General features: G+C 41.1%; 6 protein-coding genes, 1 long non-coding RNA gene, 2 other non-coding genes and 4 pseudogenes across 51 annotated transcripts; 6 read left to right on the forward strand and 7 right to left on the reverse strand.

The window, feature by feature from the left end:
• Positions 1-313: 313 nt before the first annotated feature.
• Positions 314-414, forward strand: LOC123571012 (U6 spliceosomal RNA; annotated as a pseudogene).
• Positions 415-12,652: 12,238 nt separating this feature from the next.
• On the reverse strand, positions 12,653-19,672 carry LOC102128870 (uncharacterized). Of its 2 annotated transcripts, none has more exons than XR_273813.5 (3): positions 19,453-19,672; positions 15,793-15,950; positions 12,653-14,334 (listed from the first exon to the last, which is right to left on the reverse strand). It is a non-coding gene; the product is annotated as an uncharacterized lncRNA (long non-coding RNA). The 2 variants fall into 2 exon arrangements; XR_006692187.3 differs by having other exon boundaries at positions 19,368-19,672.
• Positions 18,651-180,391, forward strand: EPS15 (epidermal growth factor receptor pathway substrate 15). Of its 20 annotated transcripts, none has more exons than XM_074006968.1 (27): positions 18,651-18,751; positions 29,537-29,594; positions 58,192-58,233; positions 58,364-58,433; positions 66,746-66,835; positions 67,956-68,003; positions 71,142-71,237; positions 74,702-74,767; positions 77,490-77,615; positions 80,122-80,181; positions 97,757-97,957; positions 98,801-98,946; positions 100,863-101,019; positions 105,102-105,187; positions 124,790-124,862; positions 138,333-138,494; positions 139,697-139,894; positions 142,022-142,225; positions 144,558-144,671; positions 145,567-145,657; positions 147,126-147,161; positions 148,935-149,068; positions 153,696-153,762; positions 169,644-169,720; positions 171,656-171,818; positions 174,315-174,502; positions 178,764-180,391. In XM_074006968.1, exons 10-27 carry the CDS (start codon positions 80,155-80,157, stop codon positions 178,908-178,910), a joined length of 2,271 nt encoding a protein of 756 aa, XP_073863069.1. In that variant the 5' UTR covers positions 18,651-18,751; positions 29,537-29,594; positions 58,192-58,233; positions 58,364-58,433; positions 66,746-66,835; positions 67,956-68,003; positions 71,142-71,237; positions 74,702-74,767; positions 77,490-77,615; positions 80,122-80,154; the 3' UTR covers positions 178,911-180,391. The 20 variants fall into 20 exon arrangements, with proteins under 20 accessions (XP_073863069.1, XP_073863068.1, XP_073863086.1 ...); XM_074006967.1 differs by lacking the exon at positions 29,537-29,594 and adding an exon at positions 53,279-53,401; XM_074006985.1 differs by lacking the exon at positions 29,537-29,594 and adding an exon at positions 53,279-53,401 and having other exon boundaries at positions 97,757-97,846.
• On the reverse strand, positions 75,178-76,354 carry LOC102127559 (small ubiquitin-related modifier 1-like). Its single transcript, XM_005543395.5, has one exon. The coding sequence runs from the start codon at positions 76,249-76,251 to the stop codon at positions 75,946-75,948; it is 306 nt and encodes a 101-aa protein (XP_005543452.2). The 5' UTR covers positions 76,252-76,354; the 3' UTR covers positions 75,178-75,945.
• LOC123570882 (U6 spliceosomal RNA) lies at positions 160,629-160,735 on the reverse strand. The gene has a single exon (XR_006695099.1). It is a non-coding gene; the product is annotated as a U6 spliceosomal RNA (small nuclear RNA).
• On the reverse strand, positions 162,160-162,916 carry LOC102127180 (26S proteasome non-ATPase regulatory subunit 7 pseudogene; annotated as a pseudogene).
• Positions 180,392-191,269: 10,878 nt separating the features above from the next.
• On the forward strand, positions 191,270-250,353 carry TTC39A (tetratricopeptide repeat domain 39A). 22 transcript variants are annotated; one of them, XM_074007016.1, is made up of 19 exons: positions 191,270-191,470; positions 191,769-191,896; positions 215,373-215,477; positions 224,285-224,416; positions 225,032-225,108; positions 225,920-225,987; positions 227,914-227,978; positions 230,992-231,220; positions 231,960-232,025; positions 233,933-234,041; positions 234,559-234,626; positions 234,717-234,776; positions 235,392-235,553; positions 241,222-241,313; positions 242,867-242,987; positions 247,047-247,158; positions 247,553-247,667; positions 248,717-248,833; positions 249,390-250,353. In XM_074007016.1, exons 2-19 carry the CDS (start codon positions 191,775-191,777, stop codon positions 249,511-249,513), a joined length of 1,944 nt encoding a protein of 647 aa, XP_073863117.1. In that variant the 5' UTR covers positions 191,270-191,470; positions 191,769-191,774; the 3' UTR covers positions 249,514-250,353. The 22 variants fall into 22 exon arrangements, with proteins under 22 accessions (XP_073863117.1, XP_045227147.1, XP_073863160.1 ...); XM_045371212.3 differs by having other exon boundaries at positions 231,121-231,220; XM_074007059.1 differs by having other exon boundaries at positions 191,270-191,398; positions 225,032-225,294; positions 231,121-231,220.
• Positions 250,354-263,831: 13,478 nt separating this feature from the next.
• Positions 263,832-299,746, reverse strand: RNF11 (ring finger protein 11). 2 transcript variants are annotated; one of them, XR_012420335.1, is made up of 4 exons: positions 299,188-299,746; positions 297,937-298,010; positions 267,065-267,234; positions 263,832-266,126 (listed from the first exon to the last, which is right to left on the reverse strand). XR_012420335.1 is itself a non-coding variant. In XM_005543403.5 (3 exons), exons 1-3 carry the CDS (start codon positions 299,308-299,310, stop codon positions 265,955-265,957), a joined length of 465 nt encoding a protein of 154 aa, XP_005543460.1. In that variant the 5' UTR covers positions 299,311-299,746; the 3' UTR covers positions 263,832-265,954. The 2 variants fall into 2 exon arrangements, 1 of the variants encoding a protein (XP_005543460.1); XM_005543403.5 differs by lacking the exon at positions 297,937-298,010.
• A 4,871-nt stretch (positions 299,747-304,617) lies between these two features.
• On the forward strand, positions 304,618-304,721 carry LOC123571189 (small nucleolar RNA U13). Its single transcript, XR_006695367.1, has one exon. It is a non-coding gene; the product is annotated as a small nucleolar RNA U13 (small nucleolar RNA).
• A 74,116-nt stretch (positions 304,722-378,837) lies between these two features.
• On the forward strand, positions 378,838-380,060 carry LOC123572764 (cofilin-1 pseudogene; annotated as a pseudogene).
• A 9,125-nt stretch (positions 380,061-389,185) lies between these two features.
• C1H1orf185 (chromosome 1 C1orf185 homolog) lies at positions 389,186-487,923 on the reverse strand. Its single transcript, XM_065518561.1, has 5 exons — positions 487,779-487,923; positions 426,700-426,805; positions 420,383-420,518; positions 391,801-391,837; positions 389,186-390,100 (listed from the first exon to the last, which is right to left on the reverse strand). Exons 1-5 carry the CDS (start codon positions 487,921-487,923, stop codon positions 389,796-389,798), a joined length of 729 nt encoding a protein of 242 aa, XP_065374633.1. The 3' UTR covers positions 389,186-389,795.
• Positions 487,924-544,983: 57,060 nt separating this feature from the next.
• Positions 544,984-545,450, forward strand: LOC107127503 (protein shisa-5 pseudogene; annotated as a pseudogene).
• Positions 545,451-564,133: 18,683 nt separating this feature from the next.
• On the reverse strand, positions 564,134-569,982 carry CDKN2C (cyclin dependent kinase inhibitor 2C). The gene is made up of 3 exons (XM_005543411.5): positions 568,881-569,982; positions 568,283-568,422; positions 564,134-564,881 (listed from the first exon to the last, which is right to left on the reverse strand). Exons 2-3 carry the CDS (start codon positions 568,409-568,411, stop codon positions 564,504-564,506), a joined length of 507 nt encoding a protein of 168 aa, XP_005543468.1. The 5' UTR covers positions 568,412-568,422; positions 568,881-569,982; the 3' UTR covers positions 564,134-564,503.
• Between the last annotated feature and the right edge of the window lie 6,734 nt (positions 569,983-576,716).

Consider the following 576,716-nt stretch of genomic DNA (forward strand, 5'->3'; position numbering starts at 1 on the left):
TAGTTGAGATCATCTAGGAAGAGAGTCTGCAGAGAGAAGTGAAGAGAGCTAAGAAGAGTCTGGAGGATTTTAGGATGGTGGAATAGACAAGGAGAGTGAGGAAAGACCTGAGAGGAGAGAGTAAACCAGAAGAATGTGGTATCACAAAAACCAAGAGAGGAGAGGGTTTCAAGAAAATTGGAGCGGTCAGTTGAGTGGAAAGGTCAAATAAGACTAAGGAAAATATTGCTCACTGATGATCTTGGCAGGAGTAGGGTCAGTGAAGTGGGTGGTCTAAGTAAGAATTAAATAAGTTGAAGAATGAATTAGAGGTATGCTTGCTTTGACAGCATATTTACAAAAACATGGAATACAGAGAAAATTGGCTTGACTCCTACATAAGGATGACACATCTGTGAAGCATTCTATATGCTTTTTGTATGGATTTTAATTTTGTGACAATGTTTACCTTTACATATTTAAAAACAGAATTAAACGAACAAGAATGGAAGGGATCCTAAAACTGAATATAAACAGAAACAAGTGAACCAAACTATATTTAAATAAATAATATAATCACTCTGAAGGAAAAAAAAAAAAACTAATCCAAATACTTTTGAACCTAGTACTTGAATATACACCTTTTGTCAAAAAACAAAACAAAACTGCAAACAAATCTTGAACCATTTAGTAGATTGTTGTATTAGCAGAATGGATGTAGCGATTCTATTCTGTGTATATCTTATTTATTTATTTATTTGTTTGTTTTTGAGATGGGGTCGTGCTCTGTTACCTAGGCTGGAGTGCAGTGGTGCGATCTTGGCTCGCTGCAACCTCTGCCTTCCGGGTTCAAGTGATTCTCCTGCCTCAGCCTTCCTAGTAACTGGGATTACAGGCATGCACCACCATGCCCGGCTAATTTTTGTATTTTTTAGTAGAGATGGGGTTTCACCATGTTGGCCAGGTGGTCTTGAACTCCTGACCTCAAGCAATTTGCCAGCCTTGGCCTCCCAAAGTGCTGGGATTACAGGCATGAGCCACCATGCCCTGCCTATATCATAATTTTAAACAAATGAATAAAGACATTGATGTTGTTGAGAGCCTGAGTTCTTACTGTGGGAAAAGGGAGATGCAAATAAGGAATAGGAGAAAGAATCTTGTGGTGTTATATTGGAATTAAAGTATCAGTAACGAATTCTTTTTTTTTTTTGAGACGGAGTCTCGCTCTGTCGCCCAGGCTGGAGTGCAGTGGCCGGATCTCAGCTCACTGCAAGCTCCACCTCCCGGGTTTATGCCATTCTCCTGCCTCAGCCTCCCGAGTAGCTGGGACTACAGGTGCCCGCCACCTCGCCCAGCTAGTTTTTTGTATTTTTTAGTAGAGACAGGGTTTCACCATGTTAGCCAGGATGGTCTCGATCCCCTGACCTCATGATCCGCCCGTCTCAGCCTCCCAAAGTGCTGGGATTACAGGCTTGAGCCACTGCGCCCGGCCCAGTAACGAATTCTTAATTTAAAATGGTTGAACAGGGCTGGTCGCAGTGGCTCAAGCTTGTAATCCCAGCACTTTGAGAGGCCAAGGTAGGAGGATCACTTGAGGCCAGGAGATCAAGACCAGCCTGGGTAACATAGTGAGACCCCCTCTCTATAAAGAATTTAAAAATACTAGCTGAGCGTAGTGGCCTGTAGTCCTAGCCTATTCCAGAGGCTGAGGCATAAGGATCACTTGAGCCCAGGAGTTCAAATCTGCAGTGAGCTATGATAGCATGACTGCACTCCAGCCTGGGCAACAGAGTGAGACCCTGTCTCTGTTAAAAATAGTTATAATAATAATTAAACAAAATTAGGTTGTTATTTTTCCCCTTTGGCTCTGTTTACCAAAATGGCCTAGAAGCAATTACACTCCAGTAGGAATGAGCACATCTGATGCCCAGATCTTTGTTTCTAAATACCATTCCCCACTAAAGAGTGCTCTTTGGAGAAATGGCTGATTTTCAGACTAGGCAGTGAAAGTAGAAGATAAGCCTGGAACATCTTATTATACCAGAAAGCAAGAAGGTGTTAAAAAAAAAATGATGAAGACATGTCAAAAGGACACAGGAGCTGGTTTGAAGAGGCTCTCATTGGCCAAACCTGGGACAAGTTGAACATTTAAAAAATAATAAGGGTAATGGTTTATAACTCATTAAATAAACTAAGAATACATTAGTTTATACTCATGATAATAATTAGAGAGAAGGAAACATTCTTGCTTATAGTAGAATGCCAACTAAAAAATGTAGATGGAATGATAGAAGTAGAAAATCACCAGTTTGCAACTATCACAGTAATTGATTAAGACAAGAATTATCAATGAGTGTTGAAACCACTGGGTAAAAGTTTGAAGAGGAATAGGATATTTACATAGTTTCAAAGTCCCTCTCTACAGATTACCATTACTTACATAGGAAAAAATACTCTACAGTGAAGAAATCTGGTAGATACCACCTTAATCCACTGATCAAAGTGAACACCATCAATAATGGGACCAAGTGACACCATGTTTCTCCCCATATGATGCACTGAGAAGGACACAGCATCACATCACTAGTGTTTCTGCCTGGAAAAAAATGTAAATCCCTTCACGAGAAAACATGAGTCAAAGCCAAACGGGGAGACACTACAGAACACCTGGCCAGTACTCTTTAAAAATGTGAATATCTTGAATAATAGTGATAGACTGGGGAACTATTCTAGATTAAAGGAGACTGAAGAGTTATAACAGGCTGGGTGTGGTGGCTCACACCTGAAATTCCAGCACTTTGGGATGCAGAGACAGGGGGATCGCTTTGAGGCTAGGAATTACAGACCAGTTTGGGCAACATAACGAGACCCCGCCTCTACAATAATAATTTTTTAAAAAATTAGCCGGGCATAGTGGTGCATGCCTGTGGTACTAGTTAGCTAGTCTGGAAGCAGGGGTGGGAGGATCGCTTGAGCCCAGGAATTCAAGGCTGTAAGTGAGCTGTGATTGAATCACTGCCCTCCAGCCTGGGTGGCAGAGAGTGATCCTGTTTCTAAAAAATAATAATTATAAAAAAAAAAAACCTTTAAAAAAGGGATGACAGTTAAGTATAATGCATTACCTGTATCAGGCGCTGGATCAGAACCTGGGTGGGGGGAAATACTGTTGTATATTATAGGACATTATCAGGCCAATTAGTGAAAGTTGAATATGGACTGTATATAAGCACTATGTCAATTTAAAATTTCTGGATTTGGTCATTGTACTGAGTGAGTATGTAGGTATATAAGAGAATGTCCTTGTTCTCAGAAAATACACACTGAAATATTTAATACTGTAATATAAATGGCTCAGGAAAAAATATACATATCCATGTATATGCATGTAGACATATGCCCACACATGAGAACTTCTGGGGCATCTGGGAATTCTTTGTAATATTTCTGCAGCTCTTCTGCAAGTTTGAGATTATTTCAAAGTAAAAAGTTAAAAAATAAAGTGTAAGGCCAGGCACGGTGGTTCATGCCTGTAATCCCAGCACTTTGGGAGACAAGGGCGGCGGCGGGGTGGTTAACATTTGAGGTCAGGAGTTCGAGACCAGCCTGGCCAACATGGTGAAACCCTGTCTCTACTAAAAATACAAAAATTAGCCGGGCTTGGTGGTGACCTCCTGTAGTCCCAGCTACTTGGGAGGCTGAGGCAGGAGAATCACTTGAACCCATAGGCAGAGGCTGAAATGAGCCAAGATCAGCCCGATGCACTCCAGCCTGGGTGACAGAGTGAGATTATTATTTTATTTTTAAAAAATAAATAAAAAGTAATGATAATACAGCATGGATGAGGAAATAGAAACAGTATGGAGATAACTCTTTAGAAAATTTGGCTGTGAATAGGAGCAGAGAAATGGAGCCAGAAATAGAGTCAGGGTCATAAAATAGCTCTTTAAAGATAGAAGAAACTAGGTTTGTTCACTGATCAGAGAACCAAGATGGGCTTCAGTCTCTCCCTTTCGAGACGAGGGACTTAGATCAGACATCCTGTAAGGGCCTTTCCACCTCAGGCCCTTTGTGACTCTGACTCTCCTACCCTCTCCTAGACGCCAAGAGCACTTCTGAAAACACGTTTTATTCCTTAAACTGCAACCAGGAAAAGACATTTGGGCCACGACCACTTGAGGGCAGTAGAAAATGATGCTGCAGGCGATCCTGGTGGTTTTATTGTTTCGGTTGCTGGAACAAAACAAAGGCCTTCACATGATTTTCTCTCAAATGTCTTAGGGCAAATAAAGGTCCTGTGAACACACCACTTTTTCCAAATGATTTAAACAAGAAAAGCCCAACAAGTCATAACAGGGGGTTGAGGAGAGGAGTAAGAAGGTGAGAGGGTCTCACATCTTGAAAAAAGCTGGCACATATTGTAAGGTGAATAAAGAATAACTGATAACAGAAAAATTAGAGCCTGTCAGAATTGAAAGGGATCCTAGAGGAGGATGAATAGAGCCCCTTCGTTTTATAGGCAGGACCCTGGGTCCAGAGGAGGGAAGGGGCTTGCCCAAAGCCACAATGACATGGTAGAGAAATTAATGGTTTCAATACTCATCTGGTTAGCCTGTGAAGACAGAGATTCTGATATTTTCAAATGACATAATAAACGTCACTTGCAAAAAGCTTGGCCCCATCATTGGTACTGGTACTGAGTTCTGAAAACACTGTGACAGCACAGTTGTGAGGCTGTGTCTCTTGTGGCTTCCTCTTCCTGGGAGGATCTGACTGGTCACCTTTAATTCTTATCCACTTCCCAACGAGTCTGAATGCCCTGGACAGCATAGTTCTGATCCTATCCGACCTACTTCTCACCCCTTTCTGAGAGGAGCTTCAGATTGCTGAGGGATCTTAGACTTTCCTACCAACATTAGGGGATGAAGTTGAAGGCCATTTGGGAAAAAAAAAAAATGAATGACCATGTGACAGAACATTATTTAGAAAGAACCAACATTATCATTGCCATAGAGGGGAGATGATCTTAAAAGGACAATCAAAAAATCCAAAGCATAAAACTTCCCTAATATGACTTAGGGACATGATGGAGAATAAAATATACTAGACTGTTCAAAATTTAAAAACCAGTATGACTTCATAACATGACAAACAACTGGGATCAATTTTTTTTTTTTTTTGAGATGGAGTGTCCCTCTATCGCCCAGGCAGGAGTGTAGTGGCACAATCTCAGCTCACTACAACCTCTTCCTCCCGGGTTCAAGCGATTCTTGTGCCTCAGCCTCCTGAGTAGCTGGGACTACAGCATGTGCCACCACTCCCCACTACTTTTTATATTTTTAGTAGAGATGGAGTTTCACCATGTCGGTCAGGCTAGTCTCAAACCCCTGACCTCATGATCCACCTGCCTCGGCCTCCCAAAGTGCTGGGATCACAAGTGTGAGCCACCGCGCCCAGATGAGATCAATTATTTAGAATAATAACCTCTAACCCCTAACCTCACTATTATCTATTCCTCTGCTAAAAAAAAAAAAAAAAATTAAAAAATAAAAAAAAAATAAAAAATAAAAAATAAAAAGAAAGAAAGAAAGAAAGAAAGAAAGAAAGAAAGAAAGAAAGAAAGAAAGAAAGAAAGAAAGAAAGAAAGAAAATGCCCAGGCATTAGCCTGACATTCAAAATCCCTTGCCTGTTCCAGATAATTTTCTAGTCTCATGTCCTGCCATAGTTCCCACCCTGCACTCCAACCTCTGTTTTCTGAGCACTCACTGCAATGGTATAACTGTGGACATTTATTCAGGCCATGTTCTGCATTTGCTCCATCTTGAGGCTTGATTCAAATGCCACCTGCTTTGGAGGCTTTCCTTGATCTGACCCTCATGTTTACTCACAGCTTCCTTTTGGCTCCCACAGCCATTTCATGTACTTCCTCTTTTTTCTTTTTCTTTTTCTTTTTTTCTTGAGACAGAGTCTCGCTCTGTTGCCCAGGCTGGAGTGTAGTGGTGTGATATCCACTCACCGCAACCTCCGCCTCCTGGGTTCAAGGGATTCTCCTGCCTCAGCCTCCAGAGTAGCTGGGACTACAGGCATGCACCACCATGACGAGCTAATTTTTTGTAATTTTTTTTAGTAGAGATGGGGTTTCACCATGTTGCCAGGCTAGTCTCGAACTCCTGAGCTCAGGCAATCCGTCCACCTCAGCCTTCCAAAGTATTGGATTACAGGCGTGAGCCACTGCACCCGGCAGCATGTACTTCTCTTTAATATTTATTTCATTCTGTCTTGTCTTTCCCATCACAGAGTGAGCACTTAGAGGGCATGAACTGGGTCTTAATACTGTGATTTTTTTTTGGAGGTTGCTTCCAGTGATTAATAATCTACCAATAATCTTACTTATCTTTCTAACTCTCCTGTTTTTTCAGCTCACTCCTTCCAATGCCCTGACTCCAACACTTCTCTGATCCCTCCCTGGGCCTTACAATCCAGTGATCCTAATGTCTCTTCACCGTTCCTCACCTATCTTGTGTCTCACTTCCCTTTTTACCCATCTAAACTCCAAGGTCCGATGTTAAAATCACTCCCTTGATAGGTCCTCTTTTCTCTTGCCTCCTCTTGCATTCTCATTTTGCTTCACAAGATCCCTACCCTGAACAATCTAACTCTACCTACTCTCTGCCTTTGGGAAAGGGGATGAAGAAAAACCCACAACTGTGTCAACTGGACTCTTAAAATTCATCGCCACTGACCTCAAGTGGGCTTTTAGTGCTACCTGGGAATCATACTACATTTTCAAGTGCATCCACTTTTCCTAAATGCTTATTTCATAACTTTTTTCAAGCTTTTCATATCCTCTCCTTTTTCCTCCTTCTCAGCAGATAACCCAACCACCTGCATGCATGCCCACATACTCAGCCCTCTTCAGTATTCTCAAAGCCAATTCTTTCCCCTGCACTCCAACAATTCCCTCTCTTGCTTGTATCATCAGTGTTTCTTCTTCTACCAGATCATTCCATTCACTTTTTAAAAAATGCTACGTTGTTGCTCACCTTAAGAAAAAGTGAGCAATACCACCTCTCACCACACTACTAACACCCTGCCCCAAGCCATTATCATATCTGCATTATTGCAATAATCTTATATATGTTTTACCAATTTCTGCCCTTGTTTATCTACAGTTTATTATCCCACACCAGTCCAAATAATATTTTTTCTTTAAATGTTTTTATTCTTTTTTTTTTTTTTTTTTTAGTCAGAGTCTCGCTCTCTCACCAGGCTAGAGTGCAGTGGCGTGATCTTGGCTTACTGCAACTTCTGCCTCCCAGGTTCCAGTGATTCTCCCGCCTCAGCCTCCTGAGTAGCTGGGATTACAGGCACATGCGCCACCACTCCCAGCTAGTTCTTTTGTATTTACAGTAGAGGCATGTTTTCACCATGTTGGTCAGGAGTTGGTCTCAAACTCCTGACCTCAGGTGATCTGCCTGTCTCGGCCTCCCAAAGTGCTGGGATTACAGGCATGAGCCACCATGCCTAGCCTTATTTTTTTTTCTTTTTTGCAATGGAGTCTCGCTCTGTTGCCGAGGCTGGAGTGCAGTGGCCTGATCTTGGCTCACTGCAGCCTCAGCCTCCCGGGTTCAAGTGATTCTCCTGCCTCAGCCTCCCGAGCAGCTGGGATTCCAGGCATTTTGATATTTTTAGTAGAGGCAGGGTTTCACCATGTTGGCCAGGCTGGTCTCAAACTGACCTCAAGTGATCCACCTGCTTTGGCCTCCCAAAGTGCTGGGATTACAGGTGTCAGCCACTGCACCAGGCCATAATTTTAATTTTTTTTACAGGCAGGGTCTCAGTCTGTCACTCAGGTGGAGTGCAATGATGCAATCATAGCTCACTGCAGCCTCAAACTCTTGGGCTCACCACGCCTGGCTAATTTTTTTTTTTTTTTTTTTTTTTTTAGAGACAGGGTCTTGATATGTTGTTCAGGCTGGTCTTGAACTCCTGGGTTTCAAGGAATCCTCCCACCTCAGCCTCCCAAAGTGCTGGGATTACAGGTGTGAGCCACCATGCCTGGTTTATTTGTCTTTTTATTGTTGAGTTGTAAGGGTTCTTTATATATTCTCGTTAGAATTCACTTGTCAGATATTTGATTTGTAAATATTTTCTCCCATTCTTTGGATTGTCTTTTCACTTTCTTGACAGTGTCCTTCAAAGTACAGAAGTTTTGATGACATCCATTTTATCTAATTTTTCTTTTGTTGCTTGTGCTTTAAGGTGTTATATCTAAGAAATCATTGCCTAATCTAATAAAGATGATTTACATCTATGCTTTCTTCTTAGAGTTTTTTTTTTTTTTTTTGAGACGGAGTCTCGCTCTGTCGCCCAGTCTGGAGTACAGTGGCGTGATCTCGGCCCACTGAAAGCTCTGCCTCCCGGGTTCACGCCATTCTCCTGCCTCAGCCTCCCGAGTAGCTGGGACTACAGGCACCCACCACCACGCCTGGCTAATTTTTTGTATTTTTGGCAGAGACGAGGTTTCACCATGTTAGCCAGGATGGTCACCATCTCCTGACCTCGTGATCCACCCACCTCAGCCTCCCAAAGTACTGGGATTACAGGCATGAGCTACCGCGCCTGGCCAATATTTTGCAGTTTTTATTTGCAAATCTTGTATTTCTATTAAATTTACTCTTAAGTATTTTTTCTTTTTGATGTTATTGTAAATGGAATTGATATTTTTTATTCTTTATTTTTGAGACAGTCTGGTTCTGTCACCCAGGCTGGAGTGCAGTGGCGTGATCTGGGGTCACTATAACCTCTGCCCGGGAGAGCTGAAGTGGTTGTCCCACCTCAGCCCCCTGAGGAACTGGGACCATGGGTGCACACCACCATGCCCGGCTAATTTTTGCATTTTTTTTTGTAGAGACAGGGTTTCACCATGTAGCCCAGGCTGGTCTCAAACTCCTGACCTCAAGCGATCCACCCACCTTGACCTCCCAAAGTGCTGGGGTTACAGAGGTGAGCCACTGTGCCAGGCCAGAACTGATTTTTTAATTTCATTTTCAGTTTTTTTCTCCCTCGAGATAGAGTCTCACTCTGTCACCCAGTCTTGAGCGCAGTGGCGGGATCTCAGCTCACTGCAACCTCTACCTCCTGGGCTCAAGCAATTCTCCTGCCTCAGCCTCCCAAGTAGCTGGGACTTACAGGCATGAGCCACCATACCTGGCTATCATTTTCAGATTATTCATTGCTAGTGTATAAAAATATAATTGATTTTTCTATATTAATGTATCTTGCAACTTCGCTGAACTCATTTATTCCAATAGATTTTTCTTTCTTTAGGATTTTCTATATATACAAGATCATCTCATCTGCAAATATTGTTTTACTTCTTTTTCAATAAGGATGCTTTTTATTTTTTTCTTGCCTAATTGCCCTGGCTGGAAACTCCAGTGTAATGCTGAATAGAGTTACCTTTCTTGTTTTTGTTTTTGAGACAGAGTCTTGCTCTGTCACCCCCAGGCTAGAGTTCAGAGGCATGATCTTGGCTTACTGCAGCCTCTGCCTCGTAGGTTCAAGAGATTCTCGTGCCTCAGCCTCCCGAGTAGCTGGGCATACAGTCGTGCACCACAGCACCTGGCAAATTTTTTTTTTTTTTTTTTTTTTTGTATTTTTAGTAGAAATGGAGTTTTGCCATGTTGACCAGGCTGGTCTCGAACTCCTCACCTCAAGTGATCTGCCCGCCTCAGTCTCCCAAAGTGCTAGAACTACAGGCATGAGCCACTGTGCCCGGCTGAGTTACCTTTCTATAACATGATTTTGGATTTTTATTTTCCTTCCTGGGAACCTTTCAATGACTCCACATTGCCCTCAGAATAGACTTCACTTTTTATTCGCTTACAAGGCCAATTTAAATCTCACCCTAGGCAGGCACCCAGGCACCCAGGCAGTGACTCATGTCTGTAATCCCAGCACTTTGGGAGGACTGAGACAGGAGGATTGCTTGAGCCCAGGAGTTCAAGACCAGCCTAGGTAACTTAGTGAGACCCAGTCTCTATAAAAAATAAAAATATTATCCAGGTATGGGAACATGTGTCTGTAGTCCCAGCTGCTTGGGATGCTGAGGTGGGAAATTACCTGAGCCCAGGAGTTTGAGTCTACAGTGAGCTATGATTGCACCACTGCACTCCATCCTGGGTGACAGAGTGACTCCCTGTATCTAAAAAAATTTTTTTTAAAAAGATAACCCAATTCTTAATCATCGTCATCATCCTCATCATCACCATCATCATTGGATAGTCCCCATTTGTTGAGCACTTACTCCCCATGTCTCAGATACTATGCAAAGTGCTTTATAATCATTGTCTATTTAATTCTTTTACTCATTCTGTATGGTAGTCTGCATGAAACTGAGGGTCAAAGAGTTTTAATAACTTGACCATGGTGTTGTAGCTTGTAAGTGGAGGACCTTGATTCAATGTCAAATTTGATTCCAAAGTCCATCTTAACCATTGTCCTGATGTTAGGGCTCTTAGTGTATAATTCTTACTTTTAAAAGGGTAAATAGGCCAGGTGTGGTGGCTCATGCCTGTAATCCCAGCACTTTGGGAGGCCGAGGTGGGCAGATCACGAGGTCAGGAGATCAAGACTATCCTGGCCAACTTGGCAAAACCCCGTCTCTACTAAAAATACAAAAATTAGCCAGGTGTGGTGGCGCGTGCTTCTAATCCCAGCTACTCAGGAGGCTGAGTAGGCAAGAGAATCGCTTGAACCTGAGAGGCAGAGGTTGCAGTGAGCTGAGATGGTGCCACTGCACTCCAGTCTGGTGACAGAGTGAGACTCAAAAATAAAAATAAAAGTAAAAATAAATAAATAAAAAAAAAGGATAAAATAGATTCCTGATTGGGTGCTTAAAAAAAAATCCAGGCCACTAGATTTTAAAATGCCATCAACAGAAAACAATAAGAATCTCCTTTGCTTCCAGTGGTGATTATGAATCTCTTGAGCTAGTTTTGGGAATCTCTTGAGCTACTTTCCCCAGTGACATAAACCAACATTACCACCACCTGCTAAATGACAGATGTTGAACTAGGCTCTCTCACACCAGTTGTATCATTTAACTTTCCCCAAAATCCTCAGAAGTAAGAATATCCTCATTTTACAAAAAAAAGAATCTCCAGAAAGAAACATTTCTCTCAACCTCTTATAGTCCAGTCATGAGTCCCTCTGGGTATTTTCTAACACCCCTTCCACCTTTCTCTGCTAGTTCCTCTCTCTCATCTCTACCATGCTCCATTTCACCAAACATCTTGCTCTTCTGGGCTTAGATGACACATATTTTACCCACGGTAGGCCATGTTCAGGTGCTTGATGAGAAGTCTCTGTAGGGTTTTAACCAGGAAAATAATAAGATCTGGTTTATGTTTTAGAAAGGTCATTCAGGCAGAGTGCAGTGGTTCACCCCTGTAATCCCAGCACTTTGGGAGGCCAAGACAAGTGGATTACGTAAGTCTAAGAGTTTAAGACCAGCCTGGGCAATGCGGCAAAACCCTGTCTCTACAAAAATACAAAAATTAGCTGGGTGTGGTGGTGTGAACCTGTAGTCCCAGTTACTCTGGAGGCTGAGGTAGGAGGATCAACTGAGCCTGGGAGATGGAGGCTGCTGTGAGCTGAAATTGAACCAGTGCACTCCAGTCTCGCTGACAGAGTGAGATGCTATCTCATAAAAAGAAAAAAAAGATCATTCAAGCTGAGGCAAGAGGATTGCTTAAGCCCAGGAGTTCAAAACTGCAGTGAGCCATGATCGTCCCACTGCACTGCAGCCTGGGTGATGTAAATAAAAATAGATTATTCAGTTTATGATATGGAGAATGAACATAGGCAAAATCATGGAAGTGGGGATATTGGTTAAGAAACTTGGCCGGGCGCGGTGGCTCAAGCCTGTAATCCTAGCACTTTGGGAGGCCGAGACGGGTGGATCACGAGGTCAGGAGATCGAGACCATCCTGGCTAACACGGTGAAACCCTGTCTCTACTAAGAAATACAAAAAACTAGCTGGGCGAGGTGGCGGGCGCCTGTAGTCCCACCTAATGTAGTCCCAGCTACTCGGGAGGCTGAGGCAGGAGAATGGCGTAAACCCGGCAGGCGGAGCTTGCAGTGAGCTGAGATCCAGCCACTGCACTCCAGCCTGGGCGACAGAGCGAGACTCCGTCTCAAAAAAAAAAAAAAGAAAAAAAAAAAAGAAACTTTAGCAGTGGTCCAAGAGAAAGGCCATGGTAGTGGAGATAGTAAAAAGTGGTCAGACCTGGAAATTAGGATTTTGGATATATATTGGAGATTGAGCCGACAGAACTTGCTGGTAGATTGGACTCGGGCTATGAGAGAAAGCACAGAATCAAGGAAGAAAAGTGATGAAGGCCTGAACAAGGCATCCTCTATTTGTGCTATAATGTGAGATGTCATGGGTTTAAACTGAGACACAACTGTGATTATGGCTTTGAAAATCTTTGACTGAAAGAGTTGTCTATTTGCTATTTTGTGTTTGTGGGGGAGATATATTAACTTTTCGCAATGACATAAACCAACATTATCAGCACCTGCTAAGTGACAGATACTGAACCAGGCTCTCTCACACTAGTTACATAATTTAACTTTCCCCGAAACCCTTAGAAGTAAGAATATTCTCATTTCACAAAAAGGGAAACTAGACTTAGTTTATGATTTGACAAAGGTCAGGCAGCCAGTCAAATGGGGCTGAGCTGAGATTTGAAACCAAATTTGACTCTGAAGCCCATGCTCTTGTTATTGCACTGATTCGGAATCAGAATTCCTCAAACCTTTTTCCTCGTCACTTGAAGTCTTCTGTTGCCTCTCATGTGCCCTACTTTAGAGCCCAAGTCTGGCAAACAGGACAGCTTTGTTCTGTCTGTAGCCCATCCTCTGACTTGCCTTGTGATTTAGGGCAAGCTTCTTAATTTGATGGTGTCTCAGCATTCACACATGGTAAGCAGGGCTAGTAATTACCTACGGAGAAAATGCTTTGAAACCTGTAGATGAAAGACCCTGCAGCCATGAGTGCAAGGTTTCTTTCCTGTGGTGTTCCTTTTGGTTTCTTAAGGCTTCCAGGACTCTTCATAAAGGACAGAGAGGAAAGGAAGGACATAGGGCAAGGGCAAAACAGTGTTTGCTTTCTCACTAGAAGCCAATGGCCTTTGGGGACATAAGTATAATAACCTCTCTTACTGTATAGTACTCAATAAATATTACAAATGGATTAAATAAATGGTATTTAAAAAACCATTAAGTGGGCTTTGGAAGGCCACTGGAAACCTTTAAAAATATTTTCTATTTTTATGCTCTGGTCACTTAAACCCTACATGTTCTCCAGTAGGAAGAAAAAGGAGCTAATGCTTATCTAGTTTCTGCTGTGTGCCAGGCTTTCACATGAACCTTCATTTAATCATTGTAATGGCATGAGCAGGTAGGTATTATTATTACTTTCAGTTTACAGGAGAGAAAACCACGACTTGGTATAGTTCCTGACTTCTGCAAAGTCACCAAACAAAGAACCTGCAGGACCAAAACCGGACCAACCTGGGCCTTCCCAGTCCTAAACTCAAGTTCTTCCCAGGGCATCCCATTGCCCTGAAAAGTTAGCAATGATGACAATTTTGAACTGTCCTATCACACCCTGCATGTGTGTGGCATTTACAAATCTCTTACTGCTTGTTATTTCCATGGCTCAGTCCCTGGCACAGGGATGGTTATTTGCGTAGCACAATTGTTGTTATTGTGCCGCCTCACATATTCTTTCTGCCCTGTGCAAACGCGAACAATGATGGACTATATTTATGAAACCAGCAGCTTAGAAGGATGAGCTTCAGATTACCATAAGAATTGTAGTAAGATTTTAAAATATAGTTTAGCACCATCTATATGGAAAGCCCATCTCTCAAAGTCTCATGCAAATCAACTGTCTCTTTGTGTATTTGGAGAGTTCCTCATTTTTTTTTTTCATAGTCTCTATCACCTCACATTTCTGAACTTTCTAGATGCTGATATTACAGAAACACAGTGTTCATGAAGCATTGATATGACAGTTGCCTCTAAAAGCTGGAAAATAAGAAAAATAAAAATAGTCTTCATTTCCTTTAAGGATGGATTGGGGAGGGGGGTTGGAGTTAGAGTAGGATAGAAAGATGGTTGGTGACAAAGCTGTTTATGATTTAAGGTCTCCTCTTTAGGCTCATCCTGGGTTTAGGTTTATCGTAAATCCAGAGCCTCATCTTCAGCTTCCCATGTTCAAGGCACCATTTTAACAAGTTTTCTTGGGTGGTGATTAATATCTGCAGGACACCAGCAACACACCCTAGGAAAAAGTGCATTTGAGTCAGAAGACCTGTGTATAATTCCCAGCGTTGTCATTATGAATTTGGACAAATTCCTCTTCTGTTAAAAAAAGATTAAAAATAACCCTTGTAGAGCTGTTTTGAGGAATAAATGAAATAATGCACATTAAAACAGCAATTTGCCTGGGTGCAGTGGCTCACACCTATAATCCCAGCACTTTGGGAGGCCAAGGCAGGAGGATGGCTTGAGCCCAGGAATTGAAGACCAGCCTGGGCAACACAGCAAGACACTGTCTCAAATTAAATAAATAAATAAATAAATAAATAAATAAAAAGAAAACAGCAATTGTTGTCTATTAGTATTCAGATTTAAGTCATCAGATACAACTTTATTTACCTAGGGAACATCTACTTTTTCAATGACTGGGATATGTCAGTTGTTCAAAGCACCCCCATTCTTATTTATTTATTTATTTTTATTTGATTGGTTAAAAAAAAAAAAAAAAAAGAGAGACGAGGTCTCACTATGTTGCCCAGGCTGGTCTTGAACTCCTGGGCTCATGGAATCCTCCTGCCTCGGCCTTCCAGAGTGCTAGAATTACAGGTGTGAGCCACCTGGTCTGGTCTGGCACCCCCTATTTATGTAACTAATATATCTGTCAAACCAACTTAATTGTTGGAGGGTTGCCTGAAGGGTGGAGAGTTAAATAGTGATCTTGAAGAATGGTATCTATAGCTACTACTTATTGAACATCTAGTCCAGGCCAGTCCCTTTGATAGGCCATTATACATGAGCTCTAATCCTTAAACCATCCATATAAAGTAGATATTACTACCTTCAATGTTATAATGAGGAAAATGAGGCTTAGTGACCCAGAGACGTTAAGTTGTCCTAGAAAAAAACAGATAAATTCTTCTTGTCTGCTCCATGCAGCTCATTCTTGTTATAATGAGTTAGATTATAACATATATTCGATTGCTACATTTTCCTCTCCTAAAATAGATTTGGGATATGACCCAGTGCTCTGATGAGATCTGGGACACACATTTGCAAATTGTCATTGGTTTGTCATTTAAAAAAAAAAAAAACCTCTCTCAGAAGTTCTAGGCCTTTTTTGGGAGTTTGGCCTACTCTCTTCCCTATAGACATGCTCCCATCCCCCATTACATGTCATTAATTTAAACCAGAACCTACGAATGAGGAAAGAAGCCACTACAAATTATTGGTAGTCTGGAGGGGGATGTGGGGCAATACCCCTATAAAGATTTTAAGGGAGTTTTCCCTTGCTGGGGCATCTGATTCTTTCTATTTTTTGTTAATCAAGACCCACACCTGCTGTCAACGCTCTTACTTATAGAAGTTATTTATAAAATAGTTGTTCCTTGATTTTCTTATGGGGATAAAGTGAAGATCCAAATAACAATTATATATGAGATTGTATTCAGTTCAATTCAACAAACTTTTATAATGTACTTACTGAACATTAGAAGTTGTGCTAGAGTCTATAAATAAAAACACCTGGCCGGGTGCGGTGGCTCACGCCTGTAATCCCAGTGCTTTGGGAAGCCGAGGCAGGCAGATCACTTGAGGTGAGGAGTTCGAGACCAGCCTGGCTAACATGGTGAAACCCCATCTCTACAAGGAAAAAAAAAAAAAAAAAAAATATATATATATATATATATATATATATATATGCTAGTGTAGTGGCGGGTGCCTGTAATCCCAGCTACTCATGAGGCTGAGGTACAAGAATCGCTTGAACCCAGGAGGCGGAGGTTGCAGTGAGCCGAGATTGCGCTGTTGCATTCCAGCCTGGGTGACAGAGTGAGACCTTGTCTCAAAAAAAAAAAAGAAATAAAAATAAAACATTTATAAACTGTGAAAAGTAATACTGTATACATACAAGGTATTATTTATTTGAGATGGGGTCTCTCTGTGTTGCCCAGGCTGAATTTGTGCTCTGTGCAACTGCCTCAGTCTCCTGTGTAGCTGGGACTATAGGCATGTGCCACCATGCCTGGATAAGGTGTGACTTTTGACTTAATATAAATCATATAAGAGTTATAACAGTAATAATTCCTTACATTTCCTATATGAGAAACTGAAGCTCATATATGAGAAACTGAAGCTCAGAGAGGTTAAATGGTTTGCCTGAGGTCACACTCTAAGTGATTCTTAATATTCTCTTCGCTACTCCCACTGCCTTTCCAGGAAATTATACAGCAGGGATTCCACCTTATTTATCTGAGAGGAATATCTTACATCTCACATGGTTTGGAGGAGTCTCCTTGAATAGCAAGTGAAATTATACTCCCCAAAGCAATTTGCTCCATGATTTTCAGATTTCATAATTTGTGTAGCTACAAGTTTAGGCACTTTCGTATACGTTATTTCATTCATCCTCACAACAACCCTAAGGGTACACAACTAGTGAATGGGAGAGCCAGGACTGGAACCTGGATATTCCTAATGTCTGAGCCCTATTTATTTAACTATACTATGTGTCTTTGGCTATTAGTTGTATAACCTTGCGCAAATCACTAAGCCTCTGTGACCCTGCATGACCTCATTTGTAAAGTGAGTATGATGATTATTTCCTTTTAGAATTGTGAAGCTCAAATGTGCTAATATAAAGTAGAAAACACCAGTAGAAACATCGGTTGTGGTTATGGCTGATAAATGTACCAAAGTGAAGTAATGTAAAACAGTATCTCTTATTCTTTCTTCAGTTAAAGAGATTAACAGCAAAAAAGAAGCCAAGGAAGATGCTCTTGAATAAGTGGTTACTCACCAGACCTATACGGCTTGCTTTTGTTAGCTGGCCTTTGCCAGAAGGGGTCTGAGTATAATTAGGAGTTCCTGGGGAAATTTCTGGAATGGTTTGCTTGTGGCGCCAATAGTCTAAAAACTTAGGTGGGGCTAACTCCATCCTGGGTCTTGTTCAGTTGTCCCTCCTACTACGGGGACTGCTATGATAATGGTAATGGGCGTAGGCCTGATAGAGTTGTGGTTTGTTGTCATGGGAAGCCAACGTAACTAAGAAATTTAGACCAATTCGGGCAAATACATTTATTGAGATCTCTGTGGTAGGCTCAACTATGAGGGAGAGATAGTAGTGAGTCAGCCCCTTGTCCTCAAGGATTTTACAGTGCAGTGAGGTGGAGACAAGCCCTCAACTAACGCTTACAAATAAGGCAGAGTATAAAAAAGGTTGCATCAGAACAACTTAGAGGTGGGGTGTGGAGTTCCTAGAAGGCGTCTTGAAGTAGGTGGTATATACTCTGAGCCTTTGAAGATGAATTTCAAGTAACTGGGTATTCCAACTGAAGACTGGCAGCATCAGAAGGTGTAGGATGTGTTATGTTTAATATAGGCAGGAACGAAGGCCTTTACTGAGCACGTACTGTAATGCTAGGGTCTGACGATATAGAAATACATTGAAAACAGTTCTTGCCATTGAGGAGCTCTTAATCTAGAGGGATAGATAGGTGTAAACTGTCATTAGGGTGATGACTTCACAAGGTAGAGAAGAAAGCTTATAAAGGAGAGTGTGTAACTTTGACATGAGGAGGAGAAAAAGATACTTTGCAAAGGAAGTAATACTTGAATTATGCCCTGAGAAAGGAGGAGTTTGCCAAGTGGACAATGAGAGAAGCTAGGAGCGCTACAAGCACCAGCGTTCCCTTGTTAAACAATCTAAGTGTGACAGGCACCGGGCAAATACATTTTTGCTTCCCCTTTCCAAATGGATTTTGGCTGTGGGAAGGAATGACTTAATGTCTTTTTCAATATACTAGCAGATGGTTAAATAAAGGTTTTACAGTCAGATTTGGATCCTAATTCAGCTATATAATTAGCTATATGACCTTAGTAAGACACTTGTGTTTCAGTTCCTTCATTCATACAATTCAAAAAATAAGAGTCTAGTACAGAGCCTGGCATATATAAAGTGCCATTATTATTTTCTATCATTATCTCATTTAGTCCTTGTAACCAACTTGGCCTCTGGTTATAATTTCCCCCATTTTTCAGAAGCAGGAGCTCAGCGTAGGTAGGTGGCCTGTCTGAAGTTCACAGGCCAATCTGGAGTCGCCTCCGCAGCCCGTCCGCTTTAATTTTATGTCCGCCCCGGGTTTTCCCAGGCGACCCCGGGGCAGGCTCTGGTCCAGCGGCTGAAACTCCGGTGCCAGGGTTTGGGCGGCGCCGCGGCCTGCTCCGGCGGGCGGGCAGGCGGGCGGGGCCAGGCGGGGCGGGGCGGGCGTGAGGAGGGAAGTTGTGGAAGTTAGGGGAGACGCCCGCCCGCCCGCCCCGGCCTCGCCTACGGCCGCTCCCTCCGCCTCCTCCCCGCCCCGAGCCCCAGTCAGCCGGTCCTTCCTTCCCTTCCCTTGCATGATGGAAACACCATGGCTGCGGCGGCCCAGCTTTCTCTGACACAGGTAACGCCACACGCCCGTCCGCTGGGCTCGGCCGGCCGGTGCCCCCTCCCCCACCGCCCTCAGCTTCGTCGACCCGGGCAGCTTCTCGGCTTGTGGGCCGGGCGGCCGGTGTGTGTGAGGGAAAGCGGGTGCGACTGCGGGAGGCGCCCTCCGGAGCCGGAGCCCCGCTGCGGCCGCCGCGACCTCGCCCAGGGTCGTCGGGCGCCCCCTGCCCCGTCCCGCGCGGCCCTCGCCACCCTCTGCGCCGCCGCCCTCCGCGCCGCCGCCGAGTGGACTATGACCCGGCCGCGCTCTGCCGGTGCCGGGCTGGTTCGCGGGGGGCAGCTTTCACCCACCCAGGAAGTTTCCTCCCACCGGGCCGCACGCACCCCAGGTGAGCTCCTGTTGAGCTCGCGCGGGCCGGCCGCACCCCCGGGCCGCACGAGGCTTGCTCGCTGGGCCGGCTGCGCGCCGCCCCCAGTTGGAGTTGCCTTCCAGAGCCGGACGCCCAGGTCCCCCAAGCCAGTCTTTCCTCTCCAGACCTGCCTTTCCCCCAGAGTCCGACGGAAACCCTCCCCAGCAATTTAATGTAGTTAGCTTCGCCTCCAAAGAAGTCTCATCCTACTCAACTACCTACTTTGCCAGCCCCTTCCTCCGTTCAGCCTCTCTCCCTCCTCATCAGGTTTCCTTCTGGGTCAGACCCCCGATGCCGCCTTTCCTACCCACGTCTGCTTCCACTTCCACTTCCACTTCCCCTCGGGGGTTCCCGCCTGATCGCTGTCCCAGTGGATCCCTTTAATGGGTGTGGTGGCTCCGCCAGTCTTGGTGCCAGGAACGGCCGCCCGGGGAGCACTTCTCCTGGGGGAATCCTCAGCAAAACGTGTTGTCGAGCTTCCCTCTTGCCTCGTTGCTTCCTGTCAAAGTCCAGTCCTTGTGCTTCTCAGAAAACCTCTAAACATCACTCACGCTGGGAACCTGGTCCCTCCCTCTCTGTAAAGAAGCCAATTACAATGTAAACATGGTGTCCGGGATGATAAAGTGACAGGCACCTGACAGCCCTTTCCTGCTGCTCTGACCCAAACTCGCCCCCACGTCTCCTTCTCAGAAGGTTCTCTCCAGGGCTGGTGGCGCGTGCTTCCCGATTGGGGCCCACCCCGTCTTTCTTGCCTGCATTGTGGTATCTCCCTGCCATCTTGTACTCTCCTTGGCCTAGATTCGTCGGTGCTTCTAAGGCTTTAGCGCTGGGATAGGGGCAAACATTTCGGCAGTGCAGTTTTCTGTGTTTAAAATCAAGAGGCTTTGGGGTGCTTTGCCTAGCACTAGGATAGAGAGAAAAAAATGTTTTCTCAAACCGAGAGTCACGTACATGCTTCATGTAAAATAACTAACTCGTGTTTGCAGAATTCTAGGTGTCATAAGGGAAGTCTGTTTCCCAGTTTATTTGGTGGTGGTGGTGTTTGTCCTGTCCTGCCAAGCAGATAACAAGGGGGGGAAGAACCCTTTAACATGGAATGTGGTGGTTTAATCTTGGTTATGTATGTTTGGAAGGGTCCTCCCAAAACTCCAATTTGAACAACAACAGCACTGACTTTTAGGTATTCACTTTCTGAGAGTGTAGTTAGTGACTTGCATTAAACAAGATCCCTGTTGGCAGGCTGTTGTTTTCTGGCTCTGTTGGCCAATTCTGGCAGGAGTTTTGCCTTCTTGAAGGTTTTGTGCTCTTGAAGACTTCCGTAAAATTGCATCTCAGTTGTGTACATACTTTATTCTCTCCCTGGGTAATACCATGTTTTTAGCTTCTATTTACTATCATTCATCTCTGGAGAATTGCTTCAGGCTCTGTCAGTTTTATAGCCATTTAAAAAATTTACATATGTTCTTGGGTTATATATTTAGGTATTAATGTGTACACAGTAAGAACGGAGTCAGTAGTAGCTATTATCCTTCAGTGCCTCACACATGAGAGAATATACATTGGTGGTTAATTTTTATTGATAATTCAAATAAGTAAATTCAGAATATTCTGATTTTAAAACATGAAGAGGCAATAAGAGGAATTACGAAGGCACAGGAAAAAAAAAACATTTCTAGTCGCTAGTATACCCCAGTGTGCCTCCTTATTATTTCAAAACTTTGCAGATTTGTGGTTTTTAAATTTAATTTTAATTTTTTATAACTGCCTGAGCCCAATACACTAAGTAACAATGCAGCTTGGTTTCACATTCATTATTGACCCGTTTGTCATCCTCTGTTCCCCCCCCACCCCGCCCACCCTCCCAGCACACACATTTAGACATAGGTATACTCAAGTGAGAGATCATTCAGGGCAGGGACATCTTTTAATCCATCTTCTCCCATAGTACCTAGCTGGAAGAAAGTAATTAATAACTGTTGTAGGAATGACTGAAAGCTCTAAAGGGTTCTGTAACAGTTATGGAGATTAAACATGCTCAAGTTAGTTTCTGCTTCTGTTCATATGATGGTGATTTTCATACAGCAAATATTTTTAAAGTACCTATTATGTACTAGACACTATACTGGGATTATCTTGTTTATAATTTCTTGCCTTAACCAATTAAGCAAAACTGAGTTTGGGGAAAAAATGTGAAAAATGTTTTAGCTTATGCCTTCCTTCCTTCCTTTTTCCAAGCTTGCCAACCAACCCTTCAACTCCCCAGCCACCAGAATAAATTACCTAAATTATTATATTCTTGCTTCTAGAGATGATAGAATACTAGAGTACCAAAATGTTAGTTCCAGTTCTGCTTTGGCAACAGCTAACTGTATGGGTTTGGGTTAAATATCCAGGCCTCAGTTTTCTTAACTTTAAAATAGACTCAACAAATATTTGCTGAGCATTTACTATGTGCTAGGAATTACTCTAGGTACTGAGGATATATATACTCATGAACAAAAGTAGTTAACAATTCTTTGACCTTGGAGACAAAACCTGGAACTTATTTCTACTAGAGTAGTTTGAATTAGTTGATCTAAGGACCTTTCCAACTCTTTACTTTTTTTTTTTTTTTTTTTTTTTTTGAGACGGAGTCTCGCTCTGTCGCCCAGGCTGGAGTGCAGTGGCGCGATCTCGGCTCACTGCAAGCTCCACCTCCCGGGTTCACGCCATTCTCCTGCCTCAGCCTCCCGAGTAGCTGGGACTACAGGCGCCCACAACCGCGCCCGGCTAATTTTTTTTGTATTTTTAGTAGAGACGGGGTTTCACCGTGGTCTCGATCTCCTGACCTTGTGATCCGCCCGCCTCGGCCTCCCAAAGTGCTGGGATTACAGGCGTGAGCCACCTCGCCCGGCAGGACCTTTCCAACTCTTAAGATCCCGTTTTATAGACAGTATTCTATGATTTATAGACCTAGTGGACTTTCTCTGGGTTCTTTAGTGCTTTACAGCCTTAATGTTTTCTAATTCAGTTGTCTTTTCTAGTTGTTCTGTTTACTTCTTGTCAGTGAGAAGTAAAACCTGAAGGAGAATGATCTTGATTTTTGCTTCTGTTGTTAGATTAGAAAAAAAGCATGTAATACTTCTAAAAAACATTTCCAATAGTCAATTTTACTCCCTAATGCCCGTATCCCTAGTAATAATAATACTGTTAACTTCCCTTTGGGTATTACTATATGCCAGGAATTTTACTACACTTAGAATCTAACAATATGTTTTACAAATTGGAGGAGCTAGTAAGTAAGCTAGTAAGTGGTGGATCTAAGATTTGAACCAAGGTCTATAGGACTTCAAAAGCTGTCTATTTCACTGTACTTCTCTATGTACTATATGCTTGGCATATCCAACGCTCCCTTGTATTTTTTATTCTTTTTTGTCAGCATATGCCATTGTCTTAAGTAGTAAGCCTCTTGAGGATATAAGACATGGTTTTTGCCCCTGAATCTCTAGTGCCTTTAATAGTATCTTGATGATACAATTGTGTGTTCAAAGTTAGTGCTATTGATGATAAAGGTTTTATTTTACTGAGATAGGATTTGAATATTTAAAATAGTCTTTTAGCTATTCAGCTTTATACTGGTTTTCTTGCTTTAGTTTAGCAAGGATTTTTTTTTTTTTTTTGAGACAGGATCACACTTTGTCACCCAGGCTGGAGTACAGTGGCATGATCTGGCTCACTGCATCCTGCAACCTGTGTTGAGGAGGCAGAATGAGGCTCAAGGGATCCTCCCATTTCAGCCTCCTGAGTAGCTGGGACTACAAACATACATCGCCATGCCCAGCTAATTTTTAAAATTTTTTTGTAGAGACAGGGACTCCCTATGTGGTCAGATTCTTTTTTTTTTTTTTTTAAGTAATAAAAAAGCCCTTAAGTAGGGACTTTATTTTAAAAATCCTGATATATAAATGGTATAAAAAGTTTTAATGCTTTTTTTGTTAAATTACAAGAGTGATATAACTATTACAGAAAACTTGGAAATTAAAGGAAAACATCTCCCATAATTTCACAGTTTGTAGTGTTTATTTTCAGTTTCATTTTTTAAACAAGTATACAGTGTGTGCTAATAAACATATCATCTTAGTAGTCTGATTTAACAATTATGACAGTAAATACAGGTTAGTTTGAAAATTACAACATGTTCTCAGAAGCAGAAAAGTGATATTGTTCTCAACATGACAGATATTTGAGTTCCTACAATGGGAAAAGCATATTAATGATGTTTTTCTTTTTTGCCTATAATTATGGTTCCACATACTCAGGAAATCTGTTCTTCTTTGGGAGAGATATCTAACCCTTCTCAAGGATGGCTTGAAATGTTCAGCACTTGGGAGGGGTTGTCATAGTTAAAATTAATTAGGAGCGGTTAGGTTTATCCAATAGTGAGTCTCTCAGGAATAATCTAAGAGTGCATTCCTTTGTTTTCACTCTATTTGCAGAAAGAATTCTAGTAACAGACTAAGGTATGGTAGAAAAAGATTGAGTATCATTAGCAATGAATTGTAGTTCAGAATCTCTGCAATCTCTAATAGTGTGATTTTAAAGGCCCAATCTAAGGTATTTTACTTGTTCTTCAGGGAATTACAAAAAGCACTTTATACACTTGTTTGTGAGTTTGGGGCCTAATAAAATTGGAAGCAGAAAATATAACTGTTGGGTACTGGGCTTAATACCTGTGACACAAGTCCACTGATGTAACAAACCTTCACATGTACCCTTGAACCTAAAACGAAAGTTAAAAAAAAAAAATCAGAACTCTGGAAACCAAAACCAAGTAAATGGCCTGAGAGAGGTCTGGTTAGTTGGAGAATTGATAGAAATAATAAATGAAAAGTTAATCCAGGCAGAGTTCATTAGGCAAACTCATATGCTGAAGTTTCATTTTTAAAGCAGTTGAATCAACAAGGTATGCCTTCATTAACAATTACATTTATTAGGCGTTTTTAATAATCTGAGGAATCTTGTAAATTGAATGCTTTATTACAGTAAAGTGAACATTTTCTTATTTCGACAAATGATCTAACCCAGTTAAGCATGCGTAGAAAAAAGACTGGAAGAAATAAAAAACAGTTTTATAGTAGCATGGTTGTAGTTTTTATCTACCTTGTTTTTAACAGTGAGAATGTATTCCTTCTGTAATCAACTGATTTAGCGTTTCTCTGCGTCATTTTAAAAAATTTATTCATTTAAATTGAATACACAATAACTATGTGTAAAGTAAAGCTTTGTGTTCTAAGATTACGTCTACACTTAGTTTTCATCCTAAACATTCTCATCTTTGGATTTAGAGAAATTGGTCAGAGGAATGATACTAATTAATGGATTTGGACAATTCAGTTAGAGGACTAATTTATAATTTTGTGTGCTGCTTTATAATTTACAAAGCATAACCTATGAACTAAGCTATTATTATCATTTCAGATTGGAGGATACTGAGGCTCAGAATTTATAGTTAGTAAATTAAAAAGCCAACATAAATTCATGTTTGAAAAAATTCATACAGTGCTAGGGAAGTCTCCCTTACTGCTTTAGGCCCTCATTTGCTTTCCCAGAGGCAGCCATTCTTGCCAGTTTCTTGTGTGAATTTCCAGTAATAGTCTGTGTATATGCAAATAAATATATATAATATATGCACTGTGTATGTATATTCTTTTGTATAAGCTGTTTATTGTTTCACAGTTTGTTGTTGTTATATTATTTTTAACTTAACTGATTTAGGAGATTGCTCTATATCATCACATGTAGATCTCCCTTATTATTTTCAAAACCTCAGGGTATTTCTATATGTAAACTTACTGTTATTTATTTTACTAGCCACCTAATACTGGACATTTATTTTGTTTTCAATCTTTTGTTACAACTATGCTGCAGTGGATACTCTTTTACATGTTTTTGTGCACATGTGTGAGCATATGGATTAATTTCTAGCAGGTGTAATTGTTGGGCCAAAGGATACTTTTAATCTACATAGATACTGCTAATTTGGGGTAGGCATAGTGGCTCAGGCCTATAATTCCAGTGCTTTGGAAGGCTGAGGTGGAAGGATTGATTGAAGCCAAGAGTTCAAGGCCCGGGTAACATAGTGAGAGCCATCTGGGACAAAAAAAAATTTTTTTTAATTAGCTGGGCATGGTAGTGTGCAGCTGTAGTCCTAACAGTCATTCGAGGTTACATTGAGCTATGATTGCACCACTGCACTCCAGCCTAGGTGACAGAGCTAAGACCCTGTCTCCAAAAAAAAAAAAAAAAAAAAAAAAAGATATTGCTCATTTGCATTCAGAAACACTGCTGTAGTAGCACCTATGTTTGAGAGTGTCGTTTCCTCCACAGCTTGCTCAACATGTATATTATTGTCAGTCCAGTGATCAGAAAGATTTCAAACAATTTCATTGTTTTAGTTTGTTATTTATTTATGGGTAAGGTTGAACTTTTTTTTTTCCTTTGAAACCATTTGTATTTCTTTTTTTTGTAAACTGCTTTAGTTTTTTACTTGTTCTCTTGATGGGCTGTTTGTCTTCTTTCTCACTGATTTGTAAGAACTCTTCTTATATTTAGGAAATTCGCCCTTCTTTGCAAAATTCTTTGCAAAATTTTTTTTCTCTGAAATTTTTTTGTTTTTGGCATTCTTTGATTATGTAGAAATATTTGTTTTATATGTTTAATTTGTCAGTCTTTTCTCTTAGAGCTTCTGCAAAATCTAGATTTTCAAATTTCAGGAGCAGAGGCAGAATAATATAACTGCAAGAGCACACCTGTTCTGCCCCTGAGTAGTTTTGTGATCTTGGGCAAATTACTTAACCTCTTAAGTGTACTCATTTGCGTATTAGAAATAAACTACTGAGACTTCTTGGATATTATTGAGACCTCTTAAGCATGTTGTGATTACAAAATGAACTGGTGACTTATTTTCTTTAGCCACTCCTATAGTTTTCCCAATTTGTTAAAAACTGGCCTTGTACCCCGCCTCATATACTGTGCTTTCCTATTATGTAAATGTGAACTTTTGAATATTTTGTGTAGAAGTAAGATAGAAATGAGGTAGAAGAAACTCACCTTTGTGATATAAATAATGCTATCAAATGAATCAGAGGTGCAATTGAAAAATAAAGGTTGGGCTCTTTTTAAAACTTGTTTTTTACGTGGTAAAAATATACAAAGAAAAGTAAAGTAAGCCTCACTTCCTCCCCCCTTTAAACTGGGGGTTATGATAATGGGAATATAATAGTACCAGGAGTTTTTCATCTGAAATAATCAAACTGCTTATTCCTTACTAAATCTGCAGTAAGAATACAAATTTGACCAAGAATGCTAGATAAGAACATATTTTTTGGAGGAAGATGTTTATATTACAGTACTTTATAGTTTTTTAGATCATGGTTTCTCAGCCTTGGCACTTTGAGATTTTGGGCTGGAGAATTTCTTGTGGGAGGCTGTTCTGTGCATTGTAGGGTGTTTTGCAGCATCCTTATCTATTCACCTTCACCAGTTGCAATAATCAGAAATATCTCCAGATATTGACAGATATTTCCTAGAGGATTAAGTTGCCTCTAGTTGAGAATCACTGGCTTATTTATTTATTTTTATTTTAAAGTTTTAGTACTTTCGCGAGAGAGTTTTGCTCTGTCGTCCAGGCTGGAGAACAGTGGTGCGATCTTGGCTCACTGCAACCTCCACCCCTGGGTTCAAGCAATTCTTGTGCCTCAGCCTCCTGAGTAGCTGGGATTACAGGCGTGCATCACCACGCCTGGCTAAATTTTTTTGTATTTTTAGTCCAGATGGATTTCACCAGGTTTGCCAGGCTGGTCTCCATCTCCTGACCTCAAGTGATCCTCCTGCCTTGGCCTCCCAAAGTGTTGGGATTACAGGTGTGAGCCACTGCGCCTGGCCAAATCACTGGTTTAGATATTTACTTATTTATTTATTATTATTTTTTGAGGTGGACTTCTGGCTCTGTTGTTCAGGCTGGAGTGCAGTGGCACGATCTCGGCTCCCTGTTACCCACGCCTCCCGAGTTCAAATGATTCTCCTGCCTCAGCCTCCCAAGTACCTGGGATTATAGGCGCCTGCCGCCACACCTGGCTAATTTTTGTATTTTAGTAGAGACAGGGTTTCATCATGTTGGCCAGGCTGGTCTCGAATTCCTGACCTCAGGTGATCCGCCCTCCTCGGCCTCCCAAATTGCTTGGGATTACACACGTGAGCCATCGTGCCCGGCCTAGCTATATACTTTTTGTGGTCCATCAGGACATATAAGATATACTTTCTGGGGGTGAGGACAGGGGAAAGAGTTTATCTTCATATTTTTATTCTTAAGCCTGCCATGAGCCATGATTGACTCCTTGTGCATAAATATTGAGCTTAAAAAACTTAAATGAGAAAGCAACCTGAAATTGTGAACTTAATTTTATGTGTGATTTCTCTCCCTTTTTTAGTGTGATCTCCCCCCTCCCCCGGCTCCACTGTAGTTTGGAAACTTAGCGTGGTCTTGTTTTAGTTGTGGAACAGTTCTATCTAGTGGGCTAAGTATCAATACAGAGATCCTGGAAGGAAAACATTCTCATGCCACTGTTGAGAAGGAAGAGGACTGATGCTTCTAAAACGCCTAATAAATACTAAATTTTTTTAGATGATCTACATACATTGTTTCACCTAATCTTTGTAGCCTTTCTACAAATAGGCATTAATCTGTATTACTTGCTTATGGTTGTATTTTAAGTGGGAGAGTTGAGATTTGAACCCAGGCACATCTGTTCTCCAAGACATTTGCTATGCTGCTTCCTATAGTCATTGATGGTATTTCAGTCAAATTTTGGGATGAAAATGAACATTCATGGGATCTTACATTCCTCTATTGTTAGGTAAAAGAAATTATTCAGTGATATATGTGTGTGTGTGTGTGTGTGTGTGTGTGTATGGGGGGGAGGTCAATAGTGGGATAATAACAATAATATTGAGCACACTTACGTGTCATGTGCTGCTTTCAATAATCTTTACAACCTGATGAACTTTCAGTATTCTTTACAACTTGGTAATCCTTATAGCCCTGTTTTACAAAAACAAAACAAAACAAAAAACTGGGACACAGAGATGAAGTAATTTGTTCAAGGTCAAACTGCTGCTAAGTGGTAGAGCCAGAATTGTAACCCAGTAGTCTAAACAACTCAGATATTAATTGAATGAGTCTGCATTTTTAAGGGCAAAATGGCTCTGACAGAGCTGACTAATTGTGGTACCATTCCTTGGTTATAGCTGAACATATGTTCTAGGCTACTACATCTTCCTATGTGAAAATCTACTTACCACTGCATACACCACATCTCTAGAAAGTGATTGTTGCACACAGTTATAGTGGAGAGTTTTTGTAGACATAGTAGAAGGTAGTTTTTCGTTTTGCAACCTCCAGATTTATTGCAAATGAAAATCTAAGCTTGTCCAGGTTAGTGTACATCATGCCAATATTTACTTTTAAGCTAATACTCTCTCAGACACAATTATTTGGACTTGGAGTTTCTACAGTATTGTATTACTAAAGATAAAATGTATCAGAGACTCCCTAAAAAACAAACTATTTTATTCAATAAAACCTGGAACCATTAGCTGTAATGATTTCTGATCCTCAGATGAACATTTTTGAGAACTAGCATAAAATAATGACAGAGATCTTGGGCTCTGAAGTCAGAATGTCTTAGGTCAGTTGATAGATTTTAGTTATATGAACTGTTAATTTTTATGATATGTTGCACTTAATTAGGATTTTGATGGATCATTTATACTAAGGATTATTGATAACTTCATTCCACCTTTTTTTGTTCTGTAGGTACAACATAGATATAACATTATACATATATTAAAATGTGATATTATATGCATTAAAGGTGCTTCCAGTATTGATGGTTGATCCTCTGTTTCAGAAAACATTTACCAGATGCCTCCTGTGTGTCACTACTCTAGTAAGCCTTGGACATACAGCATAAGACCATGACATTTGCTCTGAAGATAGCTTTTAGTTTTTTAGGGAGATAAACACTGACTTTCTTGTGTGACAAGTACTGTGATAAAGGATGATAGAAGTAAGGCAAGCAGGTACCATGGGAGAATCCTGTGATTATGATGAAACTTTTGGTGGTAATGTAGTTTTTAATTACTTAATGGTTTTATAGGATCCAGGGTTGTTACTGTAGAGGATAAACTGTACTTGAAAGGATAATATAAATCTATAGGAACATTTGATTCAAGTTAAATTGTATTTTGGTACATAGGGTCCATATTGTGGGATATAACATCCATTTTCTTATGAGATTCCTTGTTTTATCTTTTCTTTGTAATAAAGGAAGAATTTTTAATTTTGACCATAGGCCATAGGAAGGGGACTCAAGAATAGACTTCAAAAGATCTGTGATCTACTCCAAAACAGTAGGTAAAATATTTTGTATATATATTTTAACAGAGTATCAAGATTCTCATCCTAGGGACACTGAGAGAAGTTTTATATAGTGGGAAGAACACTGGATATAGTACAAGACAAACCTGGATTGAATTGTAGCTCTGCCATTTGTGACATCTCTGAGTGATCATGGCAAATTACTTAAACTTTCATTTGCTTATGTATGATGTATACACATTGTTGAGATATAGGAGACATTTGGTAAACAGAATTGCTTGTGTTATTATTAATACTTAACCTGCAGAATTTATGTATTTGTTTAAATGTTTCTCCCCTTCCCCTTCCTTCCTTCCTTCTTTCCTTCCTTCCTTCCTTCCGTCTGTCCATCCGTCCTTGGCAGAGTCTTGCTCTGTCACCAGGCTGGAGTGCAGTGGTAGGATCTCAGCTCACTGCAGCCTCCACCTCTCGGGTTCAAGCGATTCTCCTACCTCAGCCTCCCGAGTAGCTGGGACTACAGGTGCGCGCCACCATGCCCAGCCAATTTTTGTATTTTTAGTAGAGACGGGTTGTGTAGTTTTAGTAGAGAGGGGTTTCACCATGTTGGCCAGGATGGTCTTGATCTTCTGACCTCATGATCCGCCTGCCTTAGCTTCCCAAAGTGCTGGAATTACAGGCGTGAGCCACCACATCAGGCCTAAATGTTTTTTCATTTCCAGTATTCTTCACTCACTAAAGAAAACTTGGAACATACATGTCGAAAAATAGCTAGAAGGTAGATCACCATCCACACCATTCTTTAAATTTTAGTCTTTTACATTTTTTCTTTTTGTTTTCAAGATGTCGTTATTATCTCTCTTTCATACACACACACACATATATGTAAATCTATATGTATGTAACAATTTTTATTCTGTTCTCTTTTTTTTTCCTGAGATGGAGTCTAATCACCCAGACTGGAGTATAGTAATGTGATCTCGGCTCACTGCAACCTCCATCTCCTGGGTTCAAGCAGTTCTCCTGCCTCAGTATCCCAAGTAGCTGGAATTACAGGCGTGTGCCACCATACCTGTCCAATTTTTGTATTTTTAGTGGAGATGGGGTTTCACTATGTTGGCCAGGCTAGTCTTGAACTCCTGACCTTGTGATCTACCCACCTTAGCCTCCCAAAGTGTTGGGATTACAGGTGTGAGCCACTGCGCCTGGCCTCTTCTGTTTTCTTTAAGTGTTTTCATATGTGGTCTTCATAAGCATCAATTTAATGTCTTTCGAGCATATTAATTGTGTGCGTTATAGTTTAAGCCCTAATGTGTACAGACATTGTATGTATGTCCACTATAATTAATGCTGTTGCAGATAACCTTTGCTCTATCATTTGATAAATTTTTTTCTGTAGAGTTACATGTGGTACTTATATTATTGAATTATTTTTCTATGTATACATTTGAGTTTTGAAATCAAACAAGTGAATTTTTAGTTTATATTTTAAGATCTTGAATGGTAAAGCAGACAGCAGCAAGGGTTAACTCGAGCAATAATCTGAAAAATGCTATTCTGAAGGGATTAAACTAAGCATATTTAATTTGGTTGCAAGGGCTATTTATAGTTTGTCAGAGTTCACTTAGTGTAGGAAACTGGCATTAAAAGTTGTGAGCTTGAAGAAGATTGAAATATTTCAGTTTGTATACACAGTTTTCACCCTTCTCTGCAGTCTGTATTGCTTTCATTCTTAGTTTGTTTTCTACATTCTGTTCTGTTTTTTGTTTTTTTTTTCTGGCACACTTTTATGCAGGGCCTTTTAAGATCCGGGGGTGGATTCTGGACCATCTGGCACTTCAGAATAGCTCAAAAACTTCACTTGCTTGAACTGTCTTGGTTTGTGTCCCTGCTTGGCACGTTTTCTGCTTTATACCCTCAGAGCTTTTTGTTTTTTTTTTTTTTGAAACCGAGTCTCCCTCCGTCACCCAGGCTGGAGTGCAGTGGCGCAGTCTCGGTTCACTGCAAGCTCCGCCTCCCGGATTCACACCATTCTCTTGCCTCAGCCTCCTAAGTAGCTGGGACTACAGGCGCCCGCCACCATGCCCGGCTACTTTCTTTGTATTTTTAGTAGAGACGGGGTTTCACTGTGTTAGCCAGGATGGTCTGGTCTCCTGACCTCGTGATCCGCCTGCCTCGGCCTCCCGAAGTGCTGGGATTACAGGCGTGAGCCACCGCACTCGGCCAACCTCAGAGCTTTTTATGACTAATTTTTTCCTTAGGACAGGAATTTTAAGAGTACCAGTGTTCATAAATTAAAGTGGACAAGACTCATTTCACTATAAAATTCACCAAAAAAACCCTCATAAACTTTGCAATCTGTTTTTAAATGTATAATTGACATGAACACTTATATCTGTTTGATAAATATTTAAAATATTCAAAAATGAAATAGTTTTTAGGTGCTGCTTATAGTTTTTCTTTGATTATGAGGCCAGGTAGAGAGGAAAGTGTAATTCTGCAAATTGTAAATTTACTAAGTTGATTTCTAGTCCTAGCTTTAAAATACTTCATATGTCCAAATTAATAATAACTCAAAAAGATATACCTGCATTTAAAAATATTAGCCATCTACCAATTCCAAAAAGCTGTGGAGGTACTTAATGTATAAAATATTTAAATATTATTGACTGGGCGTGGTGGCTCATGCCTATAATCCCAGCACTTTGGGAGGCCGAGGTGGGAGAATCACCTGAGGTCAGGAGTTCAAGACCAGCCTGGCCAACGCGGCAAAACTCTGCCTCTGCTAAAAATACAAAAATCAGCTGGGTATGGTGGCAGGCATCTGTAATTCTAGCTACTCAGGAGGCCAAGGCAGGAGACTCACTTGAACCTGAGAGGCGGAGGTTGTAGTGAGCCGAGATTGCACCATTGTACTCCAGCCTGGGTGATAGAGCAAGACTCCATCTCAAAACAAACAAACAAACAAATAAATAAATAAATTGTAGTGAGCCAAGATTGCGCCATTGCACTCCAGCCTGGGTGACAGAGTGAGACTCCATCTCAAAATAAATAAATAAAAAAAATAAATAAATAAAATATTTAAACATTGTTTACTTTTATTAAGATACTTTTTTTTTTTTTGAGACGGAGTCTCGCTCTGTCGCCCAGGCTGGAGTGCAGTGGCCAGATCTCAGCTCACTGCAAGCTCCGCCTCCTGGGTTTACTCCATTCTCCTGCCTCAGCCTCCCGAGTAGCTGGGACTACAGGCGCCCACCACCTCACCCGGCTAGATTTTTGTATTTTTTAGTAGAGATGGGGTTTCACTGTATTAGCCAGGATGGTCTGGATCTCCTGACCTCGTGATCCGCCCGTCTCGGCCTCCCAAAGTGCTGGGATTACAGGCTTGAGCCACCGCGCCCGGCCTATTAAGAGACTTTTTAGCTCTCTGCTCCATTGTTCTTTTCTAAAATTTTTATTTTTTAAACAGTTTAATTGAAATGTAATTCACATACCATACAACTTACCCTATAAAGTGTACAATTCAGTGGTTTTTAGTCTCTTCATAGATATGTACAAACATCAATTTTAGAACAATTTTATCACTTCAGAAAGAAACTTGCGCTCCTCAGCTGTCACCCTCCCGTATTGCATGCTTCCCCCGGCCTAAGCAACTATTCATCTACTTTCTGTCTCTATAGAGTTTCTTATTCTGGACTTTGTATGAACGGAATAATATAATACATATACTCTTTATGACTGCCTTCTATCACTTTTTGTGGTTTATCTATGTTGGAGCAAGTATCAGTAATTCGTTCCTTTTTTTGGTTGAAAAATATTCCATCATATGGTTATACCACATTTTGTTTATTCATTTGTTCATCGATGGATATTTGGGTTTTTTCCACCTTTTGGCTGTTAAGAATAATGCTGTTATAAGCGTTCATATACAAGGTTTTGTGTACATACATGTTTTCACTTCTCCTGGGCACGTATCTGGTCATATGGAAATTCTGTGTTTAATCATTTGAAGAACTGCTGATTTTTTTTTTTTTTTGAGACACAGTCTCACTCTGTCACCCAGGCTGGAGTGCAGTGGCGCAATCTCGGCTCACTGCAACCTCTACCTCCTGATTAAGCGATTCTCCTGCCTCACCCTCCTGAGTAGCTGGGACTACAGGTATGTACCACCACACCTGGCTAATTTTTGTGTTTTTAGTAGAGACGGGGTTTCACTATGTTGTACAGGCTGGTCTCAAACTCTTGGCCTCAAGTGATCCACCCGCTTCGGCCTCCCAAAGCACTGGGATTACAGGTGTGAGCCGCCATGCCCGGCTGCTGACTGTTTTAGAGCACCTCCACCATTTATGTTTGTACCAGCAGTGTACGGGGATGAGGATTTCTCCACATCCTCTCCAGTAATTGGTATTAGCTGACTTTTTGATTTTGGCCTACATTTTTTAGTATCTCATTGTGTTTTTGATTTTCATTTCTCTGATGATTAATGATGTCAAGTATCTTTATGTGCTTATTAGCCATTTCTAGATCTTCTTTAGAGAAATGTCTATTTATATTCTTTGCCCATTTTAAATAAAATTGAGTTGTCTTTTTATTATTGAGTTGTTAGAATTCTTTATGTATTCTAGATAGAAGCCCTTATTAGATACATGGTTTGCATATATTTTCTCCCATTCCATGGATTATTTTCTTGATGGTGTTCTTTGAAGTACTTTGAAGTTTTTTATTTAATTTTAATTTATTTTGTTTTCAGACAGGGTCTTGCTCTGTTGCCCAGGCTGGAGTGCAGTGGTATGATCACAGCTCATTGCAACCTTGACCTCCAGGGCTCAAGTGATCCTCAAGCTGGGACTACAAGTGCACGCCACCTTGCCCAGCTAATTGTTTTTATATTTTTTGTAGAGATGGGGTTTCACTGTGTTGCCCAGGCTGGTCTTGAACTCCTGGGCAACATGCTCTCTTTGGCCTCCCAAAGTGCTAGGATTGCAGGCTGACATAAGCCACCTTGCCTGGCCTGAAGTTTATAATTTTGATAAGGTCTAATTTATATATATTTTTCTTTTGTTGCTTGTGCTTTGGGTGACATAGCCGAGTCTTTTGGCAAATCTAAGGTCATGAAGATTTATCTGTTTTCTTTTAAGAGTTTTATAGTTTTAGCTGTTATATCTAGGTCCTTGATCTATTTCAAGTTAATTTTTATATATGGTGTAAGTTAAGGGTCCAACTTCATATTTTCACTAATGGATATCTTTTGCTTGTGACATGGTATTCCAGCACCACTTGTTGAAAAGACTATTCTTTCCACATTGAATGATCTTGGCACTCTTGTCAATAATCAGTTTACCATAGATGTATGACTTAATTCTGACTTAATTCTGTTCCATTGATCTATATGTCCTGTGCAGTACAACACTGTCTTGAGTATTGTTGTTTTGTAATACGTTTTGAAATTGGGATGTGTTAGTCCTCTAACTTTGCTTTTTTATTTTTTTTGTTGTTGAGACAGAATTTCACTTCTGTTGCGCAGGCTGAAGTGCCGTGGTGCGAACTCGGCTCATTGCAGCCTCTACTGGGTTCAAGCGATTCTCCTGCCTCAGCCTCCTGAGTAGCTGAGATTACAGTCGTGTGCCACCACGCCCGGTTAATTTTTGTATTTTTAATAGAGATGGAGTTTCACCATATTGGCTAGGCTGGTCTCGAACTCCCAACCTTAGGTAGTCCGCCCACCTCAGCCTCCCAAAGTGCTGGGATTACAGGTGTGAGCCACCACACCCAGCCTACTTTGCTTTTTTCTTTCAAGATTGTTTCGGCTATTCCAAATTCTTTGCAATTCTGTCAGAATTTTAGAATCAGCTTGCCAGTTTCTGCAAAACAGTTGTAATTCTCATATAAATTGCATTGAATCTATAGATTAGTTTGGGGAGTATTACCTTAACAAGGTCTTCTGATCTATGAACGTGGGATGTTTTTCCATTTTATTTATAACTTTAATTTTGTTCAGTGTCTTATAGTTTTTAGAGTATAATGTCTTGTACTTTTGTTAAAGTTAAATAAATTGATAATAAAACCATTTGATGCTATTGTGAATGGAATTGATTTCTTACTTACTTTCTTTCTTTTTTTTTTGAGACAAAGTCTCACTCTGTTGCCCAGGCTGGAGTTCAGTGGTGCAATCTTGGCTCACTGCAACCTCCGCCTCCCAGATTCAAGCGATTCTGCTGCTTCAGCCTCCTGAGTAGTTGGAATTACAGGCAAGCCCCCATCACGCCCAGCTAATTTTTGTATTTTTTAGTAGGGATGGGGTTTCACCGTGTTGGCCAGGATGCTCTCGAACTCCTGACCTCAGGCGATCCACCCAACTCGGCCTCCCAAAGTGCTGTGATTACAGGCGTGAGCCACTGTGCCCGGCCTGGAATTGATTTCTTAATTTCATTTACAGATTATTTGTTGGAAATGTATAAGAACAAATTTTTTTTCATACTCATCTTGTGTCCTGTAACCATCTGAACATATTTATTACCTTTAGTAGTTTTTAGTGGATTCCTTAGGATTTTCTATATATAAGTTCATATCATGCACAAATACAGATTTACTTCCTCCCCCAATCTAGATGCTGTTTATTCTTATTCTTGTCTGATTTCCCTGGCTAGAACCTCCAGTATAATATTGATTAGAAGTGGCAAGAGTGGACATCCTTTTCTTGTACCTGAAGCATACGTATGTATTATCAGGACCTCAAAAGTGCCTAGTTCAGCCATGAAATAAAACTTAGTGTTATTTGAAAGGGTTTTTTTTTTTTTAAGTATTTATTTATTTTTATTTGCCACTATACTAATGAGGAAGAAGGGGTTTCTAAATTTTGTTATTTGTTTATGTATTTGTTTGAGACAAGGTCTCTGTTGGTCAGGCTGGAGTGCAGTGGTGCGATGGTGGCTTACTGCAGCCTTGACGTCCTGGGCTGAAGTAATTCTGCCTCAGCCCCCCAATTAACTGGGGCAACAGGCATGCACCACCACATCTGGCTAATTTGTTTGCTTTTTGTGAAGATGGAGTCTCACTATGTTGCCCAGGGTGGTCGCAAAATCCTAAGGTGCAAGTGATTCTCACATCCTTCACCTCTCAAAGTGCTGAGAGTACAGGCATGAGCCACCTCACTTGGCCGGAGGGTTTTTTTAAATTCACATTTTAATTATGTTGCTTCAGAGGGGTTCTTGAGTTTGGTCCTTATACTATCAGCACCTGAAAGCTTGTTTGAAATATAAATTATTATTAGACTCTACCCTGCAACTCTGAAAAGAACCAGGGGCTGGGAAGTTCACTTAGCCTTTTGCATGGTTAATGTAGTTTGTCTTAAAATTAATAATGTGGCAGGGTGCAACTGCTCTCGCCTGTAATCCCAGCACTTTGGGAGGCCGAGGAGGGTGGATTACCTGAGGTCAGGAATTTGAGAGCAGCCTGGCCAACGAGGCGAAACCCCATCTCTACTCAAAATACAAAAAATTAGCTGGGCATGGTGATGGACGCCCATAATCCCAGCTACTCATGAGGCTGAGGCAGGGGAATCGCTTGAACCCGGGAGGCGAGGTTGCAGTGAGCTTAGGTCGCACTACTGCACTCCAGCCTAGGCGACAGAGCAAGACTCTTCTCAAGAAAACCACAAAAAAACCCCCCAAAACTAATAATACTACTAATGAGTAACACATACAGGATTTTTGTTTTGTTTTCGTTTTTGTTTTTGTTTTTGTTTGTTTGTTTGTAGAGTTGGAGTTTCACTCTTGTTGTCCAGGCTGGAGTGCAATGGTGTGATCTCAGCTCACTGCAGCCTCCACCTCCCTGGTTCAAGCAATTCTCCTGCCTCATCCTCCTGGGTAGCTGGGATTACAGGGGCCTGCCACCATGCCTGACTAATTTTTTGTATTTTTAGTGGAGACGGGGTTTTGCCATGTTGGCCAGGCTGGTCTCCAACTCCTGACCTCAGGTGATCTGCCTGCCTCTGGCTCTCAAAGTGCTGAGATTACAGCTGTGAACCACCACACCCAGCCAATACGGGGTTTTACATTTATGGAACATGTAATTTTCACAAAGACTATTTATAGTACGTTTTTTCTTTTGTGTTTTTTAATATGTGAGGAAACAACCCAGAGAGATTGTCAGTTTTTTTAATTTTTTTTTTGAGATGGAGTTTCACTCTTGTTGCCCAGGCTGGAGTGCAGTGGCTCGATCTTGGCTCACTGCAACCTCGCAACCTCTGCCTCCCGGGTTCAAGCGATTCTTCTCCCTCAACCTCCTGAGTAGCTGGGATTACAGGTGCGTGCCACCATGCCCGGCTAATGTTTGTGTTTTTAGTAGAGATGGAGTTTCACCATGTTGGTCAGGCTGGTTCTGAAACTCCTGACCTTGTGATCCTCCCACCTCGGCCTCCCGAAGTGCTGGGATTACAAGTGTGAGCCACTGCACCCGGCCTAAAGATTTTCTTTTAAAAATTAGCTGGGTGTGATGGTGAGCACCTTTAGTTGCAGCTACTTGGGAGGCTGAGGCAGGAGGATTGCTTGAGCTTGGGAGGTCGAGGCTGCCGTGAGCTGTGTTTATGCCACTGCTCTCTAGAGTTGGGTGACAGGGCAAGACCCTTTCTCAAAAAACAAACAAAAACCACAATGAAATACCACTTCATACCCATTAGGATGGCTATGAACAAAAAACCAGTAACTAGCAAATATTGATGAAGACGTGGAGAAATGTACTGCTGATGAGATTGTAAAATAGTGCAGCCACTGTGGAAAACAGTATGGCAGTTCCTCAAAATATTAAACATAGAATTACTGCATAATCACCATATAATCTAGCAATTTCATGTCTGAGTATATATCCAAAAGAATTGAAAGCAGTGACTTGAACACATTTGTATACCAGTGTTTATAACAGCATTATCCACAGTGGCCAAAAGGTGGAAATAACCCAAGTATCCATTGACAGATGAATGGGTAAACAAAATGTGGTATCACATGCAACGAAATATTTTTGACTGTTAAGAAGGGATGAAATTCTGATACATGCTGCAACAAGGAAAAAATCTTAAAGACATTGTGCTAAATGAAATAAGCCAAATGCAGAAAGACAAATATTGTATGTTTGCATGTATATGTGGTACCTAGAATAGTCAATTTCATAGAGACGGAAAGTAGTATAATTGGTATTGAGGGGTTGAAGGGGAGTTAAGTGTTTAACATGTACAGATTTCCAGTTTGGGATGATGAAAAAGTTGTGGAAATGGATAGTGGAAATAGTTGCACAACAATGTGAATGTACTTAGTGCCACTGAATTGTGTACTTGAAAATGTACAATTTTATGTACATGTATGTATTTTACCATAATAAAAAAGTAGAAAAAAAATGAGAAAAGGACTTGAATAGAGATTTCTCTGAAGAAAATATGCAAATTGCCAGTAAGCTCACAGAAAATTTTCAGCATCATTAGTCATTAGGGAAATGCAAATTATAGTCACAATGAGAAGCCATTTCATACCCATTAGGGTGGCTTTTATCAAAGAAAAAGAAGGAATTTGGAGATACTGGAACCCTTGTGCATGGCTGGTGGGAATGTAAAATGAGCTGATGGAAAACAGCATGGCAGTTTCTGAAAAAAATTCAAAATAAATGGTTCAGCAATTCCACTCCCAGCTGTCTACTCAGAAGAATTGAAAACAAGGATCCAAACACATACTTGTACAGTAATGTTTATAGCAGCATTGTTCACAATAATTAAAAGGTAGAAATAACCCAAGTGTCCATCAAGAGCTGAATTTTTTTTTTTTTTTTTTTTTGAGATGGAGTCTCACTCAGTCGCCCAGGCTGAAGTGCAGTGGCGCAATCTTGGCTCACTGCAAGCTCCGCCTCCCGGGTTCACACAATTCTCCTGCCTCAGCCTCCCAAGTAGCTGGGACTATAGGCGCCCGCCACCACACCTAGCTAATTTTTTGCATTTTTAGTAGAGACGGGGTTTCACTATGTTAGCCAGGATGGTCTCGATCTCGTGACCTCATGATCCACCCGCCTTGGCCTCCCAAAGTCCTGGGATTACAGGCGTCAGCCACCGTGCCCGGCCAAGAGCTGAATTTTTAAAAAAATGTGCATGCATAAAAGAAAAGGATTGAAATTATGATACATGCTACAACATGAAGAAACCTTGAAGACTTGAAATGAAATAAGTCAAACACAAAGAGACAAATATTATTTTCTTTTTATATGTGTCTTAGTCTGTTTTAACTGCTATAACAAAATACCAAAAACCGGGCAATTTAGAAAGAACAGAAATTTATTTCTTCCAGTTCTGGAGGCCAGGAAGTCTAGGATCAAGGTGCTAGCAGATTCAGTGTCTGATGTGGACTGCTTTCTCCTTCCAAGATGATGCTTCTTACTGCATCCTCATATGGTAGAAGGGCGAAAAAGGGATGAATGCTGTGTCCTCACATGGTAGAAGAGAAGGAAGGGCAAAAAAAGGCAAGTGCTGTGAGGACTCTTGTGATAAGTACCTAAACTGCATTGCCCTTATGACTTTATCACCCCTTAATGGCCCCACCTCTTAATACTATTGCATTGGAGATTAAGTTTCAACATGAATTTTTTGAGGACACAAACATTCAAACCGTAGCAATAAGGCATTCAAAACAGGCAAATTCATAAAGACAGAAGTAGAAATGTGTTTACCAGGTGATTGGGGGAGAGAGGAATGAGGAGCTTTTGTATAATGAGTACAAAGATGAAAAAAATCTGGAAATAAATACAGATGCTTCTCAACTTACCATAGGGTTGCATCTTGATAAACCCATAGTAAGTGGAAAAGTCAGAAATGCATTCAACATGCCTAACTTTCCAAACATAGCTTAGTCTAGCCTACCCTAAATGTGCTTAGAACACTTAAATTAGCCTATAATTGGGCAAAATCATCTAACACAAAGCCTGTTTTATAATAAAATTTTGAACATCTCATGTAATTTATTGAATACTGTACTGAAAGTGAAAAACAATGGTTGTATGGGTACTTGAAGTATGGTTTCTACTGAATGCTTATTGCTTTTGTACTGTCATAAAGTTAAAAAATCATTAAGTTGAACCATTGTAAATTGGGGACCAACTGGTGATGGTTACACAACATTGATACTACTGAGCACCCTACCTAAGATCATATCATCAATGAAAATTTATGAATCATTTGAAATATATGGGAATGTGGGTGTTTCTTTAGGTCTCTTTGTTCCATTGTATCTTTTATGAGTTGGATAAGTGAATTTATCAATGGTCAGGCAGAATATTTTGAGGATAAAAGCATAAAATCCAAATATAGAGAAGTGACATTGTTATCTTATTGACTAGTTGGAAAAGGGATTTAAGTTTTTTTTCTTAATTATAAGTCTCTGTGTCATTATTTGAATCTCTATCACCTTTATACTTCACAATATACACCAATTTTTTTTTTTTTTGAGACATGGTCTCGCTCTGTCACCAGGCTGGAGTACAGTGGCATGATCTCGGCTCACTGCAACCTCTGCCTCCTGTGTTCAGGCATTTCTCCTGTCTCAGCCTCCCAAGTAGCTAGGACTACAGGCACGCACCACCATGCCCAGCTAATTTTTGTATTTTTAGTAGAGATGGTGTTTCACCATGTTGGCCAGGATGGTCTCCATCTCTTGACCTCGTGATCCGCCCGCCTTGACCTCCCAAAGTGCTGGAATTACAGGCGTGAGCCACGGTGCCTCATACTAAAATTTTAAGTGGCTGATTTAAGTGATATTTTTCGCTGCTGCCAGAGGACCATTGCAAAGATATGTGTGATTTAATGAATATTTATATGTCATGATACTTCTAAGATGCATGAATTGGGTGTGGGCCTATTCAAGCTGCCTTGCTTGACTGATTAATGAGTGCTTCTCACCCTTCATTGTATGCTCATAAATGAAATGTGCATCATATTCACCATATCCATATATCATTTCGAGGGCATTAGGTCATATTCAGTTTTTTCTTTGAGTTTGGTATGATTAACTTTTTTGTGACTTCGGACAAGTTATCTTTTTCCTTGTAAGTTTATCTCATCTGAAAAAGGGATTTTCCTCTCAATTTTAATATGACCCTGTTTTATTTTTCTGCCTCTTAAAATGGATGACAATGACAAAAGAAATTTGCTAGCTGACTGGTTAGAGGAGTTAGTTGTGATGGCAGTCGTCATTGCTCTGCATGTAGGTACTTGGTAGTACATAGAAGTATTCATCAAATGATTACTTCAGTTGAGTTGCATTTGTAGAACTACATGAAGTTGAATTTTAACTTAAATTTGAACTCCTAAGTGTCTTCTAAAAAATATTCTATATGTAACATTGAGTAGCTTTTTTTCTGTATGCAGAATGCAGAAGATTTCTTGTTCTTCAGTTACTCATTTTATTCTTTCATTTTTGTTCACTTAACAAAATATGTATTATCTTCTATGTGTCAAGCACCATTCAGGGTACAGGGCACTGAAAAGAAATTCTAGAACTCAGAATTGAAGTGTTCACTGTCATATGTCACATAGTAGACATCAGATAGCAGTAATTGTTACACTCTTGGAGAATATTATAGAATTTTAAAAGCTAAATGAGAAGTTTATCATATGTTATCAAATGACTGTTACTCGAGTTCTGACTGTGATGGAGTGAATTTTTAAAATTAAGTTTAAACAAATAGAAAAAAGGAAATATAACAAAACTGCTGTATTTTAAAATATTTCTTTATGCTGAAGAGATCAGTGTTAGAAGTGAGGCCTAAATTATATGAAGCAGCAAGTCTGTCTGATTCTGGGCATAATTGCCAAAGCAGTTCAGAAGAATCTTCAGATTTTGAATGTGAAGAAAGCTTTGACTTAATATTTGATTATGATACTAGGGGAAAATGGTGAATAAATGTATGCAATTGTAAGTGAATAAAAAGTATTCTTTTAAATTATCTGTTCATTTTGGTAATATTTTTGTTAAATGGAAGGTGGCACTTACAACTAAAGGTTTCTCAGAATTGGGGGAATATGGTTTACTTCTTTGAGTGTTATCAAGTTCAAATGTTACAATTCATATGAAAGAGCTTAGTACGATAATGGGGAAAATAATAACATTGATTATAAAGGCAACAAACCTAATGATTAAGAGTGAAAGTCCTGGAATCAGACTTCTTGGATTTGAATCCTGTTACCAACACTTAACTAGGCGTGTAACTTTGAGTCAGTTACTCAGTTAATGTCTTACACATGTTTGTATAAATGTCTTATTTTCCTCATCTGTTAAATGGGTATAATAGTATGTGCCTCAGGTTAAATGGGCTTAGTGTGTAAGTGCTTAGACTAGTACTTGGAGTATAGGAAATGCTTAATGAGATTCAATATATGCTATTTGTTATGAAACTGTGAAACACTGTGTGTATGATTTTAAAATGTGCTATTTAAATTCATGCTTTACAGTTTAACTTGCCATTTTAAAAAGCAACATTTGATTACTGATTGAAAAATTTTTTGGTCTAATTTGTGCAGAGCTTGTATTTTTCTCCTTGAATAAGCTGCTCTTCATTTGTTTGTATAAATATTGGCATGCTTATTTACCTTTGACTAGTCCATGTCACGTTTTACTAATCAAAGCTGTTTTTTCTGGGTTATTAATCATCCCACCCAGTTGGGTGGCAGCAGTAAACCCTGAGGACTTGCCATCTTTCCCACTTTTTAAGTTATTACTGTCATTACTGTTGTAGAACTGAGATGATTATAAAGCTTCAGGCTTACATGCTTTATAATTTCAAGTCCAGTGGAAAAGAGTACCTCCTTTCTAATAGGTCCTGCCCTGACATAGTTGCTGTGGAGAATGAGTTTAAAAGTAGGTTTGCCAGAAATAATTGAGGTTACTGATTGTTATGAGTTGAATTGTGTCCCTTGAAAATTCCCCAGTACTGGAGAATGTGACCTTACTTGGATATAACATTGTTGCAGATATAATTAGCTAAGGTTATGTGAAGTAGAGTGGGGCACAGATCCAGTATGACTGGCATTCTTATAAAAAGGGAAATTTGAATGCGGACATACACACAGGGATAATGGCATGGGAAGATTGGAGGTAGGCTGCCACAAGCCAAGGAACTAGCAAGAGTAGGAGAGAGGCCTGGAACAGATCCTTTCCTAATGCCTTCTGGCTTCCAGATTGTGAGACAGTAAATTTCTGTTCTGAGCTATCTAGTTTGTGGTACTTTGTTATGGCCCTTGTGAACTGATACAGTGATCATGAATTTATAATAGTGGTCTACCTTGTTCAGTGACTTTCTCAGCTGCAGCATCAAAGAAAAGTTGTTAGATGGGTTTGTTCAGGTTTGGGATTTTGCTATATTGGTGTCACAAGACAAGAGGAGCAAGGGAATTTAGGTTATTGGCAGGAGGATTATTGAAATGATGAATCATAGAATCTAAACTGAATAAGGTGGAAGGGAAAGTAAAATAGAGAGGGCTTGAGGGATCAAAGTCTTTTGGGCCCATGGATAAGAGGTTTTATAGAGGTCAAAGGATGATAATCTGGAAGAAGAGGTTGTGGTTGGAGGAGAAGGTGCTTGAAATAGTGATTTAGGAGGTGGAGCACTTTTGAGTGAAGATAAAAGGGCAAGGAAGGATTTTACTATGGGATAAGGAGGGTGACTGGGACATAATATATGTGTACACTGTTGATCCTGTGTTTTGGAGAGGTTCTTGAAGTTAAAGAGGTCAAGGAAGTAAGAAGCCAGGCTGTGGATGGGTTGTGCAAATTGATAATTGAAATTACTAAATTTGATGTAGGGTTGGGGTAGAGAAGATGACAGTGAGCCATCAAAGTCTTAGATGAATGAGGTAGAGACCAGGAGGTTGAAAGTTAACATGAAAAGGAAGAGGAGAGAGTAATTTAGTTGAAAGTTAAGAGCCTTGGCTGGGTGCGGCGGTGGCTCATACCTGTAATCCCAGCACTTTGGGAGGCCGAGGCAGGTAGATCACCTGAGGTCAGGAGTTTGTGACCAGCCTCGCCAACATAGTAAAACCCCGTCTCTACTAAAAAAAATACAAAAATTAGCTGCGTGGTGGCGCACGCCTGTAATGTGGCTACTCGGGAGGCTGAGGCAGGAGAATCGCTTGAACCCAGAAGGCAGAGGTTGCAGTGAGCCATTGCACTCCAGCCTGGGCGACAGAGCCAGACTCTGTCCCCCCACCTCCCCTCCCCCGGCAAAAAAAGAGAAAAGAGCCTCAAAAGAATAGAGCTTTATTTTTATTTATTTATTTATTTTGAGACGGAGTCTCGCTCTGCCGCCTAGGCTAGAGTGCAATGGCGAGATCTCAGCTCACTGCAAGCTCCGCCTCCTGGGTTCGCACCATTCTCCTGCCTCAGCCTCCTGAGTAGCTGGGACTACAGGCACCTGCCACCATGCCCGGCTACTTTTTTTTTTTGTATTTTTAGTAGAGACGGGGTTTCACCGTGTTAGCCAGAATCTCCTGACCTCATGATCCACCCACCTCGGCCTTCCAAAGTGCTGGGATTACAGGCGTGAGCCTCCGCGCCGGCCAGTATCTGCTTTTTAAATTGTTGCTGTCTGTCTCCCCTCACTACTGTATAAGGTCCGCAAGAGCAGGGCTTTTTCACTGCTTTCTCCCAAACACTGAGCAAAGAGCTTGGTATAGAGTAGGTGTTCAATAAATAGTTGTTAAATGAATGTTGAAACTACTTGAATCAAAGTGAGATGAAAACCTGGGTAAGGAAGGGACACTAATATTCACAAGCCATGTGGTAGAACAAGAGCCTATAAAAACAGAGTTCCATCAGCCAAAGGGAGAAAATCCAGGAGAGAATAATGTCACAGAAGCTACAAGAGGAGTTTTCTCTTTTTTTTTTTGAGATGGAGTCTCGCTCTGTCACCCAGGCTGGAGTGTAGTGGCCCGATCTCGGCTCACTGTAAGCTCCGCCTCCCGGATTCACGCCATTCTGCCTCAGCCTCCCGAGTTGCTGGGACTACAGGCGCCCGCCACCACGCCCGGTATTTTGTGTGTGTGTGTGTGTGTGTGTGTGTGTGTGTGTGTGTGTGTGTGTGTGTGTTTTTAGTAGAGACGGGATTTCACCGTGTTAGGCAGGATGGTTTCAAACTCCTGACCTTGTGATCCGCCGGCCTCGGCCTCCCAAAGTGCTGGGATTATAGGCGTGAGCCACCATGCCCGGCCGATTTACTACAACGACCGGCGGTGGCTCACGCCTGTAATCCCAGCACTTTGGGAGGCCAAGTCGGGCGGATCACGAGGTCAGGAGATCGAGACCATCCTGGCTAACACGGTGAAACCCCGTCTCTACTGAAAATACAAAAAATTAGCCGGGCGTAGTGGCAGGCGTCTGTAATCCCAGCTACTCGGGAGGCTGAGGCAGGAGAATGGCATGAACCAGGGAGACGGAGCTTGCAGTGAGCAGAGATCGCGCCACTGCACTACAGCCTGGATGACAGAGCGATACTCCGTCTCAAAAATAGAATAGAATAGAATAGAATAGAATAGAATAGAATAGAATAGAATAGAAAAGTTAAATAGTGTAATGTGGACAATCTGCTGGTGAGCAGAGAAGTTTATTCACATTTCTAAAACCTGAGATAGGCAGGTTGTTGAAACCTGACAGCTGCCATTTGAGGGGGCTACAAAGGAGGTGAGAGGATTTTTATAAATTTGTATATTAGTCATTCATGCCTAAAGATCATGCTTCTTCCACTGGTTTTTTTTTTTTTTTTTTTTTTGTTTGTTTGTTTTTTTGGCCTACCTAGAATGAGATATATAGGGCTCACTAAGTCTTCTGATGAAAGACCAAAGCTATACTTTGTTTTCATTCTGTCTCTATGTCACCTAGATTTTTGATCAAATTGAATTGTATTCAGTTAAAAACTAGCCTATTACTGGTTTGAGTTGCTGGTATGGTCTTTACATCCTTTGTTTTTCAGTAGTATTTTCTGTACTATCTTTTTGAAATTCTTTTGTCTTTTCCAAAGTCCCTTCTTTCATTTTTGAAAGAAATGAATCTCCAAAGCAAATATATTTTTTTATTTGGACTTTGAAAACTTTCTTTAGAATACTGTAGTTACGGTATTTCTAGGTCTTTGCCTGCTGAGTCAATTTGTAATGTTTTGTTATGGAACAAACATGAGATGTTAGCATGTTTGCAGAATGTATAATTACAATTTTTACTAGAATTTAAGCTCTTGAAGGCAGGAGCCCTATCTGATTATTTTAACTCCATATACCTTAACCTATTGTCGTGTGCCTAGAAAGCATCCAGTTTGTGTCTATTAAGTTATTAAATGAGAGTCAGGCACGGTGGCTCATGCCTGTAATCTCAGCACTTTGGGAGGCCGAGGCAGGTGGATCACTTGAATCCAGGAGTTTGAGACCAGCCTAGGCAACATGGTGAAAATCTGTCTCTACAAAAAATACAAAAATTAGCTGGGTGTAGTCCCAGCTACTTAGGAGGCTGGAGGAAGAATCACTTGAGCCCCAGAGGTGGAGGCTGCGGTGAGTGGAGATTGTGCCACCGTACTCCAAGCTGGGCAACAGAGCGACACAGAGTCTCAAAAAAAAAAAAAAAATTAGTTGGGATTTACAGAGCTGAGGAATACTGTGCACTGTGCTTTCTGTAAGGGAACTGCTCAAATGGCTGCTTGTGTTTCCTTGACTCCCCACCCTCCCCAGCCCTAAAGGTGAGGACTGCCCAGGTGATTTGCCTTTCTCTGCCTCCCCACACCATCCATCCTAGCTTTAGAGTTGTTCTCCTTTCTCAGATTTCTCTTATTACTGGCTTTTTTCAAACAGCTTCTGGTTTCTATTTTCCTTGTCAGTTTGCATTACTGTTAATCACTATTGCTCCTTACTATTTTTCATTCTTCTGTTTACTCTTAGTTTTCATCCTGTTTTCTTTTACGTTGTAAAATATACAAGCCTTTTCTAGATGTTGATAGCCTGTCAGAAGCTTCTAAATATTCTCTCTTGCAAACTGTAAACTTACGTGTATAAAAACATAGACTCTTCTTGGTGTATTCATTTAGTACTTTGGCCTTAGGAGTTGCTATTCTACCCTTAAAGGGTGGTGGTGGTGGTTGAGGTGGGAGTTGAAAGGCTGTGGTGGCTAGTCACCATTCTGATTCCTCAGCCCTCTTGAAAATGGAGTAATAGAAGGTGGAATTCTAAGTAGTTGAATTTTTGTGTGTTAATATGTCAGAAATAATTTTATGGAAAATTACAGAAAATTGTGTGCATTAAGAGACTAATTTTTATTTTAACTATCACTGCACTGTTACTCATTTAAAAAAGAGTTTTAAATAGCAAAACTAAAAAGAGTGGTTTATTTGAAGGAATAAAATCTATTCCTTTGTCTTCCTTTTACTACCTAGCCCCGGTTTGCCATTGCACAGTGTTCTTACTGTCTGATTTGCCACCTTCTCTCTACTTGACATTGGTCTTCAATATTTCCTTTTCATGGGAAGTTGCAAAAAGTAGTACAGAGCGGCCCTATGTACCCTTCATCCAGTTTTCCCTAATTGTAACATCTTGTATAACTATAGCAATAGCAAAAACAGGAAATTGACATTGGTATAACCCACAGACTTCATTTAAATTTTGCCGGTTTTATAGATATTCATTAGTGTGTTTGCATGTGTAGTTCTATGCATATGCAGTTTTATTATGTGTGGATTCATGTAACTGTAAGCGTAATCAAAATAAAGACTTGCTGTGTCACAAAATCCTCTATGTTACCCCTTTATAATCATACCCACTCCCCTCTCCATTTTATTGATTTATTCACTGACAACTCCCTCGTATCTGACCTTGTGATTAACTGAGAAAAGATTGGCATTATGTTTTAGAGGTTGTCTCTTTATTTTATTTTCACTTCTTACTATTTTTTTTTGAGATGGAGTCTTGCACTGTTGCCCAGGCTGGAGTGCAATGGTGTGATCTTGGCTCACTGCAACCTCTGCCTCCCGGGTTCAAGCGATTCTTCTGCCTCAGCCTCCCAAGTAGCTGGGATTATAGGCACCCGCCACCACACCCTGCTACTTTTTTGTATTTTTAGTAGAGACAGAGTTTCACTGTGTTGGCCAGGCTGGTCTCGAACTCCTGAGCTCATGATTTGCCTGCTTTGGCCTCCCAAAGTGCTGGGATTACAGGCGTGAGCCACCATGCCTGGCCTTCCACATTGTACTGTAACCATTTATAACAAGAATAAATCATTTAAAATTTTGGGTCATTTTGTGTGTTACAGAATCTTGTACTCTCAAAGTCGTGTACTCTATCTAACATCTCCTCTCACATAACCCTCCCCTAAAAATGACACCAGAAATTCCATATGAGACAATTCTTGACGTTTAATTATTAACCTATAAATTTCCTTAGTAACTGGGGTCTTTTTTATTACTACTTGATACACTTTGGTTTTGATTTACTTATGTGTTAACATTTGCTAGATTATGCTGCACTAAGAAACAAGCCAAAATATGAGTAGCTTACAATAAGAAAGGTTTATATGTTGTTCACATTATAGGTTTCCTAGGAATCAGCTATGGTTCTGCTCTGTGATTCTTTCTCATTTGAGGATGCAGGCTGGAGGAGCAGTCCCTATTTGTGACATATTCTCTTGGTAGAGAGAAAACAGTAAGACCTGTCAGAAACACACAACAGCTGTTGAAGCTTCTACTTAACTGGAACTTTCTCCCGGATTCAATGGCCAAAACAAGTTATATGGCCAAACCCACCCCTGGAACACCCACAGAGAAACACTACAAGTCACATGGCAACAGGCAGGGATATTAATACTACTCTTAAAGAGAGAGACGCTATATACTCTGTGTATACAAGAGGGAAACAGATGACTGGGAATTATAATACCATCTAAACACCTTAAGATGCTGTACTAGTCATCTGAGGTCAGGAGTTTGAGACCAGCCTGGACAACATGGAGAAACCCTGTCTCTACTAAAAATAAAATAGTCGGGCGTGGTGGTGTGCATCTGTAGTCCCAGCTACCTAGGAGGCTAAGGCTGGAGAATTGCTTGAACCTGGGAGGCGGAGATTGCAGTGAGTCGAGATCACGCCATTGCACTCTAACCTGGGTGGCAGAGGGAGACTCTATCTCAAAAAAAAAAAAAAAAGATATCTATATGTAGATATATGGTATACTAGGCTATACTTTTGTAACAATTTTTTTCTTAGTAAAGTTTATTATATTTACATTTGTATAGCTATATATGTAATTATAATAACACATTTGTTTCCTTTACAAAAATAGCAGTTCCTTCGTTTTTTTACATTAGTTAGGATATTGGTTTAAACCAAAATCACAAATCTCAAGTAACAATCCAAGTGGGGTAAGTGGTGTAGAGTGCTGTAGGAGCTTCATGATGGTGTCAGGGACTCAGGGTTTTTTTCTCATGTTACTGTGTTTTTCTCAACATGTTTTCTGTCTCAATCCAAGATAGCTTCTCCAGATTCTGTCCCTATATCTGTATTCTAGCCACTTACAAGAAGGGTTAGGAGTCAGAAGTCATTTCCTTTCTCTTTAGATGCACATCCTCAGAGTTGGACACATTTCTTTTATCATTCCATTGATGAATAACTGAAATTGCAAGAGAGGTTGAGAAATGTAGATTTTAGCTAGGTGTCCATATGTAAAGCTTAGGGGTACTATTACTAAAGAAGGAAGAAGAAAGGCTGGGGGTACTGGCTCATGCCTGTAATTCCAGCTACATGGGAAAATTGCTCAAGCCCAGAAGTTTGAGGCAGCAGTGTGATTGTATCACTGCACTTCAGCCAGGACAGAGTGGGACCCTGTCTCAAAACCAACCAGATCAGGAAACAGGCTTTTCAAGGAGGTAAAATAAGCTATTAAAGATCGTATACCTAAGAAGTAGTAGAATGGGCTTTGAATATAGGCCTATCTGATACCAAAGTCTGAGTGTTTTTTGTTTTTTTTTTACAAAACTTTATTGGCTTTCTAGCATCTCTTGTTTACAGGTACTTTAAATTTTTCAGACTAGTAAGAAATAGCAATGGACTCTTTCAAAAGAATTCTGACATTTATGAATATTTAACTTTGTGACAGCCGGTAAGAGTTTATGATACAGGTAATGAATAAATAATCGCTTTTAAATTGTAATAACAGAATTGTAAAAGGTCAGATTTTGATTTTGACAGTTGGAGTTAAAGTTTTCCTTTAGGAATTAACTTGATTGTTAAAAATTCACATGCAGTTTTGTATACTGATCAGATTTGGGGATTTTTATATTTTTCTCCAGATTGAAAATAGCCTTATTGTTTCATTCTTACTATATAATTAGGACATGTTTATTCTCAAAGAGTTTCCAGAGACTGCAGAGTAGTATGAAGAAGAACGTAAAAATCATTTATGATCTTGCTATCCAGAGATAATCATTGTTACCATTTAAGCTATGCCTTTCAATTTTTTTCCTCTGTTCATTCATTATATGTGATTTTTTTTTTCCCGCCTAAAAAGTGATCATGTTCATAGTCCGACAATAACAACAAAAGCCAGTTTTACTGAAACATACCAGAAACACTCTTTGGTCATCTTGCTTGATGAGTGACTTGGCACTTTGGATGACTTTTTCCATTCTCACTTAGCTATATCACATTAGTGTAGTAATCAGCACAGGATGTACTTTGAGACACTTTGGTGGCCGGGCGCGGTGGCTCAAGCCTGTAATCCCAGCACTTTGGGAGGCCGAGACGGGCGGATCACGAGGTCAGGAGATCGAGACCATCCTGGCTAACACAGTGAAACCCCGTCTCTACTAAAAATACAAAAAACTACCCGGGCGTGGTGGCGGGTGCCTGTAGTCCCAGCTACTCGGGAGGCTGAGGCCGGAGAATGGCGTAAACCCGGGAGGCGGAGCTTGCAGTGAGCTGAGATCCGGCCACTGCACTCCAGCCTGGGCGGCAGAGCGAGACTCCGTCTCAAAAAAAAAAAAAAAAAAAAAAAAAAAAAAAAGAAACACTTTGGTGAGCTAATATCTTCTCCTATGTGTTTAGGTAGTAACCAATGAACCTGTAATGTGAGGATTTTTAAGGCACAGTTTGAAGATCAGGATTTCTTACTGTGTGAGGTTTTTTTTTTTCCCTGTATTTGAAACATCCACTTAAAATTAACGTTTTGTTATTGAGGGAACATATTTAATTTGCTTTCTTTAGCAAAGTATTTATACTTTTGTCATAACTAAGTAGATTACTGTATAATTTTTCATTCAAACTGGTACATTTTTGAGAATGAAAGGGGGTACTACAAATATTTAAAATTTGATATATTTTTGGAATATTTACTTTTTCAACCATTAAAATAGTTTTTATTGCATTAGTAGATCAATAAAATAGCTCCATTTAAACTCTTTTTTCAAAAACAATTTATAAAACATTTTGTTGTACATTATAACAAAGTTTTTACATGGACTTCAGTTGAATATTTAAAAACAAAGTATTTTTGGTAATAACTATATTTTTATCAGTTTCTCGGTCAAATATGTCACTAATATTGTGTCACTGATACTTTTCTGAATCATATAATGATGTTCCATATGGTTTTACTAGTTTTAATTTTTTCATAAAACTGCAATATTTTACAGTTACATTTTATACTTTGTGGTTGTTAACTTCCACAGTTGATGCTTCTCTGTAAAATATTTTTAGTTGCCGGCCGGGCGCGGTGGCTCAAGCCTGTAATCCCAGCACTTTGGGAGGCCGAGACGGGCGGATCACGAGGTCAGGAGATCGAGACCATCCTGGCTAATGCGGTGAAACCCCGTCTCTACTAAAAAAAATACAAAAAACTAGCTGGGCGAGGTGGTGGGCGCCTGTAGTCCCAGCTACTCGGGAGGCTGAGGCAGGAGAATGGCGCAAACCCGGGAGGCGGAGCTTGCAGTGAGCTGAGATCCGGCCACTGCACTCCAGCCTGGGTGACAGAGCGAGACTCCGTCTCAAAAAAAAAAAAAAAAAATTTTTTTTTAGTTGCCAATATACTTTATATATGTGCTGCTGTACCCAGTTAGCTCAGGAAAAATTTTGCTAGATGGAGAATATTCTTAATTCTAATTTTTTTCTTATTGAAAATTATAGACTGGGCACAGTGGCTCATACCTGTACTCCCAGCAGTTTTGGAGGCCGAGGCAGGTGGATCACCTGAGGTCAGGAGTTCGAGACTAGCCTAGCCAACATGATGAAGCTCCTGTCTCTACTAAAAATACAAAAAAAAAAAAAAAAAAATTAGCCAGGTGTAGTGGTGGGCACTTATAATCCCAGCTACTCGGGAGGCTGAGGGAGGAGAATCACTTGAACCCGGGAGGTAGAGATTGCAGTGAGTGGAGATCATGCCACTGTACTCCAGCCTGGATAACAATAGCAAAACTGTCTCAAAAAAGAAAAGAAAATTATAAATATATCAGTCCCAGTATTTTCACAGGCAATGTCCTTTTGCCTGTATTAAAGGTACTCTCTCTTTTTACTTTTCAATTTTTATAGAGACAGGATCTTGCTGTATTGTCCAATCTAGTCACAAGGTACTCTCTTTGATACAAATAAGTTGTCCCTATTTATTTTACATGTTCCACCAGATTTAAGTGTTTCAAAATTGTAGGCCTTCTCTAATTTTCTTTCTTTCTTTCTTTTTTTGAGATGCAGTCTCGCTCTTGTCACCTAGCCTCGAGTACAGTGGTGTAATCTCAGCTCGCTGCAACCTCTGCCTCCTGGTTTCAAGCAATTCTTCTGCCTCAGCTTCCCTAGTAACTGGGATTACAGGTGCCCGCCACCATGTCCAGCTTTTTTTTTTTTTTTTTTTTTTGTATTTTTAGTAGTGACGAGGTGTCACCATGTTGGCCAGGCTGGTCTTGAATTCCTGACCTCAGGTGATTCACCCGCCTCAGCCTCCCAAAGTGTTGAGATTACAGGCGTGAGCCATTGTGCCTGGCCTGTAATTTTCTTTCATCTACTTAAAAATAGAAAGACTTGGCTGCATACAAAGGCTCATACCTGTAATCCTAGCACTTTGGGAGACTGAGGTGGGTGGATCACCTGAGGTCAGTAGTTCGAGGCCAGCCTGGCCAACATGGCGAAACCCTGTCTCTACTAAAAATACAAAAATTTCAAAATGAAATCTTGTGTACCATTTGAACTCTCATTTAATTTGTTAGGTTCTTCCTTGTTTGAAGGATATATTTCAGTATCCTGGCAGACTTTGTTGATGATAATTGGTATTTGCCAAAAGCTTCAAAAGCTGAAGGTTTTCTGGAGCTTTATTCATTAAACTTGTTTTTGTTTGTTTGTTTGTTTGTTTTTTTAAAGAGATGATGTCTCAGTATGTTGCCCAGGTTGGTCATGAATTCCTGGGCTCAAGTGATCCTCCCATTCCAGCCTCCCAAATAGCTGGGACTACAGGTGTGCGCCACCATGCCCAGCTCACTAAACTTTAATTTCGATCAAAGGTTTTCAACTGATTTTGAACGGGATGCAACCAATTTCTGGAGGACTTATTTTTAAAAAGACTCACTATTGAGACATTGATTGAATTTATAAAGTAGGTTTTAAAAAGTACTAGCCTCGAAAGTCCAATGACAGGTTGCAAGGAGAACACACATATTGCTCTGTTGCACTATTTTGTTGTATTCAATATCAGCCTTATCCTTAAAAATGTAACTCTGGGAATATGAAAACATTTATAAATGTTGATGTTTGAATCTTACTTGTTAATAGTGATGTCACTAGAGCTCCCATGATAAATGGAAACTACTTCAGTGGTTTTATGCAAATTGTCTGCCCATCCATTTTCCGGAGAAATGAAAATTTAGAACTCAGTTTTTATTGGATACAGTGATGGCTTTATAGCCCATTGCTCCTGAAAAGGCTTATGAGATAATAAAATGGTTACCAAACAACAAAATAAACAAACAGTTGTAGACTTACACAATATAATAAATGATAAAACCATCTAAAAGTTTTCAGACTACTGACTTTGCACATACTTCATTTGCACCCAGCCTGCGATTTCCCACTGACTTAGCCAGCTGGTGGCCTAGCGTGTCTTGTGGTCACTGTACATGCCACTGCACTGCCTGGCATACCAGATAACCAACAGGAGCACCAGTGTCAAATATTTCTCCTAATATTTTGCAAGACCATAGAGAGTTAATTACCCATGGTTGCTTAAGTCTGAGGATACTTTTCAGTAAGTCTATATGCTTCCGTTGCAAAGAAGAAGTTTTGTTGAATCTGTAAAGAATCAGAACAAGAAAGATGGAATTATCACTACTTACTTCTCTTTCAAATGTCATCACTTGTTCATGTGGTAAAAGCACTTACACACTACTAGCTGATAACTTGGCCAGAAACTAGATATATACAGTAGAGATACAAAATCCATTCTGGTTTTAGTGTATTTTGATATAATGATTGTTAATAGTTTCTTTAAAATTTAAAATGTTATTTAATTTTTTATTTAAAAAAATTTTTAAATGGAGACAGGGTCTCGCTGTGTTGCCTAGATTGGTTTCAAACTCCTGGTTTCAAGCAATCCTCCTGCCTCGGCCTCCCAAAGTGCTGAGATTACAGGTGCGAGCGACTACACCTGGCCCAATAAAAAGTTTCTTTTTAAAAATGGTAAATCAGAGACACATGGTAAGCTGAATGGGATGCTGGGACAATGATTGTAAATCAAGATTTTCCTGGGCATACCAGGGCATATGGGAAGCAGCACAGAGCTAGGAGTGGGACACATAAGTCCTGACTCTGACTTTTTTGTTAAGAGACAGGGTCTCACTCTGTTGCCCAGGCTAGAGTGCAGCAGCACAATCACAGCTCACTATAGCTTTGACCTCCGTGGCTCAAGCAGTCCTCCTGCCTCAACCTCCTGAGTAGCTGGGACTATATACGTGTGCCACCATGCCCGACTAGTTTTTGCATTTTTGGTGGAGATGGTGTTTCTCTACATTGCCCAGGCTGATCTCAAACTCCTAGATTGAAGCAATCCTCCTGGCATAGCTTCCCACATCCCCTGCTGGGATTACAGGCGTGAACCACCGCGTCCGTCTGACTCTGCTTTTTCTTTTCTCTTTCCTTTTTTTTTTTGATGGAGTCTTGCTCTTTTGCTAGGCTGGAGTGCAATGGCGTGGTCTCAGCTCACTGCAGCCTCCACCTCCAGGGTTCAGGCAGTTCCCCTGCCTCAGCTTTCCACGTAGCTGGGATTATAGGCATGCGCCACCATGCCCAGCTAATTTTTTGTATTTTTAGTAGAGACAGGGTTTCACCATGTTGGCCAAGATGGTCTCGATCTCCTCACGTCATGATCTGCCTGCCTCAGCCTCCCAAAGTACTGGGATTACAGGCACGCGCCACCATGCCTGGCTGACTCTGCCTTTTAAAAGCCTGAACAGGTAACCTCTCTGAGACTGGATGTATTAGGGTTCTTCAGAAAAACTGAACCAGTAGGACACACACACACACATACACACACACACACACACACACACGTTGCAGTCTTGAGTTCGAGTATATATCTGTCTCTGTGTGTATGTCATGCCTGTGATAAAGTTTAATTTATAAGTTAGGCACAGTAAGATTAACAACAACAACTAATAGTGAAATAGAACAATTATAACAATATGCTGTAATAAAAGTTATGTGAAGGTGGTTTCTGTCTCTCTCAACATATCTTATTGTACCATACTCATCCTTTTTGTGATCTGTCAGCCTGATAACTGAGTCGGCTACGAAGTGACTAATGGGCAGATACCGTATACAGAGTAGATGCCCTGGACAAAGGAATTCATGTCCTGGGTGGGATGGCATGAGATTTCATCATGCTACTTGGAATGGTGTACAATTTAAAAGTTATGAAATGTTTATTTCTGGAATTTTTCATTTAATATTTTCTGACGGCAATTGACTGAGGGTAACTAAAACTGTGGAAAGGGAAACTCTGTGTGTGTGTGTACATATTTTATATATTTTTAAAATTATGCTTTCCTTCCCCCTCATCCACTTAATAAGTCCTGTCAAATCTATGTTACAAACTTTTTTTCAAGTCATACCCTTCTTTTCTGCCATTGTCAGTGTTCAGCTCCTCAACCAGACCATTAAAATTACTTCCTAAGGCTGGTTGTGGTGGCTGATGCTTGTAATCCCAGCACTTTGGGAAGCCAAGGCGGGTGGATCACTTGAGGTCAGGAGTTTGAGACCAGCCTAGACAACATGGTGAACCCCCATCTCTACTAAAAATACAAAATTAGCCAGGCGTGGTGGTGCACGCCTGTAATGCCAGCTATTTGGGAGGCTGAGGCAGGAGAATCGCTTGAACCTAGGAGGCAGAGGTTGCAGTGAGCCTAGATGGTGCCATGCCACTGTACTCCAGCCTGGGCGACTTCATTTTTTTTTTACTCAACGATGGCAGATGAAACCCTTCATAAGTTGTCTTCTACAAAACTTTATAATCTTATCTCCCTATCCCTCTTATCATTCGGAACTTCTTGCTGTTCTTTTTAGACGTAACTGAGTTTTCTGTTGATCTCATGCCTTTGTGCGTGCTACGGTCTCTGTGTAGAATCACCCTCTCCCCATCTTCCCCATACCTCAAGTTCCTGCTCTGATGTCACCCCATGAAGCCTTCCTGGATTCCCATCCTGATCCCAGAACACTCTTACACATTCATGTGGAGGCAAACTTGATCCTTCAAACTCTTTTTTCTTTTTTGAAACAGGGTCTCAGTCTGTCACCCAGGCTGGAGTACAGTGGTGTAGTCACAGCTCACTGCAGCCTCAGCTGCCTGGGCTCAGGCAATTCTCCCACCTCAGCCTCCCAAGTAGATGGGACCATAGACATGTGCAACAACACCTGGCCAGTTTTTAAATTATTTGTAAAGGCGAGGTCTCACTGTGATGCTCAGGCTGGTCTCAAACTCTTAGGTTCAAGCAGTCCTCCTGCCTCAGCCTCCCAAAGTGCTGGGATTACTGGTGTGAGCCACTGCGCCCAATCGGTCCTTCAAACATTGAATTTCAGATGAGTTTGTTCCTAAACTGACCAAGGAACTCTTTGAACTGTAGTGTGAATTTAATGGAACTGCCTTTCTGCAAGCAGTTCATATCTGATAACATCACTTATCATCTTTCTGTACGTCAGTTTGTATATTCATTTAATTGTTTTATTGAAGTGGTTTTTGAAATGTATTCATAGGTACTTGGGTAGAGGCTGAATTCTTGGGGATTTGGGCCTCTCACAACTGGCTTTAGCGAAAGCATTTCATTCTTAATTTGTTACGTATTGGGTTTCTGGGTAAAATTTTAGATGAAGAGAAGTATTGATATCAAAAACAAAATTTAAGATTCTTGTTTCATTTCTTGTCTACCTGATTTTTAGTAACCCATGTGACTATCTTTATCTGTTTTCTCTCTCACGCCCCCCAAGAAGAAACAAAACCTAACCCCTGAAATCAAGGATATTTTATCTTACTCACCTTTGTTTCTTATCTGTTGAATGAATGCAAAATATGTTAATAGAAGTTAATGAATAGCATCTAATTTTTATTAATTTGTTTATTTCAGTTATCAAGTGGGAATCCTGTATATGAAAAATACTATAGACAGGTAAGATTTTTGTTTCATTGTTTGCCTAGATTGAACATCAGGTATACTGTCAACTCTTGATTGTATGCCTGTAGATTACCAGCTAGCTCGATAAATTTGGCATGTCTTGTTTTCAACTTCTTGTTTACAGCCTCCTACTTTGAGTACTTAATGCATTTGACAAGCTCCCAGAGAAATGAAGGAAAGATAATTAAGTCCAGGTACTTAGTTGTCTTAAATATCTATGTTGAAAATTTATGTATTTGATAGATTTATTCAGATATAAATATTCCAAATTCTTAAGACAAATACAAATAACTTCTATGTTGTTTTTAAGACTTATTAAAGTATAATTTTCACAAAGTGAAAAACATGACTTTTATACAAATATATAATGAGCATGTATCACAGATTTTATTCAACTCATTAATTACTGGTTAATTAGCACAGATATACAGCCTCTGGTCAGATATAAAAATGGGAATATGGCTGGGCACGGTGGCTCACACCTGTAATCCCAGCAATTTGGGAGGCCGAGGCGGGTGGATTACCTGAGTTCAGGAGTTCAAGACCGGGCTGGCCAACATGGTGAAACCCTGTCTCTACTAAAATACAAAATTAGCTGGGTTTGGTGGTGCATGCCTATAATCCCAGCTACTCGGGAGGCTAAGGCAGGAGAATTACTTGAACCTGGGAGGCGAAGTTTCAGTGAGCTGAGATTGCGCCATTGCACTCCAGCCTGTGCAAAAAGAGTGAAACACCATCTCAGAAAAAAAAAAAAATGGGAATATGAGTTATAGAGATTTACATACTTCACCAGACAGTATTCATTTGTGTTGGTACGGATTAGTATGGCCGGGAGTCACTTGCATTGCTATCAGTTTCTATTAACCTCTACCTCTACAGAGTATAAAGCAGTCTAGACAGTAGAAAGTCATCAAGGGTGCATACCATAGATCAGATGATAATTTCTTGAAGGTATAGGCAATCTTATTTGCCCAATTTCAAGTATCAGATTATTTTTTCTAACAGTCTCCCTACCTTATGATTATGATCACAGAAAAGGCTGGTTTCATTATATTTGGCCTGACTATTTACACAGTTTCAGCAAGTATTAATTAAACATTATAGGCCTCTTTGGTTTTGACTTGCAAATCAAGAGCTATAAACTATTTAGCACCTTCTAAGGTCAGAGAATAATTTCTGCCTGAAAAATATCAAGGATCTCAGACTGTACTTTTTAACGCCCCTGTTATATTTGTTCTTCTATTTTAAGGCTATGCTCCAAACCTTAGAAATTCTCTCTACCATATTTCACCTTCAGTACATATAAATATGAGTGAATTTATTTCATCTTGTGGTTTCCCAGATTTGCTAAGGTTCCTAGCCTGTTGGTAAGTGACCTTACTTTACTACCTGTGAGGCTGGGATCTTGTAAACCAGGTAGCAGCCCAGTTTTCTTGGGAGATCTTTATGATATTGGTGTCACATAAAGTCAGTACTTGTTCTTTAATCTTTGTTTTGTTTGAGTAAAAGAAGTCATTCTCAAATAATGGCCTTGTTTTACACAGTTGACTTATCCAATTACATCCTGATAAGAAGAAAAACAAATTGTTTTTGAACCCATGTAATAACTATGTTGCTATAAAGCGTAGACACATTCCATACAAGTATTTGTCTTTGAATTCTGAGGGGTCAGTGAGAATCAGATACTATTGATGGGGAGAAACCAGAGCAGAAAAATTGAAAATTCTAAAAATCAGAGTACCTCTCTGCTTCTCCAAAGGAACACAGCACCTTGCCAACAATGGAACAAAGCTGGATGGAGAATGACTTTGACAAGTTGACAGAAGTAGGCTTCAGACGATCGGTAATAACAAACTTCTCCGAGCTAAAGGAGGATGTTCGAACCCATCGCAAAGAAGCTAAAAACCTTGAAAAAAGATTAGACGAATGGCTAATTAGAATAAACAGCGTAGAGAAGACCTTAAATGACTGATGGAACTGAAAACCATGGCACAAGAACTACGTGATGCATGCGCAAGCTTCAGTAGCCAATTTGATCAAGTGGAAGAAAGGGAATCAGTGATTGAAGATCAAGTGAAATAAAGGGAATCAGTGATTGAAGATCAAATGAATGAAATGAAGCAAGAAGAGAAGTTTAGAGGAAAAAGAGTAAAAAGAAATGAACAAAGCCTCCAAGAAATATGGGACCATGTGAAAAGACCAATCTACGTCTGATTGGTCTACCTGAAAGTGAAGGGGAGAATGAAACCAAGTTTGAAAACACTCTTCAGGATGTTATCCAGGAGAACTTCCCTAACCTAGCAAGGCAGGCCAACATTCAAATTAAGGAAATACAGAGAATTCCACAAAGATACTCCTCGAGAAGAGCAACTCCAAGACACATAATTGTCAGATTCATCAAAGTTGAAATGAAGGAAAAAATGTTAAGGGCAGCCAGAGAGAAAGGTCGGGTTACCCACAAAGGGAAGCCCATCATACTAAAAGCGGATCTCTTGGCAGAAACTCAACAAGCCAGAAGAGAGTGGGGGCCAATATTCAACGTTCTTAAAGAAATGAATTTTCAACCCAGAATTTCATATCCAGCCAAACTAAGTTTCATAAGTAAAGGAGAAATAAAATCCTTTACAGACAAGCAAATGCTGAGAGATTTTGTCACCACCAGGCCTGTCTTACAAGAGCTCCTGAAGAAGCACTAAACATGGAAAGGAATAACCGGTAACAGCCACTGCAAAAACATGCCAAATTGTAAAGAGCATTGATGCTAGGAAGAAACTGCATCAACTGATGAGCAAAATAACCAGCAAACATCATAATGACAGGATCAAATTTATATATAACAATATTAACCTTAAATGTAAATGGACTAAATGCTCCAATTAAAAGACACAGGCTGACAAATTGGATAAAGAGTCAAGACCCATCAATGTGCTATATTCAGGAGACCCATGTCATGTGCAGAGACACACATAGGCTCAAAATAAAGGGATGGAGAAAGATCTACCAAGCAAATGGAAGCAAAAAATAAAAAGTGGGGGATGCAATCCTAATCTCTAATAAAGCAGACTTTAAACCAACAAAGATCAGAAGAGATAAAGAAGGCCATTACATGATGGTAAAGGGATGAATTCAACAAGAAGAGCTAACTATCCTAAATATATATGCACCAATACAGGAGCACCCAGATTCATAAAGCAAGTCCTTAGAGACCTACAAAGAGACTGAGACTTCCACACAATAATAATTGGAGACTTTAACACCCCACTGTCTACATTAGATAGATCAACGAGACAGAAAGTTAACAAAGATACCCAGGAATTGAACTCAGCTCTGCACCAAGCAGACCTGATAGACATCTACAGAACTCTCCACCCCAAATCAACATAATATACGTTCTTCTCAGCACCACATCACACTCATTCCAAAACTGTCCCCATAGTTGGAAGTAAAGCACTCCTCAGCAAATGTAAAAGAACAGAAATTATAACAAACTGTCTCTCAGACCACAGTGCAATCAAATTAGAACTCAGGATTAAGAAATTCACTCAAAACCGCTCAACTACATGGAAACTGAACAACCTGCTTCTGAATGACTACTGGGTACATAACGAAATGAAGGCAGAAATAAAGATGTTCTTTGAAACCAGTGAGAACAAAGACACAACATACCAGAATCTCTGGGACACATTTAAAGCAGTGTGTAGAGGGAAATTTATAGCACTAAATGCCCACAAGAGAAAGCAGGAAAGATCTAAAATTGACAACCTAGCATCACAATTAAAAGAACTAGAGAAGCAAGAGCAAACACATTCAAAAGCTAGCAGAAGGCAAGAAATAACTAAGATCAGAGCAGAACTGAAGGAGATATTAAAAAACCCTTCAAAAAAATCAATGAATCCAGGAGCTGGTTTTTTTAAAAGATCAACAAAATTGATAGACCGCTAGCAAGACTAATAAAGAAGAAAAGAGAGAAGAATCAAATAGACGCAATAAAAAATGATAAAGGGGATATCACCGCCTTTCCCACAGAAATACAAACTACCATCAGAGAATACTATAAACACCTCTATGCAAATAAACTAGAAGATCTAGAAGAAATGGACACATACACCCTCCCAAGACTAAACCAGGAAGAAGTTGAAACCCTGAATAGACCAATAACAGGCTCTGAAATTGAGGCAATAATTAATAACCTACTAACCAAAAATAGTGCAGGATCAGATGGATTCACAGCGAATTCTACCAGAGGTACAAAGAGGAGCTGGTACCATTCCTTCTGAAACTATTCCAATCAATAGAAAAAGAGAGAATCCTTCCTAACTCATTTTATGAGGCCAGCATCATCCTGATACCAAAGCCTGGCAGAGACACAACAAAAAAAGAGAATTTTAGACCAATATCCCTGATAAACATCAATGCAAAAATCCTCAATAAAATACTGGCAAACCAAATTCAGCAGCGCATCAAAAAGCTTATCCACCACGAACAAGTTGGCTTCATGCCTGGGATGCAAGGCTGGTTCAACATACGCAAATCAATAAACATAATCCATCACATAAACAGAACCAAAGACAAAAACCACATGATTATCTCAATAGATGCAGAAAAGGCCTTTGACAAAATTCAACAGCCCTTCATGCTAAAAACTCTTAATAAACTAGGTATTGATGGGATGTATCTCAAAATAATAAGAGCTATTTATGACAAACCCACAGCCAATATCATACCGAATGGGCAAAAACTGGAAGCATTCCCTTGAAAACTGGCACAAGACAGGGATGCCCTCTCTCACCACTCCTATTCAACATAGTGTTGGAAGTTCTGGCCAGGGCAGTCAGGCAGGAGAAAGAAATAAAGGGTATTCAATTAGGAAAAGAGGAAGTCAAATTGTCCCTGTTTGCAGATGACATGATTATATATTTAGAAAACCCCATCGTCTCAGCCCAAAATCTCCTTAAGTTGATGAGCAACTTCAGCAAAGTCTCAGGATATAAAATCAGTGTGCAAAAATCACAACCATTCTTATACACCAATAACAGACAAACAGAGAGCCAAATCATGAGTGAACTCCCATTCACAATTGCTTCAAAGAGAATAAAATACCTAGGAATCCAACTTACAAGGGTTGTGAAGGACCTCTTGAAGGAGAACTACAAACCACTGCTCAATGAAATAAAAGAGGACACAAACAAATGGAAGAACATTCCATATTCATGGATAGGAAGAATCAATATCATGAAAATGGCCATACTGCCCAAGGTAATTTATAGATTCAATGTCATCCCCATTAAGCTACCAATGACTTTCCTCACAGAATTGGAAAAAACTACTTTAAAGTTCATATGGAACCAAAAAAGAGCCCGCATTGCCAAGACAGTCCTAAGCCAAAAGAACAAAGCTGGAGGCATCATGCTACCTGACTTCAAACTATACTGCAAGGCTACAGTAACCAAAACAGAGAGATAGACCAATGGAACAGAACAGAGCCCTCAGAAATAATATCACACATCTACAACCATCTGATCTTTGACAAATGTGACAAAAAGAAATGGGGAAAGGATTCCCTATTTAATAAATGGTGCTGGGAAAACTGGCTAGCCATATGCAGAAAGCTGAAACTGGATCCCTTCCTTACACCTTATACAAAAATTAATTCAACGTGGATTAAAGACTTAAATGTTAGACCTAAAACCATAAAAACCCTAGAAGAAAACATAGGCAATACCATTCAGGACATAGGCAAGGGCAAGAACTTCATGACTAAAACACCAAAAGCAACGGCAACAAAAGCCAAAATAAACAAATGGGATCTAATTAAACTAAAGAGCTTCTGCACAGCAAAAGAAACTACCATCAGAGTGAACAGGCAACCTACAGGATGGGAGAAAATTTTTACAATCTTATCCATCTGACAAAGGGCTAATATCCAGAACCTACAAAGAACTCAAACAAATTTACAAGAAAAAAAAAACCCATCAAAAAGTGGTTGAAGGATATGAACAGACACTTTTCAAAAGAAGATATTTATGCAGCCAACAGACACGTGAAAAAATGCTCATCATCACTCACCATCAGAGAAATGCAAATCAAAACTACAATGAGCTACCATCTCACACCAGTTAGAATGGTGATCATTAAAAAGTCAGGAAACAACAGGTGCTGGAGAGGATGTGGAGAAATATGAACACTTTTACACTGTTGATGGGAGTGTAAACTAGTTCAACCATTGAGGAAGGCAGTGTGGCGATTCCTCAAGGATCTAGACCTAGAAATACCATTTGACCCAGCCATCCCATTACTTGGTATATACCCAAAGGATTGTATATCATGCTGCTGTAAAGACACATGAACACGTATGTTTATTGTGGCACTATTTGCAGTAGCAGAGAGTTGGAACTAACCCCAATGTCCATTAATGATAGACTGGATTAAGAAAATGTGGCACATATACACCATGGAATACCATGCAGCCATAAAAAGGGATGAGTTCATGTCCTTTGTAGGGATGTGGATGAAGCTGGAAACCATCATTCTGAGCAAACTATTCCAAGAACAGAAAACCCAACACCGCATGTTCTCACTCATAGGTGGGAATTGAGCAAGAGAACACTTGGACACAGGGTGGGGAATATCACACACTGGGGCCTGTTGTGGGGTGGAGGCAGGGGGAGGGATAGCATTAGGAGATATACCTAATGTAAAGGACGAGTTAATGGGTGCAGCACACCAGCATGGCACATGTATACATACGTAACAAACCTGCACGTTGTTCACATGTACCCTAGAACTTAAAGTATAAGAGAAAAAAAAAAAGAAAACTATTTCATTCGGTTTACAGAAGCAGAGGCTACTAAGTTGAGCGTCTCAGAAAGGGCTTATGTACATAGCTACTAAAAAATAGAACATTATAATAATACCAACAGTATTCCAAGTAAATAACCATAATTAAATTTTCCTCAACAGTTCATTCAGTCCTGTGTAATTCTTGTTCAGCTGAATCTTGGATTGGAAGTCTGCTTTTCTGAAGTACATCTTCTTCCAGACTGAAAAGAGTCCTGGAAATCCGGACTTCATCTACCAATATGGTCTGAAAGTCGTGTGATGTCAGCTGAGAAGTCTTTATCCAAAAATCCACTTTTTGAAATGCTAATAATTCAGACTATATCAAAAGTATAGTCGTTTTCATGAGGCTCTGAGACTCTTTGTTGAAGATATATCAGCTTCTGGCCTATAGCTTCTGGCCTTGCCTATGGCAGAGCCTTTAGGCAAGCATCAGAATACCTCAGAAACTGCCTATAGATGACAAAGACTAAATGTTTATATTATTAGGATAACCAAAAGAATGGAATATAGTAAAATTCTTTATTGGGATACGATACGTAATTATTTCATAGAGTTTGAACGATGTTTCCCCTGAATGCTTCTATATTTAATAGGTTATGTTGGGTATGGATATTTGTTTTCCATGCTGATCAAGAAGCAGGCAAAGAAAAGGAGTTCTGGAGAATTCTACAGGCAGGTTTCCCAACCCTTCTGCTTCCCCTGATTCCAGATTTGAAGGATTAAGCCATGTTTTTCTTCTTTGCCGAGTGCTTGATTTTTCCTATGTTCTACCACTTGAAAGAAAGGTTTTCCATTTTGCTTCTTTGCTAGGATTGGACTGTCCAGAATGCTTTGTACAATATATGTTTACAGTAAACTTAACCTTTTAACTGAACTGGAAAAACATATCTCACAAGTATACTAGTATCTTGTTACCTTTCCCATGACTTTTTAAAATGTACTTTTTATTTTTACAAATGGAACTTTAGGAAATCTTTACAAAAATGAGGTTTTGGTTTTTTTTTTTTTCCCTGTTTTTTGTTTTTTGTTTTTTTCTGTTCTTGTGACCTCATTCTGTCTTAAAGGAAAGTCCCCGGTTAGTTAAAATGATATGTTCCCTAATATGTTTTAGGAACTTAACAGCTTTAAAAATGTTTCTTCAAGTTTGTTATGGAATCACTGCTGGTTTTAGAGCTGCTGTTGCTTTGATTTGTTTTAAAGTGCTGCAGTTCCTAAGAGTAGGTATAAAAGTGAAAGTTGATTATTGAAAGATGTTTGAAGAGGCACGTGTAACATGTGCAACTATTCCTATTTGTCAAAAGACCTCTGTAGGAAGTGCTTGCCTTTTCTTCCTAGTGCCATTTAATTGGAATTTAAATGACAGCTATAGAAGATATGTGTTGATGTTACAACTCCACAAATTTGCTTTGACATCCTCTGAGCTTCACTTTTCTCATTTGTATAGTAGGGCATGATTAAAAAAAAACACTTTGTAAATTTCTAGTGCTGTCTATATAGTACTCTACTCATATGTCTCTCCACATACTCTTTGACCCATGGTAGTCAAAGGATTCTCGTTCCTTTCTTGCAAAAGCCAGGTCCCAAATCACAGGGATGGAAGGCAGGTAAATGGTGATAATTTTGCCTTTGTATTTTGTTGTCAACTTATGGATTTGTATCTTTTCAGGTTGATACAGGCAATACTGGAAGGGTGTTTGCTTCTGATGCTGCTGCTTTCCTGAAAAAATCAGGGCTTCCAGACTTGATACTTGGAAAGGTAGTGTTTGTTCATTATAACTAGATTATGAGTTTGTAAGGAATATGTAGTATAGATGAACTGGATTCAAATTTAGAAAGACACCATCAAGAAATTTAGAAGTTAGAACCCAGTCATAGAAACCATTTTAATAATAGGATGAAGGGAATTTGTAGCATAGTGATTTACCCTCTTGAAAAGTAAGGTGTTTTTCAGATTTTTAGAAACAAACTACTTTTTAATAGGATAAAATGAGGAAGTAATAAGGACATTTGGTGGGGAGAAACAGTGAAGACTGGGAATCTTGCCACACACTCAAACTTGGCTCTATCCCTACTTCCTCTGTTATAACTGTCTCTGTTTAATGTGTGGTGAATAGAGTGGGGGATGAGAGGCTTTAAAAAGAGCACAAAGAGATGGAAAGCCCCTCCCCTGTCTACTCCTTATACATGATATTGATATATATTCAAAATCCTGAAAAATAATCACTATTAATAATTTAATTATTCACAAATAAACATTAATCATCTCAACTTGCACATAGAAAAGAATATCTTAAGGATCCAAAATCAAGAATAGTATGTACATTCTAGTAGAAAGAGCATTGGTGTCAGAGTTAGAACTTGGATTAGTGAAAAAGGCATGTGACTGGAAGTTAGAACTTAGGTTTCACTTCTTTCCCTGGTGACTTAAATGTTCTTGAGCCAAGTCACTTACTCTTATTGGGCCGTAGTATCTTTGTGAAGGGTTGCACTAAATCAGGGGTGCCCAATCTTTTGGCTTCCCTGGGCCACATTGAAAGAAGAATTGTCTTGGGCCACACATAAAATACATTAACACTAATAATAGCTGATGAGCAACAACAACAACAAAAAATCGTTTAAAAACCCTCTTAATTTATTAAAGAAAGTTTATGAATTTGTGTTGGGCCACGTTCAAAGCTATCTTGGGCTGCATGTGGCCTGTGGGCTGCAAGTTGGACAAGCTTGCACTAAATAATCTTTAAGATTTCTTTCTACTCTTAATTCTATGATTCTTGTATCTGATTACCAGAGAGCATGAGGTTGTAAATAGCAGAGATTTCATTTATCATTCAGATGACTTTTAAAATATACATTGATATTTTCCCCCTAAATTTCAGATTTGGGATTTAGCCGACACAGATGGCAAAGGTATCCTGAACAAACAAGTAAGTTTCAGATATTCATATGATTTTTTTTTTTTTGAGTGATTCAAAATAAAAAATAGCCAGCAGGGGTTTTTTGTATTTTGAAGCTAAGAATTGGTTTTTACCAGCATTAGGGTTTTGCCTAGGGCAAGTGTGTAACAATGAAAGTATTTCCAGTCACTAGATGTTAATAGAAGTCTTAATAGTTAGTGTTAGTTTGGTGACATTGTTCTCCTGGAGTTTATTTTTCTGTCTTTCAGAGAGACTTTGCTCTTTAATTAATTTTCCTAGTTACATAGTGTTATAAGTAAAAGTAAATGTTATTAAGTAAGTGTTAAGATGGTATTGTCTAGTAGATTTGAAGATTTGAAAGGAAGTTCTTGGTTAGTCACATGTGAGATGTGAGTATTCTTGTCTAGGTCTTACCCCTGATATATAAACCAAAAAATGGTTTATAAACCAGAAGTAAATTCTTGACCAGAATACATAAAAGTGGTTATGTCCAAGGGTGTTGAATACCATCAGTGTACTCTGAAGTTCTGATTGTTGGGGATGGATTTCAGAGTTGTATAAGGATTGAATTCCAAGTTTGCTCAGTGCCACTACTCAAAGTTAGGCCTCCTCCCCACCCCCAGCATAGCTGAAGCAGGATCAAAGCCAGATATTGGAGAAATTTGATGAGAGGGTCAGAATATCCAGTCTTTTAATTAAGATTTCAGGGCTAGATTGTAGTCCCCATTCGCGTCTCTGTGTAGAAGGGATACTTGGTATATTGGAGGCATAGGAAAACAAAATTCGTATGGGCCCACCTAGGTGCCATGTACTCAGTCAGCAAATATTTGTTGAGTACCTATGATGAACCAGGCTTTAGAAATATAGAGGTTAGCATGATAGATGTGGTCACTGTCTTAAGGTTTTACAGTGAAATAAATTTTTTACTTATAATTCTTGGAGTTTGGATATTGAGTTTGAGTTGCCTTATTACTTCCAGGTGGCTGGATTTATGAGTCTGCAGTTAAACTTTGAATTTCCATTGGAGGCATAGTTTTTTGTTTTGTTTTGTTTTGTTTTGAGACAGAGCCTTGCTCTGTCACCCAGGCTGGAGTACAGTGGCGTGATCTTGGCTCACTGCAACCTCTGCCTCCAGGATTCAAGTGATTCTCCCATCTCAGCCTCCTGAGTAGCTGGGATTACAGGCATATGCCTCCGCACCCGGCTAATTTTTTTGTATTTTTAGTAGAGATGGGGTTTCACTATATTGGCCAGGCAGGTCTTAAACTCCTGACCTCGAGTGATCCACCTACCTTGGCCTCCCAAAGTGCTGGGATTGCAGGTATAAGCCACCTGCCTGGCACAGATTTTTAAGTTAGCATATGAATGAAAGAAAAGAAACCAATACTTAATGAATTTCCATGTGACAAAAATGACACTAGGCACTTTCCTCCTGCAGCATGGTTTTTATTTTGTTGCTCATAATACATTGCAAGGTAAGTATTAGCCCCCCTTTTATGGAAGGGTTTTAGCTTGCCCATGGCCTCACAACTATAAGTAGCAGAACTAGAATTTAATGGAAAATTATTTCACTTCATAGCCCATCCATACTGTGGTAATAGACTTGATTACTTAAGAGTAATTGAATCTCAGATAGAGTGAGAAAAGAAAGAGGGTCGTGTTAGAATACTTAGAATACCAGCAGTTAGAGAAGACATTGACTCCAACAGAAGAGACTTGAAAGGTCAGAAGAGACCTGGGAGGGATTTGTGAAGCTGTTTGGTGGAGGAGAGCTTCCAGGAGGATACTTTCCCAGGCTGCAGAGAGAATAATCAGGATGAGGCTTTTGTTTGTTTGTTTGTTTTAGGGCTGTTTGGTAGCTGGGAAATTATTTGTGACATAGGCGGTAGTTTTTCTAGCTAATCATAGGAGTTGAAGTCAGATTGCGCAGAAGGTTGTGGAATGAATGAGAAGAAAAGGGGATATCTTGAAATAGCATTTTTTCAAGAATTGAGTGAAGGCAAGGGATTGTAAAAAGCAGACAATCTGCAAGGTGGTAAGAATGGGTTATGAATTGGGTATGAAGGGTGTAGGGGAGAGTACGGGATTTGAGAAAAGTAGGAAGGGTTGATTACATCAGCAACTATACTAGGGTACTGACAGGTTGGACAAATTGTAACTGGAGTAAAGACTTTTGTTATCATGTCTATTCCCAGACACTAACTCAGAACAGCTGAAAACCAGCTGCTTCAGCTTCTTTGCATTTATTTATTAAGTTTTGGACTAAGACTTCAACTGCTAAAAATCCAAGGACTTTTGGGAGAGATTTATAAGTATTTTGAAGTTAAACTGTTACATAATTTTTTTTGATGTTGCACAGTTATTTTCTGTAGTTTTTCTGGAATCACAGTGATTAAGTCATTTGAATTACTATCCCAGTTTCAAAATTTATAATCTCACAATCCAGAGATGACTTTTCATAACATTTTAGGTATTATTTTCTTCTGGGCTTTTTCTCTAATTCTTTTTTTCTCAATTAAATGATAAAATACATCTCTTAATATCATTAAATATTATTTGTATTTTTTTGGTTTGTCTGTTTTTTTTGAAACAGAGTCTCGCTCTGTCACCCAGGCTGGAGTGCAGTGGTGCGATCTCGGCTCACCGCAACCTCTGCCTTCCAGGTTCAAGTGATTCTCCTGCCTCAGCCTCCTGAGTAGCTGGGTCTACCGGTGCATGCCACCACACCTGGCTAATTTTTGTGTTTTTAGTAGAGACGGGGTTTCTCCGGGTTGGCCAGGCTGGTCTCGTACTCCTGACCTCAAGTGATCTGCCCACCTCGGCCTCCCAAAGTGCTGAGCTTACTACAGGTGTGAGCCACTGTGCCTGGCCCTAAGTATTATTTAAAACATTAGTATTCTGTATGGTTTCCACTATCTGTATGTATTTTCCCATTTATATTATTAATAATGATTCATAAATATTAGGAACATCTTTGTAGTGGGATTTTTCTGCAAGATATTTTTGAAGCAAATATGCTACTTGTTGCTACATAAGACCTCTGTAGTAATTAAGAATTGTTTTATATTTTTAGATTGTAAGTATGTGTGCAGGTAGGTAGGTAGGTAGAGGGAGAATGCTCTTAACATTCATACTTTTCTTTCTTAGGAATTCTTTGTTGCTTTGCGTCTTGTAGCATGTGCCCAGAATGGATTGGAAGTTTCACTAAGTAGTTTGAACCTGGCTGTTCCTCCACCAAGATTTGTAAGAAATGCTTTTAGATTTAAATTGTATTTAATTTTTATGACACCACGTTATTTGAGAATTAAAAGTAATATATTAAAAGGAATTTTACCTTAGGCCATTTTACTCAGCTACTTGACTTTTTTTCCCCATTGGCTACTGCTGTTTTTAGTTAATTTCTTGTGTATCCTTCCAGAGTTATTATATGTATATGTAAAAAAACATAGGCTGGGTGAGGTGGCTCACGCCTGTAATCCCAACACTTTGGGAGGTAGAAGTGGGAGGATCACTTGAGCCCAGGAGTTCAAGACTAGCTGGGAAACAAAGTGAGACCCCATCTCTACAAAAAAATCTAAAATTTATCCGAGTGTGTTGGTGTGCACGTCTGGTCCCAGCTACTTGGGAGGCTGAGATGGGAGGGTCATTTGAGCCTGGGAGTTCAAGGCTGCAGTGAGCCATGATCACACTGTCGCTCTCCAGCTTGGTTGATGGCTCAAGACACTGTCTTAAAAAAAAAAAAAGAAAAGAAACATAAATACTTATTTTCTTATTTTACGTTAATTGTAGCATGCTATATATTAATGGTCCCCAACCTTTTTTGCACCAGGGACCTGTTTCATGGAAGACAATTTTTCCATGGACCTCGGAGGGATGGATGGTTTCAGAATGAAACTGTTCCACATCATCAGCCATTAGATTCTTATAAGTAGCGTGCGACCTAGATCCCTCACATGCGCAGTTCACAATAGGGTTCGTGCTCCTATGAGAATCTAATGCTGCTGCTGATCTGACAGGAGTTGGAGCTCAGGCCATAATGCTTGCCCACCAGCTGCTCACTTGCTGCTGTACAGCTCAGTTCCTAACAGGCCGTGGACGGGTACCAGTTTGTGGCCCGGGGATTTGGGGACTCCTGCTATACACATAATTCTATACCTTTTATAAATAGCTTATTAAGTTTTAGAGGTATTTATATATAATTACATAGAAGCTTCCACTTTGTTTTTTATAGCTGTGTAGTATTTCTTTGCTTGTGTTTATGATTAACTTTCTATTGATAGACGTTTAGGTTATTTTGAATCTTTCATTATAAAAAAAATGCTGCAGTGAATAATAACCTTGGACATACATTATTTTGCATGTGCAGGAATGTATTTATATGTGTTAATTCCCAAAAGTAGAAATGCTGTTCAAAAGTTTTTGCCTTTGTAATTTCTATGTATTTTGTCAACTTGCTTTCAGTAGTTCACCCTCCCTCCAGCAATTGTTTGAGTGCCTATTGCTGTACACTTTGGCTGGCATACTTTGGTTAAACTTTTAGATCTTTGTCAGTTTGATAAGTGACAGTATGTAATTTTAAATTTATCCTTTTGGTTTTATGGAGTGAGGTTGAATAGCTTTTCTTGTGCTAATAATAGCTTTCTTAAAAGCTTTTCTTATGTTTACATTGCCTTTATGTGAATGTCTGTTTATACCTTTTGCCCATTTTTCTTGGTTGTTGCTCTTTTACTTATTGAATTCTAGGGCCTGTTTAATTATTAGGACATTAACTCTTTGTCTGTATGAGTTGCAAGTCTTTTTTTCCTATTATGTCATTTGTCTTTTTTTTTTTTTTTTTTTTTTTAAGAAACAGGATCTTGCTATGTTGCCCAAGCTAACCTTGAATTCCTGGGCACAAGTGGTACTTCTGCTTTAGCCTCCCAAATAGCTGGGACAATTGGCATGTACTACTGAGCCTGGCTTATTATTGTCTTTTGTGTACAGGTTAAAAATTTTTATTTTTTATTTTTTACATTTAAGTTAGTATTGATGTAGGATGTGAGTGCATATTCTATTTGTTTTTGTTTTGTTTTGTTTTGTTTTGTTTTTTGAGACAGTTTCACTCTTGTCACCCAGGCTGGAGTGTAATAGTGCAATCTTGGCTCTCTGCAATCTCCACCTCCTGGGTTCAAGCGATTCTCCTGCCTTAGCCTCCTGAGTAGCTGGGTTTACAAGCACCCACCACCACATCTGGCTAATTTTTTTTTTTTGGTAGAGACGGTGTTTCACCATGTTGGTCAGGCTGGTCTTGAACTCCTGACCTCAGGTGATCTGCCCACCTTGGCCTCCCAAAGTTCTGGGATTACAGACGTGAGCCACCACGTCTAGCCTAGATTCAATTTTATATTTTTTCAGGATGGCTACCCTACAGAAAGTATAGTCAATACAGTTTATTAAACAATCCATCCTTCACTTCCTGTCTCTTCATTCCCTTTGAAATGCCACCTCAATTGTGTGCTAAATTCTCATATGTATTTTGATTGCTTACTGGATATTTTTTGTTCTTACCTGTTATCTATTTATCCGTACCATATGCTGATGTTACATTGTTTTAATTATCACATTTGGTGACATGTTTTTTAAATCTAGTATGCCTAGTTCTCCCCACCTCACTCTTTTTTTTCCCCAGGTATTTTATGGCTCCTCTTGCTTGTTTTTTGTTTTTTTAAATTTTAAGAGATGGACTCATTCTGTTGCCCAGGCTGGAATATGGTGCTGCGATCATAGCTCACTGTTACCTTGAACTCCTGGGCTCAAGTGATCCTCCCAGTAACTAGTTGCGTGTTTTTAAACTCAACATTTTAGAAGTTTTTGGTCTGCATACTAAGAATTTAATTCTACTAAGGTTAGAGAATTTCTCCACTTTTATGTTTAGGCATGTAGTCAGAAGGTTAATTTAGGGATTTGTTGCCTACCTGCATTATAGTCATACATGGCTTAACAACAGGGATACATTCTGAGAAATGCATCATTAGGCAGTTTCATCATTGTGCAAACATCAGAGTGTACAAACCTAGATAGTATAGCCTACAGCATACCTGGGCTACATGATATATAGCCTGCTGCTCCTAGCCTAGGAACTAACACAGCACTGAATACCACACTGTACTGAATACTGTAGGCAATTGTAACATGATGGTATTTATGTATTTAAACAGAAAAGGGGCTGGGCACGGTGGCTCACACCTGTAATCTCAGCATTTTGGGAGGCTGAGGCAGGTGGATCACCTGAGGTCAGGAGTTCAAGACCAGCCTGGCCAACATGGTGAAACCCCATCTCAACTAAAAATACAAAAATTAGCCGGGTGTGGTGGTGCATTCCTGTAATCCCAGCTACTCGGAGGCTGAGGCAGGAGAATTGCTTGAACGCGGGAGACGGAGGTTGCAGTGAGCCGAAATCGCGCCACTGCACTCCAGCCTGGGTGACAGCAAGACTCCATCTCAAAAACAAAACAAAAGGAACACCAGAAAAGGTACAGTAAAAATACGGTATTATAATCACTTTGTTTCATTGTTACTTAGATGGTCTGGTAAATGTAAAATAGTGTCCTATGTGCATTGAGATCTAGCATTTTGTATGAATATATTTAAATCCAAAAACCATTTTTTATTCATTGCTTCTTGATGTGAGAATTTCAGTTCTTCTTGTGCTTTGCTTTCCTCTGTAGCATGATACCAGTAGTCCTTTGCTAATCAGTGGAACCTCTGCAGCTGAGCTCCCATGGGCTGTAAAAGTAAGTAAACTTTGTAACTGTTCTCTTACCCCTTCACTGCTTCCTATCTACTCTCTCTCTACCTCTGAAATATATTGCTATCTGCATTAGACTTACATATATATGTTTAAGGAAAGGTAGGGGAGATGATGTTACTGGTGTTTCTGAGGAATCTTTCGGCTCTGTCAGTTGTTTTGTGACAGTATTGATCTAATCGTGTATCTGTTATAATGTAAAGAAAAATGGTGATGTCATAATCCTATAACTAAAATATTTGATTAAAAGATAGTTTACCCCACTGGTATTATTTCTTACTTGAAAATTCTGGTTAACTATGTATTTTCTATATGACTCTAAAACAAACAATTCTTTTTTTTTTTTTAGGCATTTTTTCTTTTTTATTTCTGTACAATTAAAATAAGCATTAGTATGATTTTTACAAATATTGTTTATTTTAATGAAGCTGGTACAGACAATGTCCATTTAAAACCCATATCCCAGGCCAAAAAGTACAAATAAAATCAAAAAGAGCAGTGTTCTGTTGTATTCATTTCTGCATGTATAGGTTTATTAATTGCTAATGAAAATTAGAACTTTTCTGGGATCTTCTGACAAGATTTTAAAAAAATCTTAAAATGCCTTTTCTTCAGTGAAGCCATCTTTGGAGTTAGTCATTACTCTCACCTTGTCTGTCATCTTGACTTCAACCTGATATTCCTCTTCTTTGGTCCAGACCCTCAAATTTTAAAAGTAGCTTCAAGTTAAGGAAAGATCATTTTTCCACAGTTCAGTTCTCTGAAAAACTTCCATCTCCCACTGGAAGTCACAGTCCAGGAGTGAAGCAATCACATGCTAGAACATCAGGGCCAATTGGAAAGTCGTTATGAACACTTGCATTGGTCAATCTTATTTATCACTACAAGCCTGAAAATGCAATGTCCTGAAAAAGGTGGCCTCTCTGTGCACACGTAATTTTTAAAAAGGAGAGGGTAATATGAAGGGGACTGAGGCTTGACCACCCAAAATCAGCACAATGGAAACAAACAAAAATGAATAATGAGCACTATAATTCAAATTACCAGATGTTTCAAAGAGATGGGGTGCCAGTTTTCAATTCCGTTTTGAACACCATGTTACAAAAGAACTATTTTTAAAAATAAAAAAGGATTGAGGGAAAAGAAAAAAAATAAAAAGAATATCTAAACTGTTGAATGACCCCCCGTTTGTTCCTGATAAACTTCAATCACATCTTCTTCCTCCATTCCCAGTTCTTTTGGAGTATGATTATCAGCAATTCTCTGACCCTCAAAGAGATACCTGATTGAATTCATTGGAACGCCCTGTCTTTGACAATATGATTCTAAGAGTTTCTTGAGATGTGTTGTCATTTTCACTTTGAAGTGAATCTCACTGCTATCCTGTCCAATGACTTTGAGTTTAATATATTCACCTTCCTTCTTATCTCCCAAGTCCTCAGTTGAAGGTTTTGCCTCCTGGTCAGACATGATGACGGTAGCTTCACCCGGGGGTCTCCGCACAGCAGCGGCCTTGGGTAGGCAGAACCTCGCTCTGGGGTTTACAAATCCGTCTCCTCTCCCCACAGCACAACACCGTGAACAAACAATTCTTTATGAAATCTTTTTAGAAATAGGTATTTTGCATTATAATTTTTCAGAGCCAAATCATATCGTACTAGATTTTTAAAACTTGTAATCTGAAAATGCTTATACTATAGCAGATCAAATGAGCTTTGATAAATGTGTACAGTTTTTTTGAAAACCATTTTTATTTGTATGTCTTTGTATGCTGTGGACTGTGCACTAAGTTTCAAAAGTGTGGGAATATGGCCTTGACTGGGCAAATAATGAAGAATAGTTATTCATGTTATTCAAATAACTTAAAATTTTAGGAGATATCTTGTTATTGACAAGAAAAAGAAATATTGCTTTGGGAAAAATGGAGAAATCTTGATGTTTATTCCTGTAGTAATTATTTTATTTTTAAAAATTTATTTGTGGCTCACGCCTGTAATCCCAGCACTTTGGGAGACTGAGGTGGGCAGATCATGAGGTCAGGAGTTCAAGACTAGCCTGGCCAATGTAGTGAAACCCCGTCTCTGCTAAAAGTACAAGAAAATTAGCTGGGCATGGTGGCAGGCGCCTGTAATCCCAGCTTCTCGGTAGCCTGAGGCAGGAGAATCGCTTGAACCCGGGAGGTGGAGGCTACAGTGAGCCGAGATAGCGCCACTGCGCTCCAGCCTGGGTAACAGTGGGAGACTCCATCTCAAAAAAAAAATTTTTTTTTATTTATTTGAACTGTACCTCATATCATCTTTAGAGAGTCATGGAATGTCACTAATTAGCTGTGTGTTCGTATAAAAGTTACTTTTTTGCTGTTGGTCTATTTAAGTGAGAGGGTTGGACTAGATGTTCTTCAAAGCCCTTCTACCTCTGAAATATTTTGATTCTAACCCAGTAGTTGGAAAATAAAGATGGTGTTCCAGCTACAAAAACAATGGGCAACACTAGACTCTTGGGTAAAGTCACTTTGAAATTATTGTTTCCTATGTATTTTTTTCTTGCATATCTTTACAATGAATATTGTATTTTGATGAAAGTGAAAAATGTTTTCTGAAAGATAGTTTAAAAACATATGTAGTCTATTCTTTAAGGACTTGATTTTTATAACTGTAGTTAAATCCTTTTCTCTATTATTTAACTTGTGATTTTGTTTTTTATTGTAGCATGAAGATAAGGCCAAATATGATGCAATTTTTGATAGTTTAAGCCCAGTGAATGGATTTTTATCTGGTGATAAAGTGAAACCAGTGTTGCTCAACTCTAAGTTACCTGTGGATATCCTTGGAAGAGTAAGATATTATTTACTCCTAAATTTAATTTTTATGTGTTTTAATTTTATATCTATAATACTAGGAGCATGTATAGCTCTTTGTTAAAAATGTACAAATCTTATTTTAAAGTTGTATCATTACAGGATTTTTTGTTTTCTGACTTAATGTATAAAATTATTGCCAGCTTATTTCTGTATTTGGTTATTCCCTGTAAAAATGAGTGGTTGAAATTAATTACATACATAAGCCCCTTAAGTAGGTCCTTTTTTAGTTTGTGCTGTATACTCTTGCCCTTCTATTTGCTTGAGTTAATTTCTAGAGACCATCAGTATTTTATGTCTGCCATTTACTCTGTGGCTGTATCATGGTGTCTTGTTGTAAGGAATAGTTTTATCTCTGAAACCGTAAATTCCACTCTGTAACTTGTACTTCTGTCTTTATAGAGCTCTTTTCCAGAAACTTGCAAGACTTAATTCTTTGACTGGTTTTACTAAGACCTTTAAATCTGACTTCTTGGCTGGGCACGGTGGCTCACGTCTGTAATCCCAGCACTTTGGGAGGCTGAAGTGAGCAGATCATGAGGTCAGGAGTTCGAGACCAACCTGGCCAATATGGAGAAACCCCGTCTCTACTAAAAATACAAAAATTAGCCGAGCATGGTGGCGCGCAGTCTATAGTCCCAGCTACTCAGGAGGCTGAGGCAGAAGAATCACGTGAACCCAGGAGGCGGCGGTTGCAGTGAACTGAGATCACACCACTGTACTCCAGCCTGGCGACAAGCGAGACTCTGTCTCAAAAAAAAAAAAGAAAAAAATCTGACTTTTTTACTTTTCCCGTTTTTTCAATTTTTTTACTGTGATAAATATACATATCATGAAATTTAATATCTTAACCAATTTTAAGTGTACAATTCAGTGGTATTAACTACATTTCCATTATTATGCAACTATCCCCAATATCCCTCGCCATGAATTATTTTCCTCCTGTAAAAGTAAAAGTTTATTCCCCTGTCTTTTGGTCTACAGCTTCATGTCTATCCTTAGCCCCCTTTGCCATGTTATTTTTCTGTCTCTCCTGCCTGATGAAAAAGCGTGAAGTAAGTTATCTGCCTTCTCTGGTGCATGTGGACTACTGAGCAGGTGTAGTAAGATTGGTGTTGCTGTAAATTTATCTTTACCAGCTTCAGCTGGGCTTCTCTGTACCGCCAGTCACTCTTGTACTGTTTCCACAGTGATTTCTCCATAATCCTCTGCATATTTCAAACCTTATCTACTCTCTTTATATCTCTTGCCCTTTCTTTATTTTTTATTTTTTTAAATTTTTTTTGAGACAGAGTTTAGCATTTGTTGCCCAGGTTGGAGTGCAGTGGAGTGATCTTGGCTCACCACAACCTCCGCCTCCTGGGTTCAAGCAATTCTCCTGCCTCAGCCTCCTGAGTAGCTGGGATTACAGGCATGTGCCACCACACCTAGCTAATTTTTATATTTGTAGTAGAGGTGGAGTTTCTCCATGTTATTCAGGCTGGTCTTGAACTCCCGACCTCAGGTGATCCACCCGCCTCAGCCTCCCAAAACGTTGAGATTACAGGTGTGAGCCACCGCACCCGGCTGCCCTTTCTTTAATTCCCTGCTTCAGCAGGTTACATAGGGTCAAATCCTGGCTGCACCACTTCTTAGCTGTGTGACCTTGGGCAAGTCATTAGAAAGCCATGTCTAAGTTTTCTAATCTTTAAAAGGGACATAATTCTCAGTTTATAGAATTGTAGGGATTGAATGTGATAATGTATGTTAAGTCCTACTTTTTACCATGATTGCTACTACTCTTTGAATGCTAGCTGCTATGATGATGACAACCACCATATCACCATATTAGTACTACTACTGGATCAATGTTATATAGATTTTAGGTGCTCAATAAATACTGATTTAAACGCCATTTTTTAGTATTGTTTCCCACTATTTCTCCCCTGTGTGATTAGTGTGGAATTTCTAAACTATAAATACACTGTTGTTATTACTTAAACGTAACTTTTTAGTACTTTCCATTGCACTTAGAATAAAGCCCAAACTCCTTTCAAGGCAATTATAACCAGACACTTGCTTATCTCTAGCTCTACTTTTAACAACAGTATCCTTTTTTTTTTTTTTTTTTTTTAAGAAACAGGGTCTAGCTCTGTTGCCCAGGCTGGAGTGCAGTGGCATATCATAGTTCACTGCAGTCTTGATCTCCTGGGCTTAAGGGATCCTCCTACTTCAGCCTCCTGAGTAGCTTGGACTACAGGTTCACGCCACCATGCCCAGCTAATTTTTTATTTTTATCTTTTGTAAAGACAGGATCTCTTTATGTTTCCTAGGCTGTTTCACACTCCTGGGCTCAAGTGATCCTCCTGCCTTGGCCTCCCAAAGTGCTAGGAGGCCATATGGGCATAAGCCACCATGCCTAACTAGTATACTTTCTTTCCTTGCCCTCAAGTAGCACATGAACTGAAAGAACATTAATCTTTTTCAATTCTCCTCTTTTTAAGGTTTGGGAGTTGAGTGATATTGACCATGATGGAATGCTTGACAGAGATGAGTTTGCAGTTGTAAGTAATCTAATGCTCTCAACATCTTCACTATCTTAATGATTTTCTCACGTGCAAATTTCCTCTTTTAGTTCATCCTTAGAGGAAAACTGTATTCCCATCAGGGTCTCGAACTCCTGACCTCAAGTGATCTGCCCACCTCAGCCTCCCAGAGTGCTGGGATTACAGGCATGAAACCACTGTGCCCGACTGGTTGAACATTCTTACATAGAATTTATTTTCTAAACAAATGGATAACAGAAAATGTGTGGTTTGCCATCTTCATTTTATTTGGCTTTAAGGTACACAGGAACATATACTTTGTATAATTACTGTAAAGTAATCTTTTGTATCACAACCTGACCAGGTATCTTAGCACCTGCTTCTATTATGGAATAATTTTGCTTCAAATGTATCCCCCATATTTCACATTTCCTTTTATTTCATTAAAAAGAAACATGAATAACACTTGAGTTTCACTTCATTTGTGAAAGCAGAAAAGTTTTGACATTTTATCTGAAGACATGTCATCTTAGTAATTGAATAGTTAATTCCAAATAGGATTGTATTCACCTCTTCCTTAAAGGTTTGATAAAACTTTGCTGTGAATTCATCAGTGGTAAATTTCTAATTTCCCTTTTACTCTCAAATTTTCTTTTTATTTTGGTAAGGAATTGTCAATTTCTTTTACTTTCAAACTTGTTGCTACAAATTTGCGATATTCTCTTTTGTGGTTGTTCTCTTTATTCATGCCAAGTCTTGAGAATACTCTCACTTTTTTTTTTTTTACTTAATCTGATTTTGTCTAGTTTCTTGATCTGTTAGAAAAAACATCTTTTGAATTTACTTTTCCTTTCTATTATGTTTTAACTTTTAAGTTAATGATGTTTAACTTTTAATTCCCTGTTATATTTTCTTATTCTTTTTATTTTAAATTTCTTGGAGATGAGTATTATGTTTCTTCAGTTCTCATTATCTATAATACTGAAATCATTTAAAGGATATATTTACCCTTGAATACAGGTTTAGCGAGATTCCATAAATATTGGTACAAAGTTTTCTCCTTTATACAGCTTTTTAGATAGTTTTTAGTTTTCTTTTGTTATCTGGTTAGGAATATGTTTCCTAATTTCAAAGTGGTTAAGTTTGGTTGGTTTTTGTTACTTTGATGTGTACTTTCAACTTGATTGGATTATAACTAGAAAAATGTAGTCTATAAAATGTCTAATTAAAAAAAATTAGTTAAGGCTTTCTTTGTTGCCAAGTTTATGACCTATTTTTACATATAGTCCATGGATATGGCAGTATTTCTGTTTGGAGGATATTAGAGTTTTATAAATTCATTATATCAAATTAATTTAATTTAATTTAATTTTTATTTTTTGAGATGGAGTCTTGCTCTGTCGCCCAGGATGGCGTATAGTGGCATAATCTTGGCTCACTGCAACCTCCACCTCCCAGGTTCAAGCGATTCTCCCGCCTTAACCTCCCAAGTAGCTGGGATTACAGAAGTGCACCACCACATCTGGCTAATTTTTGTATTTTTAGTAGTGACAGAGTTTCACCACATTGGCCAGGCTGGTCTTGAACTCCTGACCTCAGGTGATCCGCCCGCCTCAGCCTCCCAAAGTGCTGGGATTACAGACGTGAGCCACCACACTCAGCTTCAAATGTATTGATTATTTAGTTTCTCTTTGTCCTTCCTTTTCTTTTGTTTTTGGCCCTTCCTTAAATTTTCCTCATTTTCCACAAGAGCCAAATGAAATAGGCAGGATACATATTACATTTAAAAAATGCAGAAACAGAAACTTAAAGTGACTTGAATTCGTGGTCACAGGTCCCTAGTCTTTTTAATTTTAATTTGTGTAGTAGTTGGGAAATGGTAAAAGATACTCCCTTGCAGTGGTGACAGAAGTTATCTCAGCCGCATTTCAGGGTTTGAGCCATTGTTTGTGGGATGCTTTTGGGAATGGGGCCATATTGAAGAGATTTCTGTGATGATATACTTTGAAACATTGTCAAACCGTACACATAAACTTCTCATAAATTGTTTTTGTGGTAAGAATATTGTTGTAAAATCTTTGCAGTGGTATGATGTAATGAGGGAATTTTTTTCTCATAAAGACAATTTTTTTTTTTTTTTTAAGACAGAGTCTCACTCTGTCACTCAGGCTGGAATGCAGTGGTGGCATTTCGGCTCACTGCAGCCTCTGCCTCCTGGGTTCAAGCGATTCTTCCACCTTAGCCTCCTGAGGAGCCGGGATTACAGCCATGCACCACCACCCCCGGCTAATTTTTTGTATTTTTAGTGGAGACAGGGTTTCGCCATGTTTGCCTGACTGGTCTCAAACTCCTGATATTAGGTGATCCACTTGCCTCGGCCTCACAAAGTGCTGGGATTACAGGCATGAGCCACCTCTTCTGGCCTAAGACGAAAATAGAATAGATGGAGAATAGTACTGTCATCATTTGATAAATAGTAGTGTATGCTAAGGTAAATGAATAAACACAATTTATCTTATATGCCTGGAGCCTTTTCCCAGGCAACTGGCCTTTTTGAAAAAAAAAAAGAAAAAAAACTTTATTAAAAGAATAATTTTTGAATAATAAATACATTTGAATAATAAATTACTACCTTGAATTTTGTTTTAAATAGTAGACACCCCTTTATCTTCTCCTAGATTTGCTTGTTAACCATTTTGCACATTTGCTTTCTCCCTGTATCCATATTCTTCAGAATTTTTTCCTAGTTTTAAACTCTAGCTTGTGTGATTTTAATATTGCTTCTCCTGTTCCCTCTTTGTTTGAATTACCTGATATTTCTTATGTTTGTTGTGTATGTCTCTTGAAAATGGCAGATTTCTACATTTTAATGCTTTGCCTAATTAGTTTTTACAGTAACAGCACTTAATATTGATTTGATTTTCCTTCCTTACGTATTTATTTTACATATTTATTTTCTCTGTTTCTTACTGTTGCTTATTATCAAGTTGTGATTCATTCCCTTACCCCGCCTCCCAGTTAATGTGGAAATTTTGTTATAATGTCTTGTTTCATTAATAGTTAATACAGATTGAGCATCCCTAATCTGAAAATCCAAAATTCGAAATGCTACAAAATCTGAAACTTTTGAGTACTGACATGACCCACAAAGTGGAAAATTCCACTCCTGGTCTCATGTGGTAAGTTGCAGTCAAAACTTTTGTTTCATGCACAAAATTGTTAAAAAGATGATATAAAATTATCTTAGGTTATATATATAAAGTTTATATGAAACATAAATGAATTTCATGTTTAGACTTGGGTCCTATCCCCAAGATAGGATAATATTCCAAAATCTGAAAAAAAAAAAAAAAAAGATAATATTCCAAAATCCGAAAAAATCCAAAACACTTTTGGTCCCAAGCATTTTGGATAGGGGATTCTCACCCTGTGCCCCTTTTCCTGTACTTGAACTTATTTCTCCTATATTGAAAACAAAATTTTCAATCCTTACTCTAGCAAAATGAGTCCTTTAGATTATCTTTACTAATTTTCTTTCCCCCTCATGTTCTTTTCTTTTCTTCTTCTTTTTTCTTTTTTTGGGACAGAGTCTCGCTCTGTTGCCCAGGCTGGAGTGTAGTGCGCGATTGATCTCGGCTCACTGCAAGCTCCGCCTCCGGGGTTCACGCCATTCTCCTGCCTCAACCTCCCCAGTAGCAGGCACTGCCACCACGCCCTGCTTTTTTTTTTTTTTTTTTTTTTTTTTTTTTTTTTTTTTTTTTTTTTTTTTTTGTATTTTTAGTAGAGACCGGGTTTCACCGTGTTTGCCCGGGTGGTCTCGATCTCCTGACCTCGTGATCTGCCCGCCTCGGCTTCCCAAAGTGCTGCGATTACAGGCGTGAGCCACCGCGCCTGGCCCCGCCTCATGTTCTAATTCCAGAAGACCTTAGAACATTTTATGTGACTCAAATTCTAGATTTTGCTCAGTTAATTTCGTTCTTTTGGTTTTGGTATTTTTCTTCCAGTTTTGTTCAATATTAATAATAATAACTAGTATTCTTTTGGTTAGAATTCTTCTGATAAATCTTTTTTTATCCCTGTACTTTAATAAATAGAGCAACACAATTTGTACTCTTATTTAAAATTATAATTACTGCAAGATAGCCCGTGTAACTACAACTGCAAGTCATTGATTTGTTTTTATTTATTTATAAGCATCAATATTTTACAAAACTGAATTTTGAGAGCTGGTATCATTCTTCCTTGAAAATTGAAGTAACTAAAAAAATACTTTTGCAGTAGTGATAATGTACTTATTTATATGATCAGTCCTTTTGGCCTATGGCACTTTATAGTCTGCCAGGATTTTGGTTTGTTGCAGTATAATACAAGTTTAGGTCTTATTTTACTAAATAATCAAAACTGAGTTGAACATAGGAATCTTTTTGTTCAAGACTTACCTGTAAGATTCTTGCCCATTCCCCCTTGGGTTAAATGCTTTTTGTTTGTTTGTTTTAAAGACCCCGTGTCTGCTTTGTGTTTAATTTTTTGAATGGGAAGAAATAAAAATGAAGTTAAAGAGAGACTCTAACTTGGTGGGTTGAATTTCAGTACAGATTTTTTTAAGAGTAACTTATTTCAGTAACCAAAACTTGATTGAACTTGAGTCTATGTTTAGACTTACTTTTAAAATTCTTAACCCGTTTCTTTTATTTTATAGTGTAAATGGGATTTTTGGTTTATCTTTTTATTTTATTTATTTATTTATTATTATACTTTAAGTTCTAGGGTACATGTGCACAGCATGCAGGTTTGTTACATATGTATACATGTGCCATGTTGGTGTGCTTGCGCCCATTAACTCGTCGTTTACATTAGGTATATCTCCTAATGCTATCCCTCCCCCTACCCTCACCCCACAACAGGCCCTGGTGTGTGATGTTCCCCACCCTGTGTCCAAGTGTTCTCATTATTCAGTTCCCACGTATGAGTAAGAACATGCGGTGTTTGGTTTTCTGTTTTGTGATAGTTTGCCGAGAATGATGGTTTCCAGCTGCATCGATGTCCCTACAAAGGACACGAACTCATCCTTTTTTATGGCTGCATAGTATTCCATGGTGTATATATACCACATTTTCTTAATCCAGTCTGTCATTGATGGACATTGGGGTTGGTTCCAACTCTTTGCTATTGTGAATAGTGCTGCAGTAAACATACATGTGCATGTGTCTTTATAGCAGCATGATATATAATCCTTTGGGTATATACCAAGTAATGGGATGGCTGGGTCAAATGGTGTTTCTAGTTCTAGATCCTTGAGGAATCGCCACACTGTCTTCCTCAATGGTTGAACTAGTTTACACTCCCACCAACAGTGTAGAAGTGTTCCTATTTCTCCACATCCTCTCCAGCACCTGTTGTTTCCTGACTTTTTAATGATCACCATTCTAACTGGTGTGAGATGGTAGCTCATTGTAGTTTTGATTTGCATTTCTCTGATGGCGAGTGATGATGAGCATTTTTTCACGTGTCTGTTGGCTGCATAAATATCTTCTTTTGAGAAGTGTCTGTTCATATCCTTCAACCACTTTTTGATGGTTTTTTTTTTTTTCTTGTAAATTTGTTTGAGTTCTTTGTAGGTTCTGGATATTAGCCCTTTGTCAGATGAGTAGATTGTAAAAATTTTCTCCCATCCTGTAGGTTGCCTGTTCACTCTGATGGTAGTTTCTTTTGCTGTGCAGAAGCTCTTTAGTTTAATTAGATCCCATTTGTTTATTTTGGCTTTTGTTGCCGTTGCTTTTGGTGTTTTAGTCATGAAGTTCTTGCCCATGCCTATGTCCTGAATGGTATTGCCTATGTTTTCTTCTAGGGTTTTTATGGTTTTAGGTCTAACATTTAAGTCTCTAATCCATCTTGAATTAATTTTTGTATAAGGTGTAAGGAAGGGATCCAGTTTCAGCCTTCTACATATGGCTAGCCAGTTTTCCCAGCACCATTTATTAAATAGGGAATCCTTTCCTCATTTCTTGTTTTTGTCACGTTTATCAAAGATCAGATGGTTGTAGATGTGTGGTATTATTTCTGAGGGCTCTGTTCTGTTCCATTGGTCTATATCTCTGTTTTGGTACCAGTACCATGCTGTTTTGGTTACTGTAGCCTTGTAGTATAGTTTGAAGTCAGGTAGCGTGATGCCTCCAGCTTTGTTCTTTTGGCTTAGGATTGCCTTGGCAATGCCGGCTGTTTTTTGGTTCCATATGAACTTTAAAGTAGTTTTTTCCAATTCTGTGAGGAAAGTCATTGGTAGCTTAATGGGGATGACATTGAATCTATAAGTTACCTTAGGCAGTATGGCCATTTTAATGATACTGATTCTTCCTATCCATGAGTATGGAATGTTCTTCCATTTGTTTGTGTCCTCTTTTATTTCATTGAGCAGTGGTTTGTAGTTCTCTTTGAAGTGGTCCTTCACATCCCTTGTAAGTTGGATTCCTAGGTATTTTATTCTCTTTGAAGCAACTGTGAATGGGAGTTCACTCATGATTTGGCTCTCTGTTTGTCTGTTATTGGTGTATAGAAATGCTTGTGATTTTTGCACATTGATTTTGTATCTTGAGACTTTGCTGAAGTTGCTTATCAGTTTAAGGAGATTTTGGGCTAAGACGATGGAGTTTTCTAAATATACAATCATGTCATCTGCAAACAGGGACAATTTGACTTCCTCTTTTCCTAATTGAATATCCTTTATTTCTTTCTCCTGCCTGACTGCCCTGGCCAGAACTTCCAACACTATGTTGAATAGGAGTGGTGAGAGAGGGCATCCCTGTCTTGTGCCAGTTTTCAAAGGGAATGCTTCCAGTGTTTGCCCATTCGGTATGACATTGGCTGTGGGTTTGTCATAAATAGCTCTTATTATTTTGAGATACGTTCCATCAATGCCGAATTTATTGAGAGTTTTTAGCATGAAGGGCTGTTGAATTTTGTCAAAAGCCTTTTCTGCATCTATTGAGATAATCATGTGGTTTTTGTCTTTGGTTCTGTTTATATGCTGGATTATGTTTATTGACTTGCGTATATTGAACCAGCCTTGCATCCCAGACACGAAGCCCACTTGATCATGGTGGATAAGCTTTTTGATGTGCTGCTGGATTCAGTTTGCCAGTGTTTTATTGAGGATTTTTGCATCGATGTTCATCAGAGATACTGGTCTAAAATTCTCTCTTTTTTTTTGTTGTGTCTCTGCCAGGCTTTGGTATCAGAATGATGTTGGCCTCATAAAATGAGTTAGGGAGGATTCCCTCTTTTTCTATTGATTGGATAGTTTCAGAAGGAATGGTACCAGCTCCTCCTTGTACCTCTGGTAGAATTCGGCTGTGAATCCATCTGATCCTGGACTTTTTTTGGTTAGTAGGCTGTTAATTATTGCCTCAATTTCAGAGCCTATTTTTGGTCTATTCAAGGATTCAGCTTCTTCCTGGTTTAGTCTTGGCCGCCAGAGAGAAGGGTCAGGTTACCCACAAAGGGAAGCCCATCAGACTAACAGTGGATCTCTCGGCAGAAACTCTACAAGAGAGAAGAGAGTGGGGGCCAGTATTCAGCATTCTTAAAGAAAAGAATTTTCAACCCAGAATTTCATATCCAGCCAAACTAAGTTTCATAAGTGAAGGAGAAATAAAATCCTTTATAGACAAGCAAATGCTGAGAGATTTTGTCATCACCACGCCTGCCCTACAAGAGCTCCTGAAGGAAGCAGTAAACATGGAAAGGAACAGCTGGTGCCAGCCACTGCAAAAACATGCCAAAATGTAAAGACCATCAATACTAGGAAGAAACTGCATCAACTGATGAGTAAAATAACCAGCTAACATCATAATGACAGGATCAAATTCACACATAACAATATTACCCTTAAATGTAAATGGGCTAAATGCTCCTATTAAAAGACACAGATTGGATAAATTGGCAAATTGGATAAAGAGTCAAGACCCATCAGTGTGCTGTATTCAGGAGACCCATCTCACATACAGAGACACACATAGGCTCAAAATAAAGGGATGGAGGAAGATCTACCAAGCAAATAGAAAACAAAAAAAAAGGCAGGGGTTGCAATCCTAGTCTCTGATGAAACAGACTTTAAACCAACAAAAATCAAAAGAGACAAAGAAGGCCATTACATAATGGTAAAGGGATCAATTCAACAAGAAGAGCTAACCTAAATATATGTGCACCCAATACAGGAGCACCCAGATTCATAAAGCAAGTCCTTAGAGACTTACAAAGAGACTTAGACTCTCACACAATAATAATGGGAGACTTTAACACCCCACTGTCAACATTAGACAGATCGAGACAGAAAGTTAACAAGGATATCCAGTAATTGAGCTCAGCTCTGCCTCAAGCGGACCTAATAGACATCTACAGAACTCTCCACACTAAATCAATAGACTATACATTCTTCTCAGCATCACATCACACTCATTCCAAAACTGACCCCATAGTTGGAGGTAAAGCACCCTTCAGGAAATGTAAAAGAACAGAAATTATAACAAACTGTCTCTCAGACCACAGTGCAATCAAATTAGAACTCAGGATTGAGAAACTCACTCAAAACCACTCAACTACATGGAAACTGAACAACCTGCTCCTGAATGACTACTGGATACATAACAAAATGAAAGCAGAAATAAAGATGTTCTTTGAAACCAATGAGAAATAGATACAACATACCAGAATCTGTGGGACACATTTAAAGCAGTGTGTGAAGGGAAATGTATAGCTCTAAACGCCCACAAGAGAAAGCAGGAAAGATCTAAAATTGACAACCTAATATCACAATTAAAAGAACTAGAGAAGCAAGAGCAAACACATTCAAAAGCTAGCAGAAGGCAAGAAATAACTAAGATTAGAGCATAACTGAAGGAGTTACAGACACAATAAACCCTTCAAAAAAAAATCAATGAATCCAGGAGCTGGTTTTTTGAAAAGATCAACAAAATTGATAGACCGCTAGCAAGACTAATAAAGAAGAAAAGAGAGAAGAATCAAATAGATGCAGTAAAAAATGATAAAGGGGATATCACCACTGACCCCACAGAAATACAAACTATCATCAGAGAATACTATAAACACCTCTACGCAAATAAACTAGAAAACCTGGAAGAAATGGATAAATTCCTGGACGCACACATTCTCCCAAAGTTTATCTTTTTAATAAATGAAGTTAAAGATTCTAAACTGTATACAAACTTCTGTTGCCATGTGAACCTTTGATGAATGGCCGTTGTTTTTTTTCAAATGTAAATGCTTGTTCATATTCTCAGAAACCCAGTAGTTTAATTAAAAATCCAGAATCTAGAATATCTTTTAGTTTTTTTGTTCCGTTTTGTTTTAAAAAAGTAAATTTGTAAAAGTTAGGCCTTGGCATGGCCATAGGTATTCTGGCCACAAGTGAAATGACTTCAGAGAGTTTTGTGTATGTGGAATGTATAATGTATATGTGTATGTACATACACAAAAAGATTTAAAAAATCATATCTACCCACTTGAATCTGGATTTTTAAAATATCTGTGATTATATATCAGTATTCTGTTTACTCATTGATGAATTACCTGACTAGATTGTAAGGATATTGGAAATGTATTTCCCTGAGTTTAACTTCTGGCCCATTTGGCTTTGTAGAAAGTCTCTGATGGAGCACTAAGGTGACATTTTGTAAAAGGAGCAAATTTTTCTTTTTCTTTTCTTTTCTTTTCTTTTCTTTTCTTTCTTTCTTTCTTTCTTTCTTTCTTTCTTTCTTTCTTTCTTTCTTTCTTTCTTTCTTTCTTTCTTTCTTTCTGTCTTTCTCTCTCTCTCTCTCTCTTCCTCTCTCTCTCCCTTCCTCCCTCCCTCCCTCCCTCCCTCCCTCCCTCCTTCCCTCCCTCCTTCCTTCCTCCCTCCCTCCCTCCCTCTCTCCTTCCCTTCCCTCCCTCCTTCCTCCCTCCCTCCCTCCCTTCCCTCCCTCCCTCCCTCCCTCCCTCCTTCCTCCCTCCCTCCCTCCCTCCCTTCCCTCCCTCCTTCCCTCCTTCCCCCTCCTTCCCTCCTTCCTTCCTTCCTTCCTTCCTTCCTCCCTCCCTCCCTCCCTCTCTCCCTCCCTCCCTCTCCCTCCCTCCCCTCCCCCCAGGCTGCAGTATGGTGGTATGATTTCGGCTCACTGCAACTTCCACCTCCCAGGTTCAATCTGTTCTTGTGCCTCAGCCTCCTGAGTAGCTGGGATTACAGGTGCCCACCACCATGCCTGGCTAATTTTTGTATTTTTTGTAGAGATGGGGTTTCACCATGTTGGCCAGGCTAGTCTCAAACTCCTGACCTCAGGTAATCCACCCGCCTTGGCCTCCCAAAATGCTGGGATTACAGGCCTGAGCCACGAGCCACCATGTCCAGCCAAAGGGCCAAATTTTTCTGTTATGGTTTGAAAACTAGAAATGTATCTAAAATTATGCTACTTCCCGTGAACCAAGGGAAGTGACTGATAATTATGTTAAAGTTTATTCTCTTTGTGGGGTTAGTTCTACAAGTGTATAGTCCTATTCTGTAAAATAGTTCTTTGTTTTATTAGGGCTGAAACTACTGCTTTTAATTTTAAAGAGAAGGCCCGTAAATCTAGGAATTTAGTATTTGGTGAATGAGCCTATGCTCATGCTTTTTTGTAGATATTTAGAGTTTGACAAGATCCTATAATTTAGCTTCTCTAAGCACAGCAGTTACTGGCTTACAACCCAGGCTAACCTGAGCCTTCTAGAGTCATGTTCTTTTTTTTTTTTTTTTCCTAATGAACTTTAAATTTTGGAGTGATTTTAGATTTATAGAAAAGTTGCAGAGAACAGTTTTCCATTCCCCTTCACTGTTTCCCTTATTAACATATTACATTACCATGGTACATCTGTCAAAACTGAAAAACAACATTGGTGCATTATTAATTCCAGACTTTATTTGGGTTTCACCAGTTTTTCCTTTCTGTCACAGGATCCAGTCTAGGGTATCACGTTGCCTTTAGTTGTCATGTTTTCAGTCTCTCTGGTATATGAGTTTGTCAGTCTTGCCTTGCTTTTTATGACCTTGACATTTTTGAGGAATACTGGCTAGATATCCCGCAGAATGTCTCCCAACTTAGGTTTGTCTGATGCTATTCTCATGACTAGACTGGGCAAATGAGTTTTTGCAAAGAATAACGTGGAGGCGTAATGCTTTCATCATCACATTATATTAGGGGTATATGATATCCATGTGACATCACTGTTGATGTTAACCTTCACTTATTTAAGATAGTGTTTGCCAGATTTCACCACCATGAAGTTACTTTTTCCCTTTTCCTGCTCTATTCTCTGGAAGCGTGTATCCATGCCCTTTTTATTTTGCCATTTGTCTGCATATCTATTGGTTTTTACATTCTTACTAAGCCTTAAATTTTTCTGTGAGGTAAGTTCTTAGACTGAAAGTGGCATAAGCTTTTGTCAGTACCATTTGTTTGGGTCTTCATTATGTGAGGAGTTTTTGGCACTTAGAGATGTATAGAGGAGCTGTTTCTGTGTGTATTAGCATGTATCACATTGTATTAAAATTAACTTTTGCATATCTCTTCCTCCTGTTGGGTTGTAAAAGTGAGAGATCTTTTCACTTTTTTTTTTTTTTTTTGAAACAAAGTATCACTCTGTCGCCCTGACTGGAGTGCGGTGGCAAGACCTTGACTCACTGCAGCCTCCACCTACTAGGTTCAAGCAATTCTCCTGCCTCAGCCTCCAGAGTAGCTGGGATTATAGGCGCCTGCCACCATGCCCAGCTAATTTTTGTATTTTTAGTAGAGATGGGGTTTCACCAAAGTCTTGGGCTTTGCCCAAGAATTAAAAGCCCTCCAGGTGATTCTGATGGTGACTAAAATTTCAGAAATACTGCCTAAAAGCATGGAAAATGAAAAAATATCAGAGTAAGTGGGCAGCTGTTAGTAACTGATTACGACAGTAAAATTAAATCTCCTCTTTCCCTGCTGTCTCAGGAATTTGATACTTTTATTATTATTATTAATAAAATTTTTTATACTTTTACTCTGAAATGAAAAGACATTCTAAATGCTTCTTCCTTAAGTGTCTCTTTCTGTATAAATGCACCTGCTAGTATGTTTCAGTTTGACAACTAGTTACTAGCCAGATTTTTTTGGTGTGTGTGTGAATATGGTGCATTTGATTTAGTTGCTTTTGTTTCAGTGGCATACTTTTGATAGGAATAAGTACAATATAATAAGAAAAACAAGTAACCCAGCAGTATTAAAAGCATTCTGTTCACTTTTGCTCTTTTATTTGGCGGTATAATTTTTGGCTTTAGTTTTGCCAGGGAATCTATTTTCAAGTCAACGTGAAATTAATAATATATATTTTTAACTTTCATAAAAATGTGTTGTCTGTTGGCAACAGATGGCTAACGTTGCTTTTTTGCTTCTAGTGTCCACTTTTCCAGGAAATGACTCCATCTGCAGCAAGAGAAGTGCTGACTGTTAGAGTGTACACTAGGCACTTCTCTTAGTGCCATTCTGACAATTTCACAGTACATATATTGTGAATTTGGTTGGAAGTGTGTGTTAGCCAGATTGTTTTCTTTCTGGAGTTTCAGTCTTTTGGAAATAGAAAGTTTGTGTGTTTCTAAAACTGAAATTGAATTCTTCCAGGCTGGTTAGTGAAAAGGGAGAGGAGAAGTCATGGTTAAGTGTGGTTCCTGGACAAACAGCATCAGCTTCACTTGAGAACTTGTTTCAAATGCAAATTCTCAGGCCCAACCTTACTGGTTAGAAAATTCTGAGTGCGGAGGCCAGAAATCTGTGCTTTATCATGCTGTCCAAGTAATTCTGATGCCTGCTAAAATTTGGGTACCAGTGGGTTAAGGTTTAGTTTTATTAGTTGTAAAGGACAGCATGGTATTGGAATATTAACATATATGCTGCTAATAAAGCTGATCAAATTTGGAAAAAAGCAAGAACTCTGTAGCCAGAAGATCTTGGTTTGAACCCCACTGTATCACTTATTAAAAATATTATATTGGGCAAGTTACTTAGCATCTTAGCTTCAGTGTCTTGATTTGTAAAATGACATTAGTAATCCTGGAAATCAGTGATCAGTGTTGTTGCATTGAGTGCTCAATAAATACTGATTTGAGAGGCTGGATGTGGTGGCTTACTTGATCCCAGAGTTGCTTGATACCAACCTGAGCAACATAGTGAGACCCTCATCTCTGCAAAACATAAAAAAATTAGCCAGGCATGGTGACATACGCATGTAGTCACAGCTACTTGGGAAACTGAGGTGAGAGACTCACTTGAGCCTGGGAGGTTGAGGCCACAGCAAGCTGTGTTCTTGCCACTGCATTCCAGCTTGGGCAACAGAGTGAGCCTTTGTCAATAAATTAATAAACAAAATAAACAAATTAAATAAATATATAAATAGACGTGAAAGCCCCACAAAACTTAATATATGATTATATGTAAATTTTCTTTTGGGAAAAATTGTAATTTTCACTGGAAGAAAAAAAATTAAGAGGCTAGGTGCAGTGGCTCACACCTGTAATCCCAGCATTTTGGGAGGCTGGGGTGGGTAGATCGCTTGAGCTCAGAAGTTGGAGACCAGCCTGGGCAACATGGCTAATTCTTTTCTCTTAAAAAAAAAAAAAAAAAAAATTAGCTGGATTTGGTAGCATGTGCCTGTAGACCCAGCTACTTGGGAGGCTGAGGTGGGAGGAAGGCTTGAGCCCAGGAGACGGAGGTTGTAGTGAGCCAAGATCGTGTCACTGCACTGGGCGAAAAAAAAAACAACCAAAAAGAAAAGAAAAGAAAAATTTAAGAAACACGCAAGCTTTCTTCTCGTAGTTGCTGGACTCTTTCTAGAGGTTCCAGGTTAGTTTGAGTAATTTCATATGCTCAAAGATAGTTATGGAGAACTTTCATGCTCTGAAAGTCTTGAAGGTACCTTGAATGCTTTAAAATGAAGAGGATATATTCTGGGACAGTCTGTATGCAAATTTTTCCCATTTTGTGCAAGTGCTTTATGTATTAAAAATATTTGTCATGGTTCAAGAATCAATATAAGAAGAGATGCAGTGAAAAAAATGTCAGTTCTACCTCACTCTCAATTGCTCCATTTATCCCTGCTCTCTGACCAATTTTCTTAATTTCTTATTTATCTTAGAATTTCTTTCTTTTTATCTTTTTTTTTTTTTTTTTTTTTTGAGATGGAGTCTCTCTATTGCCCAGGCTGGAGTGCAGTGGCACCATCTCAGGTCACTGCAGTCTCCACCTCCCAAGTTCAAGCAGTTCTCCTGCCGCAGCCTCCCAAGTGGCTGGGATTACAGGCATGTGCGCCACGCCTGGCTAATTTTTTTGCATTTTTAGTAGAGATGGAGTTTTACTATGTTGGCCAGGCTGGTTTCAAACTCCTGACCTCAAGTGATCCACCCACCTCAGCCTCCTAAAGTGCCAGGATTACAGGCATGAGCCACTGCGCCCAGCCTATCTTAGAATTTCTTAATGCGAATATAAACAAATATAACTAATTATTTCCTCCTTACCACAAAAGATAACCCACTAAACACACTGTTCAACACTATACTTTTTCATAGTTAACAGTTTATCTTGGATACCTTTTCACTACGAGAGCCCCATGATTCTTTTTTTCCTGGTTAACATTATTCAAGGCTACCGACAACAAACTGCATCCAATTTAAGTATATAATTTGATGAGTTTTGGCAATTATATGCCTGAAGGCACCACCACAGTTAAGACACACAATGTTCTTTATGATTTTTTTAATGCTTTGTAGTATTTCGTTATATGGATATACCATTTTTTAAAATAATTTTTTTACCTTAACTTCCCAGTGTAAAGTATACCATAATTCTTTAAACCAGGTTTTGTAGATGGGCATTTGGGTGCTAATACAAACAGTGCTGCAATTAATAATCTTTTTCATACAGCATTTCATATGGATAGATTCCCATATGTGGGATTGCAGAGCCAAAGGGGAAATACATTTGCAATATGGTAGATGTTGCCAGTTTGCCCTTCAAAGGGGTGGTACCAACTTGAGCATGTTAGGGGAAGAAAAATAATTTTTCCTATACGCTTTTAAGTTATTGACTGAGAACCCTGTAACAAAAGATAAGAGAAAAACAAGTTTATTAACATATATATTTCATATATACATGGAAGAAACTCAGGAAAAGAGTTAACTGTCTAATAGGTGTCTTACAACTCGGGCTTGCTCTTGCTCCTGCTCTTGCCATGTGACACGTCTGCACCGCGTTTGCCTTCTGCCATGATTGGATGCTCCCTGAGGCCTCACCAGAGGTAGATACTGGAGCCATGCTTAGTACATCCTGCAGAACTGTGAGCCAGTTAAGCTTGTTTTCCTTATAAATGACCCAGCCTTGGGTATTTATTTATAGCAATACGAAAACGGACTAAAGTGCAGCACCCCAACGTGGCCTTTCCATTCTAGGAGCTGCCCAGGAGTGCCCTGGCTCCTGCAGGGCAGCAGTTGGGAGCCTTATGTCCCACGTTGTGCCCAATCCTCCCACCACCACAGCTAGCTGAAGCCCAAAACGACCAGGACACATTCTCTCCAAACTCTGAGCTATTAGGAATACCTCCTTGACCATCTCTCGAGTGATCCAGTGAGAAAGAGAAAAAGAGCAGCTTCTGACATCCAGCCACAGCCAGGCACTCACAGCGAGGCCATGTAATTTTCCTACTGAATCTTCAGTGGAGCCTCCCTTACGCCTTTTCTACACCCTGGAATCAAGACAAGCTGCCCTGCACTTGGAGTTTTTTGCATGTCTAACCATGGCTCTCTCCTGGACTTGTTCCTGTGGTCCCACCCAGAAGCCATTCTATGCACAGGAGGACCATTTCCCATACCCCCATGACTGCACCCTCAACCAGTCAGCAGCAAGCACCCATTGCCTAGCCATCCCCACCCCTTCCCCAAACTGTCTGAAAAACCCTAGCTCCCAAATTCTTGGGGAGATTGATTTGAGTAATAACTCTATCTTCTGTGTGGTGTGACCAGTTTTGCATCAATTAAACTCTTTACTGCAAAAGAAAAGAACTTAGCCTAATACAGCATCTTTAACAAAGAACAATGAATTTTTTTTAACTCTTAGGTTCAGGGGTACATGTAGAGGTTTGTTATATAGGTAAATTGCATGTCACAGGGGTTTGGTGTATAGATTATTTTGTCATTCAGTTAATAAATGATAGGTAGTTTTTTGAACCTCTTCCTCCCTCCACCCTCACATTGGCCCCAGTGTCTGTCGTTCCCTTCTTTGTGACTACATTTACTCCATGTTTAGCTCCCACTTAGAAGCAAGAACATGTATTTGTTTTTCTGTTCCTGTGTTAGTTTGCTTAGGATAATGGCCTCCAGCTGTATGTTTTGCTACAAAGGACATGATCTTGTTGTTTTTATGGCTGTGTAGTATTCCGTGATGTGTATGTAACACATTTTTTAAATCCAATCTACCATTGATGGGCATTTAGGTTGACTCCATGTCTTTGCTATTGTGAATAGTGCTGTGATGAACATATGTGTGCATATGGCTTTATGATAAACAATTTATATTCCTTTCGGTATATACCCAATAATAGGATTGCTGAGTCATTGGTGATTCTGCCTTGAGTTTTTTGAGAAATTGCCACACTGTTTTCTACAATGGCTGAACTACTTTACATTCCCACCAGCAGCGTAAAGTTTGTTATATAATTCTTCTGGCGACACCTCTAGGCTGATAAGGGTCTGAAGTCATTTTGGGCAGGAACTGTTATCCTTCCTTGTAGAGAGGGCAAGAGGGACACCTTTGTAAATTTATATCCTGCTTTTAGGCATAGAGAGGGAGGGCAGAGAACTTTTTTTTTTTTTTTTTTGATACTACTACTTCTCAGTTGCTTTCAGTTCAAAATAATCCTTATGCCAAAGTGGAATGTTTTGGGGTAGCATAGTCTGCTACCCCTCAGCTCCCATCAGCAGTGTAAGAAAATTTCCCCACAGTTTAGCTAAAAAAGTATGTTTTGAAACTTGGAGTTTTTGCCAATTAGGTGGAAAATGGTATTTCAATATAGTTTTAACTTACAGTTTTCATCTAAGATTGGGCATATTTTTGTATGTTAAAGAATGGACCATTTAAGGGATTTGCTTGTCTGTAAAATATCTCTTCAAACTCTTTTTCCATTTTTCTGTTGGACTTTTTTTTTCTGTTAATTTTTAGGAGCTCTTTATATATTAGGGAGAGTACTTCTTTCTTTGCAGATGTTGTCTTCTCAAATTATTGTTTGCCTTTGACATTGCAAAAACTTTAGTTGAAGGGTGCATCTCTAAATTTTTACTAAGGATATCTTCCTAAATATTTCTTACTTTTTATTTTTTTTCTTTTTCTCCCTCCTTTCTTTCATCCCTCCCTCATTTTTCTCTTCTTTCCCTCCCAGCCCAATTTCTTAAAAAAGGATTTGAGAGCCTAAAGATGATTTATCATTGAACAATAATCAATTCAGTGGGTGAATATTAAGTGCTTTTAATATATATGACCCTGGTTCATTTATTTTGAAGGCCATGTTTTTGGTATACTGTGCACTGGAGAAAGAACCTGTGCCAATGTCCTTGCCTCCAGCCTTGGTGCCACCATCTAAGAGAAAAACGGTCAGTATATCAGGCTCTGTGCGGTTGATCCCCACTTCAGCATCAACCAAGGAATCTTACCACTCCTTACCATCTGTAGGCATTTTACCTACCAAAGCACCATTAAGACAGGTATAGATTTATCAGTGTTAAAGGATTTTTTTTAACAAAGTGCATGGCGTTTAATAGTTTACTATTTGACAAAGATAGAGCAATTAAAGGGATAAAAATTTTAGAGCACCATCTGGTTGAACCTACATAATGTGATACTCCAGAGAAGACATATTCTTTCTACATTTGGCCTTGAGTCATATGAATGTTTTATTGGCTTTATCTTGATCTCCCTGGAATTAAAGTTAGAGATGGAAGATGCTCCATGCTAACATGGCATGTTTGCCCTGGCATAATTAATAGTTGTTTTTATTTTTGTTTGATCTCAGTTAACTCTTGATTCTTTGGGATCAAATTACCGAATTCTGGGTTGTCCAAGGCTTTTTTTTTCTGCCCCCAGCCTGCCTCTTGTCAGATTGAGTAAAGGAAGATTAATGACAGGATAGGCAAATCAGCCAGTTTGGCTGTGGTTAACACTGCTGGGTCAAACTATAAAAAATAAAGATTGAGAATTATCTGAGTATTTTGTTTATACAGACTTTGAGTTACCTATATTAATGTGGGCATAAGTCAAGAGTTAACTATGTTTGAATTTACTCATTTCTTAATAAAAAGTGGAAATGTGCACCTATAGATAAGTCCTAATTGGCCTGTATTTTCTTCTGTTATTTCGTCTTCACCACAGCGTTTTGATTGAGATGTCATATGGAAGTGATACATTGTTGCTCTGAGTTAGTAGGGTAGAATTGTTCAGAATTTGTGATGGATACTGTAATGGATTGAAAGAGTGACACTTCAAAGTTTGTTTCATTTTGGCAGAAATACTGTTTTTCTCCTCCCCCCCCCCCCCCCCCCCCCCCGTAGTGGGTTGTATCCCCTGCAGAAAAAGCTAAATATGATGAAATCTTCCTGAAAACTGATAAAGATATGGACGGATTTGTGTCTGGACTGGAGGTCCGTGAAATCTTCTTGAAAACAGGTTTACCTTCTACCTTACTAGCCCATATATGGTAAGACTTTATTTGATTTGATTTTTTTTTAAATATGGTTTTGTATCAATTCCAGTTTCTGCATTTTGATTTTTAGTCATTTGTAAATAGGACAGTTTTTGTTTCAGAATTTTTATAGAGAAAATCAGAATCTGAAGAATTCTTCTGGCTAATGGACAAAAGCTTGAGAATGGGTTACCTGAAGCTTTATAAGATTGACAGCATCGGCTGGGCGCGGTGGCTAACGCCTGTAATCCCAGCACTTTGGGAGGCCAAGGCAGGTGGATCACCTGAGGTCAGGAGTTTGAGACCAGCCTGGCCAACATGGTGAAACGCTGTCTCTACTAAAAATAAAAGAAATTAGCCAGACGTGGTGGTGCGCACCTGTAGTTGCCACTAGGGACGGTGAGGCAGGAGAATTGCTTGGACCTGGGAGGTGGAGGTTGCAGTGAGCCAAGATCACGCCATTGCACACCAGCCTGGGCAACAAGAGTGAAACTCCATCTCAAAAATAAAATAAAATAAAATAAAATGACAGTGTCAGTTAATTGTTACTAGAATGTTAAAATCCAGCTTCTGTTTATATCAATTAAACTTAAAATTTTCAGAGAATCCAGATATATGAAATTTAAACAATGTAAAAAACAGTATCTTCAAGGCATACCTGCATAATTTTATAGTGTATATGTATACCTTCATACTTTCACATAGGAATAACATACTTGGTCCTTGAAAAAGACAAACCCTAGTGTCTTTAATGAATTTCACAGAAAATGAGATAATGTATATGAAAATGCTTTATAATGTGTCTGCTGCCAGTCCACCTAACGATACCAGAGGTTATCTTCAGGTTTTCAAGAGGCAGAAACCTCAAAAGTTGAACTACATAGTTGTAAAGAGAAACTTAGAAAAGAACGGAGGCAGACAGTAAGTAGATCTGCCTTAAAAGAAACAAGAACCCAAGACTGGGAAAGATTAAATATGCATAATTAGTAGTAGCTGCCACTATTGAGTGCCTAGGGTAGGCACTATACTCAATAAATGGCAGCCGTCACTGGCTTGATGTTGTGCCCATACTTTTTATATATCCTGTCTTTAATTCTGATAGTAATTTTACAAGATGAGTGTTACCATCTCCACTTTATAGATGAGGAAACTAAGGTTTGGAGAGGTTAAAAAAATTTAGCCAAGGTTACAAGAAGAAATAAGTAGAAAAGCTGGAATTTAAGATCTATGTGACGCATAGTCTTTTTAAGTATGTAGTCTTTTCATCAGACCCTACTGGCCTTCAATGAGTTAAACAGATCAGGATTTCAGAAAGCTGAACTTCTTTTTTTTTACTTACAGAAAAAGAAAATAGAGTAAAACGTTTGCTGTTTCTCTTCAAGTGATTGTATAAGCTTTCCAGATTGCTGCCTTTTCCTCACATGTGATTTCCATTTGCAGCTGTTCATTCTGCTTTGGCTTGGTGATCCTTGTATCCTCCTACTCCAAGAGTTGCAGGAGGCATAGCAACATGAAAATTGTGCTTGTTTTAGAATCCTTCTAATGCCACCAGTGAATCAAATTTGTTGAGACTTAGGTTTTATCTTTAATATCTTTTAATGTTAAAAATGTGTTGGGAGTAAGGAATGTTAGAATTATTTGGCCCACCACAACTTTTACTGTATAGTGGTTCTGAAAATTGGTAAGAAAACACAAAGTATAAACCCAGATTAGAGGCTCTTGCTCAGCACCAGGGTGAACATTCTCTTTTTACCATCTTAGCTGATCTACCTCTTCGAACAGTTGAGTGAGTTTTTAATAACTTGCAAGTTGGTGTGACTGTCTTTTTAAATTCACCACATTATTTTTAAAAAGCAGCATAGCGGTACTTTCTCTCTGGACTTTTTGCAGTTGTGGCACTTATATACCGTTTATTTTGTTTATTTGTGCAGGTCATTATGCGACACAAAGGACTGTGGGAAGCTTTCAAAGGATCAATTTGCCTTGGCTTTTCACTTAATCAGTCAGAAGTTAATCAAGGGCATTGATCCTCCTCACGTTCTTACTCCTGAAATGATTCCACCATCAGACAGGGCCAGTTTACAAAAGGTAAGAAAGCTTAAAAGAAAACCTGAATGCATTAATTTCAAAGGAACAAATACTATGTCAAATTACAGATTCAATTTGGATGGAATAGAAGAGAAAATGTATCTGGCTAAGAGCAGAACAGTATACTGTTTGTGGTTTAGTTTGTGCCTATAAATATGTTGGAGTGCTTTGTATAACATCCTTGGCCAGTAGCTTGTTTACGCCATTCATTAAACATGACAACTATATTTCCAATCTTAAAATTGGAAAAATGTGGACTTATTTTTCCTTTGCTGGATTTGTGAATTAAGTTTTATGAATAGATTATAAAAGGAAAGCTATAAAAATTAAATTATTGTGTTTTACTTGATGATTCACTCTTACATAAAATGATACAGATTTGAAAACAGAATCTTGCATATAATGGTTGTTTGGTGTCAATTTTACATCAAAAAAGCCTCCAAGGAAAACATTATGTTGAGGATATATCTGTGTGATTTTTGCCATAGATGACCTTTTATTCCTGAGTGTACTGCTGAATTTCATATTTGAACAGCTAGAAGTGGGTTTTACCTAGTTTTGGTTTCTGGACAGCAGTGAGAATTTTCAAAACTTCATTGTTTTAGTCATGCCTTGATTTTTCTCTCATGTAGAAACCCTTCCTAGTATGATGCATTTACAATATCTTGGCCTTTAGTAGACCTTTGAAAGGACTTGCATACCATAGTGGCTATTTGCCTTTAAAAATAAATACTTTGTATTTTTAAATTTCTTATGGCCTGTAAAGTAACCATGGCTATGGCGATTTTTCAGGGTTGTTACACAGTAATAAGAGTTGTCAAATGTGTGGTATGAGGAGGGCTCTTTAAAATATCATAGAATATTTTGGGTTTTGGATTAATTTTGTCACATGGTTCTTAAAAATCCCATTTTAAAAAGCTTAACAAAAATCAAATTGGGACTGAGCACAGTGGCTGACACCTGTAATTCCAATATTTTGTGAGTCCAAGGTGGGAGGATCACTTGAGGCCAGGAGTTCCAGAACAGCATGGGCAACATAGCAAGACCCTGTTTCTACAAAAACAAAAAAATTAGCCAAGTGCATTGGCACGTACCTGTAGTTCTAGCTACTTGGGAGGCTAAGGCAGGAGGATCACTTGAACCCAGGGTCTTGCAACAGAGCAAGACCCTATCTCTTAAAGAAAGAAAGAAAGAAAATTGGATTTTTTAAGTAAACTGAATGGAATTTATAACTCAGGTATGGAGAGTTACTTACAGTAGTTTTTGTCCTTATTTGTAATAAAATAAATATTATCTGCTTTGTGAGTTATTGGGGGGGCATTTTGTGAATTTTTTGATTCCTTATGGACATGGGTCCCTTAAGTTGTGGAAAAGTGATGCCACCCAGAAAGATAAAGGTTACTGAATTTGCATTTTTGCTCTTTGCTGTATAACTGTACCTCAGTTATGGAATACTGTGTTGTTTCATGCTTTCTTTCACCTATGCAGACTGTTTTTTTATTTCGCCTTCTTCATTTTATAACCTATTCAGTTGCCTACCAACACAAATTACAGATACGACAGAAATTTCTGGAGCAAATTAAGTTTGTTCATTGAAGTCTCTATGTTAGTAGATGCTTGAAGTTGCATGAGGTATACAGTTGTCTGAAGTTCATTCACTAGATCATAGATACATTTGTCTATTTATGTCAGACACCAGCATTATTCATGGAAATGGGAATTTATCACTGCTGTCTTATCTATTAACCCAAAATTTTAACTTTAAAAATGAAAACTTGCATTGTTTTGTCTTTCAAATAACCTCTTTTCTCTTTAATCTGTTTTTTTTTAGTACTGCATTTTTTGCAGCTTTGACTAATCCTTTTTTGAATGTTGCTTTCCTTTCTGTGTTTTTTCTAGTTTGGACTATTTTTTCCATTCTGCAGCACTCTGCTTTTCGCCTTTCTTGTACTGTCAGTTTCTTAACTCTACTCTCTCTCAAGGTTAGAGCTTTATTTTATGCCTTTTTTAGCTTTGTAGTTTTTGGTTTACAAGATACATTTTGAAATGAGAGGTTTTTTATTCAGCAAAAAGGAGAAAATTCCTAAACAGCATGCTTTTGTCACATGTCACTTGGTCCTTGTGTGCATTTTAGCCTACCTTCCCTAGGCTCTCTGATCCACTTAACATCACCAAAGTGGAATTTTTGTGTAATATACAAGATAGAGTGAGAGAAAACATTTTGAAAGAAGGGGACATGCTATATATTTTTCTTCATATACCCTTCAAATGCTACATAAAATATTAGCTAAACTTTTTTCAGTATCTGGGATGTCACTTTCTAGCTTGTTTGAGGTTAAACTAATTTGTCTCACTCTGTCTTCTTATTTGATGATAATTTTACGGGGAAGACTATAAAATGTGAGTCACCTTTTTTTGAGTTAAAGTAACAGAAGAGGTGTGGTAGTCACAAGTTCTTTGGTACATTTGCACCTCTGATAGCAAATTTTTCATAGCATTTAAGTGAAGTAAGTTACTCTTGCTGATAAAAGTGAGACCAAATGCTAATGTTTCATTTTGTTTAGCTGTCTGGCCAGGCCTAGCTCATAGGTCAGGTTTAGACAGAGTTAAAATACTAGTGAATAGTTGTCGCATTCAGAAATCCACTTTAAAATACCTAATTTAATTTAACATTGATACGTTTTTGTATATCAGTGGAACACAGAAAATAAGAGATGTATTTCATACAAAGCTATAATTAATATAAAATTGAGATTAGTATTAAACCTTCTCAGATGAATTTTAGTACTGATAGTCAAAACAGCTTAGTACTAAAAGTGCAGTGTGGCATAAAGAAATATAAAAGGAATTACTTGCTAAATTTTATTGATGTACCTGTTTTATCAAATTTACTTTTAGAGTAATAATTTTATTTACCTAAATGATCTTGATATGCAAGTGCCACTGGGGGCATTGCATGAAATAGCACTTTAATCAGAAGACTCTTGATTAAACTGCGTACTGGCTGGCTGGGTTCAACTTTGAGCAAGTCATTTAATCTGTTTCCTCAGTTCTAAAATAGGGTTAATAATAATATCTGCCCTACCTACTGCCCACTTTACAGATTAGTGTTGAGAATTAACTAGTGGAATTTAAAGTGCTTAGTGAATTGTAAATGAGTATATAAATGTGAGGAGATGAGATATTGTGTGCTTTTAGGTTTCTTCTGTTGTGCAAGTTGTTGACGTAAATTAACTATACAACAACATAAGTATTAACACTAAGTCTTATGTTCTGTTATATTATATAAAGTCAGCAGTATATCTTAGTTTTTACATGTTCAGGCCTCAGTTTTAACATTTCCAGATGGTAATTATCCTGTTATTTGTTAATCTGGTTGTAGCATTGGGTGTAGATGAAATGTCTGAGGAAGCATTTATCTTTTCGCTCTGACTTCAGCCAGCTCTCTGGGGCATCAATGATAGTTTACAAAGGACATAGAGCCAAGGTAGAAACAACTCAATGGGAGGCCACATATTTTAAGAACATATTCTATTGAAGAGTTAATTATAACAATAGCTTACATTTATAAAAGGTCACAGTTTGTAGAATGATGATTTACTTTAAATAAAATAGACACAGTATGTAAAAAAAGTGTAAATTCCTTGAATTAAATAAAATCAACCACTACTATAGTTCTGAGATTCAACAAATACGAATACAAATAAATCACCATCAATTTTTCTAAGAATTTATACTTCAGTGGAGGAATTAGTTTATGAATCTGGCATCTCTTTTACTGCAAGGTTCTGAACAGGCTAGGATCAAGTGACAAAGACATTCAGATCGGAGGTGGGGATGGGGTACATAGTATAGAATAACAGTTTTCAGAGAATTTAAGGGAAATGTAAATGTCTTACTATATAATTAAGTATAAAATTATGTATAATTGCACTGGATATGATTTTTTTCAGTGGAAAGTGTCAGTAATAGAGTAAAATATGCAATACCTTGTATCTGGGTAGAGCTTTAATATTTTTAGTGTCTTGTTATATATTGCATAATTTTATAGTAATGTATAATTGTGAACTTTTTGTTTTTAGAACATCATAGGATCAAGTCCTGTTGCAGATTTCTCTGCTATTAAGGAACTAGATACTCTTAACAATGAAATAGTTGACCTACAGAGGTATGTAAAGCAAAATTACAGCCTACTCATACACACACACACACACACACAGACACACACACATACACAAAGTACATACATGTATATATGTATACAACCTCCTCCCCACACACACCTTTCTGTTTCTAATGTACATTTTGATAAATGCTACCTTATTTGGTTAAGTACCACAGTTCTGTTTGAATGGAGTCAGGGTACTTCATCATATATGAGGCAGCCTTTAATTGCAGGATACACTATATACTTACGTACCACTGAAAAGTCACTGCCAAATAAACAATGACATGCCATTAACTATAAGGTACTGTTTGATTTCATTTAGAGAAAAATGTGAAAAAATGTATATCCTAGAATGACTGAAAAATAGTTTTTCTCCGACCTTAGATATTTGAATAATATATTAGAAAAACATTATCATTTAATACATTTAATAGATGGAATGTTAAATTCAGACACCATGCCAAGAGCTTTCATAATTGTTATTTGACCCTCACACAAACCTTGTAATTTGAAATAGGTGGTGGTGTTTCTATTTTACAGGTAAGAAACTTAAGATGCTTAGATTATTTTGCCCAAAATGATACAAGCTTGTCAGCTGTAGAGCTAATACCTGATCCCAGGACTACTTTATTCTAAGTTGAATCTTCTTTCTTATACATAGGTACTATGTAGGACAGACTCAAATACAATTAGATTTGAATCTGAGTATAGCAGATAGTATTGGTACTTCCTTAATTTCTGTGTTCCCTGGAAACTTTGTAGTAATACTGATTGTAAAAATGACTATAAAATTACTTTTTAAAAATAAGACAATTTTTCTGTCTACAGGGCACTGTATCTAAATATTCACACCAATCTTTTTCTTTTTTTAACCCTCACAACACTTTGAAGCAGATAATGGCTGATATACTTCATTTTACTGACAATATTGAGACATAAGGAGATTAAATGAGTTAACTGCCTTATATGGCAAGAATTTGGCAATGATCTTAACCTTATCTGTGAGACTATATTGAGATTTCTGTAGAAAAACTGGTTGTTAGAATTTTTCAGTTGTAAGAAAGAACTAAACCCAAACTAACTTAAGAGTGAAATTTATTGACATGTGAAACTGAAACCTTTCAAAGGTAGGGTTGGCTTAAAGCATTCCTTGATATTGAGGCTCAGATGATATAATCAGTTCTCTTGCTCTCCATTTCTTGTTTCCATTTCCGCTGGGTTAATTCCATTCTCAGATAGACTTTCTCCCTATTTTGGCAAGAGGGCTATAGTACATCTAGCTACATGTACTTATAATTTCAAGTTTGGTGAAGAGCGCCTCTCTTCTGGCATTTCCTGGAAAAGACCTGAAATTCAGTCTAATTGGATTGGCTTATTGGCCTTTTCCTATGACATAAAACTTCTAATATGGAAATCCGACCAGGACAAAAAACCCTTCATGGTGATTGTATAGTTTAATTTTGTCCTTACTAATGGGAAAAAAAAATCAAATCCAGAGTCACACATCACGTTAAGAGACAGTACTGGTATCAAAACCAGGTTGTATAAGTTCAGCATTCTTTCTGTTGTACAATTCTGCCACTCATTAGGATTTTTAAGTTTTTGACTTTGGTTCAAAATAGAAGTAGTAAACACTTAATTACTGAATCTATAATGGTGTTTAGACTTTTCATTTTCATGTGGTCCATAAACATTTTTGCTTTTCTATATATGTTATATACATGTTATAGTAGGTACATTTGAAAATACTTATCTTCTGGGCCTCTTAAGCCTATGAAAATGGATACATACACCAATGTTCTAGGACTTGCTTGATTTGACTTCGAGTGTACTTGTTTAATGTATAAAATATTTCTATAATGAATTTTAATGGGAATTAGAGCATCATAGATAAAATGCTCTTACTGTTGAAAACATTATTTGTTACACTTTGGTCAACTAATCTTTCAATAACTTTTAGTAACTATAATGTTAAGTTGTACCAGTTGCAGTCTTATATAGTAAATGACAGCTAGCAACATGAAAATAACGTACCTAATATTTTGTGACTGTCTTATTATGAAAATCAGAGAATTTCAAAACCTTGCTAGTTTTTAGGGTATACCCATTTTATAAATGTGTGATGTATTTATACATGATTTGACATTTGTGAAAATATTTTTGCTAGACTTATTTTAGGTGAGCTCTACAGTGTAGGCAACTTACATAATCTGTCAACTCCATTAGTGTCATAGTCAGACTCATCCCCATGCTAAAATTATAGTTGTTAAAATATGCTTTTGTAAGTAGTTGTATTAGGTCATTATCACCAAATCTTCAAGGTATTACATTATAAAAACCTTGGTTTTTATTCTTGTGAAGGACTGTTTTTTCCGTGCCAAGTTAAAATTCTTCAGCCTTTAATTTTTTTTTTTTTTTTTTTTTTTTGAGACGGAGTCTGGCTCTGTTGCCCAGGCTGGAGTGCAGTGGCCAGATCTCAGCTCACTGCAAGCTCCACCTCCTGGGTTTACGCCATTTTCCTGCCTCAGCCTCCCGAGTAGCTGGGACTACAGGTGCCCACCATCATGCCCGGCTAGTTTTTTGTATTTTTTAGTAGAGACGGGGTTTCACCGTGTTAGCCAGGATGGTCTCAATCTCCTGACCTCGTGATCCGCCCGTCTCGGCCTCCCAAAGTGCTGGGATTACAGGCTTGAGCCACCGCGCCCGGCCTAATTTTTTTATTAATATATAATAAGGATGTGATGAGTATGACTACAAAACAAGAAAAAATAATTTAAACAGATTTTGTTTGTGTCTTTTACTAAATTGTTACCTGATAAAATGTTAGCCAGCTCTTTGGTTTTGAGATGAAGATACTTAGTTTTAGTCCAGGGGCTGGGCACGGTAGCTCATGTCTGTAATCCCAGCAGTTTGCGGGGCTGAGGCAGGTGTATCACTTGAGAGTTCGAGACCAGCCTGCCCAAGATGGTCAAACCCCATTCTCTACTAAAAATACAAAAATTAGACAGGCGTGATGGCGCACATCTGTAATTCCAGCTACTCAGGAGGCTGAGACAGGAGAATCACTTGAGCCTGGGAGGCAGAGGTTGCAGTGAGCCGTTGCACTCCAGCCTGGGCAACAGAGTAAGACTTGTCTCAAAAAAAAAAAAAAAAAATAAAATATATATATATATATATATATATATATATATATATATATATATATATATATTTAGTCCAGGGATCAAACCTCTAAGTAAACAGCATGTATGATGTGAAATTGTAATTACTGTATAATGAATATAGTGCTTTACAATACTTTTGTCTTAATGATGGTTATAATACATATTCATTGTAAAATTCGGGAAATGCATAATGAAAAAAGGAATATGTTTCTTAGAATCATATTTTGTTTTAAGCATTGCACACCAGTGGAAATATTGAAAGCAGTATATAAACTTGAGTTAGTTGGGTAAAGAATGTTCTTTGTTATTGGTCAGAAAATGAGATTTCATTGTCTTTGTTTTCATCTTTAATTCACCAAATTGTTTCTAGTAGAAAATATAAGACATTGGGAGCTTGAGGCGAGATACCTTTTGGTATATTTCACAAATTTTTCTGTGATTTCTTCAACATTTGCTATTAATTAAATGATTTAATTATGCCAATTAGATTAAATTAGTATGATATTTTTAACTTAAGGAAAAGCAATAACAGGTAGTTGTCATATAACACTCATCAAATACCCGAATCTCTTACTTGAGCTCAAGACCTGTATTTTTCATTGCCTACTAGTGTTTTCATCTGAATATCTAGTAGGATATGACTTCCCTAATTGTCCCCTCACCTCTGTTTTGTATCTCCCTTGTCAATTACATCACCATTCACCTAGTCACTCAAGCTAGAAACCTGAGATTTTTCTTCTTCTCATCTTTAGTCTTCTACCTTTGCAGTGTCTCTTGAATTCATTCCTATCTTCCCTTTTGTCTGATCAACTTCTCACTCTTCAAATCTCACCTTAGACATCATTTCCTCTGGGAGATGAAGCCTTCCTTGACTTTACCTCCCAACCTCTCTTCTCTCTTCAAGTCTTATTTAAGAGCCTATTTTATGTAGTCTTTATATTTACAACTGTTATAACATTTATCATACTTTGTTATAATTCTGTGTTTTTTTAATCTCCAACTAGATTATGTGCTTCTTAAGCACAGGGGCTGCTTGTATCCCTAGTGTTTAGCTTATAATAGATGAGAAAATAATCTTTTCAATATTGTTGAAATCTGTCTTAAAGTTGTCATAAAATACAACTCAGATCCCTCAGTGACTTCCCATCTCCAACTGAATCCAATTCACTTCTTTGAACATGGCGTAAAGGCTCTTCTTCCTTCATGGTGTTCACTTGGCATCCTGACCATTCTTCTGTCTTAGCCACCTCTCACAGTGTGCTCCCTTATGGTACTGTAAAGCTATTTGAGAACAGATACAGTGTGTTTGCTCTTTGTACTCTGAGGGCTCAGTACAGTACTCGAATCTACTATTTCAGCTTTATCCCCTTTCTCCAGTTGTATGATAGATGGGTTTATTACCTCTTACTTCAACATACCACCACTTTTATTCCTCTGTGCCTCTGATCCTACTGTTCCCCTTTGCCTGAAGCACACCTTTTACCTTATAAAGTTTTTTTCATGTTCAAGACCCATCTTAAATATTGTCTGTTCTGTCAAGCCTTCCATGAAATCTTCAGATTACTAGTTATTCTTTTCTCTTCTTCCAGAGGCTTTATTCCTTTATTGTAGTATTTTCTACTGTTTATAGTAATTTATATCGCTTTTTTGGTCAATTTTTAATTCCTAAGGGCAAGAGCTATGTCTTGTTCATTTTGGTAGGCCTAGAAATTAACACACACATTACTTGACCCCGTGGAATGAGTATAACCTAGTTGGTTGAATGAATGACTCAAAGTATGTTATAAATATTGGAATATTTCCAAGACTTACTTTCTGCAAAATTTATGGCAGAATAGAAGCCATGTGTTAAATGTTGAACTAAGGCAAAGACTTTCTGAATAATTGCTTATTTTGAAGACTATAGGAAAGGATTTTAGGCTGGACATAGTGGCTCACACCTGTAATCCCAGCACTTTGGGAGGCTGCAGCGTGTGGATCACCTGAGGCCAGGAGTTTGAGACCAGCCTGGCCAACATGGCAAAACCCCATCTGTACTAAAAATACAACAATTAGCCGGGCATGGTGGCGCATGCCTATAATCCCAGCTACTCAGGAGGCTGAGACATGAGAATCGCTTGAACCTGGAAGGCAGAGGTTGCAGTGAGCCGAGGTCATGCCACTGTGCTTCAGCTTAGGCAACAGAGTGAGACTCAGTCTCAAAAAAAAAAAAAGAGAAAAAGAAAAGAATTTTATATATAAAAGGTTTTTAAATCCTCACAGGAGCATTAAGGTTAGTGGGCTGATTTTTTTTTTTTTTTTTTTTTTAATATTCTGCAGACTTAGTGGTTTTTTTTCCCACTTTAAAAAATTGTGGTAAAATACACATAACATAGTAATTTATCATCTTAACCATTTTTAGATAAACAATTCAGTGGTGTGAAATATATTCACATGGCCAGGCGAAGTGGCTCATGCCTGTAATCCCAGCACTTAGGGAGGCCGAGAGGGGCGAATCATCTGAGATCAGGAGTTCAAGACCAGCCTGGCCAACATGACAAAACCTGTCTCTACTAAAAATACAAAAACTAGCTGGGCGTGGTGGCAGGCGCCTGGAATCCCAGTTACTCATGAGGCTGAGACAGGAGAATCGCTTGAACCCTGGAGGTGGAGGTTATGGTGAGCCAAGATTACACCACTGCACTCCAGCCTGGGCGACAAGAGCGAGACTCCGTCTCAAAAAAAGAAAAAGAAATATATTCACAGTGTTGTGCAACCATCATCACCATTCATTTCCAAGACTCTTTTCATCTTATAAAACTGAAACCCCATACCAATTAAACAATAACTCCCCATACTCTACTCCCTCCCATTTTCCTTGCCGTTCCCTAGAGCAACCACCATTCTATTTTCTGTCTCTCTGATTTTGAATACTGTAACTATCTCATATAAGCAGAATGACGAGATATTTGTCTTTTTATGACTATCTTATTTCGTATAACGTCCTCAGGGTTCATCTGTGTTGTGGCATATGTCAGAATTTCCTTCCTTTTTCAGGCTGAATAATAATTCCATTGTACTTACATACCACATTTTGTTTACCTGTTCATCTATTGATGGACATTTGGGTTGCTTCCACATTTTAGCTATTGTGAATAATGCTGCTATGAACATGAACGTACAAATACCTTTTCAAGACCCTGCTGTCAGTTCTTTGTAGTATATTTGCAAAAGTGGAATTGCTTAATCATATGGTAGTTGCAGACCTGTTTTTGTGTCAAGGATTTCCTTTGAAAATCTGATGAAGACTGTTACACCCTGCCCACAGAAAAAAAAATAACATGTATATCTGTGATACTATTTTGTATTTATTTCAGGAGTTCCCAGACACTTAAAAACTATCTGTGGACCCATTCTTGAGAGCTGTTGCTATGAAAGTAAAATGCCTCAGTTAGAGAAGTTCTTGGCAGTGGAAAAGATGAAACATACTAAGAGATTGCTTCAGTCACTTGGATAATGTGGTGGTAAATTATGCTGAGGCAGGAGTTAATATTTTGTCATCTACTAGCTTCCATTTCCTTCCTGTCTCTGTCCTTTTAGCAAGAACATCAGGAAGTTAAAGCCACATCCTGTCAGGCCTGTTGGTTATCCTGGTCTTGGGCCAGTAAACAGGATAGATAATTAGAATAATAGTTACCAGGCATTGTACTATGCCTTCTTTATATAAGTTCACTTGTTGAGCTCTTGTAACATCCCTGAAGGGTAAATAACTTTATTTCAGTTTTTCAGATGAAGAAATGAACAAGTCTTCATTTCCAAGAAGCTTTCTCTGATTATCTGCCTCAGCTCAGAGAGCACACAGTTTCCTTCTCTCCCAGTAGACTCTCGACTGTGTGATGACACAGGCCAACTCTTACTTCTAATGAGGCAATATAGTATAGTATTTCAGAGCATGGGCTTTTTAACCAGATTTCCAGATTGCCTGACATGACCTGGATATACTTAACTATCTGTACCTCAGTTTTTTAATCTATAAAGTGGAAATATGAATAACCATGCACAATGCTTAACGCAATGCTTGGAACATAGTAAGTTCTCAATACATATTAGTATCTATCATCATCATCCCAACACCGAGTTCAGCACTTAGAGTACAGGATTTACTCAATAGCTGTTCACTAAATATTGGTTGGAGTAGCTGAATGAACTTTCTTTCTCTAGTTGAAGAGTAAATGGAACTATGTAGCCAGGTAGCCAGATTCTGTGTTACTAAATATATAGACCTCTACTTCCATCATATTCAATAACTGATTTTTTAAAATTTCTAAATCCTAGCATATGGTTTGAATTTTTAAAAATTCTGCGTTTTTGTTTTAGTTCAGTTCAAATATCATTAGAAACCATTATGTCTGGAGCATTCATTGCTTATATCATCAAATCTGGAGCTCTTTTACTTATATGGTCCAACTTGATGTGTTTTTGACCCTCTAAAGATCTGTGATACTGACGCTAAAAGGTCTCTTTTGTGACTCTGCCTTAAGAATGGTATTACTGGTTAAATAACTGAAGCTCTAGGTTGTGGTGTGCATTTCTTTGATAGTAAGGAGGCAGCCTAATTCATTTTCACATAAAGTGTATAGATCATCATTAAAACCTCGGTTTTGGGAGACTCTCCTTATTTGAAAACCTCCTTGCCGAAGTCTGAACCTGTGCTGTCCAGTATAGTAGCCACTACCTGTGTGGTGATTGAGCACTTGAAATATGGCTAGTCCAATTTAAGATGTGTTGTTAGTATAAAATATACTGGATTTCAAAGATTTAGAATGAAAAAGAAGAATGTAAAATATCTTAATATTTTTCACCTTTATTACATTTTGAAATATTACATTAAAATAAACTTCACTCATTTCTTTTTACTTTTTCATGTGTGCCTGTTAGATCATTCAAAAATCACATAGGCCAGGCATGGTGGCTCACGCCTGTAATCCCAGCACTTTGGGAGGCCAAGGCAAGAGAATTGCTGAGGCCAGGAGTTGAGATCACCCTGGGCAACAAAGCAAGACCCAGTCTCTATTAAATAAATAAATACATGCATGCATACATACATACATAATCTATGTATCTTCTGTTGGACCTGTTCTGTTCTGAGTTAGAATTATTATACATTTCATTTGCTTGTATTGTTTTGTGGCTCTGGTAGCTTACTAAGGGGCACTTACCTCTTTTAATACAGCAATAATTATTGAGATATATTGTAGTCTGTCTTTGGAAAGCAAAAACATCTACCAAGAAATTTCAGCTCCTGGAGAATTTAAGAGTCACAGTCTCCACCAACATACTGGAGGCCTGATTGCCATCACTCCAGGTGCTTTATTACAGCTTTCAAAAAGCCAGTAAATGTATTTTTATACTAGTAAACAATGTAATGGTAATAATAATATTAGCTGAAATTTATTTAGCACTTACTACATGCCAGGCATTGCCCTGGAGTGTTTCTAGATGTAACATAAATTAATCCTGCCCATTAACTTTATTATCCCTATTTTGTAATTCAGAAAATTAAGGTTTTGTTTTACATATCTTTTCTGTTGGTTTCTTTTAATCTCGTTTTGTCCTGCTAGATAAGTAGAATAAATTATTATGGATTTGCAAAATAAATTTGTATTTCTGGCCAGGCGCAGTAGCTCATGCCTGTAATCCCAGCACTTTGGGAGGCCGAGGCGGGAGGATCACCTGAGGGTCAGGAGTTTGAGACCAGCCTGGCCAATAAGGTGAAACCCTGTCTCTACTAAAAATACAAAAATTAGCTGGGCGTGCTGGTGCACACCTGTAATCCCAGCTTCTCTGGAGGCTGAGACAGGAGAATTGCTTGAACCCTGGAGTCAGAGGTTATAGTGAGTCGAGATTGCCCCACTGCATTCTCGCCTGTGCGACAGAGCGAGACTCTGTCTCCAGAGATATGTGTGTGTGTATGTGTGTATATATATATATATATATAATTTCCCCTTTGAAAAATGAACCATCTAATTTTGGGACCTGCCACTAAGGGGGTGTGCTTTGTCATATAAGCCACACCCCAAAGTTTGTGTTTTTTCTGATTCTAGTTAGGCTCTCTTTTCAATGACTTATACCCATAAATATATTCTCTTATTTTTAAAAATAAAACCCATTAAAAACAGCCAGTCTCTCAGAACTAAGTAAGAACATTAGTTATTCCCATAGTACCATCACACTTTCACAGTATTTATCTTAAATTTTTATAATTAATGGCTATTAGTTTTCCCCAGCAAACTATAAATAGAGGCCCAACTACAATCTTGTTTGGAATGTAGTAGACATTTAATAAATATTTGTTGAAAAAATGAAATAATATCTCATGAAGATTATATAATTAAGGCAAGTTTTATTTATGCATGTGTTTGTGTGTATGTGTGTGTGTATGTATGTATGTATGTATATATTTTTGAGATAGGGTCAGGCTCTGTTGCCCAGGCTGGAGAGCAGTGGTGTGATTATGGGTCACTTTAGCCTTGACTTCCCAGGCTTAAGCAATCCTCCCACCTTAGCCTCCTAAGTAGCTGGGACTACAGGCATGTGCCACCATGCCCAGCTAATTTTTTTTTTTTTTTTTTTTTTTTTTTTTTTTTTTTTGAGACAGAGTCTCACGCTGTTGCCCAGGCTGGAGTGCAGTGGCGCGATCTCGGCTCACTGCAAGCTCCGCCTCCCGGGTTCCCGCCATTCTCCTGCCTCAGCCTCCTGAGTAGCTGGGACTACAGGCGCCCGCCACCGCGCCCGGCTAATTTTTTGTATTTTTAGTAGAGACGGGGTTTCACTGTGGTCTCGATCTCCTGACCTTGTGATCCGCCCGCCTCGGCCTCCCAAAGTGCTGGGATTACAGGCTTGAGCCACCGCGCCCGGCTGCCCAGCTAATTTTTTAAAAAATTTTTTATAGAGACATGGGTGTCACTGTGTTGCCCCGCATGGTCTCAAACTCTTGGCTCAAGTGGTCCTCCCACTTCAGCCTCCCAAAGTGTTGGGATTACAGTTGTGAACCACTGTGCCTGACAAAGGCAACTTTTAGAGTAGTTTAAAACTTATGGTAAGAATAAATGTCTTTGTCCTCGAACTTTAAGCTTTTATGAACTACGAATTCTTGTTTTTTTGTTTTTTTGGGTTTTTTTGAAATGAGGTCTTGCTCTGTCACCCAGGCAGGAGTACAGTGACATGATCTTGGCTCACTATAACCTCCGCCTCTCAGGTTCAAGTGATTCTCCTGCCTCAGGCTCTCGAGTAGCTGGGATTAGAGGCATGCACCACCACGCACGGCTAATTTTTGTATTTTTAGTAGAGACAGGATTTCACCGTGTTGGCCAGGCTTGTCTCAAACTTCTGACCTCAAGTGATCTGCCCACCTTGGCCTCCCAAAGTGCTGGGATTAAAAACATGAGCCACCGCACTCGGCCATGAACTGTGAATTCTTAGAATGAAAGGTCGTGTAACTTTCAAATGGTTTAAATTTAAAACGAAGACTTTCTCATCAGCTTTCTATAGTTATTACTGTAATCTAGCTCAAGGCTTCTGACAGTTCCTAAGATAAGCAGAGTCAGGGTGTTTTATTGCCTTTCTAGCAATTGTCATCAGCTTTCTGAGCAGTAAGTGCCTCTGCTTCCTCTCTTCCTCCACAAGCCAGACAGGAAAGAAGAGCTGTGTTGCTAAATAATGCCGTTTGGCGTTCAAAGAAGCATGTCTCAGAAACCTCTAAGGGACTCACCATTTCCTGTATATTAAAAGTCTGTCTTGGCTGGGCACGATGGCTCATGCCTGTAATTCCAGCACTTTGGGAGGCTGAGGTGGGTGGATCACCTGAGGTCAGGAGTTCAAGACCAGCCTATCCAGCAAGGTGAAACCCCATCTCTACTAAAAATACAAAAATTAGCCGGGCGTGGTGGCGGATGCCTGTAATCCCAGCTACTCGGAAGACTGAGGCAGGAGAATCACTTGAACCCGGGAGGCAGAGGTTGCAGTGAGCCGAGATCCCGCCACTGCACTCCATCCTGGGCTTCAGAGTGAGACTTTGTCTCAGAATAAAGAAAACAACAACAACAACAACAGTAAAAGCCTGTTTTTACCTAGTACAGAAGTTCTTTATAATCTTATTCTGATTTACCATTTCAGCTTTATTTAACCACACATGAACCTTCCATTCTAGGTAAGTTAGTCTGTCTAGAATTTTCTCATCTCTCTACTTTCTTTTTCATTAATTTTGTATTATCATAAAATATACATAAGATAAAATTTACTACTTTAAATTTTTAACCACCTAAAGTGTACCATTCAGTGTCATTAATTGTACACTTAAAATGGTTAAAGTTTTAATTTTTTTTTGAGATGGAGTTTCACTCTTTTGTTGTCATTTTTAAATGTACTTAATATCATTAAATACATTCACAGTAATTGTGCAATTATCACCACCATGAATCTCTGAAACTTTATCATCCCAAACTGAACAATCTATTTGGAATTGATATAAACTAACTTCAGTCCCATACAAAACTGTGCTCCTGGCCAGGCATGGTGGCTCATGCCTGTAATCCCAGGAATTTGGGAAGCCAAGATGGGAGGATAGCTTGAGGTCAGGCCAATATAGTGAGACCTTGTCTCTACAGAAAATAAAATTAGTTGGCTGTGGTGGTGCTAGCTACTCAAGAGGCTCAAGGTGCTAGCTAGGTGTTAGCTGTAGTCCTAGCTACTCAAGAGGCTGAGGCAGGAGGACTGCCTGAGGCCAGGAGTTCGAGACTACAGTGAGCTGTGATCACACCAATGCACTCCAGCCTGGGAAACAGAGAGACTCTGTCTTTAAAGACACAAATAAAACTCTGGTCGTATACAGCTCCATTTTCTCCTCTGCCCTTAACCCCACTTTTTTTTTTTTTTTTTTTTTTGAGATAGAGTCTTGCTCTGTTGTCCAAGCTGGAGTGCAGCAGTGCAATCAGTGCAATCTCGGCTCACTGCAACCTCTGCCTCCTGGGTTCAAGTGATTCTCCTGCCTCAGCCTCCCAAGTAGCTGGGGCTACAGGCACCTGCCATCACACCCAGCTAATTTTTGTATTTTTAGAAGAGATGGGGTTTCACTATGTTGGCAAGGCTGGTCTCGAACTCCTGACCTCAGGTGATCCATCTGCCTGAGCCTCCCGAAGTGCTGGGATTACAGGAGTGAGCCACCGCACCTAGCCCGTTCTCACCCTGTTATGTTATTGATGTCACAAACGGTATCAAAACTCCCCCGCCGGGCACGGTGTCTCATGCCTGTAATCCCAGCACTTTGGGAGGCTGAGGCGGGTGGATCACAAGGTCAGGAGATTGAGACCATCCTGGCTAACACGGTGAAACCCCATGTCTACTAAAAATACAAAAAAAAAAATTAGCCAGGCCTGTAGTCCCAGTTACTTGGGAGGCTGAGGCAGGAGAATGGTGTGAACCTGGGAGGTGGAACTTGCAGTGAGCCGAGATCACGCCACTACACTCCAGCCTGCGCGACAGAGCAAGACTCTATCTCAAAAAAAAAAAAAAACAAAACTCCCCCGTTACGTTATTATGTCACAAACTGTATCTTTATACATTGTGTATCTACTAACATTCACAAATTCTTTTTTATGCATTTGTCTCTTAAATTCTATAGAAAGTATAAAGTGGAGTTGTAAACAAAAATTACAGTTATACTGGTTTTTATATTTACCCATGTATTTACCTTTACTGGAGATCTTTTTATCTTCATATGACTTTCAATTACTATCTAGCATCCTTTCATTTTAACCTCAAGGTCTCCCTTTAGCATTTCTCGTAGGGCAGATCTAGAAGTAATGAACTCCCTCAGCCTTTGTTTGTCTAGGAGTATTTTGATTTCTCCCTCGTTCTTTTGAAGCACAGTTTTGTCAGGTATAGAATTCTCAGTTGACAGGTTTTTTTCTTCCAACACTTTAAATATATCATTTCGTTGCCTTCTGACCTTCAAGTTTCTGCTGAGAAATCCATTGATAATCTTATTAAGGATTGATTATATGTCACAAATTGACAAGTTGCTTTTCTTCTTGCTTGCTATTTTCAAGATTCTTTCAACAGTTTGATTATAATGAGTCTCTTTGTGTTTATGCTACTTGGAGTTCATTGAGGTTTTTAGATTTGTAGATGTAGATCTTGTATCAAATTTGAGGAGTTTTCTTCTTAGTCTGCTTCTTACTGCTGTTTTGCCAACATCGTCTGTGCTTTCTTGTATAAGCTTTATCTCTGGCTGAAATACCATTTTCTTACCTGACATTTACTCTTTCCTTCAAGGCTTAGCTGAAGTCTCTCACCTCCTTCACGCAGTATTCTCAGACCGGAGTAATTTATATTGATAAACATGACATTATTGTCTGCACAGCTCACTTGGGAATTAATCATCCTACCTTCAGTGATACCAAGGAGACCTTTTCTGACCTTCTTCAGGGGGAGTCAAGTTCCCATTCTTTGTGTTCTCGTAGAACCTTTCCTATCCCACAGTGCTTACGTGTTGTAGCACCTAGTACAGTGCATTGTAATTATCTCTTTATATTCTTATCCCCAACCCCTCACACCAGGTGTGTGTTCATATGCTCTGAATTAAGGGCTTCTTAATGGCAGGTGCCTTCTGGTTTTATGTATCCCTTAAGTATAGCATAGTGACAAGTATGTAATAGGATTCAATATGTGTTACTGAGTCAGTAGATAAGTTGCATAGTGGTATATTAGGTTTTATTGTGTATTTTCTCTATCGCTCTTCATAGCAATCCCATATATGGTTTGTAAAGTAGATACTCATTTTATAGCTGCAGAAACTAGAGCTTATAAAGAGTTTGTTGGTGTTTAACATTTTATTTAGTATCTGCTATGTAAACCGGGTATGCTGGCATAAATTTTGTAATCCTATATGCAATTGTGAGATAAAGATTTTATTATCCCTCTTTGAAGAGAAGAAAACGGAGGCTTAAAAAAGATGAAATGACCTACCTAACTGGAGCTGGTTTAGGCAAAAAGAAGAATTTGATGACCCCATATAAGTGGAAGAGTAAAGGTATAGGTGGGCGGGAAGGAGGGTTAGAAAGAGAACAAATAGGATGTGTGCATATATGTGTGTGTGTGTGTATATATATGTGTATATATGTGTGTGTGTGTGTATATATGTAGAGAGAGAGGGAGACAGAGATTTATTTTAAGAAATTTTTAAGGTTGTGGGAGCTGGCAAGTCTGAAATCTATAGGACAGGCTGGCAGGCTGGAGGCCCAGTGAAGAGTTGATGTTGCATCTCAAGTTTAAAGGTAATCTGAGATAGAATTCCTTATTCCTTGGGGGACCTCATCTATCTCTTAATGCCTTCAAGTGATTGGATGTGGTCTACTTACATTATTAAGGGTAATCTGCTTTACTCAAGTCTACTGATTTAAATGTTCATCTCACCTAAAAAATACTTTCACAGTAACATCTAGGGTTGTGTTTGTCCAAATATCTGGGCACTGTGGCCTAGCCAAATTAGCCCATAAAATTAAGTATGACAGGAGGTGACAGGAGCCAGGGCTTGCTACCTAGAATGCTAGCTTTTTATCAGTTCCAAATAAAGGCATCCTAGATAAAGATTCTGACTGCTTTGGCATCAGTTACAGGCTCATTCTTTTTTTTTTTTTTTTTGAGACGGAGTCTCGCTCTGTCGCCCAGGCTGGAGTGCAGTGGCGCGATCTCGGCTCACTGCAAGCTCCGCCTCCCGGGTTCACGCCATTCTCCTGCCTCAGCCTCCCGAGTAGCTGGGACTACAGGCGCCCACAACCGCGCCCGGCTAATTTTTTGTATTTTTAGTAGAGACGGGGTTTCACCGTGGTCTCGATCTCCTGACCTTGTGATCCGCCCACCTCGGCCTCCCAAAGCGCTGGGATTACAGGCGTGAGCCACCGCGCCCGGCCACAGGCTCATTCTTGAATTAATCTCTGTGATTGTGTGGTGGGGTACTTTGACTGGCTAAACTTCGACCAGGAGCCAATTTCTGGCCAGTCACTGCCCAGAGAGATGGCATCTTCTGTTTCAACTATATGAGTAGAAAGACGTTAGAAGAGGCAGAAAGAGGAGCAATCTCCTAAAAGGATTGCTGAACCCTAGAAGGAGAGAGGGTCGGCCAGAACAAATAGCTGTTACTACAGTGATGTAAGGTGACTTGTGATAGAGCTTGTATTTTGGAGCCTGTTTTTCTCCAAATCTTATGGTTTCAAAACCATATAATGAGTTTCTAAAAGTAGAGAGCAGATAGGTTATTTTGAATGATATTCAGATAAGATTTTGGGGGTAGAAATTTTAGTGTTTACATTATTTATTCTATAACTATATTAGATCAGTGTTTTCTAACCTTTTTTATAACTCATAATTCCTTTTGACAAATTAAAAAACTACTTCATTATTGTTTAAAATTCTAAGTAATGTTAATATTTAGGCTCAATATTAGTTACTTGACATCTTACATATTTTGCCTTGCAAATCCTAAGATGATAGAGATATTAGCATCCACATACGAAAAATGAGACTAGGGCTCTGACAGGTTAAGTGACCTGATCAGAGTGAGAAAAACAATTTCTCAGAAGAGCTAGATTTTTCTCTGTTTGCTTGTGAGAGAGATTGGCAGTTAAGCTACTTAGTGATACCATTTTTATGGCTAAATGTACTCCAAGAGAATTTTTATAAATAAGTTTCAGGATTGAAAAATACAGCTTTGTGAGTTTTCACAACTTTCTAGTTTCTAATAGTTTCTAGTTTTTAATGTTTTCTGGTTACAGAACAGTGGATGCTGATGTTTAGAAAAAAAGACATAAAACTGTGTATCTGGGAAGGACTTTGAAGATGATTTTATCTTGTCTTTGATAATATTGGAATTGCATCAAAAACTAAGACAGATGGCTCACGCCCTCCTTGCACATAGAGTCTAGGAAAATGGAAGTGGATTGCATAGACTCAAGGTCCCTCAGCCTAACTGTCCTTGTGCATAACTTGACCATTTCTTACTAGATTTATGTGTTTGTCAACTTTAGGCTTCTGAAAGCCTAGCTTGAGATTTGCTTTCCTTGATGGTTCAAATTCACCGCTCCATGGAATCAGTACTGTGAGCCTTTGGAATACCAGGGAGCTTTATTCCTGACTTGTTCTTTATAGCTTTGGTACTTGTGGATTCCTCAGGATGTGCAAGCATCTTGAGAATGAAAAGAACCAGAAAGATAGTCTAAAATAGAGGATGAGTAGGATCATTTCATTTTCCTTTTCTGGAAATTACTAAGGTGAAGGTAATAGCTTTTCCTGTCATGACATCCAAGATGAGTGGTGGTTCGGGCAAAATGCTCACACACCGGTTTTTTTGTGTGTGTGTGTGACAGGGTCTAACTCTGTTGCCCAGGCTGGAATGCAGTGGCCCGATATCTGCTCACTGCAGCCTCTGCCTTCTGAGTTCAAGTGATCCTCCTGCCTCAGCCTCCTTAGTAGCAGGGACTGCAGGTGTGCGAGACCATACCCAGCTAATTATTGTATTTTTAGTAGAGACAGGGTTTTACCACATTGGCCAGGCTGGTCTCGAACTCCTGACCTCAAGTGATCCACCCACCTCGGCTTCCCAAACTGCTGGAATTACGGGTATGAGCCACCACACCCAGCCTCACACACCTCTTTTTGAAATAATGTCTTATATCTGCCTTATCTACCTATATTGGTGGGCTCCTTGAGAAGTTGCATGTTAATATTACTTTCTACTGTGGCACAGATCCTTAAAGAGAATTGTTTTAAAATTACTAGTGTTAAAAATAATGCTTGTATTGATTATGTGTCCATCAACTGTAGAAAAGTATACATGTTGTTCAAAGTAGGGAGAAGGTAAGAAATATGGTCAAGTATCCTAAGTGCACCTAAATATATGTTTAGATATTTTTATTTGCCTGAAATGAGAAGAATAGTTATAAAGGTTAAGAGTCATTGCAAGACAACAGAATAACATTTGAGCATCTCTGAAACTGTAAACTAGGTTGAGAAAATTACTTGATTTTCAGTCTGATTTACAGGACAGGTTTTCAGTTATAATTTTTTAAATAGAAAGTGATATAATGGAACATTTAATTCTTTTTAAGTTTTCTGTTTAGCAATATATGTTATACTACTTGGTTGTGCTAATAAAAGGAATATTATAAGACCAGAATTTTATTAGATAAACATGAATCAAAAGTTAAATTTAATTGATCTTCGTACTAAGAGGAATTAATGCCTAAAGATCTCCATATTTTTTTTGTTGTTGGGAATGGTCTTCAGAGTATGTTTAGAAATAACACCATCCTTTCCTCCTCTTCCCCTTCCTCCCCAATAGACCCCAAATTACGAAGTTTGTACTCCTCAAGCTTCCTCCATTTTACCTAAACATAGACTGTGTTTGCTTTTCAGAGCTGAGTCCTTTGTAATCTGTTTTGGATTTTCACCAAGTGAGCTTCCTTCCTTTGCTCTCCCATCCTTCTGCCTTGGCTACTTTGAGTCAGCTCACTGCCTTCTTGTAGCCCTGTTTTCCTCCGTGCACACTTGATCTGAGCAGACACTGTCAGTGACAGCAGTTAGCAGCAGAGCAGAAAGAATTCAGTACAAGCGTGTACACTGCTGATCTCTGACACTGTAATGTTTTCTATTTTTGTTACTATCTACTTTCAGAAACTGGGAGCTGAGTTGATACTGACCTTGTGTGGAATGCCTCTGAGGATTTGGGATGGGGGAAGGGTGCTAGATTTTCATATGACTTATCTCTAACATGCTGCAGCAAGACTGAAAACATTCATCTGCTCACATAAGGAGGAAAGAAAATTTCCAAGATTGAGCTTGCAGAATTTGTTGGGTATTTTCAGAAAATTTTCCCCCTGTGTTTTTCTATTTCTTGAATTTGCCTTATTTATATAAGGGTTGGAGGTGGGGGATGGCCTTTGCATAATAAATAGGTTGAGGTATGGAAGGATCGGACTGCAACAATGATTCGCATAGTAAGGGACTGTTTAAAATCTCCACGACATCGCGACCCACATTGCGACCCATCTGACAAACGGTTATTGAGCTCCTTGGCCATCTCAAACGTTTAAAAGTACAATGTACAAATAGCTTTATTTGTATAGTTTCTTCCATACACATCTTAAGAACATTGTGCCTACATATCCAAAACAGTTTATTTTTTTCTACATTTAAAATCTCACCTCAAGAAGGTGAGAAATATAAATGAAGGATGCAGTTGTCCCTTAAGTATCTGCTTTGGTATAATTTTCTCACTTTCCTTTATGCTGGAACTAAATGGAGCCTGAGCTTACATTTTGGGTTATGTCTGAGATGGAAACTGAAATGTAGTCTTGAAGCTCGAAGAAGAAACTTGGCTATACTAACATGAAGGACTTGTTAAATGCTGTCTTCCCTTCTCCATGTTTTCGCCTTTTACCTTTCCCCACAACCCCAGAAATGTACCGCTGCAGAATTCTTTGGGCTTTTTCTCTCATTTTGCAGAAAAGAAAGTGAAGGGAGGTGCGTGTGTTTGTGTGTGCGTGTGCAGGCATGATTTCAGTACAACTACAAATGGGCAGTTAAATTGTTAAATCAAAAGAAACAGCTTTATTTTGCAATTCTGAATCTAAGGTTGCTTGGGATTCATTCATAGCAACCCAGGCCTGATTAAAGCATGTAAGAATTTAGGTAACCATGTTTCAAAGTAAAAGTGGAGCCCAGCATGTTTGATTTGAAGAGTAGAAGAGGTAAATGCTGCTGTGGTTCTTTTTTTACTTTATATATACTGTGTGTATATTTGATCAATTTGATTTGATATATGGTCCTAAAATAGCTTTTTTTGAGATGTAATTTTTGATAGAGCACATTGCCTGTGTATTAACAATCTTTCCCATTTTCTCTGTTGTTTCATTCTAAAATTGATGCATACCAGTGATTTAAAGGGAAATTAACACTTCAGTAAATGTCTTTTTCCTTAATATTGTTGACTGTTTCTATTAGCCATTTTCATTTAATTTGACAGTGGTACCTAAGGGTTAACCTTACAGAGCTGATGCAACCCCTCCTTTTCTTTACCAGCAATTTTCATTGGACACTATTTCCATAGCAACAGTGACATCAGTGAAACCTGAGTGTTTCATTGATTATTTTTCTCCTCTTCCTTTTTTAATCTATCCTTTTTTCACCACATTTTAGTGAGAAAGCAATTTTTTTTTACAAACGGAGCTTATATTGATTTTTATTCCATGAATAATTAAAAGAGGGTGGAAAAATCTGCCCTTCATTTAAAAATTGAATGTTTCACTATGTATTTAAAAAACGATTCAGGATTAGGAGGATGGATAACCATACCAGCTGTAGCTGATGTTCTAAAATATTCTTGCATTGTTTGCTGGTCTTCTAGGGAAAAGAATAATGTGGAACAGGACCTTAAGGAGAAAGAAGATACTATTAAACAAAGGACAAGCGAGGTTCAAGTAAGTGACCATAAAATTTAGCGTTCCACTTCTGATTTAGGACTATTCATTTTAAATGTATATGGTTATTTAGTATTTGCTGGATGTTGTATTAGGTCAAAGGAATGCTTAACGTGTTTATATTATATAAATGTTTATCTTTTCCAAGATGATTGTTCTGGCTTGGAATTCTGGCCTGCAAAGATTATACTGCAATGAGAAAGCAGTATTTTTCAGCATAGATTTCTGGTTTTGAAAGTATTTTTTAAATGGTACTTACCTGCATATTATATCATTAAAGGTGTAAGTTTGCATGACTTACAATGTTAATATTTTTGCACCAGTAAAATTAGAGTGAGACCATCATCTCCTCCTCCTCCTCCTCCTCCTCATCATCATCAAAAACCAAAATGCTTTTTCATGCATGTGAAATTTTTGTTAGCTAGGAGATCTAGTGTGTTAAAGAACTGTTTCTCATAATACTGGTAGGGTGGGAGATGATATAGAACAATTTAAAGTAGTATTTTATGAGTAGCTTAGTAACCAGCATATCTTAAACTTTGGCATAAAGAGCTTTAATTCATTTTCATTAGGTGTTGTGTTAAATAGTTTCATTTTACAAAGAGAAAGGATGATAAAACCTCCGTTTTTGTTTGGGAAATGATAAAAATAAGGGGGTAGCAGTGTTTCTAACCTTAGAAATAGAGAAAACTGGGCAGTGCCTCACTTAGAGCAGTAAGCAGTGCATGTGGCCATGTTATTGGGGTACTGTTTCCTGAATGCTGAACTGGCACATAGAGGAGATTGGATATAGAAGCACTGGTAGCAGTTGCTAGTAAGAACTCTTGGGTGGGCATTTCTTAATGTGTTGCTTGTATGTTGGATTTTCCTGCTTTTCCTAATAGTTTTAAGTAGGGAAAAACTCTAAATTGTTAGGTCCATTGTTTTGTTTTGATGCAGGACATTCATTAGAGATTGTCTGTCTGGTGGACTGTGCTAGGGCGGGGAGAATGATTTACTGAAGAGTTGAGGAAGAAACCAGAGGGACTTGTTGTCGGAAGTTGATTCTCTGATTAGGTGACTACATTTATTATATTTACTTTAATTTTCCTAAAGGCAGTGCAAGTTAAGAGTTCATCTTCAATGTAATTCTCTTTCTGGTAGTGAGGTTAGGTGGGCGTAAGAGGGTAAGTTATCTGAATTACATTACTTTGTGCAGTTTTTGAGCTTCTTAGGAAATGCAAAAGAGCCACACATTTTAAGCAGTTATTACTAAAAATAGTGTAAAATGGAAGATAAAATAATCTATTCAAGTTTTCATAATTCGAAGAAATAGATGTAGCTATTGATACAATGTTGGACAGCTTCTAAATTTAGCCAGTTACTGCTGTAAAGTACACAGGTTCTTGTAATAGACAGCATTTTGTTGAGTATGTCTACCTGTTGGTTTTTCCCTACTGCGTTTTTTGAGGATGTGAATTTAAATATCCAGTTTAGAAGACTGCTGAAATTTACATTGTTTCCTTCAGTTTAAATAGGCTATCCTTGAATATTTGGTTTTTTATAATTATAGAAGTTTTGTTGTCCATCAGAATTTCTCCATGATTTGCTTGCCCTTCTTACTTAGTGGCAGAGTGGTAAGGTGTATGTCTAACCTTAAGCTTTGCAAAATCCAGAATGTGTGATTGGCACAAGAAGATGAAATGGTTGAATTTTTCCACATAGAGTGCTCTAAGTATAAGTAAGGCATCTTGGGCCATGGGAAGTAAAGACCAACTAGTAATCATTGAAAACAAATTCATTGAAAAATATAGTGGATTAATTAAAGATTGGGGTTAGCAGATTCATTATTTATTCCATCCCACTACAGGTATCTATGTTATGCATGGTAATGAGGCACTAGACTAAGAGTGATGTGGATAATTGACATCTACAAGTAATTAAAACTCTTCATAGTAGTGATCATTTTCAATTTTCTGAAGCAAAACTTATCGTAGGTGGTAACAAGTAGATTCATTACCTTTTTTGAGGTAACTGATTTACCCATTGGTACTGAGGTGTAGACTGGAAACTATATGGATAATTAAAGTCTGTAAATAACTCCAGCTCTCAAAACTTACTTTCTAATTTCCCTGGCAAAAGGCAACTCACTGGAGCTATTAATAAATGGCAGAATCAAAGAGAGTGTATTTCACTGCTTCTTTCTGACCCTACTTTCTAATGGCGGTGCTAATGAGAAATGTCAAAATGAAGACATCAGGAAGGAGAAGTAAGGGAATTTTGACTTATCAGTACCTGCCACACTTGGGTTTTTGAGTGTTCTTGCTTTTCTCCATATTAATAAAGTCACAGTGATAATATGAGCTCATATCTCAAACACAGAAATCAAACTTTTGAAGCCAAAAGTTTTAACTTTTTTTTGTTTTGTGTTTATGTAGTCTCTCTAATTCAGTTAGAGTAGAAAGTCTGCTGTGTAATTAATTTCTGAATTTTTGTTTCCTGTCTGTATTTCTGTTAATTACTGCCTTGAAAACTTTCAGTTCAGGATTTTTTTCTTGAAGATGACTTCACATTTTATTTCATGAGATGATCACTGTTAGCTTTTATGAGATATACTACCAGTTTACCAAGTTCTGTGGACAAATTAGGCCCAAAGTGATCCAATTCCAAGGGGGAAACATTGTGAAAAGCCATTTTATCCCAAATGTCTAAGGTTTGGGTGTGTATTTTTTGTTTTGTTTTTCGTAAGGGGAGAAGGTAGACTCACATTCTTCCTACCTTAAAGAATTGCCTACATATGATCTTATTAAAAATATTTTTCTTCTGGCTAGTCAACAAATATTTTAGAGATTCACTCTCATATGCCTGGTTTCTTCAGTTTTGAATAGAACTTTATAGCAACAATTTGATGTCAAACAAACTTGAATTCAGTTCCTAGCTCTGCCACTTCCTAGGTTTGTGATCTTAAGTAATTTAACCATTCTACACTTTGGTTTCCTCATCTGTAACATGGGATAATAAAAATAACAAACACTAAGAGCTGATGTAAGAATAAAATGAGATAGTGCAGTAAAGTGCCTCACAGAGTGATTGGCACCTGGAAAGTGTTCAGTAAATGTTCTTAGTAGCTGTATTATTCCGTACCCTACAATCATCTCTTTATTACCTTCTCTTCATCTTTAAGCTCTTTCTTCTCTGATATCCATCTTCACATAGGCCTCTTGGACATAGGATTCTTCAATTTGAAAATACCCCTTTCATGGCTATTGCTGCCACCTTAACTACCAACTTATTTTTCTCTACTTTTATTGCTTTGTGTGGCCATTTTCCCCACCTTCCTATCTTTGTAGCGACCCTGTACAGTCTGCTGCTTGCCCATACCACACTGTGCATTTTCTCCCCAGGGCCTAGAGTAATGTTAAGGCCAAATCTGTTGGTCCTTGTATTAGTTACTGCTTTCTTGGGTTGTATTCTTCTAGATATCCTCCTACCTCTGAACCTTTGCTTCCATTGACTTTGCCAGAGACAGATGGACAGACAGACTCTGTGTGTGTTTATGTGTGTCCTTGCTTTCCTTCTCCATAACCCCTGTCATCTGTATACTGATAACACCCAAATGTTTATCAAGCTCTCAACTCTCCTGAGTGCCAGTCCCACATCTCCAGTTAACCATTTTGATATTTATCATTTGAAAATTAGTATGTCTAAAATGAATCTTATTGAAAAAACTTGGCTTCTGGTTTGAACTTACTTATTTTTCTTTCTCACTACTGCCACCTGTATCACCTAATATCTAAAATCTTAAAGTCATATCAGAAGTGCTCACTCCATTCGCTCTTGCTTTTCCTCCTAAAACAATTTAGTATGATGACTTTCAGATGTGGGAATCTTTACTGTTGCCCACTGCCACTGTTAATGATGGGAGGATGTCATGTCTCAGGAGTTATTGGAGACAGAGAAAAAAATGAAATGCAAACCCTCCTCTTTTTTTGACTGACTGACTCTGTACTCTGTGCCTTATATATTCTTCATATTCCCACTTTTATGCCTTTTGTTGTTATAGTCTGGAATGTTCTCTACTTCCCTGCTTATATGAATTCCACCCATGCCTTAAAGCCCAGCTCATATCCCACCACTTGTTTTAAACTTTCCCTTCTCTGTCTCTTGGTCCACACCAGTCTTTCCTGTGTTAGAACTCCCAGAGGAATATGTATCCACTTATATATGACATGAACCATATGTTACCTGGTAGTGTTAGCTTGATGTGATGTGTATAGATTCCAATATCTTCCTTCCTATATATTGTGAGCTCCTTGAGCTTAGAAATTGTACCTTGGATCATATTTTTCATTATATTTGGCAATATATTGTTAGATGGAGGTAAATTTGAGGAAGCTGTTCACGATAGAAGTGAATAAACTTTGATTTTATGCATACAATTTAAAACAAGACAATACAACTAGAACCCATAGGTAGAAAAGATTGAGAGCACAGTAGTTATCATGAAAAGTCAGACTTCTTCATATTGTTCATACTACCCTCATGTAAAAGAAGCTCCTTATTATTTATATTTCATCATAAGTAAAGATTCAGTAAGTCAGAGTACTTGTCCATGTTTTTTTATTTTAATTCACTTAGTTTTTTTCTTAGATGAAGAGGGATAACTTATCTTAGATAGAAATAAAATTAGATACATGATCTCAGCATTCTTTTTCTGGCCATAATGCTCTTTAGAACATACTGGGAAGCATATGATTGAGAAATAAAGGCGTCTGTTAATGGGGTTTTCTAACACCCACCCTACTTTATTAGGCTTCCTTTCTGTTCGTTGACTTAAACATCTTGTTCTACAGTTGATACATTTTTAATATTAAGAATAGTCCTAAAACTTCCATCAGATAAAATAGTATGTCTGATTATTTCTAGTTGTAGGTTAGTTTATAGAAGTTTTCTTTTAAAAAAATAAATAATTATATAATTATGTATAATATATAAAATATATTACTGATATTGATATGAACTATTAATATATGTTTGTGTCTGTTTCATATAAAATAGAGTTAAAAGGTTTAACTTTTCAAATAACTTTTAAAGTAACTTCATCAGTTGTACTTCTGACTTGAGTTGCTAAAATGAAAGTTTTATTTTTTCATATGTCTAAAATTCTTAGGTACTTGCTTAAATTTTATTTCCACTACCCCATAGCACTTCATGGGGCATAGAGGGATAGCAGATAATTTGCCATTTTCAGTAACTTCAGTGATTTCTAGAAAACAGGACATTTTCCTTGAAATTTCTTTTTAAGTAAAGCCAAGATTGCCAGCTCAAATATCCTTTAATTTCTGGATGAGTAACCTCAGATATGGCTTGCTTTGGTATTTTTCTTTTTTTTTTTTTTTTTTTTTTTGAGACGGAGTCTCGCTCTGTCGCCCAGGCCGGAGTGCAGTGGCCAGATCTCAGCTCACTGCAAGCTCCGCCTCCCGGGTTCACACCCTTCTCCTGCCTCAGCCTCCCGAGTAGCTGGGACTACAGGCGTCCGCCACATCGCCCGGCTAGTTTTTTGTATTTATTAGTAGAGACGAGGTTTCACCGTGTTAGCCAGGATGGTCTCGATCTCCTGACCTCGTGATCCACACGTCTCGGCCTCCCAAAGTGCTGGGATTACAGGCTTGAGCCACCGCGCCCGGCCTGGTATTTTTCTAAAATAAACCTTGGCACTATATTGCTCTAGTCTTGTTCACTTCATCCTTGCCATGCTCCAACTGCTGCTATCTTCCTTTTCTTTTGCCATTGATGGCACTAGTAGGCAAGTAGACCATGATCAGAGGAATAGAGCAGAACTAGGAAAGCTTCTGCAAATGTCTTCTGTCATTCACTAGAGGGAATGGCATTCGATAGTGCTGAGCCTGTGCACAGACCCAGGAAAGGATGTTCCTAAGGGCCACATTTGGGAAAGAGAAAATTACCCAAGTTCAGCAGAAGACACTGTTTGTTAGGAGCACCTTCCACTGCTCTAGTTAAGGGCATGGCGGGGGAGGAGGGAGCAGGAAGAGAGAGAGAGAGAGGTACATCTGTTGCCTTAATTTAGTCTCAGGATAAGCTATCTGTACCAAAATAAAGTAGCTAAGTATATCTAGATGCTGATATTGATATTGAAATTGCATTGCAATGGTGGTAGCCTTACAAATAATTTTCCAGTGAAACTTGTTTGTTATTAGCATGTATATTTGCATGAGTTCATTTTGATTTTGTGCAGTTTAATAATTTTAATTCTGTATACTGGAAAGGAAGACCTTTTTGTATGTAGTTTAGTGTTGGAATTTTTTTTTTTTTTTTTTTTTTGAGGCAGAGTTTCGCTCTCGTTGCCCAGGCTGGAGTGCAATGGCACAATCTCGACTCACCGCAACCTCTGCCTCCCAAGTTCAAGCGATTCTCCTGCCTCAGCCTTCCAAGTAGCTGGGATTACAGGCATCTGCCACCATGCCTAGCTAATTTTGTATTTATAGTAGAGACGGGGTTTTTCCATTTGGCCAGGCTGGTCTCAAACTTCTGACCTCAGATGATCTTCCCGCCTCAGCCTCCCAAAGTGCTGGGTTTGCAGGAGTGAGCCACCATGCCTGGCCTGGAATTTTTATAGACCTTTTTTCATATTTAGAAATAGACATAGAGAGACATTAATTATAATGAATTTTAATATGGACATCTATCCAGCTTGAAGTTTCTCACTAATGTTAGTTATTTCCTCAGGAGCCTTTCCTTTAAGTCCTATAGTTTTGTATTACTATGTAGATTTTTACTGCAGCTAAGAAATAAGGGAGTGGGACTGGGAAATTTGAATGAATGTGTTTGCTCTTTGGGAGAGAAAGGGCAGGAAGAAGTAAATATTATATTGGTTTGTTTATTTGCCTTCCTCTTCCATAAGCCTGTCTTTTGAGGTTGTGTTTAAGTGGCTCACTAAAAATATTAAAGGAAACCAGCATTGATTCTATTATTGGTAGTTCTTACATAAAAATTTAGTCACATCAGAATATTTTTATATTGGTATTTTTATATTTTATATTGGTAGCAATGTGATACTTAAAAAACAGCAAACTTGACATTTTCTGATTATAAAAGTAACATGGATTCATGGTAAATTTGTAAAATGAAGAAAAGTATGAAAAAGATGTAAAAGGCCTTTCTAGAGAGAGCTAGAAAAATGGTAACATTTTGCTGTATTTTCTACAAATATGTATAAATTTCTTTGTATTAATTTGTGATCATATTGTATATGCCTTTGTATTCAGCTTTTAAAGCTTAGTATCATGTCCTAGACATTTTCTTATATTATGTGACCCTTTTAAGATAAATTGCATTTTTTGTCCCTGGATTTACAATAAAAGACATCAAAATTACATCTGGCTTTAAAGATATTATTAGAGACATGAAGTAGATAAAGATTTTTCTTTGGTGTATGAGGGAGGGTGGGGAATATGACTACAGTATTTACTGATGGGGATAGATAACATATTTTTCCTAATCCCACTCTTGAACATATTTAGTTAAAGGGAAAGAAAAAAACTTTTTTCCCTCTAGGATTTAAAACATGATTTTGGGACCAGCATATTGTTATATAAACCTGTATAATAACTTTATGAACAAAGTAAGGAATTTATAATAGATTGTATTTTCCTTCCTTCCTTCCGTCCGTCCGTCCGTCCGTCCGTCCGTCCTTCCTTTTATGGAGTTTTAATATTGCTTCCCAGGCTGGTGTGCTATGGCGCCATCTCAGCTCACTGCTGCAACTTCTGCCTCCCAGGTTCAAGTGATTCTCCTGCCTCAGTCTCCCTAGTAGCGGGAGTTACAGGCGGCCACAACCACGCCCAGCTGATTTTTTGTGTTTTTAGTAGAGATGGGGTTTCACTGTGTTGGCCAGGCTGGTCTCGAACTCCTGACCTCAGGTCATCTACCCACTTCAGCCTCCCAAAGTGCTGGGATTACAGGCATGAGCCACTTTGCCCGGCTCAATAGATTATATTTTCAAACTAACAAAATTACTTTAGATTTGCAGGTAACATTCTTTTAAAATATTTTATAGCTGAACTAGACCAAGCACAGTGGCTTATGCTTGTAATCCCAGCATCTTGGGAGGCCGAGGCGAACATTTGAGCCTAGGAGTTTGAGACCACCCTGGGCAACATGGTAGAACCCCATCTCTACAAAAAAATTTAAAATTAGCCAGGTGTGGGTGCAGCCCCAGCTGCTTGGGAGGCTGAGGTGGGAAGATTACTTGAGCCCAGGAGGTTGAAGCTACAGTGAGCCATGATTATACCACTGCATTCTAGCCTGGGTGACAGAGCAAGACCCTGTCTTAAAAAAATAAAGGTATGTGCCATAGTGACATGTTAAAGCAGTAATGATTATTTCCAAATAATGAAAGTCTTAAATATCAGATCAGCCTTGGTCTATAGATTATAAAAATAATGAATCCATTTAGAAGTGTAGATATTATTTTAAAAATTTTTAAAAAGCATTTGTCATAGGTCAGTTTGGGTTATTAATGAATAGCTATAGTTTAAATACATAGTGAAGTGTTTCATATTATGTAAAAAGAATGTAAGTCTTTTCTTTCTGTCAGTCGCATGTATGTTTCCCATTAGTTTCTCCCACATACTAAAATCCTATGATAGTTACAGTCATTGCTTAATCCCCTGGAATGTGCCAGGCATTGTACAAGATTTTGGATAATCAAAGAAAGATGAAGCATGGACACTGTCCTTTAGAAGTTTGTAATTTAGAGGTAGCCATGATTACAGTATATTAAGTGTGACAGCAGAGGTTAGGAACAAACAGTAGAGTTTGAGCACAGGTGAAGGAAGCCCAAGATGAGTCGGAGGAGAGTAAATTTGGCTGGATTCTGAAGAATCAGTAGTGGGTTTCCAGGTACCTATGGTGTGGAAGGACATTGAAGACAGAGGTTATGGCTTGTGGAAAGGCATAAGGTCATTGAAATATGTTGTCTGTTGGAGAAAGAATAGGGTCTTCTGAGGCTGGGTCACAGGTGAATATGAGAGGAAAAGAAGGTAGAACCCAGAACTGAAAGTTTTAATATGTCTTGCAGCAAGTTTTACTTAATCCTGTAGATAAGAGGGAATATCACATGTTTTTAAAGTAACAGTGACTAGAGAAAACTCCTTTGCAGTGAGGTGTTTTTTGTTGTTGTTGTTGTTTTTTGTTTTTTGTTTTTTGTTTTTTTTGAGACAGAGTCTTGCTCTGTCGCCCAGGCTGGAGTGCAGTGGTGCAATCTCAGCTCACTGCAAGCTCCACCTCCCGGGTTCTCGTGCCTCAGCCTCCCAAGTAGCTGGGACTACAGGCGCCCACCACCACGCCCGGCTAATTTTTTGTATTTTTAGTAGAGATGGGGTTTCACCATGTTAGCCAGGATGGTCTCGATCTCCTGACCTCGTGATCTGCCTGCCTCGGCCTCCCAAAGTGCTGGGATTATAGGCAGTGAGTTACTTTTTAAGCAAGTTGGACATCAGGAATAGGAAGAAACAAAGGGAGAAAACCCAGTTTTGTATATCAAGGAAGGAACAATGAAAGCTAAACTAATTTGGTAAACAGCTTAAACAGAGATTTTAAGGTAGAATCTATAGGACATGTATGAATGGAGAAAATCAAAGATGAATCTGAAGTTACTAGACTGGGTGATAGAGAAATTGAAGTCATTTTTCTCTTTTGGCATGGGTTTATTCAGAGCCAATGCCATGTGCATATCTAAAGCCATATCTCTATATGGTATGGATTACTTAACAGTGTAGGCAAGGTTAAAAATTTAGACATGAAAAAAATTAGGTATGCTGGTAAATTAATGATAAAGTACTAAAGGAGTTCACCAGTTTGAAACTATGATCACACAGACTCACGGAATGTTAGCATTGGAAAGTCTTTCATGATCATCTATTGTGTTGGCATTTTCAAAGGAATTTTAAAAATAAATTATAGTAAATAATCTATAAACATTTTTGTCAAAGGAATCAGAAAGAGAACATCTAATTCTTTTTTAATATTATTATACTTTAAGTTCTGGGGTACATGTGTGGAACATACAGGTTTGTTACATAGGTATACATGTGCCATGGTGGTTGGCTACACCCATCAACCCGTCATCTAGGTTTTAAGCCCTGCATGCATTAGGTATTTGTCCTAATGCTCTGCCTCCCCTTGTCCCCCACCTCCCAACAGGCCCTGGTGTGTGATGTTCCCCTCCCTGTGTCCATTAGTTCTCATAGTTCAACTCCCACTTATGAGTGAGAACATGCGGTGTTTGGTTTTCTTTTCATGTGTTAGTTTGCTGAGAATGATGGTTTCCAGCTTCATCCATGTCCCTGCAAAGGACATGAACTCATTATTTTTTATGGCTGCGTAGTATTCCATGGTATATATGTGCCACATTTCCTTTATCTAGTCTATCATTGATGGGCATTTGGGTTGGTTCCAAGTCTTTGCTATTGTAAATAGTGCTGCAGTAAACATACGTGTGCATGTGTCTTTATAGTAGAATGATTTATAATCCTTTGGGTATATACCCAGTAATGGGATAGCTGGGTCAAATGATATTTCTAGTTCTAGATCCTTGAGGAATCGCCACACTGTCTTTCACAATGGTTGAACTAATTTACACTCCCACTAATAGTGTAAAAGCGTCCCTATTTGTCCACATCCTCTCCAGAATCTGTTGTTTCCTGACGGGTTAATGAGAGAACATCTGATTCTTAAGAAACCTAGGCAAATCAAAAATCTGTATAATACAGTAAAGAAAAATTCAATTTAGAAGGGGCATAAGCAGATTTAACTAAGATTTCAAATGTACTTATTTCCTCATTTAAAATTTCTTCTCCTTCAATATTATAATTTCAGGTATCTTAAAATAAGGACTGAATTAAAATACAGAAATTGTGTTTTCTTTCAGAAATCAAGTGTCCCTGCATCTTAAATTTTCTGTACAGTTCCATTTATCAGTCCTTTGTGCAAGAGTTAGCAATTCATGACACAAGGGTCACTTTCTGCCTTTCTTTGCAGAGTTGATGACACTTACCAAACATCATCTGAATTCCTCAAGTATCATCCATTCAGCTGCTGCCTTTGAGTTTCCCTTCTTGTCTGCCTGCTCTGCCTGGGCTCTAAAGGAATTTTTTAAAGAAAGCAACATATTTTTAGACTAACCAGTTGGTTAAGAAAATATAAGATAAAAAGCAATTATTGAAAGCATTGTTCAGTGTTCTATTTAATCACAGAAACATATGCATATATTTGAAAAATAGTGACACACATGTGAGACATTTAGTCTGCAGATAGTATATCACATGATGGTTAAGAGCTCAGGCTGTAGAGTCAGAACCCAGTTTGAATCCATAGCTTACTATTTTTAACTTTGGACAAGTTACCTACATATCAGTGCTTCAGTTTTCTCATCTGTAAAATATGAATGATATTAGTACCTAATTGATAGATCTGTCATATAGACTATAAATAAGTTAGTATATTTGAAGAGCCTAGAACAGAACCTAGCACATTGTAAGTAACATTTAAAGTGTTGGCTATTATCATGATGGTGCTATCTTGTGTAACCTATGCAGTAAATCAGAGACCTTTTACTTTTAAGTTTCTCTTCTGTTCTTAGATTCTTATTCTGGTGAATGACTGTTGGGAGTTTTGAATAGATACTACTTTTAGAAATTTGTGTTCAGTTTTACCTCACCCTCTTTGAGATTTTTGCCCACCTCCTGCTGACACATACTTTGGAGATACTAATCCCTGAGCCACTGCGCCTGGCTTTTTAAAAATTTCTGTAGTTCTTGTTATTAAACACGAGGTCTGGTATGTACATGGATGAATAAATAATATAACATTTTCAAAATGGTTCATCCTTTTTTGTTTTAAGAAATCTTTTCCTACACTGAGATCTGCATTTCTTCTACACATTTTAAAGTTAGCCTTTTATATTCAGGTCCATAATTTACCTGGAATTAATTTTTCCTTTTTTTTTTTTTTTTGAGACAGTGTCTCACTCTGTTGCCCAGTCTGGGCATGCTGTGGCATGATCACAGCTTACTGCAGCCTTGACCTCCTGGGCTCAAGAGATCCTCCCACCTCAGCCTCCCGAGTAGCTGGGACCACCGGCACGTGCTACCACGTCCAGCTAATTTTTTTTTTTTTTTGAGATGGAGTTTTGCTCTTGTTGCCCAGCCTGGAGTGCAATGCATGATCTCGGCTCACTGCAACGTCTGCCTCCTGGGTTCAAGCGATTCTCCTGCCTCAAGCCTCCCAAGTAGCTGGGATTACAGGCATGTGCCACCACGCCTGGACGCCAGGCTAATTTTTTTTTTTTTTTTTTTTTTTGCATTTTTAGTAGAGATGAGGTTTCTCCATGTTGGTCAGACTGGTCTTGAACTCCTGACCTCACGTGATCCGCCTGCCTCGGCCTCCCAAAGTGCTGGGATTACAGATGTGAGCCACTGCATCTAGCCCATGTCTGGCTAATTTTTAAATATTTGTAGAGACAGATCTCATTATGTTGCCCAGGCTGATCTCAAACTCCTGGGCTCAAGCAATCCTCCTGCCTCAGCCTCCCAAAGTGCTGAGATTACAAGCGTGAACCATCCCACTTGACCTATAATTAAATTTTCTGTTTGCTGTCATTTAGAGATTCACTTGAAATTTTTTTTGCCATATGGGTATGCCTGGCATCATTTGCTGAATATTATTTTTTTTAGAGATGGGATCTTGCTCTGTTGACTAAGCTAGAGTGCAGTGGCGTGATCAGAATTCACTGCAGCCTCGAACTCCTGAACTCAGGCAATCCTCACACCTCTGCCTTCCAAGTAGCTGGGACTACAGGCATATGCCACTGCACCCAGCTACAATTCAGGGTTTTGAGTAGAGGAGTGACATGATCTGATACAGGTTTTTAACAGTAGCTGATGTGCTGAAATTCACTGAAAGGTAGCATGAGTGAAAGTAGGAATACCAATCAGAAGGCAAGAGAGAGATAAGAATGACTTGGACCAAGTTTGGAAAAGGTGGTCAGTTTCTGGATATATTTTAAAGAAGGTTGCAACAGGATTTGCTGACAGATTAGAGATGAGAGGTGAAAGAAAGAGTACAAGAAGATGCCTTGTGGGGTTTTTTTGACCAGAGAATCTGAGAGGGGAAAGATTGAGCTTAAAACAGATTTGTGGGGAAATTCCAGGAGTTCTATTTTCAACCTGTTAGCAAAGCCCATCACTCGTCCAAGGACAGATTTGAGTTAGCAAATTGAATATCTAAATTTGGATTCTAAGAAAGATGTCCTCAAGTAAAGATTGTATTTAAAGCTGTTAAGTACCCTAGTCTCATCAACACGATATACTCAATAAGACTTTATTCTTTCTTAAGGCAGATTTAAAATTACTAACTTAACCCTCCCCTACCCACAAAGAAAATAAATATATTAATTTTCTTGAATTTTAGGATCTTCAAGATGAAGTTCAAAGGGAGAATACTAATCTGCAAAAACTACAGGCCCAGAAACAGCAGGTACAGGAACTCCTTGATGAACTAGATGAGCAGAAAGCCCAGCTGGAGGAGCAACTCAAGGAAGTCAGAAAGAAATGTGCTGAGGAGGCCCAACTGGTAATGTCTGGCTATTTCCTGCTGCCTGCATCTATACATTAGTTGCTTTTCCTGGCTTAAGATGAAAACATTCTCTACTTTTTGTTATTGATGGTGGTAGTTGGCAATCTAGTCAGCATTTGGGTTCATGGGGGCGATGGAGCAAGGTTCATACAAAAATTACAGGCCTTCTTTAGAGGAAATAGGGCAGTTAATGAACTGGTTTTCCAAATTTTTGTTAGAAAATACATACCTATACCTTCAACTCTCCTCTATCCCTCCACCAGTTAGCCTTCTCTATGAAAACCATACATCAAAAAACATCATAATTGGCCGGGCACAGTGGCTCACACCTGTAATCCCAGCAGTTTGGGAGTCTGGGGCGGGGGAAATTGCTGGAGCCCAGGAGTTGGAGACCAGCCTGGGAAACATGGAGAAATCCTATCTCTACAAAAAATATGAAAGGTGGCTGGGCGCAGTGGCTCATGCCTGTAATCCCAGCACCTTGGGAGGCCGAGGCAGGCAGATCATGAGGTTGGGAGATCGAGACCACGGTGAAACCCGTCTCTACTAAAATTACAAAAAATTAGCCGGGCGCGGTGGCAGGCGCCTGTAGTCCCAGCTACTCAGGAGGCTGAGCCAGGAGAATGGCTTGAACCCGGGAGGTGGAGCTTGCAGTGAGCTGAGATCACACCACTGCACTCCAGCCTGGGCAACAGAGCAAGACTCCGTCTCAAAAAAAAAAAATTTTTTTTTTGAAAGCCAGGTGTGGTGGCCCACATTTGTAATCCCACTTACTTGAGAGGCTAAGGTGAGAGGATCACCTGAGCCTGGGAAAGTTGAGCCTGAAGTGAACTGTGATCATGCCACTGCACTCCAGCCTGGGTGACAGAGTGAGACTGTCTCAAAGAAATAAAACAACAACAACAATAAAACACCATAATAGGCCTACGTATGGCTGGGCATGCTCCTATAGTCCCACCTACTCAGGAGGATCACTTGAGCCCAGGAGTTTGAATCCAGCCTGGGCAACATAGCAAGACTCTCTCTCTCTCAAAAATTAAATAAATTGTTTGCTATTGCTGTCAAAAACAAACAAACAAACAAAAACCCCACCAAAATAGTAAAGTAAACTAAACAAATAAATGTATTGCATTTTGGAACATTTCAGTGACATCTCTTCTTTTAATCCCCGTTTCTTCTCATTCACTTTCACATTATAGATCTCTTCTCTGAAAGCTGAATTAACTAGTCAGGAATCACAGATCTCCACTTATGAAGAAGAATTGGCAAAAGCTAGAGAAGAGCTGAGCCGTCTACAGCAGGAAACAGCAGAATTGGAGGAGAGTGTAGAGTCAGGGAAGGCTCAACTGGAACCTCTTCAGCAGCACCTACAAGATTCACAACAGGAAATTAGTTCAGTAAGTCTTTGTAAAGCAGGAAATATACTCAAATGGATCCTCTGTATCCTTTAGTCAGTTATACTTTCCAACTTCTGCTCCTTCAACCTCTTGCCTAGTTTACTGTTCATTTTTCAGTCATTTTATACAATAGGTTTTTGTTGTTGTTGTTACCTGTTGTATATTGAAACTATCATACATCTTGTATGTCTATCTGATGATTATCATTGGAGTAGTGATTAAGAGTGTGGACTTTGTGGCTGGATGGTCTAGGTTTAAGTACTCTTCTGCCACTTACTAGCTAAATCACCTTAGTATCAGAGTCTTCATCTTCAAAATTGGAGGATTAATAAATACCCTACCCCTTAAGGCCACTATGAGGATTAATGAGGCAAAGCCTGTAAGACATTTTAGCATGGTGCTTGGTATATAAATGCTCAATAAGTGTTGCTTATTTTATAAACAATAACCTAGTTTCTTCTGTTTTGTGATTCTAATTTTGAATTCACATTTACTAATTTGGAAACTTGTTTCTTAAGGAAATTGTTCCTTCTGTAGATAAATGTGCAGTGTTATAGTTGGTCTTATGTATAGATCCTTTGCTTTTTTATTTCCAGGTTTCCCTACATGAAGACTAATGTTTTAGTGAATGATGAGATAGTTAGGGCTGGGCATTGTGGCCCATGCCTGTAATCCCAGCACTTTGGGAGGGTGAGGCAGCGGATCACTTGAGGCCGGGATTTTGAGACCATCCCTGCCAACATGACCAAACTCTGTTTCTACCTGGATAAAAATGACCACTTTTAGGTCAGAAAGTGAGAAATTTAGATTCATCTTAAAGCTTTGGGGGATTTATCCTACTACAGTGAACAGCCATTGAAGAATTTTTGTATCAGCTAAGATACAAAAATTAGCTGGACATGGTGGTACCTGCCTGTAATCCCAGCTGCTTGGGAGGCTGAGGCACGAGAATCGCTTGAGCCTGGGAGGCCGAGGTTGCATTGAGCTCAGATCACACCACTGCACTCCACCCTGGGCAACAGAGTGAGAATCTGTCTCAAAAAATAAAAACTAAAAAAAAAAAAAAAAAGGATGATTAGACAGAAACACAGAGATCATGGAGTCCATTTCTTTCATTATGAATTTGAAAAAATTAAAGCCAAGGAAGTTCAAGTAACTTTCTCATGGTTACATATCCTTGAAAAGGGCTACATCTGAAATCCAGTTCTTCTAAAATCCAGTCCAGTGTGCTCAGTTATTACAGAATGAAGTCCTTCACTTTTGTGCTTCCTTACCCCCTGTTATCTGGCAGCTGAGTACCTACCTACTCATTCATCATGCAAGATATACCTTAAATTCTTATTTCTTTATGGTATTTTCTGCATTCTGCTTTTGTTGGACTTTGTATTTTATTATAGCAGTAATAAGATTTTTCCCTGCATATTTGCTTATATGTCTGTCTCTCCTAGCAGACTGATGGTTTTGGTCCAGGAACTTACACATTTTAAAAAATCCCTATCATTTAGCACAGTTCTTGTCCTAATGTAGGTACTCAATAAACAGGTAACCTGAAAGAGTTGTAGTGAGAATGCTGCCAGATGAATGGGTATTCTTTAAACCGTTTCCTTTTTTTGAATTTCTTTAAAAAAAGGAATACTTATTGTCAGAAATTACTGAATCCTTCCTCTAAGTCATGTAGCATTCCCAGAGGATTCTTCTTAAAGGAAACAAATGTATCCTAGACCAAGTCTATGGGTATAACCATTTTTATTTAATTTATTTTTTTGAGGCAGGGTCTCATTCTGTCACTCTGGAGTGTAGTGGTGTGATCATGGCTCACTGCAGCCTTGACCTCTGGGCTCAAGTGATCCTCCCTTCTCAGCCTCCTGAGTAACTGGGACTACAGGTGCACTCCACCATGCCCAGCTAATTTTTATATTTCTTGTAGAAATGAGGTTTCACCGTGTTGCTCAGGCTGGTCTTGAACTCCTGGGCTGAAGCAGTCCTCCTGCCTCAGTTTCCCAAAGTGTTGAGATTATAGGCAAGAGCTGCCACACCTAGCCCATCTGGAAATGGAGGAGGGCATTTTTATGTTACATGTCTTTTGAGTAATAAATTCTGTTCTCTATTCCTGCTTTGTGTTGGCAGATGCAAATGAAACTGATGGAAATGAAAGATTTGGAAAATCATAATAATACGTTAAATTGGTGCAGTAGCCCACACAGCATTCTTGTAAATGGAGCTACAGATTATTGCAGCCTCAGCACCAGCAGCAGTGAAACAGCCAACCTTAATGAACATGCTGAAGGCCAGAGCAACCTAGAGTCTGAGCCCATACACCAGGAATCTCCAGTGAGTCTAATACTTTGGTAACTTTCATAATCAACTTCCTTGTGCAGATCCAAGTTTCATTGGCATTATATCTAATATAAATACATGGCCTTGCCTCATGTGAGAACAATTGAGATTTCCTTTTTAGAGGCAGAGAGTGAGTCCTAATCCAAACAATTGTACATTTTAACTAGTATAGTATAAAAAGATAACTTCAGCTGTTTTTTTTTTTTTTGGAGACGGAGTTTTGCTCTTGTTGCCCAGGCTGGAGTGCAGTGGCGTGATCTTGGCTTACTGCAACCTCCGCCTCTCAGGTTCAAGTGATTCTCCTGCCTCAGCCTCCTGAGTAGCTGGGATTACAGTCTTATGCCACCACACCCAGCTAATGTTTTGTATTTTTAGTAGAGATGGGGTTTCATCATGTTGGCCAGCCTGGTTTTGAATTCCTGACCTCAAGTGACCCACCTGCCTTGGCCTCCCAAAGTGCAGGGATTACAGGCGTGAGCCACCATGCCCAGCCAGCTAATTTATTTTTTATAGAGCCTGTTTTTAAAACACTTGTTCCGTAGAGTAAAACTTTTTTTTAAGTACCTCACCCAAAACTATAATAATTTTTATTACATAGTGTTAAGGACATTCATTTACCAATTATTTGGAGAGTACCAACTATGTGCAAGAGTGCTGTATTACATAAGAGCTACAGAGACAAGAGACCTCAATCTTTCCTCCAAGCAGCGTATAGTGTAGTAGTGTAACACTGTGTTAGAGGGCTGTGCTAAAGGAAGCACAGAATTTTTAGATCGGACAGTTTGGAGGGGGTTCATAAAGATTTTGTTGGAAAAAGCTTTGCAAGTGAGCTTTGACAAGTGAGAAAGGGTTAAGCAAAGAAGAGGAGGATACATTCCTGCCAGAGAAAACAGTATTATATAGGTACAAGGTGGAAGAATACATGCAGCACAGAATCTTGAGAAGTTCTGAAGGATATCTTGTGATGATGGAGAGGGTATTGGTAAGAGATGAGGTGCTCCTAGTAGGCATCTGCATTACCTCTGGTGCTTATCAAAGTATAGGTGATTCCCCAAACTTGCTGAACTAGTTTCTGGGATAGAGCCAGATACATGTATTTTAAAAACACATTCTATGGGTGATTGTCATGTGTACCTGGATAAAAATGACCACTTTTAGGTCAGAAAGTGCCAGAAAGTGAGAAATTTAGATTCATCTTAAAGCTTTGGGGGATTTATCCTACTACAGTGAACAGCCATTGAAGAATTTTGAGCAAGAAGTGATGTGATTAACTTTTAGAAATGTGGAAAACGAATTAGAGAGTAAGACTGTAGAAGGGATAATAAGAAGAATAGAAGTTTGAGAGGTATTAAAAGTGAAAAGTTAACAGACTCGATTTTATCTACACAGTACAGTCACGTATGGATTATCCAATATTCTTTCAATTGCAAAAGGCAGATTACTAGGTTATCCTTCAAATAGATAAGGGTGGTATAAAATAGATATTGCCCCTGCTATTTTTTTTTTTTTTTTTTTGAGACTGAGTCTCGCTCTGTGGGCCAGGCTGGAGTGCAGTGACGCGGTCTCGGCTCACTGCAACCTCTGCCTCCCAAGTTCAAGCTATTCTTCTGCCTCAGCCTCCTGAGTAGCTGGGAATACAGACGCGTGCCACCACGCCTGGCTAATTTTTTGCATTTTTAGTAGAGACGGGGTTTCACCGTGTTAGCCAGGATGGTCTCGATCTCCTGACCTCGTGATCTGCCTGCCTCGGCCTCCCATAGCATTGGGATTACAGGTGTGAGCCACTGCACCCAGTCTGCCCCTACTGCTTCTTAAGTCTTTCACCCACTCGTCTAAATGAAGAAGACAATGGGAAGCCATTGAAGAATTTTAACCAGAAGGGTCATGATCACATCCAAATCTTAGAGCTATTAGTTTGGCTACAATAAGGAGAAGAGATTGGAAATGCACGTATTGCAGGCAGGAAAGCAGTTGGAAGGAAGACTGCTATAGTAATTGGAACCAAAGATAATAATACTGTAAGTGACTGACAGTGACAGTGAGGATGGAGAAGAAGGCAAGGATTTGAAAAAGAGGTAAGAGGTAGACTGAGCAAGACTTGGAGTCTTATTCTAACTGAGGATTAAAGATGACCTGAAGGTTTCTGACATGAATGACTTTGATGCTTGATGACACCATTTCCCTAAAAAAGATGATAGGAGAAATTATTTGATGAATATGTTCTACTTGTCTTTTTATTTTTAAATAATTTTTGGTTATCTTTAGTCAGTTGTCTCTGCCAAGTCAAAAAGTATATTGTTAATCTACTTGCATTAATATTTTGTAGGCAAGAAGTAGTCCTGAACTACTGCCTTCTGGTGTGACTGATGAAAATGAAGTGACTACAGCTGTTACTGAAAAAGTTTGTTCTGAACTCGATAATAACAGACATTCAAAAGAGGTAAAAATAATTTTATATTAACATTGGAGACTCATAAGGGTGGAAGGACAGGAGGAGGTGAATTATCAGACATTACTTAATGGGTACAATATACATTATTCAGATGACAGATACATCAAAAGCCCCGACTTTACCATTAGGCAATATAGTGATGTAACAGAATTCCACTTGGACCCCTTGAATTTATACATATAAAATAAATAAATAATAAATAAATGTTCTTAATAGCTGGATGTGGTGGCAAGTGCCTGTAGTCCCAACTACTCAGGAGGCTGAAGTAGGTGGATTGCTTGAGCCTGAGCTGGTGGCACTAGGCAACATAGAGAGACCTTATCTCTAAAAATTAAATGATATATTTTAAAAATGTCCTTATCACTGTTTTCCTTAGATGAATTATACACTATTTTAGGTGAAGGAAAGAGAAACGTGTTAAATGTACTTTATGACTAGAGAAATATTTTGTTACATTACCATCAGTTGATTTTTCTTTTGTTTTCGAGACTTAAGTTTCACTTTGTCGCCCAGGCTTGAGTGCAGTGGCGCGATCTCGGCTCACTGCAACCTCCACCTCCCAGGTTCAAGCGATTCTCCTGCCTCAGCCTCCCAAGTAGCTGGGACTACAGGCACGTGCCACCACGCCCAGCTAATTTTTGTATTTTTGGTAGAGACGGGGTTTCACCATGTTGGCCAGGATGGTCTCTCTCTCTTGACCTTGTGATCCACCCACATCAGCCTCCCAAAGTGCTGGGATTACACATGTGAGCCACTGTGCCCGGCCCATCAGTTGATTTTGCAAAGCATGTGTATGACCTGAATATATGTTATTTTATTTTAAAATGTTACCTTTTAAAACTTTGGTTTCTAAAAAAAAATTTTAATTAAAAATTATTTTTAGGAAGATCCATTTAATGTAGACTCAAGTTCGCTGACAGATCCAGTTGCAGATACAAACTTGGATTTTTTCCAGTCTGACCCTTTCGTTGGCAGTAAGTACTCTTTTTTTTTTCTATTATAGTTTTACCCAAAAAAAAGGCTTTGTAATATATAAACTAAGGATTAAGGCTTTGGTTTCAATAGCCTACCAACTCAGTCTGTCACCCAGGCTGGAGTGCAGTGGCACAATCTCGGCTCACTGCAACCTCCACCTCCTGGGTTCAAGCAATTCTCCTGTCTCAGCCTCTTGAGTACCTGGGGCTACAGGCGCCCACCACCACACCTGGCTAACTTTATGTATGTATGTATGTATGTATGTATGTATGTATGTATTTAGAGATGGAGTCTCGCTCTTTTGCCAGGCTGGAGTGCAGTGGCACAATCTTGACTCACTGCAACCTCTGCCTCCCAGATTCAAGTGATTCTCCTGCCTCAGCCTCCCGAGTAGTTGGGATTACGGGCGCCTGCCACCACACCCAGCTAATTTTTGTATTTTTAGTAGAGGCGGGGTTTCACCATGTTGGCCAGGATGGTCTCCATCTCTTGACCTCATGATCTGCCTACTTTGGCCTCCCAAAGTGCTGGGATTACAGGCGTGAGCCACCACGTCCGGCCTAATTTTTGTATTTTAGTAGAGACTGGGTTTCACCATTTTGACCAGGCTGGTCTTGAACTCCTGACCTCAGGTGATCCACCTGCGTCAGCCTTCTAAAGTGCTGGGATTACAGGCGTGAGCCACTGCGCCTGGCCTGCTTTGTATTTTCCTGCTGACTAATGTTGAACATCTTTCTAGATGCTTATTGGCCATTTGTATGTCTTCTTTGGAAAAGTGTTTATTCAATTTTGGTGAAGTCCAATTATCTATTTTTTCTTCTATCACTTGTGCTTTTGGTGTCATCTACGAAACTATTACCTTAGTCACAAAGATTTAATGCTCTCTTTGTCTAAGAGTTTTATAGTTTTGCTGTTACAGTTAGATCTTTGATCCATTTTGAGTTTATTTTTGTATGTGATGTGAGATAGGGGTCAAGCTTCATTCTTTTGCATGTGGATATCCAGTTGTCCTAACACCTTTTGTTGAAAAGACTGTCCTTTGTCCATTTTGTGTTCTTGATACTCTTTTCAAAAATCAAATGACCATAAATGTAAGGATTTATTTCTGGACTCTTCAGTCCTGTAAGAATTTTTTTTTTTTTCCCCGCTTCAGTAAAGCTCAGTATCTTTATTTCTGAACTGGTGATAATAACACCCTCCCAGTACTCTTGTGAAGAGTAGAGGTTTTGTTAGTAAAATTTTGGCTGTAACATCTTCCCCTCCATCTGTAACCTCAACTTGTGATCAAGGTAAGTATAGTTGGCTGTACATTTAATAAGGTCATTGACATTCCTTATTTTATCTACTTTGAAGTGAAGTTATTGAAATAAACTTTGCTTTGCTTTTGTTTTAAAGTTACCCTTTAAGTAACGGTGTCATCACAGTAAATACTGTTATTTGGATTTCTTTCTGTTTATTTTATCACAGGTGATCCTTTCAAGGATGATCCTTTTGGAAAAATCGGTCAGTATCTTACTGAGTTTCATCTTAGCTTTCATTCATTTCCGGTTAATAATAAACTTACGTTATTTGGGTCTGAAACTGAAGCCCCAGTAAGATACTCTATGTGCCTGGCATTTTCAGAAAGAAAGTAGTAAATTCTTGAGATTTTGCTTAATAAATTGTTGCTTTACTTTTACTTCTCTTTTTTTTTTTTTTTTTTTTTTTTCCTGGTGTTTTTTGTTTCTGAGACAGGGTCTTATTCTGTCACCCAGGCTGCAATTCAGTGGTGTGATCATGGCTCACTGCAGCCTTGACTTCCTGGGCTCAACTAGTCCTCCTGCCTCAGCCTCCTGAGTACCTAGGTCTACAGGCTCATGCCAGCACACCTGACTGATTTTTTTAAAAATTTTTTGTGGAGACAGGGTCTCACTGTGTTGCCCAGGTTGATCTTAAACTCCTGGGCTCAAGCAGTCCTCCTACCTCAGCCTCCCAAAGTGCTGGGATTACAGACAGGCATGAGCCACTATGCCCAGTAGCTTTACCTTTTTAAAAATGACATTAGTGTTTACACTTTGGTGCTTTTAATATTTATTCTGATTCCTCCTTACTAACTAAAGGTTTGGTGAACATAATGATCTATACTACTTCGGGATTTAGAATGTAATTTTGTTTTCCTATGATTATAGCCCACACATGTGATTAGAGGAAGAGGATCTTGAAGAATTACTAAAACACCAGGCTTTTTAAGATACTCTTTTTCTGGGAATTTTCATTAGAATAATGCAAATCTTGTTTACCGTTTAGTTTTTGCATCCCAAACCTGTTCTAAACTATTGGCTGTTAGCTTTGAGCTCAGAGAGAAAAATACATTTAGAAGTTTTTATTGTGTTTTCTTTAGTTATGATAGCGTAGAATAAGGAAACTTAAAATTGGATCCCTTGAAATTATATGTTAATTTTAAAAAATAAGTTTATTAGGTGAAAGGTTCTATATCTTTTATCAAAATTGCAAAGGAGTCTGTGAAATAAAAAATAGTCAGCTTAGATTCTACAGCATTTCAAACTGTCTTTTTGGGGTTTTTTTTTGAGACAGTCTTGCTCTGTTGCCCAGGCTAGAGTACAAGTAGTGTGATCTTAACTCACTGCAACCTCCACCTCCCATGCTGAAGTAATTATTCTCATGCCTCAGCCTCCTGAATAGCCGGGATTACAGGCGCGCACCACCATGCCTGGCTAATTTTTGTGTTTTTAGTAGAGGCAGGGTTTCACCATGTTAGCCAGGCTGGTGTTAAACTCCTGAGCTCAAGTGATCCATCCACCTCAACCTACCAAAGTGCTGGAATTACAGGTGTAAGCCACTGCACCCAGCCCAAACTGTCTTTTTGTTTGTTGATTTTTGTTGGTTTGTTTTTGAGACAGGGTCTCACTGTCACCCAGGCTGGAGTGGAGTGGCAGGTCTTTGCTCACTGCAGCCTCTGCCTCCCATGTTCAAGTGATTCTCCCACCTCAGCCTCCCGAGTAGCTGGGACTGTAGGTGCGCACCACCACTCCTGGCTAATTTTTGTATTTTTTAGTAGAGAGGAGGTTTTGCCATGTTGGCCAGGCTGGTCTTGAACTCCTGATCTCAAGTGATCTGCCTGCCTCAGCCTCCCAAAGTGGTGGGATTACAGGTGTGAGCCATTGCACCTGGCCCCAAACTATCTTTTAATTAAGGCACTGATCATACCTTCAAGTGATGGGAAATTTAGTACAATAATTTTTTTTTGTCTCTTATATTCATGCCTTATTTTTTTAGATCCATTTGGTGGTGATCCTTTCAAAGGTTCAGATCCATTTGCATCAGACTGTTTCTTCAGGCAATCTACTGATCCTTTTGCCACTTCAAGCACTGACCCTTTCAGTGCAGCCAACAATAGCAATATTACATCGGTAAGTGGGAGAATTAAAAACTGTTAAGTTAAATGGATAAGTGTCCTAAGCAAGTTTCTTGAAATACATAGTGATGAAAGAACCCTCATTTAGATTACTTCTAATGGGCCATATAAGAATTTCAGTCGCATCCCAATTCATTTAGTTTTTGGTTCAGACTGGTATTTCATAGTTTGGTTACCCACTGGAATTAACTGGAATGACTGAACAGGGTCCAAAAGTGATGTTCATCTTTCAAGAGACTAAATCTTATCCTATTGAGGATACTAACAATGATTGGAAATTTATAAGCCAATCTTATATAAAACTTTTCTGAAATGTTTGGTATATTATTGAAATAATGAAAATTACTTTAAAAGAACTTTAGAAAAATAAAATCATTTATGTTATTTCATAGACACATCTGGAATGTTAATTCTGCAAAGTACAAATTCTTATTAAATGTCAAGCTGTCTTGAGAACATACATACCTACACAATCACTATTTAATAACCACATGCCTGATCCAGGTACTGGTGTGTGCTTTACATTCGTTGTTTCTAATATTTACATCAATTTTGCAAAGTAGGTGTTGATATCCCTATTTTAAAAATAAGGACACTGGGATTAGAAAAATTAACATGTTTAAGGTCCTATAGCTAGTTGCTCTTTTATCTGGAGGCTTTAAAAAAATCTTCATATTGTGGATATTTAGAAATACTTAAACGAGAATAATGTAATGAAATATTTTAACAAGCTTTCATGCATCCATTACCCAATGTCAATAATTAGGAATGGTTTTGCTGGTTTTTGGTTTTGCTTTTTAATTTGTTTTAAGACTTCGTTTTTGAGACGGGTGGTTTCACGTGTGTAGGTAAACTGAACCTATAAAGGACCAGTTAATTGAGAGGCATTTGAAGCAAAAATTTTATCTTCTACTACTCTTAGATTAAGAATTTTTCCTTTAAAATGTAATTGATTATTTTAAAGATAATAGATTTTGTATTATTGAAAGTTGCATCTTTTCTATATTCAGTAAAGAGCTGCCTGGCTAAGAACTGGTATTTTCCATTGAATGAAAACTGGACAGATACCTTCGTAACTGAATATTTTTGGTTTCCCCGGGCTACCGGATACTCTGTTTTCCTATAGCGCTTAGTTTGCAGTGTGGACCCATTTGCCAAATTCTTCTAAAGTTGCTGCTACTGGAATTCTTCTCTTCTTAACCTTCTTATTCTAGCCTCTCATTCTCCTATGATCTAAAGAGCAAGAAAGCTAAATCAGCTCTTCTAATTTAAAAATGAATACATTCCTCTTGTCCTGTCCCCCATGAGATTTTTCTACCATTTGTTTTACTGACTTTTTGTTCCCAGTTTTCTACAGGTATATTGTCCTTGCTTACAGCTTGTAATTTCACCATTCAAAACAAAACAAAAAACCAAATTGGCAATATTATAATAGCTGCAGCTTATCTAATTTCCTCTATGTGCCAGGGATGGTGCCAAGCTCTTTATATGCATTGTCTCGTTTAATTTTCACAGCAATCGTATGAGGTTTACATATGTTAAGTTGAGGCCAGGTGTGGTGGCTCCCACCTCTAATTCCAGCACTTTAGGAGGCCAAGGCAGGAGGATCACTTGAGGCAAGTAGTTCACAATCAGCCTGGACAACAAAGCGAGACACTGTCTCTACAAAAAAATTAAAATATTAGTCAGGTGTGATAGCATGCACCTATAATCCCAGCTACTTGAGAGACTGAGGTGGGAGGATTGTGTGAGCTAAGGAAGTCAAGGCAACAGTGAGCCATGATTGCACTACAGCACTCCAGCTTGGGTGACAGAGTGAGATCTTGTCTCAATTTAAAAAAAAAAAAAAAAAAAAAAAGATGGTAGTAAGTTAATTAGTGGTAGAACTAGACTCAAACTCTGTTCTGTGTAACCAAAATCTAAGATTTTCACCAATACAATCTAGAAATTTTTTAAAAATTGGCCCTGCTAAACTCCCCAATTATCAAACTGACATAGAGTTTTGTGGCCCCTTGTTCCTTCATGGGCTGCACAATCTGTCCTGCTCCCCTTGCTATCCTGACGGCCTTTTAGGGTGGTTGCACAGTGTATGATGAAGGACTAGAAACTAAATCTGACGCACATGTAGACATGCCCTTTCCCTTTCTCCTTGTGATGGCAAATCAAATCTGTAAGCTGTTGTTTAAAACACAGCCTGTTAGTTTTTCTTTCTCTCAAAGAGAGGAAGTAATAATACAGGTTGAGCACCCCAAATCCGAAATGCGCCAGTAAACATTTCCTGAGTATCATGTCAGCACTCAAAAGGTTTCAGACTTTGGAGCCTTTCACATTTTCAAATTATGGATGTTGACTTGGTAAATAGAACACAAATATTCCAAAATCTGAAAAAACCCAACATCCAAAATACTTTTTGTCCCAAGCATTTCGGATAAGGGATGCTCAGCCTGTCCTTGGTGACTTGTTATGTCAGTGACCTTCTCTTACACTGGTGTTATGACTATTATATTAGGAAACATGGAAAGTTATCTCGCTATATAGAGCAGTATAAGTTTTTCTTTAATTGCTGTTTATTCCGCAGATATCTAAGTTAGTGTGCTAGTTGTATAATATAATTGGCATCAGTTAATACTGTCATTACTTTTTATCATTCATAGTTTTCATTTCTAAAAACTTCATTAGTATTCTTTCTGCTAGTAGTTTTAATGGATTCTTTTGTAAAGAGAGAAGGTTAGTCCCAATTAACATTACCTTTCTCTACAATTAAATTTTTTTATTTATTTTATTTTATTTTATTTTTTGAGACGGAGTCTCGCTCTGTCGCCCAGGCTGGAGTGCAGTGGCTGGATCTCAGCTCACTGCAAGCTCCGCCTGCCGGGTTTACGCCATTCTCCTGCCTCAGCCTCCCGAGTAGCTGGGACTACATTAGGTGGGACTACAGGCGCCCGCCACCTCGCCCGGCTAGTTTTTTGTATTTTTTAGTAGAGATGGGGTTTCACCGTGTTAGCCAGGATGGTCTTGATCTCCTGACCTCGTGATCCACCCGTCTCAGCCTCCGAAAGTGCTGGGATTACAGGCTTGAGCCACCGTGCCCGGCCTACATTTTTTTTTAACTTGGAAATTTATACATTAAGCTCTGGCAGTATTATTTGACATTTTTTTGTAATATCCAACTTCTTGATAATTGGAAATAGAGTCTGTAATACAAATGACATTGATAATCATGCATCAGAGTTGCATATAAATGTTCAAAAACTCTTTTCACACTCTTTTCACCTGTTTGCCAAGTCTTTCAGCTAGCCCCTTAAAAAGAGCCCGGTGCCAGAAAGAGGAAATTCAGTTATCTTCCTAAATATACAATTTGTTTGACTATGATTAAAAACTAAAGTATAAAGTAGGAAGACAGTTAAAAGCCAGAATCTCTGGCATCTGGTAACATCCTCACCTTTAGCAAGATCAGTTGCTCTTGATCCCAGACTTTTACATAGCTTATTATTGAAAGCAGCAGGATCTTTTTAGCAAAAAGCTATCTTTGTGTATGTGTGCATGTGTGTGTGTGTGTGTGTGTGTGTGTGTGTATGTATGTGTGTACATGTGTTTTCTCTCTGAGGGTCAGAATGCAGAATTATTTTTAGATAACAATTAGAAAATAGAAATTAACATTTTATGATATTAAGTACTAGGATATGTGAGAATTAAAATAGTGTGTGCATTCTAAATGTAAAATGATACTCTGGAATCTGGTGAAATCTAATAAAATCTATGGTTTATAGTTTTGTACCAGTGTTCTTCGTTTGAATAGATGTACTATAATTATGTGAGATATTAACATTAGGGGAAACTGGGTGAAGAGTGTATGGGAACTCTGTACTACCTTTACAGCTCTTACGTAAATCTAAATTATTCTAAGATAAAAGGTTAGTGGTGGCTCTCACCTGAAATCCCAGTGCTTTCGGAGGCCAAGGTGGGAGGATTTCTTGAGGCCAGGAGTTTGCGTGAAAAATAGCAAGACCCTGTCTCTACAAATAATAACAAAAATTACCCAGGTGTGGTGGCATACACTTGTAGTCCCAGCTATTCGGGAGGCTAAGGCAGGGGAGAGGCAGGAGGATCACTTGAGCCCAGGAGTTTGAGGTTATAGTGAGCTGTGATCACACCACTGTATTCCAGCTGGGGTGACAGAGTGAGACCCTGTCTCTAAAAAATGAAATAAGTAAAAAGTTAAAACAATGTACATCTATACAACTAGCAAGATTATGAAGAAAAAAATAAACGAGTATCACCAAAATCAGGATTGTGATTATAGAGGGGCACATGAAGACTTCCGAGGTATAGTCAGTTTCCTGGGAGATAACTACACAAGTGTTCACTTGATACATACTTGTTAAACCATAGATCTGTTTCATGTACTTTTCTGAATGGATGTTATATTTCACAGTTAAGATTAGAAAATAATACGTATTATTTCCAGTTAGTAAGATTGCAGATCACTATGGGGAAACATTTGTTCCTAATGTCTATATTCCTTAATTAAGAATTTGTAGATAGTATATTCTTTGGAGTGGTGATGAGGTTTCAGCTATGGTATTGCCTCTCTCATTCATCGTTTTATATGCTTTGTTTAGGTGGAAACATTGAAGCACAATGATCCTTTTGCTCCTGGTGGAACAGTTGTTGCAGCAAGCGATTCAGGTAAATAAATAATTTATCAACTTCATTGAACGTTAAACATTACACTTTTTTTTAAGATTTTTTCTTTGCCTCTAAATATATTTGTCCTGTTATTTATAGCTTTAAAATTATTGCGTAATTATATCCAATTGTAATTTACCAATAATAACAAGCATTTGTGTGTCACTTTCTACTTATCTTTCATTATTTCATTTATTGTTCATGTTGAATATTATACTAGAATATGAACTCTACCCAGTATCAGTAAACCAATAAAAATGTTTTGCTTTATAAAATGCTGTGTTGCTTGGCAGCTTTAAAGTCAGCATTGACTGTTATGGATCTTGGTCTAAGTTAAAAGATTAGTGGCTTCCAATAGAAAATGAAAATTGCTTTACAAATACAAATGGGTTCTGTTAACAATACAGAGAAAAGCTAAGTGTTATTTTAGCATCCAGTCTTCATACTTCATTTATGGTATCTAATTTTTTATTTATTCTTTTAATAACCTTTTTAAATAGTAATCTCATTTTAATCATAAACTAAGGACCAGAATATTAAGCAGTGTTCATCAAGATTGTACAGTTTAATAGATTTGAACCAGGTAAAGCCACGATTCAACGTTAGGTCTGACAAAATCAAAAAGCTTTTTCAACAAAGTAACTCTGCTTCTTTTCCACTGTTCATTTAAAACAAAAACAGACCAGCTATCATTTGGGAAAGCAGAAAATTTGAGGAAAGTAAAGTCAAATGTCTAAATACTCTAATATGCTGAAAATAGATTGCTTTATTTTTCCAGGTGAATATAGAGTGAGTTGTTCAGTATACAAATGTATTAATTGTGACTAATTAAGGATTATGAACATAGAAAAAGAATAGTAGAAATGCCTTTACAGAAGTCTGGGTGCAGTGGCTCACGGCTGTAATCCCAGCATTTTGGGAGGCTGAGGCAGGTACATCACTTGAGGTCAGGAGTTCGAGACCAGCCTGGCCAACATGGTGAAAACCCGTCTCCACTAAAAATACAAAAATTAGCCGGGCATGGTGGTGGGTGCCTGTAATTCCAGCTACTTGGGAGGCAGAGGCAGGAGAATTGCTTAAACCCAGAAGGCGGAGGTTGCAGTGAGCCGAGATTGTGCCATTGCACGCCAGCCTGGGCAACAGAGTGAGACTGTCTCCAAAAAAAAGTCTGGCTCCAAAAAACAGGTTGGGTTTCTTATAATGAACAAATTGTAACAAGATGAGATTTAGCAGAGTGCATTGTTTTCAGGTTGGAAATTAACTCCCAACATGAGTAGCAAGAGTGAGGAATACAAAAAGTAGGTATGTAGAAAACAAGATTTAATGTAGGCTGAATATTGATTTAAACAGAAACTTAGAATGAGAGCAAATGAGACTTCTAAAAGGTTTATTGTATTAACAGTGGTTAAATTACATATTTTTAAGTACATGTGCTCTTTTTATACCCTCATTATTAAACTGATTATATTGCTAGGGGTATTATAGAATTAAAAAGGATAACCTAAGGAAATGGTAGGTGCCATAGAGTTAATTAAACCAACAAAGATTAAAGGAAGGGGAGACCACATTAAGGATAAATCAATAATGATATCAAAGTGGAATGTGGCTTTTGTGGTATGCCTTAAAAGCATGAGCTAGTATTTTAGCAGGTAAATATGGAAAGAGATTATGTGGAGCAAAAAGAACAATGTGAACAGGAAGTGGAGGCAGAACATATAGGGCATATTCAAGGAAAAACTAACACATTTTTTGCAAGAGCTATTTCTCTATTTTTGCAAGATAGAGGAATAGTCAAGTTAAGGCTGAAGTGGTAGGTTACAGTGTTACATTAAAGGTTTCTAATACCTCTGTTGATCTTCTGCTTAAATTCCAGTTCCTAATTCATTTCCTGTAAAGTGGTAGAATAAATGACGATAATAGTCTAGGAGGAGGCTAAGATTTATCATTAATTATAGTAATAATGGCTACTATTCATTGAACACTTGCAGAGTTCCAACAGTCAACATGCTAATCATTTTTCTCTACTTGGTCCCATTTAATTCTCACAACAGCTACGTTAGATAATTTGTATTATGTTTATTGTACAGACAAGGAAAATCCAGGCGTGGAGAGACGAAACAGTTTTCAGAAGGTTAAAGTTGTAGTATTAGATGTACCCAATTCAAATGAGGTCTCTGGTTTTCCACCTGCCTCTTTGGTCATTCTTTCTTAATCTCCTTTGTTGATATTTCCTCTTTTTCTCAACCTCTTAATATTGTGTTGTCCCAAGTCTTAGTCCTTGGACCTCTTTTCTTTTTTATCTGTATTCCCTTGGGGGAAATCATCTGTGGCTTCAAATACTATTGATACACTGATCTGTATCTCTAGTCACATCTCTTTCCTGAACTCCAGGCTCATTTTTCCAGCTAATTTATTTGGAATCTCCATGTGAATGTCTGATAGATACATCTAATGCATAAATCTAACACAAAGCAGCTATTTTTCCTTCCTAGACCTGCTTTTCTTGGCACCTTCCACATCTTAGTTCATGGTTCATCTTTAATGTAGTCTAAGATGATTCTAAAATCTTAGAATCATCCTTCGTTCTTCTTTTGCTCTTCCTCTATCTCTAATCTGTCAAGAAATCTTATTGACTCTACCTTCAAATTATATCCAGTAAAAGCCTTACAGTGGCCTGCACTTTTCTAACAATATCTCATCATTATTCCCATTACTCACTCTGCTCCAGCCACACTGGTCTTCTTGCTGCTGCACAAACAACAGAGCCATGTTCTTTGGCCCTTTGCACTAGCTGTTCCCTCTTCCTGGTATGATCCTTCTCCATATGTTCATATGATAATCTCTGTTACCTCTGACAAATCTTAATTCAGATGTCACCTTCTCAGTGAAGCTTATTCTGGCCACTCTATCTAACGTTTACAAGTACCACTACCCAGCTCAGTGCTCCCACATTACTATTCTCTACTTTTCTTCTTTCATTATAACTTACTACTTTCCATCTTATTATTATATAAATTACTTCATTTTTCTCTTATCTGTTTCCTTTTCATCCTATTAGAAATTAGGCTCCAGAAGGAATTGAGATCCTTGTTTTCACTGATATAACCCAAGAACCTGAAAATGTGCCTGGGCGTATATTATTGAATGAACAAATGAGCCAGCTGCTCTTCTCAGAGAACATGTAATGGGAGTCCAGTGGGTAGATATTACTTATTTTGTTATGATAAGTAGTTTTTTTAAATTGTGGTAAAATATACGTAACATAAACTTTGGCATTTTAACCTTTTTTAAATGTACAGTTCAAGGGCATTAAGTACATTCACATTGTTGTGCAATCATCACCACCATCCATCTCAAAAACTTTTTTCATATTCCAGAACTGAAATTCTCTATCCATTAGATAATTCCCTATTCTCCCTCTCACCAAACCCTAACAACCATCATTACTACTCTGTATACTTATATAAGTGGAATCATAAAGTATTTGTCTTTTGATGATTGACTTATTTCATTTACCCTAATATTCTCAAGGTTCATCCACATAGTAGAATGTATCTGAATTTTTTACCTTTTTTAGGCTTAATAATAGTCTATTGTATGTATATACTGCATTTTGTTTATTTGTTCATTCATTAATGGACACTTAGTTGCCCACATTTTGTCTATGTGCATAATGTTGCTGTGAATGTGTGGGTACAGATATCTGTTTGAGTCCCTGCTTTCAATTCTTTTGGGTATAATTCTAAAAGTAGAATTGCTGGATCACAGGGTAATGCTGTTTTTAGTTTTTTGAGAAACGATCGTACTATTCTCCACAACAGCCATACTATTTTATACTCCAACCAACAGTTCACAGTGGTTCCAGTGTCTCCCCATCTTTGCCAACCCTTACTATTTTCTGTTTTATTATAATAGGCATCCTAATGGGTGTGAAGTGGTATTTATTGCTTTGATTTGTATTTCCCTAATGATTAGTATGTTGTGCATTTTTTAATATGCTTATTGGCTATTTGTATATCTTCTGTGGAGAAATATCTATTCAAGTCCTCTGCCCATTTCTAAATCAGGTTGTTTTTTGTTGATTTTTTTATATATCCTAGGTATTAACCCCTTATCAGATAAATGATTTGCAAATATTTTCTCCCATCCCATGGGTTACCTTTTCATTCTGTTAATACTGTCCACTGGTGAACAAATGTTTTTAATTTTGATGTAGCTCTTTTTATCTATTGTGTTGTTGTTGCCTTTGCTTTTAGTGTTATAACCAAGAAAGCATTGCTAAATCCAGTGTCAGGAAGCATTTCCCCTATAAGTTTTATAGTTTTAGCTCTTAAATTTAGGTATTTAATCCATTTTGAGTTAATTTTTGTATATGGTATGAGGTAAGAGTCCAACTTCATTAATTTGCATATGGATATTCAGTTTTCCCATCACCTTTTCTTGTAAAGACCGTCCTTTTTCCATTGTTTGTTCTTGGCACATTTGTTGAAAATCATTTGACCATATATGTGAGGGTTTGTTTCTGGATTCTGGATTCTGTTCCATTGATCTATATGGTCTGTATTTATGCAGTTCCTCACTGTTTTAATTACTGTAGCTTTGAAATAAAATTTGAAATCAGAAAGTTTGACTACCAACTTCGTTGTTCCTTTTTAAGACTGCTTTGGGCCAGGCACAGTGGCTCATGCATGTAATTCCCAGTACTTTGGGAGGTCAAGGTGGGTGGATCACCTGAGCTCAGGAGTTCAAGACCAGCCTGGCCAATGTCTGAGTTCAGGAGTTAAAGACTAGCCTGCGCAACATAGTGAGACTCCGTTTCTACAAAAAATGCAAAAATCAGCTAGTCATAGTGGGATGCACCTGTACTCCCAGCTACTTGGGAAGCTGAGGTGGAAGGATCACTTGAGCCAAGAGGCAGAGGTTGCAGTGAGCCAAGATCATGCCACTGTGCTCTAGCCTGGGTGACTGAGCCAGACCCTATCTCAAAAAAAAAAAAAAAAGAAAGAAAAGAAAAGGACTGCTTTGGCTATTCAGGTTCCTTGAGATTCCATATGAATTTTAGGATGAATTTTTCTATTTCTGCCAAAAAAAAAAAGTAATTGGGATTTTTGATAGGGATTGCATTGAATCTGTAGATCACTTTGGGTAATATTACTATCTTAACAATATTAAGTCTTCTAATCTGTGAACATGGGATATCTTTCCATTTGTTTGTGTCTTTAATTTCTTTCAGAATGTGTTGTAGTTGTCAGTATACGAGTTCTCCTTGGTTAATTCCTAAGTATTTCATTATTTTTGTTGCTGTTGTAAATGGAATTGTTTTCTTTATTTCCTTTCCAGATTGTTCATTGTTAGTATATAGAAATATGACTGATTTTTATATGTTGATTTTTGTATCCTGCTACTGTACCAAATTCAACTATTAGTTCTAATGGTTTTTTGGTGGAATCTTTAGGGTTTTCTACATATAAGATCATGTCATTTGCAAACAGATTTTATTTCTTTATTTTGAATCTGGATGCCTTTTGTTTCTTTTTCTTGCCTAAATGCTTTGGCTAGGACTTCCACTACTATATTGCAGGGGTCCCCAAACCCTGGGCCACAGACCAGTACTAGTCTGTGGCCAGTTAGGAACCAGGTCGCACAGCAGGAGGTGAGTGATGGGCGAGTGAGCAGTACCTAATGCCTGAGCTCCGCCTCCTGTCAGATCAGCAGCAGCATTAGATTCTCATAGGAGCTTGACCCTTATTGTGAACTACACATGTGAGGGATCTAGGTTGTGTACTCCTTATGAGAATCTAATACCTGATGATCTGAAGTGGAACAGTTTCATCCCGAAATCATTCCCCTCATCCCACCCACAAGTCCATGAAAAAATTGTCTTCCACAAAACCGGTCCCTGGTGCCAAAAAGGTTGGGAACTGCTGCTCTACTGAATAGAAGTGGTAGAAATGGTAAAAGCAGGCATCCTTGTCTTGTTCCTTATTGTAGAGAAATGGTTTCAGCCTCTCAAGATTGAGTGTGATATTTGCTGTTGGCTTTTCATATATGGCCTTTATTAAGTTGAGGTAGTTTCCTTCTATTCTTAGCTTTTTGAGTGTTTTTATCATGAAAGGGTTTTGAATTCTGTCAAATACTTTTGTTGCATCCATTGAAATGATTGGTGTTGTGTTTTTCCCCTCATTCTGTTAATGTGTATTACATTGAATGATTTTTGTATGTTGAACCATTCTTATATTCCAGGAATAAATCCCACTTGAACATGGTGTATAATCCTTTTAATGTGCTGTTGAATTCTGTTGAGGATTTTTACATCAATCTTCATAAAGGATATTGATCTGTGGTTTTCTTTTCTCATTTGTATGTCTTCATCTGGCTTTGATATCAGAGTAATACTGGCTTCACAGAATGAGTATGGAATTGTTCCTTCCTCTTCAATTTTTTGGAAGAGTTTGAGGGAGATTGGTTTTGATTATACTTTAAATGTCTGGTAGAATTCACCCGTGAAGTCATGTTATCGTGGACTTTTCTTTGTTGGGAGGTGTTTTGTTTTGTTAATTTTAAAAATAATGGTGGCCAGGCACGGTGGCTCACGTCTGTAATCCCAGCACTTTGGGAGACCGAGGCAGGTGGATCACTTGAGGTCAAGAGTTCGAGGCCAGCCTGGCCAACATGGTGAAACCCCATCTCTACTAAAAATACAAAAATGTGCCGGGTGTGGTGGTGGGCGCCTGTCATCCCAGCTACTCAGGAGACTGAGGTAGGAGAATCGCTTGAACCCAGGGTGTGGGGGTTTCAGTAAGCCGAGATTACACCACTGCACTCCAGCCTGGGCAACAAAGCAAGACTCCGTCTCAAAAAAAATTAAAAATATGGAATGCCACACAAATTTGCATGTTATCCTAGGACAGGGGCCATGCTAAACCTCTCTGTATCCTTCCAGTGTTAGTATATGTGCTGCTGAAGTGAGCACTGTTGGAAGGTTTTTGATTACAGATTTGATCTCTTTATTAGTTATGAGTCAATTCAGATTTTCTGTGTTTTTGTGACTCGTTCTCCATAAGTTGTGCTTCTCGGAATTTGTTCTCATTTATACTATTCAGTTTGTTGATGTATAATTGTTCATAGCACTGTCTTAACAATCCTTTTTATTTCTGTGAAATTATTGGTAATGTCCCCTCTTTCATTTCTGATTTTAGTTATTGAGTCTTGTTTTCTTAGTCCATCTAGCTATAGGAATGTCAATTTTGTTGATCTTTTCAAAGAACAAACGTGGTTCTGTTGATTTTCTCTATTTTTCTCGTCTGTGTTGTCTCTGCTCCAATTTTTATTGTTCATTTCTTTCTGCTTTGAGTTTAGCTTGCTTTTCTTTTTTTAGATCTTTACAGTGTAAAGTTAGGTTGTTGATTTGAACTCTTCTTTTTTTAAGTATTTATAGTTAGAAGTTTATCTCAGCACAGCTTTTGCTGCTACATCCCATTAGTTTTGGTAATGCTGTGTTTTCATTTTCATTTGTTTCAAGATATTTTCTAATTTTCCTTGTGATTTTTCTTTGACCAGTTGGTTGAATGTGATATTTAATTTCCACCTATTTGTAGGTCATCTAGTTTTGCTTCTGCTATTAATTTTTAGTTTTATTCTGTTTTAATTGGAAGAGATACATTTATTTGTTATTTTTATTTTGAGATAGAGTCTCATTCTGTCACCCATACTGGAGTGCAGTGGTGTAATCTCAGCTCACTGCGACCTCCATCTCCTGGGTTCAGGTGATTCTCCTGCCTCAGCTTCCCAAGTAGCTGAGATTACAGGTATGTACCACCACGCCCAGCTAATTTTTGTATTTTTAGTAGAGACAGGGTTTCACCATGTTGGCCAGGCTGGTCTCAAACTCCTGACCTCAAGCCATTTAATTGTGTCTTTGAAGGTAAATAATATATGGAGCTGGATCCCAAATCCTGAGAATGCCAGAAGTACAGGTCTAAAACATGGTGCGCTATTCTCAGCAGAGTTCAGAAGGGTCAAAACTCAAGGTGGTATGAGGCAGAGAACATATGAAATTCGTGCATTCCATTTAGCAGCCCCCATGAGACCAGAAACAGACCCCACGAGTCTTTGAAGATGGGGAACATTCAACTCCTGGTTTTATAGATAAAAGAATGAGGAGTGCCAAAAATGTTACATTGAAATCTCTTCATTTTTCTCATACAATCTGAAGCCTGAGCTATCTTATCCTAAACTCATAGCAGCTGATGCTGCAGTTTAGGTTTGAGATCAGTCCCTCTATCCATTCAAGAGTGACCCGAGGCATAGAGCTCTAATCAGTACAGCTTTTTAACAAGAACCTTCTAGTGACATACTGATTTAGTTTATAAGATTTTAATTTACAAATTTAAAAAGCTACATCTTTAACTTTTTCTCCTTTTTCTTTTCTTTCTTCACATCACTCTTTTCCTTATCTATATCTTACTCTTTGTCATCTTTTCTGTCCTTTTTGCTTCCTTCTGTTTCCTGCCCTTCTTTCTTCTCTACATCCTGATTGGCAATCTTGTTGTTGATAAAGTGGTGCAGGGCAACTACGGAATGTGTCAGGGAGGCAAAGTACCCCACCATCATTTGGTCGTTGGTCTTCAGATAAAAGGCCTTGACAGACTGCTGCAGGCTGATGTCTGGCAGCAGATTGAAGACTTCCTGCAGCTAATGATCTGGTGGTTGATTGGCAGCTTGCCTGTGGCTGTTTTTTCCAGGTAGCTCCTGATACCCAAAAGCTTGGAGTTCAGTCTCCTCAAACCATGGACTTCTTTGTGATCAGCTGGGAAAGACTGTCTACTGTAGCCTCTTTGATGTCTTGTAACAAGTGTTCAGCTCCAGCTGCTTCAGCTTCCTCTGCTCCAGTTTCGCTAGTCGCATACTCAAATGTTTTTGAGGTTGGAGTGCCATCATCATGGACTTCTCTCACTGAAATATATGCTTCTGTGGGCAGCCCCAGATCCTTTAGTTTCAGTCAGTAATACCAATACTGAGTTAGGGTAGTGTCTTTTCATGAGTTCATTGATGGCAATGTCATTCTTGTGTAGTTTAGGGCCTGTGTGGTACCACCGAACTATTCTTTGGCATTAATTTTCTCAAACATTCCATACGTTTTCCAAATAATCATGGTCTAAAAACCAGACAGAATTATCTTTGTCATCTTCATCAAAAGGGATTCCAGAACTGTTGGATACATCAAGTACTTTTGTCTGCCATGACCCCAAAAGCACACCAACAGTGCACTTTTGGTTTCCAACCTTGCTGATTCAGTTGAAACGATCCACCACACTGAGCAGCACCGGAAGGTGGACCACTGCCTTCTGCACTGCCAGCTCTGACATCTTGACACAACGCCGCCCACTAGGCCTAGCTCCCTGCAACCCACAAACTCCAGCAATAGCAGCAACTCCTGTGAAGACTACTTAATTTTTTGATGAAAAAAATGTGTGTGCATGGGCAGGTATGAATTTATGTATACTCATGCATTGCTTAATGATGGGAAAATGTGTTGTTAGGGGAACATCAGAACGTATACTGACATAAACCTAGATGGTGTAGCTTACTGCATACCTAGGCTATTTGTCATATAGCCTATTGCTCCTAGGCTACAAACTTATACAGCTTTGAATACTATACTGAATACTGTAGGCAGTTGTAACACAATGGTACGTATTTATGTATCTAAACATAGAAAACATAGAGTAAAAATTCCGTATAGAAAATAGAAATGGTACACCTGTATAGGGCACTTAACAATGAACGGAGCTTGCAGGGCTGGAAGTTGCTCTGGATGAGTCAGTCGAGTAATCAGTGAATGTGAAGGCCTAAGACATCAGTGTACACTGTTGTAAACCTTATTAACACTGTACACTTACACTACGCTAAATTTATGAAAATATTTTTCTTCGATAATAAATTAACCTTATCTTACTGTAACTTTTTTACTTTGTAAAACTTCAAAAATTTTTTGAACTTTTTGACTCCTGTAAGAAACCCTTAGCTTAAAACACTATACAGTTGTACAAAAATATTTTCTTCCTCTATATCTAAACTTTGCCTACTTTTAAATTTTTTTTTCTTTTTTTTTTTTTTTTTTTAACTTTTAAACTTTTTCTTAAAAGTAAGATGCAAAAGAGAAAAAAAGAAGGAAAAAAAAAATTAAGACACAAACACACATGAGCCTGGGCCTACACGGGGTCAGGACCATCAATATCACTGTCTTCCACCTCCACATCTTGTCCCACTGGAAAGTCTTTGAGGGCAATCAAACACATGAAGCTGTCATCTCTTATGATAACAATGCCTTCTTCTGGTACATCTCCTGAAGGACCTGCCTGAGGCTGTTTTACAGTTAACTTACTTTTTGTATAAGTAGAAGACATACACTCTTAAAATAATGATTGGCCGGGCATAGTGGCTTACACCTGTAATCCCAGCACTTTGAGAGGCCATGGTGGATGGATCACCTGAGGTCAGGAGTTCGAGACCAGCCCGGCCAACATGGTGAAACTCCATCTCTACTAAAAAATACAAAAAAAAATTAGCTGGGTGTGTTGGCACACACCTGTAATGCCAGCTACTCGGGAGGCTGAGGCACAAGAATCCCTTGAATCTGGGAGGCGGAGGTTGCAGTGAGACAAGATCACACCACTGCACTCCAGCCTGGGCAACGGAGTGAGAGTCCATTTCAAAAACAAAATAGGCTGGGCGTGGTGGCTTATGCCTGTTATCCCAGCACTTTGGGAGGCCGGGGTGGGTGGATCACCTGAGATCAGGAGTTTGAGACCAGCCTGGCCAACATGGCGAAACCCTGTCTCTACTAAAAGTGCAAAAATTAGCCAGGCATGGTGGCACGTGCCTATAATCCTAGCTACTCAGGAGGCTAAGGCAGGAGAATCGCTTGAACCCAGGAGGCGGAGGTTTCAGTGAGCCAAGATCATGCCGCTGCACTCCAGCCTGGGCTACAGAGTGAGACTACGTCTTTAAAAAAAAAAATAAATAAAAAAAATAATAATAATAATAAAATAACAATTAAAAAGTATAGTATAGTAAATATGTAAACCAGTAACATAGTTGTTTATTATCATTATCAAATATGGGTTGAGTATCCGAGGTCTGAAAAGTCTAAAATTTGAAAATCTAAACCTTTTTGAGCACTAATATGATGCTCCAAGGAAATGCTCGTTGGAGCATTTTGGGTTTCAGGATTTTTGGATTTGGGATACTGAACTTATAAGCATATATAGTACAAATATTCCAAAATCTGCAAAAATCTGAAATCCAAAACACTCCTTCTCCCAAGCATTTCAGATAAGGGATACTAAACCTGCATTGTGTACTCCACATAATTGTGTGTGCTATACCTGGATACGACTGGCAACACAGGTTTGTTTACATCAACATCACCACAAACGCATGAGTAAGGACTATGGATATTATGATGGCTATGAAGTCATTAGGTGATATGAATTTTTTAGCCCAATTATAATCTTATTGGGCCACCATCATATATGTAGTCTGTTGTTGACCAAACATTGTTATGTGACACATGTCAAGATTTCTGGTAGTTAGCTGTTTTTCAGGGAATTATTTGTGAGCCTTAAAATTGGTTTCCCTTATTCCTTGTTATTCAGCTGGTTGTGCTAAGAAATGTTATATTTGTTTGGAGGATTCTTAATAGACAGTTTTGTCCCTTTTTTCTTTGCATATTTTCAACAAATATGAGCATCTCCTATTTTCCAGACCTTGTGCTATGCCTTGAGGATACAACTGTGAACAAAACAAAGTTCCTGTCTTCATAGAGTTTGTATAAGAAAGATAGGCAATAAACAAATATATGTCAAATACTGATGAGTACTGTGATTAAATCAGGGTAAAGGATAAAAAGTGATATACCTAAAATGTGGCTTTATCATGTACACCTTCACAAAAAACCATATCAGCATAGCATGATCTCAGATATGTAAGAAAAAAATACCAGGAATACAGGCTGTTAAAGAAGTATGCTGAAATATTCATAAGGGTTATTTCTGATAGTGAGATTCCGGGATGATTTTTTAATTATACTTTTATATATTTTTCCAAAGCATTCATTACCTTTATTCTTGGGGGAGAGGTGGTACTAATGAGGTCATGTGTGCACCTAAAGCCCAGTTCTGCTGGCTCATAGCTCCTGTGTGCACCAAGAGGAAGAAAGTCACCTGCATGGTTTCTCTTTAGTGTTTCTGGAACTCCCCCCAGCAGGTGTCTTGCATGTGATCTGAACAAGTTCAACTCAGTGAGTCCTTCTGCTTTCTGAACAAGCCTCTGCCTCCTGAACAGGCCTCTCTGCCTCATATCAACCATGATCAGTATCTGAAAAGGTTATTTGTCGTTCATCTAAGATTTGTCTTTCCGCAGTGTTTAGTGCTAAATAGGTCATTTATGAGGAAAGTGTAGAAAAACTCTTTAGTAAGGTACTATATATTCTTCACATAGAAGAGTAATTTTTTAAATTAATTTTGTTCACAATATATGCTTCACAATATTCCAGTCAAATCTGACCTAACTCAGGCTATTGCACACATGTTGTGACTTGTAAAGGCTGTGGGACAGGACAGAGAAAAGGCATGAAGCACATTTTCAGTCCCACAAGTGAAATGAGCCCAACTCTTTCCCTTGTCAGCAGTCAGGGAGAGCATCTTCACCCCACTCAGGCTGTGCCTCAGCTACCTCAGCATCAGAAATAACAGGAGCCGGGCAGGCGGCCTATAATCCCAGCACTTTGGGAGGCTTAGGCCGGCAGATCGCTGGAGGTCAGAAGTTTGAGACCAGCCTGGCCAACGTGGTGAAATCCTGTCTCTACTAAAAATACAAAGAATTAACCAGGTGTGGTGGCACACACCTGTATTCCCAGCTGCTTGGGAGGCTGAGGCACGAGAATCACTTGAATCTGGGAGGCAGAGGTTGCAGTGAGCCGAGATATAACAGGAAAAGGAGAGAAAGAAGGGAAACCCTGAAACAGTACCTACGATGAGGCTGGGCCCCAGGCTGAGGACTTGGCACATATGTATCAATGAAAAGGCCGTCTTTTATAGCTAGAATTGTAGGATTTCCTATAACCCTGAACTTCCCAACATCCTCTTCAGGATCAGAGTTGCTGGTATATCCTTAAAGGCCTGATTTTTCTGTGCTTCTACCCAGTCCTTTTTCCCACTCGGGCTCCCCCTCGTCTGCGGCTGTCTTGGTAACGAAATGTTTGGTGACAAAGCAAACAAAAATAGTGTATCTTCTTTGCTCCTCTTATTATGTCCAAGATATACTCATTTTTAGAGATATGGGCACACTTTACACATTCAAATAGGTGGGTAGGCACACTTTTGTTCTAAGCATAGTTTGAGGAGAACTCTTCCTTTTTTTTTTTTTTTTTTTTTGTTGTTGAGACAGAGTTTCACTCTGTCGCCCAGGCTGGAGTGCAGTGGCGCAATCTCAGCTCACTGCAGCCCCCACTTTCCAGGTTCAAGTGATTCTCCTGTCTCAGCCTCCCGAGTAGCTGAGATTACAGGCGTGTACCACCACGCCCGTCTAATTTTTGTATTTTTAGTAGAGACAGGGTTTCACCGTGTTGGCCAGGCTGGTCTCGAACTCCTGACCTCAGGTGATCTGCCCGCCTCGGCCTCCCAAAGTGCTGGGATTACAGGCATGAGCCACTGTGCCCGGCCTGAGGAGAACTTTTCTATGCCTCTTTGTCTTGCCTTCTCTTTTGCAGTTCTTTGCTTGCCTTCCTTTCCAACTGTTTGCTTTGTTTCTTTCCATCTTCCTGTATCAGGCAACAATTCCTATAAACATTATTTGATGTTATTGGTAGTCCTTGCACCTGAATAGGTGAAACCTATCTCAGAGTAGATCATGCATTCCAGCTGAAAATGTTAGTCTACTTGGTAAGTGCAATGTGATGGAAGAAACAACTTCTCAGGCCTGTGAAACATTGATTAAATATACTTTTTTGTTTCTTTGTTTGTTGGAGACAGACATGCTCTGTCACCCGGGCTGGAGTGCAGTGTCATGATCTCGGCTCACTGCAACCTCCGCCTCCTGGGTTCAAGCAATTCTCCTGCCTCAGCCTCCCAAGCAGCTGGTATTACAGGCATGTGCCACCATGCGCAGCTAATTGTTTGTATTTTTAGTAGAGACAGGGTTTCTCTATGTTGGCCAGGCTGGTCTTGAAATCCTGGCCTCAAATGATCTACCCACCTATGTTTCCCAAAGTCCTGGGATTACAGGTATGAGCCACTGCACCTGGCCCATTAAATATACTTTTGTAGTTACTGTTCCTTCTGCCTGGTAGCCTGGTTTCTTTTCCCCATGTTTATCTATTTGGTAAACTCCATTTCTTATTCGAAAGATTTTATTTAAAAGCCAAATGTAGTGGCTTCTTTGCTCCTTTTCCAGATTCACCCAGGCAGTTAGTGTCTCCCACTACAAGTTTTTCGTACCTCTCTCATGACCCATATAAGACTGTTTTATTATTATTTGTTTACATATCTTTTACTAGACTGTGAACTTTTTCTTTTTTTTTTTTTTTTTTTTGAGACGGAGTCTCGCTCTGTCGCCCAGGCTGGAGTGCAGTGGCCGGATCTCAGCTCACTGCAAGCTCCGCCTCCCGGGTTCACGCCGTTCTCCTGCCTCAGCCTCCCGAGTAGCTGGGACTACAGGCGCCCGCCACCTCGCCTGGCTAGTTTTTTTTTTGTATTTTTTTAGTAGAGACGGGGTTTCACCGTGTTAGCCAGGATGGTCTCGATCTCCCGACCTCGTGATCCGCCCGTCTCGGCCTCCCAAAGTGCTGGGATCACAGGCTTGAGCCACCGCGCCCAGCCGACTGTGAACTTTTTCAAGGGTAGGAATTGTATCATTTTATTTTCTCAGACTTGGTATATGGTCAACAAATGTTTGTTGACTGTCCGTTCTTCTTTGGATAGGACTTATTCCCTGTTTTCAAGGACCTTACCATCTAATAAGGGTGATCAGTTACAGGTAACCATGGTACAAACTAGAATGCAATTAGTGCCACAGAGAAGGAAAAAATTACTTCTTGCTGTGGGAAGTAGTGACACCTAAGTTACTCCAGGGTTTGTTGATGAGGTAGCATTTGAAATGGGCCTTGAAGGATGAGTATGAAATGTGGCATTAGTGGCATTATATTAGCTTTTTGTACTTCTTGATGTCTTTATTAGCAGTAATTTAAGTTCATAGAATATTATTTGACATGGGTTCCAAAGCCTTACCTATAAATCATCTAGTTATTACTTTACCTATACTTTACCTATAAATCATTACTTTATTTGCTATTACTTTACCTATAAATCATTCATCAGTTGATTTATACAAAGGAATACATCTTGTGGGGTTATCAGTATACACTCTGTCTTTGTGGGTATCAGTCATAAATTCAGGAATTAATATTTGAGATTGTATGTTTTCAACTGTCTGAATGTTATTAACCAAAAGAAAACATGAAATTTGATGCCTTGGCTGGATTTGGTGGCTCATGCCTGTAATTCCAGCACTCTGGGAGGCTGAGGCAGGAGGATCACTTGAACCCAGGAGTTTGAGATCAGCCTGGGCAACATGGCAAAACCCCATCCCCACAAAAAATACAAAAATTAGGCACAGTGGCACATACACATAGTCCCAGCTACTCAGGAGGCTGAGGTGGGAGGATCACTTGAGCCTAGGAGATTGAGGCTGCAGTGAGCCATGAGTGTACCACTGCTCTCCAGGCTGGGTGACAGAGTAAGACTCTGTCTCACAAAAAAAAAAAAAAAAAAAAGAATGTCCTACTGTCCTGTTTCATTTATTTTCTTTATTCATTTTAGCCACAGACCCCTTTGCTTCTGTTTTTGGGAATGAATCATTTGGAGATGGATTCGCCGACTTCAGCACATTGTCAAAGGTAATTTACAGTAATTAATGGGAAGGGAAAATATACTGTGTTTCCACCAAAAGAGCAATCCTCCTTTGAATTACATAGTCCTTTCACAAAGTTGCAACTTGATTTCAGTAAATCACAGCAAATGTTGATTTCAGATAGAAATGAAAGATAACATTATAGTTAGACACATTTCTTTATATAACTAGACTGTATTGATGGTATAGGTAATTATAATTTTCTATTGGCATGTTTGCTCAGCAACTTCATATTTAGTCTTCTGTCTTTTTAAACATGTTTCTCTCAGTTGAACCACATTTTCCCCCTGTTGACTGTCTGGGTCAATAGGTGTAAAATCTGGGTTTTTATTTTGTCCTCTCTGTGTTGGTTACTTGATTTTATGTTCTGAGGTTGTTAGGGTCAGTATTAAGGTAATTAATACACAAAGTCCAGTACTAAATGTCCACTACTTATTTTCCACTGTGGCTGTGATATTGATTCGGGCTAAGAGAAAAGGAGGATTAGATTGTTGGTTCCTTGGTTCTCAACTGAGGGTTATTTTGCCACGAGAGGAACATTTGGCAATGTCTAGAGACCTTTTTGGTTTTCACAGTTGAGTAGGAGATGCTACTCATATCTAGAAGATAGAGATGGGGGATGCTATTTAATACAGTCCACTCTCTAGTCCCCCACAATATGCAGTTATGTCCAGCCCAAAATGTCACTGTTGAGCATTGCCTAAATAAATGTAAAATTGTGAAGTATATGATTCATTATAGAAAAGTTAATCTTTTGTTACATATTCGAAAGGCAGGGTCTTCAGACACACATTAAGATTTATCATTCCAGCCAGGCGCGGTGGCTCATGCCTGTTATCCCAGCACTTTGAGAGGCCAAGGCAGGTGGATTGTCTGGGCTCAGGAGTTCAAGACCAGCCTGGGCAACATGGCGAAACCTCGTCTTGACCAAAAAATACAAAAAGTTGGCCAGGCATGGTGGCGCGCACCTGTAGTCCCAGCTGCTTGGAAGGCTGAGATGGGCGGATCACATGAGCCCAAGAGGCAGAGGTCGCAGTTGAGCCTAGATTGTGCCACTATACTCCAACCTTAGAGTGAGACCTCGTCTCAAAAAAAAAAAAAAATTATTTCGTGGGATCAGTTTGCTTTAAAAAATTGACTTTCAGGCTTACTTTGCAGTAACTCAAGCCTGTAATCCCAGCATCTTAGGTGGCTGAGATGAGAGGATTGCTTGAGCCCAGGAGTTCAAGACCAGACTGGGCAGCATAACAAAACCCCATCTCTACAAAATAAAAAAATAGCTAGGCATGTTGGTACATGCCTGTAGTCCTAGCTATTCAAGAGGCTAACTGAGGCAGGAGGATCCCTAGAGCCCAGGGGTTGAAGACTGCAGTGAGCTATGATTGTGCCACTGCACTCCAGCTTAGGATACTTAGGAGACTCCTGCCTCTTAAAAAAAAAAAAAAAAAAAACCATTGACTTTCAGGTTGTCTTTATAGTTTGTCAAGATGTCATTTTCTTTGCATTAGTATTAAATCTCATATTTAAGTTCATTAGGAAGTATGGAATCTGTTTTTTTTTTTCCTTTCATTACCATTTAGATCAGATATTCTTTGTGGAAAGGCATTCAATCCCTTTAAAATGGGCCTCAGGTGGTTTTGCATTGAATATTTCCTGAAGCTTGACAAACTTTTAATCTAGATTGAACTTTTTTTGGTTTGATCTGTTACTCTTAATAAGTAATGATGTTAGAATCACTACTCATATAGAATAACTTTTTTTCAAAAATTTCTCCCATTGGACTCTGAATGCAAAGGTTAAAATGACAGTGGTCTCAGAATTAAATAAAACTGTATAATACTTCAGTCATTATTCTAAATGCTACATGACTACCACAGTTTGCTTGGTGTAGCCATGTATAACCATTTCTTTTTAAACAAAGGTCAACAATGAAGATCCTTTTAGTTCAGCCACATCGAGCTCTGTAAGCAATGCAATGATTACAAAAAATGTATTTGAGGAAACATCGGTGAAAAGTGAAGACGAACCCCCAGCGCTGCCACCAAAGGTCGGAACTCCAACAAGACCCTGCCCACCACCACCTGGTATGAGATTTGGTACTTTTCTTCAGTCAACTACATGGCTTTTCTCTTTCTGAAAAGTATTGTGTGGAGCTTACTTATATAGAGGGCTTTAAATGAAACAAGTCAAACATATGTCAGAAGCTTCCTGCTGTCATTCATTCTGACCTAACTGCCGAATTACAGACATGCACCTAAGAGATCAGCATGTGTACATTTCATGAGCTGTCTTTCTGCTAAAACCTGTTTTTCTTTTCTTTTTTTTTTTTAACTTAATCATTTCAGAGAGGCAGTAAATGGAAAAGGGAAAGTGTCAAGAAAATCTCTTTGCCTTTTAGAAACTCATTGATTATCCATTTGAATAGCAGTTTCCTGTACTTTGGTGTTTTAATTATAATTTATTTAAGAGAAGATTGTTTCAAAGTCCTTTTCCCGTAACATATAAAGTCTTCCTTAAGTCCTTTAATGTAAGAATATATGGCCTCTTTAGTATCCAGAATTCAGCAATATAGTGATTTGAAACAAAGTATTGGTTTTCTTGAAGGAAAATGGTATTTTAGCTAACTTAAAAGATTCCTTTTTTTTTTTTTTTTTTGAGATGGAAACTTGCTCTGTCTCCCAGGCTGGAGTGCAGTGGCACAGTCTCAGCTCACTGCAGCCTCAGCCTCCCGGGTTCAAGGGATTCTCCTGCCTCAGCCTCCCGAGTAGCTGGGATTACAGGCATGATCCACCATGCCTACCTAATTTTTATATTTTTAGTAGAGATTGGGTTTCACCATGTTGGCCAGACTGGTCTCTATCTCCTGACCTCAGGTGATCTGCCCACCTCGGCCTCCCAAAGTGCTGGGATTATAGGTGTGAGCCACCACGCCTGGCCAAGACTCTTTTCTAATAGTGATTTTTCTCTTATTTTTGTTTGTATGATTAGTATGTGTGTGTATGTATATGTTTAGCACTATACAAAGGAAAGTTTGTTTTGTTTTTAGGTCATAATAAGTGGGTAAAAGGATAATTCCTTGAGTAGTTGTAGTGCTGTTGGGCTATTACGTGAGAAGACACATTTTAGTACATTTTTTAAAAAATCATACCTCATTCCTTGGGAAATTTTCAGTCTAAGTAGTTACAGATTAATACTGCCTTTTCATCATAACCTTTCCATGGTCTTGAGCAGGTAAGTTTTTTTTCTTTGACTGAAAGGATTGCATGTACAATTGTTAATACCTGATAATCTGTTGAAAAATCAGGTAAATGAGTTAAGTGATTCCTTCTAAGGAAAAGTAGCTTATGTCATATATTTCTAGAAGTGAGGTTGCCAGAATATATTTAAAAATAAATAATGGTTAATTTGCACATTTAACTTTTTACACTTGCATGATGCTAATAGTGAGGTTGTTTTTTTAAATCTTAAGTAAAATAATATGCTAGTGCTTTTGTTAAATCTCAGAATCTTCAACCAAGTGATTGTATATCATTGTAAAAAGATTAAGGAAAAGACTGGTTTGTTGGAAAGAGCACTGAACTGGGAGTCTAAAAATCTAGGTTCTGTTTCTGGATGTTCCCTAACTGTGATCTTAAGTGTATAATTTCATATATCTGACCGTTGGCTGTTAAATATTGGCAGCAATTCTAATTTTGCCTACTTTCACAGGATTATTGGAAGGATCCATTGAGATATGAGCATCTTTTCTAAGCAGCTACAGTGATGGAATCTGTTGTGTTATGATTGCTATTACCAGCTTACGCATTTTAGGAAAAAAATATATTTAGAGATATTTTGATCCCTAATTTTATTATCTTTTCTTCAAGAAGTACTAAGTTTAAGTAAGACTTAGAGAACTTGTTTGAAAATGGTAATGAATTAGTGAGTGACTAATAGGACAAAATACTATTGTTGGGTCAGAGATTATTTGATCAGCAACCACAAAGATTTAGGCCCTGGGCTTCAAAACATTTTTTCTTCATTTTGAAATACAGTAAATAACAAAAAATTGGCAGGGTTTTACTACAGTAATTTTAAAATTTTATGCTCCTAGGTATTGTATCTAGAACTAGAGAAAAATCAGAAGAATTTTCCCATTTTTCAGAGGTCATTTGCTCTTACTGCCACTAGTGGATAACTGTTATCAGGCTGAGGTTTATAACAGCAGAGGCAGGCCATTTCTGTCTTTATTCTTTATTATTCTCCTTCTGTTTAATCCATTCGTCTCTCTTTTTGGGAACATGCTGCTTGGTTGTGGCTGGGGGATGGTGGTATTCAATCTCTGGACAAAAATATGATTCCTGGCCCATCCTTGCTTTGCTATTTGTTTCATTAGCTGCACATAGCTGGAATCTATTTGAGAGATCATGTGTGAAGAATTTGAGGACAGATAGTTGGTGTTGCCATTTAAGACAAGAATGTGTTTTAGGTACTTAGTCATCCTCTACCCACGGTACTTTAATGCTATCTGTGTACATGTTCTTGTGTGCTTGTATTTGCTGTATTTACTGGTTGAATTAATTGTGATGATTTTGATCCAGGGAAAAGATCCATCAACAAACTGGATTCTCCTGATCCCTTTAAACTGAATGATCCATTTCAGCCATTCCCAGGCAATGATAGCCCCAAAGAAAAAGATCCTGAAATGTTTTGTGATCCATTCACTTCTTCTGCTACTACCACTACCAATAGAGAGGCTGATCCAAGCAATTTTGCCAACTTCAGTGCTGTAAGTACTGTGAATGAGTTTTTTGGGGGAAAAATCTTTGAAGAGTTTTCAAAGATTATTTTGGAGTCTGCCAAGTTTGCATCATTTTAACTAAATTTACCAAGATACTAAAAATAATCTTTCGTTCTTCCCCCAAGAAAAACCTCTGTTTGATCCTGTTTTGACAGTTCTGTGGTTGTTCCATTGCACAAATGATTTTAGTAGTCTTAGTTTTTGTCATATATACAAGTTGTTTTGTAAATATTTCTCTTAGTCTTGGTAATATAAGTAAAATCCTAACAGTTGTTACTTTGTGAATGGTTATGGGTGATGATGACTTAATGAACAATTACAGAGTCATTGGTGTCTGCCCACTAGATGAACAATGCCAGTAATAAGTTTGTGCATTTGCGGCTGTGTATGTGTGGTTGTGTATAAAGTTTTAATGATTTCTGAGACCAGTCAGCAAATATTATATCAGAGGATAGGGCCAGAGATTATTTGAATAGAAAGTAAAACTATTAAACTTATATAGTCACTTTTAAAAAATGTAAATGCCAGTTTTATGAAATAAATAAATAAATGGTTGTCAGGATTTAAACAATCTTTAATTATTCGGAGAGATCTAATTCACTAACTTCTCATGTTTACTCTGCATTCTTTCAGAGATGTCTAAAATAGGAAGATCATTAGAAACAGTGGAAGGGTGCCATGATAACAGCATAAGCAGGGCGTATAAAATCACAGAAATGGGGCCACCAACCATGGAGTTATCAGTCTAGAGGGACATAAAGCAATGTCATATATTCCATCATTATTCAGTAAAAACAAGTTATTTTTAAATAAAATTCTTAGACTGGGTAACAAAGTTTCAGTTTCCCAGTTTTTTCAGGCAAAATAACCTTCGTTATCACTGCCTGTTCTATAAAACAGGAATTTTCTTCTGTTTATCACCTTATGCCCTTGAGATGATTTTGGAAACAGGAGATCTAGTGGCCAGGTAATTCTGCCTAATATTTCCCTCCTCAATGTAGCATTGGGACATTCAACCAGTTGCTTTATCCCTGCAGCTATTTCTAGTTAGAAAGGAGGTAGTCAAGAATCTGCATGCAGGCTGGGCATGGTGGCTCATGCCTGTAATCCCAGCATTTTAAGAGACCAAAGTTCTTTAAGCACCTGTAGTCCCAGCTACTTGGGGGGCTAAGGTGGTGGAGGTTGCAGTGAGCCATGATCATGCCACTGCACTCCAGCCTGGGTGACAGAGCCAGACCCTGTCTCCGAAAAAGAATCTGCATGCAACTAAGACGACTGAGCTCCCAGCTTTTGAATCTGTACTCTAAGTTCTGGTGGCTTCTCTTGAATATGAAGGAGCAAAACAGGAATCAATATTTTGAATATTGTAAAAATGGAGTGTCAGAATTATACAGACTTTTTTTTTTGAGATGGAGTTTTGCTCTTATTGCCCAGGCTGGAGTGCAGTCGCATGATCTCAGCTCACCACAACCTCCACCTCCCGGGTTCAAGCGATTCTCCCGCCTCAGCCTCCCAAGTAGCTGGGATTACAGGCATGTGCCACCACACCTGGCTAATTTTGTATTTTTAGTAGAGACGGGGTTTCTCCATGTTGGTCAGGCTGGTCTTGAACTCCTGACCTCAGGTGGTCCATCCGCCTCAGCCTCTCAAAATGTTGGGGATTACAGGTGTGAGCCGTCGTCGTGCCCAGCGTGACTTTCCTTTTTTCTTTTTTTTTTTTTTTTTTTTTGAGACAGAGTCTTGCTCTGTTGCCAGACTGGAGTGCGGTGGCGTAATGTCAGCTCACTGCAATCTACGCCTTCCAGGTTCAAGTGATTCTCCTGCCTCAGCCTCCCAAGTAGCTGGGACTACAGGCATGCGCCACCACACCTAGCTAATTTTTGTGTTTTTAGTAGAGACAGGATTTCACCATGTTGGCCAGGATGGTCTCGATCTCTTGACCTCGCAATGCACCTGCCTTGGCCTCCCGAAGTGCTGGGATTACAGTTGTGAACAACCGTGCCTGGCCCAATTTACCTTTCATTAGATGGAATTTGATTTGTTTCAAGCAGAGAATCAAAAATTAGCCTTTTTAGGGGGTTATAATTCTCTTTGTGTAAAATAACCCTGTGGTAGTTTGTGGCATTTAATATCTTAAGTATGGTTTTAGCAAGTCAAAATCTGGTTGGGGCCAGACAGGGTAGCTCATACCTGTAATCCCAGCACTTTGGAAGGCTGAGGCAGGTGGGTCACTTGAGGTCAGGAGTGTGAGACCAGCCTGGCCAACATAGTGAAACCCCATCTCTACTGAAAATACAAAATTAGCCAGGCGTGGTGGCGCAGGCCTGTAATCCCAGCTAGGGAGGCTGAGGTGGGAGGATCACTTAAGCCCCAGGCGGAGGTTGCAGGATCTGAGATAGTGCCGCCGTCCTCAAACTGGGTTACAGAGTGAGACTCCGTCTCAAAACAACAACAACAAATCTGGTTGGAAGGAGGCTGAACAACAGCTGAGGCATTTTGCTCCAAACTCTCAGTATAGTGTAATAAAAAACAGCTTCTTTTTTCATTGTAAAATGTGTTAAGTGTTACACATTTCAAAGTTTTGCTTAATTCCCTAGGGGGAAAAAAACGACCATTTCAAAAGCCTGACAAGGTATTTTATTTCATCCTTTCATGAAGGATTTTCTGTGTGACAAGACTTGAAACCAATTTGAATTTTTTAATTTAGTATTTGCCAAGGTTGCTGTTTGGGGTAGATAAAAATGTTTCCCCAACATAATAATTATGAGTGTTAAGATTTTATTTAGACTGGTCTAAAAGTTGCCAAAGCCTGGAGAAATCTTCATAATGCTTTTTTTTTCTTTTTTTTTTTTTTTTTTGGCTCACTCCGTCCATCTGGCTGGAGAGCGGTGATATGATCACAGCTCACTGCAGCCTCAACTTCCCAGGCTCAGGTGATCCTCCCAAGTAGCTGGGACTATAGATGTGCATCACCATACCTGGCTAATCTTTTTGTAAAGACAGGGTTTTGCCATGTTGCCAAGATGAACTTCTTGAACGTCTGAGCTCAAGCAATTGGCCCACCTTGGCCTCCCAAAGTACTAGGATTACAGATGTCAGCCACTATGCCTGGCTCAAAATGCTTTTTATAAAATATGATTAGGTTCTTGGGAGGCCAAGGTGGGCGGATCATCTGAGGTCAGGAGTTCGAGATCAGCCTAACCAACATGAAGAAACCCTATCTCTACTAAAAATACAAAATTAGCCGGGCGTGGTGGTACATGCCTGTAATCCCAGCTACTCGGGAGGCTGAGGCAGGAGAATCGCTTGAACCCGGGAGGCAGAGGTTGTGGTGATCCAAGATTGTGCCATAGCATCCAGCCTGGGCAACAAGAGCAAAAAAAAAAGATTAGGTTTACATCATATCTTGCTTAGCATACCCAATACTTTAATATGATGTATAGCAAAATCAGCTTTTGTTTGTTTGTTTGTTTGTTTTGCTTCTTAGCTTTTCTATACATTAAGGGTTAGGAAACTACCAGTGGGATTAAGTTAAAAATGATTTATCATGTGAGGGTCTCAGTAAAGTTGAAGTAGTAAATGTTTTACATTACATTAGATCAAAAAGGCTAGCCCTCTCCTGTTTTTAAATCTTCTAATCTACTATAAGCATTTCTACTTTTTTTAGTGATTATATATAACATTTTATATATATATATATATATATATATGTATTTTTTAGATGGAATCTCACTTTGTCACCCAGGCTGGAGTGCAGTGGTGCAGTTGCAGCTCACTGCAAACTCCGCCACCTGGGTTCAAGTGATTCTTGTGCCTCAGCCTCCCAAGTAGCTGGGATTACAGGCATCGCCACCATGCCCGGCTAATTTTTGTATTTTTAGCTGAGAAGGCGTTTTGCCATGTTGGCCAAGCTGGTCTCAAACTCCTGACCTCAGGTGATCCACCTGTCTTGGCCTCCAAAGTGCTGGGATTATAGGCATGAGCCATCACATCTAGCCTAGTGATATTTTTAACATTTAGTTTTATATTCTGTCTATAGATTGAATTAATTTTTTAAATTAAACTATGGTTTAATAATATTAAACATGTTTTCAGGAAAAAAAAAAAAAAAGAATTAACAAGTAACCAGACTATTTCCAGAGTCCTTCAGGTGAAACAAGTTAATGTCCTTTTGTAAAAACTATTTCCTTCTTTTTATTTGCTTTACTCATTTATTTATTCATTTGTTCATCGATCTTTTAAATGGCAGTATCCCTCTGAGGAAGATATGATCGAATGGGCCAAAAGGGAAAGTGAGAGAGAAGAAGAGCAGAGGCTTGCCCGACTAAATCAGCAAGAACAAGAAGACTTAGAACTGGCTATTGCACTCAGCAAATCTGAGATATCAGAAGCATGAAGAATTCTCTTGTTCTTTGGCAACAATATAGTACTCTTCTTCCTGAATACTGAAACTATTTACAATGTGTATCAAAACTACCTGTGAGCATGGGAATACAAAAGGTTTGAGATTCCTGTAAATGTGACAAAATTTTAAGATTTTTTTTTTCTTCATTACAGATTCGTCTTTTTTTTTCTTATAAAAGCCGTAACCCAGTCAGACAAATTCACCTTCACTTAGGCCTCTGGCCCCTGTTCTGGTATACATTTACTGTGAGCTTTTGCCTGCCTGTGCTATTTTACTTGTAAAGCTAGAGCACCCAAGCTTCTGCTTTCTGGAATATAGAGAAATAGTTTCACCCTGCACTACGCTGTTCTGTAGTTATTCTGATGATAGCCAGCGAGGTTCTTAAAGTTTGCAGTATTCTCCCCTGATTGGAATGGTTGAGTGAGGATAAGGGAAAGAATATCTTACTTCTTTTATGATTGGTGCAAATTGGCTAAAGTACATTTTTAAATTTCCTTATAGTAAAAATACTACTTAATTTGTTTTTTAGAGACAAGGAAAAATATTTTGCACAGATTTACTCCAGTATGGAAAAGGGACACTTTAGGTTGAACCATTATAGCCTCAGATTCGATCTTTTCCTAACTAAAAATATTAAAGCCTCATGTGTGAAATAAATTTTTTTAAAGATTTATCTGGATTTAGAGAATTTTAGATCAACAGATACCTCTCGGTGTGTTTGCTAATTAATAAAAATTAGTTTCTTACAAATAAAGTTTGTAAGAAAATGTTCATTTTAAGTGCTAGATAGTGGAGAAAATTTATCACCTAAAATATACCCATCAGTATAAGGCAAGCAAGTCTTAACATGGCAGCCATTCTGCCTTTGCCGTGGCCCTGTCCTGTTTAGTTCTTAGTGGGTTTATTTTTGTACTTTTGCAGAAGAAACTTCAGCAAGCTAGAACTGGAAGGTACTTTAATTTTTCATATATACTTGTTGTTTTTTTTTTTTTTTTAAATGAAGGCTCATTTACTTGAAATGTAAAAACTTTCACTCAATACAAATAGGAAAAAAAGTGATATGTTTTATATCATATTGCTTTTTGTCCATCTTTGTGGTTTATTTACTCACTTCGTGTTTTTCACCTATAAAATTGTCAAGCTAGCAACAAAACTCTTGTTTGTTTAATTGGTAGAGAAGAGACCTGCCAGATTATCAAAACTCTTCATGTGTTAAAAGACCACTCCTGTAAAACCGACCTAGTGGACAAGCTGAATTTGAAATAGACTGTGAAGTAAGCTGTAACTTGTCATTTTAATTTTGTTTAACATGGTTACTGACTTAGATGATGTATTGAATACCAAGATAAAGAAAAATGCACCTAAAATCTAATTAGAATTATCTGGGTCACCAAGTCAAGGTGGTATTGATCTGTGTTAATCTGAGTAACTTATTGCCTAGCCTATAAATAAATTTCAAAGTATCCAATTCATTTCTTCTTCAAATGGTGCTTGTTTTCTTTCCATTACACAATTGGACTCCTACAGTTTAAAACAAACTTTAAACCAGTGTCTTGCACTGCTAATAACTTTTTTCTACCTTTGTAAATAGAAACATTTCTGCATAAAAGTCATACATATGAAGCAAGGGCTGAATCATAATCACAAGGCTTTAATTTTGATAAACGAATCCAGTGACCTAAGGATTTTCTGCAAAATTTGACTGAGAAGTTAAGTATTGGGAGTTGCGATAGGTGGTATTTTTGTTTGTTTTCTTCCTCTTAAACTCCTTAGGATAAAGGTAAGTTGACTTGAACAACTTTCTTTTGCACTGGGAAAATGAGCAAATGTTGGAAATGCTTCAAAAATTTTTTTAATTAAAAAAACACCCGAGGCCGGGCGCGGTGGCTCAAGCCTGTAATCCCAGCACTTTGGGAGGCCGAGACGGGTGGATCACGAGGTCAGGAGATCGAGACCATCCTGGCTAACATGGTGAAACCCCATCTCTACTAAAAAATACAAAAAACTAGCCGGACGAGGTGGCGGGCGCCTGTAGTCCCAGCTACTCGGGAGGCTGAGGCAGGAGAATGGCGTAAACCCGGGAGGCGGAGCTTGCAGTGAGCTGAGATCCGGCCACTGCACCCCAGCCTCGGCGACAGAGCAAGACTCCGTCTCAAAAAAAAAAAAAAAAAACTCGAAAATAATAAATATCTATAACTTATAAACACCCACTTTCAATGTAATAAATGTATCCTAATCTTACATATGTTTAACTGGATTACATAGATTTTTATCTTTTGTTAAAATGTGTATACTCCGTGGACCAATATAATGTTAAAGTATGTATATATTATATAAATATATATGTATATCTATGTGCTCGCTTGTGTAGGATGAATGTCTTAGAGTCGTTTGTGGTATTTTATGTTGCTGACTCTGGCTCCAGGGCCTGTGCTTGAAAAGGACAGATAAGTATTGCCCAGAGCTAAGTGGCACTACTTACAAAGTTTTAAACATCTTCTACATACTGATTCATGTTTATTTGAGCTCTCTTTATTATAGAATTTTCTCTTAAAGTTTCAAACCTCTAAGTTGTAGCCTGTAATTATGAGAACAGTAAAATTTAAGTAATAATAAAGAATCCTATCCATATATCTAATTTGCAGTGGAGTTTTGCATGGTCCTCTGATTATGTCCATGCTGTGTCCAAGGAGGAGTAGCTATATACAATCAGCACAGATTAATACGTGTAAAGGGTTTGGGACAGCACCTGGTATAGAATAAATAATAAATGTAAACTATTATTTTTGGTTATCATGTCCTTTTGCCTGCCTGTGCTATTTTACTTGTAAAGCTAGAGCACCCAAGCTTCTGCCTTCTGGAATATAGAAGTCTTTCATGTCTTTTGTGAAAGAAATGAAATGTATATGCATAAAGACAGTGCCTAAAACATATGTGGCTTTGTATATATGTGTTGAATAAGAATTTGTAGGCCCGACGCAGTGGCTCGCGCCTGTAATCCCAGCACTTCGGGAGGCTGAGGTGGGCAGATCACCTGAGGTCAGGAGTTCGAGAACAACCTGGCGAACATGGGGAAACTCTGTCTCTACTAAAAATGCGAAAAAATTAGATGAGCATAGTGGCTTGCACCTATAGTCCTAGCTACTCGGGAGGCTGACACAGGAGAATTGCTTGAATCCGGGAGGCAGAGGTTGCAGTGAGCGGAGATCACACCACTGGACTCCAGCCTGGGTGACAGAGTGAGACTCCGTCTCAAAAAGAAAAAAGAATTTGTCACTGGGGACAGTGGCTCATGCCTGTAATCCCAGCACTTTGGGAGGCTGAGGTGGGAGGGTCACTTGAGCCCAGGAGTTTGAGACCAGCCTGGGGCAACATGGTGAGACCCCATCTCTACAAAAAAAAAAAAAAAAAAAGCCAGGTGTGGTGGTGCATGCCTGTAGTGCCAGCTACTGGAGGCTGAGGTGGGAGGATCAATTGAGCCCAGTGAGGCTGCAAGAAGCTGGGGTTGTGCTGCTGTGCTCCAGCCTAGGCAACAGAGCAAGACCCTGTCTCAAAAAAAAAAAAAAAAAAAAAAAAAAAAAAAAAAAAAAACTAATCCCAGCACTTTGGGAGGACAAGGTGGGTGGATCTCCTGAGGTCAGGAGTTCAAGACCAGCCTGGCCAACACGGTGAAACCCCTGTCTCTAATAAAAAATACAAAAATTAGCCAGGCATGGTGGCAGGTGCCTGTAATCCCAGCTACTTGGGAGGCTGAAGCAGGAGAATCGCTTGAGCCTGGGAGGCGGAGGTTGCAGTGAGCCGAGACTCTGCCACTGCACCCCAGCCTGGGCAACAGAGCAAGACTCCATATTAAAAAAAAAAAAAAATGTGACATGGACTTTTGGAAGGCTCTGTGTTCTAATAAACTCACAGTACTGGGACGGAATCTGTTTCTGCCATTTTTGAGGATGTAATGTAAAGATGATTTTGAGAAAGTTATTTAGCCTCCCTCAACCTCATTTTTCTCATCTAATGTACATCACAGTACTTAATTCACGGGATTGTTTTAAAGGATTTAGCTTTGATAGCTCTTTATTATTTATTTTAAATAAATTTAACCACAATATTACTAATAGCTAAAAGAGCCATTGGCTGTTGAATGTACATTATATATGAAGCACTCCACTAGGCATTTTATGTGTGTTTTCTCTTTTCTTGTTTAATCTTCACAATACCTCTAAGTAGTAGATATTGTTATCCCCTGTTTTAGAAATGGAGAAACTGAGGCTCAAAAATGTTAAAATAATGTGCTTCAGATCATCCAGCTGATGAGAAGATGAGCCAGGAACTGAACCCTGGTTGGTCTGATCCTAAGCATGATACTCTTTTCAGTTTACCATGCTTTGTTTTATTTTGTGTGGAAGAAAAAAAAAATTTACTTATAGGAAGTGGTAGGAACAGGACATGATAAATAATAATAAATAACATTTACTAAGCTCCAGGCATGATCCTAGATGCTTTACTATTAATTTATTTAATCCTCACAATAGTAACCATGAAAGGTATAGGTACTATTATCTTCGCCATTTTACAGAAGAGGAACCCAAACTAGGCCACAGTTATGCAGCTAGTAAGTGGCAGAGCTGGAATTTGAACCTAGGAGATGGGCTCCAGAGTTTTAACCACTACTCTGTATTCCTGTTAATGATGAGTAGTCAGAGGAGCAGTGTCACAAATGAAATAATCCATGTAATCGCTGTTCTTGAGGATTAATGTAATAAACATATACATGGCATCTTATAAAACATTTTCCCATTCATTCTTGTATTTAACTCGTATGAGGGTTTAGAACAGTTTCTGACACATGAAAGCACTTAATGATTATTAGTGTTATCATAAGTGATAAGTATATGGGGGGAGTAGCCAGCCTTGCTTTTAGTTTTTCTTTTTTTGTAGAGACAGAGTCTCACTCTGTTGCCCAGGCTGGAGTGCAGTAGCACAGTCATAGCTCATTGTAACCATGAACTCCTGGGCTCAAGAGATCCTCCCGCCTCAGCCTCCCAAGTAGCTAGGACTCTAAATGCATGCCACTGGACCTAGTTAGTTAGTTATTTAGTAGAGATAGAGGTCTCACTTTGTTGCCCAGGCTGGTCTTGAACTCAAGTGATCCTCCCTCCTCAACCACCCAAAGTGCTGGGATTATAGGCTCAGCCCAACCTTGTTTTAAATACAACATTTAAAACCAAAAGGCTAGAAAAAATGAAAAGTAATTTATCAGTACTGACAAGGCTCTGGAAAGAGTACATAAAAAGGGAAAGGCAGAGTAAGTTTTGAAGAGTTCGAAGTAGCTCAGTGTGACTAGAGTGTAGGTTTGTGGGCAAAAGACTGAGGTGTTTGTGTTCATAAGATTTCATTGGTGGTGATTTGGGGAATTGCCTTAGAAGAAAATCAGGTAAGGCAGGGAGAGCAGGTGGAAGATTGTTGCAGTCATGCAGGTGAAATGATAAGAACTTAAAATGTGGTTGTGGCTGGAGACTAAGAGAAGGGGACCAATTTGAGAAAGATTTAGGAGAATTAACAGGTCTTGAGGTCTGATTAGATGTAGGTGGTAAGGGGAAAGGAGTACTCAAAATTTAGCAAGCAATAGGATCACCTGGAGGACGTGTCAAACTACGGATTGCTGGACTCCAGCCCCAGAGTTTTTGATTCAGTAGGTTGTAGAGTTGGACCCCCGAATTTACATTTCTAACAGGTTCCCAGATGATGGTGATGTTGACTCAGGGGCCTCAGTTTGAGAACCACTAGAGTAGATGATAACTTCTAAGTCTCTTTTGTTTGCCGGTTTTATTAAATCCATTCATTTACTCTGCAGTGCTGTTGCATCTTGTCATTCTACACTTGACCTGTGGATTCTGCTTCTTGGTAACCTCTAATCTTTCTTATGGATAGACAGTTTTTGAAAATAATAATTGCAGGCTGGGCACGGTGGCTCACGACTGTAATCCCAGGACTTTGGGAGGCCAAGGTGGGCAGATCACTTGAGGTCAGGAATTTGAGACCAGCCTGGCCAACATGGTGAAACCCCGGCTCTACTAAAAATACAAAAATTAGCTGGGCATGGTGACGCACGCCTGTAGTCCCAGCTACACTCGTGAGGCTGAGGCAGGAGAATTGCTTGAACCGTGGAGATGGAGGCTGCAGTGAGCCAAGACCATGCCACCGTACTCCAAGCCTGGGTGACAGTGAGACTCTGTCTCCAAAAAAATACATAAAAATAATAATTGCAAGTTAGCACTTATACAGCACTTAGTGCCCCGTACTATTTAAAGTACTTTATATATACTGATTAATTTAACCTCCATATCCCCAGTTTACAGATGAGAAGACTGAGAGGTACAAAGAGGTTAAATAATTTGTCCAAGACCACTGAGCTAAAAAGCGCCAGAGCTAGGATTCAAACCCAGGCCCAGGCAGTTGGCTGAGCGCAGTGGCTCACGCCTGTAATTCTAGCACTTCGGAAGGCCAAGGCAGGTGGATCATCTGAGGTCAGGAGTTCCAGACCAGCCTGGCCAACGTGGCGAAACTCCGTCTCTACTAAAACTACAAAAAAAATTAACTGGGCGTGGTGGCGGGCGCCTATAATCCCAGCTACCTGGGAGGCTGAGGCAGGACAATTGCTTGAACCAGATGCAGGGGGTGGGTGAGGTGGGGGATGCAGTGAGCCAAGATCATGCCACTTCACTCCAGCCTGGGCAAAAGAGTGAAACTCCGTCTCAAAACCCAAAAAAACCCAAGCAGTCTGACTCAAAAATCCGTTTTCAATTACTCTGTTCTGCTGAAGAAAAAAAAAGATACATTAAGTTACTTTTTTTCTTCTATGCATGGATCTATAATGTACCTTTTACTTCCAGAAAGGTCTCTATTGTCTTAGTTTTGAAAATGCACAGTGAGAAAGTCATTATTCTATTGACCTTTGCTAAGATCTGTTGTGTGCTGGGCCAGGGACAGAGAAGACTCATATGAGGGCCTTGCCATTAGTGGTATAGTAGGAAAGATAGGCATCTACTCACATAATTTCACAGCATTGGGTACTGAGGATACCGTAGGAGTGCTGAGATCCCCAGAGAAGGGAGATAATAGTTCTAGCTGAGAGGATTGGGGAAGGTGTCCCCAGAACATAGTATTCTGTTCCTTACTAGCATTACTAAAAACATACATGGTGACTGTTGGGATTTTTTGTTAGAAGCAGAGCTCCCACAAGGCCGCATCATTTGATGTTACGGCTGTGTTCACTGGAAAAGGCCAGCAGTCTCCTAGGAGGCCTCATTTAAGTAGCATTCATTACTTGAGTGAATTAAGCCTGGTCCAAGGTCTGACCTTCAAGTTTAGAAACCTGATTTTCATCAATAAAATGGAGACAGATCTCTATTAAGAAATTTCACAGGGACTGATATAAAGACCCGAATGTCACTTTCCAGTAAAAATAAAGTTGCCACAGGACTTGGAGTGCCCACAATTGGTTGAACATGACTCCTCCCTTGCTGGTGGTTGGATACCTCCTGCCTCTGAGGCACCGCTTGATCTCTGCAGCCAGGGGTGCCTGGGCCCCTCTCATGGACGCATTTTTCAGATTAATATCTTTAATCAGGTTACAGTCTGGTTTGACTAGTTGGGTAACTATAATGCCTCTTTAGGGTGACTTTGCATATCTTTGCTTTGATCCATTATATGTAAATTTTTCAGTATGTTAATGAGCATCATTTTTAAAATCATGAAATAGAATTCATTATTGAATATGTACTGGGTCACAAGATAAAATGTTTGAAAGCCATTTATTTTTTACAATCTCTCCAAAGGAGTGTAAGTCCTAAAGTTATGTATCCAGGTGAATGACATAAAAGATTATCTCATGGGAGTGGGGAAAACTACAGAAAGACCTCACCCATTTTTCTCTCCTCACTGCACTAAGTGTATGGAATGTGTGCAGCTGCCCAAGACCTAAGGGCTTAGTTACAGCCTCTCCATCCTGTTTCCTCTGGAGTCAGAACTTGATTGAGTTAGTTTGTGGGAAGGGAAAGAAATGGGAAAAAGCTGACACTTACTGGGGGCCTTCTCTGAGCCTGGCACTAAGGTTCTTAATAAATGTATACTTTATTCCTTATGACACTTAAATAGAAAATATAAGGTATAGAGAGATGGAAGCAATTTGGCCAAGAAACCCCAACCTAGGAAAGGTTCACAGCTGGACAAGCCAGGTTCCAACCCAGATGACTCAGCTGTGAGACTTACTCTTCTACCACACTGGACTGCCTTTTGCTCTCTGCGGCTACGTATGCTCAAAGGACTGCTCTTAAGAGCAGGTGTGCAAGACTCAGCAACCCAGGCCCTCATTGAGCACAGAGGAGACCCCACACCCCTCCGAGGCTCTGTAAGACACACAGGAGAGACTGAACTGAATTGCTTGCTCAGCCTGTGGGCCTTTTAATGATGATTGGACTTGTCAGGACTGAGACAACCCTGATTTGTTCTCCAAATTGTGGGCCTCTACATGAGTTAAAGATCCTTCTAGGCACTGTGACATACAGAGACCTGGATGGGGTAGAGGCTGTACTTAATTGAATCAAAACTCTGGACCTAGAATGGGTAGAAGCAGGTAAGGAACCCTCCACCCTTGCTCCCTTGTAGCATGCTACCTTAACCACATACAAGCAAAAGAAAACCCTGATGCATCTCAGCTTCCTGAGCAAGTTCCTGGCCTTGTAGAGGGAATCCAGACCTTGGAGTTTTATGAACATGGGCCTAAATTCTGGTCTTACCATTTCCTAGCTGTGTGTTTTTGGGTAAATCTGTTAACCTCTGTGGTCCTCAGGGATAACAGTTCCCTTACAGGGTTGTTGCCAGGATTAAAGATGATAGATACAGGTTGGGTGTGGTGGCTCATGCCTGTAATCCCAGAATTTTGGGAGGCCCAGGCAGGAGGATTGCTTGATTCCAGGAGTTCCAGACCAGCCTCGACAACATAGCAACACTCTGTCTCTACAAAAAAGTATATATATATTTAAAAATTAGCCAGGCATGGTGACGTGCACCTGAAGTCCTAGCTACTCAGGAGACTGAGGTGGGAGGATCACTTGAAGCCAGGAGTTCGAGGCTGCAGTGAGCTGTGATCACACCACTGCACTCCAGACTGGGCAACAGATCGAGACACTCTGAAAAAAAAGATGATGGATACAAAGTCATGGTTTCTGTTACATGGCAGATACTCACTAAGAGCTGCCATGCCCATGTTTAAAAAGAAGAGGTAACAACACATTTTCGGAAAATGTGAATCTGAATAAAGAGGATAAACTTCAGTTATCTTGGAAGTTCATTTATATAGAACCCTTCATTGCCCTCTGATTCTGGATAAAACTATCACTATAGGAGGTGCAGGTAACACACACTATGTGTCCAGCACTGTTCTGTTGTGCTTGCATTAACTTAATCCTTACAACAACCGTTGTAATAGGTGCTATTATCCTCATTTTACTGATAAGAAAACAGACACAAAGAGGTGGAGTAACTTACCTGGTTGTGTGGATACCTAGTGGTGGGGCCAAGATTTTAACCTAAGCAGTGTGGCTCCAGTGGAAGGGAGGATGGGAAGAATAAAACCTGTTCTACCTTGGGTTTATTACATGATTCAAAGTAAGCTTGAAAAAGTGGCTCGTAAATGCTTTGTGCACCTAATAACTTGCGTGGCAGGAAAGCTAGGGCTGGGGTTAAGATACAGACCCTCAAGTCGGGCTGTGTGTGTTGAGTTCTAGCTCTGCCACTTAACTAGTTTGTGTGATCTTGAGCAAATTAATTCCTCTCTGCCTCACTTTTTCAACTATAAAATTGGGATTGTAAAAGAACATACATGTTAGGATTATTTTGAGGATTAAATGCGTTGGCACATGTGAAGAGTTTAAAATAGTGCCCAAGTAACATAATTCTAAACAGATGAGGAAGAAGAAGAAAGAAGCCTTGAAGATTAAGAACCCCGGGATTGAATCCCAGCTCCTGATTTGATCTTAGGAACATTTCTAAACTTCTGACCCAGATATTCTTAAAACAGTTGTCTAGATTAGAGATAGACATGTAAAGGCTCTCTGCATAGTGCCTGTCACTGGGTAGAAACTTAATAGATATTAGTTCCTTCTTTATTTACTCACCATTGAGTACCTACTATGTACAGCAATAGTGCTGGGCTCTGTAGAAGACACGAGATACTGTCTCCACCTTCAGAGAGAAATCTGAAATACCATTGTAAATAACGTATACAAGGATTTAAAAATACATAATACTAAATGCTGTGAGGGAGACAGATTAAAATGTAACCTCTGAAAAGCGAGAGACTGCTCCAATGGGGAGATCCTGGATGGCTTCCTGGTGGAAGTGGTGCTGGCTGTGGGCTGAGAGGCTCGGTGAGATTAATCCTTTTAACAGTAAACTGGGCTCTGGACCCATAGGAGGTCAGGCTTCTAAGGTCCTGTGCCTCTTCTTGCCTGTGAACCCAGGAGAAAGTTGGCTATTATCTAAGTGCCTAGTGCTGGCCAAGCTGGACAAGGCTCTGGACTAAGGGGTTTGGCTCCCTGGGCATACTGTAACTGGAATTTCCAGATTTAGAAGCTCTAGCTTTGTGATAAGATAAGCAGCATTCTCGGGCCCTTGTTGATCTGCAAAAACCATGATATGACTGAAAGAGTGAAAGATCGTATGTTCTCTGCTGCCTACCAGGGAAGAGTGAGAGAAATTGCCCAAATGGTCCTTGGAGCCTCTGCCCTCTGGGCAGCTTTGCCCAGGGCCTCCCGCTCCGTGCTCAGCCCACCCATGGTTCATAGGCAGGGTGGGAGGAAAACACCAGATTGGGCAGAGAAGCCTGGGTGTAAGACCTGATTTCACAAATTGGTTTCAGGAAAGGTTGTTCACCCCTCTGAACCTGTTTCATCAACTGTAAAATGGGGATAAGTGAGTATGTAGTAAGATGTAGATAAATAAGAATTGGTGTAAACTGCCTGGCTCAGGGCTTGACACATGAGAGAACACCTGACATGTGAGAACCAGTCACCACTTACTGGACACAAGATTTGTGTTGCACAAGCACCTAGGATACAGACCCAGCTCAGAAGGAAACAAAAATGGGCCTTAACCACCCTGCCCCTGCCCTGTGTTCCGCCCCCCACCTTCTCTGATGAGCTAAGTCTCCAGGGGTCCCTGAATCCATTCTTCACACCAGAGCTGGAGCAGGCCTTCTCAAATGCCTCCTCACATGCCTCCTCACGGTGCTCCCCTACTCTGTGTCCTTAGTTGGGCCTCCCATAAAAGCCCCTGGACTGCATGCCGGGGATCCCCTTGCCCCAGAACTGATTCTGCTTGGTGGTGGTAATTTTTTTTTTTTTTTTTTTTTTTTTTTTTTTTTTTTTTGAGACGGAGTCTTGCTCTGCCGCCCAGGCTGGAGTGCAGTGGCCGGATCTCAGCTCACTGCAAGCTCCGCCTCCCGGGTTCACGCCATTCTCCTGCCTCAGCCTCCCGAGTAGCTGGGACTACAGGCGCCTGCCACCTCGCCCGGCTAGTTTTTTGTATATTTTAGTAGAGACGGGGTTTCACCATGTTAGCCAGGATGGTCTCGATCTCCTGACCTCGTGATCCGCCCGTCTCGGCCTCCCAAAGTGCTGGGATTACAGGCTTGAGCCACCGCGCCCGGCCTGTGGTGGTAATTTAAAACAAAAACCAAAAATGTACACGGCCTAAGAGAAAATATGGAGATGGAGCTGTGGCTCATTCTCCTCTGTCCCCCATCCTGTCACGGGGGACTGGACTCAGAAGTCGGTGAAGTGGGTCACTCCAGGGCCTGGCCTGGCCTGCAGCCTCCACCCTCAGGCCCAGACAGCTGCTCTCCACTTCCCTGCCTATCAGTCCCCTGCGGCTGGTGCTCTGTGCCCAGCATTTGACTCAGTCCCGAGCCTCTGACCCCATTCAGGCGAGGCCCTAGAAAAACTGGCTCTGCATGTAGGGGAGGAGGGAACAGGGTCGGTGGTGCTGCTATGTCCCGCAGGGACCCTGGTAAGGCCATCGTGCGGCCCCTTCAGTTTGGAGGCTGGGATCTGGACAGAGTGGGAGACCGGCGGCTGGCCCCCCTGTGACTTTGGACAAAGCCTGGAGCTCCGTTTCTCCCGGTGCCCAGTGAGGGGCTTCGGAGTGTTCGGAGTCCTTTCTAGTCCTGGGTGGGAGTGGGCTTGCCTAGGGACCTCAGGCCCGCTCCAGGGACACCTACGCCCTTCCACTTTGGGGCAGGGAGGCGCCGGTCCAGGGCGGGGAGGAGCCACGGGTCCTGCCCTGCCCGCCCCGTCCAGGTGCTGCCACCGTAGCCGCCACTGCCGCCGCCGCAGCCGCGGGGGGCCGCCCGCGCCCGCGTCCGAGCCCATGGCCTTTCTGACCACCTGGAAGGAGGCGGCCTCCCGGAAAAGCGACCGCAGGTACCGGGCAGGGGCGGGGACTCGGCGGAAGGCGCGGACGGGACCAAGGGACCGCCGGAGGACCCAACCGAGGTCGGGGAAACAGCTGAGGGGCACAGCTGGGGAAAGGGTTTGCGGCTGCTGGGCGTGGGGGTCGGCCGGAGGCCCGGGAGGGGCAGCGCCGTGCGCCCCCTCCTCTCTGTCCTCGCCCCCAGCAGGGCGGGGACTGGGGAGGGTAGACGCGGTCCCACCTGAGCGCCGCTCAGTGTCGCAAAACGCGGGCCACCTGCGAAGGCCACTCGGTGAGCGGTACCTCAGGCGGGGCTGGCGGTCAGGTTTGGGCAGCGGTGTCTGCGCTCAGGCCTCCATCCTCTCACCTGGTTCTCCCCAGGTCTGCATGAGCCAAGTGTGGGCACGCTGTGTGCCCGGACAGATGAAGCCAGGGCGCTGTGTCCCTGAGGGGTTGTCCACATCCGAGGAGCAGGTGGGGCAACTCCTGGGTTCCAGTCCCAGTCCAGGGTGAGTTATGTGCACCCCAGCTCCTCCAAGACGAGCCCTGCAGGGTGTGTCAGCCATCTCCCTAGCTGGCCCTGCCTCCGGGATAAGTTAGTGGGCCCCAGTTGTGTTCCTGTGAGAGGAGACGACAGGCCTGACCTCTCTTCTGAGGTTCAGCCCTCCCCTTCATACTTACATCTTTAAAGTTCACCCTGGCCGGGCGCGGTGGCTCAAGCCTGTAATCCCAGCACTTTGGGAGGCCGAGACGGGCGGATCACAAGGTCAGGAGATCGAGACCATCCTGGCTAACACGGTGAAACCCCGTCTCTACTAAAAAATACAAAAAACTAGCCGGGCGAGGTGGCGGGCGCCTGTAGTCCCAGCTACTGGGGAGGCTGAGGCAGGAGAATGGTGTAAACCCGGGAGGTGGAGCTTGCAGTGAGCTGAGATCCGGCCACTGCACTCCAGCCTGGGCGACAGAGCGAGACTCCGTCTCAAAAAAAAAAAAAAAAAAAAAAGTTCACCCTGCTGTGCCAGGGAGAGGGGAATGCAACTGTCCTCCCAACACCTCCATCTGACTGTCCTGTGAACACCTCAAACTTGGCAAGCCCCAAACGTGTTCCTCCTCCGGTGTCCCCGTGTCAGTGAATGGTTGCCCAAGCCCAAAACCAGGGCGTCATCCCTGACACCTCCCTACCTTACTCCCACCCCCGTCTACAAGTCCTGTTGATTTTACCTCCCAGTGTCTCTCAAAGCTGTTTATTCTCCTTGGACTATTGCATCAGGCCCCCTTCCCCAGCTCCTCCAGGCTCTCCCTTTCTACACATCCTTTCTAAAGCACAAACCAGACCAAGCCATTTTCTACTTTAAAACCCTTCCATGGGCCAGGCATAGTGGCTCATGCCTGTAATCCAACACTTTGGGAGGCCAAGCGGGAGGATCGCTTGAGCCCAGGAATTTGAGAGCAGCCTAGGACACATAGCAAGACCCTATCTCTATATAAATAAAGGAAAAAACATTAAAGAAAATAAAACCCTTCCATGGCTCTCCACCACCCTTTGGCGGCTGTCATTCAGCCTTTCAGCCACATTGTTGAGCACTGGTGTGCTGGGCCAGCACTGCACTAGGCACTGCAGGTGTGGTGTTACTTCAGACATACAGGTCCTGCTCTGAGCGACCAGGTTCTAGTGGGAGAGAGACATAAACAAGTAGACAAACAAGTAAACATCAGAAATGGATGCTGGGCAAGGAGTACAATAAGATAATGTGATGCACAGTAAAATTGGCGGTGCTGAAGCATTGCAGGCAGGTTAGCTCACATCAAAGCCTGAGCTGTGTCTGAGAAGAAAGGAGGGCGAGTGATGGAAGATCACTGAGACCCAGGAAACAGGCTAGCCAGAACAAACAGAACCAGGAATTTAGGTTTCACTGTGTGGTGGGAAAACACTAGAGAGCTTTAGCAGGGCATTTACTTATTTAAAGATGACCATGCTGTCCTATGGAGAAAAGATTTTTGTGGACAGACCATTTTAATGCTGGATCACTGTCACCTCTTCCTTTTCTGTTTCTTCACTACTTATGGAAAGGGGACAGGGCTCATTTGTCCCCATGTTCCCAGAGCACAGCACATAATAGGGCTCAGAGTGCATTTCGGTTTTGATGAGGACATGAGGGGATGATTTCTGAGGAGCACGAGATCCCTGGGCCACATGGCTTTCTTGCCTTCCAAGACCTGCCCTGCCTGGGAGAATCCAGCTGTGCATCGTCCTGTGGGCACCTGGGAGCTTTCGGGGTCTCCCATGTGTGTATGTTACTCACCTCTCAGTGTGCAGGGAGAGCAGAGGGGAGGCTGGCCTGATGGTCCAGGAGAGAGATGCTGAGGTGTGGGTTAGGAGAATGGAGGGAATGGGAGACAGAATTTAAGAAGGAAGAATTGAGAAGCAGTGAATGGACAGGCTGAGGAGAAGGTGTGGGGGTGGTCTCTGGTCAAGCAGAGGCCTCCACATCCCCCAGTGGGCCTGTGTGAGGAAGTGCACTGTGAGCCTGCGCACATGCGCCTTTGTACTTCAGCTGGAACTTGCTGGGCACAAATACCCAGAGAATTTGTGTGGGCAACTCCCGGTGGCCCACACAAGGTCTCACACCCGAGGCTCAAACCTGGGACTCCATTCTCCCAGCTCAGGACCTGTGACCTCTCCACCCTCACCCCTCACCCACCACACCACCCTGTGTCCCATAGCATAGCCAAGGGCAAAGAACTTGGCAGGGGGATGGGGATGTGGAGGGGTGCTCAACCACTGCTCTGCTACTTACTGGCTCTTTGACATTGATTCATTGTCTGATCTGTGTGAGCCTCAGTTTCCTCAGCTGTAAAATAATAGCCACTCTCTGAGCTGTGGAAAGATCTATTGAAGCCATTTGTAAAGGACCTAACAGTCACCGGGGCATATTCGGTGTTCCCTTCCTTCTCAGTACTGGTATGAGGTAATCTTCCTTCCAGGGTATTTCCATTGAGCAGAGAGGATTCTGAAAGGTTTGGGAGTCAATTGTGGGATTCCAGGCACCAAAATTGGGTAGCTGGGAACTGCTGGGAAAAGGGGACCATTCCTAACGCCAATGCATGTTACAGTGGGGACCACCCCCTACTCAGCCTACAAACCAGGCCCTTCTTAGCCATACCATAGCTAAGTCGTGGTAGAAGCGCCCACTCGTGGTAGGAGACAGCACCAAAAATAAAAGGGAGTGTACAGACAGGCAGATTGCTTTGGAGAGAGTAATTGAGTGGCAGATCTGCTGTGGGAGGGAGGGGCCTCCTCAAGAATGGAGGGGCCCAGCCTAGGAGGCTGGAGGCCTGCTAGGACTGCTTTAGTCAGAATTCCTGCTCTTGAGCCTGAGTTCTCCTGAGCTTGAGCTGGAGGAGCTCTCAGATGCTTCTAGGTTGGGAGTTTCTAATTTGGTGGCTGGAATCCTTGGGTGGCTTTGGGGTCTCTTCCTTGGGAATTAATTTGGACTTGAGGCCAGTGCTGAGTTTTGACCTCTATGATTCTCAGATCCTGCAAGTTGAAGCATTTGTGATTCCCAGACTTGTGATTTAAAATTCCAAGTTTTACAGTGTTGAAGCTTTTAATCCCAGGACTCTGCTCTGCCCCCTGTTGCTGAGGATGACTGTAAGGGGTAGGAGAGGGCTCTAGTGTGAGAGGCACATTGTGGTCCCTCAGATCCTCAATCCCTGATGACAAGACCTTGAAAGACATTCAAGCAACCTTTGTCCCACTATCAGTTATGGAGGGGTTTAAACTTGGAACATTTAGGTCCTTTTGGGTGTCATTGAGAAACAGATTTGGGTTGCAACTTCAGTTCTGCCAGCATGCCACATTTCCTGTAACCTCTTCAAATCTGTGATCTGAGGTGCTTGATTTGCTTTGTCCTTTCCTGAAGATTTCTGCCTCTCAACGCAGTTTCTCTCTGTGGCCAGCTCCATTCTCTCCTAACACTCACCTGCTTCTCCACTCAGTAGGAGGCATGGCTGCCAGCAACTTCCAAGCTCAAGTCCTGGGATGGTAAATCAAAGCAGTGAGAAGTACTCTGGAGCCACATAAGCTGGTTTTGTTTTTTCAGTGTGTGTGTATTGGGGGGTGGGGGGTGTTATTTTTTGTGAGACAGAGTTTCACTCTTGTCGCCCAGGCTGGACTGCAATGGTGCGATCTCGGCTCACTGCAACCTCCACCTTCCGGGTTCTCCTGCCTCGGCCTCCGGAGTAGCTGGGATTACAGTCATGCGCCACCTCGCCCAGCTAATTTTGTATTTTTAGTAGAGACAGGGTTTCACCATGTTGGCCAGGCTGGTCTCAAACTCCTGACCTCAAGTGATCTGCCCGCCTCAGCCTCCCAAAGTGTTGGGATTACAGGCGTGAGCCACTGTGCCTGGCCTTAGGCTGGTTTTGAAGCCTGACTCTGAGACTTTCTAGCAGTATGACTTTTGACAGGCTGTTTAGCTTCTCGTGCCTCAGTTTCCTCATCTGTAAAATGTGGGTAATGTTAGGACTCGCCTCCCAGGATTGTTTTGAGGATCGGATGAGTTAGTTTATGTAAAGCACTGCCTGGCACACTGCTATATCAGCGCACGTGACGATTATAAGAGGAAGGGCTAGGCCGGGCGCGGTGGCTCACGCCTGTAATCCCAGCACTTTGGGAGGCCGAGGTGGGCAGATGACGAGGTCAGCAGATTGAGACCATCCTGGCTAACACGGTGAAACCCTGTCTGTACAAAAAATACAAAAAATTAGCCGGGCGTGGTGGCGGGCGCCTGTAGTCCCAGCTACTCGGGAGGCTGAGGCAGGAGAATGGCGTGAACCCGGGAGGCGGAGCTTGCAGTGATCCTCGAGCCACTGCACTCCAGCCTGGGAGACAGCAAGACTCCGTTTCAAAAAAAAAGAAGAAGAAGAAGGGCTTCACCAGTTTTAGTCTGAAAAAGCTCAGGAGACTACTGTGACTGGTGCTTCCTTCAACCAATCACTGTTCCCTGAGAGGTGGGGTCAAGTAGGAGGCGGCTCCTCACTCAGCCAATGGGCTGTAGGAGAGGGGAGGAGAAAGGGGGCGTGATGCGGGAGGAGGGCAGCATTTAGCAAATGTGACCACAGAGCAGACCTTAAAGCTGTAGTTTCATGACATACCCAAATTATGATATATTTGGAGCACCCTGCCCATTCCTCTGAGTCCCTCTGCTCTTTTTGATGCTCTGAGATCTGAAAACCGAAAGGTCCCTCGTGGCCCCTCTGGGGGCCTGTGCCACCCACCACTCTTCTCTGTTGTAGCCTTGCCAAACACAGCCATTCTCTCCCTGACTGCCACCACCACCCTGTCCTAGTGGGGGAATGGTCGCTGAGGCACTTTGCTAGATCACCTTTCTTAATTCATTCCCATTCAGGCTGCTATAATGAAACAACATAAACTGGGTAGCTCATAAACAGCAGAAATGTATTTCTCACAGTTCTGGAGGATGGGAAGTCCAAGATCAAGGCAGATTCAGTATCTGATGAGGGCCTGCTTTCTGGCTTGTAGATGGTGCTTTCTTGCTGCGTCTTCACATGGAAGAAGGAGCGAGGAGTCTCTCTTGAACTTCTTTTATAAGGGCACCAATCCTGTTCATGAGGGCTAATCACCTCCCAAAGGGCCCACCTCCTAATACCATCATCTTAGGCATTAGGATTTCCACATATGAATGTTGAGGGGATGCAAACTGTCACTCTACAGCAATCACCCCATGCCACTGGTGGGACAGACCCTTCCCTTAATTCCCCAGCAGCTCGACTGTGGCCAGGCTATACCTTATCTATTTATTTATTAATTTATTTTGGTAGAGATGGGGTTTCACCATGTTGCCCAGTCTGGTCGTGAACTCCCGGCCTCAAGTGATCCTCCCATCTCAGCCTCCCAAAGTGCTGGGATTATAGACATGAGCCACCATGCCTGTTCAGGCTTTAATTTTTAAAAACACCTTAGGAAGCAAGGAGTGAGGGACAGATGATTTTACGATGTTATGGCCCTCTCCCCTCAGCCATCCTGGAAGGAGCCTTCCTGTAGAACATCCACATCTGGGAGGGCCCAATGTGTCTTCCAACATCTTTCCCTGGAGAAAAGAGGAATTTTTCTCTTAGCCCAAGATCCCCGAGCCTTCCTTTCTTATGCTAAGATTGGCTATAAAATAATAGATCAGTCTTTCCCAGGTGAACAGCAGTGCAGAAATCTACCACTTTCAAGTAAAATCCTTTCCTGCCCTATAAATGGCTGGTCCTTTGCACCATGACCCCCCTGCGAAAAGGACAATTATATTAGGACTAGGTAGGACATCAGAGACCCCATCCACGTGGAACTGGGCTAAGACACTCCATTCCTTTTGGCTCCTTTTCCTCCCATGGGAGTGAAATTTGTTTTGCCTCCTGCAGCCTCAGGTGTTACTCCTTAGCTTCCCTCTTACAGGGTCTGCTCTGACCAGCACCCACACCCTGCAAGAAGCAGCACTGCTGCCACTCAATTAATTTCAAGCTAAGAAACATCCTTCCTCAGATACGTACAGTAGCTAAATCTCAGATTGAAAGAAACTGCTAAGTAAATGAGTATGTGAGCAATTGCTTTACATCTGGGTGGTTGAAAGGCATACCAAAGGGCTGTCCCTGAGCACAGGACAGGCCACTCAAAGGAGGATAAATCAGGTAGGGCATGGTGGCTCACACCTGTAATCCCAGCAGTTTGGGAGGCCAAGGTGGGTGGATCACTTGAGGTCAGCAGTTCAAGACCAGCCTGGCCAACATGGTGAAACCTTGTCTCTACTAAAAATGCAAAAATTAGCCAGGCATGGTGGTGCATGCCCATAATCTCAGCTACTTGGGAGGCTGAGGTGGGAGGATCACTTGAAACCAGGAGTTGGAGGTTGCAGTGAGCCAAGATCGCACCACTACACTACAGCTTGGACAACAGAGTAAGACTCTGTCTCAAAAAAAAAAAAAAAAAAAAGGAAGATAAATCTCCACTTGACAGTGCTGCACTCGGGTGGGCACCCTTCTCCCCTTCTCTCCTCCTTTGCTTGCCACTGCTCCCTCCAAACCCCAGCTCCTCTCCCCTGGACACCTTCTGAACTTGCCTGCTGCCTCCAGAATGTTCTCTTCCCCTTTCTCTGTGATCTGTAAAGAAAGAGACCTGCCTTTGACTGTGCCCCAACAGCCAGCATGTGACATGCAGCATCATCTGTAATCCACACAACTCTGACCAGGGAAGCCTTGTTTTCTCCACTTTAATAGATGAGGAAAGTTAGGCACAAGGAGGTGAAGAGTGTTGCCCTGGATTATAGTGAAGAAGCCAAAACTCAGATTCAAATATCCTGTTCCCTGCACTATATTGTACTACCTCCCCCAGAAATGGCTTCAGTACCTCTTCATGCTTCCTAAAATGCATAGATGTCAGGATTTTCCTTTTAATATTAGGTGGATAATTTTGTGTTCTGCTTTCTTCATATTTTTCCATATTCTAGCAAATTTCTTTATGCAGCAAGCCTTTTTATTGAGTCAGGCACTGTTCTAGGCACTGGAAATATATTACAGAACAAAATAGTAATGCAAAAACAAAAAAATTCCTGAAGCTGGGCACAACCACATGTCCCTAGAGTCTCAGCTACTCAGGAGGCTGAGGTGGGAGGATCACTTGAACCCAGGAGTTCAAGACCAGCCTGGGCGATAAAGTGAGACCCCACTCAAAACAAACAAACAAAAACCCTACCTGTGGAACTTAGTTTCATGGGGAGAGGGAGAATAAATGAACAAGCAAAATAAAAAGCTGTCACATGACAACAAGCACTGTGGAAAAATAATGCAGGGCAGAAGAACTGGGAGGATGGGGGCAGGGGTTCAACTTTAAATAGAATGGGGCCGGGCGCCATGGCTCACACCTGTAATCTCAGCACTTTGGGAGGCTGAGGCGGGCAGATCATTTGAGGTCAGGAGTTTGGGACCAGCCTGGCCGACATGGTGAAATCCAGTCTCTATTAAAAATACAAAAATTAGCCAGGCATGGTTGGGGGCACCTATAGTCTCAGCTACTCGGGAGGCTGAGGCAGGAGAATCACTTGAACTCGGGAGGCGGAGGTTACAATGAGCTATGACTGCGCCACTGCACTCCAGCCTGGGCGACAGAGTGAGACTCGGTCTCAAAACAAAAATGTATTAAACAGAATGGTCAGGGAAGGCCTCACAGAGACGGTGATATCTGAGCTGAGACCTGAAGAAGGTGAAGTAGTGAATCGTGTGAGAAGAGCATTCCAGGCAGAGGGAATAGCGAGTCCAAAGGGCCTGAAGTAGGAATGTGCCTGGCATATTTGCAGGTGAGCAAGGAGGCCAGTGTGGCTGAAATAAGAGAGGGAATAAAGGGAAATGATGTCGGGAGATGATGGCAGCATACAGATTGTGCAGGGCCTCATGAGCCATAGACAGACTAGTTTTTGCACTGAGGAACATGGGGAGCCTTTACAGGGCTTTGAGCAGAGTTGTGATGTGATCTGGCCTAAGTGTCAAATGGGCCTGGTGCTGTGTGGATAATAGACAGTAGCAGACTACAGTTGTGTGCCACCATGCCCAGCTAAGTTTTTATTTTTTGTAGAGACAGGGGTTTCACTATGTTGCCAAGGCTGGTCTCCAACTTCTGGCCTCAAGCAATCCTCCTGCTTTGGCCTCTCAAAGTCCTGGGATTACAGGCAGATGGAGCCAATTTCTATTCCCACCTGCAGTGTGTCAGGTAGCTCATCTGCCCTAAAGATATGTAGCTCATTTAATCCTTGCAACAACCTAATGAGGTTGGTGCCATCATCATCCCCATTTCAGAAACGAGGTTGTTGGCCCAGGGTGCCAGGTGCAAGCCCTGGCTTTCAAACCTGCTCTCTGAACTACTGTCTAACTGGATGAGTTCCTTGGGACTGCTCAGCTAGGACATAGGGGGCCAGGAGTCCATCCAGATCTTCTTGGCTCTGCATCCCAAGTTCTGACCCCTGAAAGGATGCCACTCAATGCTGGAAACCCCTCATTAGAGCTCTGACCTTTTTTCAGTTAGAGCTGTTCTTGGTCCCTTATGCTAACCCAGGCTCCTTCTTTAGACCTACCCTCAGCAGCTCCTCGAGACCAGACTTGGGTAGAAGAGCCCAGATCCTAGAACACAGACCCTCAGAGCAGGGAGAGCCCTTGAATTCTTGGCCCAAATTTCTCTCCCCTTTATATCTGGTGGGAAGAGGAACTGCCCCAGAATGAGGCAGTGACTTGCAAAAGGTCACATAGCTAGTGGGGGGCAGAGCCCATGCCTGCCCAAGGAGCAGGAATAAATCCTTCCTTAAAGGCCCTTGCCAGAAAATATTTAAGATCTGTCCCTGTCACAGCCCTCCGAAGGCCCTTTGTTGATGGGCCTGTTCACTTGAGAATTGCTAACGAGCCCAAGCCTGTAACCTGCGAGGGTGGGGCTCACTAGCTTTAAGAAAATCTACTTTATAGTCACTAGTTCAGTGGGAGAGGAAGGGTTCTAGAGTCTGAAGAGGGGGGATCTGGGCTGGCAGAGGCTGCAGGTGTTGGGGAGGGGCACTTCATGCCAGGGAAAGGCCTGGAGGAAGGGGCTGGGATGGATGCTGAGAAGGGGGAAGGAGTCACCCAAATAATGCCCAGTAATCCGCACAGCATCCCTGAGAGTTTGGGATTATTATCCCAGATTTACAGATGGGAAAACTGAGGTTCTGAGAGGTACAGGCAGAGCTGACTTCATGGCTTAAGCTCTTTCTGCAACAATGGCATCATGTGTCACCACTTGCATCCCTCATTTCGATGACCTCTCTCACTTAAAACACCCCTCTTTTCTTCTCTTCTTCCCCTTTTCCCTAGAGAATAAGAAATCAAGACCTGGGTTCAAGCTATGGCTAGATGTTTGTCTAAGCCTCTATTTTCTCATCTGTAGGATGGGAGGTGATGCTATTACAAACTTTCTAGGGCATTCTGAGGTCTCATTTAATAGGTATTTATTAAGGGCCTTCTTCTTTGTTTTTTTTAGACAAGAGTTTCTCTCTGTCACCCAGGCTGGAGTGCAATGGTGTGATCTTGGCTCACTGCAAGCTCCACCTCCTGGGTTCAAGCCTCAGCCTCCCGAGTAGCTGGGATTACAGGTGTCCACCACCACCACTGGCTAATTTTTTTTGTATTTTTAGTAGAGACGGGGTTTCACCATGTTGGCCAGGCTGTTCTTGAACTCTTGACCTCAAGTGATCTGCCCGCCTCAGCCTCCCAAAGTGCTGGGATTACAGGCGTGAGCCACTGCGCCTGGCCATATTAAGGGCCTTCTTAAGTTGACAATGGCACAGGTGAAAGCAGTCTGTGAAGGTTCTCAGGGCCATTGAGAGGTGTGGTGACGCTGGTGATTTGTTCTTGCATGTTGGGGAGGAAAGGAGGGAGAAAAGCAGGCCTGGTATCTCCCAGGTGTAACACACCAGGAAACAGGTCTCCTGACAGGAGGAAGGCACCCAGGACTCAGGATGCTCTCCCATCGCCTCAAGGTGGGGACACACAGGTGATCCAAGTAAGGTCACCTGAGTTGGGGAGGCAGAAATGATGATGGTGACTCACAGACCCCACCCTGCGCTGGGGCTGAGCCAGAGCTCCTGGGGGCCGGGAATGGCCTGGGTGGGGCCCTCCTGAGGGGTGGGCCACTCTGATATGCTGACTCACCAGGTGAGTGGCTCCAGCATCACTGTCCCTGTGGTGGTGCAGGGAGAGTTCCAGCTCTAAAGGCAGCTCTTCTGCTTCCCTTACTGAGCTCATTTTTCATCTGTGAAATGGGGAGGAAAGTAGTGTCTAGTGGTACACCACAACCATCACCAGGGCATTTATATAGCACTCTGCTATTTTCTTTATTTTTTTTTTGAGACAGAGTCTTGCTCTGTTACGCAGGCTGGAGTGCGGTGGCACCATCACGGCTCACTGCAGCCTCAACCTCCTGTGCTCAATTGATCCTCCTGCCTCAGACTCTGGAGTAGCCGGGACTACGTACCCCATGCTGGGCTTTTTTTTTTTTTTTTTTTCTGAGACGGAATTTCGCTCTTGTTGCCCAGGCTGGAGTGCAATAGTACGATCTTGACTCACTGCAACCTCCACCTCCCGGGTTCAAGCGATTCTTCTACCTTAGCCTCCCAAGTAGCTGGGATTACAGGCATGCACCACCACACCTGGCTAATTTTGTATTTTTATTAGAGACAGGGTTTCTCCATGTTGGTCAGGCTGGTCTCGAACTCCTGACCTCAGGTGATCCACCCACCTCAGCCTCCCAAACTGCTGGGATTACAGGCATGAGCCCCACACCTGGCCTGGCTTTTTTTTTTTTTTTTTTTTGTAGAGACACGGTCTCACCATGTTGCCCAGGCTGTTCTCAAACTCCTGGGCTCATGCAGTCCGCCTGCTTTGGCCTCCTAAAGTGCTGGGATTACAGGTGTGAGCCACCGTGCTCAGCTTATATATGAATTCTTAATACTCAGAGCAACCTTGGAAGTCGGCAATATTATTTCCATTTTACTGATGAGGAAACTGAGGCTCAGAGAGGTGGTAAAGTGAAAATTAAATAAGATGATCCATGTTAACCCTGAACACCATATGTAGCATGTAAAAAGCCTTTGATATGTGTCAGTCATTGTTATAATAACCTCAGAGGAAAACTGTAAAGTGCTAGGCCCCGCATTAGTGTCTGGTGACTAGTCAGGTACCTGATGTCAGGCCCTGAGACACAGAGATGAATCAGACCAAGCCCTACCCTCCAGAAGCAGACAGTCACATACAAACCTCACTCCTTGCTCCCCACCACCCCAAACACACATACCACACACAGACAGTGACAGCCCAGGGTGATTAAGGTAGGTCAGAGGGGGTTAGGGCGGTGGGTGCACAGGCAGTCCCTGACCCGTCTATGGAGGGAGGGCTTCCTGGAAGAGGTGACATCTGAACTGAAACCTGCAGGATAAGGAGGAGTTTTGGCATATGGCAAAATGTCAACAAGTGTTGGTCAAATACAGTAAAGGTTTACCTTAGAGCTAATACAGCTTATAGCTTCAGGATTCCTCATTTACCTGGCCCCTTCCAAGGCTCTGGGGGAACCCTGGCAATTTTATACAGGCTGACTATCCCTAACCCAAAATGCTCTGGACCAGAAGTGTTTCAATTTTTGGATTTTTATGGATTTTGGAATTTTTTTTTTTTTTTTGAGACGGAGTCCGCTCTGTCGCCCAGGCTGGAGTACAGTGGCCGGATCTCAGCTCACTGCAACCTCTGCCTCCCGGGTTTACGCCATTCTCCTGCCTCAGCCTCCCGAGTAGCTGGGACTACAGGCGCCCGCCACCTCGCCCGGCTACTTTTTTGTATTTTTTTAGTAGAGACGGGGTTTCACCATGTTAGGCAGGAGGGTCTCGATCTCCTGACCTCGTGATCCGCCCGTCTCGGCCTCCCAAAGTGCTAGGATTACAGGCTTGAGCCACCGTGCCCGGCCTGAAGATTTTGGAATATTTGCACATGCATAATGAATTATCTTGGGGATGAGATCCAAGCCTAAACATGAAATTCATTTGTTTCATATACACCTTACACACATAACCTAATGGTAATTTTTTTTTGGCGGGGCGGGGGGGACAGAGTTTTGCTCTTGTTGCCCAGGCAGGAGTACAATGGCGTGATCTCGGCTCACTGTAACCTGCGCATTCTGGGTTCAAGCGATTCTCCTGCCTCAGCTTCCCGAGTAGCTGGGATCAGAGGCATGTGCCACCACACCTGGCTAATTTTGTATTTTTAGTAGAGATGGGTTTCTCCATGTTGGTCAGGCTGGTCTCAAACTCCTGACCTCAGGCGATCCGCCCGTCTCAGCCTCCCAAAGTGCTGGGATTACAGGCGTGAGCCACCGTGTCCGGCCACCTAAAGGTAATTTTATACAATATTTTTAGTAATTTTGTGCATGAAACAAAGTTTGTGTACACTGAACCATCAGAAAGCAGAAGTGTCACTCTCTCAGCCACCCATGTGGACAACCTGTGATTATTTGGCATCACCATCATTTTTGACTCTGAATTTATGTGCTCCCAATAAGCATTTTTTTTTACCCTTATTCAGACATAAGTACTTAACAATAAAAATATAACATGCCATTAATGCAGTGAAAAAATAAAGTGTTCAGGGTAACTCAGCAGCACATGAGCATCAGTAGAATGGCTGTGGCCGCTGTAACAACAGCACAGCAAACATGGCAGGCCTGCAGTCTCCAACTACAGTGCTGAAAAAGCTTCAAGTTTCAGCCTGGGCGCGGTGGTTTACACCTGTAATTCCACTGTGGGAGGCCAAGGTAGGCGGATCACTTGAGGTCCAGAGTTTGAGACCAGCCTGGCCAACATGGCAAAACCCTGTCTGTCTCTACTAAAAATACAAAAATCAGCTGGGCATGGTGGCACATCCCTGTAATCTCAGCTACTCAGGAGGCTGTGGGATGAGAATCCCTTGAACCCTGGAGATGGAGGTTGTGGTGAGCCAAGATCAAGAGATCGTGCCACTGCATTCCAGCCTGGGCAACAGAGTGAGACACTGTCTCAAAAAAAAAAGAGAAAAAAAAAAAAAAAAGCTTCAAATTTTGGAGCATTCTGGATTTCAGTTTTTCAAATTAGGAATGCTCAACCTGTATTGGTAAATTTGTATTTTTTTTTTTTTGAACAGTGGCCTCCCCATTGTAAGCTTCTGGATCCACTCCTGGTTACACAAACGACTAACAAGTGACAAGGGAGGAAGGTGTGTTCCACACAGAGGGAACAGCATGTTTGAATGCCTAGAGATTTGAAAGCGCATGGCATGCGATAGGGGCCCCAGCCTCATCACCCTCTTTACACATACTGCTGGTGGCCTCACCATCCTTACCCTTTCCCACCTCCATGCCTTCATCCATGCTGCTCCCGGATCTGGTACACCCTCTCCACGACTTCAGTTTGTTTAAATAATATAAACTTCAAGGCTCAGTTCTGTCACCACCTCTTCCAGGAAGCTCCCCAGGCTCTCCCCTTGTCTGAATTCTTTATAGTTGCTGGTGGATGTCATCATAGCTTGTTTCTAGTAGTTAATTATCTTTTTCGTGCCTGTATATGAGACTCCCAGAGATGGGATGATTCTGGCAAATGAGCACCTGGCCGCTGCTCACAAATGGGCAGGATGGGACTTCACTGCCTTTCCAGGCAGTCTGCTTAGATTTAAGCAGCTACCACCAAGCCCAAACTGCCTGGCTCCCCTGGGATCTGGTGCAAGTCCTGTCCCCACCATGGTTGCTGCTGCAGGCTGTCCCCTTCTGCTTCTTCTGGCGTCCTGGAGGTCATGGTTGCTCCAGGGGAGCTACAGTCCTTCCTTACTTCTGTCTCTTCCTTTGTGAAGGGACAGCTCTAATGGCAGCCACATGCTCTGATGAGTCATGGTTAAGAGCAGCATCTGGGGCCAGGAGGTGGTGGCTGGTTAACTCTTCATGGGCCAGTGGCTCTCTCTGCCAGAAGATCAGGTCAGGTGGAGACACTCGCCTCAGGGCTCGGTGCACAGTGGACATTTGGGGAGTGTTGTGGGTGACCCCCACACAAGCGCTGGGAATGCTGGGGAGAGGGGGCCAAGAGGGGAAGTGGCCAGAGTGTTGGCTTTGGATTCAGGAGGGATGGATTCCAGTCCTAGCTTGCCATTTACTAGGTGAGTGACCATGTGTGAATCAAATGAACCGCATGCCTCAGTTTTCCCATCTATAAAATAGCAATTATGGGGATCATTTGAGAAGGCAGTGTGAACTGCCAGCTAGCAGTGACTGCTAAACCGCGTTTTTCCCGCCTTCTGGTCTCCTGCAGTCACTCAGTGGGCAAGATGGTGGGATTAAAATCCAGGCCTGGCTCTGGGGGCTGTCTTTGTCTGCACGAATGCCCTAATTAATGCGGGAGCATGGTGACGGCTCAGGTGGGGGCCGCTTCGGAGCGGGAGCCGTGGGGAGGGGAAGTGACAGTAAAGTGGACCTCAGGTCCCGGAGAACTTCTAGCACCAAATAGGTGGGGACGTGTGAGGAGGGCGCCAGCTCCCGGCCCGGGCGGTGTCTGCGCAGAGGGCGCCGGGCTCTCACCTGTCGGAGCGGGGGTGGGGGCCGCCCGAACCCCCTGGCGGTGCAGGAGCGCGGGTCGCCGCGGGCGGCCATGGCCCCACGGTGCGGGTGGGGAGACCGAGGCCCGGCCCGGCCCCGCCGCCTTCCCCGCCCCCGCCGCGCCCCTCCCCGGCCGCCGCGTCCGCGACCGCACAGCGCCCGGCTCGGGGTTCCGGCGGCAGCACCTGGGCCGCTGCTGGCGTCCGGCTGGGGCAGCGCAGCCCGCGCCCCTCGGCGATGACCTCGGCTGGCGCCCCGGGAGCCCTGCCCGCGGGGTAAGTGCGCGGCTGGGAGGCCCGGGGGCGCGGGCGGCGCCGGCTGGGGCCGGGGCGGGTGGCGGGCGCCACGCCAGGCCTCCCCCGCGCACCAGCCTGGGGCCGCACTGCGGCTTCCAGCCCCCACCCCGCCAGGCCCCTGGGAGCCGCCGCCCCCGCCAGGAGTGGGGGCGGGGGGCTGCGAGGAGGCGGAGGCGCGGAGACCCCGGGTCGGTCACTCCCCTTCTGGGTCCCAACTTTCTCACGGAGCTATAGTCACAGACACATTCAGAGCAGCCTTCCCCACCTGCCTCGTGGCGTTCACTCCTGTGGGGTGGGCCCTGTTACTCTCATCCCCGTTACAGATGAGGAAACTGAGGCACAGCACTTAAGTGACTTGTCATCGGTCACCCAGGAGGTAAGAGTTGGGGGTGGGATTTGAACTCAGTTCCGTCTGTTGTCAGATCCCCCTACCCCATCATCTTCAGGGACATTAGGGGAATTTAAACGGCTAAGGTATGGGCCAGCCAGGCCCATTGGGTGCAGCAGGAACCTGGATAGTAAAAAGTGAGTGTTGTCACCTTCAGCGTGGCTCTCCTGCCCAACCCTACCCACATCCCACTGAGAAACCCCTGTGGGACCCCTACGTAGATCACCCCCGCCAGTGGCAGACACTAGGGTTGGGAGACCTTCAGCAACTCTCTGCTTTTCCTGGGCCCCAGTGGGCAGGGAAGGGGGCAGCTGCTAGGAGCCCTGACTGCTGGGAGGTTGCTGGGCAGAGAGCCGGCCCAGGTGAGCTGGGAGGAGGGCTCACCCTGCCTGGAGCCTCACCACCAGTGACAATATTTGCTAAGGGCCGGAGGCGTGACACGTGAACAGGGAGGTGACGAGGCTGGTGCCAGCTGGCAGCTAGAAGCCTCCACAGGGCTTGCGTGTGTGTGGCTGTATCAGGGCTTGGAAGCTGGGTTGCTGGGGGACACCCTGGCCTGGGAGAGGGTTGCGTGGCGAGTTTCAGCTTGATCATCTTTGTTGTATGACTTTGGCCAGTCCTTTACACTTCCTAGACTTCTGGTCCCTCCTTTGGAAAACACAGAGAAGTGGGACTGGCTGCTCCTTTCCTGCTCTGGGCCCAAGTCTTTGTAAAGCTGGAGGTTGGGTAGGTTCCTTCTGCGCAGCCCTGACTGAGCACCACCACCCTGCTGGGTCCAGAAGAGTGGTTTCCAGGAGAGAAGGAGGGCATGGAGCAAGGTATCTATCAAAGAAGTCTAGACTCCAGGGCTGAAAACCACATTCATCCCACTTCCTTATATGCTTACATCCCTGCCTAAGTGCCCTCTACAACCCTGGGCTCCTCTGGCCCTGCTGCAGGCCTCAGGACAGCAAGCTTGCTCTTCTCACGGGGGTGGGTCTTCCTTATGCGCAACCGTACCTGCCTCTCTGCATGCCTGCCCACTCTTCTTTGAAGCCACCTGTCCATCTGTCACCACCCCTGGTTAGGGTCATCCTAGTGAGGTCTGAGCAGAGGAGGGCCGCACGCAGCAGGACCATTCTCACCTTCACTACAGAGACGCTCACTCAACAGACACTCAGCAAGGCCTGCTCTGGGGCCAGATGGTCATTGGTGAACAAATCAAGCCTTAAATCCCTACCTCTTTAAAAATTATGAAATATTTTAAGTCTTCAGAAAAATATAGCAAATAGTAAGATGACATACCCTTGCCACCCAACTTTGTCAGATATTAACATTGTGCCCCATTTATTTTATATTCTTTTTAAGAATATAAACCATAGTAGAGACCCTTGAAAGTCTTGTGGAAACCTCTTCCCTCCTTCCCTCTCCAGAATTGATTGCCATCCTGAATTTAGGTTTTATCATTTCCCTGTTTTTATTCTTTTGCTCAATGTGTGTAAATCTTAAAAATATGTAGTTTGTTCTTACTTCAAAGTTTTCTGTGAATGGAGTCCTATAGCATGTGTCATGCTGCAGCTTGTATTTTCATACTCAACTTCAGGTCTCAGATTTAGCCTTGATCCTGCAGCTGTTGTCCCACTTGCCCTAACGTGTGATACAGCACCCTATGTAGACACCTCCGTTTGTTTATTTATCCTTCTTGATGGATGTCGAGATGTTCCTAGTGTCTTGACAGTGAATATTCTTGTACGATTGTCCTTTGCACATGTGTTTCACGAGGGTGGCCCCTAGTAGTGGAATTACTAGGTTGTTGGATATGTGCACTCGATCTGAAATGAAAGGAAAGGAAATGAAATGAAATGAAATGAAATAGAGACAGAATCTCACTTTGTTGCCCAGGCTGGTCTCAAACTACTGGGTTAAAGCGATCCTCCTGCCTTGGCCTCCTGAAGTGCTGGGATTACAGGTGTGAGCCACCGTGGCTGGCCCACTCAATCTTTTAAAGTTATTTAGTTTCTTTATAAAGTCAGTGCTACTTGATCAAGAAATGATGGTAAGGCTGCGTGCAGTGGCTCACGCCTATAATCCCAGCACTGTGGGAGGCCCAGGCAGGCGGATCACCTGAGGTCAGGAGTTTAAGACAGCCTGGCCAACATGGTGAAACCCCGTCTCTACTAAAAATACAAAAATTAGCTGGGCATGGTGGCACACACCTGTAATCCCAGCTACTCGGGAGGCTGAGGCAAGAAAATCTCTTGAACCCGGGAGGCAGAGGTTGCAGTGAGCCTCTCTCAAAAAAAAAAAAAAAAAAAAAAAAGATGGCAATACATAATTTTAGAAAAAAATAATAATTACTCACATTTTCTGAGTACTCTTGTGCTTTCCATAGTTTTAGTTGTTCTTCACAAAAACCGTGGGAGGTAAGTACTGTCATTCCCATTTCCTTGATGAGGAAACAGAGGCTCATAGAGGGCATGGAACATTCCCAAGGTTATCCAGCAAGTAATAGCTGCAGCTTGGGTCTAGGGTTGTCTGCTTTCAGAACTCTTGCAGGCCACACTGCATTAGGTCATGCTACATCACTCCGTGACACATTTATGTGCAGCTAAGGGAGACTTTTTGGAAGGAGAGTCACAATCATTTTTGCCATTTAGAAAGATCGCTTCGGAAGCAACAGATCCCCATGGACAGATTATTTTACTCATTGAGCCAAAGTTCCCCTCGGTGCTGGAGCAGGGATTAAAATCCAGCTCTGACTGCAGTTGGTTCCTGAGCGACTGCTGCGCCGCCTCACCCACCCCACACCTACCTCACCCTGACTGGGATGGAGGTAGGAGGATTTTCTGTTCTCAGTGGGAACTGAGGGTCTCCCAGCTCTACCCAGATCTGCCCATTGGCACAGAAGAAGTAGTACAAGCCAACTACAGTAGAGAAGTGGGAGGGGAGGGGAGAGTGGAGGTGGCTCTGGGCTACCTGACACCCCCTCCCACCCCCTAGCTCCCTTCTCATTCGGGCTTCAAGTGTGGGTGGGATCTGAATGAGAGAGCTGCCACCACTGTGCCAGAGCTCTTGGCATTGGTCACTAGTTCTGCTCCATCCAGCCCAGCACCTCTTCTCCCCATCCCTCTCCTCGGTTCCCCAACACACAGTGGAGAGGCCACCATCAGCGCAGGAATAGATAGATGTTACCTGGGCCAGGCAAGGTGTCCTGGGGAAAGAAAGGTCTTGGAGACGAAGGGGCAGCCTGTGGAGAAATGGGGGCCTCAGTCTCAGTCAGGTGAGGGGAAAGGTTTGGCGCTGTTGCTTCCACAGAATGCATTTTTATCTTCTCCCAGGCTCCTGAGAGGAGCCTGGCTGCGTACCTGTCTTCACTGCCTGTCCCTGCCTTATCTGTGAGAGGCAGATAAGGGTGCCTGCTGACAGGACTGAGTGAAATAATGCACTCATCAATTTAGATAACTTGAAGTGGTAATCTCTTTGTGGCAATGGTGGTTGTTAATGCTATTATTAAGTCAAATGGGGCGTGTGTCTCCAGCCTTCCTGAGCTCTCTAGCCTCCTCAGCCTCACCCCTCCATTTAGCTGGCCTTCCAGAGCCTCTGTCTTCTAAGTCCTTCCAGAACGCTTGTACCTCCTAACTGATGTCATGCCTCCAACCCTGTGTGTGTGCTGTTTCCCCTTCTTAGACTTCTTTCTCCGTCTTGTTCTCAGTTTGATGGCATTTTCCTTGATGCCATCCTCCTTCCATGATGCCATCCTCCTTCCACTCAGCCTCCTCAGTGCCCCAGGCTGAGTTAGAGGTGTCTTCTGGGCCCCTTTGGCCCCCAGTGATTCCCATTATTACAGCCCTGAGCACTGTGGCGGTCGCTGCCCTGTCTGCATCTGTCTCCTGTAGGCTGTGAGCTCCTGAAGAGGCAGCCCTAGATCTGTGTCCACTCTGTGTCCCCAGAGCCCAGTCCTATGCATAGCCTAGAGCATGAGATTCATGAGTGCTTGTGATAGGGAAGGAGGGAGGAAATCAGCCCAGGGCTCAGCTTACCCCTAGTCTGGGGGAGGTCACCGCAGACAGCCTCATCCCAGTTAAGCAGAAGAGGTGCCGGGGCTGCCGAGGGAAGGACTGTGCCCCTCTGCACTGACTGTCCATCCGGCCTGGATCTTTCTCTCCAGGTAGACCAAGCAGATGGGACCTCTCCCTCGGTGGGGGATGGAGGTGATAAGGGGTGCGTGTGTGTGCAGAAATGGGAGGCAGGCTCTTGGCTCTGAAATTGTTTAGCGGTTGCCATAAACCACAACAACAGGCTTGACTCCCTGGGGCTGAGCTGATGGGCACTGGCTCAGGCAGAAACTTGGGTTAGAACGCATGCTTGGATGTGTGACCTTAGCGAAGTTACCGGTCCTCTGTGCCTCAGTTTCCCCATCTGCAATGGTATGTAGGTGTGGGGGGTAATAATCCCATTTCACAGGGCATTTTGAGAGCAATTAGAGAGAATGCCAGTTAAACACCCGGGCAGTAGATGCTCACTGCTGCTTCGTCGATTCATCCAACAGAGATGAATGGCTATGCCCTGGGCACACAGACAGACCCCGTCCCAGCCTCTGAAGAGAGGGGCAGGGGCAGCATCAGGTGGGGCCTTTTAGGCCATGGAAAGGAACTTGGCCTTTACCCTAAGAGCAATGGGAAGCCAGGGAAGGATTTTAAGTCCAGAAGTGACATGGTTAGATTTGTTTTTTGTTTTTTTTTTTAGATGGAATTTTGCTCTTGCCGGGGCTAGAGTGCAATGGCGCGATCTCTGCTCACCGCAACCTCCACCTCCCAGGTTCAAGCGATTCTCCTGCCTCAGCCTCCTGAGTAGCTGGGATTACAGGCATGTGCCACTACGCCCGGCTAATATTGTATTTTTAGTAGAGACGGGGTTTCTCCGTGTTGGTCAGGCTGGTCTCGAACTCCCGACCTCAGGTGATCCACCTGCCTCGACCTCCAAAAGTGCTGGGATTATAGGTGTGAACCACCGCACCCAGCCAGATTTTGGTTTTAAAGACGTATCTTTGGTGATTATGGGAGAGACAGGTTAGGGGAAATAATGCTCCCAATGTTCTCTCTCAAAGAAACTACCTAGAGGCTGGGATGAGTTACAACAAACATCCTTTAAAGTACATTCCTGGCCAGGTGCAGTGGCTCACGCCTGTGATCCCAGCTCTTTGGGAGGCCAAGGCAGGTGAATTACCCGAGGTCAGGAGTTTGATACCAGCCTGGCCAACATGGTGAAACCTTGTCTCTACTGAAAATACAAAAAATTAGTTGGGCGTGGTCGTGGGTGCCTGTCATCCCAGCTACTTGGGAGGCTGAGGCAGGAGAATAGCTTGAACCTGGGAGGAGGAGATTGCTGTGAGCTGAGATCACACCACTGCTCTCCAGTCTGGGCAACAGAGCGACACCCTGTCCTCAAAAAATAAATAAGTAAAAATAATAATTAAGTACATTCTTGAGCTCTCACAGAAGTAACAGAAACACCCTCCAGCCAAGAGTGAAGAGAGAACTGAAGTCAGGCTGGCAAACAAGATGAAGCCACGGCAACCTTAGGCTGTTTACACATTTCAGAAATCTAAAGCCAGGAGTTTCAATGGCCACTCAACAGATGGGAAAGAAGGTCTCGGGCCTACACAGTTACAGTTTGAGGAGTTGGAACTTGGCATCCCCCGACTCAACACATAAATCTGGGACCCTCCGAGGGCTGCAGCCTCAGTGAATAGGAAGATTGGCTAGAAGAAAGGTCCGCCCCCACCAGCAAAGGGAGACAGCATTTCCGATGGGAAAAAAAGACTCCCTAAAAAATTATAAATACTGGTCTGCCATCACACAAACTTTGGGTTTGATGGCACACCACTACCTTTGTGGTCCTGGAAACCATAAACTTAAAAAAGTAACTTAAATGGTCTCAGGGTGGTAGTTCCCCCGGGAACCTGGCCAAAGTAAATGAAAAATCCTTCCTGGAGCAATCCCACAGTCACTTTGGATCTCTCAAACGTGAATTTGTAATATGATTGCAAAACACACAGGAAAATAAGCCAGTGTGAGCAGCAGGCTCCAGAAACAAAAAAGAGCAGAATTAGTTTCCCTGGTAGTCTAAAATGCTGGAATTATGAGATATAGAATAAATAATTATGTTTAAAATGTATAAACGAATTGAAGATGGACTTGAGGCAGGGAACATAATACTACCCCAAATAACTAAGATTTGAAAAAGAACCAACTGGAATTTCACAAAATGAAAAATACAATCATTGAAATTAAAAATTCAGTAGACAGGATAAGTAGCAGGGCAGACACACCTAATGATTGAGAGAGCTGGTGAAATGAAAGAAATTACTCAGGATCTAACAGAGGGTCCAAGAGATAGTATGGAAGTTAGTTAAGAGAGGTGAAATATGGAATATAAAGGTCTAACAGAGAAGAGAGAAGAAGGTGGAAAGAATGGAATGGAGAGTGTTCTGACAGACTTGGGTAAAGATGGTGCTGGCCTGGACCAGAAGGTATTGGGCATAGAAGGGGTTGATTGAGAGATGTTAGGAAGTAGTCTGTGGCTTATACCTGTAATCCCAGCACTTTGGGAGGATGAGGTGGGAGGATCACTTGAACCCAGGAGTTGGAGACCAGCCTGGGCAACATATGAGACCCCATCTCTGTAAAAATTCTTAAAAGAAAAAAAAAAAAGTTAAGAAGTAGAATTGATGGGGTTTAGTGATGGAGGGGATGCAGAGGCCAGAGAAGGGATGTGGCAAAGATGATTATCAGATTTTTGGCTTGAGGAATTGGGTAGAGGAGTGTTGCTTATTAAAATGGCAGACAGGCATGGTGTCTCACGCATGTAATCCTAACACTTTGGGAGGCTGAGGCAAGAGGATCACTTGAACCCAGGAGTTCATTGAGACTAGCCTGGGCAACATGGTGAGATCCCATATCTACCAAAAAAAAAAAAAAAAAAAAGAAAGAAAGGCAAAGACTGGGGGAGAACAGATTTGGGAGAATGAACAGGAGTTCAGTTTTGAAAAAGGCATGTTTCAGTTTGCCTGGGAAGATCTGCTGATGCATCTCAGAGCAGGAGACTTTAGAGCTAGGCCTTAAGGTATATGTAAGAGTTACCTGGTGGAAAGGGAATTTCTTTTAACTAACTTTTGGGAAATAGGACTTCCCTTCAGGGAGAGCATCAGGCCCCTTTCTGGAACATTCTTTCACTCAAAGGAGGCCCCTTGAGAAAAGGCATTATCAAAACATCAAATAGACAGGGTTCTGGGATCTCTTAGTTCCATCTCTCATTTTTGTATGGGAAAGCTGAGACCCAGAAAAGTCAGGGGTTTGCTTTCCTAGCCTTAGACTCTTCATTCATTCATTCATTCATTCATTCACTTAACAGATATTTATTAAAAGCCATTTTGTCCCGGATACTAGGTGCTGGGGATACAGCAGTTAAAGATTCTTGCTTCCTGGAAGCTTATAGTTTAGTGGAGGGAGACAGACAATAAACACGAAAATAAGAAAAACATATCATGTCAGAGGGCGGTAAAAGCTACAGAGAAACGTAAGGACTGGAAAGGGTTCAGGTATTCTGGAGGAGCCACTGGCAAAGTGAATTTGAAAGTCCCTGGGCCTCTCGTATGGGGCTGCTGACCCTCGAAGCCCATTGTGACAACGTCTGGGATTCTAGAGTCCAGGCCTGGGGGAGGGAGGAGGCCTGGAGAAGGAGGAGGGAAAAAGGGGCTGTGGGATTTAGTGGGTGGGCTGCACCCCCCCGGGGGGCAGCAGAGCCCAATGGGTCAGAAGGGCCACAAAGACTCCCTGTACCCTTGTGGAGGGTAAGATCATTTATTCCTGAGGCGTCTTGGCTCCTTGCCCTTGGCCCCTCCCCCACCTCCATCAGATCTCAGATGACATTCCCTTCTGCTCCCCCTCCCACCCTTGGGAACACCAAGAGGTGGGTCCGAATTGTTCCTGCGTCTCACTACAGAGTGGCAGCCTGGAGGAGCTCGTGACAGGCACCCAAGGCTGGCCAGGGAGACCGAGTAGGCCCTGTGAGGCTCTGTCCCAGTCAGGAGGGGCTGGAGGGCTGGCGGGCCCCTGTGTCATGCCCCGCATCTCTTCCCCCAGGACTCCTGAGAGCAGCCTCCACGAGGCCCTGGACCAGTGCATGACCGCCCTGGACCTTTTCCTCACCAACCAGTTCTCAGAAGCACTCAGCTACCTCAAACCCAGGTGAGGCTCAAGCCCCGGTTGGGGTAGGGGGTGTGCTTGACGGTCAGGGAGAACCAGAGGTCTTGTATGAGAGGAACTCTGTGTAACTAAATGCCTTCGGCTTTCTGGGTCACCAGGACCTCTGACAAGTCCCATAAAAATGGCTCAGGCTCCATTCCACAGCCTGCGTGTATCCAGGCCCTCTCCAAGGTCACTGTGACTTGCTTGTCCTTAGGCTCTTGAGGGTTCTTCACACTTCCTTATGTGTTCCCGCATAAGGATAAGGAGTTTCTTCCTCGCCAGCTCTCACACGACCCTTTGTTTATTTTTCCCCAAAGCACTAAAGACTAGGTTGCCTGCTTTCCTGGGTGTTTTAGGGCAATAAAGAGGGCTGCTCCCTTGACCATTTCCTTGAATGCTCACAGCCATGTTTCTGTAAATACAAATCAATAATGTGCATATACTCCTTTTTCTTTACTTATCACTTTTTCTCAGTTTTAAAAATTGAGATATTATTCAGATACCATAAAACTCACCCTTTCTTACCACTTTAAAACATTTATTGGGCTGGGCGTGGTGGCTCACGCCTATAATCCCAGCAGTTTGGGAGGCCAAGGCGGGCAAATCACTTGAGGTCAGGAGTTGAAGACCAGCCTGGCTAACATGGTGAAACCCCATCTCTACCAAAAATATAAAAAATTAGCTGGGTGTGGTGGTGTGTGTCTGTAGTCCCAGCTACTCAGGAGGCTGAGGCAGGAGAATGGCATGAACCCAGGAGGTGGAGCTTGCAGTGAGCCGAGATCGCGCCACTGCACTCCAGCCTGGACGACAGAGCCAGACTCTGTCTCAAAAAAAAAAAAAAAAAAAAAGAAAAAAGAAAAGAAAGAAATAAGCAATGTTTACCTTACTATACCTTTTTGATTAATGCTCCTTGCAAAGAAAATCATGTGTGAGACTGTTTCCTTCTAGAGTTAATAATTTTCTTGCTTTTCCCATTTTCCTAATTTGCTAAACATTTATCCTTAAGTCTTTGTAACCACTCCTATCAGATCATCCTATGGTGAGTTTTTCCCAAAATGCTGAAATCTATCAAGTAAGCACTCAGTACCCCCCTCATTTTCCTGGAAACCTATCCTTGGGAGGACAGACATGTCTTCTGGCTCCTCCTGGCTGTTTCCTAGAGCTCCTTTGCGTTTCTCCTGCTTCTTTGATTCCAGGTCTTTTCTCTTGTGTCCCCCTCGTTTGCCAGGGAATGTCCCATAGAAATTTCCTAAGAAAGGCTGGGCGCAGTGGCTCATGCCTGTAATCCCAGCACTTTGGGAGGCTGAAGTGGGTGGATCATTTGAAGTCAGAAGTTCAAGACCAGCCTGGCCAACGTGGTGAAACCTCGTTGCTACTAAAAATACAAAGATTAGCTGGGCATGGCGGTGAGTGCCTGTAATGCCAGCTACTTGGGAGGCTGAGGCAGGAGGATCGCTTGAATTCAGGAGGTGGAGGTTGCAGTGAGCAGAGATTGCTCCATTGCGCTCCAGCCTAGGTGACAGAGTGAGACTCTGTCTGGGGAAAAAAAAAAAAAAAAGAAATTTCCTAAGAAAGGCTGGGTGCAGTGGCTCATGCCTGTAATCCCAGCACTTTGGGAGGCTGAGGTGGGTGGATCATTTGAAGTCAGAAGTTCAAGACCAGCCTGGCCAACGTGGTGAAACCTCGTCGCTACTAAAAATACAAAGATTAGCTGGGCATGGCGGTGAGTGCCTGTAATACCAGCTAATTGGGAGGCTGAGGCAGGAGGATTGCTTGAATTCAGGAGGTGGAGGTTGCAGTGAGCAGAGATTGCTCCATTGTACTCCAGCCTAGGTGACAGAGTGAGACTCTGTCTGGGGGGGGAAAAAAAAAAAGAAATTTCCTAAGAAAGACTTGTATAAATATATTTTTTTCCCTAAGAATTTTGAATACCTTGCTTCAGTGTTCTAGCATTTACTGTAGCTGTGAGAACCCTAATTCTTCTCACTTACTCTTTCTCCAGAAAGGTTTAGGATTGGCTCTTGTATTTCTGAAAATCTGGAATTTTACCGCGATGTGTGGCAATGAAGTCTTTTTTATTCTGGATTGTTATGCAGGCTCTCAGTTCTGGGCAATGCTCTTGTACGATAGTTCCATCTTATTTCCCTTTCCTGGGCTTTCTTTAACGTGCCTTTTGGACCTCCTAGGTCAGTCCTCTTCTGAGCCTCTTCTCTCTCCCTCTTGTTTTTCCCATTGCTTTATCTTTTTTTTCCGTCTGATTTTTGGAAGATTTCCTCACCCTTCTCATTAATTCCTGCTGTTGACTTCTTTATCTCTGTAATCATATGATTAATTTCCTGGCATTCTTTATTTTCTGAATGTTCTTTTTTCCCTAAAACATCTTCTTCTTGGTTTATGGTGTACTAACTTCTTTATATCTATATTTGGAATATGAGGCCCTTAGGACAGTGCCTGGCATGTATTAAGTATCTAATAAAGTATTTATTGTTATTGTCACAGAATATTATTTCTGTTTAAAATATTTCATTCTTTTCCTGCATAACTTGGTGCTCTCTGTGTTCCTGGAGTCTGTTTAATGGGGGAATTCTCTTCTCATGGGGTGCTTTCTTCAAAAACCCAGCCATCCCCGGCTGTCTGTCTAGTCCTGTTTAAGAATGAGCCCATGCGAAGGCCAGCCGGGAGGTCTGTGCCAAGCTGCCTTGTAGTTGGTGGAGTTGGCTTTGGATGACCTGGCCACCAGATGTCAGCAGCCGGGATGGCTTGGCTTCTCCAGTGAGGAATCCTCCATTTCTCAGCCTGGACAGAGAGCCTTAGCCGCCTAAATTGGGAGACTAGGGGCTGAGGTCTAATCATCTCTGCCACCTACTCCCCCTAGTCCGCCTCTTTTCAGCTCCAACTTGTCCCCTGCACCCAAGCCCCAAGGAAAAGTGAATGCTGAGGCCAGGGGACTGGTTTCCACAAGTCCCCAGGCCTGACCTGTTCAGTTTCTGTAGACATGATGGACCCATCTTTCTCCCTCTAGGGTCAGTGGCCCAGCTTTTGGGGTGGGGTGAGTGTTCCATGGCATGGGGCAGTGTCCACACCTCACTCCCACCCTCTGAGGGAACCTGGCTTGAGGGGGTCAGGCTGGGTGGGTCAGGGCCTGCAGCAAGAGTGTGGCCATGGCCTGAGGCAGGCGCAGCTGCAGCTTGCTCTGTCTTAGAATGTCCAGGTTCCCCTCTCAGTTTTCTTGGAAGGCTCCCCAGCTCCTGCTTCTCCCCTAGTCATTTCCTGTTGCTCACTCAAGCCTGGACCCCAGACCATAGCCACCCTCCTGCACTGGAAACCAGCTGCCCAGGACACAGCTGCTCAGCCTGTCCCATACCCCAAGCACGGACACTGGCCCTTCTCCTCACCCACTGAACCCCCGATAAGGTCATGCCTCAGCCTACTCTAAACTGTCCTGTAGACTTGGGGCCAACAGAAGGGAGTCAAAACACTGGAGAAAATATTAAAACCAAAGGCTGTGGCTGCGCCTGGGTCCTCGAACTGTCTCTGCCACAAGGTCCCTGAAAGGGCTTTTCCCTCTATGGCCCCCTCACCTCAGGAGGGCATTCTAACAGGAGTCTTGTAGCTCTCAGGACCCCCAGAGGAAACCCTCGTCCTAACAGAGACACTCCAGGAATCCAGTCTTCCCATGGAGCCACCTGTTACCTCACGTGGGAAGCAGTGCAGCATCTGTTTCTTAGCCCCTGCCTTATTCCAGAAAAGGATCCTTTCTTTCTTTTTTCTTTCTTTTCTTTCCTTCTCTCTCTTTCCTTCTTTCCTTCTCTCTCTTTCCTTCTTTCCTTCTCTCTCTTTCCTTCTTTCCTTCTCTCTCTTTCCTTCTTTCCTTCTCTCTCTTTCCTTCTTTCCTTCTCTCTCTTTCCTTCTTTCCTTCTCTCTCTTTCTTTCTTTCTTTCTCTCTCTCTTTCTTTCTTTCTTTCTTTCTTTCTTTCTTTCTTTCTTTCTTTCTTTCTTTCTTTCTTTCTTTCTTTCTTTCTTGTTTGTTTTTGAGACAGAGTGTCGCTGTGTCGCTCAGGCTGGAGTGCAGTGGTATGATCTCAGCTCACTGCAACCTCCACCTCCTGGGTTCAAGCGATTCTCCTGCCTCAGCCTCCCTAGTAGCTGGGATTGCAGGTGCATGCCACCATGCCCGGCTAATTTTTTATATTTTTAGTAGAGATGGGGTTTCACAATTTTGGCCAGGCTGGCCTTGAACTCCCGACCTCAGGTGATCCCCCCACCTTGGCCTCCCACAGTGCTGGGATTACAGGCATCAGCCACCACACCAGGCCCTTTCTTTCTTTTTGAGTTTAACAGTTTTCCTCCAGATAGTAGTGTCAGTAGCACACTACCCCCATACCACCTGTGACAACCCAAAATATCTCCAGAAATTGCCACGTGTCCTCACGTTGGGAGTGGGGATACCCTGGCACTTCCAGTGAGAACCACGGGTCTAGAAAAAATAATTCTTGCTGGAAAACAGCCTCCCTTCCTCACTGATGGCCACCGAAGCTTCAGAAGATGTTGGGCCCAGTGTCATTTGCTGTTCTTCACTGAACACACATTGTCTCGTTTAATTGTCCTGGTCCCGTGCAGTGGGGGACGGTGCTCCTCTTTCGCTCTGAGTGGGGCATCTGGGCTTTCCTAGCTCCCTTCCCCGTCTCGCCTCTGCTTTCCATAAGTCATGCCTTTGAGTAGCGTTGTCCCTGCTTCTAGCATATTTCACTTAGCACTGAGTGTGACCTGACGCACTGTCTCTGGGACGTGGAGGCTACTGCTCTTGGCTTTCTTGAATTATATGATCGTGGTTAATAAACCGCAGAGTGGGATTCGGATCCAGGTCCTCCAGCTGCACAAACCACACACCGACTGCTGTGTGTGTGGTTTGCCCTCCCCCTTGGGTTGGCGGCATTTACCTTGGGCAGGGCCTCACATCTGCCTCCCCCAAACCACGAGGAGTGAAGGAGGTGGAAAGGGTGCATCGGGGGCATGTGTGGGGGTGCAACAAGTTCAGGGTATGCCCTTGAGCGTTCTGGAGTTTCTCTGAGGGAAGAGGTAAGGTCACCTGCCAAAACCAGGGGCCAGGTGGTGGTGCAGGGATAACGAGGAGAGGGGAAAAGGTGTTTCTGGACAGGATGCTGGGCCTGGCTGAGGCTGTCTGTGTAGGGGGCAGCTTTCTCCAGCATTGCTCAGTGGCAGTGTGGAGAAAGTGGGCCGTTGCGTGGCTCCTGAGCTGGGCTCCTAGCTGGGTTCAGCAGGTTGGCAGACTTGGCATTGAGTATGTTGACAAGAGAGAGAGACTGGTATGAGGACACTAGGCTAAGCAGTCAGGAAGAGGGGACAGACTGGAGGAGGGAGGATGGGCAGTGGGAGTGATGGGCCAGTACAGGCAGGTCAGGAGGCTTAGAGCTGGGAGGGTGGCGGCATCCTTTAAGACTCCAGAAGCAGAGCCATTCTGTGTGATGAAGACAAGGTCACACTGCAACTCAAAGGATGGAGATGGTTGGGCAACTATCACTGGTTCATTCAGCAACAGCCTTTGAGCGCCCTCCTGGGCCCGGCAGTGAGCTGGGTGCTGGTGCTCCATTACTGAGCAAGATGTGGGCTGTTCTCAGGGTCCAGCAGGGAAATGGCGAAACAAGCAATAAGGGGTGCCGAGAACTACCCAGGGACCCCACTTCATGTGGGAAAGGAGCTGGTCGGGAGGACTGCATCATTCCCTGGGGCTCATTGCCAAATAGAAATTCAGGGTCATTTGTTCAAATATTATTAAAATTTAAAGACAGTGACAGCAGAGAATTAAACCAAACATGGGCCCTTTTTAGGCACCGGCCCTGTGCAACGGCATAGACCACACACCCATGAAGCTGCCCTGGAAGGCTTCCTGGAAAAAGTGACATTTACGCTGAGATGGACTGGATGAGAAGGAGTCAGCCAGATAGAGGGGGCATTTCTAGGTGTAAGGAACTGCCTTTGCAAAGACTGGGTGGTGAATGAGGGTCTGGTGTATCTGAGAGATGGAGACACTCACCCTGGAGTGGGAGGAACTGAGGCAGATCCCAGAAGGAAGAGGGCAGGGTGATGGGCAGCGGACTGGGGATGGGGAGTCCATAGAAGCAACTTGGGCTGGAGAGGAAGTAGAGTCTGAAAGGACCAGAAAGTGGAGTAGGGGGAGCTTCAGTGAGCATGAAGGGGCAGAGACTTGGAGAGGTCAAGGGGCTGCCTCTGCCTCCCAGTGCCCTCCCTATCCTGACAGCTGGTCTGGGACCAAGAAGGTGGGACCCCAGTAGACATGTCCCAGAGTGAGGGGACAGCTCAGGAATGAGCCGACTAATGGCCTGGATGATACATATGCAAATAAGAACTTGGGTACAAGCTAAACTTGGAGTGCCTGAGGTTCGAGGGTTGTCATACCTCTGTACCCCATTTCCCAGTTCAGACTAGAGTTGGGGACTTCCAGGAGGCAGGCTGGGGAGGGGCTAGTATTCTTAGCCACAGACGCCTGTTGGGGCCTTGGGCCTCAGACTAGAAATTCCACTTTGTCTGCCAGCTGCCCGGGGGGAGCTGTCCCTCCTTCTGGGCCCAGCACCAGACAAGGTTCCACAGGTGGGGCTGGGCAGGTGGTGCTGAGTCCCAGGCCTCTGACTGGCAGTGGGAGAGGAAGAGAGAGACAAGGGCTTGAGAGATGGAGAGGCCTGGGGGCTGGGGTGTTATCTGGGGGATGGGTCTGTGTGCTGCCAGGGAAGCCCCTCCTCAAGGAGAAGGTTTTTATGCAGGGAAGTGGCACAGGACACGGAGGGACTCATATTTACTGAGCTTTGGTGCAGTGGCCCCTGGCCTGGGTATTATTCTGTTTAAGCCATGCAAAAGCCCGTGGGGGAGAAGAGTTACGGTTTTCCTTCTGCAGGGAAAAACCTGAGGCTGAGGGAGGCTGTGAGACATGAGACATGCCAGGTCACACAGCTGGTAGCTGGCAAAGCTGAGACTCCAACCTGTGTCTGAGGGGCTCTGAAGCCTGGTTCTGGCCCCAGCTCTGGGCAGCCTGCTCCTCTCCACAAGCCACTGCCTGCAGATGAAGCAGTCCTGGCAAAGGCCTGGGAGCATCCAGAGAGTGCCCCTGGCTGGCAAGTGGTGGAGCAGCCTTGGTTTCCTGCCTTTGACCCTCAGGGATCACAGGAGTGTCACCCAGAAGTAGCTTAATTTACGAGTGTTTTATGAACAGGAAAAGGGGTGAAGTCACATGATTTCACAACCAAACAGCCTGTAAACCTTAGTCATCTCTCTTTCCTCTGAAGTTCCCAGCATAAACCTGGCACTGAGGAGCTTTATAAATAATTTACAAGGAGACCTGGGGAAGGGAGTAAAGGCGCTCCCAGTCAGTCCCACAGGCTTACAGGGACCCGGGCAGGCTAGCATTATCATCCCCATTTTGCAGAAGCAGAAATCTAGGCCCAGACATGTTAAGTGGCTCCCTCCACATACAGAGAGGACCTGGCGTTGTTCGCATCCCTCCTTGCCTGTTGCCCTCTCCATGTGATGGACTAAATGCTACCCCCTGCCCCCAACGCACCCTTCAGCTGAGGAGCCTGGGGCGGTGGAGGAGCAGGGAGCCCAGAGACTCCTGAGGCCACCTTGGCTCAGCCCTGACATCAGTACTGAGGACAGAGATGAGTCACACACAAACTCTGTCCTCGAGGTGCCCACAGTCTGCAGAGAGCTGAGCCTATGCTGGTCAGTTCAGCATGACCCGTACCTCAGTTACAGATGGAGTCCCTGAGGAGGAGGCCTGGATTCCCAGGGCTCTGAGAGGCATTTGAGGGCCTTGACAGATATGTCAGGAGATGTAGAGGAAGGGTATTTCTTTCTTTTAAAAAAAAATTATTATTACTTTTTAGAGACAGGGTCTCACTATGTTACTCAGCCTGGTCTCAAACTCCTGGGCTCAAACAATCCTCCCGCCTTGCCCTCCTAGAGTCCTGGGATTACAGGCATGTGCCACCACACCTGGCCGAGGAAGGGCATTGCAATCTGAGGGAACAGCCTGGGCAAAGGCCTGGAGGAGGGAAATGTGGGATTTTCTAACGGAAGGTCTTTGTGGTTCAGTGTGGCTGGGGGTGCAGTCTTGAATGTGACCAGATAGGGGTGGGTGGGGAACAGAAGCATCAAGAGGGCTGGAGAGGTGGGCAGGGCTGACATCTTGTGGAGCTTCAGCCCCGGCAGGATCTCCTAGGATGTGGGAGCCATGGGAAGGTGTAACTATTGGGCACCATGATCAGATGAGGGGAGGGAGTAGGAAGAGGCAGCAGGTGACTAGCGAGGAGGTCCAGGGAAGTGGGGTTGAGGGCGGCCCAGGGGTGGGGTTTGGGCTAAACAGGATCTCACAGACAGGACTTGGGCTCAGCCTACAGGAGGTGGGGGCAGAAGGCAAGAGGGTGGCACTGGGGGCAGGGAAGGGCAGCCTCGGGCCGACATGCACTAAAGCCTTTCTCAGTGCTCATGGCAGCTATGCTGCTGCCACCCCTACTGAGCCGATGAGGAACTGAGGCTCAAATCTGGTAGATCACTTAGGGCCACTCAGCAGGAAGAGGGCAAGCTGGAAACCGAATCTGAGGTCTTTTGAGTAGCAGTGAGCAGATCAGACCTGGCCAAGGACCTCCCCGTGCCTGGACCCCCGGTCCCCTTGCCTCACTGCAGAATGGAGGAGGACGGAGATGAGCTGCCCAGGGCCAGCTGCCTCTGGGGCTCTGTGAGGTGGTGCTCTCAATGTCCCTTCTCTTCGGCAGAACCAAGGAAAGCATGTACCACTCACTGACGTATGCCACCATCCTGGAGATGCAGGCCATGATGACCTTTGACCCTCAGGACATCCTGCTCGCCGGCAACATGATGAAGGAGGCACAGATGCTGTGTCAGAGGTTGGGGGTGTTGGGGGCAGGGATCAGAGGTTGGGAGGCCCACCCTTCTCTCACCTTGGCCCATCCCAGTGCCTAACATGCCACTATTCGCACTGCTGCTTTTGGCTAAGACGTTGTGTCTGCAGGTGCTAAGAGCCGTCCCTGTTGTTCCTGCCTCAGGAGCTATGTTGTCTGAGCCAGTCACTGGGCAGCTTTCAGGGACCAGGGTGACAGAGTAGAGGAGGAGGCACCACGACTTGAGTGGGCAGGAGGGTAGGCCAGGCTGGGCACGAAGAGACATTAAGGAGAGGAACCCAAATGTGGCACAGGTTGGGAGCTGCCAGGAGCAGCGTCACCTGGCCTGGACGCGGGTTGACCAGGGGCTGCTGTTTAGCCTCAGCCCCAGGACTGATCAGGTGGTAACTGTCCCATTTTATCAGTGAAGACACTGAGCCTCAGAGAAGTTAAGTGACTGTTTTTGCCAGAATATCAAACCTCTTCTGCCTGACCCCAAAGTCTGTGTTCTTTCTGTTAGCTCTGTCTCTCTAGGAATGTTCTAGAGTGTAGCAGAGAGGGACAGAGACAAGTGTGGCCTCTCTCTAATCCTCACCTGAGGCCCCTCTTTTTCCTTCTCAGGCACCGGAGGAAGTCTTCTGTAACAGATTCCTTCAGCAGCCTGGTGAACCGCCCCACGCTGGGCCAATTCACTGAAGGTGTGGCATCCAGGACGTCCTCTCAACCATGCTAAGCCCAGGCGGCCAGCTCCAGGCCCAGGAAGGGGCAGTTATCCTCCCTGTCATCGCCTAGGGGGCCAGGCCCTGGGGTCCATGCCAGGACACACATGGGTCAGACCTGGGGCCTTTTGAGGCCTGGCTCTCTAGTGAGGGTGTGGGGGGCAGGTGAGACCCACTTATGTGATAGCACTACTGGCTGAGAACCTGCAAGTCAAGAAAAGGGAAAGCTGTCCAAGGCCAGGGCTCTGCTCCTCAGGCCCACAGTTGTATGTGCAGTTGAGTTTACTGATTTAATTATCCTGGTGATCACATGGGCCCCAGAGGAGAATGTGGTGTCAGCAGCTGAGTCACTGGGACAACATGAGAAGAGATGGTGTGGGCTGTCATGGTCCATCCAGGTCTTTGTGCCATGACCACATGCAGCTGTCCTGGAGGCAGCAGTGGCTGACCACAAGCAGTGAGGGGCTCTGCAGCATAGGAGAAAGTGGCCTTACCCTCCTCAAGAGCCCTGGAAGGTTCTAGCGCCCCACAATGCATCTGATGTTGCTGGGTGCACAGCACCTACAGTGGTGCTTGGAGAACAAGACTAGGCGACCTTCTTGGGGAGGGTGTGAGCTAGCTTCTAGGGACAGTGACGAACACTCTGAAGCACTGGGTGACGAGGTAGGGGACAGGAGAGGTGCTGACACAGGTTCCCTTTGCTTTTGGGAAAGTGGGGGTGTGAGGATTCATCCCAGGCCTCCTGATTAGAGTCCCAGGAGGCCACAGGGCTTTGGTTTTTTCCCCACAGAGGAAATCCACGCTGAGGTCTGCTATGCAGAGTGCCTGCTGCAGCGAGCAGCCCTGACCTTCCTGCAGGTAGGGACCCCCACTTGTACAAGGAGGCTGGGATTTCAGAAGATCAATTTCCACATCCAACCACAGCCCTTCCCCTAGAGCAACTGTGACCCATCCCCCATAGCAACCACGACCCATCCCCTGTAGCAATCGTGACCCATCCCCTGTAGCAATCGTGACCCATCCTTCACACTCCTGCCCCTGGCAGGGCTCAAAGGGAAGTGATGGGCATCACGCCCTCACACCCCTAGCACATGCGCTCCCACCGTTACCGGGATGCTGTTTCCACTCTGTGGCTGCTGCATTTCCTGTTAAGGGTCCTGTGGGGGTGATAGGCATTGTCTCAAAGCCTGCTTTCCATGTGATTCATTCAACAAGCTCTGTAGCACCTGTGATGTACCAGACTTTTTGCACACGGTACAGGTATGTAGTTTCTATATACACATTACAGTTTGTTTTTGCTAATATTTACATTTATTATTTAATCTTCACCACAGAGGCCTGTGAAGGGGAGACTTAGAGGAGAGGGGTCACTTTCCCAAGGTCACATGATTAGCAAATGATGAGCAGGGATTTGAACCTAGGTCTGATGAAGTTGGAGCCCAGGTCTCCTCACCACACAGTGGGAATGATGAGAATGATCACTACATGCTTTTGCCTGAAAGCCTGGGTTATAATGAGAACATATCAGCATCATTATATATGTGTGTTTAGCAGAAGAGGGACATTTTAGTGTTGGGGTGCTGGTTAATTTCATAGCTTTTTTTTTCTATCTTTTTGACCTGGGGAGATTAGAATTGGATTAATCCTAATCCTTGCTTTAGGATTCACTGTAATGATTGCACCATAAACGACATTTTGTTTTGTTTGTTTATTACATTTTTACAAATAATGAACACCCATCAACACCACAGCCAACTGGAGGACAGAACACGGGCAGTAACTCTCCCCACCCTGGGACTCCTCCTTGCCCTGTCCATGCACCCAGCAGGGGAATCACTACTAGAGTGTTATGTTTATTGTCCCCTACCCTTTCCTTTTTTTTTTTTTTTTTTTTTTTTTTGAGACGGAGTCTCGCTCTGTCGCCCAGGCTGGAGTGCAGTGCTGTGATCTCAGCTCACTGTAACCTCCGCCTCCTGGGTTCAAGCGATTCTCCCGCCTCAGCCTCTGGCTAATTTTTGTATTTTTGTATTTTTAGTAGAGATGGAGTTTCACCACGTTGGCCAGGCTGGTCTCGAACTCCTGACCTCAAGTGATGCGCCCACCTCGGCCCTACCCTATTTTTTTTAAAAAAATCGCTTTCTCAGCTTTGTACTCATGCCTGAACAGCATATGGTGATGTTTCATTTGCTTTTGAGCTTCCTAAGTGGTGTGGGTCTTGCTTTCTTCCCTCGGCCTTATGTGACTGTGTGTTATTCTCTTGCCTGAACACACCGCAGTTTGTTTATCTGTCCTTCTGCTGGTGGCCATCTGGGCTGTTTCTGTTTCTTGGCTATCATGAACTTGCACAACCCTTGTCCATCCGTTTTCCATTGGGTGTAAACAGTGAATATTGCTGCTGGCGGCTACAGGCAACGGAAGTTTTACATTTAAAAATGTGATAAATACCTGCTTGTTGTAAAAACCACAAACAATCCAAAAACAAGCATCCCCTCTCCTTTCTTGCAGTCCCTCCACCTAGAGGGAGATACTGTTAATCATCGGGCGTGGCCCCTCCAGGCCTCTCTCCAAGCACAGAGTAGTGTACCTGTGAGGCTGGTCCAACCCTGGGCATTTTAGAGGTTTTGCTGAGCCAAAGAGCAGGGAGGCCTGGTTTGGCTGATCTCTGACCTCATCCCCCAAGGGTTCCTCACAGGGAGGGGCAGTCAGGCCCAGAGCCTTGCATGATCCCTCTCAGCCTACGGCTGCCCACCTGGGCCAGGCGGTCAGCATCTTTTCCTCCTGCAGGACGAGAACATGGTGAGCTTCATCAAAGGTGGCATCAAAGTTCGAAACAGCTACCAGACTTACAAGTGAGTGGGGCTGGCCATCCGCTTGTGGAGACTCTGGGTCACAGCCTCTGCTGTGCTGTTCCCCTCAGGCGGCTTTGTGGGAGGAGAAGAGTACTAACCAGGGCCAGAACCTAGGCTGTTGATGCAAGCCAATTTCCATGCCCTCAGGACCTCAGTCTCCTGAAATCATATTCCCCTGGCTTTCTGGCTGTGTCTCTTCCCTTTGGTCCCTTGAGTGCTTACTCCCTGCCTGACCCTCTGCTGGGGAAAATAAGACACAGATTCTGCACAGGCTGGTCTGGCAGGGGCAGGGAGATAGCCACACGAACAGCCATTTTGGGAACAGCAGCAGAACTCCCACAGATCTGTTAAGGCCCAGTCCAAATGCCACCTTCCCCATGAAGGCTTCTTTAACTCTAGTACACAGGAAAGGTATACACACACACACATGCATACACACACACACACACACACGTGGACACACTCTCTGCAGGCCAAAATCACTTTCGTGCTATCTCTGGATCCCTGACATTCAAACTAGCCCAGGCCCAGGCCATGTTTATGAATGAAGATTCAGTCCGGAGCGTTTTTACCCAACATGGCTCCATAATCCCTTATCTATGGTTCCCACAGCAACAAAAGCTCTGAAAATCCAGTCCCCCACTCACCAAGTGTTGCATTAAAACTTATTTCCATTAAAAGTTGATTTGAGGCCGGACGCAGTGGCTCAGGCCTGTAATCCCAGCACTTTGGGAGGCTGAGGCAGGCGGATCACCTGAGGTCAGGAGTTCGAGACCAGCCTGTCCAACCTGGTGAAACCCTGTCTCTACTAAAAATACAAAAATTAGGTGGGCGTGGTGGCAGGTGCCTGTAATCCCAGCTACTCGGGAGGCTGAGGCAGGAGAATCACTTGAACCCGGGACGCGGAGGTTGCAGTGAACTGGTATCATGCCACTGCACTCCAGCCTGGGTGACAGAGCGAGATATCGTCTCAAAAACAAAAACAAGGGGGGTGGGGGCAAGAGTTTTAAAGAGAGTAGATAAGGTTTGAAATATGCAGAGGATTATGCAGAAATCACTATGGAAACAGCACAAGAGTGACTGGCAGTACGGAGAAGCCCAGCTGAAGCTGGTGATGATAAATTTACGGTGACACCAATCTTACTACACCTGCTCAGTAGTCCACATGCACCACAGAGAAGGCAGATAATTTACTTCATGCTTTTTCCATCAGGCAAGAGAGACAGAAAAATAATATTGCAAAGGGGGCTAAGGATAGACATGAAGCTATAGACCAAAAGACAGGGGAATAAAGTTTTACTTTTACAGGAGGAAAATAATTCATGGTGGTGGATATTGGGGATAGTTGCATAATAATGGAAATGTAGTTAATACCACTGAATTGTACACTTAAAATTGGTTAAGATATTAAATTTCATGATATGTATATTTATCACAGTAAAAAAAAATTGAAAAAAAGAGGAAAAGTAAAAAAGTCTTTTTTTTTTTTTTTTGGAGATGGAGTCTTGCTCTGTTGCCCAGACTGGAGTGCAGTGGCACAGTCTCAGCTCACGGCAACCTCTGCCTCCCGGGTTCAAGCGATTCTTCTGCCTCAGCCTCTCGAATAGCTGGGACTACAGATGTGCGCCACCCCGCCTGGCTAATTTTTTGTATTTTTAGTAGAGATGAACTTTCACCACATTGGCCATGCTGGTCTCGAACTTCTGACCTCAGGTGATCCGCCTGCCTCGGCCTCCCAAAGTGCTGGGATTACAGGTGTGAGCCACCGCGCCTGGCCTATTTATCATCTTTATCTCCCCCATTTAATGTAGGTGCTTCCCTGCAGGGATATTGTGAACTTGTTACAAGGTATTGCTAGGGTATAATGTACCATATAGCATGTGGACATCACGTTACCTTGGGGGCCTATGCTAGAAGTTTTCTAGGAAAACCAGACAAGTGCTCTGGCCCCAGCCTCCCTACCAGCTGCCAGAATGATGTCGCCAAAGCACACACCTTGTCAGGCCACCCCTTGCCAACTCCCAAGGCTCCTCTTGCTCTTAAAAGAAGTCCTGGGTTATTGCTGAGTCCTTCCTGGGAGTTCGCCCCTGCCCTGCTTGCCACATCTCCCACTTCACTCTGCCTTAGGTCCTTGAGACTTCCCCCAGTTCTTCAAATATGCCAAGGTGGTTCCTACCTTAGGGCCTTTGGACGTGCTGTTCTCTCTGTCAGAAACACTTTCTGCACTGAGCTTTCTGTACCAGATTTCAGCTCAAATGTCACCTCCTCAGAGAAGCCTTTCCTATCCCCAGACTAGGTCAGGTCCAAGGATTCTTCTCCTTGGAGCCTGCCGTCACCCTCATAGTGATTTAATGGGGGGAGGGAGGGTCTGTCCCTTAAAGTGAGAATGCTGTGGGGGCAATGGCTTGGTGACTTTGGTCCCTGCTGTCTTCCAGTGCCTGGCACAGAGAAGCCTCAAGCTTGCTAATTGAAAGCCTTCAAAATGCTGTCAGCCCAGGAAGGAGGCAGACACATCGTTAAAGCCTCTGTCCTGCCTCAGGTGGCTGGGCTAGGGGCTCTGTGCAGTTGGTAACCAGGAGAAATAGAGTTGAATTCCAACCAGGAGACTCCAGGAAGACTTCCTGAAGGAGGAGGTGTTTGGGCTAGCCCAGTGGTTTTCAGCTAGGGGTGACGTCCCCCTCTGAGACATTTGGCGGTGTCTGGAGACATTCTGGGTGTCCAGCTGGGGAGAGGATGCTACTGGCATCTGGTGCTCAGGGGCCATGGATGCTGCTAAACATCCTAAGATGCCCAGAACAGCTCCCCTGCCACCCCCAAAAACAAAGAATTATCCATCCCCAAATGTCAGCAATGCGGAGGCTGAGAAAACCTCTTTTAGACAGGATGTGGAGTACCAACAAATGTCCAGAAGCTGCCCATGGCAGAGTGTGCCAGGGCCCATACGGCTGAAATTCAGGGGTGAGGAGTGTGTTATCATGGTGGGAGATGGGATTCGAAATTCCTCAAATATCAGTTCTCAGGATCACCAGAACTGTATGAATCCACCACCAGGGAGTTTACCTGAGGCCCAGCTGGAAGGGGTCCCCGCCCCTAACCCCCATCCCCAGCAGTGGCTGAAACAGGACTTGGCATCTCTCTGCAGGGAGCTGGACAGCCTTGTCCAGTCCTCACAGTACTGCAAGGGTGAGAACCACCCGCACTTTGAAGGAGGAGTGAAGCTCGGTGTGGGGGCCTTCAACCTGGTGAGTGCTCCTCCCCCATTTCCACAGCGCCTGGCTCGAGCTCAGTCTCCCCTTCTGTCCCTGACTCGTCTGGTCACTGCCAAGTGCCCCTGCACCTGACTGTGTGCTGGGCACCGGGATCCAGAGATGACCAGATGTGTGGCCAGCCTTCAGGGACTCACAGCTGGGGTAGGGGTGGAGTGGGCGCTGGAGCCAGCTCCAGAGTCCATCAGTGCATTTCTTCCCAAGTCCGGCCAGTAGCTTGAAATCCACTGTGGTAGAGCCTTCACAGCACCTGACCATGGCACACATAATAAATCAGGGCATTCTCTGCCCTAGAGAGCTGCTGGCTACACATTTACCAGTGGCAGGGAAGGAGACAGTCCTGAAACCAGCTGATGACTTAGAGGGGACAGAGAACTAAGTCTTCCTCCTGCATGGAGTGGGGGAAGGTTTCCTGCGGGAGGGAGTGAGCATCTGTGCTGGCTCCTGAAGGATTCCTAGGAGTTTCCCAGCTGAGGAGGGGCTTTCAGGCAGAGGGATCAGGAAGTCTGGGAAAACTGCCTGATCAAGGGAGGAGGAGCTTCCCAGGGAAGATTTTAGCCTCGGGAACCTAGGTGGCCAGGGGCCTTTCCAAAGTTAGAGGGGTGGCCCTCTCCTCTCCAGGTAAAGCCTGTTAAAGAGCAGGCCTTGGGACAGTGGGGGTGGCCCCTGCCCCCTCTGGGTACCTTCACATGCTTGATTACCTCCTTTCTTGCAGACATTGTCCATGCTTCCTACTAGGATCCTGAGGCTGCTGGAGTTCGTGGGCTTTTCAGGAAACAAGGTAACCACCTGCTTCCTAGCACCCCTGACCTGCTCAGCCCCAAAACTGGGGCTGGGCTGGACAGGGTGGGGCTGACAGGCCGCAGGGCCTAGGTGCCCGTCCTGGCTCAGCCCCTCTCATTGTATGACCCCGGACAATGCCCAGACCTCCCTGGGCCTCAGTCTTCTCTCCAGGCGAATGGGGCTAGTGATCCCTGCCTGGCCCTCCCAGGGTGCAGAGGCTCTGGGTGGGTGGGGGTGGCTATGAAGGGCAGCTCCATCAGTGGCCCAGGATCACACATTCTCTGAGCCTGACAGGTGTCAGGAGCTGGTCCCTCTTTCTATAGATACTGCCTCACTTCAAGACTTTGAGCAAGTCCTTCCCCAAAGGACCATTTTCTGGTGCTACCACTTCATCCAGCAGATGCCCGAGGGAGGCCCTACTGGGCATCAGACCTTGAGGAGGAACCAGAGAACTCAAGCACCCAGAGACTTTACTGAGGGCAAGAACCTGAGTACCAACCCCAGGTTGAAGGCAGCAGATCAGGGAGGGCTTCCTGGTGGAGGAGGCTTCGTGTGGTAGAAGGAGCATTGGCCTGGAAGTTAGGATCTCTGGGTCAGTCCAGCCTCATCCCCTTTTCTCTGTGACTCTGAGCAAGTCCCTACCTTCTCTGAGCCTCTTTTTAGTAAAATAAGGACCTTGTTATGGACCAGATAAGTGTTTCTCAAATGTGCACTGACCCTTACTGATATTTGCCACAAGCACGGACCTCTCTTTTATAATGTATATATTACTTTTCTCAAAAGTGACTCATGACTTTTACTGAAATTGATTCAAAGGAAACATGTCTACACAAACCTCCATATTATTTGGCATGATAAGAACATAATCATAAAAATAAATACCACAAGGGCCCAGCCACCTTTTGGAAAGCCCAGCTAGACTATGTGGTGGGCCCGGGTTCAGCCAGGGCTGCCTCTTTCTGAGAAAGGGGGCTCAGGGTGAGAGAGTTCAAACCCCGCGAGCAAAGGACTGGGGATTTCTCCTGGGCACCACCAAAGGATAGAAAGATAACTGAGAAGGGAAAACGCTCACGGTGACTCAGTGTTTCCTGGCGCCTGCCCACGGACCCCTGAAATCTTGGCTGCCCTCTGCTGTCTGAGCTTTGGAAAACATTGGCTAGAGGCTGTGAAGGTCTCTTTCAGTTTTGTTTCCTTAAGAAAGCACATGGGTCATGAGTAGGACTTCAGGATGATGAAGGGAGGGCCCAGAGGTGAGGCAGTGTGGCCGGGCCAGGCGGGTTGCGGGACCTACTATGCCAGCCTGGGCTTCCTCTTTATCTCGAAGGCAGGGGAGCCATGGAGGGTTTGAGGCAGGAGTGAGGCAGGTCAGATTTGTGTTTTAGAAAGAACGAGAATGCTCTCGAGGACAGACCAGGGCAGAGACTGCAGACAGGGAAACAAGGTGGGGGGTCTGCCCCCAGCCCCTCCCCAGCCAGGCTCTGGAGGCTTCTCCCCCAGGAAGCCTTCCCAGGCCCCATCTGTGCCCTGAGCCCGTGGCTGGGATCATCCACCTCCGTGTCTCTCGTGCTCCCAGCCAGACCTGGGTTGCTAGAGCCCTCAATACCCATTGCAGGGCAGCTGAGCCGGTGACTATAGGGAGGGTGGGGAAGGGGCTGTGGAGAAGGTGGGGGACACCTGAGACCCGCCAGGCCTTTGTCCTGGCCTTGGCAGCCATGTCCCCTTCCCCCAGGAATGTGCTGGGGCACTGAGGGGCAGCCCCTTGCTCAGGGCCACGCAGCTGACCCGGCCTCCAGGGTTCCAGCGCTCTTCCGCCCCTTTGCTGGCAGCACTGCCCACACAGCTGTCCAGCTGCCTCCCAGGCCCCTGCCCTCTCTGGGAGCCTCACCCACCCTCCCGTCCCCTCAGGACTATGGGCTGCTGCAGCTGGAGGAGGGCGCGTCAGGACACAGCTTCCGCGCTGTGCTGTGTGTCATGCTCCTGCTGTGCTACCACACCTTCCTCACCTTCGTGCTCGGTAGGTGCCCCTGTACAGGGGGACCTGGGGCCCTGGGGTTTGGTCGTCTCCAAGGGGGCAGGAGAATGAGGGACTACAGACCCTGCTCATGCCCCTGCGGCTAGGGATAGGGGTACTGAAACCAGAAACAGAGCCACATCCACTGTCCTGGGGACTGGCCTGCTGACGCCCACTGCCTCACAGTGTGACTAGGTTCCAGCCTCAGTTTTCTCATCTGTGAAATGGGGGGGGTGGTGCCTACCCTGTGGAGGGTGTGAAGACACTGTGTACAGCACCTTATGGTTCTGGGCACAGCCTTGGTGGACACAGGCTCCTGGTTATCGAGCCCTGTGAAGTGCTTGGGGCGATATCTGCACTGCCTTATATAATCCTCATGTCACCCTAGGGACAGGGAGAATTATCCCCATTTCACAGAGGGGGAAGGGGAGACCCCGGGAAGCCCCTACTGGGTTGCTGGCAGGATCACAGGAGCCAGGAGTGCTGACATGTTCTGTGTCTCCCCCACCACCTCCTCCAGGTACTGGGAACGTCAACATCGAGGAGGCCGAGAAGCTCTTGAAGCCCTACCTGAACCGGTACCCTAAGGTGAGCCCCATGCGCTGCCCGGTACCTCCAGCCCACAGACACCCACAGACCCCCACGGACCCACACGGACTTGCATATGTGTCATTGCAGGGTGCCATCTTCCTGTTCTTCGCAGGGCGGATTGAAGTCATTAAAGGCAACATTGATGCAGTGAGTGATGGGGCTCTGGGCCGGGGCTGGGGATCCCTCGGGCTCTCCCAGGCCAGCAGTAAGTCAGGCCCATGTGACATACTCAGGGACAGGACAGACTGGGAGGGGGTCCCCAAGAGAGAACCAACCAGAGAGCAGGAGAGGGAGAGGCCCTTTGGACACAGCAGCCTGGGAAGATGGAGGAGGAGGCATTTGTGGTGCCTGGGATTTTGACTGGGAGATATAGGACTGCAGCATTGCAGTGGAAGGAGGTGCGGGGAGGTGCTTGAGGGAGGCAGAGGTTAGGAAAGCCCATCTGTTTAGGGCATGGCCATTAGGCTGGAGTCTGGTACCTCCCCTCCATTATAGCTCTGTCCTGTTCTTTCAATTTGTTACAAAAAACCAGAGTCCCAGGCGGGGACTGTATTTAGGCCCAAGGTCATGTAAGACTTAGGAGGTAAAACCAGAACTGGAGGCCAGATCTCCTGGCTCCTGGGGCCCCACCTGAGCCTAGCACAGGGTTGGACCACCATGACCTGGAGAGGCCCGGTCTGCTGTGGTGTTGGGAGGTGCAGAGGATGCAGAGGGGTTGGGGCTGGGTGGGCACCCATCAGGCTGACCAGAAGGTGCCTGCAGGCCATCCGGCGTTTCGAGGAGTGCTGTGAGGCCCAGCAGCACTGGAAGCAGTTCCACCACATGTGCTACTGGGAGCTGATGTGGTGCTTCACCTACAAGGGCCAGTGGAAGATGTCCTACTTCTACGCCGACCTGCTCAGCAAGGAGAACTGCTGGTCCAAGGTGGGCTGATGCCACGTGTTAGGAGCATTGGGTGAACAGGGCTGACTGTGTGCCTCCAGACCAGGGGCCAAATCCCTAACTTTTTTTTTTTTTTTTTTTTTTTTTGAGACGGAGTCTCGCTCTGTCGCCGGGGCTGGAGCGCAGTGGCCGGATCTCAGCTCACTGCAAGCTCTGCCTCCCGGGTTTACGCCATTCTCCTGCCTCAGCCTCCTGTGTAGCTGGGACTACAGGCGCCCGCCACCTCGCCCGGCTAGTTTTTTGTATTTTTTTAGTAGAGACGGGGTTTCACCGTGTTCGCCAGGATGGTCTCGATCTCCTGACCTCGTGATCCGCCCGTCTCGGCCTCCCAAAGTGCTGGGATTACAGGCTTGAGCCACCGCGCCCGGCCCCAAATCCCTAACTAAACACAGATGTCTCAGCTGAAATCTAACATAACCGTAAATTCTAATAGGACTCAGGCTTGGAAGGAACTAAAGACCACAAGAGAAACTTCTGAACCACAGTGTGTAACAAAGAGACTTCTAGTCACAAAGGACAGAAACATGGCTCCCTCTGTCCAACAGAACTGTCTCTATGGTAGAAATGTTCTACTTCTGCACTGCCCACATATGGTAGTCACCAGTCACATGTACACAGTGAGCACATGAAATGTGCCTAGTGCAGCTGGGAAACTGATTGCTTTCAGTTTTACTTAATTCAATTAACTAAATGTTAAATTTAAATAGCCTTTAGGGCTAGTGGCCACTATATTGGACTTATGCAATTCCAAAACACAAAAGGCTCATATAACTGAACATTCTTGGCACTTCCGACTTCAGGTAGGGCTGGATCCAGGAATTCAAATGAAATGTCTGGCTTGGTCTTTCCATCTGTGACTGTGCTCTATCCTGTGACATCTTTGTTTCTGCGACATCTTTGCAGGAAGCTTCTCTCCATGTGACAGGCAAGGTGGCCATGGGCTGCTTCTACTCACATCCTCCCCTTGGTTTCAACCAGAGTCCCACAATTCAGCCTCACTGGTCTGACTTGTCACATGCCAATGCCTGGAACAGAGGGGTGGGAAGATTCTTCATGGGCTGAGAGTAGGAGAGGAGTGGTTCCACAGAAGAAAATGATGCACCCAGAAATAGTGGAGGGATTACAAGATGCCATATAGGCAAAACAAAGCCAAACAGATGCTTGCCTACCAAAGATGAAATTTATCATGGTAAGTATTGAAATAAGTGTTAGCTTGTACCATCATAGTAATGATAGTGCAGAAATTGGAACCAAGAGTCTTAGAACCACCTAGCTCAGCAAACGTCTAATCTGTTATTTGTAAATACACAGGACATGTGTCTTCATGGCTTCATCCCCTGCCCATAGCAGACATTGCTAATCAATCCTCTGCCATGAGCCTGGCTGTGACCTTAGATGCTTTCCCTGCAAAGCTCCAGGCAGCTGTTAGAACTGACCCGCATTGGCACCTGTTAGGAGACCTGTCATCTGCATCTGGTCCCTCCCCCTCCTCCACATGGAGGTCTCTTTTCAGTAGCCCTGCCTGGGGACCAAGCTGGAGGGGAATTCTCTGGGTCTGGGGCAGGTGGGGCTAGGGAAGGGAACAGGCTTCTACTGAGCTCTCAACGTGTCTGGCTCCTGTCCTGTCCTCCACACCACACCCAGTGAGGAGAAGTTATTATCTCCATTGGGCACATGAGGGCCACTGACACTAAGCGAGGACTGTGACTTTCCCACCCACATGGCTGTTGGTGACAGACACTGGATTTGAGGACAGTCCTGTGTGACTCAGAGGCCTCTGCTTCTCTCTTGCTCCTAGAGTCCTCCCGAGGAGTCGGGGCTTGCCCTGAGCCCACCCTGCTACTGAAGGTGCTTCCTCAGGCCCAGCTCCCATGGCCCCCACACCCCCTCCTACTCCCAACAAGGACAAAGCCTCAGGGAACCTTTTTTCTTTTTTGAGAGATAGGGTCTTGCTATGTTGGTCAGGCTGGTCTTGAACTCCTGGGCCCAAGCAATCTTCCCATCCCTGCCTCCTAAAGTGCTGGGACTCCAGGCCTTAGGGAACCTTTTTGAACTGAAAGTGACTCTTGAAGCCTTCCTGTAGAGTGAGGTGGGTGGCTGGGGCTAACCACATGGGGAAAGGGAGACCTGGTGGGGGCACACAGCTGCTATATAGAGGAACAGAAGGTGGGCCAGGCCTCCCAGCTGTCAGCAAGTCTGGCTCAGTTCCTAGCCCGCTGGGGTGGCCAGTCCCGCTCTCTCTGCAACACTCTCCTCCTGAGGACTTCCTGTGAAAAACGGGGGTTGTAACACTCTTGAGTTCTGGGGCCCCACCCATTTCTAATCTCCAGAACTTGGCCATCGCAGACTCCACCAACTTATAGTCCTGGGGCCTGGGCCTCTGGCCATTGCCATAGGCACCACCCGCTCTGTGCAGGCAGTGCCCCTCTCTGCCAGGATCCTCCGAGGTCAGCTGCTGGGTCTGACCCGCAGACCCTGACTGAGTGATGGATGAACAGAGTACGCAGACACAGGCTTGCCTGTCAGCAGATAGGGGACCCTTGCCAGAGTTAGCAGCAGCCCCCATAAGCCGGCCATGCTTGCATTTATTTAGTACAGATGTAATGACAAAGGCCTAAAGCAAACTCCATTTCTGGGTAATTAACATTGTGCCCCCCGCCCCACCCCCGGAGAGAGCAGTCCTCTGCTCCGATGATTAAAGGCCAGGTTCTGAGGCCTAAGTAAACTAACTTATCTAGATCAATTCCCTTCTTGTTATCTACTCTGAGAGAACTCAGCTGTCTTCAGCCACATCCTTTCCCAAAGCTTTTGCAAAACCTCCCAGCCTTCCAAGAAGGTTTGCTGCTTTATATAATTTTTCCCACCCTGACCTATCTCCTACAGTCAGCCCTGTGGAGGCCTTTGTGTTTCCCCCAGTGCTGGCAGCCTGGAGGCTTAGATGGCCAGAAACAAGGCGGTGACAGTGGCCTGCTCAGGGCTTGGGAAACCCAAGGAGCTAAAGGCATCCTCGGGCAACCCAAGAGGACAGGAAGGCTTCTGAGGAGAGACCTCTGAGGTGGGTCTTGGAGAGGAAGGATTTAGGGAGGCAGAGTGGAGGAAGTGAGAGGACACCCCAAGCCGAGAGGGCGGCAGGACCAAAGGCTCAGAAGCCAGAGCGTTGCGGAGGGGCTCTGTGCCATGGGGTGAAGAGTCTGCACAGCAGAAGAGCAGGGGGCCTGTATCAGGGGAGACAGCTGCTCTTTTCCCCCAGTGTGGCCGCCATACTTCTCTGGAGAGCTGGGGCATCCACAACTCTCAGTCACAGCCTCCATCCTAACCCTGCTGGTGCTGTGAGGGTGAGCTGTCTGTGGGCAGGAGGGAAGGCTCTTGGAGGTGAGCCTGGTGGAGAAGGGATAATGGCATCCCAGGCCGAGGAACAGCACAGGCAGAGGCCCGAGGAGAGTTTAAGGAGTGTAGGGGAGGAAATGGCAGAAGATGAGCCAGAAAAAGAAAGGTTAGGGCAGGCCATGGAGGACGTGAGTGGCTGTTTGGGCTTTATCTAGCAGTAGGGGAGCCCTGGCAGGCTTGTGGCTTAGATAGGTGCTTTAGGAAGCCCACCAGCAGTTGCTGGGCCATCCCCACTTGCCAGGTCCTGTTCTAGGCCAGGAAATACAAGAGTGAGCAGGAAAAGACCCCCTCTGAAGGCTCACATCCTAGTGGGGAGAGAGACAAGAAACACAGATATGCAATATAACATGATGTCTGGTTCCAGTAAGAGAAGTGAAGAACAAGCGAGGCCGGGCGCAGGGAGTGACGGGAGGGGCTCCTTTGTAAGGGGAGGTCAGGGGAGGCCTGTCTCAGAGGACACCAGAATGGAGCGCAGGAGCAGTGCATGGCAGTCACAAGCAGGCCATTTGGGCAGAGGGAGCTGTGTAGGGCAGGGCAGGAGTGTGTTCGATGTGTCCTGGGAGCAGCCCGGAGGCCGTCGTATGGCTAGAGTGTGGCGGGTGTCGGGGAAACAGTAGATGTCTCCTGAGTGTGATGGGATACAACCAGATTTCCAGAAGGGACTGACGTGAGCTGACTTAAAAAGGTCAGCGTGCGAAATGGCTTGCAGGGGACAGGAGTGGGAGCAGGGAGACAGGAGACAATGTGTACCAGGACAGCAGAAAGACATCCCGGGTAGCCTGGAACAGGGAGACGGTGTGGAGATGGTGGCAGTGCGATAATGAGAGCCGTAGGGCAAGGCCAGCAGGATCCTAGAGTGAGACGGGAGGTAAAGTCACTGGGACTTGGTGCCTCCACGTCAGGGGCAGGGGAAAGGGAGAGGACAAGGGCAACCCTGGAGGTTAAAGATGGGACCGGGGCCAGGCGCAGTGGCTCATGCCTGTAATCCCAGCACTTTGGGAGGCTGAGGCGGGCGGATAACTTGAGGTCAGGAGTTTGAAACCAGCCTGGCCAACATGGTGAAACCCCATCTCTACTAAAAAATACAAAAATTGCCAGGCGTGGTGGTGCATGCTTGTAGTCCCAGCTACAAGCCGGGAGGCGGAGGTTGCAGTGAGCCGAGATCGCGCCATTGCACTCCAGCCTCAGTCTGGGCGACAGAGCAAGACCATCTCAAAAAAAAAAAAAGGTGGGACCGGGAACAGGTTTCAGGGAGGGAGACTCTTCCCACAAAGACCAGCTTTTCCTCATGCTGTAAAGGGCGGGTTGAGGCCCGGGCATGGGTGGGGCTGCCAGGTGGAGGCCGCTTTCCGCCTGCTCTAGGCAGGACTCCCGGATGTCCGGCGCCCTTTCCTCTCCACCCTTTCTTAGCCAAGAGGCAAGAGCTATGGTTCGGAACTTGGCCACCTGAGGGCAGCACAGAGCCAGGCTCCTGTCTCAGGACTTCTGAGGAAGGGGCGTGGCGTGCAGGGAGAACTGGGTGGGGTAGGGGTTCTCCCGCAGGGCCACGGTTTCACTGTCAGGGCTGGCTGTGCATCTAGTGGGCAAGGCCGTGGGGTCGACTCCCGGCTCTGCCCCAGTAGCTCTGGGGTCCCAGGAAGCAGAGGTAGGGTACGGACTCCTTTCTGGCATTGGCTTTGGGATCAAGCGAGGTGCCGGATTTGATGTGCCTGGCACACAGCAAGGCAGATAGTTCTACCAGAGTGGCCCGAGCTGAGCCGACCCAGGCCCTGCTCACGTTTCTGGCTCAAGCCTCTTTTTTTTTACAGCCCGTGCTTCATCGTCTATTGATAATCCACACACATCCTGTCGCCTCCTGGCTTTGCTCAGCCCCTTCCCCTTGGCTGTAAGGCCCTGTCTGGGGCCTCAGGGAATTTCCCCATTGCCCTTCAGGGGCCCACTCTGAAGGTGTTGCTTCCCGGAAACCCCGATTGAGCCCCTGTCCTTGTGTGTCTGCCGCAGCCTCAGCCTGTCCTACCCATTACTAGTTGCATGGGTTCTTCTTGCCACTGCTTCAAGTGGAGAAGAAGGTGGCTGCTTTGACATGGGTTGTCCTGGATTCCGGTCTTCAAGTTGCTTCAACTTCTTACCTTCGTTTTTCCCCTGGGGCTTGGAGACAATGCGAGCTCCTATGCTGGGCCACGTGAGGTCCGTCTGCAGATTCCAGCCGGGCTGGGGCTGGAGGAGGGCTGCTCACACCTGGCTGTTGCTCTGTCTCACACAGGCCACCTACATTTACATGAAGGCCGCCTACCTCAGCATGTTTGGTAAGGAGGAGTACAAGCCATTCGGGGACGACGAAGTGGAATTATTTAGGTGGGTCTCACCATCGTGCTCCCACTGTGTAGGCCGCTATGGACAGACCAGCCAGGCTATCCTGAGCTGTGGGCACTGCGGAGGGAGGAGTAGGGTGACTCCCTGCCCCCACCCCAGGACTGACCCACCTGCGTGTCCTCCCCTCCCATTGCCACCCCATGCTGCTGCTACTGGTGGTTGGAGCCCTTTGAATTTCTTCAGAAGCTTTCTTTCACAGAAATGGTTTTGTCAATATCATCTCCCTCCAAGTCTCTTTCATGTGGGCAGTAGGACAGATATGGCCACCAAGGTCCGGGGAGGGAAGGTCTTTCACTCTGCTGAGTTAACCTGAGACACTCAGAGAAGCACAGTGGAGAGCTGAGAGTCGAAATCGAACAAACAGGAGTAAACCCAGCCTCTGCTTGTTCTTAGCTGTGTCACCTGGGACAACTTCGGCATCTGTAAAATGGGAATAACAACCTCCACCTCGCAGCACTGTTTTGCAAATCAACTAGATAATAAATGTAAAGAGCCTGGCATAGAACTAGGAGCCTAGAAGCTGCCCGCTAAGTGGTGGCTGTTTTCATTCTTCCTGTACCACCGTATTTGCTTCCTGTGAAGCATCTTTAGAGCAGAGCTCAGCCGTGGCAGGTGGAGGATGGAGCTTGGAGCCTTCCTCCAGTCTTGGTGAGGTTGACCCCAATTTGCAGACCTGGAAGTGGGTATAATATGGGCCTCCTAGGCTACTGCTGTCACAATAATAGGGCATTCATCACTTCCAGAGTGTCAGCTGCTACAGCAGGTTCCATGTCCCCTCTCAGATGACTCTTCCAGAAAGCCTAGGCGGCCAGGTGTCATTACCTTCATTTTAGAGATGAGGAAATTAAGGCCAAGAGAGGTTCTACAGTGAATAAGCAAACGAAGAGTTTGGGGGGACCTCACACCCACATCCAGCTGTTTCCTGTGCCTAAATGGCTCAGGCCTGAGGTCACAACCACACCCAGTGACTGTGGCAGAAATAGGAGGAGGGTGGGATGGAGCTGGGTGGGTGAGGCCCCAGATGTGGAGGCGTGCCTGGTGGCATACCGCATTTTGCTCTGTCCCTGGAAACAGCTGAGAAGGTGAAAACTCTAGAGTCAAGAGTTAATTAAGGGTTTGAGCTGTTTGGTGTTGGGTAGGTCGCACCCTTTCTCTGAGTGTTGGTCTCTCCTGTGAAATCAGGATTAAACTTCTCTTGAGTCCTCCCCGGAAATGGGGCCTGGGAGTGGAGGCGATAACTAGGAGGCAGGACTGGCCCAGGGGTGTTTGGCACACTGGCACCTCTGCCAGCTGGCGGGGAGGAACCCCTTGCCCAGCCATAGGAAGTGGCCAGGTCTTGGGGCAGGGTCTCTAAAATAAGACCATAGCCGCAGGCTATTTCAGACCTAAAAGGCTCTTTAGAGTCCAACACTGTCATTGTACGGATGGGGAAACTGAGGCCCAGAGAGGGGCCAAGCATGGCTAGGTAGGCTGGGGACCCTCCGCCCTCTCCTACTCTTTTTCATCCTCTCCCACCCTCCCCATCTCTTTTGCAGAGCTGTGCCAGGCCTGAAGCTCAAGATTGCTGGGAAATCTCTACCCACAGAGAAGTTTGCCATCCGGAAGTCCCGGCGCTACCTCTCCTCCAAACCTATCTCGCTGCCAGTGCCTGCTCTGGTGGGTAGGAGGTCTGGACTGGCACTGCCCTCCGGGTATAGGACTGTGAGGATTCACTGAGAGCCACAGCCAGGGGGAAGTGGATGAGGAGAAAGACCTTCATGCCTCAGGGACCTGGGGAGGGTTTCGCAATTCACCTGCGAGTCTGACCCAGCCTCTACCCCTTAGAAAGAGATGGTCCACTGGGGCTGGGAGTGGAGAGACAGGCAGGCTGCAGATAAGAGGCAGAGAGGGTCGCCCTCCTGGACAGATAGCCCCATGTCGCTGTGCCGAGGCAGAGGCATCACCCGGCTGCCTGTGATCCCAGCCTGACTGCTCCAGTCTTGTCACAATGATTTTCATTGTTTTCACGGTCCCCCTCACTGGGCCAGCGTCTTCACGTTATATTCAACTCTGAACTCACATAATAGCCAACATTGTTATTGAGCACTTGCTCTGTTCAAGGCTGCCCACACCCATTGCCTGTTGCCTCATTTGAGCCTCACATCAACCCTGTGAGTAGGCGCTGCTGGTATCTCCATTTTACAGATGGGGGTAACAAGACCTAACAGATCAGTAGAAAGATCAAATAACTTGCCCAGGTCACACAGCTGGTGAGTTGGAGTCAGAATTTGAACTCAGCAGTCTCGGCCCACAGCCCATATTCTGAGCCATGGTTGTGATGCTAATTCTATGCATGATTTGAGTAGGCATCCGATAAAGTTCCAGCTTGCTAAGAGTCCTTGTTATTCAAGTAGTAAGGGAGCCGGAAAAGTAGAAGGAAGCCTGCTTGAGAGACCTTTTTTTGGTCCTGGCTGTACTGTTCATTAACTGAATAGCCTTAGGTCGGTTCCCTCTTCCCCTTATGTAAAATGGCTATAATAATAGATTCCTTTCCCATTTCACAGAGCAGTTATGAGCATGAACAAGAAAAATGTGTTAAATACTTTATCAGTTGAAAAGGTCAATATTTGGCAGGGCGCGGTGGCTCATGCCTGTAATCCAAGCACTTTGGGAGGCCGAGGCGGGCGGATCATGAGGTCAGGAGATCGAGATCATCCTGGCTAACTTGGTGAAACCCTGTCTCTACTAAAAACACAAAAAATTAGCCAGGTGTGGTGGCAGGCGCCTGTAGTCCCAGCTTCTTGGGAGGCTGAGGCAGGAGAATGGTGTGAACCCAGGATGCGGAGCTTGCAGTGAGCCGAGATCATGCCACTGCACTCCAGCCTGGGCGACAGAGTAAGACTCTGTCTCAAAAAAAAGGTCAATATTTCTATAGTTTGATTCAGCATTTACAACCTGAGTATTTCTAAAGTTTTAAAATATTTTATGGTTTAAAATATACAATAGGCCAGTCATGGTGGCTCACGCCTGTAATCCCAGCACTTTGGGAGGCAGAGGCGGGCGGATCACCTGAGATCGGGTGTTTGAGACCAGCCTGACCAACATGGAGAAACCCCGTCTCTACTACAAATACAAAATTAGCCGGGTGTGGTGGTGCATGCCTGTAATCCCAGCTACTCGGGAGGCTGAGGCAGGAGACTCTCTTGAACCCAAGAGGTGGAGGTTGCCGAGATTGTGCCATTGCACTCCAGCCTGGGCAGCAAGAGTGAAACTCCGTCTCAAAAAAAAAAAAAAAAAAAAAATCCAGTAAAGCTATTGTTATCAAGTGGAACAGGAGGATATTGTAGGAAGGGCAAGGGAAGCAACTATACCAAAAACTTAGGGGAGAATTTCCCAAACTGTAATCTGCAAAATACTATTTATGCATTAAATGATTTCATTTGGGAAAGACTGGCCTAAACACAGTTTATATACTATAGACTTTCTTGGAGTCTTATATATTAATCTAAGAAGAAGCTTAAAGATATGTTTTTTCTCTAACTTATTTGGCCACAGAATCATTTTTAATTTTAATTTTTATTTATTTGTGGGGAAGGGAAGAATCCTTTTTTAAAAAATGAAACATTTGCTGGCCGGGTGTGGTGGTTCATGCCTGTAATCCCAGAACTTTGGGAGGCCAAGGTAGGTGGATCATTTGAGAGCAGGAGTTCAAGACCAGCCTGGCCAACATGGTGAAGTCCCATCTTTACAAAAAATTCAAAAATTAGTGGGGCATGGTGTCATGCATCTGTAGTCCCTGTTCCTCAGGAGGCTGAGGTGGGAGGATAGCTTGAGCCCAGGAGGTCAAGGCTGCTGTGAGCTCTGATAGTGCCACTGCACTCCAGCCTGGGTGACAGAGTGAGACCCTGTCTCTAAAATAAAATAAAATTAAACATTTGCTAACTTGGAACCAGAGAACAATTTGAGAAATACTGATCTAAACTGAAATTCCCTTCCTAGAACATAATAACAAGAACCACAACAATAATGTCTTTCTAGAACTTTATGGCTACAAAGCGTTTTCACATCCATTACCTGGTTTGACAGTTTAGGAAATGCGCATTTAAGCAAACACAGTTACTATGAATGAAAGTTTAATTTAGTATTATTATTTTATTTTATTTATTTTTAAATATTTATTTTAGAGGTGGGGGTCTCACTGTGTCATACAGGCTGGAGTGTAGTGGTGATATCATAGCTCACTGCAGCCTCAAACTCCTGGGCTCAAAGGATCTTCTCATGTCAGCCTCCTAACTACAGGCGAGCACCCATGCTTAGCTACTATTTTTATTTTTTTGTAGAGACAGTATCTTACTGTGTTGCCCAAGGTGGTGGTGAACTCCAGGGCTCAAGAGATCCTCTTACCTCAGCCTCCCAAAGTGCTGGGATTACAGGCATGAGCCACCATGTTCAGCCTAATTTAGTATTCTGAGCTTCCTGGCAGTCAAGGCAAAAACAAACAAAGAAAAGGAACCAGTAACCTAACAAAGACAAGGTGGAAATAAATTTTTTTTTTTTTTTTTTTTTTTTTTGAGACAGAGTCTCACTCTGTCACCCAGGCTAGAATGCAGTGGGGTGATCATAGCTCACTGCAGCTTAGATTTCTTGGGCTCCAGCAATCCTCCCACCTAAGCCTCCCAAGTAGCTGGGACCCCAGGCTTGCACCACCATGCCTGGCTAATTTTTTTTTTTTTTTTTTTGGTGGAGATGGAGTTTTGCCATGTTGTCCAGGCTGGTCTCGAACTCCTGAGCTCAAGTGATCGTGATCCACCTGCCTAAGCCTCCCAAAGTGCTGGGATTACAGGTGTGAGCCACCATATCTGGCCCCAAGATTTTTTTTTTTTGACGGTGTCTCTGTCACCCAGGCTGGACTGCAATGGCGCCATCTTGGCTCACTGCAACCTCCGCCTCCTGGATTCAAGCAATGCTCCTGTCTCAGCCTCCTGAGTAGCTGGGATTACAGGCACGTGCCACCACACCCGGCCAGTTTTTGTATTTTTAGTAGAGATGGGGTTTCACCATGTTGGCCAGGCTGGTCTCGAACTCCTGACCTCAGGTGATCCACTCACCTTGGCCTCCCAAAGTGCTGGGATTACAGGCGTGAGCCACTGTGCCTGGCCCCCCAAAATTTTTTTAATTAAAAAAAAAAATCTAAGAAAAAGAAAAAAAGGAATCAGATGTGTTTTAAGAGTCTCAATGATGGTAACTTCATTCTAAAGGAAATGGAATATGAGTGTCATTATTTAGCCTGTTGCTTTGGGAGAATAGGAGTAGGAGAGAAGGTGACATAGCCTTAAATTCTGTTGTCCTGAAATGTGTGTATGGAGCATGGCCTGGTCCTCAAAGGACAGAAAGTGGCCCCAGAGAGGTTGGGAGAAAGGACGTAATAGCACTCAGGGAGGGCATGAGCAGAAAAATAGCTGGAAAACTTCGGCAGCTATGAGCAGCACAGTACGGACACTGGTCCATCTTACATCTGCACTGGGGTAAGGTGAGAGCTCAGTACGAAATCAATGATAAGGCTCCCATGATCCCCTCAGGCCCACAGCTTCACAGGCTGACTGAGACCTGTTATGGATGATTAGAGCTAGAAGGGCCTTTAGGGAACCTCTGATCTGAACTGCCCATTTTGTAGATGGGAAAACTGAGGCCCCATTAGGAAAGAAGCCTGGGACTGACTTGCCCTCCTGCCTTCAGGAAATGATGTACATCTGGAATGGCTACGCTGTGATTGGGAAGCAGCCGACACTCACAGATGGGATGCTTGAGATCATCACCAAGGCGGAAGAGATGCTGGAGAAAGGCCCAGGTGACTTCCCTCAGGCCCTTGAGCCTGCCAGGCTAGGTCAGGTTTTTACAGCTGAAGGTTCCCTTTGCCAAAAATGTCCTTCCCCCGTTCCCTACCCTGGCAATTCTCCTTTCCCTCTCTAGACTGAGCTCCTCCAAGCAGCTGTTCCTTGTCCCCTTGGTAGGGTCAAAGCCTCTGGGCTCCCACAGCCATGGGGCTTCCTTCAGTCCTGACCTCACTGTATTGTCATTGTCTCAGTATTTGCCTTTCCTTCTCAGATGTGACCCCCCGTGAGGACAGGGACCATGTCTGATTTACCTGTGTCCCTTTGACCTAGCACAGAGTAGGGGGCTCTATAAGTAACTGCTGCAGAAATGAACAAGTCTGTCTTTTTCCCTCACATCCCTATTTGCAGAGAACGAGTACTCAGTGGATGACGAGTGCTTGGTGAAATTGTTGAAAGGCCTGTGTCTGAAATACCTGGGCCGTGCCCGGGAGGCCGAGGAGAATTTTAGGAGCATCTCTGCCAAGTAAGTGCCTCTGCAGCTGCTCCTGCTCGGTCTGAGTCTCCTGGGTAGAATATTCAGGGCTTCTCCATCCTCATGCCCACTGCAGTGGCTGACCCTAGCCAACCCCCGCTCACCACACAGGTACTAAACTAGTGTCCACTCTTGCCAGGACTTGTGCCGGGACCTGTACAGATAATTCAGACCTAGCCTCCCAGTGCCACCAAATTGCGTGACTACAGGAGCACATACACGTTGTTTCGAGTGAACAGTGTGCCCTGGAGTTTGTAATTCAGCAACTCTGTCCTTGCCCTCGGGGAGGGCAATATGACAGATGGCAAGCTGTAGGCAGCCCAACCAAGGCTCATCAGGACCATGCTAGAGGAAAGCAGAGAGGACAGCAGGTGCCCGAGGAGGGACCTGAACTTCATGGGAGGTACTAGGAAAGGCTTTCCAAGGCTGACGTTGAAAGTGGGAAGTTCATCAGGCGGAGAAAGCAAGGGAGGACAGGTTTGAGGTGGAGTAGGGACAGCATGCACCAGTGCATGGACACAGGAAAGACACCTGAGGCGGGGTGACGGCGATGGGGTCTTTGCCTGCCTGGGTGAAGTCATAGAGAGAAAAGATTGAAGATGAAATAAGGAGGGATAGAATGAGAAGGGCCTGGATGTTTTGTTCACAAGGCTAAATTGTATTCCAAAGAAGAGAGCCAGAAAGGGCACCGGGCAAGGAAGATATCTCCAGGGCAGCATGGAGGTCGGGTCAGAGGGGACAGGTCAGAGGGGACAGGTCAGAGACAGGAGACTTTACAGTTCAATAAATCATTCAACCTGGAGAAAGGGAGGTTGGGACTTAGGTGGCGGTGGATTAAGGACATGACAGGAGCCATAAGTTGTCAGGGAGCTGGAGCCCAAGGTTACACACAGGATGGGAAGGCTTTGTTGTGGATCCCAGCCTTTCTATAGCTTGGTAGTGGGAACCTCCCAAAATTGCAGTTCAGGTTAGGAAATCCTCACGTGCAGTTTGGGAAAGGCTCAGGAGGAGGAACCTGAGCCATGTCTTCTGTTCTGCAGTGAAAAGAAGATTAAATATGACCACTACTTGATCCCAAACGCCCTGCTGGAGCTAGCCCTGCTGTTTATGGAGCAAGGCAGAAATGAAGAGGCCATCAAACTCTTGGAATCTGCCAAGTAAGCCTTGGATAACCTATCTGTCCTTTGCTCCCTCTGAACTCAGCTCAGGAACTGGCTGGGGACAGAGTTGCCCAGACAGCAGTGAGTGGAGTTGCTAGCAAGGCCAGTCTGGCAGTCTAGAGGGCGGACCTGTGTCCCTCGGAATCCAGCTGTCACCTGTCATAGGAAGACTTCCTTCTTAATGTATGAATGGGCAGTTAGACCCCCAGAGGTAGGAAGTAAGTTCCCAAGGTCACATCAGAAGCCAGCTGCACGGCTGTGTGAGGACCCATGACTCCTGCCTTCCAGGCTAGAGGTCTATTCCCTACAACCACCCCTTCAAGCTTAGGAACCCAGGAGGACCAGGAGTGGTTCCAGTGGGCATGATACCAGGGGTGAGGGGCCACAAACCCTCCTGGTTAACTCTCCCACTGGGCAGGGCTCAGTGCTCTCGGGACCCAGGAATTTCTCTACAGTCCTTCCTTGGCTGGCGGGGCTCACACAGCTCCAACAGGAGGAAAAGCATCTCTGGGAGCAAGCAGGCTCATGTGTCTGATTCTCTGCTCAATTCCAGGCAAAACTACAAGAATTACTCCATGGAGTCAAGGACACACTTTCGAATCCAGGCAGCCACACTCCAAGCCAAGTCTTCCCTAGAGAACAGCAGCAGATCCATGGTCTCATCAGTGTCCTTGTAGCTTTGTGCAGCAGTTCTGGGCTGGAAGACAAACAGACAGCTGGACAGAGCTCCTGGAAACATTTCAAAAGATCCCCTCCCCCTGCCCTGCCCTGCCTTTGGGGTCCACCGGCGCTCCAGTTGGATGGCACGACATGGGTATCTGTGCAGAAGCCAAGCTTTTCACCAGTGTGGCCAAGGGCCTTTGCCACGGGCAGAGCAGGTGGAGCCCTCTGCCTGCCTATCACACATACGGGTACTTGCTTTTCACTGTGATGTTTAAGAGAATGTATGAACAGTTTACATTTTCCTTAGAAATACATTGATGGGATCACAGTTGGCTTTAAAAACCAACAACCACCAACCACCTGTAAGTCTTTGTCTTCACCTATTATCATCTGGAGGTAAATCTCTTTATATGATGATGCCAAAGGGCAAATTGCTTTTCAAATTCAGCAAGTTCTTAGCTTGTGTGACTGAAGGGCCTTCAGAGGACCTGAGGAGTGCCTGGGAGAGGCTGAGCCTCAGGCTTCAATGCTTCTGGGGTTGGGCACGAGGATGCACACAGACATCCACTACCTTACTACTCACACTTCATTTCACTCCTTTTGTAAATTTCCAATTTAAAAATCAAGCACGTCTTTTTAGTGAGAGAAAATCTGAGCTCTTGTGTAGAAAAATCCATCTCCACCAGTAGGAAATGCCAAGGCTTGATGGAAGAGCCGTGTGGCCCTTTCTGTGCCAAAGCCAGGAATTTTGGGGGGCAGGAGGAGGTTCTCAGAATCCAGTCTGTATCTTTGCTGTATGCCAAACTGAAACCACTGGGAATAATTTATGAAAGATAAAAATCTTCTGTACTTCACTCCAAGGTACATTTACTTACTGACAGCATTTTTCTTAGAACTGTTATTCTTGACCTGTTGTGTATGTGTTAGATTCTTCAATTAAGAGACAAGAGACATTTAAGTGATAAAATTTATGCCCTTAAGGGATCGTGCATCATATATTTCAATAAAATATGTGTTGCAGGCATCCTTAGGCCGGGCAGAAAGTCTTAATCAGAAGCCACACGGCCTATGTATGTTTTATTTAGACCACACAATGTTTTAAACTTTTTGAATAAGTTACCAGCATTCACAAATGGGGAGATTTCACAAATGAATCTGGTTCCTGGCCTGTAATTTAAAAAAATAAAAAATAAAAAAAGATCTGGCAACATTGAGCCGCATTCCCATGAGGCAACAATCAGCTAGAGCTAAGTCGAGGCTACTTTAAACACTTCTGTTACCTTTCTGGCCCCTCAAAGCATCTGAATTTGCAACCTCTGGGATTGTTAAAGTGAGAACTCAGGTTCAATGACCAACACCAGGTTTTACCCTTCACTTTCTAATGTCAGCACACTTCAACCTAACCATTTCCCTTTAGGGAAAATCATGTACCCAGTAAAAATATTCATCTGTGAAACGTTACTCCCCAAATGCATGAATGCAATTTCTATAAGAGAAAAACCAGTTAAACTTTCCAATCTTCCAGCATTGCTGTATTTAGCAAACACAGTATCTGCCAAGGGGCTGGGTTAATATATAAAGATTCAGTTGGTCGGTCATGATGGCTCACTCCTGTAATCCCAGCACTTTGGGAGGCTGAGGTGGGTAGATCACGATGTCAGGAGATCGAAACCATCCTGGCCAATATGGTGAAACCCTGTCTCTACTAAAAATTACAAAAAAAATCAGCTGGGCGTGGTGGTGCATGCCTGTAGTCACAGCTACTTGGGAGGCTGAGGCAGGAGAATCGTTTGAACCCGGTAGGCAGAGGTTGCAGTGAGCCAAGATCACGTCACTGCACTCCAGCCTGGCAACAGAGGGAGAATAGAGTTTTGTTAGAATGAAACAAAAGAATATCCTCCACAGAGGGTAATCCCTTTGCAAGCTATCTCTTCTCCAAAGCCTGGATGCTGGGAGACCAACCTGTTTCTAGGCTCCTGGACAGGACAGGGTAGGGTGGTAGAGACAGGCTGCAGGAGGACAGGCCTCCATGGCTTCCCCACATGTTGGAATGCTGCCTGGTGCTGTATCAAAGCAGCACTACTCACAGGACACCAAACATATACTTTGGAAAATTGCAGTTTACAAAAAAAAACTTTATCTCAACGTTAATTTCAGGTGCGTTTTTTTGTTTTGTTTTTGTTTTTGTTTTTGTTTTTGTTTTTGTTTTTTGAGACAGAGTCTCACTATGTCACCAGGCTGGAGTGCAGTGGCACGATCTCAGCTCACTGCAACCTCTGCCTCCCAGGTTCAAGCAATTCTCCTGCCTCAGCCTCCTGCGTAGCTGGGAGTACAGGCACATGCCACCATGCCCAGCTAATTTTTGTATTTTTAGTAGAGGTGGGGTTTCACCATGTTGGCCAGGATGGTCTCGATCTCCTGACCTCGTGATCCACCTGCCTCGGCCTCCCAAAGTGCTGGGATTATACAGGCGTGAGCCGCCGCGCCCCGCCACGGGTACTTTCATTTCAAAATTTTGTCAAGATGATTTCCTTGTCAACATTTGCTGTTGATTTCCTGCTGGGCTTCATTAATTAACCCTATTTCACTTTTACCCTGCTGCCCTGATAAGATAAATCAGTGGGTTTTGCCTCCTATATCCCACCTGCAAATTCTGAGATAATCTATCAAAAAAAAAAAATATATATATATATATATATATATGTGTGTGTGTGTGTGTGAAGGACAATGAAAACACTGGGTTTCTAACATCACCATATCCTTCTTATGCAAGGGCCTTAGGAAGTGAAAATTCTGTCATAGGCTCTCAGTGAGTCATCTGTGGTCACTGCTTCTCTAATAGTGCAGACCTTCTCAGCACATCTGCCGTGGAAAGGCCGCAGATCAGGTGGAAGGTTTGAGCCTGGAAATAAGGAGATCTGAATTCCGGTCCTGACTTTGCTACTGATTTTCAGCGTAACCTTGGGAAAGTCACAGATACTCTAAAAATGAGCAATTTGGACAAGATTAAGGCTCTTTCCTGCCTTCTACAGTTTATGTTGCAAAATGAGGCAACAGATACACTTCCCTACCTTTCTGCTAAAGCCTTGCGTCCCTAAGCAATTCAACCTGAAATAATAGACTTCCTGAGGGGCTGTACAGTAGCTAGAACACCCAGAGAGCAAGTAATCCTCATTTAGAGAAAGTCTAAATCCTGTGCCCCACAGATGAATTCAGTTGTTAGGGAAGTAGCAACCATGTAACATGATCTGCACAGGTCCTTGGCAACAGAAAGTCTACCTCAGCCTCTCTCTGGTCACAGGCAGAGTGGCTTCTAGCAGTGTGCTGGGCCCTCAGCTCTCCTGTGGGTGGGCAGGTTGCCCTATTATCTCTTGAGCCAGAATGGGAGTGTTTCCAAGACAGTTATCATCATTCACAGCAGAGAGCCACAACCTGACATCAAAGCCAGGATCCTAAAAGGCCAACACCAACTCAAGATTTGGCTGAGGTCCAGGTGGGAGAGTCCCAAGTGAAGAACGGCATCAAGAGGTTTTAAGAAAGCTCCAGTGCACTGAGTACTAGAACCATTCAAGGGAATCATCCAGACCCTTTCCTCTGGAGTTACTCCCAAGTTCATTTCTTCTAAGATGATGGGAGTCGATAGTCTTTTCCTTGTTTACTTCAAATTTAAAGCCTAACAGTGCCTTCTCAACATCCTTAGCATCATCACATTAATTCAGTCATACATGAGAGGTGTCTGGATTCTGAAATCCAAGTAGCAAATGGGAACTTCTCACGCCCACCCTCAGATGCAGCTTTCCAAGGTCAGAAAGTGCCTTCTGCTCGGGTTAGCATGGCTTGTTTGAATTCCAGTGCAAAGTTCATTACTGATCAATAGGCTAGGTCCACAAACAACCTCATTTGGGGGCTTGAAAAATCCATTTCTAAATGAGTAATCTATGACTGCTTCCACTGTATAAAGTCAACTGTTAAGTGACAAAATAAGAATAGAGCTCTTTGGGAAGACAGAATTAACTATTGAAGGTCTCTATGGACTGTTAAAAGTTGATGTTTGGCTGGGCACAGTGGCTCACATCTGTAATCCCAGCACTTTGAGAGGCTGAGGCAGGTGGATCAAAAGGTCAGGAGATTGAGACCATCCTGGCCAACATGGTGAAACTCCATCTCTACTAAAAATACAAAAATTAGCCGGGCGTGGTGGTGGGCACCTGTAGTCCCAGCTACTCAGGAGGCTGAGGCAGGAGAATTGCTTGAACCCAGGAGGTGGAGGTTGCAGTGAGTCGAGATCGTGCCTCTGCACTCCAGCCTGGTGACAGAGCAAGACTCTGTCTCAAAAAAAAAAAAAAAAAAAAAAAAAAAAAAAAAAAAGTGGATGTTTAAGTTTAATCAGAGACATCACAGCTAATGTCTCACAAATGACTAGATCAGGTTTGTTTTTCTTCCTCCACATTAACAAACACTTCAGAACATCAGACACCATATGCTCTGGGGAAAAGAATAAAAGCTAATATTTATTAAATACTCATTATGTGCCAGTTGCTATTCTAAGTACTTTACATTTATATAATCCTCATAATATTTATGTAATCCTTTGGAGTGGGGCCATTGTCATTTTGCAGATGGCAAAACTGAGGCACGGGTAAATAAGTTGCCTCAGATCACACGATTATGCAGCAGAAAGATTTGAAGACAGGCTGCTGAACTCTAAAGCCCGTACTTTGCTACACTGTTGGTCAAGCTGTAAAATCCTGTGTAAAGTTAGACCCAGCTTACACTGACTCATGGGCCACTGTGAAAATGGAAGAACTACTGGCTAATAGCTCAGCCGTTGGCGATGCTCGGCTGCAAACACATGGAGCATGTCTGTGTGGCATGGTTCCCTTTGGCACTTGGCATCATGAAGTAGGGAGAGGGCCTAACTTGGAAAAAGCCAAAAGAAAAGCAATCCTTAAACAACAGTATCTGCTCAGAAAATCATTGAGGGATGATGGAGGAAAAGGCATGATCCAGTCCCCACTTGGATAGGTAGAGTTCCAGTCAACTACTCCACAGATGGGAAGTGAAGCCTGCACTGAGGCTTGATGCATAGCAAGTCACGTGTTAGGAGGAGCTTGGTATAAGACAATAAGAAAGAGGACCACTGGCAAACTGGGAAGCATATGATGCCAAAGGCACTAAAAGCTATTTTATAGTTTAAGCACTTAGGAGTGCTTGGCTAAGCACATCACATTTGTGGGTCAAAGTGACCCATGGGCCACAGCTTTGTCCTCCTGGTACTGAGATGACTTCCTACAGTTCTCTGGAAAAGAGGTTGTGAGCAAATTCACAGTATGAGAAAGCCCGGTTTACTAAAAATATCCAGCTTTTTTTTTTTTGAGACGGAGTTTCGCTCTTGTTGCCCAGGCTGGAGTGCAATGGAATGATCTCGGCTCACCGCAACCTCTGCCTCCAGGGTTCAGGTGATGTTCCTGCCTCAGCCTCCCGAGTAGATGGGATTACAGGCATGTGCCACCATCCCTGGCTACTTTTGTATTTTTAGCAGAGATGGGGTTTCTCCATGTTGGTCAGGCTGATCTCAAACTCCCGACCTCAGGTGATCTTCCCATCTTGGCCTCTCAAAGTGCTGGGATTACAGGTGTGAGCCACTGTGCCCGGCCTACCCAACTTTTAAGTTCAATTAATTACATGGGGTAGTGGATAAAAGCACAACTTAGTCAAACTACTTCACTCCATTTAGAGAATCAGTTTACTCTTAGGCAAAGTGGGGTTTAATGCCAACTGCTTCCCAAGGGTTGTTGAGGATAAAGAGCAAGCATGTAAATGAATAGGCTAGCATGGCCCCAAGTATACAACATTACAGTAAATTTATTGGCTTACTTCTACTGTGCGAAGGCAATGGTGGATTTGGCCTAACGGATGACTGAATCGGGGGCACTAGTGCCACAATTAAGCTTTCTTTACCTCTTGGCTTTTGCTCCTGTGTTAGATTCTTTTGATCTGACTTCTCTGCATGGCAGGAGTACATGGCACTTTAGGTCTCATGTCCTTAGAGCATATGGCCAGTGAAGCGAAGGGCTGCTTTCCCTAATTCCAGTATGAACAATACCAGATAAGGACAATTAGTCTGGCTTGGCTCAAATGTTCATCCCTTAGCAAGTGCTTCTCAAAGTATGGTCCCCGATCAGCATTAGCATCCCCTGAGAACTTGTTAGACATACAAATTCTCAGATCCCACCTTGACCTAAAAACTGTAGGTTTGAGGCCCTGCAATCTGAGGTGTTTTTTGTTTTTTTGTATTTTTGTTTTTTGAGATAGTCTCCCTTTGTTGTACAGGCTGGAGTGCAGTGGTGTGATCTCGGCTCACTTCAACCTCTGCCTCCCGGGTTCAAGCAATTCTCCTGGCACAGCCTCCCGAGTAGTTGGGATTACAGGCATGCGCCACCACGCCTGGCTAATTAGTAGAGATGGGGTTTCACCATGTTGGTCAGGGTGGTCTCGATCTCCTGACCTCAGGTGATCCTGAGGTGACATGAGTCACCGTGCCTGGCCACAGTCTGAGTTTTAAAAGACCTGTAGATGGCCGGGTGCAGTGGCTCATGCCTGTAATCCCAGCACTTTGGGAGGCCGAGGCAGCCAGATCACTTGCGGTCGGAAGTTTGAGACTAGCCTAGCCAACATGGTGAAAACCATTTCTAATAAAAATACAAAAATTAGCTGAATGTGGTGGTGCATGCCTGTAATCCCAGCTACTTGGGAGGCTGAGGCAAGAGAATTGCTTGAGCCTGAGAGGGCGGAGGTTGCAGTGAGCCCAGATCGCACCACTGCACTCCAGCCTGGACAACAGAGGGAGATTGTGTCTCAGAAAAAAAAAAAAAAAAAAAGACCTGCCGATGAATTTGATGCATACTAAAGTTTGAGACCCATTGCCCTAGAATGGCAGTGAGGTACCACAATTGGCATACCTTCAGACATATGCTCAGTGGGTGTATTACCAAAAGGGAAGACAGTGTATTGGACAAACAAAAACATCATAAATCCACTATTATGTCCTTTCTTTCAAAAGTTGATATACAGGAAGTATGATTTACCCTATTCCCAAGAACAGGGGAGGATGAGGACAGTGGGTGTACTGGTTAGAGACAAGGCTTATCGAAAGCTGCATGTTCAGGCCAGGTGCAGTGGCTCACACCTGCAATCCCAGCATTTTGGGAGGCTGAGACTGGTGGATAGCTTGAGCCCAGTTTGAGACCAGCCTGGGCAATACGGCAAAACTCCATCCCTACCAAAAAACAAACACATACAAAATCAACCAGTACATGCGCCTGTGGTCCCAGCTACTTGGCAGGCTGAGGTAGGATTGCATGAGCTTGGGAAGTGGAGGTTGCAGTGAGCCAAGATTGCACCACTGCACTCCAACCTGGGTGACAGAATGAGTCTGTCTCAAAAATGAGAGAGAGAGAATTAAACAAAGAGAAAGAAGAAAATAAGAGAAAGAAAGAAAAAGGAAGAAGAAAGAGAAAGAAAGAAGAAAGAAAAGAAAGAAGAAAGAGAAGAAAGGAAGGAAGGGAAGGAAGGGAAGGGAAGGAAGGGAAGGGAAGGAAGGGAAGGAAGGGAAGGAAGGGAAGGAAGGGAGGGAAGGGAAGGAAAAGAAGGAAGGAAGAAAGAAAGAGAAAGAAAAAGCAATCTGCACCTTCAAGGAGAGCTTTGCCTTTGTTGCCCTTCTCCTGGCCACCCTCCAAACTCTTCTTCATAAGATCCCTATTTGCAATGGGAAACTCCTTGAGATGTTAGTTAGCTCAGATTTCTAAGGACCTCTTTTTCCCCATTTTCTCCTTCCCTTCATTTATTACATATCTTTTGAACACCTACTGTCCTGCTCTCATGGAGCTTGTTCTGAAAGTGAAGTCATAGGAGTTAACAAAGAATTTGAACCATGGAGTAAATACAGTCATCTGCCACATAACGATGTTTCAATCAGTCACAGACCGTATATATGACGGTGGGTTCATAAGATGATGATGGAGTTGAAAAAGTCCTGCCAGTTGCGGTGGCTCACGCCTGTAATCCCAGCATTTTGGGAGGCCGAGGTGGGCGGATCACCTGAGGTCGGAAGTTCGAGACCAGCCTGACCAACATGCAGAAAACCCGTCTCTACTAAAAATACAATATTAGCCAGATGCGTGGCACATGCCTGTAATCCCAGCTACTCGGAAGGCTGAGGCAGGAGAATTGCTTGAACCCAGGAGGCAGGGGTTGCCGTGAGCGGAGATCGCGCCATTGCACTCCAGCTTGGATAAGAGCGAAAGTCCGTCTCAAAAAAAAAAAGAAAGAAAAGGAAAGAAAAATTCCTATGCCCTAGTGATATAGCCATGGTAAATTTGTAGGGCAACACATTACTCATGTTTGTGATGATGTTGGTGTAAACACACCTACTGCACTGCCAATCGTCAAAAATTTTTTTTTTTTTTTTTTTTTTTGAGACGGACTTCCGCTCGTTGTCCAGGCTGGAGCGCAGTGGCATGATCTTGGCACTCCAGATCATTGCAACCTCCGCCTCTTGTGTTCAAGTGATTCTCCTGCCTCTGCTTCCTGAGTAGCTAATATTACAGGCGTGCGCCACCATGCCCAGCTAATTTTTGTATTTTTAGTAGAGACGGGGTTTCACCATGTTGGCCATGCTGGTCTTGAACTCCCAACCTCAGGTGATCCACCTGCCTTGGCCTCCTAAAGTGCTGGGATTACAGGCATGAGCCACCACGCCCGGCCCAGTCATATAAAATTATAGCACATACAATTATATATGGTGCATATTACAAAGGTTTAAAAGTTAAAAAAATTAGAAAGTTTATAAAAGTACAGTAAGCTGTTAATTATTGAAAAAAGAATATTTTAAATAATAAACAATGTAGCCCAAGTGTGGTGTTTATAAAGTCTGCAGTAGTGTACATTCATGCACCACTCACTCACTGATTCACCCAGAGCAACCTCCAGTCCTGCAAGCTCCCTTCATGGTAACTACAGGTATACTGTTTTTATCTTTTACACTGTTTTCTGTGTTTAGATGCACAAATACAAGCACTGTGTTACAATTGCCCAGGATATTCAACACAGTAACATGCTGTCCAGGTCTGTAGCCTAGAAGCAACAATACCATCTAGGTTTGTGCAATTACATTCTGTGATATTCCATGAGGATGAAATTCCCAATTCATGCTTGTAAGTGGGATGTATCTGGTCTAGAGGATAAGAAGTCAGCTATCTGAACAAAGTGGAGAAGAGAGCTGCAGGGCAGAAATAATAGCACAGAAAGACTTGAGACAGGAAATAACTTGGCATTTTAGAAGGCACGAAGACGGCCCATGAGGCTAAACGGTTGATTCAAATGAAAAGGCAGAAAGCCAACTCATCCCTGTTAAGGAGTCTGGGTTTTATGCTCTGCATTATAGGAAGCTATTAAAGTTTTAAGTAGGGAAATGACATCAATTTATTTATTCACCTAATTTAACTGCTGTGTGAAGAATGGATTATATAGGGTTAAACATGGAAGTTAGTCTCCAGCACCAATTGCTTTTGGTTTGTCTAAATCATAAAAATGCTGCATCTTGGCCGGGCGCTGTGGCTCACGCCTGTAATCTTAGCACTTTGGGAGGCTGAGACAGGCGATTGCCTGAGTTCAGGAGTTCGAAACCAGCCTGGGCAGCATGGTGAAACTCTGTCTCTACTAAAAATACAAAATTTAAACGAGCATGGGGATGTGCCCCTGTCGTCCCAGCTACTCAGGAGGCTGAGGCAGGAGAATCACTAGAACCCGGGAGGCGGAGGTTACAGTGAGCCAAGATTGCACCACTGCACTCCAGCCCGGGCAACAGAGCAAGACTGTGTCAAAAAAAAAAAAAAAAAGCTGTCAATATGCTAAGTTGTAATTAGGTGCTAAGACTCAATGAGTAGGTATTTCATGTTCTTTGCTCTTCACAAAAAATCAGAAATCCAATTCATTAAAATCTATGCCCAGGACCAGGATTTCTTACTTCAAGTATATCTTCAAAGCCATTAACTCAAAGTTTAAGAAAGAGTCCTGAGAGCAGGACTTGCAAAAAACAGCCCATCTGAAAATGCCTTACTAGAATAGCACCTGTCTCACAACCAGAAATAAGAATGCCGGCTGGGCGCGGTGGCTCACGCCTGTAATCCCAGCACTTTGGGAGGCCGAGGCAGGCGGATCACCTGGAGGTCAGGAGTTCGAGACCAGCTTCAACATGGCGAAATCCCATCTCTACTAAAAATACAAAATTAGCCGGGCATGGTGGTGCATGCCTGCAATCCCAGCTACTTGGGAGGCTGAGGCAGGAGAATTGCTTGAACCTGGGAGTCGGAGGTTGCTGTGAACTGAGATCGTGCCATTGTACTCCAGCCTGGGCAACAAGAGTGAAACTCCGTCTCAAAAAAAAAAAAAAAAAAAAAAGAATGCCTATGAATTATTCTTCCTTGTGTCAAGATAACACTACAGATAGTGATGAGTGCAAGCAAGACCAAACCTCTTCCCTTCCCTACACCTTGCACACTGTAAAGTTGTAGCTATTAATTTATAATGTGTTTACCAAGTTCAATTAAGCTTTGCATAGGGGATCATCATTCTGCATTGTTTCAAAGCTGAAGGCCTGGCTCTAATTCTGGGGTTGGCAGAATGCAGCCTATTCCTGCACCTCATTTGGGTAATGCTGGAAGCCAATCTCAATGTCTTTCTGATAGCACAGTCCAGGCTTCTCAATTCACACACAACGCTTAAAACTTGCTTTTGGGTCCTAGCTGACCAGATCAGCTACTGTGGTGGCTGCCAGTGAGAAGTTGAACTTTTTTTGCATAGCCAACAAATCTTCTCACAGGCATTCAGAGTACACAGTGCCATGACAAGACTCTTAGGGAGGCCCCTTAGTTATGTTCCTCAACTTCTTTTTCTCAGTGCTAACAGATGTGGAGCCCACAAGCACAAATTAAATTAGAGAAGGGGTTCAAAGCAAATAGGTGCTGCTCCTTCATCGCCATCAGTTTTAGATGCCTAAAACATGTGCCTATTGCGAACACTCCTTCATTCAAAGAGAAAACAAACTTTCTATGGGAAGCACCTGAAGATGACTAAATGTGCCAGTGAACAGTAATTTTTCTCAAGAAACAGAAATGTAAGGTAAAGGTAATCTCGACCATACTTTTATTAAAAAACTGTATGTGAAGAAATGATAAATGGCTTTAGTCAGTTAGTAACATTAATCAGATGCACCCAGCTATTGTCCTAAGGCAGTGCCAGACTGGGAGCAGCAACTCAGGCCTATAATCCCAGCACTTTGGAAGGCTGAGGCAGGAGAATCTCGAGGCCAGGAGTTTCAGGCCAACCTGGGCAACATAGTGAGACTCCGTCTCTACAAAAAAACAAAACATTAGCTGGACGTGGTTGAGCGCACCTGCAGTCAATCCCAGCTACTCCGGAGGCTGAGGTGGGAAAAATCACTTGAGCACAGGAGCCAGCCCGGGTGACACAGCCAGACCCTGTCTCTAAAACAAAAGCTTGTGCCTAACTGCTCAGTGTGACAAAGCAAACAAAAACAATGTGGACAATTAAAATGTGCAACCTCAAACCCTTTTTGTAATTCACTGGTGCCTCTGATGGAAGAAGGTTGTAAAATCAGGAAATAGGTTGTAAAGGGACTTATCTGGATGCTCTGTATCTATGCTAAAGAGCAAGGAAATAGCAAAAGGACAAATGAGCAGAAAGTCTAGAAAATTGTGCCTGGACAATCCATCTCTGAATAACCAGCAAGTGCCCAATACGGCTTCTAATTTCTCAGGAAACAAAAATGTACCAAACTTGTATTTCACAAGTTCGGGAAGGGATCATCTACCAATGCTTCCAAAACCTGCTAGTGCATCAGAATCACTTGGAGAACCTGTCACAAATTATAGATGGCCAGGTATGGTGACCCACACCTGTAACCCCAGCACTTTGGGAGGCCGAGGTGGGAGGATCATTTGAACCCAGTTTGAGACCAGCCTGGGCAACATGCCAAAAACCCATGTCTCCAAAAAAAAAAAATTAGCCAGATATGGTGGCGTGTGCCTGTAGTCTCAGCTCCTTGGGAGGACTGCTTGAGCCTGGGAGGTGGAGGTTGCAGTGAGCCGTCATTGCACCACCGCCCTCCAGTCTGGCAGATAGAGTGAGACCCTGTCTCAAAAATGTGTTTCTCCTCTCCCACTCTGATACGATAAGGGTCTCCATTACTAATAAACATCCAGAGCCCTAGGTAATTGTGCTCTGGTTGTCCTGGCCTTTGAGAACTACTGATCCACCAACACTCCCATGGTGGGGAAAATGGGGATTAGAAGAGAGAAAATGAGTGAGCAGAGTGAGCCATGATCACACCACTGCACTACAGCCTGGGAGACAGAGAAAGACCGTCTCAAAAAAAAAAAAAGAGTACAGAAGGATGGGTCAAATTGTCCTCTGTCTCTTCCCGCCCAGTAAAACAGCTGTTGATATTTAAAAGAAAAAATTTTAAAAATAAAAATATAATAAAAATTTAAAAACCGAAGAGTGGTTAAATTCACCGGTAAATTTAACATTACTTGAAGGATATTAACCTAAAATCCAACTTTTCTTGTGTCCACAAATTTTAAAATTAAGGCTTAAAAAATTAGTTGAGATTACACCAAGATGCATTTACACGCGTTTCATCAGTTGACTCCATGACTGCTACCCACTGCTTTTGTAAGCAGAGATAGCCACCAACTATTTTTGTGACTTATGCTGAAGAAACGTACTCTCTCTCGTTTACCACTTCCAGTCTCAAGACCTTAGGCAGCTCTCCTTTTCACTACAGTATCACCCACTTGATCTGTGGGATATACTCTCCAAGAAGCCCACTGCATATCTCAAACTGTGGATAGTACCACATGTACCTACACATACGATAAAGTTTAATTTATGGATCAGGCACAGTAAGAAATTAGGAACAATATTGGTAACAGTTTTTGTCTTTTTTTTTGAGACACAGTCTCACTCTGTTGCCCAGGCTGGAGTGCGGTGGTACGATCTCAGCTCACTGCAACCTCTGCCTTCCGGGTTCAAGCAATTCTCCAGCCTCACACTCCCAAGTAGTTGGGATTACAAGTGTGCATCACCATACCTGGCTAATCTTTGTCTTTTTAGTAGAGACGGGGTTCACCATGTTGGCCAGACTGGTCTCAAACTCCTGACCTCCAGTGGTCCACCTGCCTTGGCCTCCTGAAGTGCTGGGATTACAGGTGTGAGCCACCATTCCCGTTGTAACAATAGATTCTAATAAAAGTTATGCGAGGCCGGGCACAGTGGCTCACGCCTGTAATCCCAGCACTTGGGGAGGCCAGGACAGGCAGATCACCTGAGGCTGGGAGTTCAAGACCAGCCTGACCAACATGGAGAAACCCCGTCTCTACTAAAAATACAAAATTAGCCAGGCATGGTGGCACATGCCTGTAATCCCAGCTACTCAGGAGGCTAAGGCGGGATAATTGCTTGAACCCAGGAGGCAGAGGTTGCAGTGAGCCGAGAATGCACCATTGCACTCTAGCCTGGGTAACAAGAGCGAAACTCCATCTCAAAAAAAAAAAAAAAAAAAAAGAAAGAAAAAAATTATGTTAATGTGGTATCTCTCTCTCAAAATACCTTCTTGTACCATAGTGTGTGGGTATGTGACATGGCAGAAATGGTGGATAAGGGGGATTACTGTACTTTAGTTAAGTGTTGCTCCTTTTTAAAAATCAATGCTTCTTTATGAAGATTTGTATGCAAGGGATCTGTGACCTCAATGCTTACTATTCTGTGAAATCATAGTTTTATATCACATGATAAACACCAATAGTAGGGAGCGAGTCTTCTAGTACTGAAGAGATTCCCCTATAAAGAACACTCACAGAAAGTTTGTGTTAGCTAAACTACAAATATCTGAAAGTATTTCAACTTGTTGGGTTTTGCATTCAAAAGGATAAGATTCTTTTGTTTCTTCCTGGTTAAGCTTTTCAGAAATTTCAAATCCCACAGCCAAGCTTGAACATATCTAGCCCATATCTAAATCAAGAGATTACAGCTATTGTTTGGTTTTAGAAACTTTGGTGCTATCAAGCCTAAGTACATGATTAAATGATATTAAATGCCAAACAATAAAAAATACTTCCCACAGGTGTGTGTGTATATATATATAGAGAGAGAGAGAAAGAGAGAGAGAGAGAGGTATTTTAAAATAATTATACACAACTCTTTTAAAAGATATGGGGAATACTTACGTAATCAACTCTAACTTTAGCCCTTCACAGCTGTATTATAACTTTATTTAACAACTTAGTAAAAGTCAAAATTGATGGTTCTTAACATTGCATGTTGAGAATACAAAGTGCCTAAAAATGACACATTCTGCCCAATGCTAGTTCCTTCAGTATTACCTCCAAACTTCTGTGAAAGACTTGTATTGAAAAGAAAGACTAACTGCAACATGGAAGATGATTTTAAAAAAAGTTCATTTACCAATTTTAACAATCTAGAAAAAAAGAAAGTCTGACTATAATACTTGATGACAGACATCATGTTTAAGTAGAAAACACAAGAATAAAAAAGCAATTATCACAGAAAATATTGCACAACCTCAGTTGTTTCCTCCAAATCTGCTTTATGTAATTGGGTGGATATAAATTAATAAACAGAAATTTAAGCAAGATACATGTAACAATTTAACAGAACCTGATCATCTAATTTCTTCAATTTTTCTCAAATTCATCTTTAAGTCTTTCCATCATGGGGCTCATAAAGAAATTTAAGCAACATATGGATACTACAGTTGAATGTCAAATCTTTACAAAGTACTTATGACATACTACATTCCTCTATAATGCAATTATGCATAACCTTCATGACAGTGTTTTGTATGTAGAAAAGTGTTAGAGTTCAATATTCAACCCAATATAAAATAATAATAAGAAACACTTCTGATGTTAGGTTGAGACCACTTTTCCTTTTGCTAATGAATGATTTTTTTTAGCTGTATGTAATATCACTGAGGTGAACCAATAAGTCACCTTTGAGTACATATGAAAAAATAAACACATGCTAAATGGATAAAACATTACTACTACATCTTTACTAGACCATCTCTACCTCTAACACTTCAGAAGCTTAGAGATTTAAAGTATTCTTACATTAACTGCAAGAAACAAAGGAGAAATTCCTTCTTTTTTGAGATCACAACTATGAAGTCATATGGTTATACAAATTCTGTGTTTGTGTGCAAAACATAAAATACAATTATCTTTATTCTCCCTGCTTAGTTTTGTCAGTCAGCTAGCAGGATGTAATAGATACCTTTCCAAGAAACAGAGACTGAGATGTGTTTTATATAACTTCAATAACCTCAGCACTACAGTAATGAGAGATGCAGTATCCTTTTGCTATGGTTCAAGACAAGAGGGAAGGAGGTCAGAAGAAAGAAAATAAATCAAAATTGTTACAACTGAGTAATTATTTCTCATTAGGTCTCACCAAGGTGCCACCTTCATTTTTACATAAACGTGGTGGCATAATTCAATCTCAATAAATCAGAATTCTTAATATTTAAAATTTAACTTGACTTTCCATTATCACCATATTAACAACCAAAATAATTAGATAAAACACATAGGAAAGGGCAATATTAAACCCCACTTTAATAGAGTTGGTTTCTTGACACATTAACTTATTTTTTATAGAAAAGGGATAGTGCATCTCAGTTTGCTTACAAGCTAGGAGATCACTTTGAATTCTGCATTTCCTAACTGCAAACAGAATATAGCACTTATAACAGGTTATAAATAAACTGGTTTTCAAGCATAGAGCCAGCCCCAACGATAATAATACACTATTTAAAAAGACCTAAGGCAATGAATTCCATTTCCAATGGAAAAAAAGAACTGTGCAAACAAGCTTAAAACTACTTTTTTGTGTGTGCCAGTGTTATAAAATGTAGCTTTTAATAAAACCTTGACCCAAATGTCAGCAACTTCAGAAAAGAATTTGGGTGGGGAAGGGGAAGAGAAGAAAGTTATTTCATTTAGGAAAAATAACTACTATCTTTTTCCTAATCTTCAATACACACAATTTAAACAAATACAGCTGCTGTAACACTTTACACAATTCCTATGTACTGGAGCAATAACAAGATCTAAATACAATTATATTTTTAAACATTGGGTCAAGGCTTTACATAAAAATACCATCCTACTTTTCCCACTAAGTTTCTAAAATATCACGTACTTTTCCCCCAACATCTGCAGCCATCCAGGAATTTTAAGGAAACTTTTGTGCATGATCTTAATTCCTAATCCCTGGCTCTTTGGGCTCAGTGACAAAAGATCAAAACCACCAAAATGGTGGTTCACTTGAAGTCAGATGAGAGACCCTGGCTCAATTAGTCTCATAGGATGAAAGCAGTGCTGCATCAACTGGCTCCATGCAGGAGGGGCACGTGAAGGATCTCATCAACCAGTCATCTATACAGTCCAGGTGATAGATGTGCATGCACGGCAGAAATCGAATTGGGTCCCCATAAACAAAGTCCATCATACAGATCACACACCTGTTGGGAGCAATGGAGAGAAATCAGAAGGCATTTTCGGAAGTGTCCTATTCAGAAAACTGTTTAAATCCCATTAAAGACAGTGTTAATCTGAGTAACACATCAGAATGCTTTGCCTGTCATCTTATCACCAAAGCATGCAAACTGAATTTTTTCCTAATGTTGATCTATACACAATTTCTTATTTAAATCCCCCGAGAATTTGCAGGACTTAGGAGCAATCAACAGAGCAAAGAGAAATGGATTACATATGGATCAAGTTTACTGCTGTGCTTGTAAACAGCTACATACTATAGCAGATACCTTAAGGAGAATGGGATTATTTTAGGTAGAAAAGCATCAGTTAGATCAACTTTGTTTTTTTGCACTATTTAGTGTAATCCTGGACTAAGACAATTTTCATTTTAATAACTGTAAAACAGAAACACTAACTTCAGCCTACTTACTGGGTTGCTGAAAGTTAAAGCTCTCTTCACTAACTTTCTCTTTATTTATTAATTTAATTTAATTTTATTTTTTGAGACAGAGTTTCAAGTGATTCTCCCACCTCAGCCTCCCGAGTAGCTGGGATTACAGGCATGTGCCACCATGCCTGGCAAATTTTCGTATTTTTATTAGAGATGAGGTTTCACCATGTTGGCCAGGTTGGTCTTGAACTCCTGGTCTCAAGTGATCTGCCCACCTCAGCCTCCAAACATGCTGGGATTACAGGTGTGAGGCACTGTGCCCAGCCTGTGAAAATTTGTAATTACTATATAACATTCTCTTGCTAGTAGCCAGTAATAGAGCTATGAAAAAAAATTAAACATTCTCTTGCATTAAGCAAAGTGTTTCAACATATTAAATGTCTGACTTTCTAAAGTGCAGGAGAAAAGGCAAAATTTTCAAAAGCAACCTGAAAATAAAATTTTGAAATGTACAAATTAATTAAAACTTACTCCCGGATCTTTTTTTCTGATCCATCTCTTCCAGGGTCATAAACTCCTTTAGGCAGATGTTGTATAAGGCCTATTCTTTGAGCTATCCTAATTTGTTCCTCTTCAGTCAGCTGAGTTGCTAGCCGAGTCTGGCTAGGTGTTGGGTGGTAGACTGGAACTGGAACTTGTTCCTAAAATATTAAAATATGGAGGAAAAAGATTATTTTTTCAAAACCTTTTGAGGGCTTATTTTTTAGTCAGAGATAGAAGGGAAAGGGAGCCCTGGGAGGGCAGGAAGCTGGGCTAGTGTGTGGCTGTATTGACTGTGTGTTTCACCCTGCCTCAACTTCAGCTATTGGAACAAAACATACAACAAAACATTCTCATTCTGCCTAAAGGATATAAACACAAACATCACTGAAGAGCTGGCATGCAATGTTAAATGAACTATTTCCATGTGATAAGAGACTAGCCTGGACAACATAGCAAGACCCTATCTCTAAAAATAATTTGAAAAAAATTTTTTAATGGATTGGACTATGGCAAAAATAAATCTGAAAGTCATCTAAGACTCACTTTCCCATTTCATAGGACCAAGCTTGCCTACAGTCACATAATTGACAATACTGAAATTAGAATTCTACTGCTCCTAATCCAATGGATTTTTTACACAATTCATTCAAAGGAGTCATATGTATAACCCCCACCTTTTATTTGAGACAGGGTCTCCCTCTGTTGCCCAGGCTTAAATGCAGTGGCACAAACACAACTTACTATAAACTCAACCTCTCGGGCTCAAGCAATCCTCCAACCTCAGCCTCCTGAGTAGTGGGACCATAGGGGTAAGCCATGGTGCCTGGCCTATAATAATAATATTTAAAACTGAGCAACTCTGATGGAATGAAGCTGGGATGGAGTGTGGCCTAGGAGGGATGAGGCTCCCCATCCGCAAGCCCTCACCTTGGTTACCTTTGCAGAATCCTCAGAATCAACAGTCTGAAAAACACTACTATCTCAGAAGATGAGATTTTCAGTCTGAAGAATTAAATTATGAGATTTCAGTCTCCGCTCAGCTACTTACTGTGATTGCTTGGACCAAGTCCCTTAATGTATTTGAATAATGTATTTGAATAAAGCAGATAACAGCACCCACTTCAGAGAGCTGATACAGTCATGAGGTAACTAAGAGCTTTGTAAATGCCAATATTTGTAAATTATTCTATCTAACATCTCCCCATCGTCATGATTCTACTCATCATGATTCTCCGCTTTGCAGACTTTAAGCTAAGTGCTACTGTCCTTGGCTTTGGTCCTAACTTTCTGGCTTCTCTTTGAATACTACAAACTCTTAGCCTCTGTTGTGATCTCTGCCAGCTCTGAGTTCTTCGACCCTTGAATTACTATTTCCAGTCTAGACTAACTTCCTGAATCTTAGTCTCAGTCCTAGTTGACCAGTTTTGATGAACTGTCATCCACATGCAAACTGGGAACAAACTGGTTTAAGACTTTGGATGATATAAAGGGTCTCTTAAATCCTTGAATCTAACAAACAAAAATAACTAAATTGTTTTAGAGCAAATAAACGCCAACTATGGGTTTTTCAGAGGCTAGATTTCTTCAGTCTTGTGTCTCAGTCTCTTCACATATGTGTAGAGAATACAGAAAGCAGAACAGAAAAGGAAAGTTCTACTTTATGATGAAACATTAATAAACATTAAAGAAGAAAATAAAAACTATATTTTAATTCATGTTATGAGTGTATTTTCTCCTTTGGTATTTTTTTGTTAAAACAAAGGAACCCTCTATGTATCTTTTAGATATTTAAAATGATTCAACAATCTAATTTCAGTTTACATGCAAATTTTCAGAAAACCATAGAAGAAAGGAAATGACTAAGACCTCCTGATATTTTAAAGATGAATGTGGCCTCACCCTTCTTACCACACATGCCTAATTTTAAATTTTAATTCCCATGATACTTGTTTAAAAATGGCTTGATATCTGAGTTATCAATTGTTTTTGTAACTAGAGAGCCTCTGATTTTCTAGGTAGCAAAATGGAATCTTGATTCAATTGTTGGCTAACAGACACTGAGTGAGTAGAAGATTAGACAGGGGTATAAAAACAATTTTAAAAGATGTGATGGCCAGGTGCAGTGGCTCACGCTTGTAATCCCAGAACTTTGGAAGGCCGAGGAAGGCGATCACCTGAGGTCAGGAGTTCGAGACCAGCCTGGCCAACAAGGTGAAACCCCATCTCTACTAAAAATACTAAAATTAGCTGGGTGTGGTGGTGCATGCCCGTAATCCCAGCTACTTAGGAGGCTGAGGCAAGAAAATTGCTTGAACCCAGGAGGCAGAGGTTGCAGTGAGCCGAGATCTTGCCACTGCACTGCAGCCTGGGTGACAGAGTGAGACTCCATCTCAACAACAACAAAAAGATGTGGATTTGGGGGTGGTTCCCACCATTCCCTGCTGATTCTCTATATAAACAAATACTATATGGTTTATGTTCAACACCCGCTTTCCCTCTGAGAATCTGGAATTTTGTCGTATGTCAGGCAGTGGGTGCCTAATCAGTACCTGGGGCACTGAGTCCGCAAATGAGCTTCTCTGGCAGAAAACCTTTCATATATGTTGAAGGAATTAAGCACGTCCTGTGTGATTCCACTAGGAGATAACTCTGGGAAGCTTGCGCTTAGTTCCCTTTGGACCAAAGCACCTTTCCCCTTAGCTGATTTTGCTTTGATTCTTTGCCGTAACAAATCATAGCTGTGAATAAGATTATATACTAAGTCCTATGAGTCCTCCTGTTGAATCACCAAACCTGGGGACTGTTTTGAGGACCTCCAATGCCAGTGCTAGGTTGTGCTTCCACTTTATATTTGCAAAGCTACTGTGTTTCGTTCCCAGCTGAAAACAAATGAAAAAAACAAAAAACAAACAAAAAAAACCCCTAAATATTTTGATTAGCCTGTTTCAGGGCCTAAATATGGATCTAATGATAAAAGGTATACAAACACAACTCACTGCAGCCTCCAACTTCTAGGCTGAAGTAATCCTCCCACTGCAGCCTCCCCAGTAGGTGGGATTACAGGTGGGCATCACCATGCCCAGCAATTTTTTTGTTTTGGTAGAAACAGTGTCTCGCTGACCAGGCTGGTCTCAAACTCCTGGCCTCAAGCGATCTTCCAGCCTTGGCCTCCCAAAGTGCTGAGATTACAGGTGAGAGCCACTGTGCCTGGGCTATCTGGGTAGTTTGATAAGGGCAGGGGCTATGTCTGTTTTGCTTACCAATGTTTACTACCTACTCAGCACGGTATCTGGCACACAGTTGGGACTCAACATAATTACATAACTGAAAAACATAAATCAAAGCACGTATGTTCTTGCAATATACATTATATACATATTATAACTTTGTAGATATGCTATGAAAAATTGCTAATGGGCCTGGCACAGTGGCTCACGCCTGTAATCCTTGCAGTTTGGAAGGCCAAGACAGGCGGATAGTTTGAGCTCAGGAGTTTGAGACCAGCCTGGGCAACATGGTGAAACCCAGTCTCTATAAAAGATACAAAAATTAGCCAGAAGTGGTGATGTACACCTGTAGTTCCAGCTACCTGGGGGACTGAGGGAGCAGGATCACTTGAGCCCAGGAGGTTGAGCTACAGTGGGATGAGATCGCGCCACTACACTCCAGGCTGGGTGACAAAGTGAAAGAAAAAGAAAAGAGAAAAACTGTTAATGATTTGGATTAAATAACAATAACAAAAAGAAAAAAAAATTGCTATCTCAAAAAGAAAAAAGAAAAATTGCTAATGATTTGGATTAAATAACAATAAAACAAAAAAGGAAAACTTGATCTAAATTACACCCAACATTTTCCCAAGTGAAAATACCTGGGTTGTTGCCTCTTCCAAAGTTCCACCTACCCATCCCACAGGAACTTCAATAGGTCCAAAACTAAACCAGATATACTTGTATAGGCATTTCCTGGAATTTCTGCTCTGGCATTTAATTATGTATGTGGCCTTACACAAGCTTCTTAATATCTCTGAGTATTAAGGTTCCTCATCAGCATAACAGACAAAATACCTATCTTAATAAAGCGTTGGAGGTCAGGTGCAGTCATTCACCCCTGTAATCCCAGCTACTCAGGAGGCTGCAACATGAGAATTGCTTGAACCTGGGAGGCGGAGGTTGCAGTGAGCTGAGATCACGCCCCTGCACTCCAGCCTGGAGCTAGACTCCGTTTAAAAAAAAAAAAAGTGTTGTAAGGAATAAGCAGATAAGTAAGGCACTTACCAAGATAAGGGCTTAATATATGAACTGTTCTCTAATGACACCAGTCACTTGAGATAGACATCTCATCCTTCCTGATTCCTCTGACTTCCTCTCTTCCTTTTTCCACTATCATCTACTTAAATGTCTTATACAGTCTTATCTAACAACCATCTCCACATTGTTGATTAGGAGACACACATGGGCTTGCCCTATGAGTTTAAATTTTAAGATGGAATTCACAGAGAAGCAAATTTCAAATAAATTTAAACAACCTTTTCCTTAATACTTTTAGTTCTCCATATGTCTGCACGCAAAAGAGAGAAAGAGCAAGAATCCAAAAGAAATCATCTGCCTTTAAGGAGAAAAGGAATAATTTAAAATTAAAATATGCACTGTGGAAAAATGCAGCAGCATGGAAGGGGATAGAATAGAAATGGAAGACAGGGTTATAAAATATGCTGAAAAAGGACAGAAGATAGGGTCTTTTTTTTTTTTTTTTGGAGACAGGGTCTCACTCTGTCCACCCAGGCTGGAATGCAGTGGCGCAATCTTGGCTCACTACAACCTCCACCTCCCAGGTTCAAGCAATTCTCCTACATCAACCTCGAGTAGCTGGGAGTACAGGCACACGCCACCATGCCCGGCTAATTTTTTTATTTTTAGTAGAGACAGGGTTTCACCACGTTGGCCAGGCTGGTCTCGAATTCCTGGCCTTAAGTGATCCACCCGCCTTGGCCTCCCAAAGTGTTGGGATTACAGGCGCGACACAGGTGTGAGCCACCGCACCTGGCCAGAAGATAGGGTCAAACACCAAAAACAGCAAGGTCTGATTTGATGAGAAAAATCTCCGAAGCATTCCGGTTGTCTGTTTATATATAAATGAAGCATCTATAAAATGATGGATGTTGTCAAGAATGTATTGGGCCCTAATCTTAGATAGTTTAAGCCAAGAAAGACACAAAACAGGTGAATGTAAAACGACGTGTTTTTCTGAAGGGCACTACATTAAAAGTTGGATTCAATTGAGGGAATGTGATACAATTTCAGAAACTAAAACAATGCAGTGGGGAAGTGCCTAAATAATGTGCTGAGGCTGGAAATAGTACAAGTCTGGTTTGTGGTGAAGGAAAAATAAAGTCACTGCTAAAGAATGCAGCTTGTCACCAAAAGCTGTATCTTTTCCTCCAGTAGGAAATAAGAGCCAGCTCTTCTGATCTTTCTCTTTATATCCTTACAAGCTGCTGCTGGCACCACCTTCTTCCCAGCTGCAGTCTCCTACTGGGAAATGTTTTCTCTGAATTTTGCCAGACTGACACTTAAGATTATAAAATGGAGGATTTAGAATAGTTGGTCTCAACATATATTCTAGTTCTGATGTTCAATGAAATCTTGACCAAAACAAAAACCCCAGATTAGCATTGATGCAGTTCCTGAACAATTACACACAGATTTAAAAGCTAGCATCACATCTATCTTCCTGATAAATATTTTTTTTTTTTGAGAGAGGGTCTCATTCTGTTACCTGGGCTGGAGTGCAGTGGCACAATCTTGGCTCACTGCAGCCTCGACTACCGCCCAGGCTCAGGTGATCTTCCCACTTCAGCCTCCTGAGTAGCTGGGACTACAGTCCCATGCCACTATGCCCCGCTAATTAAAAAAATAAATTTTGGGCCGGGCGCGGTGGCTCAAGCCTGTAATCCCAGCACTTTGGGAGGCCGAGACGGGCGGATCACGAGGTCAGGAGATCGAGACCATCCTGGCTGACACGGTGAAACCCCGTCTCTACTAAAAAATACAAAAAACTAGCTGGGCGAGGTGGCGGGCGCCTGTAGTCCCAGCTACTCGGGAGGCTGAGGCAGGAGAATGGCGTGAACCCGGGAGGCGGAGCTTGCAGTGAGCTGAGATCCGGCCACTGCACTCCAGCCTGGGCGGCAGAGCGAGACTCCGTCTCAAAAAAAAAAAAAAAAAAAAAAAATAAATAAATAAATAAAATAAAATAAATAAATAAATAAATAAATAAATTTTGTGGAGACAGTGAAAACTTGTTGCCCAGGCTGGTCTCCAACTCCTGGGCTCAAGCAATCCCCCTGCCTTGGCCTCCCAAAGTGCTGGGATCCCAGGAGTGAGCAGTCAAGTCCAGCCTTAAAAAGTACATCTCGGCATTGAGGAAATACAGTATTACGATAAGGCGAAGGCCTCTATTAACTTTAACACCTTAGAGATAAATTCACATTCTATTTCCCTATTTAAAATACACAGTTCAATGGTTTCCAGTGTGTTCAGAGCTATGCAACCATCATTTATCAGTTTTAGAGCATTTTCATTACCCCCAAAAGAAAGTGTACTCATTAACAGTCACTCCCCCAAACTCCCCGGCCCTAGGCTACTACTAACTAATTTGGTTTTTGTCTCTATAGATGTGCCCTATTCTGGGCATTTCATAGATAAGCATTACTCAGATGTGTGGGTTTCATTCCAGACCACCCTAATAAAACTGATTACAGATCACCATAAAAGATATAATAATGGAAGGGTTTGAAAGCACAAGAATTACCAAATGTGGCAGAGAAATGAAGTGAGCTGCTGGAAAAATGGTGCCAAAAGAATTGTTTATTGCAGAGCTGCCACAAACCTTCAAGTTGTATAAACACACACACACACACACACCCCTGTCAAGTGCAATAAAACAAGGTATTCCTGTGTATGGCATCATACTAATATGTGGTCTTCTGTGGCTAGCCTTTCACTTAGCATGTTTTCAAAGTTCACCCATGATGCAGCATTTATCAGAATTGTAATCCTTTTTATCGCTGAATATTCCACCACCATTTTCTTTAGTCAGTGATGGACATGGGTTGTTTCTACTTGTTGGCTGCTGTGAATAACAGTGTTATGAAAATTAATGTATAAGGTTTTGTACATGTTTTCATTTTATGGGCTATATATACCAATGACTGCAACTCTGCAAAACCTTTTGTAGAACTGCCAAACTTTTCCAAAGCACCTGCACCATCTTACAATCCCATCAAAAGCTGTATTGGTAAGTGATGGTTGCATAACTCTGAACACACTGGAAACCAATGAAGTGTGTATTTTAAAAAGGGAAACAGAATATTCCAGTTTCTCTACATCATTGCTTAAACTTATCTTTTTTTATTATAACCATTCAAGTGGATAAGATGTATCTCATTGTGACTTTGATGTGCCCTCTCTGACAGCAAGTTACCTTTTTGTTATCTCCTGGACATGAGTCCCTTATCAGACCAATGATTTACAAATATTTTCTTTGAGAGGCTGAGGCAGGCAGATCACCTGAGGTCAGGAGTTCAAGACCAGCCTGGCCAACATGGTGAAATCCTGTCTCTACTAAAAAAATTAGCAGGGGGTGGTAGCGCATACCTGTAATCCCAACTACTTGGGAGGCTGAGGCACAAGAATTGCTTGAACCTGGGAGGCAGGGTTGCACTGAGCCAAGATTGTGCTGCTGCACTCCAGTCTGGAAGACAGAGGGAGACTCTGTCTCAAAACAAAAACAAAACAAAACAAAAAAATCCCAAATATTTTCTTGCATCCTATGGGTTATCTTTTCACCTTCTTGATGTTCGCTTTGAAGAACAAATTTTAAATTTTAATGAAATTCGACTCTGGTTACTTTTACTTTCAGTATCCTAAGAAGTCTGTCAAACCCAAGGTCATGAGCACTTGCTCCTATATTTTCTGAGAGGTTTATAAAGTTTTAGCTCTTACATTTAGGTGTATGAACCATTCTGAGTTAATTTTTGCATATAGTAAGAAAGGGGTCCAACTTCACTTAACTATGTGGTTATATGTAGGTGTCTCAGCATCATCCGTTAAAAATTGTTCTGGGGCCAAGTGCATTGGCTCACACCCGTAATCCCAGCCTGGGCAACATGGCGAAACCCCGGACCTACAGAAATTAGCCAGGAGTGGTGATACATGCCTGTAGCCTCAGCTACTCGGGAGGCCAAGGCAGGTGGATCACCTGAGGCCGGAAGTTCGAGACCAGCCTGGCCAACATAGTGAAACTCCCTATCTACTAAAAATAGAAAAACTTAGCTGGGGGTGGTGATACGTGCCTGAAATCCCAGCTACTCAGGAGTCTGAGGCAGGAGAATTGCTTGAATCGGAGAGACGGAGGCTGCAGTGAGCCGAGACTGCAGGGATTACAGGCGTGAGCCACAGCGACAAGCTGTGAAATTTTTATTTAAAAATCTTATCACAGGCTGGGCGTGGTGGCTCATGCCTGGAATCCCAGCACTTTGGGAGGCCAAGGCAGGCGGATCATGAGCTCAGGGGTTCGAGACCGTCCTGGCGAAAATGGTGAAACCCCGTCTCTACTAAAAATACAAAAAATTAGCTGGGCGTGGTGGTAGGCACCTGTAGTCCCAGCTACTCGGGAGGCTGAGGCAGGAGAATGGCGTGAACCCAGGAAGCAGAGCTTGCAGTAAGCCGAAATCATGCCACTGCACTCCAGCCTGGGCAACAGAGCAAGACTCTATCTCAAAAAAAAAAAAAAATCTTATCACAGACAGGGCATGGTGGGAGGCTGAGGGAGGAGAATCGCTTGAACCCAGGAGGTGGAGTTTGCAGTGAGCTGAGATCGTGCCACTGCACTCCATCCCGGGCAACAGAGTAACACTCCCATATATATATGGGCCCATTTCGTGCTGCAAATCTTAATGATGTCTGACAAATTTACCTAAATGTTGCAACAGCAAAATTCAACTGAATTACAATACCACATACCTATCAGAACTCTGTGACTCAGAGTTCAGAACTCTCAAAACGCTTTGTGGTTTCTGGCAGCAATGATAGGAGCTCACTCTGGGATTGCCTCTCATGATTCTTAAAACTTTTTTTTTTTTTTTCCCCCATGGAAACCTTATGCAGTCCAATGAGAGCTATTTGAGATAACATTTTTGGATAAAACACATAAGATTACTAAGGAAATCAATCACACTGAAAGCGGTTCTATCCCTGACCTTAAAGGGTCTGTGGACCTCAATTTTAGTACTCCTCTCAATCTCAAGATTACTTTGAGATTAAGAACTTAGATCTTACAAAGAGTTCATTAAATCATGTTTTAAGGGAGAAGCATTTTTGAGAAACAAAATCTAGGGATGAGAAAAAAGTCCAGATAATTAAACACAGAGGAGGTGGTGAGGTATATGTGAAAAAGGAAACACTGATAAGCTTACATCAACATTAAAGGTTCCTTCTTTCAATTCTCATGTGCATGTGAATTTCCCGCTAAAACTGACTTCATTAAGCAAATTTGTTCCAAACTTTAAAAAAATTTTTAACATAAAAAAAAATAAGGTACCTATGTATCTAAACCCCAGAATAGTTTATTCACAAGTGAAAATGCGACTTTACTCAACTGCCACTGCCTCTGGGATCTCTCTATTGGGAGTTGCTAGAAAATACTGTGATGAGCTTGGGCATCTGGTTTTCCAACATGCCAAATTATTAGAAGTAGGAAGAGGTACTTCAAGGGCAGGCACACTAACAGCAGATGAAGAACTGACGATGAGAAAAAAAAAAAAACCAATAAAAAGTAGGTGCAGGAATGCAAAAGCATAACAGATTTCGCCCACTAACACAAATTGTCCTACATAATTCAAGATTCTGGATGCACTATTCTGTTACCTCCAGGGTATAATAAACTTACCTAATAATAATTTTGAATCAGTAAGATAAAATGACAATGTGCTCAGAAGTCATTTCAGTGATTTCAGGGGAAGGGAGTGAAGATGAAAAGGGAGAAGCTGTGAAAGTTTACAAGAGGGCCAGGTTGAGAATCAGCCTCAGAATGAAAACACCCAAAATTGAATATTAACACTTTACAAAAACACACTCTAAAAATTTTTAAAGAGAGACAACCAGATATAAGCCTATTTAGAAAATACCAAGAACTCTAACCAAAATCTCCTAAAATGAATTCAGCAAGGTTGCAGATTAAAATAACACACATAAATCAATTGTATTTGTAAATACCAGCAATGAACTAGAAGCCAAAATAAAAAGTTAAAACACCATTTACAATACCAAAAAATTAAAATGTTTAAAGGTATAAATTTATATTGTGCAGGATCTATATGCTAAAAACTAATTCACAAAAAAATTAACACATCAACAACGGGCCTCAGCCAATTAACTAAACTTACAAACTCCTAATTCATAGCACCTAACACCACCTTGCAAACAGGAGTACATCATAAAATCTAAACAAACCACAAATCTTTCAAGTATGGTTTACTAGTTCTTGACAGTAATATCATTTCTGCTTTTAGGGGCTTTTAAGACTACAACTATTGATGGCCTTGAATTGCTACATAAAATTAAAAGCACAAAGAGAATGGGATAAGCTTAGTGTTTCTGAAATCCTTCTAACGTCTTCTCCTACATATGCTATTTGATCATGAACTTATTAAGTCTTTGACAACAGAAAATATTTAATTACTGATTGACTTAAACTTTGACCTACACTCCTCACCAATCTTTAATTCACTGAAGTGCTTCAGAAAAGAACAGGAAAAGGTATTTCTTACTTAGAGATATCTTTTTGATATCTTTGCAACCATTTGAAAAAGTAAAAATAACCTCCACCTTTCAGTTGAAGAAATAAACTCAATTAAGGACCTAACTGAGGTTAGAGAGGAAAAGGGGTTTGCTTAGTGAAGGGTTTCTCAACCTGGGCAATACTGACATTTTAGTAAGACAATTCTTGGTTGTAGGGGGCTGTACTGTACATCACAGGGTGTTTGGCAGTTCTCTCCATCCACTAGATGCCAGCAGCACCCTCTTCCCTGCCACGTTGTGACAACCAAAAATGTCTCTAGACTTTGCCAAATGTTTCCTGGAGAGCAAATTCATCCTGGTTGAGAACCACTGGCTTAGGATCTTAGAGTACACAGGACAAAACAAGACTGGATAGTTTCTGGTGTTATAAGAAAGCCATAAAGGATGGGATACACGTCCTTTTTCTAGTAGTTTTTTAAACAAGGCCTCCAGTTGTCACACGAAAATGGGGTGGGGAGTGGTGCAAACGGTAAATATACAAAGGCCTAGTGGACATAATACTAAATAAAACACATCCACATTACACTGAAATGAGCCTTAATTGATAGGAATTGGTGCCTTAGTAATAACTACACTATAAATTCAAGAGAGAAAGGTTAGACAGAAAGCACAGATTGTCTATCAGGGAGAATGGCAAAAGAAAGGAAATCACCAACTAAGAATAGAAAAGAAGACATGGGGACACTTTGCTGAGGCAGGGCTGTTTACTTCCAAATGAAAAAACAGATGTTGTACATATGGGTATTTCTGATAGTTTATGTGCCATATGTTGTGCCTACCGTTAGGATTTATGAAACATTTTTAGAAGACCCATTTCATTTTAAAGAAGTCTCATTACTTCAAGTATCACTGTACAACCTACTTAATTCCAATATCCCATTCCTCTCCTGGACTCTACTGGAAATGAACTCCTAGAGGCTCCTGTGACTGCCTTTGAAAAAATCTAGTGTATTATTTTCTGCCTCACTGTGCAGTTATCCGTATTGTCTAAATGCATTTCTCCTAGTTGCCCTGCTGTACTGCCCAACCTATTTCTTCATCTTTAAAATGAAGAGGATCTCCAGTAGTCCCCACTTATTGCAAGGTTTCAGTTAACTGTCAACCATGGTCTGAAAATTATGGAAAATTCCAGAAACAACTGATGTTGTAAATTGCGCGCCATTCTGATTATCACTGATCACTAAAGAAATGCAAATCGCCTGGGTGCAGTGGCTCGCACCCATAATCCCAGTAATCCCAGCATTCTGGGAGGCCGAGGCAGGAGAACTGCTTGACTCCGGGAGGTGGAGGTTGCAGTGAGCCAAGATTGCACCACTATACTCCAGCCTGAGCAACAGAGACTTTGTTTCAAAAAAAAAAAAAGAAAAGAAAAGAAATGCAAATCAAAACCACAATGAGATACCATCTCACCAGTCAGAATGACTATTATTAAAAAGTCAAGGCTGGGCACAGTAGCTCACACCTGTAATCCCAGCACTTTAGGAGGCTAAGACAGGCGGATCACTTGAGGCTAGGATCTTGAGACCAGCCTGGGCAATATGGCAAAACCCCATCCTACAAAAAACACAAAAATTAGTCGGGCATGGTGGTGTACACCTGTAATCCCAACTGCTCGAGAGAGGCTGACGCCCAAGAATGGCTTGAATCGGAGCGGGGAGAGGTTGCAGTGAGCTGAGATCGTGCCACTGTATTCCATCCTGGGCCGCAGAGCGAGACTATCTCCAAAACAAAAAAGGTAAATAAAAAATAAAGAAAATTAAAATAAAAACTCCAAGTGGCCGGGCGCGGTGGCTCACGCCTGTAATCCCAGCACTTTGGGAGGCCGAGGCGGGCGGATCACAAGGTCAGGAGATCGAGACCACGGTGAAACCCCGTCTCTACTAAAAATACAAAAAATTAGCCGGGCGCGGTTGTGGGCGCCTGTAGTCCCAGCTACTCGGGAGGCTGAGGCAGGAGAATGGCGTGAACCCGGGAGGCGGAGCTTGCAGTGAGCCGAGATCACGCCACTGCACTCCAGCCTGGGGGACAGAGCGAGACTCCGTCTCAAAAAAAAAAAAAAAAAAAAAAAAAAAAAAAAAAAAAAAACTCCAAGTGGACCCAATCATATGGGGCCCCCACACTTTTGTGAATTTTACCTCCAAAACCTCTACCAGGTCCTCACATGAGTGCTTCCAGGAGGCGGAGGGGAAAATAAGCCATTTTAAATATGCCAGAGCATTCTGCTCCTAATAAGCCTTATCCTCAAGCGAAACTTTTAATTCAATATAAAGTTCTGGGAGAAACTTTTACCAGAGCTTAACCTACCTGGGGAAAGGGAACTACCCAACTCCAGCCCCTCCAGCCATCCTGTCCCAGTTAAGGTGTGTGGGAGGTACTGAGAAGCACTGAGAACTGCAAATTAAAACAAAAAAATACAACTATATACCTATCAGAATGGTGAAAATCCAAAACACTGACGTTAAGTCCTGGCAAGGATGTGTGGTAACAGAAACTCTCATTTACTGCTGGTGGGAATGCAAAATGGTATGCTTTGCGACCATGTGCGGTGGCTCACGTCAGTAACCCCAGCTTTGGAAAGCCAAGGCGGGAGGATTACCTGAGGTCAGGAGTTTGAAACCAGCCTGTCCAAAATGGTAAAACCCCGTCTCTACCAAAAATGCAAAAATTAGCTGGGCATGGTGGCACATGCCTGTAATCCAAGCTACTCCGGAGGCTAAGGCACGAGAATCGCTTGAACAAGGGAGGTGGAGGTTGTGGTGAGCTGAGAGCATGCCACACTGCACTCCAACCTGGGTGACAGCTAGACTCCGTCTCAAAAAACAGTAACAACAACAATACAACAAAAAAAATGGTAGGCTTTGGATGACAGTTTGATAATTCTCACACAACTAAACATACTATTACCATTTGATCCAGCAATTGCACCCTTTGGTATTTACCCAAAGGAGTTGAAAAATTACATCCAACCAAAACCCAGAAACAAATGTTTACAGGAGCTTTATTCATGACTATCAAAATGCGGAAGCAACTATGGTGTCCTTCGGAAGGTAAAAACTACAGTATATCAATGCAAATGGAGTATTATTCAGCACTAAAAAATAAATGAGCTACCAAGCCATGAAAAACATGGAGGAACTTTAAATACATACTACATGAAAGAAGCCAATCTGAAAAGGCTACATACTGTATGATTCCAAATATACAACATTCTGCAAATGGCAAAACTATGGAGACAATAAAACCATCAGTGGTTGTCAGAAGTTGAGGGGAGGGATGAACAGATGGAACACAGAGAATTTTTAGAGCAGTAAAATTATATGTATGATACTATAATGGTGGATGCATGTCACTATACATGGCAAATCCATGTACAACACGAAGAATGAACTCTAAGGTAAACAATGGGTTTCGGGTGATAATGTTTGGGCAATCGTTGAATATTTCAATGTAGGTTCATTAAAAAAAAATGTAGCTCTATCAAAATTCTAGCTGGCTCATTTGCAGAAATTGACAGTTGATTCTAAATTTCACATGGAAATACAAGGGACTAAGAATAGCCATAACCATCTTGAAAAGGGAAAACAAAACAAAAGACTCACACTTTCTGATTTCAAACCTTACTTACAAAGCTACAATACAGTACTAGCCTAAGGACAGACATATAGACCAACGGAACAGAAGAGTCCAGAAATGTACTCTCACATTTATAGACAATGGATCTTTGGCAAGAATACCAAGATAATTCAATGAGAAAAGAAAACTATGTTCAACAAATGGTGCTGGAACATCAGGCTAGTCACATGCAAAAGAATGAAGTTTGACCTCCTCCTTGAAAATACCAAAAGCTCCCCAAAGAAAAAAAATAGACGATTGGCTTTTTTTTTTTTTTTTTTTTTTTGAGACAGAGTCTCGCTCTGTCGCCCAGGCTGGAGTGCAGTGGCGTGATCTCGGCTCACTGCAAGCTCCGCCTCCCGGGTTCACGCCATTCTCCTGCCTCAGCCTCCCGAGTAGCTGGGACTACAGGCGCCCACAACCGTGCCCGGCTAATTTTTTGTATTTTTAGTAGAGACGGGGTTTCACCGTGGTCTCGATCTCCTGACCTTGTGATCCGCCCGCCTCGGCCTCCCAAAGTGCTGGGATTACAGGCGTGAGCCACCGCGCCCGGCCTGACGATTGGCTTTTATCAGGATTAATCACTTTTGTGCTTCAAAGAACACCAGCAAGAAAGTGAAACACAGCTGGGTGCAGTCGCCCACGCCTGTAATCCCAACACTTTGGGAAGCCAAGGTAGAATTGCTTAAGCCCAGGAATTCAAAGTCAGCCTGGGAAACAGAGCGAGACCTAGTCTCTACCAAAAAGACAAAAATTAGCCAGGTGTGGTGGTGTGCACCTCTAGTCCCAGCTACTCAGGAGGCTGAGGCAGGTGGATTGCTGAGCCCAGGGTTTGAGGCTGCAATGAGCTATGATTGTGCCACTGCACTCAAGCATGGGTAACAGTGTGAGACCCTGTCATTAAAAAGAAAAATTAAAAATTAAATGTAACAAATTTATCCAGAGTACAAACTGCTTGGTCTCTATGTCAGCTATAATGTACATATTATACATGATATATAAATAGTAGAAACATATATCATATATACATATTACATAGCATATAAATAGTATTAAAAATAATATAGTTCCTCTTTACAGATACTATGTGATAATTAAATAAAATAATGTATGTTATGCATTAAATAGTATGTTGGAGGCAATGTAAACACTCCCCTCACCAATGTATAAGCTATTGTTATTCTATGCAAGTATTCTATTCAAGAAAGAGCCTACACAATGAAAAGAAAATTGGAGCTATGTTTTTTTCTCCCAGAGTAAAGTTAGTAAGAGCCAACATATACTTACGTACTATTCATTTGAAAAAGGAACTAGGCTGGGTGTGGTGGCTCATGCCTGTAATCCCAGCACTTTGAGGGGCCAGGGAAACCTGAAGTCAGGAGTTTCAGACCAGCCTGGCCAACGTGGTGAAACCCTGCCTTTACAAAAATTCAGAAAAATGGCCAGGTGCAGTGGCTCATACCTGTAATCCCAGCACTTTGGGAGGACGAAGTGGGCGGATTACTTGAGTTTGGGAGTTTGAGACCTGCCTGGCCAACATAATGAAATCCCCTTTCTACTAAAAATACAAAAATTAGCCGGGAGTGGTAGCATGCACCTGTAATCCTAGCTACTTGGGAGGCGGCTAAGACAGGAGAATCGCTTGAACCCAGGGGATGGAGCTTGCCGTGAGCCGAGATCCTGCCACTGCACTCCAACCTGGGTGACAGAGCAAGACTCCATCTCAAAAAAAATAAATAAATAAATAAAAATTACAATTAAAAATACAAAAAAATTAGCTGAGTGTGGTGGCATGCACCTGCAGTTCCAGCTACTCAGGAGACTGAGGCAGGAGAACTGCTTGAACCCAGGAGGCAGAGGCTGCAGTAAGCAGAGATTGTGCCAACGTACTACAGGCCTGGGCAACAGAGCAAGACTCCATCTCAAAAACAGAAAAAGAAAAAGGAATTCATCCAAGGAGCTAGCAAGAGATATCTAACTCTAATCAAGGAGACCATGTTTTATTCTTTGATTAAAAAAACCAACAACAACCATAACTTAGTCAACAGAATTATCTCATGAATGTGTCAACACAAAGGGGGTTAAAGTTTTAGGCAGAACCCCCAATATCCATCAATGCCACATTTTGGTCACCAAAGAGGTATGCTTTGTTGTGGAACATACTTTTCATGGTTTCAATAAATTATTTAGGATGATCTGATTGTTTTATTGTGTAGAGCTTTCAAATCCTCACATCCTTTGATTTAGCAATTCCTTCCCTTTTTTTTTTTCAGAAATGGGACCTCACTATGTTGTCCAGGCTAGTCTCCAATTCCTAGGCTCAAGCAATCCTCCCGCCTCCACATCCCAAAGTGCTAGGAATACAGGCATGAGTCATGGTGCCTGGCCAGATCCAGCAAGTTCTAAAAAAATTTATACTAATAAAATATTCTAAAACAAGAAGTATTTTATTGATTAAACATTCATAGTATTATTTAAAATATCAAGAAAGCAAAAAATGAAGTGTTGAGCAAATTATAGCACCCTAAACATTCTTCATAAAATTTATGGCAGTGTATTTTATATCCATTTATCTACATCCCCCTCTAGAATGCGGGTACAGAGAACATGGAGATCATTGAATTTACCTTTGCATTCTAGGATCTAACACAATCTCTACTTTCCTTCTATTCTTTATTTCCTTTTTTTTTTTAAGAGACAAGATCTTGCTGTTGCCTAGGCTGCAGTGTAATGGTGTGATCATATCTCACTGTAACCTTGAGCTCCTGGGCTCAAGTGATCCTCCTGCCTCAACATTCCAAGTAGCTGGGACTACAGGTGCATGCCGCCACACTTGACTTTTTAATATTATTTGTAGAGATGGGGTCTCGGTATGCTGCCCAGGCTGGTCTCAACCTCCTTGCCTTAAGGGATCCTCTCACCTTGGCATCCCAAAGCACTGAGATTACAGGCTTGAACCACTGTGCCCGGCCTTATTTTCTAAATATTATGCAGAGAACAACTACCATTCTTTTTTATTAGTAATATATAATATACTTTAAACTCCTACAAATCAAGTTTTTAACAGACAGGCAACCCAATTAAAAACTGGACAAGGTCGGGCACGGTGGTTTGCATCTGTAAACCCAGAACATTGGGAGGCAGAGGCGGGCGGATCACGAGGTCAGGAGTTTGAGACCAGCCTGGCCGGCATGCTGAAACCCCATCTCTACTAAAAATACAAAAATATTAGTTTTTTTGAAACCCTGTCTCAAACACACACACACACACACACAAAAACTGGACAAAAAACTTCACAAAAGACAATACCCAAAAGGCCAACAAGCACTTGAAAACATTCTTAACTCTAGTACTCATTGGGAAAATGCAAATTAAAACCACAATGAAATACAGTTGACCCTTAAAGATGGGGGTTAGGGGTCCCGACCCCCAGTGCAATCGCAAACCTTCATATAATTTTTTTTTTTTTTTTTTTTTGAGACAGGATTTCACTCCCGTTACCCAGACTGGAGTGCAATGACACAATCTTGGCTTACTGCAACCTCCGCCTCCCAGGTTCAAGCAATTTTCCTGCTTCAGCCTTTCAAGTAGCTGGGACTACAGGCGACTGCCACCACATACGGCTAACTTTTGTATTTTTTGTAGAAACGGGGTTTTGCTGTGTTGCCCAGGCTGGTCTTGAATTCCTGAGCTCAAATGATCTGCTGTCTTGGCTTCCCAAGACATATACCTGGGATTACAGGTATATGCCCCACGCCTGGCCTAAATGTTGACTTCCCAAAAACTTAACTACTAATAAGCTACTTTTGACCAAAGAAGCCTTACAGATAACACAAACTTGATTAACCCATATTTCGTATGTTACATGTATAACATATTGCATTCTTATGAATTAAGCCAGAGAAAAGAATATTAGGAAAATCATAAGAGGAAATACATTTACAGAGCTATACTGTATTTTCTTTTTCTGTTTCTTTTTTTTGCTTTGAGATGGAGTCTTGCTCTGTCACCCTGGCTGGAGTGCAGTGGAACAATCTTGGCTCACTGCAACCTCTGTCTCCTGGATCAAGCAATTCTCTTGCCTCAGCCTCCTGAGTAGCTGGGATTACAGGCACGTGCTACCACACCCAGCTAATTTTTGTATTTTTAGTAGAGTCAGGGTTTCGCCATATTGGCCAGGCTCATCTCGAACTCCTGATCTCAAGTGATCCCCCCACCTAGACCTCCCAAAGTGCTGAGATTACAGGCATGAGCCACCTCACCTGGCTCCAGCTAATTCTTTTGATTTTTTGTAAAGATGAGGTCTTGCTATGCTGCCCAGGCTGCCTCAGTGAGTTCAAGTGATCCTCCTGCCTCGGCCTCCCAAAGGTGTGGAATGACAGGTATTAGCCACCATGCCCAGCCCAAATTTTAATTTTTTATAATAGATGTGAATGTTTTATGGTGGTAAATGATAAAACGGACTAGTATCTACATATTTTATGCATCCATCGTGACACACCTTAATTTTTTGATATTTCAAAAAATGAGAATCACCTAAGTTGATTCAAATTGTCACAAATCTCAAACAAAAATTCCAACATACTTGTCTAAACAAATTAGCACTGTAAATGGACCCCCGCTGTTCAACTCTATGTTGTTCAAGGGTCAATTGCATTTCTATACTTTCACACACCTATTAAAATGTCTAAAATAAAACAGATCTACAATTCTGGAGATCTGTTGTATAACATAGTGACTACAGCTTAGCACAATGTATTGTGTATACTTGAAAACTGTTATGAAAATACATCTTAAATATCCTCACAATAACAAATCATAACTGTGAGGTGAAGGATCTGTAAATTAGCTTGTCTGTGGTATTCATTTCACGATGTATACATATATTAAAACACCATGTTGTACATCATAAGTATATATAATTATATCAATTATACTTCAAAGCTGAAAAAAGTTTCAAAGATAAAGATTGACAACATCAGGTTCTGGTGAAGATGTGGCACAAATGAAACTCTTATACTGTCAGTACAAGCAGAAAATTAGGGCAATCACTTGGAAAACTATTTGGAAACTTTTTTTGAAACACATCAACCTGATAGATTGACAGGAAAATGATAAATAGGTACGTGTGAAAGCAAATACAGCAAAATGTTTACTGCAGAATCTAGGTGGTAGGAATGAATATGGGTATTCAAACAATTCTGTAAACTCTTATTAAAATTTCTGTAATAAAATGCTGCAGGAAAAACTATACACATGGCTCCATTATCCAGTAACTCTATCCCTGGATATATACTCAAAATAGGTGCTCAGGTATAACATTCACAGCATCTTTCTTTATATGGCCAAAAATTGATACTACCCAAATACACACAATAGAATGAATAAATAAAATGTGGTATATTTACACAATTTTGAATACTGCATAGCAATGAAAAAGAATGTGAACTACTGCCATTATGTAAGAACACAAATTTCACAAAAAATGCTAGAATGTTATTCAGTTTGAAATTCAGGACCACACAAAACAAATATGGGTGATAGGAGGTTATAACAACCAACAATTACCTTTGGAAAAAAACTGTTGGAGGGGGCAGGAGGGAGCCTTTTGGGGGCTTGGAAATAGACTATATTATAGTTGTGGCTGTATTTTGCAAGTGCACCAGGCTATGTAATTAAGAAACCTGCTGTGTGCAGTGGCTCACACCTGTAATCCCAGAGCTTTGGGAGGCTGAGACAGGAAGATCACTTGAGCCCATTTTCATCCTGGGCAACACAGCGAGAGCCCTATCTCAACCAATCGAGCAATCAATCAATCAATCAAAAGAAACTTAAGATATTCTGTTAAAGATACACTAGTTTCTGTATATTATTTTAATTAAAATTTACACACACATACTTTTACTGTACAAAATTACACAATTCAATGACCTCCAAATTCACCAGAACCTGATGTTGTCAATCTTTATCTAATAAACTGCTTATTTTTCTTCCACAAAAGGAAGATTTAAACTGTTATACAAAATTACATGTAACTTTAACTAACTGGGTCAGTCATAAAGTCTCCCTCTTCTTAAAGTCATTCAACTTTATGAGTGTTCAGAAAATTTTAAGAATTTTAGAAGCAGATATATTTGGAGGATTGCTTTCTTTATTCCTACACTTTCATATCCTTTAGTTACCTTGCAGTATGTTTTCTAGATTAAGTAACAAGATAATTACTCGTTTGGCCCCTGGGAGTACATTCTACGCTGGCAATTTAATTAAAAGACAGGGACACACGCATTCATATGAAATTTTAAGTATCCATTGTCAAAACAAGGAACTCAACTAAGAGTTCAAAAGGCCAATTTGAATATAAAAAGCAATAGGTCAATTTAAATATAAAAATCAATAGGTCAAGCAAATTCTCCCAAAGGATAAAATATATTTACTTCTCCCTTATCACTTTACTTTTCAACTTTGGCCAGGCCTAGTGGCTCATGCCTGTTATTCCAGCACTCTGGGAGGGTGAGGCGGGAGGACCGCTTGGGGCCAGGAGTTCAAGACCAGCCTGGCCAACACAATGAGCCACTGTCTCTACAAAACAAAACAAACACATACTTCCATTTAACCTGAGGAACCTAACTGAAAACAAAAAAACCCACACACTTTGACTGGATGTGGTGGCATAAGTCTGTGGTCCCAGCTACTTGGGAGGCTGAACCAGGAGGATGGCTTGAGTTCAAGAGTTTGAGGCTGTAGTGTGCTATGATCACACCTGTGAAGAGCCACTGCACTCCAGCCTGGGCAACAAGGTGAAATCCCGTCTCTAAAAAAAACAACTAAACACTGCGGCTATCTAAGCCAGCTTTTCCTCAGCCTTTCACTCACATTCCCACCCAGACTTCTCTCACCACCTCACTCTCACTTTCATTTAGATCACAGGTGAAAAAAGCCTGAACTCTGAGCATGTTAAAAATACCACACGGCCGGGCGCGGTGGCTCACGCCTGTAATCCCAGCACTTTGGGAGGCCGAGGCGGGCGGATCACAAGGTCAGGAGATCGAGACCACGGTGAAACCCCGTCTCTACTAAAAATACCAAAAATTAGCTGGGCACGGTGGTGGGCGCCTGTAGTCCCAGCTACTCAGGAGGCTGAGGCAGGAGAATGGCGTGAACTCGGGAGGCGGAGCTTGCAGTGAGCCGAGATCACGCCACTGCACTCCAGCCTGGGCAACAGAGCGAGACTCTGTCTCAAAAAAAAAAAAAAAAAAAATACCACACAATATTTGTTAATTCAGTATTGAAAGTTACTGGTAAGGAATCAACTTTTCACAGCCTATTATTTATTTATTTATTTTTAAGAGATAAAGTCTCATTCTGCTGCCTAGGCTGGAATGCAGTGGCTCAATCATATCTCACTGCAGCCTCAAACTCCTGGACTCAGGTAACCCTCCTGCCTCAGCTTCCTGGTTAGCTGGGACCACAGGCACAAGCCACCATGCCCGGCTCCAATTTTTTACTGTATAGTTCAGTGGTATTACATATATTCATAAAGTTATGTAGCCATTACCACCATCCATCTCCAGAACTTTTCATCTTATATAACAGAAAACTTTACCCACTAAACAATAACTCTCCACTTACAGACTAAATTTTTTCTTGTAGAAATGGGAGTCTCACTGTGTTGCCTAGGCTGGTTTCAAATTCCTGGACACAAGCAATCCTCCTGCCTCAGCCTCCCAAAGCACTGAGATTACAGACGTGAGCCACCACACCTGGCCTTCCCCACGCCCCCATTCACTCAGTTGCCCAGGCTGGAGTACAACGGTGCCATCACAGCTCATCACAGCTCAACGTACCTTCCAACTCCTGAGCTCAAGCATTCCTTCTGCCTCAGCCTCCTGAGTTGCTGGGACTACAGGCATGTGCCAACACACCTGACTAATTTTTTTTTTTTGTAGAGACAAGATCTCGCTATGTTGCCCAGGCTGGTTTCGAACTCCTGGGCTCAAGCAATCCTCCCCACTTGGCCTTCCAAAGTGCTGGTAGCACAGGTATGAGCCACGCACGCAGCCTGTCTTCTTTTTTTTTTTTGAGATGGAGTTCACTCTTGTTGCCCAGGCTGGAGTGCAATAGCGCAACCTAGCCTCAACGCAACCTCCACCTCTGGGTTCAAGAGATTCTCCTGCCTCAGCCTCCCAAGTAACTGGGATTACAGGCATGTGCCACCACACCCAGTTAATTTTGTATTTTTAGTAGAGACGGGGTTTCTCTACGTTGGTCAGGCTGGTCTCAAACTCCAAACCTCCACCCACCTTGGCCTCCCAAAGTACTAAGATTACAGGCGTGAGCCACTGTGCCTGGCCGCCTGTCTTCTTTCTTGACTGTGTCTCAGCCAAGGCAAATTCTGCAAATGAAGAGGGAAGTGATAAGAGGTTGACTGTAGATACAATCAGAATTAGAGATGTGTTTTATTTCTTTTCTTGCATTTGCGAATATGTCTTTTATGTATTACCTTACTTCAGGTACAGAGTTAGGGATATATTTCTGTCTGCATTCATATAGGTTATTGAAAATAGGCTGTTGGTGGCTGGCCCAGTGGCTCACGCCTGTAATCTGAGCACTCTAGGAGGCCTAGGTGGGTGGATCACGAGGTCAGGAGTTCAAGACCAGCCTGGCCAACATGGTGAAACCCCATCTCTACTAAAAATAAAAAAATTAGCCAGGCATGATGGCAGGTGCCTGTAATTCCAGCTACTCAGGAGGCCGAGACAGAAGAATCATTTGAACCCAGGTGGCAGAAGTTGCAGTGGGCTGAGACTGCACCACTGTACTCCAGCCTGGGCAACAGAGCAAGACTCCAACTCCAAAAAAAAAAAAAAAAAAAAAAAAAGGCTGTTGGCTGGGCATGGTGGCTCATACTTATAATCCTAGCACTTTGGGAGGCCGAGGTGGGAGGACTGCTCGAGCTCAGGAGTTTGTGACCAGCCTGGGCAATATAGTGAGACCCTGTCTCTACTAAAACTACAAAAAATAGCTGGGTATGGTGGTATGCACCTGTAGCCCCAGCTACTTAGGAGACTAAGGTGGGAGGATTGCTTGATCCCTGTCTCTACAAAAATTAAAATTAGCCAGGCAAGGTGGTGCACACCTGTAGTCCCAGCTACTCAGGAGGCTGATGTGGGAGGATGGCTTGAGCCCGTGAGGTTGAGACTGCAGTCAGCCATGATCATGCCACTACACTCAGCCTAGGCAACAGAGTAAGATTTTGTCTCAAAGAAAGAAAAAGAATCCCAATCCACCTAAGTATTTATATTAAAACTTTTGAAGATCAAAATTCTGCAACAAAGGTTTCTACTAAGTATTACCTAAAAAATATTTTAAGAAAATCAAGTGCTCAGATCTTATGTACCAAGTAACTCACCATCCCATCTTCTCAAGTTACCCTATAATTAGCTCTAGAATTAAACTCTGAACACAGACTGTCTTACTCCTAATGATGCATACAATCTTAAAGCCAAAAAAATCAGCCTTTATTAAAGTGCATTCAGATTGAGAGATCAGGCAGAAACAAAGAAAAAACCCACAACAATGCGGTCACACAAATAACAAATAACTGGTTACTTATTTATAAGTCACCTAGGCAAGCTGAACTTCATAGAACACAAAACCAAATTCAAAAAATATATAATGAAATTAACTTTCCCAAAGCTCAACATACTTTGTAAATTAGAAGTGATAGGCCAAACACTAAAGCACAGGATTCTAGGAATGTTTAATAGACACTAACAACCATACAATCACACACTCTTACAGCAAAATGCTGATCATGACATTCACTAAAGTGTAAGTGCCTGCTATGTGAAAACTGTAGTTCTAGCAATGCGAAAATGAACCAGACTTGAATTTTTTTTTTTTTTTTTTTTTTTTTTTGAGACAGAGTCTGGCTCTGTCGCCCAGGCTGGAGTGCAGTGGCCGGATCTCAGCTCACTGCAAGCTCCGCCTCCCGGGTTTACGCCATTCTCCTACCTCAGCCTCCAGAGTAGCTAGGACTACAGGCGCCCGCCACGTCGCCCGGCTAGTTTTTGTATTTTTTTTTTTTTAGTAGAGACGGGGTTTCAACGTGTTAGCCAGGATGGTCTCGATCTCCTGACCTCATGATCCGCCCATCTCGGCCTCCCAAAGTGCTGGGATTACAGGCTTGAGCCACCGCGCCCGGCCCAGACTTGAATTTTAAGAGTAGATGTGACACTATCACAAATAATTAAAATTAAAAAGGGTAAAATGTCCTAAGAATGGTGCACAAAGTAATAAAGGAGTTCAGATTAAGAAAAGTATATGTAGGAGAAATCAGAATTCGTGGATTCTTGGCATTTGAACTGGGCCCTGAATATTAGAAATGAGACTGGGAAGGATTAAGGAAGAACATTCTGGGCAATGGGTATAGAATGGGCAAAAGCAGGAAAGCAGAAGACATATATGGAATACAGCAAACTGTTCTGCATGACTGGAGTATACAGGTTGTATAAAAGAAAGCACAAGGCTATGAAGAGCTGAAAAAGTATACATAGAGCCAAATCCTGACTTTGAATGCTAAGTCATATATCTTCAGTGGTTAGTTATAGTAAAGAATCATTAAGGGCCAGGCATAGTGGCTCACGCCTGTAATCCCAGCACTTTGGGAGGCCAAGGAGGGTGGATTACCTGAGGTTAGGAGTTGCACAGAAGCCTGACCAATACGGTGAAACCCCATCTCTATTAAAAATACAAAAATTAGCTGGGTGTGGTGGCGCATGCCTGTAATCCCAGCTACTCGGGAGGCTGAGACAGGAGAATTGCTTGGACCTGGGAGGCGGAGGTTGCAGTGAGCTGAGGTGACACCACTGTACTCCAACCTGGGCAACAGAGTGAGACTGTGTTTCAAAAAAAAAAGAACCATTAAGGATTACGAGGCAAGCAATCTGATCAGGGATGAAATTTATCTGGCAACATGGAATGAAATGAATGAGGAGGGGACATCAATTATGTTGCTGTAAGAACTGATGAGGACCTCAATTATGATGGTGACCTTACAAGGTGAAGAAGGCATAGTTCTAAGTTAGTCTATCATCAAATATTCATTGGGTGTCTACAATATGGAAGGTAACATTCTACTCCACTAAGATATCTTACAAGTTTAATGTATCATTCTCATTCTTGAGGAAATCGTGATGTGGAAAAACAACTGTTAAAGCAACAAAAGCTAATAAGGCAATATTTGATTTCCAGATAAATGTTACAAACACAAAAAAAACCGTACATGACAAATCAGCAGTGAGAGGAAAAAAATGGTCAGTGAAGGCTTTATTAACAAAGGTGGAGTTAGTTGATCTGCCCCTCAATAAGAAGGCTGAACTTCTTGAACATAAAGGGGATGGATAAAACTTCACAAAAGTAAATTGTTAAAAGCCGAATAATTTGTATAACAAGGCCAAGATATGTGAAATAAATTTGGGGATTTTTCCACCAAAATGGTAAACAAAATGCTAATAAGAAAAAAACAACCCTTTATCTAAATTTAATTTTGTAAGTTCAGGAAAATGAGGCATTGATATACCATTACAGGCAGGGCACAGTGACTCACATACGTAATCCCAACACTGGGAGGCACGGTGGGAGGATCAGTTGAGCCCAGGGGTTCGAAACCAGCCTGGGCAAAGTGAGGCTCCATCTCTAAAAACAAGCCCATTCCCCACAAAACATTATAGCTTTGCATGTAAAAATAAGCATTACATTCTAGATTTTTTTATAAGGAAGGGGGTTATTTTTAGTGCATTCTACAGGATAAACCAATCCTTTTAACAAAAAAAGAGGGTTTTTGTTTTTGTTTGGTATTTTAATAGAGATGGGGTCTCACTTTGTTGCCCAGACTGTTCTCGAATTCCTGGGATGAGCCACTGTCCCCGGCCAAAAAAAAAAAAAAAGGTATCTTGAAGAAAGCTTTATGCAGGTTCAATTTGAAATATCCAAAATGTTACATTTTCTTATTTGTCAAAAAAGCTCCCCAAAACAATCTGATAAATCTTTTCCTTTTTCATATTTTACATGTAAGCGGCAGAGTCAGAATTTGAACACAGGACCATCTGACGCTAAAAGCAGAGCTACACTTGCATTCAATGCTATACAAACTTAGGATTTTAAAATTTCAAATGTATTAATCAAAAAGTATAGGTCGGGGAAAAAGACTGGCGAATCTCAAACTATATAATTACTGCAAAATTGAGAGATATCTACCCTTCTTTTTACATATTCAGATTAGAAAGTGTAACATGGTTTGTTGTTCAATGAATATTATGCTCTTTTAACAGTGCCTCCCTCAAATGAGCACATAACAAAGCTCACAGTGACAGAGGGGAACCTCAAGCTGTTTTACATATGTCTTTCAGGACTGGGCTGCCTACCTGGCCTCCCCCTCTCATGGACCTCCCTTCTTCAGCCTTTCCTGACTTATCCTCCCACTCACTGTCATTCCAAGACTGCCTTGGCTGGGCAGATTTCCTCTGTATTCTTTTTAAACATTTACGAATACAGGAGTTGGGTGGAGGGTGCGACAAATTTGTTTCTACTTTCTAATTCGACAAACACCCTACATCTCTTCCCATCCAATACTTCAAGGATAGAGATTCAAGTACTTCCTTTTTCTCCCCCAAGTACTTTACCATTACATAAATATCTTGTGGTGATATATATACAGGGCAAAACCCCCTAAATCACTAAATACATTAGTTTAAATCAATTACTGTATTTAATTATTACTGGAATTTGACTTTTTGGATTCCTTAAAACTGATCTACTCCTATAGTCCCAGCTACTCAGGAGACTGAAGCCACAGGATCCTTTTGAGACCTGGAGGTGGAGGCTGCAATGCACTATAATTGCACCCGCACTCCAGCCTGGGCAACACAGCAAGACTTCATCTCTAAAGGAAATAATTTTTTTAAAAAACCTAAGCCAGGCAGAGTAGAAGCGCACCTGTAACCCTAGTTACTCAAGAGGCTGAGGCATGAGTATCCCTTGAGCCCAGGAGTTTGAGACTAGCAACATAATGAGACCCTGTCTCTATCTAAATTTAAAAAACATAAAGGGCAGGTGCAGGGGCTCATGCCTGTAATCCCAGTACTTTGGGAGGCCAAGGCAGGCAGATCACCTGAAGTCAGGAGTTTGAGACCAGCCTGGTCAACATGGCAAACCTCCATTTCTACTAAAAGTACAAAAATTAGCTGGCCTTGGTGGCGCATGCCTGTAGTCCCAACTACTTGAGAGACTGAGGCAGGAGAATCACTTGAACCCAGGAGGTGGAGCCAAGATTGCACCACTGCACTCTAGCTGGGCAACAGGGCGAGACTTGGTCTCAAAAAAGAGAAAACAAAAAAAACCCAAACATATATATACAGAGAGAGACCAGCCTGGGTAACACAGGGAGGCCCAGTCACAAAACAAAAAAACAAAACAAAAAACAATAACAAAAAACTGATCGACAATATAGAAGCAAAAATGGCACTAGGAAAACGCAGAGTTCTTACAAGCAGTTCAAGTATACCTGCCTCAAATACATTAGTTCATTTAAAAGAAATCTATTCATTCATTACCAAATTACTGAATGCCTAATATGTGCCAGGCGCTGTTATAAGTACTTAGGAAACACCAATTAAAAAAAAAAATCGGCCGGGCACGGTGGCTCACGCCTGAAATCCCAGCACTTTGGGAGGCAAAGGCAGATGGATCACGAGGTCAGGAGATCAACACCATCCTGGCTAACACGGTGATACCCCCGTCTCTATAAAAATACAAAAAATTAGCTGGGCGTGGTGGCAGGCGCCTGTAGTCCCAGCTACTCAGGAAGCTGACGTAGGAGAATGGCGTGAACCTGGGAGGCAGAGCTTGCAGTAAGCTGAGATCACACCACTGCACTCCAGCCTGGGCAACACAGCCAGACTCCTCAAAATAAATAAATAAATAAATAAATCCCCTTTTCTCTTTTCTATCTAGTGGGAGAAGACAGATGATAGACAATGTAACTTTCTAACTTGTGTTAGAAAGTAACAAATGGTATTGGGAGGGAAAAACAGAATAGGGTGAGAGGGACTTCCAGGGTATTAGGGCAGGTTGCACTTTCAAATAGGGTGGTCAGAGAAGGTTTAAGGTGGCATTTGAGAAAAGACTTGAAGGAGGTGAGGGAGTCAGTCAGCCATGAAATCTGGGAAAGAGTACTCCAGACATAATAAGGAGAACAAAGGTCCTAGAATAGCAATGAGGCCAGGGAAGCTGGAGGGAAGCCAACAAAGGGGTTAGCTGTAGGTGTCAAGGGACATGTGTGGAAACAAGGGGTACAGATTATGTACGGTTTATGGGATACTATAAGGAATCTGATTTTTACTTTGAATGAGACAAGGATCCACAGAGGGTTGGGCAGACTGTAGAGTTCAGTTTTAAAAAAATATGGCTGTTGTGTTGAGGACAGGCCTTAGCAAGTACAAGAGTGAAAGCAGGGAGACCAGTTAGGAGGCTACAAAAGAAACCATGGAAAGAAATATGCACTTCCTACAAACTTGGATCATAATGGTGCAAGGGGTTTACTTTTAGGCAAAAATAAATAAAAACAAATTTGTCAGATGTTAATAGGAAATAAATGGAACTGGCTCTTGTCATTATATGTACATGGTACATATAAAGCAGCAAACAATGACATCTTTTAACTTCTCACCTCAAGAGAACATGTTCCTTTACAATCAGCTATTCACTGTTAATTACATACAATTTATTGAAAAGGTTACTTTTATCAACTGAAAGTACTATAAATCTGCTGTGTGAGGTAGCTCATGCCTGTAATTCCAGTCTTTGGGAGGCTAAGGGAGGAGGATCACCTGAAGCCAGGAGTTTGAGGCTGCCAAGTGACCAATCCACTCTAACCTGGATGACAGAGGGAGATTCCCAACTCAAATAAATGAATAAATAACTTTGGATTGCTGTTTCTCAGATCATCTAAAATAACCATTCCTAAAACAGATCTTATTTCTTTGGGGGTGGGGGACAATACTTTTCCTCCAAAAGTTTCTTTTTATGCTTCCATCTTTTAAAGTAATTTTCTTCCAATTGATACTGAATTTGTGTATTAGTCTGCGTCATTCACTTCAGGAAAGCGCAACCATAAAAAACTCCCACTGTCAAAAATATAACATTTCCAAAAAAAGTTCCTTCATGACACCAAAAACCCCTCATCCCTCATCATCACCTAGTTCTTCTGGAAAAGGCAAACACACTTTCCATAAACTCTAGTACCTTTAATAGTACAATTATCGTAAGGATAGGAGAAAGAGAACAAGTCAAAGATATTCAATTTGCCTGGAAAGAAAGGGGATAGGAGGCAGGAGAATTGCTTGAGGCCAGGAGTTCAAGACCAGCCTAGGCAACATAGGAGCCCCTGTCTCTATTTTTTTAAAAAAGAAGGGGGTGAGGGTAGGGAGCATAAGAGATTTTAAAATAAAAACTTCAGGCCAGATGCGGTGGCTCACATCTATAATCCCAGCACTTTGGGAGACCAAGGTGGGTGAATTGCTTGAGGTCAGGAGTTCAAGACCAGCCTGACCAACATGGTGAAACCCTGTCTCTACTAAAAGTACAAAAATTAGCTAGGCGTGGTGGCACGTGCCTGTAATCCCAGCTACTCAGGAGGCTGAAGCAGCAGAATCACTAGAATCCGGCAGGCAGAGGTTGCAGTGAGCAGTGAGATCATGCCACTGCACTCCAGCAAGGGCGACAGAGCGAGACTCTGTCTCATTTAAAAAAAAAAAAAAAAAAAAAGTGAAATAAGCACTCTTGTTGTATAGTAAATATAGAGGGGAAAGAGAGTGAAGGATAAACATAGCTTGCTTGCTTCACTCAAAGATACTTATAAAGACACCCAGATTCAGCTTTGATTTTTAAGAGACTACCCTTGTGACAACTTACTTTGGAAAAAATAGTCGTGTAAATACAGAAAATACTAAATTCAACTTCATTAATTAATTCAACATTTAGGTGCTTATGTGCCAGAAACTGAGCGAGGGCAGAGTCCTTGTTCTCAAGGGCTTTTACATGTAATCTATCTCCCAGTTACTGAGTACCTACTGAGGCAGATGCGAGGGATACAACAGCAAACCGGAAACACAGATTCTCTACCTTCATGCAGCTTGTACTGAAGGAGGCGAATGCAAGGATGAGACACACATTTAACAAAGATACAACACTAAAGTGTTATAGATATCGCTTATGGAAGTGTAGAGGTTTCAGTGGGGACGCAAGGGATTCAGGCTGGGAGGAAAGGGAATGCTGGGACTTCAAATACGAAAACTGAGTTCTCAAAGAGGATTAGATGTCCACCTGGCTGACCTGGGGGAAGGGCTCCAAGCAGACAGGAACTGGAGCAAAACAAAGGTGTGAACAGCGTGTTGTATTTGGTAGGCCTGGAATACAGAATGTAAGAGAGAGAAGTTACGGAGGCTTCTGTATACCACAATCAAGACTGGACCTTACTGGTATATACGAAATGCCCCAGAAAAGTTTTATTCAGACAACCAGCATATATGATCAGGTTTTTCTGGTGTGATGAGACATTGGTTTACACAGGAATGAGAAAAGAAAATACTAGATAATGATGTCATCACATGAAACAACAAAGGAGCCTGCCCAGCCAGAAAACTAAACTCTTTAGGAAAAAATTAAGTACTACTACTATTGAAGCCCTCTGGAAAAGGTTGTATTCAGTATCATCTAAAATGGAAAAAGTATAGGAAAGGTTTTCAAACATATATTGTGGATTATGACATCCACATACCTATTTAGAGTTTAAGAGGTCTTCACTCGAATTCTGCAACACATCTGGGACTACTGATTGTTGTACAAAAAGCAGTAAAACATATTCAGGAGAGTCTTTGATACAAAGGGCGAACACGCGTAACCGAAGGAATTTCCCAAGCTAGGTTTAAAGGTTTCCAAAGTTGAAGCTAATCAAGTTTTCTTAAGTCAGCACGTTTAAAAGGTGTGTCATAAGGGTGGAGCAAAAGGAGGAGGGATTAAAATTAATATATATATATATAAACAAGTAACTCGATGTCGCTAGGGTTAAAATCACCACTTGGAGATCCGTCTCCCAAGCAGAGGCAGAAATGAAGACCTGCCAGATCCAATTAACAAAAAGACGAGGGAGGGGGTAAGAGGATGACCACACATGAAAACATAAATGGGGCGGGGGGGGGGTGCTTGGCAACCACCTATCCAGAACCCATAATCCAGTTGGCGGTGCGATGAGGAAATCATACGATTCAGACATAAAGGCAGGAAAATGTCACTCCCAAACTCCACAAGCGAACCACCAGACACTGGCCAAGGGGATGTGATCACATACTCTGATCCCAGAACTCAAGGGCAGAGAGTATCATCCCCACACGGTGCCCGAGGGGAGGCGAAGAATCAACCCTATTCTGAGATCAGAGAGCAAATGCCCTCAGATCCAGCCCTAAGGGGGTCAATGCCGCCCAGGCCAGGCCTTGCCGAAGCCAGGGGCAGAGATGGCCCCGAAGCCCCCTCAACCTCCACCAGAGCTGCCTCTACTTGCTCCCCCCAACACACACCCTCCCCTACCTGATATGGCGGCGGCGGCTCCTGATCCGGCTCCGTCCCCTCGCCAAAGCTAGCCCGGTCAGACTGAGACTCGTGAAGCAGGGAGATGTCATCCGAGGTGGGGGATTTGAGGCAGTTCCCCATCTTCCGGAGCTGGGGTGCGTGATCTGGGGGAGGAGAAAGCAGCGATGGGGTCGTTCGCACGCTCAGCGGTCCGCCTCGGTTGGCAAGGTGGGGTCGGGCGGCAGGCCGGGGATCAGGCGGAGGCGACTCCACCGCCCCACGGTGCCGCCAAGGGGCCGCTCATGCCAGCCCCCGGGGGTGGGGGCTCAAGGCTGGGCCGCGGGCTCCGCTGGGGTCGCGGCGTTTGCCTCCTGCGAGGCAGCGATGGGGGGGGGGGCGGGGAGACGAAGCACTTCCCCACCCCGCCCCCCCGCGGGGCGGCGGCGGCCACGGAGCTGCTGGGCCTAATCCAGGTCAGCAGGGGGGGGCGCGGCCGTCGCGGCTGCCTCAGCTGCTGCCTCAGCTGCTGCTGCCCCCGCCGACGCCGGAGCCACGGCCGCGGGCCTCATCCTACTCCGCCTCAGCGCGGCAGTGGCGGCCAGAACGAGGCCGGCTCGGGCCCTGCGTCATCGCGCCGTGCGTGCTCTGGTTCCGCCCCCGGCGGCAGGAGGCGAGGGCGGCTCCGGCGGCTCCGGCGGCTACCATCCCCCTCTCCACCAGCAGCTGTTCCCCGTCCTGCGTCAATTTTTGCTTGTCTCTGACTGCTTGGCTCCGTACCTGACTCCGAAACCAATCTCCCGTCTCCCGCGCCAACCCACATTCGTTGCTCCCGCCCCGTCTAAGGCTCAGTTCTTACCTGTGCACTGCCTGACAATCTTCTCACCACCCTCCACGAGGCAGTCTATTTATATAAACCCATATCGGAATGGATTAGGCCCATGATTAAAATGTTAAAAGGCTTCCCCTTTATCGCATCAGAATAAGGTCCTAGCTCGTTAGTGAACCCTCCCTACCTCTCCAGTCATGTCCTTATCCTCCCACATCACAGCTGGAGAGATTCTTCTTCCAGTTGTGTATCAGATTGTTCATTTCTTTCCAGTCCCAGTACCAAAGTCCAAGCCACCATCATCTCTCACCTTGACTTCTGCAATAGACTCTCAGCTGTTCCTGAGTTCATCATTGCCCACATCCAATTCACTGTTGGCACAGTTGACAGAATTATCTTTTTAAAATTTGAATCGGATCGTGTCATTCTCCTGTTAAAACCTTCAATGTCTCCTCAAGGCTGTCCTTAAAACAATCCCTAAATGGTTTACAAATCTGACTTCCTTTCAATCTCATTATCAGCATTGTCACCTCTTTCTCAAATTCTAAACTAGGCTCTCAAATGCTTTTGGTTATCTGGAATACTATTGCCTCTGCCTGGGGCCTATGTCCATATTGTTTCTCTCACAGAAACCCGCTTCTCTCCACTCCCAACCTTTCTGCTTCTTATCAGGCTAATCATTATTCTCAGGAATCCTTCTGGATGCAACTTCATTTCCCCTGGGGAGACTCTCCTGACCCTCCAGTCTGGGTTAGTCGCTTCCTCTGTGCTCTCACACAGCCCGATCAAGCTGAATCATCTGTCCCTCTGTGCAAGGCTGGCACACTGCCCAAGGTAGAGTATGCTCTCTCCTTGGTTCAATGAACAGCTCAAACAACATATGCAAAAGAAGGAAGCAAGGATGACAGTGCTCCTGATAGACGTTCATTCAACAGGTGGTCTTGACTGCCTTTCGTTTTATTCATCATTTACTGAATTTGTGTGTGCGTGTATATACCAGAATCCACGCTAAGGACTGGGGAAAAGGATGATCACACCTGGCTTGTTGCTGATAGAGCCCAGAGACCACCTGGGAAGACAAGTAATCAGATGAGTCCTAAGCCCACACCCTGCCACGGACCCCAAGGTTTTTAGAGGAACCAGAAGACAGCAATTAGTTCATTTGAGGAACAGAAAGGATTCTTAGAGGTAGGGCTATATTAAACTTGAATGGGTCTGAACACTCTTACTCTGCAGTCCCTATTCTACGAAGTCACTATCTTATTTAAATGCACTCAAATTTTTGATATAAAATTTTTGAAAAGACTCATAATTTTGGGCCGGGTGTGGTGGCTTAAGTCTGTAATCCCAGCACTTTGGGAGGTTGAGGCGGGTGGGTCACTTGAGGTCAGGGATTCGAGACCAGCCTGGCCAACACGGTGAAACCCCATCTCTACTAAAAATACAAAAACTAGCCAGATGTGGTGGTGCACACCTGTAGTCCCAGCTACTCTGGAGGCTGAGGCAGGAAAACTGCTTGAACCTGGGAGGTGGAGGTTGCAGTGCAGTGAGCGGGGATTGTACCACTGCACTCTAGCCTGGGTGAGGGAGTGAGTAAGACTCAGTCACCCCCCAAAAAAAGGAAGGAGAAAGAGAAACACAGAGAGAGAGAAGGGAGGAGGGAGGGAGGAAGGAAGGAAAGAAGGAAGGGAGAGAAAGAGGAAAGAAAGAAAAGAAGAAGGAAGGAAGGAGGGAAAGGAAGGAAGGAAGAGAAAGAAGGAAGAAAAGGAAAGAAAGAATGAGTTGACTCATGATTTTGGTTTTGGAATTGTTGAGCTTCCGGGAACTCATTTAATTTATGACTGGCTAAATTTACCAGAAATCAGAGGTACTCTGGAATTTTTACAAAGTCAGAAAATTTATCCCACAAATTATTATCACACCTAAAGAAATTTTTATTAATAATAATTTATAAAATTATTTGACATAATATTTACACAGTGCTAGAATTTGTAGACATTGTTTGTTTGTTTTTGGAGACAGGGTCTCACTCTGTCACCCAGGCTGACTTGATCGATGCTCACTGCAGCTTCAACCTCCTGGGCTCAGGTGATCCTCCAGGCCTCTTCAGTAACTAGAACTACAGGTGCATGCCACCATGCTTTGCATTTGTTTTTGTTTTTGTTCTTGGTAGAGATGAGGTCTTGCCATGTTGCCCAGGCTGGTCTCGAACTCCTGGGGTCAAGCAGTCCTCCTGCCTCAGCCTCCCAAAGTACTGGAATTACAGGTGTGAGCCACTGTATGCCTGGCCAGACATAGATTTGTTTATTTAGTTTTAATTTTTTTTTTTTTTTAACTTTTGAGACAGAGTTTCACTCATGTTGCCCAGGCTAGAGTGCAATGGTGCAATCTTGGCTCACCGCAACATCTACCTCCCTGGTTCAAGCGATTCTCCTGCCTCAGCCTCCGAATAGCTGGGATTACAGGCATGCACCACCACACTCGACTAATTTTTTCTATTTTTAGTAGAGATGGGGTTTCACTATGTTGGCCAGGCTGGTCTCGAATTCCTGACCTCAGGTGATCCACCCACCTTGGCCTCCCAAAGTGCTGGGATTATAGGCGTGAGCCACCTCGCCAGGCCAGATTTATTTTAAGTTTTGTTTTTCATACTTTTTTTCCACAGGTGGATAACACTGACACAAGCTCTTGAAAAGTTCTATAGTGCCTTGTGAAAAGAAGTGATATTGCTAAGTCTAAAACTAGCTTGGGCTGGGCGCGGTGGCTCACACCTGTAATCCCAGCACAGGCAGGTGGATCACAAGGTCAGGAGTTCTAAACCAGCCTGGCCAATATGGTGAAACCCCATCTCTACTAAAAATACAAAAGTTAGCTGGGCATGGTGGCATGCACCTGTAATCCCAGCTCCTCGGGAGGCTAAGGCAGGAGAATCGCTTGAACCCGAGAGGCGGAGGTTGCAGTGAGCTGAGATGGCGCCATCGCACTCCAGACAGAGTGAGACTCCGTCTCAATAAATAAACGAACAAACAAACAAGTTTGGTTGTTTGCCAGAAGATGGGAGGAGCATTTGAAGCCCATTAATGGCTTGGACATGGTCCCTGCCTTCAAATAGCTCAAACTCAATTAGATGAGACAAGTAGGTGAACAGTTAGCAGGGCTACATTCAGATCTTTATTCTACTTTTATTTTTAACTTTTGCTTCCATGAGCATGTATATATCACTAACTCACAAAGGTACAGCTTTAGACCTCTGCGTCTGGTGAGAGAATAACTGTTGTATATTCCCTTGAGTTCAGGGGAAATGACATTTTAGAAAAGGTGAATGGTTATTGACCATTATTTTCTTGTGGATGAGTAAAATACCAGCTACAATTTTAACATAGCTTAAAAAAATGATAGAAATGGTCTTTTTTTTTTTTTGAGATGAAGTCTCACTTTGTCACACAGGCTGGAGTGCGGTGGCACAATCTCGGCTCACTGCAACCTCCGCCTCCTGGGTTCAAGTGATTCTCATGTCTCAGCCTCCTGAGTAGCTGGAATTATAGGCGGGGGCCATCATGCCCAGCTAATTTTTTGTATTTTTAGTCAAGATGGTGTTTCACCATGTTGGTCAGGCTGATCTCGAGCTCCTGACCTCAAATGATCCACCTGCCTTGGCCTCCCAAAGTTCAGGGATTTCAGGCATGAGCCACCATGCCCAGCCATGTGGTCTTGATAATAATGAATAAAACTACCAGAATAAAATTGTGTCTATCACTTATGTAGTGCTTCCTATGTGTAAGGCATTGTCCTAACTGTTTTACTTCTGTTCAATTAATGCTAATTAAGTGATCTGCAGAGTGACTAGGACCTAACACAATCATGGCTCTTTTGGATACTCACAAGCTAATCAGATGTGAAAATAATAGGCCCAAGTTGAATAATAGCCATCATAGCAAACACTTATAAAACACTCTCTGTATGACAGCATGTGTTTTATTTGCCCTTTCTGGTAATTCATTCAACCCTCAAAACTCTATGAAATGGACACTACTGATATCCCCATATTACAAATGATGTAAGATATAAACATGTGCTAGAGTTGGTTCATACTAGCTCATACGAGCCAATTGTTAGAATTTCGGGAATTGTGTGACCTAGTTGTTAAACATAGTCATTATTAAAAATTAAATTATATAAACTTACAGTTAAATAGGTATATTAAAAACAAACAATAAATACCCAAAACTAATGGCTAACTACTTTACTGTATTTCACTATTGTCTGTGTTATTGAGGTTATTTCCTTCTAGTGTATCTCTGTGGTAGAAATACTTTATAATGACAAGCCGCTGAACATCTCTCCCTAATTCTGTGTTTAGTGATGCCAGATTGGTAGCTTGAAATTGCCCATGGTGAGAGTATTTATACCTTGGAAATCAGCAAATGTAACAGGACTTGATTGTTTTGTTGATTGTCTACACTTAACCAAGTGACTCCAAGTCCAACCTGGCATCCTACATTCTAGCCGCATCACAGTGCTTTCCATAGCCTTGACTTTCAGTATGCCTTTCCACCTCTATCCTCTAACTTTTGCCATGCTGTTACCTTCTGTTGAAATCAAGCATCTTTTAAGATTTTGAGATTCTTTTGTAATTCATAAGCGTGATGACTGGGTATTCACGTGCATGTGTGAGATGTGCCACCCTGGAACCTTGTTACGACGTCAGCACATTATGGGTCTGACATGAAAAAAAAATTATCCTGAAATACCACCTTCTTCATGAGGCTGTCTCTGATTTCATTCAGTTGGAATATATGCAATGATTAAAAAAAATGGGATCTATTATTATATTATGTATGTCTACTGCTAATCGTACATGAATATTTTAACACAATTATTTATTTATTTATTTATTTATTTATTTTTAGAGACAGGGTCTCCCTCCATCACCCAGGCTGGAGTGCAGTGGAAAGATCATAGCTCACTGCAACATTGAACTCCTGGGCTCAAGCTATCCTCCCACATCTGCCTCCCAGGTGGCTGGGACCACAGGTGTGCACCACCACACCTGGCTAATTTTTAAAATTTGTGTAGAGCCAGGTGTGGTGGCTCACACCTGCAATCCCAGCCTCCCAAAGTGCTGGGATTACAGGCGTGAGCTACCTCACCCAGCCACAGTTGTTAGTGTGTATAATCATAACTGACCTTTATTAGACAGAACTGGACAAATAAAGAGACCTGGAAGGTACAGTGATAGTCATCTTTTACAGAAATACAAATATGGCTTCAAAGAGATTAAGTAACTTGCCTGATGTCACAAGGCTATTCACAGGTAAAGGGAATGGGAGATGGCTTATCTTGAATGCCTTTGGCATAAATGTGTATTCACATATAAGGAAGTAGCTATTCAGTGATCTTCTTCCTAACCTGGTTTTGGAAAGGAGCCTTTCGGAAGTGTCCTTAGACCAAAGAGTGTGACTTAATTATAAAATATAATTTGTTTATTATTATTATTTTTGCAGTTGCAAGATTTAACAGAGTGAAAACAGCTCCCATACAATGGGAAGGGACCCAAAGGGGGTTGCCACTCCCTGCTCGAAAGACTGGGTTTATATCCCAATCATTGTCCCTCCCCCGTGCTCTCAGGCGATATATGATTTGACTATTTCTTTACCTCCTGCTTTAGCCTAATTTGTATTCTAGTGAGCCCTCTTTACTACCTGATTGGTTGAGTGTGAGCTGAGTTACAAGCCCCGTGTTTAAAGGTAGGTGCAATCACCTTTCCCAGCTAGGCTTAGGAATTCCTAGTCGGCCTAGGAAATTCAGCTAGTCCCGTCTCTCAGTCCCCCCTCTCAACAGGAAAACCCAAGTGCTGTTGGGGAGGTTGGCCGACGACTGCTCTAACTGCTTCCTGCTGAACTGGGTGTAGTATGGGTCATGCAGTTGAGATTTCCTTGGTAGGGGTGCCTTCAATGTCATTAACACTGGAGTACGGGCTAGCAGGCTGGTCCAGGGGTCCGCAGTAGAATCTTAGTCATGGACTGCATTTGGGGCTCCATTTGAAGAACCAGTTGTAGTTTTACAGCTTTGATTCTAGAAGAGACAAACTTAACAAGGAGGTTAAAGATATAGGGATTGAAATGTATGGCCTGAAGTGCAGGGGATTATTTCTTTGGCACATTCACAGGCCCTGACTATCTGCTTGATAGTTTTGAAAAGGCTTGGTCCAGTAAATAATAATTTGGACATCTGATGGGTGCTATCAATGCAAAAGTGAACGGTTTGGTGAAGGATTTTAAGTAATTTCCGTTGGTTAGCTGCAGGCAAAAGTATTTTTCCTTCTTCGGTGGCTAGCCATCCTGAGGGGAGGAAACTATGTCCTCGTGAGGTTCCCCATTCTATTTCTCCTGCTGAGTACTGGGGCTTGTTGCCTGGAGGGGATTACCCCATACTAGGGGTTCTTCTATAAGCATTTCTAATGGAGGGTCCCGCCTTGCGGCTCTTTCGGCTTCAATATCCATTTGGCGGTTCCCTTCTATTTCCCTTTCCTTTCCTTTCTGATGACCCGGCAGTGTAAGACTGCCACCCCTTTAGGTTTCTGTACTGCCAATAATAATCTCCTAATGGCTTCCTGATGTTTGATAGGTGTTCCCTCGGAAGTTAGGAATTCCCTTTCTCTCCATATTGCTGCGTGGGCATGGAGAACTAGGTAAGCAGACTTAGAGTCTGTATATATATTTATCCTTTTTCCTTCTTCTAATTCTAGTGTATAATGGCCCCTGCTTTTGCTAGGCTGTCTCTCCCTAACAAAGGAATGGGGCTTTCAGGCATAATTAGAAAGGCATGTGAAAAGAGTAAAGTTCCCCAGTCACAACTTAGTGGCTGGGAGAAGTATCTAGTGACTGGCTGTCCTAGGACCCCTCAGATAGTGACAGATCTGGAGGACAGTTGTCCGGGACAGGAGAGTAAGACTGAGAAGGCTGCATCAGTGTCCAGGAGACAGTTAACCTCCTGGCCCTCAATGGTCAAGCATACCTGGGGCTCTGTGAGGGTGATGGCATGGGCTGGTGCTTGCCCCGGGCACCCTCAGTCCTGCTGCTGGATCATCTGGTTAGTGGCTTCTGACTCAGAGGACCTTCATCCCCTGGGGCGGTGGGCCTTCCAGTGATTCCCTTGACATAAGGGGCATGGATGGGGGGGAGCTTATTTCTATTCAGACAGTCTTTTTTAAAGTGTCCTTGTAGACTGCATTGGAAGCAAGCCCTATTAGGCATTCGATTTGCCCAGACTTTCCCTGTTCCAGAGCCTCCAAAGTCCACTTTCCTGAGCACCATGACTAAAGCGGTAGCCTTTTTTAAATCCCGTTTGTCCCGTTCCACCTGCTCCTCCTGATCTCTATTATAAAACACCGAGGTTGCCAAGTTCAACAGGGTTTCTAAGTTTTGCTCCGGGCCTAAGGCGGACTTTTGACTTTTTTTTTCCTAATATCTGTAGCTGACTGAGTGATAAACTTATTGTTTAAGATTAGTTGGCCATCAGTGGAGTCAGGTGACAGGGAGGTATGCTTCCTCAATGCCTCCCTTAGTCTCTCCAGAAAGGCAGTAGGATTTTCTTCCTTTCCCTGTGTTATAGTGGACATCATTGAATAATTTAGAGGCTTCTTCCTAGTTTTCCTTAGTCCTTCTAGCATACAAGTTAGCAAATGTCTGCGGCACCAATTTCCATGTTCTGATTCTGTGTCTCAATGAGGGTCTACACTGGGAACTGCCTGCTAGCCTGTGGGGAATTGTTCTTTTTCCTCTGTTGTCATCCTATCATTGACCTGACTGAGATACCAGAAATCGCCAAACTCTCAGGCTGCAGTTATGGTGGCACTTCTCTCATTTGGGGTTAGTGTCTGATCTAGCAGTAACATTGTATCTCTCCATGTCAGATCAACTTCCCTTGGAAGTTAGGAATTCCTTTTCTCTCCATATTGCTGCATGGGCATGGAGGACTAGGTAAGCATACTTAAGAGTCTGTATATATATTTATATATTTATATACATACAGTTCTGAACAGTTGAGGTGTGCTCACAATGAGGTTTCCTCTAAAGGTTATTTTTCTACTTTCAGCAAAGCAGTTGCCGCTACTAGTTGAATGCATTTGGCCCATCCGAGGGTACCTGGGTTAAGGATTTTTGATAGGAAGGCTACTGGTTGTCAGCGGCTTCAGTGTTTTCGGGCTACGCCCTTGTTTACACTGTCAACAAGGTAGTATTGGCGTCACGGAGAAGACCTTCAATTATCAATTATAGGTTTTAAATTTACCCTGGCTTTTAAAGGAATAGGGCACACTGTTTTTTTCTTTACTACTTCTATCTTTCTATCTCTCTCTGCCTCTCTTTCTTTGTAGATGGATTTTGGGAACAGAGGGGAAGGATGTTCGCTTATTGCTCCCATTTGCCACTATAGGAATATGCGCCTCCCTTTAATTTACTCAATTTGCTTTCATCCTGATCTATTATGTTGTTGTAGACCCAGTTCCAGTGGTTAAAGTACTGGGTTATCAGTTCTAAGGCCCTCGCAAGGGTATTGGGGAATGGGTCCGACATAGCCCGTGTAGAGAGCTGTATACCTAAATTGGCAGGGACACCACTGACAAGACTCCCTGGGTTCATAGCCTAGAGGCCTAGGGACATAGCGTAAAGCTTCCTTAGATCCCTTTGGAGCCAGAACCTGCTCTAATACTTGGGAGAGGAAGTGAAAGTCTGAAGCATTAGTGCCTAGGAGGCAGGGATCGGAGGAAGTAGATTCAGAGGTAAGGAGAATTTTGGGGCTACACTTTCAAGAAAGTCATGGTTGGGACCCAGGAGGTATGGGTCAGAAGGAAAGGTAGGAGTGCATGCATGGGCAACTATTGAGTAGCGACTTCCGGCTGCACCATGATCTCAACCGGCTAATGCCAGGAATTCAGGATGACAGCTTTCTGCCTCTAGTCAACCCTTGGCTTCCCCAGGAAAATTGAGAAAGTGGAGGCTGGTTCCAGGCAGACCAATGCTCCCAACCCAGAAGGATTGGGGGTTGTTAGAAAGCCTTTTCCCAGGAAGCCTCACACCTGAGTCTTAAGTCCGGCAGCCACGCTAATCATTTTTAACTGACCGACAGGTGCCCGGTATTTTCCTCCAATTCTAAGGAAGGATAGGACAGAATAGCAAGTGAAAGTGGTCCGACATTACTCACTGCTTTGGAGAATCCCCATTCGGGCCACCAGATGTTACCGGCAGGTCTTTGTTCTTAGAGCTCCCAAGATGTGGCGGGCCGCTCCCAAGATGGGGGCAGGCCTTTTGTTCTCTGACCTGGGGTTCTTGGCCTCACGGATCCAAGGAATGGAACCTTGGGCCATGCAGTGAGTGTTATAGTTCTGTTGGAAGCTGGGGGTCATGGAAGAGAACCTTGGAACCCAGCAACTAGTGTTCAGCTCAATTAGGATGAAGCCGGGACTTAGCCGTGCAGGAACAATGGCGAGCCTTTAGCCGGATTGGGAGTGGCAGTGGGTGCCCTGCTGGATCAGAAATGCAGCGGACACCCTGCCAGATCCAGAGGGGTGGAAGTCAACGGTGGGTCTGGGATGGTGGGGAATAGCAGTGGTGAACGGCGAGTGAAAGCTCAGCTCGAGCAGTAACAAACATGGACCAGAAAAGTATGCAGTTGCAAGATTTAACAGAGTGAAAACAGAGGTACCATACAATGGGAGGGGACCCAAAGGGGGTTGCCTAATTATAAAATATAATTTAAAATGGAATATTGGGGCCGGGCGTGGTGGCTCACACCTGTAATCCCAGCACTTTGGGAGGCCGAGGCAGGTAGATTGCCTGAGCTCAGGAGTTCGACACCAGCCTGGGCAACATGATGAAATCCCGTCTCTACTAAAATACAATAAATTAGCAGGGTGTAGTGGTGGGCGCCTGTAATCCCAGATACTCGGGAGGCTGAGGCAGCAGAATTGCTTGAATCTGGGAGGCAGAGGTTGCAGTGAGCCAAGATTGTGCCATTGCACTCCAGCCTGGGTGACAGAGCGAAACTCGTCTCAAATAATAATAATAATAATCATAATAATAATAAAATGGAATATTCTACCCAAGACTATTGCAGGAGATTATAATGCAGAAACAGATTATGAGAATCCAGTATCTTCTTTTGAGCCAGATATTGTATAAACATGTATATTTTCTTTTCTTTTCTTTTGCTTTCTTTTTTTTTTTTTTCTGAGACAGGGTCTTGCTCTGTTGCCCAGGCTGGAGTGCAGGGTGCAATCTTGGCTCACTGCAACCTCTGCCTCCAGGGTTCAAGCAATTCTTCTGCCTCACCCCCCTAAATAGCTGGGATTACAGGCGTGCGCCACCACGCCTGGCTAATTCTAATTTTTGTATTTTTAGTAGAGACGGGGTTTCATCATGTTGGCCAGGCTGGTCTCGAACTCCTGACCTCAAGTGATCTGCCCACCTTGGTCTCCCAAAGTGCTGGGATTACCGGTGGGAGCTACCACACCTGGACTATTATTATTTATTTTTTACTGGCTTATTTCTCCAGGAAAATGAACCAGATATTAAAGTGATATTGCAGAAATGTAGAACTTTTTTTGTTTGTTTTGGAAAATACAGTTATTTTTCACAAACATGTTATTTATCTTAACATTTAATGGGCTAATTTATTACTTTTAAACAAATTAAATTTTTTTTATATTTCTCAATTTTGATTTCTAATATGATAAATATTGATATATTTTATTTATTTGTTTTACAGGTAGGGGCTTGAGCTGGCTCTGTCACCCAGGCTGGGGTACAGTGGCATGATCACAGTTCACTGCAGCCTTGACCTCCTGGCTCAAGCTATCCTCCTGCCTCAGACTCCTGAGTAGCTGAGACTACAGGCACATGCCACCATGCCCAGCTATTTTTTTTGTAGAGACAGGGTCTCACTATATTGCCCAGGCTGGTCTTGAACTTCTAGGCTCAAGTGATCCTCATGCCTCAGCCTTCCAAAGGGCTGGGATTACAGGTGTGAGCTACCAAGCCTGGCCTCTCAATATTTTTCTTTTTTGTTTCTCTATGAAAACATTTTCTTATTCTTTTCTTCTTTTGCATATGGGAAAAGAAGGAACTCAATACTTTTTAATCCAAAAATGGAAAGTTTGAGAGTTGCTGTTCTAAGGCCTTCTTACTCAAAGGATGCTCCGTTGATCAGCACTAATTTGAACATCCTGTGAGCTTGTTAGAAATGCAAACTCTCAGGCCCCACCTGAGACTGACTAAATGAGAATATACATTTTACCATGATCCTCAGGTGATTTGTATGCACCTCAGGTGATTTTGTATGATTTGTAAGGTTTCAGAGGCTAAGCATGGTGGTTCACGCCTGTAATCTCAACACACTGGGAGTTGAGCTTGAGTCCAGTTGGTCAAGGCTGCAGTGAACTATGATGGGGCCACTGCACTCCAGCCTGACAGAATGAGATCCTGTCTTAAAAAAAAAAAAAAAAAAAAAAAAAAGGCCAGGCATGGTGGCTCGTGCCTGTAATCCCAGCACTTTAAGAGGCTGAGGCAGGAGGATCAGTTGAGGCCAGGAGTTCGAGACCAGCCTGGCAAAAATACAAAAATTAGCTGGGCATGGTGGGGCTTGCCTGTGGTCTCAGCTACTTGGGAGGCTGAGGCATGAGAATCACTTGAACCTGGGAGATGGAGGTTGCAGTGAGCTGAGATTGTGACACTGCACTCCAGTCTGGGCTACAGAGTGAGATTCTGTCTCAAAAAAAAGAAAAGTTCCAGCCGCGGTGGCTCACGCCTGTAATCCCAGCACTTTGGAAGGCCGAGGAGGGTGGATCACTTGAGGTCAGGAATTCGAGACCAGCCTGGCTAACATGGTGAAACCCCATCTCTACTAAAATACAAAAATCAGCCGGGCATGGTGGCATGCGCCTGTAATCCCAGCTCCTCAGGAGGCTGAGGCAGGAGAGTCACTTGAACCTGGGAGGCAAAGGTTGCAGTGAGTCAAGATCACACCACTGCACTCCAGCCTGGGCGAGACTCCATCTTAAAAAAAAAAAAAAAAAGTTTGAGAAACATTGGTCTAGAGGAGTTAAAAAGTCTTCTTGAAGGAGATGACACTCAAGTTTTGTATGAGGAGGAGGAGGAAGAGCAGTTGGGTGGGGTGGGACTGACTGTAGACAGATGACTCAAGGAGGGAGAAGAGCTTGGGTGAAGGCATAGTAGAGAGAAATGTCATGATACACTGGAAAACTACACAGAGAACATATCTAAATTCTTGGTAACATTTAGACATCTAAAATATTAATTATGGTGATTACAATATTCTACAGTAAAAACCAGGAGCTAAAACTGCCTGTAGTCCTCTTCCTGGGGACAAATTTTAATTGTTTTTCATCTTCAGCTTCCTACATGGGATAAAATTTCAAATTTATAAAATAAAAATAAAATAAGGAAAAATATGTATAATTATATATATAGATGTTCACTGAAGACAATCTCAGAAACAGCAATCTATTCAATCATAGAGAAGTGATTAAGTACAGTAATCATATATTCATTCCATGAGGTTATTTTCTGAAATGGTCATACTTCACAACGTCAGTCTCTATTCTCTTACCTTGCTTTGTTTTTCTTGATAATATCTGACATTTTACTATATATGAATTGTTCATTGCATGTCTCTTCTACTGGAATTAAGCTTACAGGGTAAGGGACTTCTCTTATTCACTACTAGCAATCCTCAGCATCTAAAATAGTCTAAGCTGGGCACAGTGGCTCACACCAGTAATCCCAGCTACTCAGAAGACTGAAGGAGGAGAATCTCGTGAGCCCAGGAGTTCAAGGCTGCAGTGAACAATGATCTTGCACTCCAGCCTGGGCAACAGAGTGAGATTCTAGCTCCAAAAAAAAAAAAAAGAGGCCGGGCACAGTGACTCACGCCTATAATCCCAGCACTTTAGGAGGCCACACCAGAAGGAGAGCTTGAGTCCAGGAATTGGAGACCAGCCTGGGAGACCATGTCTCTATAAATAATAATAATAAAAAAAAACTAGTGGAACGTGGTGGCACATGCTTGTGGTCCCAGCCACTCTGGAGGCTGAAACAGGTGGATTGTTTGAGCCCTAGAGTTTGAACCTGAGAGATTGAGGCTACAGTGAGCCGTGATCACTCCACTGCACTCCAGCCTGGGCAACAGAGAGAGACCCTGTCTCTTTATTTTATTTTTTCTGTTAATGATGAGCTTCTATAGACCCTGTCTCAAAAAAAAAAAAAAAAAAAAAAAAAAAAAAAAAAAAGTCTAGCACATTGTAGGAAGTGTATAGTTGTTGGCTATATGCATGAATGAAACGTAAAACTTTATTGGGATAAAATATTTAGTTAAAATACAGAAAATACAATGAAATGTGTTCTCTCATTAAAACAATGAAAAAATGACATGTTGACAGAGACTCGAATTTTGGAACTTGGAGACAATGGTCACCAAGGTAATACAGAAAAATCAAAATGGTTCAATAGGAGAGGATTGTCAGCAATGTTCTTCTCTCTCTTTCTCGTTAATATTATTGTTTCAAAACTGTGCAATGAAAAAATTAGAAAAATGAGGGCAAAGTTATGGACAGAATATTATGTTTGTCAAGCTTATTTTTGACAAATGGAGCCCTGTATTCCAAGATGGGAAGGGACAGTCCTTGGAGCTTTCAGAGAGAGTAAAGTACAGAGAAGCAGAATGATTTGCTTAGTGTTTGAACAATAGGTAACAGAACACTGGGCAACTTCTGTATTTTTGTAAAGACAGGGTTTTGCTATGTTAGCCAGGCTGGTCTCAAACTCCTGAGCTCAAGTGATCTGGCTGCCTCGGCCTCCCAAAGTGCTGGGATTACAGGCATTAGCCACCACACCCAGTGTTCTTCATCTTTTAAAACTCAACACTATAGTCATTTCTCTGGGAAGCCCACCCTGATCCTCCCCTTTCCCCACTATAGATATTTCCTAGTCCTGTGTTCTGCCAGCATTTGGTACACCTCTCTATTAGCATCTAGCATTATCTTTGAAGATATCTACTTACCTTATTAGACTGGGGCTATCCCAGCTAGTTATCCTTTCCTCTTGAATCTGAGTAGACTCTATAACTGCTTTGATGAATAAAATATGGTAGAAATAATGCTGTTTCAGTTTCCAAGCCCAGATCTTAAAAGACTAAAAGCTTCCACGTCCTATTTCCTGGAACCCTGCTTCTTGAGGTCCTTAGGTGTCAAGTAAGATATCTGACATTTCTTTTGGAGAGACCTCATAGATAGGCATTGAGACTAGAAGGACCTGGCTGAGCCTAGCCTTTATGAGAGGGTGAAGTGCCCTGCTGAGTCAGCCTTTCAATTGTCCTTGCCAATATGTCAATCATGGAAGTGGAGCAGTCTTGGAACCTCCGGACTGTCCCAACTGCTAGCCAAATACCATCAACTGACCCCTGTTAATTCCCGGTGGGGAAGAAGAATCGGCAATCCAAGCCTCACCCCTAATATTGGCCCACAGAATCAAGAGAAATAATGCATTTTTTTAAAAAAAGCAGCTAAGTTTGGGAATAGTTTGTTATACAACAACTGATAACTGGAACAGAATTTGATACCTGGAAATGGGGTGCTTCTATAACTATAACCACCCAATGGGTTTACCTTGCCTACTGCCTAAACAGAGCCAATTTATCAAGACAGGGGAACTGCAATAGAGAAAGAGTAATTCACACAGAGTCGGCTGTGCAGAAGACTGAAGTTTTATTATTACTCAAATCAGTCTCCCCAGGCATTCAGGGATCGGTTTTTAAGAACAACTTGGTGGCTGGGGGGAAACCAGTGAGCCGGGAGTGCTGATTGGTTTGGTCAGAGATGAAATCATAGGGAGTAAAGCTGTCTTCTTGAGCTGAGTCAGTTCCTGGGTAGGGGCCACAAGATCAGATGAGCCATTTTATTGATCCAGGTGGTGTCAGCTGATCCATCAAGTGCAGGGTCTGCAAAATATCTCAAGCACTGATCTTAGGAACAGTTTAGGGAGGGTGAGAATCTTGTAGCCTCCAGCTGCAGGACTCCAAAACCATAATTTCTCATCTTGTCGTTAATCTGTTAGTTTTACAAAGGCATTCTAGTCCCCAGACAAGAAGGAGGTTTGTTTTGGGAAAGGGCTGTTATCATCTTCGTTTTAAACTGTAAACTATGGTCAGGCGCAGTGGCTTATGCCTGTAATCCCAGCACTTTGGGAGGCTGAGGTGGGTGGATTACTTGAGGTCAGGAGTTTGAGACCAGCCTGGCCAACATGGTGAAACCCCGCCTCTACTAAAAAGACAAAAATTAGCCAGGCATGGTGGCGGGCAGCTGTAATCCCAGCTACTTGGGAGGCTAAGGCAGGGAGAATTGCTTGAACCTTGGAGGCAAAGGTTGCAGTGACGTGAGACTGCGCCACTGCACTCCAGCCTGAGTGACAGAGCGAGACTCTGTCTCAAACAAAACAAAACTATAAACTAAGTTGCTCCCAAAGTTAGTTCAGCCTATGCCCAGGAATGAATAACTTGGAGATCTGACCTAACGAACTCCATCTTGCTTAAAGGTTAGAAGCAAGGTGGAGTTGATTAGGTCAGATCTCCGTCAATGTCTCAGTTACAATTTTGCAATGGCGGCTTCATAACAACCCAAAATATATGACATTGGCTTTGGGACTGAGCAATGGGTGGAGATTTGAAGGGTCTCGAGGAGTCTATTACTGCATGCTGGAAAGGCCTAGAGGATATTGTTGGTGAGGACTTGTTACTGGAAGCTGGAGGAAAGTTTGGCAATGCTGTCCCTTGAGGTAACATGGAAAATAGAAAGGTACCTAATGAAATTATGGATCTGGCTGGGGAGGTTCCAGGCAGAAAGTACAGTGTCAGCTGTCTCTTCCTAGTTGGCTATGATGAGATATGAGAAGGACCCAGGGTAGTATTTCTAGTTCGAATAAGAATCTCAAAGGAGCTGGGCACGGTGGCCACCTGTAATCCTAGCACTTTGGGAGGCTGAGGCGGGTGGATCTTAGGCCAGGAGTTTGAGACCAACCTGGGCAACCTGATGAAACCCGTCTCTACTAAAATACAAAAAATTAGCCGAGTGTGGTGGTGTGCGCCTGTAGTCCCAGCGACCCGGGAGGCTGAGGTATGAGAATTGCTTGAACCCTGATGTCGGAGGTTGCAGTGAGCCGAGGTTGCGCTACTGCACTCCAGCCTGGATGACAGATTGAGATGCTCTGTCTTAGAAAAAAAAAAAAAAAAAAAGGAAGAAATGGCCTTAGGGTAACAATTAAGACCATGGTGTTGCCAGTAAAATGATATCACAGGGCAAAGACAAGTCAAGCACACAATGTAAAACCTTTTGTTAAGAGATCAGAAAGATTTAAGGCAGTGTCTCATAGATACTTTCAAAATCATTTCCAAGGAAAAAATTCTAAGGAACTTAATTTTGTGCCTTATAGACCTTCTGTGCTAAACAATTGAGTTTCTCAGTCTTACTGCTGTGGTGCCACAGCAGCTTTACAGGAGGCCCAAGGTAGAGAAAGGCTATTTGAAAGAGATTTGTGGGTGTGGTGCTTTGCTAATGGAGTGAAGTATAACTTGACATATGGGAAACTCCCCAAATTTTAGAAAGATTACATTAGCTTGGCCTGAAACCTACTGAGATAGTACAAAATGAAGAGGTCTTTAGATCCCCTCTTTTCCCCCGCCCCGCCTGGTAGGGCAGAAAGCAGACTAAGAGGCCGGGCGCGGTGGCTCAAGCCTGCAATCCCAGCACTTTGGGAGGCCGAGACGGGCGGATCACGAGGTCAGGAGATCAAGACCATCCTGGCTAACACGGTGAAACCTCGTCTCTACTAAAAATACAAAAAATTAGCCGGGCGCGGTGGCGGGCGCCTGTAGTCCCAGCTACTCGGAGGCTGAGGCGGGAGAATGGCGTGAACCCGGGAGGCGGAGCTTGCAGTGAGCCGAGATCGCGCCACTGCACTCCAGCCTGGGAGACACAGCGAGACTCCGTCTCAAAAAAAAAAAAAAAAAAAGAAAGAAAGCAGACTAAGAAAACTGCTCAGCTACAAAAATGGGCTATTTCTTATGGAAAAGGAAGGATGACTCAGAGGGCAGAATCAAAATTCACAGAGAATCATCTGTAGGGAGCAGAACTGGCAAAATATGCCTAGCTGGATTTCAGAATTTCTATGCGTCAGTGACTGCTATGTGCTTTTGTTCCCCACCACCACCTCTTTTGTTTATTGTTTTTGTTTTTTGAGACAGGGTCTTGTTCTGTCACCTAGTCTGGGGCACAGTGGCACAGTCACAACCCACTACAGCCTTGATTTCCTGGGCTTAAGCGATCCTCCTGCTGTGCACCCCACCTCCGCCCCAAGTAGCTGGGACCACAGATACGTGACACTATGCCCAGCTAATTTTTTTCTTTTTGTTTTTGAGATGGAGTTTTGCTCTGTCGCCCAGGCTGGAGTGCAGTGGCGCAATCTTGGCTCACTGCAACCTCCACCTCCCGGGTTCAAGGGATTATCCTGCCTTAGCCTCCCGAGTAGCTGGAACTACAGGTGCATGCCACCACTCCTGGCTAATTTTTTGTATTTTTAGTAGAGACGGGGTTTCACTGTGTTAGCCAGGATGGTCTCCATCTCCTGACTTCGTGATCCGCCCGCCTCAGCCTCCCAAAGTGCTAGGATTACAGGCGTGAGCCACTGAGCCCGGCCTAATTTTTTTTTTTTTGTAGAGATGGAGTCTCCCTATGTTACCTAGGCTGGTCTCAAACTCCTAGGCTCAAGGGATCTTCCCTCCTCAGCCTCCCAAAGTGTTGGGATTACAGGCCGGGTGTGGTGGCTCACGCCTGTAATCCCAGCACTTTGGGAGGCTGAGGTGGGTAGATCACCTGAGGTCAGGAGTTCCAGACCAGCCTGACCAACATGGCGAAACTCCATCTCTACTAAAAATGCAAAAAATTAGCAGAGCCTGGTGACAGGTGCCTGTAATCCCAGCTACTTGGGAGGCTGAGGCAGGAGAATCGCTTGAACCCAGGAGGTGGAGGTTGCAGTGAGCCAAGATCTCACCACTGCACTCCAACCTGGGTGACAGAGAAAGACTCCATTTCAAAAAAAAAAAAAAAAAAGTCTTGGGATTACAGGCATGAGCTACCATGCCAGGCTACCACCTCTTTTGAACAGAAGTGTCTATTGCTGTTCTTATGCCTCTGTCACCATTATAGCTGGTTATGTAAGGAGCAGATAGCAGATAACTTATGTCTTTAGTTCACAAGTCTTCAGGTTGAAAAGAACAATACTTAAGGAGCTACACCCTAGGAACTACATCTGAGGAGCCCACCTCCACATCTGGAACTTATTCAGATGATGAGATCATGAACCTTGATCCTGAGTCTGATGCTGTAATGTGCTGAATTTTGCTGGGTAGGTCCTTTGAAGATGTGAATATATTTTGCATGTGCGAGGAATGTAAATAATTTGTGGCCCGAGGGCTGACTATTACAGATTAAAGATGGTTGTAAATTCTTTGATACTCTTACCATTGACAGGTGGGTGAGAGTATCAAAGAGTGCCTCCTCTTGAGTCTGGGTGGCCTCTGTGATTGCTTTGACCAATAGAATACTGCAGAAGTGACACTGTGCTACCTTCCAAGCCCAGAAAATTTAGACTGGTAACCACTATTTCCTGCCTCTTGGGAACACTGTCTCTTGGAGCCCACCACATACTTGACTGGAGAGATCACATTAAAACTACACAGAGAGATAGAGGGGCCTAAATGAAGCCAGCTTTCCAGCCATTCCTGCCAAGGCTTAAGGAATGTGAGTGAAGGTTCAAGGCATGTGAGTGAATACCATCGAGTGACCCCAGTTGACTTCATGTGGAACAGCAGACGTGATCTGCCGAGCCCTGACTGAAGACCTGACCCGCACAATTATGAGCAATAATAAAACGGTTGTTGGTGAAGCCACTAAGCTCTGGAGTAGTTTGTTACACAGCAGTGGATGACGGAAACACTCCATGACTTTGGGTCAGCGTCTCCTCTCTAGGAGTATTTTCCCAACTTCAGCAGTGTTAGGCTAGGTCAGGTGAACTCTAAGGGCCTTTATAGCTCTGATTTTTCGTTTCAGTGAATACTAGTTGAAGTAGGTTGGGCTACTTCTGATGGCATGCAGACATTTGTTGGATGACCAGAGGAACATAGAATTTGTATAATTAGGTACGCAGGCCGGGTGTGGTGGCGCATTCCTGTAATCCCAGCACTTTGGGAGGCTGAGGCAGGTGGACCAGGAATTTGAGAGCAGCCTGGACAAGATGGTGAAACCCCATCTCTACAAAATATACAAAAGCTAGCTGGGCGTGGTAGTGTACATCTATAGTCCCAGCTACTTAGAAGGCTGAGGTGGGAGGATTGCTTGAGACTGGGAGGCAGAGGTTGCAGTGAACCAAGATCAGGCCACTGCACTCCAGCCTGGGTGACAGAATGAGACCCTGTTTCAAAAAAAAAAAAAAAGTTGCAATAAACATTTAATTAAATTAATTAATTTATTTATTTGAGACAGAGTCTCACTTTGTCATCCAGGCTAGAGTGCAGTGGCGTGATCTCGGCTCACTCCAACCTCTGCCTCCCGGGTTCAAGCCATTCTCCTGCCTCAGCCTCCCAAGTAGCTGGGATTACAGGTGCCCGCCACTGTGCCTGGCTAATTTTTGTAGTTTTAGTAGAGATGGGGTTTCACCATCTAGGCCAGGCTGGTCTCGAACTCCTGACCTCGTGATCCACTCGCCTCGGCCTCCCAAAGTGCTGGGATTACAGGCATGAGCCACCATGACTGGACACAATAAATATTTTAATGAGGATGAAAACGAGCTGAGTAAGTAGAAGTGAAGGGAAGGACACTTTAGGAAGAATGAACAGTACATGCAGACTCAAAAGCCTGGAAAGTTTAGGAAATTGTGATCATTTCAGAATTGTTGAAGTAGCAAGTACAAGAAAGAATGGGGGAGATGACGCTGGAAAGTTAGGCAAGGGCCAGGTTGTGCAGAGACTCCTGTGCCTAGCCAAGTGTTTTAGGTTTTATGTGTAGACCATGAGAGTGCCATTGAACACAAAATTGTGATTAAATTGTCTTATAAGAAAAGTTATATATATATAATATATAAAAAGTTATATATGTGTATAGTTTTTGTTTCTGAGACAGAGTCTCCCACTGTCACCCAGGCTGGAGTGCAGTGGCATAATCTAGGCTCACTGTAACCTCTGCCTCTCTGGTTCAAGCAATTCTCATGCCTCAGCTTCCTGAGCACTGGGACTACAGGTGTGCACCACCATGCTGGGCTACTTTTTGTATTTTTAGTAGAGGTGGGGTTTAACATGTTGACCAGGCTGGTCTTGAACTCTTAGCCTCAAGTGATCTGTCCCCCTTGGCCTCCCAAAGTGCTGGGATAGCAGGTATGAGCCACCATGCCCAGCCATAGTTTTGTTTTGTTTTTTTTTTTTTGCTAGTCAAATGAAGCAGCTGGAGTGGAGAAAAAACAAATAAAGCTCTAACTGGTTGTGACATTAGTTGTAAACACCACTGGACTCAGACAGCCAGGTAAGTAATCTTATCCCTTTTTTTGTAGATATGGAAAATGAGGCTTTTGCAGGTTTTGTCACCTGTCCAAGATCACATAACTAGTAGGAGCTCCAGACCAGCCTGACCAACATGGCGAAACCCTGTCTCTACTAAAAATACAAAAAATTAGCGGGGCATGGTGACAGGCGCCTGTAATCCCAGCTACTCGGAGGCTGAGGCAGGAGAATTGCTTGAACCCAGGAGGTAGAGGTTGCGGTGAGCTTAAAAAACTTGGCCAGAGGTAGGGTCAGGTGCGGTGACTCACGTCTGTAATCCCAGCACTTTGGGAGGCCAAGACAGGTGGATCACGAGGTCAGCAGATCGAGACCATTCTGGCTAACACGATGAAACCCCATCTCTACTAAAAATATACAAAAAAATGAGCTGGGCCTGGTGGTGGGTGCCTGTAGTCCCAGCTACTCTGGAGGCTGAGGCAGGAGAATGGCGTGAACCTGGGAGGTGGAACTTGCAGTGAGCCAAGATCGTGCCACTGCACTCCAGCCTGGGAGACAGAGCAAGACTCTGTCTCAAAAAAACAAACAAACAAACAAAAACAACAACTTGGCCAGAGGCCGGGCACGGTGGCTCACACCTGTAATCGCAGCACTTTGGGAGGCTGAGGTGGGTGGATCATTTGAGGTCAAGAGTTTGTGACCAGCCTGGCCAACATGGTAAAACCCTGTTTCTACTAATAATACAAAAATTATCTGGGCATGGTGGTAGGTGCCTGTAATCCCAGCTACTCAGGAGGCTGAGGCAGAAGAATCACTTGAACTTGGGAGTCAGAGGTTGCAGTGAGCTGAGATTGCACCTCTGCACTCCAGCCTGGGGTGTGACAGAGCGAGACTCCCTCTCAAATTAAAAAAAAAAAAAACAAAAAAGAAAAACTTGGCCAGGCATGGTGACTCATGCTTGTAATTCCAACACTTTGGGAGGCCAAGACAGGAGGATCACTTGGGGCCAGAGGATTGAGACTAGCCTGGTCAACATAGTGAGACCCTGTCTCTAGAAAAAAAAAAAAAAAAAAATCCAGTGTGGTGCATACATCTGCTCAGCAGTTTGGGAGGCTGGGGTAGGAGGATTGCTTGAGCCCAGGAGCTTGAGGCCGCTGTGAGCTATGATCATGTCACTGCGTTCTAGCCTGGCTGACACAGTGAGACCTTATCTCTAAAAACAAAAACAAACAAACAAACAAAAAAAAATCTTGAATAGTAAAAATGACCTCATTTTAAACAAATAATTTTTGAACACATTCTATCTTCCAGAAATTGTATGAAGAGATGTGAAAGTAAATGTTGTAAGTAGTATAAACTATGAATGTATTGTGGTAGAAATGATTACATTTCTTTGGAGAAATAAGAAAAGCTTCTCAGGAAATACGACATTTATGTATTATTTCTTTATTCATTATTAATTTATCATTATTTTAAATCAGAGCTAACATTCATTGAGCTCTAATCAGATGCCCGGCATTGTTCTCAATGTTTCACATGTATTATTTGGTTTATGACCTAAAACTCTAAGAAGTAGTTACTATTATTTCCCACATTATATAAACAAGGAAAATAAAGGAAAGAGAGTTTAGGTAACTTGCTCAAGGTCACCCATTAAGTAATCCTGGATTGGACCCAGGTGGATCAGACATCATGAGTTTAACCATTAGGAGGAACATTTAAACTGGATCTTTTTCTTTTTCTTTTTTTCTCACTCTGAAACTGCAGTAAAATAAACTGAGTCTTTTTTTTTTTTTGAGACAGGTCTCACTCTGTCACCCAGACTGAAGTGCAGTGGCGTGATCTCTGCTCACTGCAACCTCCACCTCCCAGGTTCAAGCTATCTCCCCGCCTCGGTCTCCGGAGTCACTGGGACTGCAGGCACAGGCTACCATGCCCGGCTAATTTTTGTATTAGTGCCCAGCCTAAACTGGGTCTTAAAAAGACAAGACTTGGGCCAGGCACAGTGACTCACTGTAATCCCAACACTTTGAGAGGCTGAGGCTGGCGGATCACTTGAGGGCAAGAGTTCAAGACCAGCCTGGCCAACATGGCAAAACCGTGACTCTGCTAAAAAAAAAAAAAAAAAAAAATTAGCCAGGCGTGGTGGCGTATACCTGTACTCTCAGCTACTTGGGAGGCTGAGGTGGGAGAATCACTTGAATCTGGGAGGCAGAGGTTCCAGGAAGCCGAGATGGCACCACTGCATTCCATCCTGGGTGACAGAGTGAGACCTGTCTCAAAAAAAAAAAAAAAAAAAAAGAGAGAGAGAGAGAAGACTGGCAGGCCAAAGGGCATTTTAGAGAGAAAAACACATGCAAATATTTGATGACATGAAAGTTCACTGTGTTCTAAGAATAGCATTCAGGGAAACTGAAATTTAGAGAAAGAAGAGTGTGTGTGTGTGTTGGGAGGCAGTTTGGGGCCATTTAATGGAGGACCTTGAATACTAGACAAAGGAGTTTGTACTTGATCCAGTAGGCTGTGAGGAGCCACTGAAGTTGTTTTTCTGTTTTTCTTAATCAAGAGAGTGATATGATTAGCTCTGTGTTTCAGAAACAGCAATCTGGTGGCAAGGGGAAATGGACTAATGGAAGGGACTGGAGGCAGAGAAAAGGTAGTTAAGACTCAGTTGCGATAGTCTAATATTGGGGCCTGAACTAGGATGGTGGCAGTGGGAACCAAGGAATGCATGGCCTAGTGCTCATTTTTATAGCAAATGTATATTTCTGATAGGACATTCTATTTTGAAAGATTATTCAATGATGGCTGTTTTTTTTTGCTTGGAGAGGCTTGGACTAAAAAGCTCGTTTTGTTTGTTTGTTTGTTTGTTTGTTTGTTTTTTAATTTGGAGGGTCAGGAACTCTACCTGCAACTCAGTGGTCCTTCTCACAGAGTAAATCAGATACACTGAGGCTTTAGGGGTCAAGAGAAACCTCCCCCTGCCCTCCAAAGGTTCACTGAAGAATCAGCTCACAAAAGGCAGATTAATTGGAGAAAAGGCATACACATTTATTTAATGCGCGTACATGGGGAGAATCATAGGGTGATTGGCCATCCCGCAGTGTGATTCAGAAGCTTGTATGCTATTCTGGCAAAACAGGTTGTGAGAGGGAGAAGAGGAATTCCGTTGAGGGCATTACTAGGGAGAATAAATGGATCAGGGAACAGAGATTAACTTGTACATTATCTTGTGAAGGGGTTGCTTCAGGTGTGGTTACAGTCTCGGTCTTATAGGGAAGGGAAGAAAAAATAATTGTTTCTTTTGGAAAGTCTGGATGTTAGGCAGATAGGGACTTTGGGTGAGACAGTATATGTGCATGTTGGGGAAGGTCAGAAAGACCTTGAGGCATCTTCAGCTCAGCATGTCAAAACGCCATATTTTGTGGTATTGGCTTTCTGGCCCCAACATTACCCTGTCTGAAACTTCACTAGAAGTTTCACACACTAAAAGCTGCTCATATCAGAATATGGCATCGCAGATGGGCTTTCAAACGGAAGAAAAACAAAGGTTAATGTTTGGTACAATCTATAAACCAGTTTCCTTAGAGTTTGGAGGGCAGTCGGGTGAGTTGTCTGGATGTAAGAGTTGAAGAATCTTCAGTTAAAGTGGAAGTAGATGCTGGCAATCTGACAGGTTTTTCTTGCCTGCAGTTTGTATGTCACCACACATGAGCTTCAGCCTGGAGGGCCTCAGGAAAAAGACAGTATCGATTGTATTGCGTCCAAGTCAGAAAAGTGGAAGAAAAATTTGGAAACGTTAGTATAGGGATTTGTAGCCAGGAAAGAATTTATGATTTCGTCCATATTATAGGCAAGTAACAAAAACTCACTAACAATGAACAGGGCTAGAATAAAATGGTGGGTGGACTATAGTTTCCTTCTAAAATATAATTTTTCTTCTAAAACATAACTTTTCTCCTTCTAGTTTCCCATTTTCAGCAAGGATAAATCATAGCAGGACCAATTAATTTGCAAAATAAGTTTTAGTCTTAATATACTTGGCCTGATTATTTGCATAAAGTGCAGCAAGAATGGTGATTGGCCATATAGGTTCTTTTAAATTGGCTTTGCTAGAACTTTTTTTTTTTTTTTTTTGAGACAATCTTTCCTGTCACCAGGCTGGAGTGCAGTGGAACGATCTTGGCTCACTGCAACCTCTGCCTACCGGGTTCAAGCGACTCTCCTGCCTCAGCCTCCCAAGTACCTGGAATTACAGGCATGCACAACCACACTCCTAAGTTCTGTATTTTTAGAGACAGGGTTTCACCATGTTGGCCAGGCTGATCTCAAACTCCTAGGCTCACCCACCCTGGCCTCCCAAAGTGCTGGGATTACAGGCACTAGCCACTGTGCTTAGCTAGAAAGTGACATTCTTTTCTTGCTGCAAGGACAGAAAACTTGTAAAGAAGCTGCACAGATAAGTTACCATGCCAGTCTTTCCAGACGTTTTATTAGCTCTATAAAGTCAACTTCTATTCCTTTAAAATATTTTTTAAATTATTTAAAAAATTATTAGTTTTCTTTTCTTTTCTTTTCTTTTCTTTTTGAGATGGAGTCTTGCTCTGTCGCCCAGGCTGGAGTGCAGTGGTGCGATTTCGGCTCACTGCAACCTCCACCTCCAGGGTTCAAGCGATTCTCCTGCCTCAGCCTCCGAGCAGCTGGGATTACAGGCGCTTGCCACCACACCTGGCTAATTTTTGTATTTTTAATAGAGACAGGGTTTCACCATGTTGCCCATACTGGTCTTGCACTCCTGATCTCAAGTGATCTGCCTGCCTTGGCCTCCCAAAGTGCTGGGATTACAGGCATGAGCCACTGCGTACAGACTTATTTTTCTTTTTGAGACAGGGTCTCATTCTGTCACCCAGGCTGGAGTGCAGTAGCATGATCATGGTTCACTGCAACCTCAAACTCCCAGGCTCAAGTGATCCTCCTACCTCTGCCTCCTGAGTAGCTGGGACCATAGGCATGCACTACCATGCTCGGCTATTTTTAAAAATTTTTTCGTAGAGATGAGATTTCATTTTGTTGCCCAGGCTGGTCTCAAACTCCTGGGCTCCAGTGATAACCCTGTTTGACCTCCTAAAGTGCTGGGATTATAGGTATGAGCCATCATGCCAGCTTAAATTATTTTTTGAGTAGACACGTGGTCTCATTATGTTGCTCAGGCTGGTCTTGAACTCCTGATCTCAAGTGATTGTCCTGCCTCAGACTCCCAAAGGGATTACAGGCATGGGCCCATGCCTGGCCTTAACCTCTATTCCTTAAAGCAGCCTGGGCATATCTGAAAATACGATATTCCTGTCAAAGCCTTGGTAAATCCAGTGTCTCCAATTGTGTCCTATTACAAAATAAAGCAGATTCTATTGAGTTTATGCAAATAACTATATTGCAATAAATTAAGAATACTCATGGCTGGGTGTGGTGGCTCATGCCTATAATCCCAGTACTTTGGGAGGCCAAGGCAGGTAGATCACCTGAGGTTGGGAATTTGAGACCAGCCTGGCCAACATGGTGAAACCCCGTCTCTACTAAAAATACAAAAATTAGCCAGGTATGCTGGCATGTGTCTGTAATCCCAGCTACTCAGGAGGCTGAGGCAGAAGAATCACTTGAACCTGGGAAGTGGAGGTTGCAGTTAGCCAAGATTGTGCCACTGCACGCCAGCCTGGGCAACAAGAGTGAAACTCCATCTCCAAATAAATAAATAAAGAAAAGAATACTGACAAATAGTTTCCACTTTCTGGAGAAATCTAATAGAAAGATAAATGCTTCAAATTTTTGTTCACAAAAGTATACTTTACCCAATTTATTGTAAGCTATAAATAGCTCAAAAGAAAAAAAATTATTGACTCCTGGAAAATAAAAGAATCAGCAATGTCTCAAACAAAAAGGTCATTAAAAACATTTTTTTTGGTTTGTTTTCTGTCAGTTCAGTCCCATGTAATTAACTCTCGTTCTACTTGATGTTGTGTTAGCAATCCTCAGGAACACATCAGTTTTTCTTTCTTTTATTTCTTTTTAAATTTTAAAAATATTTTTATAAAATAGAGATGGGGTTTTGCCATGTTGCCCAGGCTGGCTTGAACTCCTGGACTCAAGTCATCCACCTGCCTCTGCCTCCCAAAGTGCTGGGATTACAGATGTGAGCCACCATGCCTGGCCCACATCAGCTTTTTAATTAGAGTTCTGGAAGTTTTTTGTCCTACTTCAGTGATATGATCTTCAAAGTTATCAGAAGCTTGTATTCAAGAGTACTTCTCAGAGTTCTTTTGATGACTATCCTTGAAGAAGAAGCAAAGTTTGGACTGTAGCTGATTTTAAAACACTTTTGGAGAAGAACCAAAGTAAAGCAATAATTGACTGGCCATGGTGGCTCATGCCTATAATCCCAGCACTTTGGGATGCCAAGGTAGGAGGATCACTTGAGGCCAGGAGTTAGAGACCAGCCTGGCCAACATGGTGAAACACCATCTCTACTAAAAATACAAAAATTGGCCAGATGAGGTGGCTGATGCCTGTAATTCCAACTACTTGGAGCCCGGTGCAGTGGCTCACACCTATAATCCCAGCACTTTGGGAGGCCAGGGTGGGTGGATTACCTGAGGTCAGGAGTTCGAGCCAACCCTGGCCAGTATGGTGAAGCCTCGTCTCTACTAAAAGTACAAAAATTAGCTGGGCGTGGTGGTGGGCACCTGTAATCCCAGCTACTTGGGAGGCTGAGGCAGGAGAATTGCTTGAACCCAGGAGGTGGAGCTTGCAGTGAGCAAACATTGTGCCATTGCACTCCAGCCTGGGTAGCACAGTAAGATTCCATCTCAAAAAAAAAAAAAAAAAAATCCCAGCTACTTGGGAGGCTGAGGCAGGAGAATTGCTTGAACCCAGGAGGTGGAGGTTGCAGAGAGCTGAAGTGGCGCCACTGCACTCCAGCCTGGGCAACAGAGTGAAACTCCATCTCCAAAAAAACAAAAACAAAACAAGAAAAGTAAAACTATAATTGTCTGTGGATGACAAAAGTCTTAGAATAGCTATAGTTAAAGACATGATTAAGAAATTTGGTTATCTTGGCCAGGCATGGTGGCTCACACCTGTAATCCCAGCACTTTGGGAGGCCAAGGCAGGTGGATCACTGGAGGTCAGGAGTTCAAGACCAGACTGGCCAACATGGTGAAACCCCCTCTCTGCTAAAAAAAAAATACAAAAATTAGCCAGGTGTGGTGGCAGGCTCCTATAATCCCAGCTACTCAGGAGACTGAGGCATGGAGAATTGCTTGAACCCAGGAGGCAGAGGTTGCAGTGAGCCGAGATGGTGCCACTGCACTCCAGCCTGGGCAATAGAGCGAGACTCTGTCTCAAAGAAAAAAAAAAAAAGAAATTTGGTTATCTCTGTGGCATATAACAATTTAACATGATAATCATAATTATTACTGATTTAAGACATACCAGAATTTTAGGAATCTCATGGAATTTTGGAACATATATTAAAAATGCATTTATATAAATATAACCTGAAGAAAGTTTTTTTTTTTTTTTGGCGGGGGCGAGTGGAGTCTCGTCTTCCCCACCAGGCTGGAGTGCAATGGTGCAATCTTGGTTCACTACAACCTCCACCTCCCAGGTTCAGATGATTCTCCTGCTTCACCCTCCCAAGTAGCTGGGATTACAGGTGCCCGCCACCACACCCAGCTAATTTTTGTACTTTTAGCAGAGATGGGGTTTCACCATGTTGGCCAGGCTGGTCTCGAACTCCTGACTTCGTGATCTGCCCGCCTTGGCCTCTTAAAGGGTTGGGATAACAGGCGTGAGCCATGGCGCCCAGCCCTGTTTTGTTTTGTTTTTTTGGTTTGTTTGTTTGTTTTGAGATGTAATCTCGCTCTGTCACCCAGGCTGGAGTGCGATGGCACGATCTTGGCTCACTGCAACCTCCGCCTAGCTGGTTCAAGCAATTCTTCTGCCTCAGCCTCCCGAGTAGCTGGGATTACAGGCACCCGCCACCATTTTTTTTTTTTTTTTGTAATTTTTGGCTAATTTTTGTATTTTTAGTAGCAATGGGTTTTTACCATGTTGGCCAGGCTGGTCTCAATCACCTGACCTCAGGTAATCCACCCACCTTGGCCTCCCAAAGGGCTGGAATAACAGGCGTGAGCCACCGTGCCCGGCCAACCTGAAGAAAGTTAAACACCATTTCATATTTGACAATGCTTCCTGTATGATTTTTACATACCAAATAAGCCTGATATGGACTTCCAGGGCTCTAATATTCCCCAAAATTAGCCTGAGGTTGAAAGTATGAATTTTGAAATTTTGATTTCAAAAAGTTTGTCAAATAGCAAAGGTTTAAGACATTTGCTCAAAATAGGATCACAAGTTACTGTAAAATAATAGTGATTCATTTAGCCAAGGTGATAATTCAGGTTTTTTTTGTTTTGTTTTGTTTTGTTTTTTTGAGACAGAGTCTCACTCTGGTGCCCAGGCTGGGGTGCAGTGGCACAATCTCAGCTTACTGTAAACTTCGCCTCCCAAGTTCAAGCGATTCTCCCACCTCAGCCTCCTGAGTAGTTGGGATTACAGGTGCGCACCACCATGCCCAGCTAATGTCTTTGTAGTTTTGTAGAGACAGGGTTTTGCCTTGTTGGCCAGGCTGGTCTCGAACTCCTGACCTCAGGTGATCTGCCCGCCTCGGTCTCCCAAAGTGCTCGGTCAAAGATTTTAAAAAGTGAAAATCTTTACTCTTAGCCATTAGAGGACACATATATCAAAATAACTGGAATACTGTAGTGTTTTCCTGGCCTTCACATTTGTGACACTGCACCATCAGCAGTTGTTTGCATTATTTCCACCTCAAAGCCAGGACCCCAGCTGCATTTTAAGAACAGACATATCTCTGAGATTTTAAAATGGGCCACGTGTGGCATTATGATATACGTTGGTTTTTGTCCGTCGTCCTGGCTTATAATTCCCATAGCCCCTGTTATAGTCTTTTCTATAATGTAATGTTGGGTGTTTCAGGAAACAGAATCTTTCTTTCTTCGCCCTCCTTTCACCTGCCCCTAGACAGGACTCTAATATTCCCCTACGTTTCTGATTGTGGGTCTTAAGACCCTCATTTCAGAGAGGGTCATGTCCTATACTCTGGAGGAAGGAATACTGCACAGAGAGGCCAAGAAGAATCTAAACAGACAGGCCTTGCTGGATTTAGATCATATCCTTTTTGTCCAATCACATTTTGACATGCTTCAGTCATGGACAACTAATGAAGTCTCCATAAAAGGCCCAAAGGACAAGGTTCAGGGAGTTTCCAGAGAGCTGAACATGTGGAGGCTGACAGGAAGATGCAGAAGCATTTATCCATGTGCCGGGAGGGTGATCAACACCAACTCCATGGGGACAAAAGCTCCTGTGCTCAGGACCCTTCCAGACCTCACTCTGTGTATGTCTTCATCTGGCTGTTTATTTGTATCCTTTAAAATATCCTTCCTAATAAACGGGTAAATGTGTTTCCCTGAGTTCTGTGAGCCACTCTAGCAAATTAATCAAACCCAAATTGGGGGTTGTGGGAACCCCAACTTGAAACTGTTCAGTCAGAAGTTTCAGAGATCTGGATGTACAACTAGGAGGAAGGAGAGGACAGTTTTGTAGGACTGAGCCCTCGATCTGTGGGACCTGACACTGTATCTGGGTAGACAGTATCTCAGGATACCCAGCTGGTGTCTGCTGTTTGGTGTGTGGGGAAACCCCTCACACATTTTTGGTCACAGAAGTCTTCTATGTTGATAATTATTGTGGTGGTGTGAGAGCAGAGGGAAAACGTAGTTTGAGATCATTTTTCCTACATAGCACAGAAGGCCACAAAACTTGGCTCAACTCAAATAAAACTGAACAACAGATGAGATAAATCCCACATAAATCTTGCCTTTTGGCCTTCACAGACTTGGCAAAGGAAACTTGCTGACCCCTGCAAGTCTTTCCACATCAAGTCCATTTGCCTAGGAAGCTCTCCCTAAGAACTTAGAGAGCTAAGCGAAGCTTGTCCTCCTCTAAGATGTAGCTCAGATCCGTCTATCCCAAGCTAAAGCCTTATAGGTCTTCCTTTCTGCTCCTATAGTGCCCCACATATTTCTCTATTACAGCGCTTGTCATCTGTTTAATAATTATTTGATTACTTATTCTCTCCCACCTGTACTGTGAATTATTTAAGGGTAAAGATTTACTTTTGCTCATTTAATTATCTCCCATGCTGGGCAAAACAACTCATAGATACATAAATGTTTGTTAAGTAATTTACAGTCAGTATGTAAACACATGGTAAAAATCTTCAGTTAAGCAAATTCAAATGATAATGATATAACATTTAAAAGTTATTTTTAAAGCTTAAAAATTGCCAAACACAATGGCTCACGCCTGTTATCCCAGCACTTTGGGAGGCTGAGGTGGGTGGATCACCTGAGGTCAGGAGTTCGAGACCAGCCTGGCCAACCTGGTGAAACCCCATCTCTACTAAAAATACAAAAATTAGCTGGGCATGGTGGTGGGTGCCTATAATCCCAGCTACTTGGGAGGCTGAGGCAGGAGAATTGCTTGAACCCAGGAGGCAGAGCTTGCAGTAAGTGGAGATTGTACCACTTCACTTCAGCCTGGGTGACAGAGTGAGACTCCATCTCAAAAAAAAATTTAAAAAAAAAAAGTTTAAAAATCAATCAAAGTGCTATACTCACATTGTTTAAAAAGTCAGATAATACCATAAGGCTATGATTAAAAAGTGTGATTCCCTATCCTTGCTCATCTTTAACCTCAACCCCCCTCCCCAAACTTTTTAGCCATTCTGGCATTTACTTCCATTAAATAGACAATTTGCTTGTATACTTACTTTTTTCGACCTATCAATTTTAGACATTATCTTTTGAATTTCTGCTATGAAAGATGAGGATTTAGCCCTCTTTCATTACTCTAGATCTCTATTTTTTCCCCTAATCTAGTTAAGATATATTTTTTGACTAAATCAAAATTTACTGAGTTATTATGAATGTTGTTTACTGCTAAGCTAAATGATATACCATAATTACATTTCCTCGTGTATATTTTTCTTGCTGGAGATATTAATTTTTTTTATTTGCTAAATTTTCTCTCTCTGCCCCCCCCCCTTTCTTTTGGGCAGAGTCTCACTCTGTTTCCCAGACTGGAGTGCAGTGGCGCAATCTTGGCCCACTGCCACCTCCACCTCCCGGGTTCAAGCAATTCTCCAGCCTCAGCCTCCCAAGTAGCTGGGATTACAGACGCACACCACCATGCCTGGCTAATTTTTGTCTTTTTAGTAGAAATGGGGTTTTGCCATGTTAGCCAGGCTGGGCTCGAACTCCTGATCTCAGGTGATCCACTGCCTCGGCCTCCCAAAGTGCTGGGATTACAGGTGTGAGCCACCACGCTCTGCCAATTTGCTTAATTCTCTATGTCACTATTTTCTACATGATTACATATATCAGATAATTTATCTATTCCATTTATTATCCTGAACATATAGCTCCCAAGCCCTCTACTCTCCTAGTCCAATCTTGATGCATGCTGAACAGCTGTCATTCTAGGATTACCCTTTATCACCCTTGTGATTGACTCTGTTGTGTATTTCCTTTTTATCTTTTTATTTATTTTTTCTTTTTTCTAGTTTATATCTCCATGAAAAAATATATTTCCTCTTTTAAGAATCTCAGGTCTTTCTCTTTTCTGGGTTTACTCTCTGTTTTCCTTTTCCTTTTCCTTTTTTTTTTGAGACAGGGTTTTGCTGTGTTGCCCAGGCTGGAGTGCAGTGGTGCAATCATAGCTCACTGACACTTCCAACTCTTGGACTGAAGGGATCCTCCTGCCTCAGCCTCCTGAGTAACTGGAACTACTGGCACATGCCACCATGACCAGCTAATTTTTCTTTTTTTTTTTTTGTAGAGACGGTGTCTCTCTATGTTGCTCAGGCTGGTCTCAAACTCCTGGGTTCAAGTGATGCTCCTGCTTTGGATTCCCAAAGTGCTGTGATTACATGTGTGAGCCACTGGGCTTGGCCTGGGTTTACTCTCTCATTTTGGTGGCACACGTCCTGTAGTAGCTTCCCAAAACAAAGTTACACAAAGTAATTTTTTGGAGACTTTGCAAGTCTCAGTATGTCTTAATTTTCATTTCACACTTGATTGGTAGTTTTCCAGAAGTAGAATTCTAAGTTGAAAAAAAGTTTTACACAGGATGTTTAAGGCATTGTTACTCTATATTCCTAGTGTTTGTTGTTAAAACATTTAATATCATTCAAATTATCTCTCTATCCCTTGTATGATACTATTATTTTCCTCCTAAACCTGGAGCATACTTTCTTTATCTCCTAGTGTTCTTTTTCTTTTCTTTTCTGTTTTTTTTTTTTTTTTTTTTGAGACAGGATCTTGCTCTGTTGTCCAAGCTGGAGTGCAGTGGTGCCATCTTAACTCACTAAACCTCCACCTCCCGGGTTCAAGCCATTCTCCTCCCTCAGCCTCCTGAGGAGCTGGGATTACAGGCTCCTGCCACCACACTGGGGTAATTTTTGTGTTTTTTTTAGTAGAGATGGGGTTTCACTATGTGGGCCAGGCTGATCTTGAACTCCTGACCTCAAATGATCCTCCTACCTCTGCCTCCCAAAGTGCTGGGATTACAGGCATAAGCCACCATGCCCAGTCAGTTTCTGTCTTTTTAAATGGGGTCTTGCTATGTTGCTCAGCCTGGTCTCAAACTCCTGGCCTTGAGTGAGGCTTCTGCTTGAGCCTCCCAAAGTGCTGGAATTACAGATGTGAGCCACCATGCCCAGCTGAGTTTATACCTTTAAAACAATCATTTGTTCTCACTGGGTCTGGGTGTGGTGGCCTGGGTTCAAACGATTCTCCTGTCTCAGCCTCCCAAGTAGCAGGGATTACAGGCACCCACCACCACACCCAGCTAATTTTTGTATTTCTAGTAGAGACAGGGTTTCACCATGTTGGCCAGGCTGGTCTCGAACTCCTGACTTCATGATCCACCTGCCTTGGCCTCCCAAAGTGCTGGGATTACAGGCGTGAGCCACCGTTCCTAGGTGGTTGTTTATCTTAATGAAAAATTAGAGGCACAAAAATGTTTTTTTGAGATGGAGTCTAGCTCTGTTGCTCAGACTGGAATGCAGCGGTGCGATCTCGGCTCACTGCAAGCTCCTCCTCCTGGGTTCGTGCAATTCTGCCTCAGTCTGCCAAGTAGCTGGGACTACAAGCGCCTGCCACTATGCCCGGCTAATTTTTTTGTATTTTTAGTAGAGACACGGTTTCATCATGTTAGCCAGGATGGTCTCGATCTCGTGACCTCGTGATCCACCCACCTCAGCCTCGTAAAGTGCTAGGATTACAGGCGTGAGCCACCGCGCCCGGCCAAGAGGCACAAAAATTTACACCAGTCCCAGAACGTTCAAATTCAGTAGATTCTAGCATATCCAGCTGATAATATTATATAGTAATTATTTAAAAATATGAGGCCAGGTGCAGTGCCTCATGCCTGTAATCCTAGCACTTTGGGAGGCTAAGGCAGGAGGATGGCTTGAGCCCAGGAGTTTTAGACCAGCCAGGGCAACATAGTAAGACCTTGTTGCTATAAAAAAATACAAAAAATATGAATTACATTTAAATCAAACATAACAGTAAGTGCAATGAAAAGGGCACAAACATATGTTCCTGCGGATAAGCAATGTAAACTTTATATTTCTATTAAGGGAACATGCAAAAATAAAACCAGTTGTTTTAACAAGGTAGAATTAGGGAGGTTTTATTTTTATTTTTCTTTGTTTCTTTTTTTTTTTTTTGAAACAGGGTCTTGCTCTGTCACCCAGGCTGGAATGCAGTGGTGCGATCATAGCTCGCCGTAACTTCAAACTCCTAGGCTCAAGGGATTCTTTTGCCTTAGCCTTCTGAGTAGCTGAGACTACAGGTGCATGCCACTACGCCCAGCCTTTTTTTTTTTTTTTTGTAAAGACAGGGCCTGTCTATGTTGTCCAGGCTGGGCTTGAACTCCTGTCCTGAAGCAATCCTCCCACCCTAACCCCCACCCCCATTGTTTTTCTTTTTTAAAAAAATCCTTTTATGTTATTATAGAAATGTTTCCATAATTAAAAGATAAAAAAAAAAAACAACAAAAAACCTCAAGCCCAAAGCTGGCAAAAATCACAGTGATTGTGCCTACCAGGCCCCTAAGATGAAGATGAAAACTAAACCGTTCAGCCAAACATCTGTTCTGAAAGTTTCAGAACAGCCAGGTCTTTGATGTTGGGTAGACTAAACAACGAGATGTTTGACTGAAGTTTTCATTTTCATCTGAAAGGCTGACATCATGCAACTATAGCCGAGTTCATAACTGATGTCAGTTACCATAAGGTTCAATGAATTGCTAACACGGCCCCAGGCAGCTCTCCTGGCCTTCCTCATTTGTTACTCAAAAATATCGTCTTTGACTTGCTCTTAGCTTTAGGTGTTACCATAATTCTTTTATTAGTCTTCATTATCTAAAGAATAAAGGCTAAACTGCTTAACCCTTCATAATATGGCTCCATCTGACTTCACCAGCCCCATCTCTAATCATTTCCTTCCCTGATAAAGTCTATATTCTCTAGATGCTAGAGGTACAGTCCCTGACCCTCAAAATACGCATAGTTTTATTGTTGTTGGCTAGTGGATACCACTGTTATCATTCATGTAGCTATTATGTGCTAGAGTGCTAGGGCTTTGTATACACTATTGAGTTTAATCCTCACTATAACCTCTTGTGGCATTGTTATTTTCATTTTACCAATGATGAAAGAGAGGCTCAGAGAAGTACAATATCTTGCTCAAAGTCATAACCAGTAAGTAACAGAGCCAAAACTAAGTCTATTGGATTCCAAAGCCTGTGCTCTTAATTACACCACCACAGAGACATGTATACTAATACATTTACTAAGGTATTTGGGTGGCTAAAGTGGACTTATGGAGAGAATGAGAACTATGAAATGACAGGAAACAGGTGGAAATAGGCAAAGGTTTAGTCCAAGAACCATTGGTAGAGTGCCGATATGTGCTGGGCCCTATGGCTAGTCCTAGGGACACAGAGAAGTAAAATATCATTTCTGCCCTGAAGGAGAAATCAGACACCTAAAATTAGGTAGAAAGCACAGGTGTTCTAGAAATGGAGCCAGCAGGAGTAATGGTGACATACATGTCCAGGACATAGCTGGGATACACGGTCTCAGTCCAAAAGTATGGGAAAAGGGGAGAGATTCAGTGAAATCCCAGTTATCAAGTGACTTAGAGAGAGTGCCCCAGGAAGATCTCTGTCTCTCCACAGGAATATTTGAGAGCCGAGGAAAGAGTAGAAATTGTGATCCCATGAGAATCAAGAAAGCACTGAAGGACAAAACAGGCACAACTCCTTAAAACAACAATAACAATTCATTTATTCTGCTAGTTCCTATCCTGTGCCAGCCCTCAGGTGGGCACTAGGGATTCAGAGAAGAGTCAGACACAGTCCCTCCCTGTCGTGGTCATTGAGGTTGACGCATTCTTTCTATAAATACATATGGAGAACTTACTATGTGTGAGGCATTGTTCTAGGCACTGAGGATACGTCAGTGAACAGAACCGAAATTGCCTTCATGAAGCTTAGATTCTGTTAGGAAGAAACAGGTAGATAACGCATAAAGAAAGAACATATATATTATATTAGATGGTGAGAAGAGCCAGAAAAAAAAAATAAAGCAAGAAAGGAGGATAGGAAGTATCAGTGAGATAGAGAAGTCCAGGAAGACCCCTCTGAAAGTTTATATTTAAGCGAAGACCTTGTATTTTCACAAAGAGCAAAGCATTTCATGTACAGAGAAGAATGAGTGCAAAGACCCTGTGGCTGGAGTGTGCTTGGTGTAATTTGGAAACAGCAAGGAGGCTGTTTAACTGGAGCAGAGTAAATATAATAATTTTGAGGCCGGTGCGGTGACTCATGTCTACAATCCCAGCACTTTGGGAGGCCTAGGTGGGTGGATCACCAGAGGTCAAGAGTTTGAGACTAGCCTGGCCAACATGGTGAAACCCCGTCCCTACTAAAAATACAAAAATTACCCAGGCGTGGTAGTTTGCGCCTGTAATCCTAGCTACTTGGGAGGCTGAGGCAGGAGAATCGCCTGAGCCTGGGAGGCGGAGGTTGCAGTGAGCTGAGATCGTGCCATTGCACTCCAGCCTGGGTGACAGAGTGAGACTCCATCTCAAAAAAAAAAAAAAAGGAATTTTGACTTTTCTTCTGAAACAAATGGGTAGCCATTGGAAGGTTTTGAACCAAGAAGTCTTATGGTCTACTTTATGATATCACATTTTCATTGTGGTTTTTGTGTTGATAATAGACTGAAGGAGGAAAAAAGTGGAAGGAAGTAGGGAGATCAGTTAGGAAGCAATTACAATGGTCCAGGACAGAGATGATGGTGGCCGGGTTCAGGGTGATATCAGTAAAGGTAGTAAGTGGTCTGATTACAGATTACAGATATAGGCATACCTTTTTTTTTTTTTTTTTTTTTTTTTTTTGAGATGTCTTGCTCTGTTGCCCAGGCTACAGTGCAGTGGCGTGATCTTGGCTCACCACAACCTCCGCCTCCCAGGTTCAAGCAATTCTCCTGCCTCAGCCTCCCGAGTAGCTGGGATGACAGGCATGCACCACCATGCCCGGCTAATTTTTGTATTTTTAGTAGAGATGGGGTTTCACCATGTTGACCAGGCTGGTCTTGAACTCCGGACCTCGTAATCTGCCTGCCTTGGCCTCCCAAAGTGCTGGGATTATAGGCATGAGTCACCACGCCCAGCCACATACCTTGTTTTTATTGTGCTTCACTTTATTGTGCTTTGTAGATATTGTGGGGTTTTTTTTCCCTCAAATTGAAGGTTTGTGGTAACCCTGCATCCAGCGAGTCTATTGGTGTCATTTTTCCAGCAGCATGTGCTCACTTCATGTCTTTGTGTCACATTTTAGTAATTCTCACAATATTTAAAACTTGGTCTTAGCTGGGTGTGGTGGCATGCACCTGTAGTCCCAGCTGCTCAGAGGCTGAAGCTGGGGAATTGCTTGAGTCTAGGAGTTTGAGGCTGCAGTAAGCTGTGATTATGCTGCTGCACCCCAGCCTGGGTGACACAGTGAGACTCTGTCTCTGAAGAAAACCAAACAGCTGAGTGCAGAGGCTCACACTTGTAGTCCCAGCACTTTGGGAGGCCAAGGAGGACGGATTACTTGAGCTCAGGAGTTTGAAACCAGCCTGTGCAACATAGTAAGACCCCATATCAATTTATTAAAAAAAAAGAAAACCAAACATACAAAAAATCTAATACAACTTTGTCCTTATTATTATCTGTTACAGTGATTGGTGATCAGTGATCTTTGATGTTACTATTGAAATTGTTTTGGGAGTGCTACAAGCTGTGCCCATATAAAATGGTGAACATAATCAGTAAATGTTGTATGCGTTCTGACTGCTCCACCAACCAGCATTCCCTTGTGTCTGTCTCTCCTCAGGCCTACCTATTCCCTGAGACATGACAATATTGAAATTAGGCCAGTTAGTAACCTCACAATGGTGTCTAAGTGTTCAAGTGAAAGGAAGAGTCGCATGTCTCTCACTTTGTTTTTATTACTTATTTTTAAATTTTCGATATTTATTTATTCATTTATTTATTTATTTTTGAGACAGAGCCTTGCTCTGTCACCCAGGCCGAAGTGCAATGGCACGATCTCGTCTCACCGCAACCTCCACCTCTCGGGTTCAAGCAGTTCTCTTGCCTCAGCCTTCCAAGTAGCTGGGATTACAGGCACCTGCCATCGCACCCGGCTAGTTTTTTGTATTATTAGTAGAGACGGGGATGTTGGCCAGGTTGGTCTCAGAACTCCTGATCTCAGGTGATCCACCTGCCTCAGCCTCCCAAAGTGCTGGGATTACAGGCACGAGCCACCGCTCCTGGCTATATTTATTTATTTATTTTTTAGAGATGAGGTCTCACTGTGTTGCCCAGGCTGTTCTTAAACTTCTGAGCTCAACTGACCCTCCTGCTTCGGCTTCCCAAAGTGCTGGGACTATAAGCATGAGCCACTGTGCCCAGCCTATTTAATGTTTTGTAGAGATGGGGGGTCTTGCTATTTTGCCCAAGCTGGTCTTGAACTCCTTGCCTCAAGTAATCCTCTTGCCTTGGTCTCCCAAAGCACTGGGATTACAGGAGTGAGCCACTGTGCCTGGCCATTTCTCACTGTAAATCAAAAGCTAGAAATTATTCTTTAGTGAGGAAGATATGTCAAAAGCAGAGATAGGCTGAAAACTAGGCCTCTTGTGCCAGTTTCCTAAATTGTGAATGCAAAGGAAAAGTTCTTGAAGGAAATTAAAAGTGTTGGCTGGGCGCGGTGGCTCACTCTTGTAATCCCAGCACTGTGGGAGGCCAAGGTGGGTGGATCACCTGTGGTTAGGAGTTCAAGACCAGCTTGGCCAACATAGTGAAACCCTGTCTCTACTAAAAATATAAAAAATTAGCTGGGCGTGGTGGCAGGCGCCTGTAATTCCAGCTACTAGGGAGGCTGAGGCAGGAGAATTGCTTGAACCTAGAAGGCGGAGGTTGCAGTGAGCTGAGATCATGCCATTGCACTCCAGCCTGGGCAACAAGAATGAAACTCCATCTCAAAAAAAAAAAAAAAGTGTTGGTGGGCGTGATGCACACGTGTAATCCCAGCTACTTGGGAGACAGGCCAGAGGATCGCTTGAGCCCAGGATTTTGAGACCAGCCTGGGCAACATTTGTTGTTATTTATTTGAGACTCTGTAAATTATTTGAGACTCAAATAAATCAATAAATAAATAACATGCTACTCCAGTGAATATATGAATAATAAGAAAGCAAAACTGCCTTATTGCTGATATGGAGAAAGTAAGAGTGATCTGGATAGAAGATCCAACCAGCTATAACATTCCTTTAAGTTGAAGCCTAATCCAGAGCAATTCTATGAAGGCTAAGGGAGATGAGGAAGCTTCAGGAGACAAGTTTTAAGCTAGAAGAGGTTAGTCCATGAGGGTTAAGAAAAGAAACCATATCCATGACATAAAAGTACAAGGTGAAGCAGCAAGTGCTGATGTAGAAGCTACAGCAAGTTATCCAGAAGATCTGGCTGAGATCGTTGATTTTCTTTTCTTTTTTCTTTTTGTTTTTGCAGTGACATGATCTCTGTTCCCTGCAACCTTAACTTCCCAACAACCTCAAGCGATTGTCCTGCCTCAGCTTCCCAAGTAGCTGGGATTACAGGTGTCCACCACCATGACTGGCTAATTTTTGTATTTTTAGTGGAGACAGGGTTTCACCATGCTGACCAGGTTGGTCTCGGACTCCTGACCTCAAGTGATCCTCCTGCCTTGACCTCCCAAAGTGCTGGGATTACAGGTGTGAGCTACCATGCCCAGCCTCTTTTTTTTTTTTTTTTAAATAGAGACAGAGTCTCGCTGTGTGGCCTAGGTTGGCAATCATGGCTCACTGCAACCTTGGCCTCCCAGGCTCAAGCCATCCTCCTGCTTCAACCTTCCAAGTAACTAGTACTACACATGTGCGCCACCATGCTCAGCTAATTAAAAAGAATTTTTGTGAGGAGATGGAGGTCTCACTATGTTGCCCGGGCTGGTTTAGAATGCCCAAGCTCAAGTGATTCTCTCACTTTGGCCTCCCAAAGTTCTGGGATTACAGGTGTGTGCCATTGTGCCTAGCCAGAAAGTGGTTTCTTGAGATGGAATCTACTCCTGATAAACATACTGTGAACATGGTAGAAATGACAACAAAGGATTCAGAATACAACATAAACTTAGTTGATAAAGAAGCAGCAGGGTTTGAGAGGACTGAGTCCAATTTTGGAAGATACTCTCCTATGGGTAAAATGCTATCAAAGAGTACTGCATACTACAGATAAATCTTTCATGAAAGGAAGTGTCAATTCATGTGGCAAATGCTATATGGTCTTATTTTAAGAAATTGTCATAGCTGGCATGGTGGCATACGGCTGTAATCCCAGCTACTTGGGAGTCTGAGGCAGGAGAATCGCTTGAACCCGGGAGGCAGAGTTTGCAGCAAGCCAAGATCGTGCCACTGCACTCCAGCCTGGGCAACAGAGCGAGACTCTGTCACCAAACAAACAAACAAACAAACAAAAAACTGCTGAGCACAGTGGCTCATGCCTGTAATCCTAGCACTTTGGGAGGCCGAGGCAGACGGATTACTTGAGGTCAGGAGTTCAAGACCAGCCTGGCCAACATGGGGAAACCCCATCTCTACTAAAAATACAGAAATTACCTGGGCATGGTGGGGCATGCCTGTAATCTCAGCTACTCAGGAGGCTGAGGCAGGAGAATCGCTTGGACCCAGGAGGTGGAGGTTGCAGTGAGACGAGATCATGCCACTGCACTTTAGGTTGGGCAACAAGAGGGAGACTCCGTCTCAGGGAAAAAAAAAAAGAAAAGAAATTGTCACAGCCACCCCACCCCTTAGCAAATACTGCCGTGATTAGTCAGCAACCATCAACATGGAGCCTCCACCAGCATAAAGATGACTTGCTGAAGGCTCAGATGATTGTTAGCCTTTTTTTTTTTTTTTTTTTTTTAGGAATAAAGTATTTTGGGGCCAGATACAGTGGCTCACACCTGTAAGCACTTTGAGAGGCCGAGGTGGCAGATCACTTGAGCTCAGGAGTTTGAGACCAGCTTGGGCAACATGGCAAAACACCATCTCAGGCTGGGAGCGGTGGCTCACGCCTGTAATCCCAGCACTTTGGGAGGCTGAGGTGGGCGGATCACTTGAGGTCAGGAGTTTAAGACCAGCCTGGCCAACATGGCAAAACACCGTCTCCACTAAAAATGCAAATATTAGTCAGATGTGGTGGCGTCTGCCTGTAATCCCAGCTACTCAGGAGGCTGAGGCAGGAGAATCGCTTGAACCTGGGAGGTGGAGGTTGCAGTGAGCTAAGATTGTGCCACTGAACTTCAGCCTGGGCGACAGAGTGAGACTCTGTCTCAAAAAAAAAAAAAAAAAACAAAAAACCTCTACAAAAAATATCAAAATTAGCCTAGTGTGGTGGTACACACCTGTGATCCCAGCTACTTGGGAGGCTAAGGTGGGAGGATCACTTGAGTCCAGAAGTTGGAGGCTGCAGTGAGCCAAGATCAAACCACTGCACTCCAGTCTGGGTGACAGAGCTAGACCCTTTCTCAACAACAACAACAGCAACGACAAAAAGAAAGTATTTTAAAATTACGATAAGTACATTTTTTCTTTCCTTTTTTTTTTTTTGAGATAGAATTTTGCTTTTGTTGCCCAGGCAGGAGTGCAGTGGCATAATCTTGGCTCACTGCAACCACTGCCTCCTGGGTTCAAGCGATTCCCCTGCCTCAGCCTCCCAAGTAGAGGGAATTACAGGTGCCCACCACCACACCTGGCTCATTTTTATATTTTTAGTATGGATGGGGTTTCACCATGTTGACCAGGCTGGTCTCGAACTCCTGACCTCAAGTGATCCACCTGCCTCAGCCTCCCAGAGTGCTGAGATTACAGGTGTGAGCTACTGCGCCCGGCCAGTAAGTACATTTTTAAAGACAGAATGCTGTTGTGTAATTAATAGACTATAGTATAGTATAAACAGAAGTTTTCTATGTACTGGGAAACCAAAAAATTTGTGTGACTCACTTTATTGCAATATTCACTTTATTGTAATATTTGCTTTATTGTGGTGGTCTGGAACTGAACCCACAATATCTTTGAGGATGCCTCTATACCATATTTTAAAGGTAGAGCTTAGTAAGATTTTGCTGACAGGTCAAATTCAGGTGTGAAAGAGTAGAGTCAAAGGTTATATCAAGGTTTAACCATAGGGAAATGAAAGACTGGAATTGTTTACTTTGAAGAATGAGACTGAGGAAGAAACAGGATTTAAGGGAAAGATCTGAGTCTCAGTTTGGACATGTTAAGCTTTATATGCATTTTAAATATTCAGGTGGAGCTGCTAAGTAGGCAATTTGATACATGAGTTGTAGTTCAGGGGAGAGATCCAGGCTAGAGATAAAAATGTGAGATTTATCAGTACGTAGATGATATTTGAAGTCAGAGGACTGAATGAAGCCACCCAGGGAGCGAGTGCATACAACAGAAAAGGGCAAGGAATGAGCTTCACGAACTCCAACATTTAGAGGTCAGTATATGGGCAACCAGAAAGGGAGACTGAGGGGGAATTATTCAAATTAGATTAACTGAAAAAAGCCAGGCACAGAAAGACAAATATTGCATGTTCTCACTCATATGTGAGAGCTGTAAACTGTTGATCTCATAGAGGTAGAGAGTGGAATGATAGTTACCAGAGGCTGGGTAGGGGTAGGAGGATGCAGAGAGATTTGTTAACGGGTACAAACATAAGGTTAGAGAGAAGGAATAAGTTCTAGAGTTTGGTAGAGCAGTAGGGTGAATATAGTTAACACCAATGTACTGTATATTTCAAAATAGCTAGAAGAGAAGATTTGAAATGTTATTGACAAAAATAAATGATAAATATTTGAGGTGATGCATATCCTAAATACCCTGATTTGATCATTACCCATGATATGCATGTATCAAAGTATGACATGTACCACACAAACATGTACAATTATTATGTATCAATAAAAAAGTAAAAAAGGTAATTAGCACAAACCTAAAAAACAAAATAGAAAGCAAACAAGGAGAGGGTAGATTCTAGCAGTCAAATGAAGGAGGCACTTCTAGGAAAAGGGAGTAATCAATTCAGTCATGTGCTGCTGAGAATTGACCCTGGGACTTAACATGGAGACCATTTGTGGTCTTGACAAAAGCAATTCCAATAGGATACTGGGTCACAGCCAGATTGGGAAATCTAAATGAGACTTAGAGGAAAGGAAGTGGATGCAGTGAGATTAGATAAGACTTTTGAGGACTTTTCAGTAAAGGGGAGCAGGAAATAGGATTGAAATTGGAAGGGTATGTGGAGTCACGGGAGGGTGATTTTTAAAATGGAAGAAATAATAACACGTGTGTGTGTGTGTGTGTGTGTGTGTGTGTGTGTGTGTGCGCTTATAGGAATGGCCTAGTACAGGGTTTCTCAATTTGGGACTGACATTTTAGGGAGAATAATTCTCTCTTATCTTGAAGGGCCATCCTCGGCATTGCAAGATGTTTAGAAAGATTCCTAGCATTCTGTCCACTAGAGGCCAGTAGCGCGCCCTGCCTCTCTCCTGGGTTGTCATAACCACAAGTCTCCAGACGTTGCCAAATGTCTCTTGTGGAAGGGAAATGGCAAAATTATTCCCGATCTAGTTAAAAAAAAAAAAAAAAAAAAGACAAATATAAATAAAAATATTGGTGATGCAGAATATAGAATGGAAGAATTGCTGGGGGAAATTTCTTTGAGTTGATGGAAAGGGATGGAATCTACTGCATAATAAGAATGAGTCTACTAGATCACAGACTGCATCCACATTAACAGAGAAAGCAGGGGTGTGAGCACTGATGTAGCTAGGGGCTAGATGGGGTGGTGGGAACATATGGAAGTTCTCCTCTAGTTGCCTTTGTTTTCTCAGTAAAATAAGCAAAGTAAGCAGCTGGAAAACAAGCACTGAAAAGGAGGTAAATCACCATAGCATTTGCAGAAAAAAAAAAAAAATCAAAAGGAGGTGTTTAAGTTTTAGGAGACAGGAGATCTGAAGAAGGTCATCTCAGAGAATGAGACATAAAATGGACTGCAGAAATACCTTGTAATTGCTAAGCAGCTTTACTATTCAGCAGTAAAGACCCATTGAGAGTAGAATAAGACTAATTAATGTTGGTATATATTTTTCTCCAGTCCTACTCCGGGTCTTGGTCCAGGTACTGAGTAAGGACAGAGTTGGATATAAGCAGGACTGCAGATTTGCCAAGAGAGTACCATGAAGTGAAGGGAGCAAGGGAGTTCGGGGGAAATGCAAGGAAGTGATTATAATGATTGACCATGATATTTAAGCAGGGTACAGAAGAACTAAGAACAAGAAGGGGATGGAAGATTGTGAAAAGGAATGTGGTAGGATCATCAGAGGAATATAGGTCCCTGTGGGATTGAAAGATTGTTGGAGTTGATATTAAATAATGTGAGCTGGAAATATAGAAACTCAGAGGGTGGGATCCTTGAAATTGAAATTATGGAGAGACACATTTATTGGTAGGGCCAAGGTCTAGGGTATGAACATGGCAGTGAGTTTCAGGGCAGAGTCACAAAAGCAGATGCACAGAGACATAAGGTATCCAATTCTAGGGGCTGAGGAGTGACAGCAAGACCTTACTGCAGTAACTAACATCAAACTTCACCAACTTCCACTCTGACTTAGGTGATAGCCAAACTATTTATGGGAACATCATCCCCCTTGCTAGTGACTGATTTAGGGAAGGCCAAGTGGACAAGGGAAAGTATTGTGGGGAGCTTCTGGAAAATATTTCCTTGTTCTATAGGGAGAGGAAGTTCCTCTTCTTCCTCTGGATTTTGTGATGCTTGAAACCTCTGTAGCCATCCTGTTACCAGCCTGAAGATGAAGCTAACAGTGAAGATGGCAGATAAAGGGAAAATACGTGGACCTTTTTTTCTTTTTTTTTTTTTTTTGAGACGGAGTCTCGCTCTGTCGCCCAGGCTGGAGTGCAGTGGCCGGATCTCAGCTCACAGCAAGCTCCGCCTCCCGGGTTCACGCCATTCTCCTGCCTCAGCCTCCCGAGTAGCTGGGACTACAGGCGCCCGCCACATCGCCCGGCTAGTTTTTTGTATTTTTTAGTAGAGACGGGGTTTCACCGTGTTAGCCAGGATAGTCTCGATCTCCTGACCTCGTGATCCACCCGTCTCGGCCTCCCAAAGTGCTGGGATTACAGGCTTGAGCCACCGAGCCCGGCCCCTTTTTTTCTTTTCTTTTCTTTTTTTTGTTTTTTTTTGAGACTGGGTTGTCCACACTGTGATGGATGCTGTGGCTCCATCACAACTCATTGTAGCCTCAAACTCCAGGGCTCAAGCTATCCTTCCACCTCAGCTGCCTGAGTAGCTGGGACTTGGGGTATGTGCCACCACACTCTGTTAATAATAATAATAAAAATATAGAGAGACCTGGTCTTGCCATGTTGCCCAGGTTGGTGACCTCCTGGCCCCAAGTGATTCTCCTGCCTCGGCCTCCCAAAGTGCTGGGATTACAGGCATGAGCCACCATGCCTGGCAGACAGGGACAGTATTTCATCCTAAAGAAGAGAGCCAAGGGAAGGGTTTTGGCAGGCTAAACAAACAAAGGGTTTGTTTAGGTTTTGAGGATAAGCATTTTCAAAAGGGAAATTCTTTTTCTCTGACTTTTCCTATAAGTAAAATTCCTATTGATTTAAAAAATCTACTCATTAATTCAGTAACTATTTACTAAGCACTTACCATGTGCCAGTGAAAGTTATAGGAACTTAGGATACAGTGATGAACAAAACAGACAAACATTCCTGAAAAGATCCAGGATCTTTTGTCCTATTCAAGCCAGAAAGTACCTTCTCCAAGATGTCTGCCTGAAATCTCTCAATCATACTTGCTATTTCCTTCTGCTTTTATGGCACATTGTACTATGTTAATGACATTTATCATAGTCTGCTTCAAGTTGGAGCCACGCTTCAGATGTTAAATGTCTCCCTCACTACACCAAGGGGTTCTTGAGTTTAGTGTCTGTTATCAAACTGTCTCCCAAGAACAGAATTGGTTTGGAGCAAGTAGCAGTGGATCTTGGTTGAATGAGCAAATTATTCTGTCTACAGCCGGAAGGCATTAGTCCTACATGGTGGAGCTTTTATTGCAGCTGCTGCCAGGCATTCATTTGGAGGAATTGGGAGCCAATCTGTCATGGGCTTAGGTGATCTGGGAGCTGTATAGAAATGACATTCCCAGTGAGTGATTATCACTGATAAGTGATAACAAAGTTCGTTTGTATGACTATGGGCATAATAGGAAATGAAGGTCTGGATAATTCTATTATGAAATTCAAATAGCTGTCCAGTTTAATGAATGTAAATGGCTCTTTGATGAAGAAGTGGAATGATGCTAATGAAAATGGTGACTGCAAGTATGAAAATTTTTTGTTGGTTTAAACTTCTAAGACTGAATAACTTGGTCTTATATTAGTTTGAATATTTCACAAATTATTGAAATTTAGAGGCAAGATCTCTGATTTTCTTAAAAAAAGATTTACTGTAAAAACCCAAAGCAGTTATTTCTGCTGGATGTCAAATGATTGCTGTTTTGTTGCTACACAACCAACAGAGGGAGCCCTTGCTATAGAACCTAATAACTTCCTTACAGAGTTTGTACATTGGTAGAAAGCCAATGGAAGAACAGAAGAAATAAAAAGAATAGAGGAGTTAAGATATTAAACAATTTGGTTTTAAACTGTATTGTGAATCTGGAATCGCTTTTATGAAACTAGGTTTCGGGGATTACAGATATTTCAAAAGAGTGTGTATGTGTATTGGATTTTTAAAAAGCTCTTTATGTACTGCCGTAGTGATCATTTATCTTTAAAGCACACAATTACATTACTCTTCTGCTTAAAACTCTCCAGTGGTGTTTTCATCACTCGTATGACAAATCCAACCTTATGGGGTTGTAAAGATTAAAGCAGATAATATATAGCATTGTCCCTGGCGCATAGCTAAATTCTCAGTAAATTCTTAGCTATTATTTTTCACTACTGTGTCTTTTATTGCACTGATCCTTCAGACTCGATGCTTTCCAAATGGCCCCATTCCTGCTCTGGCTTTAATCTGCTTAACTCCCTTCTTGTCCTAGAGGTTTCAGGACCTCAGAAATCTTGCCTCACTTACAGTGCGGGAGCTCTTTTGGTACATATCATATTTGTAATGATTTGCTCACATGTCTCTCCGACTTGAGAGCAGAAGTCATATCTCGTAAGCTGTTCTGTCTCCTGGGCCTAGTAATAGAGCAACCAACTGTCCACGTTTTCTTGGGATTATTCCAGTTTTTTTTTTTTTTTTTTTTTTTTGAGATGGAGTCTTGCTATGTTGCACAGGGCTGGGCTCAAGCAGTCGTTCTGCCTCAGCCTCCCAAGTAGCTGGGATTATGGGCACACACCACCAGACCCCAGGCTATTTTTTGTTTTTTAGTTTTGTTTTCTGGAAAAAAGCACACATATTTATTAATTTTTTTTTTTTTTTTTGTAGAAACGAGGTCTTGCTATGCTGCCCAGGCTTGTCTTGAATTCAGCTCAAGGGATCCACCTGCCTTGACCTCCCAAAGTGCTGGGGTTACAGGCATGAGCCACTGCGCCCAGCTCATGCAAATTTATTAACATGTACATGGGGAGAACCATAGAGCGATTACCCTGACTGTTCCAGTTTTAGCACTGAAAATCCTATATCCCTGGAACCCCTCAGTTTCAGGCAAACCAGGACAACTGGTCACCCTACCATAGATTCTGATACATAATAATAGTTCAATCAATAAATTTGTTTACCTAAGCAAATTATCTTTGATGAGTCAGTTTTGCTTCCTGGGCTTAAGTCTGTCCAACTATAACCAAAAATTTTAAACAAGATAATGTCTAAGGGCTATTTCAACTCTGATATTTTATTTTATTTATTAATTATTATTATTATTATTTCTTAGGGAGATATTCTCACTCTGTCACCCAGGCTGGAGTGCAGAGCTGTGATTATAGCTCACTGCAACTTCAGTCTTCTAGGCTCGAGTGACCCTCCCGCTTCAGCCTCCTGAGTAGCTAGGACTATAGGTGCAGTAACACCACATTTGGCTAATTTTTTTAAAATTTATTTTTTATATTTTGAGACAAAGTCTTGCTCTGTCGCCCAGGTTGGGGTGCAAGTGGCATGATCTCAGCTCACTGCAACCCTGCCTCCTGGGTTTAAGTGATTCTCCTGCCTCAGGCCCCTGAGTAGCTAGGATTATAGGCACCCACCACCACACTATTTTTGGTACAGAAGGAGTTTCACCATGTTGGCCAGGCTAGTCTCAAACTCCTGACCTCAGGTGATCCACCTGCCTTGGCCTTTCAAAGTGCTGGGATTACAAGCATGAGCCACCGCACCCAGCTCCCTCCTTTTTTTTAAAGATAAGATCTCACTCTGTCACCCAGCTGGAGTTCAGTGGCAGGATCACAGCTCACTTCAGCCTTGAACTCCTGGCCTCAAGCTATCCTCCTGCCTTGGCCTCCCAAAGTGCTGGGATTACAGGCATGAACCACCGCACCTGGCCTTTTAATTATTTTTAGAGATGGGGTCTTGCTCCGTTGCCTAGACTGGTCTTGAACTCCTGGGCTCAAGCAATCTTCCTGCCTTGGCCTCCCAAAGTGCTGGATTACAGGTATGAGCCACCACATCCAGCCCAACTCTGATGTTTTATAACTGAATGTCACATTTATTGCCTACCTACACTCATCATTTTACTGTATACTCAGGAAATCTTAAATAGTCACCATTCTAATTTTTTTAAAAAGCACTGCTGAAAATAGTCATGATAAATAAGTAAAAAGTAAGATATAAATCTTATATATGGCATAATCCCAATTTTGTAAATATGTATATTTTTATGTTTAAGAGAAGAAAAGTGAATGCAATTGTGAACTTTTAAATTATGGAGAGTTTTTCCCACTTTCTGCATTTTGAAAACTCTCTACAATGATTGTATGATTTTATAGGCAGCCAGCAAGAGCTACAAAACACTAATCTTTATGCTAATGTGGCAGTGAGTATACTTCATTTATTTATTTATTTTCTTGAGACAGAGTCTCACTTTGTCACCCAGGCTGGAGTGCAGTGGTGGGATCTTGGCTCACTACAACCTATGCCTACCAAGTTCAAGTAATTCTTGTGCCTCAGCCTCCCAAGTAGCTGGGATTACATGCACACACCACCATGCCTGGCTAATTTTTGTATTTGTCTTTTAATTAATTAATTCATTTCTTTATTTTGAGACAGAGTCTCACTATGTTGCCTAGGCTGCAATGCAGTGGCATGATCTAACATCACTGCAACCTCCACCTCCCAGGTTCAAGCGATTCTCCTGCCTTAGCCTCCCAAGTATCTGGGATTACAGGCACGCACCACCACACCAGGCTAATGTTTTTATATTTTTGGTACAGATGAGGTTTCACCATGTTGGCCAGGCTGGTCTTGAACTCCAGACCTCAAGCGATCCACCCGCCTCTGCCTCCCAAAGTGCTGGGATTACAGGCGTTAACCACCACGCCTGGCCTTATTTTATTTTATTTTATTTTTTTTTGTGATAGAGTCTTGCTCTGTCACCCAGGCTGGAGTGCAGTGGTGCCATCTCAGCTCACTGCAACCTCCACCTCCTAGATTCACCTGCCTCAGCCTCTTGAGTAGACTACAGGCATTCACCACCATGCCTGGCTGATTTTTGTATTTTTAGTAGAGAGGGGTTTTTGCCATGTTGGCCAGGCTGGTCTCGAACTCCTGACCTCAAGTAATCTGTCCGTCTCGGCCTCCTAAAGTGCTGGGATTACAGGTGTGAGCCACCATGCCCGTCCGGCAGTGGTTATACTTTAACAATTATTTTTCAGAAAATTATTATCTTTGCATGAAGTTGTTGACAAGAGCTAAGTAACCTGGCTGGGTGCTGTGGCTCACGCTTGTGATCTCAATGCTTTGGGAGGTCAGAGTAGGAGGACTGCTTAAACCCAGAAGTATGAGACCAGCTTGGGCAAAATAGTGAGACCCTGTCTGAAAAAAAAAAAATAAAAGAAAAAAAGAGAGAGAAAGAAAAAATAAGTTAAGTAACTGACTGTATATTTCCTTCAGTACAATGGTATTCAAACTTTAACGTAAGTCTGGAAGGGCCTGAAATTCTGCATTTCCAACAAACTTCCAGATGATGATGGTGCTTCTGGTCTGAGGAACACATTTTGAGTAGGAGGCTTTAGGGTGTATGATTCTAATCCACATTTGACTATTAATGGCAAAAATGTTTTAAACTCCACGCTCTATACAGTGTTAATTATAAAAATTTTAACCATCTCCTTCCTTTGGCAGTGCTTTCCAAACTAACACACCGGGTAAATATAGGCAGCTTCTCTTAACTTTCTGAGAGCTGGTGGAGGACATATGGGAAACTTTGTAAAATCCTTGAGGCATAGTGGTTGGGAATTCCTGCCTTACAGTTAGGTAAATTATAGTTGTCTTTTGTAAACAGGACCTCAAATGCATCAAAACTTCTCAGACCAACCAAAATATCAGGATACTAATGTAGCATTGATAGATGCGATGTTACTCAAAATATTTATTTACACAAATATTGCCTATGACCAACCACATTCATTTCACAACTGACTAATGGGTCACTGCCTTTAAAAACATGGTCTAGACAATGTTGCTCAAAGTCAAGTCTATAGGTATCATTAATTCTAAGTTAAATCAAACAGACTTCTTTTTTTTTTTTTTTTTTTTTGGTGGAGACTGAGTTTCTTTCTTGTTGCCCAGGCTGGAGTGCAGTGGTGTGATCTTGGCTCACTGAAACCTCCGCCTCCCGGGTTCAAGCAATTCTCCTGCCTCAGCCTCCTGAGTAGCAGAGATCACAGGCATGTACCATCACGCCTGGCTAATTTTTGGTATATTTAGTAGAGACGAGGTTTCTCCGTGTTGGCCAGGCTGGTCTCGAACTCCTGACCTCAGGTGATCTGCCCACCTTGGCTTCCCAAACTGCTGGGATTATAGACATGGGCTGCTGTGCCTGGCCTCAAACAGATTTTTAAACTTGCAGAATTTTTTAAGTGGAAACTTGTGGATAAATTTTCTAGCAATAAGGTGTTGATTAAAATTCTTTTTGTATTTTTATTTAAAAAAATAGAGACAGGGTCTCACTATGTTGGCCAGGTCAGTCTTGAACTCCTGGCCTCAAGCAGTTCTCCCACCTCAGGCTCCTGAAGTGCTAGGATTACAGGCATGAGCCACCATGTCTGGGCATGGTGTTGATATTTATTGAATATCTATTATATTTCAGTAATTATGATAACTATCTTATATAATTTATCTTATATCATTTATCTTATTTAATCCTCATACCGATGCTGCAAGGTAAGCACTTTTAACTGCATTTTTCTTATTTGGAAATTTAACCTTGGGGAAGATTAAGTAATGTGCCCAATGTTACAGGTTGAGTAAGTGGCAGAGGTGGAATTCAAACTCCGAATGCCTGGCCTTAAATGGCACTGACCCTTCCCTACCTTCACCATCATCACATAGATGTTTTGTAAAAGCTTAGCACCCTCCAATTTGGAATTGATTCAGACAACCTCTGGTTTTCCCAGTTAAATCCTATCACCTCTAAATATCAATTCCAATTTTTTCTTTTATTATTATTATTTCTTCTTTTTTCTCAGCCTTAGAAGGAGAAGATTAAAATTCCAAATTTAGGCCAGGCGCAGTGGCTTACACCTGTTATCCCAGCACTTTGGGAGGCCAAGGCAGGAGGACTGCTTGAGCCCACAAGTTTGAGACCAGCCTGGGCAATATGGCGAAACCTCATCTCTACCAAAAAAAAAAAAAAAAAAATTAGCTGAGTGTGGTGACACGCACCTGTAGTCCCAGCTTCTTGGGGCTGAGGCAGGAGGATCACTTGAGCCCAGGAGTTGGGCTGCAGTGAGCCAAGATTGCCCCACTACACTCCAGCCTGGGTGACAGAGCAAGACTCTATCTCAAAAAAGAAAAAAAATCCAAATTTGTAAGAGAAAAGTAATTTAACTTAACTTGGAGCAGGTGTAAACCCCCATCCATTCTGCTATAGTCAAAACAGTGTCATCACCTAGTGCGGTTATGGCCACCAAGACCCTACTGCATGGGTTGTTGCTGGGGGGTGATTTCAAAGAAGGAGGCTAGGACAGGGCAGTCACACAAACATATTTACTATATCCATATTGCTCCTCAGTTGAGAAGGGGGATTTTCTGTCTCCCTCTCCAGGAAGTCCTCACTGTAGCAACATACTAGGAGAAACTAGATGAGAGCAACCTGCTTTGTCTCCCAATCCCCTGACAAATGCCTCCCTTCCCCTTCCCCAAATCTGCAGAAGAGGTAGTCCTGGAAGTTCTCACTGGAGGCAATGGAGAATGCCAAAATGAAAGGAGCATGTGTTTTAGTTTTTGTGACTGAGGACAGTGGCAGACTCTTTCGGTCAATAAAGATCTTAGAAGATCCAACAGTAGCCGATCCCTCTCTGTATTTGAGGAATACTGTTGTCCCTTATTCCCTAGGTCCCAGCAGCTGGCTTTTGCTTCAAGCTCTGAAAAGCTGGCATTATTTATTACATTATTCAAACTTTTCATGCAAGTTGCTATTTTAAACCTTTGAAAAATAAAAAAAAGTGCAAAATTTCTTTCTAAAAGTTGTTGAATAAAGAAAAAAGTCTCATTCACCTTCTTAAAAAGTATTCAAAATAGAAAATTGAAGTTCTTTAACACATCTTCCTTTATCTTTTTAATGTAGGCATATACCTCTGATGAGGAGCTACAATGAAAGTTTCAATTATGCCAAGAAACTTAAAACTAAATGAATCAAAAGGTTGTAAAAGCATATGGAAATTAAAAATGCTTAAATCCTTTTCAGATAAATCAAAGAGTACTTTCATCTAATTCCTCTGTTTTTTTTTCCCACCCCTGAGGAAGACTGACTTGGTCTTTGATTAAAAGAACACTTTGATTGAAGTGCCTTTTAAAATAATATTTTTAATATTTTGCTTTCTGTTATTTGCAATATTATTAAAAGTTTAAAAATACTGTTCCTCATTAACATGAAAAAAAGATTGAATTTTTTTTTTAAAGTAGAGACAGGGTCTTGCTATGTTGCCCAGGCTGGTCTCAAACTTCTGGGTTCAAGTGATCCTCCCACTTCAGCCTCCTGGGTACCTGGGACTACAGGTGTGAGCTACTGTGCCTGGCTATTTCATTCCTTTTTTTTTTTTTTTTTTTTTTGCAACAGAGTCTTGCTCTGTTGCCCAAGCTGGAGTGCAGTGGCACAATCTTGGCTTACTGCAGCCTCTGCCTCCTAAGTTCAAGCAATTCTCCCACCTCAGCCTCCTGAGTAGCTAGGACTATAGTCGTATACCACCACACCTGGCTAATTTTTGCATTTTTAGTCGAGCCGAGGTTTCGCTATGTTGGCCAGGCTGGTCTCGAACTTCTGACCTCAGGTGATCCACTCACCTCAGCCTCCCAAAGTACTGAGATTACAGGTGTGAGCCACCGTGCCTGGCCCTATTTCATTATTTTGTATGAATGAATAGTATTCCTTTATGTATTTATTCCTGATGGTTTTTGTTTTTGAGAGTCTTGCTCTGTCGCCCAGGCTGGAGTATAGTGGCATGATCTCGGCTCACTGCAACCTCCGCCTCCCGGATTCAAGCCATTCTCCTGCCTCAGCCTCCCCAGTAGCTGGGATTACAGATGCCTGCCACCATGCCCAGCAATTTTTTTTTTTTTTTTAGCATTTTTAGTAGAGACATGGTTTCACCATGTTGGCCAGGCTGGTCTCAAACTCCTGACCTCAGGTGATCCACCCACCTCGGCCTCCCAAAGTGCTGGTGTTACAGAAGTGAGCCACTGCACCTGGCCCATGATGGATATATTTAGATTGGACATTCCATATCTTAGCTATTGTGAATAGTGCTGGAATAAACATGTGGGTGCAAGTATCTCTGTAGCGTACTGATTTCCTTTCCTTTGATTAAATACCCAGTAGTGGGATTACTGGGTCATATGGTAGCTCTATTTCTGTTTTTTTGAGAAATCTCCATAATTTTTTTCCAAAATGGCTATACTAATTTACATTCCCACCAACAGTGTATAGGTATTTTCATTTCTCAGTGTCCTTACCAGCATCTGTTATTTTTTTATCTTTTTGATAATAGTCATTCTAACTAGGGTAAGATAATGTCTCATTGTGATTTTGATTTGAATTTCTCTGATGATCAGTGGTGTTGAGCATTTTTTCATATACCTGTTTGCCATTTATGTGTCCTCCTTGGAAAAATATCTATTTGGATCCTTTGCCTACTTTTTAATGGAATTACTTATGGGGTTTGTTTGTTTGTTTTTACTGTTGAGTTGTTTGGGTTCCTTGCATATTCTGGATATTAATAGTTTTGAAACTGTTTTCCCCTATTCAACAGTTTATCTGCTCACCCTGTTGATTGTTTCCTTTGCTATGCAGAAGGTTTCTAGTTTAATATAGTCCCATTTGTCTATTTTTGTTTTTGTTGCTTGTGCTTTTGGGATCTTAGCCATAAAATCTTTGCCTAGAACAATGTCCTGCAGCGGGAAGCAAACATTTAAGGGCCTCAGCAAACTGAAACCTGGCTCTATGAAAAAAGATAGTGAAATAAATCCTGGTAACATCGTTTTAGGGAAAAGAAGCAAAGGCACAGATAAATAATATAAGAATTAAAAATGAGCAACAAATACCTGTATAGTAGAGATGAAAAATCTTTTTTGAGACAGAGTCTCACTTTTGTTGCCCAGGCTGGAGTGCAGTGGTGTGATCTCGGCTCACTGCAACCTCTGCCTCCAGGGTTCAAGCGATTCTCCTGCCTCAGCCTCCCGAGTAGCTGGGATTACAGGCACCCGTCACCATGCCTGGCTAATTTTTGTAGTTTTAGTAGAGATGGGGTTTCACCATGTTAGCCAGACTGGTCTCGAACTCCTGACCTCAGGTGATCTGCCCACCTTGGCCTCCCAAAATATTGGGATTACCGGCATGAGCCACTAGGCCCAGCTGCGATGAAAAATCTTAAGTGAGTAACTATAACCTTATGCCAGTAAATTTGAAAGCTTACATGAAAAAGGGTAATTACTTAGAAAAGTATAAATCAACAGGATTAACTCAAGAAGAGATTGGAAACCTGGCTAATACCATACTGATAACAAATTGAATTGAGCTGAGTTCAGTGGCTCACGCCTATAATCCCAGCACTTTGGGAGGCTGAGACCAGTTTGGTCAACATAGCAAGACCCACCTGTATAAAAAAAAATTAGTCAGGCATGGTGGTGTGAACCTGTAGTCCCAGTACGCAGGAGGCTGAGGTGAGAGTATCACTTGAGTGCAGGAGGTCAAGGCTGCAGTGAGCCACAATCACGTGACTGCACTCCATCCTGGGTGAAAGAGTGAGATCCTGTCTTTAAAAAAAAAAAAAAAAAAAAAAGAATCAAGCTAGTTGCTGTGGCTCACATCTCTAATCTCAGCTACTTGGGAAACTGAGGTGAGAGGATTGATTGTGCCCAGGAGTTTGAGACCAGCCTGAGCCACATAAGCAAGACCCCATCTCAAAAAAAAAAAAATAATAATAAAAAAAAAAGACAAACAAACAAACAAAAAGCATCAGTAAATTAAAAAGTTTACTCACAAAAATGTACCAGGTCAGTTTTAGCACATCTTCTAAGGTACAGATAACCTTGCTATTCCTGAGAAATAGAGAGGACTCCTTAACTAATTTTATGAAGCTACTATGTGCTTGTTATTTACTTATCAGCACATTAAAGTGGTTGAAAAATACAGAAAAGTAGGTGTTTCAAAACTCACATTATTTCAGATTTAAATATTTTGTGTATACACAGACTAGAGTTTGGTATAACTTTACTTTTTGGGGTTTCTGTTTTGTTTTTTTGTTTGTTTGTTTTTGTTTTTTTGAGATGGAGTCTCAATCTATTGCCCAGGCTGGAGTGCAGTGGTGTGGTCTCGGCTCACTGCAACCTCTGCTTCCTGCATTCAAGCAATTCTCTTACCTCAGTCTCCTGAGTAGCTGGGATTACAGGCGCCCACCACCACGCCTGGCTAATTTTTATATTTTCAGTAGAGACGGGGTTTCGCTATGCTGGCCAGGCTGGTCTTGAACTCCTGATCTCAGGTGATCCACCCACCTCAGTCTCCTAAAGTGCCGGGATTACAGCCACTGCCCCAGTCTTGTGTTTTTGTTTTCTTGAGATAGGGTCTTGCTCTTTGACCAGACTGGAGTGCAGTTGCATGATCATGGCTCACTGCAGCCTCGACCTCCTGGGCTCAAGCTATCCTTCCACTTTGGCTTCCTGAGTAGCTGGGACTAAAGGTGTGTACCACCAGCTAATTTTTTTCTATTTTTTTTGTAGAGACATGGTTTCTAAAAGCTAATAGGAGATAATATCTTCATAATCTAGTCAAAGACTTTTTCGATAGGCCACACTAAAAACCACACTAACAATAAATAAAAAACTAGATACACTGGACTACATCAAATACAAGAAATTAAGACCTTCTGCTTATCCAAAAGCAACACTAAAGAGTAAATGCTGCCCAGGGTGACTTCAATCTCCTGGGCTCAAGCGATCCTCCTGCTTCAGTCTCCCAAAGTGCTTGGATTACAGGTGTGAGCTACCATGCCTGGCCTACTTTTCTGGTTTTAATGGAAACAAATTCATTAGTATTTAAAAAATATTTTAATATTTAAAGTACTCATGATTTACTTATGAAAAAAATTGACCACTAAAAATACATGAAAACATGTATATTTTCCCCTTTATCTTAGATTTCAACATGGCTCATGATGGCATTGCTAAAGCCTAACTCTATAGTTTAAATAACTGGGCTGTAGCTTTGGCTGAGATGAATACTTTTACATATTCAGCCTATTTTCCACCTTTTCTCTTCTCTGACTCTCTTCAGAATCAGTAACATCTCAGAATATATTGCACAGGTAACTTAGTTTGCTATCTTGTGTCAGTATCATTAACAACTTACATTAAAACTTAGTCTCAACCCTAATGTTCATCAGCTGATTAATGGATAAGCAGAATTTGGTATGTTTGTACAATGGAATATTCTTTCAGCAATAAAAAGGAATGAAGTCCTGATACATGCTGCAACATGGACGAACCTTGAAAACAACCTAAGTGAAGAAAGTCAGCCCCAGAAGACCACATATTGTGTAATTCCATATATATGGGATATCCGGAATACGTAGATCTAGAGAGACAGAAAGTACATTAGTGGTTGTCTGGGACTGATGGTTGCAGAGACTGGGGGAGAAGTGGGGAGTAATTTCTAATGGGTATGAGATTTCTTTTTGTAGTGATGAAAATGTTCTAAAGTTGTTCGTGGTGATGGTTGCTGTCAGTATGGACTCATTTTTTTTTTGCTTTTTTTTTGAGTCAGGGTCTCACTCTGTCACCCAGGCTGGAGCACAGTGGCTCAGTCATAGCTCACTGCAGCCTTGAACTCCTGGACTCAAGTGATCCTCCTGCCTCAGCCTCCCAAAGTGTTAGGATAACATGCATGAGCCACCACACTTGACTGGATTGTTTTTTATTCAATATATTATAATCTGTTACATTACATATAACATATATAGTCATCATTCATTTTAATTTCAAATATTCCCTAATTTGACCAGGAAGCCCCTTCAAGCTGGCTTAGATGTCCTCTTGGCATGGTGTCATCAATTTATAAGCACTGCTTTACTTTAGGTACAAGAAAATGTTCCAGAATCTCTTCATATTTTCTTTGCCCTGGCCCTGAAATCAGCCATTTTTCCAAGGAGTGTTGTTCCTTTGAGTGGGGAAGAGTTTTTAGACACCAAGATCTGGGCATTAACTGTGTTCATTGCTACTGGGATGAGTTGTCAATATAAATATATATGGTATGAATATATGATGTTAGAGGTATCAGTCTAAATTAACGCACACACTATGCATATACATACATACATAATTATACCTCTAATTCCAATTCTATACCACACTACAGGGTTCCTTTTCCCCTTCTGGGGTTCTACTCTACATGTAGGCCAACTAAGGCCCTTCTAAGGAAGTGATATTTGACATAAAATCTGAAGAATATTTAAGAGTCAGCCATGCCCAAATTTGGAAATAGACCCTTACAGTCAGAAGGAAGAAATACAAAGACTTAAGACAGAATTAAGTGTGGTATGTTCAAGAAATGTAATGGCCGGCTGGGTGCAGTGGCTCATGCCTGTAATCCCAGCACTTTGAGAGGCCGAGGTGGGAGGATCACCTGAGGTCAGGAATTTGAGACCAGTCTGATCAACATGGAGAAACCCCCATCTCACTAAAAATGCAAAATTAGCCAGGCCTAGTGACACATGCCTGTAATCCCAGCTACTGGGGAGGCTGAGGCAGGAGAATTGTTTGAACCTGGGAGGCGGAGGTTGTGGTGAGCTGAGATTGTGCCATTGGACTCCAGCCTGGGCAAAAAGAGCAAAATTCTGTCTTAAAAACAAACAAACAAACAAACAAACAAAAAACTGTAACAGCCACTGTGGCTGGAGTGTATTGAGTTAATAGGGAGAAGGGTTTGAAATGAAATTAGTGAGGCAGGAAAGACTTGCTGCATACAAAACTGTACAGGATATAATGAAGAATTTGAAATTTATTTACTTATTTATTTTGACAGATAGGGTCTTGCTCTGTCTCCCAGGCTAGAGTGCAGTGGCACAATCATAGCTTACTGCAGCCTTGACCCCTTAGGTTCAAGGGATCTCCTGCCTCAGTCTCCTGAGTAGCTGGGACTATAGGAACAGGCAACCACACCCGACTAATTTTTTTATGTTTTGTATGGATGGGGTTTCACTATGTGGCTCAGGATGATCTTGAACTCCTGGCCTCAAGCAATCCCCCCACTTTGGCCTCCCAAAGTTTTGGGATTGCAGGCATGAGCCATGGCTCCCAGTCTGGAATTTTAGTACAATAGGGAGGCATTGGAAGGTTTTGAGGAGATTGTGGTAATCTGATTTATGTTTCAAAAGATTAATTTGGCCATTGCATAGAGAATGAATTGTTGAAGAAAAAGCAGGGAGATACTTATAAGACTTACAGTAATCTAGGCAAGATAAAATAATGACTTGAATTAGGGTAACAGAGATGAGAACAAATCTGGGATATATTTTGGAGGTAGAGATGGTTGGACTAACTGAATTCTCAAATGAATTCTGAAAATTCAAATGAATTTTGAATTCATATATCTACCACGTGCTATGAATTGTGCTAAATTCTGGGGATAGAAACATTAAAAAGATGCAAGCCTTACTTTTAAGGAGCTCATAAAACAGTAGAGGGGATAGATATGTAAATAATTATAATACTGTATGATAAACACAGAATTAAGCATAAGGTAAAATGCAGGTCCAAAAGAGGAAGGAATTTACTGCCTGAATGCAGGGAGTAGTTACAGAAATCTTCACAAAGGAACAGAGAGCTGTCTTTTACAGGATTAAAACGCAGAAAGTAAAATAGGTATAGGTGCATGAAACAGCTTGGTGAATTCCAAAAACCCTTAGGATGAATGAAACCTAGAATTTAAGAATGGGTTTAGTCTTAGGTGGAAGCAATTGAGGAGGTTTAAGTGATATTTGCATTTATGAAATATCACTCTGACCTTATAAGGAAAACGATAGATTTGAGGAATGCAAAACCAGAGGTAGGAGGAACTTCCACTTCCAGCCATCATGTAATAACAGGGACTATTCTACTTAATTAGAAACCCAGACAAAATTATGAAGCAATGTTTCTGGACATTGGGTAACAGACATTGCAGGACTATCAACCCTAAGATATGGGAAATAAATGAAGTGAACCCTTGAGTTCCCGACTTAACTGACTGGAGGAAGTTTCCACACTGCAGATAAGGAAAGAGGAATTTAAAGAGTCTGGTGGTCTTGTTGAGTTGAGGAGACAATCACTGGAGTTTAGGGAGGCTAAGTTAGCCGGTACTGGTGAGGCAGAGTGTCAAAGAGGAGGGAACTGCAAGAAGAAAGAGCTTTGGAGAGCTGCAGAGGATTCGCCCTGAATCTTTGGCTGAGGACTGATCTGTGCACTTGTATGAGAAAATTGTCTGAAGCTAAATATTGGAAAGCAGCAGGCCAAACAATTCCCATAGCTTACCCAGGGCTGGGAATATTTTGTGTGCAAAGCCGGAGTGAGAAGGCGAAATAATATATAGGGGATCAGATAGAGTCTTCAGAAGGGGAACACCTTAGTAGCGGAGCTAAATTTTGCCTAGATTAAAGGCTGATCTGGACCCAATCTAATAATTTTTTTTTCTCTGTCGCCCAGGCTGGAGTGCAGTGGCGCTATCTTGGCTCACTGCAACCTCCTCCTCTGGGGTTCAAGCGATTCTCCTGCCTCAACCTCCTGAGTGGCTGGGATTACAGGTGTGCGCTACCACACCTGACTAATTTTTGCATATTTAGTAGAGAAGGGGTTTTACCATGTTGGTCAGGCTGCTCTTGAACTCCTGACCTCAAGTGATTCTTCTACCTTGGCCTCCCAAAGTGCTGGGATTACATGCGTGAGCTACCGCACCCAGCCCCAATCTAATAAATCCTAAAAGTAAGACTCAAAAGGATCACACTGATTTTATGTCCTTTACATGTGTGACAAAGTCCAACATTATTTAAATAATTTTTAAAAATCCACCAATGATGAATTTTTGTTGTCTTTTTTTTTTTTTTTTTTTTTTTTTTTTTTTTTTTTTGAGACGGAGTCTCGCTGTGTCTCCCAGGCTGGAGTGCAGTGGCGTGATCTCGGCTCACTGCAAGCTCCGCCTCCCGGGTTCACGCCATTCTCCCGCCTCAGCCTCCCAAGTAGCTGGGACTACAGGCGCCCGCCACCACGCCCGGCTAGTTTTTTGTATTTTTAGTAGAGACGGGGTTTCACCATGTTAGCCAGGATAGTCTCGATCTCCTGACCTCGTGATCCACCCGCCTCGGCCTCCCAAAGTGCTGGGATTACAGGCTTGAGCCACCGCGCCCGGCCGTTGTTGTCGTTATAAGCAAATACACTCAACAACGTAAAAACCACATTGTCGGCCAGGCACAGTGGCTCATGCCTGTAATCCAGCACTTTGGGAGGCTGAGGCATGTGGACCGCTTGAGGCCAGGAGTTCAAGACCAGCCTGGCCAACATAGCAAAACCCCATCTCTACTAAAAATATAAACATGAGCTGGGGGTGGTGGCCCACACCTGTAATCCCAGCTACTTGGGTGGCTGAGGCACAAGAACCACTTCAACCTGGGAGGCAGAGGTTGTAGTGAACCAAGATGGCACCACTGTATTCCAGCCTGGGTGATAGAGTGAGACCCTGTCTCAAGAAAACAAAAAACCAAAATATTCCACAATGTCTAGTATCAAATAAGAAATTGCCAGGCAAATGGAGAAGCAGAAAAATATGACCTTTAACCAGCAAAAAAATCAATCAAAAGAAACACAGAAGTAACAGAGATGATGGTATTAGCAGACACAGATTTTAGAACAACTATCGCAAATACACTTCATAAGTCCAAGTAAGGTTGCTCTCAGAAATAAGCATGTTTATATAAACGTATATCTATCTATCTATCTATCTATCTATCTATCTATCTATCTATCTATCTATCTATCTATCATCTATCTATCTTAAAATGTAGGCCACAGGAACTGGCATTTTACTTGGTATAGGAATTTAATGAGAACCAAATCACAAAAATACCAGATCTCCTTTTGAGGCCATGGATAATCAGGCTGTTTAGACAATCACCACTTCCAGTGCCTGTTATGTGTAAATTTAGGTAACTACCATTTAGATGCTAAAGCAAAAAGAGGAGATTCAAGTTTCTTAATGACACTGTTGGTCTTTTTCTTATACTATTGTTTTGGTTTTGTGATTTTGGTGAATAATTTTAGTTCAAAGTTACCTATGGCTTCTAAGGAAAAAAATAACATCATGAAAGGCAGAAATTATTTGAAACATATTCTCACATGCCCTCATTAGTTTTGTTTCTAGCAACATGTCTGTAGACCTAAGCTAACTTGACATTGCCATAATCCGTTAGGCTTTAAGGATTTTTAGTGAGTTTTTTATATTTAAGTCTTTTTATAGAATTATTTATAAAACTTTACCTAATTCTTGTTTTTGCTTCCTCAGAAACTGTTTTTATTACACCTGCCATCCTTTACGGGGTTTTTCTTTTGATTTGCTGTTAACATTCTAGGAATGAGCATCATACTTCTATCTCTGCTTTAAGAGACTGATGCAGAACGTAAAGCAGAAGCAGTGAACACAGAAGTGGCTGTGGGATTCAGACGACATCCATGTGTCATTTTCTCTGTGTAATTGAAGTAACTCCTTGGCAAAATATGTGTTTCTCAGTAACTCCTTGGCAAAATATGTGTTTTCATAATGTTGAATTTGCCTCTTAGGGAAAAATGTTTCAAATACACTTGAAAGATACTTATTTTGAAATTAATTATAAAACATTCATGTCTTTATCTTAGGACTGAATTCAAAGGGAAATGTTTCTTTGCCTTTTAAAAAATTGTTACATTGACTTTCAGCTTTCTGTAGTTATGATTAAAGTAGCAGTGATGGGTGCTATTTCCTGGTTCTGCAATGGTTTACTTTGTCTACTAAGTGATTTACTTTCAAACCTCATTACAGATAATCTTACTAAAAGAGTTAACATGCACTCTGCTAAAAGGTGTTTTACTGTTTTCCATGAAGAGCATTGTATGAACAATGTTTTATGAAATGCTTTTTGTCCTGTAGATTGCCATATCTGTTATGTAGTTATCATATTGTCAAGTCTTTTGTTTTTTTTTCTCTAAAAAATCCTCACACTGGCTGGGTGTGGTGGCTCACGCCTGTAATCTCAGCACTTTGGGAGGCCTAGGTAGGCAGATCACGAGGTCAGGAGATGGAGACCATCCTGGCTAACACGGTGAAACCCCGTCTTCACTAAAAATACAAAAAATTAGCCAGGTGTGGTGGTGGGTGCCTGTAGTCCCAGCTACTTGGGAGGCTGAGACAGGAAAATTGCTTGAACCTGGGAGGTGGAGGTTGCAGTGATCCAAGATTGCACCACTGCACTCCAGCCTGGACAGCAGAGCAAGACTCCATCTAAAAAAAAAAAATCCTCATACTGTGTGTCAGTCTTCCATATTCTGAATATTATAATACTTTGGATATTTCTGTAGAAGGAGTACTTGCAAGTGTGTGTCTTGAAATACCCTCTTGTGTTTGTGTGATGTTAGGTTGTTAACTTGAGATCTTTCTAGCTTTCTGATGTGGCCATTTAAAGCTATAAATTGTCCTCATAACACTGCTTTAGCTACATCCCAGAGGCTCTGGTACATTGTATCTTTGTTCTCACTAGTTTCAAATAACTTTTTTATTTCTGCCTTAATTTCATTATTTACCCCAAAAGTCATTCAGGATTTTTTTTTTTTTTTTTGGAGACAGAGTTTCACTCTTGTCACTCAGGCATGAACTCGGTTCACTGCAACCTCTGCCTCCCGCATTCAAGTGATCCTCCTGCCTCAGCCTCCCGAGTAGCTGGGATTACAGGCATGTGGTGCCATGTCCCACTAATTTTTGTGTTATTAGTAGAGACGGGGTTTCACCATGTTAGCCAAGCTGGTCTTGAACTCCTGACCTCAGGTGATCCACCTGCCTCTGCCTCCCAAAGTGTTGGGATTACAGGTGTGAGCCACCACACCCAGCCAACTGAATGAATTTCTTAATCTTAAATTCTAATTTGATTGCACTGTGGTCCAGGAGACTGTTATGATTTCAGTTTGTGTTTGTGTGTTTATGTGAGTTCTGTCTAAGTCAGATAAGCTCTGGAGGCTTCATTGTATGTATCTGCATATGACTGTGTATCTGGGTTGTATAGGCAGGCGAAATCCTGCTCTTAAATGGGGTGGCTGAAAGATAAAGGTTCCTGAACTCTACTTGCTGTGTATGTACCCCATTTGTACTTCAGAGAGGTGGAATCATCTATGACACTGCATTTCTTGTAATTGTGCTGTTGCTGGTATAAAGTCAAGTGCCTTCAATGCTTAAGGCTCAGACATTTTTCTTAAACTGATTTCAGGGCCTGTGAAAGTGTTTTCTATAACCTGTATAACCAGTACTTTGCAAAACTTGTTTACACTTCAATAGTACATTGTGATTAAAAAACTTTTTTTTTTCTTATTTTTGTTACTGCTTTTTCCCACATGTTCTAATACATAGTGAATTTTAAAGAAATATATACTATTTTGGCTGGGTGCGTTGGCTCACACCTGTAATCCCAGCACTTTGGGAGGCCGAGGCAGACAGATCACGAGGTCAGGAGATGGAGACCATCCTGGCTAACATGGTCCACTGGCTACTAAAAATACAAAAAATTAGCCGGGCATGGTGGTGTGTGCCTGTAGTCCCAGCTACTCGGGAGGCTGAGGCAGGAGAATGGCTCCACCGGGAGGCGGAGCTTGCAGTGAGCAGAGATCGCGCCATTGTACTCCAGCCTGGGCGACAGAGCAAGACTCCATCTCAAAAAAAAAAAAAAGAAAGAAATATATACTATTTTAATTTAGGGTATCTTCAAACTTGAATTTGTCTGTGTGAAACATTATAAAATGATACATTTCAAGAAAAAAAAAGAACACATGAACAGAGCCTCAGTAACTTATGAAAATAAACTGGTCTAATGTATGTGTAATTGGAGTTTAAGGGGGAAAACAGTAGGGGAAAATTCAAGAAATAATAGTCAAAGTGTTCTAAATTTGATGAAAACTATATATTCACAGATCCAAGTACAATAAACATTAGAAAACTGCTTGAAGGAACATCATAAACAAAATGCTAGAAACCAGTAAAAAAAAAAAGAGACTTTTTAAAGAGCAGCCATATTATGTACAGGAACAAAGATAAGAATAAATGTATGCTTCTTATCAGAAACTATGCAAAATTCAATGGAACAACATCTTTAATGTACTGATAGAAAAACTCTATCGACTAAAATTCTATCACAGTGAAAATATCTTTCAAAATTGAAGGCAAAATAAAGATTATTTTCAGGCAAACAAAAGCTAAGAGAATTCATCACCAGCAGACCTGCACCATGTTAAAGAAAATTCTTCAAGCAGAAAGAAAATGATACAAGATGGAAAGTAGAATCTACATGAAAATGTTCAGTGCACTGGAAATTATAAATATACAGGTAAATGGAAAATACTTTTTCCTCACTTTTATTCTTAAAAAAAAGAAACGTTTATTTATGTATTTACTTTTTGAAACACAGTCTCACTCTGTTGCCAAGGCTGGAGTGCAGTGGTGTGATCTCGGCTCACTGCAGCCTCTACCTCTTAGATTCAAGCGATTCTCATGCCTCAGACTCTTGAGTAGCTAGGATTATAGGCATGCAACACCACAGCCAGCTTTTTTTTTTTTTTTTTGTATTTTTAGTAGAAACAGGATTTCACTATGTTGGCCAGGCTGATCTCAAACTCCTGGCCTCAAGTAATCTGCCTGCCTCGGCCTCCTGAAGTGCTGGGATTACAGGCATGAGCCACTGTGCCTGGCCCTCGCTTTTATTCTTTTAAAAAATAATTTACTATTTCAAGTAAAAATAATACATGCAATAAGCATGTAGTGTGGTGTTTTAAACAAAAGTAACAGTAAAATGCATGACAACAAAGCACAAAGAATGATGGTGGGAAATGATGTGTACTCTTGTAAGATACTTACACAATATACTATATGCACTAGAGACAGTCATGCATTGCTTAACAGGTATATGGTTTGAGAAATATGTCATTAGGTGATTTCATCATTGTGCAAACATCATGGAGTGTACTTACACGAACCTAGATGGTATAACCTACTACATACCTAGGCTATATAGCATATAACCTATAACTCCTAAGTTACAAAACTGTAAGGCCTGTTAATGTACTGCATACTGTACAAAACTGTAGCACAATGGTAAGTATTGGTGTATCTAAATGTAGAAAAGGTAATATGTTGTGCTGCTATGTTATGACGGATACAACATCACTAGGCAACAGGAATTTTTCATCTCCATTGTAATCTTATGGGACCATGGTCATATATGTGGTCCATTGTTGACTGAAAAATTATATGGTGCATTACTGTATACAAAATATATGCAAATATACTATAATAGCATTTTAAGGTAAACTACTATAACTTAAAGACATATCATAAAATTATGGTGATAGGTCATTCTTTTCAATTCTCTTTCTTAGTTTTCACATCTGCTGTGAGGCCAATCAGTATTGAAATAAGAACAGGGCATCATAGATTTTCTCTTGCCTGAAATCCAGCCATTAGATAAATTTACCACCCCTTCTTGCTTGCTAGGACCTAGAAGGGCAAAATTTTTAGATATTGGTTTGATCAATGGTAGGAGGCCTTTAGAGACTTTTAAGATAGTAGGCCGATCAGGCATGGTGGTGCATGCCTGTAATCCCAGCTACTTGGGAGGCTGAGGCAGGAGAATCATTTGAACCCGGGAGGAGAAGGTTGCAGTGAGCCGAGATTGTGCCACTGCACTCTAGCCTGGGCAACAAGAGCAAAACTCCATCTAAAAAAAAAAAAAAAAAAAAAGGATAGTAGGCTGATTACATATGACAGTTGCCCTCAATAATATACTTGAAAAATAATTGAAAAACTACTGAAAAAAGTAGAAAATTCTGGTAATGACATAATTGCTTATACTGAATAAATTCTCCTGCGGACAACAATTATAAACTGGAGGGCCACTAAAACAGAGCAGGAGCTGGAGATTTGGCATTTGAAAGCAGGAAACAATAATATGTCAGGTAAGATATGTGTTTAATAGGCTTTCCCACTTAGGATATTCCTGACTTTCTGTAGTACCTGGAGGCTAGATCTGAAAGCAGAAAGCCAGAGTCTTATCGACCTGAGGAGTTAGAAAAGGAATTTCAAACTGCAAGAGTGCCTGGAAATTAAGGAAGGGAGAACATCCTAGAAAGGAGGGAGATGTGGATGTCAGAGCCCCAAATTTGTATATAAATCCCCCTCAAATCCTTGGCTCACTTTTGAACTGTACATGCGTGGGTGAAAATCCAAGGGATCTGGAGAAAACAACAGCTGGGGACTGAAAGAGCCAAGCAGACGCTTCAGCTGTTGCCTACCACGGTGGAGGCAGACTTTAATCTTTAAAGACTTACTTGACTTGAATAAGAGGAAAAGCCCTAGCTCTGACAAATATGTCTGACTTGAGCTACCACAATATAGAATTGTGGCTCCTCAACCACTTCGCGGATTTGAGCCAGTTCACAGGCCCAGATCCCTTTGGATAAAGAATGGGTTTTGAAGAAAGACCCTGCTGCTCTGTGGAAAATTTACACTGTAAATCTTTCTCCTAGGCTCTCCACAAAAGCTTTGCAGCCATTTACCAGAGCAACAGTATATTAGGCTAAGGGAAATAAAAACTAGATCTGTCTTCTGGATTAATAGATAATGGCTGTGGACTGACATAATTCCTGGAGACCTAAAATGTCACAGTGGTCTACTAGTCAAAATAGAGGCTTATGGAGGTCAGGTTATTAATGGAGTTTTGGTTTGGGTTCATCTCGGTGGGCCCATGGTTATTACTCCGGTTCCAGAATGCATATTTGAGATAAACATACTTAGCAAATGGTAAAATATCCATACAGGTTCCCTGACCCATGGAATGAGGGTTATTGTGGTAGCAAATGCCAAATGGAAGCCACTAGAATAGTTTTCCCTTTCACAATAGTAAACCAAAAGCAATACCACATAGATTGTTGTGGTTAATGTTGCTTAAAGGATGCAGAGGTGGTGATTTTTGCCACATCTTCTTTCAACTTGCCTATTTGGCTTGTGCAGAAAATAGATCTTAGAAAATGAAAGTGGATTGTTGCAAATGTAATCATGTGGTTCTCCAACTACAGCCACTGTTTCAGGCATTGTTTCATTGTTGGAGCAAAGAAACATATTCTTTTGCATCTGTTATCCAGCTACTCCACTGGCAAATGCTTTTCTCTCTCTTCCTGTTATTATAGACTAGAAGAAGTAGTTTTATTTCACCTGGAAGGATCAGCACTGAACCTTCACTGTTCTACCTCAGGGCTGTATTACCCCTCTAACCCTCCGTTATGTTATAATCTAGTCCAAATGGGCCTGGATCCTCTCTACTGCACAGGATACCATAGCATATTTTTGAGATCATCCTGACTGAACCTGGTGAGCAAGAATTACTAGATACTCTAAACAAGTCAATAATATAATGTGTGCCAAAGGGTGGAAATAAATACCACAAAATTCAAGGGACTGTTGCCTCAGTTCAGATATCCCTTCCAAGGTGAAAGACCAGTTGCTGCATCTGACTCCTCCAACCACCAAGAGGCACAACGTTCAGTGGGCTGCTTTGGATATTACAGACAACATATACCTCTTTAGGCACCAAGAGGTGCAATGTCTAGTGGGCTTTTTTGGTTATGGGAGGTAACATATACCTCTTTAAGTGTGCTACTCTGACTCATTTACTGAGTAACCTGAAAGAGTTCTTCTAGTTGTGTGTGGGGCCCAGAAGAATAGAACACTTTGCAACAGGTCCAGGCTGCTGTGTCAGTAGTTCTGCCATGTGGGCCATACGACCCAGCATATCCATGCTACTTGAAATGTCTATAGCAAATAGGGATGCTATAATGGAGACTTTTGCAGACCACTATAGGTTAATCAGAACCTATAGAATTTGAAGCGAAGCTATGTTCTCTTCTGCCAATAATTGTTATCCTTATGGCTTGCTATTAAACTACTAGAAACTTAACATACGACCATGGTCACCTAGTTACTACATGAGTTGAGCTGTTTACCATGAAGTGAATGTTGTCTGATCCATCAAGACATAAAGTTAGGCAGGCAGATATGCACTCAGTCAATAACTGGAATTGGGACATAATTGGCTTTGAGCATATTCTGAAGGCACAAACAAATTGCACAAGGAAATGGTTAAGAGATCCATGGCTCTTGGTCCTATTACATGACCTTCTCTTTCTCAACACATATCAATGTCATCAAGTAGTTTCTTGTCACCAGCTGACTGAAGAAGAAAATACTTGAGCTTGGTTTACAGATAGTTCTGTGTGATATGCCAGCATCTTCTGTAAGTTCATAGGTGGGACACCACAGCCCTGCTAAGGTATGGCCCTGATGGGCATTGGTGAAAGAAAATCTTCTCAGTAGGTATAACTTTGAGCAGTGCACTTGGTATAGCCTGAAAGGATAAATATTCAGAGATACAGATCTCTACCAATTAGCATAGCTAATGGTTTGGCTGGAGGGTTGGAGACTTGTAAAAAGTACAATTAGAAAATCAGTGACAGGCACAGTGGCTCATGCCTATAATCCCAGCACTTTGGGAGGCCAAGGCAGGCAGATTACCTGAGTTCAGGAGTTCGAGACCAGCCTGACCAATGTGGCGAAACCCTGTCTCTACTAAAAATACAAAAGTTAGCTGGGCATGGTGGCGAGCGCCTATAATCCCAGCTACTTGGAAGGCTGATGCAGGAGAATTGCTTGAACCTGGGAGGTGGAGGTTGCAGTGAGCTGAGATTGTGCCATTGCACTCCAGCCTGGGTGACAGACTCAGACTCTGTCTCAATCAATCAATCAATCAATAAAATTAAAAAAAAAAAAGAAAATCAGTGACGAGGAATCTGAGGAAGATGTATGTAGATACATTTCTCTGATTGGGTACAGAATGTGAAGATAAATTTGAGCCCCATTTAGAGGTTCCTCAATGTGGAACATCAGAAGATGTTAATAGTCAGGTAGATAAGATGATCCAGTCCATGAAGTCAGTTACCTTCTTTCAACAGTTACCCTTGTCCTTGCTCAATAGACTACTGAACAACATGGCCATGGTGGAAGGGATGGCGATTACTCATGGGTTAGCAATGTGAACCTCCACTCTCTAAAACTGATATGACTATAGCCACTTCTGAGTGCCCAACCTGCCAACAGCGGATACCAACACTGGTTCTCCACTGCCTGAGAGTGTGGAGGGGGTGGGGGAGTTGAGTCAGCCACCTGCGGCCAGGTTGATTATATTGGACTGCTTCCACCATGCAAAGGCATCTTTATTCTTACTGGGATATACCCATACTTTGGAAATGGATTTGCCTTCCAAACCACATTCCATGGACTTCGGAGCCCTTCATTTACCATCATGGTATTTTGAAAGGATTGCTTCTGACCAGAAAATAATTTTACTTGACATCAAATGAGGTGCGTCAGTGGGTTAATGCAGGATTCACTTGTCTTACCACGTTTCCCATTGCCCTGAAGCAATAGCCTAATACAATAGTAAAAGGAGTTTTGAAGATCCAGTTATAGTGCCAGCTAGCTGGCAATACTTTGCAGGGGCCAGGAAATGTCCGCCAGGATGTGGTACATGCTCAGCTACCAAGATACAGTGCTGACTGTCTCATGGCCAGCATTCTCAGGCCCAAGACACAAGGGTGCCTCCTCTCACTGTTACTCCTAATAATCCAGTAGTGAACTTTTTGCTTTCTGTCTCAGCTATGTGACCAGTTACAGAAATAATGATGGCAGCAGTTATAGGTATTTCAGTCTTACTTTGAAGTGAATGTATTTGTATATATGTTAACCAGTTCTTTTTCTTTTCTTCTCCTATGTCATTTCTCTACTATCTAACATCTGTTAATACTGGTTAACCAAACATCTCATTATTTAGGTTAACAGAATGTAGAGATCTGTGACTCACTAGGTGAGAAACAAACATCACCCAAAGACAGATAAAGGGACTTTATATCCTCTTTTAGCAAGAGAGTTGATACTTTTTTTTTGTTATAAAAGAGGTTCTGAGGCCAGGCATGGTGGCTCACACCTGTAATTCCAGTACTTTGGGATGCCAAGGCGGGCAGATCACCTGAGGTCAGGAGTTTGAGACCAGCCTGGCCAACATGGTGAAACCTCATCTCTACTAAAAATACAAAAATTAGCCAGGCATAGTGGCCCATGCCTGTAATCCCAGCTACTCGGGAGGCTGAGGCAGGAGAATCACTTGAATCCGGGAGGAAGAGGTTGCAGTGAGCTGAGATTGTGCCACTGCACTCCAGCCTGGGCAACAGAGTGAGATCCAAAACAAAACAAAAAAAAGTACTGTATCATGTATGATAAAAGCATGATTTTACTATTTTTTATTGTATATTTTTAGAGTGTACAACATGATGTTTTGCTGTACTTATCTTGATCTACATATACATAGTGAAGGGATTACCAGAGTCAAACAAATTAATATACTCATTATCTCATACATTTACCTTTTCTCCTTTTTTTTTCTTATTATGGTAAGAGTACTTAAAATCTACTCTTTTGGCAAATTACCAGTATACAATATTATTAACTATAGTCCTCATGTTGTACATTAGATCTGTAGACTTATTCATCACACATAACTGCAACTTCATACCCTTTGATATACGTCTTCCCATGACCCACCCCTGCCACTGGTAACCGCCATTCTACTCTTTGTTTGTATGTATTTGTTTGTTTAATATTCTATATATAAGCGAGATCATGTAGTATTTTTCTTTCTGTAACTGCCTTATTTCACTTGGCATAATGTCCTCCAAATCCATCCATGTTGTGGTAAATGGCAGGCTCTCCTCCTTTTTAAAAGCTGAATAATATTCCTTACATAATATACCTAATATTCCTATATAATATACATATTATATACTTCTGTATTCGGTTTCATTCTTCTATGTGTGGCTTGCCAGTATTCCCAGCACCATTTATTGAATAGGGTGTTCTTTCCCCACTTTATGTGCATGTTTTGTCAAAGATAAGTTGGTTGTACATATTTGGCTTTATTTCTGGGTTCTCAATTCTGTTCCACTGGTCTACATGCCTATTTTTATACCAGTACTGTGCTGTTTTGTTAACTATAGCCTTGTAGTATAATTTGAAGCTGGGTGACATAATGAATGCTTCCAGATTTGTTCCTTTTGCTTAGTTTTGCTTTGGCTATGTGGGCTTTTTTTTGTTTCCATGGGAATTATTTTTCTTTCTTTCTTTCTTTTTTTTGAGACAGAGTCTTGCTCTGTCACCCAGTGTGAAATGCAGTGTCTCAATCTTGGCTCACTGCAACCTCTCCCTCCTGGATTCAAGTGATTCTCCCACCTGATCCTCCCAAGTATTTGGGACTACAGGCTTACACCACCACACCTGGCTAATTTTTGTATTTTTAGTAGAGACAGGATTTTACCAAGTTGTCCAGGCTGGTCTCAAACTCCTGATGTCAAGTGATCCGTCCACCTTGGCTTCACAAAGTGCTAGGATTACAGGCGTGAGCCACTGTGCCCAGCCTGGTTCCATATGAATTTTAGGATTGTTTTTTCTAGTTCTGTAAAGAATGATGATGGTATTCTGATGAAAATTGCATTGAATCTGTAGATTGCTTTGGGCCATATGGTCATTTTCATATTGATTCTATCCATCCATGAGCATGGGATGTATTTCCATTTGTTTGTGTAATCTACGGTTTCTTTCAGCAGTGTTTTGTAGTTTTCTTTATAGAGATCTTTCACCTCCTTGGTTAAGTATGTTCCTAAGTATTTTAATTTTTTTTCAGCTGTTTTAAAAGGGATTGAGTTCTTGATCTGATTCTCAGCTTGGTTGCTGTTTGTGTATAGCAGTGTTACTGATTTGTGTACATTGATTTTTTTTTTTTGAGACAGGGTCTCACCCTGTTGCTCACTGCAACCTCTGCCTCCTGGGTTCAAGCAATTCTCTTGTTTCAGTCTCCCAAGTAGCTGGGATTACAAGTGCCTGCCACCACATCTGGCTACTTTTGTTGTATTTTTAGTAGAGATGGGGTTTTACCATGTTGGCCCACTGGTCTCGAACTTCTGACTGCAAGTGACCCACCTGCCTCAACCTCCCAAAGTGCTGGGATTACAGGCATGAGCCACCGCACCTGGCCTGTACGTTGATTTTGAATCCTGAGACTTTACTGACTTCATTTCTTGGGTCTAGGAGCTTTTTGGATGAGTCTTCAGGGTTGTTTTTGTTTTGTTTTGTTGTTTTGTTTTGTTTTTAGGAGATGGAGTCTTACTCTGTTGCCCAGGCTGGAGTGCAGTGGCATGATCTTGGCTCACTGCAACCTTTGCCTCCCAGGTTCAAGCTGTCCTTCTGCCTCAGTCTCCCAAGTAGCTGGGACTACAGGTGCATGCCACAACGCCTGGCTAAGTTTTTGTATTTTCAGTAGAGATGGGGTTTCACCATGTAGGCCAGGCTTGTCTTGACCTCCTGACCTCAGGTGATCCACCCGCCTCAGCCTCCCAAAGTGCTGGGATTACGGGCATGAGCCACTATGCCCTACCCAGGTTATCTACGTATACAATCATATCATTGGCAGATAATGACAGTTTGACTTCCTCTTTTCCAATTTGGATGCCCTTTATTTCTTTCTATTGTCTGATTGCTCTGGCTAGGACTTCTATGTTGTCTTTTCTATTGTCTGATTGCTCTGGCTAGCACTTCTATGTTGAATGGAAGTGGTGAAAGTGGGCATCCTTGTTGTGTTTCAGTTCTCAGGGGAATGCTTTTAACTTTTCCCCATTCAAGATGATGTTGGCTGTGGGTCTGTCATAGACGGCTTTTATTACTTTAAGGTATGTCTCTTTTATGCCAATATATATGTATATTTTCGACAGAGTCTCACTCTGTCATCAGGCTGGAGTGCAGTGACGTGATCTCGGCTCACTGCAACCTCTGCCTCCCGGGTTCAAGTGATCCTCCTGCCTTAGCCTCCTGAGTGGCTAGGACTACAGGCACACACCACCACACCCAGCTAATTTTTTGTATTTTTAGTAGAGACGGGATTTCACCATGTTGACCAGGATGGTCTCGATCTCTTGACCTTGTGATCTGCCTGCCTCAGCTTCCCAAAGTGCTGGGATTACAGGCTGAGGCACTGCGCCCTGCCCTATGCCAATTTTTCGAGGGTTTTTATCATGAAAGGATGTTGGATTTTATCGATTGTTTTTTCTGCATCTATTGAGATGATCGTATGATTTTTGTTTTTAATTATGTTTATGTGATATATCACATTTATTGATTTGCATATAGTGAACAATCCCTGCATCACTGGTGTAAAACCCACTTCATCATGATGTATTATCTTTTTGATATGCTGTTGGATTCTGTTAGCTAGTATTTTGTTGATGATTTTCTGCATCTATGTTCATCAGGGATATTGGTCTGTAGTTTTCTTATTTTGTTATGTCCTTTCCTGGTTTTGGTATTAGGGTGATACTGGTTTCATAGGATGATTTAGGGAGGATTTCCTCTTTATCCTTTGGAATAGTTTTTGTAGGATTGGTATCAATTCTTCTTTGAATGTCTGATAGAATTCAGCTGTGAATCCATTTGGTCCTGAACATTTTTTCTGTTGTAGGCAATTTTTTTTTTTTTTGAGACAGAGTCTCACACTGTCACCTGAACTGGAGTGCAGTGGTGTGATCTCAGCTCATTGCAACCTCTGCCTCCCGGGTTCAAGCAATTCTCCTGCCTCAGCCTCCCAAGTAGCTGGGATTACAGGTACCTGCCACTATGCCAGGCTAATTTTTTTGTATTTTTAGTAGAGACAGGGTTTCACTATGTTGGCTGGGCTGGTCTTGAACTCCTGACTTTGTGATCCACCTCCCTCAGCCTCCCAAAGTGCTGGGATTACAGGTGTGAGGCACTGCAGCTGGCAGGCAATATTTAAAAAAAGCTACTGATTCAATCTTGCTGCTTGTTATTGGTCTGTTCAGGGTTTCTATTTCTTCCTCATTTAATCTAGGAGGGTTGTATATTTCAAGGAACTCATCCGTCTTCTCTTGATTTTCTAGTTTGTACACATAAAGGTGTTCGTGGTAGACTCAGATAATCTTTTGCATTTCTATGGTAGCAGTTGTAGTATGTCCAGTTTCATTTTTTTACCCTTTCATTTGTCAATGGGCACTTTGGTTGTTTCCACATATTGGTTATTACAAATAATGTTTGTAATGAACATGGGGGTGCAGATATTTTTACTAGGGGTGATTTCATTTCCTTTGGGTATATACCCAGAAGAGGCATCGCTGGATCACATAATGGTCCTATTTTCAGTTTTTAAAGGAGTCTCCATACTGTTTTTCACCCTGGCTGCACCAATCTGCATTCCCACTAACAGCATACAAGGGTTCCCCTTTCCCTGTACCTCAGCCAACACTTACTTTTTCTCTTTTTGATAAAAGTCATCCTAACAAGCATACGATGATATTTCATTGTGGTTTTAATTTGCATTTCCTTGATGATTAGTGATGTTGAGCACCTTTTCTTATACCCGTTGGCCATTTTATGTCTCCTTTGAAGAAGTCTATTCCAGTCCTTTACCCATTTTTAAATTAAATTATTCTTTTTTTATTTTTGGCAATTGAGCTGTGTAAGTTTCTTATATATTTTGGATATTAACCCTTTATCTGATATATGGTTTGCAAATATTTTCTCCCAATCCATCGGCTGCCTTTTAATTTGGCTGATTATTTCCTTTGCTGTGTAAAAGCTTTTAAGTTTGTTGTAGTCCCACTTGTTTACTTTTGCTTTTGCTGCTTGTGCCTATGGTGACCTAGCCACAAAATCATTGCTGAGAACAATGTCAAGGAGTTTTCCCTCTATGTTTTCTTTTAGGAGGTTTGCAATTTTAGGTCTAATGTTTACATCTTTAATACATTTTAAGTTGATTTTTGTATATGATGTAAGATAAAGATTCAGTTTTATTCTTTTGCCTGTGGATATCTAGTTTTCCCAACATCATTTATTAAAGAAACTATCCATTCCCCCACGGTGTCTTCTTGGTGCCCTTGTTGAAAACTAGTTGACCATATATGCCTGGGTTTATTTATTAGCTCTCTCTATTCTGTTCCATTTGTTTATGTGTCTGTTTTTGTGCCAGTACCATTTTTTTTTGATTGTTATAGTTTTATGGTAGATTTTGAGGCAAGGCAAGGTAATGCATCCAGCTTTGTTCATTTTGCTAAAGACTGTCTTGGTTGGCCAGGCACAGTGGTACACACTTGTAATCCCAGCACTTCAGGAGGCCAAGGTGGGTAGATCACTTGGGCTCAGGAGTTTGAGACCAGCCTGGGCAACATGGAGAAAACCCATCTCTACTAAAAATACAAAAATTAGCCAGTCTGCTGGTACATGCCTGTGGTCCCAGCTTCTCTGTAAATTGAGGCAGGAGGATCATTTGAGCCAGGGAGGTGAAGGTTGTAGTGAGCTGGGATCGTGCCACTGCACTCCAGCCTGGGTGACAGAGCGAGACCCTGTTTAAAAAAAAAAAAAGAAAGAAAGAAAGAAAGAAAAAAGATTACCTTGGTTATTAGGGGTCTTTTGTGATTCCATATTAATTTTGCTTTTTTTTTTCTATTTTTGTGAAAAGCGATATTGAGATTTTGATAGAGATTGCATTGACCGGTACTGGTTCACGGCCTGGGGGTTGGGACTCTTGGATTAAAGGCTTAAATGTAAGACCTAAAACTATGAAACTAATAGGCAAAAACATTGGAGAAACACTCTAGGACACTGGTCTAAGCATAGATTTTTTTTGGGTAAGACCTCAAAAGCACAGGCAACAAAAGCACAAATAGGCAAATGGGATTGCATTAAGCTAAAAAGCTTCTGTTGCAGTAAATGAAACAATCAAAAGTGAAAAGACAATCTACAAAATGTGAAAAAACATTTGTAAGCTATCAATCCAACAAGGGATTAACAACCAGAATATGTAAGAAACTCAAACAACTCAACAGTAAAAGAAAAAAGTGATTAAAAATGAGCCAAAGACCTGAAAAGACATTTCTCAAAACATACAAATGGCCAACAGGTATATTTAAAAATACTCAGTATCACTTATCATCAGGAAAATGCTAATCACAACCACAATGAGATATTATCTCACCACAGTTAGAATGGCTATTATAAAAAAGACAAAAAATAACACATGCTGGTGAAAATGCAGAGAAAGGAGAACTATTGTAGACTGTAGTACGAATGTAAAGTAGTACAAGCACTATGAAAAAGAGGATGGTGATTAAAGACATCCAAAACTTAAAGACAGGACTACCATATGATCCAACAATTCCACTGCTAGGGACATATCCAAAAGATGGGAAATCTGTATACTGAAGACTACCTGCACTCCTGTGTTTATTGCAGCACTAGCACTATTCACAATAGCCAAGATATGGAATCAACCTAGGTGTCAATTGAAGGATGAATAAATAAGAAAATGTGGTATATATACACAATGGAATATTATTCAACAATAAAAAGAATAAAATCCTGTCATTCCAGCAACATGGATGGAACTGGAAGTCATTATGTTAAGTGAAATAAACCAGGCACAGAGAGACAACATTTTATGTTCTCACTCATATGTGAGAGCTTAAAAAGTGGATCTAACGGAGGTAGAGAGTGGAATGGTGGTTACCAGAGGGTAGGAAAGGAATTGTGGAGAGGGGGATGAAGAGAAGTTGGTTAATGGCTACTAACATACAGTCAGATAGAAGGAATAAGTTAAAATGTTTGCTAGTAGAGTAGAGTGACTATAGTTAACAACAATGTATTATGTATTTCAAAATAGCTAGAAGAGAAGAAGTATAGTGTTCCCAGCACAAAGAAAAGATAAATGTTTGAGGTGAGGGATGTCTCAATAATTTTAATTTGATCATTACACATTGTATACATGTATCAAAATACTAAAATACTCTCAAATATGTATAATAATTAGGTATTAATAAATATAATACAAAAATTCCAAGTTTTAGTTTTGGTAATCTTTTCTATTGTTTTTCTAGTATTGATTTATTTCTTCTCTGATCTTTATTTCATTTCTTCTACTAACTTTGGGTTTAGCTTGTTCTTTTTCTAGTTCCTTGAGGTATAACATTAGCGTATTTGAGATCTTTCTTCCGTTTTAATGTAGGTGTTTATTGCTATAATCTTCCCTCTTAGAACTGCTTTCGTTGAATCCCATAATTTTAGGGATATTTTGTTTCTATTTAGTTCTTCTCAAGATATTTTTGTATTTCCATTTTGATTTCTTCTTTGACGCATTGGTTGTTCAGGAGCACATTGTTTAATTTACACATAGTTGTGAATTTTCCAAATTTACTCCTGTTTGTTGATTTCTAGTTTCATGCCATTTTGTCCAGAAAATATACTTGATTTGATTCAAATCCTCTTAAAGATGTTAAGACTTGGTTCAGTTGGGTCCTAGCAGCAGTGTCTTCTTTTTTTTTTTTTTTTTTTTTTTTTTGAGATGGAGTCTCACGCTGTTGCCCAGGCTGGAGTGCAGTGGCGCGATCTCAGCTCACTGCAAGCTCCGCCTCCTGGGTTCACGCCATTCTCCTGCCTCAGCCTCCTGAGTAGCAGGCTCTCCGTGCCCTCTCCTTTTCACTTCCTGAAACATGGCCTCAGTGGTGGCTGGTCTCTGATGGTGTCATCAAGGTGTTCAATGACATGAAAGTGCGTAAGTCTTCAATGCCAGAGGAGGCGAAGAAGCACAAGAAGGCAGGGTTCTTCTGCCTGAGTGAGGACAAGAAGAACATCATCCTGGAGAAGGGCAAGGAAATCCTGGTGGGCGATGTGGGCCAGACTGTCGACAACCCCTACACCACCTTTGTCAGGATGCTGCCAGATAAGGACTGCCGCTACGCCCTCTATGATGCAACCTACAAGACCAAGGAGAGCAAGGAGGAGGACCTGGTGTTTATCTTCTGGGCCCCTGAGTCTGGGCCCCTTAAGAGCAAAATAATCTATGCTAGCTCCAAGGACACCATCAAGAAGAAGCTGACAGGGATCAAGCATGAATTACAAGCAAACTGCTACGAGGAGGTCAAGGACAGCTGCACCCTGGCAGAGAAGCTGGGGGGCAGTGCCGTCATCTCCCTGGAGGGCAAGCCTTTGTGAGCCCCTTCTGACCCCTACCTGGAGCATCTGGCAGCCCCACACTTCCCCTCAGGGGTTGCAGGCTGCCCGCTTCCTGCCAGACTGGAGGGGCTGGGGGGATCCCAGCAGAGGGAGGGCAATCCCTTCACCCCAGTTTCCAAACAAATCCCACACCCCCTGGATTTCCCTCCTCCTTCCTTCCCTGATGGTTCTGGCCTTCCCAAACTGCTTTTGATCTTCTGATTCCTCTTTGGTTGAAGCAGACCAAGTTTTCCCCAGGAACTCCAGTTGTGGAGTGAGCTGTATTTTTTTTTAAACAACATCCCCACTCCCTACCTGTTCCTCCCCCTTCCCATGCTGCCAACTTCTAACCGCAATAGTGACTCTGTGCTTGTCTGTTTAGTTCTGTGCATAAATAGAATGTTGTGGAGATGACCCCTCCCTCTGCCGGCTGGTTTCTCTCACTTTTCCCCTGGTCATTGCTAGTCATGGAAGCAGGGCCAGTGAAGGACCTTCGATTAAAAAAAAAAAAAAAAAAAAAAAAAGACGTTAAGACTTGTTTTGTGGCCAAACATATGATCTTTCTGGAAAATGTTCCATGTGCTGATGAAAAGAATGTGTATTTTGCAGCAGTTGGGTGAAATGGTCTGTAACTGTCAGTTAGGTCTATTTGGTCTAGCGTGTAGCTTAACTTTGTTGATTTTCTGTCTGGATGGTCTGTTCATTACTGAGAGTGGGGTACTGAAATCACGTACTGTTACTGTACTGAAGTCTATCTCTTCCTTTAATTCTATTAACGTTTGCTTTATATACTTGGGTGCTCCAGTACTGGGTGCATAGATATTTATAATTGTTATATACTCTCACTGAATTGAACCCTTTTTATCATTATATAATATCCTTCTTTGTCTCTTTTTACAGTTTTTTGACTTAAAGTCTATTTTGTCAGATTTTAGTATAGCTACCCCTGTTCTCTTTAGTTTCCATTTTCATAGAAATTTTTTTTCCATCTCTTCACTTTCAGTCTATGTGTGTCCTTAAAGCCAAAGTGATTTTCTTGTATGTAGCATATAGTTGAATCTTGTGTTTCTTTTAAATTCATTCAGCCACTCTGTAGAATTTAATCCATTTATATTCAAGGTAATTATTGATAGATAAGGACCTGCTACTGCTGCTTTATTAGTTGTTTTCTGGTTACTTTGGTTTTCTTTTTTTTCTTTTTTGAGACAGTTTCTTGCTCTGTTGCCCAGGCTGGAGTGCAGTGGCATGACCTTGGCTCACTGGAGCCTTGACCTCCTGGGCTCAAGTGATCCTCCTGCCTCAGCCCCTGAGTATCTGGGACTCCAGGTGTGTGCCACTATGCCTGGCTAATGTTTAAATATTTTGTAGAGATAAGGTTTGCCATGTTGCCCAGGCTGGTCTTGAACTCCTGAGCTTAAGGAATTCACCCACCTTTACCTCCCAAAGTGACGAGATTACAGTTGTGAGCTACCGTGCCTGGTGTTTCTGATTACTTCATCGATCTTTTGTTCTCTTCTTTTTCTTTTGCTGTTTTCCTTTGTCACTTGATGATTTTCAATAGTGATATGCTTTGATTCCTTTCTCTTTATCTTTTGTGTATTTGTATAGGTGTTTCTTTGTGAGTACTGTGAGGCTTACATATATCTTATAGTTATAACAAGTTATTTTGAGCTAAAAACAACTTAACTTTGATCACATCTTTAAAACTGTACACTTTTACTCCTTCCTCTCAAATTTTGTTTATGATATTTGTGGAGGTTAAAGCAACTTCATCCTGGATGCTAATCTGCCATGCTGTCTTCTAATTAACCCTTGTTAATCAGAGGAATGCTTCTAAGAGCTCTGCCTTAACTACTGTAAATCCTGGCCTTAAGTCAAAACAACCTTGATCATAAATTTTGCCCTTTTGCAGATTCACATAGCATTCTTGCCTTTCCCTGAGGGGTTTACTTCAATTGTCCTACACATTCCTTCCCTGTGGTATATAAGCCCTGGGTCTGGAGAGTAATGGTGTGGAGATCCACCATTTCATACCATCTCATCTGTGGCTGCTGGGACATGGCTTCTGCTTGTAAGACTCTATTAAATGTTTCTTTCTGAGAAACTGGATATGCCAGTCTCTTTCTTCAGCCTCTCAGCTTCTTTGGAATTTGGGGTAGGTTTGCATATGCCTGCCACTGCAGAACAGTGTCACAATTTACATCTTTTTTTGTTTTGTTTTGTTGTTTTTGAATTTTTTTTTTTTTTTTTTAGATATAGGGTCTCACTGTGTTGCCCAGGCTAGTCTCAAATGCTGGCCTCAAGCAATCCTCCTACCTTGGCCTCCAAAAGTGCTAGGATTACAGATGTGAGCCACCATACCCAGACTACATCTTTTAAAATTGTGTATTTAGTAACAAATTATTTTAGCTATAGTTTTTTTAATACTTCTGTCTTTTAACTTTTATAGTATAACTAAAAAATGGTTTACATACCACTGTTATAGTACTAGAGTATTCTGAACTTGACTATATATTTACTATTGAGTTTTTTTCTCTCATATGTTTTCTTTTTCTTTCTTTCTTTCTTCTTCTTCTTCTTCTTCTTTTTTTTTTTTTTGATGGAGTTTTGCTCTGTTGCCCAGGCTAGAGTATAGTGGTGTGATCTTGGCTCACTGCAACTTCTGCCTCCCAGATTCAAATGATTTTCCTGCCTCAGCCTCCCAAGTAGCTGGGATTACAGGCGCACCTCCACGCCTAGCTAATTTTTGTATTTTTAGTGGGAACAGCATTTCACCATGTTGGCCAAGCTGGTCTCAAACTCCCGACTTCAGGTGGTTCACCCGCCTTGGCCTCCCAAAGAGCTGGGATTACAAGTATGAGTGCCCAGACCATATGTTTTCATTTTGTTAACAAGCATCCTTTGTTTTAACTCAAATAACTCCATTTAGCAATTCTTTTAAGGCTGGTCTAGTGGTGATAAATTCCCTCAGCTTTTCTTTGTCTAGGAAAGTTTTACGTTTCCTTTATTTCTGAAGGATAGCTTTGCTGGTTATAGTATTCACGGCCAGATGTTGTTTCTTTCAGCACCTTGAATGTATCAATCCCCTCCCTCCTGGCTTGCAAGTCTATGCTGAGAAGTCTGTTAGCCTTATGGAGTTTCCCTTGTATAAGTTTATTTTCTTTTGCTAGTTTCAGAATTCTCTGTAATTCTTGACAATTTGACTGTACTATTCCTCAGCGTATTCTTCTTTGGGTTTATCTTTCTTGGGGTTCTTTGAGCTTCATGAATCCAGATGCTCATCTCCTTCCCAAGATTTGGGGAGTTTCAGACAGGCCTCTTTCTCCTTCTTGGATTCTCAAAATCTGTGCATTCATACACTTGAGGGTGTCTCTGAGGTTCCCGATGCTTTCTTCATTCCTTTTGTTGTTGTTATTCCTCTAATTGGTTAATATTGAACGTCCTGTCTTTGAGTTTTCTAACTGTTTATTCTGCATGTTTGAGTCTGCTATTGAAGCTCTCTATTACACTTTTCTTTATTGTATCCTTCAGCTCCTGGAATTGTTAGGTTCCTTTTTCATGGTTACTATTTCTTTATTAAAGTCTCATTTTGTAATGTTTTCCTAATTTTATTTAGTTGTATAACTGAATTTTCTTACATCTCATTATGCTCATTTAATTATTTTGAATTCTCTTTCAGGCAATTTGTAGATCTTCATTCATTTCAGTTCAGTTGCTGGAGCTTTATTAGCTTCTTTTGGTGGTGTTATGTGTGCCTGATTCTTCATTATCCATATAGTTTGCTTTGGTGTCTGCATTTGAAGGCAAAAGCACCAGTTCTAGTCTTTATAGATTGGTTTCAGTAGGTTAAGAACTTCTCCTATTAGGCTCTCAAATTAATAAGATTGCCTCTGGGATCATGGTCAAATGGGGTTGGAGCTGGGTCACATGGTTGCTTCTGTGTCTGCAGTGAGGCTGCAGATGGCAGGCCTGTTACCAGGAGCTCTAGTGGGTATGGATCCTTTCTGGGTCCCTGAGGATATTAGAATGTCTCTAGGACCTTATTCCACAGGGCTTGTGCTGGGATGAAGATCCACTTCAGGGTTTACAGACAGTGGGCCTGATGCTAGGTGTACAGCCATGTATGGCTTCCTCTGTGTCCCTGGGAAACTTCCTGCTGGGTCACTTACTAGGTCTCTTGGCAGGCAGTACTATCCTGGTCCACGGCTGAGAGAGAACAGAATGAAGTCACAGGGGTATTTCAGTGTCCACAGCCAGACAGAGGTCAGCAAGCCTTTTCCACAGACTCAGACAGGCACATCTCTCTCTGGGTTCCTGTGCCATAAGCAGTACCAATCTCTGACCATTATTGGGAGGTGCTGGAGCCAAGTGTCACCACTATTTCAGAGTCTCCTGTGGAACTGAGGTTGGCAAAGTGGCTCTGGGGACTCAGGTGGGTATGTCTCCTTCTGGGACCCTATGCCACTTCTGATTTCTGACCACTGCTGAGAGGGGCTACAGTCAAGTTTCAGAGCCATTTGTGTACACGGTGGGGACTGAGGTCAGCAGGTCTGTCATCCTGAAGCATAAATAGGTGTGACTCCTCCAAGGTCCCTGGGTTAATGGGTCTAGTAGCAGGACTAGGGCCAAACATGACTCAGAGCTGAGTCAATAGGGAAAATGGGTCATTTCCAGATGGGCCAACAAGGGCGATTCTGCCCTCTCAAAAGGTCCTCTTTAGGCCGGGTGCAGTTGCTCATACCTGTAATCTCAGCACTTTGGGAGGCTTGCTTGAGCCCAGGAATTCAAGACCAGCCTAGAAACAAAGGGAGACCCTGTCTCTACAAAAAAATAAAAAAATTAGCTGGTCATGGTGGAACACATCATAGTCTAGCTACTTAAGAGGCTGAGATAGGAGGATTGCTTGAACCCAGGAGTTTGAGGCTGCAGTGAGCTGTGATCATGCCACTGCACTCCAGCCTGGGTAGCAGAGTGAGACTCTGTCTCAAAGAAAAAAAAGAAAAGGCCCTCTTGGTCTTGGGCTGCATCAGCGTTTCACAAACTCCTATCTGGATCTCAAAGCTTAACAAAGGCACTTTTGTCTGTGGATGCCTATTAAATTACTGTTGCTGTGGAGGGATATCTTGTCAACATCACTCTGCTATTGTTTTTATTTGGAGGTTTTAAGTATGGTTAAAGTGTAAATAAGGTTGGGTACAGTGACTCACACTTGTAATCCCAGCACTTTGGGAGGCCAAGGCTGGTGGATCACCTGAGGTCAGGAGTTCAAGACCAGCCTGGCCAACATGGTGAAACCCTATCTCTTCTAAAAATACAACAATTAGCCAGGTGTGGTGGCCTGTGCCTGTAATCTCAGCTACTTGGGAGTCTGAGGCAGGAGAAACACTTGAACCTGGGATGTGGAGGTTGCAGTGAGCCGAGATCGTGCCACTCTACTCTAGCCTGGGCAGCAGAGTAAGACTCCATCTCAAAAAAAAAAAAAAAAAAGTAAGTGAATGCTAAATTGATAATGGGTAGACTGTGGTTTGTACTGTATTAACTTAGTTAAGCTAGAATTATATTCCTCAGAATCTTTTTCTATGTATACTTCTTGGCTGAAGATGGCCTAAAGAGGAATTTGTGCAATATTTGGAAAGCAGAATCTAAGCAGAGGCCATTATTCTGTGAAGGTAATCTGCTCAGATGTGGAAACACACTATAGAGAGGCCAGTGGATTCCAGTTTGTCCTCACTCCTCTGCCCTATTTCCAGTTCTTTTCAGAGTGCAGTTCTCCCTCTCAACTGCTGATCCTGTGGGCAAACAGTGGCCCTGGGTCTGCCACCAGATGCTTGGCAGCACAGTCAAAGGCAGTTGCAAGCTGGGTGCAGTGACGTGCTCCTGTGGTCCCAGCTACTTGGGAGGCTGAGGCAGGTTGCTTGAGTCCAGGAATTAAATTGTAACCCAAGTAGAATAGTGTGACTCTGTCTCAATAAAATAAAATAAAATGAAAATAAAATAGGCTGGACGCAGTGGCTCACACCTGTAATCCCAGCACTTTGGGAGGCTGAGGCAGGTGGCTCATGAGGTCAGGAGTTTGAGAACAGCCTGGCCAAGATGGTGAAACCCCATCTCTACTAAAAATACAAAAAAAATTATCCGGGCGTGGTGGCTGGTGCCTGTAATCCCAGCTATGTGGGAGGCTGAGGCAAAGAATTGCTTGTACCCAGGAGGTGGAGGTTGCAGTGAGCCAAGACCGTGCCACTGCACTCCAGCCTGGGCGACAGCGAGACTCCATCTCAAAAAATAGAAATAAAATAAATAAATAAAAATAAAATACATTTTTAAATGTTATCCCATATTTCCAGGCTAGGAAACATGGAACTACGTTGTACACCCAAAGGCAGTTGCTGCTGAGGCACAGCTTCCTGTAGATATTCCTACAAGCCTTTCCTCTACAGTCTTACTGTGGCAGTTGGACAAAGTGGTTTCTCTAGTTATTCACTTTTAAAAAAAGTTTTACTTTTTATTTTTATTTGTTTATTTATTTTCAAAAGATCTCTTGGTCAGAGTTTCAGATTACCTTGCTGGTGACTCCTCTGATTCTCCAATTTCTCTCCCTAAACTTCACTTCCTTGGCTCCTCTTACAATTGTGTAAGATATAATAATTCCAGTAATAAATCTCTTACCCCAATCCTGAAAGTAGTTCTTCCCTCACTGAACCCTGACTGGTAGAAATAGGGAAAGTCCTGATGGAATTTGAACCTGTTACACCTGTTCCTGAGACCCAGTTACAACCTTGTACTTCCTACATTTAATTGTTCAAACATTATTTGGATTCTGTTTACGAAACAAAACTTTTCTCCTCAAGCCAATTCGAGTTGCTTTTCAGGTATATGTAATCAAAAAATCTGTAATTAATACCCCATGTCAGTGTCAATTGTGGGTCTCTTACATGCCTGCATGTCTGTGAGCAGAAACAGACTGCCTATGTTCCAAATTATCTTTTCAAGGATGTTCATATAGTGAACAACCCTGGAAGAGAGAGACAGTGGCTCCCTCTGGTACAAAGGGCATGTATGCATTACCGTCCATTTGAAAATATTTGGTTCCCTAAACTCCTTCTTGTAATGCAACCCACTGTTGGTGCAGGCATTATCTTGACCCTCTTTCACACCAGCCTGCAGGAACTGCGGGCCCAGGAAATAATGCAAAAGGATGTAAAAAATGATGATACTCTGATTACTGTTATTGCTATGAACAATAAGCTGCCCCTTGTTTCTAACCCAAAAGACATAAAACTGTTGCAGGATACCTTGTCAGCTTGCATAAAGAGTGAAATCTCAGATCCTTTATAGTTCTTGAAAATGAGATTACTCTAGACTGGCATAATTTCATAAGTATTGTTCACAGGACTTTTCAAATAGAACAGTGTATAGACCTATGATATGGAGTAAGATTTTAATAAATGAGTAAATGTGTTAAGTTTTTAAGAAATACATTCCATTTATGGCCTGGTGTGGTGACTCACACCTGTAATCCCAGCACTTTGGGAGGCCGAGGTGGGTGGATCACTTGAGGTCAGGAGTTCAAGACCAGCCTGGCCAACATGGTGAAACCCAGTCTCTATTAAAAATACAAAAATTAGCTGGATGTGTTGGCACATGTCTGTAGTCCCAGCTACTCAGGAGGCGGAGGCAGGAGAATTGCTTGAACCCAGGAGGCGGAGGTTGCAATGAGCCGAGATCGCGCCATTGCACTGCAGCCTGGGTGACACAGTGAGACTCTGTCTCAAAAAAAAAAAAAAAAAAAAAAAGGAAAAGAAAAAAGAAAGAAATTCAATTTATTATATTATTATGGAATAACAATTACTTTATATGCATAAATCTATTTATAATTTGTAATATAAACAAGAATTTGGTCAGGCAGGATGCTTTGATTATAGTAATAGAAACAAAGGTCTTTCTAGTTTATGCCAAAAGGGGGATTTCTTATAAAATTACAAGGATACCTTAACAAAGCAAAGAACAACAGCTGAAGCGAGGCCTTAGAGACTGTGGCCAGTAATACAAATCGAATCTTGCTAGCTTAAGCAAAAAGGAGATTTTATAATTAGGATACAAGAATACCCTACCAAGCCAAGAGTAGGCGTTATAGCCATACTTCATGAAGGGCTGGGACAAGGGAAGAGAGCATTGTTAGAAAGTCAGAAATCACACTCTTCTAATCTCTCGTCTCCAGTTTTCACTTTGCAAATGTTTCATTGCCCCCTCACTGCATATTTGGTGTTTTTGTTTTTTTTCCCTTCCTAAGCCACATGGTAGGAATGGCAACCCATAACTCCCCAGTTTGTATTTCCTCTATTCCAGAGAAGAGTCAGATGAAAGCCAGAATCTCTTACCTCCAACCCCAAATTCCTAGGGAAGTTTTAGGACATCATCAAAATTAGAAATAACTCCCTTCTCTGGGATTGGAAGTAAAACAGAAGTTTCAGGACACCAAGAGACAGAGGACAATTACAATTTTTGTTTTTACTGCCTCTTATAGAGCTTGAACTTACTTAGATTTTGGTGAGGATAGCTGTAGATGTGCTGGAACCCACAGCACACTGTGTGAAAATGACCAGGTGCTTCAAAAGAGAGAGCAGTTCTAACTCCTTTTACGATTGCCCTTGGAATAGGAATGACAGGCCTGGGTAATGCTATAAACGTATTTGAGGGAGAGTTCTTTGCATTTATTGTAGGAGGTATGATTTATCTCTCAGGAAGGTATGAATAGGTCTTAGTATGGGTAATTTAAGCACAAAAGCTAATATGCTTGTTAATGAGTCATTTTTTCCCAAGGGGAAGAAAAATATTAATTACATGGAGAATGTTTAGGAAGAAAAAGAAAAGAAAAGATTACATAGTAAGTGTCAGACATCCCTCAGAACTGTAAATAGAAATTTGACCAAGGGTCTTATAGACTGGAGAGAAACTCTAAATCATCTAGCGTGAGTGAGGTGCCTGTAAGCATTTTTATCATAGTAGGGTGAGGGTGAGGAACATTCTGAGAAATAGAGATAGGAAAGGAAAAAGAAAATTATTTTCTGAATTCTTTGTTTATTTTGAGGCAGGGTCTTACTTTGTTGCCCAGGCTGCTGGAGTGCAGTGGCATATTCTCCACTCATTGCAGCCTCAACCTTCAAGGGGTCAAATGGTCCTCCCACCTTAGCCTCCCAAGTAGCTGGGACTACAGGCATGTGCAACCACACCAGGCTAATTTTTGCATTTTCTGAAGAGACAGGGTCTCACTATGTTGTCCAGTCTGGTCTCAAAGTCCTGGGCTCAAGCAATCTGCCCACCTCAGCCTCCTAAACTGCTGGGACTACAGGCATGAGCCACTGTGCCTGGTCTATTTTCTGGATTCAGCATTTCAAGCTATCTTACAGGAGCAAAATTATACTGCTTACTAAAAGCATAACATGGTAATATTTGAATTATAAGTAATTTATGTGTTTTAAATTCAGAAAAACTAATATATTCCACCCAGCCCTACCCACATCGAAATAAAACTGAAAACATCAAAAGTATAAGGAAGTGCTGTGGATATTTTATTCAAAAATATATATTTTTTCTGGCCAGGCGTGGTGGCTCATGCCTGTAATCCCAGCACTTTGGGAGGCCGAGGCAGGTGAATCACTTGAGGTCAGGAGTTCTAGACTAGCCTGGCCAACATGGTGAAACCTCATCTCTACTAAAAATACAAAAATTAGCTGGGTGTCGTGGTAGGCGCCTGTAATCCCAGCTACTCAGGAGGCTGAAGCAGGAGAATTGCTTGAACCCTGGAAGCAGAGGTTGCAGATCACGCCACTGCACTCTAGCCTGGGCAATAGAGCGAGACTCAGTCTCAAAGAAAAAAGTATATATTATTTTTGTGCTGAAAAATTTTAAATATTTTTCTCTTATTTGTTGACATACACTCATTTTACTTAATACGTCTTTGGATGAGAGTTAAGCTTAATGTTCATGACATCACTCTAGTTCTTCCTAATTTTGTTTCTAGAAATAAGAACCAGTAAGGGAAGTAGAGCCACTCTATTGTAAAGAAGAAAAAAAGTAATATTAGTATGGACATGTTAAGAGACTCAGAAGCTGATAATTCAGTTTCAACTTTACCCGATTTCAGTGTATACAAGGTTTCAAAAGAAAAAAGTCATTCCGTATTATGTGGAAAGTTTTGTATTTCAACCTCTGTGTTTCTTCATGAACATTTTCCCTTAATGTGGTCATCTTTTTGATCATCATAAAGTGTCATTCAGTACATTTTCAGCACCCTCTTCTAATGAAATGGTTGACAGGTATGCAAATACTTTTTCCATTAGAGGTTCCCCGAGAGAAGGCATTGGAGAGTTCCTTTTCACTAGAGAATCATCAGAAAACCAGTCATCAGCTGCTTCTACACTTCGGCTGTAATAAGACTCAGATGGCAATGTTGATAAGCTTAATGTAACATTGCTGCGATTTGTTGCAGAGCTGGTCTCTGAGGGATCACAAATGACACTTTTTGTTGCAAGGCGGGATTCATCTTTAGAATGGTCTTTAATTGCTGTAAAAACATAGATTTACTATGAATATTATATATTCATGAGCCAACTCTTAATTATAAGGACAATGTCAGAATGGGCAGGATAATGCTATAAAGAAATAGTTGCTATCATCATCCACACAGTGTTATATGTAATTAGGAATTAGCAATATTTTCATGATAATCAAGAATAGAAAAGACTATTCTAAATGAAATCAACCTGCTTAAACAGAAAAAGACTAATTAGGCTAGAAATGTTTCAAAATGTTCCTTAAAATCAGAAAAGACTGATTGCCTTGTTTTAAAAATAAATTTTAACAATACTGGTATAATTAATAAACTATCATTTATTGCTTACTCAATCTGTGTAAATATTGCATTACAAATTCAACTTTCTGAGAAAGAAATAATTATTTATGATATTAGAAATAACTACTACAGTAATCTTTAAAACTCAAAACCAAGTAAAAACCATTTGTAAGATACATGGTTTCTACTTGGAGCAAAGGATTTTATAACTAATTTGTTTCATTTTAAAATAAGGACAACTCAACATCAAAAAAGAAAAGTACATGCCTCCTTAGGCATGTATTAGAAAATACTTGGTCTGCATTGGGAAGGGTGTATGAATTGGCTTTATACCAATAATAGTAACAAACCTTCCTGTAGAGACTTTCAATTTACAAAGCATTTTGATAAACTTCTATGTCTTATTTATACTCTCAATAATTCTTCAAGGTAGTTACTGTTAGCACCACTTCATGAAAATAATAAACAGACTTAGATAAATGACCCATTACAGATCAGATACAAAATAGATTTTAGCCTAGATTCTCATTCTTTGTCTCATGCTTTTCCCATTATAATATTTAGGCTGCACATTTGCCATTAAGATATGCTGTTTTAGAAAATACAATATCTATAAAATATTCTATAATACCTTTTATAACACTTCACATATTAACTTTTCTTTTTAAAAAACTTCTGTATAAGGCCATTCTTGCAAACATATCTTTTTTTTTTTTCTTTGAGACAGAGTCTTGCTCTGTCACCCAGGCTGGAGTGCATTGGCATAGTCTTGACTCGCTGCAACCTCCGCCTCCCGGGTTCAAGCGATTCTCCTGACCCAGCCTCCCAAGTAGCTGGGATTACAGGCCTGCACCACCACACCCAGCTAATTTTTGTATTTTTAGTAGAGACAGAGTTTCACCGTATTGGCCAGGCTAGTCTTGAACTCCTGGCCTTAAGTGATCTGCCCACCTCGGCCTCCCAAAGTGCTGGGATTACAGGCATGAGCCACCACGCCCGGTCTAAACATATTAACTTTTGTATTTTCTACATTTTTAAAGCTCTGTAAAATATCTTGTTATCTTTTATATTCAGCATCTCTAAACTTATGTAGGAGGTAATGTTTTGAGGTACTAAGATGTGATATGCAATATCTTTTTATCCTCAAGCATTACTGTTAGACATTGACTATGGTAACTTTGGGTACAAATAAGAGATAAAAATTAAAACCTCACATTTTAGTTTAAGATATGATATTGCAAGTTTCATTTTTTCTAAAAAATTTATGCCCTTTTACATAATAATAATGCTTCCCTTACATTTCATACCATTAAGATACTTAAATGACATTTAGGATAACCTCTTGATTCTTCAAGATGTGAATTGCTAAAGTTCATTAAGATTTCTTCTAATAAATTATTGAGAAAAAATACCTTTTATATGTGCTGCTTCCTTTTTTCTTTGCTCCTCCTACATTAAAAAAAGTTATTTGTATTTTAAAATCAGAGTAGTTTTTATATAACTTCTTTCATATATTTTATATAAGAGTAACACATTTTGACATTATAATTTTTTAATGGAAAATGTTTCTTTCCACAGTAAGAATTTCTTTCACCAAAATATATTGAGAGAAAAGAAAAAGTTGAAGTATCATCTGAAATGAATTTGGATTGGTCCAAAGAGGCGGTCTTCAGGATAAGGAATAACAGGTCAAATAGGATTCGTTCTCTCCATCCTCAGCAACTTGGTCAGAACTAGAGGAGGCTAAAAAATAATTAGAATCCCTAGACTTGTTTAATGAACTAACAGCAATAATAACAAAAAAGTGAATTCTGGTTGAAGGTCTTTATAGAAATAGGAATATTATTTTTATTTTTTTAGAGACAGAGACTTGCTCTGTCACCCAGTCTGGAGTGCAGTGGCATGATCATAGCTCACTGCAGCCTCGAACTCCTGGGCTCAAGCGATCTTCCTGTCACAGCCTCCTGAGTAGCTGGACTACAGGTGCGCGCCACCATGCCTGGCTTGGGAATATTTTTTTTATCACAAATAAAACATTGTTTAAACAATATATTCCAGATATGTTCTGGGAATTGTAGTGGTGTAGTAGTTCTCAAACTTTAGGGCATTAGAATTACCTGATGTGCATGTTAAAATTCTGATTCTTGATTATAATATCAGACTCTTCTGAAACAGATTCTCTAGAAATGGGGTTGGGAATATGCATTGTAACACATTTTGCAAGTGATTCTAATTCAGGTTTTTCTTAGATCACTAGATAAACAATAGGCTAAAGCATAGAGCGTTTGGGATGGAGTGAGTGAAGATGAAGCTGGAGACACTTCATGTCTTATGTTGTGGGAGAAAATGTGTCAGTGCTCTGTGCTGATCTGCATTTGCCTGTCTCCCAAAAAAGCTTATTTGGGATACTTATATTCATTTTATTAGAATAAACCTCTTTTTTTTTTTGAGACAGGATCTCATTCTGTCACCCAGGCTGGGGTGCAGTGGCATGATCACAGCTCACTGCAGCCTCAAGTTCCTGGGCCCAAGTGATCTTCCTGCCTCAGCCTCCTGAGTAGCTGGAACAACAGGTGCATGCCCACCATGTCTGGTTAATTTTTTAAATTTTTTGTACAGGTGGGGTCTCACTTTGTTGCCCAGGCTGGTCTCAAACTCCTAGCTCAAGTGATTCTCCCACCGTAGCCTCCCAAAGTGCTGGGAATTACAGGCATGAGCCGCTGCACCCAACCAGCATTTTTTACAAAGCCAACTTTAATTCTTTGTCACTTTCACCTTTTATTAACAAATGCCAGTATGGGCTTCCTGACCTTACCTTGTCTAGATTTAAGACCAATTCATTCTGTGACTCCTGTATAAATTACTTTAGAATATTCCTTCTCAGAGTTTGATGTGCTGACAGATTACCCTGGGAGCTTGTTAAAATGCAGATTCTGACTCGGTAGGTCTGGGTTGGAGTATAAGAGTCTGCACTTCTAATAGGCTCACCTAGGTAATGTTGATATTGCTGATCTGGGAACCAAATACTAAGGCCCTAGACTGATTAAAATTCTACCCAAAATAAGGGAATGACAAATGGGCATTCTTATATACTGCTACATGTACACAGGTAGAATTTTTTCTAGTGAAACTTAATAAACCCACTTCTAGAAATTTATTATGCCAAGTCAATAATTTAGGTTTTGTATAAACATTCAGCTACCAGAATATTCACCCAACACTGTTTTTTAAAACCTGCAATTTCAAATCCCAAGCATATGGCTGGGTGCAGTGGCTCACGCCTGTAATCCTAGCACTTTGGGAGGCCATGATGGGTGGATCCCTTGAGCCCAGGAGTTAGAGACCAGCCTGGGCAACATAATAAAACCCCATCTCTACAAAAATACAAAAATTAGCCGGGCATGATGGTGCATGCCTGTAGAGCCAGCTACTCTGGGGGTTGAGGCGCAAGGATCTCTTGAGCCCAGAAAGTCATGTCTGCAGTGAGCCATGATCGTGCCACTACATTCCAGCCTGGGTGACAAAGCAGGGCCTTGTCTCAAAATAATTAATTAATTAATTAATTATTAAAAAATCCCAAGAGTAAGGAAATAGCTAAATGCATTATGATACATAGATATTAATACAATGTATATTCTTTCAACTGTTAAAAATGATGCTATATATCAGTAGTTACGAAAAATTCAGAAAATGGTGGGAATGTATCAAAAAGACAGAAGAACAATCTTGAAGCCGTACCTACTAACTAGATTTGGGAAAATTTGGGCATCTAAATAATAGTAGTGATGGATTATAATCTACTGAATGAAATAGAAATCCACAAATCCATAGTGGTAATAAAACGACAGAGAAGGGACAGCTGCTTCCTTACATTCACAGAATGCTAAATGACAATTGTGGATGGGAATGGCAGAGCTGGAAAATCACCATTTTGCTACAGTTTAGTTAAGATTTACTCAGGCACAAATAATTTTTATAGCTAGAGAGTAAAGTTTGACAAAGAGAAGGATATCTGTGTGGTTTCAAAGTGTCTTCACACAGGTCGTTTATTTATCACAAAGGTAAAATATAGGAATAATACAGTGTGGCAAAAACAAAAAACAAACATCTTGATTGTGCGATCAATCTATAATCTCTAATTAATAATACTCAGGAGTGAGGCTGGCACGGTGGCTCACACCTGTAATCCTAGTATTTTGGGAGGCTGAGGCAGGTGGATTACCTGAGGCCAGGAGTTTTGAGACCAGCCTGGCCAACACGGTGAAGCCCCATCTCTACTAAAAATACAAAAATTAGCCAGGCATGATGGTGCACACCTGTAATCCCAGCTACTTGGGAGGCTGAGGCATGAGAATCTGGGAGGTGGAGGTTGCAGTGAGCCTAGATTGCACCATGCCACTCTAGCCTGGGCCACAGAGTGACTCTGCCTAAAAACAAAAATAAAAAAACAAAAAATAATAGCAGGAGTGAACCAGAGAATATCACTATAGCTACCAGGTACATTAAATAAATAATAAGGGCATATTATGAACAACTTTATACCAATAAATTAGACAACTTAGATGGTGTGGAAAATCCCTTGAAAGGCACAAATTACCAAAACTCATTCAAGGAGCGATAGTAACATGAATAGCCCTACATCTACCAAAGAAATTGAATTCATAGCTAAAAACTGTTCCACAGTGGAAACTCTAGATGACTTCACTGGTGAATTATATCAACCATTTGATGAATAATTTATACCAATTCTATAGACAATTGAAAAAGGCAAAAATCCACAGATAAACACTGTATGCCTTCAGATGTGATAAACTAAATCTGATCACAAGGAAAAGCCAAATTGAGGAGCCACCTATTATGTATAAAATAACTGTTGTGGATTGTTCAAAAATGCCAATATCATGAAAGACAAAGAAAGGCTGAGGAATTGTCCCTAAATAAGGAAGACTGAAGAGACATGACAACTAAATGCAAATGTGATTCTGGGCTGGATCCTGTACTAAAGGGAAACAATTCTGTAAAGGACATGATTGGGATAACAGACAAAAATGGAATATGGATTTTAGATTTTATGAAAACATTGAATCAATATTAAATTTCCCCAATTTGAAAACTAAGCTACAAAAATATAAGAGCGTATTTGGGCTGGGCGCAGTGGCTCACACCTGTAATCCCGCACTTGCACTTTGGGAGGCTGAAGCAGGCAGATCACTTGAGGTCTGGAGTTCGAGACCAGACTGGCCAACATGGTGAAACCCTGTCTCTACTAAAAATACAAAAATTAGCTGGGCCTGGTGGCACATGCCTGTAATCACAGCTACTTCAGAGGCTGAGGCAGGAGAATCGCTTGAACCCGGGAGGCGGAGGTTGCAGTGAGCCTAGATTGTGCCACTGCACTCCAGCCTGGGCAACAGAGAGATACTCCGTTTCAAAAGAAAAAAAAAATTATATATATATATATATGAGAGTATTTGAATCAATATTAAATTTCCCTAATTTGAAAACTAAGCTATAATAATATGAGACAGTGTCTTTGTTCTTAGTATGTACACTGAAGTATTAAGGAATGAAGGAAAAGAATATGCATTCTACTTTCAAGTGGTTCAGAAAAAATATACACACACATACACCCATTTGACACAGTTCATAACTCCCACCTCTTAAACACCTTCTTCACTAGGCTTTTGGGACACCTCTTGGTTCTCTTTCTACCACACTGACTAGTGCTCAACCTCTAAAGTTTGGAGTACTTCAGGGCTAATTACAAGTACTTGATTTTTTTTTTTAAGATGGGGTTTCACTGTCTCGTCTAGGCTGGAATGCAGTGGTGCAATCACGGGCTCATGGCAGCCTCAACCTCCTATGCTTAAGCTGATCCTCCCACCTCAGCCTCCCAAGTGGCTAGAACCATACGCATGTGCCTCCACACTCAGCTAATTTTTTTTGGAGGTGTAGAGATGGAGTCTGTCTGTGTTGCCAAGGCTAGTCTTTAACTCTTGGGCTTAAGTGATCCTGCTGTTTTGGCCTCCCAAAGTACGAGGGTTATAGACATGAGCCACCATCCCTGGCCTTATCTCTTCTTAATATCACTGTACACGTCTGTTGAACATAGCAAAACTTCAGTAGAATTCTTCCCATTTCTCTAGTTTTCTAGAGGAAAATTTATTTCCTTTAAATATTTGTGTTCTCTTCTCCATTTCTCCTTACTGAGATATAATAATTTACTTTGGGTGAGTCTGATCACTGATTCCTTTGAATTGGATGGGGCTAACCTATCAAAAGTCTGAGCTCAGAAATAATGCAACTAGAGCAGAAATCAATAAAACAGAAAACAACAAAGAAAATCAATAAAACAAGTATATAGTTCTTTGAAAATATTAATAAAATTGATAAAACTCTAGCCAGAACAATTAGGGGGGAAAAAGGGAGAAAACACAAATAAATATCAGAAGTGAGCAAGAGAATATCTCTACAGGTACCAGATACATTAAATAAGTAATAAAGTAATATCATGAACAACTTTATGCCAATAATTAGACAACTTAGATGAAGTGGAAAATCCCTTGAAAGGCACAAATTACCAAAACTCATTCAAGGAGAGATAGTAACATGAATAGCCCTATGTCTACCAAAGAATTTGCATTCATGGCTAAAAACTGTTCCATAAAGGACACTCTAGATGACTAGTGAATTATACCAACCATGTGGAGAATAAATGATACCGGTTCCACACAATTGAAAAAGGCAAAAATCCACAGATGCAAAGAGCCAAACAAATCACAACCAACATTAAACATAAATAAAGCAATCTAAACCTAAGATACACATTAGAAAAACTGAACAAAAATGAACTATAATTAGACTGCTAGTATTATTTCAGTGGCAACGATGAAAGCCAGAAGGCATATTTTCCCTCTACTAAAAGAAAAGGAGTGTCAACCTATAATCCATTGAAAGAAGGAGAATAAAAAAGGTCATTTTCAGATGACCAAAACCAAGTGAGTTTGGAAACAAAAGATACCCGCTAAAATAAATTCTGAAGGATGTAATTTGCACAAAAAGAAAAGTCATCCCAGAATAACAGTTTTGATGTTGAAGGCATGAAAGACAATGAAAGTGATCAAGTTGTTGGTAAATCTAAGTAAACATTGACTGTATGGTACCTGTATGTAGAAGAGCGCGTTACTGCTGCTAATTATTTGCCATTCTCAGTGAGCTAATTATACTTTTTTTGTATCACTGACATCAAGCTTGACTAAGAAATTTACTTTGGCCAATAAAATATGAGCAGAAGTGACTAGATAGAAGCTTTAAGGGCCAACACTGTGGTTCCACATCTCTCTTCTGTCACAAGGAAAGGATGTTCTAGGATAGAGACTATCCCTTCAGCTTGGATACCAGAATGAAAAGAACATGCCAAGTAGAGCCAATGCTGACCCACAGATGATATGTAATGTGAGAAATAAACCTTTGTTGTTATAACACACTAAGAGTTTGGGTTTGTGTGTTACTGAAGTGTTACTGAGAAAAATACAAAAATGACGATAATGGTTTGTACAAGTTTTAAAAAAATAATGAAAATCTAAGACAACAATAGCAACTCTAGGGGGCACCATTTATATTGTATTTCACCCAAATAATTGTCCTTGTCACACAACACTGTGAAGTAATAGATTTAATAGTTAAATATTTTCCTGCAAGGGCAGTTTAAATCCAAGACTATTTGAGCCTAACAGACATTCAAAAAACAAATAGTTACTCTTTTACAAACTATTCAGAGTATAGAAAAAGAAGAAACCCTCCCCAATCATTTTATGAGCCTAGCATAACCTTGCTACAAAGGTCTGACAGCACAATATAGGAAAGAAGATTTGGCCAGCTGCAGTAACTCATGTCTATAATTCCAGTGCTTTGGGGAGGCCAAGGTGGGAGGGTTATTTGAGGCCAAGCGTTTGAGACCAGCTTAGCCAACATGGTGAAAGCCCGTCTCTACTAAAAATACAAAAATTAGCCAGGTGTGGTGGTGAGCACCTGCAATCCCAGCTATTCGGGAGGCTGAGGTGGGAGTATCTCTTGAGCCCAGGAGTTCGAGGTTATAGTGAGCTATAATCATACCATTCCACAGTAACCTGGTTGGCAACAGTGAGTCTCTGTCTCTGGGAAAAAAAGGAAAAAAAAAAAAAAAAAAAGAAAGAAAGAAAGGAAATTTGAGGCTGATTTCATTCATTTACAGACATGTAAAAAAGTAAGTAAAATATTATCAAATCAAATCATCCACATGTAAAAGAAAAGACATCATGGCCTGAGCGCAGTGGATCATGCCTGTAATCCCAGCACTTTGGGAGGCCAAGACAGGCGGACCACTTGAGGTCAGGAGTTCGAGATCAGCCTGGCCAACATGGTGAAACCCCATCTCTGCTAAAAATACAAAAATTAGCTGGGCATGGGGGCGCACACCTGTAATCCCAGCTGCTTGGGAGGCTGGGACAGGAGACTTGTTTGAACCTGGGAGGAGGAGGTTGCAGTGAGCCGAGATTGCACCACTGCCTGGGCGATAGAGCAAGACTCTGTCTTAAAAAATAAAATTCTGGGCCGGCATGGTGGCTCATGCCTGTAATCCCAGCACTTTGGGAGGTGGAGGCAGGCGGATCGCGAAGTCAGGAGATTGAAAGCATCCTAGCTAATACGGTGAAACCCCATCTCTACCAACAATACAAAAAATTAGCCGGGCGTGATGACCAGCGCCTGTAGTCCCAGCTACTCGGGAGGCTGAGGCAGGAGACTGGCATGAACCTGGGAGGCGGAGCTTGCAGTGAGCCGAGATCGCAGCACTGCACTCCAGCCTGGGTGACAGAGTGAGACTCCGTCTCAAACAAACAAACAAACAAACTCTGAAGATGAATGGTGATGATTGTTGTACAACGTGAATGCACTTAATGCCACTGAATTGTACACTTCAAAATGGTTAAAATAGTAAATTTTGTTATGTGTATTTTATTACAATTTTTAAAATAAAAATAAGTAATGTACAAATATAAATAAGATTTCTTTTTGATTTAAATATATATATTTTTTAACTTTTAGGTTCAGGGGTACATGTGCAGGTTTGTTACACAGGTAAACCTGTGTCATGGGGGGTTTGTTGTACAGATTATTTCATCACCCAGGTATTAAGCCTAGTACCCATTAGTTATTTCGTCCTGATTCTCTCCCTTCTCCCACCCTCCACCTTCTTATAGGCCCCAGTGTGTGTTGTTCCCCTCTATGTGTCCATGTGTTTTCAACATTTGGCTCTCACATATAAATGAGAACATGCGGTATTTGGTTTTCTGTTCCTGCATTAGTTTGCTGAAGATAATGACCTCCAGTTCCATCCATGTTCCTGCAATGGGTATGATCTCATTCTTTTTTATTCCATAATGTATATGTACCATATCTTCTTTATCCAGTCTACTACTGATGGGCATTTAGGTTGATTCCATGTCTTTGCTATAGTGAATAATGCTGCAGTGAACATACACATGCATGTGTCTTTATAATCGAACAATTTATATTCCTTTGGGTAATAGCCAGTAATGGGATTGCCGGGTCAAATGGTATTTCTGTTTTTAAGAATTGAGGAATTGCCACACTGTCTTCCACAATGATTGAACTCATTTGCACTCTCATAACAGTGTGTAAGCATTCCTTTTTCTCTGTAGTGTCACCAGCATGTTTTAAAATTTTTTTATTATTTTTTATTTTTTTGAGACAGAGTATCTGTTGCCCATGCTGGAGTGCAGTGGCATGATCTCAGCTCACTGCAACCACTGCCTCTTGGGTTCAAGTGATTATCCTGCCTCAGCCTCCCAAGTAGCTGGAATTACATGCGTGTACCACCACACCCAGCTAAGTTTTGTATTTTTTAGTAGAGATGGTGTTTTGTCTTGTTGGCCAGGCTGGTCTCTAACTCCTGACCTCAAGTGATCCACCTGCCTCAGCCTCCCAAAGTGCTGGGATTACAGGCATGAGTCACCATGTCTAGCCTTGACTTTTTAGTAATAGCCATTTTGACTGGTGAGATGGTATCTCATTGTGGTTTTGATTTGCATTTCTCTAATAATCAGTGATATTGAGCTTTTTTTCAAATGATTCTTGGCCACAGGTATGTCTTCTTTTGAAAAGTGTCTGTTCATGGCATTTGCTCACTTTTTAATGGGGTTGCTTGTTTTTTTCTTGTAAATTTGTTTAAGTTCCGGATAGATGCTGGATATTAGACCTTTGTCAGATGCATGGTTTGCAAACATTTTCTCCCATTTATAGGTTGTCTGTTCACTCCGTTGATAATTTCCTTTGCTGTGAATAAGCTCTTTGGTTCAATTAGATACCATTTGTCAATTTTTGCTTTTGTTGCAATTGCTATTGGCATCTTCATCATGAAATCTTTGCCCGTTTCTATGTCCAGAATGGTATAGCCTAGGTGGTCTTCCAGGGTTTTTATACATTTGGGTTTTATTTACATTTAAGTCTTTAATCCATCTTGAGTTAATTTTTGTATATGGTATAAGGAAGGGGTCCAGTTTCAGTCTTCTGCATGTGGCTAGCCAGTTATCCCAGCACCATTTGTTGAATAGAGAATCCTTCCCCCATTGCTTGTTTTTGTCAGGTTTGTCAAAGATCAGATCATTGTAGGTGTGTGGCCTTACTTCTGGGTTCTGGGTTCTGTGTCCTGTTCCATTGGTCTATGTGTCTGTTTTTGTACCAGTACCATGCTGTTTTGGTTACTGTAACTCTACAGTATAGTTTGAAGTGGAGTAGTGTGATGCTTCCAGCTTTGTTCTTTTTGCTTAGGATTTCCTTGGCTACTCAGGCTCTTTTTTGTTCCAGTGAGCTCAGATCACGCCACTGCACTCCAGCCTGGGTGACAGAGCAAGACTCCATCTCAAAAAAAATCAAAATCAAAATAGAAATAATAAAATAAAATGGTTTTTTTTCTAGTTTTATGAAGAATGTCAATGGTAGTTTAATAGGAATAGCATTGAATCTATAAATTGTTTTGGGCAGTATGGCCATTTAAACAATATTGATTCTTCCTATCCATGAGCATGGAAGGTTTTTCCATTTGCTTGTGTCATCTCTGATTTCTTTGAGCAGTGTTTTGTAGTTCTTCTTATAGAGTTATTTCACCTCTCTGATTAGCTGTATTCATAGGTATTTTATATGTTTTGTGGCAATTGTGAATGGGATTGCATTCCTGATTTGGTTCTCAACTTGACTGTTGTTGGTGTATAGGAATGTTGGTAATTTTTGCACATTGATATTGTATCCTGAGACTTTGCCAAAGTTGTTTATCAGCTTAAGGAGCTTTTGGGCTGAGACAATGGGATTTTCCAGATAGTGGATCATGTCATCTGCAAATAGGGATAGTTTGACTTCCTCTCTTCCTATTTGGATGCCCTTTATTTCTTTTTCTTGCCTGATTGCCCTAGCCAGGACTTCCTGTACTATGTTGAGTAGGAGTGGTGAGAGAGGGCATTCTTGTCTTGTGCCTGTTTTCAAGGGGAATGCTTCCAGCTTCTGCCCATTCAGTATGATGCTGGGTATGGGTTTGTCATAGATGGCTCTCATTATTTTGAGGTATGTTCCTTCAATACCTAGTTTATTAAGACTTTTTAACATGAAGTTGTGCTGAATTTTATTGAAAGGCTTTTCTGCATCTATTGAGATAATCATGTTTTGTTTTGTTTTGTTTTGTTTTTGACAGAGTTTCACTCTCGTTGCCCAGGCTGGAGTGCAATGGTGTGATCTCGGCTCACCACAACCTCTGCCGCCCAGGTTCAAGTGATTCTCCTGCCTCAGCCTCCCGAGTAGCTGGGATTACAGGCATATGCCACCATGCCTGGCTAATTTTGTATTTTTAGTAGAGATGGGGTTTCTCCATGTTGGTCAGGCTGGTCTTGAACTCCCAACCTCAGGTTATCTGCCCTCCTTGGCCTCCCAAAGTGTTGAGATTACAGGTGTGAGCCACTGTGCCCAGTCCAATCATGTGGTTTTTTTTTCTTTAGTTCTGTTTATATGATGAATCACATTTATTGATTTATGTTGACCCAACCTTGCATCCCAGGAATAAAGCCTACTTGATCACAGTGAATAAGTTTTCTCATGTGCTGCTGGATTTGGTTTGCCAGTATTTTGTTGAGGATTTTTGCATCAGTGTTCATCAAAGATATAGGCCTGAAGTTTTCTTTTTGTTTTGTGTCTCTGCCAGGTTTTGGCATCAAGATGATGCTGGCCTCATAGAATGAGTTAGGGAGGAGTCCCTCCTCCTTAATTTTTTGGAATAGTTTTAAAAGGAATGGTACTAGCTCTTCTTTGCACATCTGGGAGAATTCAGCTATGAATCCATCTGGTCCTGGGTTTTTTTCTGGTTGGTAGCCTGTTTATCACTGACTGAATCTCACAACTTATTATTGGTCTGTTCAGTGATTAAATTTCTTCTTGGTTGTCTTAGGAAGGTGTATGTATCCAGGAATTTATCCATTTCTTCTAGATTTTCTAGTTATGTGCATAGAGGTGTCCATAATATTCTCTGATGGTTATTTGTATTTCTATGGGTCACTGGTAATACCCCCCTTGTCATTTATGGTTGTATTTATTTGAACAATCTCTTTTCTTCTCTACTAGTCTAGCTAGCAGACTATTTTACTATTTTTTTCAGAAAACCAACTCCTGGATTCATTGATCTTTTGAATTTTGTGTGTGTGTGTGTGTGTGTGTGTGTCTCATTCTCTTTCAGTTCAGCTCTGATTTTGGTTCTTTCTTGTCTTCTGCTAGCTTTGGGATTTGTTTGCTCTTGGTTCTCTAGTTCTTTTAGTTTGATGTTAGGTTGTTAACTTCATATTTTTCTAACTTGCTGATGTGGGCGTTTAGTGCTATAAGTTTCCCTTTTAATACTGCCTTAGCTATGTCCCAGAGATTCTGGTATGTTGCACCTTTGATCTCATTAGTTTCAAAGAACTTCTTGATTTCTGCCTTAATTTCATTGTTTACCCAAAAGACATTCAGGAGCAGTTTATTTAATTTCCATGTAATTATATAGTTTTGAGTGAATTTCTTAGTCTGTTTCTAATTTGATTGTGTTTTGGTCTGAGAGATAGATTGTTAGGATTTCTGTTCTTTTGCATTTGCTGAGGAGTGTTCTACTTTTTTTTTTTCTTTTTTTTTTTTTGACAGAGTCTTGCTGTGTCATCCAGGCTGGAGTGCAGTGGTGCCATCTCAGCTCACTGCAACCTCTGACTCCCAGGTTCAAGTGATTCTTCTGCCTCAACCTCCTGAGTAGATGGGATTATAGGCACATGCCACCATGCCTGGCTAATTTTTGTATTTTTAGTAGAGACAGGGTTTCACCATGTTGGCCAGGCTGGTCTCAAACTGTCTGCTTTGGCCTCCCAAAGTGCTAGGATTACAGGCATGAGTGACTGTACCCAGCCAGAGTGTTTTACTTCTGATTATGTAATTGATTTTAGAATACGTGCCATGTGGCAATGAGAACAATGTATATTCTGTTGTTTTTGGGTGAAGAGTTCTGCAGATGTCTATCAAGTCCATTTGATTCAGTGCTGAGTTCAGGTCCTGAATGTCTTTGCTAATTTTCTGTCTCATTGATCTGTCAAATATTGTTAGTAGGGTGTAAAACTCTCCCACTACTATTGCGTGGGAGTCTAAGTCTCTTTGAAGGTGTGTCTAAGAACTTGCTTTATGAATCTGGATGCTCTTGTGTTGGGTGCATAGATATTTAGAATAGTTAGATCTTCTTGTTAAATTGAACCCTTTACTATTAAGTAATGCCTTTCTTTGTCTTTTTTAAACACTTGCTGGTTTGAAGTCTGTTTTGTCTGAAACTAGGATTACAACCCCTGCTTTTTCTGTTTTCCATTTACTTGGTAGATTTTTCATCATTCTTTTATTTTGAGCCTATGTGTATCGTTGCATGTGAGATGGGTCTCTTGAAGACAGCATATCAATGGGTCTTGCTTCTTTTTTTTCCGGCTTGCTACTGTGTCTTCTAATTAAGACATGTAACCCAGTTGCATTCAAGGTTAATATTGATATGTGTGGATTTGTCCTGCCATCACTATGTTAACTGGTTATTTTGCAGACTTGCTTACGTGGTTGCTTTATAGTGTCACTGGTCTGTATACTTCAGTGTTTTTGTAGTAGCTGGTAAGGGTCTTTCCTTTCCATATTTGGTGCTTCCTCCAGGAGTGTTTATAAGGCAGATATGGTGGTAACAAATTCTCTCAGAATTTGCTTGTCTGAAAAGGATCTTATTTCTCCTTTGCTCATGAAGCTTAATTTGGCCAGATATGAAATTCTGGGTTGGAATTTCTTGTCTTTGAGAATGCTGAATATTGGCTCCCAATCTCTTCTGACTTGTAGGGTTTCTTTTGAGAGGTCTGTAGTTAGTCTGATGGGCTTCCCTTTGTAGGTGGCCTGACCTTTCTCTCTAGCTGCCTTTAACATTTTTCTTTCATTTCGACCTTGGAGAATTCAATGATTATGTGTCTCGGGGATAATATTCTTGTGAAGTATCTCACTGGAGTTCTCTGTATTTCCCTGAAAGAGATGGATTATATCCTGAAATATATTTTCCACACTGGTTCCATTCTCCCCATCTCTTTTGGGGATACCAATGAATCATAAATTAGGTCTCTTTACATAATCCCATATTTCTCAGAAGTTTTATTCATTCTTTTTTCTCTATTCTTGTTGACTAATTTCAGAAAGCCCATCTTCAAGCTCTGAGATTCTTTCCTCTGCTTAGTCTATTCTGCTATTAATACTTGTGATTGCATTATGAAATTCATGTAGTGTGTTTTTCAGCTCTATCAGGTTTGTGAGGTTCTTCTCTATACTGGCTATTTTGTCTGTCAGCTCCTGCATCATTTTATCATGACTTTTAGCTTCCTTGCACTGGGTTTCAATGCACTTCTGTAGCTCAGTAATCTTCATTACTATTCATATTCTGAATTATATTTCTGTCATCTCAGCCATCTCAGCCTGGTTCAGAACCTTTGCTGAAGAGGTGATATGGTCATTTGGAGGAAAGAAGGCTCTCTGGCTTTTTGAATTATCAGGGTTTTTGCACTGTGGGTTTATCTACCATCAATCTCTGAGGTTGCTGATCTGTGGATGTTTTCTTTTTCCCCTTCTCCTATTTGATGACCTTGAGGGTTTGATTGTGGTATAAGGTAGATTCAACTAACTGGCTTCATTTCTGGAATATTTTAAGGGGCCAATCCTCAGCTCCCAATTCTTAGACTGTGTGCTCTAACTCTAAGGGACTTGTACTGGGCCCCGACTTTGCTCTCTGGCTCAAGGTTGGGAATTCACTTTGCTGGGGGAACCGAGGTGCTCTTGGACCACTGGTCATTACACTCCAATGGGTGGTGTCAACCAAAGCATTTAGTAGTGTGGCAGCAGTGAGATCATTTCTATAAACTAGCCAGAAAATGACTATTTCTACAGGACAGCAATCCATGGCCAATCATTGTTTATTTTAGGTTTAAAAGTAGAAAGTTGTAAAAGACCATTGCTCTTACTCTAATGACACAAGCAATAGGGATAAGCTTAACTATCTTTTTAAAAATTTTTTTTCTTCCTTCCTTTCTCTGTCTTTCTCACTCTTTCTTTTTGCTAGAGATGATGTCTTGCTTTGTTGTCTAGGCTGGTCTCAGACTCCTGCGCTCAAATGATCTTCCTGCCTCAGCTTCTCACAGTGCTAGGATTACAGGTGTGAGCCACCAAGCCTGGCCAATAATCATCTTTTAAAAATAAAACAAAAAGCTAAACTCCAGAAAGTGACAAACCCTTCATAAGAGAGAAGACATCTACAGTAGCTCTTACCACTGACTAAAATGGAGAAAGGAGGAGGAGGAGGAACTGCCATAAATGAGAGAAGAATTGCAAAAGCAATTCACAGATGCAAAGCAAAGCAATTCAATGTGTTTACTTTTTCAACAAATAATACTGGAACAATTAGACATGGGTACTGCCAAAAATGAACCTTGACCTAAACCTCACACCTTATTCAAAACAATTAATGGTTGGACTTGGTGGCTCACACCTGTAATCCCAGCATTTTTGGAGGCCAAGGTGGGCAGATCACCTGAGGTCAGGAGTTTAAGACCAGCCTGACCAACATGGAGAAAGCCCTATCTCTACTAAAAATACAAAATTAGCCAGGCATGGTGGTGCATGCCTATAATCCCAGCTACTCAGGAGGCTGAGGCAGGAGAATCACTTGAACCTGGGAGGCGGAGGTTACAGTGAGCCAAGATAGCACCATTGCACTCCAGCCTGGGCGAGAAGAGTAAAACTCCGTTTCAAAAAAGAAAAAAAAATTAACTAAAAATGGACTAAACATAGAAATGTAAGATGTAAAACTATGATAGTCAAAATAATCTTGAAAAAGAACAAAACTGGAAGGCTCACACTTCCTGATATTAAAATTTACTACAAAGCTACAATAATCAAGACAGTATGATATTGGTATGAGACATATAAATCAATGACATAGAACTGAGAGTCCAGAAATAAACACTCACACTTGCAGTCAACTGATTTTCGATAAGTGTGCTGAGACAATGGAATGGGGAAAAAAGACTTTTCTCCAAATGGTGTTGGGACAATGAGATATCCATTGCAAGTGAATGAAGTTGGAGACATATATCATACATGAAAACACGTATTTTTAAATGACTAAAATAATATAGATAGTATCAAATGCTGACAAGGATGCTTAGAAACTGCATTTCTTGGAGTGTAGTGGCACACGTCTATAGTGTTAGCTACTCAGGGGACTGAAGTGGGAGGATCACTTGAGCCCAGGAGTGAAGAGTCTAGCCTGGGCAACATAGCAAGGCCCTTGTCTCTTTAAAAAAAAAGGAAGAAAGAAACTGGATCTCTCATACATTACAGTTGGAAATGTAAAATGGGACAGTTATTTTGGAATAAAGGCTGACAGTTTCTTAAAAAATTAAGTGCATAGTGGTTTTTGCCTTTAGTTCTGTTTATATGATGAATAACATTTATTGATTTGTATAGGGTGAACCAACCTTGCATCGCAGGAATAAAGCCTACTTAATTGTGGTGAATAAACTTTCTCATGTGCTTCTGGATTTGGTTTGCCAGTATTTTGTTGAGGATTTTTGCATCAATGTTCATCAAAGATATAGGCCTGAAGTTTTCTTTTTGTTTTGTGTCTCTGCCAGGTTCTGGGTCTCACCATACGACCTAGAAACTGCATTCCTGGGCATTTATTCTAGAGAAATGAAAACTTATCTCTACAGAAAAACCTGTACATGAATGTTTGTGGCACCTTTATTTGCCAGCTCCAAACTGGAAATATCTCAAATATCCCTCAGTGCATAAATGATTAAACTCTGTGGTTTAATCATTAGCATAACACACAATGTTACACTACTCAGTCATGAAAAAGAACCAACTATTGATGCAGCAACTTGGAGAGATCATATGGATATTACTACGAACTGAATGTATGTGTCAGCTCAAAATTCATACACTGAAATCTTAACCCCCAGTGTGATGATATTAGGAGTTGGAGCCTTTGGGAAGTAATTAAGACATGAGGACTTGGACTCTCATGAATGGAATTCGTGCCTTTATAAGAAGAGATGTGAAAGTGTGCTCGTACTCTCTCTGCTCCCTGCCATATGGAGACACAGCAAGAAAAAGGCCATCTTCAAACCAGGAAGAGGGCCTTCACCAGAACCGGATCTTTCAGCTCTTGATCTTGGACTTCTCAGCCTCCAAAACTGAGGGAATTAAATGTTGTTTAAGCCACCCAATCTATGTTATTTTTGCTATAGCAGCCTGAAATGAATAAGACAGGTATTAAACTGGGTCTCTTGGGGTATGGTGGCACATGTTTGCAGTCCAAGCTACTCAGGAGGCTGAGGTGGAAGGATCCCTTGAGTCCATGAGTTCAAGGTTACAGTGACCTATGATTGTGCCACTGCAATCTCAAAAGAAAAGCCAAAAGTCAAAAGACCACATGCTACATGACTCCATTTATATAACATTCTGGAAATGATAAAATTATAGAGATGGGCAACAGATTACTGGTTGCCAGGAGCTAGGGAAAGGGAGGAAGAGAGTGAGTATAAAGAGTACCAGGGGCTGGGTGCAGTGGCTCACACTCAATCCCAGTGCTCTGGGAGGCTGAAGAGGATCGCTTGTGGCCAGGAGTTTGAGACCCCATCTTTACAAAAAATTTAAAAATTTTGCTGTGTGGCCAGGCACAGTGGCTTACACCTATAATCCCAGCACTTTGGGAGGCTGAGGCAGGCGGATTGACTAAGGTCAGGAGTTTGAGACCAGCCTGGCCAACATGGTGAAACCCCGCCTCTACTAAAAATGCAAAAATTAGCCAGGTGTGGTGGTAGGCTCCTGTAATCCCAGCTACTTGAGAGGTTGAGGCAAGAGAATCACTTGAACTGGGAAAGCAGATGTTGCAGTGAGCCAAGATCGTGCCACTGCACTCAAGCCTGGGTGACAGAGCCAGACTCCATCTCAAAAAAAAAAAAAAAAAAAAAAAAGCAAACAAAACAAAATCAACATTCCAATTTAAAAAGTGGGTAAAAGACTGAAACAAGCAGGTCATATATACAAATATATTCAGCTAGCCAACAAGCTCACCGTCTTTAGTCATCAGGGAAATATAAATTAAAAGTGATTTTATTTTATTTTAATTTAATTTTTTGAGGCGAAGTCTTGCTCTGTCACCCAGGCTGGAGTGCAGTGGCGCAGTCTCTGCTCGCTGCAACCTCTGCCTCCCAAATTCAAGCAATTCTCCTGCCTCAGCCTCCCAAGTAGCTGGGATTACAGGCAAGCACCACCACACTCAGATAATTTTGTTTTGTTTTGTTTTGTTTTCAGTAGAGATGGGAGTTTGCCATACCAGCCAGGCTGATCTTGAATTCCTGACCTCAGGTGATCTGCCCACCTCGGCCTCCCAAAGTGCAGGGATTACAGGAGTGAGCCACTGTGCCTGGCCTAAAAGCGCATTTAAATGCCATTTTATACCCACTAAAATAGCTAAAATTGAAAACACTAATGACAACACCATTTGTTGGCAAGTACATGGAACAATTGAAACTCTCACTTATTGCTGGTGGGAGTGAAATAAGTTACAATCACTTTGGAAACCTGCTCAGCAGTTTCTTATAAAGTTACATATATGTCACCCCAAGCCTTGACAATTCCATGTTCAGGTACTTTCCCATGAAAAATCAAAGTATAGGCTGGGCATGGTGGCTCACGCTTGTAATTCCAGCACTTCGGGAGGCCAAGGCGGGCGGATCACTAGAGGTCAAGAGTTCTAGTCCATTCTGGCCAACATGGTGAAACCTGATCTTTACTAAAAATACAAAAAATTAGCTGGGCGTGGTGGCATGCACCTGTAGTCCCAGTACTTGGGAGGCTGAGGCAGGAGAATCGCTTGAACCCGGGAGGTGGAGGTTGCAGTGAGCTGAGATCATGCAACTACATTCCAGCCTGGGTGACTGAGTAAAACTCTGTCTCAAAAAATAAAAAAAGAAAGAAAGAAAGAAAAATGGCCCAGGGGCCATGGCTCACGCCTGTAATCCCATCACTTTGAGAGGCCAACGGAGGCAGATCACAAGGTCAGGAGATTGAGACCATCCTGACTAACACAGTGAAACCCTGTCTCTACTAAAAATACAAAAAATTAGCCGGGCGCAGTGGCGGGTGCCTGTAGTCCCAGCTACTGAGGAGGCTGAGTCAGGAAAATGGCGTGAACCCGGGAGCTTGCAGTGAGCTGAGATCAGGTCAATGCACTCCAGCCTGGGCGACAGAGCGAGGCTCCGTCTCGATACAAAATAATAATAATAATAAAAGAAATGAAAATATATGTTCACTGAAAGTATGTGGTTGTTTAGAGTAGCCTTATTTATAGTAGTCAAAAACTAAAAACAACCCAATATCCATCAACAAGAGAATGCATAAATAAAATGTTCTTATAATGAACTACCACTTATCAATAGAAAGAACAAAGTTCTAACACACACAATAACATGGGTGAACCCCAAAACTTTTATTAAGTGAGAGTAGTCAGACAGAAAAGATATAATTTAATTTATATGTAATTTTGGAACAGATAAAAACTAAACATTGTCAGAAATCAGAAAGTTGCTGGGTGCAGTGGCTCATGCCTATAATCCCAGCACTTTGGGAGGCCGAGGCGGGTGGATCACCCGAGGTCAGGTCGTCGAGACCAGCCTGGCCAACATGGTGAAACCCCGTCTCTATTAAAAATACAAAATTAGCTGGGTTTGGTGACATGTGTCTGTAGTCCTAGCTACTCTGGAGGCTGAGGCAGGAGAATCGCTTGAACCCAGGAGGCAGAAGTTGCAGTGAGCTGAGACGGCACCACTGCACTCCAGCCTGGGCGACAAGAGAGAAACTCCATCTCAAAAAAAAAACAGACAAAAAATCAGAAAGCTGATACCTGGGATGGGTAGAGGAATTGACTGGAAAGGAGACAAGAGAGAATTTTCTTAGATGATTAAAATGTTCTGTAGTTTGTTTTAGGTGTTGGTTGAATGTATACACAGTTGTCAATGTTCATTAAGTGGAGTATCTAAATTCTTTGCATTCTATTATAGGTAATTAATCTCAAAATATTTTAAAAATTGTATCAATAAAATATTTTTAAAATCACATTAATTTCACTTTAGTGGCATTCTTCTACAAAATCCATAACCCAAGTTATAAATAATGAAAAAAAATTAAACAAACCCCAATTAAGGGACATTTTACAAACATGACCAGCACTCCTCAAAACTGTAAAGGTCAGATTAAACAAGAAAGATGGAGATACAGTCACAGAGCAGAGGAAATTAAAGAGACAAAGGCAATGTAGGATCCTGGATTAGGTCCTGAAATAGCAAAAGTACACTCATGTAAAAGCTGGTGAAATCTAAATAACATCTGGAGTTTAGTTAATAATAATGTACCAGTGTTGGTTTCTTAGTTTTGACAAATGTACTATGGTAACTTAAGATTTTAGCACTGGAGGAAAACTGGGTGAAGGGTATAGGAAAATTTTATATTATCTTTATGACTTCTCTATAAATCATAGATTATTCTAAAATTAAAAGTTTACTTAAAATCATTTCACAAAAGCACAAGTATATAAATATTTCAGTAATAGGAGTTGGGTGCAGTGGCTCACACCTGTAATCAGCACATTGGGAGACTGAGGCAGGAGGCTCACTTGAGCCCAGGAGTTCGAGATTAGCCTGGGCAACACAGCAAGACTCTATCTCTACAATTTTTTTTTTTTTTAAGTGGACATAGTGGTGTGTATCTATAGCTCCAGCTACTCAGGAGGCTGAGGTGGGAGGATCCTTTGAGTCCAGGAGTTCAAGATTACAGTGACCTGTGATTGTGCCACTGCACTCCAGCCTGGGCAACAGAGCAAGACCTTGTCTCAAAAAAATTCCAGAAATAAAAACTAACAATGTAATCATAGAACCAGTTAACTCTGGTTAAACTTTGTCAGTAGCAATTGTAACAAAATAATGAGTTTCTCAGTTGCAGTGGGCTCAGGTTGCAAGTCACACTTGAGCATACCTAGATGAACCAATCATGCCTGATATGTGACCCAGAGGTGATTAGAATGGAAAGTTAACCACGTGCAGAATCTAAGTAACTTGAGTTGAGGAACAGGGACCCAATTAAGAAGTGAAGGGGTGCCCTATTTTTGTTTTTTGATTTTAGAGCTGAGGTCTCGCTATGTTGTCCAGGCTGGTCTTGAACTCCTGAGCTCAAGCGATCCACCCACCTCAGCATCCCAAAGTGCTGGGATTACAAGTATGAGCCACTGCATCTAGCTCCTGTTTTGCTGAAGTACAAATTTAAAACCCAAGGACCTGGCACCTCCTCTTTGGGATCCAATCAGATCAAGCCTTGTTGCATTTTTCTATCTCCTTCATAGTTACTGTCTGCCTTTCAGATCTGCTCCCAGCCCCAGCTTAGTGTGGCATATTTGAGCATTGCCTTCTAACTCCTTGCCCAGTCGACCTTGCAATGAAGCTTTTTTTTCCTCAAAACTGGTGCCATAGTATTGGCTTCTATGCATGTCAGACAGAATGCCCATAGATTGGTAACAAAATAAGATGTGCAAGGCTTCTATAAAGTTAATTATAAGCTAGTCATGGTGACTCATTCCTATAATCCAGCACTATGCCCCCTTTATAACTTAGGATAGGTTCACAAGGCCTTTCAAGAATATAGAAATAAAGTATTGCCTCCTCCTGGAAGACTTAGTCGTACTAAAAACTTGAAACTAAAAACCCTACTGCTATTAAACTTCAAGGGAATCACTACCTGGATATATGTCCAGGATTAAGCCTGTTTCTTATAAGTCCTCACAAGCCTAAGAGGAGGATACCAGACTGATGTTTGTAACCCCCTAAAAGACTGAAAACTATTATTTCACAAATACATAAATAGATAATGTGATGCCATGGGTGGGCATAGGAGCATTAATTTTTCTCTTCCTTCTAATTTCTTTTCTTGTTTAACGTCCTAGTAAAGTTTATACTTTCTAGATTCCACATAAAGATGATACTGGCACAAGGCTTCCAACCCATCCCATCTTTTGACCTGGAAAATAAAAACACCTTACTGTTGGGCCCCTTGGATAAGGTATCCAGAGATTTTTACCACTCCAATGCTAGGAAGGGCCTATACCCATAAAACGAGCAAGAAGCAGTTACAGCAGATGGGTCTCTGCCCTTCCACAGGCCCTTTAAGATTAAGGAAGAGTAATCTCTGAGGTGGGATAAGGTTAGGAAACCGGCAGGACTTGTTTTCTGGTCACAATACTACTGACCAAAACAGGATCTTGTCCAGACAGAATAAAGTGAAGAAACCCATAGGAACCAGCAGATGGTGACAAAAGCCATCCCTAGCTGCCTTCATTGCTCATTAACATAAGATACTACGACCAGTGCCATGGCAGTGACCCAGAAGTTATCACCACTTTCCATGGCAATGACTCAGATATTAGTGCCCCTTTCCTAGAAAGTTCTAAGTAATCCATTCTTCCATTTGCATTGATCCATCCCTTAATTTGCATGTAATTGAATGTAGGTTTACTGAGTATAATCACAGTTGATAAGAGCCCATAGATTGCTGTCTCTGGATGTGCTGCCTACGAATTAGCCCCGCTCTGCAAAGAGCAGTAATGTTCAACAAAAGTTTGCTGTCCAACACCACCAGTTTGCCCTTGAATTCTTTCCTGGCTTCCTCCTAGGCTAAGCCCCAGTTTTGAGGCGGCTGCCCTGCAACAAAAACACACCTTTAAAATAGTGCAAAGAGGCCAGGTACAGAGGCTCATGCCTATAATTCCAGCACTTTGGAAGGCCGAGGTGGGCAGATCACTTGAGGCCAGGAGTTCAAGACCAGGCTGACCAACATGGCAAAACCCCATCTCCACTAAAAATACAAAAATTTGCAGGGCATGGTGGCGGGCACCTATAATCCCAGCTACTCCAGAAGCTGAGGCAGGAGAATCATGTGAACTCTGGAGGTTGGAGTGCAGTTACCTGGGCAACAGAGTGAGATCCGTCTCAAAAAAAAAAAAAAAAAGAAAAGAAAAGGAAAGAAAAATTGACTGGACTTGGTGGCTCACACTTGTAAGTAATCCCAGGACTTTGGGATGCCAAGGCAGGTGGATCACCTGAGGTCAGGAGTTCCAGACCAGCCTGGCCAACATGGTGAAACTCTGTCTCAACTAAAAATACAAAAATTAGCTGGGCGTGGTGGCGGGAGCCTGTAATCCCAGATACTTGGGAGGCTGAAGCAGAAGAATTGCATGAACCCAGGAGGCGGAGGCTGCAGTGAGCCAAGATCACACTACTGCATTCCAGCCTGGGAGAAAAGAGTGAAACTCCGTCTCAGAAAAAAAAAAAAAAGAAGTGCAAAGAGCAGTAAAAAAATGGATGAAAACGTTTAAATTTACATAAGTGAAAGAGGATTAGATATCCCAAATAAATAACTCTTTCAAAGTTTCATAATAAACAGGCAAATAATCTAATAATAAAAGATAACAAACATTTTACATAAGAGGAAACCAAAATGGCCAATACACTTTTGTTTTTTTTTTGGAGACAGGCTCTTGCTATGTTGGTTAGGCCGGTCTCGAACTCCTGAGCTCAAGGGATCTGCCCGCCTCTGCCTCCCAAAGCGCTAGGATTATAGATGTGAACCACCACGCCTAGCCCCGATGTACTTTCGAACTTTTGAAAAGACAATCATCTCATTTATTAGCAGAAAAATACAAATTGAAACTGCAGTGAAATACAAAGAGATACAAGCCATGGGCTGGGAAAAAATATTTGCAAAGGACATGTCCGATAAAGGATTATTGCTCTTTATATATATATAATGTGTGTGTGTATATATATATGTGTGTGTGTGTATGTGTATAAAATATATATTTTAAACTTGTTATATATAAGTTCTTTATAACTTAAATATACTTACGTTCTTTAAAATTCAGCAATAAGAAAATGAATAACCCAATTAAAAATAAATGAAAGATCTGAACAGCTGTCTCATCAAAGAATATATACAGATAGCAAATAAGCACATGAAAAGAGGTTCAACATCACATGTTACGAGGGAATTGCAAATTAAAATGAGATACCACTACACATCTATTAGAATGGTGAAACTCCAAAACACTGACAACAACAAATGCTGGTGAGAATGTGGAGCAACGGGAACTCTCATACATTGCAGGTGGAAATGCAGACTGATATAGTTTGGGAGAAAAAGAAAAATTGGCATTTTCTTATAGAACTACACACATTTGTACCATAAGATCCATAATTGTGTTCCCTGGTATTTATGCAAATAAGTTGAAAATTTACGTTTATACAAAACCTCCACACATATGTTTATAGTAACTTTATTCATAATTGCCAAAACTTGGAAAAAACGAAAATGTCCTTCCACAGGTGAGTGGATAAATAAACTATGGCATACCCACACAATGGAATATTATTCCGTGCTAAAAAGAAATAGGCTAGGTTATAGTTTCAATGTTTGTCCTTCCAAAACTCATGTTGAAACTTAATCCACAATGTGGCAGTATTCAGAAGGTGGGGCCTTTAAGAAGTGATTGGGTCATAAATAGATTAATCCATTAATGGTTTAATGGATTAACAGATTAATGGGTTATCCCAGGATTGAGACTAGTGGCTTTCTAAGAAGTCAAGAGACTCGAACTAGCACATTCAGCCCCTTCACCATGTGATGCCCTATGCCACCTCAGGACTTTGCAGAAATCCTACCAGCAAGAAGGCTCTCACCAGATGTGTCCCTCCTTGACCTTAGACTTCCAAACTCCAGACTGTAAGAAATACATTTCATTTTTTACAAATTACCCAGTTTCAGGTATTCTGGTATAAGCAACAGAAAACAGACTAAGACAGGCCATCGAGCCATGAAAATACATGGAGAAAGCTTAAATGCACATTGCTAAGTGAAAGCAGCCAATATGAAAAGACTACGTACTGTGTGATTCCAACTACATGACAACTGTGCCTATTCTAGGAAAGGCAAAAACTATGGAAACACTAAAACGATCAGGGGTTGCCAGGGGTTAGAGTAGAGGGAGGGATAAATCAGAGAAGCACAGAGGACTTTTAGGATAATGGAACTATTCTGTATGATACTAATAAAGACATGATTGTACATTTGTCAAAACCCATGGACTACATAATATCAAAAGTGAACATTATTGTAACCTATGAATTTTGGATTATTATGTATCAATGTGGGTTCATCAATGGTAGCATATGCACCTCTCTGGTGCAGGATGTGGATAGCTGGGGAGGCTGTGCCTGTGTGGGGGAAAAGAATACAGAGGGACTCTGCACTTTCTGCTCAATTTTGCTGTGAATATACAATGGCTTGAAAAAAATTAGGTATGAAGACTACAGATGCCATTACACATCCATTAGATTGTCAAAAATGTAGAAGCCTGTAAATGTCAAGATTGTTGAAAATATGAAGTAATCTGTGCACTTACATATGTTTTGGGGGAACGTATATTGACACAGCTACTTTGGAAAACAATTTGAGATTATCTAATAAGGTTGAATATACACTGACCCCATAATGCAGCAATTCTACTCTTAAGTGTAGCCCCTATAAAGATTTCATAGAGGAACAACTTAAAACAACCCCAAACTTAATGTAAATCACAGAAAAGTTGGTATTTTCACACAATGGAATACCAAATAACAGTAAAAGCAATGAACTATGGCTATGTACATCAACTAGATGAATCTCAGAAATGCAATACTGCACAAAAAAGGAAAGATTAGATATGGAGTTCAAAACACATGAAATTTAATAATATATTATTCTGTAATATTTATGGCAAAACTATAGGGCAAAGTAAGGAAATAATTAACTGCAACTACAGGACAGTGGTTCCTTTAGTGGAGGGTGGGAGTTGGAGGTGTGACAGATATATAACACTCAGAATATCTCAAAGGTACTGGTAATATTCTATTTTTATTCTGGGTAGTGAGTATAAAAAATCCATGTATTATTTAAATTGCCTGTGTATGTGTGTATGTGTATATATATTGTTCTGCATGTATGTCATATTTCACAATAAAAGTTTTTGTTAGAAATCAATCTCTAGTTTTTTATTATATTAAACCTATTTTTGTTATCATTTTATCCTCCTGCCCCATAGAAGTCTGCCTGTAGTAGAAGAGGAAGAAGCCAGTACAGAGGCAGGAATTAATAAAAAGAGGGACGATACGAAAGAGTTCTTTCATACTGGAATTGCCTGGCTGAGGTGGACACTACCTTATTCTTTTTATACTACTTTTTTTCTTATTGTAGTTTGAATGAGGTCCCTGTCACTGAATATCAAGGATCCTGAATAACAGCCTTAAGAAAGAAGGAAACTTTGTCATTTGCGACAACCTGGATGAACCTGGAGGACATCACATTAAGCGAAAGAAACCAGGCACAGAAAGACAAATACCCTATGATTTCACTCCTATGTGGAATCGAAAAAAGTTGAACTCGTAGAAGCAGACAGTAGAATGGTGGGCTAGGGTGGCAGGATACCAGGGACTGGGGGTGGCAGGGTGACAGAGGAGATGTCGCTCAAAGGATACAAAATTTCAGTTAGTTAGGAGGAATAGATTCAAGGAATCTATTGTACAACATGGTGATTATAGTTAATAATGTATTGTAGTGTTGAAAATCTCTAGGAGAGTAGATTTTAAGCGTTCTCACCACAAAAAAATGACAAGTATTTGAGATAACACACGTGTTAATTAACATGATTTAGCCATTCCACAAAGTACACATATTTCAAAACATCATGTTGTACATGATAAATATATGCAATGTTTATCAATTAAAAAATAAATAATTAAAAAGAATCCTGAATAATATTTTGTGTTTACTTGTGCGTTATTTCTCTCTCCCACTACACTAAAAATTTCATAAAAGCAGGGGCTACTATCTCCCTTGTTCACCTCCAAATTCCCAGTGGCCTGACACAATGCCTGGCGTATAAGCACTTCTTACATATTTGTTGAATGAATAATAAACAACCTAATTAAAATTGCATTCATGACACTTGTAGTTGTCTATTTGTGTCTATACATCGTTAAGTATGGTGGTATTATTATATCATTAGTACTTAGCAAAATACCTAGTACATGATGAATACTGAATAAATTAATATTAAATGCATACACAGAAACAATTTTTCTCTGCAATGCAATCTCTATTGCAAACTGTCCTTCATTCGAAAGTCAGAGGAAATAACCTTTAGAATTAATTCGATGTTTACATCCACCTGCTTAAAATCTTCCAGTAAAAATAATAGAATTGTACGGTGCTCACTACAGGATCAGGCACTATTCTGAGTGCTTTTTCACATAATAATTCTTTAATCCCACAACAACTCTATGGAGGTAATATTATCTTTATTTTGCAGACGAGGAAACTGAGACATAGAGAAGTTAAGTAACTTGCCTAACATTATACAGCTATTGGTGGTACAGCCAGAATTGAAATCTGTAATCTGGCTCTACAGACAATGCTCTTGACCATATTCCTATAATCCTTCAGTGGTTCTGTGCAGCCTAAGGGGAAAATCCAAAATCCTTAGGATGCAAATGAAGCTCATCGCAATCTCATCCCCAGCGTCTTTTTCCACCACTCTCTTCTGAATCCTAGGCTTCAAACATTATAACACTTTCATTGAATATATTGCTTCCTTTCATAGCCACAAGCCTTTGAACATGAGACGTCCTTTGTTCTCTTTCTTCCTGACAAACTTCTCTTCATTTCTTAAAACCCGGTTTGAAATGTCTTCTCTGTGAAGCCTTCCTCAATTCAGCCTCTTTTGTCTGCACTTCTTCAGCTTTGTGAGCTCTTATCATATGATGTTGTACTTATTTAGTTTATATATTTTTCTTCTTTACTGATTTTGAGCTCATCTAGGGCTGGGTTCATATCTTATTTGTTTATATAGCCTCAGTGGCAAAACTAGTGCTGGCGTATATAAAGTACTCAACAAAAGTGTTTGTTTTTGAGACAGGGTCTTGCTCTGTCACCCAGGCTGGAGTGCAGTGGCGCCGTCATAGCTCACCGCAACTTCAAATTCCTGTACTTAAAGGATCCTCCTGCCTCAGCCTCCTGAACAACCAGGACTGTAGGCGTGAGCCACTACATCCAACTACTTTTTTATTTTATTTATTTATTATTTTTTATTATTATTATACTTTAAGTTCTAGGGTACATGTGCATAACGTGCAGGTTTGTTACATATGTATACTTGTGCCATGTTGCTGTGCTGCACCTATCAACTCGTCAGCACCCATCAACTCGTCATTTACATCAGGTATAACTCCCAATGCAATCCCTCCCCCCTCCCCATGATAGGCCCCGGTGTGTGATGTTCCCCTTCCCGAGTCCAAGTGATCTCATTGTTCAGTTCCCACCTATGAGTGAGAACATGCGGTGTTTGGTTTTCCATTCTTGTGATAGTTTGCTAAGAATGATGGTTTCCAGCTGCATCAAATTTTTATGGAGATGGGGTCTCGCTATGTTGCGTGGGCTGGTTTCCAGTTCCTGGGCTCAAGCAATCCTCCTGCCTTGGCCTCCCAAAGTTCTGGGATTACAGGCGTGAGCTGCCACAGCCAGCCAACAAATGTTTGATAAATCAATGAACACTGAGTACAACTTGAGTTGAATACTCAAGATACATAGTGAAACTTTGACAATCTATCAGTTTGTCACTATTTATCTATCTACAAACAAACACTGTTTTGCTTAGCTATTATCGTTTTAGTCTCTGCCTTTTTTACCTTTGTTCATTTAGCATTGTGTTGACATTTACCATATCACACAAAGTTAATTAGGCGTCTGCCTTTCTCACTTGTACTACACATATACCTTGAAGGTAGGTGCCATATCTTACTATCTCCAATAAAGGGGTCCAGAGGAGCTTGGAATATAGTAAAGGTTTAGTACATCCTTGTCAAAGTGAATTTAATTTCAATTAGCTGGTATGGTTAGGCTATCTGAGTATCTCTTATCTCCAGATCGTTTTCCTTTGAAAGCCTGGTAATTTTGCTTTCAGTTTTTCTTATGCCATTTATCTTTATCCCTATAGCAATCCCAGTATGTGGAATGTAGGTTGTTGGGCTAGAGATATGAAGAAACAACCGTAGAAGGTGATACATTTTCGTTGAGCTTTTCAGTTTTCCTATAGTATAAACTCTAACTAGTTTGTCCCTCAAATTAAGAAATAACAGAGGATTCTCTGTCCTTCAGATTTTAAGACAGCAATGCTAATAACATGGTATCAGAAGAAATTATTTGAAAAGGTTGCTATAAAATATTACACCCTACCTGTAATTGGAATCTCCCAGTATGAAAATTTCGAGAAATAAAAACACAGTGAGAATGAGATTTAATCTTTGCTGTTGATGGTCTTTGCCTGCATCTCTCATCAATTGCTTTAAATTTGGAATTTTGAAATATTTCTCTGAAAAATATTTTATAAAGAATATTATTAAACCTGAACTAGATTATAAAACAATTAAAATCATTATTTCCATTATTTATACATAAAGCTTTAAAATCAGAATAAATACATTATAGCATATTTATTTTTAAAAGCACAAGTCAATTTACATACTCCCTACTCATATGTTAGATTTCATTAAATCTATTTTATTCATAGAATATAAATTAAACCACTTATTTTATTCATGAAATGTAAATTAAGCTATGTATGCAGGGTTATTATTTTCAGTTTGAATATTAGCCAGGAGTCTTTGATATATTTCTTTCTGGTTGTGAGAAAATTAGTTGACTTTAGTGTTAATTAGCCTTTTCGTAAAATTATCCTTAATGGTGAAGAAAATTAGATAAAATGCAACTCATTGGTCAATTTTGGTATTTAATCATATTTCTGGCAAAAAGTAAGAGGGGCTGGTGCGGTGGCTTATGCCTGTAATCCCAGCACTTTGGGAGGTAAAGGCAGGTGGATCACTTGAGGTCAAGAGTTCAAGACCAGCCTGGCCAACATGATGAAACCCTGTCTCCACTAAAAACACACACACACAAATTAGCTGGGCATGGTAGCACATGCCTGTAATCCCAGCTACTAGGGTGGCTGAGGCAGCAGAGTTGCTTGAACTCAGGAGGTAGAGGTTGCAGTAAGCCTAGATTGCACCACTGCACTCCAGCCTGGGTGACAGGGTAAGACCCTGCCTCAAAATAAATAAATAAATAAATAAGAGGAAGAAAACTGAACTGACTCACAGTGGAAGAGTACCTGTAATCTTTTCTTAACCATGCAACCACAAAATAAGTGAGAGAGAGTTAAAGAAAAGAAAGCAGCAAGTAAAATCTCAGATTATCAAAGACAGTTAAGTATAAGGGAATGCAGTTTCAAACAGTCATTCTCAACTTAAGGATTTAAAGAACAGTGGAATATTTTTCAGCATTGAAAAGAAAGAAATGAACTATTAAGGGAGGAAAAGACATGGAGGAAACTTAAATGTGTATTACTAAAGTAGAAGAGGTCAATCTTAAAAGCTACTACTATGTGATTCCAACTATATGACGTTCTAGGAAAGGCAAAACTATGGAGACAGTAAAAGGATCACTGGTTGCCAGGAGTTAGGGGGAGGGAGGGATGAATAGATGGACCACAAAGGATTTTCAGGGCAGTGAAATACTCTGTATGATACTATAATGGTGGATACATTGCCATTAACATTCATCGAAACCCACAGAATATACAATACCAAGAGTGAACCCTAATGTAAACTATAAGATATGGGTGACAGTGATGTGTCAATATAGATTCATCAATTGTAAAGTCCTCCCAAATAATAACAGTAATGCTCATTGCCATTTCTTCTTTCAGAAGTACTAGAATATTTCCAAATTAATTCAAGGTATATTATGTTAATGAGGCATTAACAATTAGAATTCATTTATTCATTGAATTCAATTCTCAACAAATATTTATTGAGTATTTACCATGTGCCAGACATTATGCTGGGTGTTGTATATATAGTGGCAAGAGGAAAAAGAACAGCCCCTGCCCTCATGGAATTTTCATTGCTTCCATCTAGCTTAAATACTAGAAAAGAAGACAGACATTAATAACGTAATCACAAGAAAATGAAAAATTACAACAGTGGAAATTGCTGTCAAGGAAAGCTACCTGGTGTTGTGGATGTAACTAAGGGAATTAACCTGGTTAGAGAGGTCAGGGAAGGCTTTATTATTAAGGAAGGGATGATTTAACTGGGCATCTGAAAAAAAAGCAGTAGTTATTAGGTGGAATGTGGTGGAAGAGGGGACATGTAAAAGTAAGTATATTCTAGACAGAGAGAATATCATACACAAAGACCTACTGGTCAGATTAGGACAATGTAACAGAAACACAGAAAGCAAGAGGGAAAATGAGAGATGAGATTGGGGAATATATGCAGGGGTAGACCATGTAAGCCCTTAAAAGTTTTATCTTTATCCCAAAGGCAATGAAAAGTCCTTTAAAATATAGTGAGCGTGGGGTAGAAGGGTAGGTTGGGCTGGGCGCAGTGGTTCACGCTTGTAATCCCAGCACTTTGGGAGGCCGAGGAGGGCGGATCACCTAAGGTCAGGAGTTCGAGACCAACCTGGCCAACATAGCAAAACCCTGTCTCTGCTAAAAATACAAAAATTAGCTGGATGTGGTGGCATGAACCTGTAGTACCAGCTACTCAGGAGGCTGTGGTAGGAGAATTGCTTGAACCTGGGAGGCAGAGGTTGTAGTGAGCCAAGATCGCGCCACTGTACTCCAGCCTGGTAACAGATCAAGACTCCCTTTCAAAAAAAAACAAAAAACAGAAAAGGGTAGGGTGACTTGATCAGCTCAGTGTGAGACTCCATTAAAAAAAAAAAAAAAAAAAGGGTAGGGTGACTTGATCAGATCAGAGCGAGACTCCGTTCCAAAAAAAAAAAAGGGTAGGGTGACTTGATCAGATTTGCCCTTGGAGAATATCTGGTAGAAGTGTGGAGAAAAGATTAAATGAGTATGATACTGAAGGTAGGAGTCAATTATAACTCCTTTTGCAGTAGTCTCTGTGGGAGATAATGAGAACTTGGATAGGATGGTGGCAGTGGTAAAGGAGATAAACGAATAGATATGAGCAATATACGAAGTAAAGTAAGTAGAATTTAGTGATAGTTCAAGTTTAGTGGGAGTGGGGAGATTCAAGAATGTCTTTCATTTTTATCACCAGCCCCCTAAATTGCTCCTCCCTTTCATCATCTCCTTGTCTCAGTAAATGGCTGAGCTTAACTGAGCTGAGTAAAGTATAAACTACGTATCTGCTTACGGTAAAAAGTTACGTGTCAGCATTAACTCTGCCATTTTCATCCAATCTGTCAACAAGATCTGCTGACTCTACCTGCAAAACCTATCCCAGATCCAACTCCATCTTTTCATCTCCTCTACTTCCATGTTAGTGCAAGACACTGTGAACTCTCATCCGGACTTGGCAATAGTCTCCTGACTTGTCTCTCTGCTTTCACTCTTGCTCCATTAAAATTTAGGCTTCATAGAGACATATTTTAAAAATATCTTTAAAAGTGTAAATCAGAACTCTCGTACATTTATGGTGGGAGAGTATATACACTTTGGAAAAGTTTGGCAGTTTCTAATAAAGCGAATCATATGATCCAACAATTCTCGTTTTAGGTATTTTCTTAAGAAAAGTGAAAGTACGTGTACAAAAGATTTATACAAGAATGTTTATGGCAGCCATTTTCCTAAGAGCTAAAAACAAAATGACCCCAATGTCCATTAATAAAAGAATAGATGAACCAAGGTATATTCATAAGATGGAATATTACTCAATAAAACAGTGAACTATGGATAGATACATGCACTATAAATGAATCTAAAATATATTATTATTTTGAGACAGAGTCTTGCTCTGTTGCCCAGGCTCGAGTGCAGTGGCACTATCTCGGCTCACTGCCACCTCTGCCATCTGGGTTCAAGTGATTCTCCTGCCTCAGCCTCCCAAGTAGTTGGGATTACAGGCATGCGCCACCATACCTGATTAATTTTTGTATTTTTAGTAGAGACCAGGTTTCACCGTTCACTGGTCTCCAACTCCTGACCTCAAGAGATCTGCCCACCTCAGCCTCCCAAAGTGCTGGGATTGCAGACATGAGCCACTGTGCCCGGCCTCAAAAATATTATGAGTGAAAAAAACAGACATAAAAAGTCCATATGATCCAAGAATAGGCAAAATTAATCTGTGGTGATAGAAACCTGGATAATTCTTGCCTCTGAGGTAGGAGGTCAGGAGTCATGCCTGGAAAGGAGCATGAGGGAACTTTCTAGGGCAATGAAAAGCTCTATATCTTGATAGAGTGGTGGTTACACAGGTGTATATTTGTTGAAACTGATAGCTGTACATTTCAAATCTATGCAGTTTCTTGTATGTAAACTACACCTCAATTTTAAACAGTTACTAAAAAGTAAATCAGCTATAGGATAGTTTTTATTTACTTATTTATTTTTGAGACAGAGTCTCACTGTGTCACCCAGGCTGGAGTGCAGTGGTGCGATCTTGGTTCACTGCAATCTCTGCCTTCAGGGTTCAAGCAATTCTCATAGCTCAGCCTCCCGGGTAGCTGGGGTTACAGGCACGCGCTACCACACCCGGCTAATTTTTGTGTTTTCAGTAGAGACAAAGTTTTGCCATGATGGCCAGGCTGGTCTCGAACTCTCAGCCTCAAGTGATCCATCTGCCTTGGACTCCCAAAGTGCTGGGATTACAGGCATGAGTCACCGCACCCGGCCTAGAATAGTCTTTAAAATGGAGATAATATTACTTCTACCTCATGGGGTTAAGTCTGAATGAGATAATGTATGAAGCACTTGTAACAGTGCCTATGTAGAAAGCAGTCAGTGTTAGCTATTATGATGACAGTGCTATTCCCCTTGTTTAGAAACTGCCAATGGCACAAATAAACTTCATATTCTAGCCTACAAATTCTTAAGTGATCTGGCCCTTACATGTCTCTTCAATCTCATGATTGTTTCCCTTTCTCACTGCAGATTATTCACATTGGCCTTCTTTCTGTTTGTTAAACATGTCAAGACCATTCCTTAGGGTCTTTGTATTTACTCTGCTTTCAGTTTAAAAGTCTTCATATGTCTGGTTCCTTCTAACTCAGATCTTAGATTAAATACAACCTACCTTAGTACACACATATCCTGACTACTTTATTTATTCATTATCTGCCCCCTGCTAGTGGCATTGCAAATCTATGAAACAGAAACTTGTTTAACTTGCTCACAGTTGTATCCTCAATACCTAGAACAATGGCAAGCACCTAATAAATATTTGTTGAAAGAATGAATAAGTGAATAATTTCTCGGTTTCTGACTTCTGAATGTAGATAGGTAGTGTGTATTCATTTGAAGCAGGGAGCACCGGGAGACTGTGTGGGAAGATTATGTTACAATTTATATATTTTAAACATTAGACAATGCAAACACTGAATTTATGTATATATGTATGTGTATATATATGTATGTGTTTATTTTTGAGACGGAGTTTCACTCTTTTCACCCCGGCTGGAGTGTAATGGCACGATCTCGGCTCACTGCAACCTCTACCTCCTGGGTTCAAGCGATTCTCCTCTCTTTGCCTCCTGACCAGCTGGGACTACAGGTGTGTGCCACTACATCTGGCTAATTTTTTTATCGTTAGTAGAGACAGGGCTTCACCATTTTGGCCAGGCTAGTCTCAAATTCCTGACCCCAGGTGATCCGCCCACCTTGGCCTCCCAAAGTGCTGGGCTTACAGGCATGAGCCACCGCACCCGGCCTGAAATGATTAAATAATTAGAAACACCAAGTTTTACAGTTGAAAGGAATTCAGGTGTCAAATGATCTTTTTTCTGTTTCTGGCAAAAGACTACTTTCAGACCATACCAGGGCATTCAGTCAGCTTTTTTCTGAAATATCTCCTAAAGAAAAAGTTTCTTTCCTTTTCTGTGATGTTTTCAATCTCTAAAACTGGGAGTCAATTTAAAAAAACATTTTCACCTTCGCTTACAATCAAACCCATGTCTTCTAGAAAATAAAGGGTCGGCGCGGTGGCTCCCACCTGTAATCCCAGCACTTTGGGAGGCTCAGGCGGGCGGATCATCTGAGGTCAGGAGTTCGAGACCAGCCTGGCCAACATGGTGAAACTCCGTCTCTACTAAAAATACAAAAATAGATGGGCATGGTGTAGCGAGCCTGTAATCCCAGCTACTCAGGAGGCTGAGACAGGAGAAAATCTTGAACCCAGGAGGTAGAGTTTGCAGTGAGCCAAGATCGTGACACTGCACTCCAGCCTGGGCGACAGAGCAAGACTCTGTCTCAAGAAAAGGGGGGGAAAAAAAGAAAAAGAAAAAGAAAGTAGATCTTGTTATCCTTTAAAATTTTAATGCATGAACATTCCTATTACCAGTACTTCTTTTTTCAGGCTACTTAAAAAATGTAAAGCCTTCTATCCCCAACCAAAGGGTCTATAACCAAATCCCAAACTACACAATCAATACTGTCATAGTTATTTAAGTTTACTACCATTTGAAAAAGTCCTTTATTGAATTTTTAAAAGAAAAAAAGGTTAAAGAAATATTCGAATAAACCTTACCTTCGTTTGCAAATCAGGAACCACAAAGCTGATGCCAAAGCAAAGAAACCAATTCCCAAAGTAACCGCACCAGCAGCCAGAAAATAGGTTAAGTAATTAAAAAAACCTATACAAATAAATTACAAAAGATTATTTCACACGTGTATTTTTATTCTCTAGGTAAAATTAAATGATATACTTCAAATGATATAGCACGTTGTAGTGTTAAGACATTAACTAGGAGATTGGGAGATGGGAATTCTAGTCCTGTGCAATTCTAATAAACTCCACGACCCTGGACTGGAGAATTACACAGGGCTTCCTGATGATTATGGCCCAGGGCACATTTCTTTGATGATGCCAGTATTTGAAACCTAGGTTTCGTTTGTGTTTGTACAGCTGCCACCACCTTGTTATCTGTTTTTCTTCCTTCTCAGTCTAGCTTTTTTTTTCTCCAGTATCATTACTGGCAGCCCTCCAACATAAGACTTTTTAAGATTTTCATTTTAAGATTTGTGTTATCAATCTCTATAAGGAGGCAGATAAGGGTAATAAAGTAACAAATATTAAGATCTTAGAAATCTTTATAAGTTTTATCTAAAAGGTAAAATGAGGATGGGCGTGGCGGCTCATGCCTGTAATCTCAACACTTTGGGAGGCTGAGGCGGAAGGATCTTGAAGCCAGGAGTTGGATACAAGCCCAGCCATAGAGTGAAATACCATCTCTACAAAAAATTAAAAAACAATTAACCAGGGGTCGGGCGCCGTGGTTCACGTCTGTAATCCCAGCACTTTAGGAGGCTGAGACCCGCGGAGCACCTGAGGTCAGGAGTTTGAGACCAGCCTGGCCAACATGGTGAAACTCCGTCTCTACTAAAAATACAGAAATTAGTCAGGCATGGTGGTACATGCCTGTAGTCCCAGCTACTCAGGAGGCTGAGGCAGGAGAATCACTGGAACCCAGGAGGTGGAAGTTTTAGTAAACCGAGATAGTACCACTGCACTCGAGCATGGGCGACACTGCGAGACTCCATCTCAAAAAAAGAAAAAAGAAAAAAAAAATTAGCCAGGTGTGATGGCACCCGCCTGTTAGTCCCAGCTACTTGGGAGGCTGAGGCGGGAGGATTGCTTGAGCCCAGGAATTTGAGGTTACAGTGAACTAAAATTGCCCCACGGTACTCTAGCCTGGGCAACAAAGCAAAACCTCTCAAAAAAAAAAAAAAAAAAAAAAAGCTAAATGAAAGTAATATAAAGTAAAAGTATATCACCAATTTTATAATTGGAAAAGCCTATAGGAATTATATGGTATTACCCTTCATTTTACAGATGGCAAAACTGAGGTCCACGAAAGAAAAGTTATAAACTAAGGTTATGCAGCAAATTAAAGCCAGACCTCTGTTTGTTTGTTTTTTTCCTGTTATCTTATCCTTGCTACAAATTATCATAATTCTGGTATGTATTAAAAATAGGAATGAAGAAGGCATGGAGTAATTATAGGTTGGTCAAGTCTTCATTAAGATTCTGAAATCTTCATAAAGTAAACCGTAGAAAGCTTTCAAAAAGCGAAAGACGGAAAGAAAGATTTCTGTTTTTGTTTTTTTTTGTTTGTTTGTTTTGAGCAAGACGCTCTGTCACCCAGGCTGGAGTACAGTGGTGAGATCTCGGCTCACTGCAACCTCCGACTTCCGGGTTCAAGCGGTTCTCCTGCCTCACCCTCCCAAGTAGCTGGGACTACAGGTGCACACCACCATGCCTGGCTAATTTTTGTATTTTTAGTAGACATGGGGTTTTACTGTGTTGGCCAGGCTGGTCTCTAACTCCTGACCTCAAGTGATTCACCCGCCTTGGCCTCGCACAGTGCTGGGATTACAGGAGTAAGCCATCGCGCCCAGCTGAGAAAGAAAACTTTCTTAGGAGGCTTTATAGAACTTGAACCTTAAGACAACTGAGGAGTATATTATTTTGGGAAAAGACTGAGTATAAAACTAATTGAAGATCTTTGTGTGAATGTATTATCAAGTTCCACTAAGAATATGACATGATAAAGTCTTTTGTCATTTCCATATTTTTATTGTTTCCTAAGTAATTTCCAGCTTCAAGATAGTGCCTGTCAAATCTTGGTTTTCTTTGAGATTAGAAATGTCTACATTCAGGAATTAATTAGTGGTACAAAAAGTTTATATAAGATTATTTCTGAAAGTGATACTTTTAATATAAAAACTCCAAACGCCCCAAATTGGGAAATCAATTAAATAAGTTATAATGATGCTATATATGAAAAATATATCTAACATTTACACTGCAAATACTATATGCCAGGCACTATTCAAAGTGCTTTATAAACATTAACTTATTTACTTCTCCAAATTCTATAAGTTAAATACTATGATTTCTGCACTTTACAATGAGAAAACAGATGAGGCAAATTGAGGCTAAATAACTTTCCCAAAAGAATATAACTGGTAAGTGGGGGAATAGTAGTAATTTAAATGTTGCTAAGGTACTTTATCATCTAGATTGGGTGAGGAATACAGGCGGTGAATATCTTTAGATTTTTTTTTAGAAAAACAGTTAAGTATAGATGTTAAAAGTTTAAGGGTAACCAAAGCAATCTACAGATTCAATACAATCCATGTCAAAATAACAATGAAATTCTTCACAGAAATAGGAAAAAATTATAAAATGTGTATGAAACCACAAAACACCCTGAATAGCTAAAGCAATCCTGAGGGGGGAAAAAAAAAAGTTGGAGGTATCACACTATCTGACTTCAAAATATACTACAATGCTATAATAACCAAAACAGCATAGCATTGGCATAAAAACCAGAAACATAGGCCAATGGAACAGGATAGAGAACCCAGAAATAAATCTACATGCCTACAGCCAACTGATTTTTGCCAAAGTGCCAGGAACACTCACTGGGGAAAGAACAACCTCTTGCAGGGAAAACTGGCTCTCTATCTGCAGAAGACCCTTATCTCTCACCATATACAAACATCAACTCAAAATGGATTAAAGACTTAAATGTAAGAGCCCAAACTATAAAACAACTAGAAAAAATAATAGGGGAAATGCTTCAGGACAATGGTTTGAGAAAAGGTTTTATGAATAAGACCTCCAAAGCACAGGTAACAGAAGCAAAAATAGATAAATGAGATTATATCAAACTAAAAAGCTTCTGCACAGCAAAGGAAACAATCAACAAAGCGAAGAGACAACCAGTAGAATGGCAGAAAATATTTGCAAACTATTAGTCTGACAAGGGATTAATATTTAAAATATACAAGGAACTCAACTCAGCATCAAAGAAATATAATCTGATTAAAAATGGGAAGATGATCTGAATAGACATTTCTCAAAAGATACACAAATGACCAACAGGTATATGAAAAAATGTTCAGCATCACTATCATCAGGGAAATGCAAATCAAAACCACAATGAGATATTATCTTACCCTGGTTAGAATGGCTATTATCAAAAAAACAAAAAATAACAAATGCTGGCAAGGATGCAGAGAAAGGGGAACCCTTATAGACTGTTGGTGAGAATGCAAAATAGTACAGCCATTATGAAAAACAATATGGAGTTTTCTCAAAAACCTAAAAATAAAACTACCATATGATTCAGCAATTCCACTTCTGCATATATATTCAAAGGAAAGGAAAGGAAATCAGTATACCAAAGTGACATCTGTACCCCTGTATTTGTTGCAGCATTATTCACAATAGCCAAGATATGGAATCAACCTAGGTGTCCATCAATAAATGAATGAATAAAGAAAATGTGGTATATACACACAATGGAATATTATTCAGTCCTAAAAACAAATAAAACATTTGCAGCAACATGGATGGGACTGGAAGTCAAAAGTGAAATAAGCCAGGAAAAGAAAGACAAAAATTGTAAATTCTCATTCATATGTAGGAGCTTAAAAAGGGGATCTCATGAGGAAGAGAGTAAAATGGTGGTTACCAGAGACTGGGAAGGGAGTAGGGGAGGGGAGGATGACGAGAAGTTGGTTAATGGGTACAAACATACAGTTAGAAGGAATATGTTCTCTAATGTTTAAAGGCAGACCAGGGTGACAACAGTTAACAATAATGTATTATATATTTCAAAATAGCTAGAAGAAAAGCATGGTAATATTCTAAATACAAAGATAAATGTGTGAGGTGAGGGATAGCCCAATAACACTGATTTGAGTATTACACATTGTACACATGTATCAAAATATCACACTGTACCCCATAAATGTGCATAATTATGTCAATTTAAAAAAAACAAAACAACCAAAATTTTAAGAGTATCATAAAAGAGAATCTAAATGGCCGATAAACATGTAAAAATGTTATTAATCATTAAGGAAGTGAAAATTAAACCACAATGAGATACTATGACCACTATATACAGTGCCTAAAATGAAAAAGAGAATATGAAGTGCTGGCAAGGAGGCAGAGTAGCCTGAACTCTCATTCACTGGTGTTGAGAATGTAATTTGGTAAAATACTTTAAAAAATTGTTTATCCCTATTATGAAAGCTGAACACATGCATACTTATGATCCAGCAATTCAACTCTTAGACAAATACCCAACTGAGGAGCATACATGTGTTCCCAAAAACACGTACTAAAATATTTGTAGGAGCACTACTTGACATAGCCCACAAATTGGAAACTGTCTAAATGCCAATCAATAGTTGAATGGATAAATTTAAAAGTTGAATTAATTAAAGAAAACAAAATATTTACTGCAATGAGAAAGAATAAACTACAACTATGCACAACAAAATGGATAAATTTTATAAACGTAATGTGGAGCAAAAGAAGGCAGACATAAAGTTCAAACACTGACATCAGGGGGAAATCTGGGATGTTGGTAATGTTCTGTTTCTTGATCTGGGTGTTGCTTCTATAGGTCTGTTGACTGAAACTTCATCAAACTTACCACTTATGACTTATCAAAAACTAGATCTATATGTGTCAGTATGAATAAAACTGAAAAAATAATATAAAAAGGCAAGTTCTATAAATGTATATTCAATGATCCCAACTATGTACTGATTTCACTTATGCACATTTAAAGAAAACACAAAATAATAGTATTTTTAACAATTAAATATTTAAAAAGTGTTAAAGTACACCAACTTTTAATATTAGTTGTCTTTCGTTGGGGAAAGCGATGGATGGCACTGTGAATAGAACACAAACTTAGACTTTATCTATAATATTTCATTGCTTTTTCTTTTTTTTAAACACTTTTTTAGACTCGCCAAGTGCAGTAGTGATAAGAGAAGAAAGAACTGAACAAGGAGTTCGATCTGCACCTGACTGTGCACAATCAATTAAGACTCACTACCTTCGCAGCAGCCTTTATGGAGTGGTGGGTAAGTTGGGGGAGGGTCTCCCTATATTGCCCAGGCTGGTCTTGAACTCCTGGTCTCAAGTGATTCTCCCATCTCAGCTTCCTAAGTAGCTGAGGTTACAGGCATGAGCCACCATGCCCGATATTTGATTTTTCTAAAAAAATTACAGATCTGGGCAAGGCACGGTGGTTCATTTTGGGAGGCTGAGGTGGGCGGACCATGAGGTCAGAAGATCGAAACCATCCTGGCCAACACGGTGAAACCCCATCTGTACTAAAAATACAAAAATTAGCTGAGTGTGGTGGCGTGTGCCTGTAATCCCAGCTACTCGGGAGGCTGAGGCAGGGGAATCGCTTGAACCAGGGAGTTGGAGGTTGCAGTGAGCTGAGATTGCAGCACTGCATTATAGCCTGGCAACAGAGCAAGACTCTATCTAAAAAAAAAAAAAAATTACAGATCTGAAGCTTACATCAGCAAAAAAATGTTCATTTATGAGGAGATTACATGGGTGTTTACTATTCTTTTTCCTTTTCATTTTTCTGCTTTTCTCCAATATGTGTTGGAGACAAGGCCTGACTTTGTTGCCCAGGCTGGAATGCAGTGGCACAATCATTGCTCACTATAGCCTTGAACTCCTGGGGCTCAAGCGATCCTCTGATCCTCCCGCCTTGGCCTCCCAAGTAACTAGGACTACAGGCACATGCCACCATTCCTGGCTAATCTTTTAAATTTTTTTTAGAGACAGAGTCTCACTTTTTTTGCCAAGGCTGGTTTCCTTTTATCAAATATTTAAAAACTATAGACATAATATAATCTCAATTTTGTTTAAAAAAAAAAGAGAGAGAGAGAGAGGGAGAGAGAGTTGAAAAACTATTTGTATAAAGAAAATAATCAACATTGATTATTCCTGGGGTAAGGGCTTATAGGTACAATTTTCACTCTAGACCTTTCTGTATATCAAATTTTCTACCACGAATATCTTAGAAAAATCAGAAAAAAATTTTTAGGCTTCATATATAATTCCTGACTCATCTATTCAGACATTACAAGTCTCCTTGTAGCACCTTCTATATTTTTATCACTGTGTTTATAGCCCACTTAACTTTCAGCTCTGAGAATCTCTGCCCTCCTACCTTTCCTCTCCTTAAAAATTCTCTATTAGGACAGAAAATAGGTGTGATTAGTACACCATTCCAGCCCCTGGTTTAAATGAATCATTTACCTCTCAGGGGAATTTCAATGAGATATAAAGAACATGAAAGTTTGCAAAACATTTTACTACGGGAAGGAAAAATTACATATTTGCTAATACCTTCAACAAGTCTTGCTTTCTGTCTAAATCAATTTGTAAAATGAGAAGGCTTGACTGTGCGATCACTAATTTCTGCTCCTACTCTGAAGGTTTAGTCAATATATATCATAAAGTCATATTATATACAAAGATAGTATTTTTACTTTTTTTGACTCCACTCTTAAGTATCCTATCTAAAGTAATTCCCCACTTTCAATAGTTACTCTATTATATCACTCTATTTCTTTGTCTTTAATAACAATCATTAATAATATTCTTTATTCATTGGTTTATTGTCTGTTGTCTGTCTTCTCAGAGCCAATAGAACATAAGTCTTTTCCACTATAGTATTCTCAGAGTTTAGAATAATGACTGGTTACTCAATAAATGATTAAATATTCAATGGATAAATGATAGATGCTAGTATTAAAAAATGGATAATAAAAGGTTCTTCCCCCCAAGAAGTATGCTGCTTAGTAGGAAGGACGTACATATTTTTTAAGTTCAATTTAAAAGTATTATGGGTGTTATAATGGAAGAATAATACAAAATAAAGACATAGGAAGATCTACAGAAAGATAGGAGAAAGTTGTTGTTTTTTTTTCAAGGCTGCATAGTTAAACATTGCCTGATAATTTTCTGTTGCCAAATACTAGTCAAGAACTGGTGATTCAAAGATAAGTAACAGGTGGGGCATGGTGGCTCACACCAGTAATCGCAGCACTTTGGGAGGCTGAGTCAGGCAGATCATCTGAGGTGAGGAGTTTGAGACCAGCCTGGCCAACATGGTGAAACCCCATCTCTGCTAAAAACAAAACAAAACAAAAAATTAGCCAGACGTTGTTGTGCACATCTGTAATCCCAGCTACTTGGGAGGCTGAGACAGGAGAATAGCTTGAACCCGAGAGGCGGAGATTGCACTGAGCCGAGATTGCAATGCTGCACTCCAGCCTGGGTGACAGAACAAGACTTCGTTGAAGAAGAAGAAGAAGGAGAAGGAGAAGGAGAAGGAGAAGGAGAAGGAGAAGGAGAAGGAGAAGGAGAAGGAGGGGGAGGGGGGGAGAGGGGGAGGAGGAGGGAGGTGGGGGAGGAGGAGGGGATGGGGAGGGGGAGGGGAAGGGGATGGGGAAGGGGAAGGGGAGTAACACATGATTATGGAGCATACAATCTAGAAGGGGACAAGTAATTTAAACATATCTGTTCCTTAAAATATCCTGAGTGTTATGAGAATAACCTGTTTACAGTGCTGTAACAACAGAGGCAGTTTGGCCCAATGCAAAAACAGTTTTCCAGAAATGACACTTGAGCCGAATCTTAAGATTTAGACTGTAAGAAATAGCCTAGTCAAAGGGATTAAGTCTTAAACCTGATTATGACTTTTCCATATGAAAATAAATAAAACTCTGTCACTACAGCACCCTCCAGCTTACAATGGCCCTTTTCTTACCATTTATAGCCAAACTTATTAAAATAAAAATTTCTACTTCCATACAAGTTCTATTTCCACAGTGATGAAGAACTTCATTAACACAAAATCCAAAAGTCACTACTGACTTTTCTCCCTCTCTTGCCTTAATGTCTATAACTTAAATTCACTTGGTTTTCCTCCCAATTCTATGTCTATAATTGCATTTGTAGGTCCTTCTTCCTCAGCCCATCTATATTCACATATTTATATATTTATGTGTTATATATTTATATGTTATAGACCTATATATTAAATCAGAAGTACTTAGTATTTGTACCAGGAGTATTTTCAGATTAATTTTGGCAATGTTTCCAGAACTGTAAGTCCTGCTTTTATTTTTGAATATTCACAAACTACCTGTTTATTTTGCTCTTCTTGAGTTTTGTCAGATTTCATTCTTAGGTTTATGCTGTATATAAGTGGTTTAGCCCAATCAACAAATATCTGTTGAACAGCAAATATGTGTGAAACATTGCATGGGGGACCAACGGGGGATAAAAAGCTGTTTAAAATAAGAATAATCCTCACTCTGAGGTTTAAAAATCTATAATGAAATATATGCCGGGCTGATATGCAGCCAGTATGTAAAGTGGACCATACTAATTGTTTATAGTTAGTGTCTGCTTTGATCTGATATAAGCCTAACTGAGGCGGGGCGTGGTGGCTGACGCCTGTAATCCCAGCACTTTGGGAGGCCGAGATGGGTGGATCACAAGGTCAGGAGATCGAGACCATCCTGGCTAACACGGTGAAACCCTGTCTCTACTAAAAATACAAAAAATTAGCCGGGTGCGGTGGTGGGCACCTGTAGTCCCAGCTAGACGGGAGGCTGAGGCAGGAGAATGGCGTGAACCCGGGAGGCGGAGCCTTGCAGTGAGCTGAGATTGCACCCCTGCACTCCAGCCTGGGCGGCAGAGTGAGACTCCGTCTCAAAAAAAAAAAAAAAAAAAAAAAAAAAACCCTAACTGGATCCTGAACTTTGAAAAGCTACTCATGATATTGGGTGGATCTTAATGTTCTCACCTGAAAAATGAGAATCATACTATCTCACAGAATTACAGCAAGGAATAAATAAGATAACATTATAAGAAATTAATAACATAATGGCTGGGCACAGTGGCTCATGCCTGTAATCCCAGCAGTTTGGGAGGCCAAGGCAGGCAGATCACCTGAGGTCAGGAATTCAAGGCCAGCATGGCCAATATGGTGAAATCCCATCTCTACTAAAAATACACAAGATTAACCAGGGGTGATGGTGCGCACCTGTGGTCCCCAGTTATCAGAGCAGCTGAGGCAGGAGAGTTGCTCGAACCCAGGAGGCAGAGGTTGCAGTGAGCAGAGATTGCACCACTGCACTGCAGCCTGGGTGACTGAGACTCAGTCAAAAAAAAAAGGGAAAGACATCTGAAACTTAACATGCATATAATAATATCAGGCCATAAAGCAAGACTCAACAAGTTTTTGTTTGTTCCGTGGTTTTTATGGGTTTTTTTTTCTTTTGAGACAAGATCTCACTCTGTTGCCCAGGCTGGAGTGCAGTGGCATGATTGTAGCTCATTATAGTCTTGAAGTCCTGGGCTCAACTAATCCTCCCACCTCAGCCTCCTAAGTATCTAGGACTAAACATGTGTGCCACCATCCCTGGCTAATTTTTAATTTTTTTGTAGAGAGGGAGTCTCCCTGTGTTGCCCAGGTTCGTCTTGAGCTCCTGGCCTCAAGGGATCCTCCCACCTCGGCCTCTCAAAGTGCTGGAATTCCAAGTGTGAGCCACTGTACCTGGTTAAGACTCAACAAGTTTTATAATATCATTATTATATATACCATGTTCTCTGACAATAATGCAATTAATCCCTACATTAATAACCTAAAATATACCCTAAGAAAAGCTCCCATGCTTGGGGAAATTTAAAATCACATTGTAAATAACTCATTGATTAAAGAAGAAATCAGTAGAACCTAGAAAATACACAGGACTAGATAATAATGAAAATACTATGCATAAATACTCATAGGAACACAGCTGGAGCCAAATTTAAGGAAAATATATGGCCCTAAATGCATATATTAGAAAAGAAGTTTGAAAACTAATGAGCTTAGCATACAAATTACAAGATGAAAAAGACCAGCAAAATAAACCCAAAGAAAGTAGAGGAAGAAAATAATAAAGAACAGAAATTAATGAAATAAAATTTATGATTCTTGGTAAAGACTAATAAAATGAACAAATCTCTAGTAAAATTAACCAAATGAAAAAAATAGTCCAGGCGCGGTGGCTCAAGCCTGTAATCCCAGCACTTTAGGAGGCTGAGACGGGCGGATCACGAGGTCAGAAGATCGAGACCATCCTGGCTAACACGGTGAAACCCCGTCTCTACTAAAAAATACAAAAAACTAGCTGGGCGAGGTGGCAGGTGCCTGTAGTCCCAGCTACTCGGGAGGCTGAGGCAGGAGAATGGCGTAAACCCAGGAGGCGGAGCTTGCAGTGAGCTGAGATCCGGCCACTGCACTCCAGCCTGGGCAACAGAGCAAGACTCCCGTCTCAAAAAAAAAAAAAAAAAAAAAAGAAGGCATAAATAAATAATATTAAAAATGAAGAAAGAACATAATTACAGATAGAGCAGAAGTTAAAATAAATACTTTCAATGAATTTATGCTAATATATTTGAAAACTTATAAAAAATAATGTATACCTAAAAAGTAACAAAAAGTGACTCAAGAAGTAATAGAAAACATATAGGAATGGTATCCATTAAACTGAATCAGTAGTTACAAAATTTCCCCCAAAGAAAATAGAAAGCCCCAATAACTTTACAATTTCTACTGTATACCCATGATTCAAGTATTTCTTATCTTATACAAGCTCTTCCAGAGAATAGAAAGAGATTTCTGGTTGTTCGTCTAAATATATTTTCCTCTTCTTCCCGGGCAAAAAGTCAGACTACATGATCCAGCTTCTCATACCTTTAGGTGAAGCCATATGACTGAGTTCTAACCAATAGAATTTGAGTGGAAGTGATGTCATAAAAACATTCCACACAGTTTTCTTCATGATCTTTCTCCCTTTGGGCTGACGGGGGTAGAGATGATCCCCAGGGAAACCTTGGAAGCCACATATTGATGTTACCACCATCAGTCAACTGGATCTAATGGACATTTATAGAACATTCAACCCAACAAGCGCAGAATGCATATTCTTTTCAAGTGCACATGATACATTATCTAAGACCAAGAAATCGTTGAAAACTGTCATAACTTCTAAATAACACATTTCTAAATAATCATTACTCTAAAGAGGAAGTTTCAAAGGAAAATAAAAAAATATTTTCAACAAATAAAATGAAAACACAGTAAATCAGGATTTACAGCATGCCACTAAAGCAGTACTTATGGGGTTTAATCTACCATTTTTTTAAAAAAAGGGCAACCTTTTAGCTTTCTGAAATTATGGGTCCATTACTATACTATATATTTCATCACAAACTTATTTGACTTTTTATTCTCGATGAACTACAAATGTATATTCCGTAATCTAATCGCTTATGTGAGTAGTCAGGTAGGCTATGGAACATTTTTTGTTAATTTTGCTTTGCCTTTTTTTTTTTTTTTTGAGACGAAGTCTTGCTCTTGTCGCCAAGGCTGGAGTGCAGTGGCACGATCTTGGCTCACTGCAATCTCTGCCTCCTGGGTTCAAGTGATTCTCCTGCCTCAGCCTCCCAAGTAGCTGGGATTACAGGCACCCACCACCATACCCAGCTATTTTTTTGTATTTTTGGTAGAGACAGGGTTTCACCATGTTGGCCAGGCTGGTCTCAAACTCCTTAACTCAGGTGATCTGCCTACCTCGGCCTCCCAAAGTGCTGGGATTACAAGCATGAACCAATGTGCCTGGCTTGCTTATTTTTAAAGTAAATTGAATCCAATGAATTATGTATATCTTTGTTATCAAGCAAAAGAGGCTCACTGCCCAATGTGATTGCAGCAAATACTATGACATTGGGTTTTTGAGAAAAGAAAAAAGAAATGCTTTTTTTTTTTTTTTTTTTTTTTTTTTCAGATAAGGTCTTGCTCTGTTGCCTAGCCTGGAGTGCAGTGGCTCAATCATGGATCACTTCCACCTCAATCTGCCAGGCTCAAATGATCCTCCCGCCTCCCTCTTCCAAGTAGCTGGGACTTCAGGCATGTGCCATCACACTCAGCTAATTTAAATTTAAAAAATTTTTTTCGGTAGAGATGGGATTTCACTATATTGTCCAGGTTGGTCTCAAACTCCTGAGCACAAGTGATCTTCCCACCTCAGACTCCAAAACTGCTAGGATTTAAAAGCATGAGCCACCACACCCAGCCAAGAAGCTTTTTATTGCAAGTCAACCAACAAAGAGACAGGAGTCCAGCTCAAATCTGTCTCCCTATGCTGGCTTCAAGGCAGTATTTTTATTAGAAAACTTCAGGGGGTGCATTCTGAAATTAGTAGGTGATTGGTGGAAGGAAATGGAGGTCTGGAAAGTCCTCAGGCATGTGTACTTATCTCTTCATGCTTCCTCATGGGTCCCATGTGCAAATTCAGGGAGAGTTAATAAAAAACACATGGTGGAAATTCAGGCTGTAATGTCAGCAAATTCATTCTGCGCAAACTCTAATTGGCCATTTTGGTGTCAACTGATTTTAGTCAGTTTTGTTTTCTTACTATTAATAGCAAAGGAAATTTCAGCTTTTCAGCAAGTTATTTCTTATGTGTCATCCAGGAAACTCAAGAATATCTGCTGTTAGTTTCTTTTTTTTTTTTTTTAATTTATTTATTATTATTATACTTTAAGTTGTAGGGTACATGTGCATAACGTGCAGGTTTGTTACATATGTATACTTGTGCCATGTTGGTGTGCTGCACCCATCAACTCGTCATTTACATCAGGTATAACTCCCAGTGCAATCCCTCCCCCCGCCCCCCTCCCCATGATAGGCCCCGGTGTGTGATGTTCCCCTTTCTGAGTCCAAGTGATCTCATTGTTCAGTTCCCACCTATGAGTGAGAACATGCGGTGTTTGGTTTTCTGTTCTTGTGATAGTTTGCTAAGAATGATGGTTTCCAGCTGCATCCATGTCTCTACAAAGGACACAAACTCATCCTTTTTGATGGCTGCATAGTATTCCATGGTGTATATGTGCCACATTTTCTTAATCCAATCTGTCACTGATGGACATTTGGGTTGATTCCAAGTCTTTGCTATTGTGAATAGTGCTGCAATAAACATACGTGTGCATGTGTCTTTATAGCAGCATAATTTATAATCCTTTGGGTATATACCCAGTAATGGGATGGCTGGGTCATATGGTACATCTAGTTCTAGATCCTTGAGGAATCGCCATACTGTTTTCCATAATGGTTGAACTAGTTTACAATCCCACCAACAGTGTAAAAGTGTTCCTATTTCTCCACATCCTCTCCAGCACCTGTTGTTTCCTGACTTTTTAATGATCACCATTCTAACTGGTGTGAGATGGTATCTCATTGTGGTTTTGATTTGCATTTCTCTGATGGCCAGTGATGATGAGCATTTTTTCATGTGTCTGTTGGCTGTATGAATGTCTTCTTTTGAGAAATGTCTGTTCATATCCTTTGCCCACTTTTTGATGGGGTTGTTTGTTTTTTTCTTGTAAATTTGTTTGAGTTCTTTGTAGGTTCTGGATATTAGCCCTTTGTCAGATGAGTAGATTGCAAAACTTTTCTCCCATTCTGTAGGTTGCCTGTTCACTCTGATGGTAGTTTCTTTTGCTGTGCAGAAGCTCTTTAGTTTAATGAGATCCCATTTGTCAATTTTGGCTTTTGCTGCCGTTGCTTTTGGTGTTTTAGACATGAAGTCTTTGCCCATGCCTATGTCCTGAATGGTACTACCTAGGTTTTCCTCTAGGATTTTTATGGTATTAGGTCTAACATTTAAGTCTCTAATCCATCTTGAATTAATTTTCATATAAGGAGTAAGGAAAGGATCCAGTTTCAGCTTTCTACTTATGGCTAGCCAATTTTCCCAGCACCATTTATTAAATAGGGAATCCTTTCCCCATTTCTTGTTTCTCTCAGGTTTGTCAAAGATCGGATGGCTGTAGATGTGTGGTATTATTTCTGAGGACTCTGTTCTGTTCCATTGGTCTATATCTCTGTTTTGGTACCAGTACCATGCTGTTTTGGTTACTGTAGCCTTGTAGTATAGTTTGAAGTCAGGTAGCGTGATGCCTCCAGCTTTGTTCTTTTGACTTAGGATTGTCTTGGAGATGCGGGCTCTTTTTTGGTTCCATATGAACTTTAAAGCAGCTTTTTCCAATTCTGTGAAGAAACTCATTGGTAGCTTGATGGGGATGGCATTGAATCTATAAATTACCTTGGGCAGTATGGCCATTTTCACGATATTGATTCTTCCTATCCATGAGCATGGTATGTTCTTCCATTTGTTTGTGTCCTCTTTTATTTCACTGAGCAGCGGTTTGTAGTTCTCCTTGAAGAGGTCCTTTACATCCCTTGTAAGTTGGATTCCTAGGTATTTTATTCTCTTTGAAGCAATTGTGAATGGAAGTTCATTCCTGATTTGGCTCTCTGTTTGTCTGTTACTGGTGTATAAGAATGCTTGTGATTTTTGCACATTAATTTTGTATCCTGAGACTTTGCTGAAGTTGCTTATCAGCTTAAGGAGATTTTGGGCTGAGACAGTGGGGTTTTCTAAATATACAATCATGTCATCTGCAAACAGGGACAATTTGACTTCTTCTTTTCCTAACTGAATACCCTTGATTTCTTTCTCTTGCCTAATTGCCCTAGCCAGAACTTCCAACACTATGTTGAATAGGAGTGGTGAGAGAGGGCATCCCTGTCTTGTGCCAGTTTTCAAAGGGAATTTTTCCAGTTTTTGCCCATTCAGTATGATATTGGCTGTGGGTTTGTCATAAATAGCTCTTATTATTTTGAGGTACGTTCCATCAATACCGAATTTATTGAGCTTTTTTAGCATGAAGGGCTGTTGAATTTTGTCAAAAGCCTTTTCTGCATCTATTGAGATAATCATGTGGTTCTTGTCTTTGGTTCTGTTTATATGCTGGATTATGTTTATTGATTTGCGAATGTTGAACCAGCCTTGCATCCCAGGGATGAAGCCCACTTGATCATGGTGGATAAGCTTTTTGATGTGTTGCTGAATCCGGTTTGCCAGTATTTTATTGAGGATTTTTGCATCGATGTTCATCAGGGATATTGGTCTAAAATTCTCTTTTTTTGTTGTGTCTCTGCCAGGCTTTGGTATCAGGATGATGTTGGCCTCGTAAAATGAGTTAGGGAGGATTCCCTCTTTTTCTATTGATTGGAATAGTTTCAGAAGGAATGGTACCAACTCCTCCTTGTACCTCTGGTAGAATTCAGCTGTAAATCCATCTGGTCCTGGACTTTTTTTGGTTGGTAGGCTATTAATTATAGCCTCAATTTCAGAGCCTGCTATTGGTCTATTCAGGGATTCAACTTCTTCCTGGTTTAGTCTTGGAAGAGTGTAAGCGTCCAGGAAATTATCCATTTCTTCTAGATTTTCCAGTTTATTTGCGTAGAGGTGTTTATAGTATTCTCTGATGGTAGTTTGTATTTCTGTGGGGTCGGTGGTGATATCCCCTTTATCATTTTTAATTGCATCGATTTGATTCTTCTCTCTTTTCTTCTTTATTAGTCTTGCTAGTGGTCTGTCAATTTTGTTCATCTTTTCAAAAAACCAACTCCTGGATTCATTGATTTTTTGGAGAGTTTTTTGTGTCTCTATCTCCTTCAGTTCTGCTCTGATCTTAGTTATTTCTTGCCTTCTGCTAGCTTTCGAATGTGTTTGCTCTTGCTTCTCTAGTTCTTTTAATTGCGATGTTAGAGTGTCAATTTTAGATCTTTCCTGCTTTCTCTTGTGGGCATTTAGTGCTATAAATTTCCCTCTACACACTGCTTTAAATGTGTCCCAGAGATTCTGGTATGTTGTATCTTTGTTCTCATTGGTTTCAAAGAACATCTTTATTTCTGCCTTCATTTCGTTATGTACCCAGTAGTCATTCAGGAGCAGGTTGTTCAGTTTCCATGTAGTTGAGTGGTTTTGATTGAGTTTCTTAGTCCTGAGTTCTAGTTTGATTGCACTGTGGTCTGAGAGACAGTTTGTTATAATTTCTGTTCTTGTACATTTGCTGAGGAGTGCTTTACTTCCAATTACGTGGTCGATTTTGGAGTAAGTACGATGTGGTGCTGAGAAGAATGTATATTCTGTTGATTTGGGGTAGAGAGTTCTATAGATGTTTATTAGGTCTGCTTGCTGCAGAGATGAGTTCAATTCCTGGATATCCGTGTTAACTTTCTGTCTCGTTGATCTGTCTAATGTTGACAGTGGAGTGTTGAAGTCTCCCATTATTATTGTATGGGAGTCTAAGTCTCTTTGTAAGTCTCTAAGGACTTGCTTTATGAATCTGGGTGCTCCTGTATTGGGTGCATATATATTTAGGATAGTTAGCTCTTCCTGTTGAATTGATCCCTTTACCATTATGTAATGGCCTTCTTTGTCTCTTTTGATCTTTGATGGTTTAAAGTCTGTTTTATCAGAGACTAGTATTGCAACCCCCGCTTTTTTTTGTTCTCCATTTGCTTGGTAAATCTTCCTCCATCCCTTTATTTTGAGCCTATGTATGTCTCTGCGTGTGAGATGGGTCTCCTGAATACAGCAGACTGATGGGTCTTGACTCTTTATCCAGTTTGCCAGTCTGTGTCTTTTAATTGGAGCATTTAGCCCATTTACATTTAAGGTTAATATTGTTATGTGTGAACTTGATCCTGCCATTATGATATTAACTGGTTATTTTGCTCGTTAGTTGATGCAGTTTCTTCCTAGCCTCGATGGTCTTTACATTTTGGCATGTTTTGGCAATGGCTGGTACCGGTTGTTCCTTTCCATGTTTAGTGCTTCCTTCAGGGTCTCTTGTAAGGCAGGCCTAGTGGTGACAAAATCTCGAAGCATTTGCTTATGTGTAAAGGATTTTATTTCTCCTTCACTTATGAAACTTAGTTTGGCTGGATATGAAATTCTGGGTTGAAAATTCTTTTCTTTAAGAATGTTGAATATTGGCCCCCACTCTCTTCTGGCTTGTAGAGTTTCTGCCAAGAGATCTGCTGTTAGTCTGATGGGCTTCCCTTTGTGGGTAACCCGACCTTTCTCTCTGGCTGCCCTTAAGATTTTTTCCTTCATTTCAACTTTGGTGAATCTGGCAATTATGTGTCTTGGAGTTGCTCTTCTCGAGGAGTATCTTTGTGGCGTTCTCTGTATTTCCTGGATTTGAATGTTGGCCTGCCCTACTAGGTTGGGGAAGTTCTCCTGGATGATATCCTGAAGAGTGTTTTCCAACTTGGTTCCATTTTCCCCCTCACTTTCAGGCACCCCAATCAGACGTAGATTTGGTCTTTTTACATAATCCCATACTTCTTGCAGGCTTTGTTCATTTCTTTTTGTTCTTTTTTCTTTTGGTTTCTCTTCTCGCTTCATTTCATTCATTTGATCCTCAATCACAGATACTCTTTCTTCCAGTTGATCGAGTCGGTTACTGAAGCTTGTGCATTTGTCATGTATTTCTCGTGTCATGGTTTTCATCTCTTTCATTTCGTTTATGACCTTCTCTGCATTAATTACTCTAGCCATCAATTCTTCCACTTTTTTTTCAAGATTTTTAGTTTCTTTGCGCTGGGTACGTAATTCCTCCTTTAGCTCTGAGAAATTTGATGGACTGAAGCCTTCTTCTCTCATCTCGTCAAAGTCATTCTCCGTCCAGCTTTGATCCGTTGCTGGCGATGAGCTGCGCTCCTCAGTTGAAAATGCAGAAATCACCGGTCTTCTGTGTCGCTCGCGCTGGGAGTTGGAGACTGGAGCTGTTCCTATTCGGCCATCTTGCTCCGCCCCCCTGCTGTTAGTTTCTTTAACTCTTTGGAGTAGGGTTTCATCTGCAGTCAGCTTATTTGACATTTTATTCTCGAAGATCTCAAAATGTACTGCAGTTATTCTAAACCTCTGCTTTTTGCTCAAGCTTTCAATTCTATCTACCACTATCCTTAATTTCAGATGACCTCTCACATCTTATGCTATCAAAGCGTTTCTTCCCACATTTAAAAGTGTTATAAACCTTATGATTACAGTGATTGCAGAAAATTTCAACGTTACATAAAGCAAGGTGATTTTTCAACCTTCCTTCTTAAATTTCTTCTTAAATTAGTTGGATCAGCTTTTGCATAAACTGACAAGAAACATTACTATATTTGCTGTAAGATTTTTATTGAGGATGGCTTTTTCCACATCCCTAAATAATGGTCATTATTCCCAAATAGTCCCTAAATAAAATGCTATGAGAAATTATTTTTTTTTCTTTCTATCAAGGATAACAATGTAGCTGATCTGTGTCCTTTCATATTTACTTTATATTTTTATTGATTCATAGTAGATGTGTATTTACAGGGTACATGTGATAATTTGATATAATAGAATCAAATCAGGGTAATTGGGATATCGATCATCTTAAATATATATCTTTTATTTTATTTTATTTTATTTTTTTGAGACAGAGTCTTGCTCTGTCACCCAGTCTGGAGTGCAGTGGTGCAATCATAGCTCACTGCAGCCTTGACCTCCTACCCAGCCTCACAGGATCCTCCCACCTCAGCCTCCTGAGTAGCTGGGACTGCAGGTGTGCACCACCACACCCAGCTAATTAAAAAAAGAATTTTTTTTTTTTTGTAGAGACAGGATTTCACTATGTTGCCCAAGCTGGTCTTGAATTCTTGGGTTTAAGCGATCCTCCTGCCTCTGCTTCCCAAAATGTTGGGATTACAGATGTGAGCCACTGCACCTGGCTATATCTTTCTTTTTTTTTTTTTTGAGACGGGGTCTCGCTCTGTCACCCAGGCTGGAGTGCAGTGGTGCAATCTTGGCTCACTGCAAGCTCCACCTCTCGGGTTCACGCCATTCCTCCTGCTTTGGCCTCCTGAGTAGGTGGGACTACAGGCGCCCACTACCTCGCCTGGCTAATTTTTTGTGTATTTAATAGAGACGGAGTTTCATCGTGTTAGCCAGGATGGTCTCGAACTCCTGACCTCATGATCCGCCCGCCTTGGCCTCCCAAAGTGCTGGGATTACAGGTGTAAGCCACTGCGCCCAGCCAGCTATATCTTTTCTGTATGCTAGTAACATTCAAATTGTTCTCTTCTAGTTATTTTGAAATGCATAATAGATTAATATTAACTACAGTCACCCTGCTGATCTATCAAATACCAGGTTTTATTTTTCCTATCTAACTGTATGTTTGTATCCATTAACCAACTCCCTCCCCGCACTCTTCCTAGACTTTGGTAATCACCAATCTACTATCTTCATGAGATCCCCCGTTTTATTTATAATTTTATGGATACGTAATTGTTGTACATATTTATGGAGTACATGTGATATTTTGATACAAGCACACAATGTATAATGACAAAACCAGGATAATTGGAATAAACATCCCCTCAAACATTTATTATTTCTCTGTGTTAGGAGAGATCCATTTTTTAGGCTCCCACATATAAGTGAGAACATGAAGTATTTATATTTCTGTGTTGGGCTTATTTCATGTAACCATGACCCCCAGTTTCATCATGTTCCTGCAAATGGCAGAATTTCATTCTTTTCTATGACTTAATAATATAATAATATTCCTTTGTGTATATACATCACATTTTTTTTCTTTCTCTCTCTCTCTCTCTCTTTTTTTTTTTTTTGAGATGGAATCTTGCTCTGTCACCCAGACTGGAGTGTGGTGGTATGATCTTGGCTCACTGCAGCCTCTGCCTTCCAGGTTCAAGCGATTCTCCTGCCTCAGCCTCTGAACTAGCTGGGATTACAGGCATGTCCCACCATGCCTGGCTAATTTTTTGTATTTTTAGTAGAGATGGGGTTTCACCATGTGAAACCTGTTGACCAGGCTGGTCTCAAACTCATGACCTCGGGTGATCTGCCCACCTTGGCCTCTCAAAGCGCTGGTATTACAGATGTGAGCCACCGCTCCTGGCCACCACATTTTTCTTTCAAATTGACAAATAATTGTACGTATTCACAGGGTACATAGTGATATTTCATACATATATAGTGACCAGATCAGGGTAGTTAGCACACATATATAGTGACCAGATTAGGGTAATTACCATCATCTCACAAATTTATCATTTATTTGTGTTGTGAACATTCAGCATCCACCTTCTAGCTATTTCAAACTATAATTCTCCTACAGTGGTATAGAACACTAGAATTTATTCCTCCTATCTAGCTGTTATTTTGTATCCTTTAACAAATCTGTCCTTATCCTCTCTTCCCCTTAAACTTCCCAGTCTCTAGTATTCTCTGTTCTACTTTTTACTTCTATGAGGTCAACTTTATTTTAACTTCCGTATATGAGTAAGAACATACAATTTTTGTCTTTCTGTGCCCGGCTTATTTCACTTAACATAATGTCCTCCAGTTCTATCCATGTTGTTATGAATGATAGAATTTCATTCTTTTTGTGGCTGAAAAATTTCCTTTTTTTTGGAGACAGACTCTCTGTCTCCCAGCCTGAGTGCAATGGCACAATCTCAGCTCACTGCAACCTCCGCCTCCTGGGTTCAAGCAATTCTCCTGCCTCAGCCTCCCGAGTAGCTGGGATTACAAGTGCCAGCCACCACACCTGGCTAATTTTTGTATTTTTAGTAGAGACAGGGTTTCACCATTTTGGCCAGGCTGATATCGAACTCCTGACCTCAAGTGATCCTCCCACCTTGGCCTCCCAAAGTGCTGGGATTATAGGCATGAGCCATCATGCCTGGCCACCACATTTTCTTTATCCATTCATCTGTTGCTGGACACCTTGGTTGATTCCATATCTTCGCTATTGTGAATAGTGCTACAATAAACACAGGGGTGCAGATGTCACTCTGATATACTGATTTCCTTTCTTTTGGATAAATGCCCAGTAGTGGGATTGCTGGATCATGTGGTAGTTCCATTTGTAGTTTTTTGAGGAACCTCCATTCTGTTCTCCATAGTGATTGTACTAGTTTATATTCTAATGAACAGTATATGAGTTCCCTTTTCTCTGCATCCTCACCAACCTTTGCTATTTTTGTCTTTTTTATAATAACTATCTTTACTGGGATGAAATGACAGTTCATTGTGATTTTTCCTTGCAGATAGCTGGTGATAAGTAATGTTGAGCATTTGAACATATATTTATTGACTATTTGGATGTCTTCTTTTGAGAAATATCTGTTCAGATCATTTGCCCTTTTTTAATCAAATTGTTTTTTTCTCATTTTACTGTCTGTGTCTTGAAAAGTTGATGTAGTTACTATTTTTGATAAGTTCATGTTTCAGTCTTTCTACTGAAGATATTAGTAGTTTACACACCAAAATCACAGCATGGTAATAGTCTGTGTTTTTCTGTGTACTTACTGTTACCAGTGAGTTTCGTACCTTCAGATGATTTCTTATTGCTCATCAACATTCTTTTCTTTCAGATTGAAGAACTCCTTTTAGCATTTTTTATATGACAGGTCTGGTGTTGATGAAATCCCCCCTCAACTTTTGTCTATCTGGGAAAGTCTTTTTATCCTTCACGTCTGAAGGACATTTTTACGGGATACACTATTATTAGAATAAACTTTTTTTTTTTACCTTCACATCTTTAAATATGTCACGCATTCTCTCCTGCCCTGTAAGGTTTCCACTGAAAAGTCTCCTGCCAGACCTATTGGAACTCCATTGCATGTTATTTCTTTCTTTTCTATTGCTGCTTTTAGAATCCTTTCTCTATCCTTGACCTTTGGGAGTTTGATTATTAAATGTCTTAAGGCAGTCTTCTTTGGGTTAAATCTGCTTGGAGTTCTATAACTTTCTTGTATTTGAATATTGATATCTTTCTCTAGATTTGGGAAGTTCTCTGTTATTATCCATTTCAATAAACTTTCTACCCCTATCTGTCTCCTCTTTAAGACTAAAACCTCTTAGGTTTGCCCTTTGGAGGATATTTTCTAAAACTTGTGGGTGTACTTCTTTCTTTTTTATTCTTTTTTCTTTCTTTCTCCTCTGTCTGTTTTCAAATAGCCTATCTTCAAGCTCACTAATTATTTCCTATGCTTGATCAATTCTGCTGGTAGAAGACTCTGATGCATTCTTCAGTATGTCAATTGCATTTTCAACTCCAGAATTTCTTCTTGATTCTTTTTTATTCTTTCAATCTCTTTGTTAAATTTATCTGATAGGATTCTGAATTTCTTCTCTGTATTATCTTGAATTTCATTGAATTTCCTCAGACAGCTATTTTGAATTCTCTGTGTAAAAGGTCACATCTCTCTCTCTCTCCAGGAATGGTCCCTGGTGCCTTAGTTCGTTTGGTGAAGTCGCATTTTCTTGGATACTCTTGATGCCTATGGATGTTTGTTGGTGTCTGAGCATTGAAGAGTTAAGTATTTTTTGTAGTCTTTGCAGTCTGGGCTTGTTTGTACCTGCCCTTTTTAGTAAGACTTCTCAAATATTTGAAGGGACTTGGGTGTTATCATCTAAGTTTTTGGTCATGGAGCCATATTTGCATTAGGGGGCACCCCAAGCTGAGTAACGCTACGGCTCTTACAGACCCCTAGAAGTACTGCCTTGGTGGTCTTGGATAAGACCAGGAAGAACTCTTTGGATTACAAGGCAGAGACTCTTGTTCCCTTCCTTTACTTTCTGTCAAACAAATGGAATATTGCTGTGTGTGCTGAGATGCCTACAGCTGGGAGAGCCACTGGGACTGTGCTGGTTCAAACCTGAAGTTAGCACGGTACTGGGTCTCACCCAAAGTCTGTGGTAATCACTACCTGGCTACCACCTATGTTCACTCAAGGCCTTAGGGCTCTACAATCAGCAGGTGGCAAAGTCAGCCAGGCGTGCAACCTTCCCTTCAGGGCAGCCAGTTCCCCCTGACCCCAGGTGGGCCCAGAGATGTCATCTGAGAGCCTGAAGTCAGAAACCTTAGGAAGCTACCTGGTGCTCTATTTTACTGCAGTTGAACTGGCACCCTGGCCACAAGACAAAGTCTTCCCCACTCTTCTCTCCCCTTTCCACAAGCAGAGAAGTCTCTCCCCATGACCATCACTACCCTAGACCCATGGTAAGTACTGCCTGGTTACCTCTGATATTCACTCAAGACCCAAGGGCTCTCCAGTCAACTTGTGGTACATGTTGCCAGGCCTGGGACTCTCCCTTCAGGGCAATGGGCTCCTCTGTGGTCCAGGGCAGGTCCAGAAATGCTGTCCAAGAGCTAAGGCCTGAAATCAGGGACCCCAAGAGCCTGCTTGGTGCTCTACCCCACTGTGGCCAAGCTGGTACCTAAGCTGCAAGACCAAGTCCCCTTTACTCTTCCCTCTCCTTTTCTCTAGCAGAAGAAGGCTCTCCCCATAGCCATCACAGATGTGAATGTGCTGGGTTACACCTAAAGCCAGCATGTCTCTGAGTCTCACCCAAGGCCCATGGCAAGTACTGCCTGAGTATTGCTGCTGGTTATTCAGGGCCCAAGCGCTCCTGGGTCAGCAGGTGATGAATTCTGCCAGGGATAGGTCCTTCCCTTCCAGGAACTGGGTTCCCTTCTAGCTCAGGGTGTGTCTAGAAGTGTCATCCAGGAGCTAGGGCCTGGAATGCCAGCCTCAGGACTCTGCCTGGTGCAATATCCCATGTGGCTGATCTGGTATTCAAGTTGCAAGACAAACTCTATTTTACTTTTCCCTCTCCTCTCCTCAAGCAGAGGGAAGGAGTCTTTTTTGTAGCTGCGAGCTGTGCTGCCCGGGGATGGAAGAGGGGTGTGCCTTGGTTGCCTTGGCTGGTGTCTCACTAGGTTACTTGCCCCCAAGTCCACTGGTTTCAAGCTCAGCACAGCAGCAGGACTTGCCGAGAAATTGCAGTCCTTGTGGCCTAGACTGCCTTTCAAGTTTAGTTAGGGCCCTAGAACATTTTAGCCCATGGTGGCAAAGCTTGCTGGAACTTAAGTTCTGACAATGGTTCTATTGGCGTGGGCATTTCTCCTCTGGCTATGGCTGGTCTAAATGCTCCCTCCATGGGCTCCGTCTGAGTTCTGCCTGGTATTGCTTTCTGCTGAGTTCCAGTGCAAAGTCCCACAATCACTACACTTTTCCTCTTCCAAGCACACAGATTCTCTCTCTGCACCACATAGCTGCTGTGGGGGATGAGGAAGGGGTGGCACTGGCATTTCAAAATGCTTTCCTACCTCTTCAGTGCCTCTTTCAGTGATATGAACTTAAAACCAAGTACTGTGATTGTTCATCTGATTATTGGTTTTTATAAAGGTGCTTTTTTGTGTGGATAGTTGTTCAATTGTAGATTGAACCATTGTTCAATTGTTGTGGATAGTTGCTGGAAGGACAATCAATTAAGTCTTCTATTTGTCCATCTTGCTCTGCCTCCACCCCCAAAGTGTTTTAATTTCCTCCTTAATTTCTTCAGTGGCCCATTGATCATTTGGGAGCATGTTGTTTAATTTCCATGTGTTGTGTAGTTTCTCGTGTTCCTCTTGTTACTGACTTCTAGTTTCATTTCATTGTGGTAAAAAAAGATACTTGACATTATTTCTACTTTTTTTCAATTTGTTGAGGCTTGTTTTATGGCCTAATATATGGTCTATTCTGTAGAATGTTCCATGTGCTGATGGAAAAAAAAAGTGTATTCTGCAGTAGTTGAGTGAAATGGACTGTAAATGTTCATTCTATTTTGTCTAGTGTAGAGTTTAACCTCAAGGTTTCTTTGTTGATTTTTTGTGGGAGGATGATCTGTCCATTACTGAGAGTGGGCTATTGAAATAACCTACTATTATTGTATTACAATCTATCTCTTCCTTTCAATTATTAAAGTTTGCTTTGTATACTTGGGTGCTCCAGTGGTGGTGCATAAATATTTATAATCATAATAACCTTTTGCTGAATTGACTCCTTTATCATTATATAGTGACCATCTTATTCTCTTTTTATAGTCTTGATGTGTAGTTCATTTTATCTGATATAAGTTTAGCTACTCCTGCTCTTTTTTGCTTTCCACTTGCATGGAATAACATTGTTCACTTCTTTACTTTCAGTCTATGTGTATTTTTATGGGTGAGGTGGGTTTCTTGCAAGCAGTACACAACTGGGTCTTTTTTCTTTATACGCTCATGTACTTTGTGACTTTTAATTAAAGAATAGAATGATTTACATTCAGTGTTATTATTGATAAGTAAGGACTTACTCCTGCCATTTCGTTGATGGTTTCCTGGTTGTTTTGTAACTCTTCTCTTTTTTCTTCCCATCTTCCTTTGTGGTTAAGTGGTTTTTACTAGTAGTATGTTTTAACTCATGGCATCTTATTTTTACTGTATCTATTATAAGTTTTTTTGCATAATGGTTATCATGAGGGTTACAAAAATCTTATAAATATAACTAGTTATTTTAAAGAGATGACAACTTATCTTAGATCACAAAAAATAGAAACAAAGGATAAACTAAAAATACTCTGTATCTCAACTCCACCCCACACACACATTTTGTTGCCTCAATTTACATATTTTTATATTGTCTATATGTTAACAGGTTGCTATAGCTATTGTTGTTTTTGATATATTTGTTTTTTAGGTTTCATACTAGAGGTAGGCATGGATTGCACACCACAATTATGATGTCAAAATATTTTGTGGTTTTCCTTATAATTAATTTTACTAGTGGGTTTTATACTTCCAAATGTTTTCTTTTTGCACATTAGTGTTTTGTTCTTTCATACTGAAAAACTCTATGACTTCTTGTAAGACAGGACTGGTGGTGGTAAATTCTCTCAGCTTTTGTTTGTCATGGAAAGACTATCTTTCCTTGCTGAATACAGTATTCTTGAATGGCAGTTCTTTTCTTTCAGCTCTTTGAACTCCTGGTCTCAAGCAATCCTCCTACCTCATACTCCCAAGGCACTGGGATTACAAGCGTGAGCCCTCATGCCAAGCTTTATTTCAGCATCTTTAAAAAATTGTCCTTTTGTTTTATTAATATGGTGTATTACATTAATTGTTTTTAACAACTTTATTGAAGGATAATTAGTACACCCCACACACCTGTTTAGTGTATACTATTTGAGTCTGGATTTGTGCATATACTTGTGATACTCCCATCATAATCAGGATAACAAACTTATCCATGTTAAGTGTTTTTACCATAAGTAACACACACACACACACACACACTCACACACACACACACACACGAAGAAACTCCGGAAGTGATGTACATGGACAGATAAGCTAATAGTTTATTACATGTTAGACAAACTGTGTATTTGTTCATACTATCACACTTAGTAATAGTGTATAATCCTTTTTATATGTTTTGTATTCAGTTTGCTAGTATTATCTTGAATATTTCTTTGTGGACATTTAAGAGAGATATGTTCTGTAGTTTTCTTTTCTTGTACTGCTTTTGTTTGGCTGTCAACTTATAGTAATCCTGGCCTAGTAGAATTAATGAGAAAGTGTTCCTTCCTCTTCTGTCTTTTGTAAAAGTATTTGTGAATTATTATTCTTAATTCTTCATGAAAAATTGGCAGAGTATTGCTGCTGGTTATTCAGGGCCCAAGCGCTCCTGGGTCAGCAGGTGATGAATTCTGCCAGGGATGGGTCCTTCCCTTCCCTAAAATAGAGTTTGTCTTGCAACTTGAATACCAGATCAGCCACATGGGATATTGCACCAGGCAAAGTCCTGAGGCTGGCATTCCAGGCCCTAGCTCCTGGATGACATTTCTAGACACACCTTAGGGTGCTTTCTAAGGGTGCATTTGTTTTTTTGTGTTTTTATTTTTGTTTTTTTGTTTGTTGGTTTTTTTTGAGACGGAGTCTCACTCTGTCGCCCAGGCTGGAGTGCAGTGGCACAATCTTGGCTCATTGCAAGCTCCACCTCGCGGGTTCATGTGATTCTCCTGCCTCAGCCTCCCCAGCAGCTGGGACTACAGGCGCATGCTGCCACGCCTGGCTAATTTTTTGTATTTTTAGTAGAGATGGGGTTTCACCATGTTAGCCAGGGTGGTCTTGATCTCCTGACTTCATAATCCACCTGCCTCGGCTCTTCAAAGTGCTGGGATTACAGGCATGAGCCACCGCGCCCGGCTGGCAGGGTGCATTTGTGATACCTCTTGGATCTGGGATATTCTTTGTAAAAGTTTTAAAAATCAATTTAATATCTTTACTTTTTATAGATTTATTGATGTCTTCTATTCCTTCCTGAGTTTTTTTTTTCAGTCATTTTTATCTTTATATAAGTTTGCTTATAACTTGTAGTGTTCCAAGTTTCTCTCATTGTCATGGTAGTTGATATACAAAAATAATGTGGGGGAATGAGTCAATCGACAAATACCCTATGTCTAAGGGTCCTCTGATATAGGAGAGAGAAAACGACTATAACTGCTGTAGCTCCCTACCCCTCAGACTTACTGTATGAGACAAATGAGATATTGAATCTAAAGTAAATTAAGAAATTATGCCATTTGATTTTGAGTTTTATCAAAATAGTAGACTGAGCCTTCATCTTCTTTTGTATCAAAGTTTAGTAACATAAAAAATGCAGCTTGTAATTAGAAAAATACAAAATAATATTATAAGTGAGGGATTGTATCAATGGTCAACAATTTCATGAACCATAGTGGTTAATATTTGTACAGCACATAGAATACACTTTTATTGTGTTCATATATTTATTATATACCAAAACAGTTGATTTTGTGATAACGTCACCTAAGATAATTTCAAATGTGCCAATTTATCCTTCTTTTCAATTAATCTTTGTAGGATATATTCAAAACTATAATGTATTAAGAATACAGGTTTAAGTCGTTTGGGAAAATGCATAATACATTCTTTCAGCATCTTGAAAATGTAGTCCCACTCCCTACTGTCCTGCATAGTTTCCACTGAGAAGTCTCCTGACAGACAACTTGGAGTTCTTTTATGTTATTTGCTTCTTTTCTGTTGTTACTTTTAGGATCCTCTCTTTGTCCTTGAACTTTCAAAGTTTGATTATTATATGCCTTGGGTTCATCCTATTTGGGTCAAGTCTCTCTGGTGTTCTTTGACCTTCCTGTGTATCTTTTATATCTTTCTCAAATTTGGGAAAGTTTTCTGTTACTATTTCTTTGAGTAAGCTTTCTACTCCTTGCTCTTGCTCAACTCCCCTTGAACACCAATAACTCTTAGATTTTGTCTTTTGAGGTAACTTTCTATATATCTTCTAAGTAATCTTCACTCCTTTTCATTCTTTTTCCTCCTCCTATTGTATAATTTCAAATACTCTGTCTTCTTGCTTTTTTTTTATTTTTATTTTTTCTTTGCGACAGTGTTTCACTCTTCTAGCTCAGGCTGAAGTGCAATGGCACTATATTGGCTCACTGCAACCTCTACCTCCTGAATTCAAGAGATTCTCCTGCCTCAGCCTCCTGGGTAGCTGAGATTACAGACACCTACAGGCACCAACCACCATGCCTGGCTAGTTTTGTATTTTCAGTAAAGACGGAATTTCACCATGTAGGCCAGGCTGGTTTCGAATTCCCGACCTCAGGTGATCCACCTGCCTCAGCCTCCCAAAGTGCTGGGATTACAGGCATGAGACACGACACCCGGCTATGTCTTCCTGCTTCTTTTTTTTTTTTTTTTTTTTTTTTTTGAGATAGAGTCTTGCTCTGTCACCCAGGCTGGAGTACAATGGCATGATCATGGCTCACTGCAACCTCCGCCTCCTAGGTTCAAATAATTCTCCTGCCTCAGCCTCCCAAGTAGCTGGGATTACAGGTGTATGCCATCATATCCAGCGAATTTTTATATTTTTAGTAGAGACAGGGTTTCACCATGTTGGTCAGGCTGTTCTCGAATTCCTGACCTCAAGTGATCCATCTGCCTCAGCCTCCCAAAGTGCTGGGATTACAGGCATGAGCAACCGTGCCTGGCCTCTTCTTCCTTTTTTATTCTTCCCTCTGCTTGATCCATTCTGCTGCTGAGAGGCTCTAATGAATTTTTCACTTCTGCCAATGTATTTCTTAATTCCAAGATTTGCTTGATTTTTAAAAAAATATTTCAATATCTTAGTTAAATTTTTTATAAATTTCTGAATTGTTTTTCAGTGTCATCTTGGAGGTCACTGAGTTTCCTCAAAACTGCTGCTCTGAATAATTGGTCAGAGACCTCACATTTTGTCATCTTGTTAGGATCAGTCCCTGGTTCCTTGCTGTGTTCATTTGGGGAGATCTCTGTTGGCTGATTTCTCTTATGGATGTCTGTCTGTCTTTGCACTGAAAGATTATTTATTCCAGTAATTTGTATCTCACTTGTTTTGATTTTTATTGGGTATGTTTGCTTAGAGATTCTTAGGAATTTACCTGTTGAATTGTTTACTTTTTAAAATGTCAGGTCTTGAAGAAATCATCTAATAACCAAGTAGAAGTTGCAAAGGATGCTGCAATAGAATGTATATATTCTTATCCTATCATCAATAGAAATATCTGAATTGTCAAGATAAAAGACACACTATATACATGTGTCACCAATTGATATGATTTGAGTATATGTTCCCACCAAATCTCATGTTGAATTGTAATCTCCAGTGTTGGAGATGGGACCTGTGGGAGGTGTTTAGATCGTGGGGGCAGATCCCTTATGGCTTGGTGCTGTCTTCATGATATTGAGTTCTTGTTTTGTTGTAATGTGTGCCCCCCAACTCTCTCTTGCTCCTGCTTTCACCATGTGATGTGCCTGTTCCCCCTTCACCTTCCGCCATGAGTAAAAGCTCTCTCCCTAGAAGCTGAGCAGATGCCAGGACCATGCTTGTATAGCCTGCAGAACTATGAGCCAGTTAAACCTCTTTTCTTTAAAAATTGCCCAGTCTCAGATATTTCTTTATGGCATTGCAAGAACAGCTATTATACCAATTCAATCACTAAGGACATTTTTATTTTCTATTTATTTTTTATTTTTATTTTTTTGAGACGGAGTCTCGCTCTGTCACCCAGGCTGGAGTGCAGTGGCGCGATCTGGGCTCACTGCAAGCTCTGCCTCCCTGTTCACGCCATTCTCCTGCCTCAACCTCCTGTGTAGCTGGTACTACAGGTGCCTGCCACCATGCCCAGCTAATTTTTTTTTTCATTTTTTTTATTTTTATTTTTAGTAGAGACGAGGTTTCACCGTGTTAGCCAGGATGGTCTCGATCTCCTGACCTCATGATCCGCCCGTCTCAGCCTCCCAAAGTGCTGGGATTACAGGCGTGGGCCACTGTGCCCGGCCAACTAAGGGCATTTTTTAAATGGTGTTAGTATTATTTAAAGATGCTGAAATAGATGTTGAATTATGTAAGTACATTTTGATGCCACTAGAGAATGAGAGAAGTCTGCTGACCTTCACACCAAGGTAGTCTTCCAATTTTATCCCTCAAGTTTCCTCTGAATTTTCCTAGGTTCTCTTCACTGTAACTCTTCTTCCAAAAGTTCAGTAGGTCATAAGCCAGAAGACAAATGTGCATCACTGTCTAAGAAAAGTATGTATTAGTTTCCCTGACTTGAATTAGGAAGATGTGATGTCACTAAGGCCATTGTTTGCTTTTCTTCATGCAGTTGCAGCATCCTCTGCTGGGCATTATACTTTACAGTTTTTAAGAAAGGCTTTTAGAGCTTTTGAGGAATAGCTTTTATAGTTTTTGGTATAGTAATAAAATATATAGTGCTTCATTATTTTCATTAAGGTATTAATGTCACAAAGCATCATTTAGTGCTTATTGTAAGATTTAAATGTATGTAAGAGAAATGCAATTATATAAGTACAAATAATATTAACACTACCACTAATAAGTGATAATATGTTATTCTGAAAACTCTTCAACTTAAAAAAAAGTTTTTAGAGTTGGGGTCTGACTCTGTTGCCCAAGCTAGAGTACAGTGGCATAATCATAACTCACTGCAGCCTTGAACCCCTGGGCTCAAGTGATCCTCTTTCCTCAGCCTCCCTAAGTTTAGCTGGGACTACAGATGCATGTCTTCATGCTCAAGTAATTTTTAATTTTTTTTTGTTTGTTATTTTTTAGAGGTGGGGTCACACTATTTTGTCCAGACTGGCCTAGAACTCTTGGCCTCAAGTGATCCTCCCACCTCAGCCTCCCAAGTCAGTGGGATTACAGGCGTAAGCCACCATGCATAGGTTCAATTAAAATTTTAAGAAGAGGACATTAGCTAGATTGTTGACTAGAAGCTCCTGTGCTTATCTCCTTCACAAAGACTGCCAAAGAAATGAATAAACAATTATATTTTGAGGAAAATAACTGAAGGAGAAAACAGAAATATATCAAAGGAGTAGTATAGGCTGGCACAGTGGCTCACCCCTGTAATCCCAGCACTTTGGGAAGCCAAGGCAGCCGATCACTTGAGGTCAGGAGTTCACGACCAGACTGGCCAACATGGTGAAAACCTATCTCTACTAAAAATACAAAAATTAGCTGGGCATGGTGGTGCACACCCATAAACCCAGCTATTTGGGTGGCTGAAGCACAAGAATCACTCAAACCTGGGAGATGGAGGTTGCAGTGAGCAGAGATCACAGCACAGCACTCCAGCCTAGGCGACACAGTGAATGAGACTCCGTGTCAAAAAGAAAAAAAAGTACTAGTATAAACTCTGAAGAGCATAGAAACCCAGGATAGTTACATAGAGAAAAGAAGGAAGCAGCTCACATCCTACCCCATCCATACTCCAGTCAGGACCAACTCAGAACCGGGATGAAGTTTTCAGTGAAGGGAAAAGGTAAGCAAGAGGAACCCAGCAGCCGTCATCACCACTGAGGTAACTACAGTCCTCACCACTGGGAAATCCTGTATTCCTCAAAGGTGCTAAGCCTAGCAGAGGGAACTGCCTGGTGTCCATATGGCTGCACTTCTCCCAGAGAAGGAGTCAATGCTGTGCTCTGTCCTTCATGTGCCATCTTCGATCCAGAACCATGGCTGGAGGAAGTCCTGCTCCGGAGGTGAGTGGCTATTGCACCTCTCCATTCCCGAGGCTTTGTTACACTGGTACCACCACTGTCTGGTGGTTCACCATCCTAAATCAAGCTGCTGCTCCACGCTATCCCATGGGGTCCAGCTGCTGTGCCTTACCTCTCCCGTGACTGCTGTGCCCTGCCCCCCAGTGCAGGAGCTGCAGCAGCAGTAGCCTACCTTCCAGGGATATGGTGCCTTGGCCACCCAGATCAGTAATGCCCCTAGCACTGGAGGTGAAGCAGTGCCTCCTGGGAAACTGGTGGCTTGGCTACTCCGAGCAGTCATGTCCTCCTGTACTGGACCTGAGGTAGTGCCTTCTAGGGAACTGGTGCTGTGGGCCAGCCAGAGCAGTCCCCTTCCCGGTGTTGCAGCTGAATAATCACTCCACTTCACAAGATTATGGGTCCCTTGGCTGAGCCAAGCAACCGCAGTTCCCAGGACTGAGCCAATGTGGTGCCCCACTTCCCAGGAAAACAGAGGATTGGGTGAACTGAAACAACCTACGCTCCAGGCTGAACAACTGTAGAACCCTGCTTCCATGAAACCGGACTATCCTCTAGCAGAGGATGCACCCTGCCTTCCCAGGGAGTGCCGTCATCACTGTGCTGCTCCCTGTACCGCAGGGCCCAAGCCACAGCTATGCCCTGCCATTCCTGGGACATTAGTGCTACTGCCCTTGACTTCACAGAGCCTGGAATGCTGCTGTGTCCTACCATCCGATAGTCCAGGGTCCCCACTACACTGTTTCTCATCCCCGTCCAGGGCCTGAGTTGCTGCTGTGCCCTATAAACCTCTGGTTCCCAAACTGCAGCTGTGCCCTGCTTTCCAAAGCCTGAACATCTAGCACACCCTTGCTTTATTTATTTATTTTTTTTCTTGAGATGGAGTTTTGCTCTTGTCATCCAGACCGAAGTGCAATGGCACAATCTCGGCTCACTGCAACCTCCTTCTCCTGGGTTCCAGTAATTATCCTGCCTCAGCGTCCTGAGTAGCTGGGATTACAGGCACCTGCCACCAAGACCGGCTAATTTTTGTATTTTTCACTATGTTGGGATTTCACTATGTTGGCCAGGCTGGTCTCGAACTCCTGACCTCAGGTGATCCACCTGCCTCGGCCTCCCGAAGTGCTGGGATTACAGGTGTGAGCCACTACACTCGGCCCAGAGCACCCCTTCTTTACCAGAGCTGGGCCAGTGCTGTGTTCTGCTCCTTAGGGGCAGAGTCACAGCAACAACCCAGCCCCCTAGGCCTGAGCAGCTGGGGTATGCACCAGAGTCACCGACTTTAGCTTTATGGCAGTCAGCAAATTCCCAGGTGCCACAGTAGACTGGTGAGGTCCTGAGCACAGGACCCTGGCTCCACAGCTGCTCTGAGCACCTCTTCCCTGAAACCTAGTGCCACTGCAGTTGCTTATGGTTCATGTCAGACTTGATACCAAGAAGGATCCCCTCAGTAAAGACTCCCTATTTTGGGAAAAACAAACACAGGAGGACCCTAAAAGCCCTTGCCATGGAGGACACTAATGGCACATGATGCTGCTGCCACTACAACAAACTTCTGCAGCCTAGGTCACTAAGACACCCACGTCATCACTGACATTAACTGCAGTTGAAGATTCTGCATGGCAGCTATACTATTACATCTACTTTTAACCAAAGCCACCACACCCTTCCCAGCTGCCACCCTAAGACCCATCTGCGGTGAAAGCCTTTTCTTATAAAAGTCATTCTGTAAAGTTTGGAAGCACTGACAATTCCACCAGATGTGCAAACACCAATGCACAGACAGAGAAACATGAAAAAGAAAACATGACATCACCAAAGGAACAAAATAATCCTCGAATAATTGACCCTAAAGAAATGTAAATTTATAAATTTCCTGAAAAGAAATTCAAAATAATGATCTTAAGGAAGCTCAGCAAGATATATGAGAATACAGACAATCCAAGGAGATCAGAAAAACAACAAAAATGTAAATTACGAGGGAAGAGTAAAAGTCTATAGCATTTATATGTGACCAAATTTAAGATGTTATCATCTTAAAATAGTCTATTGTAACTATAAGAAGTTTTACATAAGCCCCATGGTAACCACAAAGCAAAAGACTATAGCAGATACACAAAGAGAAAGATAAAGGAATTAAAGCTTAGCTACTAGAAAAAATTACCAAGTCACAAAGGTGGACTACAGAGAGAAAGCAAGGAAAAAAGGACCTACAAAACAACTAGAAGACAACAGTAAAAAACAGTTCCAAGAGGGGAATAATAGCAATACATGTCTGCGTTAAAAAAGGAGGAAGATCTCAAATAAATAGCCTAACATTAAACCTTAAAGAGCTAGAAAAAGAACAAACTAAACCTAACATTAGCAGAAGAAAGATCAGGACAGAAATACATTAAATAGAGAACATAAAACCATAGGAAAAAAATCAACAAAATCAGGAGTTTGTTCTTTGAAAAAATAACCCAAATCAGCAAACCCCTAGCTAAGTACTAAATATGAAAAAAAAAAAAGAGAAGGCTCAAATAAATAAAACCAGAAATGAAAGTGGAGACATTATAACTGACACCTTAGGACAAAAAAAGTGTCATAAGGGACTATTATGAACATTATATGCCAACAAGTTGGATAACCTGAAAGAAATTATAACCTAATAAGACTCAATCAGAAAAAATAGGTAGCTCGAACAGATTAATGACAAGTAAAAAGACCGAAGAAGTAATCTAATCATGCACCTTAAGGAACTAGAAAAGCAAGAACAAACCAAACTCAAAATTAGTAGAAAGAAAAAAATAATAAAAATCAGAGAAGAAATAAACAAAATAGAAACTAAAAGAAATACGAACGACCAATGAAACAAAATGTTGGTATTTGGAAAAGTTAAACAAAATTAACAAACTATTAGCTAAACATTAGCTAAACTAACTCCCATTAAATTTTTTTTTAATTTTTAACTAACCTCCTGGAGCCATAACACTCCCCCTTTTTTCAGAAACAAAGAGAGAAGACTCAAATAAAGTCAGAAATGAAAAAGGAGGCATCACAATAGATACCACAAATATACAAATGATTAATAGAGACTATTATGAACAACTGTACACCAAAACAAAACAAAAACTGGAAGAAATTGATAAATTCTTGGACACATATAACCTACCAAGATTTTACCAAGAAGGAATGAAAAACCTGAACAGACCAATAACAAATAATGAGATTGAATCAGTAATAAAAAAATCTCCCAACAAAGAAAAGTCCAGGATCAAATGAGTTTACCACTGAACTTTTAGAGTTCCACCAAGCTTTTAGAGAAAAACTAACAAATTCTTCTCAAACTATTCAAAAAATTTGAAGAGAAGGGGACTCTTCTAAATTCATTCTATGAGACCAGCATTACCCTGATACAAAACCAGACAAGGACACAACAACGATAACAAAGTTACAGGGCAATATCCTTCATGAACATAGACACAAATGTTCTCAATAAAATGCTAGCAAACTGAATCCAACAATGTATCAAAAAGATAAAACACCATGACACCTTGATCAAATGGGTCTTATCCTGGGGATGGCTCAATATATCCAAATCAATAAACATGATATACCACAACAACAAAACGAAGGACAAAAACCATATGACCGTCTCAATAGATGCAGAAAAAGCATCTGATAACATTCAACATCCCTTCATGATACAAACTCTTCAACAAATTAGGCATAGAAGGAGCATAACTCAACACAATAAAGTTCATATATTATGAAACCCACAGGTAACATCATATTGAATGGGGAAAAAGCTGAAAGCTTTTCCTCTAAGAAATGAAATAAGACAAGGATGCTCACTTTCATCACTCTTATTCAGCGTAGTACTGGAAGTCCTAGCCACAACAATTGGGCAAGAGAAAGAAAGAAAGAACATTCAAATTGGAAAGAGAAATTCAAACTGTCCGTCTTTGCAGATGACATGATCTTATATATAGAAAATCCTAAAAACTGAACCAAAAACTCTTAGAAGTGACAAACAAATTCAGTAAAGTTTCAGGATACAAAATCAACATACAAAAATCAGCAATGTTTCTATAGACCAATAACAAGCTAGTTGAAAAAGAAATACAGAAAGCAATCCCATGTCTAATACTACAAAAAAATAAAATACCTAGGAATAAATTTAACCAAGGAGGTAAAAGATCTCTACAATGAGTACTATAAAACACTGATGAAAGAAATTGAAGAAGGCAAACAAATGGAGACATCCCATGCTCATGGATCTAAATAATTAATATTGTTGGCTGGGCACGGTGGCTCATGCCTGTAATCCCAGCACTTTGAGAGGCAGAGGCAGGTGGATCAACTGAGGTCAGGAGTTCGAGATCAGCCTGACCAACATGGTGAAACCCCATCACTATTAAATTCAAAATTAGCTGGGCATGGTGGCCCATGCCTGTAATCCCAGCTACTTGGAGGCTGAGACAGGAAAGTCGCTTGAACATGGGAGGTGGAGGTTGTAGTGAGCTGAGACTGTGCCATTACACTCCAGCCTGGGCAACAAGAATGAAACTCTTAAAAAAAAATTAATATTATTAAAATGACCATACTATCCCAAGCAATCTTTAGATTTAATGCAATCCCTATCAAAATACCAATGACATTCTTCACAAATCCACAGTTTGTTGAATTCATGGATGTGGAATCTGTGGATATAGAAAACTGATGTATGCCCTAAGGAAATGAAATCAGTATATCAAAGAGATGTTTATACTTCCATGTTCATTGCAGCATTATTCACAATTATCACAATATGGGAACAACCTAAGTGTCTACATACAGATGAATAAATAAAGAAAATATGGTATAATACACAATGAAATATTATTCAGCCTTTAAAAAGAAGGAAATCCTGTTATCTGTGACAACATTAATGAACCTGGTAGATACTATGTTAAGTGAAATAAACCAGGCATAGAAAGACAAATACCACATGATCCTACTTATATGGAATCTTAAAAAGTTGGGCTGGCGCAGTGGCTCATGCCTGTAATCCCAGCACTTTGGGAGGCTGAGGCAGGCAGATCACTTGAGGTCAGGAGTTCAAGACCAGTCTGGCCAACATGGTGAAACCGCATCTACTAAAAATACAAAAATTAGTTGGGTGTGGTGGTGGGCACCTGTAATCCCAGCTACTTGGAGGCTGAGGCAGGAGAATAACTTGAACCCTGGAGGCAGAGGTTGCAGTGAGCCAACATTGCACCACTGCACTCCAGCCTGGTAGGCAGGGTGAGACTCCGTCTCAAAAAAAAGAAAAAAGTTGAACTAATTGAAGTAGAGAGTAGAATGGTGGTGGAGGGCGAAGTTGTGGTGGAGAAATTGTTTTTTCTCTTTTGCTCTACTATAGTGTAGAATGGTGGAATGGGGTCAGTGGTGTAAAGAAAAAAAAATTTAGATTTACTTGAGAGTATATCACCCTTAAATTGCCCACGAACTTAGCTCACTTGTTTAAGCTTTAGATAGTGAAGAGCTGAGGTAGATGTCAGTTTATAACTGCTTAAAGAGAAGAAAATTGCAGATATGCAAGATAGGAAGCAGTTTTACACATGGAGGGGAAAAAAGCAAACGTTAAATTTATATCATTAAGAGATCTGTGAAGTGACTGAGATATGTGATGCCAGCAAGAAAAAAATAAAAACTCCTGCTCAAATAATTTCAATTGTTCCCTAAAGTTCAAACTTCTATCATAGGATTCTAGATCTTTTTATGAATAAAGAAAGCAAACAAACAGAGTGCAAAGGCATTACTAATTCTTTATTGCTAGCCGGCCACATGGTTTAAGGAATGAATGTAGGATTTGGAGATAGGATTTGAATTCAAGTCCTTGCTCCAATACTTAGCAGCATTGCTACTCTTGTTACTAAATTAGATTTTGCTTCAACCTGTCTTTCAAATTCTATCTCCCAATGCATTTGCTTGCCTACATATATATATATTTTTTCTTTTCACACCAGAATACTCATCACTTCCTAAATATGCGCCAGGTTTTCCATCTTTATTCATCGTTGACCTAGTTCCATACTTCTGGAATGCTTTTCACTCAACTTTTTTACTTGTTGAAAGCTTGCCTACTTCTTAAAAGTTTAGTATAAATCCCACCTTGTCTCTGAAGCCATCTCAGATTTCACCAGATGGAATTAATTCTCCTTCACCGTTTTTTTTTTTTTTTTTTTTGAGATGGAGTCTTGCTCTGTCGCCCAGGCTGGAGTGCAGTGGCGCCATCTCGGCTCACTATAATCTCTGCCTCCTGGCGGAGGTTCAAGCAATTTTCTGCCTCAGCCTCCTGAGTAGCTGGGATTACAGGGGCCCACCACCACGCCCAGCTAATTTTTTGTATTTTGAATAGAGACAGAGTTTCACCATCTTGGCCAGGTTGGCACAGGTCTTGGCACAGGTCTTGACTCCTGACCTTGTGATCCACCCGCCTCAGCCTCCCAAAGTGCTTGGATTACAGGTGTAAGCCACCACACCTGGCCTCTCCTTCACCTTTCTTACCTCTGTTTGTAGTTTATCTATAGCACCATCAGCCTATTTCACGAATGTATCTGCCTCACAAAATCGCATAAAGTCAGAACTGGAACCTGAAAGAGACTGACAGCCCAAGGGACAGTTTGGTCACTTTAGCTCTCCCTTAATTTCAATAGGTCTCTACTGAAGCCATCCCAAATACAGTCTAAAGATTGTGTGCTTGCTATTGTCAATTTCAAGACAAATCTCCTAAATCTCACTTCCAATCAGAATGCACATTCCTTAAGCTCCTTTTTAAGGAAATGCAGGACCTCTTACAGCTAAGAGATTGTCTTTTCCACTAGATAGTAAACTCTTTTCAGAGCTATGTTTTCATATTTCTCAGAGTGCCCTGACTACATTCCCTATTTGCTGCATTGAAGGAAAAACAAAAAATCCCTCAAGAATCAGGAGAAACATAGCAAGACCCCATCTCTACAAAAATAAAAGTTAGGTGTGGTAGTGTACACCTGTAGTCCTAGCTACTTGGGAGACGGAAGTGGGAAGATTGCTTGAGCCCAGGAGTTTGAGGATACAGTGAGTTATGCACTCCAGCCTGGGTGACAGAGTGAGACCTTGTCTCAAAAGAAAGAAAGAGAGGAAGAGAGGAAGAGAGGAAGAGAGAAAGAGAGAGAGAGAGAGAGAGAGACGGAGAGAGAGAAAAAAGGAAGGAGGGAAGGAGGGAAGGAAGGAGGGAGGGAGGGAAGGAAGGAAGGAAGGAAGGAAGGAAGGAAGGAAAGAAGGAAGGAAGGGGAGAGAAACGGAAAGGAAAGGGGAAGGAGGGGAGGGGAGGCAAAGGGAGGGGACAAGACAGGATGAGACAAGATGAGTCAGGAGGAGGCAATTGAGCATGCATGTGCTAAGGCTAATTTAACAAAGGGTCAGTAGGGACAGATGCTTTTTTAGCATTAAAAGATCTAAAACTTAGGCTAGTAAGAAGAATATGAATGCAGTGCACATGTCAGATGAGAGCTATTGATACAAGATGAATTTTCACAGTGAGAGATGTCTAGATGTCTGATTTTTTTTTTTTAATATCCAGAGTAACCAAAAACAAACAAAAGAGAAAATGGGAAGAAAAAGCTTGGAGTTACTCCTCTCCATCCAGCAAAGAAAATAGGCAAGAGAAATGATAATGATACAGTGCCACTGCATGACTAAGGCATGATTTCCTCGGCATACGTGTTAGAGGAAAGGCTACAACCTGAAATAGAGGGGAAGAGGGGAAATTGCGGGTGTTTTGGAGTATGGAAGAAGTGACAAAAGAGTTCAAATGTGCCAGGCACAGGGAAAAGAGAGAAGAAGGTCTTCTAAGGAAGAGAAAGTCCTCTGTAGGATATTTTTCAATAGTAGAGGAAATGCCCAAGAAAAGCGATGTGGTCCTAGACACATGATTTGTGCACGACGAGCTGGACTGGGGATACCATGGCCAACTTTTCTTTTCCTTTCTGTTTGTTGTTTATTTGCTTTTTTTTTTGTTATTGTTGTTTGAGACAAGGTCTCGCTCTATTGCTGAGACTGGAGTACAGTAGCACAATCATAGCTCACTGTGCAGCCTTGAAGCTGGGACTACAGGCACACAACCACCACACGTGCAGGCCCAGCTTTTCATCTCTCTCATGCAAGTTCTGCATGATTTAATTTTACCATTGTAACACTGGAGTACAGAATTAATTGCACTTTATTTGAATTTCCTTGTTTGTTCAATCAGAAGAGAGGTTAACATTTTTACTCCCTTTTCTGATTAGTGTAAGGCATCTGAGATACGTTTGGAGTAGGTGACAGGGAAAAAAATAGAATACCTCTCTTGGAACTCATCTGACTGTTAAACATATTTTATTTCGAGTCTTCTTTTTTTCTTCCTAAAAGGCACTGAAGCCTTAGATAAAGAGCCTAGTACTATGCTTACATAGTCATCATTCAAAACTAAAGATAGAACATATTTCATTTAGAAAATTAAACTGATTACCTAGAACAGACTCTAAATATAAATGAGAGTACAGGTACTGAGGTACTACCACTTATCTATCAAACAGAGACAGGATAGTCTGTATAAACATGAGATCTGGAGTAATAAGAGACTTGATGTCAATTTCTGCTGTGCTCTGGGGGATTTTGGATGAGGCATTCACTTCTCTGAATTTTGATTAAGGTGAAAATAAAGATTTCTGTGAGAAAGTTAAATGAGACAATGTATGCAAAACCAGCAAAAACGTTGTATTATATAAATATGTAACATTTCAGGCCAGGCATGGTTGCTCACGCCTATAATCTCAGTGCTTTGGGGGGCTGAGGTGAGAGAATCACTTGAGCCCAGGAGTTTGAGACCAGCCTGGGCAACATAGCAAGACCCTTTCTCTACAGAAATAATAATTAAAAAAACTTACCTGAGCACAGTAGTGTGCGCCTGGTAGTCCTAGCTACTCAGGAGGCTGAGGCAGGAGAATTGCTTGAGCCCAGGAGTTTGATGCTGCAGTGAGGTATGATCACACCACTGCACCCCAGCCTAGGTTACAGAGTGAGACTGGTCCCTAAAAAAAAAAAAAAAAAAAAAACAAAAAAAAAACACACACACGCACACACACACACATGCAGGGTAAGTAGGATGAAGTCTAATCTAACACATATTAGACTTCATCCTACTTACCCTGAAAAAATAATCCATTTAATCATACTTACATGGTTAAAGAGGAAATTGTTAATACACTTGTGGTGGGAACTACATTAATGTTGTGAAAGAGAAATAATCATGAATATTCCACAATTAATTTCAAGTGTTTTCAACAAAGAAATAATCTGTTGCTAGAAAGAGGATTTGTTAAAACCGCACTATGCAATTCCCTTTCACTCTGCTTGCATAAACTCTTATTTAAAGGAGCCTCTGTTAAGTACAATACTGTCACACATATAACTGATAAAAGTTTTGAGAAGAGGGGAAAAGTACCTGGATCCTTAATTTCTTGTTCAAGATATGTATAAAAGTCACAGGTGTCCATATTCCTTATGACAGTTCTTTTATGTTAGAAATAGGGAAATAATGTCTTCAGAAGCTTTTCTCTAGTAACCTAGGATAAATTTCAATACAATGACATTAGCCTAAATAATGAAAATAGACCAACCAGTTAACTGTCAAAAGTAAATTGTTGGACAACTATATAGCCTGTAGACTGCTTTTTCAAATCTCAGAAATAACATTTAAAATACTAATAATGTACACCCATACAGAGGAAAAGCATTGTGATCTAAAGCTTACCTACAGTTATTGGGACAGTTTGGTCATCTTTGGTGCATGTCTTTCTTTTATTGAAAGTATTTGAAGCAGCAGGCTTATGAAAGTTCCATTTTAATGATGAGTAATCCATCTCACTAAGGAATATATAAAATTAATTATTAGTTGTCCTATTTGTCTTGTTTGTCTAGCATAAGACTTCCTGGCCTTCAAGTTTTAAATCCACCAGAAGAAAATTATACTTTACATTTGTGAAAAATGTTCCTGTATTTTACCCTGATGCTACTCTTCTGTAGTTAAAATATACATACATATATATATATATATTTACAATAAGACAACTTTTTTTTTTTTTAGTTTTAAATACATTTGAAGTTGTTAGGAAACTGTCATGAATTTTTAAATAAATGTAATAGTTACTTTTTTGTGTTTTCCCTGATGCTACTATTCTGTAGTTTAAAAATATATATACCTATATTTACAATAAGACAGTTTTTTAAGTTTTTAATAATACATTCGACTTGTTAAGAGACTGTCATGAATTTCTAAATCAATCTAATAGTCTTTTGATGCATTTGCATTAGTTGAATGTGATTTAATAACTCAAATGTGACATTGACTTATACCCTGAATATTCTTGTCATATTACAATCAAATCTACATTTTCTGTAACTTGACTCTTTTGAACTTTGGTTGATTTTTGTTCAACAGAGGTTAGGAAGACTAGGGACTTTGACTTCCTTTTTTGGGTGAATTTTGGTTGGTAAATGTTATTTCTGAAAACATTTGCCAAGTGTCTCTACCATTTATTAAACTATGTAAAGACCATAAACCTCCATGACCATGCTTTAAATAAAACATTGCGGGACTTTTGTCCCTATTATTTTCCTATTTAACACATAGAATAGTTTTGAATGCAGTTGTTTAAACAGGTCATATGATTTTCATGTTCTGAAACTCTATCTTTGAGTTGAGAAATATTAACAATCTACTAGAGGCATAATATCTATTTTTTGTTTTTAGTTTGAAATGATTGTTTTTGTCATTCCAAAGAGAGTTAATTAAATTTAATACTAAGATGCTTACTAAGCCTTTTTTTTATTTCCATGAGCATTTCTCAATGCATTCACCAACCATGTGTCAGATCACACTGTTAATATTTATTAAAGTATGTTGGATTAGGTATTCTTTTCAACTGCTTTGTTTTTTTTTTTTTTGGTTAATTTAAAATTTTCTTATAATACATAATTTGATACCTCTATGTTTCTTCAAGTTTATAATTCCCAGCATTATCACTTTTTCTGTTAAGGTAGAATTAAGTGTCTTTTTCTTGTTTATTTTTTATAGATATTTTTATCTTGCTGACATTTTCTTCTGTTTGCTTTATAAAACGATTTTTAAATATTCCAAATAAAAGTTTTTGTTGCCAATTCTTAACTTTATTTTGTGTTCACACTCTTAGCTTGAATATCCATAAAGTCATTTTCCTCCCATAAATTAAATTCTTTGAAGTATAGCCTGCTCTGCATTTTAAAATGGTAGCTGTCCAATATAAATAGTTTAGTTTAGCACTCACATTGATTCTCTTTTATTTGATCTGAAAAGAATAATAAAATACAACCATAATATAACAAAACAGGTGTTTTAAATCACGTTATTTAATATTAACTCATTAATATTTGTGATTATAATTATTTTGTAAAACTCTAAGAAATGATTTAAAATAACATTTGAAAAAATCTGCTGAATAATACAGTAAGAAAATTGACTATAAAATGAAGCTGCCTTATGAAAATTTGATTCTATTAGCTTAATTTGGGAAAGTAATCAAAACCATATTATCTATTAAATGAAAGTAATGATAGTATTTACCTTACTATGGATTGTGAAGATTAAGTAAGATAATGCACACAAAGTACTCAGTATAGCACCCAGTACTCTAAAAACTTAATAAATGCTAACCATGATCACTCTCCCCCTATTTTCCATGCTGTCCTCCACCCTCACCCCATCTCAGTCCCAAACTGCTTTGCCTCTGAAATTTCAACTTTTATATCCCATTCTTTGATGATAATATGCTTCTCTCTGCTCATTATTTCAGTTTTCACTACCTTAATTCCACTATAATTTTAGTGCATTGAGATTTCCATACACTTGACTTCTCCCTTCCCATACCCCCAATTTATTACCACTCTTTGGCTTTACTTTCAGCCCTACTTCTTTCCCTGTGCCGCACAAAACCCCATAGTCCACAAATTTAATAGCACTCCCTTGGGTTTTGTTAATCCCTAATGGTATAACAGTCATCGGATCTGAAGCCAGAAAAACCCTGGGTTCAAATTACGGTTCTATTATACCAGCTATGAGAACTGAGCAAGATGTTTAGCCTCTCTTGGTATGTGTATAATGATGACTGTTAGAGTTAAATGCAATAATGTATAGAGAGCATTTACCACAGGAGCTGGCATATATTAGACCTTCAAGCTAATGTTCTTTTTTAAACTACACAAACAACTGATGATTACACATTCTTAGTAAAACATTCACACAACACAAAAATACATGCAGTAAAAAGGTAAGTATTCCTTCATGTTGACCTCCCCTCTAGAAACTACACACACACACACACACACACACACACACACACACACACATAGACACATGCACTTCTCTCTCCACAGATAACCACTGTTAACAGTCTGATCTGTATTCTTCTGGACTAAATTCTACTTATTCATTGACCCTATGCTTAGGTACCATCTCCTCTTGAAGTTTTCTCTGACACTCATAGACAGGATCAGTTAACTCCTCCTATTTCCTTCTTACCTTTATCAGAGTACTGTAATGAATTTATGTTATTTAACTTTTGGTTTATATTGAGCCTGAATTGTGAATATCCTGAGAGTGAGGGCTTTTTTTTTTTTTTTTTTTTTTTTTTTGACAGTTTTTCACCATGTTTCCCGGGCTGGTCTCCTAATTTCAAACGATCCGCCTGCGTCGGCCTCCCAAAGTGCTGGGATTACAGGCAGGAACCACTGTGACTGGCTGTGACCGGCTGGGGGCTTTCTTTTTAATCTTATATTCCTTGGTTTGTAAGTGTTTCGTACATTTTTGTTGAAGGATAAATTACATTGTCTTCATTCTCTTCATGGTCTAGTGGGGATGCATAAATAATTCCGGGGGAAAAAGCAGGGTGTTAAGGAATCAGGTTAGAAACATATTCCAGGTAAAGTAATAGTTAAGCATCCTAACAAGTGTGAATAGAAGTAGGCTACAGAAAACAGGAATGTGTGCCACAAATAGAGTGGCATCACAATCAAATATTAATGTACGCCAAAAAATGTAAAAAGAAGTACCTATTATATACACATTATATTAACATATTTAAATAATTTTTTAGTATTTTTATGGGCCAGAGACTTAACATCATTCTATGAGGTGGGTAATTATTTTCTCCAGTTTACACAGAAACAAAGTGAATGAATACAGACATAATCAATGCCCCGCCCACATCCTCTTGCCCACCACTAAGGCCACATGCAGCTTTAATGGGAGTTCCCATGCATCTCATGCCAATGGCTTCAAATCTCAATTACTTATCTTTCTGGCAGCAAGAGCATGTGCTCAAGGGAAGGCTGCCAAGGGAAGTACCAAAGAATTACATTCCCAGGAGTAATCCTCAATAACCAAGAGAAGGGAATTGGTGTATCCCAGTTTTCTTGCCCTTCAGTGGAATAATTCTGAGTTCTGTTTTAAATAGTCTTTCAGAGGGTCTCCAGTAGAATTGAGTTCCAGTTACCCTCAGTAGAAATCTATTCACTGACACAATTTTTATTGGCTTTCCTCTCTTACCAGTCTCACTTCCTTACCATGCTTCCCAAATAAAGTTCTTTGTACCCTAATTCTTGTCTTAGGGCCATAGTTGTGCGTGAACCCAATTTAAGACAAATAAATTGCTTAAAGTGATACACAGCTAATAAATAGCTTAGATTCATGTGTCCAAAATAGCCCACACTCCACTATATTTATACTACCTTTTAACTTGTTTTGAACATTCTTTTTCCAATTTATTAGGCATGTTACATAGGCTGGCAATTATATTCATATGTGGCATAAACTCAGAGGGTGGGGCTATAGAAATTCAAAAGTGAAATGCTAACTTTGAACGCACATCATTTTTGACAGTGAATAAGATGGATCCCATTTTGAAAAACACTTGATGGGTTATACTAACGGAAAATATATTCAAGTAGAATTGGTTGCTTTTATCATGTTTTATGCTTATGTTTCATACGTTAAGTTTCAGCAAATCTTAATTTTGGAATAAGTTAGCCTTGGTATTACTTTTTACTCCTAGAGTACAAGTACAAAGTACATTTCATTACCATTACAGCCCCTGCAAAAATAAGGTCATCCCTAAGGGAGAGGCTCCTGACTTCTACCTTAATTCACATGCGGTGGGAAATCAGTTTGTTTCCAGAAAGCGTTCAGATGTAAGGAAGTGGGGAATGAGGATTATGTCATTATTTCAAAGACCATTTTGGAAGGGTGAGGATAAGGCAACTATTTTTAGAGTTAACACTTTATTCTTTTAAAAAGATTTGAGCCTTTCCCTTACAATCAGTACGAGGGATCCTTTATTGCAAGCCACAGGCGTCAACTAGAGCACAGATTCTTCAAGTGACTCTAGATCAGAGAGAGGAAAGCCATTGACTGCAAATCCCCAAAGCCCAGTGGATGCCAAAGAATGGGAGCAAGAGAAAACAAGTGAAAATTGGTGCCATGTTGTTAACTGAGACCTGCAAATAGGAGACTCCACGTAGGCCACCAACTCCCATAGGAGCAAAAGGAGCGGGGGCCATTTTTCCCCCCAGTACGTTTGAAGCGTGCTAGGTGGCAGGAATGGAGAGTGAGGACTGAGGACGAGTGAGGAGTGGGAAGACCAACCAGGCCAATTTATGAGCCTAGAGGTGATGCACGTGCCCAGAGCTTTCATGACTGGGCAGTGCCTCTGCTACTGGCCAGAAGCCAGAGCCTCGTGCCCAAAGCTGGGCCAGGCCTGGAAGCTAGAGTCTCTGGAAAGCCAGGACTTGAAGGCAGGAAGCCTGGGGCTTGGAGGTCAGAAGCTGTCACCGCTTTTGGAATGGTTAGCTGAAGTTGGTGCCACGCCCTGGTTGGACGTAACTTGATGGAAGGGGACCAAGCCTCCCACTGTTCTCCCTGCAGTCTCCTTCAAGTCAGTTGCCACAGTCCCCAATACAGGCTCAGGTTCTTCTGAGGTACCCTGTTTCTGCAGCTCGCCAAACCCGGTGGTGTGTCAAATCTTCGTCTTGGAGAATTTCGCCTTTGCCCTTCCTTCTAGGCAACAGTTACAGTGAAGAGCTTTAGGCTGTTTCCGCAGGACACACAGTAGTTGAGTCAGTTACTATTAGCATTTAATTCAGCAGCAAGTAGTAGATTTATATGTGCATCCAAGTCATGAAACCAAGGTCAGTTTGACTTTGCATATCAACTTTGGCATAATGATGTAATTTTTTTTTAACCAACATGTGGTACTGAGAGTCTTTGTGCCAAATCCCAAGGAAATGAAACATAGTTCTTGGTCTCAGGGAGCACCCAAATTAGGTAAGAATGCTCAATTCAAGCACAGCAATACTTCTTCATAGGTGTTAAATTCAATGAGCAGTTATTAAGCATCCATTAGGATTAAGCTCTGAGCTAGGTATTGGACATAGGAAGTTCAATCATTCTTCGTCCTAGTGCTCTGAGCTCACAGTCTTTGTGGGGGAAAGGGGAAGAGCAGAAAACAATTACCTTTAAAGGTACAAGACAAACACTGATAAATGCCACTACCCAGATTTAAACAATCGAAAGTACAGGAGACAGAGAACTGAGTTAGATGTATAGAGGGAATTGGAAGGGCTTTGTAGCGAAGGTAACATGAGTGAGCTGGCCCTGGAAGGAGAGGTTATGTTTACAAGTAGAGTTCTGGCTTAAGTACTTTCTAACAGACCTTACTTGAGGGCTTTGCTCCATTTTTATCTTTTATTTTCTCCTGCTGTCTAGTCTACTTTGCCATCCACCGACCCAGCCCTTTATCTGTTTTCTTGGAACTAGCCTAGGCTAAGTTATCACATTTACAAAGGATAATTACCTTTTATTTAAAAAACTTATTTCTGCAGGGACAGTATTTGCGAAGAAAGAATTTTCATTTTTTAGAATTTGTTTTAGCCATGTCAACAAAGCAAGGTTCCTGTAGCCCATCTGTTAGAACACAAAAATAGCCTCACTATGTAGAAACAGATGTTTAAAATGGTATTCATTAAAACGGATTCCACCTGTAATAGAAAACAGAAAGTGTATGCAAAAGGAATGTTGTAAGCTGGCAGTACTCGCTATCACTTTCCATTCTGTTAGGAATGTATATTTGTGGGTAAAATCTTACTAATAGGAATATGCTTGGTTTTAGTGTCTAGTGATACGGTTATTAGTCATATTGAAACACAATTACCCTAGACTCCTTAGGAGGATAGAAGTCATGGGAAAAAATACCTCTAGAGTGAGCGTCTTCTTACCAATGAACAAATTTATCTTTGACAGAAAATTCATGACTACCCCATATTAGTGACAGAAATTAACATTTACCGATTACCTTCTGTGTCAAGTGCTTTGTTGTTCACTTTTAGAAGAATCCCATAATGGAGATATCCTTATTCTATAGGTGAGGAATTTGAGAATGTGCAATAGATTAAATAACTTGCCCAAAGTCACAGCTAGATTAGAATCCAAGACTCACATTCCTAAGCCAATGTGTTCTTTCTGCTATTTTGTTGCCAAATGCCAGGAGTTCGGCCTAGCTCTTATTGCTCTCCACATAGAAAGCCAATCACTGAGAAAAGGAATATTTCCCAGGAAGGAAAGCTTTATTGCAGATGACGTCAACTTAATAATCAAATCTGTCTCTCCTTAACTGGCTAAAATTATGGGCTTATATAACAGGGAAGGAAAACAGGAGGGACAAGGAAGAGGAGTTGGTCAACAAGGAGCAGGTGCCTCTCATTGTTCAGGTGTGGTGATCTGGAAAACCTTAGCTCCCTGCTACCATCTGGGAGGCCTGATGGTGGTTTGCTGAGAAAGAAACTCAGATAAGACAAATGTAAATTTCTCAAGCTTCAGTTTTATGGGAAAATTGGGCCGGCTTTAATTTCACATTGATTTTGCAACAGTGGAGGCACAAGGAGGTCAAGTCACCTACACTTTCAAGTGGAGCATTTGGGGTGTAAATCCAGGTCTATCTGATTCCAAAGCCCAAACCCATGTCCCTCTTCTATATATTTTTGGTCTTTGCCTCTAGTTCATTTAGCCCTATTTATGTCATAGAGGAAAAGCAAACACCATCTAGTGGAATAGACAGAGTTCTAAATTATAATTAGCAAACCCCGGCTAGCATTTATAACTGTAAGCAGCTCAGAAAAACATTATGCAAACTGGTGAAAATATGTGAACCATTTTTAATGGATATCAAAAGGAGGTTACTTCTTATTACTTCTTAAATCATAGTCTTTCATTGATTGATCCAACCAATATTTGTTGATTTCTTACTTTGTATGAGGCATAGGAACAATCAGACAAAAGTTCCTGTCTTCGTGGAGTTTGCATCCTGATTGGAGATACAGGCAATAAGATAAATGTAAATAATTTGTTCATTTCTCCTTACAAAAAAAAGATAAATATAAATCAGAAAAGCGGCCGGGCACGGTGGCTCAAGCCTGTAATCCCAGCACTTTGGGAGGCCGAGACGGGTGGATCACGAAGTCAGGAGATCGAGACCATCCTGGCTAACACGGTGAAACCCCGTCTCTACTAAAAAATACAAAAAACTAGCCGGGCGAGGTGGCGGGCGCCTGTAGTCCCAGCTACTCGGGAGGCTGAGGCAGGAGAATGGCGTGAACCCGGGAGGCGGAGCTTGCAGTGAGCTGAGATCCGGCCACTGCACTGCAGCCTGGGTGACAGAGCGAGACTCCGTCTCAAAAAAAAAAAAAAAAAAAATCAGAAAAGCATCTTGCACATTAGTTGGTAAGTGTTGAATAGAATAATAGGGGCTGGGCACGGTGGCTCACACCTGCAATCCCAGCACTTTCAGAGGCCAAGGCAGGCAGATCATGAGGTCAGGAGATTGAGACCATCCTGGCCAACACGGTGAAACCCCGTCTCTACTAAAAATACAAAAATTAGCTGGGTGTGGTGGCATGCACCTGTAGTCCCAGCTACTTGGGAGGCTGAGGCACGAGAATCTCTTGAACCCGGGAGGTAGAGTTTGTAGTGAGCCTGGCGACAGAGCAAGACTCCATCTCAAAAAAAAAAAAAAAAAGAAAAAAAAAAAGAAAGTAGGGACCAGGCGTGGTGGCTCATGCCTGTAATCCCAGTATTTTGGGATGCTGAGGTGAGTGGATCACTTGAGGTCAGGAGTTTTAAACCAGCCTGGCCAACATGGAGAAACCCTGTCTTTACTAAAAATACAAAAAATTAGCCAGGCATGGTGGTACGTGCCTGTAATCTCAGCTACTCAGAAGGCTGAGGCAGGAGAATCACTTGAACCCGGGAGGCAGAGGTTGCAATGAGCTGAGATTGTGCCACTGTACTCCAGCCTGGGCAACAGAGTGAAACTCCATCTTAAAAAAAAAAAAAAAAGAAAGAAAGAAAGAAAAAGAAAAAAAAGAAAAAGAAAAAGAAAAGAAAGTAGGGACTGGGGATAGCAAGGGTATGACGGGGACTGTTGCAATCTTCTCTGTGGCTAGGGAGGACAATGTCTAAAGGAGCCAAGCAGAGATTTGTAGGAAATGTATTCCAATGGATGGAATATCAAGTGCAGACTTGACATAGGTGTGGCAGGAGCCAAATATGGGAGGCATAGATATTAAGATAAGGTTGGAGTGATAATGAAAGGAAACTCAGATCATGAAGGGCCTTGTGGGTTGTAATAAGGACTTTGACTTTTACTCTGAGTGAGATGGAAACTGTTGAAGAATATTGAAATAATGAGTGACCTCAACTGCCTTCTGGTTTAACAGGATAAGTTTGACTGCTGTGTTGGGAATACAACAGTGGAAGAAGCATAGACACAAATTAGGAGGGTATTGCAGTAAGTAATCCAAGTCAAGGATTCCCCAACAAGACCTTGGAGAAAGGGATAAAACTGAGGTCAGGGTAATTATTCCCCTGGATTTCTTCTTACAAGGTCACCTGATTGTGTCTCTTGACAAAAGGCTATTCCTCTCAAGATAGCTAAATTTACAAAATTATTCCCTTTCAAATTATAACCTCCCTTTCCTTGTCTCTTTGGGCCTAAAGGTGGTGGCATCTTGGCTACTACAGGTATTGAACTTGGCATTATTGAACTATCCCTAGGGGTTTGCCTACACCTATATCTTGTAAGTATTCCTTTATAAAGTAAGCCCTCATTGCATTATCCTTTTTCAAGTGTGCCATATGTTTCCTGTTGAGACTGTGATGGATACACGAATTCTTCAGGGTGAGATGCAATATTTTATGTATTCACATTAAATCAAGCTTATTAATTATGTTCAAATGTTCTATATTACTGCATTTAAAAAGTCTGTATGGTGGATCAGTTACTGACTGATACATTAAAATCTTCCATTATTACTATTATCCCCCATGTCTTTAAGAACCAGATTCTCAATATGGAAGAGAGGAAGTAAGTAATATAGATTATACAGGAGGTCATAAAAACTCTGTAGCACTAAATTTGAATTGGAAGTATTAATATGAACTTGACAGATGTTATTTATATGTGCATGCATGGATGTATATCTTAGCCCTGCCCACTAATACTAGAAAAATAACCAATCCAATAATAATGAGCAACCCTAGCACCCAGATACCCAGACTGCGATCTTGAATGAACATCTGCCACTCAAAGAAACCAAGGCTTCTTAAAAAAAATTGTTCACTCCAGGAAATGTGCAAGATGATTCTGGAACATCTTGTCATACTAGTTAGCAAGGAAGCTATCAAAGATTATAGGTGATTTGGTTGGCTCTGTGTCCCCACCCAAATTTCATCTTGCATCTCCCATAATTCCCACATGTTGTGGGAGGGACCCCATGGGAGGTGACTGAATTTTGGAGGTGGGTCTTTTGTGCACTGTTCTTGTGATAGTGAATGAGTCTCACTAGATCTGATGATTTTAAAAATGGGAATTTTCCTGCACAAGCTCTCTTTGCCTGCTGCCATCCACGTGAGATGGGACTTGCTCCTCCTTGCCTTCCACCATGATTGTGAGGCTCCCCCAGCCACGTGGGACTGTAAGTCCAATTAAACCTCTTTATTTTGTAAATTGACCAGTCTTGGGTATATCTTTATCAGCAGTATGAAAACAGACTAATAACAGTAAATTGGTACTAAGAGAGGGGTGTGGCTGAAAAATACCTGAAAATGTGGAACAGGCAGAGATTGGAACAGTTTGGAGGGCTCAGAAGAAGACAGGAAAATGTGGGAAAGTTTGGAACTTCTTGAATGGCTTTGCCCAAAATGCTGATAGTGATATGGACAATAAGGTCCAGGCTGAGGTGGTCTCAGGTAGAGATGAGGAGCTTCTTGGGAGCAAAGGTGACTCTTTTTATGTTTTAGCAAAGAGACTGGTGGCATTTTGCCCATGCCCTAGAGATTTGTGGAACTTTGAACTTGAGAGAGATGATTTAGGGTATCTGGCAGAAGAAATTTCTAAGCAGCAAAGCATTCAAGATGTGACTTGGGTGCTGCTAAAAGCATTCAGTTTTAAAAGGGAAACAGAGCATAAATGTTTGAAAAATTTGCAGTCTGACAATGTCATAGAAAAGGAAATCCCATTTTCTGAGGAGAAATTTAAGCCAGCTACAGAAATTTGCATAAGTAATGAGGAGACAAATGTTAATCCCCAAAACAATGGGGAAAATGTCTCCAGGGCATATCAGAGGTCTTCATGGCAGCCCCTCCTGTCACAGGCCTGGAGGCTTAGAAGGAAAAAGTGGTTTTGTGGGCCAGGCCCAGGGTCTCCAAGCTGTGTGCACCCTAGGGACTTGGTGCCCTGTGTCCCAGCCACTCCAGCCATGGCTAAAAGTGGCCAATGTAGGGCTTGGGTTGTGGCTTCAGATGGTGCAAGTCCCAAGCCTTGGCAGCTTCCACATGGTGTTGAGCTTACGGGTACACAGAAGTCAAGAATTGAAGTTTGGGAACCTCCACCTAGATTTCAGAAGCTGTATGGAAACACCTGGATGCCCAGGCAAAAGTTTGCTGCAGGAGTGGGGCTCTCATGGAGATCTTCTGCTAGGACAGTGTGAAAGGAAACTGTGGGGTTAGAGACCCCATACAAAGTCCCTACTGGGGAACTGCCTAGTGGATCTGTGAGAAGAGGGCCACCATCCTCTAGACCTCAGAATGGTAGATCCACCGACAGCTTGCACCATGCACCTGGAAAAGCTGCAGACACTCAACGCCAGCCCAGGAAAGCTGGGCTGAGTGAGGCTGTACCCTGCAAAGCCACAGGGGTGGAGCTGCCCAAAACCATGGGAACCCACCCTTTGCATCAGCTTTTCCTGGATGTGAGACATGGAGTCAAAGGAGATAATTTTGGAGCCTTAAGATTTGACTGCCCTGGTGGATTTCAGACTTGCATGGGCCCTGTGGCCCCTTTGTTTTGGCCAATTTCTCCCACTTGGAATGGCTGTGTTTACCTAATGCCTGTACCCCCATTGTATCTAGGAAGTAACTAACTTGCTCTTGATTTTACAGGTTCATAGGCAGAAGAAACTTGCCTTGTCTCAGATGAGACTTTGGACTGTGGTCTTTTGAATTAATGCTGAAATGAGTTGAGACTTTGGGGGACTGTTGGAAAGGCATGATTGGTTTTGAAATGTGAAGATGTGAGATTTGAGGGGAGGCCAGGGGCAGAATGATATGGTTTGGCTCTGTGTCCCCACCCAAATTTCATCTTGTAGCTCCCATAATTCCCATGTGTGTGGGAGGGACCCAGTGGAATATGGTTGAATTATGGGGGTGGATCTTTCCTGCACTGTTCTTTTGATGGTGAATGAGTCTCACTAGATCTGATGGTTTTAAAAGTGGGAATTTCCCTCCACAAGCTCTCTTTGCCTGCTGCCATCCACGTAAGATGGGTCTTGATGCTCCTTGCTTTCCAACATGATTGTGAGGCTTCCCCAGCCAAGGGGAACTGTAAGTCCAATTAAACCTCTTTATTTTGTAAATTGACCAGTCTCAGGTATGTCTTTATCAGCAGCATGAAAACAGATTAATACACTGGGATTAAATCAAAAGGACACAGATCCAAACTTGAAGTGGTTCCCACTCCAGATATGAGACAAATTTAAGCCTCAATAAGGATCATAATCACAATAGAGTGAAACTCATCAAATCCATGAGTTCATAATGATAAAAAAATTGCTCACAATTAGAAAATAATAGGAAACAAATGTGTTACCTTGAAAACCAATAAAGGGAAAGATCAAAAATTTATCCTGCCTTTCCCAAGCTGGGCACAGTGGCTTATGCCTGTAATCCCAGCACTTTGGGAGGCCAAGGCAGCTGGATCACCTGAGGTCAGGAATTCAAGACCAGTCTGGCCAACATGGTGAAACCATGTCACTATTAAAAATACAAAAACTAGCTGGTCTTTTGGAATGCACCCATAATCCCAGCAACTGAGGAGGTTGAGACAGGAGAATCGCTTGAACCTGGGAGGTGGAGGTTGCAGTGAGCTGAGACTATGCCACTGCACTCCAGCCTGCACAACACAGCGAGACTCCATCTCAAAAAAAAAAAAAAAAATTATCCTGCCTTTCCTACATGAACTGTACCATTGGGTAACCAAATAATAGATGAAGAGAAGCATCACTTTATTGAAGTATTTCAACTAATGAAACAGAAATGTTAGAATTAGAAGGCTGGGTGCAGTGGCTTATTTCTGTAATGTCAGCTCTTTGGGAGGCCAAGGTGGGCGGATCATTTGAGGTCAGGAGTTCGAGACTAGCCTGACCAACACAGTGAAACCCTGTCTCTACTAAAAATACAAAAACATTAGCTTGACCTGGTGGCACAGGCCTGTAGTCCCAGCTGCTTGGCAGGTTGAGGCAGGAGAACTGCTTGAATCTGGGAGGCAGAGGTTGCAATGAGCCGAGATCACAGCACTGCACTCCAGCCTGGGTGACAGAGTGAGACTCTGTCTCAAAAAAAAAAAAAGTTAGAATTAGAATATCACCACTTTGAAAGTCTCAGTAAATTAATGGCTGTAAGTATCCAACAGCAATAATCGTTCACATCACAACCAGACATGACGTGCCTCTTAATGAAAGATCACAACACTATATGGTTTGGTCAAAGTGAATGACCCTGAGTCTGTTCAGACCTCTGGGTTTAGCTGTCAACTTGCAAGAAATAGAGGATTCAAAGAAACAAAATGAATTACATGCTCCTCTGACATAGTTTTAAGGGTGGTCATTTTCTAATAATTCATTAAGGTACACATTTATATGTTACTCTTTATCTGTGTTTTGTTTTATAGTAAAAAGCAATAAACAAAATTTCCCACCATGCTTGGTAGAATTGCCTTTTCCTCCTTGGAATTCTTTCAGTTTCTGTTCTATGTATACGTGTGTGTGTGTGTGTGTGTGTATGTGTGTGTGTGTGTCTTTGTGTCCATCTATCTATATACAGTTGACCCTTGAACACCAAGGGGCTTAGGGACACTGACCCCATGCAGTTGAAATCCACCTATAACTTTTTTTTAAAGATACAGGGTCTTGCTCTGTCACTCATGAGTCTGGAGCGCAGTGGCATGATCACTGCTCACTGCAGCCTTGACCTCCCAGGCTCAAGTGATCCTCCTACATCAGCCTCCCAAGTAGCTGGGATCACAGACATATACCACCAAACCTGGCTAATTTTTGTATTTTTTGTAGAGATAGGGTCCAGCCATGTTGCCCAGGCTGGCCTTGAACTTCTGGACTCAAGCAATCTCTCCACCTCAGCCTCCCAAAGTGCTGGATTATAGGCATGAGCCACTGTGCCTGGCCACATATAATTTTTGACACTCTAAAAACTTAACTACTAATAGCTTTTGACCTGAAGCCTTATCGATGACATAGTCAATTAACACATATTTTGTGTTACATGTATTATATACTGTATAGTAATTAAGCAAGCTAGAGAAAAGAAAATGTTATTAAGAAAATAATAAGAAAGAGAAAAGGTATCACTATTCATTAGGTGGAAATGGATCATCAGAAAGGTTTCCATCCTACTCACATTGAGTATGCTAAAGATGTGGGGTTGGTCTTGTTGTTGCAGGGGTGGCAGAGGTGGAAGAAAATCTGTGTATAAGTGGACCTGCACAGTTCAAACCCATGTTGTTCAAGGGTTACACACACACACACACATATATATATGCACACACGTATGTATGTATGTATGTATGTGTGTATGTATGTATGTATATTTGGCTGCCAATGGTGGCAATAACATTTGTGACAAACAAGAATGTGACTGAAGAACTTGAAATCTGGGGAATGAGATGTCCATATGGAGGCTTTGAAAAGCTTTGACATGTACCTGAAAATTTTGAAGGCTACTCACATACATAGGACTGTGGACAGGCCTAAGCTATGCGCATGGTCAGAAAAGACTTGAGAAGACCCTAAGCTCTTTCCTCTGACTGACCTTGAGTCTGCACAAGCAGGAATTTACAGCTAAAGCAGAGACATGAACTGCCTGCCTGAGTGTTAAAGGTTTGCTCCAATGTGCCCACAGGAACTCTCAGCAAAGCCTGGGAGACTTATTGGTTCTAGACATTTGAGGAAATTTCTGCAATTTTTGGTTGATGACTAAGCTAACTAAGCAGATACTTCAGTGACCACACTTGAAAAAGGATAGAGACTTCATAGAATTAGTCCAGGAAAGTTACTGAAAAGCAGCAACAACAACAACAAAAAACAAATAAACAACCAGCAATATTAATAAACCCTGGGAAGGGAGAGAATCTGATTTCCATAGTTGTTACATTATATTATTTAAAATGACTATTTTCAACAGGAAATTATGAGACTCAAACTAGGGACCATATAATGGGGAAAAAAAGCAGTTAATAGAAACTGTCCCTCAGAAAGCCCTGATGCTAAACTTATAAGGCCAAGTTGTTAAATCAGCTATATTAAATGTTTGAAGAACTGAAGGAAACTATGTAAAAAGAACCAAAGGAAAATATGAAAATAAAATAAAACTTAAGAGAGAATATCAATAAAGAGATAGACATTTAAATAATTTCTTTTTAAATAAAACAACCAAATAGAAATTCTAGAGTCAAAAAGTACTGAAACAAAAAAATTCACTAGAGGGTTTCAAGAGCATATTTGAAAAAGAATCAGTGAACCTGAAGATAAATCAATTGAGAAAATCTGGTCTGAGAAAGAGAAAGAAAAAAGGATGAACAAAAATAAAGAGAATCTCAGAGATCTATAGGATACCATCAAGCATACCAATATATGCATAATAGTAGTCTCCAAAGAGAGAAAAAGGAGCAAAAAATATGCTTGACAAAATAATGGCCAAAAACTCCCCATGTCTGATGAAAAACATTATACATCAAAGAAACTCAACAGACTCCAAGTATAGTCGACCCTTGAGCAACATGGATTTGAACTGTTCAGGTCCACTTATATGGAACTTTTACCCACCTCTGCCATCCCTGAGACAGCGAGACCAACCCCTCTTTTTCCTTCTCCTCTTTAGCCTACTCAATGTGAAAACAGAGAGGACGAGTTCCTTTCTGATTACCCACTTAATGAACAGTAAATATAGTTTCCTTATTATTTTCTTTTCTCTGGCTGGCTTAATGGTAAAAATACAGTATATCATACTTATAACATTAACAAATATGTGTTAATCAGCTGTTTATGTTGTCAGTAAGACTTCTGGTCAATAGTAGACTATTGGTAGTTAAGTTTTTGGAAAGTAAAAAGTCATATGTGGATTTTTTTCTACCCTCTTCTCACAGGTATGTATATGTGGATTTTTGACTAGTGGGGTCAGCACCCCAGCCCCTCATGTTGTTCAAGGTTATACTGTAGTATAAATGTAAAGAGATCCACACCTATACACAACATAACCAACTGGAAAGCCAACGGCACAGAGAGTATCTTGAAAGCAGAAAGAGAGAAGCAACTCATCATCTGTGAGGTATTCTTGATAAGATTAAGAGCCAAATTCTTTCCAGTAACTTTATGGATATAAAGTATTATTACGAGTATAGACTATCAGATTGATTCCAGCTCCATATAAAAATATTTATGGACCATGACAAAGTGGGATTTATTCCAGGAATACAGGCTCAGCATACATTATCATATACCATATTAATAGAATAAGGGACAAAAGCCACACAGTCATGTCATAGATACAAAAAAGCACTTGACAAAATCCAACACACTTTAATGATTAAAAAAACAAACAAACAAGAAACCTGGAATGGAAGGAAACTTCCTCCGCCTGATAAAGGGCATCCATGAAAACACACTGCTAATGTCACTTTGTGGTGAAAGACTTGAAAAAATCCTCCCATCTTAGTCTGTGTTACTATTAATATAAAGGCATACCTGAGGCTGGGCAATTCGTAAAGAAAAGAGGTTCATTTGTCTCATGGTTGTGCAGACTGCACAAAAATCATGGCATTGGCATCTGCTTCTAGTGAAGGCTCCAGGCTGATTCCACTTATGGCAGAAAGTGAAGAGGAGTTGGTATGTGCATATCATATGGTGAGAGAGGAAGCAAGAGAGAAACTAGAGGAGGTACCAGGCTCTTTTCAACAACCAGTTCTCATGGGAACTAAGAGTGAGAACTCACTCTCATGAGAATGGCACAGAGCCATTCATGAAGGATCCACCCCCACAATGCAAACACCTCCTACCAGGCCCCACCTTTAACACTGGGGATCAAATTTCACCATGAGACTTGGCAGGGCCAAACAAACCATATTCAAACCATAGTACCACCTAAGATCAGGAATAAGACAAGGATGTTCACTCTTGCCATTTATATTCAGTGTTGTAGCAAGGGCTACATACCCATCAGTCAGAATCCTTGTGTCATGGCATCCTTCAGGTGTCACTTTTCCAGTTGGAAACCTCTGTGGCCAGTGATGCCTTTGCTGGAGTTTTGCTCAAGCCTTGTTCCACCTACTTGGCCTGGCAGGCTGCACTAAGCTCATGCTACTGGCCTGGCTCCCGCACCTTCAAAGGATGAGCCAGGCATGGAGAAGAGAGGGGTGCACAAGCAAGTAAGCATGGGGTCTGGCTGCTGCACACAGCCAAGCACATTGGCTGCTGTGGCAGGGCAGGCAGCTCCAGGTGCCACCATAGGTGCTGGCTCTGTTCAAGCCTGTGGCTGGATCAGATGCACTGTAAGTGGCTTCTGCGGTGGGCACCCACATCTGGACAAGGGGAACATGGTGTCACCTGGAAGCTTGGAGATGCTAGAAACCACAGAGCCCCAAAGAGGGTGTCACAGCCCTGGCTTGGGGAGCCTGTGGGTCTGGGCTCCCTGAAGGGCTGCAGATCTTCTCTCCTTCTCATTGCCTGCAATGTGATGAGTGGGGCGGAGGCAGGTGTTTTAGCCCTGTTTATGTTATAGTTCTTTCCGTTCCACCATTCAGCAGGTCCTGAGTTCTTCTCCTCTGTCCTGGAAGAATGACGTATGCAGAAAACTGGAGGGTGAGCAAGGCAGAAAGGAACTTTCTTGAGCAAGAGTGACAGAACAGCTCTTGGGAGACCTCGAGTTGGTAGCTTCTTTCCACAGGCAGGTCATCCCAATGAGTGCAGCCCTCAGTGGAGAGGAACCCCAGAGTGGGTAGCTCCATTTCATAGGCTGGTCATCCTAACAAGTGTCCAGCTCTCAGGGGAGAGGAGACCTGGAGTGGGTAGCTCCTTTCCACAGGCAGGTCATTCTGACAAATGCATCCCTCTGCAGAGAGGAGACCCAGAGTGGGTAGCTCCTATCTGCAGGCAGGTCATCCCAACAAGTGTCCAACTCTCAGCAGAGAGGACACCTGGAGTGGAAAGCTCCTTTCTGCAGGCAGGTAGTCCTGACAAGTGCAGCCCTAGCAGAGAGGAGACCCAGAGAGGGTAGCTCCTAGCTGTAGGCAGGTTGTCCAGATGAGTGTCCAGCTCTCAGGGGAGAGGAAACCTGGAGTGGGTGGCTTCTTTCCACAGACAGGTTGTCCCAACAAGTGTCCAACTCTCAGCAGAGAGGAGACCCAGAGTGGGTAGCCCCTTTCCACAGGCAGGTCATACTGACAAGTAGAGGAGACCTGAAGTGGGCAGCTCCTTCCTGCAGCTGGTAGTCCCAATGTCTGTATGAGTCTAGCCAGGTAACATAGTTTTTATGGGCTCAGAAAGGAGGAAGTGTGTGCTGATTGGTCCATGGGTGGCCATGGGCAGGCCTGGAAAAAGCACCATAAGTTCTCACTCCACACTGCAGACTCCACCTGGAATTGACAGCCCAGTCCCCAGGCTTCATGCCATACATGGCTTGAAGGTTGTGTTTCACTGGGGACCCACCCATTTCTGCCCAGGAGCGTGTCTGCCTCCTGTCACCATCAACATGTTGTCCATGCCGCCCAGGCTGTTCATGCTGAGGGTTGCCTACAGGCCCACACTGAGCCACCCTCAGCACCCCCTTGGCCTCCCTCTTGTGCTCTTCAATTCCCAAAATCTGGATGGCCTGAGATGGCATGAGGCTGGCATGTCAGCACTGCCCTGAGTGCATGGACACCTGAGTGTTGTGGACCCAGCTGGGTCACAACAGTGCCTGGGCTCTGCTACAACTTTGCTCTGCCCCAGAGTGGGAGCCAGGAGTAGGGAGAGGCCAGGCAGTGGGAGCAGGCACTTTCAAGTCTGTGGGAACAAGGGGCTTCCTGGGCCCCTGAGACCTCAGGGATGCCTGGGTCCATAGCTACAGCTGAGAAGCTGCAGCTGTGCCTGGGAGCATGTGGCTCCTGCTCCACTGACTTGTTAGGGGGTGGGGCTCCTACCTGTTCCCGGTCCCTGTGGGCTCAGCAGAGTGTGCAGCCCCAGCTGTGCCTCCCCTGCTGAAGCCAGCATCTTCACAGTGGCTACTCCAGACAGGCCACTGCTGCCATCACTTGCACCAACCTGTAGGTGACAGTCTTCCTCCATGAAGCCAGTTCATATATTCTAGAAGTTACTGCTCCATCAAATATGCAAAAAAAACAGCTCAAGGCTGCAAGAAATACACACGAAATCGAAGAAACAGGACACCACCAAAGGAACACAATAATTTTCCATTAACCAACCCCAAAGAAATGGCTATCTACAAATTGCCTTACAAACAATTAGAAATAATTGTTTTTAAAGAAGTTCAACATGCAATAGGAGAATACAGTTTGACAACTCAGTGAAAACAGAAAAAGAATCTAGGGCCCTACCACCCCAAACATGTCTGATTTCATCTGAAAACAGGGAAAGAATACATGAACAATACAAGAAATTCAGCAGGAAGATAGAACTTATAAAAAAGAACCAGGCTGGGCACGGTGGCTCACATCTGTAACCCTAGCACTTTGGGAGGCAAAGGCGGGCAGATTGCCTGAGCTCAGGAGTTTGAGACCAGCCTGAGCAACATGGTAAAACCCCATCTCTACTAAAATACCAAAAATTAGCCATGCACCTGTAATCCCAGCTACTCAGGAGGCTGAGACAGGAGAATCATTTGAACCTGGAAGGCAGAGGTTGCAGTGAACTGAGATCACGTCACTGCAGTCCAGCCTGGGTAACAGAATGAGACTCCAACTGAAAAAAAAAAAAAAAAAAAAAAAAAAAAAAAAGAAAGAAATTCTGGAACCGAAAAACCTAATGAATGATGTTAAAAACACAATAGAGAACTTCGAAAATAGACCTTATTGAGCAGAAGAAATAATTTGTGCCCTTGAAGACAGGTTATTTGAAATTATCCAGTCAGAGGAGAAAAAAGAATGAAAAGAGTGAAGAAAGTTTACAGGACTTATGGGACACCATCAAGCAAACCAATATATGCATAATGAGAGTACTAGAAGAAGAAAAGCAAGAGAATGAGGTAAAAAGCTTTTTTAAAGAAATAATGGATTAGGCATGGTGGCTCATGCCTGTAATCCCAGCACTTTGGGAGGTCGAGGAAGGTGAATTACCTGAGGTCAGGAATTCAAGACCAGCTTGGCCAACATGGTGAAACCCTGTCTCTACTTAAACTACAAAGATTAGCCAGGTGTGGTGGCAGGCGCCTGTAATTCCAGCTACTCAGGAGGCTGAGGCGGGAGAATGACTTGAACTTGGGAGGCAGAGGTTGCAATGAACTGAGATTGTGCCACTGTACTCCAGCCTGGGTGACAGAGCGAGACTCCGTCTGAAAAAATTATAATAACAATAATCATAATAAAATAAAATAAAGAAGTAATACAATAAAATAAAGAAAACTTCTCAAATTTTGAAAGGGAAATGGATATCCAGATTCAGGAAGCTTACAGGTTTTCAAAGAGGGTCAATTCAAGACTACACCAAGGTACATTTTAATCAAATTGTCTAAAATAAAGGACAGTGAAAGAATTTTAAAGCTGCAAGAGAAAAGTAATACATCACATATAGGGAACCACCATAAGACTGTCAGTGACTTTCTCATCAGAAACCTTACAAGCCAGAAGAGAATGGGATGATATATTGAAAGAACTGGAAAAATAACTACTTATCACGAATCTACATCTGGCAAGATAATCCTTCAAAAATGAAGGGGAGATGAAGTCTTCCTTAGACAAACAAAAACAAAGGGAGTCTGTCACTACTAGCCCAGCCTTAAAAGAAATGTTTAAAAGAGTTATTTCTTCAAATTGAAATGAAAACACACTAAATAATATAATGAAAACATATAAAAGCATAAATATTATGGGTAAAGGAAAATATATGGACAAATACAGATTAATATGAAACTATAATGGTAAGGCCTAACTTAATTTTAACCCTAATATAAAAATTAAAAGATAAAAATTCATCAAAGGATACACAATATAAAAGGCAACAAACTCTGACTACAAGAACACAAAGTGTAGGGGTGGGGAGTAAAAATGTAAAATGGTTTTTGGTTTTGGTTTTTTCTTTTAGAGACAAGGTCTTACTACATAGCACAGGCTGGTCTCAAACACCTCGCTTCAAGCAATCCTCCTGTCTCAGCCTCCCAAAGCACTGGAATTACAGGTGTGAGCCACCATGCCTGGCCAAAAGTATAAAGGTTTTGGATGTGATTGAAATAGTTATAAACTTAAAATAGATGGCTAGAAATACAAGATATTTTTCATAAGCCTCAAGCTAACAACAACGAATAAAACCTGTAACAAATACAGAAAACACAAAGAGACGAGAATCAAAGCAAATCACTACAAAACATCAAATAAAAAATGAATATAGTAAGAGAGGAAGAGAGGGACAATATAACTGCAAAAGACACAAAGCAGTTAACAGAAAGGCAATAGTAGTTCTCAACTGTCAGTAATTACTTTAAATGTAAATGGATTAAACTCACCAACTAAAAGGCATAGAGTGGCTGTGTAATTTGAAAGAACAGGATCCAATTATATGTTGTTTATAAGAGACTGATTTTAGAGTTAAAACACACATAGGCTAAAAGTGAAGAGATGAGAAAAGATTTCTCATGCAAATGGTAACCAAGAAAATGCAGGGGTAACTATACTTACGTTAGACAAAACAGATTTTGGTTTAAAGCTGCCTGCAGAGACAAGGTCTTGATATGATTATAAAAAGGTCAGTTCAACATGATGATCTAACAATTATAAATATGCATATACTCAACAAAGAACATCTAAATATAAAGCAAACATTGACAGATCTGAATGCAGAATTTGACAGTAACATGATAATAGTAGAGGATTTCAATACTCCACTTATAATAATGATATCAAAATATATCAAAAAAGAAACAGAAAACTTAAACACTATAAAACAAATGATCCTAACAGATATATAAAGAAATTTGCACCCAACAACAGAAGATTACCCACTTTTCTCAAGCAAGCATGGAGCATTCTCCAGGATAGATCATATGTTAGGTTAAAAAACAAGTGAACTAAATTTAAGATTGGAATTATTCCAAGTATCTTTCTGGACCACAATGGAGGAAAGTAGAAATCAATAACCACAAGAAAATAGGAAAAATCACAAACACATGGAAACTCAACAATAGACTCTGGAACAACTCTTGTGTCAAAGAGGAAATCAATAGGGAATTTTAAGGGTACCTTGAGGCCAGACATGGTGGCTCACATCTATAATCCCACTGCTTTGGGAGGCCAAGATGGGAAAATTGCTTGAGGCCAAGAGTTTGAGGCTAGCCTGGGCAAAGAAAAAAAAAAAAAGAAAGAGAGAGAGAAAGAAAGGGAAAAAAAGAGAAAAATAGTAAAACATGCCAAAATGTATGGGGTGCAGCAAATACTAAGAGGGAAGTATATAGTGATAAAGCCCTACATTAAAAGAAGAAAGAAGGCTGGGCAAGGTGGCTCACACCTGTAATCCCAGCACTTGGTGGGGGCTGAGGTGGGAGAATCACTTGAGGTCAGGAGTTTGAGACCAGCCTGGCCAACATGGCGAAACCTCATCTCTACTAAAAATACAAAAAATTAGCCAAGTGTGGTGGTGTGTGCCTGTAATCCCAGCTACTTGGGAGGTTGAGGCAGGAGATCACTTAAACCTGGGAGGTGGAGGTTGCAGTGAGCCAAGATCATGCCACTGCACTCCAGCCTGGGTGACAGAGCATGACTCTGTCTCAAAAAAAGAGAAAGAAACAAAGAGAGAAAGAGAGAAAGAAAGAAAGTAAGGAAGGAAGAAAGAAAGAAAGAAGGAAAGAGAGAGAGAGAGAGGGAGGGAGGGAGAAAGAAAGAAAGAAAAAAAAGAAAGAAAGAATGAAAGAAAGAAAGAAGGAAGGAAGGAAAGAAGAAAGAAAGAAAGAGAAAGAAAGGAAGAAAGAAAGATCTCAAATAAGATATTACACCTCAAAGAACTAGAAAAAGAGCAAACTAAGTCCCAAATTAGTGGAATAAAGGAATTAATAAAGATCAAAGAAGAAATAAATCCAATAGAGAATATTTTTATTTACTTATATATTTTTTTGAGTCAGAGTCTCACTCTGTCACTCAGGTTGGAGTGCAGTGGCATGATCCTGGGTTCAAGCAATTCTCGTGCCTGAACCTCCTAGGTAGCTGGGATTACAGGCGCCCACCACCATGCTTGGCTAATTTTTGTATTCTTAGTAGAGATGGGGTTTCACTAGTTAGGCTGGTCTCGAACTCCTGACCTCAGGAATTCGACTCCTGCTGGGATTACAGGTATGAGCCACTATGCCTGGCCTCAAATAGAGAATTTTATAAGCAAGAGAAAAAATTCCATGACTTAAGAATTGGTTTTTTGAAAACAAAAAAATCAACAAAAAAATCTCAGTCTTAGCTAGACTGACAAAAAAGAGGAAATAAACCAGAAATGAGACAGGACACATTACAAAGGGTGCCTCAGAAATAAAAAGAATCGGCTAAGCATGTGGCTCATGCCTATAATCCCAGCACTTTGGGAGGCCGGGAAGGGCGGATCACTTGAGGTCAGGAGTTCAAGACCAGCCTGACTAACATGGTGAAACCCCATCTCTACTAAAAATACAAAAATTAGTCAGGTGTGATGGCACATGCCTGTAATCTCAGCTACTTGGGAGGCTGAGGCATGAGAATTGCTTGAAAGCGGGGGGTGGAGGCTGCAGTGAGCTGAGATCATGCCACTGTACTCCAACCTTGGTGATGGAGTGAGACTCTGTCTCAAAAAAATAAATAGATAAAAAGAATCATAAGGGACTATTATGAACAATTTAATTATATACCAATAAACTGTATAGCTTAGAAGATTAGAACCATATACCCTACCAAATTTGAATTAAGAAAATGTAGAAAGCTTGAAGAAACCAATAACAGGTAAGAACATTGAATCAATAATCAAAGCCTTCCAGCAAAGAAAAACACAGAACCAGATGGCCTCCTGGGTGAATTCTATGAAACATTTGTAAAATAATTAATACCCTTTCTCCTTAAACTGTTCCCGAAAAGATAAGGAATACTTCCAAATTCATTCTATGAGGCCAGCATCACCCAGACACCAAAACCAGAGAAAAACGCTATACGGAAAAAAAAAAAAAAAAAAAAAAAAAAAAAAGAAAGAAAGAAAGAAAGAAAACTAAAGAGCAATAATCCTAATGAACATACATGCAAAAGTCCTCAATGAAATGCTAGCAAACTGAATTTAATGGCACATTAAAGGGATCATACACTATGACCAACTTGAGTTTATCCTTGGGAGGTAAGGATGGTTCACTATATGAAAATCAAACAATGAGATACAGCACATTAACAAAATGAAAAAAAAAACCCACATAATCTTCTCAATAGATGCAGAAAAAAACATTTAACAAAATTTGCCATCCATTCATGATTAAAGCTACAACAAAATAAATATAGAAGGAACTTTCCTCAAAACAACAAAGATCATATATGAAAAGCCCAAACCTAACACCATAATCAATGGGGAAATGTCGAAAGCTTCCCCTCCAAGATCCAATACAAGGCAAGGGTGTTCATGCTTGACACTTCTGTTCAACATATTACTGGAAGTTCTTGCCAGAATAATTAGACCAAAATAACATCCAAATTGTAAAAGAATAAGTAAAATTATCTCTGTTTGCGGATGACACAATCAAATATGTGTAAAACCCTAAAGGAAAAAAAAAAAACCTGTTGGAACTAATTAACCAATTTAGTAAAGTTGCAGGATAATCAACATACTAAAACAGACAAACAGCAAAACTACCTGAAAAGGAAATTTAAAAAACAATTCCATTTACAATAACTACAAACTTAACCAAAACAGAAACACTTGCGTGCTGAAAATTATGAAACATTAATGAAGGAAACTGAAGAATACACAGATGAATGGAAATACGTCTTATGTTCATGGATTGGAAAAATCAATATTGTTGAAATGTCCACATTAGGCCGGGTGCAGTGGCTCACGCCTGTAATCCCAGCACTTTGGGAGGCTGAGGTGTGTGGATCACCTGAGGTGGGGAGTTCAAGACTAGCCTGACCAAAATGGAGAAACCCCATGTCTACCGAAAATACAAAATTAGCCCAGGCATGGTGGTGCATGCCTGTAATCCCAGCTACTCTGGAGGCTGAGGCAGGGGAATCACTTGAACCCAGCAGCCAGAGGCTGCAGTGAGCCGAGATCACACCATTGTACTCTAGCTTGGACAACAAGAGCAAAACTCTATCTCAAAAAAAAGTTTTTTAAAAAGGCCATATTACTCAAAATGATCTACAGATTCAGTACAATCTCTATCAAAATCCCACTGGCATTCTTTATAGAAATAGAAAAAAAATAATGCTAAAATTTATATGGAACCATAATAGACCCCACATAGCCAAGTTAATCTTGAACAAGAAAAATGAAGCTGGAGGCATCACACTTCCTGATTTCAAAATATGTTACAAAGTGACATTAATCAAAGCAGCATGTTGCCGACATAAAAACAGACATATAGACTAATGGAACAAAATAGAGAACCCAGTCAACTGATCTTCGACAGAGGTGCCAAGAACACACAATGGGGAAAGGATAGCCTCTTACATAAGTAGTGTGGGGAAAACTGATACAGGCACAGTTAATTTTATTGTAGTTTGCTTTTTTGTGCTTCACAGATACTGCATTTTTTTTTTTTTTTTTACTAATTGAAGGTTTGTGGCAACTCTGCACTGGCCAAGTCTATCAGTATCATTTTTCCAACAGCATATGCTCACTTTTGGGTCTCTGTCACATTTTGGTTATTCTTTTGATACTTAAAATGTTTTACTATTATTTTATCTATTATGGTGATCTGTGGTCAGTGATCTTTCATGTTATTATTGTAATTGTTTTGGGGCACCACAAACTGCACCCATATGAGATGGTGAACTTAATTGATAAGTATTGGTTATGTTTTGACCACCCCACCAACCGACATTCCCCCCATCTCTCTCCCTGTGCTTGGGTCTATTCCCCAAGACACAAGAATATTTAAATTAGGCCAACTAATGATGCTAAAATGGCCTCTAATTGTTCAAGTGAAAGGAAGAGTTGCACATTTATCATCTTAAATCAAAAGCTAAAAGCAATTAAGCTTAATGAGGAAGATATGTCAAAGGCGGAGATATGCTAAAAGTTAGGTCTCTTGTACCAAACAACAAAGTTGTGAATGCAAAGGAAAAATCCTTGAAGGATATTAAAAGTGCTATGCCAGTGAACATATGAATAATAAGAAAGCAAAACAGCCTTATTGTTGACAGAGAGAAAGTTTAGTGGCCTGGATAGAAGATTAAACCAGCCACAACATTGTATTAAGCCAAAGCCTAATTCAGAGCCAGGCCTTAACTCTCTTCAATTCTGTGAAGACTGAGAGGGGTGAGGAAGCTGCAGAAGAAAAGTCTGAAGCTAGCAGAGGTTGAGTCATGGGGTTTAAGGAAAGAAGCCAACTCCACAGCATAAAAGTTAAAAGTGAAGCAGCAAGTGCTGATGTAGAAACTACAGCAACCTTTATCCAGAAGATCTAGCTAAGATAACTGATAAAGGTGGCTACTCTAAAGAACAGATATTCAGTGTATACAAAATAGCCTTCTATTGGAAGAAGATGCCATCTAGGACTTTGATAGCTAAAGAGGAGAAGTCAATGCCTGGCTTCAAAGTTTCAAAGGGCAGGCTGACTCGTTAGGGGCTAATGTAGAATGTGACTTTCAGTTGAAGCCAATGCTCATTGACAATTCTGAAAATCCTAGGGCCCTTCAAAATTATGCTGAATCAATTCTGCCTATGCTGTCTAAATGGAACAACAAAGCCCGGATGACAGCCCATCTGTTTACAGTATGGTTTACCAAATATTTTAAGTCCACTCTTGAGACCTACTTCTCAGGAAAAAGATTCCTTTCAAACTATTGCTGGTTATTGACAATGCACCCAGTCATCCAAGAGTTCTGATGGAGATGTACAAGGAGATGAATATTGTTTTTATGACTGGTAACACATCATCTGTTTTGCGGTCTGTGGGTCAAGGAGTAATTTTGAGTATCAAGTCTTATTCTTTAAGAAATGTATTTTGTAAGGCTATAGCTGCCATAGATTGTGATTCCTCTTACAGATCTGGGCAAAGTACATTGAAAACCTTCTGGAAAGGAATCACCATTCTAGATGCCATTAAGAAAATTCATGATTCATGGGTGGTCAAAATATCAGCATTAGCAGGAGTTTGAAGAATTTGATTTCAGCCCTCATGAATGACTTTGAGTGGTTCAGCACTTCTGGGAAAGGAGTCACTGAAGATTGGTGGAAATAGCAACAGAACTGGAATTAGAAATGAAACCTGAAGATATGACAGAATTGCTGCAATCTCATGATAAAACTTGAATAGAAGAGGAGTTGCTTCTTATGGATGAACAAACAATGATTTCTTATGATGGAATCTACTCCAGATGAAGATGTGAACATTGTTGAAATGACAACAAAGAATTTAGAATATGATATAACCTTAGCTGATAAAGCAGAAGTAGAGCTTAAGAGGATTTAGCCCAGTTTTGGAAGAAGTTATCCTGTGGACAAAATGCTATCAAACAGCATCACATGCTAGAGAGAAATCTTTCATGAAAGAGTCAACTGATGTGGCAAATTTCACTGTTGTCTTATTTTTAAGAAACTGTGGGCCAGGCGCGGCGGCTAGTGCCTGTAATCCCAGCATTTTGGGAGGCTAAGGCAGGAGGATCGCTTGAGCCCAGGAGTTCAAGACCAATCTGGGCAACATAGTGAGATCCCCTCTCTGCAAAAAAGTGTTAAAAATTAGCTAGGCATTGTGGCATGTGCCTATAGTTACAGCTACTCCAGAGGCTGAGTTGGGAGGAACACTTGATCTCAGGAATTCAGGGCTGCAGTGAGCCATGACTGTACCGCTGCACATCAGCCTGGGTAACAGAGTAAGACCTTGTCTCAAAAAAAAAAAAAAAAAAAAAAAGAAAAGAAAAGAAATTGTCACAGCCTCCCAGCCTTCAGCAACCACCACACTGATCAGTCAGTAGCTTCAACCTTGAGGCAAGAACCTCCACCAGCAATAAGATTATGACTCACTAAAGGATCAAATGAATATTATCATTTTTTAAGCAATAAAGTATTTTAAAATTAGGTATGTACATTTTTTAGACATAATGCTGTTCCATACTAATATACTATAGAATGGTGTAAACATAACTTTTATATGCACTGGGAAATCAAAAAAGTCATATGACTCATTTTATTGCAATATTGACTTCATTATGGTGCTCTAAAACTGAATCTTTTAATATCTTCAAAGTATTCCTGTACATTTGTAATTTTGATAGATTTTACCAAATTGCTCTCATGGAAGCATACTACATGCTAATATCAACAATGTAGGGGAATTACTATTTCTCCACATCCCCACAAACATGGTAGTATATTCAACTTTTTTTTCCTTTGTCAATTTAGTGAGGAAAATGATATCACAATGTAATTCTAATTTACTTTTCTTACTAGGGGGAAGTTATTTTTTAATGTGTTTGAGGTATTTGTATGTTCTTCCTGTGAGCTGTCTGTTGCTGGAGACTTTTTAAAGGAGAAAATGAATTTCAAAACCTTTTTTGAATAATACTGTAGACCAGAAAGCACTTCTGTCATTTAATTTTAGATTATTTTCAAAAAGTATTCCTAAAAAGAGTTAGCGAAGTTTGCAAAGACCAAAGATTCTAGTTACATATGATAGCTGCACTGATGTAGCTATATATGTAACAGAACAAAATTGAAAAATTTATTTCAAGCCTCTAGTTCATTTCTCTTTATAAAAGTTGAATTTCAGAAAATATGTATCTTAAACACTTTCTGTAAAGAGTTTTAAGGTATAGTTTTTTTAACAAAATAATGATTAAAAGGATATTAATTGTCAACCTAAATAACAAACAAAGAGGGAGACTCCCTAAAAGAAAATATTTATTCAGGAATAGACATTGCAATGGGAATTACATACCATAGTAAATTATGTGTGTATTCAGGGAGGTAAAGGAAGACAAACATTTTTGAAGGAAAAATGAGGAAGATTACGTCATTGTTTTGAGAAAATTATCCTTGACTATAAGTATCATTCACAAGGGTGGCTCTTGTCCAAGGCTGGACAGGCCGTTGCTGGGCGTGCTGGGCAGATATCCTCATAGAAATTTTTTGTTTTTTGTAAGGTTCTGATGGCATTTGTGCAAGGTTGTGGTTTCTACAGACTTTTATGATAGCTCTTATTACCAGGCATTCATATGAGAACTCTCCCTTCATGACCTTCCCCAGTTCTAGTTGTCAGAGTTTTTAACACAAACGACATTTTGATTCTAACAGCTTTCACATAATCATTATGGCAATTTACCTCCCATTTATTTTCTATTCTTGTTTATAGTTATCTGGAGTGTTGTCATAATATACTCAGCTTTCCTATAGTTTTATTATGTTGCATTATTAGAAGAATTTTGGATGGATTAAAGATTTAAATGACAGACCTCAACCAGAAAAATTCTAGAAGAAAACCTAGGAAATATCCTTCTTGACACTGGCTTTGGCAAATACTTTTTGGCTATGTCCCCAAAAGCAATTGCAACCAAAGTAAAAATTGACAAGTGAGACCTAATTAAACTAAGGAGCTTCACAGCAAAAGAAACTATCGGCAGTCAAAAGACAATCTACAGAATGGAATAAAGTATTCGGAAACTATCCCTATGACAAAGGTCTAATATCCAGAATCTATCAGGAACTTAACAAGCAAAAAACAAAGAACCCCATTTAAAAATGGGCAAAGGACATGAACAGACGCCTCTCAAAAGAAGACATATAAGCAGCCAATAAACATATGAAAAAATGCTCATCATCACTAATCATCAGAGAAATGAAAATTAAAACCATAGTGAGATAGCATATCATACCAGTCAGAATGGCTATTTTAAAAAGTCAAAAAACAACAGATGCTGGCAAGGCTGCAGAGAAAAGGGAACACTTATACACTGTTGGTGAGAATGTAAATTAGTTCCACCACTGTGGAAAGCAGTTTGGAAATGTCTCAACGACATTTCTTAAAACAGAACTACCATTCTACCCAGCAATCCCATTACTGGGTATATACCCAAAGGAAAAAAAATCATTGTACTGAAAAGATACATGCACTTCCATGTTCATCACCACCCTATTCACAATAGCAATGACATGGAATCAACCTAGGTGTCCATCAGTGGTGGATAGGATGAAGAAAATGTGGTACTCATGATAAAGAAAATCATGGAATAATACACAGCCATGAAAAATAATGAAATCATGTCATTATCAGCAACATGGATGAGCTGGACATTATAATCCTAAAACAATTAATGTAAGAACAGGAAACCAAACACTGCATGGTTTCACTTATAAACGGGAGCTAAACATTGAGCATACATGGACATAAAAATGGAAAAATAGACACTGCAGACTACTAGAGTGGGCCTCGGGGTGTGCCATGGGTTGAAAACCGACCTGTTGGATACTGTGCTCACTACCTGGGTGTAATATACCCATGTAACAAACCTGTATATGTACTCCCTGTATCTAAAATACAAGTTGAATTTTTTTTTTTTTTTTTTAAAGACAGAGTTTTGCTCTCGTTGCCCAGGCTGGGAGTGCAGTGGTGCGATCTTGGCTCACTGCAACCTCTGCCTCCTGGGTTCAAGTGATTCTCCTGCCTCAGCCTCTGAAGTAGCTGGTGTTACAGGCGTGTGCCACCATGCCTGGCTAATTTTTGTATTTTGGGGTTTCACCATTTTGGCCAGGCTGGTCTTGAACTCCTGACCTGGTGATCCACCCTCCTTAGCCTCCCAAAGTGCTGGGATTACAGGTGTGAGCCACCAGGCCCGGCCAAAGTTGAAATTTTTAAAAAAGAATTTTGTCTCAGAATACAATGATAATAAGTGTAGTACATTTAACATTTTGCATACAAAAATTAAACAATCTTAATTTGAAATGCCTGTAGGACTTTGGGTACACAGATCTTTAAATTAAATTTCCATATTAAAATCTCTTATGTAGTCTGAATTTGCAAGAACCAGGATTGTGTTGTGACAAGAATTTGGGCTTTGTAGAGCTGGGTTAAAATCATGGCTTCTTAATAGCTGTGTGAGATTGATTAGGTTATGTAACTACTAAGAGTCTCAATTTTACTCATCTGCAAAGTAGAAATAAAAATACCAACTCAAGGCTGGGAGCAGTGGTTCATGCCTGTAATCCCAGGACTTTGGGAGGCCGAGGTGCGCGGATCATTTGAGGTCAGGAGCTTGAGACCAGCCTAGCCAACGTAGTGAAACCCCATCTCTACTAAAAATACAAAAATTAGCTGGGTGTGGTGGCAGGTGTCTGTAATCCCAGCTACTTGGGAGGCTGAGGCATGAGAATCTCTTGAACCCGGGAGATGGGGGTTGCAGTGAGCCGAGATCGCACCACTGCACTCCTAGCCTGGGCGACAGAGCAAGACTCTGTCTCAAAAAAACAAACAAACAAAAAACACAAAAAACAAACAACAACAACAAAACCTCAAAAGATTGTTTGAAGAATTATATTACATAATGTATCTAAATGCCTAACTTATACTAGGGTCTACAATAAAGGCTATTTCTCCTTTGTGTAAATATAGTAATGACAAGTTTTTCCTTTTCAAAACGTTTTAAAAGTGTATTTGATTTTATTTATTTTGTTTTGTTTTATAATTTGACAGACTCTTGCTCTATTGCCCAGGCTGGAATGCAGTGGCACAGTCATAACTCACTGCAGCCTCAAACTCCTGGACTAAAGCAATCTTCCCATCTCAGCCTGCTGAGTAGCTGGGACTGCAGGTGCATGCTACCTCACCTGGTTAATAAAAAAAAAAAAAAAAAAAAAAAAGTTATGGAGATGGAGTCTCACTTTGTTGCTTAGACTGGCTTCAAACTCCTGGCTTCACGTAGTCTTCCTCCCTCAGCCTCACAAAGTGCCAGGATAACAAGTGTGAGCCCAACTGAAAAGTTTTAAATGTAATTGTAAACTCTAAATACTGAAGCCTTTTAATGAAAGTGTTACAGAAAAATGCATTCCATAATCTTCTTGAAAAATTATATTAATTGCACCCATGATTTAATTTAAAATAAGTGGTTCATAGCCAGTGGTTGATTAAACTCAGATTTATTTAAAGTTCCTTTTTTCCGTTTTAAAAAAACTACTTTGTATATGCCCATGTTTTACAGATCCTAAAGTTAAATCAAAATGAAAGGCCAGGCCCAGTGACTCATGCCTGTAATCCTAGCAATTTGGGAGGCTGAGGCAGGTGGATCACCTGATGTCAGGTGTTCGAGACCAGCCTGGCCAACACGGTGAAACCTCGTCTCTAATAAAAATACAAAAAAATTAGCTGGGCGTGGTGGCAGGCACCTGTAGTTCCAGCTACTCGGGAGGCTGAGGTAGGAGAATGGTGTGAACCTGGGAGGTGGAGCTTGCAATGAGCCGAGATTGTGTCACTGCACTCCTGCCTGGGCAACAGAGAGAGACTCTGTCTCAAAAAAAAAAACAAAAATACAAAAATTACCCTGGCGTGGTGGTGCTTGCCTGTAATCCTAGCTACCCAGGAGGCTGAGGCAGGAGAATCACTGGAACCTGGGAGACAGAGGCTGTGGTGAGCCAAGATCCCGCCACTGCACTCTAGCCTGGATGACAGAGCAAGACTCTGTCTCAAAAAATAAAATAAAAATAACAATAGCATACAAATACATATTTGTATTTATATATGTAAACACACGTACACATACACTATACACATGAAAATATATCAAACTAAAATATCCACTTGATGTGTTAAGCACCACTGGACAGTTTGAATTTTTTTATTTTTTATTTTTATTTTTAAAATTATTATTATTATTATTATCATTATTTCCTGAGACAGGGTTTTGCTTTGTTGCCCAGGCTGGAGTGTGGTGGCATGATCATGGCTCACTGCAGCCTCGAATTACTGGGCTCAAGCAATCCTCTGGTCTTGGTCTCCCAAAGCACTGGGATTACAGGCGTGAGCCATGGCACATAGCTTGAAATTTCATTTAAACAATTTAACCATGCTAGCACTATTTCAATCATTTATTTATATAGTTGAGGCACTTCAAGAGTGAGGATAATTACTTACTAACAATTTATTTTATTAACTTAAACATTTTTTAATGTTCTTTTTTTTTTGTAAATAACTTTCATTTACAACATTTCCAAATAAATGTTTGTATAACCCGGTTATTTAATAAATATCCACAAGATGGTGCCATGGTTAACATGTTAACATGGGAATTTAAGAATTAAAAAGTAGAAGTCTTTGATGCATCATTGTATATGACAAAATTACCATCAATTTTTATGCTCTTATTATAATAGTACTCACTTAGGCATTTCAGATGTTCAAATTGCTACATTTCATTACCAAAATTTTTTATTATTTGTAAACATATATTTCCTCATATGGAATATTAAGTAATAAAATGATATGCAAGTTGCAAACACAAACATAAATTGGACCTTTTATACTTCATAGATTAATGGATATGTTTTTAATGATCTCCTCAATTTTTAATGCCAGGATTTAAAATAATATTCAAATGGCGTCCCATTAACTAGTTTAAGTTAAACCTAGTTATTGGCAAGGTCTTTGCTAGCTACAGACTGAATTGAGTCCCTCTTAGATTCATTTGTTGAAGTCCTAACCCCCAATGTGATATTTGGAGATGAGACTTTTGGGAGGTAAAGTTAATCAGTTCTTCAGAGTGGAGTTCTCATGATGGAATTAGTGTCTTTATAGGAAGAGACACCAGAGAGCTTGCTTTCTCTCTCTCTACCATGGAGATCACAGCTAGAAGATAGCCATCTGCTTGCCAGGAGGAGATCCTTTACCAGAAACTGACTGTGGTAGTACACTGATGTCAGACTCCCAGCCTTTGGAACTGTGAGAAGATAAATGTCTGGGCCAGGTGCAGTGTTTCATGCCTGTAATCCTAGAACTTTGGGAGGCCGAGGCAGGAGGATCACTTGAGGCCAGGAGTTTGAGGCCAGCCTGGCAACATAGTGAGACCCCTGTCTCTACAAAAAAAAAAAAAAAAAAATTAATTAGCCTGATGTGGCAGCTCACACCTGTAGTCCCAGCTATTTGAAGACTGAGGCAGGAAGATGGTTTGAGCCCTAGAGTTCAAGGCTGTCATGAACACCACTACACTCCAGCCTGGACAGCAAAGTGAGACCCTGTCTCTAAAAAAAACAACAAGACAAAACAAAAAATAACAAGAATGCTACAAAGTCTTGTGTATGCCTCACTCATATTCCCTACTTGTAAATGTTCTGCTACTTAAAAAAAAATCTTTCTCTCTCTCGCTTTCTCTCTCTCCCTACATACACACACATACATACATATTTAGGATATATAAGTATATTTGTGCATGTATGGATAGAATTTCCTGAGTCACTTGAGATTGAGAGTTATAGATACGATGTTCCAAAATACTTCTGCATATATTTCCTACGAATAAGAAAACTCATGCTTCTATATTCACAATGCAATTAGCAAATTTAGGAAATTTAACATCAATACATTAGTATTATCTAATGTATAGTCCATGTTCAATTTTTGCCAATTTTCTAGTAATGCCCCTTATGGCATTTTTTTTCCTTGATTCACAATTTAATCTAGGCTTACATCTTACATTTTGTTGCCACAGCACTTTCACATCCTTTTAATCTGGAATGATTTTCATCCTTTCTTTGTCTTTCATGATACTCATATTTTTAAAGCATACAGCCCAGTTGTTTTGCAAAATATCCCTGTTTGGATTTGTCTGATGTTTCCTCATGATTAGGTTCAGGTTATACATTTTTGGCCAAATACTACATGATATGGTTTGGCTCTGTGTCTCCACCCAAATCTCATGTCAAATTGTAATTCCCAGTGTTGAGGGGGTGGACATGGAGGGAAGATGATTGGATCATGGGGGTGGATTTCCCCCTTGCTGTTCTTGTGATAGTGAATGAGTTCTCATGAGATCTGATTGTTTAAAAATGTGTAGCACTTCCTGCTTCACTAGCTTTCTCCTGCTGCCACGTGAAGATGTGCTTGCTTCCCTTCCATCATGATTGTAAGTTTCCTGAGACCTCCAGAGCCATGCTTTTTGTACAGCCTGTGGAACTGTGAGTGGAACTTTGTAAATTACCCAGTCTCAGGTAGTTCTTTATAGCAGTGTGAGAATGAACTAATATACTACATAAGTGATCATGTCAGTTTGCCCCATAATCTGTAAGTAATTCGTAAGGACATAGTTGGAGACTATGTAAATATATTGTTTCTCTTCAAACTTTCTTTCCTTCTTTCTTTTCTTTTCTTTTCTTTTCTTTCTTTCTTTCTTTCTTTCTTTCTTTCTTTCTTTCTTTCTTTCTTTCTTTCTTTCTTTCTTTCTGTTTCTTTCTTTCTTTCTTTCCTTCTTTTTGTGACAGGATCTTGCTCTATCACTCAGGCTGGAGTGCGGTGGTACAATCTCAGCTCACTGGAGCCTCTATTTCCTGGGTTCTAGTGATCCTCCTGCCTCAGTCTCCTGAGTATCTGAGACTACAGGCACACACTGCCATGCCTGGCTAATTTTTGTATTTTTTATAGAGATGGGGGGCTCACTATGTTGCCTAGGCTGGTCTCGAACTCCTGGGCTCAAGTGATGCACCCATCTTGGCCTCCCAAAGTGCTGGGATTACAGGCATGAGCCACCATACCTGGCCCAAACTTTCATTGAATAGTTTTAGTATCCATGGATGATTCTTGCCTGAACCAGTTATTACTATAATTCTTGAAAAAAAAAGTGATTTTTTTTTTTTTTTTTGAGACAGGGTTTCACTCCCATCACCCAGGCTGGAGTGCAGTGGCATGCTTTCAGCTCACTACAACCTCTGCTTCCTGGGCTCAAGTGATCTTCCTGCCTCAGCCTCCAAAATAGTTAGACTATAGGTGTGCCACCATGCCTAGCTAATTTTTTATATTTTTAGTAGAGACAGGGTTTCATCATGTTGGCCAGGCTGGTGATCTGCTGAGCTCAAGTGATCTGCCCATCTCGGCCTCCCAAAGTGTTGGGATTACAGACATGAGCCACCACGCCCAGCCAAAAGTGATTTTCCTAACACTCTTATTTCTCCTGTATTTATTACTTATCATTCTCCTGTAGGGAAGGGCTTTCCCTTTTCTCTTATTCGTTATAATAATAATAATAGGTTGGGCATGGTGGCTCATGCCTGTAGTCCCAGCACTTTGGGAGGCCGAGGCGGGCGGATCACAAGGTCAAGAGATCAAGACCATCTGGCCAACATGGTGAAACGCCGTCTCCACTAAAAATACAAAAATTAGCTGGGTGTGGTGGCACACACCTGAAGTCTCAGCTACCTGGGAGGCTGAGGCAGGAGAATCGCTTGAACACGGGAGGTGGAGGTTGCAGTGAGCTGAGACCGTGCCACTGCACTCCAGTCTAGTGAGAGAGTGAGACTCCACCTCAAAAATAATAATAATAACAATAGTAATTTATTATTTTATTAATAATAAGAACATTTGTGTTAATTATTTTTATATTTATTTTATCCTGTAGGTTATAATCCATTGTTATCCTTATTCATTTTGATGTTCACATTGTCTATGATTTGGCCTGTGGGAGCCCCTTCAATTTGGCTTTGTGTTTTTTTGGCACATACACATGCTTTTTTTTAGCACTTTCTTACTCTGACATATCAAGATGCTCCATACTCAGCTTTTACTTTCCAGCCTCAGCCCTGGGCTCTACCATTTTTATTGCTACTGGAGTATCATTACTTTTATTAAAGGCCCTTGTAGGAAAAGTGCTGAAGGAAATGGTAATTTCATATTGTTCAACCAAATATATACACATATATGTTCCCACAATTAGAATCCTGACTATCCACAGCATCACAGCATCAATGTATTTACTAAATTACTCAATCCAGTAATACACATAAAATAGTCAAGAATTATTATACCTATAACAGTAGAAAAATAACCCAACAAACCTGCCAAAAGAGGTTGAATTTTTTTGAGAGTTCTATTTGTTTTAGACTGCAGTCATAAAGTCAAAGAACTGGGTTCAAAAGTTACCCAGATTTTTTTTTCTTTTTAGAGTAGTTAAGTTATTCATTTGGAATATAGTTAGCTTTTTTTTTTCACTTGCATTCAATTCTGGGGGTTTATTCCTATTTTTCTTGATTTTATTTCATCTCTTGAAGTACAAAATATTAACATGATTCCAAAAGTCAAAACTACATTAAAAGGTATACTCAAAGAAGTGTTATTTCCTTAGTTATCTATTGCTGTCCAAAACTGACTGGGTTAAGACAATAATCATTTACTGTCCCTCACACTTTCAGTGGACCAAGAATTTGGAAGCAGCTTGCTGTGGCCTGAGATTTCTTATGAAATTGTAGTCAGATATTGATTAGGGTTGCAGTCATCTTAAGACTTGACTAGGGCTGGAAGATCTGCTTGTAAGGTATCTTACTTACTCACATGCAGCTTGGTGCTAGTTGTTGGTTTCTCTCTCTATGTAGGCCTTTCCCTGGGGTTGCTTGACTGTTTTCACAACATGGTGGCTGACTTCCCCAAGAGAGAAAGACCAAAGTAAATCTGAGACCAAAAGAGAAGCTGCAATGTCTTGTATCACCTAGCCTTGAAAATTACACACATTGTGAGCTCCATCATAGTATAGTGGTGGAACACAGCAGCCCTGATTCAGAGTGAGAAGACTGCGAAAGAGCATGAATAGCAGGAGGTGGGCATCACTGGGGGCCATCATGAAGGCTGTCTACAATATCCTATCTAGCCCTTTCACCTTATTTTCTCCCACCAATCCTAGGTAGTCAATTATATCAGTTACTTGTTTGTTTGTCATATGCTTCTCTTTTTTGTAAAAATAAGGAGATATGTGTATATTCTCTTATTTATCCTTCTTTATCGCACAAAAGGTAACATATTTACTCTTCTTACAGTTTATTTTTTTTTCACATTATACTATATCCTGGAAACCCCTCCATTTTTGTTCATACAGATCTTCTTTATTCTCTTTTATAGCTGCATACTCTGTTGCGTGGATGTACCACAATTTATTCAACTAATCTCCTATGTATGAGTATATATGTTTGTTTCAATATTCTGTAATTACAAATAAGGGAGCAACAAATAACCTTGTACATATGTATTTTTGTATTGTTGGAGATGTGTCATTATGGCAAATTCTTAGACATGGGATTGCTAATCAAAGGATAAATGTGTTCATAACTTGTTAGATATTGCCATATTATCCTCTATAGGGAAGATAGTATTTTTTTTTTTTTTTGAGATGGAGTCTCACATTGTCCCCCAGGCTGTAGTACAACGGTACGATCTCAGCTCACTGCAACCTCCGCCTCCCAAGTTCAAGCAATTTTCCTGCCTTAGCTTCCCAAGTAGCTGGGACTACAGGCGTGTGCTATCATGCCCAGCTAAGTTTTTGTATTTTTAGTAGAAACAGGGCTTCACCATGTTGCCCAGGATGGTCTCAAACTCCTGACCTCAAGTGATCTGCCCACCTCTGCCTCCCAAAGTGCTGGGATTACAGACATCACCCATCATGCCTGACTGGGAAGATACTACTTTGCATTCCCATCAACAAAGTATGAGAGCACTTGTTTCCTGATAGCCTCTCCAACACATTGTGTTGAAAAGTTTGTCAAGTTTGGTCAATTTGCAGGTGAGAAATTGTATCACAGTGTAGTTTTTGACCTGAACAGCTCCCCTAAATATTTCGTGTAGTGCAGGTCTACTAGCCATGAATTTTCTCAATTTTTGTTTATTTGGGAATGACTTAAGTTCTCCTTCAGTTTTGAAAGATGGTTTTGCTGAATTCTTGTCAGACAGTCTTTTTCTTTTAGCACTTTAAATATGTCATCCCATACCTTCTCACTTCCATGGTTTCTTATAAGGAATCAGCTATTAAATTTATTAAGGATACCTTTCACATGATAAGTTGCATCTCCTTGGCTGTTTTCAGTATTCTCTATTTGTCTTTCAATAGTTTGATTACGATGTGTCTAGGTGTGGATCTCTTTGAATTTATTCTACTTGGAGTCCATATATAGCTACTTCAATATGTAGATATGTTTTTAAATAACATTTGGGAAGTTTTCAGCTTTATTTCTTCAAATATTTTTTCTTCCCTGGAAATAATACTTGAATATTTTATTTCACTTCTCTAGAATTCCCATTATGCATATGTTGATCTTCTTGATGGTGTTCCACAGGTCTCTGAAACTCCATTTATTTTTGTTCATTTTCTTTCTTTCTGTTCCTCAAACCAGATAATCTCAATTGTGCATTCTCATATTCACAATGGTATATATACATAATGCATAATGTCAGTCCCAGAAGGAAAGAAGAAAGAGAAAGGAGCAGAAAAAATTATTGAAGAAATAATGGACCAAAATTTCTGAAATTTGACTCCAAAACATTAGTTTACACATTAAAGAAGCTTAATGGACTCTGAGCAGGGTTAACTCAAAGAAATCCACACCTAGACACAATTATAGGCTTCTATAAGCCAGGTTTATGTTTTCTTTGGCAACACAATTTCCCAAAATACTTTAGGAAATATTTAGTAGATTTCTGACTTGCTTCCAAAAAGCTCTATGTGCTAATAATCACACTGCAAAATTATTTTCTCAAGACTAATTTATTTGCATATTTGTCTGAACAAGACCTATCCTTTCCTAATTTAATGGCAGCTATCTTGAGTCCATTTAAATTAATAACAGGCTTGGTTGGGAAGGCATCATCTTTAATCTAATCTTTGCAGATATACTAGCTGCAATTTTTCTGGAAGAGAAATCTAAATGGAAGAAGCTGTTTTTCTTTTTCTTTTCTTTTTTTTTTTTTTTTTGAGACGGAGTCTTGCTCAGACGCCCAGGCTGGAGTGCAGTGGTGCGATCTTGGCTCACGGCAAGCTCCGCCTCCCGGGTTCACACCATTCTCCTGCCTCAGCCTCCCGAGTAGCTGGGACTACAGGCGCCCGCCACCACGCCCAGCTAATTTTTTTGTATTTTTAGTAGAGACGGGGTTTCACCGTGTTAGCCAGGATGGTCTCAATCTGCTGACCTCGTGATCCGCCCGTCTCAGCCTCCCAAAGTGCTGGGATTACAGGCGTGAGCCACCACGCCCGGCAGAAGTTTTTTTTCAAGGAAACATATCTGCTCCCTTCAACCAGCACATGGACCAGTACTTGGTGGCCTGTTAGGAACAGAGCCACGCAGCAGGAGACAAGAGGCAGGCAAGCGAGCATTACTGCCTGAGTTCTGCCTCCTGTCAGATCAGCCGCGGCACTAGATTCTTACAGGAGCGCGAACCCTGTTGTGAACTGTGTGTGCGAGGGATCTAGGTTGTGCGCTCCTTAGAAGAATCAACCATTCCTGCCCCCACCCCCAGCCCTGCGGAAAAATCGTCTTCCATGAAACCAGTCCCTGGTGTCAAAAGGGTTAGGGACCGCTACTCTATGAAATCACAAATTCAGAGTCTGAATGTAATGGTTAATGCCACAGCTAAGATTCTATAGAAAGAATGATAATGCTACAAGAGTGAGACTATTTCATTTCCTTTGGCTATAACTCTTTGCATCAGTCTGTCTTGTAGGCATGGCTTTGCAAACATGATTGAAATAAACAAAGGAGTTGGCCACCTACCATTACCCTTGGATATTGTTTAGACAGGTATTGCTACTATTTGCTCTTTTTCTATGCTCTTGGATGACATACCCTATTTCTAATTTTCTTTTTTTAGATTCATTAATACATTTAATAAATAAGACCTAACTGGTCTAACAGCCTTTGTTTTACAGCATTGGCTCTACCTGCTGAATAGAAACTTCAATATCTGTAGAAGTCGTTCCAGAATCTCAATATATGAAAGAATAAGACAGTAATTTAGTTCAGAGCAATGCTTTTCAAATACTGTACAGTGAAAAATTGGTTTTATTTCTTATCGATCATATACCTATATATATATATATATTTTTTTTTTTTTTTTTGATTTGAGACAGTCTTGCTCTGTTGTCCTGGCTGGAGTTCAGTGGTGCCATCTCAGCTCACTGCAATCTGCACTTCCCACGTTCCAGTGATTATCATGCCTCAGCCTCCTCCTGAGTAGCTGGGATTACAGGTGTGCACCACCACACCTGGCTAATTTTTTTTTTTAGACGGAGTCTCACTCTGTTACCCAGGCTGGAGTGCAATGGTGCAATCTCGGCTTACTGCAACTTCCACCTCCCAGGTTCAAACAATTCTCCCTGCCTCAGCCTCCCAAGTAGCTGGGATTACAGGTGCCTACCACCACGCCCAGCTAATTTTTTGTGTTTTTAGTAGAGACAGGGTTTCGCCATGTTGTCCAGGCTGGTCTCAAACTCCTGACATCAAGCGATCCGCTCGCCTCGGCCTCCCAAAGTGCTGGGATTACAGATGCTTATCGATCATATACCAATACTTTTGAAAACTAAATAAATATGCATTAGTTAAAAAAAGAATGGTAAAAGAGATATACAAAAAGCAAGCTAATTTTTATTATTAGATTTGTCAGACATAAAATTATATTAATATTTCAATAAATATAACCAGTATAAACATCAAATAGGAATAAAAGAAAATTTTAAATCTATGTATTTTTAATATATTTTTCTTGCCATATTACACTGGCTATAATTTCCACTAAAATGTTGACTAAAAGCAGTAAGAGATGGCTTCCTTGAATAGAATACAGACCCAGAAATAAAGCCACATACCTGCAGCCATTTTATCTTTGACAAGACTGACAAAAACAAGCAATGAGGAGAGGACATGGTATGCAATAAATGGTGCTGGAATAACTGGTTAGCTGTATACAGAAGAATGAAACGAGACCTTTACCTTTCACCATATACAAAAATTACCTCAATGTGGATTAAAGATTTAAATGAAAGACCTTAAACTAGAAAAATCCTTCAAGAAAACCTAGGAAATATCCTTCTTGACATTGGCCTTGGCAAATAATTTTTGGCTAAGTCCCCAAAACCAATTGCAACCAAAACAAAAACTGACAAGTGGGATCTAATTAAAGGGCTTCTGCACAGAAAAAGAAACTATCAACAGAGTAAACACACAACCTACAGAATGGGAGGAAATATTTGCAAACTGTGCATCTGACAAGGGTCTAATGTCCAGAATCTATAAGGAATTTAACAATTGAACAAGCAAAAAGCAAATAACCCCTTAAAAAATGGGCAAAGGGCAAGGTGTGGTGGCTCACACCTGTAATCCCAGCACTTTGGGAGGCTGAGGTGAGTGGATCACCTGAGGTCAAGAGTTCGAGACCAGCCTGGCCAAGATGGCAAAACCCCATCTCTACAAAAAATACAAAAATTAGCCAGGCATGGTGGCACACACCTGTAGTCCCAGCTACTTGGAGGCTGAGGCACGAGAATCACTTGAACCTGGGAAGCAGAGTTTGCAGTGAGCTGAGATTGTACCACTGCACTCCAGCCTAGGAGACAGAGTGAGACTCTGTCTCAAAAAACAAAAACAAAAACAAAAAAACGGCAAAGGACATGGACAGACACCCTCAAAAGAAGACATACAAGAGGCCAGTATACATGAAAAAATATTCCACATCACTAATCATCAGAGAAATGCAAATCAAAAGTGCAATGAGATACCATCTCACACCAGTCGGAATGGTTATTATTAAAAAGCCAAGGTCAGGCACAGTGGCTCATGCCTGTGATCCCATACTTTGGGAGGCTGAGGCAGGAGGATGACTTGAGTCCACGGGTTCAAGACCAGTCTAAGTAACATAGTAAGACCCCCCTCTCTATGAAAAAAATAAAATAAAAATAAGTTAGTGAGGTGCAGTGGTGCACTCTTATAGTCCCAACTACTAGGGAGGCTGAGGTGGGAAGATCACTTGAGCCCTGAAGATTAAGGCTGCAGTGATCCATGATCATGCCACTGCACTGCAGCCTGGGCAACAGGGCAAGAACCTTGTCTTAGGAAAAAAAGAAATCAGATGTCGGCCAGGCTCTGAAGAAAAGAGAATATAACTGTTGCTGGGAATGTAAATTCATTCAGCTACTGTGGAAAGCAATTTGGAAATTTCTCAAAGAACTGAAAACAGAACTACTATTTGACCCAGCAATCCCATTGCTGGGTATACATCCAAAAAGAAATAAATTATTCTATCAAAAAGACACATGCAATCATATGTTCATTACAGTACTATTCACAAAAGCAAACACATGGAATCAATCTAGGTGCCCATCATTGGTGGATTAAAGAAAACATAGTACATATACACTGTGGCATACTATGCAGCCATTAAAAAAGAACAAAATCAGGTCCTTTGCAGCAGCATGAATGCAGTTGGAGGCCATTATCCTAAGTGAATTAATGTAGGAACAGAAAAGCAAATATGTGTTCTCGCTTATAAGTGGTAGCTAAACACTGGGCACTCACACAAAGATGGCAACAATAGAAACAGGGGACTACTAGAGGAGGCAGGGAGGGAGGGAGGCAAGGATTGAAAAGCTATTGGGTACTATGTTCAGTACTTAGGTGACAGGATCCGTCATACCCCGAACTTCAGCATCACACAATATACCCAGGTAACAAATCTGCACATGTACCCCTAAATCTAAAATAAAACTATTTACAAATACTTTGTTAAACATTGTGCAGTTGTGTTCATGAAGACTATTGGTCTATAGATTTCTTGTGACGTCTTTTTCTAGTTTTGGTATCAGAGTAATATTGTCTTCATGAGTTAGGAAGTGTTCCTTCTATTTTTTGAAAGAGTTTATATATAATTGGCATTATTTCTTCTTTAAATGTTTGATAGAATTTATCAGTGATTCTATCTGAGCCTGTATGTATGCATATATATACAATTATATGTGTGTGTGTAATTGTTTTATTACTAATTTATTTCCTTGTTGTATGTCTATTCAGATTTTCTGTTACTTCTTCGGTCAGTTTTGGTAATTAGTTCTTTTCTAGGAATTTGTCTATATCATCTAAATTGTCTAATTTGGCATACAGTTGTTTTTCTTTATTTTTTTTTTTTTCTTTTGAGACAGAGTCTCTGTCGCCCAGGCTGGACTGTGATGGCGCCATCTTGGCTGACTTCAGCCTCTGTCTCCCAGGTTCAAGCAATTCTCCTCCCAAGTAGTTGGGATTACAGGCCCCAGTTAATTTTTGAATTTTTAGTACAGATGTGGTTTCACCATGTTGGCCAGGCTGGTCTTGAACTCCTGGGCTCAAGTTTTCCACCCACCTTGGCCTCCCAAAGTGCTGGGATTACGGGTGTGAGCCACCACGCCCAGTCAGTTCACAATAATCCCTTTAACCCTGATTTTTTTTTTTTTTTTTTGGTAGGATTGCCAGTTGGTGGCATAGCCCTTCCTTCATTCCTTATTTTGGTAATTTGGGTCTTTTTTTTCTTTGTCAATCTAGTTAAAGGTTTAATAATTTTGTTGATCATCTTAAAGAACCAAATTTTGTTTTCACTGATTTTTAAAGTTGTTTATGTTCTGTTTCATTGATTCTCTCTGCTCTTTATTATTTTCTTTTGCTTTCTTTGGGTTTAATTCATTTTGTTTGTTTTGTAGGTTGTATCTTAGATATTGTCTTGAAACCTTTACTTTTTCTCTAATACATGTGTTTAAAGCTACATTTTCATCTTGGTCCTGTTTTATCTAAAAATTTTAGGATGTTGTGTTTTCATTTTCATTACCTTCAAAATGTTTTCTGATTTCTCTTGTGATGTTTTCATTGACCCATGAGTTATTTAAAATTATTTTGTTTAATTTCAAATGTTTGGGGATTTCCCAAATTTCTTTCTTTTGTTGGTTTAGAATTTAATTTTATGGATTGGCAAGCATGTGTTTAATGATTATAATCCTTTTGAATTTGGGAACTTGTTTTATATGACCATATGACCTAGCATACGGTCAGTACTGAAAAATAGTCTATGTGTGCTTGAAAAGAAGGTGTATTTTTTATTTTTTATTTTTTCTGAGACAGAGTCTGTTCTGTTGCCCAGGCTGGAGTACAGTGGTATAATCACAGCTCACTGCAACTTCGACTTCCCAAGCTCAAGTGATCCTATGGCCTCAGCCTCCTGAGTAGCTGGGACTACAGGTGTGAGCCACCATGCCCGGCTCGGTTTTTAAATTTTTAGTAGAGATGAGGTCTCGCTATGTTGCCCAGGTTGGCCTTGAACTCCTGTCCTCAAACAATTCTCCTACCTCAGCCTCCCAAAGTGCTGGCATTATAGGCATGAGCCTACATGCCCAGCCAAGAAGGTGTATTCTGCTGTTGTTGGGTGGTCTATTCTAAAAATGCCTCCTAGGACAATATGGTTGATAGTGTTAAGTTTTCTCTTTTCTTGTTGATTTTTTGCCTAGTTGTTCTATCAGTTATGAGAATGATATATTGAAATTTGTACCCCAAGCTGTTGAACTGTCAGTTTCTCCCTTTAACTGTTATTTTTTGCATCATGTATCTCATGCCTCTGTTTTAGATGTATACATATTTTAAATTGCTATATTTTCCTGGTATATTGAACCTTTTAACATTATGAAACATGCTTTGTCACTGGGTGTGGTGGCTCACACCTGTAATCCCAGCACTTTGGGAGGCCAAGGCAGGCAGATCACCTGAGGTTGGGTGTTCGAGACCAGCCTGACCAACATAGAGAAACCCCGTCTCTACTAAATATACAAAATTAGCCAGGCATGATGGCACATGCCTGTAACCCTAGCTACTCAAGTGGCTGAGGCAGGAGAATCACTTGAATGTGGGAGGCAGAGGTTGCGGTGAGCCAAGATCGCGCCATTGCACTCCAGCCTGGGCAACAAGAGGGAAACTCCATCTCAAAAAAAAAAAAAACTGTCTTAAAATGTATTTTGCGTGATGTCAGTATAGTTACTCTAACTCTCTTATGGTTACTGTTCCCATGATATACATTTTTTCTATCATTTTAATTCTACTTTTCTATCATTTTACTTTTTACTATTTGTTTCTTTGAATCTAAAGTGTGTCTCTTATAAGCGGTGTATCATTCTTCAATCTTGCCTTTTAGAAAGAAGCCTGAAATCCTCTGCCTTTTGGTTGGGGTGTTTAGTCTATTTGCATTTCATTCATTATGATGTCGTTGGATATATGTCTGCCGTTTTGGTAATGTCTAATGTCTATTTCATTCCTCTATTTTTTCTTTACTGCATTCTTCTGTTAAATATATTTTAATGTATAATTTCAATTCCTTTGTTGATCTTTTCATCTGAATATTTTGTAATTTTTTTCATATTTGTTCTAGAGATCACAATGTGCTTCTTAATAAGACTGTCTACTTCAGGTTAATACTGATTCAACTACAGTAAAATATAGCAACTTCCTTGTGTTAATGTTGTTATATGTATTTATATATGCTTCTAATTCAACAACACAGAGTTATGATTATTGCTTCATATAATCTTGTCTTTTAAAGAAATTAAGAAAATAGAAAAACAGATATTTATATAGACTTTTATATTTACCCACATTTTTGCCATTTCTGATGCTCTTAATTTCTTCCTATGGATTCAAATTACTGTCTTATGTAATTTCTTTTCAGCCTAAAGGACTTCCTTAGTATTTATTATAAGGTGGGTATGCTAGCAATGAATTCACTCAGTCTTTATTTAATCTGGGAATCTGTTTATTTTCTTTATTCTTATTATAGAATTCTTTGGTGGCAGTTCCCTGACCCTGCCCCCAGCACTTTGAACATAATCCCACTGCCTTTTTCCTCCATTGTTCCTGATGAGAAGTCAGCTGCTAATCATATTATTGCTTCCCTATCTTTAAATCCATTTTTCTCTTGCTCCTTTTGACTTTTTTCTTCATGCCTGTGGTTTGTTGAGCTTCTGGAGTATTTAATATTTTCTTATTTTAATCAAATTTGGGAAGATTTCAACTGTTATGCTTCAGTTAACTGTTCTATCCCTTTCTCCCTCTCCTTTCCTTCTGAGACTTCCACTACATATATGTTGGTATACCACATACATGTTGGTACATTTCATTCTTGAAATATAATTTTGCTATACAGTTTTAGGTGGCAAGTTATTTTTTCTCAGCACTTTGAAGGTATTATTTCATTTCTTCTGTCTTCAGTGATAGCTGCTGGGAGGTCTTCTCCCAGGCCTTAAATATTGTGAGCTACCCTTTTTCTCTAGAAAGGTGACCTGTACATTTTATCTGGCTATTTTTTTTTTCTTTTTGAGACAGAGTCTTGCTCTATGGCCAGGCTGGAGTGCAATAGCACAATCTCGGCTGACTGCAACTTCTGACTCCCTGGTTCAAGGGATTCTCCCACCTCAGCCTCCTGAGTAGCTGGGATTACAGGCACACGCTACCATGCCCAGCTAATTTTTTGCATTTTTAGTAGAGACAGAGTTTCACCATGTTGGCCAGGTTGGTCTCGATCTACTGACCTCATGATCTGCCCACCTCAGCCTCCCAAAGTGCTGGGATTACAGGCATGAGCCACTGCCCCCGGCTATCTGGCTATTTTTAAAGTCTATCCTTTTTCATCTATATATATGTTTTTAAGTTTCTCAGCAATATATCTAGTAGTAGATTTCATTTCCTTTTTCTTTTTCTTCTGCTTATCCTGAGTAATACGTGCTATGGTTTTCATATCTGTATATCCATGTTTTTCTTCAGTTCTGGAGAATTTTAAGCTAGTATCTCTTCAAGTGTTACATTTCTTCCATTCTTTCCTGGAATCTACTTAGACATATGTTAGAGCTTCTGACAGCTCTTAAACTCCCTTTAATGTTTTCTTTCTTGCTCTTTGTATTAGTCCATTCTCACCCTGCTATAAATAAATACTGGAAACTGAGTAATTTATAAATAAAAAAGATTTAAACAAGGGATGTGAAGGACCTCTTCAAGGAGAACTACAAACCACTGCTCAACGAAATAAAAGAGGACACAAACAAATGGAAGAACACTCCATGCTCATGGATAGGAAGAATCAATATCGTGAAAATGCTCATACTGCCCAAGGTAATTTATAGATTCAATGCCATTCCCATCAAGCTACCAATGACTTTCTTCACAGAATTGGAAAAAACTACTTTAAAGTTCATATGGAACCAAAAAAGAGCCCACATTGCCAAGACAATCCTAAGCCAAAAGAGCAAAGCTGGAGGCATCATGCTACCTGACCTCAAAGTATATTACAAGGCTACGATAAACAAAACAGCATGGTACTGGTACCAAACCAGAGATATAGACCAATGGAACAGAACAGAGCCCTCAGAAATAACACTACACATCTATGACATCTGATCTTTGACAAACCTGACAAAAACAAGGAATGGAGAAAGGATTTCCTATTTAATAAACGGTGCTGGGAAAACTGGCTCGCCATAAGTAGAAAGCTGAAACTGGATCCCTTCCTTACACCTTATTCAAAAATTAATTCAAGGTGGATTAAAGACTTAAATATTAGACCTAAAACCGTAAAAACCCTAGAAGAAAACCTAGGCAATACCATTCAGGACATAGGCATGGGCAATGACTTCATGACTAAAACACAAAAAGCAATGGCAACAGAAGCCAAAATTGACAAATGAGATCTAATTAAACTAAAGAGCTTCTTTCTGCACAGCAAAAGAAACTGCCATCAGAGTGAACAGGCAACCTACAGAATGGGAGAAAATTTTTGCAATCTATCCATCTGACAAAGGGCTAATATCCAGAATCTATAAAGAACTTAAACAAATTTACAAGAAAAAATCAAACAACCCCATCAAAAAGTGGACAAAGGATATGAACAGACACTTTTCAAAAGAAGACATTTATGCAGCCAACAGACACATGAAAAAATGCTCATCATCACTGGCTGTCAGAGAAGTGCAAATCAAAACCACAATGAGATACCATCACACACCAGTTACAATGGTGATAATTAAAAAGTCAGGAAACAACAGGTGCTGGAGAGGATGTGGAGAAATAGGAATACTTTTACACTGTTGGTGGGAGTGTAAACTAGTTCAACCATTGTGGAAGACAGTGTGGCGATTCCTCAAGTATCTGGAAGTAGAAACACCATTCGACCCAGCCATCCCATTACTGGGTATATACCCAAAGGATTATAAATAATGCTGCTATAAAGACACATGCACACTTATGTTTATTGCGGCACTATTCACAATAGCAAAGACTTGGAACCAACCCAAATGTCCATCAACGATAAACTGGATTAAGAAAATGTGGCACATGTATACCATGGAATACTATGCAGCCATAAAAAAGGATGAGTTCATGTCCTTTGTAGCGACATGGATGAAGCTGAAAACCATCATTCTGAGCAAACTATTGCAAGGACAGAAAACCAAACACCACATGTTCTCACTCATAGGTGGGAATTGAACAATGAGAACACTTGGACACAGGGTAGGGAACATCACACACTGGGGCCTGTCATGTGGTGTGGGGATGGGGAAGGGATAGCATTAGGAGAAATACCTAATGTAAATGACCGGTTAATGAGTGCAGCAAACCAACATGGCACATGTGTGTACCTATGTAAAAAACCTGCACATCGTGCACATGTACCCTAGAACTTAAAGTATAATTTTTTAAAAAAAAGAGAGAGAGAGATTTACTTAGGTCATGGCTCCACAGGCTGTACAGGAAGCATGGCTGGGACGGCCTCAGGAAACATGATCACAGCAAAAAATGATAGGAAGCAAGCATGTGTTACATGGCTCACAATCTAATAAGTATCTGCCTAGTGTGAAGAAGGATAATTGCAAAATGCTTGCTACATACCATCCTTCATTTATGCATGCTGGGATTTTGTTTACATTTTTAACAGGTTTACAGAATTAGGCTTACTTTCAGATTGTGATACCTTGTTCTTCAAATCTTTTTTTTTTTTTTTTTCATTTCTGTCTTTTGTTGAGATGGGGGTGAGGATGGCCTTGCTCTGATGCCCAGGCTGGAGAGCAGTGGTGCAATCATTGGTCACTACAGCCTTGATCCCCTGGGCTCAAGCAAATCTCCTATCTCAGCCTCCTGAGTAGCTGGGGCTACAAGCACTCGCCTCCAAGCCTGGCTGATTTTATTTCCTTTTTTTTGTAGTACAGACAAGGTGGTGTTATGTTGCTCAGGCTGGTCTTGAGCTCCTAGGCTCAAGCAATCCTCCTGCCTTGGCCTCCCAAAGTGTTGGGATTACAGGTATGAGACACTGCACATGGCCTAAATCTTTTTCAATCGTGCTTGCCCGTAACCTCCATAACCTGTGTTCCATAAGAAACTATATAAAATAATCCCGTTCTTTTCTTTGAGTAGTGTCATCAGAAATTATTAATAGGGGCCAAGCATGGTGGCTAATGCCCATAACCCAGCACTTTGGGAGGCTGAAGTTAGAGGATCACTTGAGCTCAGGAGTTCGAGACAAACCTGGGGAACATAATGAGATCTCATCTCTTTAAAAATAAATAAATAAATAATTTTAAAAGAAGAAATTATTAATAGACTTTTATTAGAAGAAGAAAACCATATACATCATGTCTGGATTTCAGTTAACTCTCTCTGGACCTAATCTACTTTGACAACAGATGGTGTATAACACAGGGCATGTTTACTTGATAAGTAACCAATAAAATGAGTATTTAATTATATTAAAAACAATACTCTAGGCCGGGAGTGGTGTCTCATGACTGTAATCCCAGCACTTTGGGAGGCCGAGGCCGGTGGATCACCGGAGGTTGGAGCTCAAGACCAGCCTGACCTACATGGTGAAACCCTGTCTCTACTAAAAATACAAAAATTAGCCGGGCGTGGTGGCCTGTGCCTGTAGTCCCAGCTGCTCGGGAGGCTGAGGGAGGAGAATTGCTTGAACCTGGGAGGCGGAGGTTACAGTGAGCCAATATCGCACCATTATACTACACCCTGGGCAACAGAGTGAGACTCCATCTCAAAAAAAAAAAAGTTATCATAAATATTGATAGTTTCCCAATGATTTAGCTGAGAAAAGCTAGAAGGGATAGCTAACTTGTTAAGTAAGATCATCAAGATTTTAAAGGATCTCAACAGGCTGGAATAATGGACTGACTGATTTCTAATAAGATACTGATTTATAATAATTTCATAAGGGTAAATTATTTTGAATTTATTTTCAAAAATCCAGTTTATTAGCTCCAATCTATGTGGAAAATATCATAGAGGCATTATTTTGTAGCAAACTTGATATGAATCTATATATTTTTGCTGTCTAAAAAGTCAATATTCATCTACATTAATACTATTTAGAATGAATGATTGATTGGGGTTCCTGAAGAGTAGGAAAAAATAAATTTAAAAAAGTAAAAATAGAATGACTGGTAATGGTGCTAGTCTATTGTGGTCAAAATACTTCTTGAATATGGAATTCAGTTTGGGAATGGTGCGCTTTAAGAGATAGAAGAAAAATTGGAGCATGTCCAGAAACAAAAAAGTAGAAATGTGAGGAAATTCCACTGTGTACATGAAGAAATTTTGAAGGAAATAGAATATTTAACCAAGGGTGGGGGGTGGGGAATTAGAACATAATTGGTTTCTTCACATATTTTAAGGCAGCAGTGTAAAAGAGAAGTGCGATTAATTTTGTTTGACTTTAGAAGATAGGATAGAAACAGGGTAAAACACTCCCACTTGGGCAACAGAGTGAGACCCTACTTCTAAAAGAAATATGGTAGTTTACAGGAGGCAGATTTCAGGAAATAAAATTGTCTACCTTAATATAGTTCCCTGTCACTGGAGGTACTGAAGTAAAGTCTATATGATCTTTTCTTGAAGATCTTCATGAAGAGTTCAAGTATTTATGAGGAGTTTTAGTTGAATATGCTGCATCTCCTTAGCCTTTAGATTCTTTGACATTTTACTCAATTAAAAAATTTCAAATATTACTATTTTCTGATACTAGTTAACTTTCTGAAGGCTTGATATTAGATGTTAGGAAGACAGCAGAGCATATATTTGATAAGATCATAGACTTTGGAGTGACTGTCTGTGTTTAGGTCTGGCTCTGCCACTTACTATTAAAGCTTTGTGATCCTGGTCAAATAAGTTCCATATCTTGGAGGCTTTATCTAGACAAAAGCAATGTGTTTCCTCATTTGTAAAATGAGGATAGTAGTTCCTACCCGATGAGGTTATTATATAAAGATTTAATTACTTACATCAGTAACAGGTATGTTGTAAGCACTATGAAAGTGTTATTAAAAAATAATGAGGATTTTTAGTAAAAGTTTTAAGGGACTCTAGGTTTCAGATTGAACTCTATTTTATACCGCACATTTAAATGTTGAAATACATAGCTTTTATTTTCATTCTGATCTTTTGGTGCTGTTTTATTTTTAAGTAACAGGGAGTCTTTTCATGCCATAATTTTAAAATAATAAATTAATAAGGTCAATGAATTAATGATCCTGTGCTATGTAAATGTTTAATGTTTACACATTAAAAATAATTATTTTCTGTTATTTTCCCCTACATTTACTCTATATGAAGTTTAAATTCCGAAGTGTTTCACCCCTAACTTATTTTAAGACCTGGCTTTCATCACTTTCTTTTTGCTCACCCCAAACGCAACAATTTCCTTGCTTAACCAACTTAACTTATGCATCTGGAATTGCAACACAAAGGTCCCAAAACAGTACTTAAGAAACTGTGATTTATACTTAATGTGTTACAGGTGGCTTCTTAGGAAAAATGCTTATTTCTAATGTCATTAAAATGATAAATTCCTAAATTCTCAAGTTCTATTTCTGTTAAAAGTTTGCTATGGTTCATTTTCTTCCAAATTTGGGTTTGCATACACATTCCCAAATATTTTTGACCTTATGTTTACAAGAGCAAAATTACTATTAAAATTCTAGTAGAAGTAAATGGATATTAACAAATTCAGCAATAGAATTTCCTGCTATCAAAACATCATAAGTTGTTTAGACTAATCTATGCCAGACTCTATAACATATTCTAGAGATCATCTGGCTAACACATTTATATTAGATCACTATCAAAATCAAGAGGAATGTAATGGATAAGGCAATCTCAAATATAAATTACCACAAAGTAAGCAACTACAATAGATTTTAACATTGAATTCTGAGAGATTAACTAGCAGCCAATTTGTGTCCTTTGAGAATTTTAGCTGTTTCTAGTTTTTAAAAAGTGGTTTACAATGCAATACATGTGATAATCATGTCTTAAAAACACATTTGACTATACCTTTGCTAAGTTAATGTTTTCCATTTAAAAGTTACTTTAAAAATGTAAAGACCAAACATGATTTCTAGTAGTTTTGGTGTGTTACCGAAAACATCTGTTGGTTTAAAGGAAAAAAGTGTATTGACCTATAGTAACACAACTAGGCTGAATTTTAGGTACATATTTATTTGCCAGTTAAATATCCATCATTTCAGTATAAAAGATAATCCTGTATAACTGTTGTGGTGATATTTTAGGAACATATATTTTTGATAATTGTTAAATGAAGATGGTTCTTTTCCAAATTTTAACTATGATAAATGAGCTTTAAAAGTGCTATGAAGACAGCAATTTCTATATTTTCTAATGTTTAATGCCATTGTATTCCTGATGGATGGGCATATGAACAAGCTGTGTTAGCTTAATTTGCCCCAGTTTTCCTTGTTCTCATGGCTACTCTTAAGGAAAGAGAGTAGATCTACCGATTGTTGGGCCTGCCGTGGACAGAATTTTCTATCCAGTATTTAGGTCACTTGGCTGATAAAATGGTTTCTGGGATTACTAACAATTTTCTGTTTGAATGTCTTCCTGTAACCAAAGAAAGTAAATTTAGTACCATCTTTGCAATATTCAAATCCATAATAATGGGGTTGTGTCTTCTGAGCCTGTGGAGCATAGAAAAGCCCCAATCTACTACTGAACATGTAGGAGAAACTCAATATGGAACCAACTAGGATTTTCCCTAATTGTTTTCTTGTTCCGACACTTAGAAAAACTCTTATTGTACCTACTTTATGTCAGATCCTATGCTATGTGTTAATAATATTTTAAAAACAAAACAAAAATGCCTATTCTCAAGGACTTTGTAATCTAGTGAGAATCAGAAAAATAAGAAAAGCTTTTAATACAGTTTGAAAATGCTATAATAGGGTGCTAAAAGAACAAAGCAAAGATGTGCTTAATTACACCTGAGATGGCTTGGGAAGGTTATCTGGATAAGGCAATGACTGAATTAAGATGCAAAATTTTGTAGAAATTACTAGGGAACATTTAGGGTAAAATAATAGGGTGGTAAGTATATCCCAAGCAAAGAACACATATGCAAAGGCAAAGAGGTTAAAGAGTGTGTGGTATATTATTAAAAAACACTAAATACTTTGGTATAGCCCGTAAACAGAGCTTATTGTTAGAGTGCAGAAATATTTCTGGAAAGGCAAAGTCCAGGTCAAGAAGTGTTTTCAATAAAATCCTATGATTTAAAATTTTATTCTGAATATGACACGTTGTTAGACAGTTTTGTAGTAGCCAATACTACCATTTTCTGAGGTGATATGAGATATACATACAGCAAAGTGTGTTAAGTCTAAAACTCTATGAATGGAAATATGTAAACACCTCTGTAACTACCACTCAGATTAAAATATTGAACATTTCTAGCACTCCAAATTCTCTCATGCCTCTTTCTTATCTGTAACTATCCTTCATCCAGACAACCATTATTCTAACTTATATTACCATGCATTAATTTTTGCCTTCTCTCATACTCTTTCTAAACTTAAAAAAAAATTATTCTTTCACTCAACACAATATTCATGAGATTCATTCATGCCAATATATTGCAGTAGTAGGTGTTTTTTTCTTATTGCTGGGTAGTCTCTAGTACGGTTTTGCCAGTTTGTACATTCTACTACTCACTGACGTTTGGATTGTTTTCGTTTGTTTGCTACAATAAAATAAAAATACTATAAATGTTCTTTGCATATGTTAGTATGTTGTTTGAATTCATATATGCATTCAGTTCTTTAGAGTGGGTTCTTTTGGGGTGAATTGGATTTCTGGGCTTAGTAGATACTGCCAAAAAGTTTTCTAAAATGATTGTACCAATTTATACTTTCATCATCAATGTATGACTTGTAATTGATCTACATTTTCTTCAATACCTGGTATTCTTAATTTTTTCACTACTAGTTATTCTGGTGGGGTGTGATATCTCATTGTAGTTGTAAGTTGCATTTCCCTGATGATAATGATGTGGATACTTACTGGCCACTTGAATATCTTCTGTTAGGAGGACCTGTTCAATTCTTTTGTCCATTTTAATGTTTAAAAAATGTTTTTTTAAATCTTATTTGTGGGAATTCTGTATAAACTCGGGAAACATACAAAGGCTATATGTATGTATTGTGAATATCTTCTCTGCATTGTTGCCTTCCTTTTCACTCTCTTACTGCTGGTTTTTTGTTTGTTTGTGTGTTTGCTTTAGATGAAGTTTCGCTCTTATTGCCCAGGGTGGAGTGCGGTGGCACAATCTTGGCTCACTGCAACCTCTGCCTCCTGGGTTCAAGCAATTCTCCTGCCTCAGCCTCCTGAGTAGCTGGGATTACAGGTATCTGCCACCACACCCAGCTAATTTTTTGTATTTTTAGTAGAGATGGGGTTTCACAATGTTGGCCAGGCTAGTCTCGAACTCCTGACTTCAGGTGATCCACCCACCTTGGCCTTCTTACTGGTGTTTTTGATGAATTAAAGCTCTTAATGAAGCTCAATTTATTAATTTTTATTTTACAGTTAGTGTTTCTTTGTATCCTGATTAAATCTTTGTCTACAACAAGGTCATAGAGATATTCTTCTATGTTTTTCCTCCATAAACTTTATTGTTTTGTCTTCACATTTAGATTCATGATTCATCTCAACTATTTTTTTTTTTTTTTTTTTTGAGATGGAGTCCGCTCTGTTGCCCAGGCTGGAGTGCAGTGGCCGGATCTCAGCTCACTGCAAGCTCCGTCTCCCAGGTTTACGCCATTCTCCTGTCTCAGCCTCCCTAGTAGCCGGGACTACAGGCGCCCACCACCTCGCCCAGCTAGTTTTTTGTATTTTTTTAGTAGAGACAGGGTTTCACTGTGTTAGCCAGGATGGTCTCGATCTCCTGACCTCATGATCCGCCCGTCTCGGCCTCCCAAAGTATTGGGATTACAGGCGTGAGCCACCGCGCCCGGCCTAATTTTTGTATTTTTAGTGAAGACAGGGTTGCACCATGTTGGCCAGGCTGGTCTTGAACTCCTGGCCTCACGTGATCCACCTGCCTCGGCTTCCCAAAGTGCTGGGATTACAGTCATGAGCCACCGTGCCCAACCTATCTCACTTTATTCTGAAGAAAATTTTTTCTTGGTATAGAATTCTAGGTTGGGAATTTTTTTCTTTTAGCAAACAAATGATGTCATTCAATACTCTCTGTTGCTTCTGCTGAAAAGTCAGTTGGAAATCTTATTGTTGCTCTTTTAAAGATAATGCTTCCTTTTTTTCTAGCTGATTTTAAGATTTTAGTTTTTTATCTCTGATTTTCAGAAGTTTTACCAAATTGTATCTGGGCATGGTAATCTTTGCATTTATCCTGAACCTCTTGAATATGTATTTTATTTAATATACATGTATTTTTTGAGACAGGGTCTCACTCTGTTGTCCAAGTCGGGTGTAGTGGTGCAATCATGGCTCACTGCAGCCTCAACTTCCTGGGCTCAGATAATCCTCCCACCTCAGCCTTGCAAGTATCTGGGACCACAGGCGCACACCACCACACCCAGCTAATTTTTTGTTGTTGTTGCTTTTTAGTAGAAGTGGGGTTTCACCATGTTGCCAAGGCTGGTCTCAAACTCCAGAGTTCAAGCAATCCACCCGCACTGGCCTCCAAAAGTTCTGGGATTATATGTGTGAGCCTCTGCACCTGGCCTGATATATATATTAAATCAATTTCAGAAAATCCTTGGCCATTATTTCTTTAAATATTGCTTCAGCCCCATTCTCCTTCTCTTCTCTATTCAAAATTCCAATTATATATATGTTAGATCATTTGTCTCTGTCCTGCATGTCTTTTATTACTGTTGTTTTTCTCATTCTTTTTTCTTTCTATGCTTCAGTTTGAATATTTTTACTGGACCTCTCTTTGTGTTCACTAGTCTTTCTAATATGTCCTTAAACCCATTTGATTAGTTTATTGTTTCATTTCTGGATTGTTGATTCTTTTAAATAAATTTTAATTCACTCAATATTTTCACTCTACTTTTTCACCTATTTTAAATCTCTTCTTCGATTATTATTTTTTTAAATTTGTAATAGTGATTTTTAATTTCTTGGGGCCAGGAACGGTGGCTCACTCCTGTAAATCACAACGCTTTGGGAGGCCAAGGCAGGCTGGTCACTTGGGGCCAGGAGTTCGAGACCAGCCTGACCAACATGGCGAAACCCCATCTCTTAAAAAAAAAAAATTAAAATTAAAATCTTTGTCTGCTAATTCCACCATATAGATCATGGGTGGATTTGGCTCTGTTTGTTTTTTATCTTGATTATTGAAGTCCTTTTTCTTCCTCCTATATGCATTATAATTTTAACTATATGCATACATTGTATAGAGTAGAAAGTACAGGTGATATTATTTTCCCCCAGAGATGGTGCAAACTTTTCCTTGCTAACTAGATGTGGTAAGGTGAAAATCACCACATCCAATCTGGAATTGAGCTAGGTTGGAGCTGAGGTATAGTTTTAATGAAACTTAGTCCACCTCTGATTTATCCCTGTTCCTTAGAGGTGACCCTTCTGAGCTTTTGGTTGAAAGATTGGTAGGTCGGAAGTACTTGCCTACTGTAGGGAAAACCTGAAATACCAATGGAGATTCATCTGTCCTTCAGAGATTTGAACACCATGAAATCAGAAGACATTTTACTCTGCGTTTCCAGCCAGCACCATGCTCAAGTGTGACCATTTCAGGCTTCTGATTGAAAGCCTTGTGAGTCCCTGTCTCCTCAGCCTTTTTCTGTGCTTTGGAGTTTTAAACTTAATTCTTTCGTGCTTCTCTCCCCATGCAGTTTTACAATCTGGCAGATTTCTTAAGAAGGGAGACCTGTTGTGTATTTGTTGCAGGACCATTCACTTTATTTTAGCAAGGATCTTTGTTTTCTAAGCGTCATGAAATTTCACTCTGCCTTCCTGACCCAGGCCCACCAGCTTCCTGCTTCACTCTGTGAGAAAATGTCCCATGTGATAAACTGGTGGCACATTTGTGGAACCTTTAAATTCCAATCCATTATGCCAGCCCGTGTAGTTGTCAAATTCTCTTCTGTTTCCTTCCCCCAGGAGAGTCCTTCTTATTAGGCCAAGCCCAATTCCTCAGTCTGTGCCTAGAACAAGATAGTATGAGAAAAGAAAGTAGTTATTGCCAGCTTATCTAGAAAAAAACTCTTCCTGCTGAAATTTTAATTCATCTAAGTGAATGAACACTGATGTATTGAAAAATGTTTTTTGTGATCTTTCTTTCTTTTTCTTTTCTTTCTTTCTTTCTTTTTTTTTTTTCAGACAGTCTCACTGTATCGCTCAGGCTGAAGGGCAGTGGCACAATCTCGGCTCATTGCAACCTCCACCTCCTGAGGTCAAGCAGTTCTCCCACTGCAGCCTCCTGAGTAGCTGGGATTACAGGGGCATGCCACTATGCCTGGCTAATTTTTGTATTTTTAGTAAAGACAGAGTTTTACCATGTTGACCAGACTGGTCTTGAACTCCTGGCCTCAAGTGATCCACCTGCCTTGGCCTCCCAGAGTGCTGGGATTATAGGCGTGAGCCACTGTGCCCAGCTTTATCTTTTTTTCTAGTTGTTGAAGCAGAATATTTGTCTGTTTTCCTACTATAGCCTATCTACAAGATGAATTATAGTGATTTAAAGTGAATTTTCCATATTACTAATTAAGTAGAGCTGTTCTCATATATCTGTTGGGCATCTGGATTTCTCTTTTTGTGAAATATATGTTAAGTTTTTGCCTCTTTTTTCCTACTAGGTTGTTTACTTTTTATTGATTTGAAGGAGCTTTTTATATATTCTTCTAGAATGGTTCTTTTTTAAGTTTTATATATTACAAATATCTCCTCCCCCTCTGTGAATTTTTTGTTACTTTTCTGTCAGTATGTAATACATCATAATAAAAAAGGTTAAAAGTATTTTGGGAGATGTTGAGATTGAGATACCTGTGGCCTATCCAGTGCTAATATCTGGACCATGGATGTAGATTTGGGAGTATACCTGACACTTTATGAATTGCCTCAAATTCTTCACTATTCTTCCTGACCATCAGCTGCTTGCTTTGCCCTAGTGTGTCTATTTGATGCTTCTCTTTTTTCTTCTTTATTAGTCTGGCTAGTGGTCTAGCTATTTTGCTAATCTTTTCAAAAAATTATCTCCTGGATTCATTGATTTTTTGAAGGGTTTTTCGTGTCTCTATCTCCCTCAGTTCTGCTCTGATCTCAGTTATTTTTGTCTTCTGCTAGCTTTTGAATTTGTTTGCTCTTGCTTCTCTAGTTCTTTTAATTGTGATGTTAGGGTCTCGATTTTAGATATTTCCTGCTTTCTCCTGTGGGCATTTAGTGCTATACATTTCCCTCTAGACACTGCTTTAGCTGTGTCCCAGAGATTCTGGTATGTTGTATCTTTGTTCTCATTGGTTTCAAAGAACTTATTTATTTCTGCTTTAATTTCGTTATTTACCCAGTAGTCATTCAGGAGCAGGTTTATTCAGTTTCCATGTAGTCGTGCAGTTTTGAGTGAGTTTCTTAATCCTGAGTTCTAATTTGATTGCACTGTGGTCTGAGAGACTGTTTGTTATGATTTCTGTTCTTTTGCATTTTCTGAGGAGTGTTTTACTTCCAATTATGTGGTCAATTTTAGAATAAGTGCCCTGTGGTGCTGAGAAGAATATTCTGTTGATTTGGAGTGGAGAGTTCTGTAGATGTCTATTAGGTCCACCTGGTCCAGAGCTGAGTTCAAGTCCTGAATATCCTTGTTAATTTTCTGTCTCGTTGATCTGTCTAATATTGACAGTGGGGTGTTAAAAGTCTCCCACTGTTATTGTGTGGGAGTCTAAGTCTCTTTGTAGGTCTCTAAGAACTTGCTTTATGAATCTGGATGCTCCTGTATTGGGTGCATATATATTTAGGATAGTTAGCTCTTCTTGTTGCATTGATCCCTTTACCATTATGTAATGCCCTTCTTTGTCTTTTTTGATCTTTATTGCTTTAAAGTCTGTTTTATCAGAGACTAGGACTGCAACCTCTGCTTTTTTTTTGCTTTCCATTTGCTTTGTAAATATCCCTCCATCTCTTTATTTTGAGCCTATGTGTGTCCTTGCACGTGAGATGGGTCTTCTGAATACAGCACACTGATAGGTCTTGACTTTGTATCCAACTTGCCAGTCTGTGTTTTTTAATTGGGGCATTTAGCCTGTTTACATTTAAGGTTAATATTGTTATGTGTGAATCTGATCCTGTCATTATGATGCTAGCTAGTTATTTTGCCCGTTAGTTGATGCAGTTTCTTCATAGTGTCGATGGTCTTTACAATTTGGTGTTTTTGCAGTAGTTGATACCGATTTTGCCTTTCCATATTTAGTGCTTCCTTCAGGAGCTCTTGTAAGGCAGGCCTGGTGGTGATAAAATCTCTCAGCATTTGCTTGTTTGTAAAGGATTTTATTTATCCTTTGCTTATGAAGCTTAATTTGACTGGATATGAAATTTTGGGTTGAAAATTATTTTCTTTAAGAATGTTGAATATTGCCCCCTACTATCTCTGGCTTATAGGGTTTCTGCAGAGAGATCCAATGTTAGTCTGATGGGCTTCCCTTTGTGGGTAGCCCAACCTTTCTCTGTGGCTGCCCTTAATTTAACATTTTTTCCTTCGTTTCAACCTTGGTGAATCTGATGATTATGTGTCTTGGGGTTGCTCTTCTCAAGGAGTATCTTTGTGGTGTTCTCTCTATTTCCTGTATTTGAATGTTGGCCTGTCTTGCTAGGCTAGGGAAGTTCTCCTGGATAATATTCTGAAGAGTGTTTTCCAACTTGGTTCCGTTCTCCTCGTCACTTTCAGGTACACCAATCAAACGTAGGTTTGGTCTTTTCACATAGTCCCATATTTCTTGGAGGTTTGTTCATTTATTTTCATTCTTTTTTCTCTAATCTTGTCTTCACACTTTATTTCATTAAGTTGATCTTCAATCTCTGATATTCTTTCTTCTGCTTGACTGATTCGGTTATTGATACTTACATATGCTTCACAAAGTTCTCATGCTGTTTTACAGCTCTATCAAGTCATTTACGTTCTTCTCTAAACTGGTTATTCTAGTTAGCAATTCCTCTAACCTTTTTTCAAGGTTCTTAGCTTCCTTGCCTTGGGTTAGAACGTGCTCCTTTAGCTCAGAGGAGTTTGTTATTTCCCACCTTCTGAAGCCTACTTCTGTCAATTTGTCAAACTCATGCTCTGTCCAATTTTGTTCCCTTACTGGCGAGGAGTTGTGATCCTTTGGAGGAGAAGAGACATTCTGGTTTTTGGAATTTTCAGGCTTTTTGCGCTGGCTTTTCCTCATCTTCGTGGATTTATCTACCTTTGGTCTTTGATGTTGGTGACTTTCAGATGGGGTTTTTGTGTGGACGTCCTTTTTGTTGATGTTGATGCGATTCCTTTCTGTTTGTTTTCCACAGTTTTCCTTCTAACAGTCAGGCCCCTCTGCTGCAGGTCTGTTGCAGTTTGCTGGAGGTCCACCCCAGACCCTGTTTCCCTGGGTATCAGCAGAGGCTCCAGAACAGCAAAGATTGCTGCCTGTTCCTTCCTCTGGAAGCTTCGTCACAGAGGGGCACCTGCCAGATGCCAGCCAGAGCTCTCCTGTATGAGGTGTCTGTCCACCCCTGCTGGATGGTGTCTCTCAGTCAGGAGGCGCCGGGGTCAGGGACCCACTTGAGGAGGCAGTCTGACCCTTGGCAAAGCTCGAGCGCTGTGCTGGGAGACTTGCTGCTCTCTTCAGTGCCAGTAGGCAGGAACGTTTAGGTCTGCTGAAGCTGCACCCACAGCCACCCCTTCCCTTAGGTGCTCTGTTCCAGGGAGATAGGAGTTTTATCTATAAGCCCCTGACTGGGGCTGCTGCCTTTTTTTCAGAGATGCCCTGCCCAGAAAGGAGGAATCTAGAGAGGCAGTCAGGCTACAGCAACTTTGCTGAGCTGCAGTGGGCTCTGCCCAGTTCAAACTTCCCAGTGGCTTTGTTTACACTGTGAGGGGAAAATCAACTACTGAATCCTCAGGAATGGTGGACGCCCCTCCCCCCACCAAGCTCAAGCGTCCCAGGTCAACTTCAGACTGCTGTAGTGGCAGCGAGAATTTCAAGCCAGTGGATCTTAGCTTGCAGGGCTCTGTAGGGATGGGATCCACTGAACTAGACAACTGGGTTCCCTGGCTTCAGCCCCCTTTCCAGTGGTGTGAATGGTTCTATCTCGCTGGGGTTCCAGGGGACACTGGAGTGTGAAAAAAAGACTCCTGCAGCTAGCTCGGAGTCTGCCCAAATGGCCGCCCAGTTTTGTGCTTGAAACCCAGGGTCCTGGTGGTGTAGGCACCTGAGGGAATGTTCTGATCTGCGGGCTGCGAAGACCGTGAAAAAAGTGTAGTATTGGGGCCAAAGTGCACAATCCCTCACGGCTTCCCTTGGCTAGGGGAGGAGTTCCCCGACAACTTGCGCTTTCCGGGTGAGGCAGTGCCCCACCCTGCTTTGGCTTGCCCTCCATGGGGCTGCACCCACTGTCTAACCAGTCCCAGTGAAATGAGCCAGGTACCTCAGTTGGAAGTGCAGAAATCACCTTCCTTCTGTTTTGATCTCACTGGGAGCTGCAGACCGGAGCTGTTCCTATTTGGCCATCTTACCAGCCACCTCCACGTGGTGTTTCTTTATAACCTGCCCAGAGATGTACTGCATAGGTAAGTTTCTGGTTATGTAACTTTGAGAAGTAATGGCCAGTTTAGTAATGAACCATATTAAATTTGCTCCCAATTTTTTGCTGTGTCAATTGCCTTTTTCCCTCACTCTTACAAAAACAATTCAGCTTTGCCTCAGGATTTGTTTTCTAGGGAACCCAAACCTACAAATCTTGTAAGTTAGTAGTCTTCCCTTCTCTCCTTTAAATTCTATCCACTCTCCCACTCCATTTCCCTCTTCCGAAATAAGCAATGTTACTTTCAGGTCCTGCTCAAATAGTGCTTTTTCCAGTTTACTTCTTAGATTCTTTATTTCATTCAACCCTGCTAGAACTTTTCTTCTTCTTTTGCTGTGACACTTACCATTTTTCTCCTTATAATTGTAACCTTTTCATTGAACAAGCTGGACCTGGTACAGTACTAGCACAAAGTAATTTTGTTCTTTCCCACTGATTTCTTCAAGCCTACTCTCTCAACTTTTTTGTCTCCATCCCTGGATGACATCTCAGGAAAGCTCTGTAGCTTTGCTGGTCACTGTTAGTTATTAAAAAACAAAAACAAAAAACCTACTAGTTAATCAAATGAAGTCTCTTTTTTAAAATAAAAAAAGTCTAGTCCAAACTCTACTTCAAACTCTCATACAATTTAAACTTATCCTGTACACAGTTTGGCCTGCTTTTGATGTAACAGCCTTAGTTGGGGAGAGTGACATAATTGACTTCTTTTTTACTTCACCACTTTGTGCTTCCACTCCTACTCCCCCATTCACAAGACTGAATTTTGGATTAGAACAAGGGAGAGGGAGGAGAGGTAAGGGGCAGAAAAATCTCGCTTGGCTGATGCAGTTATAATCTGCCTCCAGGGTGCTCTTTGTGGCAGTTGCACAATCAGTGGCTCTAACTTTAATAGAGCACTTTTGTGGGCTTTTTTGTAGACTCCCTCTTTTAAGTTCCCTGGGTATTTCTCTGTTCTCAATGCCTATTCTAGCAAATTAATTACAACTCCACCCAACATTGTTTAAAAAAATCTTCTTTAGTTAAAAAAAATAAAAAATAAAAATCCAGCCTTAGTTTCTGGCAGTCCACCCATCTGCCTTGTCCCTCTCAAGAAGACCCAATCTGGTTCTCTGGCCTTTCTAGGACAGGGATAGAAATTGAAGCCAGATCTCAATAAGTTGACAACAAGATTTTCTTATACTTATTCTGAGTATAGCACCTTAGCATTCAATAAATGCTGTTTTGTTATATGTCAGTGCCTCCACTAGAAGTCAAGGGGTGGCCCAAAACTCTCAGCTTAGCAAGACTTTCTCTTGCACTAATTACTACTTTACTATCAAAATCTTCTTTGGGACCTTCAGAAGTAATCTTGTCATGCCATTTATCTCTGTTATATTGATCACTACAAAAAGCCAGTTCACAGGTCACCTCTTACCCCAGATATAACCTCCATTAGGCTATGCACGTTTTCATTACCTGACCCCTTTTCCCACCTACCTCTGCTACTCACTACTATATTAACATCCTAGATCTTGTCTTACCTATAAACTATAATCTTTCCCTAATTTCCCTAATCAATTTCATGCGTATCAGTCTCTAACCATCATCTCCTGTCTTTCCATTCACTCCCTTTAAGCTCCTGACTTTAATAATTCTCAAAGTCACCTGAGACTTAGACCTTATTGCTCCTATGACCTTTTACTTATGCTTCATCCCACTTGTGACCTCACACCATTCTTACCTACTTTAAACTCCATGGTTAATGATTATAATTACTCCCCTCCACACAACCTGCCTTGCTTTCCTCTCACTTTGGCAAGACTTGTTAAATTACACTCTCTACCATTATTCTCATATAGCTAAATGTGACTGGAGAGGAACATAACAATACTGCCACTCTCACTTTAAATTTATCACCGCTAGTCTCAAGTGGGTCATTAATGCTTTTCAGAAATTGTATTATATTACTCCACCACTCTCATAGAGAACTATTCTTACTGTCACCTGAAATCTCTAACTTCTTTTCCTCCCCTCTCTTCCCCTCACTCTGGGCTGTGTTTGCCAAATGGGCTGAGTATACTTCCATGATGTCTGAAGAGGGCCCTAGGGCAGAATGCAGGCTTACTGGAGGAGGAAATGGCAATGTGAGGTGAACTGGAATGGACTAACACAAATGTGGCTGAAATCAGAGATGGTCTGTGAATACGTAACGTGGGTGCCAGAGACATATGCTACAGAGGGAGACATGTCATTGTTATAATAATTATTTTCAATTAAGAATGAAGTTGCCTAGGCTATGAGTGGTGGCTTATGCCTGTAATCTCAGCACCCTTGGAGGCCGAGGCAGGAGGCTCACTTGAGGCCAGAGGTCAAGATGATGGTGAAACCCCGTCGCTACCAAAAATACAAAAATCAGCCAGGCATGGTTGTGCACGCCTGTAGTCCTGGCTATTTGGGAGGCTGAGGCAGGAGAATCCCTTGAGCTGGGGAGGTGGAGCTTGCAGTGGGCTGAGATCATGCCACCGCACTCCAGCCTGGGAGACAGGGCAAAACTCTGTCTCAAAAAAAAAAAAAAAAATGAAGTTGCCTTGCTACAAGAACAGCTAAATTTGGAATCAATATATTTCAGTGGTTAGCCTTTTTCTTTCTCAGAATCAAATTTAGTTTTTGGTTTAGTTAAGATGCAGTGGGAATATTTATTACATTTTTATTTATTAATTTTCTATTACATAAACTGACCTTGAGGAATTTACAATGTATTTGGGAGAGAAAAGATAATTCTTATTTGTAAAATACAAAAATTGGTGAATGATTCAGAATGAAATATAAAAAATAAGTCCCATGAATTCAGATACAGATTGTTTGGGAAATAAGAACACTTTAAATGTCATTGTAAAAATATTAAATTGTTGTTACTATAAGTAGGGTATACATAGTATGTTTGGCACCAGGATTGGATCATTTTGTTAACACATTTCTCCTCTAGATGACAAGATTATCTGTAATAAAAATCAGAAAATGAAATGAATAATCACAATGGCCAGAAAATAAATAGAAACAGTGAAATCTCCTTTTGTTCAAAAGAGAAAAATAAATATTAAAGTACAAAAAAATGAAAAAATAACAAATTAATGCTTTTTAATTAATTTAGTTTTTAAATGGGAAAGAAAGGCTGAGTGCAGTGGCTCACACCTCTCACACCTGTAATCTGAGCATTTTGGGAGGCTGAGGCAGGTGAATCCCTTGAGCCCAGGAGTTGGAGACCATCCTTGGCAACATGGAGGAACCCTGCCTCTATAAAAAATACAAAAATTAGCCGGGCGTAGTGGCGCACACCTGTAATCCCAGTTACTCCAGAGGACGAAGTGGGAGAATCCCCTGAGCCTGGGAAGTTAAGATTGCAGTTAGCCGAAATCATGCCACTTGCACTCCAGCACCTGCAACAGAGTGAGATCCTGTGTCAAAAAAAAAAAAAAGTAAGTGAAAGAAACTTATACTTACATAACTTACATATGAGTCTGTTGCAATAACAAATGACATTTTGCTTTTGAGCCTTAATTTTTATATATTTGTCAATGACTCCATCACACTTAATCTTCACATATTCATATTCAATAGACAGTATAGCCAGATTTGTCAATCTGTCTTCATTTACTGTTGATCGAAGAACTTTCTACTAAGTTTGATTTTGAAAAGTTTTCTTCAAATGAAGAATCCTATCTACAAATAGGACATCTTAAACAAAAAGAACGTTTGTGGCAGAGATTCATAGCAATCCCCTCTCACAATAAAGTTTAAAAATTATGTCTGTTTCTTCAGGATTGATTTGAGTGGCTTTCAAATGTTTCTGTGTTTTACATTTTAGCTATTAAACACAGATAACTCCATGTAGTCATGTAAAATGATAGAATTAAAGTAACTCATGTTTCTTCATCTTTACAACCTAGTATCATTATTTATACCAAGTTTACTGTTTAAATGCAGGGGTTAGAGACAAGAACAGCATCTGCAGTGAGCTCAAGCAATTCTAAACCATTATGAACTTACTCAAAACAAATGTGCAGCTGAGTCTAATTGTGTCACAGGCTGACTCTGAGTAAACTTCCATGTACAATACATTGTTCAAGTAATTAAAAATGTGCTAATTGGAAGCAAGTATATATTGTTAAAACTCATAGTGTAACTGCACAACTTTCTAGAACTTAGACCAACAAAATATTTTGAGGAGAGGGTATTTTATCACTGATATAGTTTAAAATTGCTGGTGCATGGTGATAGTAAAAACTAGATCTATCGTTAGTCAGTTTAATTATTGCTTTCAAATTCTCTACACTTAGTTTACTTCCTTAATGCATTCATTCAGAGTAGACTACTCCCACCACCCAATCCTTGGCACACCACTGACTCTAGGTAGTTTTCTAGTTTTAGTCTAAGCTATATCCCTATTTCTGGTACTTAGACTTAAAAGATCAGTGTATTAGGGCAACTAGGAATTTGCATGAATTGATTTGCATGAAGTTTGGAGGAAGAGGTCATAAAAATAGCAGGGTGACACCAGGTGCTGTGGTTGCATGCCTGTAACCCCAGCTACTTGGGAGGCTGAGGCAGGATGATCTCTTGAGCCAGGAGTTTAAGTCTTGCATGGGCAACATAGCAAGACCCTGTTTTAAAAAGTAGTTTTTAGGTGAATGTAACAATTGGGAAGGTAGCATGGGAGTCCTAAAGAATGGGCCCAGCTAATAAACTTAAGTTTGAGCCCCTTAGGGACCAGTACTCCAACTAGAAACTGAATAGACTATTTTTATTTTTAACTTTTAATTTTTAATTTCGATGGGTACATAGTAGGTGTGTATATTTGTGAAGTACATGAGATGTTTTGATAAGGCATGCAATGCATAATAGTCACATCATGGAAGATGGGTTATCCATTTCCTCAAGCATTTATCCTTTGTGTTACAAACAATCCAATTATATTATTTTAGTTATTTTTAAATGTACAGCAAAATTATTATAGACTCTAATAGTCACCCTGTTGTGCTATCAAATATTAGGTCTTATTTATTCTTTCTATTTTTTTGTACCCATTAACCATTCCCACTTCCCTCCAACCCCCTCTACCCTTCCCAGCCTCTGGTAACCATGCTTCTACTCTCTGTCTCCATGAGTTCAATTGTTTTGATTTTTAGATCCCACCTGTAAGTGAGAACATGTGATGTTTATCTTTCTGTGCCTGGCTTATTTTGCTTAACATAATGACCTTTGGTTCCATCCATGTTGTTGTTGCAAATGACAGGATCTCATTCTTGTAATGGCTGAATAGTAGTCCATTATGTATAAGTATCACATTTTCTTTATCCATTCATCTGTTGATGGACACTTAGGTTGCTTCCAAATCTGGATCATGTGATAGTTCCATTTTTAGTTTTTTGAGGAACCTCCAAACTGTTCTCTATTTTGGTTTCACTAATTTACATTCTCACCAACAATGTACAAGGATTCCCTTTTCTCTACATCATCACCAGCATTTGTTATTGCCTGTCTTTTAGATATAAGCCATTTTAACTGAGGTGAGATGATATCTCGTTGTAGTTTTGATTTGCATTTCTCTGATGATCAGTGATATTGAGCACCTATGCCTGTTTGTATGTTTTTTTTTTTTTTTAGATGGAGTCTCACTCTGTTACCCAGGCTGGAGTGCAATGGCATGATCTCAGCTCATTGCAACCTCCGCCTCCCAGGTTCAAGCAATTCTCCTGCCTCAGCCTCCAGAATAGCTGGGATTACAGGTGCGCACCACCATGCCTCGCTAACTTTTTTTTTAGTAGAGATGGGGTTTCACCATTTTGGCCAGGCTGGTCTCGAACTCCTGACATCAGGCGATCCACCTGCCTCGGCCTCCCAAAGTGCTGGGATTACAGGCATGAGCCACCACACTTGGCCTGTGTGTCTTCTCTTGAAAAATGTTTATTCAACCTTTTTTTTTTTTTTTTGAGGTGGAGTTTCACTCTGTCACCCAGGCTGCAGTAGAGTGGCGCAATCTTGGCTCACTGCATCCTCCGCCTCCCGGGTTTAAGCAATTCTCTGCCTCATCTTCCTGAGTAGCTGGGATTTTAGGCCCCCACCACGATGCCCGGCTAATTTTTTTTTGTATTTTTAGTAGAGACAGGGTTTCACCATCTTGGCCAGGCTGATCTTGAACTCCTGCCCTCATGATCCACCCGCCATGGCCTCCCAAAGTGCTGAGATTATAGTCACGAGCCACCGAGCACCTGGCTATTCAACTATTTTGTCCATTTTTAATTGAATTATTACATTTTTTTCCTGTAGAGTTGTTTGAGCTCCTTATATATTCCAGTTATTAATCCCCTTGTCAGATGGACAGTTTGCAAATATTTTCTCCCACTCTTTGGGTTGTCTCTTCACTTTGTTGATTGTTCCCTTTGTTGTGTAGAAGCTTTTTCACGTGATGTGATCCCATTTGTCCATTTTTGCTTTGGTTGCCTGTGCTTCTTGGGTATTACTCAAGAAATACTTTGCTCAGACCAATGTCCTGGAGAGTTTCCCCAAGTTTTCTTTTAGTAGTTTCATAGTTTGGGGTCTTAGATTTAAGTCTTTAATTCATTTTCATTTGAGTTTTGTATATGGTGAGAGATAGGGGTCTAGTTTTATTCTTCTGCAGATAGGGGTCCAATTTTCCCAGCACCGTTTATTTAAGAGACTGTCCTTTCACCAATGTATGTTCTTGGCAACTTTGTCAAAAATGAGTTCACTGTAAGTGTATGAATTTATTTCTGGGTTCTCTATTCTGTTCCATTGGTCTATTGTGTCTGTTTTTATGCCAGTACTGTGTTGTTTTGATTACTATGGTTCTGTGGTATAATTTTAAGTCAGATAATGTGATTCCTCCAGTTTTGTTCTTTTTGCTTTATCCTAAGATTGGCTATTCTGGGTCTCTGTGGTTCTATATAAATTTTAGGATTTTTTTTTTCATTTCTGTGAAGAATGTCATTGGTATTTAGATAGGGATTGCATTAAATCTGTAGCTTGCTTTGGGTAGTATGGACATTTTAACATTGATTCTTCCACTCTATTAACATTTTTTGATGTCCTCTTCAATTTTTCTCATCAGCGATTTATAGTTTTCCTTATAGAGATCTTTTCCTTAAGTTAATTGCTAGGTATTTAATTTTATTTGTGGCTACTGTAAATGGGATTACTTTTTAATTTCTTCTTCAGATTGTTCACTGTAAGCATATAAAAATGCTACTGATTTTTGTATGTTGGTTTTGTATCCTGCAATTTTTCTGAATTTGTTTATCAGTTCTAATAGTTTCTTGTGGAGTCTTTAGATTTTTCCAAATATAAGATACTATCATCTACAAACAATGATAATTTGACTTCTTCTTTTCCAGTTTGGATGCCCTTTAATTTGTTCTCTTGTCTGATTGCCCTGAACGACTATTTTTAGAAATTACTCTGGGAGACCATAAGTCACAATTGGCATTGCTTGGTTCCCAGATATATAAAGTGAGGGAGAAGGGCATTCGCACCTCTTCTGCCCCAAATATTGCCCACTGAGAACTTGAAGAAGTTTATACTATTTTGGCACCTAAAGGATTTCCATCAGCTTTGGGAGCATCAGGAGATAATCCCTTTGGAATGAACAGCAGAATACTCAAGATGATAGGCATCAGGGCCAGTGGCAGTGCAGAGACATCATTAAATAATACTACAGGCAGTGGGAAGTCAGGAGATTTCACTGAAGGGAGTCTAGCAGGAGAGTACTGCATGACAGATGGTAGAAGAGGGACTATTCATGATCTCACATGAGATATGCTCAGGCTTCCAGACATAGCTGGGTAAGATTTTGGAGGTGGGAGATTGAAGATCCAATAATAATAATAGTACCTTAAAAAAAAAACAAAAACCTCTTTAAGTACCCAGCTGTACACTAGATTTTTTTACTTTTCACAGGATCATTCTACTGCTACAAGCATACTCTAATATATTATATTTAGAAACCTTCCCTTGACACTAAATTCACCCTCAACTATCACCTCATTTCTTTGCTCATTTTCAGAGCAAAATTCTCAAGCTCTTCTATACTCATTGTCCATTCTTCCCCATCTCCCATTTACTCTTCAACCCACTTCATTTTGGCTTCTGCCCTTATTACTTCATATGTAACTGAGACTACTCTTGCCAATGTCATCAACAACTTTAGTATTACCAAATCCGATCTTTCCTCATTCTACTTGACCTCTTTGCAGTATTCAAAACTTCTTGAACTTTTCTTTTTTATGTCTATGACATCATTGTCTCCTGATTTTTCTCCTCACCTCTCTGGTTCTTTTTCTTCAGTCGTTTATTTATTTTTTCCTCATTCTTCTGATACTTGAGCTCTAATTGTTCGTATGTTCCCCAGGTCAATTTACCCAGTCCCAAAACTGTAAAGCTGAATTTTATCTCCAGCTTTAACCTCTTCTCAGCGTTCAAGACACTCATGTATAACCATTTATTTGACGTTATCACTTGGAAATCTAATAAGCATCTCAAATTCAACAGGTCTAAAACTGAACTCCTACTATTTTCTGTCTTCCCTCCATCAAAAAAAAAAAAAAAAAAAAAAAAGCCCTTTTCTTGGTTCTCTTCACAGTAGGCCCTCAATAAAAATGAATAGAATGAATGAAAGAATGTTTACTACATGTCATTCTATCAATAACTCTATACAGTCATTGTAGGTGCTATTTTTAGCCCCATCCTTAAAATAAGGGAATTAGAGAGGTAAAGTATAACTTGCCTAAGGTCACAGGGTTTTAATCTGTGTGCTTTTCTCTAAAGCTTACATGCTTCTTCTCTATGCCACAGTGGCTTCCATTGAAACAAGGATGATTATTATAAGTTAAAATTATATTTATGACCATAAACTAGTACAAATTAGAAAAACATAGGTTATATTACCAATAATGATAATGATGATAACAATGATTATCAGCTTTCACATACCAGGCATCATGAGAGGCTTTTTTTCATTAATCAAGTTTATTATTTAGGACAGTTTTAGATTTACAGAAAAATTAAGCAGGTAGTAAGTACAGAGAGTTCCCTTATACCCCCCACCTGATCCACACAGTTTCCCCTATTATTAACATCTTACATTATAGTATGATACATTATTATAATTAATAAACCAGAAGATACATTATTATTAACTAAAGTCCACAGTTTATTCATGTTTTCTTAAGTTTTACCTAATGTCCTTTTTCTGTTCCATAATCCCATCCAGGATCTCACATTACATCTAGTTCTGTTGTCTCCGTAGGCCCCTGTTGGCTGTGACATTTTCTCAGACTTTGTTTTTGATGACCTTGGGAGTTTTGAGGAGTACTGGTAAGGTTATATTGTAGGATACCTCTCTATTAGAATTTGTGAATGTTTTTCTCATGATTAGACTGTGGTTATAAATTTTTTAAAGGAAGACCATAAATGTAAAGTGCCATTTTTATCACATAGCAGGATTATATACCACCAACGTGGTTTAGGACTGTTGATGTTGACTTTCATCATCCAACTAAAGTAGTGTTTGTCAGGCTTTTCCACTGTAAAATGCCTCTTTTTTTCTGCCTTTCCATATTGTACTCTTTGGTAGAAAAGTCACTATATGCAGCCCACACTTCAGGAGTGGAGAGGCTCCCCTTCTTTAGGGTGGAGTATCTGCATAATATATTTGGAACTCTTTGGTAGGAGAGATTTATCTATTTGCTTCAATTTATCAATTTATTCAATCATTTATTTATATTAGTATGGACTCCTAGATATTTATTTTATACTTTGGGTATAATCCAGTGCTACTTTATTTCATTGCTCAAATTGTTTCACTTTTGGTCATTATGGGTTCTTTCAATGGGCTTTTGTGCCCCTTTGACATATCCCATCTGTGTGTGTGTGTGTGTGTGTGTGTGTGTGGAGGGTGTGTTTTGAAAAATTCCTTAGCTACAAGATGATCCAGGTTCATCTTGCATATTTGCTGCCCCAGTCCCTAGAATCAGCTATTTCTCCAAGAAGCCCTGGATCCTTTTCATAGAGAATAGTATTAGAAACCAAGATCTGGGCACTAAGTCTGCTCATTGCTAATGGGGTATCATTTCTTCTAGGCCTTCTCAGCTGACAGATCAAAGAAATATATGTGTGTATACTAATCCATGTGTATACACATGTCTGTAAATATTTCTAAATGTAACCATTTGTATCTACATGAGTTCTTACTGATGTCTCCAACTCTAGTCCACTACCACATGGATTATTCTAGCCTGTCACCTGGCTTGTCTGTAATCTCCCACTCATGAGAGAAATTTTATGTAAATGAACTTATTTAATCCTGTGAGGTAGCTATTATTATCTCATTTTATAGTTGAAGAAACTGAGGCTCAATGATGATAAATTTTTTCAAATACATAGCGATTAGGAGGTGTAACTAAACTGGGCATGGTGGCTCGTGCCTGTAATCCCAGAACTTTGGAAGGCTGAGACAAGGGGATCACTTGAGCCCATGAGTTTGAGACCAGCCTGGGCAACACAGTGAGACCACCACCTAAAAAAAAATTTAAAAAGAAAAAGAAAAAGAGGTGTAACTGTGACCTCTTCTGGGAGAAAAAGAGCACACACATTGTGGAATTGAGAAGGTATATGGTTTGTGCAGTAGTACATACTGATGAGTCAGTAAAATACATTAAAGTTATCTTGGTATGACCCTGAATTGAACACTGATGATTTTGAAATTTTACCAACTGTTTAAACGTCATGCACATCTCTTGAGGAGCAAATTATTATACTAAAGATCTATTATTAATTATACATCACCCCATGAGTCAACTGCAAAACTGTTTAAAATTCTTTTCAATCTCTTTTTTTTTTTTTTTTGAGGCAGCTCTCACTCTGTCGCCCAGGCTGGAGTGCAGTTGCATGATCTCTGCTCACTGCAATCTGTGCCTCCCAGGTTCAAGCAATTCTCCTGACTCAGCCTCCCGAGTAGCTGGGATTACAGGTGCCCACCACCATGCCCAGCTAATTTTTGTATTTTTAATAGAGATGAGGTTTCATCATGCTGGCCAGGCTTGTCTCGAACTCTTGACCTCAAATGATCCACCCGCCTCAGCCTCCCTCTTTTGTATCTTTTAAAAGAGTCATCACTGGTTCCTGAATTCATGAAGATTACCAGGTATTATATAATTTTAATCAATTAAAGGATAACAAATGGCAATGGACTTGACAGGTAATTTGTACCTCTAGTCAAATTTTTCCTGACCCAAAAAATCCAAAACAACAACCATTCTCCCACCTTTGTTAAAAAAAAAGTTATGGCCTACCTTGATTTTTTTTTTTTTTTTTTTTTTGGGACACAGTCTTACCATGTGACACAGTCATAGCTCACTGTAACCTTGAACTCCTGGGCTCAAACAATCCTCCTGCTTTGGTCTCCCAAAATGCTGGGATTACAGGCATAAGCCACAATGCCGGGCCTAAAGTCTTAATCTTTGCTCATTGTAAAGAGGGCTTTGTGATTTAAAAGTTTGGAAAACACTGCATATATATCAATTACCTCTTGGAAATTCTAATGTGCCTATTACGTAACTGAGACAAAAATCAACAAAAAATTAACTTTCAAGGAAATATTTCCCAAATATATTTTTTCATAGAATGCCTTGTTTTAATGTAAGGGCGATTAATATCACACAGACCTATATTTGGAATTCAATGTTTTATTCATTTCATAAGAGAAGGAACTTGGGCCATGTTTTTCTGTTTCCAGAACCTAAAATGGCCTGGCACATACTAGGTGCTCAATTAATAATTGTTTGTTAAATAAGTGGACAAGCAAATTTGTATTATCTACTATATGGTAGTCACAAGGAATATAATGGTGAAAAAATAAACATGGTCCCTGTCTTCATGTAACTTACAGTCTACTAGAGAAGATTATAAAAAAGCAAGTAAAAAGGCTAAATCTTGGCCGGGCGCGGTGGCTCAAGCCTGTAATCCCAGCAGTTTGGGAGGCCGAGACGGGTGGATCACAAGGTCAGGAGATCGAGACCATCCTGGCTAACACGGTGAAACCCCGTCTCTACTAAAAAATACAAAAAACTAGCCGGGCACGGTGGCGGGAGCCTGTAGTCCCAGCTACTCGGGAGGCTGAGGCAGGAGAATGGCGTGAACCCGGGAGGCGGAGCTTGCAGTGAGCTGAGATCCCGCCACTGCACTCCAGCCTGGGCAACACAGTGAGACTCCGTCTCAAAAAAAAAAAAAAAAAAAAAAAAAAGGCTAAATCTTAGATAAGAGTTATTAATACAAAACTCTTTAGATAAGAGTTATGGAAACAAACAATGTTGAGATGAAGAATAAAGGAGATGGAAGGAGCATTACTTTCAAAAATAAGCAGCAAGCTTTTTAATGTATTTACTCAAACAAATCTATAGTTAACCAAAATCTGAGTATTTCAAACATCAACCTTCATTCAGATCACATATTCACAAAGATTGTATTAATCAAGGTCCTTGCATAAAACTGATGGCATACTCAGAAGGACTTAAATTAAGAGAGTTTTATAGAAGAACTATTTATAGCTCATGCCTGTAATCCCAGCACTTTGGGAGACTGAGGCGGACAGATCATGAGGTCAGGTGTTTGAGACCAGCCTGACCAACATGTTGAAACCCCGTCTTTACTAAAAACACAAAAATATTAGCGGCGCAGTGGCGCACGCCTGTAATCCCAGTTACTCAAGAGGCTGAGGCAGGAGAATGGCTTGAAACCAGGAGGCAGAGGTTGCAGTGGGCTGAGATTGTGCCACTGCACTCCAGCCTAGGCGACAGAGCAAGACTTTGTCTCAAAACAAACAAACAAACAAAAAAACAGCCTTTTCTCAAAAGGGGAGGAAGTTGAAACTGAGTGGTCCACGATGGGAAGAGGGGAAGCCCAGGGGTACAGGAGGCCTCTGGGTGAAGGCAGAGGCTAACATGGGGTTCGGAGCGACCTTGGCCGTTGGCCTGACCATCTTTGTGCTGTCTGTCATCACTGTCATCATCTGCTTCACCTGCTCCTGCTGCTGCCTGTACATGACATGCCGCCAACCACGTCCGGTTGTCATCACCACTACATCCACCACTGTGGTGCATGCCCCTTATCCTCAGCCTCCAAGTGTGCCGCCCAGCTACCCTGGACCAAGCTACCAGGGGTACCACACCATGCCACCTCAGCCAGGGATGCCAGTAGCACCCTACCCAACGCAGTAACCACCTTACCTGGCCCAGCCCATGGGCCCGCTGGCCTACCATGAGACCCCGGCTGGAGGAGCAGCGGCACCCTACCCCGCCAGCCAGCCTCCTTACAACCCGGCCTACATGGATGCCCGGAAGATGGTCCTCTGAGCGTCCCCCGATCTCTCTGGCTGCCACTTGGTTATGTTGTGTGTGTGTGAGTGGTGTGCAGGCACAGTTCCTTGCGGCCCACGCGTGCTGTGTGTGTCCTGCCTGTATATGTGGCTTCCTCTGATGCTGATGAGGTGGGGAACGATCCTTGCCAGAGTGGGCTGGGACCAGACTTTGTTTTCTTCCTCACCTGAAATTACGCTTCCTAAAATCTCAAGCCAAACTCAAAGAATGGGGTGGTGGGGGCACCCTGTGAGGTGGCCCCTGAGAGGTAGGGGGCTCTCCAAGGCACATCTGGAGTTCTTCTCCAGCTTACCCTAGGGTGACCAAGTATGGCCTGTCACACCAGAATGGCGCAGCTTTCTGTATGATGCAGATGTGTTCTGGTTTCTGCAGCGTAGCCAGCTGCTGCTCGACATGATGCAGGTGAAGCTTGGGATCTGACCAAGTTGGGCTTTGATCCTTTGGGCAGATGTCCCATTGTTCCCTGGAGCCTGTGTCATGCCTGTTGGGGGTCAGGCAGCCGCCTGATGCCAGAACACTTCAGGCAGAGCCCTCCTCACCTGATAGCTGTCTGCCTGGACTGTTCCCTGTCTCTGCATCTTCCCTGGGACCACCCGGAGGGCCACATCCACACACAGCCTAGCTGCCCACAGGGAGCTCTGCTGCCCTTGCTGCCCCTCCCTTCCTACAGGTGAGCAGGGCTCCTGTCCACCAGCACACTCAGGTCTCTTCCCTGCAGTGTTTTCATTTTATTTTAGCCAAACATGTTGCCTGTTTTCTGTTTTAAAACATGATCGTTGATATGAGACTGAAACCCCTGGGTTGTGGAGGGAAATTGGCTCAGAGGAGACGGACAACCTGGCAACTGTGAGTCCCTGCTTCCCCTGACACCAGCCTCATGGAATATGCAACTCCTGTACCCCAGTCCAGGGTGTTCTGGCAGCAGGGACACCTGGGCCAAGGGGCCATCTGGACCAAAGGTGGGGTGTGGGGCCCTGGATGGCAGCTCTGGCCCAGACATGAATACCTCAGTGTTCCTCCTCCCTCTATTACTGTTTCACCAGAGCTGTCTTAGCTTTGAAACTGTTGTGTTTCTGAGTCTAGGGTCTGTACCCTTGTTTATAATAAATGCAATCGTTTGGAAACAACAACAACAAAACAAAACAAAACAAAAAACAAGGGAAGAAAAACATCTTAAGAACCAAAGACAGCCAGAAGCCATTAGCAACACCCTTAGACCTGAAGGACAAGGGAGTCAATGGGAACGAGGCATTAGGTGTCAGCTGAAAATAAATTATATTAATATAAATATAATAAATAAATATAATAAACTATATTTAAGCGTAGATCATATGGAGGCAGCACAAACCACTTCTATATAAATAGGCCTAAACTATAATTCCATGTAGGCAAAAATTAAGTTTTTGTACCTTACTACCTATTACAGTCCTCACATATAGTGGTACTGTTGGATGTAATTAATACATGTGTATTGAATGTACACATTGCATCCGACAGACATAACTTTCTTTTTTTCTTTTTTTTTTTTTTTTTTTGAGACGGAGTCTCGCTCTGTCGCCCAGGCTGGAGTGCAGTGGCCGGATCTCAGCTCACTGCAAGCTCCGCCTCCCGGGTTTACGCCATTCTCCTGCCTCAGCCTCCCGAGTAGCTGGGACTACAGGCGCCCGCCACCTCGCCCGGCTAGTTTTTTTGTATTTTTAGTAGAGACGGGGTTTCACCATGTTAGCCAGGATGGTCTCGATCTCCTGACCTTGTGATCCGCCCGTCTCGGCCTCCCAAAGTGCTGGGATTACAGGCTTGAGCCACCGCGCCCGGCCTAGACATAACTTTCTTGAACAGCAATAATCATATGAGATTAAATATAAAGAACATTTCTTTTAAAGAGTTATAATTCTTCTAAAATTTTGCAGTTAAAGCAGTTACTACAGTTACATAGGATAACTGTAGTATCCTATGTAAGACTGTTTCAAGTTTAGAACTATGCCCTAATTGGCAATTATATATTTCAAATGAAGAAAACTGTTCTCTTGGGTGTCTAATGAAGAAACCAGATAAATCAGCAATAGACTGAGCAGAGGTTTTAAAGGATACTTGAACAAAAATGTAAAGCAGGCCTACTTTTATGTTTTAAGTGTGTGAGCACTGAATTAAATAGCCCCTTAGAAAAAAGTATTTTTGGGCCGGGCGCGGTGGCCCAAGCCTGTAATCCCAGCACTTTGGGAGGCCGAGACGGGCGGATCACGAGGTCGGGAGATCGAGACCATCCTGACTAACATGGTGAAACCCCGTCTCTACTAAAAAATACAAAAAAAAAACTAGCCGGGCGAGGTGGCGGGCGCCTGTAGTCCCAGCTACTGGGGAGGCTGAGGCAGGAGAATGGCGGGAACCCGGGGGGCGGAGCTTGCAGTGAGCTGAGATCCGGCCACTGCACTCCAGCCTGGGCGGCAGAGCGAGACTCCGTCTCAAAAAAAAAAAAAGAAAAAAAGAAAAGAAAAAAAGAAAAAAGTATTTTTGGCTGGGCATGGTGGCTCATGCCTGTAATCCCAGCACTTTGAGAGGATGAGGTGGGTGGATCACGAGGTCCATCCTGGCTAACATGGTAAAACCCTATCTCTACTAAAACTACAAAAAAATTAGCTGGCGTGGTGGCATGTGCCTGTAGTCCCAGCTACTCGGGAGGCTGAGGCAGGAGAATCACTTGAACCTGGGAGGTGGAGGTTGCAGTGAGCCAAGACCGAGCCACTGCACTCCAGCCTGGGTGACAGAGCGAGACTCCATCTAAAAAAAAAAAAAAAGAAAGAAAACAAAGAATGAAAAAAGTATTTTTAGGCTGGATGTGGTTGCTCACTCCTGTAATCCCAGCACTCTGCGGGGCCGAGGCAGGTGGATTGCTTGAGGTCAGGAGTTAGAAAACAGCCTGGCCAACATGGTAAAACCTGGTCTCTACTAAAAATACAAAAATTAGTTGGGCATGGTGGTGGGCACCTGTAGTCCCAGCTACTCAGGAGGCTGAGGCAGGATATGCTTGAACCGGGAGATGGAGGTTGCATGAGCTGAAATCGTACCACTCACTCCAGCCGGGGTGACAGAGCAAGACTCTGTCTCAAAAAAAAAAAAAAAAGTATTTTTGCCATATAAAGGAATCCGTCATATTGCATATAACATCAAATTGTTCCGTTCTATGTCAAAAAGGATTTATTAAGTTATTAATATGACTTTTTAAAAGAATAAACTGGCTCTAGATAATTTAAAATATGCTAAAAGATTTGTTTAGGTTGCTTAAGTTAATTCACATTTGAAAACAAGCATGTTTTCTTATGTTTACACATAAGAATATTTTATAGCACATCATAAACACTAAATGCTGTTTTTCTTTCCATTTTTCCTAGTCTACCACATATGTAAATATAAACAGATAACCTAAGCAATTAAACAGTCATCCTGCAGCATTTTAGCCAAAATCTATCTTTTTGCCAATATCCATTCATCCAGGTGCTTTGGGGAGAAATCACTCAATGCACCAGAGATGGGCATGACTCAAGGTTGGCCAAAGCCATAGTGATTACATCAGAGATTGGTATGCCAGCTAATTAGAGCCAGTAAGGCACAATGATGAAAAAGGTAAAAAGTCATCAGATTCATAATACATATACATAATATAAATAGTATATATAAAACATAAATATATTTTGGTGATACAGTTGACAGAATTTGCTAATAATTTAGATAACAGACAGGAAGAATCAAGATTGATTGTCCTTAGCATTTGGGTGATTGTAGGCCATTTATTGAGAGGAAACACGGAAGAAACAGGTTTTATGGAATGAAAGTTAAAAGTTTAGTTTGGGACATCATAAATTTGAGATGCCTACTAGACACACGATAAGAGATGTCAAGTAAACAGTTGTACAAATGAGTTTAAGGGAAATTTATAATTCCTTAGGGCAGATTCCTAGTAGTAGAGTTGCTGGATCAAAGGTTATGTGCATTTTTAGTGTTGTGCTGGAGCCAATATAGTTGGCTTAGTGTTGGCTAAGTTAGTGTTGACTAAGATAGCCAGTGTAACGTTGAATAGAAGTAGAGTATGCATCCTCACCTTGTTCCGATCTGAGAGAGAAAACATTCAGTGTAACAATTACATATAAGGTTAGCTGGCTGGGCACGGTGGCTCACGCCTGTAATCCCAGCACTTTGGGAGGCCACGGCAGGCGGATCGCAATGTCAAGAGTTCGAGACTAGCCTGGCCAACATGGTGAAATCCCCATCTCTGCTAAGAATACAAAAATTAGCCGGGCGTGGTGGCACGTGCCTGTAATCCCAGCTACTCGGGAGGTTGAGGCAGGAGAATTGCTTGAACCTGGGAGGTGGAGGTTGCAGTGAGCCGAGATAGCTCCACTGCACTCCAGCCTGGGTGATAGAGCGAGACTCTCTCGCAGGAGTGGAAAAAAAATGAGGTTAGCTGTAAATTTTGCCTAAATGCCCTTTAGAGAATAAAGAAGTTCTATTTTCTTACTATTTTTGAGAGTTTATTTTTCAATCATGAATGGATGTTGAGTTTTGCAAATGCTTTTTCTACATTAATTGAGATGATCATATGGTTTTTCTCGTATACTTTGTGAATGTAGTGAACTAAATTGATTGACCTTTGAATGTTAAAACAACCTTGGACTTCTGCACTAAACTTCACTTGCTCAAACTAGATTACATATTACTGAATTCTATTTGGTAATATTTTGTTGAGAATTTTTGTATCTGTTGCCAGATGCAGTGGTTCATGCCTATAATCCCAGCACTTTGGAAGGCCGAGACAGGCAGATCAGTTGAGGTCAGGAGATTGAGACCAGCCTGGCCACCATGGTGAAACCCCATCTCTACTAAAAAAAAATACAAAAAATTCGCTGGGCGTGGTGGCGCATGCCTGTAGTCCCAGCTACTCAGGAGGCTGAGGCAGGAGAATCACTTGAATCCAGAGGCGGAGGTTGCAGTGAGCTGAGACCGTGCCACTGCATCCCAGCCTGGGTGACACAGCGAGACTCTGTCTCAAAAATAAATAAATAAATAAATAAATAAATAAAATGAAAAAAGGAATTTTTGTATCTATGTTCATGAGGCATAATCTTTTATTTTCTTGTAATGCCTGTTTCAGTATCAGGTTATGCTGACATCATAAAATGAATCAAAAATTATTTCTCCCTTCTCTATTTTCTGAGTTTGTGTAGTATTGTTTCTTAAACGTTTGGTAAAATTAACCAGTAAAGTCATTCGTGCCTGGAGTTTCTTTTACAGGAGTGTTTTTAATTAAGAATTCAATTTCTTTCTTACTTTTTCTCTCTTTTTGGCATAAATTTGTTCACAGTATTTTCCTTTATCCTTTAAATATCTGTAGTAATAAATTTTGTTTTCTGTATTTCTTGGTCTAGCTAAAGGTTTATCAATATTATTAACCATTTCAAAATATCAACTCTTGGTAGTTTCTAAGAACAAAGATATTCTCCTACGTAATCACAATGGCATTATCTCACCCAAGAAATTTAACACTGATATGATAATCTTGTCCAATCATCAGTCCATATTCACATTTCCCTAATTGTCCACAAACGTCCTTCAAAGTTGTCTTTATTCAGTTGAGAATCCAAGCAAAGACCATGCATTGTTGCTGCATGTATTATCTTTTTAGTCACTTTTATCTATAAAAGTTCCCCTTGCTTTTTTTCCCTTAGATAATATTGACTTATAAAAATATGGCCAGGTGGGCTGGCGCGGTGGCTCACACCTGTAATCCCAACACTTTGGGAGGCCGAGGCAGGTGGATCACCTGAGGTCAGGAGTTCGAGACCAGCCTGACCAACATGCAGAAACCCTGTCTCTACTGAAAATTCAAAATTAGCTGGGCATGGTGGCACATGCCTGTAGTCCCAGCTACTCAGGAGGCTGAGGCAGGAGAATCACTTGAACCTGGGAGGTGGAGGTTGTGGTGAGCTGAGATCACGCCATTGCACTCCAGCCTGGTGAACAAGAGCAAAACTCTTAACTCAAAAAAAAAAAAAAAAAAAAAAGGCCAGGCACGCTGGTGGTTCATGCCTGTAATCTCAGCACTTTGGGAGGCCGAGGTGGGTGGATCACCTGAGGTCAAGAGTTCGGGACCAGCCTGGCCAACTAACATGGTGAAACCCCATCTCTACTAAAAATACAAAAATTAGCTGGGCGTGGTGGCGCATGCCTGTAATCCAAGGTACTCGGGAGGTTGAGGCAGGAGAATCACTTGGATCCGGGAGGTGGAGGTTGCAGTGAGCCGAGATGGTGCCATCACATTCCAGCCTGGATGAGAGAGTGAGACTCCTTCTCAAAAATAAATAAATAAATAAAAATAGTCTAGCCAGTAGTCTCACAGAATGTCTCACAATCCGTTTTTATTGTATTACCTTTCAAAAATTAGGTTAAACATTCTTGGCAAGAATACTTCATAGCTGATGTTGTGTACTTCCCACTATATCACATCAGGAGGCAACTGTCAGTTCATTCCGTTATGGTCATGCTAAGTTTGATCACTGATTAAAGTGGTGTCCAAAAGATCTCTCCATTGGATACTTTGAGATTATGTAAATATCCTGTTCCCCAGCAAAGTTTCATACAGTAATTTCTAATTGAATATTACATTGGTGGGAATAAAATAGGATTTCTTAATTCTATCACTCGTTCTACTTTCTTTTTAAATTCAACAGATATTTACTGGGTGCCTACCAAGTGCTAGTTACCACGCTAGGAATTAGATAGTGAAGTGAGCAAAATAAACACTTTTCTTCATTGTCTATAGTGGGAAAGAAATAAGGAAACAAACTCTTCTCAGTACTCCAAGAAGCTACATAAATTAAAAATCTAAAGAACAAGTTATATTTGTAGTCATCATTATCTTCGTATTAAGGGAAGTAGATGTACATCTTTAAAAAAAGTTTCTGTTTCTCTCTTCTTTTAAAAAAACTGATACATAATTACATCTCATAAAATTCATCCTTTTAATAAAGTTTAAAATTTAGTGGTTTTTAGTATATTCAAAAAGTTGTTCAGCAATCACCACAATCCAGTTCACCAACATTTTCATCACCCTGAAAGGAACTTTGTACCCATCAGCAGTCATTCCCCTCTTATAGCTCCTGACAACCATTAATCTACTCCTGTCTGTATAAATGTGCCTATTCTGGACATTTCACATAAATGGAATTATACAATATGTGGTCTTTTTCTTGGCTTTTTGTACTTTGCATAATGTTTTCAAGGTTCATCCATGTTGTAGCATTTATCAGTACTTATGACTAAAAATATTTCTTTGTATAGATATAATATTTTGTTCATTCATTCATGACTCCATATCAGTTTATACAGCTCTTCCTAACATCATTAAATTATAAACTTCTTTTCAAAAGACACAAGCTGGGCATGGTGGTACAGATCTGTAATTCCTGCTACTTGGGAGGCTGAGGTGGGAGGCTCACTTGAGCCCAGGAGTTGAGCCCAGCTGGGCAACACAGTGGGACCCTGTCTTGGGGAAAAAAAAAAAAAAAAGACACAAGAAAAATAACAAGACAAGCCACAGACTGGGAGACAATATCTACAAAACACATCACTGATGAAAGACTTGTATGCAGGATGTACAAAGGACTCTCAAAACTCAATAGTAAGATAATAAAACAGAAACATAAAGATGAGCAAAAATTTTGAATAAACACTTAATTTAACTTTTCCCTAAGTGTACTGTCCTTTGGGATACTAGCTTTATAAAGGGGCCTTCTATCAGTCTTCTCACTTTGCAGTTGCCCTAAGCTTTGGCTTTTATCCCTCTCTGAGTCCCTTTAAAATGAAATTTGTAGTTTACCAGGTGTTAGGAGTTGAACTGTGTCACTTCAGAAGATGCTGAAGTCCTAACCTCCAGTACCTGTGATTGTGACCTTATTTGGAAATAGGATCTTTGCAGATGATCAAGTTAAGATGAAGTCATTAGGGTGGGCCCTAATTCAATATGACTGATGTCTTTATGAAAAGTGAAGACACTGAAGGAAAGCCATCTACAAGCCTGGAATGCCTGAGGCTATCAGAACCCAGGAGAAAGGAATGAAACAATTCCCCTCACTGCCCTCAGAAAGAACCAATTCTATAAACACCTTGATTTCAGACTTCCAGGCACCAGAACTGTGAGACAATAAATTTCGGTTGTTTAAGGCACTGAGTTTGTGGTACATTTTTATGGCAGCCCCACGAAACTAATATACCAGGGGTCAGTAGCTGCCCCCAGAGCAACTGGCATCAGGACTTGGCTTTCATTTTTGGTCTGTGTAGATTTTTCTTACTTTTTTACTAATGCAACTCTGCATTCCAAAATATGTTTTTAAAAATATTTTATGCAGCAATTTGTTTTGTGCTGGGAAGATTTTTTAGGATATTTAATTTTCATTTTGTTGGAAATGGAAGTCTACTTGATTCTTCAATAATAACTTTCTGAAAATGGGGTTTGGTTTCTCTCAGGTACTTATTATTACTTTCCAAGTGAAATTTATTATTTATTTTACATCTCAGTTATGCCTAATATTCTATTGTATTCTGTACATGGCATTTTTGTCTCACAAAATTGCTAGTTTCTTGAGAGTTGAGATGGTGTCTTACTTACCATTGAATACAAGCATATAGAACAATACCTCACATATAATAGATATTTCCTAAATTACCTGTTGGTTATTAAACTGAATGTACTCGTATACTGAGCAGATGCATAGGTAGGTAAAGTTGCTTGGAGTGATAACTTTAAGTCTTAATTTGAAGTTTTCATTAATTCACAAATGTCTGTGTTACTCAGGGTCATGGTCACCTAGGATGGGTTTTCTTTTTTTCTGATTAATATAATTAAATCTAGGTCTCAGGAAACCTGTAGGTTTATGACCTTTCAAGTTTCCTATATTAGAGTTTGAAGTGACTTTATTAATAAATATTATTTGTAAATATTACAACTCTGTAAATATTATTATACCCATTTTTCAAATACAGAAAGTAAAGTTCAGAAAGATGAAATGCCTCTTCCAAGGTGTGATACATAAGTACCAGAGTTAGAAATAAGTTTATTTTGCCCTAAAGCCATTCACTATTCTACACTACTTATTATGGATCCCATTTTGTAATGATTATGAAACTCCTTGCTGTTTTTCTATTCTTATTTGTATCAGAGTATCATATTTACTTATTTCAAAATAATGAAAGAGGTATCTTTCAAAATACCTGCTTATGTATGATTTTTATGTTTTCTGTCCATGAAGTCACTTTCCATTGTTCACCTGATATATTTGTTAGACATAAACACCTTCAGAGGTTACATGCTAGAAAAACAAACATTTTGAGGTAGCTTTTCCTTTTTCTTCTCAGTAAGGAAAGGTTTCCACTGTAGGACATTCGAATCCATATCATTAGCCTTCTACAAGATTTTCCATAATAAGGCTGCTTTTGGGTGCAATCTGCACCACACACTACTATGCACTTGCTTATACCCTGCTTACTTTCCAGTTGCTTTAGTATGCCATATGTAAACTTTATTTACCCAAATCGTTTTTTAAGTTCCTTGAGGTCAAGCATGGATTTTCTATTACTGTGTATTCCTGTAATAGCTGCAATTTATTAAAGGCTTACTGAGTACCAGGAACTTTGCACACATTTCATTTATTATTTACAATAACATGGCAAATTAGGTATTACTACCCCCATTTCACAGATGTGGAAAGCCTCAGATATAATTAGTCCCAAGACTGTAAACCTATTAAGTGACCATAATGATGGGTCCTTAATATGTGATTGTTGAGTTGATGGATTTGTGGTAATTTTCCTGAAAGATCTTTCCATCTGGCCATAGTGCAGTAGAAAAAGACACCAGTTTGTATCCTTGTGCTATAGATTACTAGCCTGTGACTGTGGACAAGTGACTTAGCGTCATCAAATCTGAGTTCCTGATTTGTAAGATGGGATAATAAAGCCCAATCCATGAAGGAGTCTTAAATATTAAACTAGGTCATACGGATGCAAAATAAATATTGATTTATTAACTTGCTTGCTTATATGTTTCTTTTCTTTCACTGAAATATACACTGAATAAGTGAATAAATTAAGAAGTACCAAGAAAAGACACTTATCAAAGTATATTTTTTGTATAAATATGATTTAATAACCTTCAAATTATGATAAAATTCAATATAATTCAATTTTTTTAGCATTCTTCTATGCTAACATATTCACAACTACATTAAAACATCTTCAGATCATCCTCTCAGATCAATTACCATCACACTTGTGAATGGAGACCACTTGTTTTTAGCATGTTCAGATTCTTTCCCTAAATATCTAGGATTTTATTTCCTCCGACAATATTGGATAGGAGACAGTAATCTTTTAATTTAATGGAAAGAATTTAAATGCTTTTTTCTCCACTCCTTTTCCCCAAATTAGTACATGATTTTTGTGTGAGGTGATTTTTCTGTCAGGTAATTTAGTATCATTGTTGTTCCATAGCTTGAATTTTATGTCGGATATTTCAATCTGCTTTCTCTTCAGCATGTTCTGTTGCTGAGTAGAGAAACCTCACAATGGCCATAGACTGTTCTATTGTTCAAATTCTATGCATTTAGAGTCAAAACAATGATATAAAACATGACTTTATTGTAGAAATGATAAATCAATTGTATATTGATTTTAAAGATAATATCTTTGTTTGTGGAAAACAAAAAAGGGCTACTAAAAATTCCCAGATCTCCATCCTAGTAATTCAAATCAGAATATTTTCCTTAGAAGGCACTAATCTTTAAAATTCTTTTATGTTGGTAAGCCAAAACCTCTACTTGCTGATCCTAGGGCATGATGTAAGATCTTACAATAAGGTTTGATGAACCAACAAGTATTCTGGAGTACTTCTTGAAGAAATTTTAAAAATTAGAATATTAATAAGTTAATATTTATTGTTTATAGACAGTAGTCATATATTTGAAGAACTGTGCATTTTGAACCTTTAAAATATGATAAATAAGCCTTTTTAAAAGAAAATGAAAGCAATCATTGATCTTCAGCTGATGTTGTTAGGTACAATTATCTAATAAATTGCCAAATTAATATTTTCTCTATGACATCTGTGATGTCCCTCTGGACTAAAAAGACATACATATATTCTTTCTGTTAACTGTCTTTATACAGTTATTTGCTTTTCCATTAGGTGCATGGTATATTTAAACAACTGCAGGCAATTTATACTAGCTCAGAGTCATTTTGATTAGTCTTGAGTAAATTAACCAGCCTTCAGTCAGTTCAGTGCTCCCTCCTATGTGGCCCTACTCCGGCTTCACATTGAATAGTTCCTCAGTCTAGTCCAGATGTCCAACTGTATCCACTCACCCTTTCAGAATGATGTTGTGTTTGCTATTTTTAGATGGAATATGTGTCTGCTGTATGTTAGTAAAACATGTAAATTATGTATGCAATTTATACATAAGTAGTGTGTTTTTCTACTATGTGTTTCAAAAGCATTATCCAAATGAAAATGATAAAAAAAACTTCCCACAAAACTGGAAAATGTTCCATACCAAGAAAGTTAATTTGTTTATATTTACCATTGTGATATAATGAAGGAAATTTTTTTGGTCTTGTTTGCCCTGCTTTTGGATTCTTGGGCAAATGTCTTTTACTGGTCTTTTTTTGTCCTTGCTTTTGGATTCTTTAGCAAATTGTCCACCATGTAATTAATATTAAATTAACCTACAGGCATTGCTATCTAAAACATTTAAAATATTCATTATTCCTCTTACCACTATCATACTTTCTTTTCTAATGTCTGAAATTTCTAAATTGTGGATAAGTGGCTTTTTAATATATTTGCCTTATGACAAGCTTTTGAAACATTAACTTAGGTAGAATGAGGACCTGCATTGGTGTTTTCAGTGCTAAGATTTTAATTTATATCTTTCCCAGGATCATTAATTAAAATGATTTAACCTGTAACTAAAAAATTATCAGCTTATATTTCTTTAGTAGATAATAATTTGTCATCTTAAAATAGTAATATAAAGTGAATTGATAGTATTTGTTCCACATCCATTTTACTCAGTACTGAACTTTAGTAAGAAATATCTTAGCACACCCACATATACATAAGGATACTCATATAGGACAGGACCAAAAACATTATTTTGATTAACTGGTTAGTTCCAACTATATACTTATGGATAAACATAGCAAGCTTTAGTCCACATACAAAGTGCAAAATGTAACTATAAAATAACAATACAATTAAAATATGTAATTTACCAGTAGGAGTAATTTATTTTTTAAAAATTGCTTTGGATTTCATACCATAGTCTTTTCCTCATATTTTTCTGTAAGTATTAACAATTGAACATTTTCTTAAAGTGATTAGTCTTATCAATATGACAAATTAAAATGTTATTTTCTGAAGATCACAAATTAAGATTTTCCAGATCTTAATTCTATGCTGAAAATGTTAGCATGTGTTGAAATGTTAAATATTATAAAACATTTCAACTAATGTATATGCTAAACATAAATACACAATTGATGTAACCTAATGTATACTTTTTTTCACTTAACTATTTTAAATACAATACAGGCTGAATGCTTTTTCACTCATAGGCCTATGATAAATTTTAATTAATGGGGATAATAACTACTTTTTAGCATCATTAAATATGACTTTAAAAGTTGAAGTAATGTTTGTGAACAGGCAAATCAATGGCTGAACAATCAGGAATAAAGAAGTATTGGAAACGTCTATCTACATGCTATTTTTGTTCATCACCTAAAATGTGGAGACAAAAAAATATACAGAGAAATTTTTTTAAAAAGTGGGGTGGACAGCCAAAACTATAGGTGATAGTATAGTGAAATATTTTCTAAACCATTGTTTTTAATTATGTTTTGAAAAAGAGACTCTGGAGTGATCAATTACTTTTATATCTCATGATGATTATTAAATGTTATCTTTCATAGTTAAAAAGCATACCACAGTATACAGTATTGTCTATGTGAATACTGAAACAAGGAATATTATCCTGTTAATCAGCAAGTACTGATTATTTAACAATTTCATCCTATTTATTCTTCTAATATATGAGCTTTTATTTCATCTTGAATCATCACCACACTATAACATTATTGCTGATTTGCAAATTAATTATTCTAGGCCTTTCAAATGTTAGTATTCATTCACAGCTGTTCCAAAGTTTGACAAAAATAAGAATACATGTTCATTTTTAAATGGCCTGTATAGGTTTGGTGTGAAGTGCCTGAATTAGCAGAATCAGTATCAGAATGCTGATATATCACTGAGGACAGTTACTTTTTAATAAAATTATCGGAAGGAGAAAACCATGGAACAAGAATTCCCAAAAAAGTTCCAAAATGTAAGACAGGATATACTGTTACATTAGTTGTGCACGGAATAGCCAAATTATAGAATAATTATTCCTAAAAATCAGTAAGTGTTTTTTTATTTTAGAAAATAATGTTTCCAAAGCATAAATTTTAAACTCAAGACAAACTTCTTTACCAGCCAGTTGTGCAGACTGTCCACTGAGAAGGAACAGGGAGTGGACTGTATTTTAATAGAGTTGTGATAAATAATTTAGTTGCATTTCTAAATTAAAAATTCAACATTAAAAAATGTTGGCAGTTTCCTTTTTATGTGATCTTCACTATTCATACAACTAATCTGAAAATCTAAGACATATAATGAAAATAAAATTCGCATGATACTGTTTTATATGGTCAAGATAAAGTATCAGCTTTTTCTAAGTAACTAATAGTAGTTACTTCTGCCTCCAAAAATGTCCAGGAAGATTTTTGAGTTTTTCATGCATCAGTTTCAGAAACTGTCCCATTATTTTCATGCTAAAAGACAATATCACTTTAATTATACCAAATTAAATGCGTATGAAGTCCTGATAAATTATTTCTTTCATAGCATTGGTTGTAAGTAGCATTTCTTCTCAGTGCTCAAAAGAAACGACGTGTAGTTGGATAAGGATTGGTGGTTTTTTACTTCCTCCCCCAAAGAGCTGATGTTTTTGGCTGGTTGTTTTTTGTTTTTGTTTTTATTTGGTGGTGGGGGGAGACATGAGAAGAGAAAAAGGCTGTATTTAGAATTATTGAACAGGCCTACACTAAAATTCTTCCTTGTCCGATGAGGATGAGGGCTGGGGGAGAAAGGTGAGGTGGAACAATTGAAGTGTAATAGTATCTGTGTAGTTTTTTTAAACGTACAATCTCTCCCCCGGTCTCCGGTCCCCCTGCTCCTATGTGCTGGTACCTCTGGACAGTTCAGAAGCCATTTTAGAACTCAGGAAGCAAAATATTTGAGTTCCACTGTGCTTCTGCAGGTGCTGTGGTGGCAAGGATAACCTTTGCTCGCTTGCCGGGAGTGTAACCATGCTGTTATTTAATGTCTTTGAGGATTAAACACACCACAGAAAATTCCAAACCCACATCCTAACACCTGAAGCTCGCACAATGTTTCTAGAGCAAATGACAAAACATTTCACTGGAACCTTAATTTAGCAAGTTTGTGTCCAGATCTGGGGATTTTTAAAAAAATTGTTTTGAGGCGTCGCTGATGATCCATACAGTATTCGATTTTCAAAACTATTCTGGGTTGAAAAAAGACCCTTTTCTAGGTGTTTTGCGCACCCGAGCCCTGTAGTTCACGGTATTTCGGGAGGAGGGTCTTTCGGAATTGAACGTGCATTTTCAGTCCTGGGTGTCTAGTAATTTATGGGGTTCGGGGGAGAGACAAAACCACAGGGCAACTTCCCGAATAGTCTGAGGGGCTAAGAAGCCAGAGAGGCATTTGCCTCCTCGCAACTGGACGCGAGGCTCAGAGCCCGGCTGTCCTCAGCTGTCATGGGGGAGGGGAAGGGAGTGCTGGCATCGGCGTCGGGCGCCGTTTGCTCAGCCTCCCCGCCGCGTCCCGCCGCCAGCTCACCTCCGCGTAGAGCTAGGCACTCACCGGCCCGCTGGCCCTTGCTCCCTGGCCGCCCTCCCGCCCCGGTCCTCAGGCACAGGTCGCCAGAACCGTCCAGTGGGATGGCTGCCGCCTCCTCGGGGACCGCTGCCTTAGGGCCAGGACCGGGGTCGCCTGGCCGCCCGGGGAACATGCAGCTCCCGGGGTGCTGCGCCCGCGGCCGGGAGGCGCTGGCGCCCGCTCCCCCTCCCCGCCCCCCGCTCCCCGCTCCCGCCTCCTGCCCGCGGCTCGGTGCTCCTGCTTGCCCCGGCCGGCCGCGCGGCAGCGCACACACTCACTCCGAGGGCGCCTCCAAGGTTACCCGCGGGTGGGGGCTGGGGCAGAGTCCGGCCACTGGCCTCCTTCGCTGCTTTCCTATCGCCGCGGCCCTTCTGCCGCTCCAGGGCCACCGGGATCCAAATCCTAACGCAGAAGACGCTCCAAAGTCCGGGGAGGGAAGTCAAGCTGAGAGGCAGGCCGGCATCTGGGCTGGGGGCGGCCTTAGCTGGCTTCGGGTGCCCGGACAGCCGGGTCAGGCGAGGTCGCGGCAGGAGGGGGCTGTGGCTCTGGCGGGCGCGCTCTGTACAGCGCAAGCTGGGCTGGGGGCAGCGCGCGGGGGCTGCAGGCAGCACCGAGGCGCCCGAGGCGCCCCGGGCCCGTAGGGGGGCAGAGACAAGCGGGCGGCCAAACCTGCCGAGGAAACTAACTAAATAAAAGGAGACTGTTATTTAAGGCGCGGAAATTTGAAATATTTGGACAGGAAGAGAAAAGAAAAGAAACCTTAGCGAGGGAGGGGGAAAAAACGCGAGCTAACGGTTTTGAAGCTCCCCCACCCCCACCCCGGGCTTTTCTGCGCGCCCTGAGGGAGCTCTGGGCTCCAGCTTCCTCACTAGGGCCCAGGGAGTTGGAGCTGGAGTCTGGAGGAGTGACAGAGGGACAGAAAAGATGTCTTCGCAGCCCCTCCGTGGAGGGCTTGGGTTGGCTATGGGCAGACCTTTACCCGGGGTCTCAGGTGGGAAGTTTATTTCCTGCCTCTCACTAGGTTCCTGCGTGGATCTGTTTTCATGGGACTGCCATATAAAAGCAGAACAGTCTCCAGAGACGGAGACAGGGACTTTCCCCCGTAGCCTTTTGATGAAGGTTGCTTAGGGCATCCAGGAAGGCTGTGAGCACGACCTTTTCTTGCTCCAGCACTGTGATTGCCCGGCGCCTATCGACTATTTACTTCTACCCCCGGCAAAAGCCGAAAGCACCTTTTTGGGAACTGAGATTTCGAAACCAGTCCTGGGCCACTGACTCCATCCACAACGTTCTTTTGATCAATACGATAAGGGAAATATATCATATTGCTTTCTCGGGACAGAATACTTAATCTACTTATTGATCAGCCACCCATTGTGGTGTGTGTGTACATGAACTCATCACACCGTTGCAAGATGCATAATGTTTATCAGAAAACTTAATTCACTACCAAAATGTGATAAAAGACACTTTGGTTAGCAGTTCGGGGACCAGAACTTGAGCCGAGGTCATGTTAGTGCCCTCCACCCCAGATGTAAGCCTGGCTTCAGCTTACTGGGCAAAGGCTGAGCCCAAGTTTCCCGATGTGGATGCGGACGCAGCGGTGAAGAACTGAATTTGAGAGCGCATCCTCTGCTTTGTATCCTCCATCCTTAACAACAGCGTCGTCCCCTGGAGCTCTGGACACTGCATTAGTTAGCACTTGCATCCCCACTCTCTGCATCTGAATAAGTTCAGACCCCTCCTCACCTCAGGTCGCTGAAAATAGGACCCAAGCAGCACCGTTTCTTCCATCCTATACATTTCGGCATGTTCAAGAGGCTTACAGAATATTGTTGAGGTTTTTGAGATTGAATAATGGCTTTTCATATTTCCTAGAGGGGACCACATAACTCATTTCTAAAATACTTAGATTAGCAAAGCTACTTCCTGCACAGAGCCAGAGTAATATGGCGATGTTTTAATGCCTAACAAATTTTAGACTGATGAAAAGATAGAGCGTCCTCTCCCTCTACTGTGCTCTGACCAGCCGAGAACAAAGCAACTGCAGAAGTACTCTTTTGCTTTATGAACGTCCTATGCTTTTATATTTGAAATCTCTAAAGATAAATTTTATTGTAATTAAATAAAGTAAATGCCGACACATGTTGGATGCTGTGAAGTCCATTAAACTGGATTTTAAAATCATGACCGGCCATCTTTACAGTTGTGACTTGTAAGAGGGTTTTTAAAAAAAAATTACTTTCAGTTAGTGTTTTGTTCAAAAATATTCGTCTTATTAAAGTAGTATTTTTGTATATTGACTCAATTTTAAAATCCAAAATGTGACACTTTTACTTCAAAACCACCTCAATCTCTATTTTTTCTTAAATAAGTGTTTTAAGTTTGTTGCCATCAAAAATAAATGTATTTAGTAATTTGTGGTTGAAGGTGTCAGATGATGAGGTCTTTTTGCACTTAGAGAATGTAAATTTTACTGCAAAATTAAAAGGATTAATCTTTTCTTTCTATATTCTTTTATACTATCATGGAAGATAAATTATTGAAAACCACTTGCCTGCCACCCAGCCATTCCAATCCTTGTTAGGTCAGGCATCAGAACCATGTCCTTCAATAAACCTTGAGGCATTTTGTTCTTTTTGGAGTTAGGGCAGAGAGCTTATGAAGTAGGAGGGAACTTTCACATAAAACATCTTTGATCATGTGGGAGATGATGAACAAAGTATGTATGGATTTGTAAATGATAACTATTGAAATACATTGTTGAAAAGTGTAAATTAAAATGACTGAGTAGTAGATGCTGGAAAATTGTCTTGGAAGTTTAATATTTCTACTTCCTTAAAAAATTTTTTAAGGTAAATGTACGCCTAAAAATATTGTAAACTCTTTTACTAAAAAGTTTTGTGGAAATTAAGTACCATTTGTGGGAGTGGCTCATTTATTATTTTAAAAGTTTCTACATTTATTTTTCTGCAGATCCTAAAATAGTTATGACCTTTATATATAATTTATACATTTGTCTCGCTGTTTTTCATTCCCTAAAATTTGATATTTGCACTTTAATACTTAAACATTTTGTAATTTTACATTTCTTACACTCAGGGAGAAAAAGTCTACATTACACTTAGTGTATTTATGATATAATTTTGGGAAATGTATTATTTAACCATTTGCTTCATTTTGTGATTAAAAACCCATTAGTGGTAAGCACTTTTAAGGTGGCATTTTCTTTTAAAACTTTAGAACTAAAATATGTTTTCAGATTGCTACTTCTGAACTCTGTCCTGCAACTACTTGACTTAATGTCGAGAAAAAGGGAAGATTGGACATTAAGGAAAATTCACACTAAAATTTCAGGCTTAATCTTCAAAAAAAAAAAGTTGTCCTTGTTTTGTTTTAAAGCAGAAATACTAGGCACCAAGGTGGAATGGACATGGGTAAAGGATGAAAACAATAACTGAATCATCAAGAGAGTGTGTCTAGTTTTCCAGTTGGTCTACCTTTTCTAGTGTAAAGACTTAAGACATCAATAACTTTTAGTACAGTTCTCCTTAACAAGTGACAAGTTGTGTACGGGTTCTAGAGGTAGGAAAATCACAGAAAAATGTTGTCCTGTTTTGAAAGTGTTTTAATTAGGCAAAAGAAGCATCAGGACAAACCATTTTAAAAACAAAGTCTTCAAGTTGGATGTTGAAATTGGTAAAAGGGGAAGCAAGGGAAAAGCCAAGTAAAGATAAAATATTCAGAAGAAAGTCAAAGCTATTTGCAATTACATGTTAGAACAGATTTTGCAGGTGAAAAAAATGTTGCTTAAATATATTCATAAACCTGTTATAAGATTTTCACTTATGCTGTTTCAGAAAATTTAGCTGCTTAAAATATGACAGAACTGTATTTTAACAAATGACTTAATTAAAAGTCAGGAGAGCTACCCAGTTAATTGATAAAGTAGAGGCAACGTGGGGGAGCCCTCCCCACATTTATTGAAGATTTGTGGCTCCCCCAGCCCCATTTGCCTGCATCAGGCTAACAACCTCGTTCCTCCCATAGAGCCTGGCCAAATCACAGGCGGTGTCCCCCTTATGGTTCCGATGCCCCACATTGCTGGCCGTGTGCTTCACCAGGAACTCCACCACCCGGAGGTGGCCTTCTTTGGCAGCCAAGTGCAAGGGCAGGTTCCCTTCATTATCCTCGATGTTAACATCAGCTTGAAACTCCAGCAAAGTCTGTAAAGTGTCCAGGAAACCTGCTCTGGCCGCATCATGAATGACAGCGAAACCAGTTCGGTCTTTCAAATCGGGATTAGCACCTCTAAGTAGTAGTCTCCTGGCAATCTCGGGATTTCCAAGTTTCATAACCTGGAAAAGAAGTAGAAATGGTAGAATCCTTCAAGTGCTCATGCTACAGAAATATAAAATATCTGCCTGTCCATCCATTTATTTAACTATTTATTTTTGATGGAGTACTTGCGGAAGACCCATAGCATGGGGCTTAAAGGGGTCAAATGCAGAAAAGTGCTCGTAGGTGAAAGTAGAAGTTGAGCTTCTAAAAATTGAGCTTCTATGATGGAACGTCTTAAATGGGTCCAAAAGTAGGATAAATTGATCAATAAGATAGAATTTGTGCAACATGTATAGCATTTGCTAACAACTCAGTTCTCTATGTTCCATGAAGAGTTGTGTAATTTCATGAATTTATTAAAATAAAAGAAATGGAATTTGGGATTTAAATAAGAGTCTCTTTCTGTTTGATTGTTCATGCTCATAAAAGGTGCCTGTGGTATTAATTCTAGAAAATCATATGTGGTTAAACTTTATTTTCTAAATAGCTACTGCAAACAAAAAAGGATGTTGAGTTTCTTTAAACCAACTCCATCAGCGAGTGTAAAAATGATGTCTTAAAAATTCAGGCCTGATATTTTCTTAAATGATCAATTTTTACAAGTTCCCTCCAAACAGATATAGTTCCAAATTTCCAAGCATTTCTTTAAAAATGTTACTAAATAACTTGCAAATAAATTGCAAGTTATTTAGTATTGGCTACTAGGTGTATTCAATGCCTAGAATCCTTCATTTTAAGTTACAAAACATTACTGATTATTAAGGTGTTAAATAAGCCACAGTGTTCTAAATTGTTTATGGTATCAATTTATATAAAACTAAGTTCCTGATATGCCTTGTATCACAGTAGGAAATTGTTGTATGACAACTGTTCTTGAAAATAATGAAATAGTCACCCTATTACATTATATGCTGTTTCTCAAAGTTCTGACAAGCCTCCTGATTTTCAAGTGAGCAAAAGAAGAAAAAATAAGATATTTAATGGGTGTTTTGGGACACGGACAGCCTTGTGCCTTGTCTTGTGGTTTGAGCTAATTTAATAATCAACTGGTGATCCTGTGTTAGTTCCTTTTTCAGTTACTATCAAGCATTTAAAGAATAGCTATTTGTAAACTGCCAACATTTTAAAAGTCAGAATGTGGTATTACCACTTGCTATCAACATACAAATAATTCACATAACGAAGATTATTTACTATTGTTTGAATATGTTTCACTCTATCAGTGGTCTGTTATAAAATATCTTGTAGAACATCATGCAAACATAAAATACATATAATTTAGTTGTGAAAAAATATTACTTTCATTAACATGCCACATATTTTCAGCATTTACACTGGTTTATTTATATTTAGGTATATTATAATAATCTAAATTATAATAAATATCTTATATAATAGACACTCAATGTTTATGAAATTAAATGCTAATGGAAAATACAAAGTCGATCTATCTTTTTTAAATGTTTAAAAAATCTAATCACATATTAAATAATAAAATATATTTAGAATGAGTAATATTTTGTAAATGCAAACTATATAGATGGACAAGATATTAAGCTCCCCTGTTGATAAAACTCTGTTGACTTTTAGCTCTTCCTTTGGAGCAGTGGTAAACAGTGATACATAATTTATATTTCAAGAACTTCAATGAAACATACTTTTGGTTATTAAAAATTGATACCACCACAACTGTCTCTAAAGATTTAGTCATATTTAAGGACCTGCAATGAGAAAAATAAGAGACAGATATCTTGGATCTTTGTAAAGCAAACATACGATTAAGGCCTTTGATATTAACCTGATAGAAAAATATACACTAGGAAGGTGGAAAAGGCTTTTGAAATTGAGTTAAATAAACATAATTGTAGAATAAAATTCACCTTTTTTCACAGAAAATAATAGTAATATTGGAAATGGTTTTGAAGAAAGTTATTTCTTGACTTATGACACAACTTCAGAGTCAGGATTATACATAATGAAAATAAGCCTTGAAACTCCAGTTTCTGTGTGTTTCGTTATATGTACAAGGACTAAGCCACAATAAGTGGGTGTTAGTATCTTGATAAGTATGTTTAATATAAACAAGATTGCAAAGTTGTATTAAAAATGTTTGTCAAAACTTTTTAAAAGAATATTATTAATTTCCCAGTCTTTCTGTTCGTCAAAAATCCTGTAAAATCTTATTATGAACATGGGTTAAGTAGCTCATTCTTTGTGAAGTTTATATAATCTTTTGAGTTTTCAAAAGGAAGCTTTTCAATATATTAAATTTGTTACTTTGCTATCATCACTAAACCTGTTCAAAACTACTAGGTAGAAAAAGAAAAAAAATCATTACTTAATGTAGCAGAAATAACAAGATAAATAATTTAGTATCTGTGCATAAACTTCCTTAATACTGAAATTTTTGCAAGGCCAGTGTATTCTGATTGAAAACGTACAGACTACATGGACTTTGTTTGTTACTAGTATATCTCCTGGCACTTAAATTTTTAATTCTTGTAACCGAAACAAAGCCCTCTAAAAACCCTCTCCCCAATGGGTTTTCAAAAACAGCTTCAAGTGTTGCATTTCCAAATAAGAATAGCTCATAAGAATATCATCAGAACTCTGATAAATTAACTATTTTAAACTATTTTGTCATTTTTCTGTTTCTAAGCCTTTCACCTAAATTACATGATAACATTCAGAAGAAGAAAAAAATTATCAGGTACAATACTTGGCAGCTGGACATGTGTCAATCGTTGCCTGTAAATCTAATTACTGAAAATTAGAGCACACCACGGCATAATCGTAGAGACAAAGACACTGCAGCTGAGCTCTGATTAGAAAATTCAACTTTTTATTCCTCCCGACTCCTGAATGAGTGGATGGTATTACATTAACTGTGAAATGTACATCCTGTCCCGGTGCCCAGGCCACCCATTCCAAACGAGGAAAAGTCGTTTGTCAAAACTTGGAGCATTTGAAGGAAAAACACCCTCACCAGTAGTCAAGAAAATTAACGTTAAAGTCTATTACTGGGGGCAAAGTACGTGAAACCACTAATAGCAGTGTATTTCAAATAATAATCATAATAATGTGTTTACAGAGCTGTCTTTAAAAACAAAACAAAACAAACAAACCTCGGCCCTACAATGACTACTCTAAAATCCCCACCGTCACAAAAAGATTCCAAAAACTAAGACCAAATCTGGACCCCACTTGATATCAAGGATGTTATTGGATTTGAGGAGTTTGTTCAAAGTACGTCATTTTGAGAAGTTGCATCCACTTAAAGATATAAAATATGGCAACCAACTAGGTTTAAAAACAGTGAAATTTTATGTCCCTGAAAGCTTAAAAGCTGTAAATCTAGAAAACCGGGTCACGTAGGCAACATTATTGACTTGTTTTCCCCACCTCTCTGAATACCAACCTGCAGCGCGGTCCTTCCAAATCCATTTTGTGCATTGACGTTTACATTATTTTGCAACAAACTAGTAAGTTGCTCTAGGTCCCCCCTGGCAGCTGCGGACGCCAACTCGTTCCCCCAAGGCTCGGCCATTCTTTAGGGTCCTGACGATCAGGAAAAGATGAATTAGTCGTTTTTCTTTTTTCCCTTTCCTTTGCTCCTAACCAGGCTGCATGATGGCATCGGAGACTGACAGAAGGACTGGGATGGTTAATCTGGAGTAGAGCTTGGTAGTAAATACTAGTAAGATCTGCCTGCCAAAAGCCCGCCCCTCGATTCACACGTGATTATTCAGCAAAACTGAGCCATTGGAGAGGGGCTCCTCGCCTCGCTTTTTTAGCTTAACCCCTATGAAGAATTCTGACGACTCCACAGAGACACACACAGACACACATACATTCCTGGGTAATGACTCCGGACGTCAGATGTAGGCAGAGCTGTCACGTACCTACGCTACAGATCTCTGTGAGGAGTGTGTGTGGACACTCAAGGGACTATAGATCGGGGCAGAAAATACCGCGGAAGGAAAGACATTCGGGGGGAAGAAAAGGCATTCACCCACCCTTGTTCACGGTGGTGACTTGAGCCGTGTGAGGCAGAACTGCAGGGGCAGGTCCTCCAGGGGGCTCGGTTTCCATCCGTCTCGCCGAAGGGACAGTCCTGGGTCCTCCGCTGCTGGGAGAGCGCCGCGGTGGCTGGATGCTGACGTGCTCCGGGGGGTTAAAAGATGATCGCCAAAGGCGAACGGGAGTAGCAGTTCCGTGGCCCTCAAGTTACAGGTCGTAACGACTGCCCAGTACTCTGGGCTTCTCCAGAAGAGCGTTTAGTCGCGTCCGGGCCAAGTCGTGGGCTAATGCCGCTCAGGAAAGCTCCGGAGCCCGCCCGCCAGGCAGCCGCAGCCCCGCCGAGCCTCAGAGGCCGTGGGAGCCGGGCTCGGCGCGCGTCTCCGGAGGCTGCCGGGCGTGCGGCGGGCCCCCGAGAAGCCCGTCATGCCGGCCCCGCCAGGTCCCGGGACTCCCGGCAGCCTGAGGAAGGAGGAGAGCGATGCGGGAAGCGTCTACGGGGCCCGGACTGCTGGGGCAGCTCGCGGCAGCATTGCGGCTGTACTGGGCAGACCCCCGGGAACTTCCCGCCTACGACCGAGCTCGTTCAGGCTTTCTGTTGTAGGTACTCATTGAGCTGCTGCCGCCGCTGTCCTTTCCTTCCTTTCCCGGTTTTGTGGGAGCCTCCGGAGATGGGGAGAGTCCTGGGAAACGCAGGCCAAGTTCTGAGTAGGGGGAGTCGCCACAGTTCCAGGGCGCAGCCAGACCCGCCGCCGTCTCGGCGAGCGCTCAGCAGCTTCGGCGCCCGGTGCCACTTCGCCACCTCTCGCGGTCCCTGGCCGCCTGTGCCCCTTTGCTGCGGACAGGGCAGCCGCCAGCCAGCTGTGCCCTGGAGCCGAGCCTGGCAGCACTGCTTCCTCCCTGGCCACACCGCTCCCAGTGACAGTTTCTTTTGTAGCTGATTCCCCCCTAGATCGCCGGTCCCTGCTCCTTTCACCCCTACGGGCACTTGCGTGTCGCCCCCTTTTTTACTTTTTTCCTTCACTCCCTCCCTTGCTGCTTTTTTCGCTGAAACAATTGCTGCTTCTGTTGCCTCTCAGAGAGGGTGCCGGTTTCTTCTCCCTTTTTTCCGACCTCATCAGCTTTTTTTGAAAAGAAAAAAATTGAGCGCTTTTTGAGTTGAAAAACCCGCCCCCATTTTAACGGCAGAGTTTTAAGGAGGCTCGGCGGAGTTGCAGCGCCGCGGAAGCGGGAAGGCCGGGCACCGCCCACGCCCCGCCCTCCGCCCTGCTGGCGCTCGCGCTCGCAGTCTAGCAGGCTCCGCCCTCCCGGCCCCGCGCACTCATTCCCGCCTCTAGCTCTCCACCTCCTCCCGTCAAGTCTCTTGCGCTGGCTCCCTCGCGCCGGCTCTCTCCCGCCGGCTAGGCGGCCTGTCCCCAGCTGGAGCGGGGTTCGGCCCCGCGAAGCCCGGCCTGCCCTTCTCCGGCGGGCGGGCTTGAGTCTGTGACGCGAACCCCCAGCTGCCCCAATTCCTACGGGCGCGAGGACAGGGGTTTGTTATTTAAGACGCTGTGGAGGGCGGCGGAGTCTTCGAGGCTCCGCAGCGCAGGCTGCGGGAAGGCGGAGAGCGAGCTGGCATAAAGGGAGTCGTTCTCCAGCGCTAGCGGGGCAGGTCGGCCAGCCTCTGTGCTCCCCCGCCAGGCTCGCAAAGTTCGGGCGGCCAGGCTTGCGGCTGCTGCTGCCTCCTCTAGGGCGCGCGCGCTCTGTAAACTCGGCCTCCTTCGCTGAGCCCTGGGCCTCGGCCTCGCACCTGCCAGATCCACGCCCGACGGCCGCGGTGGGCAGGGGTGGCCGCGAGGGTGGAGGGAAAAATCCGGACTGCCACTAAGCACAGTGCTCACAAAAAGCAAGTCTTGTATAGATTGAATTTTATGAAAACTTAAGACATGGCATAGATAAGAATGAACTCTGAAGCCTTAATCAAGGACTAGAAACTGCTAAATAGTCCTGTTATTAGAGAAAAAGGAGAAAAGCAATTAAATTTAAAGCAAAATTTAAAATAAGTCGTGTGAAGTGTTTTCTAACAAAGCTATTTCTTTGTTGCCGAAGTTCTCTCACTACTTAGAAATGGCTTGGTGTTTTGGGGGTGTGGGGTTGGGGAGGGTGTCTATATGTAAAGGAATGGTCTCTCTCCTAATCCTTTATTTAATCATCCGACACGAATTTCCAGTACTTTTAACTTCCTCTTTTAAAGTGAGATTAATTAACTATTGCTTTCTATATTTTTATACTCTTAAAAATATCCAACACGGTTGCATGATGCACCCAGTGGTCAAAATGAAACCAAGCAAAAAATGACAAGTCTAATTAGAACCGGACTTTGGCAAGCGGATCCTCGAGCAGTATCTGTACCCTTCTTGAAGTACACTGAGAGTGTTAGCAACAAAACACACCAGAAACATCTGGATAATCATCCAGCAGCAGATTGACTGGTAGGTAGAGGGAAAGTTGAAACTGGGAAGAATCTGGCAGTGTTTTCTTTAACGTAATTGTTGAGAAAAAAACTAGAACTCTTTTCTTAGGTAACTAAACGAGTTGTGAATCAAATGAGAACTACAAAAAAAGAAACTAACTCTCTTTTTCTTACATATATGTAGACGTTTCAAATAGAAACATTTAAGATTCCATTTATACCAGTAAGAAATAAATAATAATTTACTTTTGATTGTTCTGGGAACTGTGTAATCTTTTCATACAGCCAGGGGGTGTGAGGACATATTAGCACTGTTGGCTGATAAGAGAGAACTGGTATTAGTCCAATTTATGAAGGTTGCCTTCTAGCATTTATTATGGTTTCTTGCTTAGAGATAAATTGTAAAGAGGAAGAATCTTAAATTGTATGATTACATAAAGTACGGGTAAACGTGCTATAATTTTCATGAAATAAAGTACTTATTGCTGAACAACTAAGTAAAACTTATGATAATTTAAGATGTACACAGAGTTGTATTAAGATTTTTGGAGGCCCTAAGCACTGAAAAGATTTTGATGTTCTACCACCTCTTCCTCATATAGAAATAAAAAGAAAAATAACAACCCCAAAATAAGAGTAAAAAAGTCCAACAAAATTCTGATTTTTTTCCCATGATGGCTACTTCATTGGTTTTGCTGAGATATTAAATTATTTGGCAAAGTTTTTTTTTTTTTTTTTAACAGTCTGGTTTTGCTGGTGCCCTAAAGCATATGCTTCATCTGCCTGTTGGGTAAACCAGAATTGGCAGTGCAGAGCTTAGGGTCTTAGTTCAGAAGGCATACATAAGTATTACACAGTAACCCCAATGCAAATCTAGTATTTATTGAGGGCTAGTTCACTAAAGCAGATTCAAGGGTATCCCTACCCTCAAGAAGGTTATATTCTAACATGGCTTACAAGAAAAATTCATAGTTAAGTTTCTACTATATTGAGAGTGGTGCTTTCTCTTTTAACATCGTAATGATAAGTACATCAAATACTGAAATACAGCCTTTATAGTTAGATATTAAATATTAACAGTCATGGAAACCTTGTGCTCCAGCAGTTCATAATCATTTAAGGAGACATAGAAATGGCTGGGCGTGGTGGCTCACGCCTATAATCCCAGCACTTTGGGAGGCCGAGGTGGGTGGATCACCTGAGGTCAGGAGTTTGAGACCAGCCTGGCCAACATGGTTAAACCCCAACTCCAATAAAAATACAAAAGTTTAGCTAGGTATGGTGGCTGGTGCCTGTAATCCCAGCTGCTCAGGAGGCTGAGGCAGGAGAATTGCTTGAACCTGGCAGGCAGTGGCAGCAGTGAGCAGAGATTGTGCCACTGCACTCCAGCCTGGGCGATGGATCAAGACTCCGTCTCAAAACAAAAAACAAAAAACATAGAAATGTGATTTAGTCAAATTATTCCGTGCTTTTCCCTCATTGACTCAAGTAGGTACAGTATCTGATTGATTAACTTTTGGAAATGTGTATGTGGTATTTACCATTTCTTTAACTGGTCTCAAAGTCTTCCTTTTTGTTGTATTTATAGATCATCTGAGGTGGAAAACAGACTGGGCACCCCCAGGCAGCCTTTTTTGTCACTTTATAATTGTGGCTTCAGCATTTTATTTCTGAGATTCAGTGTTTTTTTTTTTATATATAGGTACTTATTTATGAAAATTTTTTATTATTTTTATTTTATTTTATTTTTAAGACAGGTTCTCACTCTGTTGCTCAGGCTAGAGTGCAGTGGCTTGGTCATGGTCATGGTTCACTGAAACCTTGACTTCCCAGGCCCAAGTGACCCTCCTACCTCAGCCTCCAGAGTAGCTGGGGCCACAGGTATGCTCCACCATGCCTAGATAATTTTTCTAATTTTGTGGAGATGGGGTCTTCCTATATTGGCCAGGCTTGAAAGTTCTTTCAAGAACAGGGAAAGACGGAGTCTTGCCCTGTCACCAGGCTGGAGTGCAATGGTGTGATCTCGGCTCACTGCAGTCTCCACCTCCGGGTTCAAGCCATTCTCCTGCCTCAGCCTCCTGAGTAGCTGGGATTACATGTGCCTGCCACCACACCCAGCTAATTTTTGTATTTTTAGTAGAGACGGGGTTTCACCATGTTGGCCAGGATGGTCTCCATCTCCTGACCTCATGATCTGCCCAACTCGGCTTCCCAAAGTGCTGGGATTACAGGTGTGAGCCACCGCGCCTGGCCTAAAAGTTCTTCTTTAAAGTAAGAAGAAAAAAAGCCCAGTAAGCAACCCCAAAGCTGAAAAATAATAGCAATAATTAATATTTGTATAGTGTTTCATGGTTATAAAATATGTGTGTGTGTGTATATATATATATATATATATATTTTTTTTTTTTTTTTTTTTTGAGACAGAGTCTTGCTCTGTCACCCAGGCAGAGTGCAGTGGCACGATCTCAGCTCACTGCAACCTCTGCCTCCTGGGTTCAAGCGATTATCCTGCCTCAGCCTCCTGAGTAGCTGGGATTACAGGTGTGCACCACCACACCCAGCTAAATTTTGTATCTTTAGTAGAGACAGGGTTTCACCATGTTGGTCAGGCTGGTCTTGAACTCCTGACCTCGTGATCCACCCACCTCAGCCTCCCAAAGTGCTGGGATTACAGGTGTGAGCCACCGCGCCCAGCCAATGCATATATTAATCTTTACAACAATTCTGTGAAGTGACTATGATAATAATCCCCATATTTCAGGTGAGGGAATTGAGGCTGACAGAAATTGTGATTTAAAGTCAGTAAATAGTAGACATAGGATTTGAACTCAGTTCTTGGGGCTCCAAACCTTATACTTTTCCATTAGTTTAAGAGAGTCCAGGGTCAGCCACTAGTATCCTAAACAACATTAAATCACTAGATGAAATACATATGTGTAGTAGCATTAGTCTTCTCATGAATTACATTATAAGCAAGAAGTATTATTTAAGAAATTGGTTATCTTAACCGAAGAATCAAGGTTACCACTACCAGTAATAAGTCAAGTTGATAACACATAGCCCTGATATGATGTAACAAGGACATATCACCTCTGCGGTGTTTTACCCCAAATGCATAAACTCAGTGTAATTCTGAGAATACATTAGGCAATCCCAGATTGAGGGAGATTTTATAAAGTTCCTAACTCTTCAAAAGTGTCCACTGAGAAACTGTCACAGATTGGAAGAGGCTACTGAGACATGACAACTAAATGTAATGTATTATTGGACCATGGAACAAGAAAAGGACATTAGTGTAAAAATCCAAATAGAGCCTCTAGAATTTAACTAGTAGTATTTAGCAGTGTTAATTTCCTAGTTTTGATAGATGTACCATGTTAAATAAGATGGTAACATTAGAGAAAAATGGGCTAAAAGCATATAGGAACATGCTGTACTATCTTTGGAACTATTCTAAAATAATTTCAAATAAAAATTTAGTAAAATATAAATAGTATTTATTATTTATATTGGAAATAAGGATGATATAAAAGTTTCTCTTAAAAGAACATGGAGATTCTAGAAAAACATCTGTATTTAACTTAGGCTGAGCTCCAGGAACTCATACTGTGGGCCAACTATGAGAATAGATAAATTAAAATTACTTGTCTTTGCTGGTGCATGGACCAAATTTCTTTACATTTCTTTCTTTTGGTTTATGACACTTAACTGAAATTGTTTCTCTTAAGGATGGAATTCTGGAGAAGTAAAAAATGATTTTTTTCTCCTAATTCAGTATTTATTTTTCTTCCCTTCTCTTATCTGTAGTAGATAATTACTCTGGATGCTAGGTATCCAATCGGGAAGAGTTAGGCCATAGGGAAGAAACAGTGTCTTTGGGAACGGTATAAACTAAGCAGCATGGAAGGGAAATTGTACAGAGGCAACATGGTAACTGTTGGCAACATGGAAAGAGCACTAATTTGACCTAGTCTTGAATCCTAGGTTTGTCACTTTGTAGCATGACTTTGAGCAAATTCTTAACTTGCCAGAGCAGCTTTATATTCTGTAAAGTAGTAGTTGTAAACATTAAATGAGATAAAGTTTGTAATGTATCTGTACATATAGACTCCCAATAAAAATTAATAAATTCAAAAGCATTTACTATCTGTTATGTTCACAAGACTTTGCTATGTTTGCACTATGGCGAATATAAAAACACATGGCATAAAGCAGTTTATAATCTCAAACTTTCAACCTTTAGGGGAGATTAAACATACATATATGAAAACCATTAGAGAAAAAAATTACAGAATTTACTGGAGCACTAAGTTGTGTTGTAAAGATAGTAAAAGCAGTGATTAGAAAGGAGAAAGATCCTTATTGGCTTAAATTTTAGGAAAGGGGTGGTCCTGAGAAAAGCATTTAGGAATTGGTATACAGAGTAATAACTAACATGTTTGGAGAGTTTTAAGGTTTATAAGGAATTTTCACCAGCATTTTATCACCCAACATTCAAAATCACAAGTTTTTTATTTTAGAGATAAAGAAATAGAACCAGAGAGCCTTTGTTAAAGAGCCGAGTTAGAACTCAAACCACAATTATTGACTATTAAATGTATGTTAGTTTGATACCAATATTTTATATTTTCCATGCATTTTCATAATTGCTTTCTCGTTTATCAGAGGAAATAGTCCTGTGAGAAGCTGAACTCAGAGAGATTAACTGACTCATCCAAGTTCCCTCAGCTAATTATTTGGAAAAGCAGTACTAATATATGCCTGAATGTCTAGTGTGTTCATCCCATTGTTCTATATACCACATTGTTTTAATTTCCAGATGGAGAGAAACGAAAGAAAAAGGGAGCAACATGGGATTTGAATGGGTTCCGAGGTACACACGCATCATCACAGAGAAAAACCCTCAACTTTTTAGGACTGCATTAATCCTTGGCCATATAACTAGAAACAATTCACCTGCCTTATACTGAGGGTGGCCTATATGAATGGAGCAACTGAATTGCCACATTTATATTATTGGTGCTGTGTTTTGCCTCATGATTCACATTTGTGCTGACTTTTGGAATTACTTTTTTAAAAAATATTTATTTATTTATTTACTTTGAAACAGAGTTTCACTCTGTCACCGGACTGGGGTGCAGTGGTGTGCTCTTGGTTCACACTGCAACCTCTGCCTCCCGGGTTCAGGTGATTCTCCTGCCTCAGCCTCCCAAGTAGCTGGGACTACAGGCGCACGTCACCATGCCTGACTAATTTTTGTATTATTTTTATCAGAGATGGGATTTCACTATGTTGGCCAGGCTGGTCTCAACTCCTGACCTCAAGTGATCTGCCTGCCTTGGCCTCCCAAAGTGTTGAGATTACAGGCATGAGCCACTGCCCT

Source organism: Macaca fascicularis, chromosome 1, assembly GCF_037993035.2.
Source record: "Macaca fascicularis isolate 582-1 chromosome 1, T2T-MFA8v1.1".
Lineage (NCBI taxonomy): Eukaryota > Metazoa > Chordata > Mammalia > Primates > Cercopithecidae > Macaca > Macaca fascicularis.

Coding starts and splice junctions, on each gene's coding strand:
- LOC102127559 (XM_005543395.5), bottom strand. CDS start 76,251: ATGTCTGACCAGGAGGCAAAACCTTCAACTGAGGACTTGGGAGATAAG.
- C1H1orf185 (XM_065518561.1), bottom strand. CDS start 487,923: ATGGAGGAAGACTGTCACCTACAGGTTGGTGCAAGTGATGGCAGCAGT. Junction 420,519..426,699: donor TTCCTGATTTGCAAACGAAG/GTAAGGTTTATT, acceptor AATATTTTTCAG/AGAAATATTTCAAAATTCCA. Junction 390,101..391,800: donor GGAAGCAGCACATATAAAAG/GTATTTTTTCTC, acceptor ATGTTTTTACAG/CAATTAAAGACCATTCTAAA.
- CDKN2C (XM_005543411.5), bottom strand. CDS start 568,411: ATGGCCGAGCCTTGGGGGAACGAGTTGGCGTCCGCAGCTGCCAGGGGG. Junction 564,882..568,282: donor TTGGAAGGACCGCGCTGCAG/GTTGGTATTCAG, acceptor CTTCTTTTCCAG/GTTATGAAACTTGGAAATCC.
- RNF11 (XM_005543403.5), bottom strand. CDS start 299,310: ATGGGGAACTGCCTCAAATCCCCCACCTCGGATGACATCTCCCTGCTT. Junction 267,235..299,187: donor AGCCGCCGCCGCCATATCAG/GTAGGGGAGGGT, acceptor TTAATATTTTAG/GAACAAGTTCCAGTTCCAGT. Junction 266,127..267,064: donor TCAGAAAAAAAGATCCGGGA/GTAAGTTTTAAT, acceptor TGCTCCCAACAG/GTGTGTGATCTGTATGATGG.
- EPS15 (XM_015436018.4), top strand. CDS start 18,719: ATGGCTGCGGCGGCCCAGCTTTCTCTGACACAG. Junction 18,752..58,191: donor CCCAGCTTTCTCTGACACAG/GTAACGCCACAC, acceptor TGTTTATTTCAG/TTATCAAGTGGGAATCCTGT. Junction 139,895..142,021: donor CACAACAGGAAATTAGTTCA/GTAAGTCTTTGT, acceptor TTGTGTTGGCAG/ATGCAAATGAAACTGATGGA.
- TTC39A (XM_074007001.1), top strand. CDS start 191,346: ATGGCCTTTCTGACCACCTGGAAGGAGGCGGCCTCCCGGAAAAGCGAC. Junction 234,042..234,558: donor CTTCCTCACCTTCGTGCTCG/GTAGGTGCCCCT, acceptor CACCTCCTCCAG/GTACTGGGAACGTCAACATC. Junction 235,554..241,221: donor AGGAGAACTGCTGGTCCAAG/GTGGGCTGATGC, acceptor TGTCTCACACAG/GCCACCTACATTTACATGAA.